At 40.5% G+C, this 431898-nt stretch overlaps 6 protein-coding genes and 1 pseudogene across 13 annotated transcripts in view; 5 read left to right on the top strand and 2 right to left on the bottom strand.

The window, feature by feature from the left end:
- TPST1 (tyrosylprotein sulfotransferase 1) overlaps positions 1-61698 on the top strand; it is a 115439-nt gene extending 53741 nt beyond the window's left edge. The window contains exons 3-6 of the mRNA XM_082671601.1: positions 4005-4203; positions 54903-54953; positions 58619-58665; positions 61138-61698. Of these exons, the coding sequence (XP_082527727.1) occupies positions 4005-4203; positions 54903-54953; positions 58619-58636 (268 nt within the window). The 3' untranslated portion in view covers positions 58637-58665; positions 61138-61698. The remainder of the gene's footprint in view (positions 1-4004; positions 4204-54902; positions 54954-58618; positions 58666-61137) is intronic.
- An 8585-nt stretch (positions 61699-70283) lies between these two features.
- Positions 70284-157615, top strand: RABGEF1 (RAB guanine nucleotide exchange factor 1). 5 transcript variants are annotated; one of them, XM_082671675.1, is made up of 12 exons: positions 70284-70532; positions 72962-73131; positions 76273-76451; positions 76891-77263; positions 122136-122321; positions 124627-124793; positions 137832-137998; positions 145137-145218; positions 146110-146242; positions 147514-147605; positions 152350-152606; positions 155148-157615. In XM_082671675.1, exons 1-12 carry the CDS (start codon positions 70389-70391, stop codon positions 155544-155546), a joined length of 2349 nt encoding a protein of 782 aa, XP_082527801.1. In that variant the 5' UTR covers positions 70284-70388; the 3' UTR covers positions 155547-157615. The 5 variants fall into 5 exon arrangements, with proteins under 5 accessions (XP_082527801.1, XP_082527800.1, XP_082527804.1 ...); XM_082671674.1 differs by having other exon boundaries at positions 137829-137998; XM_082671676.1 differs by lacking the exons at positions 70284-70532; positions 72962-73131; positions 76273-76451; positions 76891-77263 and adding an exon at positions 94564-94672 and having other exon boundaries at positions 137829-137998.
- On the top strand, positions 90485-90880 carry LOC309832527 (large ribosomal subunit protein eL31-like; the record flags this gene model as incomplete). Its single annotated transcript, XM_082670391.1, has 1 exon — positions 90485-90880. The coding sequence occupies exon 1, from the start codon at positions 90506-90508 to the stop codon at positions 90878-90880; it is 375 nt and encodes a 124-aa protein (XP_082526517.1). The 5' UTR covers positions 90485-90505.
- Positions 157616-166193: 8578 nt separating the features above from the next.
- TMEM248 (transmembrane protein 248) lies at positions 166194-198187 on the top strand. Its single transcript, XM_082671168.1, has 7 exons — positions 166194-166346; positions 185518-185694; positions 189586-189871; positions 191546-191696; positions 193224-193407; positions 194754-194897; positions 195469-198187. The coding sequence occupies exons 2-7, from the start codon at positions 185536-185538 to the stop codon at positions 195487-195489; spliced, it is 945 nt and encodes a 314-aa protein (XP_082527294.1). The 5' UTR covers positions 166194-166346; positions 185518-185535; the 3' UTR covers positions 195490-198187.
- Positions 198188-206293: 8106 nt separating this feature from the next.
- Positions 206294-243361, bottom strand: LOC309832249 (chromobox protein homolog 1-like; annotated as a pseudogene). The gene is made up of 2 exons: positions 243213-243361; positions 206294-206934 (listed from the first exon to the last, which is right to left on the bottom strand). The product of its transcript is annotated as a chromobox protein homolog 1-like (transcript).
- Positions 243362-261726: 18365 nt separating this feature from the next.
- SBDS (SBDS ribosome maturation factor) lies at positions 261727-271372 on the bottom strand. 2 transcript variants are annotated; one of them, XR_014297730.1, is made up of 6 exons: positions 271072-271372; positions 270298-270427; positions 269600-269800; positions 267821-267985; positions 266618-266894; positions 261727-261789 (listed from the first exon to the last, which is right to left on the bottom strand). XR_014297730.1 is itself a non-coding variant. In XM_082671349.1 (5 exons), exons 1-5 carry the CDS (start codon positions 271197-271199, stop codon positions 266766-266768), a joined length of 753 nt encoding a protein of 250 aa, XP_082527475.1. In that variant the 5' UTR covers positions 271200-271372; the 3' UTR covers positions 265063-266765. The 2 variants fall into 2 exon arrangements, 1 of the variants encoding a protein (XP_082527475.1); XM_082671349.1 differs by lacking the exon at positions 261727-261789 and having other exon boundaries at positions 265063-266894.
- Positions 271373-272174: 802 nt separating this feature from the next.
- Positions 272175-431096, top strand: LOC309833114 (S-adenosyl-L-methionine-dependent tRNA 4-demethylwyosine synthase TYW1). Of its 2 annotated transcripts, none has more exons than XM_082671264.1 (16): positions 272175-272321; positions 273118-273245; positions 274196-274333; positions 280203-280304; positions 281858-282052; positions 283835-284122; positions 291010-291129; positions 310411-310528; positions 315021-315073; positions 329962-330080; positions 331586-331695; positions 345223-345400; positions 357292-357427; positions 397558-397668; positions 406503-406670; positions 428064-431096. In XM_082671264.1, the coding sequence occupies exons 1-16, from the start codon at positions 272318-272320 to the stop codon at positions 428283-428285; spliced, it is 2190 nt and encodes a 729-aa protein (XP_082527390.1). In that variant the 5' UTR covers positions 272175-272317; the 3' UTR covers positions 428286-431096. The 2 variants fall into 2 exon arrangements, with proteins under 2 accessions (XP_082527390.1, XP_082527389.1); XM_082671263.1 differs by having other exon boundaries at positions 291007-291129.
- Positions 431097-431898: the final 802 nt, after the last annotated feature.

The raw sequence follows: 431898 nt of genomic DNA, 5'->3' as shown, positions 1-431898 counted from the left end.
TGTGTTTAAAATATTATTCTTTTGATTTTTTAAAAAAAACATTTAAAAATGTAAAGCCATTCTTAGCTTGAAGGCCAGACAAAAACAGGCAGTAGGACTGGATTTGGCCTGTGACCCATAGATTACTAATCTTTACCTTAGCTACTTGGTAAACTTACGCTGACTCATGTCAGACCCTAGGAGAGGAATGACCTAGTTCTGTCATCTGCATTGCCATAATATGGTTTCTAACCTCTGTCATCACATTTATCATGCTGCATATTAATCATGTGTATGCTTATCTCTCTTATTGGACTCTGAGCTTCTTGAGAGGAAGCCATGACCTAGTCATGTCATCTTTGCATACTTAGTATCTAACACTTGACCTGACCCATAGTGGGTGTTCAAAAAATATTTAATATGAATTTTATGCTCAATCAATATAAAATGCCATTACTGCTGCCTTAAAGAGAAACACCTGAGTGATACGCAGTATACCTTCCCAAGTTCTTCCCCCTAAGGAGTCCATGGCAACTGCATTTGCTACTAGGGAATCTTGTGACTCAGTGGTTACGTAAAAAAAAGACTTTTCATTTTAGAATTCTCTTTCAGAGAAGAGATGGTTGAACTTTATCTTTAAATCAATCATCATGATAAATAATGGCTTTCATTTTTCTTCTGAACCAGTGCTATATTCTGGATGCAAAAATAATACTAGCTATTGTTTACTGAGCACATACTACATTTCAGTCTCTTAGTCAACTCTAATTTTCCTTTAGACTTTTGGTAACTTCCTTACTACTATCAATTTACCTCTTTTCCTTTGTTCCCTACATCTGAAACAAAACTAAGCAACAATACTTATGCTTTTCCTCCATGCTATTGTAATGAATGAAAACACGGTCCATTCAGTCCTTCAAGTCAAATACGAATTCATCTAGACTCCTTTCTCTCCTCCCCATATCTAATTGACCACTAAGTCTGATCAATTAAAAACAAATCTATGGGGTCTTCCCTGGTGGCACAGTGGTTAAGAATCCACCTGCCAATGCAGGGGACACGGGTTCAAGCCCTGGTCCAGGAAGATCCCACATGCCGCGGAGCAACTAAGCCCGTGTGCCACAACTACTGAGCCTGCGTGCCTAGAGCCCGTGCTCCACAACAAGAGAAGCCACTGCAATGAGAATCCCGCGTACCACAATGAAGAGTAGCCCCTGCTCACCACAACTACTAGAGAAAGCCCACGAAAATCCAATGTAGCCAAAAATAAATTATTATTAAAAAAAAAACCAAATCAATGGAGGTTTTTTCTTTCCATCTCTATGTCATTTGCTGTAGTTGGAGCTTTAATCATTTCTCAATTCTTTCAATATATAGTTGAACGTCTTTACTGGTTTTCTGACCCCGGTTACCCCATCCTTCAATCTTCTCTTCCCATAGTTTTCAACATTGAATGCAGATAAGAACAATCTAGTCTTGTCAGTCCTGTGATTAAAACCCTTCTATCATTACCAACTTCCCAGTCACGACATATGAGACCCTATGTGTGACTTCAGTGCTTAACACAGATGTTTCAGAATTCAAAATTTTTGGATTCTAGAAAGGTCATATGATGTACATAACACATATTATATAACATCCTCTGTTTGTTCTGGGTCAACACGCTATAATCAAGGACATCAGTATTTCTGCATTAAAGAGTATGATTATTTATGCCAAGAAGAATAAAGACTTTAAATAGATTCCTATCAGTTCAGGTTATGTTTTGCTGCCACATGAGTTACAGGAAAATGTTTAGTTTTTGGATTTCAGAATTTGGGACAAGAGATCATGACCCTATAGATATCCAGTGGTCTGCTGGAGCTGGATTGTGCCAGCTACAGTGAACCCATTTTTGTGCATCTCTTCTCAACTCTGTGGTCAATGACATCATGTTGGTAGCTTGAAATCATCCATGGTGGGAGTATTTACACCATTGGTCATCAGTAAATGCTACAAATTATGACCTTTCCCTTCTCAGAGATCAGGTTGTAAAGTGTTACTGGCACAGCGCTGTATATACCTATTACATGTGTAGTATGTTATCACTGTGGCAAAACCACTTAGTCTATGCAATATAGAACAAGAGGCCAAAGTTTTCAGGGAAGCGTAGAATGTAAAAATCAAGATGTGATTTGACGTCAATAGGACGGCAGTAAGAGAAACTGGATAAAACAGATGCTTTGGAGTCAGACAGGTTCAGTAGGTTCAAATTCTAACTCCATTATTTCCAGACTGTGTGACTTTGGATAAATCACTTATGGGTCTCAGTTAACACAGTTGAAAAATAGGGACTGATAATATTTCTCTTAAGGTTGTTTCAAGGATTAAAGTAGATATCATATGCAAAGTACCTGACATAGAATGAACAGAAATTATTTTTTTACTATAAAACATTTTTTTCTTGAGATGTTTATCTCTACAGATGTGACTCCCATTCTCTAATGTTCCTAGTGCACCCACAGTAAATATGCAGTTCAGCGCTTGGATGTTCTCTAGTTATTTCATTTTTTTTTTATAAAGTATGTTTGGTTATATACTAGATATTTTTATTTTCTTTTTATTTATTTACTTGGCTATGTCAGGTCTTAGTTGTGGCACGTGGGATCTTTCGTTGCAGTGTGTGGGCTCCTCTCTAGTTGTGGCACATGGGCTCTAGAGCGCAGGCTCAGTTGTTGCGGTGCGTGGGCTTAGTTGCTCCGCGGCATGTGGGATCTTCCCAGACCAGGGATCGAGCCCGTGTTCCCTGCATTGGCAGGCGGATTCTTAACCACTGCGCCACCAGGGAAGTCCTCTCTTGTGTATTTTTTAAGGAGTGGAGCCCCTTTGAGGGATTCTTTATCAGATAATGGTTATCTGCAGCGAGAGATCGAAAACTTAAAGAAAAAGATCTTTTTAACCTTTTATTAGAATAGTGTGTTTGAATGACTTCTAATGTATTATGATATAAAACTCTCTTAGGTACTTTTGTTTGAATGTCATTTGGCCAAAATCTGCTAGTTCAGATCCAATTTCAATCTAGATGTCATTTTAGATTATATTTTACCCTAAGATTATGAGTTATTTAGTCAAATATAGTGTCACTATAAGCTTAAAGTAAATTTCTAGGTCAAGAGGTAGAACACATTTATTTTGTAATATCAAAAGTCATAAATAGCACTCCTTTTTCTTCCTTAGAAAATAGGGTTCTTTAGGAAATCAACAGAAAAATAGGACAAATGAATATTTTGCAGTCTTAGTGGATTATGGTTGACTATTTTCCCCCCAATATTTTATTATGAAAAATTTCAAACACATAAAGAACTGAAAGAATTATACCCACTAGCTACAATTAACATTTTGCTGTATTTGCTTTATCACATAATCTGTCCATCTTTATGTTCCTCTAGTCATCATTCATCAAGCCATCTTATTTACTTGTGGTTTTTATTTTTATGTATTTCAAGTAAGTTGACGAGCTGTTTTTCTAAGCAGTCTTATCTTTGTTATGTTTTTCTGAATGTTGTAATTAAAATGTCAGTACATTCTGTGCAGATGTTTTCACCTGACCGTTTTTCCTATTTCTAGGAATCTGAGGTTGCCAATAATTGCTGTCAGATTGAGAACATTAAAAAAAAAAGTCTAGTAAGCAATGTCAAGCCTGAAAAATACACTCTTTTTCAATAGCTTTTATAATCTGAAGACTTGTAATTTTTAGAGTCATCAAAAATAATTTCCAGGGGCTTCCCTGGTGGCGCAGTGGTTGAGAGTCCGCCTGCCGATGCAGGGGACATGGGTTCGTGCCCCGGTCCGGGAAGATCCCACACGCCGCGGAGCGGCTAGGCCCGTGAGCCATGGCCGCTGAGCCTGCGCGTCCGGAGCCTGTGCTCCGCAACGGGAGAGGCCACAACAGTGAGAGGCCTCCGTACCGCAAAAAAAAAAAATATGTTTCCAGTACTGTTTTCAGTATTCTAAATACATGTTTATTCACATTATATTGTTTTCAGAGTGGAGAGATCTACAGACCAGGTCATCAAGCCAGTCAATGTGGGAGCTCTATCAAAATGGGTTGGGAAGATACCTCCAGATGTTTTACAAGACATGGCGGTGATTGCACCCATGCTTGCCAAACTTGGATATGACCCGTATGCCAATCCACCTAACTATGGAAAACCTGATCCCAAAATCCTTGAAAACACTAGAAGGGTAAGTGAGATTTTTAAAGTGAATTGAGAAAACTGGGTATGGAATTTGGGTCCTAAAAAGTTTTTTCTTATTTTGTTCCTTGCTTTTTTATGATCAGAAAATTATTTTAAATTAGAAAAATCCTATTTGTAAAATGCTTTATCATCAGAAATCTTCCACTGCATTTTAAGGATAACTGTGGCTCTTTCCAGGGACTATAGGGACAATTCTTTAATCTCTTTTTCCCAATTTCTAAGAATGGTGCTTACTGTTGGGGAGATTTATTCTCATAGCTGATTATCATAAATTTGCATAAACACCAGAATTATTAGTGACCTCACTTACTTCTAGTTTCTTTTTACTTTGAATCTAATGGCTACTTTACTTTTAAACCTTTGTTTAGATGAGGCATGATTTCTTGATACTTGAAAACTAAACATTGGCTACATGAGAAGAATTATTACATAGGTACAATAAACAACCCTCTGATTGAGAGAAAGTTACTATTAAAGTGTAGTTACAACTACTTCTTTTATAAGTTATGCTCACATCTTTATAATCCTATTTGAGAAAAGCTGAAAACTCAAAAAATGTGAATATATACCTTACCTGTATAATCTATTTCAAATCATACCTTAATGTATTTTTTATTGTAAAATTTAAATAACAAAATTTACCATTTTAACAATTTATAAGTGTATAGTCCAGTATATTTGTATTGTTGTAGAACTGTCACCACCATCCATCTCCAGAACTTTTTTCATCTTTTCAAACTGAAACTACATAATCATTACCCATTCCCCCTTCCTCTAGCCCCTGGCAACCACAGTTCTACTTTCTGTCTATAGATGTGGTATTTTTTGAAACTACAGTTTAAATAAGACAACCGTGTTAACGTAAGTTCACTGTTAGGCTGTTGGATTTCAAGATTAAAATTCCTTGCCTTTCTCTGGTATGTTTTTTGTTTTGTTTTGTTTTGTTTTTTACGGTACGTGGGCCTCTCACTGTCGTGGCCTCTCCCGTTGCGGAGCACAGGCTCCAGACGCACAGGTTCAGCGGCCATGGCTCACTGGCCCAGCCGCTCCGTGGTGTGTGGGATCTTCCCAGACTGGGGCATGAACCCGCGTCCCCTGCATTGGCAGGCGGACTCTCAACCACTGTGCCACCAGGGAAGCCCTGGTATTTTTTTTTTATGTCAGTTTCCTCTCCTCCCCACAACCTTATAATATATCATCTCTTTATTCTGTTCTTCTGTTGATACCTTTAATCGAAAAACAAACTTATATTTCATGAGGCTGATTTCCATCTGGATTTTTTACACTTAGATATTACTTTTGTTTTCTTTTTTCAAGTCATTAGTGGCTATATACGAAGAGCTATTTTCTTATAAACCATCATATATGGAGGCAGATTTTTTTTTATTTTTAAAATAATCTTTATCCTTTTTATATTTTTCATACATACAAGCATTATTATAAAACTATAAACTTAGGGGCTTCCCTGGTGGCACAGTGGTTGAGAGTCCGCCTGCCGACGCAGGGGACATGGGTTCATGCCCCAGTCCGGGAAGATCCCACATGCCGCGGAGCGGCTGGGCCCGTGAGCTGTGGCCGCTGAACCTGCGCGTCCGGAGCCTGTGCTCCGCAACGGGAGAGACCACAACAGTGAGAGGCCCGCATACCGTAAAAAAAAAAAAATATATATATATATATATAAACTTAGTTTATAAAACTTATAAAATTAAAAAGATAAGAGAATAAAATTCACCTATAATGTTACCACCCCGACAAATACCATTTTTAGCATTTTGATGGATTTCTCTTTCTTCTTTGCATGTTGTTAAACAAAGGTAAGAATACTTGTCTTACATCTCACTTTTGCACACACACAATCTTGTATTCAGCCCTTTCCATTTAATATTCATGAGCATTTTCTCATTGTGTACATGATTTTTAAACATAATTTTTCATGGTTGTATAAATAAATCATTTTATGAGCCACCTTAAATCCTTTATGAAACACAGTAGTAAGTGAATGAATGAATGAACAAACAAATAAAATGTTTCCCTAGTATATGTTCTATAATTTATTTTACCATTTTTCTTTTGCTGTTTACAATTTTCTGTTTGACAGATAGTGCTACAGTGAACATCTTTGCACATACTACATTTTAGTGGGGTTTTTTTTAGGGCTAGACTAATGAAAGTGGAATTAAACCACGTCAAAATATCTGAAATTTTTTTAAGGTGCATGATATATGTTGATAATTTTTTTTTATTCTTTTGAACTACCAGCATAATATAGGTAATTTTATTTTAGATATTTGCTAATTTTAATAGGTTTCATTGATTAATATAATTGAACATTTTCCAGTTATTACCTATATGTATATATTCTTTTACAAAACATTTAAGTTTGAAAAAAGTTTTATATGTGTTAAAGTTTTGTGAATTACATTCTGCTAAAGGCGAAGTATACAGTGCATTATCATAGTCCTTTTAATCTCTTGGTAATTGGTAATTCATAGCTTTCTCCTTTGTACAATACTGAAATGGTTTTTATAAACCAAGGTACATGTGTAAGTGATATTTAGAGGTTCCCCAAGTAGTAGACATTATAGTTTTCCTACATGTGAGTTGACCAGCTAGATTATTCTTGGCTTGCTTGAGTGGTTAAGTAGGGAAGAATGCTGTGGTTTGAATCCTTGTGACTAGAGAATTTGTTTCATACACATTTGTGGCTTTTGAAAGAGTTTCAAAATGCACCCTGGAAAAAACCTTCCCACCATCTTTGTCTACCTCTAAAGTGACAAATAATTTTGAGGAAAAAAAGGTAAAGTGTGAACTATAATTGCATTTTTGAGCACTTTGTGATAATGCATACAAGCTGACATCCTTGTTTTGTGGGGTTGGATTATATATTTTCAGAGCTTTTTGCCTGTAAAAACTCAGATGCTAATATATCCAGCATTGATGATCATGAAGTTTCATAAAGTAATGCTTAAAAAGTGATCTTCGATTGTCAGCTGTGACATGAGATGGACTCCAGAGAAAGAAGGTGGCTGCGGAGATTGTGCCCTTTATTTATGGGATGGGAGTGGGGAAGAAATTCACGTTTTGACTGGGAATATAGAATCCAAAGCTCTAGGCCTAAAAATTCTAGTTTTCATACAATTTTGGGTAATCTAGAAGTACTGGTGTCTGAGTCAGTGTATTTTGGGGACGTGTTGCCCAATCTTGAATAGAAAATCATGTGCTTCATGGTTGCTGTGACTCAGATGGTAAATTGGAAATGAAATGCTAACATATTCCATACCTTTCCCACCATGGTCTCTAATCCCACAATTGTAGCACATTTTAGTAAGGAGTGCCCTCTAGGTTACATTCTAGCCATCTCCCTCCCGCATAGGTTTTTAATAATTTTAGAGTTAAAGACATTTGAGAATCTGATGAAATTTATGGATCCCTATCTGAGAAGTGCAGACACATACATACACAGAATTTTACCCACAATTTCAGTGGATTCATAGATGCCCCTAAAGCCTGTCAGATTAAGGACTTCTGTTCTATAGTCTCCTTACGCTCATCCACTCATGTGATTTTGATTACAACCTATTTGCTGATGATCATAAATCTTTATCTCCTACTGGGTCTCTTTCCTGAGCCCTAGGCTCATTTTTTTCCACCTGCTTTCTGTGTCTCTCCACTTGGATATTCACAAAGACCTCAAACTCAATGTCAAATGAACTTATTGTCCAAAGTTGTTCCTCGATAGGCAGAAGCTAGATGGATTGTTCACTAAACTGAGCAAGAATCTAGAATAGGGGTGGGATGAGGCTGTGTTTATCTATATTTGCGTTGTCTATGAGCCAGTGAGCAGGTATGAGGAGCAGAGTCCTCAGGACACGTGGGTCAAGCCAAAAAACAGTTCAAAGACCTGGTTACTAAACCTGGAGAGTGAGCTGAAAAGCAGATCCAAGTGTGAATGGAATATCCAGTTGAAAACCAGACTAGACAGTACTAAAGAAGAGCAAATAGTCAAATGGAAAAGCACGTATCAGTGTGCAGAACCCACAGAGCAAACAAGAAGGAACTTGAATATTAATTAAGTGAGCTGGGAGGGGGAGTTGGGTTATATCCCTGAGCCAAACAGTAAGAAGCTGCAGCAGTTAGAATTGATGTTCTTGCATTAAAGGGAGAGCCTGTAATGCACACCTGTGTTTTCTAGTTCCTGTACCCATCAGAAACTGCTTCTCCCTGTTTTTCCTGTCTCCATACGTAGCATTCCTATTTGTCTAGTCATCAAAGTTAGTTAGGATTAACTAGCTTTGCAGATCACGTGTAATTAATTGGTCACCAAGTCCCCTTGGTTCTGCATTTGAAAATATCTTGATTCAATCCTATGTCAGGTACCTTAATTCAGTTTCTCCTCATTTTTTACATGAATTATGGTTTATTCCCCTTTGTGTTATGTGAGTGTGTTCAGTCATTCTTCTGCTACATTTTTAAAGTATTCAATGAAAGTTATTTTTTAAAAGTTCAAATCTGAATGTATTATATCTGAATGTATCATTCCCTTGCGTAAACCTTGAATAGCTCCACTAGTACTATAGGATAGAGCCCAGACTTCTTAGAATGGCATGTACTTTTCAGGTCTTTGGAGATTTTCTGGTGATCTTTTTATTGTTTGTTTCTAGGTTAATTCCTTTACGATTAGAGAACTACTCAGTGTGGTTTCAGTCCTTTGAAATATATTGAAAATTGCCTTATGGCCAGCATATGTTCTCACATGTCACTCGATAGGATGTGTATTCTGCAGCTGTTGCAGAATTCTATAAATATCAATTAAGTCATGTTGTTTCACAGTGTTGCTCAAATCTTCTAATTCTTATTGGTAGGGGGTGTCTAATTTTATCAATTTTGGAAAAAGATTATTTTTTATTTCTGTTAATTTTGCTTCATGTGTTTTGAATCAGTATTATTAGGAGCAAACCCTTTTATATATTCTTGAGGAATTAACTCATCATTATGAAGTGTCTCTCATCATCTCTGATGTTTCTCTCTGGAAGTCTAGTTTGTCTGACGTAAACATAGCCACTTCGTTGTTTTTATGCATACAGTGTACATGGTATATTTTTTCCATCCTGTTATTCTTAATCTGTGTCTTTATATTTAAAGTATGTTGCTGATAAGTGGATATAGCTGGTCTTGTTTGTTAAACTCATAATCTCTGACTTTAAATGGACTAGTTAATCTACTTACATGTAACGTTATTACTCACCTGTTTGGGTTTAAATCTACCACCTTGCTGTTTGTTTTCTATTTAGATGTCTGTCTTTGTCCCTTTCTTTCTTTTTTCCTGCCTTCTTTTGCATCAGTCTAGTTTGTTTAAGTATTTCATTTTATCTCCACTGTTGGCTCTTAGCTCCCCTTGTTAGCTATACCTCTTTTTTTATTTGTTTGTTTATGGTAGTTGCTCTCTGACAAGAGCTGCAAACTTTTCTGTGGGCCACAAATGGTCTTTTTCATCTTTTCTGAAGACTCAGATTTTCATCTGGAATCATTTCTTTTTACCCTGATGAAATTCTTTTAGGATTTCTTATAGTAAGGGTATGCTGGCTACTAATTCTCTCAGCTTTTGTTTATCTGAAAATGTCATTATTTCTCCGTTATATGAGAATATTTTGCTGAGTATAGAGTTCTAGGTTGACAGGTTTTTGGGTTTCGTTTGTTTGTTTTACTTTCAGCACTCAGAATATGTTATTTTATTGGCTTTCATTGTTTTTATGGGAAGTCAGCTAAAATTCTTATGAATGTAATAGTTTTTTGGGTTTGTTTTGGGGGGAGCTGCTAATAAGACTTTCCTCTTATCTCCAGTTTTTGGCAGTTTGACTAAAATGTGCCAAATTCACTGATCGTCTCTTTTGCCATCTCTAGTCTGGGCCTCAGGTTTGATTTGTTTTTAATTAACCTATCTTTGAATTCATTGCTCCTTTCTTCTTCTGTGTCTGGTCTGCCATTAATCCCATCCAGTAACTTCATTTCAGATAGTTTATTTTTCAGTTTTAGAATTTCTGTTTCTCTGCTGGAATCCTCCATCTCTCCACCCATTCTGTTCATCTTTTGCTCTAAATTCTTATTTATTTATTCATTTATTTATTTTTGGCTGTGTTGGGTCTTCATTGCTGTGCGTGGGCTTTCTCTAGTTTTGACAAGCGGGGGCTACTCTTCGTTGCGGTGCAAGGACTTCTCGTTGCGGTGGCTTCTCTTGTTGTGGCTCATGGGCCCTAGAGCGCAGGCTCAGTAGTTGTGGCGCATGGGTTTACTTGCTCTGTGGCATGTGGGATCTTCCCGGACCAGGGATCGAACCTGTGTCCCCTGCATTAGCAGGTAGATTCTTAACCACTGTGCCACCAGGGAAGTCCCTAAATTCTTTTAACATATTTATAATAATTATTTTAAAGTACTTATACATGGGTCTCTCTTTTGGCCTTTTTTCTTAATTATGAGTTATACTTATTTGCTTCTTCACATGTCTTAGAAGTTTTGATTTCATACTGCACCTTTTGTATAAAAGAAGAGTAGAGAGTAACCTAGATAATATTTTTGATTTATTTTTCCCAGAGAGGGCATATTCTTTTTTCTGTCAGGCAGCTAGGGTAATTGGCTGATCATTCAAATTTCAGTGTGTCAGGCCGAGCTGTGGCTGAGCAACAGTTTTATTTAGTTTACTTCTGGATTTAAATGAGATTATGGAGATTTGACCTTTAGCCCAACCCACAGTTTCCTGTGTGCTGTAGAAAAAAGGTTGATTTCTTTGACTTTTTAAAAATAACAGCTGGCAGGGAGTTGGGTTGAAGCTTAAATTAATTTATTTCACCTCTGGATGGTAACTGCAGCAGGGCCCTGGAAGCTAAGGACCACACAAGACTGGGCGATCTCGGACTTCCCTGGTGGTGCAGTGGTTAAGAATCCGCCTGCCAATGCAGGGGACACGGGTTCAAGCCCTGGTCCGGGAAGATCCCACATGCCGCGGAGCAACTAAGCCCGTGCGCCACCACTACTGAAGCCCGCATGCCCTAGAGCCCATGCTCCACAACAAGAGAAGCCACTGCAATGAGAAGCCTGCGCACCGCAACGAAGAGTAGCCCCCACTCGCCACAACTAGAGAAAGCCCGTGCACAGCAATGAAGACCCAATGCAACCAAAAATAAATAAATAAATAAATAAATTTATTTTAAAAAAAGATTGGGCGATCTCTCCTTTCTAGCTCTGCTCCCACTGTTACTTAACAAAAGGCCCTTGGGGTACAATTGTTAGACCAAGAGATTTATTTTTACACCTGGGGCTCTTCTAGATTTGGATCCATCATACCAGTCCACACTGCCACTAAAAGTTCAGCTTCTTTTTGTCTCATCAGCAAAATCTTTCACCTCTGGTAGGCCTGCTTTTCTGCCTACCTATATGCAGACTAGGCAGTTGATTCAAGGTAGAAAGGGGCTCTTTGCTCACCTTTGAAGAACTCATCCTTCTCTGGAATTGGGTTCATTTAGACTTCTTTGCATCCACTGCTTTTTGATGGCTCTAAAGAATAGTATGAAGTTTAGTTTATCTGGTGTTTTCTGATTGTTTTGATGAGAGCGGTGGTCTTTTGAGACCTCCTGCTTCGTAACCATAATGGAACTCAGAATAGCATTAAGATTCTTTGTCTTCTGCTTTCAACCTTCCTTTTCAACCTTATCTCGTTTTATCCTTCTAATCACACCCCACTACCTGCCTTTCATTCTTTTGGCACATTTGTATACCTCTGTACCTTTGCACTTACTCTTCTTCCTGCCTTGATCATCTTGCTTCTCTTCTTCATTTTACAACTTTGTCCTTTAAGACTCAGCTCAAATGACACCTCTTCTGTGCCACAGATCCTTCTACTATACTTCGTGCCTGCCTTTACTCTTGCAGTTATCACACTATATTATGATTGTTTATATTATATGTTGCTTCTTTTATACTAAGGACTTTTCAAAGGCAAGGACCACATATGCATTTTGTATCCTGAGCACCAAACTTAATACTTGAGAATTAGTAGGTGTTTAATAAAATGATTTTTATTAGCAAAATAAATCTTAGACATAGGAACAAGAATATTTCTTCAACCAAAAATACTGTATCCTGATATGAAGCTCTTGTAGACAATATTTGAAGTTATGGCCCAGTTCATAGGTATTCTACCTTATGTGAGAAATGCTCCATCACCCAGAAGTGAGCTCCAGTGGCTACGGCAGTACTTTATTACTGTATCAGTCTGCATTCAGTTGGGGAAAGAGAACTACTGTAAGTATTATAGGAGTGAGGGGTTTAATATGTTAATTATGGCTTACACAAATGTGGGAGAACTGGAGAACTGAGGGTCTGGAAAATTTTTATCGTACACTGGACATTTTATATAAAAGAAGAATAGAGAATGAACTGATAAATCTGTCATAGAAAGATTAGGAAAATAGGCATTAATGATTTAAGCCTGAGGTGGGTGGAAAGCCAGAGTTTGCAGAGAAGCCCTCAAAACTGCATCTAGCTGTCAGAGTGGGACCTCAGTAAGGGAGCCTAAGGAAGGACCTGTGAGGCATGCCATGGGGATGAAGTGGGAGCTTTAGGAGAGGTCTGTGGAAGCACTGCGTGTCTTGAGAATAATGGCTTCTGCTTCATTTCCATTTTATAAATCCCTTCCATAAAAGAGAAAATCATATTTTCTCTTATTGGCAGCCTTTTACTCAGAACCACACAGGGAAGAGAATTATGGGAGACTTAATTTTCTGCCTTAGACAAAAGTAGTTGGTGGTACCAGTTGACCACGGACAGTCCAGCACAGTTCATCTCTTTGCCAGCCTGACATACATATGTTCCCATTTTAACCCTATTTAACTTCCAAATAAAGATAATGACATTAGGCTTCCCTGGTGGCGCAGTGGTTGAGAGTCCGCCTGCCGATGCAGGGGACACGGGTTCGTGCCCCGGTCCGGGAAGATCCCACATGCCGCGGAGTGGTTGGGCCTGTGAGCCATGGCCTCTGAGCCTGCGTGTCCGGAGCCTGTGTTCCGCAACGGGAGAGGCCACAACAGTGAGAGGCCTGCGTACCGAAAAAAAAAAAAAAAAAAAAGATAATGACATTGTACTTCCACCTTACATGATGCGATGATCCCTTACAAAACTAGAAGCATACTAACCATCTCCCCAAAAGAGAGGACTCTGTGTTACACATTGCACTTTATTCATTTCTGGGTGATATTTATTTACTCCCCTAGCTGAGTCACATTCCGTCTTTGATATCCTGAAACCTAAATACTGAGATATAGAGTCAGCCCTAAGTAACACACCTTATATTAGAGCGTATGGGAATGGTAAAGGGAGGGGAAAAAAAAGAAATAGTTAATCTATTCAGGTATATTCATAACAAAGCAGGAAGAATATAACACTATTGCAGTCCTCATTTCTGCACCTGCCACGTGATCATGGATGGTATTTGTAATTTCTTTCTTTCTCTAGCTATTTCATATTCCATTTGCCCTCATTAACCATGTTGGTTGTATGGTGACCCAAACCTTCATTCTAAAAGCATGTGTGCCAATAATGGTCATGCCTATATTGTTTCCTGTAATTTTCCATTAACTTTCCATTGTAAACAAGTGTAATAGCGGATCTCTTGGGTTCTAAGAAATGTCTTTCCTTCCTCCATTGTGTATTTCATTTATTTCTTTTAATTTATTTTATTTTTGGCTGCCTTGGATCTTCGCCACTGCACATGGGCCCTCTCTAGCTGCGGTGAGCAGGGGCCACTCCTTGCTGCAGTGCGCAGGCCTCTCACTGCGATGGCGTCTCTTGTTGCGGAGCACAGGCTCTAGGTGCATGGGCTTCAATAGTTGCGGCACGCAGGCTCAGTAGTTGTGGCACAGGGGCTTAGTTGCTCCACAGGATGTGGGATCTTCCCAGACCAGGGATCGAAACCGAGTCCCCTGCATTGGCAGGTAGATTCTCAACTACTGCGCCACCAGGGAATCCCCCCTTCATTGTGTATTTAAAATCCCATTTCCTAAGACTATACTTTCAGGGATCAACCAAAATTACTCTACCCAGCAAGGATCTCACTTAGATTTGACAGAGAAATTAAAACCTTACAGACAAGCAAAAGCTAAGAGAACTCAGCACCACCAAACCAGCTTTACAACAAATGCTAAAGGAACTTCTCTAGGCAGGAAACACAAGAGAAGGAAAAACTTACAATAAAAAACCCAAAACAATTAATAAAATGGTAATAGGAACATACATATCGATAATTACCTTATATGTAAATGGATTAAATGCTCCAACCAAAAGACATAGACTGGCTGAATGGATACAAAAACAAGACCCTTATATATGCTGTCTACAAGAGACCCACTTCAGACCTTGGGACACATACAGACTGAAAGTGAGGGGATGGAAAAAGATATTCCATGCAAATGGAAATCAAAAGAAAGCTGGAGTAGCAATTCTCATATCAGACAAAATAGACTTTAAAACAAAGACTATTACAAGAGACAAAGAAGGACACTACATAATGATCAAGGGATCAATCCAAGAAGAAGATATAACAATTGTAAATATTTGTGCACCCAACATAGGAGCACCTCAATACATAAGGCAAATACTAACAGCCATAAAAGGGGAAATCGACAGTAACACATTCATAGTAGGGGACTTTAACACCCCCCACTTTCACCAATGGACAGATCATCCAAAATGAAAATAAATAAGGAAACAAGCTTTAAATGATATATTAAACAAGATGGACTTAATTGATATTTATAGGACATTCCATCCAAAAACAACAGAATACACATTTTTCTCAAGTGCTCATGGAACATTCTCCAGGATCATATCTTGGGTCACAAATCAAGCCTTGGTAAATTTAAGAAAATTGACATCATATCAGGTATCTTTTCCGACCACAACGCTATGAGACTAGATATCAATTCCAGGAAAAAATCTGTAAAAATACAAACACATGGAGGCTAAACAATACACTGCTTAATAACGAGGAGATCACTGAAGAAATCAAAGAGGAAATTAAAAAATACCTAGAAGCAAATGACAATGAAAACACGATGACCCAAAGCCTATGGGATGCAGCAAAAGCAGTTCTAAGAGGGAAGTTTATAGCAATACAATCCTACCTTAAGAAACAAGAAACATCTCAAATAAACAATCTAACCTTACACCTAAAGCAATTAGAGAAAGAAGGACAAACCCCCCCAAAGTTAGCAGAAGGAGAGAAATCATAAAGATCAGATCAGAAATAAATGAAATGAAGGAAACAATAGGAAATAATCAGTAAAACTAAACAATAGGAAATAATCAGTAAAACTAAAAGCTGTTTATCTTTGAGAAGATAAACAAAATTAATAAACCATTAGCCAGACTCATCAAAAAACAAAAGGGAAAAGACTCAAATCAATAGAATTAGAAATGAAAAAGTAACAACTGACACTGCAGAAATACAAAGGATCATGAGAGATTACTACAGGCAACTATATGCCAATAAAATGGACAACCTGGAAGAAATGGACAAATTCTTAGAAATGCACAACCTTCCGAGACTGAACCAGGAAGAAATAGAAAATATGAACAGACCAATCACAAGCACTGAAATTGAAACTGTGATTAAAAATCTTACAACAAACAAAAGCCCAGGACCAGATGGCTTCACAGGCAAATTCTATCAAAACTTTAGAGAAGAGCTAACACCTATCCTTCTCAAACTCTTCCAAAATATAGCAGAGGGAGGAACACTCCCAAACTCATTCTACGAGGCCACCAACACCCTGATACCAAAACCAGACAAAAATGTCACAAAGAAAGAAAACTACAGGCCAGTATCACTGATGAACACAGATGCAAAAATCCTCAACAAAATACTAGCAAACAGAATCCAACAGCACATTAAAAGGATCATACACCCTGATCAAGTGGGGTTTATCCCAGGAATGCAAGGATTCTTCAATATATGCAGATCAAGCCATGTGATACACCATATTACCAAATTGAAGGAGAAAAACAATGTGATCATCTCAATAGATGCAGAGAAAGCTTTTAACAAAATTCAACACCAATTTATGATAAAAACCCTCCAGAAAGTAGACATAGAGGGAACTTTCCTCAACATAATAAAGGACATATATGACAAACCCACAGCCAGCATCATCCTCAATGGTGAAAAACTGAAAGCATTTCCACTAAGATCAGGAACAAGACAAGAAATTGTTAGTTATTCCCAGGTACTCAAGCTTAACACATTGCATCCAAAATCTCTGTATCCATATCAATAAATTTGGATTAATCCAACATTACATTTCTTCTGCTCTGGTCTTAGGATTTCTACTACACTTTACTTAGGTTTTGCAGATACAAAAAGACAAAATCTTGAAATTCTTGTGGTGTGTACAAAACCTCTTCTAGGGTCAGACTTAGTGTTCATCTCTTTGGGGCCTGCTGAGATTTAAGTCTAGTTCTAAGTTTAGAAGCAATAAGAGGTGGTGGGTTGGTCATTGTTCTCCTGCTAGGTGACTACCTCAAGAGAGATCATGAAAGGTTCTTTCGGCAAGAGGATGCCAACTTTTTCAGAGAGAAAAGACTGCCTCTATTGGCAAGGAAGGTAGGATGACCAACTATCTTGGTTTGCCCAGGACTGAGGGGTTTCCTGGGGTACAAGACTTGCAGTGCTAGAACCGGGATAGTCTTGGGCAAACTGGGAAAGTTGGTCGACTAGTAGATATGTTGTATTGTTCTGTTGTCAACTTGGTTAAGGCTGGGAACTGCCCCTCCCAGAATTCTCTTCTTTGTATGGTTCTAGGCGAGAGCTTGTCCATAGAAGAAATTGTGTGAGATTGAGAGGTGGAAGTAAAGCGATGGCCATTTCTTCCTGGAGGTTTTGCAGGCAGATGCAGTGATAGACACAGAGGAGGCTGGTGTTGTCGTGCTTGTCCTTGCTCTTTTCCATTCCACATCCAGCTCTTCCACCTGAGTGCTGGCCCTCCTGACCGACAGTGGCTCCAGGTCCACCACCATTCCGTTGGCAGCTGACCCACAGAGGTGGTGTGCTACCCAAAGGCAATAGCTCCCTGTGGACTTATCCACAAGGTCTCTTAATAATCATAGTGGTTTTACTGCCTTAACATTAATATGATACCTTACATGGCTGTGAATTCAATTAGCATTGTTATTCAAGCATATGCAGGCTCACACTTTGGGCTTGGTTTTCAGAAATATTGATTCAGTGGCTGTAAGTGATACGGACATTCAGGGCATCCATTATTTGAAGTCCTGTTCTAGTTGTCTATGAAAATCATCTCCAACTCTGCCCTTGCCACAGCTATGGGAGACATCCTAGGTCACTTCCAGGAAAAATTCCCTCTTTTGACTACATTACTGTAATTGAGCTTCTCCTGTATATATCGAGGCATAAGAAAATAGGTTACTTACAAAGGAACAAAAATTATGCTGGCTGCAGAATTCTCTTTTGCGGTACTAAATAGAAAATGACGGAGTGGTAGTTCTTAACCTGCGTGTACTTTCTGGTGTCTTTGAGTCCCTTGAAATAATATGCAAACTTATGTGTGCTGATACAAGTTGCTATTCCTGGAAATAGAATTCATATCTTTTTTTAAATTTTATTTATTTTTTTATACAGCAGGTTCTTATTAGTCATCAATTTTCTACACATCAGTGTATACATGTCAATACCAATCGCCCAATTCGTCACACCACCATCCCCACCCCCCCACGGCTTTCCCCCGTTGGTGTCCATACATTTGTTCTCTACATCTGTGTCTCAACTTCTGCCCTGCAAACCGGTTCATCTGTACCATTTTTCTAGTTTCTACATACATGCGTTAATATACGATATATGTTCTTCTCTTTCTGACTTACTTCACTCTGTATGACAGTCTCTAGATCCATCCACGTCTCAACAAATGACCCAATTTCGTTCCTTTTTATGGCTGAGTAATATTCCATTGTATATTTGTACCACAACTTCTTTATCCATTCATGTCGATGGGCACTTAGGTTGCTTCCATGACCTGGCTATTGTAAATAGTGCTGCAATGAACATTGGGGTGCATGTGTCTTTTTGAATTATGGTTTTCTCTGGGTATAGGCCCAGTAGTGGGATTGCTGGATCATATGGTAATTCTATTTTTAAGGAACCTCCATACTGTTCTCCATAGTGGCTGTATCAATTTACATTCCCACCAACAGTGCAAGAGGGTTCCCTTTGCTCCACACCCTCTCCAGCATTTGTTGTTTGTAGATTTTCTGATGATGCCCATTATAACTGGTGTGAGGTGATACCTCATTGTAGTTTTGATTTGCATTTCTCTAATACTTAGTGATGTTGAGCAGCTTTTCATGTGCTTTGGCCATCTGTATGTCTTCTTTGGAGAAATGTCTATTTAGGTTTTCTGCCCATTTTTGGATTGGGCTGTTTCTTTCTTTACTATTGAGCTGCATGAGCTGTTTATATATTTTGGAGGTTGGTTCTTTTGCAAATATTTTCTCCAACTCTGAGGGTTGTCTTTTCGTCTTGTTTATGGTTTCCTTTGCTGTGCAAAAGCTTTTACGTTTCATTAGGTCCCATTTGTTTATTTTTGTGTTTATTTCCATTACTCTAAGAGGTGGATCAGAAGAGATTTTGCTGTGACTTATGTCAAAGAGTGTTCTTCCTATGTTTTCCTCTAAGAGTTTTATAGTGTCCGGTCTTACATTTAGGCCTCTAATCCATTTTGAGTTTATTTTTGTGTATGGTGTTAGGGAGTGTTCTAATTTCATTCTTTTACATGTAGCTGTCCAGTTTTCCCAGCACCACTTACTGAAGAGACTGTCTTTTCTCCATTGTATATCCTTGCCTCCTTTGTCATAGATTAGTTGACCATAGGTGGGTTTATCTCTGGGCTTTCTATCCTGTTCCATTGATCTATGTTTCTGGTTTTGTGCCAGTACCAGATTGTCTTGATTACTGTCAGTTTATAGTATAGTATGAAGTCAGGGAGTCTGATTCCTCCAGCTCCGTTTTTTTCCCTCAAGACTGCTTTGGCTATTTGGGGTCTTTTGTGTCTCCATACAAATTTTATGAGTTTTTGTTCTAGTTCCATAAAAAATGCCATTGGTAATTTGATAGGATTGCATTGAATCTGTAGATTGCTTTGGGTAGTATAGTCATTTTCACAATATTGATTCTTCCAATCCAAGAACATGGTATATCTCTCCATCTGTTGGTATCATCTTTAATTTCTTTCATCAGTGTAGTTTTCTGCATACAGGTTTATTGTCTCCCTAGGTAGGTTTATTCCTAGGTATTTTATTCTTTTTGTTGCAGTGGTAAATGGGAGTGTTTCCTTAATTTCTCTTTCAGATTTTTCATCATTAGTGTATAGGAATGCAAGACATTTCTGTGTATTAATTCTGTATCCTGCAACTTTACCAAATTCATTGATTAGCTCTAGTAGTTTTCTGGTGGCATTTTTAGGATTCTCTTTGTATAGTATTGTGTCATCTGCACACAGTGACAGTTTTACTTCTTCTTTTCCAATTTGTATTCCTTTTATTTCTGTTTCCTCTCTGATTGCCTTGGCTAGGACTTCCAAAACTATGTTGAATAATAGTGGTGGGAGTGGACATCCTTGTCTTGTTCCTGATCTCAGAGGAAATGCTTTTAGTTTTTCACCATTGAGAATGATGTTTGCTGTGGGTTTGTTGTATATGGCCTTTACTATGTTGAGGTAGGTTCCCTCTATGCCCACTTTCTGGAGAGGTTTTATCATAAATGGGTGTTGAATTTTGTCAAAAGCTTTTTCTGCATCTTTTGAGTTGATCAAATGGTTTTTATTCTTCAGTTTGTTAATATGGTGTATCACATTGATTGATTGGCATATATTGAAGAATCCTTGCATCCCTGGTTTAAATCCCACTTGATCGTGGTGTATGATCCTTTTAATGTGTTGTTGGATTCTGTTGGCTAGTATTTTGTTGAGGATTTTTACATCTATATTCTTCAGTGATATTGGTCTATAATTTTCTTTTTTTGTAGTATCTTTTTCTGGTTTTGGTCTCAGGGTGATGGTGGCCTCATAGAATGAGTTTGCGAGTGTTCCTTCCTCTGCAATATTTTGGAAGAGTTTGAGAAGGATGGGTGTTAGCTCTTCTCTAAATGTTTGATAGAATTCACCTGTGAAGCCATCTGGTCCTGGACTTTTATTTGTTGGAAGATTTTAAATCACAGTTTCAATTTCATTACTTGTGTTTGGTCTGTTCATATTTTCTGTTTCTTTCTGGTTCAATCTTGGAAGGTTATACCTTTCCAAGAATTTGTCCGTTTCTTCCAGGTTATCCCTTTTGCTGACGTAGAGTTGCTTGTACTAGTCTATTAGGATGCTTTGTATTTCTGCGGTGTCTGTTGTAACTTCTCCAATTTCATTTCTAATTTTGTTGATTTGAGTCCTCTCCCTCTTTTTCTTGATGAGTCTGGCTAATGGTTTATCAGTTTTGTTTATCTTCTCAAAGAACAAGCTTTTAGTTTTATTGGTCTTTGCTATTGTTTTCTTTGTTTTTATTTCATTTATTTCTGCTCTGATCTTTATGATTTCTTTCCTTCTGCTCACTTTGCGTTTTGTTTGTTCTTCTTTCTCTAGTTCCTTTAGGTGTAAGGTTAGATTGTTTATTTGAGATTTTTCTTGTTTCTTGAGGTAGGCTTGTATAGCTATAACTTCCCTCTTAGAACTGCATTGGCTGCATCCCATAGGTTTTGGATCGTCGTGTTTTCATTGTCATTTTTCTGTAGGTATTTTTTCATTTCCTCTTTGGTTTCTTCAGTGATCTCTTGGTTATTTAGTAATGTAGTGTTTAGCCTCCATGTGTTTGTGTTTTTTATGTTTTTTTCCCTGTAATTCATTTCTAATCTCATAGCGTTGTCAGAAAAGATGTTTGATATGATTTCAATTTTCTTAAATTTACTGAGGCTTGATTTGTGACCCAAGATGTGATCTATCCTGGAGAATGTTCCATGCACACTTGACAAGAAAGTGTAATCTGCTGTTTTTGGATGGAATGTCCTATAAATATCAATTAAATCTATCTGGTCTATTGTGTCATTTAAAGCTTCTGTTTCCTTATTCATTTTCTGTCTGGATGATCTGTCCCTTGGTGTAAGTGAGGTGTTAAAGTCCCCCACTATTATTGTGTTACTCTCTATTTCCTCTTTTATAGCTGTTAGCAGTTGCCTTATGTATTGAGGTGCCTCTATGTTGGGTGCATATATATTTATAATTGTTATATCTTCTTTTTGGATTGATCCCTTGATCATTATGTAGTGTCCTTCCTTGTCTCTTGTAACATTCTTTATTTTAAAGTCTATTTTATCTGATATGAGTATTGCTACTCCAGCTTTCTTTTGATTTCCATTTGCATGGAATATCTTTTTCCATCCCCTCAGTTTCAGTCTGTATGTGTACCTAGGCCTGAAGTGGGTCTCTTGTAGACAGCATATGTATGGGTCTTGTTTTTGTATCCATTCAGATAGCTTGTGTCTTTTGGTTGGAGCATTTAATCCTTCACATTTAAGGTAATTATCGATATGTATGTTCCTATGACCATTTTCTTAATTGTTTTAGGTTAGTTTTTGTAGGTCCTTTTCTTCTCTTGTGTTTCCCAGTTAGAGAAGTTCCTTTAGCATTTGTTGTAGAGCTGGTTTGGTGGTGCTGAATTCTCTTAGCTTTTGCTTGTCTGTAAAGCTTTTGATATCATTATTCTGAATTCTTTTCCTGGAAAGTGCCTGTCTCCACTTTGTTTAGTTGTTTTACTGGGGTTTTATCTTGTTCCTTCATCTGGTACACAGCCTTCTGCCTTTTCATCTTGTCTGTCTTTCTGTGAATGTGGTTTTGTTTCACAGGCTGCAGGATTGTAGTTCTTCTTGCTTCTGCTGTCTGCCCTCTGGTGGATCAGGCTATCTAAGAGGCTTAAGCAAACTTCCTGATGGGAGGTACTGGTGGTGGGTAGAGCTGACTGTTGCTCTGGTGGGCAGAGCTCAGTAAAACTTTAATCCACTTGACTGCTGATGGGTGGGGCTGGGTTCCTTCCCTGTTGGTTGTTTGGCCTGAGGCAACCCAACACTGGAGCCTACCTGGGCTCTTTGGTGGGGCTAATGACAGACTCTGGGAGGGCTCACGCCAAGGCGTACTTCCCAGAACTTCTGCTGCCAGTGTCCGTGTCCCCACGGTGAGCCGCAGCCACCCCCTGCCTCTGCAGGAGACCCTCCAACACTAGCACGTAGGTGTGGTTCAGTCTCCCCCGGGGTCACTGCTCCTTCACCTGGGTCCCGATGCGTACACTACTTTGTGTGTGCCCTCCAAGAGTGGAGTCTCTGTTTCCCCCAGTCCTGTCAAAGTCCTGCAGTCAAATCCCACTAGACTTCAAAGTCTGATTCTCTAGGAATTCCTCCTCCCATTGCCGGACCCCTAGGTTGGGAAGCCTGACGTGGGGCTTGGAACCTTCACTCCAGCGGGTGGACTTCTGTGGTATAAGTGTTCTCCAGTCTGTGAGTCACCCACCCAGCGGTTATGGGATTTGATTTTACTGTGATTGTGCCCCTCCTTATGTCTCTTTGTGGCTTCTCCTTTGTCTTTGGATGTGGGGTATCTTTTTTGGTGAGTTCCAGTGTCTTCCTGTCAATGATTGTCCAGCAGCTAGTTGTGATTCTGGTGTTCTCACAAGAGGGAGTGAGAGCACATCCTTCTACTCCACCATCTTGGTTCCTCCTCCCAGAATTCATATCTTTCATCATATTTTTGAAAATAATTTCCATTACCATTCTTTGTTTCATTTGAAAATATGAATTCTTATAGTATTTCGAACGTTTTCACTATTATATTTGTTGTGATCTGTGATCAGTTATATTTGATGTCACTATTATGATTGTTTTGGGCACCTCAAACCATGCCCATGTAAGACAGTGAACGTAATTGATAAATGTTTTGCGTGTTCAACTGGCATTTCCCCCATCTCTCTCCCTCTTCTCGGTCCTCCCTGTTCCCTGAGACATAGCAATATTGAAATTAGGCTAATTTATAACCCTACAATGGCCTCTAAGCGTTCAAGTGAAAGGAAAAGTTGCGCATCTCTTACCTTACATCAGAAGCTAGAAATGATTAAGCTTGGTGAAGAGAGCAGGTAGAAAGCTGAGATGGGCCAAAAGCTAGGCTTCCTGCACCAGTGGTTAGCCACGTTGTGAATGCAAAGAAAAAGTTGTTGAAGGAAATTAAAAGTCCTACTCCAGTGAACACACAAATGATAAGAAAGCAAAGCAGCCTTATTGCTGATATGGAGAAAGTTTTACTGGTCTGGTTAGAAGATCAAACCACAACATCAAACCACAGCATTCCCTTAAGCTAAAACCTAATCCAGAGCAAGACCCTAACTCTTCAATTTTGTGAAGGCTGAGAGAGGTGAGGAAGCTGCAGAAGAAAAGTTTGAAGCTAGCAGAGGTTGGTTCATGAGGCCTAAGGAAAGAAGCCATCTCCATAATATAAAAGTGCAAGGTGAAGCAGCAAGTGCTGATGCAGAAACTACAGCAAGTTATCCAGAAGATCTAGCAAAGATAATTAATGAAGGTGGCTACACTAAGCAACAGATTTTCAATGTAGACAGAGCTGCCTTATACTGGAAAAAGATGCCATCTAGGACCCTCATAGCTAAAGAGGAAAAGTCAATGCCTGGCTTCAAAGCTTCAAAGGATAGGCTGATTCTCTTGTAAGGGGCTAATGCAGCTGGTGACCTGAAGTTGAAGCCAATGCTCATTTACCATTCTGAAAATCCTAAGGCCCTTGAGAATTATGCTAAATCTATTCTGCCTAGGCTTTATAAGTAGAGCAACAAAGCCTGGATGAAAGCACATTTATTTACAAATACTGAATATTTTAGCCCACTTTTGAGACCTACTGCTCAGAAAAAAAGATTCTTTTCCAAATATTACTGCTCATTGACAATGCACTTGGTCACCCAAGAGCTCTGATGGAAATGGACAATGAGATTAATGTCATTTTCATGCCTGCTAGCACAACATTCATTCTGCAGCCCATGGGTCAAGGAGTAATTTTGACTTTCAAGTATTATTATTTAAGTAATACATTTCTTTTTTTTTCTTAAATAGTCAGCACAGCACCTGACATTTTTTAAAATTAATTAATTAGTTTATTTATGGCTGTGTTGGGTCTTCGTTTCTGTGCGTGGGCTTTCTTTAGTTGCGGCGAGCCGGGGCCACTCTTCATCGCGGTGCACGGGCCTCTCACTATCGCGGCCTCTCTTGTTGCAGAGCACAGGCTCCAGACGCGCAGGCTCAGTAATTGTGGCTCACGGGCCCAGTTGCTCCGCAGCATGTGGGATCTTCCCAGACCAGGGCACGAACCCGCGTCCCCTGCATTGGCGGGCAGATTCCCAACCACTGTGCCACCAGGGAAGCCCCAAAGTAATACATTTCATAATGCTTTATCTTAGACAGAAAATGATTCCTCTGATGGATCTGGGCAAAGGAAATTGAAAACCTCCTGGAAAGGATTCACCATTCTAGACGCTATTAAGAGCATTCATTGATTCATGGGATGAGATCAAAATATCAGCATTAACAGGAGTTTGGAAGAAGTTGATTCCAACCCTCATGGATGACTTTGAGGGGTTCAAGACTTCAGTGGAAGAAGTAACTGTATATGTGGTGGAAATAGCAAGTGTACTAGAATTAGAGGTGGAACCTGAAGATGTGACTGAATTGCTGCAATCTCATGATAAAACTTTAATTTATGAGGAATTACTTCTTCTGGATGAGCAAAAAAAGTGGTTTCTTAAGATGGAATCTAATCCTGGTAAAGATGCCATGAAGATTGTTGAAATGACAGCAAAGGATTTAGAATATCACATAAACTTAGTTGATAAAGCAGCAGTAGGGTTTGATTGACTCCAGTTTTGAAAGAAGTGCTACTGTGGGTAAAATGCTATCAAACCGTATTGCGTGGCTACAGAGAAATCATTCATGAAAGGAAGAGTCAGTCAGTGCAGCAGACTTCATCGTTGTCCTATTCTTAAAAACTGCCACAGCCACCCCAGCCTTCAGTAGCCACCACCCTGACTGGTCAGCAGCCTTCAACATCAAGGCAAGACCCTCCGCCAGCAAAAAGATTACGACTCACTGAAGGCTCAGATGATGGTTAGCATTTTTTAGCAATAAGACATTTTAAAATTAAGGTATGTACATTATTTTTAGACATAATGCTATTGCACATTTAATGGACTACAATGTAGTGTAAACATTAGTTTTGTATGCACTGGGAAGCCAAAAAATGTGTGTGACATGCTTTATTGCAATACTTACTTTATTGCAGTTGTCTAGAACCAAACCCACAATATCTCCAAGGTATGCCTGTGTTATTTTCTGTTGTTGTTGAATCTGCATAGCTGACATTGATAGAAGTTCAACATTGCTTTTTTCAAGTGTTCATTTTTGGGACTTGAAATCTTGAATAAGCATCAATGGGCTTCATGTGAATTCTTCATATATTTTTCACTTAATGTATTTTGCATTTCAGCAAGTGACACATTCTCCTAGATAGTGATTTGACAGGCGAGAGAGCATACAAAGACCTCATCTTGTAGCAAAAACCTATTGATCATGTTTTATAATTGAAGGAAGATTGTGCAGACTATTGCCAGTTCCTTTCCGTTTTTCTACCATTTTTCAACCCAGAGATGCTTCTTTTTTCCTTCCAAGGAGATAGTAACAGTACCCCAGAAGCCTTCTGCCTGCCCCTCCAAATTATTTCCTCCTCCTCTTTCCTTCTTCCCACAGATAACTTCTGTCCTGAATTCTGCCATCATGGATTTAATTTTGCTTGTTTTTAAATTTCATATAAATGGAATCACTCAGTATATTTTCAGGAAAGATGAAAAGCAGTCTCTGACATCTAAGAACTGATCTGACACAACTTCTAGGCCATGGTTTATTAGGAACTGGCTTGGTCAAATAGTTGGACTTCCTTGTCCACCCCATCTCTGCCTTTAAAAGCCTTCCATTTTGCACAGCTCCTTGGAGCTCCTCTCTGCTTGCTAGATGGAGTGCTGCCTGATTTATAAATTGTTAAATGAAGCCAATTAGATCTTCAGTAAAAAAGCAAATAGTTAAAAAAAAAAGAAAGAAAAAGAAACTGGCTTGGTGCTCACCACTAGGACATGTTGGTCTCTTATTGGGTATAAATGATCTCACCAAATACAAACACAAGACAAGATTACTCTTTAACCATGATGAGCTGAGAAAAGACAAGGCCACTTTATAATTTTGTTTGAGCACAGAAAATATCAAGGTCACTGTGCAAACCACAAAATACCCAATACCCACCTCTTGTTTAATATGAGTTGATTGCTGCTTCTTACAAGTAGCTTTAGTCTCACTTCCAGTCTTCCTTCCTTTTAGATAAGATTTATTAAGATACCCAGTTATAGAATCATCCCTGCTTGCTGACAGCACCCAGTCCAGAGCAAACCCCTGTTTCCTTGGACTCTTCCCAAAATCACCTAACCAAAACCTGAATCATGAAAGTACTTTCTAATACTCTTTTACTGAGACATCCCCCATTTCCCACGTTGTGTGTCTTCCCTTGATTAAATGAGTAATGAATTCACCATGTTCAACTACAACTATATTCCTGGTAGTCTTCAGCTGGAGGGTATTGACAGTATTCTTTTGTGTCTGGTTTCTTTCCTTTAACATTCATGAGTTTCATGTTGTTGCATTTCACAGTAGTTCATTTTTGTTATTTAATGTGATACTATAGTTACACAACTATTTGGACATTTGAGTTGTTTATAGTTTTAGGGATGTTTTAATGTTGATATGCAGTATCCTTGTACATGTCTTTTGATGCAAATGAGTATGCATTTTTGTTGAGAATATGCCTAAGATTTACATTAGGAGTTCCCAAGACCACTCACAGTAATCCAAAATTCTTATGCTTACAGTTGCAGTTGATTATAGCAAAAGGATATAAAGTAAAATCTACAAAGTGAAAAGGCATATGGGGGAAACTCTGGAGGAAACCAGGTACTGTCTTTCAAATGTGCCTCACAGTGGAGTCACACAGGATTTGCTTCATTCACCCAGCAACATGTGTGACAACACATGTGAATTGTTGCCAACCAGGGAGCTCACCAGAGCTTTTGAATCCAGGGTTTTTATTAGGGGTTGGTCATGTAGACATGTAGACCCCCCCAGAGAAAAAACAGATGTTCACCGTAAATAAATTACTAACATAAACTATCTGCTGAAACTGGTACAGGCTGGCCCAAGGCCTCAGACATGCAAAAACATTCTTATAGACAGAACATTCCAAGCTCAGATCCCAGGAGCCAGCCAAGAACCAGTCCTGAAAATAGGCCTTTCTTGGAAATGTGCAACATTTGAGCAAGCTTAGGCCTGCTGAGTTATTCTTTTCCCTTACAGAATGAATGTATGGAGGGCATTTGTATGTACAAATTTAGCAGATAAGGCTAAAGAGTTTCCCAGAATGATTATACTCTATCACTAGCAGGTGTATGAGAATTTCAGTTACTCTACATTGTCAATATTTGTTGGTCAATCTTTTAAAATTTTAGTCTTTCTTGTAGGAGCGTAGTGATGTTTTATGATGGTTAAAATTTGTATTCCTTAATTACTAATGAGAGCTAACACTTTATGTTATTTGCCACTAAACTATGTTATGAAATGCCATTTCAAGTCTCTTACCCAATTTTCTACTGAATCATTTGCTTTTTCCTTAATGATTTTTAGAAATTCTCTACATACTTTGATGTGTGGAGTTTATATGTATTTCACATATCCTTCTCCCACTTATCTGCCTTGCCTTTCTCTCCATTAAGGCTGTCTTTTCAAGAATAGAAGTTCCTGGGACTTCCCTGGCAGTCCAGTGGTTAAGACTCCGTGCTCTCAATGCAGGGGGCATGGGTTCGATCCCCGGTCAGGGAACTAAGGTCCGCATGCTGCATGGCACCGCCGAAAACAAACAAACAAACAAAGAATAGAAGTTCCTATGCTCAAGCTAATGAATGGCTGCAGGTATGTCTGAGTATAGATCCCTTGTACTGAGATGTCTCTGGAAAGAATGAGATGAAGATTTATTACTTTTTTTGGTCTGCTCAGCATTTTTAAGCTTTGGAAATGGGCTGTCAGTCGTGTAGCCCTGCCTTTCCTGTCGTGGGGATGAGGGGAATGAGGGGAGCAGGGAGTGGCTGGACTTGGGCTGGCCAATCAGATTACTCAGTATCCCTGGGCTTAGTGAATTGTCTGGGAGATCATATGAACCAAGGGGGCCAGAGTATTTTCATAGATTGATATAGATGCTGGGGGCAAGGGGTTCTCTTTCTTCTTACTGGGATTGGAAGCCAAAAGATGATGTAAACCTAGAGCTAATGGAGGCATCTTTCTCACCATTTGGAGAGAGCCTGTCTAAGGATGAAATCATTGTGATGATAAATTTGAGGACACTTGATAACATGAGGGAAACATATCCTTTTTTGTTTCCTTGAGCTATTTTGATTTGGGTCTCTACTATTTACTGTGTATTTTGACTAATATAATACCAATTACCCAAATTTCTCCTGGTGTTAAAACTGATATTCCCTCTGAAAAGTGTTAAGCTGCTAATCAGAAACTAATGTGATTTTTTGAAAAATAAAAACACCTGTTTCTAATTTTTAAAAAGTTCCTAATTTTAATGCCTAGTAGTATCCTTTTCTTTATGTTTAATGGTTTTGTTATACCATTTAATAAATCTTTTTCATAATCCAAGGCCATGAAGATATTCTCCTATGTTATCTATAAAAGCTTTATTGCTTTACTTTTCTTATTTCGATCTGTAGCCTACCTGGAATTGATTTTTTTTTATTGTGGTAAAAAATGCATAGCATAAAATTTACAATCTTAAGTATTTTTAACTGTACAGTTCAGTAATATTAAGTATATTGATATTGTTGTGAAAGAAATATCCAGAACTTTTTAATCCTGCAACATAAACTTTCTACCCATTAAACAACTCCCCATTTCTCCCATCCCCTCAGCCCCTGACGGCCACTTTCTATCTCGAATTTGACTCTACTCTAGGTACCTAATAAAAGTGGAATCTTACAGTATTTGTCTTTCTATGACTGGTTTATTTCATTTAGCATAATGTCCTCAAGGTTCATCCATGTTGTAGCATATGACAGAATTTCCTTCCTTATTAAAACTGAATGATACTCATTTATATTTATATGCCATATTTTGTTAATTCATTCATCCATTGATGGATATCTGGGTTGCTTCTACCTTGTGAATAGTGTTGCTATGAACATGGGTGTGCAAGTATCTCTTTGAGACACTGCTTTCAATTATTTTGGATATATACCCAGAGATGGGATTGCTAGATTATATGGTAATCTTATTTTTAATTTTTTGAGGAACTGACATGCTGTTTTCCATAGCAGATGTACCATTTTACAATTGTACCAACAGTGTACAAGGGTTCTAATTTTTATACATCCTTGTCAACACTTGTTATTTTCTGTTGTTTTTTTTTTTAATAGTAATCCTAATGGGATTACTAATGGGTGTGAGTGGTATCTCATTGTGGTTTTTATATGTATTTCTCTGATGATTAGTGATGTTGAGCATCTTTCCATATGTTTGTTGGCCGTTTGTATATCATCTTTGGAGAAATGTCTGTTCAAGTCCTTTGCCTATATATATATATATGTATTTTTTTTTTTTTTTTAATTTAGGCTGCATTGGGTCTTAGGTTCGGCATGTGGACTTCTTTTTTTTTTTTTTTGCGTTACGCGGACCTCTCACTGTTGTGGCATTGGCCTCTCCCGTTGCGAAGCACAGGCTCCGGACGCGCAGGCTCAGCGGCCATGGCTCACGGGCCCAGCCGCTCCGCGGCATGTAGGATCTTCCCGGACCGGGGCACGAACCCGCATCCCCTGCATCGGCAGGCGGACTCTCAACCACTGCGCCACCAGGGAAGCCCTAATTTGCCATTCTTTATCTAACTTCTAGAGATGGATACTTAGATCATTGGTTTAAAACTTTATTCTTTTTTTTATTTTTTAAAATTTTGGGGAGGACTTCTCTGGTGGCGCAGTGGTTAAGAATCCACCTGCCAGTGCAGGGGACACAGGTTCGATCTCTGGTCTGGGAAGATCCCACATGCCTCAGAGCAACTAATCCTGAGCGCCACAACTACTAAGCCCTGCGCTCTAGAGCCAGGGAGCCACAACTACTGAAGCCCGCATGCTGCAACTACTGAAGCCCACACGCCTAGAACCCGTATTCCACAACAAGAGAAGCCCCCGCTCGCCACAACTAGAGAATGCCCGCATGCAGCAACGAAGACTCAATGCAGCCAAAAAATAAAATTAAAAATTAAAAAAAATTTTGGCCACACGACACGGCATGCAGGACCTTAATTCCCTGACCAGGGACCACCAAGGAAGTCTCTCAAGCTTTAGTCTGTCCTTAAATATTCATTTAAGGCTATAGATTTTCCTTACAGCAAGGCTGTATCAGCATTCTAGGTGTTTTTATGTGTAGTGTTTTTTTTCTATTTATTTCAAAATATTTGGCAATTTCCATTTTGATTTTTTTTGTTACTGTTTAGAAGTGTATTTCTCAATTTCCAAGCATCTAGGAATTTTCTAGTTGTCTTCTTATAACTAATTTCTACCTTAATACTCCTATGACCAGAGAATCTATTATGTTATTTTTATTAATACTTGCTTTTGCCCTAGCAAATTATAAATTTCAGTAAATCTTTTTCATTAACATGAAAGGAATATTTATTCTGCAGTTTTTGCTGACAGATACTATGTAATGACATTAGGTCAAGGTGGTTAATTGTAAAAATCTCTATAACCTTACCAATTTTCTTGTCACCTTGTTCTATCAGTTACTTAGACAAGTGTATTAAATCTCCTACTGTCACTGTGGTTTTATTTATTTATCCTTTTAGGTCTGTCAGTTTTTGCTTTAGATATTTTGAGACTGGGGTATTTAAAATATGCAAATTTAGAACTGTTATATATATCTAGTGAACTTAACCCATTACCATTTAGAAATGTCTTTATTTCTAAATATTCCTCTTACCTTAACGTCTGCTTTGTCTGATATAAGCATAGATATGCTAGCATTGTTTTGCATGGTATATCGTGTTAGGTCCTTTTCCTTTCAGTCTTCTTTTTTTTTATATTTAAGATGTGTCTCTTGTAAGCAGCATATCCAGTCTGACATTTTCTTTTATTTGAATTGGTTTGTTTTCATTTAATTTAAATTAACACTTATTTGATTTTAATCTGCCATTTTTCTATCTCCTCTGTATTTATGCTGCCTGTTATATGTTCCCTTTTCTCTCCTTTTTGGACACCTTTTGGGTTGACTAATTCTTTTTAATTTCATTTTTAATTCCATTAGCTTATAGATTATACATATCTTTTTTTACTGTTTTTCTCAGGGTTACCCTAGAGATTAAACATACCTTTTTGGCTGATTAAATCTTAATTTAACTAGTATTTTACTACTTTCCTATTTAAGGACCTTGGCACACTTTAGTATTTTAATATCCCCTCCAACCTTTTGTGCAAATTTTGGTTTATATTTTAATATCATATATAGGCGTACCTCATTTTATTGTGCTTTTGCAAATACTGTCTTTTTCATAAATTGAAGGTTCGTGCCAACCCTGCAGCTAGCAAGTCTATCAGCACCATTTTTCCAGCAGCGTTTGCTCAGTTCATGTCTCTGTGTCACATTTTGGTAATTCTTGCAATATTTCAAACCCTCCACCAGCAAAAAGATTGTGACTTGCTGAAGGCTCATATGATGGTTAGCATCTTTAAGCAATAAAATATTTTTTAATTAAAGTATGTACATTTTTTTTAGACATAATGTGGTTACACACTTAGGAGACTATAGTATAGTATACACATAACTTTTATATCACTAGGAAACCAAAAAATTTCTGTGATTTGTTTTATTGCAATATTTGCTTTATTTTGGTGGTCTGGAACTGAACCTGCAATATGTCTGAGATATGCCTCTGTGTGTGCGTGTGTGTGTTTCCGTAATATATTTTTATTTTTGTATTATCAAGTCCATATTCTTTTATTGTTCTTTTGTTTTGTATTTGTTTCTTCTTTTTTGGCATGCTGCGTGGCTTGTGGGATCTTAGTTCCCCGACCAGGGATCGAACCCGCACCCTCAGCAGTGAAAGTGCGGAGTCCTAACCACTGGACCGCCAGGGAATTCCCAATATTCTTTTAACTTCATCCACATATTTACCCTTTCTACTGCATCTTCCTGAAACTTTCTGCTTCCATCTGTGATCATTTTCCTTCTTCCCAAAGAACCCCCTTTACTTTTTTCTTTTCTGTGAGTCAGTAGATGACAAATTCTTCCTGTTTTTGTTTGTTTGAAAATATCTTTTCTTTATCTTTTTACTTGAAAAGCATACTTACACTAATTCTAGAATTACACACGTTTATTTTCTTTCAGTAATTGAAGTTATTTCATTGTATCTAACTTCATCTTGTCTCTTAACAGTTCTGGGTAATTCTCAGCTATCATATCTTTAGATATTGCTCCTGCCCTACTTACTCTTTTCTTCTAACATTGAAATAACACATATGTTAGAACTTTTCAACATATTTTATGTCTCTTATGTTCTTTTATTTTCCTTCTTTTTGACTTTCTGTGCTTCAGCTTAGATATTTTCTTCTAACCTATCTTCTAGTTCATTAATTTTCTACTCAATCATATGTAATATCTATGAAACCCCTCCTCTGAGTTCCTAGATTCTTTTTTTTTTTTTTTTTTTTGACTACACCTCACGGCATGTGGGATCTTAGTTCCCTGACCAGGGATCAAACCCATGCCACCTGCAGTGGAAACATGGAGTCTTAACCACTGGATTGCCAGGGAATTCCCCTAGCTTCAGTTTTTAAAATATTTTTATAGAATTTACATCTAGTTCCTTTTCATAGTTGTCTGCTGAAATTCTCAATCATACTTCTGAGTTTCTTAAACATCTTAATTATAGTTATTAAATTAAATATCTGTGTTTGAGTACCCCATTACTTGGGTCTTCTATGGGTCTGTTTCTTTTGCCTATTTTTCTTCTTGGTATCAAGTTACGTCACTCTTCTCCTATATGTGTATATTTTTTAAAAACTGGACATATTTATTTGAAAATCTATAGAGCCAATTTGAAATCTTGGATGGTGTCTTCCTTTAGAGAGGATTTATTTATGTTTCTGATAGGCAGTTAGGCTAAGGTTACTAATACTTTGAGATCAATTTAATCCAGTGTGGAAATATTTGAAGCTGTGCTGAAGTCTCTATAAAGGTTTGTCTGTTTCCAGTTTATCTTTAGTGTGTAGTCCCTTGGAGTCCCAACCAAAAGCCTGGGGTATTTGCTTCTGTTTTAGTGGGTCCTACATTTCAATTTTCATCCCTTCCCACTTCAAAGTCATAAGTATGTCAGAAGTTTTGCTCAGCTTCTCATCCTGTCAGCCACTAATTTCAGAATGAGTAGCCCCAAGAGCCAGGACTACCTTTCTAGGTTTTCCTTCTTTCCCAGTCTTTGCCTTGCAATTTCTTACTAAGCTTACTGAGTCTCTAGTACCTTAAGACAGCTTGTTGTTTGTTAGTTGGCTTCTATATTTTGTCCTGCTTTTCTGGTTGTTCTTAGTGTAAGGATAACTAAAAACATCTTGGTCTACCATTGTTGGAAAGGGAAGTACATTCTTGATAGTCTGGTAGTGTTTATTTTGGGGAATGTTAAAATGGTGGTTGATTTATTTTAATTTCACTTTTATTTTGAAACAACACCAAACTAAAAGAAAAGTTTCAAGGACAGCACAGAGAGCTTTTTGTTTGCCTGAACCATATAAGAGTAGTAGGTTGCTGACTCAATGCCCCCATCACTTCTGTATACTTTAGTTTGTATTTCCTATAAACAGGACATTCACTTATAAAGCCACAATACAACCATCATAACTGATAGATTAACACCTTGTGTTTACTCCTGTCAATCATCAGACACCATTCAAGTTTTGCCACTTGTCCTAACATCATTTATTTTAGGAAAGTATCCAGGTCACGGTCACCTTTATAGAAAATTATAGCCGTCAGAGTCATGTTGCATGTAGTTATTATATTATTAGTTATTATGTCTCTTCAGTCTCTTTCTCTTTGGAAGAGTTCCTTAGTCTTCTCTTGACTTTTGTAATATTGACACTTTTAGAGTATAGGCTGGTTATTTTGTAGAAATTCCCTCAGTTTGCATTTGTCTGATGTTTCTTAATTCTATTCAGGTTATTCATTTTTGGCAGGAATATCTCAGAAATGATGCTGTATTCTACCCATTGCATCTTATCAGGTGGCACACAGTTTCAGTTTGCCTAATACTGATGATAATCAATTTGATAATTTATTAATATTTATGGTAATTTGATCACCAGAATTATTCTCTGTGGTGACTCTTTTTCTTTACAATTAATTAGTATTTTTTGAGGAGGTTCTTTGAGACTATGTAAATATCCTTTTCTTCAACAAACTTTCAAAGTATTTATTTATATCACTGTAAACTCACAGTGTCCTATTTTACTCAAAGAGTTAACACCATTATTTTGATGCTCAAGTTGTCCAAAATCTGTTTGGTGGGAGCCCATCCAAGCTGGCCGCTGTGTCCTTTAGACATGGCCCCATCTGCCTTTGAACACTTTCTTACTTTCTGGCATCACCAGATGTTCTCGGCTTATTTGGTAGTTTGTCTTAGCCCTGGTTCTGTTGTCTGGAGAATGGTATTATGAACCAAAGATCAGGATGCCAAGTGTGCTCATTGCAGGTGGGGTATTACTAACCCTAGACTCTCTCATTGGGCAGAGCTAGAGAGTACACACACACACATATTTTACATCTGTATTTATTTCTGTGTCTGTCTATATATGTTGCAAACTTTAAATTTATACCCATACTTTAATTCCAATACAACATCAGAGTTCTTTCTAGCTTTCTTTTAATATTTGTGTCCTTAATAATAATGCCCTTGACTAGTAGTGAGAAACCTGGCTCCCACTATCTTTAATATATTTAGTTTTTTGCTCAGTCTCTACATATGTAATAAATTTCTCATCTCTGCTGCCCCTTTACCTGTGGAAATGCTCTACTCACTCCTCTCTGGCTCTGATATACTGTATTATGTTGGACTACCCCTCTGTGACCTGTCACTCCACCCAGGCTCTGACTCCTTGCCAGTATACTCCCTCACATGGATTCACACTCAGAATCCATCACTTTGTGCCAGATTGTTTCTGTGACCCCACTTGAAAGATCTCTTTACCCTGCTGGGATTACAACATCCCACACTCCTACGTGAATGGCTTCCTAATTCTGCCCTTACATTGCTGCTTTCCTCACTCCACTTGAGTCAGTATACTTTTAAAATAAAGACCTAAAAACTGTGTTTGATATGGCTACTCTGTTAGTTGCATTTCACTCTATTGGGAAGGTGTGTCTTATGGACCAGATTGTGGTCTATCTTGGTAAATTTTACATGTGAGCTTGAGAAGTGTATTCTGCTGTTGTTAGATGAAGTAGTCGTTAGATGTCAATTTATATCCAATTGATTAATGATGTTGAGTTCAACTATGTCCTTACTGATTTTCTGCCTACTAGATCTGTCCATTTCTGATAGAGTGCTGTGAAGTCTTCAACTATGATAGTGGATTCATCTATTTCTCCTTGCAGTTTTATCAGTTTTTGCCTCATGTAGTTTAATGCTCTGTTGATAGGCACATGCATATTAAGGATTGCTATGTCTTCTTGGAGAATTGACTCCTTTCTCATTATGTGTTGCCCTTTTTTATCCCTAATAACTTCCCTTGCTTTGAAGTTTACTCTGTCTGAAATTAATATAGCTACTCATGCTTTCTTTTGATTAGTGTTAGCATAGTATATTTTCTCCATCCATTTACTTTAATTTATATGTGCCTTTATTAAGTGGGTTTCTGCTGTAGAAGTAGCCAATATGCTTAACATCATTAGCCATTAGAGAGATACAAATGCAAACCACAATCAGGGGAATTTCCTGGCAGTCCAGTGGTTGGGACTCTGCGCTTTCACTGCTAAGGGCCTGGGTTCAATCCCTGGTCGGGGAACTAAGATCCCGCATGCTGTGCAGTGTGGCCAAAAAAACACCCCCCAAACCCCCCGCCCCCCCCACAATCAGACATTACTTCATGCACACTAGGATGTCTATAATAAAAATATACAGAAAACAGTATGGTAGTTCCTCAAAATACTAAAATATGATTCAGCAATTCCACTTGTGAGTATAAACACAAAAGAAATGAAAGCAGGGACTCAGATAATTTTACACCAACGTTCATAGCATTATTCACAATAGCCAAAAAGTGGAAACAGCAACACATGGTCCATCAATAGATGAATAGATAAACAAAATGTAGTATATACATACAGTGGAATGAAAGTCCTTAAAATGGAATGAAGTTCTGATACACGCTACCACATCGATGAACCTTGGAGGCATTATGCTAAGTGAAATAGCCAGATACAAAAAGACAAATGTTTGTGATACGACTCATTTTAGTTGCCTGGAATAGTCAAATATACAAAGACAGAAAGTAGAACAGTGGTTATGAGGAGCTGGTGGAAGGAGGGAATTAGAAGTTATTATTTAATGAATGCAGACTTTCAGTAAGGGATGAAAAACAAGTTCTAGAAATGGATAATGGTGGTGGTTGCACAACAGTGTGAATGCACTTAATGCCACTGAACTGTACACTTGAATATGGTTAAAATGTACTTAACATGTATTTTATGTTAAGTATATTTTACCACAATAAAAACAAAAGAAAAAATATAATAATATGTTTCCAAGGATGTGGAGAAATTAGAACCCTAATACAATGCTGGTGGGAACGTAAAATGGTGCAGTCACTTTGGAAAACAGTCTGGTAGTTCCTCAAAAAGTTAAACATCAAATGGACAAAGGCCTTGAATAGATATACAGATGGCCAATAAGCATATGAAAAGATGCTGGTCTTATATTCTTTTATTAGATGGTCAGTCAGGTGTGGCTACAAGAATCAGAGGAGAGACTCGGGAATACAAAGTTTCTGGTACTCACAGGTCCTAGAGAGAGGAGCCCATGCAGGGCTACATGAGAAAGCCGCCAGGGTGGTCAGGAGGCAGAAGACAGGAACAAGGGGAAGGTTTAAGTCAGAAACTTAATTGAGATTTCCAAGGAAATGGCAAGACAGGGCAGGGTGAACAGTTTAAGACTGGCTATTTTTAGTGATTTTGGTGGGATGTGGGCTATAGGGATGGTCCCTACTTACCTGGTACTTGGGATGATTAAGGCAAAGGAATATTGTCTACTGTGGTATAGGGGACAGATAGAGGAGGTTTGGCCCTGGATTATTGGTTAATTTGTATAACAAAAATATCCTTCAGGTGAGGCCCTTTTCTATCTCTAAGAATTGGCTAGTCCTGGAGGGGCAGTCTCTAACCAGAAAGGTTTTGTTTTGGTTTGCTTTTTAATGATGGCAAAACATCATAGTGTACAATACAGTGCTCAGTATCACTAGTCATTAGGGAAATGCAAAGCAAAATCACAGTGAGATATACCTCTTCATGCCCACTGGGATAGCTACTATTTTAAAAAGCAAGGAAAGGAAATTACAAGTGTTCGTGAGGATGTGGAGAAATTGGAACCCCCATGCATTGCTGCTGGGAATGTAAACCGACGTAGCCACTTTCTGACAGCTCCTCAAAAAGTTAAACATAGAATTACCACATGACCCAGCATTCTGCTTCTAGGTATGTACCCAAAAGGATTGAAAGCAAGGACTCAAACAGATTTTTGTACACCTGTGTTCATGGCAGCATTATTCACAATAGCCAAATGGTGGAAAAAACCCAAATGTCCATTGATGGATGAATGGATAAACAGGTGATATCCACACAATGAAATATTGTTCAGCCTTTAGAAGAATGAAATTCTGGTACATGCTTCAACTTGGATGAAAATTGAAAACATTACACTAAGTGAAATAAGCCAGACACAAAAGGATAAATAGTGTATAATACTCTACTTATATGAGATGCACAGAATAGGCAAATTCATAGAAAAAAATCAGATTATCAGGGGCTGGGCCATGATTTTATTTCTATAAAGTTCAAAGTTAACTCTTATTGGAGGAGATACAACTTTTTGACTAGAAGGAGGCACAAGAGAGGCTGCTGGGTCATGTTCTATTTCTCAATCTATGTTCATTCTGTAAAATTTCATTGAGCAGTTCAGCCACAATTTGCACATTTTCCTTTATATGTTATACTTTAATTAAGGTGTACTTAAAATCAGGAGGGGAAAAGATATCTGAATTTCAGTTTTTAAATGCCAGAGTAAAAGATAGCCGTTTTCTTCTTATCTTGAAAATCATCTAAACACAATAACCATAACAAGAAATAGAGACATAAATTCTATGTTTGACACTTGGAGAAATCCACAGCCCCAAAGCACAAGACACTGAGGAAGAGTAGACAAATACAGTGAAGAGAAAACAAAAATAAGAGGGATTGTTGAGAGAAGACATTAAGGAATGATCAACCAATGCAATGAAGGTCGAGGAAAGGTGAGGGGGACACCCAATGTGGATGCTTTTAGGCAAGAACACAGGTTTCTACAGAATTGGCAAGCACTGAGGGCAAAACCAACAGTCTTTTTTTTTTTTTTTTTTTTTTTCGCGCTACGCGGGCCTCTCACTGTTGTGGCCTCTCCCGTTGCGGAGCACAGGCTCCGGACGCGCAGGCTCAGCGGCCATGGCTCACGGACCCAGCCGCTCCGCGGCATGTGGGATCTTCCCGGACCGGGGCACGAACCCGTGTCCCCTGCATCGGCAGGCGGACTCTCAACCACTGCGCCACCAGGGAAGCCCCCAACAGTCTTTTTTTTTTTTTTTTTTTAACTGGCGCTGGAAACCAATTTATTTAACCTAAAAAGTCAGGGACAGAAGTGACAGTGTCTGTGGGTAAAAATCAACAGTCTGTAACAAGAACAGTACACAGCCAAGTTCCAATAGCTTCCCTAGACAGGGTTTGGCATGAAATATCACAAAACAGGGAAGATGGGGACTAGACACAGACCTTTTAAACCATATTTGTATAATGCTGTTGTAAAGTCGGTTGAAGGAGAGTTTTAGCAATGAAAGCAGCTTTGCAGTGTGGATCTTTGTTAGTTGTAGAAAAGTAAAGGTAAAAAACCCAATTCTCACACACAATCTGTATCATAAAGAGAATTCCTACTAACCTAGAATGTAGCCCTGGGCCTTCCCCAATGTGAACCTCTTATAAATATTTGACATATGAACAACTCTTCTCTTTCAAAAATGAATAATAAGGCAAAAAGGGATCAGCACCAGATGAAAATTTGACCAAGCATATAGCCCTGAATTTAAAAAAAATAATGAAAAAAATCACCTTTAACAATTATTATAATTATTATTAATTATATAGAAAGAGATATGAAGCAGGGCATGTATGTGTTGTTTGCAGTTTTGATACAGGAGACAAGATTTGTCTCCTACCGAGACTTATGAGGTAAGGCATTTCCTAAATGTAGGAAGGGGATTCAAATCCTGGGCAGCCACAGAGAGTAAAGCTACTGCTATGTGGAGATGTACAGCGGGAGAAATACATGCACACACAGGATTTGGTCTCCTTTTCACTGATTTCAACACTTACCAATCTCTGTTAAGTAAATCAGATTTTACTTTCTGCTTTAAGGAAACTTTGAACGCTTTCTTTCTGCCCCAGTACTGATTTTGAGTTCTTCAATCTAGTTTAATTAAATATCTTAACAGAGTGAAGGTGTGACATACTTCCTTGTTCTTAGCCTCCCCTTTTCTTTACAGGTCTGCTTCTCTACACAGAATATGATTGTTCTAGCCTTGCTTTCCTTTTCTCATTGTGTCCATTTTATTTATTTATTTATTTATTTATTTATGGCTGCGTTGAGTCTTCATTGCGGTACGCGGGCTTCTCATTGCGATGGCCTCTTGTTACGGAGCACAGGCTCTAGGTGCGCAGGCTTCAGTAGTTGTGGCATGCAGGCTCAGTAGTTGTGGCGCACGGGCTTAGTTGCTCTGCGGCATGGATATTCCCGGATGAGGGCTCGAACCCATGTCCCCTGCATTGGCAGGCAGATTCTTAACCACTACGCTACCAGGGAAGCCCCCGATTTTTAAAAAGGAAAATAAGGCAAAGCACTTGTATCTGCAGCATGCTTTTTTTTTTTTGGTTACTTGGCACCAATTGGTTCCTTCATGAACATTTCAAAGTGCAATTAAGCAAAAAGGAACACTTTTTCAAAAAGCTATGTAATTTCTAATCAAAAAATAATTTAAAATTCTTGAATTCTTTTATTTCCAACAGTAGAACTGAATAGAATGAATAACAGTATTCTATAAGGTAATGTATCTGTAGCCCTGAAGGGTCAGCAGGTTCAAATCAGGGAGGGCCAGATGGAGTTGCTTCTTCTGCTTCTCTGCTCAATGTATACTGTAAGGTGGCCTCAGAAACTGTTCTCAGTCCATCATCTGTAAAAATGGAGACCACTATGAAAGGATCTCTTCATTTATTTCTTTTTTTTATATTTCTTTTTTTATATTTCTTTTTTTATCTATTCATCCCTGGATCCAGGATATACAGATGATTAAGGGTTTATCCTTCTCCTTAAGAAGTATGCTGAAAATAGATCTGTAATTAACTATAATTCAACGTGATAACTGCCATAAAAGTAGGGTATTTGGGATGCCATGTGGACACAGAAATGGCACTACTGGATTCTCATGTTTAAAGGATAACTAAAAGTTCCCTAGTTTGAGAAAAGAAGGAAAAAGCACCCCAGTGAAGGAAATTGATGAAATTATTATTGACTGTACTTGTATGTATGAACTATCCTTCATTGTTTCTGCAAACTATGTTCATTACGTTTACCTTTGAATAGAAATGACTTAGCATTCTTGCCTGATAAGTGTCCCATAGTAAAATGATGTGATTTCTTAATCATTCTGCCTGCTCAACTTTTCTCCCCAGGAAATCAAAGTCCTAATGCTATAATTGCTATATTTATACTCCTTTCTGTAGAGGTTCCTATAGTTACATGTTCACAATTCAATTTACATTCCAATCCATCGTGTCCAACTTCACCCAAAAGTCAATACACTTTTTTTAAAAAACATTATTGGAGGAGCAGCTCATGCTTCTGAGCTGATTAATATTTTTTCTTCTTGATATAGGGAGTATAGTATTAATAACATTTCTCCGTTGTTTCTAGCACAAGATTATTGAATGCTTCAGGAGCCCAGTCTGAGACTTGCAAAGCTGCCAAAATATTTTAAGACAAATGAGAATATGTAAACATACATGTTATCAGCTGTTCCATATTTGTGTTTTAGAGATAATGAGTCTCTAGTGGGCCACAAGAGCCCAATGGGATTAAAGATGTAAATTTCAAAATCTAGATTCCTTCCTACATTATCATATCTGGCTGGAGTTGTGTTTTCTCTGCATGTGAAACTATCAAGTCATTGTTTCTCAAGGGGGAATGCTTTGTCTATTAATAAAAATAATGAATTGCATAACAAATAACAGCAGGCCAAGCATGGACCAATAATGAAAATTTGTCATGAACTGAGGATTATGAATAATCCAATTCTGTGCACTTGAGCACACTTGGAAAGAGGATGGCAAGAAGGAAGAGGGAAGGGAGGGAAGAGAAGGAGGGAGGGAGAGAGGAAGGATTAACTATATTATAGAGTTTACAGTGAGTTTACAGAAAGGAGAAATAAATTAGGTCTGAGCTTACAGTGAAATTTGAATTCACAACCAGGGGTTATGAGACTAATCTTTTAACCCTTGGAGAGTGAGAGCAAGAGCGAGCAGGCGAGCGAGCGAGTGAGCGAGCGAGTGAGAGAGAGAGAGAGATAGAGAGAGAAAGTGTGTGTGTGTGTGTACACATATGTGTATATGTACCTACACTTTGAGCAAAACAATTTATATGTACACACATACACTTCGAAGAAAACAACGAGCAAAAGCAACACCTTGAAGTCTGCAGTGCACATAGTGTGGTCATTAGTATGTATTTCTGGAGATTGTTTAAAATTCTCTTATTTTGAAAGAATGTTTTGAGTTAAATCAGCAATTGGTACTTCACATCCTACAGGCCAAATTTGGCCTGCCACTTGTTTTATAAATAAAATTTTTGTAGAACACACTACACTCATTTATTTACATATTGTCTATGTCTGCTTTCACGCTACACAAGCAGAGTTGAATAGTTGGGAAAGTGACTGTAGCCCACAAAGCATAAAATATTTACTCTCTGGCCTTTTACAGAGTAGGATGCCAACCCCTGAGTTTAATCCTCAATTTCAGCCCCTTCACAAATTATATATTTCTTATAATCTAATGAGCTTTCTAAGGCTAATATGTTTGTTCTGTTGAAAATTGTTTTGATCTCTCTGATTTTTTCCCAACTTTTTCATACTTATAGAAAAATTTGGAAAACATCTGTATACCTGTAACAGATTCATTAATTAAAATTTTGCCATATTTGCTTCATCTCTCTATGTACATGTATACACACATGATTTCTTTGTTTTGTTTTGGTTTTTTGCTGTTGAATTATTTGAAAGTTGCAGATATTATGCTCCTTCAGCACACATCTCTAAGAATAAGAGCATTTCCTACATAAGTCATTGTTTTAAAATTTAAAGATACATGTACGGGCTTTTTGTTTATGTGTAAGAACTATTTCATTTCTATAGCATTTTATTCAACCCTGTGTTCCTATTTATAAATGGGAATTCCAAGTATCGTAATTATTTAGCTATTGATTATAACCTGAATAATGGTCCCCTAAAGATTTCCATGTCCTAATCCCTGGAATCTGTAAACACGTTCATTACCTTATATGGCAAAAGGGACTTTGTAGATGTAAGTAAGGAATCTTAAATGAAGAGATTATCCTGTATTACCTGGGTGGGCCCAGTGTAATCACAAGGGTCCTTATAAGAGGGAGGCAGGAGAGTTAAAAGGCAGAGAAGGTGATATGACATTGGAAGCAAAATCAGTGAAAGAAATGTGACAGCGCTACGCTTCTAGCATTGAAGATGGCGAGGCTAAGAATTTTCAAACCCATTTCAAAACCAGCAACTCATGGCTCCTTTTTTTTTTTTTAAACAATGTTTCCCTCAATATCTCTCTTCTCTTGCATACTTTATTATAATTATCAAGAAGAAACCTAGTGATACCTTCAGTACTTTGCTTGGAAGTTTCCTTCGCTGCTTCAGTACTTTGCTTGGAAGTTTCCTTAGCTGGACCATCCAGTTTGTTTGGTTCATTTTTTACTTTCTGTATAACTACAGGTGACAGGGTTGGTAAACTTTCTGTTACTGTGTTATAAGACCCCCCTGCCTCTAGTGTCTAATCAGGTGTCCCTACATTCCTTAAAACCTGCACAGGTGGCCTCCTCAAAGTCTAAAATCTACTGTCAATTCATGTCCATTTAGACTTTTACTGCTGCTCCCCTTAAAGTCCCTCTAGCTACCTCCTCCTGCCCAGTTCCAAAACTTCTGCCACGTTTTAGGTGTTTGTTACGTTATCACCCTGCTTATGACACCAAAATCTGTATTAGTTATTTACTTAGCCATAGCAAATTACCCTATAATTTAGGGTAATTAGCTTAAAACAACAAATTATTATCTCACAGTTTCTGTAGATTAGGAATCCAGGTGCAGTTTATCTAGATACCTTGGGTCAAGGTCTTTCATGAGGGTGTGGTCAAACCGTGAGCCAGGACTGCAGTCATCTCAAGGTTCAATTGGGAGAGGATCCCTTTCCAAACTCCCTCCTGTGAGTGTGGGCAGGCCTCAGGTCCTTGCTGGCCATTGGCTGGGGATATCAGTTCTTTTGCCACTTGGGCCTCTATAAGGCAGTTCACAGCATGCAGCTGGCTTCCTTCCAATCAAATAAGCAAGAAAGAGTACCCAAGACAGAAGAAACACTTTTGTGACCTAATCTCAGAAATAACATCCCATCACTTTTGCCATATTCTAGTTGTTAGAAGCAAGTCACTAGATCCAGCTCACACTTAACGGAAGCGGATTACACATGTCATGAATACCAGAAGCAGGGATCATGGGGGCTCAGTCTCAGGGAGTGTGGCCACAAACACTTTTAGCATGAAAATAATTTAGAAAAAGTTTAATATTCTCCGTAATATCAAGCCAGATTCAGAATTAGGCCTCATAACATGTCTGACACTTTCTCCTGTAAATTGTAAAAGCTTGACTGTCTGAAACCCTTGGGGAACCCGTCATTCTAGAAAGTCAGGTTTCTGGACAGATTTGTCCCATTTAAGACCAAACCTTAATATTTTGGTGTAGAATTCCTCTGCATTTTGATGACATATTTCTTTACCTTCTTAAATAAATACTTGATCATAATTAAAATTTTCATTTCATCCAAAGGAAATTATGTGTTATAAAGAGAAAAATGCCCATCTTCTCTTTATATAGGATATAGAACTGTTGGTCCCTTTCTTAAAAAAGGCTTCCTGTCTGCCTTTTATAATTTCTGTGTCTTCCTTTGTTTCATTTGTCACTTCTCAGTTATCAGTACTTGCCCATTGCCTTCCTGTTTGCTGTATCTGATTGCTACAGGTTGAGACCAGATAACTTACGATGGTTAAAACCGTGTAAAGGAAAAGGGACCTAATGGAGGACTGTATCTGCAGTCTGCAAGTGTGTTAACTGGATCTGCAGTCTGCAAGTGGCCTGAGGACAAGTAACAAGAATGATGCAGGGCTTCCCTGGTGGCGCAGTGGTTGAGAGTCTGCCTGCCAATGCAGGGGACACGGGTCCGTGCCCCGGTCCAGCCTGCGCGTCCGGAGCCTGTGCTCTGCAACGGGAGAGGCCACAACAGTGAGAGGCCAGTGTACCGAAAAAAAAAAAAAAAAGAATGATGCATTGCTTGCTTCAGCCAGTATTCAGAACCCCTTCTTTCTTGGGTTTTTGAAACTTCACAGGCAGCTTAGATAAATTCTCCTCCCTTCTCTAGCTCTGTAGCCTAGGTAGTTCCACGATTGAAGGCTTCGCTTATAACAGAGTTAATTATACCTCACTCCAGAAATTTGAATCTGACTTTAGTCTATAAACCCAAAACAACAAATACAATTTACTTTTCTATTTAAGTTATTTCTTTTGAAATGGTATACGTCACCAGCCAAAGCCTCTCAACTGTAAGCGTGCTATCACCGTCACAAGTAAAAGCTATAAGGCAGGGTTAAATATGCGGAGCTCACTTTTTTTTTTTTCCGGTACACGGGCCTCTCACCGCTGTGGCCTCTCCTGTTGTAGAGCACAGGCTCCGGACACGCAGGCTCAGCGGCCATGGCTCACGGCCCCAGCCGCTCTGTGGCATGTGGGATCCTCCTGGACCAGGGCACGAACCCGTGTCCCCTGCATCGGCAGGCGGACTCTCAACCACTGCGCCACCAGGGAAGCCCTCACATTTTTATATGCATTTCTTTTAGACCTTGTTTAGTGTTTTGCTCTGTGAGAAGATCAAGAGCAGTGTGGTAATCTTTATAAATTGCTAGACACAGACCAGGAGGCCTGCTCGAGGGGGCAAGGGTGGAACTGAGAAAGGATTCCTTGTGGTATTCAGGCTTTGAGAAACTTCTTTCAGAATCGCAAAATGTTAGAGCTTGTAAGGGAGTGGTTAAAAAAAAAACCCTTAGTCCTTTTCCCTCAGCTCCAGTGTCTTGCACATAGTTAACAATACAGCTCAAGTTTATGGGAAGTACACATCTCTCCTTCTTATCTTTTTTCTCTGCATAACATAGAATTCCTTTTCCAGTAATAATGTGTTCCTTTACTTAGCAGTCTTATAAATAGTGGTTTCCAGCTTCTGCAAAGCTTTCAGCCACACGTTGCTCACATGGACCTCAGAGAACATACATACTATGAGTACACCCTCACCACATGTTTCTTTAAAACTAAGTACTATTGGGTCCTTTAATTTTAGCATCTCTTCTTCTCCTTTTCTATCTCCAGCTTTGCAGAGACCACCAAACTAGAGACCCCAAACCCGTTTGTCACCACTAAAACGTAATATATGAAGATGGAAAGCTGTTGTAGGAATAGTAAATGACTTAGCAGAGTGGAAGATAGCTGAATTTATATGCCTGAAAAGAGGGGGATGCAAGCAAGCAGAGGAACAAGAAACAAGCCAGTTCACCCTGAACCCTACAAAAGTTCAGGGATTTGGAAACATCAGGTATTAGGGGAGGGGGATGAGGTCTGATACTAAAAAGAGAGAGATCAAAAGTCTGTATAGAGCAGTTAGACTTCCAGATCACCACCCTTCCCCTCCCCTTGCAGAAGAAGTACATTCTCTTAGAGGGAAAATAGGGACATTAGGAATAGAGTTAGGGCTCCAAATTGAAAACCAGAGCGTTAAGTGAAAGTCTGCTTTCTGAAAAAATAAATTATCATTAGATGATGCCTCAATTCTCTACCTCTACCCAGCTGAAGAATGCTGGTACCAAGGTAAGAGATTGTGGTGCTTTCTCTACGTTCTTAACTACCCCCAAAAAAAGCCTACAAACATGATACATGGAGAGCCCTGACCAAATAAAAGCTGGCTGAGGAAGTATACCTGCAGTTAGACTCAACCCTCATAAACGGAACTCTGCTTCATAGCCAAGACTCACTGGATGTTTGTAGAACTTCTCTAACATGAAAGAGACTAAAAGAAAGATAAAAAAGAACCTCAGAAGAAACAACATGTAAAGAGCAAAAGAAACGTAAATGAACTATAATTAACGTTCTTTAAAAGTAGAACAGGGACTTCCCTGGTGGCGCAGTGGTTAAGAATCCGCCTGCCAATGCAGGGGACACGGGTTCAAGCCCTATTCCGGGAAGATCCCAGATGCCGCGGAGCAGCTAAGCCCATGCACTACAACTGAGCCTGTGCTCTAGAGCCCGCGAGCCACAACTACTGAGCCCGCCTGCTGCAACTCCTGAAGCCTGCGCACCTAGAGCCCGTGCTCCGCAACAAGAGAAGCCACTGCAATGAAAAGCCTGCGCACCGCAACAAAGAGTAGCCCCTGCTCGACACAACCAGAGAAAACCCACACACAGCAACGAAGACCCAATGCAGCCATAAATAAATAAATAAATTTATTTTAAAAAAAACAACGTAGAACAAAAAGACAAAGAGATGACTTGGAGAGGAAAAAAAAATTAGAGGCTTAATTCAAGTGGTCTAACATTTGACTAATCGGAGTCCAAGAAAAATAGAGAAAATGATGAGTGGGAAATTATCAAAGTAATAATTTAAGGATATTCCCAAGAACAGAAGGACATGCATCTCCAGTACCGATGAGTGAAGAAAATGAGCCTCATCAAGGCACCTTATCATAAAATTATAGAACCACCAGAGATAAAGAGAAAATTCTTAAATAGTGCAGAGTGAAAACAAAGGTCACATACAAAGGACCAGGAATTAGAATGATATCAGCCTTGTCAGCAGAAACATGGGAAAATAGAAGACAATGGAGCAATGCCATAATTTCAGAGAGAAAATTACTATATTCTAGAATTATATAACCAGATGAACTTTCAGACAGGTGTTAGGATAAAATAAAGACATTTTCAGACATGCAAAAAGACAAATACTGTATATTATCACTTATACGTGGAACCAAAAAAAATAAAGCAAGCTAGAGAATATAACGAAAAGAAACAGACTCACAGAAATGGAAGACAAACTAGTGCTTACCAGTGGGGAGAGGGAAGGGGGGCGGGTCAAGATAGAGGTAAGGGATTAAAAGGTACAAACTACTATTGTAAAATAAGTTACAAAGATACATTGTACACCACAGGGAATATAACCAACATTTTATAATAACTATAAATGGAGTATAATTTTTAAAAATTGTGAATCACTATGTTGTACACCTGAAACTTATGTAATATTGTAAATCAACTGTACCTCAATTTTTTTTTTTTTTGGATAGGAAAGTAGGATTTATTGATGGGCATGAGTAAGGAGGGGACAGCGCCAAGGCTGTCATGCGGGCAGGGCACACCATTCGTCCAGGGGCCACGATTAGGGATGTATTTGACTCCACAGCCTTCTGAGATGAGCTGCTTTTCTGGCACCATGTTTTCAAATTCATCTGCATTAAACTTAGTGAATCCCCACTTGGAGATGTGGATCTTCTGGCAGCCAGGGAACTTGAACTTGGCCCTGCAGAGGGCCTCAAGCACATGCTCCTTGTTCTGCATCTTGGTGCGGATGGACATTATGACTTAGCCTATGTGGACCCTGGCCACTGTGCCCTGGGGCTTTCCAAAGGCACCGCGCATACCCGTCTGGAGCCTAGAGTGGGGACAGCATGCCAGTTTTTAATGTCCACTGGAAAGGGCTGTCTCCAAGGTCCCTTAGGGCAACCCGTACAGGCAAAGGGCTGCATACACTACTGAGGAGGCTGCTGTTTGCAGCCATTGTGCACCGGGCCCCCATGGGGATATGCCTCAATTGAAGAAAAAGAAAGAAAGGGAAAATGGGGAAAATGGGCAAAAAATCTGAATAGACACACCTTGCTGAAGGAAAATATACCAATGGCAGCTAAGCATATGAAAAGGTGCTCAACATTGTATGTCATTAGGAAAATCCAAATTAAAGCAATGAGATACCGCTATGCACCTAGTAGAATGGCCAAAATTCAAAACACTGACACCACCATATCATTGTGAGGATGTGGAGTAACAGAAACCTCATACATTGCTGGTGGGAATGCAAAATGGTGCAGCCACTTGGAAGACAGCTTGGCAGTTCCTTATAAAATTAAACATACACTTACCTTGTAATCCAGCCATCACATTCCTTGGTATTTACCCAAATGAGTTGAAAACTTATGTTCACACAAAACCTGTACACAGATGTTTACAGCAGCTTTGTTCTTAATTGCTACAACTTGTAATTTGTAAGCCACCAAGATGTCCTTCAGTAGGTGAATGGGTAAATAAATATCCAGGCAATGGAACATTATTCAGTGATTAAAAGAAGTGAGTTATCAAGTTGTGAAAAGACATAGAGGAACCTTAAGTGCATATTACTAAGTGAAAGAAGCCAATCAAAAGGCTGCATACTGTATGATTCCAACTCTATGGAGATAGTAAAAAGATTGGGAGAAGGTAGGGAGGGCTAAATAGATGGAGCACAGGGCACTTTTATGCTAGTGGAACTATTCTGTGTGCTACTGTAATGATGGATACATGTGTCAAAACCCATAGAAAGTACAACACAGAGAGTGAACCCTAGTGCAAACTAAAACTTCAGTTAATAACAGTGTATCTGTGCTGGTTTGTTAATTGTAACAAATGTACCACAGTAACGCAGGATGTTAATAATTGGGGAAAACTGTAGGAGACGGAGAGGAAGTATATGGGGACTCTGCTTTCAACTCACTTTTTCTGTAAACCTAAATCTGCTCTACAAATAAAGTCTATTATTTAAAAAGTATATGAGGCAATTATTAACTCTAGCTAAAACAGCACAAATTGTGTAAGAAAATGTAACTGTGATATTTATATTGTCATAATAATGAAAACTTACAGAATGTGGCTTTAAACAAAAATTATTGTATAATTTTTGAGAGACTAGAGGAAGGGAAGTATTACAACCTAATATCCTCATCTGTCATAATAGAAAGTCTGTGTAACAGAAGTGAACGTCTGAACGTGTTCCTATCCAAAGGCGTTTCCTCCCCTGTGTACCCAAGCCCATCTCCCTGTTTCCTATATCATCACATTTTGCATTCCAGCAGAATCTTTCCCATCAACAAACAAATATGCCTTTAATTCTTCTATCTTAACACACACACACACACACACACACACACACACACACACACACACACACACACACACACACACACACACACACACACACACACACACACACTACACTTATGCCAGGTGCCCTGCCACTGCCATTCCATTTCTTTGCTTCCCTTTACTTAAAAGCTCGTTTTCTGTACTCCTGTCTCCAGTTCCACTCCCTCTATTTTTTCTTACATTCACTCCATTCAGAATTTCACAACTACCATTCTACTTAATTTGCTCTTGTCAAGTCACAGTGACCTTCACACTGCTTAGCCAATGGTCAGTTATCATCTTGTCTCCCAGCCTCTTTTGATACAGTTGATTACTCCCTCCTTGATACGTTTGCTTCACCTGGCTTCTAGACACCACTTTTTACATTTTTCCTTCTGTGTCATTGGTGACCTCTTCTCAGTCTTCTTTGCTGATTCTTCCTTTTCTCTCTGACCTCTTAATGTTAGAATGCCCCCATATCTCAGTCTTAAGTCCTCTGCTCTTCTCTTTCTACCCTGAGCACCTGGATAACCCAGGTATCAGGTATCAAGTTTTAAATACCATCTATAAGTTGATGATTCTCAAATTTATAGATCCCAGCCCAGACCTCTTCCATGAACCCTAGATTTGTATATCTAACTGGCTACTTGACATTTTCATTTATTGTCTAGTAGACATCTGAAGCTTACCATGTCTGAAATTGAATGCCTGAAAAGCTGCTATATCCAGGACCTTGCCCAGCTGAGGTGATGGCAGCTTCGTATTTCCAGTTGGTAGTTGCTTAGGCCAAAAGCCTTGGAGTCATCCTTGGCCCCCTTTGCTCTCTCACATTCCACATCCAGTCTGTTAGGAAATCTAGACATGATTAGGAAAAGAAAATCCACAAACGTACCACTTCTCACCACCTCCACCGCTGCCTCCTTGTCATCCTGTCTTGTCTGGATTACTGCTGTTGCCTCCGCACTTCTGTCCTTGGCCCTTTACAGTCTAAACAGAGCAATTAGGATGACCCTTTTAAAATCTAAGCCCCATCATGGTACTTAGTAGCCTCCCATTTCACTACACTGGAAAAATTAATTTCTCTGTGCCTCAGTTGCTTCATCTGTAAAAAGAGAATAATACCTCCCTCAGGAGACTGTGGGATTCGATAAGGTGATAAATGTGAAACGCATGCTCAACACTAACCTGATGCAGAGAAGATAACAAAGTTTAGCTTCTGTTCGTATTATTTTTATTGCCAATGCACCCTCTAAATCAGAAGCCTACTTTTGTTTCCTTGTTGTTCTTCAGTGCTTGAGGTGGGGGGGCTCTGTACGAGCATTTGGATTCTGACTGCCTAGCTCATTTCTGTCTAGCAAAATCCTCAGTTCATTAGTACCAGAGATTAGTATGTCCAGAAACACTGTTCCTTTAGCCAGAGGAAATTCCACTCCTAACTTTGCCGTGCTTGGTTTCCTGCACTAAATAGGAACTGCTTTGTCAGTAGAAAGTGTTCTTTTTGTCAGTACTGTAGTTCCTAACTTTTGAAGCATTTTTTCCCTAAAGGATAATGAGAGGAGACAGCTTCCCACTTATTTTTTGATTGAGCCTTTTGTCTGATGTCTTATCCTGAACTCCCCCCCCCCACCTTTTTTAAATTACATTTGTAACATCACATATTTAAGGTTTTGGTTTTTCCCCCCTTTCATATAAGCCTTACCTCTCTGGAACTGTTGATTTCTGGAAGACACTTATAATATTTAATGTTCCCACTCGTATATTCTGTCATGCCTTACAACAAACCAAAAAGAGAAGGGAAAATTTAACAGTTAGATTTGCTAATAGTAGTAAAATGCAAAGAGCGTGGTATAATGGGAGAGTGCTGAGCCAGGGCCTTCTGAGCCTCACTCTGCCACTAACTAGCTGTATGACCCCGTGGGCTTGCGTTGAACCTTCTGCTTGAATTCTAGCAGAAGAGGCTAGCTAAGAGAGAGGAGAGTTGGTTTCTGAGAGGATGTGAGGAATATAAGAAAAGTTTCTTAGGGACCAAACCCACTAACACTGGAAGAGGCACTGGGGCAAACAAACTTGTTCTGGTTCGGTAAAGGAGCCAAGGCACAGGACCCTAGGCCTGAGCAGCTTATGCTTAGAGACTTGGAGGATGGGGGTTGGGACTCAGTTCCCTGAATAGAGGGAGAAGGAAAGACACTTGAGAATCTGGTAAAAAGCAAAAACAAAAAACCTATTCTAATGGCTTGAGCCCCTGCTTTGGATATAGTGTCTGCTTGTCCCACAGATAGTAGAGACAGGCACAGTGGAAGTCAGTGTTAACATGATACACACATACTTCCTACATCAGAAAGCTGGAACAGTAATACAGTGTTATATGTCAATTATATCTCAGTAAAACTGGGGGGAAATGAAGAAAGCTGGAACACTCTCTGGACTGTGGTGCTGGGGTAAAGCAAACAGGATTCTGACATGCAGCTTCTTCAGGGAGCAGTTAGGCCAACCCTCCAGTGACCTGGGACTCTTTGAGGGTATGAAGGTTTCGAGGCACTCCTAGCAGCTGCATTGTTGTTATCCTGCACTCACCTCAGCTTCCAGTGTGATGCATATCTAAAGAAATATCTTATGCATAAGCCTCTTCTCTCTGCTTTAATTTAGCCTTCCTAGAACTGTAGCAGAGACCCTAAAGAATAGACCAGATTTTAGAAATTGCAGAGAAAGAGACAGGAAAACAGTACATTCATTCTCTCAATCTCAGAAGGAATACTGCTACTTTTAGAAGTGGATCAGTCATCTTATGACCAAGTAAAAATCCTTTAGGTCTGTAGGCTTCAGTAGTCACCATTTAGAGGATTTCTTTGTGCTCTGAGGGGCTACCCAGTGGCTCTCTTCCCAACGACAATCCATAGTTTCTTCCTGTAGTTTCTCGAGTCCAGCAGTTAACAAACTGTAGCTGATGGAGACTTTCTTCACTCTTGATTGACATGAATAGTTCCCAGTTTTTTTCTGTTGCTGACAGTGTTGAAACAAACATCTTTGCACTTAAAGTGTGTGTGTATGTGTGTGTGAAAGAGAGAGCAAGACAGAGCGAGAGTAGTAAATTCCTAAGCTACTGGCTTGTTTTGTTATTGAAGTGTAACATACATAGAGAAAAGTATCCAAGTCATAGCTCAATAAATGATCACAAAATGAACACATCTTTATAATCGCTACCCATATCAAGACAGAAAACTACCAGCACGCTGGAAGCCTCTCTCATCCCCCTGCCAATCACCACCACCCTGCTCCTCCCCAGAGTAAACAGTATCCCGATTTCTAACATCAGAGTTCCTTTGCCTGTTTTTGAGCTTTAAAAGTTTTAAATGGAGACATGTGTCAATAGCATATTATTTTTGGAGATCTGGCTTGTTTCTCCTCATCATTGTGTGTTGGGATTCATCTACATCGTTGGTTTAGTAGTAGTTCATTTTTAAAATTGCAGTATGGCGCATCATTATATAGATAAACACATTTATTTATTCGTTCTAACTGTACTGCTCTGCAGTGCCACCTTTGTCATAAACCAGTTATCTCTAAATGGGGGTCTGTTTCTGGACTCTTCATTTTGTTTCATTAATACATTTGTCTATCCTCATGCCAAAACCTTACCGTCTTGATTATAGCTATGTTTTTTGTATGTATAGGTGTATAATATTCTATTATGATAGAATAAGTCCTTCCACTTTGTTCTTTTTAAGATTACCTTGATTATTCTTGGCCCTATGCATTTCCATAAAACTTCTACAATCAGCTTGAAATTATTCCTACCCCTATCCCTACCCCTACCCCTACCTCTACCCCAAAAAAGCATGCTAGAATTTTTATTGGAAATCCTTTGAGGAGAATGGACAGCTTTACTATGTTGAATGTTACAATCCCTGAAAGTGGTATGTCTCTCTCTTTATTTGGTCTTTAATTTCTCTCAATAATATTTTATAGTTTTCTATGTAAGCGTCTTATACACCTTTTAAAAAACTATTGCCTAATTATTGCTGCTATTAGAAACATACTTTTATATGTTGAAAAGAGTAAGTTTTTAATTATAAGATTTTACAAGGTTAAAAGTATATATCATTTTAAGAACCACCTAATATTCAAATTATTATGGGAATATTGGGTACATTAAGAAAAGTAAAGCTGAATTAAATCCAGAGTTGTAGGGTTGGAGATGTCAGAAGGAAATCAGGAGGAGCCTATTCCTAAATTATGTGAATTCTGTGTTGGTTGCTGGAGAGAGAAGGCTTGGGCTTGCTTTCTCTCTCAGCTAAAATGATTGGAACTTGGAATGTTAGGATGCTTTTCTTTCTTCTTCAGAGACTCTACGCCCTCTCCCAGCCAGCCCACAAGTTGGGAGCACCCAGGCAAAAGTAGAGCAAGTGGGGTCAGAGTGAATAGGGATTTCACTCAGTCCTCAACTCAGGCTGCTTCTGCACTGACGGGCTTCCTTCCGTTCTAAAACTTGCCAAAAATGAAGCAGTGAACCCATCCACTATCAGTCCTTGCAAGCATCCCAAAGTGATGATGACAGTACCTGTTTCCTTAAACTCATACTTGGCTTTGTTTTTCCAGGTCTATAAAGGAGAATTTCAGCTACCTGAATTTCTTAAAGGAAAACCTCAGGTACTGTGTCTGCTTCCTCCTCTTGATATACAATAAGATGGGCTCTTGCATTGAAGTAATCTTTTCAAAGAGATAAATCTATGTGCTGGTGGTAGAAAGACTGGCTTCTGCTGGGATATCAGCTCGGTGCTTTGTGACCACCTAGAGGGGTGGGATAGGGAGGGTGGGAGGGAGACGCCAGAGGGAGGAGATGTGGGGATATATGTATATGTATAGCTGATTCACTTTGTTATAAAACAGAAGCTAACACACCATTGTAAAGCAATTATACTCCAATAAAGACGTTAAAAAACAGAAAAAAGAAAGAAAGACTGGCTTCTGGTAATTGTTGGTTTTAACAATCTGTGTTAAACAGACTTGTTAAATTTAACAATTTAACACAGTTTGAATTTCAGAGGGCTCCGTGTCTTCCAAGAGTAGGGAAATACTTTATTGATAACTAAAATCTGATTGCTTGAGGTTGCCCACAAGCCACACAGTATTCCACATATAAGGAGCCTGCCTTGGTGAATCTGCTCCAGCCTTCTGATACCTAACTTGAAATAAAAATGTATAGCCACCCTTTGTTCTTATTACATATACATCCATGGCCTTTTCATTTTTCTCATTTGGAGCCTAGAAGACTTGTGAATACATTATACACACAGCCATTGACCCTCAACTGCTAAGTCCCCCAAGTTGGGAATGGATGGTATGAGTTTGAAGTTTATAACTTTTACTTTTTAAAAAATTAATTAAAACAGATCCAGAGTTCTCCTTGTAATGTCACACTGTCACTTACTTGGATTCCAATACTGTTTCTTGAGTTGAAGAGAAATAGGTGACGTTATGGCCGACAGGCCTAGAGTAGCCCAGAGTGTCCTGCATGAGCGCATCACCTGCCATTCCTATGTAGTAGTGGGAAGAAATCAATGACTACAGCCTGAGTCCAGCAGAAGACTTCCCTGTCCAGCATGGTGATAATACATGTTGCCTCCAGGCTGCTGCTATCAGTGATTAGCTTGTTAATAGGAAATGAAGACCCAGCACTGAACTCAGTTTCTAAAAGTGTTCCAGATCTGGGTTGTTGAGGGGAACCTCACAGATTGTGTGAAGTCGTGTTGCCTAAAGCAAGCCTAGAGTACATGGGCTTCTCTGTAAGAGCAGCTGTGTCTCACACCAGGATTGAAGGCTCTGTCTTCTCAGATCCTTGTCTCATAACAACCATCAATAACTGATACATATTACTTGACTATTTTAAACTACTTTCATGGTATATGCTTATTAACATATATTTAATTTTAATCCATCCATTCATTCATTTAAAAAATGTCTACTGAATTACTTTTATGTGTGAGAAATTGAAATAAGGCCTCAAGAGTCAGAGGAAAAAAAAAGATCTTCTCAGAGGAACTCCTTATCTATCCAAAAGACTCTGATCAACTTTTGCAGACAAAGGGGCACAGGGGCCCTGAGCCTTGGCTGGGCAAGATGTGCCAGAAACCTGGATGGATTCGTGAACAAGTTGTCACTCACTCACAGGCTATGGTAACTGGAGCCAGAGAATAATCCAAGAGGGAGAGTCTTGAAGAAATGTCAAATCCAAAGGCTGTTTTGCATAGTAAGTCTGAAGGAGTCAAGAAAGGGAATTTGAGACTAAAACTAAAGGGACACCCCTGCTTCGCAGCATACATAAAAATCATTTCCAGGTAGGTTATAGGCCTAACTGTGAAAGGCAAAATAATAAAGTTTCTAGGAGGCAATAAAGGAGAATATCTTCATGACCTTAAAAGAGAGGGATTTCTTAAGTGAGTTATAAAAAATACTGATCATTAATTTAATTTAATTAATTTATTTATTTAAACATCTTTATTGGAGTATAATTGCTTTACAATGGTGTGTTAGTTTCTGCTTTATAACAAAGTGAATCAGCTATACATATACATATATCCCCATTTCTCCTCCCTCTTGCGTCTCCACCCTCCCTATCCCACCCCTCTAAGTGGTCACAAAGCACCGAGCTGATCTCCCTGTGTTATGTGGCTGCTTCCCACTAGCTATCTGTTTTACATTTGGTAGTGTATATATTAGTCCATGCCACTCTCTTACTTCGTCCCAGCTTACCCTTCCCCCTCCCCATGTCCTCAAGTCCATTCTCTACATCTGCATCATTATTCCTGTCCTGCCCCTAGGTTCTTCATAACCTTTTTTTTTTTTAGATTCCATATATATGTGTTAGCATACGGTATTTGTTTTTCTCTTTCTGACTTACTTCACTCTGTATGACAGACTCTAGGTCCAACCACCTCACTACAAATAACTCAATTTTGTTTCTTTTTATGGATCATTAATTTTAAAATGGATAATTTGGACTACATTAAAATTGAGAACATTTACTTATTAGAAAGCATCATAAAGACAGTAAAAAAGGACACCTTAAGGGGGAGAAATTTTTTTTTTTTTAACATCTTTATTGGGGTATAATTGCTTTACAATGGTGTGTTAGTGTCTGCTTTATAACAAAGTGAATCAGTCATACATAAACATATGTTCCCATATGTCTTCCCTCTTGCGTCTCCCTCCCTCCCACCCTCCCTATCCCACCCCTCCAGGCTGTCACAAAGCACCGAGCCAATATCCCTGTGCCATGCGGCTGCTTGGGGGGGAAATTTTTGAAACAAAAGATTCATCAGTATAGAGAATTCCTACAAATAAATAAGGAAAAGGTAATAAAAAATTGGGCAAAAGACTTAACATAGGCACTTCAAGCCCCGTTCTGGTTAGTTTCATTTAATGTATCACACACATGCTAGAAAAAAGCCTATAAAAGGCTTTTATTTAACGTCTAATACATGAGAAAACTGAAGCCCACAGAACTCTCAGGATTACATTTAGCTAGAATTCTGACAAAACTCAGAAAAGTGCTATACTTAAGATTATAGTCTTGGGAATTCCCTGGCGTCCAGTGGTTAGGACTCTGCACTTCCACTGCCGGGGGCCCGGATTCGATCACTGGTGGGGGAACTAAGATCCCGCAAGCCACACGGTGTGGCCAAAAAATATATATATAGTTTTGTTATAAAGGAAACAATTCAAGACCAACCAAATGAAGAGACACATAGGACAAGGTCTGGGAGAGTCTCAGACTCAGAGTTTCTGTGCCCATTCCCTGTGGAATCAGTGTACTTCTCCCTCAGAGCACATCAGCATGATCACCAACCAGGGCGCTCCACTGAACTTCTGCATCCAGAGTTTTTACTGAAGTCTAAGTACATAGGCATGATTGATTGACTCATTCGCATGGAATTGAACTCAATCCCCAGTCATAGTCCCCTTCCCAGAAGCTGGGCTGGCTCAGAGCCCCAACCCTCAAATCACAGGTTGGTCTTCCTGGTGACCAGCCCTCATCCTGAGTCATCTCATCTCTTAGCAGAAACTCAGGTATGATCTAAGGGGCTCATGAATAACAAAGACACTCCTGTTACCTGGAAAATTCCAAGGATTTAGAGTCTCCCTACCAGGAACGAGAGCCAAAGGCCAGTCATCTTCTTTATTATACAACAGTAGCAGACGGAATTCATTAGAAAGTCTCTGATCACAGCCTGCAAGCTACACCTGATATTTTGACAAGAGCAGTCACTTCTCATGCTAACCAACGTTAAAACATCTTTTGCTTCCTTCCACAGACTGAGCAAGTGGAATAACAGAGCCAGGAACCTCTTGCATACTTGAGGTGAGGTTGGGGACATTGCTGGGTCTTTGGGTTTCACTGCTTAGGCTCTCGGGAGGCAGCGCAGCAGGTGGAGGGCACAGCCCTGGGGTCAGTTCACCTGCTTTGGAATCTCGGCTCTGTGTGGCATTGAGCAAGTTACTTAACTTCTCTGTGTCTTAGTTTCTGCATCTGTAAAATGAGGACCATGTTAATAAGAGAGTGGTAGAATTAACCATGATAATGTCTGCCAGAAGCCTGGCACATAGTAAGCACTCAAACAGTGTTAGTTATTATTTTCAGTATGAGGAGGGGTTTAAAATGATAAAATATTTTAGCTGAAAGAAACCTGAAGGCCATCAACCTCAACCCCCTGTTTACTGATAAGGAAACTGATCCTAGAAAGAGGATTTGTCAAGTTCACATCATAGGTCGGAAAAACCCAAGGCTAAAGAGCACCGTCTCCTGACATCCAGCCGGGGATTCTTTCACCACCCTGTACTGCTTCCTCTGTATGCTGGATGTGCAGATGTTTTTGCGCTAATATTTTCGGGAGTTGCCTGGTTGGTTTTTCAACCTTGCTGATGTTAATGCATTATGCTGTCTTAATGTTTGTAACCTATGTTGTCTCATTGTAGTTAAAGGCTACAGTGTGGAGCAGGACTTATCAGCCCTTTCTATCTGAGTAATCATCAGGTCCAGGGATACCAGCCAATTAGTGGCAAAGCTGGTTTCTGAACCTAGACCTCCTGACATGGCTGCTCAGACCTCACACCCCTATCCCACACTTTCTTAAGATTCTGTTTTGCTCTGAATATTTTGGTTATGCCTTAGATCATTTGGAACTTGAAAAGCTTTCTTTAAAATATGATTTTTCCTGGGAATTCCCTAGCAGCCAAGGGGTTAGGGCTCCGTGCTTCCACTACAGGGGGCAGGGTTTGATCCCTGGTCGAGGAAGTAAGGTTCCACAGCCGTGCAGTGTGGGGAAAAAAATTAAATAAAGTAAAATAAAATAAAATACTAAAATAAATAAAAATAAAACATGTTATAAAAAAGTAAAAAATAAAATCTGTTTTTTTCTTATAGTTTTGTTTGCTGTTTTATTTTTATTTTTTATAATAACCATGTATTGAGTGTGTACTCCATACCAGGTGTAAAATACCAAGCATCATATATATATATATAGTATATATGATATAGGATATACTATATTATATCTAAAATAAATATATATATTATTCATATACATACATATATGAATGATTTCATTCAAGTTTCAAACCACTCTGGCAAGTAGGTGATATTATTCCTCTTCTACTGTTGAGAAAATTGAGATTGAATAATTTGATTTGAATAAGAGGTTTTTATGACTTGCTGTGTGCTAATAGATTATGTGCTAATAGATTATAGATAGAAAAAACACATGAATGCTGCTATGCCATGTCAAAATCACGGATGGCAGTGAGTTAATATTCATAGGTTTTAGGAATTATGATTGCCTTTTTTGCTAAGAAGCAAATGCTAAATGTAGACTTCAACTCGATGGGCATACAGGTATAACAGCCGTTATCAGGCCTTGGATAATTTTGTTTATTCAAAAATACTTTCAAAAGTATAGATAGGGCTTCCCTGGTGGAGCAGTGGTTGAGAGTCCGCCTGCCGATGCAGGGGACATGGGTTCATGCCCCGGTCCGGGAGGATCCCGCATGCCGCAGAGCGACTGGGCACGTGGGCCATGGCTGCTGGGCCTGCGCATCTGGAGCCTGTGCTCCGCGACGCGAGAGGCCACAGCAGTGAGAGGCCCATGTACCGAAAAAAAAAAAAAGTATAGATAAATTCCCTCCTGGAAACATGCATACAGGGATTCATTACTGACCAGCTGTTTTACAAGACAGAATGCAGTGTCAGTGGACTCCAGCTTTGAGTGGCCTCCACAGCAGCATTTCATCCTTGTTTGCTTATCGAGGCTTGTAGGTGCCCACGTGCAATGAGAGAAGGACTCGGGAGAAGCTAGGAAGACATCAAAGCATCTCAAGACAAATCATAGTCTTTCTCTTGTCTTTTGGATCCCTTTGGCATATGAACGACAGTCACTGTGTTTCCTAAAGCTTCCTATAAAGAATCTCAGTATCCACTTTTTCATACTGAGTCAGCATGTTCGACCCCTGGACATTTGACGTCCCTGTCAGTGCCCCTGCAGTAGCTTCAATTGCAGATGACAGTTGCAGTCATTTAGAAATGGGCAGGAACAGCCCTTGCTTTGGCTGCCATCCTTTTGTGTTGCACATCGAAGCTACTGGCAGGCATCTAAAAGCATCCCAAACTGAGGGAGAGTGTGCCTCTCTCATAGTCCTGAGGTAGCTGTTCTCATAATGGTCCATCCCCCTACCTGTCTACCTGGCTTGTGCCAGGCCCACAGCTGGAAAGGAGGCGGTGTCATGCAGGGGAGAACAAACTGACTGCATACCTGTAACACATTCTGTTTGTTTGCCCTAGGGAAGACTGCTGCCTTTTCAGCAGCAGAGAAGTTTCTAGGACTGGCTGTTTCTAGAACTGGCTGTCCCCTGCTGAGATCAGTGGAGCATAGGTACCATGGCCCGCATCTCTTTCTCATTTGCCAGTTCTTCCCACTGAGAGGGTGGGATGTCAGCACACATTCGGACCCTCCTGAGTGACCTGCTTCTTCCCGAGTACAGTGCTCTTGATTACGTGCACGGGCCTGTGGAGAAGGAGCCCAGAGAGGATGTGTGCTTTCTCTTAAAACTGCTCTGGTCCTCACCTTTTCTTACCAGATTCCAAACTTTGTTTTCAAGGGGAGGGTTTAAAGATGGGATTCTGTAAGCAAAATTGGGTAGTTTCATCTTGGAATAGGTTGTCTGTACATGTTCTAATGTTTTGTAGAACACTTGTACCTGTTTAAATGTATTGATGTGGATAATATTAAATATCTTAATTATTTAAATAATTCATTGTATTGTTTCTGAGAAGTTGAGGAATTACCACATACATTTACAACTTGATGACTTTTGTATTTTATTTTTCAAAATAAAAGCTTTAAATGTGAAGCACTGGTAGTTTACATGTTTTCACTACTGTGACTTCTGAGAAGCAATAAGACCTATCAGGTAACGATCTGATAGACCAGTTCCTTCAGTTGCTGTATTTTAGATATTCCCCTCTATATATCATAATTTCTTAGTGAAGTTTTTGCTATAATTTATTTCAGAGAGACCTGCTACCATCCTTTTGTCTCAGAATCCTGTTCTTCTCTTTCCTTCTCAATTCTCTGGTCTCCATAAATTCTAATTCCTCAGAAAGACTTTCCCTGATCCCCTTCCTGCCTGCCTTATTCTCAGTATCACCTTATCACACTTTGCAGTTTTTAATGTTTCTTAACTTCTTAAATTGTCTATCTCTTATACTAGATGGTAAGTTCCTGGAAGACAGAGACTATGTCTTTTCGTGTCCATTTTTGTACCCCTGACACCTAGCAGAATGTCTGGCACATTGTAAGAACCTAGTAAAATATTTGGTAAATGATTAATCCTCCCAGACAGAAACTTCTAACATATCATTTTCAGATGAAGAAACAGAGGCTCAGCCAGGTCAAGCCACGTACACAAGGCCCCTCAGCTACTGCCACAGTGGTGACCTGGTATCTAAGCCTGACTCTAGTATCCTTCTTTCCGCTCCACGCCCCTAGCAGTGTTCCCTTCAACTGAAAATTAATACTGCTGCCACATCAATCCTTTGTTCAGCACTGTGTCTTAAGTCACTCTTTTGTTCAAAAACCTTCTTTGATTCTCCGATGCCTCGCACGTTACATGTAAACTGTTCTGTCTCTGCAGTGTAGCCTCACCACCCACTTGTGAACAGTACACCTCTTCCCTGTCTCCTTACACTCTGCTTTCTGCTTCTTCCAGATGCCCAGAAACCTAATCCCCTCTCCCCTCTCCCTGGGAAATCCCAGCCCTGTTAAGGGCTCAGCTGTTGTAAGTCCCATTTATTGTTACTGCTCTAGTTACTGCTCCAGCCTCCAGATAGCAATAAAATCAGCTTCAGCGTAACATAATTTGTTTTTGGTTTTGGTTTTTTGCTTATTTCTTGTGTTAGTCTTATGTTACCAGCATTGTAGGGAGGAGGTCACATATCCCTCTAGAGCCTATCAGAATGGGAGGCGAGGACATTTCTAAACTATAACCCATCCTGACTCCAATACGCACCCCTAGGTGAACATAAGGATTTTTATTCCCTACGTCTGCCCACCCCTGGAGACTCCACTGTCATGAGTGGGAATGTATTGGAATAGGAAAAGGGCAGAGAACCACCGCACAAAAACAGCTGACTCAGGAAAGAAGAAACCGCTGCACAACTGGCCCGGAGAAGCAGATGCTGTGATATCTCCCTCCCTGTTGACATTCCCTCCTTCACAAAGCCTTCTTTCTGGTCTGAGCACATTTCTCTTGAGCCTTGCGAAGCAAAGCATTTCTGTTCCATGTGACATCTTAGAAGACCTGTAGGAAGATGACTATATTTGTGAGATGTTGTGATTTGATGGAATCAAATGGAATTCCTGCCAAACAAATGAAAGATGCCTGGAGTAAAATTAAAAAATTGGTAACTGGGGGACTTCCCTGGTGGTCCAGTGGTTAAGAATCCTCCTTCCAATGCAGGGGACGCAGGTTCGATCCCTGGTTGGGGAACTAAGATCCCACGTGCCGCGGGGCAACTAAGCCCGCGCGCCACAACTACTGAGCCTGCACAGTCTGGAGCCCACGTGCCGCAAGGAAGGGCCCACGCACTGCAGATCCCAAGTGCCGCAGCTAAGACCCAACGCAGCCAAAAATAAAATAAATAAATATTTTTTTAAATTAAATAAAAATTGATAACGGGGTAAGGGACCAGGGTAGATGTGTTGCCTGTGAAGATCAGAGAGCTGCCCAGGGCCAGCACAGCCATGGCTATAGCCAGCGGGTGAGCCTGTGGAGCCAGGGAGAGGCTGGCGTCCTCAGTGGCTGCAGGAGGAGGCTGGAGAGAGCATCATCCATGAAGAATCAGAGAATTTTTAAATGAGAGAAAAAAATCTTAGTAGTCACTTAGCCACGTAATCATTCTAGAAACATTTATCAACAGCTTCTCATTGTCTAGATCCTGTGCCTGAGTTTACATGTTTAAACTCATTTAATTCTCAAAATCACCGTCTGAGGTAGGTACTGTGACTACCTGCATTTTATAGACATTGGCTTGGGAGGCAGTACCAGCTTTCTAGACCAGCTAGTAAGTGACGGGATCAGAATACAAATACAGGCAACCTGGCTCCAGAGCCTACACCCTTAACCACCACTCTACCTTCAGTAATCATCTTTATACTAGAATAAAAACTTGTCATTAGCATTGAGTGACAACTATTTAAATACCTCCCTTGTACTTAGTAATTTGCTAAGAAGTATAGGTAGATTGCTGCCCTTGGGAATTTATGGTCTTGGTGAAAATCAAGAAAAATGTACAGAAAACAATTATTTCAAGCTTATCTAACAAAACCTATAGTATTACCTACGACAACCTGGCTTAGTAGGTGATGAGTAAGTAATAGTCTAGGCAGGACTCCATTCAGTGTTGCCCCAAAATTTGTTTTTCTAGGGAGCTACTGATCCTGGGGGCTGTCTGAGCTTTTCTCTGGCAAGGTCAGTAATTTCAGCATTGAGTTCCCTTTCCTGATTGTTTGTCACTACCCAACAGTCTTCTGCAGGGAATTTAGGCCTTTGCTTAAAGCAGAGCAGTCACTTTGTTATTCTGAGCAAAAGATCATTTTTATTCATTTTGGGTTTAAGTCCTAACAAAGCTCGTCATTTGAGGGTTTTTTTTGGGGGGGGGTGATTCTGGCTAGACAGAAAAATAAATGACTTTGATTCTCCCTTTGGAGTTTGCTGATTATTACTGAACATCCAAAATTGAATCATTCTTCACAATAAAACCACTATTTTTGTTGTTGTATACTGTAGAAATGGCTGTGGCCTTGCCCTGAGAAGGAAAGCCTTAAATGCCCTCTGTTGGTCAAACATGGAATAACTGCTGAACGTATGAAAAAGTGTTAAAAGTTACAAGAATTAGGGAAATTAGGGAAATATATCACAAAGGTGTGCAAAGCTTTCTCTACAAAGATGTCCGTTGCAATGAAGTTTATAGAAACAAAAAACTGGAAAAAAAAACTTAACAAAAGGGGGGGCTTAGTTAAATGAATTATGGTACATCCACGTAACAGAACACTCTTCAGCTAATACAGTATTGTAGAAAAATATTTCATAACAGGAAAAATGTTCATGTTACATTAAGTGAAAATTTGAAATCACAAAGCTGTTTAGTGTGCTCCCACTTTTATGATTGAAAGGGTAGACAGAAAACTAGAGTCACTAAATTGATAGAAAACAGAAAGGACATGTGCCAGTGTCCCTTGTTATCTCTTTATGTTGGAGTTTTGGGGAATTCTTATTTTCTTTGTGCTTAACTCTGTTTTCTAGATTCGGCATGAATTACTTTAAGTAAAAAAGTGAAAAACAATGAGAATTTTTTAGAAAAGAGAAATCGAAATTGAACCGGCCTAATCTTAGAGATAAAATCGGGGGTCTAGAGTAGTGCTGTAACTTACCCAAGCCTACCCATCCAGTGAGACTTAACGTGGACTTTCAGTTCATTTATTTTCTGGTAAGTCTCATTTAGCTACTTCTTTTGATGAAAAATTAGTAGTGTTAATAATCTGAAGACTTGGCTATTGGTTGTTCTTCACAAATGAGTAAATGAGACTTGAATTAGAAATGAAACTGCGCTGAGATCTATTGAAAGTCAACCCTCGACACAAAGGTTTGTTTAAAAAAAAACAAAAAAGAAGAAGAAAAATTTTAAAAAAAACAAGAAATGAAGCTGAGTATTAGCTATTAGGACATTTAGATGGAGCACATTTGAAAAGATCACAATGCACTTAGAATTGATCTATTTCTCTTGTGTAGGGGTTGGTAAACTACAGCCATTGGGTCAAATCTGACCACACCATTTATGTCTTACAACATAATTTATGACATAACCTCTATGACATCACTTATGTCTTGTGTATGGCAGCTTTTCTTCAACAGCAGCAGAGTTGAGTAGAGACAAAGACTGTGGCCTGCTAAGCTAAAAATATTTACTCTCTGGCCCTTTACAGGGACTTCCCTGGCAGTTCGGTGGTTAAGACTCCACGCTTCCACTTGAGGGGTCATGGGTTCAATCCCCGGTTGGGGAACTAAGATCCCACATGCCACGCAGCATGGCCTTAAAAAAAAGAAGAAGAAAAAAAAAAAACGTTTTCAGACCCCTACTCTTATAGATTATTTTCATTCTATATTGCCTCAGGATATTTTAATGTTTCACCAAAGGACTCTTAGCTGGCAGTTCCAAACAAATGTCAGAACAAATATTAGCAGCTAGGAAGCCCCCAAATGGCAAGTGGTTTTTCTCTGATACTTTTTTACTGCCTCAGAGAAGCAGGCCACTCCCAGCCTCAAATACAAGGCAGTTTCTAAGTGGGTGTGGGTACCTGGGGGAAGAAAGGCTGTGGAATGGTGGAGAGGCCCCAAGAGATGAGGACACTAAAAGATAGGGTACTTCTTGTCAGGGTACAGGGAATTATATTTCCAGCTAAATTATTTTTCCACTTGATGGAATCATATTGAATAATAGATATTTAAACTGTGAAGTGCTTAAACCTGAACTGACAGACCAGTGGAAATGCCACACAAATGGGCCATGGGGATGGGAGGGAAAATTGGGGATGTGTCTCCAAGATACTCACCCAGCCGCCAGTGGGGTTTGACCATAATGCTTCCAGAGGTGACTGGAACAAGAGCTCCCTTAGAGACACAAGGGATGAGAGAGTAATAGGCAGCAGCTGGTAGGACAACTGTGGACGCTGAAACCACATAAATAAAACACTATTTTCATTGAATTCTGGATGTGAGTTATTTTTTTAAATTAGTTTTTATTAGAGTATAGTTGATTTACAGTGTTGTGTTAGTTTGTGCTGTTGGATGTGAGTTATTTTTGCATCTATATTTTATGTTATTTGTTTTATTATAATTAAGTAATAAATGAAAAACAACATTCATCAAAAGCTTACCTATAAAGAGCTTGGGGTGAGAGCACTTTTGGGGCCCATATCATCTTGCACAGTGAAAACATCCATGGTTACCAGTGTGTACTCCAAACCAAAGAGCCCCCCCCCCAAATGTTCTGCTCTGAATAACACCCCTAGGACCTCTCACAACTTGAGGGGAGCCCCTTCCCACCAGCCCAGCATGATGGCATCCTGGAATTCCCTACCTCTATGATACCAGCAACAATCCATGCCCTTATATACTAATAATACCAATAAAATACATGAGAAAAAAATCTACATGGAGAGGTAACTCTTTGAATGTGATCACAGCACAAATTTCTTTCATGTATTCATCTCCTGAGTTGCTACTATATGCCAGGCATTGTGCTGGACTTTGGAGGTTGATTACAGAGAGTAATGAGACAGTAAAATGGATGCCCCACCCTGCTTTCTGACACCCAGGAAGGCAAAGACCAACATGGGACCTCTGCTACAGCCACAGCAAAAAGGAAACGTTTTTAACACTCCCATATCCAAACTTGTCCACCGAAAGAGCAAGAAGCCTGGCCTCCAACTCAGTGTTCACTTTCCCCCTCCAAATCTCAAGTGCAGGGATCTGCTTGGTGAAGTTAGGTCACCTGGGGAACCCAGGATACAAGGTACCATGAGACAAGCAGCTTTTAGATTTCAAGGTTCTAGCATTCAGTGAGGCATACTGGGGTGGTGGTGGGGACAGGGGTTCAGAAACGAGATGTGAGAGGCAATCTGAACATCGGCCACATTTACCCTGTGCACCGTGCGAAGAGAAGTCCAGGAGACAGAACAGCAGTGGTTAACGAATGGGGGTGTGTCAGAGGCTGGGGGAGAGCTGAGCTGGGCTGAGAGCAAGTGGGCCCTTAGCCAAGCTTCTGTGCCTTGGGAAGCTGCTGGCAAACAACCTCCTCCTCAAGGCTGGGAGAGAAAGGAAAGGCGAGTCCTCCAACTGGAAGGAAAAGAAGATGGATGCTTTTGTTACCGTTTTCATTTCCGTTATTGTTGAATAAATTAGAATCGGGGAAAAAATTCAGTAGCTGAATCAGCACTTTGTTAATCTGTTGCCATTCAAAAGGTTTTTTCTTTGGTGAGGCATGGAGAACAGAATCCAATTGACTAATCTCAGGACTCCATGCCTGTAGGACTCTTTTTTTGGTTGACTCCTGGAGGAAAAGTAATCCCAGGGCTATAAGTGCTCGTGTTCTGAAAGCAGCCCACACCTCTGCGCGGCCATGTGCTACCCATCCCCCCCCACCCCCACCCCCCCGCCGAGGCTCACTGACCCTTCCCTACAGCCCTCAAGCGAACTGGCCTGGAAGTCATTTCACTGCAGGGTGGGGATGGCCACTGCCAGCAAACTGCCCTGCTTTCCCAGAACGCCTGCTCCAACCCCTGCCTACTCAGTCAGCAAGTCCTCATTCCAGGCGGCTGCCCTTGGACTTCTCCCCACCGTGTAAACAGAACCAACTGGGAAACTATATTCCTGAAGGAAATCCTCAGCTGAAGAGGAAGATGAAAACTCCAACACATTCAGTGACGTAACCGTGATTGCACATGGATTTTCCTACCTCCTGAGCCTCTGGGGTTCCTGTCCCATTCTCTTTATACAGCCTTGCTTTAAGGTGTAGGAATAACTGTCACTCTGATAGACCTTAGCTCTCTGGTTTCCTCATATGGATTCCTAGAGGAGGAGGGGTCATCTGGCAGAGTGGGTAACTGGAAGGAAGCTGGTCCAGGTAACTCCTTGTTGCGTTACTTAATGAACCAACCCAGAATCTACTCAGACTTCTTGTTATGTAAGATAATAAAATTCTCCTATTATTAAAGCCACTTTGGATTGCAGTTTCTATTACAGCTGAAACATCCAAAGGATGGAAAGAGGAAATTTTGTTATAGATATTGTTGAGAAAGGCTGGAGCAGGTAGTAATAGCTAAGAGATGGCCTCAGGGGGCCTTCTTTAGGGCAGTGCCATTCAAAATGTGATTCAAGGACTTGCAGCATCAGAATTACCTAGAGTGGGACTTCCCTGGTGGTGCACTGGATAAGACTCCGTGCTCCCAATGCAGGGAGCCCAGGTTGGATACCCAGTCAGGGAACTAGATTCCACACGCATGCCGCAACTAAGAGTTTGCATGCTACAACTAAGGCGCCCGCCTGCCACAACTAAGGGGCCCACGTGCTGCAACTAAGACCTGGTGCAACCAAATAAATAAATATTAAAAAAAAAATTACCTGGGAGTTTGTTAGGAATGCAAATTCAAGGGCTTCATCCCAGATGGACTAAATCAGATTCTCTGGAGGTAGGGCTGGGAATCTGTATTTTAACAAGTTCTCCCTCCAGTGCTTTTGATGCAAGTATATTTGGAGAAAACACTGACCTAGGAGACTCCTAACAGCTGCGAGTGTGATTGGTCCAAAGAGGAAGTGCTGTGCCTCTTGCTCATGGCTGACCTCCCTGAAGCTGTTCTAATCTTCTAGGACTCAGTTTCCTTTTCTGTCACAACAATGTGAGATTCAAATGAGGAACTGGGTGTAAAAATGGTTTGAAGAGCTAAAACCTTGGCCCCCTAGGAGAGTCTCTGAGCTGACCCTGTCATGCCAGGGGACACAGCATCCGAGGCTGCCGACAGATGTGTTGGACCAGGCTGGACTCTGCCTCAGCAGCCTGTGAGCTTCTTTGGACAGGGCCTGTTTCCATCTGTGTCTCCAGGTGCCCAGCAGAAGAACTGACACATAGAGGGTGGAGAGTCACTGTCATTCTTAATTGAACTCAACTGCCCCTATTTTGAGTTTCCTTTTCGGACTGCTGCTTGAGTCAATCAGGAAAGACTGGAGACCCAGGTTTTACCCTTGTGGTTAGAGGAGAGCCAGCCCCTGTCGCAGTGCTGCCCTTCCTCTCCTACAACCTCAGTGACCTCAGCCGTCCTCCCTCACAATCCTCCAGGAAAGGATGCTCAGGCTCTCCATTGAGGTGACCTGGTCCTCCCAGATTTCCCTGGCCTTCGACGCCCAGGGATGCACAGGACCCGTTGCCCTGGAAACGTACGAACGATTAAGTCACTAGCCCTCCCTCGTCTCAGGTTTCTAGGTGTGGACTTGGACGCGGGAGCCACTCCCCAAGCCTATAAAAAGGCCTGGCTTAGAGGTGGGGGCCTCGCGCGCACCCAGCGCGCCGAGCCAGTGTTAGCTGGCTGGAGAGGGCGCGCCTGCTGGCCAGAGGGCCAATCAGAGCAGGGCAGGCCAGCCGGTCCGGCTCCCGGTGGCCACTTAGACGCTGGCTGAAAGCGCTGCCTGCTCTGCGATTGGGCGAGCTTCCTGCCAATCAGGGGAGGAAGCCAGCAGGGGTTCGGCCAATAACGGCAGGCGACCGGGTCGGGCCGGTCGCCCTGCGGTCTTCAGGGTGGTCGGCGAGCCCGTCGGCGCTGAGGGAGCGACGGCCCTCCGGCCCGCGCGCGCTGCGCTCTCCGCCCCTCCGGCCCCGCCCGTCGGCCGCGCCGCGTCATGCCAGGCGCTGCTGGGTGCTAGTACCCGGGCCGCCGCCCTCCCGCCCGCCTGAAGCCGCGCCCACTGCCCAGAGCCAGAGGGATGGTGGTAGTCACGGGGCGGGAGCCAGACAGCCGTCGCCCGGACGGTGCCATGTCCAGCTCCGACGCTGAAGACGACTTTCTGGAGCCGGCCACCCCGACAGCCACGCAGGCGGGGCACGCACTGCCTCTCCTGCCGCAGGAGGTACCTGGACCGAGGGCGTGCGGGGGTGCGGGAAGGGGCGCGGGGGGAGGAGCCGGTGCCAGGCAGAGCTGACCTTGGGATGTGAGCAGCGCTGCCGCGCTGAGGCAGGGGTGGGGGTCGGGCTGAGGGCGGCGCCAGAGGAGCCGTGCTCCCCTGCCCACCCCGCTCCCACCCACCACCCGACCCCACCCCACCCCCGAAATGCACCAGGTGTGTCTTCCCTGCCCCAGGCGGCACCTGGCCCTCCCATCCCCCTCCTTCCAGGATTCACTGCCAGCAGGGTTGGTACTCCTATCCCTATGTCCCACCTTACCTACTGGAGGAGGGAGGGTAGGCCGTGGGAAGGGGCCCTTGGAGCCCCAAGAGATGATAGTGTCTCCTAGAGAATCCAAGAGGAGGCCTCAGTGGTTGCCCAAACCCAGTCTCCAGCTGCCCAGAGAGTGGGGTTACGGGCTGTGTGCAGATAAGAAGCAGGCCAGTTAATAGATGTGGCCTCACTCACCTGACACCTCCATGGCTTTCCCTCCTAGCTGTTGTGCTGTGATGCACAGTGGCTTCCACTGGTCTTACTTAACGCATGTGACACTATCACACGAACACCTGAAATGACCCTCAAGAGAAGGGAAAGGAGGGAAGGTGGGGCTCTGCTGGGCAGTGAAGACAGAGGCTAGGAGGTAGGGGCTAAGGTAGTGGCAGACATGACCTGTGGAGTCCTAGGTGAAGAGACTGAGACCCAGAGGGGCACGATGGGGCTGGGTGAGGCTCTCTGGGAACTGTAGTGTCCTCTTTGGTTACGAACCAGTACTCTAAACATCGTGGGGCAGTTGTGAAAATGGGCAAATCTCCAGAAGGACTCTTTGTAATTGGAAAAAAAAAAAAAAAGAAGGGAACCGTGGGAGACCCAGGGTGCCGTTTTTTGTGCACTGTCACTGGTGAGACGGTGTGGCTTGAGGAAAAAAGCACAGGACCCGGAGACCATAGGCCAGCACTCCAGTGCCAGCTCTTTCACAAATTACATGGCTCCATGTGAGTAATGTGAAGTATTATTATCTCCAAATAATATTGGGGTCCTTGGTATGCACATAAAATAGTTTTAGAGGAGCTAGCTATAGAATAAGCAGAAGGCGTTTCCTGTCCTCTGGGTGCAGAAGGGTAACAGTACCTGCATTCACAGAACTGTAAGTGCCCGTCCGTTTCATTCATCCATTCATTCAGTGCATATCTGGGGCTTTACTATGAGCCAGGCACTGCACAAGACACTGGGCAACTTTGATGTAACGTATTTGTATCCTACTTTATTTCACAAAGGATTTGAAAGTTGGGAAAAAGGACTGTCTAGATAAATACACATAGACTTTCACAGAGCCAGAGAGATGTCGTAATATTGAAAAGTATGCACTGGGGTAAAATTTTAGTTAATCTGGAGGAGGTTTGTGGGAAAATTAGGGAGAACTGGCCTCATTTCTTTCAAAACCACAAACAGTGAAAGAGATTTAAAAAAATAAATAAAGGTCCTGAGCATTTTAGGGAGACCCTAGAGCTTCTCAGGGCAAATGTAGGTACCATCATTCCCTGCCCTTGCCTCCAGAACCGTAGCTGGACTGGGCACTAATCTCCCTGCACAGATTAAGGAAAGAAGTGGAGAGGTACAGAGGATGAGGAGTGGATGCCTGGCATTATTCAACAAACATCTGTGGGCCCTGCTCTGGGTGGCCTCAGGATAGGTGAACAAGATGCTGTTCCTGCCCTCGGGAAACTTGGGCAATAATAACGACCGATAGCACAAAGCTCCCGTTGTGCAGAGCTCTGTTATACAGGAGAACGTGGGCTACAGTGAAGGCACAATGGCGGGAGTGTTCAGTGAACCCTGTCTTGGGGCAGGCAAAGGACAACAGAGCAGAAATGCTCACGGAGTAGGGGACCTTGAATAGAAGCTCTCAGAATGAGTGGATGCTGCTAACCGATATGGCGCCTTGGTGTGAATTAGCAAAAGGGTGTACAGCTGGGCTGGCAGACCCCACTCACGCAGGTGTCCCTGTGCAGTGAACAGCGCACACTGCCAGATGGGGCCATTGCATTTGCTGGATGGACAGAGGGAGGGTGGCAGGAGCGCTGGGGACGGAGAAGACAGCATGAGCAAGGGCACAAAGGTGGGGAGTTCAGGAAGTGGAAGGAGGACAGTAAAGGCTTTGAACTCTAGAGCAGAGATTGTAGGACTGCGGTGCAGAGACCTGATTTAAGAGCTGTGGGAGGATGGGGAGGACTTGGTAATTGATGAATGCAGGGAAAGGGAGGGGAGAGAAGAGGTCAGAAAGATGCCTGGGTTTGGGCCTCGGGTGGCGCTCATTAGACCCAGGAAGGCGGCAGACGGGGCAGCCCCGGCTTGCCTCCCCACCGTGGGACTAAAAGTGCCGGTGATTCCTCCCCAGTTCCCTGAGGTTGTCCCCCTTAACATCGGAGGGGCTCACTTCACCACACGCCTGTCCACCTTGCGGCGCTACGAGGACACCATGCTGGCGGCCATGTTCAGCGGGCGGCACTACATCCCCACGGATGCCGAGGGCCGCTACTTCATTGATCGGGACGGTGCGCACTTCGGGTACGTTCCTCCCTCTGCCATCAACTGCAGGGTCCTAGCAAGTGAGCAGCCCGGGCTTGGGCATGGGACTTTGATGTCTTCCATAACACCTAGAAGAGGAGATAACCTGCTGGTGGAATTTAATAAATGTGCATATTGCATTGCATCAGAATTCTTAGTTTCTTTCCCAGAGGAGGCAAGGACAGCCGGAGAAATCCCAGGTGACACACATTGGCTGGATGTGATGAAACTGATTCTCTGCTATGCAAATTAAGACTGGGAAGTTGTCATCCCTGTGGAATAGGTGTGACCGCACCGAGAGGCAGGGGAGTTCCAACACAGCTTCTGGGAGAAGACCCTCAGATCCAGATTCTGGGGCTCAGCATCGCTGTTAGGGAGAAACATGGGGCGTGGCAGTGGTTCCCAAACTTCTTTCAATAGTTTGAAACAAACAAATAGGACAAAAAAAGGTGAGGGAAGGGCCAACATAGGGTTGCCATCCTGTAATTTTGCCAAGTCTTTAAAAAAAAAACACCTTCAGGGACTTCCCTGGCGGTTCAGTGGTTAACACTCCATGCTTCCACTGCAGAGGGCACAGGTTCAGTTCCTGGTGGGGGAACTAAGATCCTGCGTACCGCACCGTGCAGCCAAAAAAAAAAAACCCCCCAAAAACGAAACAACAACAGCAAAAACACACACAAAAAAACCCCACTTTCAATTGTTACTGTCATTTTAACAGTAAAACATGTAACAACACAATCTCAAAAAAAGATAGCCCTTCCCAAGAGAGGACTTCTGACAACCTTACAGATAAACAATTTAAAGACTTTATGTTTTGGTTTCCTCGTTTGTGAAATGAGAAGTAATTATAGCTGCCTTGCAGGCCTGTCATGTGGATTAAATAAAGAGGCTTGGTGTGACCCCTGGCCAGGTCCTTTCAGAGTATGTGGCTGAAACTCTTTGCCCCATCCGTCTAACTTTGGAGATGACTGGAGAACTAACATGGTCTTTGACCTTGAACAAAAGGAGACCCTCCAACCACTACGTCTCTGTGCCGGCCTCCAAGTAGGATTGCCCACACTGGGAGAAGGGTCATTTTCACCCTCAGAAAGGAGCCTCGTCAAATAATTTGCTCTGAAGCATCTGGGTTTCCCCATTGGGCGGTCAGCTGCCTCCAGTGCTGAGAAAACAAAGTGTCACATCGCTCTGCAGAGCTATAAAAAGATTTTTGTTTGCAGGCTGTTTGGGAGAGGGAAGTGCTCGGCCCGGCTGGCAGCTCCCACAGCACTCTTCACTGGGCCTTGCCCGCGGTTATGTTTTTCAGGACTCACCAAGATTTGCTTACGATCCTAGAGGACTGATTTTCGAAGGAGTGACGGGGAAGGGGAACCCGGTTTGGCCCTAGGCTGATGCGCCCATACCCAGGTGGCCACAGCTGGAGAGTGGCAGGGCCAGGCAAGGGCATGGCAGCAAGCAGGACATTGTGGTGTTTATCCTCAGGCTACTGGACTCCAGTGGCCTAAGATTCATCAGCAGCCTGTGGAGCTGTTGAAAGATTCAGATAAAATAAAATAGGGATTTAGGGCATTTCTCTGCGGGTGAGCTCACGTAGCCCCAGCAGCCACCATGGAGGCTGCCTGGGCCTCCACCTGGGGCACTTTCCCGTTGTGATCAGTGCACAGCGGCTTGGACTGGAGTCTGGACCGCTGTGGGTGTGGATTTGGAGTCACCCGTGTCTGCATCTGGCTGGCTGTGGCTCCTTTAGCAAGGGTGTTCCTTAAGCTCTCTGAGCCCCACTTTTTCCTCATTTATAAAACGGACGTAAGAAAGCACTTACCCCATGTCGTTGGAAGGATTAAATGGGATAACTCCTGAATAGTGACTGACACAGATTAGTACTTGGTGAGTGTTGGCTGGTGTTGCTTCATGGTCATAGACTCGCTACTGAGGTAACAGCTTGGTCTTGGGGTTTACTGATACATCCTCACAGAAGAGCCCTTCCCACACCTACCAGTGATGGGTCTGATTACTTTCAGCCCTAAAGAATCTGAAGAGAGAATTAAAAGAACTGAATTGTTATTTTAAGAAGGTGCAGTATGTGATTTTTTGTTCACTCCTGAAGCCAGTTTATTCAGGTGTCAGGGTTAGGCATTCCTCTTCTCCGTATAGCTACAGAATGATACTGATGGCAAGGATCTGTGGGGAGTGCAGAACTCTTCCACGTGGCTGGTGGGAATAAAATGCTACAACCACTTTGTCAAACAGGCACTTATGACCGAACAGTTCTCCTCCTGATGTTTACCCAAGAGGAACCGGTGCCTGAGTCCACAAGAAGTTTACAGGGAATGTTTATCACAGCTTTACTCTTATGAGACCCCAACTGGAAACAATTCAAATGTCCATCAACGGGAGAATGGGTAAAAGTTTATAGTGTATCCATACAACGGTATGCTACTTAGCGATAAAAGGAAGGAAACTTCTGCTACGCATGATGACGTAGGGAATCAATCTCAAAGACACTAGGTTGAGGGGAAGAAGCCAGGCACAAAAGAGAACATACTGTGTGATTCCACTTACATGCATTTCAAGAAGAGGCAAAACTAATCTTTGTTGATAGAATTAGAAGTTAGAGTGGTTGTCTCTGTAGTGATTGGCTGGGAAGAGGCACAGGGAAACTTTAATTAGGTGGACATGTTCTATATCTTGATGTATGTGGTGGTTGTGTGGGTATATTCATACGTGAAAAAGTAATTGGCCTGTACAATTAAGATGTGTACCTTTATTGGCTATTATCTGTACCTCAATTCAAAATGTAATTAAGGGGCTAGATATCATATCTTCCCATTTTTCCTGTATATACTTAATAATTATAATAATAATGATACAATAACAACTACTAACACTTAGTGAGGGCTTGCTCTGTGCCAGGTATTTTCTAAGCACTTTTTATGTATTAACTTATTTAATCCCCTCATAACATTATGGGGTAGTTTTCTTATTTTCCCCCATTTTACAGAGGAGAAAGGGCACAGAGAGGTTAAGTTCACTTACCCAAGGTTACACAGCTGGCCATCTGGGTCCAGATCCTGTGCTCTAACCACTGGGTGGCACTGTCCGGATCCATTTACTCCTTCTCACCAACCCTCTTTCCTTCCTGCTCAGAGATGTGCTGAATTTCCTGCGCTCGGGGGACCTGCCGCCCCGGGAGCGTGTGCGGGCCGTGTACAAAGAGGCCCAGTACTATGCCATCGGGCCTCTCCTGGAGCAGCTGGAGAACATGCAGCCACTGAAGGGGGAGAAAGTGCGCCAAGCGTTTCTGGGACTCATGCCCTATTACAAAGGTGAGGGGCTCACTGTGCGGGGCAGTCGGGGTGTGAGGAGGGAGGGTAGCGAGGCATCTGTCAGTGCTGAGGTCTCCACCAGAACAAGTGGGTCATGGCTCGCCAAGACACCTGTCCTACTCAAGATGGGAGAGGATCCTGCTTCCCTTCCTGCCGCCCTCCCAGTCCCACAGGAAGATTCAGATGAAATAGGGACCACCTTGCCTGCAACGTCATCAAATCGCATTTCAGAAGGGTGGTACTCATCCCATCCCCTTTGTTTCCTTTTGCCCTGCAGAACCACGATTCCTGTTTAAGTTTGTGCCCTTCATGGGCCCAGAGTCCCTTCCCCAGGGATCTGTCTCTTCCCTCTTGGGTCCACTGTCACTGGGGCTCTCTCTGTGCCCCGCCCCCCTCCCCACCCCCGTCCCACTGATGGGTGACGTGTTCACCCCCGCAGACCATTTGGAGCGGATTGTGGAGATTGCCCGGCTGCGCGCCGTCCAGCGGAAGGCCCGCTTTGCCAAGCTCAAGGTCTGTGTCTTCAAGGAGGAGATGCCCATCACCCCCTACGAGTGTCCGCTTCTCAGCTCCCTGCGCTTTGAACGGAGCGAGAGTGACGGACAGCTCTTCGAGCACCACTGCGAAGTGGATGTGTCTTTCGGGCCCTGGGAGGCCGTGGCTGACGTTTATGACCTGTTGCACTGCCTGGTCACGGACCTCTCGGCCCAGGGCCTCACCGTGGACCACCAGTGCATCGGGGTGTGTGACAAGCACCTCATCAACCACTACTACTGCAAGCGCCCCATCTATGAGTTCAAGATCACATGGTGGTGAGTAGCCCTGGCAGGGAGCAGAGTCCTGTCAGGGAGGGTGTCCGTTCCCCTTGGCAGCTCTGGGAGCAAGGTCCCTGGAAGGGCTGCTGGCTGCCCCAGAACCTGCTGAGGTGAGGACGGGTCCTGAGGCACAACTCCAGGTGGACGGAGGTGCAGCCCCAGTCTCCTTGGCTGTACCTTGGGGCCAGGTTCAGGGCTGGTGGCCCACGAGGACTTGGTGCCTGCGCTCACCTGGCCTTTCCTCGAGGCACGGCAGTCTCTGCCTGAGGCTTATGGGGTCTGGCTAGCGAGGGCTTGACCAGGAAGTCCAGAGAGGTTTTGTCACTTTCTTGATCTTGCAAGAGAGTTTCTGCCCTTTTTAGAGCCACGTTACCAAACTCACGTAGGCATAACCACTCCTCCATCCTGTTCAAGAGTCCCTTCCTTGTGCTCAGTGTATCAGTATGAATGTGGAACATGATGGGGGATTTACCCAAGGAGCCACCTAGAGCCCCTGGCTGAAGAAGGAACATTTTCTCTCCCTCTTCCCTCAACAGTAGCCCCACGCTTTGTTTTAGGATGTGGACTCTTTTCCTCCCAAAACATATTCTTCACCACCTTTTGGAGATGTAACCATAGTTGCCAAAGCCATGCACCAGGTTGGCCTTAGAAAAGCACAATGTTTACAGCCCTGCCTCAGGGCCTTGGCTTCTCCTACCTTCCACTAACCTTCCTTGCTTGAAGGGTTATCTTCTCATGGGGCTGGAATGCACATTTCAGGGACTCCTTTTGAAGATTCCCTAAGTCAAGCAGGCAAGATGCCTAGTTGTTGTGTTATCTTTGAGATGTAACATCCTTTCTAGAGGCTCAGAATACATCCTTGACCGCTATTCCATGTTAGGATCCAATTTGTGGTGAACCTCCTTGGATGGGAAGCCCTGTTGCTTTTTCCTGCCAACGTTCTCCTTCTCGGAGATTGTCTATCTTGGGGAAGGAAAGAGAGGGCCGGAGGAGAGGCGCAGCTATCCCAGGAGCTGTGGGAAGAGAGCAGCAGACCTCCGTTATGTTTGCCTCTGCACAATTCGGAGAGAAAAAGATCCACCAGCTTCTGTTCACTGCGTTTCCTTCTCGCGCTGTCTGCAGCCTGGGGCAGCCAGTCGGGGTGTGGGCCTGCGCCCCCTAGAGGAAATGCTCTGCAGCGCCAGTCACTGGAACGGGGACGTGCCCGTGCTGCGTGCAGGGCTTCTCCCTGTAATCGCGATTGAACTTGACTGCTCCTGGCTGTTGTTGTAGGGAGATTTTTTTTCTGTCAGCCTCATCGGTCTCAGTCTTACAAGACCAGATTGGCGAGGAGGGTAGTGGGGGAGCTGAGGAAGAGAAGGCCAAGCCCTGGGGCCTTGGCTGAGCTCCTTCACGGGGCAGGGACCCCTTGGCCCCTGTATGGGAAGATTCCAGGGCATGGTCCCCCGCTCCTACACTGTATTCTTATGTGCGTGGAGCAGGTGTCCAGGCTGACATCTAAGGGGGCGGTCCAGTCAGTGGTTCAGGTTCTGAGATAACATGTTCTCTCCTTGTTCTCATCCGCAAACGGCTTGTCGCTTTTCCGGAGCTGATGTCCCTGCTTGGATCTTACCCCGACAGCACGGCTCTTGCCTTGTCCTCAGAGAAGGGTCTTTCATTTAAGTTGCTCAGATCGGCAAATAGATTGAACGCTAATACAGGTTCGTTTTTTGACAGACACTGAGGCAGGCTCTTCAGGAGGGAGCCAGTGTGAGGAGAGAGCAGATAGGTAAGCCCAGTGCCCGCAGTGATCCGACCTCGGCCCCTTCTCTTGCCTTCCCTGGGCCAGAGCATCACAGCACTCGGTTATTGAGAGTCCATACACATGAGACAGGGAGGGACTGGTTCACGCAAGCTCAAGTCAGCTCAAAATCAGGCCCTGAAGACTTGCTTGGGGCTTCAGGGACGCTGGATAGGAACGCTGTCCCTGCGCCTCTTGCTGGAGCCCCTCCATTCCTCTGCCCCCGTGTTGTCCTCGCGGAGGTGCTCTGTGCCGTCGTGGGGGGACAGGGCTGTGGCCAGTAGCCCAGGCAGAGCAGGGACACTGGCGGCCAGCTTAGAGCTCCTTCTACATGGAGTAAAAGAATTCGGTGGCGCTGTTTGGCCATCGTCTGTTGAGAAGCCAAGGCCAGGCTGCGAAGCACTCTTGGATGTGGAGGGTTTGTGGTGATCGCCTCCAAATAAAAGTCATATCTGAGGAAGTGACTTCTCCTAGTTGGGTCCCTTTTCAGCTGTCAGCGGCCAAGCCCAGAACATAAGAAGCGTTGGGTAAGGAAGGAGGGCTCCAAAGGACGGCTGCTTCTCCCAGATTGAAAGGAAGTCTGTCTTCATGGAATTCTTGTGTGTAACGTCCTTGGGTCAAACCAAGGGGCCTGCCTTTGGAGCTTCCCTTATGTTTGACTTTGGGTACCTTTTCTCCCAGGTGCTCCATTCACTGGTTGGGAAGGTGAAAGTTATAGGAAATAGGACCGCATGGTGCAATGCTAGTTGCAATTCAGTAAGAATGAAAAACTTAACTGCAGCTAAGTTTGAAAAGATTGAAACAAAACCACAGTGAAACCCAGCACACCATCCCAGGTGGGGGAATTCTTTGGGTAACGCTCTAAATAGAAGACATAGAGGAATCGTCACCATCCTTATTCTACCTCTGGTGAATTCAGCAGGCTGTCCAGCGCTTATCACGTGGAAAGCAGTCGACTGTGCTCTGAAAATTTCTGTTCTTTCTCTCTGGGGCTTGGGATGTTCTGGGAGCTGTCTGAGCCTTGTGCCTCAGGCTGCTCAGGTGATATAATCTTCCTGTTCTGGGTTGCTCCTTGGAGGACTAGGAAATTGACATCTGCAAGCCACAGAGTGGAGTGAGCCTCACTGTGTGATCTTGGTCTAAGTTGGATCCTGAAATGGTTAAGACAAGTAACAACAACAAAACAAAAACCACTCACACTAATCATTTTGATCCCAGTTAGAATTTCAGATATCATCCTTCTGCATACCTTCTGTCTGTATTTGATTGTGCTACAAGTGATTAAGCTTTCTCGGGTACCATTTTGCTGGGGCTCTTTCATGAAGGTGGCGCGCCTGCCTCGTGATCCTTAAAAGAGGGAGGCTTTATTCATCAGAAGCCAGAGTGTTGGGAACTGGGGTGGGAGAGGCACTTTTTGGAATTCTGGAAGAAACATACATGTATACATATGTTAATTGGAGGAAGGGCGGGCTGGCAGAGGGTCAGAGGAGGTGGGAACAGAGACGGGGAGGAGGGATAGGCAGTTGCCTCTGGGAGTGGGAGGTCACGGGGTGGTCGGTCGTCTTCCTTCTGTACAGTGTGGGCTTTGTGTACACAAGATAACGCTGCCTGTGTTTGTTCATTTCCTGTCTGTGAGCGCTTTGGTGCATGGAGCCTCAGTACCCTCACCTGGCATTAAAGTCAAGAATTAGAACCTGGGTGCTGTGCCTTTCTTGTTTAGAGACTTACTCTCCTCCCTCCTCCGCCCTCCACGCTGCCAGCAAATATGTGTTGATTTCTGCTTAAAACGTGGTATGTTTGGGGATGCCATACTAAATCAAACAGGCCCTTCCCTGAGACATGCGGCTGAGCTTCCGCCCTGACCTGAAGTTAAAGGGAGACAGGCCCCTGGAGGTTCCTCACCTGCTCTCCGTCCCGGCAGGCGTACTCACCTGTGCCCCCATATTTCTGGGGTTTATAGGCAGTGCTGGCCATTCGTTCATGACCCTCAGCTTCCTCACTTGACCATTCTGTCTTTTAGGAAGTGGGTTCACCTGATCCCTTACTGAAGACCCAGTGTTCCAGTAGCTGAAAGCCCTGTACATCTTTTCTCCTCTCCTGGCCCTATACCTCCAAGGCACACTCCAGTACCTCAGTAGGGGTCCCAGGGAGGCACCAGCATGGGCAGCCTCTGCTCCGTGTTCCTACATCTCCATGATGCTGGGATTGGCTGAGGCCAGCAATCCTTATAGGTATGAGAGTTGGAATACATTGGGTTGGCCAAAAAATTCGTTCGGGATTTTCCATAAGATGGTACACAAACCCGAACGAGCTTTTTGGCCAACCCAGTAATAAACAGATTCAAGGTCCAGAGGCACCATGTGAGTGTCTGTCCGTGCAGCCGCCTGGAGCGGTCAAGGTGAAACTGGCAACTTGGTCCACACAATGAGGGCAGGGCAGGTTTTTCAAACACTTTGGCTTCAGAAGATGCTGCATTACATGTGCAAGATCCCAAGAGGCCAGCAGAGGAACGGCAGCTCTGGTCGTAGCTGACAGAGAAGCCGCTTCAAGCTGCAGGTAGGTGCCCATGTGCAGCAGAGGCCAGCCAAAACCCAGAGCTTCCCAGAGCAGACACAGAAAGGGACAGTGTTCTCTTACAGCGGCTGACTGGCGTGCCAGAAGAGGAAACTGAACTCCTGCTCACCCTTTTGCCAACCATGTGTCTTTACATCCCACCCGTTCAAAGTGGAAAGTAACACAGAGACTCCTTGGGACCTTACGTCTGTCTCCGTGCCTGACTTGCACTTGGAGTCATTTGTATTAGTCAGGAGGGAAAAAACCACACGGTAATTTGAATAATATATATCTTTAATATAAATAGCTATTAATTATAGGAAGATTGGAGTAATGAGGGATTGGCTAATAAAGAGTAGAGATAACTATAAAGAATATAGGAGTAGCAGATGTAAGAAGCAGCCCCTAGGGCAGAGATGGAGCGTCCAAGGACGAGTACCCCGTCCCCCCAGAGCTGATACCCAGACCTTTTTTGGAGAAGGCGTGACCATGGCTCACCGAACAGTAGAGAAGTCATGGGGGAACTTGCTGGAAACCCACCCTCTGGGATGCTGGAAAAATCCGTTCCTTGGGAGGTGTCTTGCCGGAGGCCCTCCATGGCAAAACCACCCCAGGGGAGTGCCGGGGAAAGCTGTGGGCCTCTTTGTGCTGCTGACTACCCTGCATGGCAGGAGCTGGGTGCTGGAGAAGCTGTGTGAGCTGTGAGCAAGCCTACCTGAACCAGAAAGGAAACATCTCCCTCCTTGCAGTGTCTCACCAATGCCCTCTACTAACGAAGAATCATATCATGTTAGTCGGCAAAGGCAAAAAATACTCCTAAGTCCCAACCCAATTTTTGCGGAGGCAACGAAGGATGAATATGGGACTAAAAGGCAGTCAGTACCTGGCACATCATCTACATGTGCTGATGACTCTGCAGATGTATACTCCTGTCCAGGCTTCCTGCCTCAGCCTCGAATTATACACCCAATAACCTGCCAGATATGGCCACTTCAATATCTGTTAGCCATCTCAAACTTAATACATCCAGATGGAATTCCTGATCTCCCCTCCCACCCCAAACATCCTCATTCCACCTCCTCCCTCTCAGGAAGTGGCACCACCATGCACCCAGTCAACAATAACCTGCATCACCTTTCACTCCCCTCCTTCACCTTCCCCTTCTCCTTGCGATCCATCACCAAGTACTTGAATACATCTTCAAGCTGTATCGAGTTTTCACAGATTCGCTTGTTTGACTCACCATCATCTTTCATCCTGAGTTACTACAAAGGCCTCCTGGCTTAATGTGGCTCTCAATTACCCCGACTAACCTATTCTCCAGAATAGTCTTTTGAAACGGTTGATTAGATCCTGCACTATGCTGACTTAAAACACTTTGCTTTTTTCTTTTTTTAATTAATTTTTATTGGAGTAGAGTTGATTTACAATGTTGTGTTAGTTTTGGGTGTACAGCAAAGTGAATCAGTCATACATATACATATATCCACTCTTTTAAAAATTCTTCTCCCATATAGGCCATTACAGAGTATTGAGTAGAGTTCCCTGTGCTATACATTAGGTCCTTATTATCTATTTTATATATAGTAGTGTGTATATGTCAGTCCCAATCTCCCAATTTATCCCTTCCCCCATGGTAACCATAAGTTTGTTTTCTACATCTGTGACTCTGTTTCTGTTTTGTAAATAAGTTCAAACCCTTGGCTTTTAAAATGAAATTGGAAAGGCTAACCATGTTTGATCTGGTTCCTGCCAACCCTTCCAGCCCCAACACACCACCCTGCTCCTTGTTTCCCATCCTCCACCCTGGCCTTCTTTCAGTTCCTGCCTCAGCTTTTTGTGATTGACATTTCCTCTGCCTGGGATGCCCTTCCCCCCACCCTTCTCATTTATGGCTGGCTCCTTTTCATATTTTATGTTCCAGTTCAAATGTTACATACTCAGTGAGACCTTCTCTGACCATGCCATCTAAAGCATACTCCCTCCCATTACCATCTATCACGTCACCCTATTTCTTTATAGCCTTTATTACCAATAGTAGTTGTTTGTTATGTCTCTATTTTCTTTCAAATAAGCCCCTCGAGGGCATAGATTTTGCCGCTGTTGTTCACATCTATATCCCAATGCTTGGAACAGTCAGTGCCTGGAAAAGAGGTGCTCATAGTCAAGATCTGTTAAACAATCTGTCCAGTATATGGACAGGAGACCACTTGGAGCATCTTAGTATTACCATGGCCTGTGATTAAAGTCAGTGGGAAACTGCAACAGGCCAATCCAGGCAGGATTACTAATGGCCCAGACCTTTCGTGAGTGAAAGTTTGGGTCACCCCACCAGGTAAAGAGATTGAGTATGGAGATCAAGTTTGATACAAGGAGATGCATATGGGTGCCAAGTTGACAGGGGGTGGAGTTATGAGAGCTAATTGTATGTGTCATCTTGATTGGGCCACAGTGCCCAAATATTTGGTCAAACATTATTCTGGATGTTTCTGTAAGGGTGTTTTTGGATGAGATTTACATTCAAATCAGTGGACTTGGAGTAAAGCAGATTACCCTCCATAATGTGGGTGGACCTCATCCAATCAGTTGAAGGCTTGAATAGAACAAAAGGCTCCCTCAGGCAGAGGGAATTCTGACAGCCGTCTGTCTTCAGACTTCACTGAAACACCAGCTCTTCCTGGTTCATCAGCAGACTGCCTTTGAACTTGAACTGTAATTCTTTCCTGAGCCTCCAGCCTGCCAGCCTCTCCCATCAGATTTTGGACCCACCAAGCCTCCACAGTCACATGGCCCAATCCCTTAAAATAATTATCTTCCTATATACACTGTATCTATCTGTCTATCTATCCCAGGATATGTTATCTCTCTATATATCGTTATTCTAGAAAGAGATTTAGATACATCCTAGGAGAATATATATAATGAAGTGCAAAGGTAGCCTACCACATGTTTTGCCACCTTACTATTTTCATTCAACGTTATCTTTTGGAGATCTGTTCCTTTCAGTTCATGTAGAGCTGCCCCTCCCCCCCTTTAAAAATTTGATAGTATTCCATTAAAAATATGTTCCACAAAACTATTTAAAAATAGTTTCTGCTGCCTTTTGAGATACACATGCCTCTAACTATTTATCAACAGATTAATAAGCCTTTCCCACATTTAAGCAAATACAGCCCTCAGCTCTCTTGTTCTTGATATGATAAAGACTACTTAGAAACGTTAAAAAAAAAAAAGGAAAAGTAAGATGGAGGTCTTGGGTTTTTTAGCTGATTGATTCTATAATGCTTATAGATTTGAGTCATGGTTGACCACAATATGGTTCAGCAAGAGAGAATGTACTCCTTTGCTTATGTGAATGATCTGTTTTCCTTGATTTTGGATCCTATGGAAAATGGCTTAAGTTACGTGGTTCCTGGATTGCTTCTCACTTGGGAGCTTGGCAATTTGATGAGCCCTTCTGCTGTCACTAATCTGATTATCTCCCAGAGTCTATCCCTGCGGCTTTCCCCTGGGTTGCTGCATTCTTAGGCAGCCTTTATCTACTGCTGCAGAGATCGCCTTTGCCAGAAAACCAGAGAAGAGAGAGCGTCGCTTTCCTGAAAGCTAGAGAAGTCCTAGAAAGGAATTATGGGCAATCCTCACGCATTTGTTGAGGCCAGGGGAATGGCAGAGCTCACATGCCTATTCTTGGAGCCAAGGGATAGGGTCATCAATGGCTGAACTCTGTGGACTAATAATGTAGGGAGGTGCGGTTCCCCCAAAAGAAGCTAGGTAGACAAAAACCACACATCCTCTACTAGTTTTACAAAAGTGTATACTCTTTCTCTCTTCTGATAGGGACCTCTGTTTTCACTGGCAGACATTAGTCATAGCCACGTCTATGAGTTTAGCACAGATCTCTAGCTGTTAATGGTTTCTTAAAGTCTTGCATTCTGCAAAAACCAACAACAAAAAAAATTTCCTCTGTGGGGTGAAGTAGGAGAAAAGGGGGAGAGGGTCAAGTTTTAACTCCTTTTCTCTTTAATGTATATATTAAATGGTTTGATATTAGTTTTTGATGAACTGATACGTGTCCTATCATATAGCAAGTAGAAAATTTAATTCTCCTTCTCTATGATAGTGATGTGATTTTACTATTACAAACCAGGCAAGTCTCATTAAGAAAGATTTGTTTCTTTTATATAACTGCTGCAAGAAAATGTTGCAACTGACAAGGGCTTAATCTCCAAAATATACAAACAGCTCATACAACTCAACAACAAAAAATCAAACAACCCAATCAAAAATGGGCAGAAGACTTTAGTAGACATTTCTCCAAAGAAGACATACAGGTGGCCAGTAGGTACATGAAAAGATGCTCAACATCACTAATTATTAAAGAAATGCAAATCAAAACTACAATGAGATACCACCTCACACCGGTCAAAGTGGCCATCATTAAAAAGTCTACAAATAACAAATGCTGGAGAGGGTGTGAAGAAAAGGAAACTCTCCTACACTGTTGGTGGGAATGTAACTTGGTGTGGCCACTATGGAGAATAGTATGTAGGTTCCTCAGAAAACTAAAAATAGAATTACCATATGTTCCAGCAGTTCCACTCTTGGGCATATACCTGGACAAAACTATAATTCAGAAAGAAACATGCACCCCTATGTTCAAGCAGCACTATTCACAATAGGCAAAACATGGAAACAACCTAAATGTCCATTGACAGATGAATGGATAAAGAAGATGTGGTACATATATACAATGGAATACTACTCAGCCATAAAAAAGAACAAAAAATGCCATTTACAGCAATATGGATACAACTAGAGAGTATCATACTAAGTGAAGTAAGTAAGATAGAGAAAGACAAATACTATATGATATCACTTATATGTGGAATCTAAAATATGGTACAAATGAACTTACCTACAAAACAGAAACAGAGTCACAGACATAAAGATCAGACTTGTGGTTGCCAAGGGGCAGGGGGAGGGAAAGGGAAGGACTGAGAATTTGGGGTTTGTAGATGCAAACATTTAGAATGGATAAACAGTCCTACTGTATAGCACAGGGAACTATATAATTGCTGCAAGAAATAATGGCTCAATGTTATATAAAGTCAAAATTCCTGTCTTAGTCACACATTATTAAAATTTGAAATGATAGGACAATTTGAACATGAAAATAAATAATTATAGCAATGGGTTATAACCCATTGAATAAATAAGAATCCATGAATTCATGTTGACACAAATGAATAAATAATTACATAAAAGAGGTAGAAAGGAAAGTTCTTAGAGTAAAATGTCACCTAATAAATATAGAGAAAGAATGATGGGGTTAGAAAACCTCCATTTAGCAACCATCATAATTATGACTGAATCATCATTAATCATCAAAGTATTTTCCTATAAATTACTAATTAATTATAAAGGTAAAAATAGTAACTTCACAGTGGAGACACCTGAAAGACTCCACCTTAATCATTAACCAAAGTTGTTAGCCAAAATGGGACAAACAGACATCATGCACATCACCTATCAATGCCTTGAGGAGAATACAACATTATGCCAGTGATTTTTCTGCCAAAAAATGAATAACCTGAATCTAATCATGAGAAAAAGTCGGAGAAACCCAAAGTGAAGAACATCTTTTAGAATGACCATCTTATACTTTACAAAAACGTCAAGATTATGAAAGACAAATTGAAATGGAAGAACTATTCCAGATTAAAGAAGGCTAAAGAGACATGGCAATTAAGTGATCCTGGGTTAGATTTGGGATCAGGAAAAACAATAGCTATAAGGGGCATTTTGGGGACAATTGAGAATTGAATAAAGGCTATAGATAATAGAATTTTATCAATGTTAATTTTCCTGATTTTGATAATTTTGCTTTGGTTTTTCTCAGAGAATATCTTTATTCTTAGGAAATACACACTGAAATATGTCAGCATCAAGAACCATGATATTTGCAAGTTAAATTCTTTAGGAAGAAAGTGAGATAGAGAGGGTGCAAATGATACAAATCTACAAGTTCAAGAAGCTCAAAAAACTCCACGTAAGATAAAGTCATAGGGCTTCCCTGGTGGCGCAGTGGTTGAGAGTCCGCCTGCCGATGCAGGGGACACGGGTTCGTGCCCCGGTCTGGGAAGATCCCACATGCCGCAGAGCGGCTGGGCCCATGAGCCATGGCCGCTGAGCCTGCGCATCTGGAGCCTGTGCTCCGCAACGGGAGAGCCCACAACAGTGAGAGGCCCGTGTACTGAAAAAAAAAAAAAAAAGTCATAGAGACCCACAGCAAAACACATTGTAATCAAACTGTAGAAAGCCAAAGAAAAATACTATGGAAGCCAGAAGGGAGTCAGATGTCATATTTAAAGTGTTGAAATAAAAACCTGTCAACCAAGAATTCTGTATCTGGCAAAACTATTCAAGAATGAAGGAGAAATTAAGACATCGTTACTAGTAGACCTGCTCTGTGAGAAATGCTAAAAGGACTTATTTGGGCTGAAGAAAAAAGGACACCAGAAGAAGCCACATGGAGAAATAAGAACACCAGTAAAGATAAATACCTAGGTAAATGTAAAAGCATTATTGTACTAAAGGTTTATAACTCCTCTCTTTTCCCCTATGTGATTTAAAACACATATATGCATAAAACATTAATTATAAACCTGTGCTGATAGGCACACAATTTATAGAGATGAAATCTGTGACAATAACAGGATAAAATGAGAGGGACATAGTTGTATTGGAAGCAGAGTATATACTATTTTAAATAAGTTGGTATTATTCAAACTAAGTTGTTATGAGTTCAAAATGTCAATTGTAATCCCAAAGGTAACCACTAAGAAAATAACGAAAAAAATGTACAGAAAATGAAAATGGTAGGCTACAGAAAAACAATTAAATACCAAAATATGAGGTAATGGAAGAATTGAGAAAAAAATATAAGCTATATAGAAAACAAGAAGCAAAATGGCAGAAGTAAGTCATTATTTAGCAGCAATTACTTTATTTGGTTTGTTTGTTTGCTTTTTAATATAGTCAATCGTAGCAATTACTTTAAATGTAAATAGATTACACTCTCCAATTTAAAGTCAAAGTTTGGCAGAACGTATTTCCCAAAAAGTTCCATCTATCTGCTCTCTATAAGAAATTCACCTTAGATACAAAAACACAAAGACGCTGGAAGTAAAAGGATGGAAAAATATATTCCATGAAAACAGTAACCAAAGGAGAGTTGAGGTGGCTATATTGTTAGACAGAATAGATTTTACATTAAAAAAAAAGTTGGACTTCCCAGGTGGCTCAGTGGTTAAGAATCCGCCTGCCAATGCAGGGGACATGGGTTCGAGCCCTGGTCCGGGAAGATCCCCCATGCCACGGAGCAACTAAGCCCGCGCGCCTACAGCCCGTGCTCCGCAACAAGAGAAGCCACCACAGTGAGAAGCCTGCACACTGCAACGAAGAGTAGCCCCTGCTCACCGCAAGTAGAGAAAGCCCACGAGCAGCAATGAAGACCCAGTGCAGCCAAAAATTTAAAAATTAATAAGTAAATAATTTTTTAAAAAAAGGTTATAAGAGACAAGAAAGACATTATAGACTGAAAAAGATTTAATCCAACAAGATGATGTAACAATTATATGCATATATACACCTAATAACCAAGCACCAAATATGTATGAAACAAAAAAAAAAGGCAGATTTAAAGGAGACATCAACAGTTTTACAATCGGAGTTGGAGACTTCACTATCCCGCTTTCAATAACGGATAGAACAACCAGAGACGAGATCAGTAAGGAAAGAGAGTACTTGAATGACACTATAATCCAATGAGACCTAACAGACATATATAGAATACTTCACCCAACAATAGTGGATACACACAGAACATTGTCCAGAATAGAACATATGTTGGGCCACAAAGAAAAGCCTTAGTAAATTTTGAAAGGTTGAAATCATACAAAGTATCTTTTCTAATCACAATGGAATGAAACTAGAATCAGTAACAGAGGGAAACTCACAAAAATGTAGAAATTAAAAAACATGCTCTTAACCAATGGTCAAAGAAGAAATCACAAGGGAAATTAAAAAATACTTTGAGACAAATGAAAATGAAAACACAACGTACAAAACCTTTGGAATGACGTGAAAGCAGTGCTCAGAAGGAAATTTGTAGCCATAAACATCTACATTAAAAAACAAGGATCTCAAATCAATAACGTAACTGTACACCTTAAAGGAACTAGAAAAATGAAGAGCAAATTGAACCAAAGCTAGCAGAAGGTGGAAAGTAAAGATTAGAGTAGAGATAAATGGAATAGAGAATAGGAAAACAAGAGAATATAGAAAATCAATAAAACCAAAACTTGGTTTTTTTTAAAGATCATCAAAATTGACAAGTCTTTAGCTAGATTGACTAAGAAAAAGAGAAACAAATTGCTAAAATCAGAAATAAAAGAGGGGACATTACTACTGACTTTACATAAGTGAAAAGGATTATGAGAATTCTATGAATATATGTGCACCAACAAATAGAATAACTAAATGTAATGAACTAATTCCTAGACACATAAATCCTACCAAGTCTGAATCACAAAGAAATAGAAAATCGGAATATACTTATAACTAGTAAGGAGATTGAATCAGTAGTCAGAAGTTTCCCAACAAGTAAAAGCCCTGGACTTTATGGCTTTGCTGGTGAATTCTACCAAATGCTTAAACAACTAATATCAATCCTCAAATTCTTCAGAAAGAAATTGAAAGTGGAGAGAGTGCTTTCTAACTTATTCAGTGAGGCCAGCATTGCCCTAATACTGAGCCAGATAAAGACACTACAAGGAAACTACAGACCAATACTCCTTAAGAACATTAATATAAAAATCCTCCCTTTCCAACCCGGGACGGGCAGGATGGCTCCGGCAAAGAAGGGCGGTGAGAAGAAGGGCCAGTCCGCCATCAACAAGGTGGTGACCAGAGAATACACCAACAACATTCACAAGCGCATCCATGGAGTGGGTTTCAAGAAGCGTGCCCCTCAGGCACTCAAAGAAATCCGGAAGTTTGCCATGAAGAAGATGGGAACTCCATATGTATGCATTGACACCAGGATCAACAAAGCTGTCTGGGCCAAAGGAATAAGGAATGTCCTATACCATATCCATGTGCGGTTGTCTAGAAAACGTAATGAAGATGAAGATTCACCAAACAAGCTCTATATGTTTGTTACCTATGTATCTGTCACCACTTTCAAAAATCTACAGACAGTTAATGTGGATGAGAACTAACTGTGCTTGTTCAATAAAGTTACAGAACCACCAAAAAAAAAAAATTCCTCAACAAAATACTAACGAAGAATCCAGCAGCATATTAAAAAGGTTACATGCTGTGACCAAGTGGGATATATTCCCGGAATATACAATGATGGTTCAACATATGAAAATTGATCAAATGTTAATTCACTATATTGAAAAAACTACCCAATCTTCTCAATTGATACAGAAAAAGCTTGTGACACAATTTAATACCCTTTCATGATAAAAACACTCCAAAAAACTAGGAATATAGATATAAGAAAGCTACATATAAAAAACCCATAGCTAACATTGTACTCAGCAGTGAAAGATTAAAAGCTTATCTGCTAAAATAAGAAAGAAGACAAGGATGACTGTTTTTGCCAATTCTATTCAATGTAGTATTGGAAGTTCTAGTTAGAGCAACTAGGCGAGAAAAGGAAAAGCCATCCAAACTGAAAAGGAAGGAGTAAAATTATGTTTGAAGCTGATATGATCTTATATGTAGAAAACCCTAAGGATTCCCCCCACCACACACACACACACACACAACCTGTTAGAAGCAATAGACGAATTGAGCAATGTAGTAGTACAGAATCAACACAGAAATCAGTTGCATTTCTAATAATGAACAATCCAAAGAGGAAATTAGGAAAAGAGTTCCACCTACAATATCATCAAAAAGAATAAAATACTTAGGAATTAATTAAGGAGGTGAAAGACTTGTACACTGAAAACAGCAAAACCATTGCTGAAAGAAATGAAAGAAGATGTAAATAAATGGAAAGACATCTCATGTAAATTGGTTTGTTGTTGAATTTTAGGAGTTCGCTATATATTCTGGATAACAATCCCTTATCACAGATAGGTGATCTGCAAATATTTTTTTCCTATTCTGTGAGTTGCCTTTATACTCTGTTGATTGTTGCCTTGGATGCACAAAAGGTTTTAATTTTGGTAAGTCCAATATGTCTATTTTTTTCTTTTATTACCTGTGCCTTTGGTGTCATATCTAAGAAATTATTGCCAAATCCAATGTTTTGAAGCTTTTCTCCCCCATGCTTCCTTCTAAATTTTATCTCTTACATTTAGGTCTTTCATCCATTTTGAGTTAATTTTTTTACACGGTGTTGGGTAAGGGTCCAACTTCACTCCTTTGCATGTAAATTTTATATTATGTATATTTTACAATTAAAAATAAAGTTAAAAAATTAATACCCTTTGATTAGAAAAACACCCAGTAAACCAGGAATAGCAGGGAACTTCCTCAACATGATAAAGACCATGTATGAAAAACCCACTGGTAACATCGTATCATGGTGAAAGACTGAAAGTTTTTTTCGCTAAGATCGGGAACAAGACAAGGATGTGTAGTTTAAGCACTTCTATTAGTATGTTTTCATTTCTCTCTGGTAGATTCATCTTACCTAACTTTTCTGCAGAATTTGACTCATCTGATCAATCCCTTGGCTTTCTCTCTCTCCTTAGCCTCCACATTACTCCTCTTTTATAGTTTTCCTCTTTTTTTTTTTCTCTTTGATGGCTCTTTTTCTTTTGATACACTCCAAGATTTACTCTTAGCCCTCTTTTGTCTTTACTTTTTCCAATGGGACTGATTTTTATAAGTTAATATGCAAAACAACACATAAATTGAAATAAAGAATAATACATTGAGTAGCCATATACCTATCACCCAGCTCAAGAACTAAAACATTGCCTGCTCGGTTGACTGTACCTTTGGTGCCCCTTTCCAATAGCCTTCACTGCCACCCCTTCTCCCAACAAATGGTAATTTGTTGCATTAATGGCCCCAATGAGTCAGACTTTGTCCTCACTTTTGCTAGTCCTCTCCCACTTTGACTTTGGAGTTTGCCCCTTACCTTTTGATCTCTTCTCCTTTCTCTCCTCAATTCACTGCTACAGCTACACAAGTTGGCATCAGGAGGGCCTTTGCACTTGCTGTTCCCTGTGCCTAGAACACTCTTGCCCAAATACTTGCATAGTATTGTAGTATAGCTAGCTCCCTAACCCTTTGCTCTGGTCATCTTCTCAGCCAGGGCTTTCCTGTCCACCCTAAAACATCAAACTTCTTGGTTGCACTGGCTATCCCTCTCCCTTGCATTATTCTTTTCCATAGCAATGGTCACTATCCTATGTAATTTTGTAAATAATTTATTGTTTGGTGGCTCCTCCACCTCTTCCCTAGAATGTAAGCTTCTCAGCTTAGGTACTTTTTTTTTTTTTTTTAATAGTCTGGTATCCTCAGCCTAGCATACATTAGGTACTGTAGGGGAGGGAAAGTAATTTTCCCTCTGCTCTTCTGAGTTCTTGGCTGAAACCCTTATAATAAAAGAGTAACAAAGAGGAAAACAAATAGAGATTTGTTAACATGTATACCTCACATATACATAGGAGATACCCAGGGAAAAGGCTTAGAATGCCAACTTAAATACCATTTTCCGGTGAAGACAAACAAGGAAAGGTGTCTGTTGGGGGGGGTGGGGGGAGGGGGGAGACCAGTTATGGAGGTGACCAGGGAAAGAAAAATAAACAAGCTAAGAAGTTTGTTATACAGATTTAAGTCAGTGTCTTCTCCACTGATGAGTCTCTAGTGATTTATTAGAGTTGTCCTTTTCTTCCAGGTACAGAGGGGGAGACACTTTTACAAATAGCGATTTCCTTCATAAATGTATGTTTCCCTTACAAAAGGTTAACTTCTAGTTTATTTTCAGGGCTTCTCTGTGTTTACTTTCTCAGAATAAGCCCTATGTCAAAGAGGCATATTTTGGGGTGGCATATTCTGCTACCTTCCAGCGTTTAGGAATAATTTGAGGAACAAATCAATCTCCATTTTGCAAATAACGAGCAAAGACTGAGATATTAGGCAAACTGTCCAAGATCACAGAGGCAGCATTTAGCAAACCTGGGATTCCAACCCAGGGCTCCCTCCCAGACACTGTACTATAGTATTTTCTTTTCTGTCTCTTATTTATTTATTTATTTTCCAGTCGTGGCTGCGCTTTGTGCCATAGATGGTATCCAGAATACAGAGGCAGCTGCTGTCTCCAACATTCCTGAGATGGGAATCACGGAGAACTGGATTCCATTTATAACTCGACCATTAATACTGTGTGACACTGGCTAACGTATTTAACTTCTGGAACTCAGTTACGCTCGGCTGTAAAACCGGCTAATAGATCAGCCAATCTCTTTAAGTCCTCTAACTCAAGAACTTTTAAAATCCTAAAATCCGTGTGAAGCGATGGGATTCATTAGTTTCTCAGGCAGCCTCATTCCCTACGGGATGGAACCTCCACTGGCCCAAACACCGCTCTGCCGCAGCCTTTGCCACCACCTCCCATTCCAAGCTAAGAATGGGCAGTGTCACCCTCAGGCTACTCCTAGTGGGATCCCGGTAGCAGGGGTTGAGGAAAAGACAAGGAAAACACCCGCTTCTCCGCTGGCTCCCGAACGCTCCAGGTCAGCGCCCCGGGGCCAGCGTCGAAGCCGCCTCCTTCCCTTCGCCCTACGGCTTTGTCGGTGCCGTCATCCACGCCAGCCTCGCACCCCCTCTCCACCCAAGGCAAACTCGGACTGGCACCCTCATCGTCCCGGCGGCGCGCAGAGGCCCCGGAAGTGACGTCCGTGCGTGCGTGGCGTGCGCGCGCGGCGCCGGGGGCGGGGCTGCGAGAGGGAGGGCCGGCGTGAGGGCGGGTTGTGACTAGCACCCGGACCTACTCCAGCGACGCGGAGAGAGCGGCGGTCTGGACGTCGGTGGAGCAGCAGGTGAGGTACGGGGCGGATGGACGGGGGCCCAGGGCGGCGTCGGGGCAGTGGGGCGGCGGCGCCGTACCGGTGACGGTTACTGGGTCATTGGTCCGGGCTGTACACCCGGTTGGGGCCGTCTCGCACCGGTGCCTCCTGCCGCCCTCCGGCTCAGCCCGGGGCCCGGCGGCGCGGCCCTGGCCGGTCCCAGGCCGTCGCCGGCCCCCCTCATCCTCTGCGTGCTCGGCCTGCCCGTTTCGGGCGCTCGTCGCCAACTTCTCCGAGGCCCGGCCCAGCTCCGACGGGCAGACACGTATCGTTTCCTGGCCGCCGCCTGCCACCCGTCCACCCATCGCGGGATGGCTGTGCTCCAGCCGGCTCCCTCCTCACTGTCCAGTCGGCGGAGTGCCGAGGGACACCTGTAGTGGTGGCCGGGCGGGTCGTGCCCCGAGCCCCTCGGGGACCTGTCGCAGCCCGGCCTGGGCAGGGGCGCCGGGACCTCAGGGACCCGCGTCGGTCTCGGGGAGGGAAAGGTCCTGGAGGTGGGAGGATGCTCTCTTTCGCAGCGCGGGGACTGGAAGACTGGTCCTAACTTTCGCCCCGTGGTTGAGGGCGAAGTTGTGGGCCTGGGGTTAGGAGCAGAAGTCCCTGCTTCCGAATCGTCTCGGAGGAGAGCAGAGGTGATGCCCATCACGGAAGTTTAGTCGACAGGGTGGAAGGACTCAGGCGCTTCAGAGAATAGGTCAGAGCCTGCTGGTGGTGTCTCAGCGCTGGTGACCAAGCCCTGTGGTTGGGAAATGTGTCATTGGGCGCCGGGACTCGCCTAGCAGAGAGATTAGATGTGAAAATTTGTCAGGATGAGTTCACAGCATCACTGGGGAATAGTTTTTTTTTGGGGGGGGGGATCTGAAGAGTTTTGTTTGTTTGAGTTTAAAAAATAGTTGTACCTGTTTTCTCAGTAAATCTAAAACTGCAAAACAAACCCCCCAAAATCTATCAAGGTTACTAATTAAAATAGTTGTACCAAGAAAGCTTGCTGGAGTTGCAAGGAGATTTGATTTTACTTAATCCCTTTAATGATAAATAATGTTAATTTTAAGAGTTACTGGTTCTTAGGTGGAAGATTAAGGTGTTCAAGTATTTGAATTTTTATTGACCTTCCAAGCAATCATTTTCTTCTCTCTAGAAGTTAGCCACTTCAGGAGAGAGGGACAGCGAGGATACTCGCCATGCAGTGTGGTGAGCAGCAGAGCCCAGAGGGGGGACACCCCAGGTGTCTTGAGGGACTGCAGGGCGTGGAGGGTGGAGGAAGGTACCAGGGAATATTTCTGGAAGTGTCTTGAAGAATGAGTAACATTCAGCCTAACAAGGTGGGGTGAGAATTTTAGAGGTAGTGGGAATGTGGACGTGGGGCAACTAAAGGAGAAGAGGCCAGCAACTCCCAGGAGGTGGTTTTTGAAAAGTGAAAAAATGCAGGCAGAGGTGGGTGGCAGATAGGGGCAGAGATGCAGGAGATTCTTGGGCGTTTCTCTGATGGTGACAGAACCAGGGAAGGGTTTTAAGGAGGGTTATTTGCCTGCTTAACACACGGGCTGCTATGTGGCTGATGAGGATTGTGCCCTGTATAGTGCTTGATTATGTGCTAGCTTGTATTTTAATCGTTTCTGCTTGTTAAATGTTTGAATTGATTTTTTTTTTTTTTTTTTTTTGCGGTACCCGGGCCTCTCACTGTTGTGGCCTCTCCCGTTGTGGAGCACAGGCTCCGGACGCGACGTGCAGGCTCAGTGGCCATGGCTCATGGGCCTAGCCGCTCCGCGGCATGTGGGATCTTCCTGGACCGGGGCACGAACCCGTGTCCCCTGCATTGACAGGCGGACTCTCAACCACTGCACCACCCGGGAAGCCCTGAATTGAATTTTATATTCATTTACTAATTGTTTGTATGAGAATGTGTGACCCTGCTTATTTGTAAACTTCTATAAACAGGAATTCTGCTTTTATCTCTTTGCATCTCAATCCAAGTCAGGCATTCATGAGTGTTCCATCAGGACGATGAGCAATCATTGATTTCTGATGTTGATTTTCAGTGAAAAAAAGACTTGACCGGTACTTATTTTAATATCTATGTATAGAAGAACTAAGGTCTTGTTTCATTTACTCTTCTCAATCTTTGGCTAGAGACATAGAATTTCTGTGTTGACAATGTGAGTTTAATTTTTGGCACATGTGTTTATATTGGTTGCAAAGTAAACATCTCTAGCAGAGATGACCCATCCCTAAAATATAGGAGATACCTATGTGACATAACATACCTGTCTATTCTGTGAGGTAGAATAGAAATGCTCTTAAGTAGCTTCTTAACCCAGCAGTAAAGTTGTCACCCTAAAAAAAAGTTTCACAGTAGAGGCCAAACATTTTGAAAGTCATATAAATGTTCATTTCTGTCATAAAGCATTGTAGGAACATAATGTATGTTGTTTCACATGACTGAAAGGCCTTGAAATAATCTAGACTATTTGTTGAATAAACACTTAGGAGAAACAACGATTGACTCATCTTTATCCCACATAATATTATGTGGCTCTTACTTTATCTGTTTGTTATTTAGATAAAGCTCCTAAAATGCTTTAAGAAAAGGCTATACTTTATGGTGCTGCTTTCAAGTTACCCTGGGAGATTCCTGTTGTTGATGAAGTTACTGTTGTTGGGGTAGGCAGTGTAATTTTTATTGTGTAGTAAAACAGTTTTTCACGTCTCTGGTAGCATAGCTCACTTGTTTGTGGTCACTAGGAGGGTGAAGGACTATAATTATAATCAATTAATTAGATAAATTTGTAGTTAGAAGTTATGATCAGAATGCTAAGTATGAGTTCATGATAGGGTAAAATTTTACCCACTAAGAGAATATTAAGCTTTTTGTTTTGCTCAGATGACAGCAATAAGATTACTGAAATCCCTGAAGCAGGAATGTAGCAAGAGCATTTGGGGCTTTAAATTCTGTGCTGTCTCCCAGTAAGGAATGGTTGGCAGCATCCCCTGTGCTAGGCACAGGGCAACTCAGAAGGAGCTGTACAAAAATTTTATAAATCATTTTTGAAGCTAGCCTATTCAGTTCTCATTCAGAATAAATACTCAAATGCAACTGCATTTGTGGTGATTTCGTCTGTATTTTAAAAATAAAAATGACTTTTGGGGGATTTTTACATGGGATATATTTACAAGTTTCTGTGTGCTCCACAGTTAAAAATACATAATGAAAGTGTTTTATTTTGGTAGTTCCTCTGTTGTTAGAATTTCCTAATTTTAAATACAATGTTTGCTACAACACTTTCTTTTTTTTCTTTTGGAGCACAAGAAAGATAATGCCTCTAGAAATTGAACTCGTAACATGTTTGTTAATGGAAGAAAATATCTTCCTATTGTGCTATACTGTTTTTTAAGTGGAGCATACCATTTACTTATATCACCTCTTGTTCCAGAAAGGATTCATAGTGACTTACAAAGATACAAACAACATGCTTTTGGTAACAGACAGAAATAAAGGGGTGATGGATTTAGGACTGTGGGAGAAAAATTAAGATGGAAACAGAAATGAGATCTGTACACAAAGTAGCACTGAAGTCTTAAGTATTTGTTAGAGGGCCACAAATTTGACTCTGCTTTTTAGTAGCCAGTTCAGAAAGAAATGTAATCAGTTACATGGTTCAGTGACCATAAGATAAAAGACCAGTTTCTCCTTTGGATTCCCAAAGATGCCTTGTATTGAGAAACTCCTCAACTACATCCTTAAGTATAAATACAGCAAAATTCCTCATTGCCTCACTGTGTAGGGTGACGACGTAAGATCAAAACATAATTCAATAAAAACAGTTCTGGTGTTGGCAAAATAATGTGGACTAAGCACTTACCTCTGTAGACTGATTTAATTTAAGGATCTGTTTTACATTATCTAGATAAGTAGATGGGGATTACACATTTTTCAAGTTACCTTTCATAAATGTTTTGTTTCTCAGTGGAGCTTTTGTTATTAATTTATCAGCAGTGGTGCTTCCCAACAAGGTCCTTAAGTACATACATTTTTTGTGTTGTTGGTTAATCACAGAGCCATATTTTTAGCAGGCATGCTTTATCGTGGGGGATATGAAAATGGAGGAGACTGACAAATATTTAAGTAAAAGTCACTTCACCTCCACACTCAGATGGGCTGAAGAAATATCAGTGAATACCAAGATTCATTTCTGGAAATAGGTTTGCGGTGTTAGCTCCAGCACAGAGAGCATTGGCTTGAAAAGTCCAGGCATGTAATTAATTAATTAATATTAATTATTTTATTTATTTATTTTTGGCTGTGTTGGGTCTTTGTTGCTGTGCATGGGCTTTCTCTAGTTGCGGTGAGCAGGGGCTGCTCTTCATTGCGGTGGCTTCTCTTATTGCGGAGCATGGGCTCTAGGCGCGCAGGCTTCAGTTGTTGTGGCACATGGGCTCAGTAGTTGTGGCTCGCGGGCTCTAGAGCTCAGGCTCAGTAGTTGTGGCGCACGGGCTTAGTTGCTCTACAGCATGTGAGATTTTCCCTGGCCAGGGCTCGAACCTGTGTCCCTTGCATTGGCAGGCGGATTCTTAACCACTGCGCCACCAGGGAAGCCCTGTAATTTATTTTTAAGAAGGGAACAGATCCACTTATCTTAGATGTAGTGTCCAGTAAATTAATGTATCTGTATTTTGCTCAAGCTAAATAAAAAGTTGACCTTTTAAGTAATTAGTTAGAACTTATCAAGTGCTAGCATGGGCCAGGCATGCTAATAATAAGCTCTTTACATGCATTATCTCAATGTTGTCATCTTCCTTTATTCCCTTTCTTAAAAGAAAAATATAAAGAAATGTGGTTCGCAGCAGCTTGTTCCAGGTCATACAAGAGGTGATGGAGATTTGAACTCAGGTAGTCTGACAGACTCAGTGGTCTGCACATATGACTTTATACTGCTTGAGGTGGACTAGACTGGGCCCACAGATAGGGCTAGACCATACAGTTAATAGAGGTAAACCCACTGGCCAGTATTAGAACCCACCACTGCAGAAGGGCCTTGAACAGTTCTGAATCTTCCATCCAGAAGATGAGCTGAGAGCTACAAGTTCAGGGCATTTGGCCATAGTTTATAAAGCTGGGAAACATACATCTTCTAGGCATCTATCAGGGTTAGAAAAGTGGGAATATTATTTTATGTGTTTGTTTGCATCTGAAATGCATGTATTTTTTCTTTCTATTTGTTACAAATTTGTCTCATCAGATCAGGAAAACCACAATGATATAGTTTTAAAGATAGTGTGCCATTCTGGAAAGAGAGGTCTATATTTATATTTTAGAGTAAAACTTTAGCTGGTGATCTCACTGCTATGATTTGGGATGAATTTAGGTTATGCCTCTGTAGGGACATTGCTAGGTGTATATGTTCTTAAATATTATTCCATGTTTTATTAGGAATTGTATTGCATTAGAGTTGTACAGATAAGTAAACCATTATTTATTGTGAGTTTTCATATGAGACTATTCCAGGTTATGCCAGATTATTTTATTTTGAAGTATTGTAATATAGTTCCTACAGTATATTGTAAATTGTGACCTAGCCTACAAAACTAAAGAGTAGAGAACATCCTTATTCATCCTTAATTAGTAAACAGTGGGTGGAACTGTCCTTGCCTAAATATAGTTATGTAATGTAGTGTTTCCTTAATTGCATTTCCACAGAGCTTTTGTCATTGTTAAATAGGTTCCTGAAAAATTAGGTAGGCTAGTGACTTGAGTTTTGAATAGGATATTATAAGAAGAATACAAATTAAAAATGTGAAAACAAACAAACAAAAAATAGGCCAATGAAACAGAATGTCTAAAATCCATTATAATTAGTGTCTCAGGAAGTAATATACTTGGCTTTTACTTAGCAAATTGGATTATGTATTTGTGTAAATTAATTAGCCTTTGCAGTTGGGGTTGTAGTGTGATAAGTGTGTAGATTTCATTTGTGGTCTCAAATGTTGTATAGTTATGAATGGACACATCTTAAATATCATTTATAAGGAATAATCAGATGGCAAAGTATTTTTATACGACATGCTAGCTGCTGATACCTTTACAAAGCATCATGTTATGTTACCTGCGCCAGGAAATAGAGTGGCTGATGAGAGACAAAATTGAAATTAAGTCCTTTGAATATCAACTGTATGAAGTAGACACCACTTTCTCCCAAGAGCCTACTTTCATTTTATTTTATTTTATTTTTTATTGGCGTATTGTTGATTTACAATGTTGTGTTAGTTTCAGGTGTACAGCAAAGTGAATCAGTTATACATATACATATATCCACTGTTTTTCAGATTCTTTTCCCATACAGCCCATGACAGAGTATTAAGTAGAGTCCCCTGTGCTATACAGTAAGTAGGTCCTTATTAGTTATCTATTTTATATATAGTAGTGTGTATATGTCAATCCCAATCCCCCAATTTATCCCTCCCCCCGGTAACCATAAGTTTGTTTTCTACATCTGTGACTCTGTTTCTGTTTTGTAAATAAGTTCTTTTCAAGAGCCTACTTTTATTCTTGCACATATTTGAGAACAAATTGCAGCAGATTTTCTTGTTGTTGTTACCCATAAGAGGTTGTAACCTATTTCCCTAAAGAAGAATTTTTGCCTTTTCAGTATGTTGGTCTAATAACTGACCCCCCCATATAAATAAATAAATAAATATATATATATATATATATAATCTCAACTTATTTCTTACAAAATAATGCTTGAGAAATAAGTTGAGGTTCTTTTGAAGTTTAAAGTTCTTAGATTCTGACAGAAAAACTGACTAGGAGGTTGGATTTTAGTCCAATCACTTCCAGCTCCAAACACCACCAATAATGGTTATAATGGTGAGTCTGCCGTTTAAGTAAATGTAATACAAAGATTTCAATTTCAGTCTTCAGTGAACGCTTCATCTGTGTTTGGAGGAGAACAATCTGAGTACTGAAAAATACTTAAAATTTTTTTTTCTTTTTCTGAGTGTTTCATTTCAGGAAGTCTAGTTTTTATAGTCATGAATTTTAGTGGCTTTACCAAACTACCTAGTCTAGTAAACACTACATCACCCCAGAATATCTTCTGATCTTTATTAATGTGTATGTTTTTGTTGTCTAAATCTGTCTACCTGTTATTTCTTGATTTTAAAGTTTTAATATTTTGTGTAAGCATTTCAGAACTCACCATAAGGTACATATGTGAGTTTTATTGTATTGCAAAGAAGTCCGGTATTTAAGCTCTATGTTACTGTGTAGTTCTACCCTTCTTTGAGCTGCTATAGATTTCTTAAACAGAATTGGTTTCAGCCAGTGTATTCTTCTTAGCTCCCAGCGATGACTAATTTCTAACCAGTTGGCTCACATTAGAATTTTCTTGGTGGATTAACACTGTTATCCTTAATTCATTAGTAGTGCTTTTTGCCTTAAAGTCTACTTTGTGTGATACCAGTATAGCTCTACTTGCTTTCTCTTGATAAATGTTGCATGCTATATATATCTTTTTCCATCCTTATACTTTCCAACTTTCTTTGTCACTGAAAGCACCGTGAAGTTAGATTTAGTTTTTTTTTCTTTAGTCTGACAATTTTAGTCTTTAAATTAGAATCATTAGTCCATTTAATGTAATTGTCACTATATTTGGTATTATATTTACCATCTTCTTTTTGACTCACCTGCTTTGTTCCTTTTTCCTTTTTTTAACCTCTTTTTGGATTATTTATTATTCAATTATTATTTAATTTTTCCTCTCTAGTAACTTCTTAGTTATACATTCTTTTATTCTTTTGTGGTTACAATAGAGATTATAGCATACACCCTTGACTTCTTATAGTCTAATACAAATTATAACTTTTTTTTTTTTTTTTTTTGGCTGCACTGGGTCTTTGTTGCTGTGTGGGGGCTTTATCTAGTTGCAGTGAGCAAGGGCTGCTCTTCCCTGCGGTGCATGGGCTTCTCATTTCGGTGTCTTCTCTTTGTTGCGGAGCACAGGCTCTAGGCACGTGGGCTTCAGTAGTTGCAGCACGCGGGCTCAGTAGTTGTGGCTCACAGGCTCTAGAGTGCAGGTTCAGTAGCTGTGGTGCATTGGCTTAGTTGCTCTGCGGCATGTGGGATCTTCCCAGGCCAGGGCTTGAACCCGTGTCCCCTGTGTTGGCAGGCAGATTCTTAACCACTGCACCACCAGGGAGGCCCCAAATTATAACTTTTATCACTTCTTCAATAATGCTAGAACTTTATTTATTTTTTTAATTTTATTTTTTGGCCATGCCAGGAGGCATGTGGGATCTTAGTTCCCCCACCAGCGATCGAACCCAGGCCCCCTGCATTGGAAGTGCAGAGTCTTAACCACTGCCTTAGAACTTTAGATACTAACTCCATTTGTCTTTTTCCTGTATTTTTGTGTTACTCTGTTTTATCCATTTTAATTCGACATATATTTGAAGACCCATAAGAAATTGTTGTTTTTGAATAATCAATATTCATGTATATTTCCTTACATATTTACTCTTTGCATTGCTCTTTATCCCTTCCTGTATTTTTGTTTCTGTTTGGGATAGGATAATTTCCTTTCCATCTAAAGAGTTCCCTCTGGTATTTCTTCTAATACAAGCCTGCCTATAATGAACTCTTTCATTTGTTGTTTGTCTGAAAAATATCTTTATTTTGCCTTCATTTTTAAAGGAAATAATCACTGAGCACCGCATTCTAGGTGGAAATTTATTTTCTATCAGCACTTTTCTTTTTTTTTTTTTGCGGTACGCGGGCCTCTCACTGTTGTGGCCTCTCGCGTTGCAGAGCACAGGCTCCGGACGCTCAGGCTCAGCGGCCATGGCTCACGGGCCCAGCTGCTCCGCGGCATGTGGGATCTTCCCAGACCGGGGCACGAACCCGTGTCCCCTGCATCGGCAGGCGGACTCTCAACCACTGCGCCACCAGGGAAGCCCTCTTTCAGCACTTTTAAGGTGTAATTCCATTGTCTTTTTTTTTTAATTAATTAATTTATTTATCTTGGTTGCGTTGGATCTTCGTTGCTGTGCACAGGCTTTCTCTAGTTGTGGCGAGCGGGGGTTACTCTTCATTGCAGTGCACAGGTTTCTCACTCCTGTGGCTTCTCTTGTTGCGAAGCACAGGCTCTAGGCGCACGGACTTCAGTAGTTGTGGCACATGGGCTCAGTAGTTGTGGCTTGCAGGCTCTAGAGCGCAGGCTCAGTAGTTGTGGTGCACAGGCTTAGTTGCTCCGCGGCATGTGGGATCCCGGACCAGGGCTAGAACCCGTGTCTCCTGCATTGGCAGGTGGATTCTTAACCACTGTGCCATCAGGGAAGTCTCTCCATTGTCTTTTGTCTTTTATTATTTCTTTTGAGAATTTAGCTGTTAGTTTTATTGTTGCTCTTAAGAAAGTAATGTGTCTTTTTTCCACTGGTTACTTTTTTTTTTTTTTTTTTGCAGTACATGGGCCTCTCACTGTTGTGGCCTCTCCCCTTGAGGAGCACAGGCTCCGGACACGTAGGCTTAGTGGCCATAGCTCACGGGCCTAGCCGCTTCGCGGCATGTGGGATCTTCCCAGACTGGGGCACGAACCTGTGTCCCCTGCATCGGCAGGCGGACTTTCAACCACTGTGCCACCAGGGAAGCCCATCCACTGGTTACTTTTAAGAGTTTTTTATTGTTTCTTTTGAGAATTTAGCTGTTAGTTTTATTGTTGCTCTTAAGAAAGTAATGTATCTTTTTTCCACTGGTTACATTTAAGAGTTTCTTTGTTTTTGATGATCAGCCGTTTAATTATGCTGTGTCTTTGTATGGTTTTCTTTGTCTTTATTCTGCTTGGGGTTCACAGAGTTTCTTAAATTTATGGGTTGTCTTCATCAATTTGGAAACCTTCATTCTTTCCTCTTAATATTACTTCTGACCTAATTACTCTCTCCTCTCCTTTTGGGACTCCAGTTACACACCTGGTAGACTTTTTCACAGTGTTCCTCATTCCCTTTTACATTCCCACCTGCCCTTGTATTTTCTGTTAGTTTTTATCTCTGCTTCAGTATGGTTATATTTTATTGACTTGGGTTCTAGTTACTAATCTTCTCTTCTACTGTGTCTGACCTGCTCTTAAGTCTACCCTTTGAATTCTTTTAGTTAATATACTTTTCAGATCTAGAATTTCAGTTTGATTCTTATAGATTCCAATTCTCAGTTGCAGTTCTTCATTTTATATGTTGTTTCCTCTTACTTCCCCTGTTTTTTGAAATAGGAAATTTAAATAGCCATCATTATTTAAAAGTCTTTCTGTTAACTTCAATGTCTGGATTATCTGAGCATCTGTTTCTATCTATTTTTTCCTTTTGGTTTTCAGTTATATGAATGCTGAGCGTTATGAATAAAATGAAGCTCCAGATGATGCTGTTCTTTTTCAGAGGAAATCCTCCCTCCCTTTTGCTAGCCAGGTAGAGTAGGGGCTCATCACCTAATCCTATTAGGGACTGAGTTGTTGGTTGAGGTTGTGTTGCCGGTTTGGTAAGGCAGTGTTTCCCTCTAGTTTGGCTTTAATGCTAGCAAGTAGCCAGGCATCCAGGGCTTCCAACTGATAGTTTTGTGAATTCACAGGGGTCCCTCCTCCTTGTATCTTCTGTACTGTAATTTTTGTCTCCTGAGAACAATGAGATTGTTGAAAATTCTACTCTTGATTTTCAGAGGCTTTTAGTTTTGTTTTGAAGCCTACTTTGTGCAACTGCAGAATTTAGTAAATGTCTTCAGCGGAAAGCCAGCCTTTTGTTAGGCCCAGTTCTTCAACTCTCCTCTTTCACTGGGATCTTGACTCCTTGAGTCTTGCTTTTCACCTCTTCCAAAAGCTCTCATGGTTCCTCTGCTGAAGGGAAGTCTGGATTCTCGGCTTTTTGCCCCAGAATCGGCAAATGCACTTGGGGGAAAAGTGGCTGCAGAATGTCATTTTGTTTCTCTACAGTTCCTCTCTTTTTCCAGAACCTAGACCCTTCTAGTCTTGGTTGCTTCAGCTGCTTTCTCATGCCTTTAAACATTGATTTTTAAAATGTATCTGGCAGGCTTCCCTGGTGGCGCAGTGGTTGAGCGTCCACCTGCCGATGCAGGGGACACGGGTTCGTGCCCCGGTCCGGGAAGATCCCACATGCCGCGGAGCGGCTAGGCCCGTGAGCCATGGCCGCTGAGCCTGCGCGTCCAGAGCCTGTGCTCCACAATGGGAGAGGCCACGGCAGTGAGAGGCCCACGTACCGCAAAAAAAAAAAAAAAAAAATGTATCTGGCTTTCCTAATTCTCAGCAGGAGTGTTGGTGTGCCTCAAGCTACTCAGTCATATTCAGAAAAGAGAGTTTCCTGCTAGGAATGAAGTTATAAGAAGAAATTAATCTTTTAGTAATTGTGGTGCTTACTTTATAGCAGTGGTTCTCAAAGAGTAGCTCCTAGCTGCATCACCTGGAAACCTGTTAGAAATGCAAATTCTCAGGCCTTACCTACCCCAGACCTCCTGTATCAGCAAGTCTGGGTTGGGGCCCTGTACTGTGTATTTTAACAAGTCTTCCAGGTGACACTTATGCATGCTAAAATTTGAGAACCATGGCTTTATAAGCAAGTCATTTAGCTGTTTAAGTTTCTTTTCCTACCTCCTACGCCCCAGAGAGTATATAAGGGTGTTAAAACCAAAACTTAGCTGAGTAAATTTGAAGAGCTAATTGGCTTTATCAAGTGATTCATGAATCAGGCAGCATCTCATCTGGCAAACAGAGATACTCTGAGGGGTTACACAACATGGAAGACTTTTATAGGGAGGAGGGGGGACAGGAAAGGAAGTCATCAGCAAGGAAAAAATGAAAGTTCATTGGAAGCAAGTAAAAGTTCAGGTGACGCCAGCTTCTCATTGGCTGAACTATGGCATTTTCTGTTGGCTAGGCTGGTTGCTGGGAAAGAAGGAAGTCTTTCTCTTGCTGACGTAGTAAAGTAGTGTACTTCCTGTTTGGGAGTGCAAGGTACATCTTTTCCTGTTGGAGTCAGTAACTGACCTCTTTCTCTTTGGGTAATTGACGGCTTCCTGTTTGGGGTAACTGACGTAGAGGATGATGAGTGTAGTGGTAGGGCGTGAGAGCTCCCTTTACAGGCCTTCCCGTCACCAGTTCTAGTCGAGATTTTCTTTTTTTAATTTTCACAAGGGACAAAAGTGAAAGAAAACTGTCTCTGCAGGTACTTTGTCAGTCTCCTGAATAAATCATTTAATACATTTAGAAGATACCTATTGAGTATGCATTCTGTTCCTGGCACTGTGTTGTCTACGAACATGGAGTGGACAAGTAAGCAAGTAATTGTAATAAAACATGAGTATTATAATAGATGTATTTATAAAATGCTATAGAAGCCAGAGAGATGGAATTATTCTGAGGGTGGGGAGGGGGCATTTGACGTTATTTGAATAGGTGGGATTTGAAGGCAGACAAACAGAAGTGTATTCTAGGCTTGTTCATACATAAGATGACCATGTACTTTATTATCGAAAACAGGTCACTTTTGAGAACCAAAGGGATGCTTTTATACCAGGACAACAGGCATAAGCCAGGACTGTTCTCATTAACTGAGATGTATGATCCTCCTGTTTGTAAAGAGCATGTAATGCTGTGAATCCACAGTTCTGTCAACTGGTGGAAAACTCATTTCTTTAAATTATTTCTAGAATTTATCACAATTCTTGTTGGATGGTTTATTGTTTCCTAGGGCTGCTGTAACAAATTACCACAAACTAGGTTCTTAAAACAACAGAAATTAATATTTTTGGAGTTCTGGAGGCTAGAAGTCTGAAATCAAGGTGTCAGCAGGGCCATGCTCTCTGAAGGCTGTAGGGAAGATAATTGCTGGCAGTCCTTGGAGTTCTTGGCTTGTAGCTTCATCCTTCCAGTCTCTGCTTCTGTGGCCACACGGCCTCTATGTGTCTCTGGGTCTTTTAGGGCCTTCTTATGAGGACACTAGTCATTCAATTTAGGGCCCACCCTAATCCAGTATGACTTCATTTTAACTAATTACATCTGCAAAGACCTTATTTCCACATCAGGTCACATTTACAATATTGGGGTCCAACCTATCTTTTGGGGGGACACAATTCAACCTAAAACAGATGGGATGGTTTTAGTAGCTTTTGAAAGTTTCTGCAGATGGGATGGTTTTAGTAGCTTTTGAAAGTTTTTGCCGTTTAATTTTTTGTTATGCACAAGGCACTTCTCAAAAACTTAGAATATACTACTAATATTTATTTGATTGAACCCTCTAACAAGTCTGAATAAATACATTTCTGTCCAGGCAATTGCTTTTTATATTTCTCTTATCTCATAGATATGTGTATGTCTAGCCCAGCCACAGCAACTGGCTAAGGTTGAAATGGCTGCAGCAAAGCTAAAACTAAGCTGTAAGTTTGCAGAAACAAAACCAAAAACCTTTGATCACTGAAACCACCTTATATATTGCAGTTTGCTGTTACTTTAAGTTAAGAGACATAATTTTTGGTCAGTTACTTATTGAATAAATAGACCAGTTGAGGAATTGGCTGTTTCTACGGAAGAGAGAGGGTAGAGCATGGTAGAAATAGACTCGAGCAGCCAGGTTGTTTTGCATGTAATTTTGAGTTATTTGCCTGGGGAATGGCATGCTCCGATTGGAGTCATAATTTCACTTTGATGAAGAGGGTGTGACATAATACAATAGAAGATTGTTGTCTAGAATTCATTCCTTAAGAATGTTGCTCTGCTGGCTCTGCTCATTCCAGCAGCATAAACTCTACATTATATTCCATGGGTTTGATTATCATTTGGAATTATTTGGGCAGGCTAGTGTTTGGATACTTTGTATTGTTATATTTAACATTGGAACTCTGCCACTGATTATCTGTGTGACATTCACATTCATTTTGGAGGCAATGTATTTAACGCTATGAAAGTCAGTGAAACCTGGATACAGTCTTTGATTAAAACTATAGTATCGGGGCTTCCCTGGTGGCGCAGTGGTTGAGAGTCCGCCTGCCGATGCAGGGGACATGGGTTCGTGCCCCAGTCTGGGAAGATCCCACATGCCGCGGAGCGGCTGGACCCGTGAGCCATGGCTGCTGAGCCTGAGCGTCCGGAGCCTGTGCTTCACAACGGGAGAGGCCACAACAGTGAGAGGCCTGCGTACCGCAAAAAAAAAACCAAAAAACCCCCAAAAACTATAGTATCTTAACATACACAGCCAAAGGCTAAAAGATAACATAAAAAGAGCACCTATAAAAAGAAAAAAGATGTCATAGAAAAGTGAGCAAAGAACAGGAACAGTTTAATTCTCCAAAGAAAATATGCTAATGGCCAATAAATATCTATAAAGATGGTCAATTTAAGGACATGGGTATTAAAACAAGAAATGCTTCTTTTTTTGCCTTTCAGATTGGCAAAAATTAAAGACTAATAATGCAGTTTTTATGAGTTTGTGGGAAAGTGGATCACTGTAGGTGGGAATGTAAATAGGTATAACCTTTTTGTGAGGCCAATTTGGTGATATAAATCAGAGTTCACAAGGCACAAACCCTCTGACATTCTATGTCTGTTCCCAGGAAGCTACTTCCGTTTTGTGAATGGTCGGCTCATATCCTTATACTGCATACCAGAGTTTTACAAATCTTATTAGTGTAATTTCTAAATATGGTAAAACACTCTCGTCCTGTTTACTTAAAATATTCTGCCTAGTCTCTTATTTGCCTTTCTATTTTGGTTCTAAGTGGGGCCTTTTAAAAACTAGGTAGAAGTTTCAATGTACTTATTCAAATCGGTTTCCTTTCTGATTTCTCCTGCAGCCTGTGAGCTTAGATAGCCCTCACCTCTTTAGAAGTTTCATGAATACTTAATTTTAGTCCTTTCTATTTTTTCATTAGTCTTTTAAAAACTTTAACTCTTTAAGATTCCTGTTTAAGATTCCTGTAATTAATTTGGGGGGTACCAGATTGCTGACCAGTTATCCCTGCATTGTTTATTGAGAGTTCTTCCCTTCTCCTCCTTCCTCTAATAATAAATTATTTTATGTATTAGCAATTCATTTGGGGGTTAATCCATTCTGAAGTGATTTGCCAGTTCTTTTGCTAAGTTCACACTATTTTAACTAGTTTGCAGAAAATTAAAGTTCAGTAAATTAAGAGGTTTTTGTTTTTTTGTTTTTTTGTTTTTTTTTGCGGTACGCGGGCCTCTCACCGTTGTGGCCTCTCCCATTGTGGAGCACAGGCTCTGGACGCACAGGCCCAGCGGCCATGGCTCACGGGCCCAGCCGCTCCGCGACACGCAGGATCCTCCCGGACTGGGGCACGAACCTGTGCCCCCTGCATTGGCAGGAGGACTCTCAACCACTGCGCCACGAGGGAAGCCCAATTTAGAGTATTTTTTAAAATTCTTGCCTGTTTATTATTGCTGATAAAATATGGAATAATTTTGTCAAGTTCCAAAAAAGTCTTCTGGAATTTTTTTTGTCATTTATAGTAAACTTAAAAATTTTGAAACATTTGCCATTTATAAAATATTTAACTTTCTCATACTGTGCCCTGGTATGTGTTGCCAACTATTTAAGCCGTCTTTATATCTCAGTATTTTTATGTAGATGACATAATTTTCTTATTAAAATAGTACCTAGATGTTTTTACATTTCGATACTATTGGGAATGAGATCAATCTCTATATATCCTAACTTCTTATTGTCAGGCTATTGTAAGAATTTCATAGATTTCATGTACACATATTTAGCTTGTTTCATATAAATATAAATTCTTTTATGAAATTCAGTAATTTTAAAATTAATTAATTCCTCAGTGTTCATAGTGCTTTAATTTCTTCTTTCAGGCCTTCTAGGTATATAGTCACATCTTCCATACTTGACAGTAAGCTCTATGAGGACTGAAACTTTATTATTACTTAAATTTGTATCCTAAGTGTCTGTCATGTAATGTAAATCAGTATATAAATATTTGTTGAATAAATGAATGAGATCATGATGAGTAGAGAAAGCACTATGAAAATATAGTGACTGCCTCTGGGTGATGTTTTATTTTCTACTTATGTCTCAGGTTTTTTAGAGTAACCATCTTTTACTTCTATAACTGGAAAAAAGACAAATTTAAGGGAAAAAGCTTAACTTTAAATTCTATTTCTTAACTGAGGTTCAAGGATAGTTTATCATTTTAGTAGAGTTGATTGGATGTTTTCTGTAAATCCCAGGTGTGTTGCCCAGAGGAATGATCTATGAGGACATTACATCAAACCTAAGAATAGGAAGCAGGACTCTTACAAGGAAGATAGTGGGAAGCTACTCAAATCTACAAAGTATTTTTTGTTTTTTGTTTTATGAAATGAACGTGGTTTGCATGCAGAGCCTTAAGGAATAACATACACAGCTCTGTGGGCTTTGTGCTCCTCTGGCCCTTTTTAGGGTACCTAGCCCTGAGGCAGAATTCACAGGAATCTCAGCTATCTCAGCAACAGAGATCATTTTTACTCTGTCCTCCCTAATGTGAGTGGGCCAATTGAATTATGCAATCTTTGTACCCAGGTTGCTCAGTAAAAGACTACTTACTGGAGTGCAGAGCTCAAATAGGAGCTGGGTGTGGCCCCTCTGACGTCCCCCACTGGGTGCAGTAGTGATGGTAGTTGCCTCTGGATTGTGGCTAGTGATAGGTCTTTCTGCCTGGGAAAGACGGAATTGAGTCTCAGAATTGATTCCCCCATGTTTCTCCCTAACTGAGGAGGGTATGGTGTCTATATACTCTGATGTCTAATCTGGATGTGCTGACTGTACCTGCTTTGCCTCACCAAAACAGCTTCATCATCACTGCATAGCCTTTCAAATCAGGGCGTGTACTTTTTTTTTGGTTGCTCACTTTGTTTTCCATACTTAGGAACAGAAATGATCTGAGTGATATGTACAACTGTCTGATACATGTTAATTCAATCATAGGTGTTTTTATTTAATAAATTTTAAGTGGAATTTTTAAAAAACACTTTTAGTTTGAAATTACAGATTAACAGGAAGTTGCAAAGATAATACAGAAAGGTCCTGTGTACTCTTCACCTAGTTTGCCCGATGGCTATGTCTTATGTTAACTATAGTATAATGTCAAAACCAATAAGTTGACATCTCTACAATGTGTATTATAGTTCTGTGCCACTTTATCACATATGTAGATTCCTGTAGCCACCAACATAGTCAAGATACAGAACTATTGCCACTAAGATCTCCCTTATACCACCCCTTTATAATCACGTCCTGTCGGCAGACCCCAAGACTGCCCCCAGGTCTGGTAATTCGCTAGAAGGGCTCGCAGAACTCATGTACTCCTGGCTGTGTTTTATTACAGTGAAAGGATATTAAACAGGATCAGTGAAGGAAAACAGTGCATTGAGCAGAATTTGGAGGATACCAAGCATGAGTTTCCAAGAGTCTTCTCCCAGTGGAGTTGACAGGGTGCATTTAATCCCTCAGCAACAAACTCTAGCAACATGTGTGAAGTGTTTTCTGTTGGGGAAGTTCACTTAAGCCTAAGATTCCAGGGTTTTTATTGGAGGCTGGTCACATAGGCACAAGCACCCTCATGATTGACCCCCCCTGCCCAAGAAGGAAAGCAGTATTCACCATACATCACACAGTCTGCACAAACTGTCTAGACAAGTTGGTACAGTGTGGATCAAGACTCCAAGCATACAAAACACCCTTATCAATTAGTACATAAAGATACTCTTAAGACCTCAGTTCCCAGGAGCTGGCCAGGAGTCAGCCACAGAAGCAGGCCCTTCTGAAAACGAGAATGTGCACAATTTGAGCAACTCAGGCCTGCTTGGTTAACTCTTCCTGGATATGGAGAAACAATTCTGGGCCCACAGTGGAGGTGAGGGTTGGGCAGGTTGGGGTAGGTACTGCTTTAGATAGAGTGGCCAGGGAAGGCCTTTCTGAATGTATGACATGAAAGCTGAGACCTAAATGAGGAGAGGGAAATCAGCATATAAATAGCAAGGGTCCCAGCATTTAGGCATTAGAACACTTGTGCAAAGGCCCGTAAAAGAGAGAAATTGAAAAGAGGCCTATATTAGTTTTCTGTTGTTGCCATAGCAAGTTACCACAAACTTATCAGCTTAAAACAACACCCAGAGTATTGTAAGTATTGTTAAGTCAGCACTCCTGGCCAGCTCAGCCAGGTACTCTGTTAAGGCTCTCAAGAGGTCCAAATTAAGATGTCATCCAATCTGGGCTCTTATTTGGAGGCTATGGGGAGAATCTGCTTCCAGACATACTTAAATGTTGGCAGAATTGAGTTTAATGAAGTTATGCAAGTGAGGTCTTCATTTCTTCGCTGGCTGTCAGCCAGGGGTCATTCTCAGCTTCTAGAAGCCACCCACATTTCTTACATTTCTCCACCTTCAAAGCCAGCAATGGTTCTTTGAATCTCTTTGACTTCCCATTCTGCCCTCCTCTTCTGCTTTATATTTTAAAAACAATTTTATTGAGGTATAATTCACATACCATAGAATTCACCCATTTAAAGGGCACAATTCAGGACTTCCCTGGTGGCGCAGTGGTTAAGAATCCACCTGCCAATACAGGGGACACAGGTTTGAGCCCTGGTCCGGGAAGATCCCACATGCCACAGAGCAGCTAAGCCCGTGCACCAGAACTACTGAGCCTGCGCTCTAGAGCCTGCGTGCCGCAACTACTGAGCCCACATGCCACAACTACTGAAGCCCCCGTGCCTAGAGCCTGTGCTCCACCACAAGAGAAGCCACCGCAATGAGAAGCCTGCGCACCGCAGGGAAGAGTAGCCCCCGCTTGCTGCAACTAGAGAAAGCCCATGCATAGCAACAAAGACCCAACGCAGCCAAAAATATTAAAAAAAAAAATCATTTGAGGAACCATCAGATGGTTTCCAAAAGCATCTGCACCATTTTACATTCCCATCAGCAATGTATGAGTGCTTCAGTTTCTCCACATCTTTGTCAACACTTGTTATTATCTGACTTTTTTTTGGGCGGGCTGTGTTGGGTCTTCGTTGCTGCATGTGGGCTTTCTCTAGTGGTGAGCGGGGGCTACACTTTGTGGCAGTTGCACGGGCTTCTCACTGTAGTGGCTTGTCTTGTTGCGGAGCACGGGCTCTAGGCACGTGGGCTTCAGTAGTTGTGGCGCATGGGCTCAAGTAGTTGTGGCTCGCGGGTTCTAGAGTGCAAGCTCAGTAGTTGTGGCACACAGGCTTAGTTGCTCCGTGGCATGTGGGATCTTCCCGGACCAGGGCTCGAACCTGTGTCCCCTGCATTGGCAGGCGGATTATTAACCACTGCACCATCAGGGAAGTCCTATCTGACTTTTTAATACTAGCCATCCAACTGAATGTGAAGTGGTATCTCATTGTTGTTGTTGTTGTTTTTCTCTCATTGTGGTTTTGATTTTTATTTCCCTAATGACTAATGATGTCAAAAGTCATTTAACGTGCTTATTGACCATTGGCATATCTTCCTTGGAGAAGTGTCTATTCAGATCTTTTACCCATTTTGGAAATTGGGTTGTTTATCTTTAAAAATATTGAGGTATAACAGTTCATTACACATTCTGTATATAAGTTCTTTATTAGATACATGATTTGCAAATATTTTCTCCCATTCTGTGGGTTGTCTTTTCACTTTCTTGATGGGGTCCTTGGAAGCACAAAAGTTTTTAATTCTGATGAAGTACAATTTATCTCTTTTCTTTTGTTGTTTATGCTTTTGGTGTCATATCTAAGAATCCTTTACCAAATCCAAGATCATGAAATTTTACCTGCTTTTTGGCCAAGAGTTTTTATAGTTTTAGCTTTTACATTTAGGTCTTTAATCCATTTTTAGTTAACTTTTATACGTGGTGTGAGACAAGGATTCGTTTGCATATGGTGATCCCATTGTCCCAGCACGATTTGTTGAGAAGACTCTTCCATTTGATAGTTGTGACTATAGATATGTGGGTTTATTTCTGGACTCACAGTTCTATTCCATTGCTCCACATGTCTGTCCTTGTGCCAGTTCCACACTGTTTTGATTATCATAGGTTCGTAGTAAGTTTTGAAATTGGTAACTGTAAGTGCTCCTACATTCTTTTTCCAAGATTGTTTTGACTATTCTGGGCTCCTGTCCTCTTTTGCATTTAGGGTTCATGTGCTTATATTGGCCCCACCTGGAAAATCAGGATAATCTCTCTATTTTAAGGTCAACTGATTAGTAATCTTGTCTGGAAAGTCTTTTTTTGGCCATGTGAGATAACATAATCACAGGTGTAAAACAGAGTGAAGGTCATGGGGGCACAAAGCCTATGACGCTTAGATTTGTGAAAAGGTGGGAGCAGAAGTTGGATAGAAGGGTATGAATGGAAGTTTCAGAAATATTAATTTGTCCAAAGTCACATTTCAGAGCTGGGATTTGAATGCAGATTTGACCGATCTCCATGTTCTCATGTGCACATCAAATTGGTCTTCATAGACACATAGCTATTATTTTTAAGTTTTCATCTTAACCTGTTGAGTTCTTAGTATATGCTAAGTAGTCCTCACAGCAATTCTATTATGTTTTTCTGGCTCTCATATAGTACCTGGGCAAGTCTCTGAGTGCAGGTAATAGGCTCTACTGGAGCTGGCATAAGAAAAAAACAGTCAGGGATCAAGGGGTGTGTTTCAAAATCTGAGGGTAGGCAAGCAGCTAAACCTTAGAAAAGGATTGGAACTGAGAAATGGAAACCCCTCAGGACCTAGAGAGTATTTTTCTTCTGCCACTTTTCTCTGCTTCTTGTTGTATATCTTGTTGTATACCAGTCTGTTGTATCTGCAGACTGGTTACTCAGACCACTTGTTGGAAGGTGGTCATGCCACAACTTCTCCGTCATTCAAGAAAACAGCCCAGACTTAGTCCCATTTCCAAAACTTCATTTTGGGTCAAGTGTCCACCTCTGGATCAATCAGCTGTGGCCCTGCAGTGGTGGGGAAGGGGGGACTGCACCATATACAAACATGGCAGCTGACCTTTGTAGATTTGGGGAACAGTTCCCTGAGGAAAGGGAAGTTGCTGACACATGTGTTAGGTAGACTCCCTAAAATGTGTTCATTTTAGTAACAGACCTGTGCTATAGTCTTTGTAGTATAAAAAATTTTAAACTTACTGAATTGGTATAAGGAAAAAACATATTTCTTTTTGCCTACTCCTCTTGGAATTGAAGAAAGGGACCACAGGATGTTTATGGTGAGATTAGCTCAGACGCTCAAAATAGTTTGATGGCACTCAGGACTTAGTACAAGTGTAGGCTCTTGTGATGTCCCTGCCACTTACTACCTTTTTGATTGAACAAATCATAATTTCTCAGTCTCAGTGTCTTTATCTATATTATAATAGGAGAAAGTAGATGGCCTTTAAAGTTTCTTAACTTATCATTTTAGACTCTGGCTATATTTTGTTATTCTTCCTTTCTACCTCAGCCTCATTTACTAAATGATAAGTGCGATAGATCTAAATCCTGTCCTTGGAGGGCTTTAATCTCATAGAGGCAGTGAAGAGTATTTGTAAACGTGCAGGTCTCCCTGCCATGTCTCATTAGTTAACTCTTACAGACCCTACTGCCAGAGTGTGTTGCCATCCCTCCCCTTTCCATTCCCACTGTATTACCTCTATTATTATAACCTCTTACTGTATTTGTCTCTTGATCACTATCCCTGTCTCCTGTTCTGCACTTTTCACCAATCCAAACTAGAAATTGCCTCTCAAATTAAAAAAAAAAAAAAATCATACAGTAAAGTTGAATTTTGGGGGAGTATACAGTTCTGTGAATTTAAAAACATGTATAGATTTCTGTAAACACCTCCATAATCAGAATACAGAACAGTTCTATCACCTCTAAAAAAGTTCCTTGTGCTATTCCTTTATAGACACCCTCCCTCCAACCCTAATTCCTAACAAACCCTGATTATACAGTATGTAAACTTTTTTCAAAAATATTTATTTTATTTACTTTATTTATTTATTTATTTTGGCTGTGCCGGGTCTTATTTGCAGTATGTGGGATTGTCGTTGCAGCGTGCGGGATCTTTAGTTGCGGCACGCGGGCTTCTTAGTTGCAGCATGCATGCGGGATCTAGTTCCCCAACCAGGGATTGAACCCGAGCCCCCTGCATTGGGATTGTGGAGTATTACCCACTGGACCACCAGGGAAGTCCCTACAGTATGTAAACTGTTAAAACTGGCTTCATTCACTCATCATAACGCCTTTGAGATTTCATCCAAGTTGTTGGGTATGTTTTTGTTGTTGTTGTTGTTGTTTTTGCTGAGTAGCATTCCACTGCATGGATGTACCACACAGTTTGTTTATTCATTCATCTATTGAAGGATATTTTGGTTGTTTCCATTTTTTAATGATCATAAATAATGTTACTAGAAACAGTTTTGTATAGATTTTTGAGTGAACATCAGTTTTATTTCTCTGGAGGAAATAACTGGGAATAGGATTGCTGGGTTGTATGGTAAGTGTATTTAACTTTTTATGAAACTACCAAATTGTTTTCCATGGTGGTTGTACTATTTGCATCCCACTAGGAGGGTTCTAGTTGCTCTGCATCCTTGCTACCACTTGGTATTGTTCTTAATTTTAGCCATTCTAATAGGTGTGTAGTGAAATCTCATGGTGGCTTTTTTTTTTTTTTTTTGCGGTACGCGGGCCGCTCACTGCTGTGGCCTCTCCCGTTGCGGAGCACAGGCTCCGGACGCGCAGGCTCAGCGGCCATGGCTCACGGGCCCAGCCGCTCTGCGGCATGTGGGATCTTCCCGGACCGGGGCAGGAACCCATGTCCCCTGCATCGGGAGGCGGACTCTCAACCACTGCACCACCAGGGAAGCCCTCATGGTGGTTTTAATTTACATTTCTCTAACGGATGATGATGTTGAACAACTTTTCATGTGCTTATTTGCCATGTTGTCAAGAACTGTGACTGACATGGGTTTTTACCCTCTTAAACGTAACAAGTTAGCCTGCCAGTTTCATGGATGCTGGCAGAAGTCATGAGACTCTGGAGTCGGAGACAAAGGACTTTATTATTCATAGGACATCAATAAAACAAGCTTCATCTCACATGGGCTACCTTTGCCCCCAAGTCCCATGGGGCTGGTGTCACAGCTGAGGAACCTAAGCTTAAGGGACCCAAATCCTTTATAATGGGCAGCTAACAAACCCACCTGACTTTTGACCTGGAGGGAAACATTATATCTATTTTACTTGACAGTAAACAAACTTGCCCTTTCTCTGGAGGGAGACAGTGATCTGTTCCTCCTGAGAATGTTAGATATGCAAATATCCTTGAAGAGATAGTCTGTCACGAAGGCCTCTTGTACAGAAATGTGAGACACCCGTGGAGAATTGTCTCCCAATGTGTATATCTTCTTCGCATAAGTCTGTTCAAGTCTTTTGCCCATTTTTTTAATTGGGTGGTTTTTCTTTCTGTTGAGTTTTGAGAATTCTTTATATATTCTGGATGCAAGTCCTTTGTTAGATATATGATTTGCGAGTATTTTCTCCCAGTCTGTAGTTTGTGTTTTCATTTTCCACGTAGTGTCATTGGAGAAGCAAAAGTTTTTAGTTTTGCTGCCAAGTTTGGGCCGCAGGTTCCAACCCTACTTCTGTGAGCTGTGGTTCCCACGTTGGTTCATTTTTCAGAGGCTTCGCAGTGCTATTTTGATCTGTTTCCTGCGTGTGTCAGTCTGAAACCTGTGCAGTGGTCTCTATTAGTGTGAATTTTAGTCTCTGATCCTGAATAGCATCAGACCCATGCACACATTTTCAGCTTGCTTTCTTGAGTTCTCCTCATTGATTCCTCCTGTATTTTTAAAGTTCTCTTGGGGCTCATCTTCTCTCCTCTGGGTGGAAAGCTGTGGAATTAGTTACCCCACTCTGTCTTGTACTCCCATCGCTGTCTAGGAGACTAGAGAGTGGGAAAAATGGATAGTTCCCCTTCCTCCGAGTTTAGCTCCTGCAGTCTCTCATTCCAGCCGCTTCTGTGAACACCATGTGATTGCTCATGGCTCAAGAGAAGGAGGAAAAAAAAAGACAAGAAAATGGAGGGATTTTCATATTTCCTCTCAGTGTTAGGAGTTCTTTTTCTCATTCTTTGAGCCAGAGCTAGAGGAGCTCTCTCTGTGCCCTGGTGTCCATTTCTGGGTTGGCTTGGTGATACTGGAGGGGAAAAAAGGGTAAACTCACTGAGGATTCAGTGATATTCTGAATTCTGGTCTTCTTCCTTAATTCTTCTCCTCCCTTTTGCCTTTGAAAATCCTCAAAAATAGTGCTTAGCGCATGCCATCTAGGTTTTATAGCTGGACTACACCTGTGAGGTCTCTCTTCCCCACACCCTGTGGCTGCTTATTGTCTGTCCTCATTTTTTTTCTTATATTTATTTTTATCCTTGATTTCCTTCTCGGGGTCACCCATCTGCCTGCATCCCTTAATGTTTAGCCGAAGATTGTTGTTTGTTCAAAGACTGAATTTGTGCACAAACATCTCTAGCCAGTAAGGCTTCCAATGTCTGGCCAACAGAGACTGTGCATACACACAGGAGATGCGAGAGAGCCAGTTGGTGGCTTGAAGTTTGAATGCATTCCTTGGTTCACACTTTGATCCATCAGCAGAGAGGACGTTTTGTCTATCTTTATAGTTGATTTTGGTGGAGAGGATTTATTGTCCTCCTCACTTCATCATACTGGAAGACAGAACTCCACCTCTCAAGTTTTATGTCTTAAAATAGACACCCCTATCCTGATTTCCGCTTTTCACTGAAACAACAATGCTGTAACCCAGACTCTTGCCTGCAGTTTTAAAAAGGCATTATAATTGAACTTCATACGTAACTGCTTCTGTTTACCTCCTACTTATACCACATCATTCATGTTCTGCATTTGCTGTCCTGTCTCTGAGTGTTTTGCAAAAGATGTTCTTCCTGTCCGGAATGTCTTCCCTCTTTTGTGTCATCGCTCCAAGACCCTCTAAGCCTCAACTCAAGGCTCTTGAAGGTCTACATCCCCCACCCTTCACTCCTTGGCCCAGGTGGTCTCTCCATGCTCCCTAAGTCAGAATGACCTCACCTTCTCCCACCACCTCTCGATTTCATAGCACTTTTCTCTTTTTCTTCATTGTTCATGCTGCCTGTGTTTTTGTTTATGAATTTTCACATCTAATAAAATGGAGATAATATCTACCTTGGTTTTTGTGAGAAATAATTATTCTGAGTACCTGTCACAATATTAGGCATGTAGGGAGTGGTGGCAAACAGTAGGGCCTTGAATGCCGTCTCAAGGAGTTTAGATTCTATTCTGATGCTTTAATTACACTTGTTTTCTTGGTGAATGTTAAATTATCTCATTTGGGACAAAGTATTCACTTTTATATCGTTGAAATGAAGTTGTCTTTTTGAGCCAAATGACATAATGTAGTAAGAACACAGAGTATTTCAAGAAGATTGTACTTTGTCCCTCAGGTTTAAAATGGTAGCAAATAAGAAGGATCTATTAGTCCCCCTTTTTTTAATATTAAAATCTTTTTTTATTGTGGTAAAAAACACATAACATACAATTTACCATCTTAACAATTTTTAAAGTGTACAGGGGCTTCCCTGGTGGTGCAGTGGTTGAGAATCTGCCTGCCAATGCAGGGGACTCGGGTTCGAGCCTTGGTCCGGGAAGATCCCACATGACACGGAGCAACTAAGCCCGTGTGCCACAACTACTGAGCCTGCACTCCAGAGCTTGCGAGCCACAGCTACTGAGCCCATGTGCCACAACTACTGAAGCCTGTGCGCCCTAGACCCCGTGCTCCACAACAAGAGAAGCCACTGCAGTAAGAAGCCCGCGTACCGCAACGAAGAGTAGCCCCCGCTCGCCACAACTAGAGAAAGCCTGTGTGCAGCAATGAAGACCCAATGCAGCCATAAATAAATAAATTAATTAATTAATTAATTAATTAAAAAAATAAAGTGTACAGTAGTGTTAACTATGTGCACCTTGTACAACAGATCTCTAGAACTTTTTTGTCTGGCAAAACTGAAACCCTATACCCATTGAACAGCAACTCCTCTTTGCCTCCCTTCCCCCAGCCCCTGGCAACCATCATTCTACTTTCTGGTTCTGAGAGTGACTAATTTAGATACCTCATGTAGGTGGAATAATGTCTTTGATTTGCCTTTTTGTGATTGGCTACTTGACATAATGTTCTCAAGGTTCATCCATGTTGTTGCATGTGATAGGATTTCCTTCTTTTTTAAGGCTATATAATATTCCATTGTATATACCATGTTTTCTTCATCCATTCATCCTGTGTTTATAGATTCATCCTTTGATAGATATTTAGATTGCTTGGCTGTTGTGAATAATGCTGTGAATGTTGTGAATAATGCTTGAATGTTGTGAATAACAACTCTTGGCTGTTGTGAATAATGCTCAGTGAACATGAGTGTGCAGGTATCTCTTCAAGATCCTGTTTTCAGTTCTTTTGGGTGTATACTCAGAAGTGAGATTGCTGGATCATATGATAATTCTATTTCTAATTTTTTGAGGAACCATCATACTGTTTTCCCCAGTGGCTGTACCATTTTACATTCCCACCAACTGTACACAAGGGTTCCAATTTCTCCACATCCTTGCCAACACTTGTTATTTTTGTTCTTTTTGATGATAGTCATTCTATCAGGTGTGTGGTGATATCTCCTTGTGGTTTTGATTTGCATTTACCTGATGATTAGTGACATTGAGCATCTTTTCACATGTTGGCTCTTTGTACATCTTCTTTGGAGAATTGTCTGTTCATGGCCTTTGCTAATTTTTAATTGGATTTTTGTTGTTGTTGAGTTTTAGGAGTTCTTTACATATTCTGAATATTAACCTCTTATCAGATATATGGTTTGCAGATATTTTATCCCATTCTATAGGTTGCCTTTTCACTCTGTTGATTCCTTTCCTGTGTAGAAGTTTTTAAGTTTGATGTAGTCCCATTTGTGTATTTTTGCTCTTGATGCTTGTACTTTTGGTGTCCTATCCAAGAAATTGTCTCCAAATCTAACGTTGTGAAGTTTTTCCCCTATGTTTTTTTCTAGGAGTTTTATAGTTTCATGTCTTCTGTTTAGGTCTTTAATCCAGTATTAGTCCTTCTTAAAGTGTTCTTTATATTATTGGGCAGGAATAAGAAGTTTGTTCTTTAGTATGACAGTAATTTGTAATATTTAAACTTTCTTTTTCCCTCCTTTCCTCCCTCTCTCCTTTCTTCCATTATAGCTTGAAGATGATAGACTCATTCATTTTTTTTTCTTAATTGCTTTGCTGTGAGTAGAATGATAGTGAATTCATTTTCAACAAAACTTTCTTGTTTGCTCTTTGATTAACAGGAAGAAGATGAGTCTTAAGTCTGAGCGCCGAGGAATTCATGTGGATCAATCAGAGCTCCTGTGCAAGAAAGGATGTGGTTATTACGGCAACCCTGCTTGGCAGGGTTTCTGCTCCAAGTGCTGGAGGGAGGAGTACCACAAAGCCAGGCAGAAGCAGATTCAGGAGGATTGGGAACTAGCAGAGCGGTAAAAGGACTTAACTAGGGGTGGTTTAACAGTGATATAACTGGATACATAGCTCTGTCATTGTCAGAATACATTTTTTTCTTCTGTTTTGATCTGTCAGCAAGTCAGTTTAATATTAAGAGAAATGAATTTTTTCCCCTCATTCAGCGTTTAATGAGTAGCTTTCAGTGATTTCTTTATTTTGTCTTTGTCTTCACTTTTAATTGTTCTGTGTTTGGGATGCGTTAGTCTTAGTTCTCTAATAAAGACAGTAAGCTCCTTGGAGTGGAAGAATGGAGATAAACATATTTTGTGGTGAAGATTAAATGAGGTTATTGCACATGACTTTCATCAAGCATTATTTTCCTTGTTCTTTTAATATATCCAGCATGGCATCTGGCACAGTGATAAGCACATAATAATAGAAACCTGTTGATTTGTATATATAATCCTTACATTATGGAAATTTAACTTTTCTTTAAAAAAATGGCATTTGTTAGTATTATGCAGAAATATGATTATGATAAAAATTAAAACATAGAATGTCTAGTGAGCATAGGAACTAATAAAATACCATGAATAATGTTAATCCTTTACCAAAACATCCTAGAAACTGTGAAGCTTCTCAATAAAAGAAAGACTGATCTCTGACAGCTTTTGCTAGTTTTTTTTGTATTTAATCAGGTATATTCGTTGAGTGATTACTTTGCTACCATCTGTGATGAACTCAATATTATAAAGTACACTCGCTGCTTTCAGTGACTCCATAGTCAGTCAAAGACAGCAAATATAGACATATAACATTAACTCTTTCCTCGGGTTTCCCATTGCATTCCTGATAGTCTCTGTAGCTGATCCTATTTTAGAAAGAAAGTAGAGGCCACTAGGCATGAATTCCCTTAGCTTTCTCCCTGGTTATCAAACTGTGTCTTTATAGTAACTTCTGTTTTGTCTCAGAGAAAGATGTGTGCGTATTCCATTCTCACACCAACACCTCTACCTGTGATTTTGTTGCTGTTTCTTACTGCTTCCAATTGCGACCTTGCTTGAGATTTCCTACAGCACTTTCTGATATTTGAACAGGCATGAGAATCACCTGGAAAGCTTGTAAAAACCGTGGTCACTGAACCTCACCCTCAGAATCTCGGATTCTTGTAGGTTGGGAGTGAGGCCTGAGAGTTTGCATTTTTAACAAGTTCCAAGGTGATGTTGATGCTGCTGTCTGGGGAATCCACTTTGAGAACCATAGTTCTATAGATAGCCTTTGAGATTTACTATAAATACCTCAAATTCAGCTGGTCCAAGGCCAGATTTCTTGCTTTTATTTACTCTAATCCCCACCCCCAGCAGTTCCTCCTAACCCTCCTCCGGTATCAATTAACGGCATCACTATTTATTCAGTTGGCTAAAAAACATTAATTTCTCCTTCACCTCCCACACTGTTTACAACTAATTAAGCAAGTTCTGCTTATTCTAGCTAAGAGAAGTGTTTTGAATTTCATCCTTTCCTTTTTTCCAGGTTCTTATTTCTCTCACTTAAATCTTTGTAATATATTCTTAATTATTGTCTCTGTCCCTAGTCTCTCTGCCCCTCAAGTTGTCACACAGCTACCTGCATTACCTTTAAAACACAGATCAGATAATGGTAATTTACTGGATTATAGTCTTTCTTGGTTCCCCACCACATGAGGAAATCCAGGATTATAGCAGGCTTGGCAGTCAAGGTTTCTTACCACCTGGTGCCTAGCTGTACATCCAGCATCATAGTCCATCACACCGTCAGTGATCTGACTACGTTGAATGAGCTTGGTTCACAACAAACGCCACATCCTTCACATGTGTGGTACCTTCTTCCTGGAATGCCCTTTTACTTGGCGGAATCCTCTTGATCCTTCTAAGACTGGCCTAAATGTCACCATTATAAAACCTTCTTGGACTCCTTCAGCAGATTTAGTTTATTTTTTCCTATGTTCTCATAGCACTTGGGTTTTGCTCTCTACTATAGGCACTGTTACATTGTGTGGTAATTATTTACTTGTCTTTTTCTCTCTTCCAGCCTTGAGGTTGTCAGGGAAAAGGACTAGACTTTACTTGCTTTATGTAACACTAGTACAATTGCTGAATGAACATGATCCACGGAGAAGTCCCTCTTGAAGTTTGTAGTAGCACATAGGAGAGCTTCCTGTCAGAGACCTCAGACCTATTTGGTGTATTTAACCTCTAGCTCTACAAATTTTAAATCCCCAATTCATTGAGTTATTACCTTTAGATACAAGGAGAACTTGGAGAATATCAGGGTTAAACTTAACCTCTTCTTGACTTACAGACTACAGCGGGAGGAAGAAGAGGCCTTTGCCAGCAGTCAGAGCAGCCAAGGGGCCCAATCCCTCACATTTTCCAAGTTTGAAGAAAAGAAAACCAATGAGAAGACCCGCAAGGTTACCACAGTGAAGAAATTCTTCAGTGCTTCATCCAGGGTTGGATCAAAGAAGGGTAATTTTCTGATTCTCTTTTTTCTTTTGTGCCCAAAGAGGTATAGAGTAGATCCACAGTGTATGTGGGCTCAGCTTTCTAATTTCTGTAAGCGTTCAGAGAATATCAGCGCAGACTTGAGATGTTGGGTTTGAGGTGCAGATGACGTATGAAATCTCTTTGGTTGGAGGACATTGTGTTTTAGAGAACTTATTTACTCTATAAGAGGAATAAAGGTAATTGAAATATGTAGTTTTGGTTGTAAAATTCATTCCCATCCCATCTGTTTGGATGTTTTATTTTTTGTGCCTTTAATTTTTGGATATTGGTTTATTCTCCTTTGTTTAATATCCTCACTATCCATACCTTATCAGAAATGACTGTTTCTAGCCTTAAAGTTGTCTAAAAAAGAAGTTTTCTGAGAGCTTGTTAGAGAGACAGCCTGTGTGTTGAGGAAATACTATGTAGAGAACATGTAGGAAAAGGCTTACTTTTGTATGTACTTGACCTTATTCATCCTACTTCTTAAAATTCCATATTAAACAAGCAGGAAGATTCTCGCTAGTGAGCAGATAGGCTAGTTGAAGTGGCCTAGTAGGAAGCAAGAAAGAATGTCTGTTGTTAGGGCTTAGTCTCTGAACCTTTATGTTGGTAATCAGAGCTATGCAGTAAATTTGAAATGGTGAGGGATACTGGGAACCAACACTGATGCTTTCGGTAGAGCTGTTCTCTTAGACACTCCCTTGCACCCCCTCACCCCCTGCCCCCCAACCTGGGGTAATTGTCATGAGATTTTTGGTCTGCTTAAAGGAAGGGGCATAATAATATCACACCTTTAAAAAAATTAATAATAATAATAATAAATATTACATCTTAAGATCTTTTCTGGTCTTTCAGATTTAATGACTTGGTTTTTGTTTTATTAAAAGGAACAATTGCTTATCTAAAAACACAGCACGTCTCTTTAATAGAGGCAAACCTTTAAATAATCTTTTTGTTCACGTGAGTTGTTCTTGGTTGGCTGTCACTCAGCAGTTTTCTCTACAGTAGTAAGAAGGGAAATAATCAGTACCTGCTAGAGATTAAATGTATTTGATAAGAATGTATTTGGCTCATGATTTATTTATTAGAAGATAATGTAGTAGGGTGATTAAAACTGTAAGCTTTGGAGTCACCCTGGTTTGAGTCTCAGCTTTGCAGTTTGCTAGCTGTGTGACCTTAAGCAAGCTAATCTCTTTAAGCCCTGTCTATTCTGAGGGACAGTAATACCTATCATAGGCCTGTCTTGAGGATTAAATGAGCCGATGTGTGTACAGAGTTCAGCACAGTACCTGACACACATAGTTAATCTCCAGTAAGTGTTAGCTATTTTAAAATGCCTGTTGTTTTTCTGACAAAATAATCTCTGCTGGTAAGGAGCTCAAAGGTATTGATCAAAGCCATGCATTCCTATTTAGCTTAAATTCTGTTTCCTGCTTTGAGAAAGTCTCATTAACCTTATGAATTTATAGATGTATGGTGAAATGGTATATGACAACAGATGAAATAGTAAAGAAATTGTAAAACACATCAGCTGTAACTGCCACATTTTACATAACAATATGAAAGCCCATAAAGGTTAACTAATTTACCCAGGGTCATATAATGAGTTGATGTATTAGACCTCAGGTCTCCTAACTCCTGGTTAAGCTTTTTTCCATTATATCCCTTGACCTTGAAATGTGTGTTTTTATCTATAACTGTATCTGTGTCTGTATCTAGATAGATAGATAATGAAGTTTCTATTACTGAAGTGCTTAATAGTCACATACATTCATTGACTATACTTGGCAATTTAAAAAAATCATGTCCTAAGACCTTCTGTACAGTATACATTATATTATGGAGAGAAGATTTGTACTTTAAAAGAAAAATTTCAAGTGATTTTTTATCTTAAAAACTCTTATGTGGAATAGTTCTTACTTTTTTCTTCTCTTTAGAATGATAGATTTTTACTTTATTTTTTTTTTGATCTTTAGCTGTTTTTTTGTCTATAGAAAGCATATGGTGAGAAAGACCTCAGAGTGTTGAGGAAAAAATTGATGTGTGTACATTAGAAAAGAGGATGCTGTTGGATCTTTGTTTCACAGATTGCTTATGTAACTCTGCCAGGCGAACTTTGCATTTCAGGCTGATTATTTGTTTGGCCTTTGCCTGTGGATAAAGTTAGCCTATACTAAATGCAGTTTTAATTTATTGACTGTAGACTACAATAAACCTTTTGTGTTCTGTATTCTTTATTTCACTTTGTTAATCCAAGATGTCCTTGCTCTTAATATTTTACTTGCTTCTATTGGTAGCATGAAAGAAAGCTCTTAAGCCAGGGCAGGTTGGTAGTATATAGAAGTCAAATAACCTAAGGGATTTGAAAAGTATTTTAACTTCCTGTTAGAATTGGCTGTCCCTCCAGAGGAGGTAAATGGAACAGCTTGACTGTAAAGACTCAGAGAATTTACTTTTAGTTCTTTACTCTCCAAAGTAAGGTTGAATGAGCTATAGTTTAGAGTAAATCATAGGGGGTCAGCCAAGTCGAAATACATGCTCATATGTTCCAAAATGCCCTTTTCTTTTGGAGCTCAAGTAGATGTTGTCACCCAGAGTAGACTCTTGTGTACATCTTTTACAAACTAATCTGAAAGCAGTGCTCTAAGGAGGAATATCTTTTCTTTTTTTAGAATTAAAATACCAATCTTTCTACTCAGACCTTAGAGTCTAAATACTGTTCTTCACTGAAGTGAATTAAGGTTCCTTGGAGAAATGACTGATTCTGGAACTTGAGCTGGGAAAGAAGGGCCCCTCAGAAATGTTGGGGACAGGTCAAAGGCCCAGAAGTCAGCTTGAATGGGTTCCCACTGGCCAAAGACAATAAATGGAGTGTAAATGAATAAAACAATAATTCATTAGTCCGTCCAACTAATAAAATAGATAAATAATTAAATAAAGAAGAGGAGAACCTTACCATAGGATCTTGACTAATAAATATAGGAGTGATGGAGATAGAAAATCACCATTTTGTAGTCATCCTAATAAGAATTGATTCAGACAAGTTTCATCAGTGTGGATGCTAAGTCTGGGATGAGAGGAGGGGGTTTCCCGAGGAACAAGTTATGAACATGATCTCAAATTAACTCCCACAACTTATTTATTAATTCCAAGTAGGGAAATGGCAGCTACATAATGATGGGGGGAAATGGACATCCTGTGCCTCTAGATATGTTACTTTGAGAAGAACACAACATGAATTATGTAATAACTAAGCTGAAAATTTATAACCTGAAATCCAGTCATGAGGAAACAGTAGAGGAACCCAAATTGAAGTGCATTGAATAAAATAAACTGGACTGTATTCTTCAAAATTGTCAGTGTCATAAAAAAACAAAGGAAGTCTGGAGAACGTTTCTAGATGAGAGGAGACTAAGTATACATGACCACTAAATGAATGTGTGACCCTCAAGTTGATCCTGTGTAAAAAACAAATACTTTTTTTCAATAACTACAGTTAGCAACAGAATATCCTTGTTGCTGAGAAATAGTCATACTATAAGGGGTAAAGCGCATGAAACATACAATCTACTCTGAAAAAATTTAGAAAAATAATACACACAGACATGGAACAAAATGTTAAAATTTTGTAAATCTGGATAAAGGGTATAAAGGAATTCTTTGTAACAATCTTGCAGATTTTCTGTAAATTTGAAGTTATTTCAAAATAAGATTTAAAAAACAAAACTATAATCCTCTTACACTCAGTGCTATCCCAAGACCCGAATTTCAGATGTTAATTAAGTTGAAGCATGGTGTTAATTACATCATTTGAAGAATTACTAATGAATTGCTACTTTAATCATGTGGGCCTCTTTGGTACTTAGATGAAACTGAAGTAACGATTCCCCAGGTTGAATTTGGAACCAGTTTTATAATTGTGCCTGTTTTTACAGTCATTTCTCAGGTACACTCAGCTTGATTGCCTTTTCTTGTCTACTCCAAAAATTTTTTTATCTTGTAAAATCATCTTTTATAATGTTTTGAATATAATGTATTTGGAACATGATCAGTTTCTGACTTTCATTGATAAGGACAATGAGAAATTTTTTCCCTGAACCAAATATGTGGTTTCTTTTATTTTACAATACCAACTGGATATCCAGCAAGTCTGTCCTGTTCCGACCCCAACTACGCAGAGTCAGCACAGACTCCATAGGTTAAGGGCTGGACCCCACAAGACTGCCCCCACCTCAGATGCCAGTTGCAATCCCCAGGAGTGGGGACACCCGTACTTCTGACCAACCAGGTGTAAATAGGGGGTTCCCACAACCTTCTCCTTAGGTTTGATAATTTGTTAGAACTGTCTCAGGAAGACAGTTTGTTTATGCTTATGGGTTTATTAAAGAATACAACTCAGGAACAGCCAAATGGAAGAGAGATGCCTAGGGCAAGGTAGGGGAGGGGGGCACCAAGCTTCCATGCCATCTGGGCATTTGCTCCCAGCACCTCGATGCGTTCATCAATGTGGAAGCTCCCCAAACCTTGTCATATAAGGGTTTTTATGGAGGTTTCATTTTGTAGGCATGGCTGATCAAATCATTGGCCATTGGTGATCAAAAATATCTATCCCTGGGCCAAAAACCAAATATATATATTTTTTATTATACTACAGACTATCTGCCTTTTAGTCCATATTATATATCTATGGTCAAAACAGCTGAAAAAGTCAGAAGAACTATAATATTCTACTGAGTTGTCCTTATTCTATTTGGATAATCTGAGAAACGTGGGATTTTCAGTAAATTTTTTTAACATTGAGATACAAAATATGTTTTTAGTACTAAAATGGTGTTAACCATCTTTACTACATGATCACGCTCTATTTTGATATTGACATTTTTAGGTTGTGTTTACTCTTTCACAGCTATCCTTCAAATAGCCTTTTTGTTGAAGATTTTGCTTTTATAAATTTATTTATTTATTTTTGGCTGCATTGGGTCTTTGTTGCTGCACGCGGGCTTTCTCTAGTTGCGGCGAGAGGGGGCTACTCTTTGCACAACTGCAAGCGGTGTGCGGGCTTCTCATTGCGGTGGCTTCTCTAGGCGCGTGGGCTTCAGTAGTTGTGGCATGCCGACTCAGTAGTTGTGGCTCACGGGCTCTAGAGCACAGGCTCAGTAGTTGTGGTGCACGGGCGTAGTTGCTCCGCGGCATGTGGGATCTTCCTGGACCAGGGCTCGAATCCCTGTCCCCCCTGCATTGGCAGGTGGATTCTTAACCACTGCGCCACCAGGGAAGCCCCTTGAAGATTTTGCTTTTATAGGTTTACTTTATTGAAGATTTAATTCGATTTAATATGTCATCTGGCTTGCAGACAGCCTTACGTAGTAGGTGCTCAGTTGATACTCGTTGCTTAATTTTAAATAGGAATAGATATGCTGTAATGATAGGAGGGAATTATGGTGTGACTGTGAAGAACTTGGGCTTGGGAGTCAAACAGATCTGGATTTAAATCCCAGATTATCTTCTTTTTCTTTGTTTTTTTTTTTTGTTTGTTTGTTTTTTTGCGGTACTCGGGTCTCTCACTGTTGTGGCCCCTCCCGCTGCGGAGCACAGGCTCCGGACGCGCAGGCTCAGCGGCCATGGCTCACGGGCCCAGCCGCTTTGCGGCATGTTGGATTTTCCCAGACCGGTGCACGAACCCGTGTCCCCTGCATCGGCAGGCGGACTCTAAACCACTGCGCCACCAGGGAAGCCCCCAGCTTTTCTTCTTAACCTGTGTAACATGTCTCACGTAAATGACTTAACCTCTAACCTCATTGTATTCATGTGTAAAATGATAATTCCACCTACCTAACAAAAAAATTTTATTGGTGTGTACATTTATTATTTCATATGGTTTCAGGAATATAACAAAATTGTTAAGGGTTGATGAGAATGTGGAGTAAAGCACAGTGTCTGCCATGTAGAAAATTGTCATTGAATGATAGCTTAAACATTATAATTCAAGAGCACATTTTGTTCTGCTGCCAAGACTTTTTAAAACTGAGTGTTTGGATTGGGAAATGGAAAGCTTGATAATCATAACAGACTGGCTATACTTGAAATACAAGTTTTGCTTCTGTATTAAAAACACAGGGCTATTTAGACTACTTATATTTAATGAAATTTTTGATAAGATGGAGCTTAAACCTACCATTTTGCTCTGTTTTCTATTTATCCCATCTGGATATAATTCTTTCTCTCCTCTTTTCTTGCCTTCTTTTTGTGTTTTGTTTTTTTTAAATTATAAATTTATTTATTTATTTTTGGCTGCGTTGGGTCTTCGCTGCTGCATGCAGGCTTTCTGTAGTTGCAGAGAGCGGGGGCTACTCTTTGTTGCGGTGCGCGGGCTTCTCATTGCGGTGGCTTCTTTTGTTGTGGAGCACGGGCTCTAGGCACGCGGGCTCAGTAGTTGTGGCCCACAGGCTCTAGGGCACAGGCTCAGTAGTTGTGGTTCACAGTCTTAGTTGCTCCGCGGCATGTGGAATCTTCCCGGACCAGGGCTTGAACCCGTGTCCCCTGCATTGGCAGACGGATTCTTAACCACTGCATCACCAGGGAAGCCCTTAAGTAAATTTTTGAATGAGAAAATGTCTTTTATAGCTGCCCACATATTTGTCATTGCTGATACTCTTTGTTCCTGCCTAGTAGGAAAAATGAATCATTTCCTGTCATGTGTGCTCAGGAGATTGTTCTGCCCACTCCTTTACCCAGTTTTTTCTCACGTGCATGTGCAGTACTCAGTCAGAGACTCAAGGGAACCCCTCTGCAGTTATCTGGAGATTTTTCTTTGCAGCCCATCCTCTATGTGTTTTGCCACGCAAATTCTGGAAACTCTGGCCTTCTTGAGCTCTAAATATTGTTTCCCCAATTCAGCAAGTCTGCTAGGCTCTGTTTGAGTTGCCTCTCCCTGTGCCAAGGCCTAAAAACTCTACCTGCAGTGAGCTGGGGCACTTGTAAGATTTACCATGTTTGTCCCCTTCTCTCAGGGGTTACTCTCCCCACTGCCTGTTGGCCAGTGTTGAAAACCATTTTTTCATATGTTTTGTCTGATTTTTCTAGTTGTTAAGGCAGTAGGGTAAACCTAATCCCTGTTGTTCCATCACGACTAGGGGTGGAATTTATCAGATTGAGTGAAAGGTTAAATTCCAAGTATTAAAGAATATTTTCTAATTGTACAGGGTGTCAAATATAATTTTAGGTTTTCCGTATTGGTAAAAAAAAGTTTCAGAAACGATGTGCCAGTTTTTGTTTTGAGTTAAATTATGCCTTATTTGCTTAAAAAAAAAAGGTACATCCAAATGGCTCAAAAATAAAAGGTATATATGGTCCCTCACCCATCTAGTTCCCAGTCCTTCCCCCATATTCAGACAACTTTTGTTACTAATTTGTGTATCATTCTTTTGTTTTCATTTATAAACACATTTGTTCTTATCCCAGTCCTCCTATTTTACATAAAAGCACACTACGCATACCCTGCTTTTTTAGCTTAGCAATATATTTAAGAACTCTTTCCTTATCGGTACATAAAAAGGATACTTTTAAAATTTTAAGCTACGTAATATTCCACTTTATGGATTAAGCCAAAGTTTATTTAGTCCCTTAGTAGTGGCCATTTATGCCATCTTCAGACCTCTCCTTTTACAAGTACTAAAATGAGTAGCCTTGTACATATTTCATTTTGTACATGTGCAATTATGTCAGTGGAAAATTTCTCAGAAATGGAATTGTTGGGTCATAGGATAAATGTATTTTTAATTTTGATGATTATTGCCAAATTGCATTCCATTGCAGGTGTGTCATTTTACATTCCTACCTCCATAGTATAAGTGCCTTTTCCCCTATATCCTCATCAACATCAAACTTCAGATTTTTGCCGACTTGTTAATTTTTAAAATGACCTCTAATAATAGTTTTTTTTCTTTGTCTTTTTTTTAAATCTTATTGGAGTATAATTACTTTACAATGTTGTGTTAGTTTCTGCTGTACAACAATACTAGTAGGTTTAATTTGCACATTTGTTATCGTGTGTGAGATTGAGTATATTTCCTGTGCTTAAGATCCATCTATGTTTCCCTTCTGTGCAGTGTTAGTATTCTTCACGCATTTTTCTATTGAACCGTTGGATTTTTCTTCCTCTATATTTATAGGAGTCCTTGTATATTAGGGAGAACAGCCCTTTGTGATGTAGCTTACAAACATTTTTTCCAGTTGGTTGTCTGACTTTTGACAGTATTTTTAGCCATACATATAGTGTGTTTTTATGTGCCCTTCTTGTCTTCTTTATGTTTTCTTTTAATATGATTGAATTCTTTTAGGGTGTCTACATTTTTTTTCATAACTTAAAAAAATTTTTTTCTTTAATTTAATTAAATTTATTTATTTATTTATTCATTCATTCAGCTGCGCCAGGTCTTAGTTGCAGCACTCGGGATCTTTTAGTTGTGGCATGCAGAATCTTCATTTGTGGCATGTGGGCTTTTAGTTGCAGCATGTGGGATCTAGTTCCCTGATCAGGGATCGAACCTGAGCCCCCTGCTTTGGGAGCGTGGAGTTTAAACCACTAGACCACCAGGGAAGTCCCAGGGCTTCTCCATTTTGAATCATAGTTAGGAAGCACCTGATACTTTAGAAGATAGGGAGATACGTGATTTGGAAAGATAACCATAAAGTGCAATTTTGATCTGCTAACTACTTAATATCAACATGCAGTTTAGAGGGGAAAAGGGGGTTTTTTGTTTGTTTATTTTTTCATATTCTTGTCATTATGGTTTATTACAGGATATTGAATTTTGTTCCCTGTGCTATACATTATATCCTTGTTGTTTATTTTTATATGTGGTAGTTTGTATCTGCTAATCCCAAACTCCCACTTCATCCCTCCCTCACCCTCTACCCCCTGTGGTAACCATAAGTTTGTTTTCCATGTCTGTGAGTCTGTTTCTGTTTGGTAAATAAGCTTATTTGTGTCATATTTTAGGTTCCACATATAAGTGATGTCATATGGTATTTGTCGTACTCTTTCTGACTTACTTCACTTAGTATAATAATCTCTAGGTCCATACATGTTGCTGCAAATGGCATTCTTTCTTTTTTATGGCTGAATAGTATTCCATTGTGTATATATACCACTTCTTTATCCATTCATCTGTTGACATTTAGGTGCTTCCATGTCTTGGCTATTGTACATTGTGCTCCTGTGAACATTGTGATGCATGTATCTTTTTGAATTACAGTTTTGTCTGGATATATGCCCAGGAGTGGGATTGCTGGATTATATGGCAACTCTATTTTTAGTTTTTTGAGAAACCTCCATACTGTTTTACATAGTGGCTGCACGAATTTACATTTCCACCAACAGTGTAAGAGGGTTCCCTTTTCTCCACACCCTCTCCAGCATTTGTTATTTGTAGACTTTTTAATTGAATTTTTTTTGGCCACACAGTGCTGCATGCAGGATCTTAGTTCCCTGACCAGGGACTGAACCTGTGCCCCCTGCAGTGAAAGCATGGAATCCTAACCACAGGACTGCCAGGGAATTCCTGTGGACTTTTTTTTTTTTTTTTTTTTGCGGTACGCGGGCCTCTCACCGTTGTGGCCTCTCCCGTTGCGGAGCACAGGCTCCAGATGCGCAGGCTCAGCGGCCGTGGCTCACGGGCCCAGCTGTTTTGCGGCATGTGGGATCTTCCCGGACTGGGGCACGAACCCATGTCCCCTGCATCTGCAGGCAGACTCTCAACCACTGCGCCACCAGGGAAGCCCTGTAGACTTTTTAATGATGGCCATTCTGACCGATGTGAGGTGGTACCTCATTGTAGTTTTGATTTGCATTTCTCTAATAATTAGCAATGGTGAGCAACTTTTCATGTGCCTTTTGGCCATCTGTTTTTCTTCTTTGGAGAAATGTCTGTTTAGGTCTTTTCCCCATTTTTTGACTGGGTTGTTTGTTTTTTTGTTACTGAGTTGTATGAGCTGTTTGTATATTTTGGAAATTAAGCTCTTGTCAGTTGCTTTGTTTGCAAATATTTTCTCCCAGTCTGTAGGTTGTCATTTTGTGCCTTTTGGTTTCCTTTGCTGTGCAAAATATTATGCGTTTGATTAGGTTCCATTTGTTTATTTTTGCTTTTATTTCTATTGCCTTGGGAGACTGACCCAGGAAAACATTGGTGGGATTTATGTCAGAGAATGTTTTCCCTATGTTCTCTTCTAGGAGTTTTATGGTGTCATGTCTTACACTTAAGTCTTAAAGCCATTTTGAGTTTATTTTTGTGTATGGTGTGAGAATGTGTTCTAACTTCGTTGATTTGCGTGTGGCTGTCCAGCTTTCCCAACACCACTTGCTGAAGAGACTATCTTTTCTCCATTGTATATTCTTGCCTCCTTTGTCTTTGTTTTGGGGTGTGTGTGTGTGTGTGTGTGTTTTGTTTTGTGGCTGCATTGCTTGGCATATGGGATCTTAGTTCCCTAACCAGGGATTGAACCCATGCCCCTTGCAGTGGAAGCATGAAGTCTTAACCACTGAACCACCAGGGAAGTCCCTCTTGCCTCCTTTGTCGAAGATTAATTGACTGTAGCTGTGTGGGTTTATTTCTGGGCTCTCTGTTCTGTGCCATTGATCCATATGTCTATTTTTGTGCCAGTACCACACTGTTTTGATTACTGTAGCTTTGTAGTATTGTCTGAAGTTTCAAAGGGTTATACCCTCAGCTTTGTTCTTTTTACTTAGTTTTGCTTTGGGAATTCTGCGTCTTTTATGGCTCCATATAAATTTTAGGATTTTTGTTTTAGTTCTGATAGGAATCACATTAACTCTGTAGATTGCTTTGGTTAGTATGGCCATTTTAACAATATTAATTCTTCCAATCCAAGAGCATGGCATATCTTTCCATTTATTTGAATTATCTTCAGTTTTCTTTATCAGTGTTTTATAGTCCTCAGCATGTAAGTCTTTTACTTCCTTGGTCAGGTTTATGCCTAAGTTTTTTGTGTGTTTTTTATTTGATGTGATTTTAAAGGGTTTTTGTTTGTTTGTTTTTACTTTTCTGATATTTCATTGTTAGTGTAAAGAAATGCAACAGATTCCTTTATGTTAATCCTGTATCCTGCTACCATGCTGAATTTGTTTATCAGTTCTAGTAGTTTTTGTGTGGAGCCTTCAGGGTTTTCTGTGTATAGTATCATGTCGTCTCCATATAATGACAATTTTACCTCTTCCAATTTGGGTACCTTTTATTTCTTTTTCTTGTCTGATTTCTGTGGCTAGGACCTCCAATAGTATGTTGAATAGAAGTGGTAAGAATGAGCATCTTTGTCTTGTTTCAGATTTTAGCAGGAAGGCTTTCAACATTTCACCGTTGAGTATTATGTTGGTTGTGGGTTTGTCATAAATAGCTTTATTATGTTGAGATATGTTGCCTCTATAGCCATTTTGGTAAGAGTTTTTATTGTGAATAGATGTTGAATTTTATCAAATGCTTTTTCTGCATCTGTTGAGATGATCATGTGGTTTTGTCTTTTCTTTTGTTGGTGTGGTGTATCACATTGATTTGTGTACGTTGGAAAAGGGTTTTTTTGAAGTGAGAGGTGGAATCTTTAGTTTGACCTATGTAGTTAAGATATATTTTTACATGATCTGTGTGTGTTTGTCTCACTTGAATAAACCAGTCACTCTAATAGGGGTAATGCTTTTATTATCTTAAAACTTTATTGCTGCTACATCATTAAAATGTATTTCAGATACTAAAGCTCAAAAAATAAGGTTGTAAGAAGTTACTCTGAAACAGATTCACAGACATAGAAACAGACTTATGGTTACCAAAGGAGAAAGGGGGTAGGGGAGGAATAAATTAGGAGTTTGGGATTAGCAGATACAAACTGTTGTATATAAAATAAACAACAAGGTCCTACTGTATAGCACAGGGAACTATATTCAATATCCTGTAATAAACCATAATGAAAGAGAATATGAAAAAGAATATATTTATATGTATATATAACTGAATCACTTTGCTGTACACAAGAAACTAACACAGCATTGTAAATCATCTATACTTCAGTTAAAAAAAAGAAATTGCTCTGAGAAAGCATGTAATAGGTTGATTTTAATACCTACAAAAGGTACTTTTTCTTCCTAATTATCTCTTTTTGTGTGTGTATAGAAAAGGATCATGGGTATATGAGATACTTTAATTCCTTTCAGGTATTGCATTAGAGAGCACAATTCAAAATCAGGAGGCTTAGAAGGCGATCAGAAACCAAGTGATAGTTCATGTTTTCTGAGAGCACTTACCCTATTACAACACCCTTATCTCTGTTATGTAAAGGTCTTATTTTCCTTTCAGTGTATTTATTTGAAGAGGGCAAAGAGTTGTGTGGCCAACTGATTGGACAGTGGGTTTTTTTTTGCTTCTCTTGCCTCTGCTCTGTCATGGTCACTGTGCTACTTTGGATGCATACTTTCACTTTGAGCAGTATGACTTGAAGTTTGAATGGTGGGTAAATAATTGTTCATCTCCACATAAAAATTGTTCATCTCTTTGCCTTTTTGGCAAATCAAGTGGATTTGGGAAACTTGTCTAGCATAAGTCATCTATAATTTTTGTGCTTCTACTGATTGTTATTTTACATGTTGACTGGTTTTGTAAATTCATGCAATCTTTGAGAGAGTTGTTCAAGATAGCAATGCCATTTCAGTGTTAACGATTAAATATATAGGTCAAAGCATGATATATTTTGGCTAAGAAGATACTGATAGAGCACCTTTATTTGAATAGGAGTATCTTTTAGATATGTAGTTTTATCTAATTGTACTTCCTACTCATAAAATAGATTTAGCTTACTTTAAGGAAAATCCAGATATTTAAACATAAAATAATTTAAATTCAAGTTTAACTTTGATTTAGCATAATTTAAATAATCTTAAATTAGATACTGAAAGTAACTCCATGCATGGCTCTTCTGTGTAATGAAACTTACTATGTTTAATTTTCCCAGCAGAAATTCAGGAACCAAAAGCTCCCAGTCCTTCTATAAACCGGCAAACCAGCATTGAAACGGATAGAGTGTCTAAAGAGTTCATAGAATTTCTCAAGACCTTCCACAAGACAGGCCAAGAAATCTATAAGCAGACCAAGCTGTTTTTGGAAACAATGCATTACAAAAGGGTAGGTTGGGAACCACTTAGCAACATAGAGTTTTGGTTTTAGGAAAGGTCTTAGAGATAATGTAGTGCAACTTTGTCATTTTACAACTGAGAAAATAAAGACCCAGAAATGTTAAGTGACTTACCTGAGAAATGTCACTGAACCAAGTTAAACACGCCTCCTAGGCTAATACTTTTCCTCTGCAACTCAATGGTGTTTGGATCATCTTCGCATGGAACGTCTGGCATCAGAGCTACTTATGTTGTGTACTTTAGTAATAAGCCTTCCTAACTTGTCACCTTGTAAATAGTGTAAACTGCCAAGAGAGCCATAGTAGACCTTGAACTCTAAGTAACAGTCATTAGACCAATAGTAATCATTTTAGGTTTATTTAGTTTTGTTTTGTATTCTTTTTTTTTTTTTTTTTTTTTGCAATATGTGGGCCTCTCACTGTTGTGGCCTCTCCCGTTGTGGAGCCCAGGCTCCGGATGCGCAGGCTCAGCGGCCATGGCTCACGGGCCCAGCCGCTCCACGGCATGTGGGATCTCCCCGGGCCGGGGCACGAACCCGTGTCCCCTGCATCGGCAGGCAGACTCTCAACCACTGCGCCACCAGGGAAGCCCTGTATTGATTTTTAATTTTCCTCTCCTTTCTCAGGTAGAGAAGGGAAAGCTAAAATTTAAACATTGAAAGGGACCTTAGCAACTATATAGTTACCATCCCTTTATTTTACAGGTGGGGAAGTTGAGAGAGAGGATAAGTGACTTGTCCAAGGTCACTTGGATAACACCTTGTGTCTTCCACACATGTGTCTTTGACCTGTACTTTCTAACTCATAATTTCAACAATGAACCACTCTTGCCCACATCTTTTTCCTCTTCATTCCTATTTTCTCCAGTCCTAGTGTATGCCCAGTGATGAGCAACCTTTTTACCACATATGGGTCAAGTCTAGAAAATTAAGTATTTTCAGAATTGCATTAAATTTTTTTCAGCCATTTTATCTTTATCAGGAAACATTTAATATCTCTACCGAGATTTTTTTTTTTTAATTTCCTCATTCCCAGAAGGTATCTCTTTTGGCTGAAATTTCATTCAGCACCTACATAATCCACACACATTGCAGTATTGCAATGTAACGCTTGACTTTTCAACTAATGTTGTTTGCTAAGACTCTTCAGAAGCTGAAGGGTTTATTTATTTATTTATTTTGCGGTACGCAGGCCTCTCACTGTTGTGGCCTCTCCTGTTGCGGAGCACAGGCTCCGGACGCGCAGGCTCAGCGGCCATGGCTCACGGGCCTAGCCGCTCCGCGGCATGTGGGATTTTCCCGGACCAGGGCACGAACCCGTGTCCCCTGCATCGGCAGGCGGACTCTCAACCATTGCGCCACCAGGGAAGCCCAAGGGTTTATTTTTTTACCCTTTTTTCTTTTTGATTAATCTCATTAGCTGCTTAATAGTCCCTTGTAGTCCCTTTTCACATTCTTTAAGAGATATTTCTATTACACACAAGACAGGCAGTGACATCATTAGCACAGAATTCATTTATGTTGAACATACAGTTGTCATCAGCTACTTTTTTCTTCTTTGAAGTTACCACAGCAAGAATTTAAATTTTATTGAGAAAATGAGAAGGTGGGGGAGGGAGTGGGGTGCTAAGAAGAAGCTAAAGAAGAATTTACAAGGTTTAGTTTTTTAAACTTATTATTGTTACATATTTAGTTTACATAACTAGAATTTAAGAATCTCACTGTGAGAACCAAGCTTCAAATAGGTTTAAGAGTGGCCATGGACTCAGGGATGTATATGGTCACCAGTGAAATGAAGAATGTCTAGATTTCTTTGTCATTTGGACGAAAAACTGTATGTGCCCAGGGTAATTTTAAAACATTATGTAGACCCAGTTAGATGTTCACCTTTCCCATCATAACTTGAAAACCATATTTTCTAACTTAATAAGCTCCCTGACTTGGTAAAAAATTTTTTTCCACAAATTTATTCATATGAAAATATTTTCAAAACACACAGATCACAGTTAAATCAAAGTAAATAAGACTCCTAGAGAAACTCTTTTGCTGCCCAAACTGTTTAAATCCTGTCCTTGCTAATTGTTGATAAATTCCTCACATACATTTTCCCCTGTTCTGAAAGTGTAGCTTGCCCCATTTTTAAAAGTATAACCTTTGTAACCCTCTGCTGCCTCAAAATTTAGACCCTTTAATTGATTGGATATTGCATTAAAGCTTTTTAATAAATGAACTTTCTGGGTTTTTCAATGCTGTTTTTAAAACACGATTTCTTTATTAGTAGTAGTTCAAATATGCTTTTTTTCCTTGCGAAGGAAGCAGTCAAGCACAATGTTAAGACCTTTTGCTGATTTCAGTGTTCTTTTCCCAGCCATTCATTCTGTAAAAGTCTGGTATTGATTATATTATATACTTAAAGTTTTTCTGATATTAATTCTCCTGAAAAACTGTTTTCTAAACCTGAATGAGGAGAAAGAAAATATAATAATTTAAAATATGGCTATATCTTCTCTTCCCCAAAATAAGTAAAAAGTTAGGTGTTCTCCTATATTTTAAAATAGATTTACAATTCTAAACCATATGTGTGTGTAAAGAGTAGTTTCCCCTGCTATGTAATTACTGTTAGGAGAGCAGACGCGTGTATTCTACATGACCTCAAGGTATATTCCCTGATAAGGTGGATTATCTTAAAATCTGAGGACTGCATGCTTGTCGTACTTTAAATGTTAATGTTTAATTTTAAGTTTTATTTAGGAGGAGTAAAGCCCTAATGTGTTTAGTTTCGTAAAAAAAGTTATTGAAGGCAGCAGAAAATAGCAGAAAGTAGCAATACAAAAAAAAAATGAACATTAAAGTTAAAACCTAAATAGATCAAACAGTTAACTGTAGTACAAAAGAAAATTAATCCAGAAAACAGATCATGGAGATCCAGTTTCTAAAGATGAAATACACAGAAAACATAATTAAGGAAGTAGTCAAAGATTTTCAAAATGGGGGTGGAAGAAAAGATATCAGCCATACAGTTAAGAAAGAATACAGAGAGCCTTTCGGAATATTCAAAGGAATATACCCACTTGTCAAACTTTTACACTACAAAGAAAAAGTTTTTTAGGAAAAAAAATAAAATGGCTTTACACAGACTTTATAGAAAAGATGATCCCAGGCATTGGCTAGAGAATACTTAAAGAAAGTATTAGAGAATACTTAAAGAAAAGGGTTCATTTAGACTGTGTTTTTTCTTAGAAAACTATGAAAAAACCTTTAAAAGAATTTACCAGCACAAACCTACAATCATATCACTTAGCTCCTTTGGCAAGAACTTTGAAGGATCTGAGATGTACTCTCCTTGCAAGTTAAAAGTTAGCCTGCCATAGTTTCATGGATACTGGCAGAAGACGCAAGCCTCCTGGGTCAGAAAAAAAAGAGGCCAGTTTATTACAGCACTAGCAGTAACCAGAGTATATCAGCGTTTGTACCAATTCCCTACGTATCAATTCCCACAGGGCAGTGCAAAGAAGACCAGGTAATGCCTGCACATGCAGTAAGTTATAATAGAGAAGAGGGTCTTTTATAGGGCCATGAGCTTGCCTGACCTTTGCCCCAGAGAGAAACATTATTATACTAGACAGTAAACAATCTACCCTTTTCACTTAAGGGAGGCTCTACCTCTGTCTTCCAGTCCTGTCTGCTATACAGCTATCCTTGAAAAGGGTGCAGAACAAAGGCAGTCAGTGTCTCTCCTCACAAGATGTGTAGAAATAGGAGAGGTCTATGTAGATTTGTCTCCCCACATCTTTACAATATTATAAAGGGTGGAACAGTAGTAAATGGCCACTTTCATTCTTTCTTTCATTCAACTAGTGTTGAGCACTATGCCTGGCTCTGTTGTAGGCACCAAGGGTGCAGTAGTGAACAGTGCCCTCATGGAGCTGACATTTTAGTGGAGGAGATAGACAATAAACTAATTTATAATATATAACAGTGGTAAGTCCTCCAAATAATCTAAAGCAGGAAAAGAGGACAGAGTGGCAAGGGAGCTCACATTACGAATTAAACACTGGACTGAAGTGTAAATCTGTGCAAGAGAAACAGAGATAGAAAAAGGAGTTTTCTGAATTGTAACAAAATCAGTGATTGTGTGGAACTGGTGTAGGAATAGGTGATCCATTACCACCTGTGAAACAAGCCATTTAGGCCTTGAAAAGGAGGTCACGGTTTCTGGTTAGAAGTAAGTACTAGTAATAATCACAAGAATGAAGTGTGTTCTTAGTGTTACGATTTGGTGCAAATGAAAGGTAGCCATGTGTAAGCTACCTAAGTAGATAATCCATTGCAGAAAGTACTGAATTATGTGCATTCAGTCTTCCTGTTTAACCTGAATGCCCTCTGAGAATTTTAATATTTTTTATATTATTGTCTTGTACAGTGGCTGGCAAGTCTATTAACCATGTAGTAAATGTTTTTAGAATGGATAGAAATATCATTTTCCAGAAATTGGGGAAAAATAATCTTACCGGAAAATCCGAGGGAAAACAGAATACTAATAGAGGTATAAGTTTAGCAACATGGTGAGATAAATCCACAAAATTTAGTTATAGTACAAGATGCCAGAGATAAAAAGCTAAAGAGCCTAGCACATTTTTTTAAAAATAGCAATTTTTAAAGACAATAGCAATAAAAAGATTAAATATTAAATAATAAATCTAATATAGAAAGTTAGAGGCTCATTCAAAGAATTGAAAGACTGTTTCTCGATTTTATCTTGGATTTAGCTGAGGAAGTATAATATCCTGGATCTAGCTGAGGAAAACAAAAAGATAAACTTACAAATACTTTGCAGGTCAATATGAACACTTAAAATATTAAATTACAATGTTACATTGTTTATTCTAGAAAAAGAAGGAAGCAAGGGTTTGTGAGGGAAGGTTTCTAAATGTAACAGACTTCAAAATATACTAAGATGAAAGTTACCACAACTACATATGATTTTCATATATATATATATTCAATATGTAGAGAGAAAGAGAGCAGTGAAATAAACTAGGGATTCCAGAAATAAATTCAGTTTCTCAGGAGCAAATTATATGAGAATTGGAAAACAAAGGGGAACAGGATTGCTTTTTACTAATTGCCGCTGAAAAAGGGAAGTTTGTATGCAGATTATTTAAGGTCTGTTTTTCATACTTTGAACCTTACATGCCAGCCAAATAAAAGAGCTAAGCAGGAAAAAACTTAGAAGAAAGCTGATTAAGATTTGTTTCACCTACAGAGAGGAGCTAAATTCAGCTGTTGAAGAATTGTTCTTAATGACCAGAGAAAGGTTTAACGGTATTAGAAAACATTCAGGCAGTAACAAGTGTGCAGTCAAGGTGGTCACAGAGCGCTCTGAGTACTGTGAGGCCTGCCAAGTTATTTTGACCGAGGGAATGGAGGGCACCTTCTTAGAGGAGGCAAGATGTGGACTGAGCCTTAAAGGAGGTACTGTGGAACTTCCTTGGGCAGCTGTTGGAGGATTGGAGAGGAGTAAAAGTCACCTGGACTGGGCTTCCCTGGTGGCGCAGTGGTTGAGAGTCCGCCTGCTGATGCAGGGGACACAGGTTCGTGCCCTGGTCCAGGAAGATCCCACGTGCTGCGGAGCGGCTAGGCCCGTGAGCCATGGCTGCTGAGCCTGCGCGTCTGGAGCCTGTGCTCCGCAACGGGAGAGGACACAACAGTCAGAGGCCCGCGTACCGGAAAAAAAAAAAAAGTCATCTGGACAGAGAATAATTTCACAGTGTTAGAGAGGCGGGAAAACTAAATGCAGATTCTCAACAGTAGGTAACCTGGCAGGGTAAGTGGGGACCAGATCATAAGATAAGATGGTCAGTTGAGAAGAGAAAGATCAAATGTGGGGAGAGCAGCTGAACTCCAGGTGAGAGATAATGAGGACCCAAACCAGGGAAGGTTCGACGGGAGAGACATTGTAAAGGCAGATAGGCAAGGTTTGGTGACTGTCCCTCACCCCAAGTCATCTTTTCTAAGGTAGCCAAAGCATCAGGGTCTGCGTGCTTCATCGGGGCTTTATTGGCCCGTGTCATTGGCCTGTGCAGAGGTGGTCTGTGAGAAGCAGTCCTGTGGAATTTGTCTTGGGCCGTATTCATGCCCATCTGTGATGAAATCTATGAGAACCCTTGCAGAAATTCCTGATTTTGGTGTCAGAATTTCACCTGAAGAATTAGTTTGCTTTTACATTTTGGACACTCAGTTATGTGACTCTTTTCATCTTAGTGATGATTGCTAGAAAGTTTAGTTAGAGACAAATTTATGGGCTGACTTTTTGCTAACTTCTGTATCTTCAAGGAATACATTTTTGTGTTATCTTTCCTGGCTCTACTTTCTGTTTCTGTTTCTGTCCGTGTTTTGTTTTGTTTATCATTTTCTAGGTTATTGTGCTGAACTGTGTTTATCTTTTATATAGACTTCAGATATTTTTTGGAAGAAAGTATATGTGAATATATATATTTGTGTTACACCTATAAAATCAGTAAAACCAAATAAAAATGATAAAGCCCAGTGTTAGAGGGGGCTGTGGAGAAACAAGCACACCTACATGGTTAGTGACTGTACTTGGAGTTTCTGAAGGTTATATATCTAGCAATGGATGTTTAGAGCTGTAAAGTTGTCCAGACTTACTAAGCTGTTAATGCCGCTTTTGAAAATGAATCACAAAGAAGTAACCTAAAAGAAACAGTCTTCGCATAGTTGTTAATAGCTGCAATATATAATTAGCAAAAAAAGGGAAAGAACCCAAGTACACAGTGGTAGAAGTGGTTAAATAAATCGGTTAATATAGTGGAATATTATAAAGCCATCAGATGGTTAAGTAGATTAGATAAATCAAAATGTACATAAACATGCAAATTATCAAAGTATGCATTGTACCCATATAAAAATGTGTATATACAGCAAAAAGAAGTGAGAGGTCATGGAATGTTGTAAATAATGTTAATGGACAGGCTTTTCTCCCCTGCAGCATTAATTTAATTTGTAAGTACTTTTGAGATTAGTTCAAGGAGTGGGTTTCGTAAAATTTAGAGCTTTCCTCGTGATCTTTCTTCAGCTACTAAGCAGACTCTTCGTCCCTTTGTTTCAGGATTTAAGCATTGAGGAACAGTCAGAGTGTACTCAGGATTTTTACCAGAATGTGGCTGAGAGAATGCAGACTCGTGGAAAAGGTAATACCTTGTTAGCCTGCCTTTGAGGGATTGCTGGTATTTGCTAGGGCCTACTGCTGAGTCTCTTAGCAGTTTCCCTCTTTCTCAAAAGGCTTGGTTGGTTTGCCTGCTCTATTCTGTAAATTACTCCACTGACATTCAGGTAGCTGGTGTTATACTTAACAGTGTCTTTGAATACCACCATGTATATCATTCCAAGATAATTAAGCAATTGGATAATTTCTTGAGCAATGTTTAATAATTTCATTAGGGATAGGGACAGACTAAAACCCCTTGGGAGGCTTCTAAATGAAACCCCCATCTTGGAATTGCCATCTTGGTGAGTCGTTGTTCATGACCCTGTGTTCCTCATGTGAGTTGGGGCAGGAAAGAAATTGAGAACCACTGGCCGTGCTGTAGGTTTTTAGGGATTCTTCTTGAATTTGACTTGCATTGATGTAGATTTTAGGGTGTACTTAGCGTACATGTATATCTGAGAAATCTGCCGTATATGTATACCTCAGAGCAGCCCCTAAGGTTTCATAGGAAACCTCAGAAAAATGAAAGGGTGAGTCTTGCCAGCATTCATCAGTCTTGGGAATTTCATGTGCTTTTCTAATGTAGCAGTAGGGAATGACCCATGCTGAGGTCTTCCCACTTGGCAGGGTGTACAACTGTTAGGTCCTGCCATACAGCTTAAGTTAGAAGTAGGGGTTCTATAAAAGGCAGCCCCAAAAGTTGAGGTAATTTTTTAAAGGGTATTTTTTAATGTGACATCTTATACTTTTGTTTCTGAGTATATTTAATGTATTTCTGGTAAATTAGTTTTCTGCTACATTGAAAGTACTGTGAAAACATACTTTTAATTTTAAATGTTCATCCTTCATTCAAATATCCATTTGGATATTTCAGTGCCTCCAGAAAGAGTTGAGAAGATAATGGATCAGATTGAAAAGTACATCATGACTCGTCTCTATAAATATGTGTTCTGTCCAGAAACTACTGATGATGAGAAGAAAGATCTCGCTATTCAAAAAAGGATCAGGTAGCTGATTGTTCTGCTTTTTCTTGTTGTTATTTATTTACTACCTCCTGTTGGAAGAACACATTGCAGGAAAACAGGACACTTGAGTTTCAAACCTTCAGAGCAAGTAACAGCTTAGGTACCTGCCATCCTTAGCGTATAAACTCCTTTGTGGTGTCAGAAAGAAAAGGAATGTGGTAAATTGACAGGATGAAAAGGCTTAAGTCACCATCTTGCTTATTCATTTGAATCCAGGCAGCTTTAGATAAGAACCGTGTTTGATATGTGAGACTGTTTAAATCCCCCAAATCTCCAAGGAACAGGAGGAAATTTCATTGTTTTCTCATTTCACTGCACTAACTATCTTGTCAGGCAGGAAGCTGTGAGTATCCATATCAGGGCAGTGTGTGTCGTTTTTCCTCATTCCTACCACGGGTGCTTGTGATATGATTCAGCCATTCCTCCAGTCGCATCTTTCCGCTACCACTGGGTTGCTAACACTTCGCAAAGCACCCACTCTTCCATGGCCAGAAGAGTGAGCCCCAGTGCTCTGCATTCCAATGGCAGCAAAACACTGAGGAAAGAGGCCGTCTACATGTGGGAACAGGGCCAAGCATGAGCATGATGAGGTGCTTCTGGAGGAGAGGGACCTAGGAATCGCAAATGGGGTTCCCAGACAGCGGGGCTGGTAATTGGTAGCTTTGTACTTGATGATGTCTCACCAGAAGTGAGGAGTTGATCTTGGGAAGATGGAAGACAGAGCCAGAAGTAACTAGGTGGGCTTTGGACTGAGGTGCAGGGTGAGAGTGTTAGTCAAGCAAGTGGTGAGGGTCAGCAGCAGAATCTCTGGAGCAGAGGTAGCATGTGACCAGGAATGTCAGTGATTCAGGCAGAGGTGACACATGCTTGTTGACCTCTTACTCAGGCTCTGGTGTGCCTCAGAAGTCGAGGGCAGAGCCAAAAAGGCAACAGTAAGGCCAGGGAGCAGCAGAGGCTTCTCAGATCCTCATTCAAGTATCAAGTGCTTTTCAATCATAGTATAATCTCATTTCAGCTAGTAAAATTGTCTTCTGCTTTCTTGTGATAAGTGCAGAAGAGAAGCCTTGTTTTAGGATTCCAGTTACTTCAGCACATCAGCTGAGCTCCTAGTATGTGCGTGTGCCTAGGATTGCCTGATTAGTCAGTGGTGCCCCATCCCCATTCCCTTAACTGAGGAAATGGCAAGGTAATTGCTTACAGTCCATCCTTGGGACTTTTTTTCACTGTCTCTCTCTCTTTCTCTCTCTCGGTAGAGCCCTGCACTGGGTTACACCTCAGATGCTTTGTGTCCCTGTTAATGAAGAAATTCCAGAAGTGTCTGATATGGTGGTGAAAGCAATTACAGGTCAGTGAGACTGAGAGCTTTTATATTTGGATGCTTTTCCCTTGAAGTTAGCATTTGGCTTTATAAATCTATACTTATTTCAGTGAGTAAAAAGACAGTCTTCCTAAAGTACTTTTAAAATGCAAACTGCCAAAGCTGTGTTGGAATGTGGTAAAAGTGATTTAAGAGTGTTAGTTTTATGAATTTGAAGCATGCAGATTGGCAGGTAAACCACTTTCCCCCTTCATTTTCCATGACTTATTTCTTGAGCATTGAACTAAAGCCAAATACAGCTAGGGTAAATTTCTTAAAAGTCAGTTGCATTTATATATTCAAAATAATTTTGAGAGGTGGAATTGGTGAGGTAGGGTCATGCCCAAGCTAGAATTATATATTAAAATGATACCTCTAGGGACTTCGCTGGTGGCTCAGTGGTTAAGTCTCTGCCCTCCCAGGTTCGATCCCTGGTCGGGGATCTAGATGCCACATGCATGCTGCAGCTAAGAGTTCGCATGCCACAACTAAGGAGCCCGCAAGCCACCACTAAGGAGCCCATGTGCCGCAACTAAGGAGCCAGTGAGCCGCAACTAAGACCCAGCACAACTAAATTAAAAATATATATATATATATGTGTGTGTGTGTGTGTGTGTGTGTATTTTTTAAGAAATCTAAGAAATCTTTGTCTATGACAAGATCATAAAGCTTAAAAAAAAATGATGCCTCTAATTAGTTGTTCATCAGAGATGTGCTTTGAATTACTTTTCTGGTTTGTTCAAGAAGTAAATGAAGTGCCCTAAATCGATGTGGCTCTGACATTCTGGACAGGTCCAGGCATCTAATAAGGTTTCTGTTTCTTATTCATAGGAATAATCCAGCAGAAGTGCAACACAAAAGTTTAAAAAAAACCCAGAAAAACAAAAATAAACGCTCCTAATGGAGAAGACATCCAACTTGCCCAACTTCTTAATTAAGGAGAAGAGTTGGAAAGACTTGATGCTTTAGAGATTGTTAATGAAATTCTGCTGGGAAGGAGAGTGGGCCAGCTGATGTTAGCCATGCTGGAGGCGCGCCATTAAGTAGGCTCCGCTGGTTTTCAGAACCAGAGACTCAAGTTACAGGAAGAAATGGGGGGGGGGTTTGCTTAAGATACTCTCAGGGTTGGAAGGGAGGTGAGGCTGTCACAGAAACTTAGCTTCAAGGCCCCTCTAGGGACTGAATTATCTCCCGGTTAACATGATTCTTCCACTTTCTCAGGTTCTGCTTCTCTTTGTACGGCTTTGCATTTCAGCTCTCATTAAGAAATGAATTATTTTCTGTATTTCCCTTTGTAGAGTTTAATTGGTCTCACTAAATACTGTCCACTTTGTTGTGCAGAGCTTTTCTTCTAGGCTACTCATGGGTCCCATGAATGACTACTTTGGGTCAAGACCCACCTCCAACCCCATCTTTTGCTCAGGGAACATCTGTAAGAGATCAAAGATGAAGCCTGAAACTTGTACTTAAGTTTTCCCAAAAAAATGGTTCTGAAGAACCTAGGGGCAGTACAGGAATAAAGACGCAGACGTAGAGAATGGACTTGAGGACATGGGGAGGGGGAAGGGTAAGCTGAGACGAAGTGAGAGAGTGGCATGGACATATATACACTACCAAACGGAAAATAGATAGCTAGTGGGAAGCAGCCGCATAGCACAGGGAGATGAGCTCCGTGCTTTGTGACCCCTCTAGGTGGTCACAAAGCTTAGAGGGTGGGAGGGAGATAGGGAGGGGGGAGGGAGACGCAAGAGGAAGGAGATATGGGGATATATGTACACGTATAGCTGATTCACTTTGTTATACAGCTGAAACTAACACACCATTGTAAAACAACTATACTCCAATAAAGATGTTAAAAAAGAATTTGAGAGGTGGAACTTTTCTCTTGAGGCATCTAAGATGGTGTTTCAAGAGATCTTTTGATAGTAAAAATACAGCCACAAAATTTTAAAAGCCTTCTTACTCTCTCATCTTAGCCCCCTCTTCTTGCCAATCCAAGTGCAGACACATTCTGTCTCTGAGGACCAAAGTTTATATGATCACTTTCTTCCTACTCTAAACTTGTCAGCCTTAGAAAGGACAGTCTGTAACAACGGTCTTAAATATGGAGATAATCAGTGAAATTTCTCCAAATTGTCCTGTGTGCTACTAATGAGGACTGTCAGTTTTGTTTATAAATACACTGAGCTGAGGCCTTTGCCATTTCTGTTGACCTCTGTCTTCTAGTGAGTGGAACCCCCAGATGCTACTAAATATCCTGCAATGCACAGGACAGTCCACTACAACAGAATTATCCAGTCCAGATGTCAGTAGTGCCCAGGTTGACTGACCTAGAAGTATAGCCTACTTTGTTTTCAAAACCCCATTAAAGATAAGCCTGGACATCTGCTAAGATAGAGTACCCACACTCAACCCTATCTTTCATACTAATTAAAAGCCCTGAACAGAAGGTGCAAAGCAGTATCTGAGGACTCTGAAAAGTAAATAATAGCAGGTAGATTGGGAAGGGAAGGTCATTACTAGAGGAACAACTAATACAGTGGTGAGTTTCCTGTTTTGTTTACTTTTCTTTCCATGTCTCCTAGTTTAGACTTTAGCACAGTGCAAATCATGGAACTGCTCATTGGGGTGGGCGATCCAGAAACTAAAAGAAACTTCTCTCAGACTAAAGGATACTTAGGAAGGGTGGTGTTCACAACAAGATGAAGAGTGTGGGAGAAATCCCTTGGGTTTTCCCCTTTATTCTCCTTCCTTTTCCTTCTGTTCTCTTCCTTTTTACACTACTGGCCCTGCTCCTTGGCAGTGGCAGCTACACATGCATCCAGATAAAAAGTACAGATAGGCCTCGGAGATATTGCGGGTTCGGTTCCCGACCACTGCAATAAAGCAAATATCGCAATAAAGTGAGTCACACGAATTTTTTGGTTTCCCAGTTATGTTTACACTAGACTGTAGTCTATTCAGTGTGCAATAGCATTATGTCTTAAAAAACAATATACATACCTTAATTAAAAAATACTTTATTGCTAAAAATGCCAAAGCAGTTACTATGATAACATCAAAGATCACAGATCATGATAGCAAATCTAATAGTAATGAAAAGGTTTGAAATATGCAAGAATTACCAAAATGTGACACAGAGACATGAAATGAGCAAATGCTGTTGGAAAAATGGTGCTAAGAGACTTGCTTGACGCAGGTTGCCACAAACCTTCAATCTTTAAAAAGCACAATATCTGTGAAGTGTAATAACATGATGTATGCGTGTAATTCACATTTCATTCATTTTAAAACTTAAAGAATAAAGATTAATGAGAAAACGGTTAAATGTTTGAAATAGAGAATGAAAACCAACAGTAAAAGGCAGAAGGCTAAATAGGATGAAAATGGTATAAAATATATACATTTCCCCAGATCATTTTGGTAATAAGTTCTATTTAAATAGAAAAAGAAATAGACTGAGACATAGTAACAATAATTACAACCCAGAATTAAAAGATTAAAGGAACTAAACAATAAAACAAAAATTATATCATTCATACAATAGACAGGTAAGTGGGGGAATGGAAATATTAATAAGTTACAATCAGGCCTCTGCACTGTCCAGCGTTCCTGTTCCACACACATTAGTCTTCCATGGCTGGTGGTCCTGTGAGGGTTTCCCCAGGTAGCTGACCTCAGGGATGAGAGCTAAGAGCAGAAAGAACTTTTTGGCATGTACCACCATCCCATGTAAATCTGGAACTTATATTCCTGCTAATGGCAAGAAATTGGTGTCAAATTAAGCTGCCTCAGCTCTTTTCTTTCATGATGTTCTAGACTGCAACCGATGTGTCCATCTTCAAAGGCACACACCTGCCCTCCTCTTGTGTTGTTCTGACAGTGCTGAGTTTGCACTTGATTATTCCTCATTGCCCCCTAGTCTTTGTGACAAAGAATGAACTTATAAGAGCCCACCAGATGGACTTAGTGGTAGTTAAGGGCAGTGAAATATTTCTGTGAGAAATAAAATATTGTTTATGAGGTTAAATGTATACCCATGCTCATCCTCTCTGCTAACCAGCAGGTTATAAGTATCATAAAGGTGTTGTAGATATTCGCTGCTAGTGGAGATTTACATGCCACGAGGACTGGCCACCATGGACCTCCATGTGATGGATTTCAGCCGCTTGCACTTTGATATCCAGTACAGAGATGCCTTGTATCAATATAGTAGCCACATTTCTAAAAAGCATTATGCAAATGAGGCCTTCTAAACTGAGTTATACAATGTATTAAGAGGAAAAAAAACAGTAAAGAGACTCTGCTTATTTCTCTGTGGAGCTCATAAACACTTGTACCATCATGATTAAAAGAATGGGCTTTAGAGTCAGATAGATTTGACTTCAGATCCCCCCTATGTCCCTTTTTATTGTATGATCTGGGGCAAATCACTGAACGTTTCTGAACCTCAGTTCCCTTAATGATAATAGTGCACGTGCATAATCTGGGGATGGAGAGAAATATGCTTGTAGAGCACAGTGAGTAGGGCCTGGCTCATCGTCATGTGTTCCCTAAGTGTGAGCTAGTATCTACTGTTGTTACAGTCTAAGTTTTTCATACACTAAGTTAACTGGTGGAGAAGGGGTTAGCGAGGGTACCTCTGTAACTTAGTAGATAAAATATGATTATCCCAATGCCTCTTTGATGTAATGACTTTCTCACTGGAAGCAGCATCTTTTCTCCTTTACAGATATCATTGAAATGGATTCTAAGCGTGTGCCCCGGGATAAGTTGGCCTGCATCACCAAGTGCAGCAAGCACATCTTCAATGCCATCAAGGTCACCAAGAACGAGCCAGCTTCAGCTGATGACTTCTTACCCACTCTCATCTACATTGTTCTGAAGGGCAACCCCCCACGCCTTCAGTCCAATATCCAGTATATCACCCGCTTCTGCAACCCAAGCCGATTGATGACTGGAGAGGATGGCTACTATTTCACCAACCTGGTGAGTATTTGATTTCTTGGTGTTATGGAGAAGAAGCAAGAAAGTATTTATTTTAAGGATGTGACAGGTCACTCACAGGCCTGTGACACATTAGTGCTTCTGAGTTGAGGGGTCAGCATAGCTGAGGATGCTTGCTTGGTGTCACAGAGCACATGTGACCAGGCCATGCACACATGCCACCTCCTGGGACTTAGCCATTGTGGTTCCCCTACAGGACACATGACGGCCACATTGAGGGGTCTCTGCTGCTGCTGGGCATTTGCCTCTGGGCTCCTGGGTATAAGAGCCTTTCACTTAGTTGGTTGTTTCAACCATGAGTAAGTCAGATCTTGGACTGTTTCCTTTATTAAAAGACTTAATATTTATTTTTTGTTTTATTTTTACAAGTTATATCTTAAAACTGAATACTGAGGTATTTTAAGAAAGCATCAGGTTAGAGGATGTGAAATGATTTTCAGCTGTTGTTTTTCTACAGTGCTAATTAACTCTAGGCAGAACAGTAGTGAAGTATGCACATCTCAGTTATAAGGCAGAATACTTCCTTTTACTGACCGCTGGACTACTGCTTGTTTGCTTTAGACTAGATTTATTGTCAAGCCAGTGAGTTTGAGCCTCGAGACACCCTGTGTTCTCTGTTTCCTGTGCTGGAAGTTGTACAGGGTGATAGGTAGGCAGGGGAGGCCAGGTTACATAAGGAAGCATTTCTGGTGAATTGTCTAAAAAAGATGGGTACTTGAATCACCTGCACCCTGCAGCCTCCCAGCCCCCTGACCTACAGCCTTAACGGTGTTTGCATCTTCTTTCTTCATCCTCTCATTGCCTGACTCAGAGTCTGGCTTCTACTCCCACTGCCCCAATGAAACTGCTGTGGCAAAAGTAAAAAACCTGCCAGTTGCCAAATCTCATGGGAACTGTCAGTTTCACTTCACTTCTTTAACATCCTCATGACTCCTTCCTTCTGGAACTTCTCATGCGCCTTGGCTTCCATAATTCCACTCCATCCTCCTGGGTTCTTCTTAGGCCTCGTGTCCTCCACTTCCCCTAGAATGAGTTATTCCCTGGGGTTCTGTCCTCTGTGCATCTCTCTCCCTAGACTGTCTCCTCTGGTCGTAATTCTGCCGGTCACCTGTACAGTGAGGACCCGCAGGTCACCTGTTTTGACCTCACACTGAGCTCCACTCCCAGCTGTTTATCGCGCCTCAGATTTAATTTGTTCAAAACTGAAACTGCTTTCCCATCAAATGTTTCTTTCTTTTCCAATATACACTATCTCCATTAGTGGCAGTACCACACATCTACTCCCCTAAGCCAGGAATGTTAGAATCGTCTTAGGTGCCTCCTCTTTCCAGATGATGGGCTGTAGCGATTCCACACACATAGTGTGAGCCCATGGGGAAGGGTCAGATGGGCACGTTATCATCAGATGAGTCTGTTGAAATAGATTTGCTAAATATTCTTTAAGGAGGTGATTCGCTTTTTTATGAATAATAAGGTAAGATCCCATGAATAAGTTTCTCAGAAGAAATTCTGAGAGCTGCCTATTTTCTCCTGTTTATAGTGCATGTTTTTCTTATGAAAATAGCTTTTTTTAAAAAAGTGTGAAAATGGTATGTGCTCCTTGTAGAAAAATTTAATTAATATAAGAAAGTATAACTACCATGTCTATGTCACTCAACATTTGCATTTGTTGTACTAATAATTGCTACCATTTATTCATTGCTTACTACAGACCTGTGAGCTAAGCATGTTACATGTGTTATATTGTTTAATTCTCACAATACATCTGGGTGGTATTTCCCGCATTTTACAGATGCAGAAACCACAGAGAGCTAAGGTAACTTTTCTAGGGTCACACAACTCTGGGCTGTCAAAGTGACAGAGGTGGCAATTCACTCAGGCTGTCTGATTTCTAAGCTTATTCTTTTAACCGTTTGATGTTAAAATCTCTCTTTGAGGACCAAAGATCTGTGTGCCACACCAGTACCTGAGGACATGCTCAGTGGCTGGCCGTGCGCTGGGTGGGCCTTGTGGAGCTGGCACGGCCTCAGAAGCAAAGGGCCTTACGGGGCATGGCCCCCAGATCCTTGGCCGTGGAGCTCCTGGCCACAACAGGGATTCCTCTGCCCTGCAGCATGGCAGGGAAGCAGAGAGCCTCTGACCTCAAGGAACCACACAGGAAACTCTGTGATAACCATTGCAGAACAAATACTGAAGGTGCCTCTTCAAATATTTCACTCTGTACAAGACCCTAGGACCTGCGAACAACCCAAGGAGAGGACGGAATTTCTAACAGACTCGATGGAGATGACAATTAGATTTAATTTTATTTTTTTTAAGGAAGAAATGTATTATTGCAGATGGGAGTATAAAGGAAACAACATGAGTGGCTGTGAAAGTCCATGGAGGCTCATGAGATTATTTTGTCGACTTGATTCTGTTTTAAATTCTCCATAATAGAAGGATTTTTAACATTCTATTTGAATATTTGTAGCTTTCCTCATAGAACTATAATAAATAACATTCTCTTCTTTATATTTATAGTGTTGTGCCGTGGCTTTCATTGAGAAATTAGACGCTCAATCTTTGAATTTAAGTCAGGAAGATTTTGATCGATACATGTCTGGCCAGACTTCTCCCAGGAAGCAGGAATCTGAGAATTGGTCTCCTGATGCTTGCTTAGGTGTTAAGCAGATGTATAAGAATTTGGATCTCCTGTCTCAATTGAATGAACGGCAGGAAAGGATTATGAATGAAGCCAAGAAGCTTGAGAAAGACCTAATAGATTGGACGGATGGAATCGCAAAAGAGGTTCAAGACATTGTTGAGAAATACCCGCTTGAAATTAGGCCCCCAAATCAGTCTTTAGCTTCTATTGACTCTGAAAATGTTGAAAATGATAAACTTCCTCCACCATTGCAACCTCAAGTTTATGCAGGATGATGAAAATTTACATGGATAGTATTTATTTGAGCCTAAATTATAGCCAGCCCTTACTACAGTCCACTGATTGGGGTCTAGAGTATAACTTAATTGCTTATAAATATCAGAGCATTTTTAAAGGTACAGTTTGTGGGGATTGTTTTGTTCATTTTGTTTTGTTTTTCCTGTCTGGAGAGACTTAGTAAAAAAAGTACTATTTATTTGAGTCACTGAATAGATTCATTTAAGACTTGTTTGAAAGTTTTGTCTGCAAATCTGTTTTTTCTCCATGATTTTCCTACGTGCTTTCTCTGTGGCATTCAGTGTGTTTTGGATTTGGTTAAATAATTGCCTTTTAAAGGATAAAACAAATGAATGCTACAAAAATGTATGTTTAAGAAAATACAACGGTACCACTGTTCTACAGTTTAAAATAATTTTATAATTGTAAAGATAGAAGATATATTGCTAAGTAAATATGTAAAATTGTAAATATGTAAAAAAAAGGAATGGTGTCTGCTGTGCATGGCATTTCATGTGTTAATTTTTTTTTTTAAGTTTAAAATGAAGTATATTGAATGTTTGCCTTTAACACCATTTTATTTGGTTTGCCCCACTAAAATGAATCTAGAAGTATTTAGACATACTCCCCTAAAATGTTAACTCCATCGTTACAATGTGTTAGCCCTAACTTCGAGGTCCTGTACAGTCAGAGAATGTGACACTATTGAGGTTGAGGATACTTTTTAGGTCATGGAAAGTTACTGAAGTAACTTGTCAATTGAAGGCTGAACCATGCTTTCGGCACCTCTTTCCTCCTTTCATTCAGCAAATATTTACTGAGCTCTTGGTAAGGGAGGTGGCCCTGGGTCTGGGTCAGAAGACAGGACTGAATAGGTCTCTGCAGATGAGAGCTGACGGGGAATCCCTCTGAGCTTTAAAGTGCAGGGGGGCCTTTCTGCCTCCATGGTGTAATTCTGACTTTATGGACAACCCAGACACACATCATATAAGCCTCTTTCAGGATTTCTCAACCTCAGTACTGTTTGGAGCCTGAGGACGTTTTTGTTTGAGTGCCGCCCCATGCGTTGTAGAGTGTTTAGCGGGGTCCCTGGCCTCTACACCCACTAGATGCTAGTAGCAACCCCCCCCCCAGTTGTGAAAAATCATCTCCAGACATTGCCAAATGTCTCCTGGGGGACAGAATTGCCCCCGGTTAGGAACTACTGATCTGCTTTGTAAGCAAAGGCGTTTTCCTCCTGGTGGGTAATACGATGTAACCAAAGAATATTGCACTAAATGCACAGTGTGGCGTGAGCTGATCGCTTACGCAGTGAGGCTTCGCAGCCCCTGGCAGCGTGGGACCTTTTCTAACCCTAATGGAACCTTTCATAGCCTAAATACGCCATTATGATCCTCCTTGCATTCAGTGGTTTCTACAGATTCTCAGTGTACCTGTGAAACTGTAATTCCCAGGGCACCATTTTTGAACAAGATCGCATCACACAAGCAGTTAAGAAAGCTTCCTTTGCTTTTCCAGTATCTTCCTAATGGTGTGCCACAGATCTGTAGTGCAGTAGTTTTGGAATAAAACTGGGGTGGGTATAAAACTTTTTACCCTTTACTTTAACATATAAAATCCATCACGTTGACACATCTGTTGTCCTAAAGCACTGAAGACATGAAGCAGTTAACTGAGTCAGCTGATAGCCAAGCTGACTTGGAATGTAATGAGTTACCATCAAATACAGGGAGAATCTGCTCATAGAAACCTGGGCCCAGATGGTCTTCGTAGAAAGCTTTCCTCTTTTTTCTTTTCTATGTACTTTCTAGGTGCTAATCCAGGTATACACACTCTTAATTCTCCTGGGAATATACCGTTCTTTTAGTCGTTGTACATTATGTTTGTTAAATAAAATGCATATCAGCCTCCCCAAAAAGCTGTCTTCTCTTGACTTCTTACCTATGTTTAAAGTAAATCGTTGAACTGTTTTTTTGTATATATCTCATATTGGTTGAGTTCTTCATATTTGGACTCTTATATTTCTCTTAAGTCAGCATCAGTACTATGGCCAGAGTTTGTTTTCTCAACAAGAAAGTATTGATATTTTATGTACTATAAATGTGATTAGAATAAACTTTTGGAACAGAAGTCCTTATCAATAAAGTTTCCTGATCCATTCCTCTTGCAAATAGGTTAATTCTTGGTTCTTCATCTTAGGAAAATAGACATTATTAGTATTCTCATGTTATAAAGGTTTCCCTTTTAAGCCACAGCCATCATTATCATACTTAAAAATGAAACAGGCATTAAATTAATTAAAATTAAGAACAAGAGAAGGATATTTGCTGTCACTACAATTAGCCTTTTTCTGACGCAGTCAGAAAAAGGCACTCAGTCTTCAGACAGAAATCAAGGGGGTTAATCTAATCAATATACAGTTATTATAGCATGGTGTTTGAGGACATGGACTCCAGCTAAAAGGCTTGGATTTGGTTTTGAATTTAGACTCTGCCACTTACTTATTATCTCTTTGGCCGTGGGCAAGCCTCTCATGTTTCACATTCCTCATCTGTGAAATGGGGGTAATAATGGTACCTGCTTCAAAGGGTTGTGAGGATTAAATGACTTAGAACAGTACCTAGCAATGCTAAGTGCTCAAGTGATCGCTGTTACTTGTACATGACTTTTTTTTTTTTTACATCTTTATTGGAGTATAATTGCTTTACAATGGTGTGTTAGTTTCTGCTTTATAACAAAGTGAATCAGTTATACATATACATATGTTCCCATATCTCTTCCCTCTTGCGTCTCCCTCCCTCCCACCCTCCCTATCCCACCCCTCTAGGTGGTCACAAAGCACCGAGCTGATCTCCCTGTGCTATGCGGCTGCTTCCCACTAGCTATCTACCTTACGTTTGGTAGTGTGTATATGTCCATGCCACTCTCTCACTTCGTCCCAGCTTACCCTTCCCCCTCCCTGTATCCTCAAGTCCATTCTCTAGTAGGTCTGTGTCTTTATTCCTGTCTTACCCCTAGGTTCTTCATGACATTTGTTTTTCTTAAATTCCATATATATGTGTTAGCATACGGTATTTGTCTTTCTCTTTCTGACTTACTTCACATGACTTATATGTAGAAAACCTAAGAACTGATACTGAAACTTTACTAAATTTTACTAAAGTGGTGAGATAAGAAATACTAAAATAGCCATCAAAAGTAACTAAAAAATGACTTTTCTATATTCTCATTACTAGCCAGTTAGCAAATTATAATGGGAAAATTTTATTCACAATAGAAACAAATATAAATCACCTATAAGTAACAAGAGCTTTTAGCATTTATATGAAACAAAATTACAAAATTGAGTGAGAAACAAAAGAATAAACATACACGGGGATTGTGCCCAGAAGTTCCCTGCACTTGGACTTTAATGCTCTATCTTTGCCATTTTGGAATTCTTAATTTTATCTTTGAATTTGTGCTTTCAAGTGAAGCCTGATGGGACAGTGGAGCCTAATGGGCGCTTGGAGTCCAGCTCATGCACAGTCCTGTCTCCCCCTCCTCAAACCCCAGGCTAGGTTCTTGGTCTCCCTGCTCCCACCCTGTGGACACTCTAGCCAAGGCCTGGGCACTCAGGAATGGTTGGGGCTGGGTGTACATGCCTGTGGTGTCTTGGGCGAGGGCATGAAGGTGCATCTGGCTGTTAGCCAGCTGGCCATTTGGGAGGGGGTTGGGGGTGAGGACAAACCTCTCGGCCACCCCTGATTCAGCATGCTCGTTGGAGAAAAGCCTGAATCCAGGACTGGGGAAGGAAAGAAACAAATGAGAAAGTCCCAGCAAAACAAAGATACAAGGAAGAAATAAGGGGACTTCCCTGGTGGCGCAGTGGATAAGGCTCCGTGCTTCCAATACAGGGGGCCCGAGTTAAATCCCTGGTCGGGGAACTAGATCCCACATGCATGCCGCAACTAGGAGTTCACATGCCACAACTAAGGAGCCCACGTGCCACAACTAAAGAGCCAGCAAGCCACAACTAAGAGCCCTGGAGCCACAACTAAGGGGCCTGCCTGCCTCAACTAAGACCCGGCACAAATAAATAAATAAATAAATAAAATCTTTAAAAAAAAGAACAAATGGAAATGTTAGAACTGAAAACTACAACAACTGAAATTTTAAAAAAACCCAAAACCTCATGGATGGGCTACATATCAGAAGGGAGATGACAGTGAAATGAATTTGTGAACTGAAGATAGATCAATAGAAATTACCCAATCTGCTAAACACAAAATAGACTGAAATTAAAAAGTGATAGCCTCGGGGGCCTCTGGGACAATAATGAGAGATCTAGCATTCTTGTCATCGGAGTCCCAGAAGGAGAGAAGAAAAAGTCTATGGCTAAAAAAATATTAAAATAAAGTGTCTGAAAGTTTACCAAATTTGGCCAAAGGCATAAACCTATAGATTCAAGAAGCTGAGTGAACCGCAAACAAGATAACCCAAAGAAATCCATGCAAAGACACATCACAAACTTCTCCAAATTAAAGGCAAACAAATCTTAAAAGTAGTTAGCAAGGACACATTACCTATAACGGAGCAATGACTTGCATGACATTGGATTTCTCATCAGAAACCATGGTGCCTAGAAGGAGATGCTGACAGTGATGTGGAGAAAGTGAATCACTCATACAGTCCTGATGGAAATCTAATATGGTAAAACTACTCTGGAAAATAATTAACTGCTTATAAACCAAACATGTAATTATCATACAACCCACCAGCTGCATTGTTGGACTTTTATCCCAGAGAAGTGAAAACTTACATTCACACAAAAGCATATACACAAATGCTCATCGCGCCTTTATTCATGTTAACTCCAAACTGGAAACAATCCAAATATCCTTCAACAGATGAATGATTAAACAAAGTGTGGTACATTCATACAATGGAACACTATTCAGTAATAAAAAGAATGAACTACCGATAAAACTCCTTGGATGGATCTTAAAGGATATATACTGAGTGGAGAAAAAACAATCTCAGAGGGTTACATATTGTATGAGTCAATTTATACATATAATTTTTAAAATATATAATTTAAAATGACAGTTATAGAGATGGGGAACAGATTAGTGGTTTACAGGGATTCAGAATAGGGTGAGAAGGGAGCTGAATGTTAGAGCAGCACAATGGATTCTTTGGTGTGGAATCTATCTGTGTCTTGTCTGCAGGGGTGATTACACAAATGTACACATGTGATAAAATTGCCTAGAGCTAAACCACAATATTAGGCAAAACTGGTGAAATCTGTAAAAAACCAGTGTATTGTTGCAGTGTAAATTTCCTGGTTGTGGTATTGTACCATAGTTATGCAAGACGTTACCATTGGAGGGATCTATTATTTCTTACTCCTACATGTGAATCAGTGATGATCTCAAAATAAAAAGTTTAATTTTTAAAATCTAAAATCATGTAGAAAAATGCTAAATGCCCATCAGGTGATGAATGGATAAACAAAAATGGTATATCCATTCCATGGAATACTATTTGGCCATAAAAAAAGAATGAAATACTAATACATTCTACAGCATTGATAAACTTTGGAAACATTATGGTGAGGGAAAGAAGCCAGACATAAAATACCACATATTTCACAATATTCATATTGTATCAAATCATTTCACAATATTCATATTGTATCAAATCATCATGTTGTACACCTTAAACTTACACAATGTGATATGTCAATTATATCACCATGAAGCTGGGGGAGAAAAAGAAAGACAAATTACCAATACAAATATGAAAAAAAAATTAAGTACTTTTTCAAACAAGAAAATGTAAGAAAATTCAAACATTTAAAAATACAATAAAGGACATGAACAATTCACCATTTAGACTTAAAAATGGACAACAGATGAAAAATATTCAACCTCATTAATAATCAAAGAAATAGACAATAATTCAATAACAGAATGAATGTTTTTCTTGTCAAATCGGCAAAGGTGAACATCTTATGGCAAATATAGCATTTTATGACTATGAATGTCCAGAGAAATGTACCGCATTGATGAAAGCACAAATTATAACATTTGCCGAGAGCAGATCAGGGCTGCGTGTCAAGAGCCTTAAAAATCTTTTTACTTTTCTGGCACAATAATCCTATTTCTATAAAGCTATGCTAAGAAAATAATTAAAAAACAAAAATTTATATAAAAATATTAAGTACAGAAGTTAAAATATTCAGTGTTTAAAGTGTGTAGAGGGGAATGTTTTAATTAAAGAATAAGTATGAAGATAGCTATCCTTGCATAATATTAAGCATAGTTCCAAATTTGTTTTAAAATCCCAAGCAATGCTAGAGAAAAAAAAGAAATACAGTGAAATCTCATCAGTAGTTACCATTGGGTTAGGGGATTACAGATGGTTTTAATTTTCCTTTTTAAAGTTTTCTAAGTTTTCCTAACTTTATACAATACCATGGTTGTTTAGTCATCAGAAAACAGGAAAAAATTATTCTCATAGTATAAAAACAAAAGCTCCAAACCACTGCATGACACAGAATTGTAATAATACACATTAGCTCTTAAAGGGAGAAGTTTGTTTTAAAAGTGACACAGCTGTCTCTGAACAGGGTTTCCCAGGCAACCTCTTGGTGGTTGCCAATACAGAATGCCACCTCTAGGGGTGGAATCACCCTCTTGGAAGATTCTGAGGCCTGCCCCTCTTTAAAAGAATAATGAGTTGTGTGCAGGGATAGGTATCTGGTTTAAATTTCCTCTACAGAAGTACGCACCTGCTGCATGGTTTCCCTGCCAGAAGAAAACTGCTTGTTCCCTTAATAAAAAGTCAATGAAGCTGAAAGAAATCTAGTTTCTTGGATTTGGAGTGGCAGCCAGAAGACTGGTAAGCATTCTTAAATATAGAGGAATCTCCTCTAAGCACTAAGAAGAGTCTGTCGTCAGAAATAACCTGAAATTCTGGTGGCATCTGCTCTGGGTGGTGGACAGGCGGGATGCAGGAGGAGTCTGGTCATTTTCTCCTGATTTGGAAAGTGAGGGGGTGATGCACACGGTCACTATTTCAAGTGGAAACTTTCACTTAGTACTTTGTAAATAAGAGTGACTCATTCTGAAATGAGCCCTTTCTGTGTGTTTAAGTGAACCAGTCAGCAGGGGGCTGGACGAGGTAGTCTGTGGAAGGGTCTTCCTTTAAACCGTATTAATTCTCTGCCCTAAATATAGGTGGAGTCCAGGCTACATATATAGAACAGTGCTGGTGGGACTGTAAAAAGGCACATGGCCTGGACTTCGCCTTCAGCCTATTTACAACCCAGTAGAAATAGGAAGCTGTAAAAATATGAAAAGTCAAATAGCTCAAGACTTAAATGAGTGTAAGATACGCCGAAAGTGACAAAGCACTTTTAAATGTGGATTTAACTGCCCAGTGGAGTAATTATAGCACCTCACATGTATTCAGCTGTTACCTACAAGGTACCCTTAAGCAAGCCTGTAAAATGTATTACTTCTTGAATGTGTCTAATAAACCTAGTCTAGCGGGAATAATAATAGGTAGCCTTAATTAGTGCTTAATACGGTGCTAGGCACTGTGCTAAGTGCTTCACCTAGAACAATACATTTAATCTTCTCAGGTACCCTGCGGGGAAGTATTACTATTACCCTGAGACACGAAAAGGAAGCTGATGCACAGAGATGTGTCTTGCCCGAGATCACAGAGCTGAAGTGGGAAGCCAGGATTCAAATCCAGGCCTCTAGCTCCAAAGCCCCACTCTTTTTAGTTTAGTTTTTTTTTTTTTTTTTTTTACTTTTTATTGTGGTAACAACACTTAACGTGAGATCTATCCTTTCAACGTGAGATTTATCCTCCGAACAATTTTTTGTTAAATTTTGTACGTGATTGTTGACTCTAGGTAGTGTTGCACAGCAGATCTCTGGAGCTTATTCTTCATCTTGCTTAACTGAAACTTTACGCCTATTGATGAATAACTCCCTATCTCCCATTTCCCCAGCCCCTGGTAACCTCCGTTTCCCATCTTCGATTTTATGAATTTGGCTCTTTTAGGTACCACCTGGAGGTAGAATCAGGCAGTACATGTCTTTTTGTGTCTGGCTTATTTCATTTAGCATAATGTCCTTAAGGTCCATCCATGTCCCATATTGCAGAACTTCCCTTTTTTAAAAAAAATATTTTTTAATTTTTAATTTATTTTATTGAAGTATAGTTGATTTACAGTGTTGTGTTAATTTCTACTATACAGCAAAGCGATTCAGTAATACATACATATATATATATATATACATTCTTTTTCATATTCTTTTCCATTATGGTTTATCACAGGATATTGAATATAGTTCCTCGGGCTATATAGTAGGACCTTGTAGTTTATCTGTTTTATATATAATAGCTTGCACAGAATTTCCTTATTTTTTTAAGGCTGAGTAGCATTCCATCGTTTGTATACACATTTTCTTTATTCATTCATTTGTCGGTGGACATTTAGGTTGTTTCCACATCTCAGCGATTGTGAATAGTACTGCAGTGAACACGGCAGTGCAGATATCTCTTCAGTATCCTGATTCTATTTTTTTAATATGTATACCCAGAAGTGCTGGATTACATGGTGGGTCTCTTTTTAATTCTTTGGAACCACCATACTGTTTTTCATAGCAGCCACCCCGTTTTACACCCGCAGAGTTCCCACTTCAAAGCACCGTTTTATACCAACTCTCCCCAGAGAACTGAGAAGGGAGAGGATGGTAGGCATTGGTGCTTTAGACCTTGGGCTTCAGGAAGATAATGAGATTTGAAGAGTTTTTATTAGAGAAAAGTTGAAGAGGAGAGAATTTTTTAAGTGGGACATGGCTGAAGGTTCTTAGTTATTAGGCAATTAGGATTACAGCATTTCAAGCTGTAATATTTGATTCATGTTTTAAGAGAATTTGTCACTTTCAACCATAAATTTCCAGTCGACCATGGGATGCAGCCTTGAGTTTCTCACAGCCTAAAGCAGGGGTCAGAAAATATGGCCGGCAGCCAAATCTGGCCCACCACGTGCTTTTGTAAATAAAGTTTTATTAGAACACAGCCACTCCCATTCATTCTGTTGCTTTCATGCTGCATGGCAGAGATGAACAGTTACAAGAGAGACCCCACGGCCCGTAAAGGCTAGTGTATATATATATATATATATATATATATAGAGAGAGAGAGAGAGAGAGAGAGAGAGAGAGAGAGAGAGAGAGAGAGAGACTGTGGCCTCTCCCATTGTGGAGCACAGGCTCCAGATGCGCAGGCTCAGCGGCCATGGCTCATGGGCCTAGCCACTCTGCGGCATGTGGGATCTTCCCGGACCGGGGCACGAACCCGTGTCACCTGCATCGGCAGGTGGACTCTCAACGACTGCGCCACCAGGGAAGCCCCTGTTTTATATATAGTAGTGTGTATATGTCGATCCCGATCTCCCAATTTATCCCTCCTCCCCGTTTTTTGTTTTTCTTAGCTATCTAGTAGATACAAAATTAAAATTTTAACTTACACATAAAATATAAACAGTAACTTAAATTCATTAAATAGCTGTGTACCCATGAGACTTTTTAAGATAGGGAACATTTCCCTTACCTTTGAAGTGCCCTGTGTGCCCCTCCCCAATTCCATCATTTTAACACTTAACATGAAGTTTGTGCATCTTTTCTCATGGTGCTTGTCAGAGTTCTACCAATTATGTATGCATCTCTAAACAATATGTCCATGAGATTAGCATGTTTTGGAATTTTATATAATGGAATTATGCTGCAATGAATCCTTTTTTGATTTGCTCCCTGAGGTTTCGCCCCCTTGTGTGTCAGCTGTTTTCAGTTATTTTCACAGCTCTTTTGTATTTGATTATTTATGAATATACCTAAGTCTAGGTTTACATTTGACTGTATGGGCGTTTTTTTTCCCCCTCAGTTCTTCGTGTGTACAAATAGTGACGCTATCAACATTATTTGGTTTACTTGTGCATATACGCAAGTGTTTCTCCAGGGTCACACATATTCTCCAGAGATGATGTGTATCTTCAAGTTTACTGGACAATGCCAAATTTATTTTACAAAATTATTTTAAATCATTTTACAAAATTATTTCATAATTTTGATTGTACCAAGCGATACTTTCATCAGCAGTGATTAATACAGGAGCAGAGAAACACACAGACACACACGCACACATCTTGCACTCACACCAGACACTAAACTCGCGCACAGATTCAGAGATCCACGTATGTGCACCAGCCACGGCTTTGTACATGATACACACTGACACACACATCCACAAACGTGCACCACGCACGCACACTCTCACAACATCCCACTCACAAAGACACACAAAACGACGTCCCGCTCTCAACGCCCGCACGCACGCAGCCCACGTACTCACGCGCAAGCCCCCTCACGTGACCCAGCCAGGAGGCGTGGTCTCCGCCACCCGCGACTGAGGAGTCTTGTCCCGGCCGCGCCGCCGTCGGACGCCAGGTGTCGGGGGTTAAGGTGGCGTTGGCGGTGGTGTTTTTTTCTACCCGGAAACTACGACTGCCGGACCCGGACACCAACCCGTGTCGCGGCGGCGCGAGCCCGACTGGCTTCTGGTCTTCGCGTCGGCCCCGCGGAGCCGGACGCTGCCCCCGGCGCGGCGGGGAGGATGGTACCGAGCGGCCCCGGGCCCGCCGCGCGCCGCTGCGAGTGAGCTCCGAGCGGCCGCGGGCGTCCGGCGAGCAGCTGGCCCGGCCGGGCCCGGGGCGCGCCGCTGCCCACCGGGGCGGGGTGAGCCGGGGCGGGCGGCCCGGGGTTGGGGCTCGGCCGCGGCTGACCCGTGGCCGGGAGGGGACGAGCTGGCCGGGTTTCTTCCTCACGTCTCGGGCTCCAGCCCCTGCCCCAGCCGCCGGTGGGAGTTGGCCCGGGTCTGGCCTGCTCTGTGGCCTCGGCCTGGTCGCCCGCCACTGGTGTTTGTCCACTCGCGTCCCCGGAGCCGGAGTTCCCTGGCCGCCCTCAAGATGGTGGGGCTTCTCACGTCTGGAGCAGAGGCCTGGATAATTTGGGTTTGGCACTGGGAACGTGTTGGTAGTTTGCCGTTTTTGAGTTTGGGTTGTGTTTGCGTTACTCCTCCGTTTGCAAAGGATACATATCTCAGAAAGAAGATGGGAGGGAGAGACTTGCGTATGTGCCGACACTTGAAATGAAATAGTGGTATTTTTTGTGTCAAGCTTGCTAAGTTTCCAGAGGTGGGGTGGATTATCATCTTCACTCATATTTTAATAAACTAAATTGTGTGGCGTCAAGATAATGTAGCGGCACGTAGTTGTACTTCCCTTGATAGGCACCACCCGGAATATATCTACGCCTGTTGTGCTGTTTTGAATTGTGCAAACACCATAACCGGTGGACAGCTGGTGAGGGGGCCTTTGTTGAAAAATCCGACGTCTGTAGTTTAATTCTCAACTAGCAGATGACAGCCTTGGCAGAGTGTTGAATGATGAGCTTCTTTGCGGTCTGCTTGAAAGCAGGAAAGCTCCTGAATTGCTACTTTCCTGTGTCAGGTGAGCCCGCTCTGGGAGGTGGCGGGAGGCAGAACTCCAGGGTTGGTGATGACTGTTGGTTTGTCCCTATAGCCCTCGTTTTGGTCAGCTTGGAATCTGAGCGTTTGTATCCCATGTGTAGCTGAATGCTCCATCAGTGCTTGCTGGTGTGCGCACCTTCCTGCTCCCTCATTTCATTTCAGGATTCTCAAAGGATATGGACCTGTTGTGCAGTCATACTTCATGACTCCAAGCCTATTTACTCTCTGGGAGTAAGGAGGCAGTGGGTTGACTTACTAGTAAAGGTCCGGGAAGAATTTCTGTGACCTAATTGAGATGGACTGGAATCATGGCTGCCACTGGCCTCTGGGTACTAAGGTCACAGATGCTGATTGAGCGCACCTGCTTTTTGGGGCCATAGCTGTAGCTACTGCAGGGAAGTGAGACACACGTAAGTGCAAATACAGTTTCTGCCCGCAGGGAACTTAATTAGAGAAGGCAGTAGGCTGTAAGACGTGGCAGGACTTAAGTGTCATATGGAGGTACCAGCTATTAAGGATTTTCTTCTGATTAGGATCAGAAAAGGCTTCATAAAGGAAGTAACTTTTGAGGTGGACCTCGAAGGATTGGGAGGATTTGGGTCATTCAGAATTAGCTGGGAAGTGAAAAAGCTCGGGCCAGTTGGTGGAAGGGCACTTAGGAACTGGGCAGTAGATGCCTGGAAGTATTGACAGAGGCAGCTGGTTAAGGGTTAAGTGCTTTTCTAAGACAGAAAACACGTGCTACCTAATCTGGCTTCTGGTGGATTTCTGGGTTCTAGAGAATTGTTTTCATTTGGTGAGTTTGTCTTGTTCTGTTAAACAGCCAATGACACAAAGCAGTGCTTAACTTACTTTAAAGACAATGAAAAAGAGGCTGATTGTAATTCCTGTCTGGTGTTAACAATCAGGAAATTAAATTTGCTGTGTGCAATTTGTTTCAGTGCCTGTGTTTAGTGTGCAGGAGCGCAGCTCTAGTACCATCTCTGCTACTCTGGCTGCAGCCAAGTGTCAAATGGCAGGCTCTTAGCCGTCTCCTGAGGGTTTTTAATGACATCTAGTTCGCTTCACAGAGATGCTGTTTGTTTCTATTACTCAGTTGTTGAAGAACCTTTGAAGCTGTTAAAACGGGATGCCATGTAATCACCCTGGAACATTATGATTAGTCCTAGGACCACACTGGCCTCAACTCTAGCTTTTCTCTAAACGTGCTCAGGACCGTGTTAACTTTTCCATGCTTCTTTTTGACTCTTCTTCCCTCTCTACCCACTGCTCTGTCTCCTCCTTGTTATAGACAAATGTCTGAGAAAGGGTGGTCCTAATAGGCATGGCAGATCTATGGGATGTTTTTGTCAAATAATATTGCCATGTAAGAGGGCTTTAGAATTAAAATTTTTTTTTCACCACGACATTCCAATTAAAATGAAAAAAGAAATGGAGGAAAGATGGGGTTTTTAGCAAATGGAATTTCCGTGGAGTTCTTCTGATAAACATAGAAATCCTTAAATTATCTTTTCCATACAGAAAATAAATTTGACCAGAGGTCTACAGCTCGTTCTGTGTATAATTATATACCTAAGTGTAGTCCTGGGGACTATAGAACAATGTTTGGTGATGATAGTTTGCAAAGCGCTGTCATTTGTCATTTGGACTTTTGTGCTGTTTGTTTAAAAATGCTGTTTTCAGAACATCTCCCAGTCTTTACACTGAGTTTGGATGTTATAGTTTCATATTGAGCTTTTAGTGTTCGTTTAATCTTGTCATCACTCATGATTTGTTTTCTTAAGTATCTGTTAATTAAACCCCAGATCATTACATCTTAATATGGGGATACTTTTAATTTGGTTTTTAAGTAGGTCAGCAATTTAAAAAAAATTAACAAAAAAGAGATAAATTTCTTTCAATTTCGGGACTAAGATGAACTTATTTGTTAAAAGGAGAGAGGGAGCATGTTGGAAGTTCCCGCGATTTTATATCATGATTTTGAAAATGGAGCGATGTATTAATTAGTTGTAAGTGAGTAGAAATACAGCCAAAGTCTGAATTTTGGAAATAAGTCCAAATTTCATGGAAATGAGTCCGTGAAATTATTATCTGCCCATGTTGTTCCTTTTCCTCTCGTCTTTGAGTACCGATGTTGCCTAAAATGCACGTTTAGCAACTAAAACTTTATGCTTTCTGTCATAATTTCTCTTCTGATCATTTAAACTTGTTGAGTGAAACAAGTTTTTGAAAGTCTCTCTGCACTGTGAGTTGTATTTGATTAACAAACAAGAAACCATTGGCAGGAGATTCCACTTGTCTTTGCTTTATACCCTGATGAGGGTGCTGAGGTGGGAGTTGCCTTACTGAAGAGATGGGAAATAAGGTAACCTCAGAAAAATCCATTTTAGTTGTGCTTCTATTGAAGTCGGTGACTAAAATACACTGTCCATGGCATGTGAATCTTTTTTTCCTGTCTGGCATTGGACTTGAAACCTACTTATCAGTCCTGGTATTGTGATTGATGGCCCAGCTTGGGGTCAGATGAATTAAGTCAGAGTCTTAATTACTTACTGCCACTTTTTTGTAGTATAACCTTGTATAAATTACTTAACCTCTTTTGACTCAGTTTCCTCTTCGGTAAAATGAGGATAGTAATATCTACTTAGTGTTGTGAGGATTAGAACATATGACGTATGTAAAGCACTTGGCATGGGGCCTGGCCCACAGCACATTTTAAATGGTGGCTATTAAAAATGATACTCTTTTCTTAGCCCCTAATGAGAGAGGTTTCTGCTTACATCACTATTGATATTTTAATTACAAAATTGTATGGATGCTTTTCAGTGTTTATCTCATTTGATGGGGTCGACTCTTTATTTAGACTAATAACGTTTACTGGGAGGCAGTAGAGCACTTAGTGGTTAACGCACGGGCTCTGGAGGCCAACTGCATTTGAATCCAGGTTCGCTTAGGACCTTGGGCAGCTTAGGTAACTTCCTTATGCCTGAATTTGCTCATCTCTAAAATGCAGATGTTGTGAGGACCATATGAAACATGTGCAGAACTCTTAGAACAGCGTGCCTCGTTCACAAAAGTGGGCGGTAATGTAAGACATTACTGGTAAGCACCTTCCCGGTGCCAGGCCCTGCCCGAGGTAGGAGGGTGCAGAAACGGTGTCACGGAGATGAGAGGGCATGGGAGCAGGACACATCTGGGGTTCAGTTTGGCTGAAGGAGGCCGTGGGCTGGAGCAAAAGCTGCTGTTGAGAGACACTGCAGCGATGGGCGTGACAGGGCTGGTGATGGGTAACTGTTCAGTTGTAGGAGAGAGAGTCCAGAATGGGTGCCAGGGGTCCCTGGGTAGAAAGCTCTGTTTTTCTTTATAAGGAGGAGCTGATTTGGGGATATTGGATGAGTTTTGGCCTTGATGGTTCAGGAGCCTGTGGGTCATCTGCGTGGAGTGTTGGGTAGGTAGATGTTTCCATCTGGAGTGAGGGGGTGGGTGAAATTGACAGGAAGCTGAGAATGAGTGTGTCCACCTTGAGCAGAGGCCCAGCCGGAGCCCACGGGGAGCCCCAACTTTTGAAGAATAGTGAGAAGGAAATGTGGCCAGACAAGTGAGAGGGTGGCCAGGAGAGTGAGGTCCCGGAAGCCAGAAGGTGGTGTGGCCCTCGGTGTGACCCATACTTTGGCTTTAGCATTGCGACCTTAGTGGAGACTTGAAGTTCTCTTTCGACTTTGTTGCTCCGCGTTTGCCTCTTTGAGGGTCTTTTCCATCTACATTCGCTGTGTGGTGGGGGAGGGAGGGTGGTTTCTCCTCAGTGCTGGATAGTTGGGTGTTGAGATCGCCCAGGGTCTCTCTGATACCAGCCCGTGTCCTCATCTCTGCTGAGTCTTGGATAATCCGGCATCGCATCCATTAACGTTCTTTATTAGGCTCAGAGTTTACAGTCCCAGCCTTAAAGCCCTTTGAATATCTCAAACATCACAGGACATTTGAGAAATGCTACTTTAATTCTTACATTCAAAATGGGCCTCTCCCACATCAAGGTGAGTTCCTGCTATTCTCTCTTAGCACAAGACCAGTGTATTTCCTGCAGTGGGTATTAGAGGAAGCTTGCCTCTCTCATCCTCCCCTCTCAGTCCCCCTGTGGTGTTCTTCTACCACTTCTCTGACTCCTAGTCTCTTCAGAACTTTGAAAAGGGCATGACTTCATAGGAGAGCTTTAAGGAATTTCTCATTTAGCCTAAGGTGGAAAATCCAGTTTAATAAGATGAATGGTGGTTTTGTTGTTCATGTGAAGTGAACTTTTTCATCTGGGTCACAAGTAGTGGTTTAGTGTATCTTAAAATAAGTTAGGAACTATTTAGGAAATATCATCTGGGAATGTGGAATCCCCATCCTGTCCAGAGATTCTAGTTTTAAACTTAGACAGGTCACCATGTGGTACACTTTAAAGTTTGTGGGCTCTGGAGAGAGGGAGAGAGACACACGAAGGACTCATGTATCTGGCATAATGAATGTTAATTTACTTCCTTTCTAATAAAATATTATAATCAAGTTGCAAAATTATACATTTCTGCCTTCACTGGTCCCTTGGGAGGCCTTCCTCTTTTACTGGCTTCTTTTCTGCTTACAGATATGTTTGTTTCCTCACTTCTCGTGACCCCACTGTCCCTCCTGCCTCCCATTTGAACCAGTGATGTTCCGCTGTTGCCTCTGTTTCCCCTTCCCTGTTATCATCTCCTTACTGTCTGACTTCCGCCCCCTGCCAGAGTGAGGTTTCGGAGGCCACCGGTGATCTTGCCAGGTGGAGAACTGTGATTAGGCAAGCACAGGTTCACCCGAGTACTTTTTATAGCACAGAGGGGCCTAGAGACCCTTTCTTTGTACTCCTCACACTTGGTCACTTCCCAGCAATATTTGGCTGATACCTCTTCCTTCTTGAAACTCTTCTCCGCTGCCTTGCAGGACCCCTCCCCGTCCTGGGCACCCTTTTGGCTCGTGGTTACCTCCACACCCTCGCAACCTCTGCCCTAATGGGGGCACCTGCGCTTGTCTGGAGAAGCTGTGTGCACCTCCTGACCCGGGAGCGTGCAGCGCTGGGTTATCTGGAGAAGTCTAGTCAGTGTTCTTTCTCATTTTATTTTTGGTTTCTCACAGATCCAAGTACAAATCACTGCAAGTTAAGTTTTGCCTTTCTTTAGCACCAGGACGTATTAAAGGACTGTCCTGTTTTGTTTTGTTTTTTTCCTAGGTGGGTTTAAGAAATCACTCTTTTTTTTTTTCCCTGTATATTGTCTTTATTAATGAAGAAAATGAATGGAATTAAGATTTAATGAAGTTTTATTTGGGCCACAAGGCCAGCAGGATCAATGGCAGATTATTTATAAATTTTATTGTTAGAAATTACTGCAGAGGAAATACATATTCATGATGGAAACATTAAAAAAAGAAAAGACATATGTAATCTCACCAGCTAGAGATAACCATCCCTGTTTACATTTGAAGGTATGTTATGTATTTTTTTGCCATGTGAGTGCTTGTGTAGCTCTCATACATTAAAAACCTGAAATAGCCTCATTTTGTATATTTTAGGTCCTGTGTTTTTTAACAGCTACATAGTTTTCCTACTGATGATATATTATACTTGAACCATTTCCCTACTATTGTTGGATATCTAGTTTTCCAGTTTTTACTATTTTATACACTCCTGAGATAACTATCTTAGTAGTTAAGTCTTTGTTTTCAGCAGTGGGTGTCTTCTCAGGTGAACTTTTTAGAGGCAGAATCACAGAAGTAAGAGTGCGCTAAGTGTTAGTGCTCTTGGTATGTATGGCCAGGTTGGTCTCTAGAAAGTTTGTAATAGCCTCCCCTCCCCTTTTTAGGATCTCCTAACTTGTGGGTTGCTTGAATTAACTCTAGGATAATCTTAGTACTGCCTTTTGCTTACTTGAATTGCAACCTGATGTTTAATGTTGTCATTGAACTAGTCTCGGAGCTCTAGGTACTGAGTCGATGGACTTCAGTCGTGTGCTCTCACACACGTGTGAAATTGGCTTTTGGCCGTGTTCTGTGTACCTTAAATCCCTAGACTTTCCAGAGAGGCAGCTTCACAGCCCTGGTCGTTTCTTATCTTTATCCTGGTGAAAGTCTCCAATTGGAGTTGGGATGAATGAATATAGGGGATGGAGGTCGGATAGTGTGATTTCTCTCCATCCACTTTTCTTCTCCCCATGGAGCTTGACTTATTTTTTAATTAAAAGTGACATTCACTGTTGAGAAGATTACAGAAATTTTCTTGTAATTCTTTGCAGGGGAAATAACATTTGTTTAGCCCTTGTTAATTTCATATTTGAAAACACTTGTAAATGGTGGAAAGGAATTTTAAGTTTATGAAATATTTGGACTTTTAATAGTTTTACTAAAAAAACAAAAATGCTTTTACTTTTTGAGTAAATACAATTGGCCACCTCTAGAACTTTCTCTAATTAAATTGGCTTATGTTGACATTGCTAATTTGTGGGTATTTATGTTGAGATATATATATGTATATATATGTTTAAATTCTAGTGTGACATGGTTTTAACGACCATTAGTTTTATCTAGAAGGGAATTTAATTCAGATTTTTTTGCTTTTCTAAATGTTTCATAATTGTAGTTCCATTTGGTGAATAGTTCCTATTTATTTTATATATGATTCAGATTTTGTTGTCTTTCTTAATAAATGGAACTGTAATTTACTGTTGATGTTTTTGTTTCTGAAGCCTATTAATCTTTTTTATTTTATTTTTTAATTGAAGTATAGTCGATATACAATATTAGTTTCAGGTGTACAACATAGTGATTCAGTACTTTATAGATTATACTCCATTTAAAGTTCTTATAAAATATTGGCTGTATCCCCTGTGCTGTACGTTACATCTTTGTAGCTTGTTTATACATAGTGGTTTGTACCTCTTAACCCCCTACTGCTATCTTGCCCCGCCCCCCTTCCCTCTCCCCACTGGTAACCACTAGTTTGTTCACTATATCTGTGAGTCTGTTTCTGTTTTGTTATATTTGTTTGCTTCATTTTTCAGGTTCCACATATAAGTGATAACATACAGTATTTGTCTTTCTCTGTCTATTTCACTAAGCATAATACCTTCCAGGTCCATCCATGTTGTTGCAAGTGGCAAGATTCATTCTTTTTTTATGGCTGAGTAATATTCCATTGTATATATGGAATATCTTCTTTATTCGTTCATCTGTTGATAGAAATTTAGGACACATGTTGCTTCCATGTCCTGGCTATTGTAAATAGTGCTAATATGAACATTGGGTTGCATGTATTTTTTTGAATTATTGTTTTCATTTTCTTCAGATATATACCAGAAGTGGAATTGCTAGATCATATTGGTAGTTCTATTTTGTTTTTTGAGGAACTTCCATACTGTTTTCCATAGTGACTACACCAATTTACACATTCCCACCAACAGTGTACTAGGGTTCAGTTTTTTCCACATCCTTGTCAGCATTTTTTTTTATTCTTATTTATTTATTTGGCTACATCGGGTCTTAGTTGTGGCACGTGGGATCTTTCACTGTGGCGTGTTGGCTCTTTGCTGTGGTGCATGGGCTTCTCTCTAGTTGTGGCACACAGGCTCCAGAGCGCGTGAGCTCAGTAGTTGTGGCACGCAGGCTCTCTGGTCGTGGCGTGCCGGCTCTAGAGCGTGCGGGCTTGGTTGCCCCGCGACATGTGGGATCTTCCCCGTCTAGGGATCAGACCCGCATCCCCTACATTGGAAGGCGGATTCTTAACCACTGGACTACCAGGGAAGTTCCCATCCTTGCCAGCATTTGTTATTTGAATCCTATTTAATGAATAGAGAGTTCCTGTTGCTCAACATCCTTGCCAGTGTTTGGTATTGTCAGTGTGCTGGGTTTTGGCCTTTCTAATAAGTGTGTCATGGTATCTTGTTTTAATTTGCATTTCCCGATGACATATGATTTGGGAGCATCTTTTCATATGCTTATTTGCCATCTGAAAATCTTCTTTGTTTAAGTGTCTGTTAAAGCTCTTTGGCTAATTTTTAAAATGTGTTATTTATTTTCTTATTGTTGAGTTTTAATAGTTCTTTGTATGTTTTGGAGAACAGTCCTTTATCAGATGTCTTTTGCAAATATTTGCTCCCAGTCTGTGCTTATTTTCTCATTCTCTTAACTGTCTTTTGTAGAGCAGAAATTCTTAATTTTAATGAAGTCCAGCTTACCACTTCCTTCTTTCATGGGTGGTGCCTTTGGTGACCTCATCTAAAAAGTCATCACCGAACTCAAGGTTTTCTCCAATATTACCTTCTAGGAGTTTTATAGTTTTGCATTTTACAGTCAGGTCTGTGATCCATTTTGAGTTCTTTTTTGAGAGTGTAAGGTCTGTGTCTAGATTTATTTTTTTGCATGTGGATGTCCAGTTGTTCCAGCACCATTTGTTGAAAGACTTGTCTTTTGCTTCTTTGTCAAAGATCACCTGACTATATTTATGTTGGTCTATTTCTGGGCTCTCTATTCTGTTTCTTTGATGTATATGTCTGTTCTTTTGCCAGTCAAAACCACACTGTCTTGATTATTGTAGCTTTATAGTAAGTCTTGATGTCAAATACAGTCATTCCTCCCACTTCGTTCTTCTCCTTCAGTATTGACTATTCTGGTTCTTTTATCTCTCCGTATAAACTTAAGAAGAAGTTTGTTGATATCCACAAAATAACGTGCTGGGATTTTGATTGGGATTGTGTTGAACTTGTAGGGCAAGTTGGGAGGAACTAACATCTTGACATGTTGGGTTGTTGTATCCATGAACATGAAGTATTTCTCCATTTATTTAGTTCTTTGATTTTGTTCATGAGAGTTTTGTAGTTTTCCTCATATAGATCTTGTACACATTTGTTAGATTTATACTTAAGTATTTTATGGGGGAAGTGCTAATATAAATGATATTGTGTTTTTAGTTTCAAATTCAACTTGTTCCTTGCTAGTATATAGGAAAGCAGTTGGCTTTTGTATATTAGCCTTGTATCCTGCAATCCTTGCTGAAATTGCTTTCTAGATTATTTTTTAGTTTAAGTCTGGATTCATTGATTCATTCATTTAATGAACTTGCATTTTTAAATCACCTATTTTGTGTCTAGATATTGATAATATAGAGACGATAAGATATACCTGCCCTTGAGAGGCTTACAGCTTGGTTGGGAAGATAGATGTATACACAGGCAGCTGCAGTAAGGTGTTTCATTCTGTGTGAGAAATGTTTGGAGTATAGTGGGGGCATAAAAGTGAAAGTGGTCACTTCTCCCTGAGGGGCTGGTGGGGGAGGGAAAAGTTTCATAGAGTAGGTAACCCTTCAGCTGAGCCTTGAAAGAGGGGAGTTGAAGTAGTAAGATGTGGTTCGTGATGGTCAGGAGGACCAGTGGACTCAAAGGCCTGAAGCTGTAATATTGTCTAATATGTTCTGGGAATTGCAAGCAGTTAGTCAAACCATTGAGAAGTAGACAAGACCTAGTTTGTGGTGGACTGCCATTGCAAGGAGCTTGGACTTTATCCCTAGGTCATTTGGAGCTCTGAGCTAGTTAAGCAGTAACGTGATTAGATTTGCATTTGGAAAAATCACTCTTGACAGCATGTGAAGATGGATTATTTGACTGATAGCAGGAAGATCCAATTGAGACTCTTAGCGATAGTTGCACAAGAAGATGATGAGGGCCTGAACTAAGGAGAGTAGCAGAGGAGTGTGGAATGGAAGAGTCAGAAGTAAGCGATGTTAAAGAAATAGAATCTTGGACTACCCTGGTGGCGCAGTGGCTAAGAATCCGCCTGCCAGTGCAGGGGACACGGGTTCGAGCCCTGGTCTGGGAAGATCCCATATGCCATAGAGCAACTAAACCCGTGTGCCACAACTACTGAGCCTGTGCTGTAGAGCCTGCGAGCCACATCTACTGAAGTCCATGCACCTAGATCCCGTGCTCCACAACAAGAGAAGCCACGGCAATGAGAAGCCCACGCACCACAACAAAGAGTAGCCCCTGCTCGCTGCTACTAGAGAAAGCCCACGCACAGCAACGAAGACCCAACACAGACAAAAATAAAAAATATAAATAAATAAATTTATTTAAAAAAATAGAATCTTTAGCACTTAGTAGTTACTTGGATATGGGGCAGAAGTAGTCTAGGATGTTTTCCAAAGTTCTAGATTGAGATGGGGAATACAGGAGGAAGAGTCAGATTAGGCAGGAATGCAGATTAGTTCAGTTTTGGACATGTTATAGAATATATAAGGATGTTCAGTGGGCACTTGGATATAGAGGTCATAGGGCTGTAGAGACATGTAGAGGACTGATACAGTGATCAGTCTCTGTCATCTTTACAAGAAGATAGGGCAAAGTGGGTAGATGCGAGATGCATTTTGGAAAGAAAATCAAGATTTGCTGATGGATTAGATTGATACTAATGGTGAGGGAAAGTAATGCAGCTAAAGAAGGAGTATGTTGAGGGAAGTTTGTATTTTGAAATGCTTCTATTAAAAAAGAACAAAAAAATCCGAGATAAGATTCCAACTGAAGAGGTTAGAAAAACCAAACTGAGTTAACCCAAAGAAGGCAGATGGAGAAAAATAATTTTTTTAAATGTAGAAATTACTGAACAAGAAAAAAAAAGAAGTTATCTGGATATACTCTATAAAACCAAATACTGGCTTTTTGAAAACACAAATACAATACAGCTCTGGTAAAACTGATTACAAGGAGAGAGGAGAAAACACAAAAACATCTGTAATGAAAAAGAACATGACTACAAGTAAAAATTGAACAAATAACAAGATAATACTGTGCCAGAAATCTTAAAAAAATATATAAATTGGGCAATTTCCTAGAATAATACATCTTATCAAAATTGACTTACTAGAAATAGAAAACATAGACTTACTTTTAAAACATGAATAAATAGTTAAGACAGCCCACCAAAATACAAAACTAGAGAAAAACTTGGAGTCCAGATGGTTTTTTGGTCAAGGTCTATCAAGCTTCCCAGAAATAGAAGCAAATATCTTACACACATTGTTCTAGAAAAAAGATGAGTGGACACATTCAGTTAATCTTATGGTACTAGAATGACTTAGTCATACTAGTCAAGGAGTATATACAGTCAAAGAGAGAATGATAATGGCTTATAATTTTTTTATCTCACTTGTGAATAGGTGTGGAAATTCAGAATAAAATTTAGCAAACATAAGTCAGCAATGTAGTTTTAAAAGATCATGATTAAGTTTATCCAAAGAATGCAAATGTGAGTCATCGTGAAAAAAATGAATTAACATAGTTCCTTTTAACAAATTAAACGAGAAAAATTGATTGTTCAGAGGTTGCAGATAAAGCATTCATTAAAGTGTAACATTTATAATGAAATTATCTTTGCAAACTTGAAGTAGAGGGTACTTTAACCTGGTGAGGAATTTCAGAAACCTTTAACCTATGCCATATTTAATAGTGAAGCATTAGAAGCATTTGCTTTAAAGGCAGGAATGAGGCAAGGATTCCTATTGTTGCCACTTCTAGTCATCAGTTCACTGAAGGTTCTAGTCAAAGTAGTAAGAAAAAGAAAAAACAATGAAATGTGTTGGAAAGAAACACTGTTATTGCTTGCAATACTTTATTTTTTCAATTTTTATTAGAGTACAGTTGATTTACAATGTTGCATTAGTTTCTGCTATACTACAGTGGTTTTTTTTTTAAATCTTTATTGGAGTATAATTGCTTCATAATACTGTGTTAGTTTCTGTTGTACACCACGGTGAATCAGCCATATGCATACACACGTCCCCACATCCCCTCCCTCTTGAGCCTCCCTCCCATCCTCCCTATCCCACCCCTCTAGGTCATCGCAAAGCACCGAGCTGATCTCGCTGTGCTATGCCGCTGCTTCCCATTAGCTAACTGTTTTACATTTGATAGTGTATATATGTCGATGCTACTCTCACTTCACCCCAGCTTCCCCCTCCCACCCCATGTCCTCAAGTCCATTCTCTAAGTCTACGTCTTTATTCCTGCCCTGCAACTGGGTTCATCAGTGCCTTTTTTTTTTTTTAGATTCCATATATATGCGTTAGCATATGGTATTTGTTTTTCTGACTCACTTCATTCTGTATGACAGACTCCGGGTCGATCCACCTCACTACAAATAACTCATTTCTCCTTATGGCTGAATAGTATTCCATTGTATATATGTGCCACATCTTCTTTATTCATTCATCTGTTGATAGACATTTAGGTTGGTTCCACGTCCTGGCTATTGTAAATAGTGCTGCAGTGGAACATTGTGGTACATGACTCTTTTTGAATTATGGTTTTCTCAGGGTATATGCCCAGTAGTGGGATTGCTGGGTCATATGGTAGTTCTGTTTTTAGTTTTTTAAGGAACCTCCATACTGTTCTCCATAGTGGCTGTATCAATTTACATTCCCACCAACAGTGCAGGAGGGTTCCCTTTTCACCACACCCTTTCCAGCATTTATTGTTTCTAGATTTTTTGATAATAACCATCTGACTGGTGTGAGGTGATACGTCATTGTAGTTTTGATTTGCATTTCTCTAATAATTAGTGATGTTGAGTATCTTTTCATGTGCCTCTTGGCTATCTGTATGTCTTCCTTGGTGAAATTTAGACATTAAGGTCTTCGGCCCATTTTTTAACTGGATTGTTTGTTTTTTTGATATTGAGCTTCATGAGCTGTTTGTATATTTTGGAGATTAATCCTTTGTTGTTTCATTTGCAAATATTTTATCCCATTCTGAGGGTTGTCATTTTGTCTTGTTTATGGTTTCCTTTGCTGTGCAAAAGCTTTTAAGTCCCATTTGTTTATTTTTGTTTTTATTTCCGTTACTCTAGGAGGTGGGTCAGAAAAGATCTTGCTGTGGTTTAGGTCAAAGAGTGTTTTTCCTATGTTTTCCTGTAAGAGTTATTGAAGAGGCTGTCTTTTCTCCATTGTATGTTCTTGCCTCCTTTGTCATAAATTAGGTGACCGTATGTGTGTGGGTTTATCTCTGGGCATTCTATCCTGTACCATTGATCTATATTTCTGTTTTTGTGCCAGTACCATACTGTCTTGATTACTGTAGGTTTGTGGTATAGTTTGAAGTTGGGGAGGCTGATTCCTCCAACTCCGTTTTTCTTTCTCAAGATTGCTTTGGCTATTTGGGCTCTTTAGTGTTTCCATACTAATTGTAAAATTTTTTGTTCTAATTCTGTGAAGAATGCCCTTGGTAGTGTTTTTTTTTGTTTTTTTTGTTTTTTGTGGTACGTGGGCCTCTCATTGTTGTGGCCTCTCCCGTTGCAGAGCACAGGCTCCGGACACACAGGCTCAGCAGCCATGGCTCGCGGGCCCAGCCGCTCCGCAGCACATGGGATCTTCCCAGATCGGGGCACGAACCTGTGTCCCCTGCATCGGCAGGCGGACTCTCAACCACTGCGCCACCAGGGAAGCCCCCCTTGGTAGTTTGATAGGGATTGCCTTGAATCTGTAGATTGCTTTGGGTAGTATAGTCACTTTCACAATATTGATTCTTCCAGTCCAAGAACATGGTATATCTCTCCATCTGTTTATGTCGTCTTTGATTTCTCTCATCAGTGTTTATAGTTTTCTGAATAAAGTCTTTTGCTTCCTTAGGCAGGTTTATTCCTAGGTATTTTATTGTTTTTGTTGTAATGGTAAATGGGATTGTTTCCTTAATTTCTCTTTCTGATTTTTTGTTGTTGATGTATAGGAATGCCAGAGATTTCTGTGCATTAATTTTGTATCCTGCAACCTTACCGAATTCATTGATTAGTTCTAGTAGTTTTCTGGTGACATCTTTAGGATCTTCTATGTATAGTATCATGTCATCCACAAACAGTGACAGTTTTACTTCTTCTTTTCCAATTTGGATTCCTCTTATTTCTTTTTCTTCTCTGATTGCCATGGCCAGGACTTCCAAAACTATGTTGAATAATAGTGGCGAGAGTGGACATCCTTGTCTTATTCCTGATCTTAGTGGAAATGCTTTCAGTTTTCATTGAGTATGATGCTTTCTGTGGGTTTGTCATATATGGCCTTTATTATGTTGAGGTAGGTTCCCTCTATGCCAATTTTCTGGAGAGTTTTTATAATTAATGGGTGTTCAATTTTGTCAGAAGTTTTTTCTGCATCTATTGAGATGATCATATGGTTTTTTATTCCTTAATTTGTTAATGTGGTGTATCACATTGATTGATTTGAGTATATTGAAGAATCCTTGAATACCTGGGATAAATCCCACTTGATCATGGTGTATGATCCTTTTAATGTGTTATTGGATTCTGTTTGCTAGTATTTTGTTCAGGATTTTTGCATCTTTGTTCATCAGTGATACTGGTCTATAATTTTCTTTTTTTTAATTAATTTATTTTTGGCTTCATTGGGTCTTCATTGCTGCACATGGGCTTTCTCTAGTTGTGGCGAGTGGGGGCTACTCTCATTGCAGTGCGCAGGCTTCTCATTGTGGTGGCTTCTCTTGTTGCAGAGCACAGGCTCTAGGAGCATAGGCTTCAGTAGTTGCAGCACGGGGGCTCAGTAGTTGTGGTGCACGGGCTTAGTTGCTCCACGGCATGTGAGATCTTCCCAGACCAGGGCTCGAACCCGTATCCCCTGTATTGGCAGGCAGATTCTAAACCACTGCGCCACCAGGGAAGTCCCTATAATTTTCTTTTTTTGTAATATCTTTTTCTGGTTTTGGTATCTGGGAGATGGTGACTTTGTAGAATGAATTTGGGAGTGTTTCTCCCTCTGCAGTTTTTTGGAAGAGCTTGAGAAGGATCGGTGTTAGCTCTTTTCTAAATGTTTGATAGAATTCGCCTGTGAAGCCATCTCTTCCTGGACTTTTTTGTTTGTTGGAAGATTTTTAATTATTGTTTCAGTTTCATTACTTGTGATAGGTCTGCTTATAGTTTCTAATTCTTCCTGGTTCAGTCTTGGAAAATTGAACCTTTCCAAGAATTTGTCCATTTTTTTGTGGTTGTCCATTTTATTGACATAGTTGTTTGTAGTAGTCTCTTATAATCCTTTGTATTTCTGCAGTGTCAGTTGTGATTCCTCCTTTTTCATTTGTAATTTTATTGATTTGCATCGTCTCCCTTTTTTTCTTAGTCTGGCTAATGGTTTATCAATTTTGTTTATCTTAAAGAACCAGCTTTTAGTTTTATTGATCTTTGCTATTGTTTTCTTCATTTCTATTTCAGTTATTTCTGCTCTGATTTTTATGATTTCTTTCCTTCTACTGACTTTGGGTTTTCTTTGTTCTTCTTTCTCTAGTTGTTTTAAGTGTAGGGTTATATTGTTTATTTGAGAATTTTCTTGTTTCTTGAGGTGAGATTGAATTGCTACAAGCTTCCCTCTTAGAACTGCTTTTGCTGTATCCCATAGGTTTTGGGTCGTAGTGTTTTCATTGTCATTTGTTTCTATGTATTTTTTTATTTCTTCTTTGATTTCTTCAGTGATCTCTTGGTTATTTAGTAGTGCACTGTTTAGCCTCCATTTATTTGTGTTTTTTGCACTTTTTTTCCTGTAATTGATTTCCAATCTCATAGCATTGTGGTCAGAAAAGATGCTTGATACGATTTCAATTTTCTTAAATTTTCTGAGGCTTGATTTGTGACCCAAGAGGTGATCTGTCCTGGAGAATGTTCCATGTGCACTTGAGAAGAAAGTGTATTCTGCCACTTTTGGGTGGAATGTTCTATAAATATCAATTAAATCTATCTGGTCTATCGTGTCATTTAAAGCTTGTGTTTCCTTATTTATTTTCTGTTTGGATGATCTGTCCATTGGTGTAAGTGGGGTGTTAAAGTCCCCTACTATTATTGTGTTACTGTCGATTTCTCCTTTCTTGGTTGTTAGCATTTGCCTTATGCATTGAGGTGCTCCTCTGTTGGGTACATATGTATTTATAATTGTTATATCTTCTCCTTGGATTGATCCTTTGATCATTATGTAGTGTCCCTCCTTATCTCTTGTAACAGCCTTTATTTTAAAGTCTATTTTATCAGATATGAGTATTGCTACTCCAGCTTTCTTTCGTTGTGCATTTGCATGGAATATCTTTTCCCATCCCTTCACACCTTCACTCTGTATGTGTCCCTAGGTCTGAAGTAGGTCTTGTAGACAGCATATATATGGGTCTTATTTTTGTAGCCATTCAGCCAATCTGTGTCTTTTGGTTGGGGCACTTAATCCATTTACATTCAAGGTTATTATTGATATGTATGTTCCTATTACCATTTTCTTAATTGTTTTGAGTTTGTTTTTGTAGGTCCTTTTCTTCTCTTGTGTTTCCCACTTAGAGAAGTTCCTTTAGCATATGTTGTAAAGCTGGTTTGTTGTGATGATTCACCTTTGTTGTAAAGCTTGGAGTAGTTATATATGTCATTTTAAAAAAATTGGAAAAGGCTCAGTGTCTAAAATGTCAAAAAATTATTTTAAACATTAAGAAGACATAGACAAACATCCTACTGGTAAATGGCCAAAGATTCAGGCAGTTCACCTAGGAAGAATCTAAATGGCCGATAAAGAAGTAAAAGGATATTCTGTTTCAGGGAGCTGTAATTTAAAATAATGGTGAGATACAATTTCACATGATCTCGTTGGTCCAGATCCAAAAGATTGCCTTAGAATATCAAGCGTTGGCATGAATGTTGGGAAATGGAGCGAACCTTTTCTTTGCTGGGGGAAGTGTAAACTGGTATGACTTCCTCGGAGAGTCTGACAATATAAAGTCAAGTTGCAGACGGGCCTACTGGTGACCTCGTTGTGTTAGAACCACTCTTGTGCCTGCTCTGGTGCCCTTTGTGAGTGAAACAGTGGGAAGAACCCAGCTGGGCTTCTATGCCTGTGATAACTCAACTGTGATACACTTGCATCCTATACAGCAGGTAAACCCAGTAGACTGAATCAACAGAGATAAATCTCAGAAACAGAATGTTGAGTCAAAGACTCTTGTGAAAACAAACAGGTACACAGCCTGGCTTGTTGCACGCGGTCGCTATTGGTTCTTAGGGGCTGTTGATGCATCTTTTTCTCTCTAAAATTTAAAAGCTGGCACAGATTTTTTAAATAGTTTTAGTGTTGTAGTCTGATCATGTATATAAGAGCTCATTACATGCCAGCTACTGTTCTGGGGACCAGGAGCCAGGGCCATAGCAGTGAGCAAGACTGGCAAAATGTCCGCTCTCTTGGAGCTCACAAATGAGGGGTGATAGACTATGAACAAGTAGAAACGTAACTAGACAGTGTGAAGGAAGTCAAGCAGGGTCCTGGGAGGCCGGGGGCTGAGGGTGGTCAGGGAAGGGCTCTCTGAGGAACTGACTACTGAGCATAGACCTGCATTCTAAGAAGAGCAAGCATGTGGAAATTTGGGGCTAAAGCATTCCAGGCAGAGGTAAAAAGCCTGCAGATAGGACATGTTCAAAATTCCAAGAATAAAATACTTAGGAATAAGTTTAACAAAAGAAGTGCACACATATGCTTTGATAAATACAAAATATTAAAATAAATGAAAGAGAACGGAAATAAGTGGAAAGGCATCCCAGGTTCGTGGACTGGAAGATAATATTGTTAAAGTGGTGGTACTCCCCAGACTGATTTGTGGATTCAGTGTAATCCCTATCAAAGTCACAGCTGACTTCTTTGCAGAAATTGACAAGCTGATCCTGAAAAATAGCAAGGCCAGTGTGGCCAGCGGCCGGTGAATGAGGAGGGAATGTTGGTGGAGAGGTAATCATAGAGGTTGGCGGGGCTTCTGGATCATGACACCCTGTGGGCCTTCACAGGAATCTCATGCCAGGTCCAGTGGGAAGCCTTAGGAGGGCTTTAAGCAGGGGAGTGATAAAATTCAATACTTGTTGAGTGCCTACTCTCTGCCAGGTGCTGGGATGGGCATGAGTATGGTGGTGAACAGGACAGAATGTTGAATAAATAGGATTCAGCTCTTCAGTGGTAGGAAATAAGAGTATCCTCAGTTTATTTTTGTACATGTTGGCATGTATTTGTGTCGTATTACTGACTTAAACATTTTCTTAAGTAATATGGAAGTAGCAAATGTTCATTAAAGAATAATTAGAAAATTCAAACTGAAAGAATGCCTATCTTTCAAGATCCTACCACTTGGAAATAATGACAGTTAGCATTTAGTGCTCTTCTATTTCCTTCTAGTCTTTTGAATGGATTTATGATCAGATAGTTCTCAAGTTCAATAACGAGTGACCTCCTCATCCCCCCAAACCGTCAAAGAAACAGAAGTGAGAGTCATAGGTTTTCTTTTGGCGAGTCAGTGGGTGAATCTTCTGATTCATTCCTTTCAGGTGGAGCTGATCAGAATAATGTTCAACATCAACCCCCTGGAGAACCTGAAGGTGTACATCAGCAGCCGGCCCCCCTTGGTGGTCTTTATGATCAGTGTAAGCGCCATGGCAATAGCTTTCCTGACCTTGGGCTATTTCTTCAAAATCAAGGAGATCAAGTCACCAGAAATGGCAGAGGTATAGTAAATTCTAAGTTCTCCTCTCAGACTGGCTGGACCTTTATAGAGTGGGAAAACACCTTTTGGCTCTCCATATACCTTTCTTTGGTTGTGACTTTTATCCCAGTGAGAAAGAGTAATATTTATTCAGAATTTTTGGTCTTGCATCTTGCTGTGGCTCACTTTGTTAGGAAATAACCTAGTCAGATAGTTATTGATTTAAATAATGCTACCAGCTTTAGTTAGACTGTTTCAGCAATGAAACATGTATTTTGGAAAATATATTTGCAAAATGTTTGTGTCAAGAAGATCAAGAACTAACTTCTTTGCTATTCATATTAAATTAGCTAACTACAATTTTTAAAAACTGTAAACATTTTTTTTTTTTTTTTTTTTTTGCGGTACGCGGGCCTCTCACTGTTGTGGCCTCTCCCGTTGCAGAGCACAGGCTCCGGACGCGCAGGCCCAGCGGCCATGGCTCACAGGCCAAGCCGCTCCGCGGCATGTGGGCTCTTCCCGGACCGGGGCATGAACCCGTGTCCCCTGCATCAGGAGGCGGACTCTCAACCACTGCGCCACCAGGGAAGCCAACATTTGTTATTTTAAAGCCATATATTGTCATGGAGTTTTATCAGCTGTACTGATAGCTTTTTCATTGGAGAAGAAGAAATTCTAAAGAAATTAGAAAGCAGGATCTTATTTCCAAAGATATTTGCCTTTTTCTTATCAAGGAAAGCTTCAGTAATCTACAAACTTGCCTTCTAGATTTTATTTTTTGGTCAATTTAAGTGAATTATTTGGGCGTTGCTCTTTAATCGCTAGTCTAGGCATATAATAATTTTTGAACAGTCATAATACAGATTTTAAAAGATGTGTGTGGGACTTCCCTAGTGGCACAGTGGTTAAGACTCTGCCAGTGCAGGGGACACAGGTTCGAGCCCTGGTCTGGGAAGATCCCACATGCCACGGAGCAACTAAGCCCGTGTGCCACAACTACTGAGCCTGCGCTCTAGAGTTCACGAGCCACAACTATGGAGCCTGCATGCCACAACTACTGAAGCCCGCATGCTTAGAGCCTGTGCTCCGCAACAAGAGAAGCCACCGCAGTGAGAAGTCCACACACCACAACAAAGAGTAGCCCCGGCTCACCACAACTAGAGAAAGCCTGCATGCAGCAACGAAGACCCAATGCAGCCAAAAATCAAAAATATCATAAAATAAATTTAAAAAGTGTTTCTGCATATCAGAAAACAATACAGTTGATAATCTTGTTTAATAGAGGTGAATAACAATATCCCTATTAATAAATTTATTTTATGCGTTAGAAATTATGCTGAATCAATGATATGGTGAATTTACTGGTGGATAAGTGTCTTTTAGGACAAATTAGTTCCCGTCTTAGATTCTGTGAGTGTCTTCTCTTACACTTTTTCTTCTTGGGTGTGTTCGTTGGTGAGAGTGGCCATGGGGGCGGGGATAGGGATTGCATTATTGTTGCATCGTGTGTGCCTTGTGATGAAGAGGAGAGTTTTGCTCAGTGTTACGGGGATTATGCTTCCTCTTGTGCTCTGTGGCATTCTAGATCATAGGTGATGTTAGCAAGAAGGGACCACCTTCCCACATTAAGTCTCTAATACAAAGTAACAAGTTTTAGCTATTTCTCCTGTGAAACCCTTCCAAAGAGTTTCTTACCAAGATACCTGCTGGCTGGCTTCATTCTCCCCCTTTTCTGACCCTGCCTGAATCTTTAAAGGTTATCGAAACAGGCTGTACCTACATTAGGGCTGAAAATGAACATTCTAGTCGCAACCAAAGTTCTTCAGCATCCTGGCATTGCTCTCCCTCAAAGCTCAAGTCCATGTTGAACACGCAGCCAAGATCAATGGTTAAGATGTAGCCCGGATAATTAGCCCTTAATCAAAATGGGGCCTGACATTGGCCTTGGCCAGCTGTTCAAAATGGACTCGAACTCTGCAGGAAAGCAGAGCTGCAAGATGCTGCAGAACTTTGATTATGATTAATTTAGTGATTTTATTTTCAAATGAGGATCCTAGGTGTATGGGGAAAGTTTGGTGCTGTGAATCAGAAAACAATTCTAAGTCTGCCTTCAACTCAGCTGGCATTGGAGAGTCCCTGATTTGCTCTGGGCCTCAGTTTCCTCATGTCTGGAATAGGAAGGGGTGAGACTAGGATGTTCATTTTCAGCCCTAATGTTCTTTAATGGTCTGCTGAGTTTGTAGGTGTCAGGGAAAATGTAATTTGAAATATCTGGTTGCCTTCTTACTAAATGCCAGATACTGATAAACTGAGGCTATAAAGGTAGACCTGACTGGTTAGGGATTACTCCGAATGGCATTTTTAATCAATGTTAGAATTATTCAAAATGTAACTTGGGGCTTCCCTGGTGGCACAGTGGTTAAGAATCTGCTTGCCAATGCAAGGGACATGGGTTCGAGCCCTGGTCCGGGAAGATCCCACATGCCGTGGAGCAACTAAGCCCATGTGCCACAACTACTGAGCCTGTGCTCAAGAGCCTGCAAGCCACAACTACTGAGCCCATGTGCCACAACTACTGAAGCCTGCATGCCTAGAGCCCGTGCTCCGCAACAAGAGAAGCCACGACAGTGAGAAGCCCGCGTACCACAACAAAGAGTAGCCCCCTCTCGCCGCAACTAGAGAAAGCCTGTGTGCAGCAACGAAGACCCAATGCAGCCAAAAATAAAAACAAATTTTTTTAAAAAATGTAACTTGGGGCTTCCCTGGTGGCGCACTTGTTAAGAATCTGCCTGCCAATGCAGGGGACACGGGTTTGAGCCCTGGTCCGGGAAGATCCCACATGCCGTGGAGCAACTAAGCCCGTGCGCCACAACTACTGAGCCTGTACTCTGGAGCCCACGAGCCACAACTAGTGAAGCCCACATGCCTAGAACCCATGCTCCGCAACAAGAGAAGCCACTGCAATGAGAAGCCTGCGCACTTCAATGAAGAGTAGCCCCCGCTCGCCGCAACTAGAGAAAGCCTGCATGCAGCAATGATGACCCAGCGCAGCCAAAAATAAAATGAATAAATAAATTTATTTTAAAAAAATGTAACTTGGTTTGTCTTCACCTTTGGCACCTTTTTGTAGATAATGTTGCTTGGGAGAAAGAAGTTGTATGTAACAGCCTCAGTTGATTTGTTATTGCTGTTTTAGCCTGAGTTCATCTTTGGGTGTCTGCTAAAACTAAAAACACACACCCTGGTGGGTACTTTGTTGGTGTCAGTTTTAAAACTGCTTATAATTTAAACCATCAGTACAGATATTAAGAGAAGCCTGAAAACATCTTTTCTCCTCCCTTTTGAAATTGTTCCTGTTCTAAAGTGGCATCCAAAGTCCATGACGAGGGGGGACAGTACCACACGAGTGTTGGTAGTTACTGCAGTTTTGCGTTCCCAAGACAGAAAGCAAGGTGTAGAAAATTGACCTTAGGAGAAAATATTTTAAGGCGGCCTTAATTTTTAAAAAATAACTAATTGTAACTGCTAAATGAGTTTGGATTAATACTTTTAATATTTTACTACTTTTGTTCAATCTTTCTTTTCAAGCTTGATTCTGAGGCTAGATCATTTCCTGTAAGTTTAAGACCCTTTTTTTCTTTACATATTTTCCTAAGTTGGCTTAATCTCACAGTGTAATAGCTCATGCCAATGAAGAGTTTATATTTTAGATTTTGAATGTGAGAGTGGTTGAAAAACCACACTATTACGCCAGCACAAGAGGCTGAATGCTGTGTTGTTGTATTTTGAAGGACTGACTCTGAGGCATGGTCCCCCTGTTGTGTGATGCCACACCGTGGGTTGTGACTGTCACTGCACTGGCAGCACTTTCAGTCGGCTCAGGCTTGTTTTCCTCTCTCTCGTTTTACTGAAGGATTGGAATACCTTTCTGCTGCGGTTTAATGATTTGGACTTGTGCGTATCAGAGAATGAAACACTAAAGCATCTCACAAACGACACCACAGCTCTGGAAAGCACAGTGACCAGCGGCCAGGCCAGGATGTCCACCCAGTCCCCACAGTCCCTGGAGGATTCAGGCCCAGTGAACATCTCAGTTGCAATCACACTAACCCTGGACCCACTCAAACCCTTTGGCGGGTACTCTCGCAACGTCACCCATCTGTACTCGACCGTTCTCGGGCATCAGATTGGACTCTCAGGTATGTGAGTGTCAGCCACTTCTCTCCAGGCTTTCTCAGGTAACAGCTGTTACAACACAGAGCATTAGAGTGTACGGTTTTACTCATCAGACTGTTTTTTATTTTTTGTATATGTCTTCCCTTTTGTTGAGTTTGAACTAAACGAAGCCAAGAAGGGACCATTTCTACTACATCTTCACCTATTAAAGTGTTTGGTATGCAGTAGGCTCTCAATAAAAGCCCATAAGAGTAGGAGACTGGGAAAAAATTATAAGGCCTATTTCTGGTCTTAATATTTAAAAACACACATTTTAAAATTTTTGAGTTTTTATTTTTCTTTAATTTTATTGAAGTATAGTTGATTTACAATGTTGTTAATTTCTGTACAGCACAGTGACTCAGTTATACATATTCTTCATATTCTTTTCCATTATGGTTTGTTACAGGATATTGAATATGGTTCCCTGTGCAGGACCTTGTTTATCCATCCTGTATATAATAGTTTGCCTCTGCTAATCCCAATTCCCAATCCATCCCTCCCCCACCAGCCCACCCCCTGGCAACCACAAGTCTGCTCTCTATATCTGTGAGTCTGTTAAAAACACCAATTTTTTTATTCTGGCTCATCATTTTGGAGTTTTCAGTACATACTACAGATATTGCTACTAGTCTTAAAATTTTGTGAATGCACTGGGCTAAGAACTAGAAAAAGCCTGGTCTCTTCCCTTTAGAATTTTGGGATAAGGAAGAGACAAGCGTAATGTGAGTTAATATTCATCAAGCACTTAAAATAGTTCCTGGCACAAAGGAAATGCTATATAAATGCTTGTTAAATAATATTAAAAATAAACACTTATGGAACATTGAGCACTGCCCTTGGACTAGTGCTAAACCCATGACAGACTGTAGGTGATTCAGGTGACTGTAGGTGATTTAGGAGAAGGTTGGAAAGTAGAAGCTGGAATAATCAGGAAAGGCTTTGTGCCAGAGGCTTGGGCCTTGGAAGAATCATCTTTGGTTTGGTTACCAAGAACCTTTTAAAGTCCTTGAAGGAACTTGGGAGTGCCTGCCAGCCTCCTGTTGGCTGTACCAGGTGAGAGCTGTTCCCATGTAAGGAGGTAAGGGCGACATCTGGGTTTTCCACGTAGCAAGTGGACCTTTTTCTTCCGCTGTGATGTTCGAATACCTTATTCATTTACGCTTCATCACTCACCCGTCTCATGACCTTTCTTAAGTCTGTTCAGCCGTCTGATCCTCAGTCTACTCGTTTGTAAAGGGGAACAGTAACACTTCTTTGGTCATGTTCTTAGGATAGTGGTACATCTTAAGTGAAGTAGTAAAAAAGCAGTTTGAAAATGGTAAGAGTGCTGTATGAAAGCTGTAACAATGGTGATGACTTACCCAGCCCCAGCCTTCCCACTGAGGCATGGCCTGGGCCCTTGCGTGGCAACTCCAGGCCTTGGCTGAAGGTGACCCCTCTCCGTTTGCCATTTTGTGGCTCTGCCAGGTGAGCAGGCCTCAGTCTGGCTCGGAACTGCTGTTATTCCTGAAACCCCACAAAAGCAGGGGTCCCAGTTCAGTGGGCCGATAGGTGATTCCTGGGTGGGTTTGATGTCAGGATTCATTCAGATTCCAGAGAATAATAAATGTATGAATTCTCGCTTTACTTACCAAAAAACCAATTTCTCTTTCCAGGCAGAGAAGCCCACGAGGAGATAAACATTACCTTTACCCTGCCCACAGCCTGGAGCTCGGATGACTGTGCCCTTCACGGCCACTGTGAGCAGGTGGTGTTCACAGCCTGCATGACCCTCACAGCCCACCCTGGCGTGTTCCCTGTCACTGTGTAAGTACTTTCCTGACCCCATAAGAAGCTCCATTTACTGTAAACGTGACTGGGATGCCTGAGCAAATTCTCAGGACAGCTTGCCTCATGTTACTTTGTAGAATTGTCATTACTGGGACCTGTCTATAAGATTGTTTCAGTTTAATTTTGGTTTTCTAAAGGTAAAACTTCTGCATAGAAGTATCAGAGGGTTAGTGTTTCAACAAGGTTGTGAAAGCATCTGGTTGCTGTGTGTAAGTTTTAGGTGGCCTTTCCTGTTGGTAGAAGAAGCCACAGGAAAGATGAATAAGAGCTGATCCTGTGACCATAATGACACTTAAGGCTCCTGAAAGATAAAGGTTTTGTTCGTCTCCATTATCCAGGAAGAGTTATTTTTTAAATTGATAGTATAAATTGAACATTATTTTCCGTGATATAGTTACTGTTTCTGAAACTTTTGCTTCATATATATATATATATATATATATATATATATTTTTTTTTTTTTTTTTTTTTTTTTTTTTTGTGGTATGCGGGCCTCTCACTGTTGTGGCCTTTCCCGTTGCGGAGCATAGGCTCCTGACGCGCAGGCTCAGTGGCATGGCTCACGGGCCTAGCCGCTCCGCGGCATGTGCAAACTTCCCGGACTGGGGCACGAACCCGTGTCCCCTGCATCGGCAGGCGGACTCTCAACCACTGCGCCACCAGGGAAGCCCTGCTTCATATTTTTTTTGAGCAGCTGTCAGTGTAAGCGCTTTGCCTTTAAGGCTTTTCTTGCCTCTCCTTTCTCTGGAAAGGAGATAATGATCTATAATTACATGAAATACACAAGATGTAGCCTATTTAAAAGAATCTTAGGGTGAATCCTTTAAAAATAATAATCCTGGGATTTATCTGTTTTAGACATTTGGAGGTTTGTAGGACAAGTTAAGCATTATTTGCTGTTGGTTGTAATATCTGATAGAGAACTTTGTATGTAAGACTTCCAGTTGTGACTAAGAGTTTAGATAATTTGAGAAAATGGGCTTAAAAGGAGCGAGTCCTTTTCTGGCCACATCATATGCGAGAGGACATGGGTTGAATTCTGAAGGCAGAAGTCTAACACCCAGACTCCTAAGTGCCGGATGCCTATTTCTTATTCTTTACGTGTTTATTAATTTTTTTAAAGAAATTGGGCTTCCCTGGTGGCACAGTGGTTGAGAGTCCACCTGCTGATGCAGGGGACACGGGTTCGTGCCCTGGTCCAGGAGGATCCCACATGCCACGGAGCGGCTGGTCCTGTGAGCCATGGCCGCTGAGCCTGCGCGTCCGGAGCCTGTGCTCCGCAACGGGAGAGGCCACAACAGTGAGAGGCCCGCGTACCGCACAAAAAAAAAAAAAAAAAAATCACTGAACTAAAAATATAATGGTATTTATCTCAAGAGAATATGTTTCTTATTCATTCTGCACGTGTGGCTCTTCTTGGTGCTATGCCAGCGCTGGTGGCTGAGACACAAGTAAATGTCTCAAGGCCGCTGAGCATGTGTCTTGCCCCGTCTTCTCCTGCAGACAGCCGCCGCACTGTGCTCCTGACACCTACAGCAACGCCACGCTCTGGTACAAGATCTTCACAACTGCCAGAGATGCCAACACAAAATATGCTCAAGACTACAACGCTTTCTGGTGTTACAAGGGGGCCATTGGAAAGGTCTACCATGCTTTAAACCCCAAGCTGACAGTTATTGTTCCGGATGTAAGTGAGGACAGTTGGTGTGTGTGTGTGTGTGTCCAGGAACTGTTCGAGCAGGCCCTGTTTACCTCCTTGGGTTAGCTTAGCCCCTGCCATTCTCGCTGTCCAGCTGGGTTGGGAGACCAGGTGGAGTGCTGGAGACTTGGAAAAACATGCCGCCCATTGGGTTAAGAAAATTGCTTCTGTTCTGTTTCCCGCTTTGTTCAACAGCAGTTATTTATTGAGCACTGCTGTGTGCCTAACCTGGGGCTACAGCAGAGGCTGGTTCAGTCTTACTCATCCACGCAGCCACTCACTGAAGCGTATTGGGTTAGTGTCAGTCTGAGCAATAAATAGTTCAGAATCCAGAAAGGCAGAAGTCAATAGGAGGAGATGACTCTGGCTAGTTATTGATGCCTGTGTAGGATTTTACTTTGTAAGGAGGAAATGGGCAGAAGGCACTGTACTATGGACTAGTGGATGATTTGCTAGTTTAGTTTGCTGCTCTGACTTGAGCCCACCTTTAACAGACTGCACTGAATTTTTGTAAATCCTCTTTTCTTCTGTCCGTATATGCCAGGTGGATTTTTCTTTGTGCCCGGTCCGTCCTTCTCTTTCCTTATGCCGCGTTTTTATCAAGTTGTGGACAGTGGTATACCAGGGGCCTGCAGCAATGGGGATCAGGCTGTATGGTGGGCAGGGGCCAGGCTCCAGAAGGCCCTTTGTGCCTCGCTGAGGTGTTTAGACTTTCTCCTCGGACGAGGCCATCACTGCCTGAGTTTGGGCTCTAGGGAATTTGTAGAGCAGTGTGTCAGGAAGACTTGTCTGCCCAACTGATGTGTGTAAATGGGATGGCGCCTGAGGCCTGGAGCTGTGAGAAGGAACAGGAGTGGGGGCCTGGCTGGGATCTCAACAACTGGCCGAGCCCGGTGGCTGCTTGCCTGTGGGACATCAAGGAGGAGTGAGTCAAGGCCGGCTTCAGCGTTTCCAGCCAGGGGCTTGTCCAAGTGGGGAAAGGCCCAGGAAGGAGTTAGGAGTTAGGAACACAGGCTTGGGCTGTCAGCCATGCAAGCTGAGGGCTGTCAGAGCAAGAGGACGTAAAGAGAAGAGCAGGGGTTAAAGACTATGGGGCCTTGTCAGGGGCGGGGGGATTCGGGCATAGGACCCCCTTAGGAAGGGAAGGTATGGGTGGTGTCGGGAACACTCTGTCTTCACTTAACAAGCTCCAGCGTTAATAGTTTAGCTGTCGATTCCCGTGTGAATTGATAGTTGCGGCAAGTCTGGAAATTGTGCACCCTGATTCCAGGAACCCAGCATTAAAATCCTCAGTAACTCAGTGCACATGTTTCTGGTTTGTTCTCTTTGTTTAGGATGACCGCTCATTAATAAACTTGCACCTCATGCACACCAGTTACTTCCTCTTCGTGATGGTAATAACGATGTTTTGCTATGCGGTTATCAAAGGCAGACCCAGCAAACTGCGTCAGAGCAATCCTGAATTTTGTCCTGAGAAGGTGAGCGGTGGGTGGGGTCTGACCCAGCATTGCACCAGAAGGTCCCAATTAGTCCTTATTCCATTTATTGTGGGTGATTCCTTTCCTCCAGCGAAATTACTTCCTGTCTTTTTATCAGCAGTCATCTCCCCTCAGCCTCAATTATGGTGTTGCATCTTCAACCATATACCCAGGCCTCAGCTGGGAAAAAAGTGTTCTCTAATCCCCACTGGCAAGCGGCTGACCCTGAGGGCTGCCTCCCCTCCGATTCCACGGGCTTGAGAAGTCACCTCCCAGAATGCTCTTCCGGGTTTCCAGACACATAACGCTGTATCGCAGCACAGTGGCTCTGCAGGGTCAGCTGCGTCTTGCAGGAGGCTCAGATTTCTATTCATTCCCTCCTAGATGAGGTCTATTTTCTTAGGGGTTTAATAGTTCCCCTGACTGATAATAGTTCCCCTGACTGATTGATAGATGTGTGCGGTGTGGCTCCCTGGGTTTGGGATAGGACCAGAACCTGGTAAGAGTGCTGGTGGGGCCGGGTCATCCAGGTTTTGCTGCGTGACTGGGCTGCCGTCTTGCTCTCTTCTAGGTGGCTTTGGCTGATGCCTAATCCCACGGCTGCCGTTTTCTGAGAGAGACTGAGAGAACCATAATCATTGCCTGCTGAACCCAGCCTGGGCCTGGACACTCTGTGAATACATTATCTTGCAATGTTGGGTTATTCCAGCCAAAGACATTTCAAGTGCCTGTAACTGATTTGTATATATTTATAAAAAATCTGTTCAGAAATTGGTCCAATGATGCACGTGCTTCGCACTGGGCACCGCCAGAACCCTTCAGCCTCACCTGCGGACTTGGCGGGATGATCCTGAGTAGCGCCGGAGAGGATTCGTGACCTCGCCGTCAGAGCAGGCCATGCTGTCTTTCCCAGGGTCCCAGAGGCGCTTCACTGCTGGTGGGGTTGAGGTTTGCTTTGGTTCTTGTTTCAGCCCGATCTGTACAGAATGTTCAAAACAGTCTGCACCTTTGATATGATACTGCATTTCCAAAGCCACCCCAATCCATTTTGTGGATTTTATGTGTCTGTGGCTTAATAATTATAGTAACAACAATAATACCTTTTTCTCCATTTTGCTTGCAAGAAAACATACCTAAGTTTTTTTTTTCCTTTGAAGAAAAAATAGTCACATTTTAATACTATAATTAAGACAGATTTGTGCTTTTATGTTGAGTAAAAAGTTAAATATTTAAAAGTCACCTACATGGTACAGATCCAAGTTTCATTTTCCACGTGGACAGCGAGGAATTCGGTCTTGAGTTGAGTTGGCACAGAATGTTCCACTGTCTTTTTCTTCTCTGTTGTCCCTTCCCTCCATTATAAAAGTTAAAACAGCTTCCTCACTCAAAAGGGCTTAAAAATGAAGTACACACGGCTCTAGAGTGAAAACGAGCTGTTCTCTTCTGGAATGCAGATGACAGTATGGAGAGAGAGGGTGATGAGTCGGTCTAATAGTTATGACAGGGTTTCTTGTTTTCTTTGAAGAGGGGATGGGTTTTCTTTCCTGGGTGTTCTTTGGTTTTTTGGCATTTATTTTTATGCAATTAACATTCTCAGAAGGAAATGGCAACTAGTAGTAGATCAGTAACATTAAGTAAACGATGCCTGTGAAATTTGAAGGAAAGCAATTCTGATTTGCCATTTATCGGGAAAACCAAAAGCGTTTTTCTTTCCTATAACATTTTGATGATCTAATTCCTTTATCCCTGTTTTCCTTCCAAACCATCTTCATTTTAAAAAACAGTTGTGCATCTTTTCCAGCCCTTTCTTGTTACTTGTATTCTTACCATTTTTCTTTTCCTTAATAGCTTTTTGCCTTAACCCATAGTCATTAATGATTTCTGTGTTCTCCCAAGCCATGTTATAGCAGAAGGGCAGTTAAAACCTTGGGCGCGACTGTCAGTCAGCACTTTTTTCTCTTAACTCCAGGTCTGTATTCTGTTCTAAATTAGAACCAGCCCTGCAGTCTGAAATATATTGGCCTAGAACATTTTATCCCAGGCTTTTTTTTTTCTTTTAATATCCAGGCATTCTTAAATGGAAAACATTTGTGGGCTTTTACTTAAGGTTGTTATTAAAATAATCATCATAGTAACTTGATATGTTAATATTCCTTTTTTTCCTTTTAGTATGTTTCAAGCGCAGTAATCATACTTGTCTATCCAGTTTTTTTATGATATGAGTTGCTTACATGATGCATGGCTAACCGGTTAATTTAGTTTTCTCTTTAGAGACTTTGAGACAAGATTGAGAAAGAGCCATTTGGCTTGGCCTTTAGAAACATCAGTATCACTAAGACCAACAGATTTAGAGGAAGCTGCTACTGAATTAATAAAATCCCCATGAAGTAGAGTTACAGGAATAGATTTAGAACTGGCAGAGTAATATAAAAGGAAGACAGGTGAAAAAAGTCACTTTCACTGGTTTGTTCGATCCAGCTTGTTGCTAACATTAATGGCCCTTGTTTTAATCACAGGGACTGGCTGGCATCTGTAGCCAGGGGAGCAGGGACACTGTTAGGCATGAGGAAAGGAAGTGCCAAAAATGCCTGGATGGTATGACTTGTCATGAGGTCGGGTCACTCACTTTAAAATCCAGCATTCTCCCTCGCAGGTGATTCTCAGAGATCTTCCGGAAACCCAGCGTCAGCCAGGTGTACAAAGGGAGGAGGGGAGCCCATGGGGCCTGGGCCCACTGACCCTCAGCAAGCCCAGAGGACCTGTTACTACCTGGGCACTAGCAGACAAGGCCTTGTCCTCTGCTGTCTCCTGCTGGAGGGCCTCAGGATGAGAAGAGTGTCACAGACAGGGTCTGTCTGCCATTCAGGGGTGACCCCGTGCAGGAACACTGGCTCATCCTCAGGCATCTTGGACCAGAGTCCAATAAAAGGTCAGCAACTTACTATTAAAATGGTTGTTTCAGATCATATTGATCTCTTTCCTTTTTCCTTTTGTCCTTTCACTGTATGACTTGAATCAGTTTTGATTCTATCTATCTATCTGTAAGTTTTTCTCGTCATTAGGAACCTGCCACTTCGGTTGCGTTTTCTTTGGCAGTACGTAGGGATTCAGCATCCTAGTTTTTCAACCCTCCTGCAGGCACTGTGGGGTTTCGAGGGCCAGCGAATCCATTTCACTTACCTTGCTGCATGATGGTCAGTAGCTGATCTGTTACGGCATTCACTCCCAAATTAATTTTCTGTGTTTGAAATATGTGCATATGTGCTTTCCAGAATAAAAAATCTGAATTTGCTGTGTCTCCATTTCCTTCTGTCTGATGGGTGTTTTCTAAGGGAAGAACACGTGCGGTAAGTAATTGGGGGTGTTCTGTAAGCTGTTCTTTCCAAGTGTCACCCGTCGTCAGGATGAGGGGCGGGCAGTGGTATCCTTCTGGGTCTCACCAAGCACACGGGTCTTCTCGCTGAGAGTACAAACCTCTTTTAGTGTATTGGACCAACAAGTGCTCGCAGAGCTGACTCAACTCCTGCCCAGAAGGAGGACGTAATACAGAGCGTGAGGAGCATCTGCACGGGGATGAGAGTTTAAAGACACCCTTCTTCTTATACACGCGCCCTCCGTGTGCACTCAGCCCGGGGCTCCAGAAGCCGGCTCTGACTTCCCGGCACAGAGCTCCCGCGTCGGCCGGGCCTGTTTTGCCAGGAAATGCATCCTCCGCATTTGTAAAGGGCAGTCATGTTCACTAACGTGAATTTTTCCCTTTCCCAGTGGGCAGGGGCTCTGTGGCTCTTCCCTCCCTCGCTCTCCAGCAGGGGCTGGGTGGTAGGGGCCAGCCTCTGGGTGCTCTGTGGGACAGGACAGTGCTGAGGACGGGACACCTCAACGGGCTTTTGCTTCTACCTCCTTCGCTTCGTCCTGCCGTCTCTAGTGCGTGGAACGCTGCTCCCTCCTCGGACTCGGAGGTTTGTGTGTGGTGTTTCCATCGCGATGCAGAAGCCGTTGGAGAATAAGAGCTCACATCTTCCTTCCCTACCGTCTGTAAAATCTGACATGGACCCAGCCCACAAGTCCAGTTGGAGATGGTGCTTTGTAAGCACCTCTTTGTCCTGGTGGGTGCACTGTGCCTGAAGGTCCTCGGACGTGCCCACTGTCCTTGCGGATTCCAAGAGAAGCGGAGTGAATGCACAGACCCGAGGTGTGCTGTGGAGTCCAGTCCAGCTCATTGTGAACTTACTTGCTGTCTTGAACAAACTCTCTCTCTGCCCGTCTGTGTGAGCCCATCTTTTTTTTTGTCGCTGAAGACCCCAAACTCCTTACACCATGCTAGTTGATGATGGATGAACTAGAGTGGTTTGATCATTGCAGGAGCAGATAGCAGGTTGAAGGGGGTTAAGTTTTGCTTTTGAGGTTATTCACCCTCTTTACTCCAAACTCTTGGTCAGTCAATAACAGATTTTTCTGGGGTTCTTCGTATGTGCCATCACCCATCCAGGAGCTAGAGGCACAGCAGCACGTAGACAAAATGCCTGCCCTCTGGTGGGGAGACGGTCCAGACACACAGAAATATATTTATAATCTCATGGCAGCCAGTGATGCGATCAGGAGGGTTACCTGGATGAGGGTGATGGCTGTGACACCTCAGCTGCGGTGGTCGCAGCAGCCATCTTGAGAGAGGTGTGCTTTGAAGGCACACAAAGGGGGGAATTCTGGCCTGGAGCATTCCATGCGGAGGGCAGAGACTGTACTCCTAGGGCCCTGGCTTACTATGGGGTGGAGGATGGGAGTCCTACAGGGATTTGTCTTCTTACCTGAGGACAAGATTCCTCCAGGCTGCTGACGGGGTGGCCACATAGGCATGGCAGGCCACAGGCTCTGCAGGGAGATGCTGCAGCGCCGTCTGGTCCAGGAAGGGTGTTCTCAGGACTGGAATCGGCATGGCAGGTCCAAACCCTGGCTCCAACTCCGACGGGCCACGTAACTTTGACTGAGTGGCTTAACCTCTCTGTGCCTGTTTCCTCATCTGTAAAATAAGGATAACCGTACCCACTTGAATGCAGTGAGGATTCAGGTTTGTTTTTTGGGGGTCATTTTTGGCCACACCGTGCGGCTTGTGGCATCTTAGTTCCCTGACCGGAGATTGAACCTGGGACCTCAACAGTGAAAGCACGGAGTCCTAACCACTGGACCACCAGGGAATTCCCAGGAGCAGGTTAACAAAGCGCTTCGAACAGTGCCTGGCACTCTGGAAACATTTAACAGTGTGCTGTGGAGGGTGTCCAAGAGCAAGGCTAGTGGGTCACCTCTGGTTACCTTTGGTAGATGAGAACTAACAAAGCAAAGAGATCTCCTCTAAGCTCTAGTCTTCCATCAACAGTGGTGTTGCCTTTGCAATGGGTTCCTGTCATTTGCTGAAGTATTTGAGAACTGATGTCTGAAAAGGATGCGTTTATAACAAACAAATTTCATGAAATAAAAACCACCCTCACCACACATAACACGCACTGATGTTCAGAATTTTTAGTTTCTTCTATTTAATTGAAAAACTGGGCTTAACCACGAAATTGATTGCATGGCCAACTTAAAGGCAGGCAGCCTGCAATTTCAAAAGCACTGTCCTAGTGCCAGCAGTAATAGTGACCAGGTCATCGACAGATGGTAGCATATGGGGAGGCAAGAGAACACGGTGTTTAGCAGCTTGGGTTTAGGATTAGGAACCGGATTGTCTGGGTTCAAATTCTGTCACTGCCAACTTTTCTCTTGGGGATCCTTGGGCAAGTTTCATTTATACTCTCTGCCACCATGTTTTTTTCATCTGTAAAAATAAGGATTGATAATAGCGTTTACTTTCTAGGGTTCTTGTGAGGATTCAGTGAATCAAAATGTGTGGAGCCTATAGAGGATAAATGCTGGTTGTAGTTGTGGAGGCCCAGAGTCAGCCTGCTTACCTAGATCCCCTCCATGCAGGGGATCTGGTGGGGGTGTAGGGGCCAGCACTTGGGGGTCAGTTGGTGGAAACAGGACCAGAGCTGAGCCCACGAGCCCTGTCTACTGTCCTATTCACACCCTCCCTACTTTCGTCCCTGGAAAAGTTAAAGGTTAATGGTGCAATTCCACCAGTGATCTGATCCATTGTACAGATTGAACTATGTGAAAGATGACACTTCTCATGACCTCTCTGATGGAAGATGTAGAGACTAGGACGTAGCCCATCTGCAGTCACGAGCACCCATTGATAAAGTGGGTACCTTGGGATGAGGCAGGGGAGTGATGTCGGAGACGCAGGGATCAGTCCGCTGGTTATGTACTGAGTTCTGGCCCTGCAAGCTCAGCCCCAAAGCTGCATGACACTGAGCCTTCCCTCCCCAGCAGCGCGAGGTCTGCTTTGAATGGAGAGCTTCATTTACAGAAGGCTGATTCACCCACTGGGGCTGTAGCTGGTAGGGTAGAGTCTGGATCCCAGCTGGATCCCAAGCTGTGTCCAAGGCTGAAAAGTTCAGTAATGCCTGGATATTTCTGGCAAAGTGTTGGGCAACTATAAAACAGGACAAATTTGTCTAAACCAGCCATTTCAGGGCGCTGGAAGTTGACCAAAGGCAAGTAAATTAAAAAAATTGAGAAGCATCTATTTATGGAAAAACTTGCTGAACTTCAGGAAAGAACACTGAGTATCTTGCCTGGAGCTGCTTCCATTTCCCTCCTCATCCCCAGTTTGTAGTGCTAGCAGGGTGAAGGTGTCTCTAAAAACTAGCAGCTTCATTGTTGGGCTTGATCTGGAGGGAAAGGTGAAAGACCCGTGTGCAATGGCATTGTCTGTAAAAATAGCAAAGTCAATAGGAAATGAACGGGGAAAGCCCACAACTTTGTTAGCCTGAGGCTGCAGTCCCACTTGGGGCAGGTGGCAGACCAGTGGACTCTATAGAAATTTACCAAGGAACTCCTGGAAAAGCGAGAACCAGAGAGGTTCCACACATCCCTGGTTGAACGGGAGGCTGTGTGCACACACACGGGAGACTCAAGAAAGCTCAAGCTCTGTGGTGGAAAGTAAAAGCGGGGATAGGCTTGAAAACAGATTGAATTTTGAATAGGATTCCCCACTCGGCCCCACACCTATGAGCAAAGGGTGAAAGCCTTACTGGCTCGAGTGTTTGATCAGAACCTCAAACCAGTCATTGCTGGTCTCCTGTGCTATACAGATCCAGGGGCAATCTCTCGGGAGTTTTTATTTTACAAAAAAATAAAAATATAAATTAAACTGAGCAGAGACATCATGGGCTACATACCATGGAGAAGATAGTTTCCACAGATTGAGTATAGGCAATTTACTAAAAGCAAAACAATAACATCAGCCTTGGAGGAAAATCAGAATCCACAGTTGCTACAATGTATTATCTAAGATGTCCACTTTTTGGGACTTCCCTGGTGGCGCAGTGGTGAAGACTCACGCTCCCAAAGCAGGGGGTCTGGGTTCGATCCCTGGTCAGGGAACTAGATCCCACATGCACGCCGCAACTAAGAGTTTGCATGCTACAACTAAGGAGCCTGCCTGCTGCAACTAAGACCCAGTGAGCTAAAACTAAGGAGCCCACGTGCCGCAACTAAGACCAGGCGCAACCAAATAAACAAATATTTAAAAAATAAAACGTCCACTTTTCATCAACAAAAAAAGGAAAGTAAAATTAAAGATACAGTACCATTTACAACAACTTAAAAATGTTTAGGTATATCAAACTACCACTGGCATTTTTCACAGAACTAGAACAAAAAATTTCACAATTTGTATGGAAACACAAAAGACCCCGAATAGCCAAAGCAATCTTGAGAACGAAAAACGGAGCTGGAGGAATCAGGCTCCCTGACTTCAGACTATACTACAAAGCTACAGTAATCAAGACAGTATGGTACTGGCACAAAAACAGAAAGATAGATCAATGGAACAGGATAGAAAGCCCAGAGATAAACCCACGCACATATGGTCACCTTATCTTTGATAAAGGAGGCAGGAATGTACAGTGGAGAAAGGACAGCCTCTTTAATAAGTGGTGCTGGGAAAACTGGACAGGTACATGTAAAAGTATGAGATTAGATCACTCCCTAACACCATACACAAAAATAAGCTCAAAATGGATTAAAGACCTAAACGTAAGGCCAGAAACTATCAAACTCTTAGAGGAAAACATAGGCAGAACACTCTATGACATAAATCACAGCAAGATCCTTTTTGGGGAGGGAGACGCAAGAGGGAAGACATATGGGAACATATGTTTATGTATGACTGATTCACTTTGTTATAAAGCAGAAACTAACACACCATTGTAAAGCAATTATACCCCAATAAAGATGTTAAAAAGAAAAAAAAGATCCTTTTTGACCCACCTCCTAGAGAAATGGAAATCAAAACAAAAATAAACAAATGGGACCTAATGAAACTTCAAAGCTTTTGCACAGCAAAGGAAACCATAAACAAGACCAAAAGACAACCCTCAGAATGGGAGAAAATATTTGCAAATGAAGCAACTGACAAAGGATTAATTTCCAAAATTTACAAGCAGCTCATGCAGCTCAATAAAAAAAAACAAACAACCCAATCCAAAAATGGGCAGAACACCTAAATAGACATTTCTCCAAAGAAGATATACAGACTGCCAACAAACACATGAAAGAATGCTCAACATCATTAATCATTAGAGAATACAAATCAAAACTACACTGAGATATCATCTCACACCAGTCAGAATGGCCATCATCAAAAAATCTAGAAACAATAAATAATAAATGCTGGAGAGGGTGTGGAGAAAAGGGAACACTCCTGCACTGCTGGTGGGAATGTGAATTGGTATAGCCACTATGGAGAACAGTATGGAGGTTCCTTAAAAAACTACAAATAGAACTACCATATGACCCAGCAATCCCACTACTGGGCATATACCCTCAGAAAACCATAATTCAAAAAGAGTTGTACCAAAATGTTCATTGCAGCTCTATTTACAATAGCCCAGAGATGGAAACAACCTAAGTGGCCATCATCGGATGAATGGATAAAGAAGATGTGGCACATATATGCAATGGAATATTACTCAGCCATAAAAAGAAATGAAATTGAGCTATTTGTAATGAGGCAGATAGACCCAGAGTCTGTCATACAGAGTGAAGTAAGTCAGAAAGAGAAAGACAAATACCGTATGCTAACACATATATATGGAATTTAAGAAAAAAAAATTTCATGAAGAACCTAGGGGTAAGACAGGAATAAAGACACAGACCTACTGGAGAACGGACTTGAGGATATGGGGAGGGGGAAGGGTGAGCTGTGACAAAGTGAGAGAGAGAGGCATGGATATATATACACTACAAAATGTAAGGTAGATAGCTAGTGGGAAGCAGCCGCATAGCACGGGGATATCAGCTCGGTGCTTTGTGACCGCTTGGAGGGGTGGGATAGGGAGGGAGGGAGGGAGGAAGATGCAAGAGGGAAGAGATATGGGAACATATGTGTATGTATAACTGATTCACTTTGTTATAAAGCAGAAACTAACACACCATTGTAAAGCAATTATACACCAACGAAGATGTTAAAAAAAATGCTTAGGTATGAATCTAGCAAAAGCATATATAGAACATATATGCTGAAAACTATAATATACTGATAAAAGAAATCAAAGAAGACCTAAATAAATGGAGGGACATATCATGTTCATGATTGGAAGACTCAACATAGTAAAGATGTCACTGCTTGCCAAATTAAAGATATAATACAATTCCTATCAAAATCCTAGCAATGGTTTTTTTAGACATAGAAAAGATTATTTAATTTATAATTAATTTTTATAATTTTATAATTATATAAATTTATAATTTTTAATTTATAAATTAAAATTCATAAGGAAAGCCATAGGCCCTAGATATCTAAGGTAATCTTGGAAAAGAATAAAATCACCCAAATAAGCCTTACTATATAGCTACAGTAATGAAGACAATAGAGTATTGGTAGAAGGACAGATGCATAGATCAATGAAATAGAGGAGCCCAAAAATAGACCCACACAAGTATGCTGCTGGATTTTTAAAATATAAATCTATAATTTTATTAAGACGAACTGACAGTGTTGGTACGAAGTTTACATTTAAAAGTTTTCACAGAAACCTAACACATGCCTTTTACAATGGAGTTCTAGATGCAGGTCTAGATGATGTCAAGAACTGATGGATCTCATGAGTCATGACAGCATTTGGGGTTTTAGTTAATGCTTAGGATTAAAAAAAAAGTTTTGTTTTAAAGTGAACCACTGCCCCAGTGTGAAAATTTAATCTTCTCCTGAGACCAGGGCTTTTGAAATCATTCAACTCTTGAAGTGCTTCAGTGAACTTGTGCTGTCAGAGACTGAACTCTGCCACCAACGGTTTCAAAGTTCAAAAAACAGAGGCTCCAAGAGTTTTCCACCCTAAGAGCACCGGCCTTTGTCTTTCCCTACTCTCCCACCTCCTGTACCACCCTCTGCCCTTCCCCAGATACTTCAGCCAGTGGCTTGGATGGAGAAGCTGATATTTATAACCTCATGACTGGAGAAGAAAGGGTCTTCTTGTCAATTTCAGGAACCAGCACCTCTAGGACAGAATGACCTGCCTGTGTATACACTCCAATAAGACTTTTCCTCCTCAGCCGGCTTCAATCCCCCAAAATGGCAGCTTCGGTAACTTCGTAACTGGCTTAGTCCTTTGCTGGGAACAGCATTATGCTGAGGCAGGGAACACCTTGGCTTCTAAGTTTCAGGCATTCGCAGCTTACAAACGATCTCTCACAGTCCTCATTTAGGTTGCCAATGACATTTTTTGAAAGGATAAAATATTCTGGACACAGAATCAAATCATCGTTAGTTGTTCTTTCCTTTGTTTCACCATTTACCCAATCAGGCCCCAGATTTTAACAAAAATGACCCTAACCCATCTCCCTTCTTTCCCACCCCATCCCTCCCGCCCCAAATAATACACCAGTAACGGCCAAAAACTACATCCATGCTATGCTGTAAAAATGCAGAGCTAACACTATTGGGAAGAAGGCTGTGGGTTGTGGAGATGCTCTTTGAAGATCTACAGTATCTTCTGCTCTCCCACATCCCAGCCTGCAAGTTTTGTCCTATGTAGAAGGCCCTTTGCCTTTCTCAGTGAAGTTCAGAATGGGTGGCCTTGAAACACTGACCGTCCTTCCCCTCCACTGGGATGGGTGTGCAAACTATACAGCATAGAGCAGCTTTAAAGCACTTGGGCTGCTGTAGGGCACAGAAACTATACTGGCTCTTCAAAGGACATCTTCTCAAGCCACCTCCATGGTGTCAAGACAAGTAGAACTCCTTTCCCCACTCGAACCCCACGGTCAGACGTGACAAGGGCTGGTACTCAGGAGAGTTAATTCTTGTCATCTTTTTTGTCATCATCCTCTGAGGGGTAGGAATGCCACGTCAGCCTTTCCTCATAGGAGGATATGACAACCTGTGGGCACTTGACATTGGCTTCCTTGGCAGGGCCCAGGTCAGCCTCATCAGTTTTTCCATTTCATCAGGAAAATGAGTTCTCCACTGGAGTCTATAGCTCCAATAATCCACTCCAGTTCCAAACCCTGAGTAAAGCCTCGTGGCTTTTCTGACTCTTCTTTCTTCTTTGGTTTGCTCTCCTCCCCCTTATCTTCCGAATCAGAATCAGCTTTGCGTTTGCCCCCCTCTGATTTGTCTGTCTCGTGTGCTGTTTCCTGTGACTGCAGGAACTCGGCAATGAGGTCGGGGCAATCCAGGTTTTCTTCTGGCTCCCATGTGTCGTCCTCATCTAAGAACCCCTTCCGTTTTAGGAGGTACTCCACTTGGCCCTTTACCACTCGATGGTCGAGAACTTTTTCTACCACACATTCTTTTTCCTCTTCTTCTAGCACCTCCTTCACTTGCTGCTTGTTTTGTTTTTCCCCCACAGTGCCCGCCAGCTTTCTGCTATAAAGGGTGACGCTGCTCAGAGCAGCGCCCACGAGCCTCAGAAGAATCAGGGCCACGCTACTGGCGCTTTTTTTTGAGGAAAATAATTATTTAACAAGTAAACATGAAAACAATGGTTAAAAAGTCATGGCACAGACACATGGTAAGTCATTTATAGACATTTAGTTAAGGTTATTAGGAGTTTTAATAAGCTAGGAAAATGCTTACATTTTTTTTGAATTTCTGAATTTTATTTTATTTTTATACAGCTGGTTGTTTTTCTTTTTTTTTCAGTAAAATTTTGCAATTTATATCATTCCTGTCCATTTCTTTATTTTTTGAATTTTATTTATTTTTTACACAGCAGGTTCTTCGTAGTTATCCATTTTATACATATTAGTGTATATATGTCAATCCCAATCTCCCAATTCATCACAGCACCACCACCTCCCTCCACCGCTTTCCCACCTTGGTGTCCATACATTTGTCCTCTACATCTGTGTCTCTATTTCTGCCCTGCAAATCGGTTCATCTGTACCATTTTTCTAGGTTCCACATATACGCATTAATATACGGTATTTGTTCTTCTCTTTCTAATGTACTTCACTCTGTATGACAGTCTCTAGGTCCACCCATGTCTCTACAAATGACCCAGTTTTGTTCCTTTTTATGGCTAAGTAATATTCCATTGTATATATGTACCACATCTTCTTTATCCATTCGTCTGTTGATGGGCATTTAGGTTGCTTCCATGACCTGGCTATTGCAAATAGTGCTTCAATGAACATTGGGGTGCATGTGTCTTTTTGAATGATGGTTTTCTCTGGGTATAGGCCCAGCAGTGGGATTGCTGGGTCATATGGTAATTCTACGTTTACTTTTTCAAGGAACCTCCATACTGTTCTCCATAGTGGCTGTATCAATTTACATTCCCACCAACAGTGCAGGAGGGTTCCCTTTTCTCCACACCTCCTCCAGGATTTATTGTTTCTAGATTTTTGGATGTTGGCCATTCTGACTGGTGTGAGGTGATACCTCATTGTGGTTTTGATTTGCATTTCTCTAATGATCAGTGATGTTGACCAGCTTTTCATGTGTGTGTTGGCCATCTGTATATCTTCTTTGGAGAAATGTCTATTGAGGTCTTCTGCCCATTTTTCGATTGGGTTGTTTTTTTAATATTGAGCTGCATGAGCTGTTTATATATTTTGGAGATTAATCCTTTGTCCATTGATTTGTTTGCAAATATTTTCTCCCATTCTGAGGGTTGTCTTCTCATCTTGTTTGTAGTTTCCTTTGCTTTTAAGTTTCATTAGGTCCCATTTGTTTATTTTTGTTTTTATTTCCATTACTCTAGGAGTTGGATCAAAAAAGATCTTGCTGTGATTTATGTCAAAGAGTGTTCTTCCTATGTTTTCCTCTAAGAGTTTTATAGTGTCCAGTCTTACATTTAGGTCTCTAATACATTTTGAGTTTATTTTTGTGTATGGTGTTAGGGACTGTTCTAATTTCATTCTTTTACGTGTAGCTGTACAGTTTTCCCAGAACCACTTACTGAAGAGACTGTCTTTTCTCCATTATATATCCTTGCCTCCTTTGTCATAGATTAGTTGACCATAGGTGCATGGGTTTATCTCTGGGCTTTCTATCCTGTTCCATTGATCTATATTTCTGTTTTTGTGCCAGTACCATATTGCCTTGATTACTGTAGCTTTGTAGTATAGTCTGAAGTCAGGGAGTCTGATTCCTCCAGCTCATTTTTTTCCCTCAAGACTGCTTTGGCTATTTGGGGTCTTTTGTGTCTCCATAAAAATTTTAAGATTTTCTGTTCTAGTTCTGTAATAAATGCCACTGGTAATTTGATAGGGATTGCATTGAATCTGTACATTGCTTTGGGTAGTAGAGTCATTTTCACAGTATTGATTCTTCCAACCCAAGAACATGGTATATCTCTCCATCTGTTTGTGTCATCTTTGATTTCTTTCATCAGTGTCTTATAGTTTTCAGCATATAGGTCTTTTGTCTCCCTAGGTAGGTTGATTCCTAGGGTATTTTATTCTTTTTGTTGCAATGGTGAATGAGATTGTTTCCTTAATTTCTCTCTCTGATCATTGTTGTTAGTGTATAGGAATGCAAGATATTTCTGTGCATTAATTTTGTATCATGCAACTTTACCAAATTCATTGATTAGCTCTAGTTTTCTCGTGGCATCCTTAGGATTCTCTATGTATAGTATCATATCATCAGCAAACAGTGACAGTTTTACTTCTTCTTTTCTAATTTGTATTCCTTTTATTTCTTTTTCTTGTCTGATTGCCATGGCTAGTTCTTCCAAAACTATGTTGAATAATAGTGGTGAGAGTGGACATCCTTGTCTTGTTCCTGATCTTAGAGGAAATGCTTTCAGTTTTTTACCATTGAGAATGATGTTTGCTATGGATTTGTCATATATGGCCTTTATTATGTTGAGGTAGGTTCCCTCTATGCCAATTTTCTGGAGAGTTTTTATCATAAATGGGTGTTGAATTTTGTAAAAGTTTTTTTCTGCATCTATTGAGATGATCATATGGATTTTATTCTTCAATTTGTTAATATGGTGTATCATATTGAATGATTTGCATATATTGAAGAATCCTTGCATCCCTGGGATGAATCCCACTTGATCATGGTGCATGATCGTTTTAATATGTTGTTGAATTCTGCTTGCTAGTATTTTGTTGAGGATTTTTGCATCTATATTCATCAGTGATATTGGTCTGTAATTTTTTTTTGTAGTATCTTTGTTTTGTTTTCTTATCAGGGTGATGGTGGCCTCATAGAATGAGTTTGGGAGTGTTCCTTCCTCTGCAATTTTTTGGAAGAGTTTGAGAAGGATGGGTGTTAGCTCTTCTCTAAATGTTTGATAGAATTCACCTGTGAAGCCATCTGGTCCTGGACTTTTGTTTGCTGGAAGATTTTTAATCACAGTTTCAATTTCATTACCTGTGATTGGTCTGTTCATATTTTCTATTTCTTCCTGGTTCTGTCTTGGACGGTAATACCTTTCTAAGAATTTGTCCATTTCTTCCAGGTTGTCCATTTTAGTGGCATAGAGTTGCTTGTAGTAGTCTCTTAGGATGCTTTGTATTTCTGTGGTGTCTGTTGTAACTTCTCCTTTTTCATTTGTAACTTTATTGATTTGAGTCCTCTCCCTTTTTCTTGATGAGTCTGGCTAATGGTTTATCAATTTTGTTTATCTTCTCAAAGAACCAGCTTTTAGTTTAATTGACCTTTGCTATTGTTTCTTGTTTCTATTTCATTTATTTCTGCTCTGATCTTTATGATTTCTTTCCTTCTGCTAACTTTGGGTTTTGTTTGTTCTTCTTTCTCTAGTTCCTTTAGGTGTAAGGTAGATTGTTTATTTGAGATTTTTCTTATTTCTTGAGGCAGGCCTGTATTGCTATAAACTTCCCTCTTAGAACTGCTTTTGCTGCGTCCCATAGGTTTTGGATCATCGTGTTTTCATTGTCATTTGTCTCTAGGTATTTTTGATCTCCTCAGTGATCTCTTGGTTATTTAGTAACGTATTGTTTAGCCTCCATGTGTTTGTGTTTTTTACTTTTTTTTCCCCTGTAATTGATTTCTAACCTCATAGTTTTGTGGTCGGGAAAGATGCTTGATATGATTTCAATTTTCTTAAATTTACTTAGGCTTGATTTGTGACCCAAGATGTGATCTAACCTGGAGAATGTTCTGTGCGCACTTGAGAAGAAAGTGTAACCTGCTGTTTTTGGATGGAATGTCCTATAAATATCAATTAAATCTATCTGGTCTATTGTGTCATTTAAAGCTTCTGCTTCCTTATTAATTTTCTGTTTGGATGATCTGTCCATTGGTGTAAGTGAGGTGTTAAAGTCCCCCACTATTATTGTGTTACTGTTGATTTCCTCTTTTATAGCTGTTAGCATTTGCCTTGTGTATTGTGGTGCTCCTACGTTGGGTACATATATATTTATAATTGTTATATCTTCTTCTTGGATTGATCCCTTGATCATTATGTAGTGTCCTTCCTTGTCTCTTGTAACATTCTTTATTGTAAAGCCTATTTTATCTGATATGAGTATTGCTACTCCAGCTTTCTTTTGATTTCCATGTGCATGGAATATTTTTTTCCATCCCTTCACTTTTAGTCTGTATGTGTCTCTAGGTCTGAAGTGGGTCTCTTGTAGACAGCATATATATGGGTCTTGTTTTTGAATCCATTCAGCAAGCCTGTGTCTTTTGGTTGGAGCATTTAATCCATTCATGTTTAAGGTAATTATTGGTATGTATGTTCCTATTACCATTTTCTTAATTGTTTTGGGTTTGTTTTTGTAGGTCATTCTCTTCTCTTGTGCTTCTGACTTAGAGAAGTTCCTTTAGCATTTGTTGTAGAGCTGGTTTGGTGGTGCTGAATTCTCTTAGGTTTTGCTTGTCTGTAAAGCTTTTGATTTCTCCATCGAATCTGAATGAGATCTTTGTTGGGTAGAGTAATCTTGGTTGCAGGTTCTTCCCTTTCATCACTTTAAGTATGTCATGCCACTCCCTTCTGGCTTATAGTTTCTGCTGAGAAATCAACTGTTAGCCTTATGGGAGTTCCCTTGTATGTTATTAGTCATTTTTCCCTTGTTGCTTTCAAATTTTTTCTTTGTCTTTAATTTTTTGCCAACTTGATTACTATGTGTCTCGGCATGTTTCTCTTTAGGTTTATCCTGTATGGGACTCTCTGCACTTCCTGGACTTGGGTGGCTATTTCCTTTCTCATGTTAGGGAAGTTTTCAACTATAATCTCTTTAAGTATTTTCCCATGTCCTTTCTCTCTCTTCTCCTTCTGGGACCCCTATAATGTGAATGTTGTTGCATTTAATGTTGTCCCAGAGGTCTCTTAGACCCTCTTCATTTCTTTTCTTTCTTTTTTATTTATTCTGTTCTGCAGCAGTGAATTCCACTGTCCTGTCTTCCAGGTCACTTATCCGTTCTTCTGCCTCAGTTATTCTGCTATTGATTCCCTCTAGTGTAGTTTTCATTTCAGTTATTGTATTGTTCATCTCTGTTTATTTGTTAATTCTTCTCGGTCTTTGTTAAATATTTCTTGTATCTTCTTGATCTTTGCCTCCATTCTTTTTCCGAGGTCCTGGATCATCTTCACTATCATTACTCTGAATTCTTTTTCTGGAAGGTTGCCTATCTTCACTTCATTTAGTTGTTTTTCTGGGGTTTTATCTTGTTCCTTCACCTGGTACAAAGTCCTCTGCCTTTTCATTTTGTCTGTGTTTCTGTGAATGTAGTTTTCCTTCCACAGCCTGCAGAATTGTAGTTCTTCTTTCTTCTGCTTCTGCCCTCTGGTGGATGAGGCTATCTTAGAAGCTTGTGCAAGCTTCCTGATGGGAGGGACTGGTGGTGGGTAGAGCTGGCTGTTGCTCTGGTGGGCAGAGCTCAGTAAAGCTTTAATCAGCTTGTCTGCTGATGGGTGGGGCTGGGTTCCCTCCCTGTTGGTTGTTTGGCCTGAGGCAACCCAGCACTGGAGACTACCCAGCTCTTTGATGGGGCTAAGGGCAGACTCTGGGACGGCTCACACCAAGGACTACTTCCCAGAACTTCTGCTGCCCGTGTCCTTGTCCACACGGTGAGCCACAGCCACCCCCCGCCTCTGCAGGAGACCCTCCAACACTAGCAGGTAGGTCTGGTTCAGTATCCTATGGGGTCACTGCTCCTTCCCCTGGGTCGCAATGCACACACTACTTTGTGTGTGCCTTCCAAGAGTGGAGTCTCTCTCTGTTTCCCCCAGTCCTGTCAAAGCCCTGCAATTAAATCCCACTAGGCTTCAACCTCTGAATCTCTAGGAATTCCTCCTCCCGTTGCCGGATCTCCAGGGTTGGGAACCCTGACTTGGGGCTCAGAACCTTCACTCCAGCGGGTGGACTTCAGTGGTATAAGTGTTCTCCAGTTTTTGAGTCACCCACCCAGCCATTATGGGATTTGATTTTATTGTGATTGCACCCCTCCTAAGCATCTCATTGCTTCTCCTTTGTCTTTGGATGTGGGGTATCTTTTTTGGTGAGCTCCAGTTTCTTCCTGTACATGATTGTTCAGTAGTTAGTTGTGATTCTGGTGCTCTCGCAAGAGGGAGTGAGAGCACATCCTTCTACTCCACCATCTTGAACCAATCCCTACTGGCACTTCTTGTTGGGCTGGCTGGGGGAGTCTTTCCCATTGGAATTTTGACACAGGTGTAAAAGCAATTCAGTGAAGGATGACTAGTCCTTTCAATAAATTGTGCTGAAGCAACTGGACATTCATAGAAAAAAAATTGTACTTTGACCTAAGTCCCATATGTTATGCAAAAATTAACTCAAAATGGATCATGTCAACATAAAACTATAAAACATTAGAAGAAAACATAGGAGAAGGCTTCCCTGGTGGCACAGTGGTTAAGAATCCTCCTGCCAAAAGACCTGTACTCAGAAAACTGTAAGAGACTGATGAAAGAAATCAAAGATGACACAAACAGATGGAGAGATAGAACTCTTGGATTGGAAGAATCAATATTGTGAAAATGACTATACCACCCAAAGCAATCTACAGATCCAATGCAATCCCTATCAAATTACCAATGGCATTTTTTATGGAACTAGAACAAAAAATCTTAAAATTTGTATGGAGACACAAAAGACCCCGAATAGCCAAAGCAGTCTTGAGGGAAAAAAAACGGAGCTGGAGGAATCAGACTCCCTGACTTCAGACTATACTACACAGCTACAGTAATCAAGACAAAAAGGTACTGGCACAAAAACAGAAATATAGATCAATGGAACAGGATAGAAAGCCCAGAGATAAACCCACACACCTATGGTCAACTAATCTATGACAAAGGAGGCAAGGATATACAATGGAGAAAAGACAGTCTCTTCAGTAAGTGGTTCTGAGAAAACTGCACAGCTACATGTAAAAGAATGAAATTCTCCCTAACACCATACACAAAAATAAATTCAAAATGTATTAGAGACCTAAATGTAAGACTGGACACTATAAAACTTTTAGAGGAAAACATAGGAAGAACACTCTTTGACATAAATCACAGCAAGATCTTTTTTGATCCAACTCCTAGAGTAATGGAAATAAAAACAAAAATAAACAAATGGGACCTAATGAAACTTCAAAACTTTTGCACAGCAAAGGAAACTACAAACAAGATGAGAAGACAACCCTCAGAATGGGAGAAAATATTTGCAAACAAATCAATGGACAGAGGATTAATCTCCAAAATATATAAACAGCTCATGCAGCTCAATATTAAAAAAACAAACAACCCAACCCAAAAATGGGCAGAAGACCTCAATAGACATTTCTCCAAAGAAGACATACAGATGGCCAACAAACACATGAAAAGCTGGTCAACATCACTGATCATTAGAGAAATGCAAATCAAAACCACAATGAGGTATCACCTCACACCAGTCAGAATGGCCATCATCCAAAAATCTAGAAACAATAAATCCTGGAGAAGGTGTGGAGAAAAGGGAACCCTCCTGCACTGTTGGTGGGAATGTAAATTGATACAGCCACTATGGAGAACAGTATGGAGGTTCCTTGAAAAAGTAAACGTAGAATTACCATATGACCCAGAAACCCCACTACTGGGCCTATACCCAGAGAAAACCATCATTCAAAAAGACACATGCACCCCAATGTTCATTGAAGCACTATTTGCAATAGCCAGGTCATGGAAGCAACCTAAATGCCCATCAACAGACGAATGGATAAAGAAGATGTGGTACATATATACAATGGAATATTACTCAGCCATAAAAAGGGACAAAACTGGGTCATTTGTAGAGATGTGGATGGACCTAGACTGTCATACAGAGTGAAGTAAGTCAGAAAGAGAAAAACAAATATCGTATATTAATGCATGGAAAAATGGTACAGATGAACTGATTTGCAGAGCAGAAATAGAGACACAGATGTAGAGAACAAATGTATGGACACCAAGGGGGGAAAGCCGGGGGTGGTGGTGCTGCTGTGATGAATTGTGAGATTGGGATTGACATATATACACTAATATGTATAAAATAGATAACTCATAAGAACCTGCTGTATAAAAAAATAAAATGTAAAAATGTAAAAATAATTTTAAAAAATAAAATTAAAAACAAAACAAATAAATAAACAAAAAGAATCTGCCTGGGAAAAGTCTGGACCTGCCAAAGAGGCAAGAGACTTTTTCTTCCCTCTTTGTTTCCTGGTGCGCGAGGAGAGGGGATTAAGAGCGCTGCTTAAAGGAGCTCCAGAGAAGGGCGCGAGCCGCAGCTAACAGTGCGGACCCCAGAGATGGGCATGAGACGCTAAGGCTGCTGCTGCCGCCGCCACCAAGAAGCCTGTGTGCAAGCACAGGTCACTCTCCACACCTCCCTTCTGGGGAGCCTGTGCAGCCCGCCACTGCCAGGGTCACGGGATCCAGGGACAACTTCCCCAGGAGAACGCACAGCACGCCTCAGGCTGCTGCAACATCATGCTGGCCTCTGCCACCGCAGGCTTGCCCTGCACTCCGTACCCCTCCCTCCCCTCGGCCTGAGTGAGCCAGAGCCCCCGAATCAGCGGCTCCTTTAACCTCGTCCTGTCTGAGCGAAGAACAGACGCTCTCCGGCGACCCACACGCAGAGGTGGGGCCAAATCCAAAGCTGAGTCCCAGGAGCTGTGCGAACAAAGAAGAGAAAGGGAAATCTCTCCCAGCAGCCTCAGAAGCAGCAGATTAAAGCTTCACAATCAACTTGATGTACCCTGCATCTGTGGAATACATGAATAGACAACGAATCATCCCAAATTGAGGAGGTGGACTTTGAGAGCAAGATTTATGATTTTTTTCCCCCTTTCCTCTTTTTGTGAGTGTGTATGTGCATGCTTCTGTGTGAGATTTTGTCTGTGTAGCTTTGCTTTCACCATTTGTCCTAGGGTTCTATCTGTCCTATTTTGTTTACTTAAAAAATTTTTTTTTCTTAATATTTTTTATTTTAATAACTTTACTTTATCTTACTTTATTTTTTCCTTTATCCTCTTTCTTTCTCTCTTTCTACTTTTTCTCCCTTTTATTCTGAGCTGTGTGGATGAAAGGCTCTTGGTGCTGCAGCCAGGAGTCAGTGCTGTGCCTCTGAGGAGGAGTCAGTGCTGTGCCTCTGAGGAGGAAGACAGGAACACAACCCCACCCATTAGCAGAGAGGCTGCCTAAAATCATAGTAAGTCCACAGACACCCCAAAACACACCACAAGACGTGGACCTGCCCACTAGAAAGACAAGATCCAGCCTCATCCACCAGAACACAGGCACTAGTCCCCTCCACCAGGAAGCCTACACAACCCACTGAACCAACTTTAGCCACTGGGGACAGACACCAAAAACAATGGGAACTATGAACCTGCAGTCTGCAAAAAGGAGACCCCAAACACAGTAAGATAAGCAAAATGAGAAGACAGAAAAACACACAGCAGATGAAGGAGCAAGATAAAAACCCACCAGACCTAACAAATGAAGAGGAAATAGGCAGTCTACCTGAAAAAGGATTCAGAATAATGATAGTAAAGATGACCCCAAATCTTGGAAATAGAATAGAGAAAATACAAGAAACATTTAACAAGGACCTAGAAGAACTACAGATGAAACAAGCAATGATGAACAACACAATAAATGAAATGAAAAATACTCTAGAAGGGATCAGTAGCAGAATAACTGAGGCAGAAGAACGGATAAGTTACCTGGAAGATAAAATAGTGGAAATAACTACTGCAGAGCAGAATAAAGAAAAAAGAATGAAAAGAACTGAGGACAGTCTCAGAGACCTCTGGGACAACATTAAACACACCAATATTCAAATTATAGGGGTTCCAGAAGAAGAAGAGAAAAAGAAAGGGACTGAGAAAATATTTGAAGAGATTATAGTTGAAAACTTCCCTAATGTGGGAAAGGCAATAGTTAATCAAGTCCAGGAAGCACAGAGAGTCCCATACAGGATAAATCCAAGGAGAAACACGCCAAGACACATATTAATCAAACTGTCAAAAATTAAATACAAAGAAAACATATTAAAAGCAGCAAGGGAAAAACAACAAATAACACACAAGGGAATCCCCATAAGGTTAACAGCTGATCTTTCAGCAGAAACTCTGCAAGCCAGAAGGGACTGGCAGGACATATTTAAAGTGATGAAGGAGAAAAACCTACAACCAAGATTACTCTACCCAGCAAGGATCTCATTCAGATTTGACGGAGAAATTAAAACCTTTACAGACAAAAGCTGAGAGAGTCCAGCACCATCAAACCAGCTTTACAACAAATGCTAAAGGATCTTCTCTAGACAGGAAACAAAAGAGAAGAAAAGACCTACAATAACAAACCCAAAACAATTAAGAAAATGGGAATAGGAACATACATATTGATAATTACCTTAAATGTAAATGGATTAAATGCTCCCACCAAAAGACACAGACTGCCTGAATGGATACAAAAACAAGACCCATATATATGCTGTCTACAAGAGACCCACTTCAGACCTAGAGACACATACAGACTGAAAGTGAGGGGATGGAAAAAGATATTCCATGCACATGGAAACCAAAAGAAAGCTGGAGTAGCAATTCTCATATCAGACAAAATAGACTTTAAAACAAAGACTATTAGAAGAGACAAAGAAGGACACTACATAATGATCAAGGGATCGATCCAAGAAGAAGATATAACAATTGTAAATATTTATGCACCCAACATAGGAGCACCTCAATACATAAGGCAAATACTAACAGCCATAAAAGGGGAAATGGACAGTAACACATTCATAGTAGGGGGCTTTAACACCCCACTTTCACAAATGGACAAATCATCCAAAATGAAAATAAATAAGGAAACACAAGCTTTAAATGACACATTAAACAAGATGGACTTAATTGATATTTATAGGACATTCCATCCAAAAACAACAGAATACACATTGTTCTCAAGTGCTCATGGAACATTCTCCAGGATAGATCATATCTTGGGTCACAAATCAAGCCTTGGTAAATTTAAGAAAATTGAAATTGTATCAAGTATCTTTTCCAACCACAACGTTATGAGACTAGATATCAATTACAGGAAAAGATCTGTAAAAAATACAAACACATGGAGGCTAAACAATACACTACTTCATAACGAAGTGATCACTGAATAAATCAAAGAGGAAATAAAAAAATACCTAGAAACAAATGACAATGGAGACCCGACCACCCAAAACCTATGGGATGCAGCGAAAGCAGTTCTAAGAGGGAAGTTTATAGCAATACAATCCTACCTTAAGAAACAGGAATCATCTCGAATAAGCAACCTAACCTTGCACCTAAAGCAATTAGAGAAAGAAGGACAAAAAAACCCCCAAAGTTAGCAGAAGGAAAGAAATCATAAAGATCAGATAAGAAATAAATGAAAAAGAAATGAAGGAAACGATAGCAAAGATCAATAAAACTAAAACGTGGTTCTTTGAGAAGATAAACAAAATTGATAAACCATTAGCCAGACTCATCAAGAAAAAAAGGGAGAAGATTCAAATCAATAGAATTAGAAATGAAAAAGGAGAAGTAACAACTGACACCGCAGAAATATAAAAGATCATGAAAGATTACTACAAGCAACTCTATGCCAATAAAATGGACAACCTGGAAGAAATGGACAAATTCTTAGAAATGCACAACCTGCCAAGATTGAACCAGGAAGAAATAGAAAATATAAACAGGCCAATCACAAGTAATGAAACTGAAGCTGTGATTAAAAATCTTCCAATAAACAAAAGCTCAGGACCAGATGGCTTAACAGGCGAATTCTATCAAACATTTAGAGAAGAGCTAACACCTGTCCTTCTCAAACTCTTCCAAAATATAGCAGAGGGAGGAACACTCCCCAACTCATTCTACGAGGCCACCATCACCCTGATACCAAAACCAGACAAGGATGTCACAAAGAAAGAAAACTACAGGCCAATGTCACTGATGAACATAGATGCAAAGATCCTCAACAAAATACTAGCAAACAGAATCCAACAGCACATTAAACGGATCATACACCATGATCAAGTGGGGTTTATTCCAGGAATGCAAGGATTCTTCAATATACGCAAATCAATCAACGTGATACACCATATTAACAAACTGAAGGAGAAAAACCATATGGTCATCTCAATAGATGCAGAGAAAGCTTTTGACAAAATTCAACACCAATTTATGATAAAACCTCTCCAGAAAGTAGACATAGAGGGAACTTTCCTCAACACAATAAAGGCCATATATGACAAACCCACAGCCAACATCGTCCTCAATGGTGAAAAACTGAAAGCATTTCCACTAAGATCAGGAACCAGACAAGGTTGCCCACTCTCACCACTCTTATTCAACATAGTTTTGGAAGTTGTAGCCACAGCAATCAGAGAAGTAAAGGAAATAAAAGGAATCCAAATCGGAAAAGAAGAAGTAAAGCTGTCACTGTTTGCAGATGACATGATACTATACATAGAGAATCCTAAAGATGCTACCAGAAAACTACTAGAGCTAATTAATGAATTTGGTAAAGTAGCAGGATACAAAATTAATGCACAGAAATCTCTGGCATTCCTATACACTAATGATGAAAAATCTGAAAGTGAAATCAAGAAAACACTCCCATTTACCATTGCAACAAAAAGAATAAAATATCTAGGAATAAAACTACCTAGGGAGGTAAAAGACCTGTATGCAGAAAACTGTTAAGACACTGATGAAAAAAATTAAAGATTATACTGACATATGGAGAGATATACCATGTTGTTCGACGGGAAGAATCAATATTGTGAAAATGACTCTACCACCCAAAGCAATCTACAGATCCAATGCAATCCCTATCAAATTACCAATGGCATTTTTTACGGAACTAGAACAAAAAATCTTAGAATTTGTATGGAGACACAAAAGACCTGAAATAGCCATAGCAGTCTTGAAGGAAAAAAAACGGAGCTGGAGGAATCAGACTCCCTGACTTCAGACTATACTACAAAGCTACAGTAATCAAGACAATCTGGTACTGGCCCAAAAACAGAAATATAGATCAATGGAACAGGATAGAAAGCCCAGAGATAAACCCACACACCTATGGTCAACTAATCTATGACAAAGGTGGCAAGGATATACAATGGAGAAGAGACAGTCTCCTCAATAAGTGGTGCTGGGAAAACTGGACAGCTACATGTAAAAGAATGAAATTAGAACACTCTCTAACACCATACACAAAAATAAATTCAAAATGTATTAGAGACCTAAATGTAAGACTGGACACTATAAAACTCTTAGAGGAAAACATAGGAAGAACACTCTTTGACATAAATCACAGCAAGATCTTTTTTGATCCAACTCCTAGAGTAATGGAAATCAAAACAAAAATAAACAAATGGGACCTAATGAAACTTAAAAGCTTTTGCACAGCAAAGGAAACCATAAACAAGATGAAAAGACAACCCTCAGAATGGGAGAAAGTATTTGCAAACGAATCAATGGACAAAGGATTAATCTCCAAAATATATAAACAGCTCATGCAGCTCAATAATATTAAGAAAAAAAAACAACCAAATCTAAAAATTGGCAGAAGACCTCAATAGACAATTCTCCAAAGAAGACATACAGATGGTGAAGAAGTACATGAAAAGCTGCTCAACATCACTAATTATTAGAGAAATGCAAATCAAAACTACAATGAGGTATCACCTCACACCATTTAGAATGGGCATCATCAGGAAATCTAGAAACAACAAATGCTGGAGAGGGTGTGGAGAAAAAGGAACCCTCCTGCACTGTTGGTGGGAATGTAAACTGATACAGCCACTATGGAAAACAGTATGAAGGTTCCTTAAAAAACTAAAAATAGAATTACCATATGATCCAGCAATCCCACTACTGGGCCTATACCCAGAGAAAACCATAATTCAAAAAGACACATGCACCCCAATGTTCATTGCAGCACTATTTACAATAGCCAGGTCATGGAAGCAACCTAAATGCCCTCCAACAGACAAATGGATAAAGAAGATGTGGTACATATATACAATGGAATATTACTCATCCATAAAAAGGAACAAAATTGGGTCATTTGTTGAGACATGGATGGATCTAGACACTGTCATACAACGTGAAGTAAGACAGAAAGAGGAAAACAAATATTGTATATTATTGTATATACATGGAACCTAGAAAAATTTTACAGATGAACCAGTTTGCAGGGCAGAAATTGAGACACAGATGTAGAGGACAAACGTATGGACACCAAGGGAGAAAGCGGCGGGGGGTGGTGTGGTGGTGGTGTGTTGAATTGGGCGATTGGGATTGACATGTATACACTGATGTGTATAAAATTGATGACTAATAACCTGCTGTATAAAAAAATAAATTCAAAAATAAGATTAATATATAGAAATCTGTTGCTTTTCTATACACTAATAATCAACTATCAGAAAGAGAAAACAAGAAAACAATTCCATTTAAAATCACATCAAACAGAATATAGACCTAGGAATAAACTTAACTAACAAGGTGAAAGACCTATACTCTGAAAACTATAAAATATTGATGAAGGAAACTGAAAGATGACATGAAATGGAAAGATGTCCTGTGATCATAGATTGGAAGAATTAATATTGTTAAAGTGTCCTTACTACCCAAAGCAATCTACAGATTTAATGCAATTCCTATCAAAATACCCATGACATTTTTCACAGGCCTAGAACAAATAATCCTAAAATTTATATGGAACCATAAAAGACCCCAAATAGTCAAAGCAATCTTGAGGGAAAACAAACAAACAAAGCTGGAGGTATCATGCTCTCTGACTGCAGACTGTACTGCAAACCTACAGTAATCAGAACAGTATAGTACTGGCACAAAAACAGACACATAGATCAATGGAACATGATAGAGAGCCCAGAAATAAACCCATGCACTTATGGCCAATTTATCTATAACAAAGGATACAAGAAAACACAATGGGGAAAAGACATTCTCTTCAATATGTGGTCCTGGGAAAACTGAACAGCTACATGGAGAAAAAGACAGTTTGTTCAAAAATTATACTTGGAAATTTCCATACCACACTCTCAAAAATTATTAGGATAACTGGACATAAAATCAATAAGAAATGGAAGAGTTGAAAAACACTATCAAAAATTGAACCTGGGGCTTCCCTGGTGGTGCAGTGGTTGAGTCCGCCTGCCGATGCAGGGGACATGGGTTCGTGCCCCAGTCCGGGAAAATCCCACATGCCGCGGAGCGGCTAGGCCCGTGAGCCATGGCCTCTGAGCCTGTGCGTCCGGAGCCTGTGCTCCGCAACAGAAGAGGCCACAACAGTGAGAGGCCCGCGTACCACAGAAAAAAAAAGAATTGAACCTGATGTTTATTCAGTTAACTCCACACAGTAGCAGCAGATTACACATTCTTTTCAAGCACACTTGGAGCATTGTCAGGATGTTACACTATAAGACTGAAATTGAAGACGACACACACAGATGGAAAAGTATAATGTGTTCATGGACTAGAATAACCAATATTGCTAAAATGATCATACCACCCAAGGCAATCTACAGATTCAATGCAATCTCTATCAAAATACCAATGGCATATTTCACAGAACTAGAATAAATAATTCTAAAATTTGTATGGAAACACAAAAGACCTCAAATAGCCAAAGCAATCTTGAGAAAGAACAGAGCTGTTGGTATAACACTCCCTCACTTCAAACTATACTACAAAGCTACAGTAATCAAAACAGTAAAGTACTGGCACAAAAACAGACACACAGATCAATGGAATAGAATAGACAGCCCAGATACAAACTCACACACGTATAGCTAATTGATCTATGAGAAAGGAAGCAAAAATATACAATGGGGAAAAGACAGTCTATGCAATAAGTTGTGCTGGGAAAACCGGACAGGTACATATAAATCAATGAAATTCGAACATTTTCTCACATCATATACAAAAATAAACTCAAAATGGATTAAAGACCTAAACTTAAGACTGGAAACCATAAAACTCCTAGAAGAAAATGTAGGCAGAATACTCTTTGTCATAAATCATAGCAATATTCTTTTAGATCTGTCTCCTAAGGCAAAAGAAACAAAAGAAAAAATAAACAAATGGGACCTAATTACACTTAAAAGCTTTTGCACAGCAAAGGAAACTCTTGACAATACAAAAAGACAGCCTACTGAATGGGAGAAAATATTTGCAAATGATATGACTGATAAGGAGTTAACATCCAAAATATATAAACAGTTTATTTAATTCAGTATCAAACAAAAAAATAACCTGATTTTAAAAATGGGCAGAAGGGAGGCATCTCCTGAGAACTTAGAAGTAAGTAGAATTGACTTCCGGGAAGATGGCGGAAGAGTAAGACGCGGAGATCACCTTCCTCCCCACAGATACACCAGAAATACATCTACACGTGGAACAACTCCTACGGAGCACCTACTGAACGCTGGCAGAAGACCTCAGACCTCCCAAAAGGCAAGGAACCCCCCCACGTACCTGGTTAGGGCAAAAGAAAAAACTAAACAGAGACAAAAGGATAGGGACGGGTCCTGCACCAGCGGGAGAGAGCTGTGAAGGAGGAAAAGTGTCCACACACTAGGAAGCCCCTTCGCGGGTGGAGACGTCGGGAGGCGGAGAGGGGGAGCTTGGGAGCCGCGGAGGAGAGCACAGCAACAGGGGTGCGGAGGGCAAAGCGGAGAGATTCCAGCGCAGAGGATCGGGCCGACCGGCACTCACTAGCCGAGAGGCGTGTCTGCTCGCCCGCCGGGGCGGGCGGGACTGGGAGCTGAGGCTCCGGCTTTTGTCGGAGCGCCAGGAGAGGACTGAGGTTGGCGGCGTGAACACAGCCTGCAGGGCGTTAGTGCACCGCGGCTAGCCGGGAGAGAGGCCGGGGAAAAGTCTGGACCTGCCGAAGAGGCAAGAGACTTTTACGTCCCTCTTTGTTTCCTGGTGCACGAGGAGAGGGGATTAAGAACGCTGCTTGAGAGAGCTCCAGGGACGGGCGCGAGCCGCGGCTAAAAGTGCGGAGCCCAGAGACAGACATGAGACGCTAAGGCCGCTGCTGCCGCCACCAGGAGGCCTGTGTGCGAACACAGGTCACTAGCCACACGCCCTTCCGGGGAGCCTGTGCAGCCCACCACTGCCAGGGTCCCGGGATCCAGGGACAACTCCCCCGGGAGAACGCACGGCGCGCCACAGGCTGCAACGTCACGCCGGCCTCTGCCACCGCAGGCCCGCCCCACACTCCGTGACCCTCCCTACCCCCCGGCCTGAGTGAGCCAGAGCCTCTGAATCAGCGGCTCCTTTAACCCCGTCCTGTCTGAGCAAAGAACAGACGCCCTCCGGGGACCTACACGCACAGGCGGGGCCAAATCCAAAGCTGAGCCCCTGGGAACTGTGAGAACAAAGAAGAGAAAGGGAAATCTCTCCCAGCAGCCTCAGAAGCAGCGGATTAAAGCTCCACAATCAACTTGATATACCCTGCATCTGTGGAATACATGAATAGACAATGAATCATCCCAAATTAAGGAGCCCTGTGGATGAAAGGCTCTTGGTGCTGCAGCCAGGAGTCAGTGCTGTGCCTCTGAGGTGGGAGAGCCAACTTCAGGACACTGGTCCACAAGAGGTCTCCCAGCTGCACATAATATCAAACAGCAAAAATCTCCGAGAGATCTCCATCGCAAAGCCAGCACCCAGCTTCACTCAACGACCAGCAAGCTAGAGTGCTGGACATCCTATGCCAAACAACTAGCAAGACAGGAACACAACCCCACCCATTAGCAGAGAGGCTGCCCAAAATCATAATAAGTCTACAGACACCCCAAAACACACCACCAGACGTGGACCTGCCCACCAGAAAGACAAGATCCAGCCTCATCCACCAGAACACAGGCACTAGTACCCTCCACCAGGAAGCCTACACAAGCCACTGAACTAACCTTAGCCACTGGGGACAGACACAAAAAACAACAGGAACTACGAACCTTCAGCCTGCAAAAAAGGAGACCCCAAACACAGTAAGATAAGCAAAATGAAAAGACAGAAAAACACACAGCAGATGAAGGAGCAAGATAAAAACCCACCAGACCTAACAAATGAAGAGGAAATAGGCAGTCTACCTGAAAAAGAATTCAGAATAATGATAGTAAGGTTGATCCGAAATCTTGGAGATAGAATGGACAATAGAATGGACAAAATGCAAGAATCAGTTAACAAGGACCTAGAAGAACTAAAGATGAAACAAGCAATGATGAACAACACAATAAATGAAATTAAAAGTACTCTAGATGGGATCAATAGCAGAATAACTGAGGCAGAAGAACGGATAAGTTACCTGGAAGATAAAATAGTGGAAATAACTACTGCAGAGCAGAATAAAGAAAAAAGAATGAAAAGAACTGAGGACAGTCTCAGAGACCTCTGGGACAACATTAAACACACCAACATTCAAATTATAGGGGTTCCAGAAGAAGAAGAGAAAAAGAAAGGGACTGAGAAAATATTTGAAGAGATTATAGTTGAAAACTTCCCTAATGTGGGAAAGGCAATAGTTAATCAAGTCCAGGAAGCACAGAGAGTCCCATACAGGATAAATCCAAGGAGAAACACGCCAAGACACATATTAATCAAACTGTCAAAAATTAAATACAAAGAAAACATATTAAAAGCAGCAAGGGAAAAACAACAAATAACACACAAGGGAATCCCCATAAGGTTAACAGCTGATCTTTCAGCAGAAACTCTGCAAGCCAGAAGAGAGTGGCAGGACATATTGAAAGTGTTGAAGGAGAAAAACCTGCAACCAAGATTACTCTACCCAGCAAGGATCTCATTCAGATTTGATGGAGAAATTAAAACCTTTACAGACAAGCAAAAGCTGAGAGAGTTCAGCACCACCAAACCAGCTCTACAACAACTGCTAAAGGAACTTCTCTAGGCAAGAAACACAAAAGAAGGAAAAGACCTACAATAACGAACCCAAAACAATTAAGAAAATGGGAATGGGAACACACATATCGATAATTACCTTAAATGTAAATGGACTAAATGCTCCCACCAAAAGACACAGATTGGCTGAATGGATACAAAAACAAGACCCATATATTTGCTGTCTACAAGAGACCCACTTCAGACCTAGAGACACATACAGACTGAAAGTAAGGGGATGGAAAAAGGTATTTCATGCAAATGGAAACCAAAAGAAAGCTGGAGTAGCAATTCTCATATCAGACAAAATAGACTTTAAAACAAAGACTATTAGAAGAGACAAAGAAGGACACTACATAATGATCAAGGGATCGATCCAAGAGGAAGATATAACAATTGTAAATATTTATGCACCCAACATAGGTGCACCTCAATACATAAGGCAAATACTGACAACCATAAAAGGGGAAATCGACAGTAACACATTCATAGTAGGGGACTTTAACACCCCACTTTCACCAATGGACAGATCATCCAAAATGAAAATAAATAAGGAAACACAAGCTTTAAATGACACATTAAACGAGATGGAGTTAATTGATATTTATAGGACATTCCATCCAAAAACAACAGAATACACATTTTTCTCAAGTGCTCATGGAACATTCTCCAGGATAGATCATATCTTGGGTCACAAATCAAGCCTTGGTAAATTTAAGAAAATTGAAATTGTATCAAGTATCTTTTCCAACCACAACGCTATGAGACTCGATATCAATTACAGGAGAAGATCTGTAAAAAATACAAACACATGGAGGCTAAACAATACACTACTTAATAACGAAGTGATCACTGAATAAATCAAAGAGGAAATCAAAAAATACCTAGAAACAAATAGCAATGGAGACATGACGACTCAAAATCTATGGGATGCAGCGAAAGCAGTTCTAAGAGGGAAGTTTATAGCAATACAATCTTACCTTAAGAAACAGGAAACATCTCGAATAAACAACCTAACCTTGCACCTAAAGCAATTAGAGAAAGAAGAACAAAAAACCCCCAAAATTAGCAGGAGGAAAGAAATCATAAAAATCAGATCAGAAATAAATGAAAAAGAAATGAAGGAAACGATAGCAAAGATCAATAAAACTAAAAGCTGGTTCTTTGAAAGGATAAACAAAATTGATAAACCATTAGCCAAACTCATCAAGAAAAAAAGGGAGAAGACTCAAATCAATAGAATTAGAAATGAAAAAGGAGAAGTAACAACTGACACTGCAGAAATACAAAAGATCATGAGAGATTACTACAAGCAACTCTATGCCAATAAAATGGACAACCTGGAAGAAATGGACAAATTCTTAGAAAGGCACAACCTGCCAAGACTGAATCAGGAAGAAATAGAAAATATGAACAGACCAATCACAAGCACTGAAATTGAAACTGTGATTAAAAATCTTCCAACAAGCAAAAGCCCAGGACCAGATGGCTTCACAGGCGAATTCTATCAAACATTTAGAGAAGAGCTATCACCTATCCTTCTCAGACTCTTCCAAAATATAGCAGAGGGAGGAACACTCCCCAACTCATTCTACGAGGCCACCATCACCCTGATACCAAAACCAGACAAGGATGTCACAAAGAAAGAAAACTACAGGCCAATGTCACTGATGAACATAGATGCAAAGATCCTCAACAAAATACTAGCAAACAGAATCCAACAGCACATTAAACGGATCATACACCATGATCAAGTGGGGTTTATTCCAGGAATGCAAGGATTCTTCAATATACGCAAATCAATCAACGTGATACACCATATTAACAAATTGAAGGAGAAAAACCATATGGTCATCTCAATAGATGCAGAGAAAGCTTTTGACAAAATACAACACCAATTTATGATAAAAACCCTGCAGAAAGTAGGCATAGAGGGAACTTTCCTCAACATAATAAAGGCCATATATGACAAACCCACAGCCAACATCGTCCTCAATGGTGAAAAACTGAAAGCATTTCCACTAAGATCAGGAACCAGACAAGGTTGCCCACTCTCACCACTCTTATTCAACATAGTTTTGGAAGTTGTAGCCACAGCAATCAGAGAAGAAAAGGAAATAAAAGGAATCCAAATTGGAAAAGAAAAAAAAATAAAAAATAAAAAAATAAAAATGGGCAGAAGACCTGAATAGACATTTTTCCAAAGAAGACATACAGATGGCCAACAGACACATGAAAAGATGCTCAATATTGCTAATCACCAGAGAAATGCAAATCAAACCCACAATGAGATATCACCTCACACCCATCAGAATGGCTATCATCAAAAAGACCATAAATAAGAAATGTTGGTGAGGATGTGGGAAAAGGGAACCCTTGTACACTATTGGTAGGAATGTAAATTGGTGCAACCACTGTTGAAAGCAGTATGGAGGTTCCTCAAAAAACTAAAAATAGAACTACCATATGATCCAGCAATCCCACTGCTGGGCATATATCTGAAGAAAAGGAAAACAGTAATTCAAGAAGATACGTGCACCCCAATGTTCATAGCACCGTTATTTACAATAGCCAAGAAATGGAAGCAACCTAAGTGTCTACCAACAAATGAATGAAGAAGATGTGATATATATATATATATATATATATATATATATATATATATATATATATATACACACACACACACACACACACACAATAGGATATTAGACAGCAATAAAAAAATGAAAATTTGCCATTACAACAGCATAGATGGACCTGGAGGGTATTATACTTAGTGAAATAAGTCAGACAGAGAAAGACAAATTCTGTATGTTACCACTTATATTTGGAATCTAAAAAAACAAAACTGATGAATGAATATGAACAAATCAGAAACAGACTCACAGATACAGAGAACAAACTAGTGGTTACCAGTGGGGAGAGGGAAGGGGTTTAGAGGATTAAGAGGCACAAACTACTGCATAGAAGAAAAATAAGCTACAAAGATGTAATGTACAGCACAGGGAATACAGCCAACATTTTATAAGAACTTTAAGTGGAGTATAAACTATAAATTTTTTGAATCACTATGTTGTACATCTGAAACTAATATTGTAAATCAATTATATTTCAAATTTTAAAACATGACTGAATGACGAATAATGGGGGAGAAGGGACAAATCTTCCACACAGAAGAATTCCAAATAATATGTGTAAATTATCCCTGCCCCCTTCTGGGAGATGGAGCTTAATTCCTTTCCCCTGGTGTGTGATCTGGACTGAGTGACCCACTTCCAAGGAATAGAGCTCAGAAAGGAAAAAAATAATAACTTTACAGTGGAGAAACCCGGCAGATGCAATCTTAACCTACTGATTAAAGTTATATCGCCATTAATGTCATGCTGTTAACGCCCTAATATGATGCATTGAGAAGGGTACTTCACTCTGAATATTCTTTCCAGAAACCTACAACCCCATTCTAATCATGAGAAAATATCAGAAAAATGGAAGGACATTCTATAAAATACTTAGCCAGTATTCTTCAAAAGCGTTAAGGTCCTAAAAATACAAATAGATTGAGAAATTGTCACAGATTGGAAAAGACGAAGGGGACACGATGATTAGGTGTTATGGTACCCTGGGTTGGGTTCCGGAACAGAAAAATACTGTCAGTGGACAAATTGGTGAAACTGGAATAAATTATGTCATTTCATTAATAGTATTGTACTAATGATAACTTCTTAGTTTTGATAAATGTGCCACAGTTGTTAGATGTTAATATCAGGGGAAGCTGGATGAAGGGTGTATAGTAACTGTATATTGTCTTTGCAATTTTTCTGTAAAACTAAACTTATTCCAACGCAAAAAAGAAAAAGTGTTAAAGAATGAGAAACATGTCTATGGAATGATCTGGAGAAAACTCTGAGACATAAGTGAAAAAAAATCAAGTCGTAGAATGATAGGTATTGTTTGCTATTGTTTGATTGTAAATGCTGAGACCGCTTCTAGAAAGACGCCCCCGCAAAACTGGTAAGAGAGTTGCCTCAGCGGGAGGGTAACTGGGTGGGGTGGGGAGAGGAGTGGAAGGGAGACTTTTTGCTCTGGAAATTTTGTACCTTTCAAATTTTATACCCTGTGCAAAAAAGTAAATTAAAAAGTGGGTAGGAATATTGCCTTTGGTCAAAAGTGCCCGTAAAGATCCCTTAAATTACCCAGGATTAAACAAAAATCAATTATAAAAATTTGGTTGAGTTCCCCCAGAGAAGCAGCTGGCCTGAATTTAGGAGCCACAATGTGTGGTTCTCTGCGCTCAGGCCGGTGGGAAGGGGCCACCCTGGGAAGCTGTGAGCTCGAGGCAAGCAGCGCTCGGCAGCTTTACACCCTCCTGGACGCCACAAGTCACGGTTCTCAGTTCTTGCTCTGCCCCTCGTCCTGGCTCGCTTTTTTTCTTCCTTAACAGCTTTGGCTGAAGTCACTTCATTTGCCACTTTCCTCGTCAGCACTTCCCCTCCCCTGCTTTTCTTTTTAACACTGCTGTTGCATAACACTAACGTTATATATTTGCTTGTTCTGAATATATACTGCTACATAACAAACCATCCCAAACTTGGTGAGGCAATAGCCATTTTGCGGTGCTCACGAATTCTGTGGGTCAGAATTTGGACAGGGCACAGCAAGGATGAATTGTCTCTGTGCCACGATGTCGGGGGTGACCTTGATGGCTGGGGGCTAGAATCACGTGTCTGGATTCCTGCACTGTGCTCATTGGAAGAGGATGCTCACCTGGGACTGTGAGTACAGTGCCACCATGTGGCTTTTCCACCTGGTATGCGCTTCTGAGCGCATTTACAGGTGCGCCCGCAAGAGGAGTCAGAAGAGCAAGTGTTCCGAGAGACATGGCCTTTTATGAGCTAGTCTGGGAGGTCACTTGTGCCGTTCTCTATTGGCTGAAGCAACCCCAGGCCCGCCCAGACTCAGGGCGGAGAGGTATCAACTCCACCTCTGCCTGAGAGGAGCGCCAGAGAACTGGGGCCACGTTCTAAGACCACCACCACACTCGTTTATTTTGTGTCTTCTTTCTACGACGGCAGGGACTCTCTTGGTTTTGTTTTCTACCATATCCCTTGTAGGCACACAAAGATATTTTGCTGATGAGCGCTGTATAATGCTCATGTGGAGTAAGTGTCATTTCCCAAAGCGGAACGCCTCTCTGCCACTGTGTGTCGTCTTGCTGGGATGGCAAATCCAAGTCACCTGCTATTCTGCTATAGAAACCCATGTGGTCCCCTCACTGGTCACTTTCTCTCCCCTCTCCCAGCCAAGAGCTTGACGTGTGATCTACATGTAGCTGGTCAGTATATCTGTCACGGGACCGCACATCTCAAAGGCAGTGACACAGGGCAGAAAAACGGCTAAAGCCACTCTGGCAGTAGCTCCAAGGCAGGACTGTTGAGCAGTTCCTACTATTGACTGTCCCCCCCCAAAGGTGCCAGATTCCTGTCTGTTCCAAGACTATGTCTCCATCCTCCCTTGAATTCTGTCGATTCTCCCACACAGGAAACGATGTTCAACATCATTAATTATTAGGCAGGTGCAAATCAAAACCCCAATTAGCGATCACCTCATGCTTGTTAGAATGGGTATTATCAAATAGGCAAGAAATAACAAGCGTTGGTGAGGATATGGAAAAAAGGGAGCCCCTCCTACAGTGTTGGTGGGAATGTGATTTGCTGTTACTACTATGGAAACAGCATGGAGATTCATCAAAAAATTAAGAAAAGAACTACCATGTGATCCAGCTATCACGCTTGTGGGTATTTATCCAAAGAATTCTAAAGCACTAATTTGAAAAGATATATGCACCCCTATGTTCACTGCAGCACTGTTTACAATAGTTTCAGTCATGCAAGATGAAAAAAATTATTGGGATCTGTTGTATAACAATGTGCATATAGTTAACAATACTATACGATACACTTAAAAATTAAGAGGGGCTGGGGCTTCCCTGGTGGCGCAGTGGTTGAGAGTCCGCCTCCCGATGCAGGGGACACGGGTTCGTGCCCCGGTCCGGGAAGATCCCACATGCCGCGGAGCGGCTGGGCCCGTGAGCCATGGCCACTGAGCCTGCGTGTCCGGAGCCTGTGCTCCGCAACGGGAGAGGCCACAGCAGTGAGAGGCCCGCGTACCGCAAAAAAAATACATAAATAAAAAGAGGAGGAGGAGTCCTTGTCTCTGCCTATACACAGACATACGCTTAAAATTTATAAACACGGTTTCCTGTCTCCTGGATGTCTCTGAACCTTTATATGCTGCTGTGCATTGGGACTCTGGGACCGGGAAATCTGTGGAAGCGACCCAAGTGTGACATATAATACGATGAAATATCCATCATCTAAAAAGAAGGACATTCTGACATACACTACAAAGTGGAGGAACCTTGAGGACATTTCGCTAAGGAAAATATGCCAGTTCCCAAAAGACAAATATTACATGATTCCACCTGTGTGCAGAGCTTAGAATAGTCAGAACCATAGAGGCAAAATGTAAAATGGGGGCAGAGTGACATCAGCACCATGCCCGACTGAAACACCCAGTAGAACATCTACAGCTCAACAAAGATACCTCTGCCCAACAAGGTTCCAGAGAATTCCACACATCTGTGCGTCTAAAGGTGGGTGGACTGGAACACATGTGGATGTGGAGCCAGGGAACCTGGAGGTGGTGTCTGCAGCCCTGGCCTTCTGGCTAGGACGGCTAAGCCCACAGCACCAGAGAATCTGGTAGCATCAGGGGAGGCGGTGCACGTGACTCCAGGCTTCAGGCAGCAAAAAGGCATCTGTGGCCACAGGTAACTAGGAAGCAGTGGCAGTGGAGCCTGGGACCCATTCTTCCAGCTGCTGAGGCGCCCACAACTCTGGCCCCGACTCCCATGCCCCACAGTGGTGGAACCTACAAACCTTACAACACTGGAGGCAGCAGAGGTGCCCCCACTATCCTGGCTACCTCCTCACCCTCACACACCCCCAGCTGCAGCAGAGCCTGTGAATCAGGGGATCTCAGTCATGGCAAAAAGAGTTCACTATCCAAGTGCCCTAGGCAGTGATGCCAGAGTCACTGAGAGCAGCTAGGTACCTAAGACCCCAGAGGCACAAGAAGCAACAGCAAGGGCACAGGGCAACACCTCTGACAGAGGCTGTGGACAGTGGAAAGTGCAAACTCTCAAATATGAACAGAAGCAGCTCAGGTAAGAGAAACCAAAAACTTGTGCTATAGCGCCACCTACTGAGAAACAAAAGAATGGCCTCCAAATTTTTACCGGATGATTCTTTAGAGTCAAATAAAAATGCTTTTGTTATTTCAAACGCACCAGCAGAGGGACAACTCATCAAGCACCATGAAGAACCAACGTGCCACAAAATGAAACTTACAATTCTCCAAAAACCAATCTTAAACTGATGGAATATTGTGATCTAAAATTCAAAATAACTGCCAGGAATAAACTCAATAAGATACAAGAAACTCAGAAAGGCAGTGCAATGAGCTCAGGAATAACACTAATGAACAGAAGGAATACTTTACCCAGGAGAGTGAAATTTGAAAAAGAACCAAACAGAAATTCAGGAGCTGAAGAACTCAGTAAATGAGATGAAGAATGCATCAGAAAGCATTGGAAATAGAGCAGACCATATGGAAGAGAGAATTAGTGAGCTCAAAGATACAAACCTAGAAATGATATAAGTAGAAGAGGAAAGAGAAATAAGATATTAAAAAATGAGGAAATTCTATGAGAGATATTCAATTCTTTTAGGAAGGGCAACGTTAGGGTAATGGGTGTCCCAGAAGGAGAAGAGAGGGAGAAGGGACCAGAGAGTTTATTTAAAGAAATAATAGCTGAGAACTTCCCAAACCTGGGGAAGGAACTGGATATATAAGTTCATGAAGCTAAGAGAACACCTAATAACCTCAATGCGAAAAGGCCTTTTACAAGACACATTACATTAAAATTGTCAAAATTCAATGACAAAGAATTTTCAAGGCAACCAAGGAAAAAAGGATGGTAACCTACAAAGGAACTCCTGTTAGGCTATGAGCAGATTTGTCAGCAGAAACTCTGCAGGCCCGGAGGGAATGGAATGACATTCTCAGAATACTGAAAGATGAAAACTGCCACACAAGAATACCCTATCCAGCAAAGTTATCATTCAGATGTGGAGGAGAAAGAAAGACTTTTCCAGACAAACAAAAGCTGAGAGAATTCATCAACATTAGACCTATCTTACAAGAAATGTTAGAAGAAATTCTACCAGAAACAAAAAGGCAAAACTACACAAAACATTGATTAAGGTGATAAATAGACAATCAGAAAATTGCAACTCTGTATCAGAATTGGTTTTTAAACACTATATTATAGCATAAAGGTTAAAAGGGGAGAGTAGAAAAATAACTATAGCTACTTCAATTTGGTAACATACTCATAGAATAAAAAGGGATAATTTGAGACAAGAAAAACACAAAAGGGAAGAAGGAAAGGACAGAACCTATATAGGTAAATGAACATAAGATGTTATCAGCAGAAGAAGAACTATTTTATAGAACATTTTATAAAAATCCCATGATAGCCACAAAATATAAATAACAGACACAAAGCATTAAAAAAGAAGAAACTAAGAAAACATCATAAAAAACCCACCAAACCAAAATGGCAGAGAGAAACACAATGAAAAGGCAACAGCAAAGGTGCACAGCAACCAGAGAAGATAAAATGGTGGTACTAAGTCCTTATCTATCAATAATCGCCCAAAATGTAAATGGATTGAATTCACCAGTCAAAAGACACAGAGTGGCTGGATGGATTAAAAAACAAGATGCAACTATATGCTGCCTCCAGGAGACTAACCTCAGCTCTAAAGAGAAACAGGCTCGGGCTTCCCCGGTGGCACAGTGATTGAGAATCCGCCTGCCAATGCAGGGGACACAGGTTCAATCCCTGGCCTGGGAAGATCCCACATGCCACGGAGCAACTAAGCTCGTGTGCCACAACTACTGAGCCTGTGCTCTAGAGCCCGTGAGCCACAACTACTGAGCCCACGTGCCACAACTACTGAAGCCCACGTGTCTAGAGCCTGTGCTCCACAATGAGGGAAGCCACTGTAATGAGAAGCCCACGCACTGCAACAAAGAGTAGCACCCACTCGCCGCAACTAGAGAAAGCCTGCGTGCAGCAATGAAGACCCAACACAGCCAAAAATAAATAAATAAATAAATAAAATTTAAAAAAGAGAAACACAGGCTAAAAGCAAAGGGATGGAAGATGATACTTCAAGGAAATGGAAGCCCAAAGAAAGTGGGTGTAGCCATACTTACATCAGACAAAATACACTTAAAGCCAAAAAAGGTAACAAGAGACAAACATAGACAATGTATAATGATAAAGGGGACAATTCATCAAGAAGACATAACAGTAATTAATATATATGTATCTAACACAGAGATACCAAAACATATAAAAAAGTGCTTAATAGACCTAAAGGGAGAAATTGACAGCAACACAAAAATAGTAGAGGACTTTAATACCCCATTTACCTCAATGGATAGATTGTCCAGACAGAAAGTCAACAAGGAACTTTCTCAAGGATAGACTATATGTTGGGACACAAAACAGGTCTCAGTAAGTTTAAGAAGACTGAAATCATACTAAGCATCTTTTCCAATCACAGTGGTATGAAACTAGAAATCAACTACAAGAAGAAAAGTGGAAAAATTTTAAATATGTGGAGGCTGAACAACATGCTATAAAACAACTATTGGGTCAATGAATAAATCAAAGGGGAAATAAAAAATTACCCAAATGCAAATGAAAGTACAACACACCAAAATCTATAGGATGCAGCAAAAGCAGTACTCAGAGGGAAATTTATAGCAGTACAGGTCTACCTCAAGAAAGAAGAAAAATCTCAGATAAACAATCTAACCTTGGGCCTTCCCTGGTGGGGCAGTGGATAAGACTCCACACTCCCAATGCAGGGGGCTAGGTTCAATCCCTGGTCAGGGAACTAGATCCCACATGCATGCTGCAAATAAGAATTTGTATGCCACAACTATGGAGTCTGCGTTCCTCAACTAAGACCTGGCGCAACCAAATAAATAAATAAATATTAAAAAGAAACAATCTAAACTTATACCTAAAGGACTAGAGAAATAAGAACAAGTGAAATCCAAAGTCAGTAGACAGAAGGAAATAATAAAGAAAAGAAATAAATGAAATATACCCTGAGAAAACCATCATTCAAAAAGAGACATGTACCACAATGTTCATTGCAGCACTATTTACAATAGCAAGGACATGGAACCAACCTAAATGTCCATCAACAGATGAATGGATAAAGAAGATGTGGCACATATATACAATGGAATATTACTCAGCCATAAAAAGAAATGAAACTGAGTTATTTGTAGTGAGGTGGATCGACCTAGAGACTGTCATGCAGAGTGAAGTAAGTCAGAAAGAGAAAAACAAATACCGTATGCTAACACATATATAGGGAATCTAAAAAAAAAAATGATGATGAACTGATGAACCTAGTTTCAGGGCAGGCATAAGGATGTAGACATAGAGAATGGACTTGAGGACACAGGGTGGGAAGGGGAAGCTGGGGTGAAGTGAGAGTAGCATCGACATATATACACTATCAAATGTAAAATAGTTTACTAGTGGGAAGCAGTAGCATAGCACAGGGAGATCAGCTCAGTGCTTTGTGATGACCTAGGGGGGTGGGATAGGGAGGATGGGAGGGAGGCTCAAGAGGGAGGGGATATGGGGACATATGTATGCATATGGCTGATTCACTCTGGTGTACAACAGAAACTAACACAGTATTGTGAAGCAATTATACTCCAATAAAGATCTATTAAAAAAAGAGGAATAAATGAAATAGAAGGTAAAAAGACAATAGAAAAGATCAATGAAACTAAGAGCTATTTTTTTAAAAAGATAAACAAAATTAACAAACTCTTAGCTAGCCTCACTAAGCAAAAGAGAGAATTCTGTAATAAATAAAATCAGAAACAAAAGAGGAGAAATAACAATGAATAGCACAGAAATATAAAGGATTATAAGAGAATATTATGAACAGTTATAAGCCAAAGAAATTGTACAACCTAGAAGAAATGGACAAATTCTTAGAATAATACAATTTCCCAAGACTGACTCATGAAGAAATAGAAAATCTGAATAGACTAATCACTAGTACAAAGATTGAAACAGTAAACAAAAAGCCACCCCCAAAACAAAAGTCCAGGACAAGACAGCTTCACAGGTGAATTCCAAGAAGATTTAATACCTACCCTTCTCAAACTCTTCCAAAAAACTGAAGAGGAGGGAACACTTCCTAACTTATTTTATGAGGCCAAAACCAGACAAGGACAACACACAATAAAGAAAATTACAGGCCAGTATCTCTGATAGACACAGATACAAAAATCCTCAACAAAATATTAGCAAACCAAATACAACAATACATTAAAAGGATCACACACCATAATCAAGTGGTATTTACCCCAGAGATGCAAGGATAGTTCAACACCTGCAAATCAATCAACATGATACAGCACATTAACAGAATGAAGGATAAAAACCACATGATCATCTCATATGCATCTCAGATGCAGAAAAAGCATCTGACAAGATTCAATGCCAATTTATGATTAAAAACTCTCAATAAAGTGGGTATAGAAGGAATGTATGTCAGTGTAATAAAGGCCATGTGTCATAAACCCACAGCTAACTCAATGGTGAAAAACTGAAAGCTATCCCTCTAAAATCAGGAAGAAGAATAATATGCTCACTCTTGCCACTCTTACTCAACTTAGTATTGGAAGTACTACCCAGAGCAATTAGTAAAAAAAAAGACATCCAAATTGGAAAGGAAGAAGTAAAACCATCACTGTTTGAGGATGACATGATTTTATATATAGAAAACGCTAACGACTCCACCAAAAATCTATTAGAAATAATAAATACAGTAAAATCAACATACAAAAATCTACTGCACTTCTATACATTAACAATGAGCTAGAAGAAAGAGAAATTAAGAAAACAATCCCATTTACAATTGCAAAAAAGGAGATGAAAGACCTGTACACTGAAAACTATAAGACATTATTAAAAGAAATTAAAGAAGACACAAATAAATGGAAAGATATCTGTGCTCTTGGATTAGAAGAATTAACATTGTCTTAGGTGATAAGGACATATATATAATCTACACATTCAATGCATTCCCTATCAATATCCCAAGGACATTTTTTAGAACAAAAAATTCTAAAATGTATGTGGAACCACAAAAGACCCTGAATAGCCAAAGCAATCCTGAAAAAAAAAAAAAAGAACAAAGCTGGAGGAATCACACTCCCTGATTTCCAAATGTATTACAAAAACACAGGAATCAAAACAGCATGGTATTGGCAGAAAAACAGATACATAGATCAATGGAATACAGTTGAGAACCCAGAAATAAACCCATGCATATATAGACACTAATATTTGACAAAGGAGCAAAGAACATACAATGGAGAAAGGATAGTACCTTCAATAAATGGTGTGGGGAAATCTGAACAGTCATGTGCAAAAAATAAGACTAAACCACTATCTCACACCATACACAAAAATCAACTCAAAATGGATTAAAGACCTGAAACCATAAAACGCCTAGAAGAAAACATAGGCAATACGCTCTGACACAGGTCTTAGCAATATCTTTTTTAGATATGTCTCCTCAGGCAAGGGAATCAAGAGCAAAAATAAACAATCAGGACTACATGAAATTAAAAAGCTCTGCACAGCAAAGGAAACCATCAACAAAATGGGAGACAACCTATGGAATGAGAGAAGATATTTGCAAATGATATATCCAATGAGGGGTTAATATCCAAAATATATAAAGAACTCATACAACTCAACAATAACAAAAAACAAACAACTTGATTAAAAAATGGGCAGAGGAGCTGGATAGACATTTTCCCAGTGAAGACATACATATGGCCAACAGGCATATGAAACGATGTTCAACATCACTATTAGAGAAATGCAAATCAAAACCCCACTGAGATACCACCTCATGCCTGTTAGAATGGCTATTATTAAAAAGTCAAGAAATAAGTATTGGTGAAGATGTGGAGAAAAGGGCATCCTTGTGCAGTGTTGGTAGGGATGTAAATTGGTGCAGCCAGTATGGAAAACAATATGGAGATTCCTCAAAAAATTCAGAATAGAACCACCATATGATCCAGCTGTCCCACTTCTGGGTATTAGCCAAAGAATATGTGAACACTAACTTGAAAAGATACATGTACTTCTATGTTCATGGAGGCCTTATTTACTATAGCCAAGATATGGTAACAATCTAAGTGCCCATCAACAGGTAAATAGATAAAGAAGATGTGGTATACATATGTGTATATATGTACACACACACACCACAGACACAATGGAATACTACTCAGCCATAAAAAGATGAAATCTTTCCATTTGCAACAACATGGTGGAACTTGTTATTATACTAAGTGAAATAAGTCAGACAGAAAAACAAATGCTATAGGATTTCACTCATATGTGCAATATAAAAAATTAAACATAAGATAAATGAACGAACCAAACCAAACAAACATATAGATACAGAGAACAAAATAGTGGTTGTCAGAGGGGAAGGAGCACAGGGGAGAGTGAACTAGGGAAAGGGGATCACTGTATGGTGATGGATGGAAACTAAATATTTGGTAGTGAGAATGTGGTAGGGTATACAGCAGTAGAAATGTAACGCTGTACACATGAAAGTTACATAATGTGATAAACCAATGTTACTTCAATTTAAAAATGAATAAAAACATTCATCAGGATAGGAAAGATCCAAGTGTATCACATGCATTCAGTTCATGAAACTCCTATTTCCATTTCACTTACATGCATGTATAAGTAGGTGTTAGGTCATTTTGTAAAATGTATTTATTGTGGTTGTGGTTTAAAAGGTTTGAAGGCACTTGCTCTGGGAGCTGCTCAAGGAGACGGCTCTGAGATAACTTAGGAAACAGAGGACAGTCATAGGAGACCAGCCTGGCCTGCGTCTGTCTGGTTCCGTCCAGTACTCTGATTTCTAGCCCTCCGAGCAAGCCTACCTCCTGGATGAAGGATGCACCCTCAGGCCCGGTGCCTATCAGCAGAAGTCCGCCACAGGCACTAGTACTGCATGCAGCTTTTCTTCCTTTACTGAATGGCAACTAGCCTTCATGAGCCTGGCTTTCTCACACAGGTGGAGCTGCTGCCTCAGAGTAAATATCTTCAGGACCACCATGTGCTGGGTGGGTCTCCTGTGCTTTGTGAAACGTAGGGACAGAGGCCCAGGGGGTCATTCCTGATGGCCAGGAAGGGGTCCAGTGCTGCAGCTAAATATCCTCCTCACCTTCCCCTCGGCCTTAATTCTACCTGTTCTTGTTTCTTAACTACCATCTCCTCCTAAAAGCCTTCACTTTCTCTCCTTATTTTCTGCACCATATTTTTTGCTTCGATTCTGTCCAGTTTCATACTTTTAAATATATCACAGGATGCCCTCTCTTTGCTAGGCATTGTTTTTTTGTATAAATCTTGTCTTTTCTCAGGCATCAGACTCTTGTGAGAAAGGCCTGCATGCCTTTTAAAAATTCTTCATCATGCTAGGCACTTAGTAGATGCCTAGTAAATACTCATTGAACTGAATCAAAATATAGGCTCAGATTTGTCAAATAAACAAGGATCACACCTATTTAGATTATGAGCATGAGTGCTGGTGCAGCCACTATGGAAAACAGTATGGAGGTTCCTCAAAAAACTAAAAATAGAGTTGCCGTATGATCCAGCAATCCCACTCCTGGGCATATATCCGGAGAAAACTATAATTCAAAAAGATACTTGCACCACTATGTTCATAGCAGCACTATTCACAATAGCCGAGACATGGAAACAACCTAAATGTCCATCAATAAATGAATAAAGAATATGTGGTATATATACAATGGAATACTACTGAGCCATAAAAAAGAATGAAATAATACCATTCGCAGCAACATGGATGGACCAGAGATTATCATACCAAGTTAGAAAGACAAATATTATATATCACTTATATGTGCAATCTAAAATATGACACAAATGAACTTATCTACAAACAAACACACAAACAGAACAGACTTGTGGTTGCCAAGGTTGGGGGGGAGGGGGAGTGGGGGAGGGTTGGATTGGGAATTTGGGATTAGCAGGTGCGAACTGTTATACGCAGAACGGATGAACAACAAGGTCCTACTGTAGAGCACAGGGAACTATATTCAATGTCCTGGGATAAACCATAATGGAAAAGAATGTATATATATGAATAACTGAGTCACTTTGCTGTACAGCAGAAATTAACAAAACATTGTAAATTGACTGTACTTTAGTAAATCTTTTAAAACAGAGGATGAGTGCTTATTTCTCAAATTTGGGCTGAATAAAATCATGATAATAAGAATCATAATAATCACCATCCACTGATTGCTTACTATGTGCCAGGACTGTGCACGTGCTTTATATGTATTATTTAATTTTGATCCTCGCAACAGCCCTAGTGTGTTACAAATTATGACCATCGTTGCCATTTTGTCAGTGAGGAAACCGAAGCTTACAGAGGCTGAGACACTTGTCCAGTGTCACATCACTGGTAGGCGGGGTGAGCAAAGACTCCAATCCAGGCTGCGAGTCCCAAAGCTGGGGGCTCCATCATCATTTAGTGACAAATAAAGCAAGGCAAAGGACTCAGCTCTTACAGTCATCACAATCACGATCCAATAATTCATGGACCACAAATCAGACATCGCCATTTGATCCTGCACAGTTGCTTCCTGAAGGAATTACTTTCCCTCAAGCTGACTTGAATTCGTCATTTAACAGAGTGGGGATGACGCTATAAACTACCTCCAAAGGGTTGCCATGGTTAAATGAGATGGTGTGCGAAGTCCTCAGCCCTGTGCCCGGCCCGCAGTGAGTGCTGAGAAAATAGTACCTGGTACCTGCTGTCTGGTTATTATGGGATGGTCCATCCAGCCCTGGGCCTGATTCCATGATTTGCAAGTGGCCTTGATGATGACAATCACATCAAGGTAAAAATGACTACAAAAGAGGCCTTCAGTAGACACTTTTGTCCGAAGATAAGAACTCCATCTTTTTTTAAATGATAAAACCATGACTTACTGAAGTTAAGGAACCTTCTGGAGGCTTCATGCTAATAAGTGATAGAACCAGGTCTGTTTCATCTGTACTTTTGTTTTTGTGATATTAAACATGAAGTTAATGTTGCTACTTGGAAACTCCTTGGGACACATCAGATTCATAATTCTTTAAAAAGTTATGCTTATCTAGTACACAGTGCAGAGATAACAAACCCTCCTGAAACTGTTGGTGGCATTCTTATTTTAGTATTTAATGATCATTAAGCACTATAAAACAGAGACAGAATTATAGGGCATGAGTGCAGCTGTGGCAACATTGCTGCTCTCGACTCCTTTTCCACGGGAGACCCAATTTTGTGAAATATGAAAATGTCCTCACAAACTTCGTGGGCAAAGAAATACTAGACCTACTAAACTAATAAAAAATCCAAAGTGGGCACCACCAAAGCGGAGATTATTTCAGGAATATTATTAAGGGCAAAATAATAGCTTTAAAGCAAAATGATGGAGATTAGATGCCAGACATTTTGGAACAGCAAGTATAATCACTGACCTGTTCTAAAAGGATGAAGTCGAGATGATTTATCTGAACATTGCACAAGATTTGGAAGTGTCTGGTGTCCTTTACTTCCCCCTCACCGTGAGCATGCTTCATGGCGATTCAGCCTCATTTCTGGCTTGAGGTGTCATGCATTTTTCCATGCGTGACTGAGTTTCTCTTTTCAGGGTGGTTTGAGGAGCTCCTCATGAGATATATTTATGGATCATTTCATGGGAAAAGGCTAGGGCTGTTTGCATCGAGTTCTAGTAGGAGTAACCTGAGTTCTGAGACTATTAGGGTGAGCAAAGGTCAAGGGGCAGGGATTTTCTTTGCAAAAAATCGACGTCCTTTTCTCTCTATAGTGCCCACCTGGGAGGGACATTCTGCTGACCTCAGGTGTCCAGGCTCACAGGTGTGTTCCCTGCCCTGGGAAGACACAGTTCCCTCAGGACATCATGTTTCTTCTTTAGGGTCCCTTTTTTGGGTCTTTTTCTCATATAAGCCTGTGATATCTGTGACCTGATGTGATACTCAGTTTCCTGTCTCTGGTCATCACAGGACTTCCTGAAGGCTGGGGATTAGAATGAAGACTGACCATGAAAAAGTGTGTTCGGCCTTAAAGGTGGCTTTGCAGGTGGCCTGAGGACCAAGGGGGCTTCTCCAGGGACACTTAGTGTTAACCAGTGCAGTGGATTCCTCAGGGACTGGGGAAGGTCGGTCCAGCTCGGTGCTGTGCTGTGTCATCACCCCATGTTTTTGTTATTCCCTGTGAGCTGTGTGGAGACAAGTTGGGGCAGAGGTTAACGGGCTCATAAATTATTACCAACATGTACCAAGTTCAAAATGGCTTTCACGTAACATTGTTTCTCATGAAAGGTAGTCTGGAGATTCTAATCCCCATCCACCAGGGGGTCAACTGGGAATCCCCCATGGGAAGCAAGAGGTTGCTGAAGCGGGTGGTTGGCAGTGCTGGAACCTGCCTTCTGACCCCAGAACCCCCTCCACCCCACAGGCCCTCCTCCCTCCTGGTGAAGCAGCGGGAAGGAGGGGGCAGACGTTCTGGGCCCCCAACACCAGTTGCTACTCTCCTTGTAGGGGAGTTGGCTCTTGTGAAGATGGGCGTTCACCGCTAGCCCAGCTGGGCTCAGTGTTTGATGGACAGCGACAGTGTGAGTTAGGGTTTCTCAAGAAAACCCCAAAGTTTTGTCACTCGTAAATGCACATTCCAGTCAACTTGAAATTTTACAGCAGTTCCCCTTAGGCACTTTATTTTTCCTGGAAGCTGTTCAGGATTGGGGTGTTCGGACTCAGGAGCACTCTGGTAACCAAGGCTCTGGCAGGAGAACGTTCCAAGAAGCTGCAGCAGCCCCTCCCTCTACAGGGTGTGCCAGGGCAGCCCTCGGTCACCCATGGCCTCAGACCCTGCTTTGCTCTGGTTACACATCTCCTGAGAGTTACTGGGGAGGATCAGGGCAGGGATGATTCTAGAAACCCCAGTATCTGCTCCAAGAACACTTCCAACACTCTATCGAGGCAATATATAAATAAGACAAAGAAAATCCATCTCTATTATTTGCCTGGAACTAAAATCAAAAAGCTCTCTAATATTTTTCTTCTCTGCCTCCATATTTTAGTAGAAATTCTATTTTTAACATCTGCCATGATTTAAAAAATATTTTTTTAATACCGTGCATTTAAAAAAATTATTTTATTTATTTTTGGCTGCATTGGGTCTTCGTTGTGGTGTGCGGGCTTCTCACTGTGGTGGCTTCTCTCGGTTGCACAGCACGTGTTTCAGTAGTTGTGGCTCGCGGGCTCTAGAGCGCAGGCTCAGTAGTTGTGGTGAACGGGCTTAGTTGCTCCGCAGCATGTGTGATCTTCCCGGACCAGGGCTCCAGTCTGTGTCCCCTGCATTGGCAGGCGAATTCTTAACCACTGCACCACCAGGGAAGTCCCACCATGATTTGTTATTTTGCAGCAAAATAAAAACTACGTAGCTCTTTTAGTTGATGTGGACACCCAGAGGAATTCACTTTTATAGCATCAATAATTGTTTTCCTCCAAATCAATCATTTGAACGGAACAGTCCACAAAATATTTCCTACAGAGAGAAAGCAGTAGGCACATCTGATTTCTTAGCATGTTCTGGGAGTGAGTAGAATTGACTGGAGCATTATAAAGTAAAATCTGCATTTATTCCACGACAATGGGATGTGAGGCAATGATGTATTTTTAGATATACAGTAGTTACCCCTTACCTGAGGGGGATACATTCCAAGACCCCCACTGGATGCCTAAAGCCTTGGATAGTACCAAGCCCTATATATACTATAATGAAGTTTAATTTAGAAATTAGGTACAGTAAGAGATTAACAACTAATAACAAAATAGAACAATTATAAAAATATACTGTAATAAAAGTTATATGAATGCGGTCTTTCATAATAATTGGGTTAGCCGAAAAGTTCATCCCAGTTTTTCTATAACATCTTATGGAAAAACTGGGATGAACTTTTTGGCCCACCCAATATCTTATTGTACAGATTTAATGTCTTTTCTATCTTAACTAAGCACTTATGTGCTGTGGCCATATCTTTTACAGTTTGAGGTGGGACAGCAAATCTAGCATGAATTTCTTTTTCCTTCTTCACAGTGTCATGGACAGATTTGTTCTTAACAGTAGATCTTGGCAACTTCAGCATATGATTTTTTCCCTTCCCTTATTAAGTAGAGAACTTTTACATTCTCACGTAACAGAAGCACTTTACGGCTTCTCTTTGGCACATCCAAATTGCCAACATCCCTCCTCTGGCACCCTGGGGCCATTATTAGGTAAAATAAGGGTCAGTTGAACACATTCAATCTGATAACAGAGCTGGCTACTAAGTAACTAATGGGCAGATATGCTGGACAAAGAAATGATTCGTGTTTCGTGTTTGGTAATTGCAATCATTGTTGCTTTTTTTTTTATCTTTTGCGGTACGCGGGCCTCTCACTGTTGTGGCCTCTCCCGTTGCGGAGCACAGGCTCCGGACGCGCAGGCTCAGCAGCCATGGCTCACGGGCCCAGCCGCTCCGCGGCATGTGGGATCTTCCCGGACCGGGGCACGAACCCGTGTCCCCTGCATCGGCAGGCGAACTTTCAACCACTGCGCCACCAGGGAAACCCCCATTGTTGCTTTTGTTGTGGTCATCCATTTACAATGCTTGGTGTCAGTTTATCTATCTCTTGTAAAAATAAAACACAGTGTGTGTGTGTGTGTGTGTGTGTGAAAAAAAAAATGATTCGTGTCCTGGGTGGGACAGAGCTGACGATGTGAGATTTCCTCACACAACTCAGAACGGCAAGCAGTTTACAACTTACGACTCGTTGATTTCCAGAATTTTTCATTTAATATTTTTGGACTGAGGTTGACTGCAGGTATCTGAAATCGCAGAACGTGAAACCACGGATAAAAGGAGACTACTGTATCTCCTTTATTGCCTGTGGGCTCCTTGAGGGCAAAGGGTATGACTTGCTCGCCACTGTGTCCTCAGCATCTGGCACTGTTTATTGATTTGCTTTAAGTTGAGGAAGAAAAAGCTCTGTCTTTGTATTTTGAAAGGTTTATTCTAAAAGGCCCAGGAAGGCTATTCTTAAAAGGAAAGCAGCTTTTTGAAAACACATCTCCAGATACTGAAATCACAGAAAGGCACCTTAGCATTTCCTTGCCAGTCAGAACGAGTTCTCTGTGGATACCCAGGCTTCCAGGCAGAGACCGCGTAATAGTCATGGGAGCCACCCCAGTCCTTCTGCCCCAGAGCAGGGGGCAGTACAGAGTTCCCTCTTACGACTTGAGGGAGCAACTTTACTGAGCCCATTGTGTGCCAGACATTGTTCTAAGTATTTTGCATATATTGTTCCACTTAGATCATCACCAACGGATGAGGTAGATATTCTATGCCTCCTTTTATAAATACAGACATTGAGGCTTAGTGAGATTAGCAATTATGTGAGCAATTTTGCTCACAGGTCTTAGCAGGCTCTGGTTGCAAGTCACAGAGACCCACTGGGGCTTAATCTTGCAAAGGAAGAAAGGTAGGGAGGGGCAAGGAGGGTTATTTTAAGGATCCTGGGATGTTTTGCTGAACCCAAGGGCAGACTTGCCACTAGACTCAGGAAAGTGTTTTGAGTCCGAATCTGGAAAGTGCTGGGAACCCAGGAAACACACCCACGATTCATCTCTCTCCTCCTGCAGAATGGTTTCTTTTTCTTGGCAACCTCATCCTTGTACAGAATAATAGCTGCCCCGCAACTCAAGTCATAAATTATAGGTCCAGGCACTTGTAAAACCTGATTGTTCCTCTGTCTCGATTCTAAACTCCTTAGAGAGACACTTGTGTCTTCTTAGAAGGGCCTGGAGCCAGGCACACACATATGGTTGCAAGAATCTCTCCACGTGTAGAAAGATTGAGAGACAGATTCTAGACAAACAATGGAAAGATCATGGGATGGGCAAACACTAAAAAACCTACCAGCTGTATACCAAGCTCACACAACTAGTAAGATTTAAATTACTGTCTATCCAACTCTGTTTCAAACAGACTTTGGGCTTTTTCTACTCCTATGATGCCTTTTTTTTTTTTTTTTTTTTGCAGTACACGGGCCTCTCACTGCTGTGGCCTCTCCCATTGCGGAGCACAGGCTCCGGACGCACAGGCTCAGCGGCCATGGCTCACGGGCCTAGCCGCTCCGCGGCATGTGGGATCTTCCCGGACCGGGGCACGAACCCGTGTCCCTTGCATCGGCAGGTGGACTTTCAACCACTGCGCCACCAGGGAAGCCCCCTATGATGCTTTTAAAAATCCTGTTTGATACTTTCTTTTTTGTGCCTTTTAGCCTCCCAAGAAGGCTATCAGTTTAAAAACCATATGATCTCAATACTCACAGAAAAAGCATGTGAGAAAATTCAACATCCATTCATGATAAAAACTCTCAAAGTTGATATAGAGGGAACATATTTCAACATAATAAAGGCCATTTATGACAAACCCACAGCTAATATCGTACTCAATGGTGAAAAGCTGAAAAATTTTTCTCTAACGTCAGGAACAAGACAAAGATGCCCCCTTTTGCCAATTCTATTTGACATAGTATTGGAAGTCCTAGCCACAGTTATCAGACACCAAAAACAAATAAAACGCATCCAGATTGGAAGGGAAGAAGTAAAACTATCACTGTTTGCAGATGACATGATATTATATATAGAAAGCCCTAAAATTTTTACCAAAAAACTTCTAGAGCTCCTCAATGCATTCAGTAAAGTTGCAGGATAGAAAATTATTGAAGTCTATTGCATTTCTATACACTAATAATAAAGTATCAGAAAGAGAAAGCAAAAGAAAATCCCATTTTCCATTGCATCAAAAAGAATAAAATACCTAGGAATAAATCTAACTAAGGAGGTAAAAGACCTGTACTCAAAAAGTATGACATTGATGAAAGAAATTGAAGATGACACACATGGAAAGATATACTGTGTTTTCAGACTGGAAGGATTAATAATGTTAAAATGACCATACTACCCAAGGCAATCTACAGATTCAATGCAATCCTTATCAAAACACCAATGGCATTTTTCATAGAACTAGAACAAATAATTCTAAAATTTGTATGGAAACATAAAGACCCCAAATAGCCAGAGCAATCTTGATAAAGAAGAAAAGAGCTGGAGGTATCATGCTCCCTGACTTTTGATGACAAAGCTACAGTCATCAACACAGTATGGTACTGAGAAAGACACATATCATATGATATCACTTATATGTGGAATCTAAAAAAGAGTACAAATGTACTATCTACGAAACAGAAATAGAGTTACAGATGTAGAAAACAAACTCATGGTTACAAGGGGGGTAGGGGGAGGAATAAATTGGGAGATTGGGATGGACATATACTATGTATTACATATACTATGTGTTAATACACTGTATATATTAATAAAATAGATAACTAATAAGGACCTGCTTTAGAGCACAGGGAACTCTACTCAAATCTATGTAATGGCATATATGGGGAAAGAATATTAAAAAGTGGATATATGTATAACTATTCACTTTGCTGTACACTTGAAACTAACACAACACTGTAAATCAACTATACTCCAATAAAAATTAAAAAAAACCCAGCATGGTACTAGCACAACAACAGACACATTGATCAATGGAACAAAATATGGAGTCCAGAAATAAAGCCATACACTTATGATCAATTAATCTATGAAAAAGGAGGCAAGAATATACAATGGGGGAAAGAGTCTCCTCCATAAGTGGTGCTGGGATATTTAGACAGCTACATGTAAAAGAATGAATAGAACATTTCCCACACCATATACAAAAAGAAACTCCAAATGGATTAAAGACCTAAAATGTAAGACCTGAAAACATAAAACTCCTAGAAGGGAACATAGGCAGAACACTCTTTGACATAAATTGTGGCAATAATTTTTTTGGGGTCTCCTAAGGCAAAGGAAACAGCAAAAATAAATAAATGGGACCTAATTAAACTTAAAAGCTTTTGCACAGCAAAGGAAACCATCAACAAAACAAAAAGACAACCTATTGAGTGGGAGAAAATATTTGCGAATGTTATGACTGATAAGAGGTTAAGATCCAAAATATATCAACAGCTTATACAACTCAGTATCAAACAACGCAGTTTAAAAAATGGGCAGAAGACCTGACTAGACATTTTTCCAAAGACATACAGATGGCCAACAGGCACATGAAAAGATGCTCAACGTTGTTAATCTTCAGAGAAATGCAAATCAAAACGACAATGAGGTATTACCTCACACCAGTCAGAAGGGCCATCATGAAAAAGTCTACAACTAATAAATGCTGGAGAGGGTGTGGAGAAAAGGGAACCCTCCTACACTGTTGGTGGGAGAGTAAGTTGATGCAGCCACTGTGGTAAACAGCAGACCCTCCAAGCTTCACATAGCTTAGACAATATGTCACAAGACTCTTAACCACTCCCTATAGATAACACCTCTGATGTATGGGTCACTATAACAGTTGCCTAAGTTGTTTTTTAGGAACTAGTTCTTGCCCAACTCAAACTGGCCAAGACCACTGACCATTCATCTGGGCCTGTGTGATGTCCACCTTTTGACATCAGAGGGCAGAAAACTTCACCCTCAGATAGTGCTAATGCTGCCATTTTCTGAACACGCATACTATGAAGCGTGATGCTCAGTTGCACCTGCGCAGAACAACAATCACCTTCCCTGCACCTCTGACAACCCTACACTCTTTCCCCATAAATATCCCAAGCCCCTGGCCTTGAAGGAGGCAGATTTGAGACGTATTCTTCCATCTCCTCTCTTGGCTGTCTCGTGAATAAACCCTTTCTTTGCTACAAACATTGGCATCTGTTTGGCTTCCTGCCTGTTGGGCAAATGAACCTGGTTAGGTAGTACTTTCCTCTATAAAAGCAACCTTCTCTCCTCTGTTCTCTGGACTTGCCTATGGTTTGCCATATTTTGCATGTCCTGATTGCGATTCTCTGCTATTCACGAATAAACACGTTTTGTTGGTACTATAACTGGCTCTTTTGTTTTTTTTAAGGTCAGTATTACATGATGATCAGAAGTGGAATCCCAAGGAGACAAACCCCTGAGAAATTAATGAACCCTGGAGCCACGGGAGGTGCTCACTCAGGCCCATTCTGCCCTCTGCTTCTGTGAGTTGTCTTTTTCCTTTCAGTTAAGTCTTCTCTCAGATGGGAGCTCCCTCCTTTCAGTTGAGCTCCGGCTTTATTTGGGATCTGTTTAAAGGTTTTGTCCTTTCTGGGGAGTGCTTGTTTTTTTTTTTAAAACTTAAAAAAAGATTTTTGTTTATTTTTGGCCGCGTGGGGTCTTCGTTGCTGTGCGCCGGTGGCGAGCGGGGGCTACGCTTTGCTGTGGTGTGCAGGCTTCTCATTGCAGTGGCTTATTTTGTTGCGGAGCACGGGCTGTAGGAGCGCGGGCTTCAGTAGTTGCGGCACGCGGGCTCTAGAGTGCAGGTTCAGTAGTTGTGGCGCACAGGCTTAGTTGCTCTGCAGCATGTGTGATCTTCCTGGAACCAGGGTTCAAACCCGTGTCCCCTGCATTGGCGGCGGATTCTTAACCACTGCGCCACCAGGGAAGTCCCTCGTTTGTTTTTTGAACCTCTGGTTTTGAGTAATGGAATCCCAATCTGCTAAATTTTCTCAGGAGGGTCCTCCTTCTGGGACTCCAGCAGGTTTTATGTTTAAAAAATAATACACCTTGGGACTTCCCTGGTGGCACAGTGGTTAAGAATCCGCCTGCCAATGCAGGGGACACGGGTTCGATCCCTGGTCCAGGAAGATCCCACATGCCACGGAGCAACTAAGCCCGTGTGCCACAACTACTGAGCCACTGCTCTAAAGCCCGCGTGCCTAGAGCCCGTGCTCCACAACAAGAAGTCACCGCAACGAGAAGCCTGGGCACCGCAACGAAGAGTAGCCCCCGCTCGCCGCAACTAGAGAAAGCCCACGCACAGCAAGGAAGACCCAACGCAGCCAAAAATCAAATAAATTAAAATAAAATAAAAAAGATCTCTAGAGTATATTTAAAAAATTATACACCTTTAAAAAATATCACTTATATGTGGAATCTAAAATAATGATACAAATGAACTTATTGACAAAACAGAACAGATTCACAGACATGGAAAACTTATGGTTACTGAAGGGAAAAGGGGCTGGGGGAGGGATAAATTAGGAGTTTGGGATTAACAGATACACACAATTATATATAATATAAACAACAAGGACATACTGTATAGCACAGGGAACTACAGTCAATATCTTGTAATAACCTATAATGGAAAAGCGTTGGAAAAAGTATACATACACACACATATTATACATATGTATATATACTGAATTACTTTACTGTACACCTGAAACATTGTAAATCAACTATACTTCAATAAAAACCCAAACCAAACCAAAAAACAAAAGGAAAAAAAACCGAAAAACTTATACACATTTTAAACTAATTTGACCAGCCTAACCAAAAACAATTTAGAACTCCAATTGCCATCATGGGGAACTTACGATCTCCCCAGACTTGCTTCTCTTAGAACCAAATTAGAAGACCGAGGCTCTAAAGTACAACAAACTGAATGGGGCGCCTGTTTCAAACGCCAGTTTCAACTGGTACCTTGAGGCTTCTAAGCATATTCGGGACACTAAAACTGCCTCTTTACAAAATACCATTTCTAAATAATTAATCAATGTGAACAAACAACTGAAGACAAAAAAACCTTTGAAGTTTCCTTTTCCCCTTCCCCGTCCTCTTTGTCTCCAACCCCACCTCCTTCATACCCTCCTCTTCCTCATTCGAATTCTCTCACTGAACTTTGCTTTTTCTCCAAACCTCTCCCTACTTCTTCCTCATCTGAACCCATCAGAACCTGTCGCATTAAAATCAGACCCTCTGAAGATTCTAATGCTAAGCCCCTAATTTTCAATGCCCCCGCCCCCTGGACTAAGGCTGAACTACAAGCCACAAAGATTTTCCTAGAGTAGAGCTAAGGATCCCCCATATATTTCCCGAGGAATTTAATGTAGCTGTTCAGACTTACCGACCAGGTTTCTCAGACTTATACCGTGGAGCTCACATGTTTGCTGGTGAAAGCCAGGCCCAAGACTGGATGAAAACAGCGCTTTGGGAAAGTCCTGAGAAATCTCTAGTACTGCAAATGAAAGCTCAACCCCCTGCCTTGATATAGGATCAGGCTCGGGCAAACTTAAATGACTTCACCTGGCTTTCTCCAAGCCTACTGATTGAAATAAGATTCAGCCTTGCACCCAGACACACAGTGAGCCTGTGCATGATTGTTATAGCCAGTTCCCAATGATTTTTAAGGAAAATTCTGGCCTTTCTATGGATGTTGATTGCACTTGGGTAGCCTTCAACTCAGTTTATTAATGGGCTGAACCGGGATCTTTCCCTTCTAGTTAAAAGGACCAGGATGGAATGGGAAACCATGTTCCCTCCTAATTCCCAGTGACGGGACTCTGGGCTTTCCCCAATCCTTCCTCTTAACCAGCTTGGAGTGGGATGAATCTCTGTCTTTAACGATACCAGAGTTACCCTCTCAGGGCTCAATCCCACTATTATTCACATCCCTTGCCTGGGAGTACTGAAACGGTTCAAATAGTGGTGGTCTCTAATAAACTTAACATGTTCCTACCTCTAAACCTGTTCCCTTTTGTTTAGTTCCTCTAAGAGATACACTTTTCCCCTTTGTTCCTCCACCCCTACCCATTTATTAGGTGGAGATTTCTTAAAGAAATATTGTCTGGAATTTCTTCCTCCCCAAAAGGGGAGCTAATTCTAGAATTTGACAGTAGTGTTACCAAGCAAGGGCTTGCTGCCAGACACGCATAGAAGTCAATTCTATGGTACCGGCTTTTGAAAAAAAAAGAGCTTTATTGTGAGGTTGACCAGCAAGCAGATAGAAGGCAGGGCTCAACTCTGTCTCCTTGATCCCGGGTTAGGGGGTTAGGGGAATTTCAAACTTGGCAGAAGTTGATTGGATAGCCTCAAATCAGTACATATAAGATAATCAAGGTACTTAGGCTGCTGGAAGCCAGATTTTCCTTATTTTAGGACCTCTCCCTTCTTAAAGCCCTCTGGTGGCAACACCTCTATTCTTTGAGTTCCACAGACTGAAGATATTTGGTTCTGGGCTCATCCTGGAGACATGGGTTCCCATCTTGCACATGCACAGTGCTGTCTCTATAAAACAACTTCAGGTCTGATTAATCACCAACCTGTTTTAAGAAAGCAAAACCAGTTTAAGCCAGTTGACGTTTTATGTGCTATTTCAGAAGCAACCAAAATAGCCTACAAGGTGAATCCAATGACCCTTTGGATGATATAACGTTACCTGGATCCTCTAGTTTATTTCAATAGGTAAACAACTTGCTTCTCTGCTTCCTTTCTCAGGCCTCTTTGCAGGACAGCATCTACCTGTTAAAATTTTTAGCCTTTAAGGGACACAAAGTCTCCAAGGGAAAACTGCAGTTTGTTCAAACTCAGATTTCATAGTTGGGGCACCTGATCTCAAAACAAGGGTTACATTTAGATCCAAACAGGTTTCATGGCATCCTGAACGTCCCCAAACTCAAAGCTAAGCTTGGGCTAGTTGGCTACTCTTGAAATTGGAAAAGCTTGATAAATTCCCCTGCCCTTGCTTGGCCTGTGAAATCTTTTGCTAACAGCTCTTTCTCGCTGTAATAATCTTAACACTGCCACTCTTCTCCCCTCCTCTATGGACAATATTCCTCATGACTGACTCTGACAGATTACCTCCTGACGCCCGTGATGACTTATAGGGAACTCCTTTTGGATAACACTGACTTTTTGTGGGTTTACTAATGGTTCTTATTTAAAAGGTGAACACGGTAAGTATTATGCTGGGTATGCTCTTGTAACTCTTTTGAAGCCATCAAGGCAGCACCTTTGTCCTTGGCTACGTCAGCCCAATAGGCTGAACTGTACGCTCTTGCTTGGGCCTGCGTTTTGGCCGAGGGTAAAGCTGTAAATATCTCTACAGACAGTAGATATGCTTTGGAGTAGCTTATGACTTTGGAATGCTATGGGAAGAGTGAGGCTTCCTCACTTCCAGTGGGGACCAAATTTAAAATGGCCCTTATGTTCAGGAATTATTAGATGCCATACTCTTGCCAGGGAATGTAAATTGGTGCAGCCACTATGGAGAACAGCTGGGGCACGTCCCTCACAGCCCCCCACGTTAATGACCATCATGAGGGCAGGTGTTTCCCTTTAATAAACCAGCAGGTGGAGCCGTTCTGGCCTAAGGATTAGCAATCACTAGCTGGGGCTGGGAGCAAGTAGGGTGTAGGGGAAGCAGGGGCTGGTCAAGCAGAGGATGTACAAAGAGCAAGAAAACAGCCTGACCAAACACACGGCAGAGGTTTAGTTGTTGGTTCCTTTGATAGTAGCGTTCTTTTCAGAAATATCAGGGAGGTGGTTTCCTTCAACCTCCAGGGAATCAAGCTTGGAATGCCCAGGGACCTTGATAACTGGCCAAAGTGGCTGGCATAATCTTGCTGGTAAAATGAGCGGCTCTTTTGCTCTTTTAAGATCAACACTATTAAACCACGTCACAAAAAAGCTGAAGTTAAAATTTTTATCTTCACAATTGAGGGTGAATGAACTGGTTGGTTAGCCCATGTCTGCTACTTCACTTACTGAATGAGTGTCCTAAAAATAAAATATTAATATCCTGATACTTATACTAAATCCTGGACCCTGAAATGGAATCCTGCCCCCAGACCCTTATTTAACTTCACATTCTCCATCTGTAAAGGATGTATAAAAACAGGAGAACTTTGTAGACAGTCAGGGAAATGAAATGATATCTGAAAAACACTCAAGACACACAATTACTATTTGCTTTGTACTAATGGAAAGTACTGAATTGCCAACACATGCAGGGAAAATTTAGCTGTATTTGTTATTTTGTTTGGGCACAACTTGGTAAAGAAATTGCTCAGAATAGTTTCTCTGAAGAGCTTTGGGTACACTTACTATCATTTGCAAACCTTGGAAAAGGACTTAATTTTTATTGAAGGGAGCTGGAATCATAAAATGGAACTTCTGCAATGAATCTGTAAAATAATAAAGAAGTCAGAGAAAAGTCTGTCATTTGATATTGTTTGGTCCTTTAAAAAGGGAAATATTTCCTATAAAGACATTTAATGCCAAGGCGGAGGGGGTGGGAGAGGGGTGGATTGGGAGTTTGGGATTAGCAGATGCAAACTTGTATATACAGAATGGATAAACAACAATGTCCTACTGGAATTCCCTGGCGATCCAGTGCTTAGGACTCCACACTCTCACTGCTGAGGGCCCAGGTTCAATCCCTGGTTGGGGAACTAAGATACCACAAGCTGCACGGCATGGCCAAGAAAAAAAAAAAAAAGTCCTATATAGCACAGGGAATTATCTATATTCAATATCCTGTTTTAAACCATAATGGAAAAGAATATGAAAAAGAATGTATCTATAACTGAATCACTTTGCTGTACAGCAGTAATTAACACAACATTGTAAATCAACTATACGTCCATAAAAAATTTAAAAAAAAAGAATGTAAGAGACCCATGAGCTCTTTGGGGGTGTTATGGTATGAAGTAAAGAGAAATGGCAAATTACCTGTCACCCCTGCCTGCCTCTCTGCCTCACACCATGGCTTTTGAGAGAGGTGCAGGAAGTAAACATGGGGTGTTAGATGTCATGAGGCAGACGGCTGGGTAATAGGTGAGTAGCTGCATACTCTGCATTTCACAGATTTTACAAGTGTGTATTGGAAATCATGATCAATTTATGAGAAGGAGGAAAGTGGACTCTATTGAGATGCAGCAAATGAAAACAGGCTAAGGAAATAAAGGCTCAGAATAAAGTGAATTAATTCTCTTAAAAAAAAATCTGTGTTTTGCACTCCACTTTGTTTCTGCACCATTTGCTGGCTATTCCTGAAGGAGAAGGACTAATTTTAAAAACTGAAATGTGTTCTGAAATGTTAAATATCTCCCTGCTCAGAAATCTAATTTAACACAGTAACTTATCTCAAAGAGGCTTCCCTTTTTCGAACGCTCCTACACTGTTGGTGGAAATGTAAGTTGGTGCAGACACTGTGGAAAACAGTTTGGAAGTTCCTCAGAAAACTAAAAACAGAATTACCATATGATCCAGCAATCCCACGCCTGGGCATATATATCCAGACAAAACTTTAATTCAAAAAGATACATGCACCCCTGTGTTCATAGCAGCACTATTCACAATAGCCAAAACATGGAAACAACCTAAATGTCCATCGACAGATGAATGGATAAAGAAGATGTGGTACATATATACAATGGAATACTACTCAGCCATAAAAAATGAAATAATGCCATTTGCAGCAACATGGATGGACCTAGAGATGATTGTACTAAGTGAAGTAAGTCAGAAAGAGAAAGAAAATACCACATGATATCACTTATATGTGGAATCTAAAATATGACACAAATGAACCTATATATGAAACAGACAGACTCACAGACATAGAGAACAGACTTGTGGTTGCCAAGGGGAGGTGGGGTGGGGAGGGATGGGCTGGGAGTTTGGGGTTAGTAGATGCAAACTATTATATATAGAATGGATAAACAACAAGTTCCTACTGTATAACACAGGGAACTATATTCAATGTCCTGAGATAAACCATAATGGAAAAGGATATAAAAAAGAATTTATATATATGTATAATTGAGTCACTTTGCTGTACAGCAAGAACTAACACAACATTGTAAATCAACTATACTTCAATTAAAAAAAAAAAGATAGGGCTTCCCTGGTGGCGCAGTGGTTGAGAGTCCACCTGCCGATGCAGGTGACACGGTTCGTGCCCCGGTCCAGGAGGATCCCACATGCTGCGGAGCGGCTGGGCCCGTGGGCAATGGCCGCTGAGCCTGCGCGTCCGGAGCCTGTGCTCCGCAACGGGAAAGGCCCGCTTATCACACACACACACACACAAAAGATACTTCCCTTCTTCTAATTGCCTGGTAATAATTTTTGCCCAAAAGTAACATAGTGTGACCATGCAGAAACAGAATGATACAGGACCTCTGTTTTAAAAAGGAAAATTATGAGATCAGAAATACGGGTCTCCCTTTAAGAAGTGAATCATCTTTAAAATAAAAGGAAACTCTGAATAAGATCACTTTGACCCAAAAGTGCTTGTTAATTCAGATGCTGTGCTGTAAAATGGCTTAGTTTTCTGTTGATAAGAAAATAAAATTTACAAGCTCCACAGGACACACCTCAAAGCTCTTCAAGTCTTTCTAGCTTTTATCCTCTAGTTAGCATCACCTATGTGGATAGGGTCCTGTGTGGATGTCTAGGCTTCTGGGCATTTCTCTGTGGAATAGAGAGTTCTTGTCACCTATTGCTCTCAAGAGCAATTTTGGAGACACCGAGTCAGATTTTGACATCCTGTTAGGTAATGATGTCACTTAAACCTCACCCTGTGAGATAGACTGGGTATTTTCTCCATTTTAAAGGTGAAGATATTTAATTTAATTTTTTATTGAAGTATAGTTGATTTACAATGTTGTGTTAATTTCTAGTGTAGAGCAAAGTGATTCAGATATATATATATATATACACACTTTTTTTTTTTTTTTTGGCCGAGTCACACAGCTTGTGGGATCTTAGTTCCCCGACTAGGGATTGAACCCGGGCAGTGAAAGCGCAGACCTCCAGGGAATTCCCTACATACATATATTCTTTTCCATTATGGTTTGTTACAGGATATTGACTATACTTCCCTGTGCTATACAGTAGGACCTTGTTTAGCTATTTCTTATACAGCAGTATCTTCTAATGCTAAATTCCTAATATATCCCCCCACTTCCCCTTTGGTAACCATAAGTTTGTTTTCTTTCTTTTTTAAAAATATATTTATTTAGGCTGCGCCAGGTCTTAGTTGTGGCACATGGGATCTTTGTTGTGGCATGTGAGATCTTTTAGTTGCGGCATGTGAACTCTTAGTTGCAGCATGCATGCGGGATCTAGTTCCCCGACCAGGGATCAAATCCAGGCCCCCTGCCTTGGGAGTGCAGAGTCTTACCCATTGGACCACCAGGGACGTCCCATAAGTTTGTTTTCTATATCTGTCTGTTTCTGTTTTATAAATAAGTTCATTTGTATAATTTGTTTAAATTCCACATACGATATTTGTCTTTCTCTGACTTACTTCACTTAGTATGATCATCTCTAGGTCCACCCATATTGCTGCAAATGGCATGATTTCATTCTTTTTTATGGCTGAGTAATATTCCATTGTATATATGTACCACATAATTTTTATCCATTCATCTGTTGATGGACATTTAGGTTGCTTCATGTCTTGGCTACTGTATATAGTGCTGCTATGAACACTGGGGTGCATGTATCTTTTCCAATTATAGTCTTCTCCAGATATAAGCAGGATCATATAGTAACTCTATTTTTAGTTTTTTCAGGAACCTCCATACTGTTCTCCATGGTGGCTGCACCAATTTACATTCCCACAAACGTAGGAGGGTTCCCTTTTCAAGGTGAGAATATTTTAAAGGTGAGGGTATTTTCTCCATTTTAAAGGTGAGAAAGCCCGTGTTAGACCCTGGGCCCTGGTGCTATGTCCTGCCCATGAGGAAAGCAATGTCTTCTTTTTTTTTTTTTTTGCAGTATGCGGGCCTCTCACTGTTGTGGCCTCTCCCGTTGAGGAGCACAGGCTCCGGACGCACAGGCTCAACGGCCATGGCTCACGGGCCTAGCCGCTCCACAGCATGTGGGATCTTCCAGGACCGGGGCACGAACCCGTGTCCCCTGCATCGGCAGGCGGACTCTCAACCACTGCGCCACCAGGGAAGCCCCAGCAATGTCTTCTTGCTCAGCCACCAGCTTGTTCTGCGGCCCTGAAGGTATATCAGCAAACTTCTCTGAAATAATGTTAAAAACAATATATTGTGCATGTGCTCCGGGATGGGTTTAGGCTTTGCATCCATTATCAGCTCCATTTTACTGATGAGGAAATAAAGGCTCAGAGAGGTGAAGTGATTTGTCAGAGGTCACACAGCTGTTAACTGGAAGAGCTGGGATTACAGTCAGGGTTTTCTGACTCTATACTCCACATCCTTCCTTCTATTGTTTATAAATTTATAGAGCTCCCCAAAAAATGTTCAGAGGGGAAGAAAGAAGAATGAATATAGGCAAAGTTCCACTGTTTTCAGAACAAGAATTCTTTTTTTTTTTTGCTGTCGTTCTTTATCTTTTTCAGTCCTTGTACAAAAACTCAACAGGTTTCAACCCCAAATGATGATGAAGACTTTTCATTTGAAAAGGGATCTATGAAGGTGGATTTGGGAAATACAGACCTGAAGAGCCTCTCTTTGGAGACTGAAAGACAGAGGCAGAGCTTTGCAAGTCATTGGTCATCAGTGGACCTGTTAGGAGTTGTCCTCTGATGTCTTGGGACTCAAGGCAGGAAGGGTCATGAACACTAACCACGTGGTTTGATTGTTGAGTAGGTCTGGTGTAAAAGGGCCTGGATTTGAGTCCTGGAGCACAGCTGGAGTGAGGGTCCAGGTGTGTAGCCGAGGACTCCAGGTCTCCCTCTGTGTCAATCAGATGGCGGGAGGGAAGGATCCTTAGCTTCTGAAGCAAAAGAACAATGGAAAAACCATAATCCTTCCCAAACGACTTTGTGATCTGGGATAATGACATACAGAACAATGTTTTTCATACTGCAGGTCATGGCGGGCATGAAGAATGATAAAAAAAGAAAAAAGAAAAGTAGTAGAATAGAAAATAATGGAGCATATTAGACACTGCATGTAGTAAGGGTACTTTTTCTTGGAAAAACTTGTATCTCAATGATATACATACACCTAAGCTGAGCCATGATGGAAAATGGAAAATGATATAAAATGGGTTGCTCCAAAAACGAGTAGGCTGCCCTGCTCGTTTGCCCTTCTGTGGTTTACAGTAGGCTAGACTATTTGGAGAAAAGCAAAATGTTCAAAGACCGATTAAAAGAGTTTAAATCTGAGATCCATGCCATGAGACTGAAGGACAAAAAAAATGGGGAAGTTGTTTCATTGGCACTGAATCCCTGGGCTGGACTCAGCCTTGGAGGAGAAGTACGTGAAGAAATGTCAGGGCCAACACACATTGTTTGCCCTGGGGGGAGGTGAACTGCAGTGAGAAGTAGCTGCTCTGTTCCAGTCTCCTATCTTCTGTCTTCACTGGTAGCCTTCCACCATTCCCTGGCTCTGCTTGATTTTTGTTTGAAATTCTCCCCTGGCTTCCCTGCCAGCTGACCTAAGTAACGTTACATCATCCACGCCTCCTAGCACCTGAAGTAGGTGCAGGACCTTATCGTGGAGCAACCCATCTGCACTCTTTCCTGGGCTTTTTGCTCTTGCAACTTGCTTTGTAGGGCCAGGGTCACCTGCTAAGGTCCTGGTCACACAAGGGACAGAGTTTAAGACCTCAGGTTCCCAGAACCATGGAAGTTTCCCACCGTGTCCAAAGGTCGGGGCAGAAGAGATCCTTGAAAATGAACACTGATGAGACTAAAGATTTAATGTCACTTTAAATGTAACCGAAAAGCTTATTTAAAAAAAAATTCTTCTGTGGCGAATCATTTTATTCCATGAAGCGCTATCCCTTGCCAATTTATTTCTATTTTAAATTGAATGTTTTGATTATTTAATTTCCTTAAAATTTGGGTCCACTAGTATTCAATACACAACAGCTTAAAATTAGTATTTTCTTATTCTTTGAAAACTTGCACCCCAAAATATGCCATTTGGGCATATTGATTATTTTGGATTATAGTTAAGAAACAGTCAGTGCAAGGACACTCTGACTTCTTTTGTTCCCCTGAAAGTAGGAAATAAATCTCTCATGTGAAAGGTGTCCTTTCTGTACCAGGAGGGTGGAAGGCCTCCTTATCACCAGAGACAGGGAATTCAGGGCCCCGAAGGCTGTATAAACAAACCTTGTTACTTCACTAATTTGCTACCCCAAGCCCAAACACCTTTGTCTCGTCAATTCTTCACAAATTTATTGTTTCCTTGTCTAAAAGGTATAAAGCTGCCTGCTTCGGTCACTTACTTTGAGTCTCATATTTTTGTATGAGTTCCCACGTATATGAAATGAAATCTGTTTTTCTCCTGTTAATCTGCCTTGTGTCAGTTTAATGATCCAACCAGCTAAAGAACCCAGAAGAAAAAGTCTTCCTCCCCTACACCTCCAAAAGAGGTAAAAGAATGGGATTAAACTGTAACACATTGTTCTGTAATGTGTTTCCCTTCCTCCAACCCTTCCCCCCGCCTCCACTTTTATTGTCTTGGACGTTATGTAATATTATAGGTCTCTATAGGACACACAGGTAGGTACGTCTCATTTGTAAAAACTACCCAATTCTTCACAATAAGGAAGTATTGCAATTTATTAATACTTACGTGTTACGGATGGTTATTTTCAGGTCTTCCAAAGCAGAAAACATCTCTGTATGTATATCCTTAGAATTTAGATACATTTATTTCTGGAGGATAGATACCTAAATGTAAGGTATACATATTTAAAATTTTAAAGATACCACCAGGTTATTTTCCTAAATGTCTGTAGCAATTTATACTTCCATCAGTAAATGTGTGAAAGTGGTGGTCCCTCCGCCCCCATCCTTGCCAGTATCAGAATTTTTTAACTTTTCCTCAATATGATGGATAGAAAATTATTTTTCATTATTTTGCATTTCTCTGAGAGAAGGTGACCATCTTATTTTGCATTTATTTCTAGTGCTTGGGGCTGAGCATAAGACTATTTTGTTGGTTTGTCCTGACTTGCTGGCATTCCACCTGACTTAAATGTTCCATGTATTTTCTTTCAATCATATTTTCTCTGAACTTTCTTGAAGTATCTTTTGTCATTCGGAAATTTCACTTTTTTGGGTTGTTAAATCCTTCAGTATTTTCCTTTATAATTTCCAGGTTTCTATTTTCCTTAAGAAAGCCTCTTTTACTCTTAGGGTAAAATATTTTCCTATATTTTTGAATACTTTATTGTCTATATTTTCTCATGCCTTTATTTTTACACTTAGCTCTATAATTCATGTAAAATTAATTTTCTTTATGTTATGATGTAGGAGTTTGGCTCTATTAGACAGATAGCCAATTATACAGATGTCTTTGAGCGAATCACCCATTTTTTGCTCATCATATTGAAACATCCATAATCTACAGTTTCTACTTCTTTTGTAACACATTAGCACAAACTTAGCAGTTTAAAATACACAAACTTGTTACCTTATGGTTCTGTATGTCGGAAGCCGGGTTCAGATCTAACTGGACTAAAATCACGGGGTCGGCTGTGTCCGTCCTGGGAGCTCTTAGGCGAGAATCCATTTCCTCACTATCTCAGGCTGTTGGTAGAATTTAGTTCCTTTCAGGCCCCCATTTCCTTGATGGCTGTCAGCTGAGGGTCCTTCCCAGCTTCTGGAAGCTGCCTGCATTGTTTGGGTCGTGGTTCCGTTCCTCCATCTTCGACGCCAGCAATACTGGGCGGAGTATCCCGCTTCAAATCTCTCCTGCCCCTTCTCCCATCCTTACTTCTCTCTGAGCCACTCGTTCTGCTTTCCTTGTCCATTTTTATTTTATTATTATTTTAAAATCTAAGTTTCCTTTATTTTATTTATTTGTTTTTATTATTTTTGGCTGCATTGGGTCTTTGTTGCTGCGCGCGGGCTTTCTCTAGTTGCGGCGAGCAGGGGCTACTCTTTGTTGCGGTGCACAGGCTTCTCATTGCAGTGGCTTCTCTTGTTGCAGAGCACGGGCCCTAGGCACGGGGGCTTCAGTAGTTGTGGCTCGTGGGCTCTAGAGTGCAGGGTCAGTAGTTGTGGCACACGGGCTCAGTAGTTGTGGCTCGCGGGCTCTAGAGCGCAGGCTCAGTAGTTGTGGCGCACGGGCTTAGTTGCTCTGCGGCATGTGGGATCTTCCTGGACTAGGGCTCGAACCCGTGTTCCCTGCGTTGGCAGGCGGATTCTTAACCACTGCATCACCAGGGAAGCCCCTTTTAACTGTTTTTTACTCAAAAGAAAAATCCCAAATGCAGTGATGACGAGCCCTTTAAAAAATAATATTCTATACTATTATGAAATCTTAATTATGGCAGCATGTTCAACACAATTATTGAACACCTGAACTATCACCATATCTCTGAGAAAATCAGGCGGTTATCATTCAAGTTTTACACAATTATCTCTTTATACAAATTTCACTAAGAAATGCTTTCTTTATTCCCTTTTGTCATGCCAATACATGTCCAAAATCTTTCTATAATCTGCAAAGTTTTAACTGTAAAACCACAAACTATTTTACCTTGATTACATGCAAGATTCCTAGTCTTGATCCTACCTCTGCACGACAGTAATAAATAAGCTTGTGGCCCTTTTTCCTTGAAAAGTATGCCAACTATGCTCGTCTGTCACAGGAAGAGTGCCACTCAAGAAACTTTTGGCATTCAAGTGTATCACCAGATGGAAAAATCTCCTAAGATATGAATAGCACTGAGTGTAGAAGACAGCTCTGTTCCTCTCTGCAGTAAAAATGACTCTGTTCTTTTCAATTCCACAACCCATTTATCTCCATTCTCTACCAACCAAAAATATGTAGGAATTTGGTGAAACTGGTGACTCTTCCTCTGGGGTGTTTGGAAGGGGGCCCTGGGCCATTCAAGTACACGTGCTCAGAGTGTTGTAAAACTGTTAGGTCAGGACTATACTTTTAGCTCAGAAGAACTGTTGCTGCTATAAAATTACATTTAGACTCGTTAATTTTGTAGGTACCATTAATATACATGTGGAGATGAAAATCAATGGCCTTCATCATCCCAGACATTAAATGCTGTTAGTGGCAAACTATTTATCCACGATCCCTCTAATATGCTGCAGCAGAAATGTATTTTCAAATAATCAATACCTTGAAATTTCAGTAATTTAAGAGCAAGTACACAAAAAATTCTAAATAAGGAAATGCACTACTACCAAAATCATAGGGACCTCATGATGTGGGCTTAAGGGTAGCATGCAGGTTAAAATCATGTGTGTGGCTACTGTTTACAATAATGAGTGCTGCTACCCAATTTCCCCTATCACAGCCCCACAGAATATGTGCGTATGACACCCTGGGGTAAATGTGAGTGGCTGCTTGCAGGCAGATATAAAAGCTCTCAGGACTGAGGGGATCTGTGCAGACACAAACCATCAGCGGCACAGCAGCATGCATGGGTATGAACGGTGGGAGGCTCTGGCTTAGCTGACAAAAACTCAGTCAAGCTTTAAAGATGGATTTGAAAAAGTCATTACCTGTCCTCACTTCTGATGGCATGGACCCCCACCGAGAGAGGATGCTTATAACTCCACAGACACTTATTCCACAACTACCAGGTCCAAACCATGGAGGGATACACATAGCTGGCTAACCTCCTGCCCTTGAGCTGCTCACAATCTAGCATGCCAGGAAGGTGTTTAAGCAGCTCTCTATAACACAAGGTAGGGCAAAAATCAAGGTCAACCAGGGAATTTCAAAGTGGTATGAGGTTACATAAGCTGGAACAAATAGTTGTGTATGGGTACAAGGGAAACTTCAAAGAAAAGAGCTCTGCTAATGGAGAGGTTTAATTCTGAAACGTCATTCTGGCCAAATGTACACAATAAAGCTTGCGTTGAAAAAGCAAAATAAACCGATAATCCTTAAGGTAATCCATTATAGCAGTGCTCCTGGGAAGATAATCATGAACCAAACTTTTTAACCACTTCTGAATAACGAGATTAATATAAGGTAGAAAATTTTTTATTTTTTATAGGTTCAGAAACATGACTCTGGTTTACATTTGACAATTCTTGAAGTTCCAGCTTTTTAGAAGAAATGAGTATGAGAATGGGAAAAAACTTAAGGCAATGTTATGGTAACATTTATCTTTTTTCTATTCAAGATGCAGCTCTTGAACATTTTTAGTAATTATGACTTTCGACCTGAAACGTTGCTTTAACTGTTTAAGCTAGAAATAAAGTGTAAACTTCATTGGTTAAAATAATTTCCTGGGACTTCAAGTTTAGATAATTTTTGTAAAACAACAAACTATGTAAGTAAAATGGAATCAGTGAGGGGGTCATCTTGAAGACTGTATCTGAACAGTAGTTTAATTTCACCGTTAAAGAAAGTGTGTCTTAAGAATATTTCTTCCAACACTATGAGAAAAATGTTTGACTTCAATCAACCAATCAGGAACTGTTCAAGTCAAGAACTCTTTTTCACTTAAAAACTTCTGTGCATAAAATACATCTGTATGGGGCCTTCCCTGGTGGCGCGGTGGTTGAGAGTCCACCTGCCGATGCAGGGGACACGGGTTCGTGCCCCGGTCCGGGAGGATCCCACGTGCCGCGGAGCGGCTGGGCCCGTGAGCCATGGCCACTGAGCCTGCGCGTCCGGAGCCTGTGCTCTGCAACGGGAGAGGCCGCAGCAGTGGGAGGCCCGCGTATCACACACAAAAAAAATAATAATAAAAAATAAAAATACATCTGTATGTTTATTTTGAGGGAAACCCTACTTTGTATTCTAGACTATCTCTTTTGAGGATAAGTAGATTTAAAAAAACTTGCACATTGTCTATTTAAGTGTTCAAATACTAAAACACTCAAGTTCAATTACATCCAAATAATATCTCTAAGGTTTATCAGGTATTTAACAGAACAGGCCCTGTTCTGAGCACTCCTCCTCCTGACTTGTTTAATACTGCTAAGAACTCTGCCATCCTACCAGACAACAGGCAGAGAAAAGAAAAAGGTAGGAAGCTGTCTAGAAATACAAGCCATAGTTTAACAAAAATAAACAGTGGTTTTATTGATTACGTATATTTTCAACTCTAGTAATATATATTATAAACTTTAAGAATTAGAATAAATGGCTGTATTTTTTACCAAGAATAATCTAGGCTATGGCAGCATGTTTGATGAACATTATTGAAGTCCTGCACAGTCATCATCTATCTATTTTTCAGAAAATCAAGAAGTCATCATCCAAGCTTTGTATTAGGTCACGAGACAGTTACCCCTATACACACATTTCATTAAGTAGAAATAAGACATTACACATTTTATTTTTTGGCAAATCCTCCCTTTCTGTCATACAGATATATCCTCCCAAAGTTATTTTCTTATAATGTACAAAACTTATTTTTTATCCACAAGAGTTGTGTCAAATAACTTTCACCCTGGAAAGCTCAAAGGCATGAGGCAGTAACAAAATGCTACTCTGGACTCTGTATTTCACTTTTGCCTAAAACTCTATTTGATAATTAAAACTAAATGAATCCCACATTATAATACTTACGTAGGAAAGTCTTTTTGTGTACATGTTTGCCACAAAGATGCAAAGTGTCAACTCATCTGAGCAAGTATTTGGCAGATCACAGAAAGAAAACAGGGCTGTGGGAAACGCAAACGCTTTAGTGTTTGACAGCTGAAGAGACTGGTGACTGTCACTCCAATTTCTCATCTCCTTCTTCCACGTCTTTCAAACTGAGTACTTCCAAAGAGCCTTTGCCTTTTGTCTCCTTTTTTACGAGCTCATCGATTTCTCGGAAGCAGCCGGGGTCGATGAGACACACCTGAAACATTGAACACAGCTGTTGACCACATGAGGAAGAGCAGTGCCATAGAATGGACACAGCTTTCACTTCATATGAGACAAACACACCATACTTTCCAGGTCTCTCTACAACCACAGATAAGACAACGCACAGGACGGTGGGCTGGGTTCTGGTCCAGCCTCTGCCCTTAAGTATGCACGCAGGCCCCTGTGACAAGGCATTATTCTCCCTACTGAGGACTTCCAGATTCCTCAGCTGTAAAACGAAGTGGTTGGATTAGAAGGCTATGGTCCTTTTCATACTAAAATTTAGCGTTAAAATTTACAGTTCAATGAAATCATCTCTTTGTAGCCACATTTGAAGAAAAAAAAAAAAAGAGGTGGAAGGCCTATTTAGAAACCATGTGCGAAGTTTTGCAAAGATTTTAGAACTTCAGAGTGTCAGATGTGTTGTTTTACATCTACAGTGGAAAGGGCAACAGTCCTCTAGAGCTCATTTATTTGTCAAGAAGCTATAAAGCTCTAAGACATGGGTTTCCAGACAGCTGAATTTACACGATGTCTGAAGCTGCAGGGTGAGGACCCAAAGACATGATGTTTTTGCTGCTTCTTTAAAATGTTCTGTGGTAAATGAGACTGACAAACTTTTAGTCCTAGTTCCAATTTCCTCATTAACAGAAGACTCACTGTAAAATATATTCTCATCGAAAATGAGCATTGACCAAAATCATTTTATCATGAATAATTTAACTAAAAAAGCAAACAAAGTGTAAGTGTTCTTAATGACAATTTGGTTCTACGGAGACCTTGACTGTCTTACCTAATTCTAGTTAAGACATTACTGGAAATGTCTTACTGTTCACACCTTCTAAATGTGACAGATTTATGACTAGAGAAGTATTTTGGTAACGTGGAAGCAAAGAAACAAGAGTATGTTAATCTTACAATATCTAACTGTTGACCATAGTCTTCACTTTCTATAACCTTGATGAGTGGCTTGAGTTTCTCTTTCAGCTTCTTCCCTTCATTCACTGGAAGAATGAACCGAAGTCTCATGTGAGCACGTTCTATCTTAATTTTCTCCTTTAACTGCTTTATCACTTCCAAAGCCTATCAAGACAAAATTAAAAACGCCTGTAATTTCTTCGCTTCTTCTGCTGCATAACTGCAGAAGGTATTCAAAACAAAGCAGTTTCCACCTAGCTGGACTGGGCAATGGTTTCTTAGATGACATGAAGAACATTAGCAACCACAGGAAAAAAATAGATAAATTGGGCTTCAAGACTAAAACCTTTTGTTCTTCAAAAAACTATCAAGAAAGTGAAAAGACAACCCACAGAATATGACAAAATACTGGCAAATTGTGCATTTGATACGGTACTAGTATCCAAAATATATAAAGAACTCTTACAACTCAATAATGAAGAGACAACTAATCAACTAAAAAATGGTCAAAGGATCTGAAGAGTGATTTCTCCAAAGAAGACAGACAAAGGGTCAATACGCCCATGAAAATATGCGGGAATTATCAGTCATTAGGGAAATGCAAATCAAAACCAGAACAATACCCCCAGGATGGCTATAATCAAGAAGTTGGACAATAACAAACATCACTGAGGATGTGGAGAAACTGGAACCCTTGTACACTGATTGTGGAAATGTAAAATGGCTCAGCTGTTTCGGAAACTGGCTGAGCAATTCCTCAAAAGGTTAATACAGTCACCATATGAGCTAGCAATTCTATTCCTGGGTATAGAGAAATGGAAACATACGTCCACACAAAAATTTGTAATCAATTTCATAGCAGCATTATTCATGATAGCTAAAAAGTGGGAACAACCCAAATGTCCACCAACTGATGAATGAACAAAAGGTGGTATTTCCATACAATGAACTATTATTCAGTCCTAAGAAGGAAAAAAGTACTGATAGATGCTACAACATGGATTAACCTTGAAAGGGCCACATACTGTATGACTCCATTTATATGAAATGTGCAGAATAGACAAGTCAATAAAAACAGAAATAAAATTTGCAGTTGCCTTATTCCCTCCTTACGAGACAAGGGAATGAGAAGTGACTGCCAACAGGTACAGGGTTTCATTTTGGGGTGATGAAATGTTCTCAAATTAGGTAGCAGGGAAGGGTGCAAAAACTTTGTGAGTATACGACTGAACTGTAGGCTTTAAATGGGTGACTTTTATAGTGTATGTATTATACAAACATTAAAGAAAAATCTAACAACTGGGGTTAAAATGATGCTTTAAAAATCCAAGTTTTATCTTTGTAAAAACATTTTTTACTTTATATTGGAGTATAATTGATTAACAATGATGTGTTAGTTACAGGTGTACAGCAAAGGGATTCAGTTATACCCATACAAGTATCCATTCTTTTTCAAATTCTTTTCCCATTTAGGTTATTACAGAATATTGAGCCAAGCTCCCTGTGCTATACAGTAGGTCCTTGTTGGAAGAATCCAAGTTTTATCTTTAAAGTCTGACTTGGATGGGAAGATGAGAGTCCTAGTATATTTGTGTTTAGTTAAAACAAATTCCATCACTTCTCTCTAAAACCTCCATCGTTCCCCTCCCCTGTACCCAAAACCTCCTCCCACTTGCTTCCAAGTAGTGCCATTTTCTTATTACAGACCAACTATTTTAATGTTTTCCTCAGAGAACACTGATTTTCATGGACACTTTTTGACATGAAAAAACAACTCACCTGCTGTTTTGTACTCTTGTTGGGTTTGACCGAATAGTGGATGTCCTTCATGGCTCTCTCGATAAGGATAACGGTGTACGGTCTCTTTGTTTCAGGGTTCACACATTTGTCGGCCACAATAGTTGCAATGTCCCTAAACATCTGCTCCAGCTGTGTGTGCCGTTCTTTATCTGACACTTGAACCTCTCCTTTAGTTAAAATCTTAAAAAATCCAACAAGTTTAAGAAAAGTAATATCTTTATTCCACACTACTTGTTAACTAACCACAGGAATTAATAACTGGGGAGAAAATTAAATTTCATCCTCTTCAGCTACTGATATTTGGTAATAACTTGAGCTTTGCCTAAAGGGATTATCTTGTTCCAAAATCTTATTTAGATGGGGAATGGGGTAAAGGTAATCTTAGCAGAGGGTGTAAATGATGAAATACCTGAAAAGGAATTCTATTTTCAGGTATATTACACTAAAAATATATAAATGAACAAAATAATGCAGCTTAGTAGGAAATCTGATTTCTGGAGGCTTTGGCAAAAAAATCCAAGTCCTGAATTATTAAAAGTGATGCTGCACAGATCGAATTATTGCACAGTAACTGTTCACTCCAAAAAAACAGTACTTTAAAGTTCAACATACCTGTAATCTAATATCTAATACTACTGGATATTAGGGTCAATTATGCTGCAACTGTTAGAACCCACCTGCTTACAGATTTCAGTCTGGTCATCTGTTCCAAACGCACTGATGAGATCTTCCTTCTTTGCAACCTGACCTTTAGAGACATTTACAAACACTGAGTGGGTCTGCAGAACTTCATCAAGGTCTTTTTCCCTTGGGAGGACAGGAGAGAAAGTCCTAAGTGAGTATGCTTGAAACTTCGAAGTTCATTCACATTTAAATACAAGAAGGCGTCGATATGAATAGTAAGAAACAACAAATACTCCTAAATGACCCTCGGTTCCAGGGACCATTTTGTAACCCAGAACTCCATTTGTATTCGCAGTTACTCAGAGGTGAAAAACGTCGCGGGAGTATGTGTGCCATCACTGAAGGGTGGGGTCCGGCTGCTGCCAAGGAATTCCAGCCCCTAGATGGCAGCAGTGAAGAACTTATACGCACTTCGGTGCAACTACTGGGCTGAGATCTGTGACAAACGCACGAATTATAGAAGCACCCGGAAAACTAGGCCCTTTGCCTTTATCATTATTCTGACGAAAGGACCACAGTTATGGGGGTTTCTTGGCTGTGGCTTTTATGACACCCGGGAAGCAAAGTAGAACCAAGCCCCAAACCAAACCGACCAAACAAAAAAAAAGGGAACGTCTGGTTTAGACCCTAAGCCCGGGCAGCAGGAGTAGGTTTCCCATTTCCTTCCCTGGCGAGACACCAGCTAAGCCCATTCGTTAGACGACCAAAGGAGGCCGCCTTTGAGGCTACCAGCTCCGGCCAGGGCCCAGAGGGAGAGTGTCACTCACACGCCGCTCCGCCAGCCCACGACTTTGTTTTTGTAGCAGGCGATTTCGAAGCGCTTCCCGGCTCGCTTCATTCGTACTACGGCCACATTGGTCAGGCGGATCTGGTTGGTGGGGGTGAAGATCGACATCGTGGCCGCTCACAGACCTTGGGTCCGGCGAACCAAGGCAAACCTGCGCTGCCGGCCTGAGAGCTAACTGAGCCTCGATATAACCACCCGGCGGCGCGTGGCACAGTAACGCCCGCAGACTGCGCAGCGCCGTTACTAACTCGGCCGAAACGATCCACCCACGCAACTTACTGCGCAGGCGTCAGGTGTTAAGAAAACCGGGCGAGGAGGAGGGAGCTAGAACGCCTGCGCATTGTGGCTTTTACGACACTGCTCCACGCCCGGAAAGAGTGGGTCTCTTCCTTGACGTAATTTTCTTTCCGGAATGAACGAAAGAGCTCTGATTGGTTGGTGGAGCTAATGTTTGGTGACCGGGTGGAAACTCAGTGCCGGGCACCTCACAGTTCCGCGGAGTTCCGGGCCACGCCCACATTACCCTTTCGTTATAGAAAAGTTTTAACACAAAAAACGTAGAGAAAAAAGTGTAATGAACTGCCATGTACCCATCACCCTGCTTCAACAATTATCAACATTTTGCCGTTCTTGTTTCATTTTCCCTCTTTTTTTTTGTTGGAGTATTTTAAAGCAAATCATCATAAAGTTTTAGCTTTAAATACTTCAGTCTAAACTCCTAACAAATACACCCAACGAGATTAACCATAATTCCTTAATAGCGTCTCATTGCTAGTCCATAATCAAATTTCCCCTAAATAATGCCTTTTTACAGTCGGTGTGTTTCAAATGAGATTCAAACAGGCTCACATATTGCATTCGGTTGGCGATGCCCTTAGTTTCTTAACGCCGACTTTCCCTCCCCCACCCCCTCCTTTTTTTGCCTGCTTCTCTCCAGATTCGCCCCTAACTCTCAAGCGCGGATTCCTGAGCCGCAGGCAGCACTCCCGCTTCCTCGCCGGGAGCTCTGGGCGGTGCTTTTCTTTGGGCCCGCCCCCTTCCGCCTCTGAGCCAATCCGGACAGGTCTGCGAGTGGCATGGCTGCCCCCAGGTCCTCCGACTGTGGGCGCCCAGCTAATGCTGTGAGGTATTTTTGGTGGTCTCCCAGTATCCACGCCGGACAATAAGTTTTTTAGGTCCGCAGTCCTGGTGTCTTGTCGGGCCGCAGGGCTCGGGCTCTGAGGAGAATGGGTAAGGTCCACAGGCGGGTAAGGTTCGTGGGGTGGGAAGGGAGGAAACCGTCTTTCTGAGACCCTCGGGCCCCTTCCTCCAGAGTATGTTGCCCTTGTCAGCCCGGGACCGGTGCCGCTGGGGGCAAGGGAGGACTGATCCCTGCTCGTGACGTGGCTTTTGCCTTTTCAGGCTAGGAGATGAGTTTAGAACTATGCTTCTAACCTCAAGCAAAAGACAGAGAAAACTTTCTCCCCCTTACCCACGTGTGTTGAGGACTTTTGGTCCTTTCCAGGAGTAGCACCTGTAAACCTCAAATCTTAGACCTCGCCTTTTGAAATTACCCCCAGGTTCAGCATTTGAGTCCAGGTCCATCCATATCTCCCTTAAAAAAAACTGGGACTTGAGGTCAATTATTTGAGAACCCTTTGCAAGTAGATGTGGGTCTCTAAAAATAAAATTAAAAAAAAGAGGAATACGTTTAGTATTATTTTTCTTATGGAGCAGCGTAACAAAGCAAAATTAACTCATAATTCCACATAAAGTGTTTTGACTTTATGTTCCCTTCTTTTCCAAACGCTATATTCAAATGAAGATAAAATTTTATATTCTTGTTTTGAATTAGCATTATCATGACAATTATATTACATATCACAGTGTCTTGTTTTTATTAGAGTTGCTTTTTATAGATTTCTTAGCGGGGTTGTTGAATATGAAGGTTGGTTTTTCTTTTTCTTTTTTTTTCTAAAATAAGAATGGATATCATTGTATATGTAACTTCAAATAAAATTACTTATATGTGTCATTTTAAATTTAGATCCTTCTTTGGATATGTGGGACTTCTCATCTTTAATATTGTTATGGATAAACAGGTTTTACATATATTTGGGCTTTGCCTTTGGCTTTAGCCTTTGGATTTGTTTCCAGATTGTCATCAGAAAGCAGGTAAGTGGAGTTACTTTTTTTTTTTTTTAATATTTATTTATTTATTTATTTTTGGCTGTGTTGAGTCTTCGTTGCGTGTGGGCTTTCTCTAGTTGCGGCGAGTGGGGGCTACTCTTTGTTGTGGTGCGCGGGCTTCTCATTGTAGCTTCTCATGTTACGGAGCATGGGCTCTAGGCACGCAGGCTTCAGTAGTTGCGGCATGCAGGCTCAGTAGTTGTGGCACACGGGCTTAGTTGCTCCGTAGCCTGTGGGATCCTCCCGGGCCAGGGCTTGAACCCGTGTCTCTTGCATTAGCAGGTGGATTCTTTACCACTGTGCCACCAGGGAAACCCAAGTGGAGTTACTTTTTCTAGGAGAGTATTTGGCATCAAATTTTATAGACAATGCAGAGTGCAGATTTTCTAAGGCTTCCAGAAAAATATAGAAATTCTAAAAGGAACTTTCGATCACTTTTATGTTTGGTCTTTAGAAATAGTTTTTCAATGCCAAAAAATTTTTCTTGTCAGTTTTTATAGACTAAGTTATTTACATTTTCTTTGATGGGCTGTGGAAGTCTCATTGTTAAGATACAGGAAGGTTTTGTAATGAAAAATTAAACTTTTGCAAAAACCCCAAATCTGCTTAGCACCCTTAAGGGGTAGTAGTGTTCTCTTTTCCTTCCAGTAATTAAGAATCAGAAAATAAGTTTCTGCTATTATTCCACTACAACACATTATGGGTGAAAGTGGGTGTAATTTTATCCTGGAAGGAATGGGAATCATTATAGTCTTAAGAAATGTGGGCCCTGCTTTTAAAAGGACCTAATTATACCAAGGGGTTAATATTTGAGGAGTACAATTGAAAAATTAAGAGAATAATAAAATGGGTCAGTATCTGAGCGGTTGATAATTTTCATTCCTAATGAAGTTGGGAAAATATTCAAACTTGATGGATTTTGTGTTTATTTCAAGAACAAAAACTCACAGGAGAAAACCGTTCCGAAAGCATCTCGGGATTTGATGACAAATGGCTATATCTCTCTTCAAAAGAAGGAAGTCTTTGTGTCTGGAGTGAAGATTTTCTATGGTTCTCAGACTGGCACAGCAAAGGTAAGAACTTATAATGACACTTTTCATTGGGTCTCCTGATCTTTTAAGAAAATTTCTGAAAAGTGTTCTTTAGCAGTGAACTGAATTGGTCTTCTAATCTTTTTTCATCTTTGTTTTTCCTTTTTACAGCATACATTTTTCCTTTCTGGGGTGGTGGGTGAGTTTCATCTCCATTTCAGCTGATTGGGGGTGTCTGGTGGTCACTGTCATGCGGGGTCTTTGTTCTGAAGCTTGCTTCTTGCTCAGCAGAATGGAGACTTGGATTTCCAAGTCCATTACTGGGTATAGAAGTAGGGAAGATAGTGAAAAGTGGCAGCAGTATGTCCAGTATGGGCCCTGACGTTCACAACTTCACACATCTATTTAATGAAATGTATTTTGATTTCTCATAGTGTTAAAAGTGTTAATGATATACATTGAATACTGTGTAGATACCGGCTGCAGATATATAGCTGAAAGATGCTTTAATTGTATCTAGATGCTGCTTGCTTCTTTATTATAAAAGTCACAGCTATTTATTGCTTTCTAGGAAAAGATTCTAAGACTAACATGAAAATGAATTAAAAACAGAATTCCTTGTCATTATTTTGGTAGAGTATTAAAGAGGGTTCTACTGCCCTCTCGTGGATGTTTTGTAGAATACTACTTTTTAAAAGGTTTTTTCAGTATTTTGTTGTGTGTGTCATAATTGAAGGTCACTTATAATTAAGTTCAACCTTAAGCAGCAGAGGCAGGAAACTGGAAGAAACGTTAGAAAGGCATCTGAGCTGCGGAAACAAAGTCCTTTTATGTTACTCATAGAAGATCTCATTCTAGCCTCTCTTTTATGCCCGCTTTTATGTTTTTTTAAGATCAAATTAATACTTGCAGATGGTAACAAATCCAGGTGTACAGAGGGTTCATAATGAAAAGTACTCTTCAGAGAATCTATTTTAGCTATTGATATTTCTGTTTTTAATTCCTCTGAGGGTTATTTCTTGAACCTCCTTCTGCCATGTTTCTAGATTTATCAAGTTAGATAAAAGTTATTGACTCGTATTAGTCAGTTCCTCACATCTCAGCGGCTTAATATTGTTGCCCACATCATTGTTGATATGAGTTAAATGGCCCCCCCTTCTTTTTTTTTTTTTTTTTTTGCGGTATGCGGGCCTCTCACTGTTGTGGCCTCTCCCGTTGCGGAGCACAGGCTCTGGACGGGCAGGCTCAGCGGCCATGGCTCACAGGCCCAGCTGCTCCACGGCATGTGGGATCTTCCCGGACCGGGGCACGAACCCGTGTCCCCTGCATCAGCAGGCGGACTCTCAACCACTGCGCCACCAGGGAAGCCCTGGCCCCCCCTTCTTAAAGCTGTACCGTCTGAATTTCTCTATTTGGCTTTCACATTTGATTGATTCGTATTTGGCTTCGTATAGAAGACTCGGGCAGAATTTTTTTCTTACAACTTTGAGGGCATCACATCCTTGTCTTTTTTTAATAAATTTATTTATTTTTTATTTTATTTACTTTGGTTGCATTGGGTCTTCGTTACTGCATGCGGGCTTTCTCTAGTTGTGGCGAGAGGGGGCTACTCTTTGTTGTGGTGCGTGGGCTTCTCATTGCGGTGGCTTCTCGTTGCAGAGCATGGGCTCTAGGTGTGCGGGCTTCAGTAGTTGTGGTGCACGGGTTCAGTAGTTGTGACTCGTGGGCTCTAGAGCGCAGGCTCAGTAGTTGTGGCTCACGGGCTTAGTTGTTCCGCAGCATGTGGGATCTTCGTGGATCAGGGCTCGAACCCGTGTCCCTGGCATTGGCAGATGGATTCTTAACCACTGCGCCACCAGGGAAGCCCCCTGGAAGCTTTTAGAATCATCCCTTTGTCCTAGATGTTTGGAGCTTTTGTGAGATGGTGTCTAGGTTGGGTCTTTTTCAGCCATTGTATTGTATACTTGGGCTGTTTTGTTTTGAAAATTCGTGTGCATTAATTCTGCTAATATTCCTTGGGTAAACTTCTTTCCCTTCTGTTTTCTCTGTTCTACTCGGTTAGTTGGATGTTGGACCTTTTGGATGGTCTCCTGTGTCTCAAATCCTCTCTCATACAAAAGTAACTTTCTTTCTGTTCTGGGTTCTTGGATTTCAATTCCAAACCTTTTTTTTGAATGTTTTAGTTCAGCTATAATGTTTTTAATTGCAAAAATGCCATTCTGTTCCATTTCTATTGCATCTTTTTCATAATCTAAGAATATATTTCAGTGAGTTCCTTTTTCGGTTCCCTGATTTATCTGCTTCCTGCATGTTTCTGCTGCTGCTATTTCTCTTTCCTGTCACTTGTTCTCATCATGGTCTTGGTGATCTGTGGTTTTCTGTTCATATTTAGGATGGAATGATGGGGTAGCTGGCGTGGATTTTCTCTGTTAACTGTGTAAATAGACTTGTTTTCTCTAGTTGTAAGTTCTCACTGTATGCTGTGTGCAAGGTGGGTCAGTGTATGCCAGGTGACCTATCTACCTCACATCTCCCTCTAACTACCACCTCAATTTTATTTTATTTTTTATAGTATTACTCCTTGAAAGTGTTGTCTGTGCTTGCTGTCTCTAATTTCTCTACTCCTGTCTTTCTTGACCCACTCCAGTTAGGCTTGTGTGCCCCAGCCTGCTCCCAGTGACTTTTATGTCGCTAATTAATTCTCAGTCTTCATCTTACTTGACCTCTTAGCTGCACGACAGCTCCTTCCTTGTTGACATACTTTCTCCATTGAACTTTTGGGACACTCTTCTCTAGGTTCTCCTCCTCTGCTGAGGCTAGTCTGCCTCACTATCATTTGCAGATTTCTCCTCATCTTCTTGCCCTCCAAAGATAGGAGCATCCCAGGGCACAGTTCTTGAGACTATGTCTTTATCTGCACTCACTTCATTCTCTAAGGGATCTTGTTATCTAGAGCTTTCAGTTCTATTTACTGGAATTTGACAGAGTTTTTCTGTAAAGGGCTAGATAGTTTATTTTACATATGTTTTTTAGGTTTGCAGGTTTCGCAAGGCGTATGGCCTTTGTTGCAGCTGTTCAGCTCTGCTGATGTCGTGTGAAAGCAGCCACGGACAATGTGTAAATAAATGAGCATGACTGTATTCCAGTAACCTTTACCTATAAAGACAGAGGGCCGGATTTGGCCTGCAGCCCTCAGTGTGCTGATCCCTGTAGTAGACGGTGGCCTCTAAATTTATGTTTCTAATCTGACTTCTCCTCTCAACCCCAGACCCTCATCCCCAGCTGCCTATCTTAGATCTTCCTGTGGATGGATGTGTAGTAGGCGACTCAGAATTAGTGTGCTCACAACTAAACTCCCAATTTTGTGCCCAAACCTGTTCCCCCTCTAATTTTTCCCATTCCGATAAATGGCAACTTCATCCTTCCAGTTGCCCAGTTCAAAAAAACCTTTGACTTCTCTCTTTTTCTTACTACCCACATCCAGTCTGTCAGCACATACTGTGTGTTCTACTTTCAGAATAGATCCAGGTTCCAGTCCCTTCTTACCGCCTTCACTGCTGCTGCCCTGGCCTAAGCCAGCCTCCCTCATATTTTGTCTGGGTTAATGTGGTCATCTCATCCTCAGCCTCCTTCATTCAGCCCATCCCAGCAACCACAGGGACTGTGAGAACTTAGGCAAAATGGTGTTAATCATCTTGGCTTAAGACCGCGCAGTGACTCCCTCATTCACTTAAAGCAAATGCCAAAGCCCCCATGGTGGCCGAGAGGCCCTCACTTCTGCGTCTCCAGCATCTCCTTTACCTCATGTCCTTGGTCTCCCCCGTCCAGTCTTATTAATCTCCTTGCCGAGTGTGCTCACGCATTTGGGCCTTCTCACTTACACGTCCCTCTGCTGGGGATAGCCTCTGGCTTGCTCTCTCATTTCCTTCAGGTTTTGCTCAAGTCTTTATTTTTGAGGCCTGTGGCAGTGTTTTCTGACACCAAATAGTTGTTTTCCCACACCTGTTTTCCGATTCTGGTACTGTCTACCCGAGTTATTGTCAGATTGTCCCCACATCAGACACCAGTCACAAGTCCCGGGGCATGTGTACTCCTGACTGGCCAGCTATAAATTCAGGGGTTCCCACAGTCTCTTTCTTAGGTTTGCTGATTCCCTAGAATGACTCACAGAATGCAGGGAATTGCTTTGATTAGTCTTCTGGTTTATAACAATGAATATAACTCAGAAAGAGACAAATGGGAGAGATGATGGGGCAGGTCTTGGGGGGAGGGGCGGCACAGAGCTTCTGTGTCCTATTTCAACGTGCCACCTCCTCGGCATATCAATGTGTCCCCCAATCCCTGTCATTTAGGGTTTTTTATGGAGATTTCATTACGTAAGCATGACTGATTAAATCATCGACCATATCTGATTGAACTTCATCTCCTGCCACCCCTCCCCTCCCCTCCCCACAGGGAGAGAAGATGTTGAAAGTTCTAAGCCTTTAATCCCAGGGTTGGTTTTCTGCTGACCAGCCCCCATCCTGAAGCCATCTAGTCCCCCACCGCAACCCCAAAGAGTCATCTCATTAACATACCAAAGACAGCAAGTTCCAAGGATTTTAGGAGCTCTAGGAGCTCCCTGGAGGCAAAGACCAAATATTTATTTTTTATTATATACACCTGTCCTGGCCCTCCTTATGTAAAATAACAACTCTCCCCATGCCTCCAATACCGTATTCTTACGCCTTATCCTCTTTTCCTCCACAGCACTGGTCACCATGCGATATACTGTGTATTTTCTCATTTGTGTGTTTGTTCTCTCTCCGTCCATTAGAATATCTCCTTGAGGATGTTCCCTGATGCTCCTTAAGGGCAGGGAACATGTGTGCCTTGTTTCCTGTTGGGTAATATCGCCCAGAGCTGAGACTGGCCTGGTGGATGCCCAGTAAATGGCGAGGGCAGGCTTAGCTTTAGTCCTGGCAGGTGGCGAGCCAAGTGTTAGGCTACCAAGCCAGAAAGAGGAAGAGAATTTCCTGGGGTACCAACATCTGGCTAGAAGTTGTAGCTTTCCCCAGCCATTTGGTTCATTTTGTTTGGAGAAGAGGCTGGCAGGGGTCTGCCTGGGGGTAAAAGGTGAGTGTTTCTAAGGCTCTGTGTGCGCTGGTACCACATAATACGGATTCTCTGTATTCCACAGGGTCTTCTCTGGCCCACTGCTCCCTCCCTTTTTTTTTTTTTTTTTTTTTTTTTTTTTGCGGTACGCGGGCCTCTCACTGCCGTGGCCTCTCCCGTTGCGGAGCACAGGCTCCGGACGCGCAGGCTCAGCAGCCATGGCTCCACGGGCCCAGCCGCCCCGCGGCATGTGGGATCTTCCCGGACCGGGGCACGAACCCGCGTCCCCTGCATCGGCAGGCGGACTCTCAACCACTGCGCTACCAGGGAAGCCCCTCCCTCCCATTTTTGCCCCAGTGACTGACTGATCCCAGAGCCCCTCTGGTTTTCTGTGTCCCCCGAGGCTTGCTTCTGTCTGTCAGCCTGCTGCTTTTTGCTTTCTGTCTTCCAGAAATGTGCTCACAGTTCTCATATTCCCCACTCTCTTCCCACTATGGTATTTCTTCTCCATCTATATGTTTATTCTAGTGGGGCAAACAGCTGAAATGTCTACCAGTACATATAATAAGTACATATAATCCCACATATGTACTTGTAGAGGGAGAACAACACAGCTGAGTGATGATCTCTGTAAAGATGCTTGAGAAAATGGTAGAAATGAGAATAGAATTTGTGTTTATGGTGATACATGTCAGTCACCGGAAAAGCTTTTCATGCTAAATGCCTCACTACCTTGCCAACAGGAATAAATGAAGACTGTATTTTTCATTTATTTAGCTTATTGAAGACTTTATTTGATTTTTTTCCCTCCTATCAGGGATTTGCGACAGTTCTTGCCGAAGCAGTTAGCTCCCTTGGTCTGCCTGTGGCACTTATTAATCTGAAGGAATATGACCCAGATGACCACCTAGTAGAAGAGGTTGGTAATTGTCTTATTTTCCCTTCAATCACAACTTTCAAATTTAATTGATCTCCTGTGTTCTGGGATAAAAAGACTCTTCAGAATAAATTTAATTTTCACGCTAAAGGATTCCAGTCGGTAGAGCGTTCAGTGTCAGTCAGGGGTGCTGAGTGTGTGGTGGCGTGCTGACTCGGGCGTAAGTGATGCGGGGCCGGCCCCTCTGGGGTGTTAGACTGAAAGCTTGGGTGGTTGGAAGTTCCCTCCTGCTTTGACTGTCGTAATCAAAGAGGGTTGTCACTGATGGCCATGTGCCGGGCATGTGAACCACGTGTAGGCCTGCTGAAAGGTCAGGAGCCACTTGGGTGCCAGAAGCAGTATGGGTTTTGGAGTTAGAGAAATCTCTTTAACTGGCTGTGTGACCTCCAGGTGTAACGTCATATCTGTGAGAGCTTCATTTCATCACCTGAGGAATGCCCCGCCCCCTCCTCTAGCCATGCCCAGGTAGGGAAGTTGGCCTGACAGCAGCGGTTCTCCAAGCGTGGTCCTTGAACCGACAGTATCAGCATTTCCTGGGAACTCGTTAGAAATGCAGATTCTCAGGTCCTAGCCCAGCCCCACGGAATCAAAGTCTGGATGTGGGGCTGTGTTTTAACAAGTGCCCCAGGTGATTCTGAAGCAGCTAAAGTTGGAGAAGCAGGTGGAACAGGCATTGACAAGCCTTTTCTATAAAGGGCCAGATGGTAAATATCTTCAGCTTTGTGGGCCACGCAGCTACTGAGTTCTGCCTTTGAGGCACAAAACAGCCAGAGATGGTATGTAAATGAGTGAGTGTGGCTGTGTTCCAATAAAATTTTATTTATAAAAACAGGCAGTGAGTGGGACTGGGCCTGCGGGCTGTAATTTGCCAGTCCCTTCTTAGTGGATAAACCTCTAGCTGTAAATGTGCATTTCTTTCTCCCCCAAGAAAACGTTGGAGTACAAGTGAGTGAGCTTGAATCTGCTCTAAATTATTTGTTAAAAATTATTAGCAAAAAAAAAAAAATTATTAGCAAACTTGGATACTTAATTATTCGTAAGGGATTACTTATAACTTACCTCCTGACTTGGAACTGTGAAGATGCACTCGAGCAGATGAAATACTGTGGCTCACAGGACTGAAGATGTGTTTTGTTTCCCGTGGAGATGATGGTGCCAAGTGTTAAGTCACTTTACATTTAACGTTTTATGGCTTTGATTTTTCAGGGCATTTTTTAGAGATCTTTCTGTATTTCTTCCTGACTGATTTGGCTTTTGTTTCCAATATGACAAGCAGGAGCTGATAGGAATTTATAGTCTGGGAAATGGGATGAAGTACATGGTGAAGGGCACCAGGAGGTGTGGTGGGCTTTCTCCCCTGTGCAGGGTCCTGGCCCTGTTTGCTTTCTCTTTTGAAAATAAGTAACATTTCTAAAAGCACTCTTTGTCTTTAGAGGTTAGTGTGATATGAATGTCAGCATTTCAAAAAGGATTTTCTTCATTGAGATAACTTTATATCTTGGCTACTCTTCTGAAATAATGACTTTGTTGGTTAGGTTACCAGTAAAAATGTCTCTGCCTTCCTGGTTGCTACCTACACTGACGGTCGGCCGACTGAGAGCGCAGAGTGGTTCTGCAGGTGGCTAGAGGAAGCAGCCAATGACTTTCGATTTGGCAAAACGTACCTGAAGGGTGTGAGATACGCAGTGTTTGGCCTGGGAAATTCTGCATACGTGAGCCACTTCAACAAGGTAGGTACAAGGTAGGTACGTGTTGAATTGTAGGGATACATTCTCTTAAGTGAAAAAAAAAAAATCACCTACACAGGTACATATATGTGGGTGTATGTGAGACAATCTGTACTCTCTGGTACTTACTAATAAACTTTTTGTGTTATTCTTTTTATCGCTGGGAATTGCTACTGTATAGGAGGCTCTCAGTAAATTTTTATTGAATAAAATGAATGAAAATGCCTCCTGTTGTCTAGCGTCTTAGCGGCTTGTATTCATGGCCAGAGTCTAGCCTCCTGCCCCCAGGCAGGACCTTGTAGACGGAAGGTCCCTGATTCTTTGGACTTTCTCAACTACCTGTTCTGTTGTGGAATGACCTTTACTGCCCAAACTAATTCTTCACAAAGTTAACTTGTCTTTTAATCATTACTTTTCTTTTCTTTTTCTTCTTAAATTTTATTTATTTATTAGTTGTTTGTGCCGGGTCTTAGTTGTGGCAGGTGGGCTCCTTAGTTGTGGCACACGGGCTCCTTAGTTGTGGCAGGCGGGCTCCTTAGTTGCGGCATGCATGTGGGATCTCATCCCTGGACCAGGGATCGAACCTGGACCCCCTACATTGGGAGCATGGAGCCTTAACCACTGCGCCACCAGGGAAGTCCCTAATCATTACTTTGTAAAGTGATGAAATAGAAGAAAAACATTCACTGCCCTTTATGTAATAAAATATTAATTGTTTCTTTTGTTCTCCTGGATCCTTTTTTCTGAGTGAAATTAACTTGGCTCCTTTTCCTTTGCATTCTCTATACTTTAAAAAAGAAAAATGTGTGGGCTTCCCTGGTGGCACAGTGGTTGAGAGTCCGCCTGCCGATGCAGGGGACATGGGTTCGTGCCCCGGTCCGGGAGGATCCCACATGCCGCGGAGAGGCTGGGCCCGTGAGCCATGGCCGCTGAGCCTGCGCGTCTGGAGCCTGTGCTCCGCGACGGGAAAGGCCGCCACCGAAAAAAAAAAAAAAAAAAAGAAAAATGTGGAGGCTCTCAGTTTCTTAGTGGTTCTGAAAAGTGATCAGAATTTTTTTACGTGTACCTCTCCCCAGATGTGAGCCCAGCTCGGCTCACCTATTTTTGGTAGAACGTGAGGAAAGATGAAGGTGGAGATCTTTCTGTAAAAGTTGTTTTCATCCAGCTGTTCTATCAAGATGTGTATTCTCTGTGCCTGCCCCCCCCCTCATATTTTCAAAGAAAGTAGACACAAGGTAACATTCAGATATGTAAATATTTTGTTTACTGCCTTGCCACTTAGGAAGCCTGTTAAGTTTTTGAACTCTTAATTGTACTTCTTGATAACTCCTGTGCCTCAGCTTAAGTGCTTCATACTGTAATAAAATGCATCTCTGGCTTATGAAATCATGAGTCTTGCCAAATGGGCTCCGTTTGTACTTTGTTGTTTAATGGTCTTTGACCCCAGAGGCTTTATTTTAGAAGGAACTGATTTTGCTACTGAGTGATTTCATTCTGACCATGATTTAGAAGACTAGTTTTCAAATTCTTCATCAGGTACTAACCCTTAGTTTAACAAAATAATTTGTCGGTCCCTATATTTAAAAAAAAAAAAAAAATCTTCCGCAGAATCTTACCTGAACGTATCAATGGCTGGAGGGCCTGAAGCCCTTTTGACTGGGCAGTTCCTTCTTCCTAGCAGCGGCCGGGAACAGGGCCCCAGTGGAACCCCAGGCTGTCGCAGAGCAGGCTGCCAGCCTCGGATCTGGAGGACTGTTGTAGCTCACCTGTCTCTTCCTCCTGCAGGTGGGGAAGGACGTGGACAAGTGGCTCTGGATGCTCGGCGCCCATCGCGTGATGTCCCGAGGGGAGGGTGACTGCAACGTGGTTAAAAGCAAACACGGCAGCATTGAGGCCGACTTCACAGCGTGGAAGGCTAGGTTCATCTCCCGGCTACAGGCGCTCTGTAAAGGAGAGAGAAAACCCTGTGGTGGCAACTGCAAGAAAGGCAAGTGCGAGTCTAATCAGCACGGCTCAGAGGCAATGGAGCCAGGGTCTCACGCTCAAGAGGGATTCCATCAGAGAGACGCTGAGGTACGGAGCCCACGTGTCCATGTCTCCCTGTTTTCCTCCTGCATTTGGAGGTGCTGAACCTTTCCTCTGTCCTGGGAAGCTCTTTCCTTGGCCTCTGGTTAGAAGGAAGAGCTGAAACTCATGTGGGGATGTTCTAGAGAGAGTGGGATCTTAGGATAAGCTATGTTGTGCTGGATGCTTTCCTAAATATGTTCTTTAATTGTTGCATTGCTGAAATCCAGTAGGTTTCTACCCCAGTTTGCAGGTTAGGAAACGGGTCTGGAGAAGTTGAATATGTCCCAGGCTGAGCTCATGTCTTTTTACCCCTAAACCACATATTCCTCCCAACCTCTTTTAACCTCCATTAATCACTCAAACTTGAAGGCTGCGAGTCATCCCAGATTCCTTTCTTTCATCCCTCACATTCTAAAAATTTCTCTTTCTTCAGATACCCCAGTTCCTTTGAAGCTCGTGTTACATCAGGCTATATCACTACTGTTGTTTTTGGGCCACCTGGTCGCTTGCATCATTTGGGAACAACTTGACATTCTGACTCCCTGTCTTTCTCGCCACCCTTGTTCCTGTCATTCCTCTTTGTGGCTGAGCCATCCACATAGATGATTTATCCTGTCCCTTTCCTGGCCTTCACACCCCCAGGAACTATTTTCTCCAGTGACCTCGGCCTCCCACTTCCGTGCTCACCTTTGACATTTCATGTCCCTATGACCTGAACTCTGAGCCCTCTCTGGTGCTCTTACTTTAAAGTTCTTTGGACCCCACGTTTTTTTCACAGGGTAGTGCTAACTGCTTACTTCACTTCTGTCTTTACCCAGTTTGAATTTTATACTCGTTCTCTTAAAAACATCTTCAATTCTCTTGCCATCCACTCCCTCTTCCAACCCAGTTGGCTAAGCCCCAAGCCAGGTTGGAACCTGTCTGCCTTCTCTTTGACCACAGATTGGTGACCACGGGCTCAGGTGTGCAGCCAGAACTGCCCCCAGTCTCCAGCATCCTCTCACTCTCCGAGACCACTGTTCAGTGCTCTTTTTCCCCCACCCCTTCCTCCAGCTCTCATAGGAAGCCGACAGAGAATTCTCTTAGAGCCTCCCCGCGCTGTCTACAAATCCTGCCATCTTTTCTGCCACAGAGACCAAGTATCTAGTTCCTGTCAAGCCCACTCTGTGCATGCTCTGGGATCAAGGACTTTGTTCCCTTTGTTCCTTCATATATTGTATGTCTCTCCCCTGCACTGTTAATCTCTCTCTCTCTCCTAGGTGGTCCCCAGAAATACATAAACGTGCTCTAAACACGTTTGTTTAAACACAGGAATCACCTGCGTTTAAACAAACACAGAAAGCAAATAAGAAACAAGCCTTTCCTTTGTTCTGTGCCTTTCAGCTGCTGTTTCATTTTTCTGCTCTTTTTCTAGCCAGTCTCTTTGCTTTCATTTGTTTATCTTCCCTCCAGTTGGCTCCTACCATTTTAAAAAACTTAAAAAAAATTTGAGGTAAAATTTGCAAAGCATAAAATTAACCATTTTAAAATACATTCAATCTAGTGGTATTTAGTACATTCCCAATTTTGTGTAACCACTGCCTGTATCAAGTTCCAATAGCTTTTCATCACCTCAAAAAAAACACTTACCCATTAAGCAGTCACTCTTCACTCGCTTTCCCTCAGCCCTGACAACCTCCACTTTGCTTTCTGTCTCTATGGATTTACTTATTCTGGATGTTTTATACAAGTGGAATCATTAATATGTGACCTTTCTTGTCTGACTTCTTTCACTTAGCATAAAAGAGTTTTATCCATGTTGTAGCATGTGTCAGTACTTCATTCCTTTTTATGGCTGAATAATATTCCATTGAATGGAATTGTTGATCCATTTATCTGTTGATGAGAATTCTGGTTTTTTCTACCTTTTGGCTATTGTGAATAGTGTTGCTATGATATTCATGTACAGGTGTTTGTTTGAGTAACTTTTCAGTTCTTTTGGGTATATACCTAGGAGTGGATTGCTGGATCTTGTGGTAATTCTATGTTTAACTTTTTGAGGAACCACCAAGCTGTTTTCCCCAGTGGCTGCACCTTTTTTTTTTTTTTTTTTGCCATACGCGGGCCTCTCACCGTTGTGGCCTCTCCCATTGCGGAGCACAGGCTCTGGACGCGCAGGCTCAGCGGCCACGGCTCACGGGCCCAGCCTCTCCGTGGCATGTGGGATCCTCCCGGACCGGGGCACGAACCCGTGTCCCCTGCATCGGCAGGCGGACTCTCAACCACTGTGCCACCAGGGAAGCCCCAAGGCTGCACCTTTTTGCATTCCTACCAGCAATGTACAAGGCTTCCAATTTCTCCCCATCCTTGTCAACACTTTTTTTTTTTCTTAATTGTAGCCGTTCTAGTGAGTGTGAAGTGATGTCTCCTTGAGGGTTTTTTAATTTTTGTTTATTTTTTTAATTTTTAAAATTTTTATTGAAGTGTAGTTTATTTACAATTCTGTGTTAGTTTCATGTGTACAGGAAAGTGATTCAGTTATATATGCACACACATATATTTATATATATAAACGCATATGTGTATATACTTTTTCAGATTCTTTTCCACTTATAGTTATTACAAGATATTGAATATAGTTCTCTGTGCCATGCAGTAGGTCCTTTTTGTTTATCTCTTACCAGATATATAACTTGCAAATATTTCCTCCCATATAGACTTCCTTTTCACTTTCTTGGTCATGTTTTTTGATGCACTAAAGTTATTAATTTCCATGAAGATCAGTTTGTCCATATTTTCTTTTGTTGCTCATGCTGTAGGGGTCATATATATGAATCCATTGCCAAATCCAAGGTTATGAAGAGTTATTTCTATGTTTTCTTCTAAGAATATTATAGTTTTAGTTCTTATATTTAGGTCTTTGCTTCATTTTGAGTTAATGTTTGTGTATGGTGTGAGATCAGGGTCCAGTTTTATTCTTTGGCATGTGTAGATCCATTTGTCCCAGCACCATTTGTTGAAAAGACGATTCTTTCTCGACTGAATGGATAGCACCCTTGTCAAAAGTCCATTGTCCACAGATGTGTGAGTTTATTTCTGGATTCTGTTCCACTGATCTGTATGTCTCTCCTTAGGTCAGTACCACACTGTAGATTTGTAGTTAAGTTTTGACATCAGGAGTCCTCCTACTTTGTTCTTTTTCAGTGTTGTTTTGGTTATTTTGGGTTCATTGCAATTCCATATGAATTTGAGAAGCAGTCTTTCCATTTCTGCAAAACACATTGTTGGGCTTTTGATAGGGACTGTATTGAGTTTGTAAATCACTTTGGATAGTATTGTCATCCTAACAGTATAAAGTCTTTCAGTCCGTAAACACGGGCTGTCTTTCCATTTATTTATGTGGTCTTTAGTTCCTTTCAGCAATATTTTGAGTTTTCAGTGTCCAAGTGTTTTACCTTGGTTAAATTTTTTCTTACGTATTTTATTCCATTAGAAGCTATTGAATTCCACAGTCATCAGAGAAGATACTTTGGTTGATTTTAATCTTGTTTTGTGGCCTAATGTATGGTCTGTCCTGGAGAATATTCCATGTGCACTTGAGAAAAATGTGTAGTCTCCTGTGCTTGGGTGGAATGTTCTCTATATATCTGTTAGGTCTAATGGATTATAGTGTTGTCCCAGTCCTCTATTTCCTTATTGATCTTCTATCCAGTTGTTCTATCCATTATTGAAAGTGGGGTATTGAAGTTTCCAACTGTTGTAGAATTATCTTTTCTCCCTTCAGTTTGTCAATTTTTACTTCATATGTTTTGGGCTCTGTTAGGTCCATATATGTTTATAATCATTAAGTCTTCTTGGTGGGTTAATACTTTTATCAATATATAATATCCTTTGTCTCTTGTAACAATTCTTGGCTTAAAGTCTATTTTGTCTGATGTTAGTATAGCTACCCTTGCTCTCTTTTGGTTATTATTTGCATGGCATATCTTTTTCTTTCTTTTTTTTTATGTTTTTTTTTTTTGGCCATGCCACGTGGCTTGCAGGATCTTAGTTCTCCAACCAGGGATCAAACCCAGGCCCCCTACAGTGGAAGCACGGAGTCCTAACCACTGGACCATCAGTGAATTCCCTGGAATATCTTTTTCTGTCCTTTGACTTTCAACCTGTTTTTATCTTTGTAGCTAATGTGAGTCTCTTGTAGACAAAGTGGAGTTGGTTCCCTTCCTTCTTCTTTGTTTTGATCCATTCTACTTGTCTCTGCCTTTTAATTGGAGAGTTTAACCCATTTTCACTTATAATAATTACTGATAAGCAAACGCTTCTGTCATTTAATTATACTTTCTATATATTTTACATCTTTTTGTTCCTTAATTTTTCCATTACTGCCGCCTTTTGTGTTTTATTGTTTTTTTTTGTGGTGTACCAATTTGATTCCTTTCTCATTTTCATTTCTGTACATTTTTAAGTTATGTTTTGGTAGTCACCCTGGGGATTGCAGTTAACCTCTTTGACTTACACCACTCTATTTGTATTAGCATCACCTTTATATACAAAAACTGTGCTCCTATTCAGCTCTGTCACGTCCCCTCTATGTTATTGTTGTCACAAATTATGAGTTTACATGTTGTGTGCCCATTAACATGGATTTATAGTTAGTTATTTTATGCGTTTGTCTTTTAAATCATATAGGGAAAAAGGAATTATAATCAAAAATTACAGTAATACTGACTTTTATATTTAACCTATATACCTGACTTTAATTTTCCTTTTTCTTGGTTCCGTGTTTACTTGGTTTTTGTAAGCCTTTGGCTAATTCTCAGAGTTCTGACAAAATGACATCTGTTGGTTTTTGCTTAATTTTTAGGTGTGTCTGTGGGGGAACAAGCCCTTGGAGTTACCTACTCTGGCGTTTTTGCTGATACCACTCATAGTTTTTAACATTAAAAAAATTTAAGTTAAAAAATATTTTTAAAATCAAAAGTAACACTTGTACATATAAAACTTCAAATAGTACTTAGAGGCTTATAATTAAACACTGTACTTCCTTGTCTATTTCTATCTAATTCTTATTTTCCCAAGGCAGCCACTTTTAATTCTTTTACCTTTTTCATTTATATTCTTAAATAATAGTCCCTTCTTGCTATTGATTTTTTTAAAATTTCAAAATCATACACACACACACACACACACACACAGCATCACTTCCCTTCCTCTTGTATGGTTGTATCACACTTTCTGGTTGAACCATTATTCATTGTCATTATTGTAACTGTGTACGTATTTGTGTATCTGCCCTATATACTAGATTATTATATTTTCATTCTTATACACTTATTCTCCTTAAGATTATTGCTGCATTTTTAAAAATAAATTTATTTATTTATATTGTATTTTTGGCTGCGTTGGGTCTTCGTTGCCACGCACAGGCTTTCTCTAGTTGTGGCGAGTGGGGGCTACTCTTCGTTGTGGTGCATGGGCTTCTCATTGCGGTGGCTTCTCTTGTTATGGAGCATGGGCTCTAGGTGCACAGGCTTCAGTAGTTGTGGCACGCAGCCTCAGTAGTTGTGGCTCACGGGCTTTAGAGTGCAGGCTCAGTAGTTGTGGTGCACGGGCTTAGTTGCTCTGTGGCATGTGGGATCTTCCTGGACCAGGGCTTGAACCCGTGTCCCCTGCATTGGCAGGCGGCTTCTTAATCACTGTGCCACCAGGGAAGTCCCCTGTTGCTACATATGTTTTGATTTCTCTATAACCATCACTAATTCCAGAACTAACAGAACTGAAAGTTGTTTTTCAGTATTCTGTAGTTGTTATTGATTCTTGGTGGCTTCTCGTGTGCCCTCTCCTTCTGCTCCACTGTGGCGTGGCTGCCCTCTAAGCGTTGCTGCAGCTGAAGTCCTGTGTCTTCCATCCACAGCCTTCCTCTCGCCAGCTTCTTGGGTTCCCTAATTCTTGTGTCTCATATCTTCTTATCTCTCTACTGACTTTTGTTTTTTGGAGCACATTCTCCAGTAGCTCTTTGAGAAAGGGTGTTTTAAAGGTGAATTTTCAGACTTTTCATATCTGTGAGTCTTTATCCCATCTTCACAGTTGATTGATACTTTGGCTGCGTATAGAATTCTAGATGGGAGTTATTTTCTTTCAGAAAATGGAATGCATGATCCATTGTCTTCTAGTTAGGAGTGGAACCCAAGTTTAATTTGGTTCTGAATTTGTATTATATAATCTTTCTTCACCCCTCCTAGAAACCTTAAAACCTCCAAATAAAATCCCTCTAACTATCTATTCTTTGCTCTGTTCTTTCCCCCAAATTCTGTGTGTGTTTTTCTTGCTTTCTCTGCTTGTACAGAACATTTTTTCTAGTTTATCTTTACACCAAGTATGCAGCCTTGTGGGTCCCCAGCTTTGACTCTTGTCTCCTGTGTGAGAATTTCCTCCTAGTATCATCCCTTCAACTTTACCTGCTCTTCCCTTGTCCTGTCCTGCTGTCAAAATAGGTTCTACAGATTCAGCAGATACTCTCAGCTCCATTTGTCACTTACCTCCTAGGATTCCCCTTTTTAGTTCATATTTGTCCTCTTTGGATTCCTTACGTTTTTGCCAACTCCATAATACGTTTAAAATTATGCTTTTAAAATGTAGGGACTTCCCTGGCAGTCCAGTGGTTAAGACTCCATGGTTCCACTGCAGCTTTGTAGCCATATTGTTTCTGTTGCAGCTATCAGCTCTGTCATATTATTAAGAAAGTAGCCATAGATAATGTATAAATGATGGGCTCCTTTAGATTTGGCCTGAGGCTGGCTGGCCTCTAGCCCAAAATATCTCAAGTCCATCCAGTGAACTTACAATCTGGGAATGAATATTAGATACTTTGCTACTTTGCACAGTGTATTTCTGAAGCATTGATGTTCCAGCAGGAAGAGCCCTTTGGGAGCACCAGTGAGGAAGAGTCTGGTACTGAGGACCATCAGAGTCTAAAATCTGTCATTGATGTTGAAGACCTCGGCAAGATTATGGATCGTATGAAGAAAGAAAAGGTACTGTAATTTTGGGAAATGGTGAGCTGGGATCCGACAGTTGGTTGACATCTAGCATCTGTATTGGTGCATAGTCCATCTGAGCTCATAATTGGACAGTTTTAGTTCTTTGCCTCCTGTTTTGAGAGTTTTATACGTTTTTTGGCCATTATAACATGAAAATCTTTCTCAGCCCTGTGGAAATGAGCCCGTAGTAGAATAGACATAACTGAGGAAAGGGTAGATGGTTAGAGGGACTTTCCTCAGTGTTGTGGCTGAAGATGACAGGCTGAGCAGCATGATAAGATTGGTGTTGATATTCCCAGTGGAACCCTCATGTAAAAGTGCTTCCCTGTCGTAGACCGAGTGGTGGTGGGCTTAGGGATGGCACGGTGGTCTGTGGGTGTTGAGGTCAGCTTAGGTGGAGGCCCTAGGAATCTAGGAAATGTTCATCTAGGTTGTCATTGTCTTAGTTACTCGAAGAGTAAGAGAATGTATGGTGTAGTAGGGTTTTATGCAGAGTCTAATGATCTAAAATTGAAATAACATTATATATACAATAATATAAAAATATAAAGTCTCAATTTATGTGTGAGTTTTGGGAAATGAGAATATCCTAAGGTAAAAATGTATCGATTGCATAAGTCTTAGAAACAAAAGAAGCAAACTGTGGAAGAATCCAGGAAAGCCTATGATAAAATTAACACAAACTCAAATGAAACAGTTCAGTAAGGCAGCAGGCCATAGTAAGGTAGAAAGTCAACGCCCTTTATATTCCCAGATAATAACCAGTTAGAAGCTGTGGTGGGAGAGGACCCCATTTACAGCAGCTACATAAAAAATAAGCACGCACATAGGGATACACTTCTGAAGAAATAATCTTAAATCTCTACGAGGAAGACTTTAAAACATTCCTGGAAGATCTAAAAGTGCCGTGAACAAATGAAAAGAGCTTCCTCGTTTTTAGATATGGTGACTCAGTATTGTAACGCTGTCAGTTCTTTTAAGTTAATACATGCATTTGATGCAATCCCATTAAAATTCCAGTAAGGTATTTTTTTTTGGAGCTAGACTGGTTGATTCATGTGGAAAAATAAACATGCAAGGGTAGTTAGGGAAACTTTGGCAAAAGTCATGATGAGAAAGGCTCGCCCTACCAGGTATTTAAACTTACTACAAGGCATCTGTAACTGACCCTGTTGTACTGGCTCCCGATGAGACAGACCAATGCAACAGAATAAAATTCCAGGAATAGATCCAAGAATATAGGGAATTTCATATATGATAAAGGTGGTGTCTCTTTTCCCCAGGGGGAAGATGTACTTTTAAGATAAATGATGTTGACAACTGGCTAGCTACTCGTGAAAAGATAAATTGGCTCTGAAGCTCATACATACATCAGGATAAACTCCAATCTGAGGTAGATCACCAATCAGAGATATAAATGTTGAAAAATACGTAAATAATAGAATTAGATGCATTATTTAAAACTTGAAAAAAGATTTTGTATATGATCTGAAATCTGGAAACAATAAAACATTGAATATCAGTGATTTTTTAAAAAATTCACATAACTATTGACAAAATCAAAAGACAAATGATAAAGTGAGGGAAAATATTTGCCCCCTATAATATAAAGAAGGAGTTAATTTTTCTACCATACATAGCACTCTTAAAAATTGAATGAAAAAAAAAAAGACTTTAGTAGAAAAAAATAGGAAAAACACATGAATAGGCGAGTCTCAGAAAAACCTCTACAAATAGACTTTAAACATATGAAAAAATCCTCAAATTCACTCGTAATGAAGGACATGCAAATTAAAACTACACTGACACACATTTCTCACCTAGAAAAACAGCAGAAATTCAAAAGTTGGACAATGCACAATTGGTGAGGCTCTGTGGAAACAGGCACCCATACCTTTCTGATGGGAGTCCAGAATGGTATACCCGTATGCAGGGGCTTTGGGCAGTCTTTACCAAATTCACACGCATTTACGCGTGATCCAGCAGGCCCAGATGTATAAATTTGCCTTGAAGATACATCTTCACAAATACAAAACAGCATCTGCACGAGGTTATACCTTGCAGCAAGTTTAACAAACAGCTGTTGGATACTGGCTGAAAAAAGCATGATGTACCCACACAGTATAATACTGTTGTACAGCTGTGAAAAATAATAAAGTGGATCCATGTGCATTAATGTGATTTCCAGGTGGTATGATGTGGAGGCTGATACGAACTTAAGATTTTTAAAAATGTACGTTTATTGTCATGTTATATTTGCAAATTTATAATTTAAGTGTGTGTGTGTATAAATAATATTTTGTGGCTGTGTTTGTTGAAAGGACCTTTCATGTTCTGACACTAACTAACACCCAGTTAATTCAAATGACCTGCAGTTCAATTCAGTTCTGGCACTACCTGGAGTTAGTGTCAGACCCCCCATAGTCCTGTGCAAGACTGTCTCCACTTCAGTGGTAGCTGTAAGTCTAAGGGTCCACTTGGACTTCCGACCAACTGGTCATAAGTATGGGGGTTCTCATGTCCAATCCTCTCACGTTCGATAATTTGCTAGGATGACTCAACTCACTGAAAGCACTGTATAAATCTCCCTTGATTTACAATGGTGTTATGTCCCAATCAACCCATTTTAAGTTGAAAATTTTGTAAGTCAAAAACATATTTAATACACCTAACCTATCAAACATCAAAGCTTAGCCTAACCTACCTTAAACATACTCAGAACACTTAAATTAGCCTACATTTGGGCAGAATCATCTAACATAAAGCCTGTTTTATAATGAAGTGTTGAATGTTTCATGTAATCTATTGAATAACGTACTGAAAGTGAAAGAGTGGTTATAGGGGTGCAGAATGGTTTTGCGTGTATTGGTTGTTTATGCTCCTTTGTGATTGTGTGGCTGACTGGGAGCCTTGGCTTGCTGGCATCACAAGAGTGTATTGTACTGCATATGGGTAGCCTGGGAAAAGACCAACATTCAAAATTCGAAGTAAGGTGTCTACTAAATTTGTATCGCTTTCGCAACATCAAACCATTGTAAGTCAGGGACTTATGGTTACAGTTTTGTAGCGGAAGATACAAATCAGAAACCACCAAATGGAAAGGAAGCATAGGGCAAGATCTGAGAGTGGAGGGTTGGGGAAGAGACCCAGAGTTTCTATGCCCCCTCATCGTGGAATCTGGGCACATCACCCTCCCACCCCATCCATGTGTTCACCACCTAGGAAGCTCTCCTGAGCTTTATTTTTTACTTTATAAATTTATTTGTTTATTTATTTATTTTTGGCTGTGTCGAGTCTTCATTGCGGTGTGCGGGCTTCTCATTGCAGTGGCTTCTCTTGTTGCAGAGCACCGGCTCTAGGCGCGCGGGCTTCAGTAGTTGTGGCACGTGGGCTCAGTAGTGGCTTGTGGGCTCCAGAGCGCAGGCTCAGAAGTTGTGGTGCACAGGCTTAGTTGCTCCATAGCATGTGGGATCTTCCCGGACCAGGGCTCGAACCCATGTCCCTGTGTTGGCAGGTGGATTCTTAACCACTGCGCCACCAGGGAAGCCCTCTACTGAGCTTTAGCATCCAGAATTTTTATTGGGGTTTCATTATGTAGGCATGATTAATTAGATCATTGGCTAGGTGTTTGAACTCAATCTCCAGCCAGCCTCCCCTCCCCCTCATGTCTCTGGAGATCCAGCTGGCCCAAAGTTGCATTATGTGATTGTCTTCTGGTGACCAGCTCTTTTCCTGAAGCTATCTAGGGGCCCACTGTGAGTCACCTCGTTAGCATAACAAAGACACTTCTGTCTCTTTAGGAAATGCCAGGGTTTTTTGAAGCTCTGTGCCAGGAGCTAGGGACAAAGACCAGATGTATTCTTTATTGTGCCACAGACCTAGAAACAAACAGAGTAAGCACTCAGATCTTGTTTTCTAAAATCATTACCCTACTAAAAGGAACTAGGGCTCCTTGAAGAAATGGCTGATTCCAGGGTTGGGGAAGGGAGTGTAACAGATGAGCCTGGGATGTCTTGTTGAGTAGGTAGGTCCTCAGTGTCTAAAGGATATAGGAACCAGCTTGAGGAGTTTCTCACAGGCCAAATATGGGGCAGTTTGAACATCAAAAATCAACATAATGATGAACATAATGGATTATATTACATCAAATTAAAAAAAAATCAATCCTTGTGCTACTCAAAAAAAAAAAGGGAGGCAAAGGAGAAAGTTTTTTTTTTTTGGACTTTTTCTTTTTAACATTTTTATTGGAATATAATTGCTTTACAATGGTGTGTTAGTTTCTGCTGTATAATAAAGTGAATCAGCTATACATATACATATGTCCCCATATCTCCTCCCTCTTGCATCTCCCTCCCACCCTCCCTATCACACCCCCTAGGTGGTCACAAAGCACCAAGCTGATCTCCCTGTGCTATGTGGCTGCTTCCCACTAGCTATCTGTTTTACATTTGGTAGTGTATAAAGTCCATGCCACTCTCTCACTTTGTCCCAGGTTACCCTTCCCCCTCCCCGTGTGCTCAAGTCCATTCTCTATGTCTGCATCTTTATTCCTGTCCTGCCCCTAGGATTTTCAGAACCTTTTTTTTCTTTTTAGATTCCATATATATGTGTTAGCATACAGTATTTGTTTTTCTCTTTCTGACTTACTTCACTCTGTATGACAGTCTCTAGATCCATCCACATCTCAACAAATGACCCAATTTCGTTCCTTTTTATGGCTGAGTAATATTCCATTGTATATATGTACCACATCTTCTTTATCCGTTCGTCTGTCGATGGGCATATAGGTTGCTTCCATGACCTGGCTATTGTAAGTACTGCTGCAATGAACATTGGGGTGCATGTGTCTTCTTGAATTATGGTTTTCTCTGGGTATATGCCCAGTAGTGGGATTGCTGGATCATATGGTAGTTCTATTTTTAGTTTTTTAAGGAACCTCCATACTGTTCTCCATAGTGGCTGTATCAATTTACATTCCCACCCACAGTGCAAGAGGGTTCCCTTTTCTTCATACCCTCTCCAGCATTTGTTATTTGTAGGTTTTCTGATGATGCCCATTCTTACTGGTGTGAGGTGATACCTCATGGTAGTTTTGGTTTACATTTCTCTAATAATTAGCGATGTTGAGCAGCTTTTCATGTGCTTGGCCATCTGCATGTCTTCTTTGGAGAAATGTCTATTGAGGTCTTCTGCCCATTTTTGGGTTGGGTTGTTTGTTTTTTTAATATTGAGCTGCATGAGCTGTTTATATATTTTGGAGATTAATCCTCTGTCCATTGATTTGTTTGCAAATATTTTCTCCCATTCTGAGGGTTGTCTTTTTGTCTTGTTTATGGTTTCCTTTGCTGTGCAAAAGTTTTGAAGTTTCATTAGGTCCCATTTGTTTATTTTCGTTTTTATTTCCATTACTCTAGGAGGTGGATCAAAAAAGATCTTGCTGTGAGTTATGTCAAAGAGTGTTCTTCCTATGTTTTCCTCTAAGAGGTTTATAGTGTCCGGTCTTACATTTAGGTCTCTAATCCATTTTGAGTTTCTTTTTGTGAATGGTGTTAGGGAGTGTTCTAATTTCATTCTTTTACATGTAGCTGTCCAGTTTTCCCAGCACCACTTATTGAAGAGACTGTTTTTTCTCCAATGTATATCCTTGCCTCCTTTGTCATAGATTAGTTGACCATAGGTGCGTGGGTTTATCTCTGGGCTTTCTATCTTGTTCCATTGATCTATGTTTCTGTTTTTGTGCCAGTACCAGATTGTCTTGATTACTGTAGCTTTATAATATAGTCTGAAGTCAGGGAGTCTCATTCCTCCAGCTCCGTTTTTTTCCCTCAAGACTGCTATGGCTATTCGGGGTCTTTTGTGTCTCCATACAGATTTTAAGGTTTTTTTGTTCTAGTTCCATAAAAAATGCCATTGGTAATTTGATAGGGATTGCATTGAATCTGTAGATTACTTTGGGTAGTAGAGTCATTTTCACAATGTTGATTCTTCCAATCCAAGAACATGGTATATCTCTGCATCTGTATGTATCATCTTTAATTTCTTTCATCAGTGTCTTATAGTTTTCTGCATACAGGTCCTTTGTCTACCTAGGTAGGTTTATTCCTAGGTATTTTATTCTTTTAGTTGCAATGGTAAATGGGAGTGTTTCCTTAATTTCTCTCTCTGATCATTGTTGTTAGTGTATAGGAATGCAAGATATTTCTGTGCATTAATTTTGTATCCTGCCACTTTACCAAATTCATTGATTAGCTCTAGTAGTTTTCTGGTGGCATCTTTAGGATTCTCTATGTATAGTATCATGTCATCTGCACACGGTGACAGTTTTACTTCTTCTTTTCCAATTTGTATTCCTTTTATTTCTTTTTCTTGTCTGATTGCCATGGCTAGGACTTCCAAAACGATGTTGAATAATAGTGGTGAGAATGGACATCCTTGTCTCGTTCCTGATCTTAGAGGAAATGCTTTCAGTTTTTCACCATTGAGAATGATGTTTGCTGTGGGTTTGTCATATATGGCCTTTATTATGTTGAGGTAGGCTCCCTCTGTGCCCACTCTCTGGAGAGTTTTTATCATAAATGGGTGTTGAATTTTGTCAAAAGCTTTTTCTGCATGTATGGAGATGATCATATGGTTTTTTTTTTTTTTTAAGATTTTTTTGATGTAGACCATTTTTTAAAAATAATTAATATTTAATTTTGGCTGTGTTGGGTCTTCGTTTCTGTGCAAGGGCTTTCTCCAGTTGTGGTGAGCGGGGGCCACTCTTCGTTGCGGTGCGCGGACCTCTCAATGTTGTGGGCTCTCCCGTTGTGGAGCACAGGCTCCAGATGCGCAGGCTCAGTAGTTGTGGCTCACGGGCCTAGTTGCTCCGCGGCATGTGGGATCTTCCCAGACCAGGGCTCGAGCCCGTGTCCCCTGCATTGGCAGGCAGATTCTTAACCACTGTGCCACCAGGGAAGCCCGATCATATTGTTTTTATCTTCAATTTGTTAATATGGTGTATCACATTGATTGATTTGCGTATATTGAAGAATCCTTGCATCCCTGGGATGAATCCCACTTGATCATGGTGCATGATCGTTTTAATATGTTGTTGGATTCTGCTTGATAGTATTTTATTAAGGATTTTTGCATCTGTATTCATCAGTGATATTGGTCTATAATTTTCTTTTTTTGTAGTATCTTTACCTGGTTTTGGTATCAGGGTGATGGTGGCCTCATAGAATGAGTTTGGAAGTGTTTCTTCCTCTGCAATTTTTTGGAAGAGTTTGAGAAGGATGGGTGTTAGCTCTTCTCTAAATGTTTGATAGAATTCACCTGTGAAGCCATCTGGTCCTGGACTTTTGTTTGTTGGAAGATTTTAAATCACAGTTTCAATTTCATTACTTGTGATTGGTCTGTTCATATTTTCTATTTCTTCCTGGTTCAGTCTTGGAAGGTTATACCTTTCTAAGAATTTGTCCATTTCTTCCAGGTTGTCCATTTTATTGGCGTAGAGTTGCTTGTAGTAGTCTCTTAGGATGCTTTGTATTTCTGTGGTGTCTGTTGTAACTTCTCCTTTTTCATTTCTAATTCTATTGATTTGAGTCCTCTCCCTCTTTTTCTTGATGAGTCTGGCTAATGTTTATCAATTTTGTTTATCTTCTCAAAGAACCAGCTTTTAGTTTTATTGATCTTTGCTATTGTTTTCTTTGTTTCTATTTCATTTATTTCTGCTCCGATCTTTATGATTTCTCTCCTTCTGCTAACTTTGGGTTGTGTTTGTTCTTCTTTCTCTAGTTCTTTTAGGTGTAAGGTTAGATTGTTTATTTGAGATTTTTCTTATTTCTTCAGGTAGGCTTGTATAGCTATAAACTTCCCTCTTAGAACTGCTTTTGCTGCATCCCATAGGTTTTGGATCGTCGTGTTTTCACGACGATCTGGGTATTTTTTGATTTCCTCTTTGATTTCTTCAGTGATCTCTTGGTTATTTAGTAACGTATTGTTTCACCTCCATGTGTTTGTGGTGTTTACATTTTTTTCCCTGTAATTCATTTCTAATCTCATAGCATTGTGGTCAGAAAAGATGCTTGATATGATTTCAATTTTCTTAATTTTACTGAGGCTTGATTTGGGACCCAAGATGTGAGCTATCCTGGAGAATGTTCCTTGCGCACTTGAGAAGAAAGTGTAATCTGCTGTTTTTGGATGGAATGTCCTATAAATATCAATTAAATCTATCTGGTCTGTTGTGTCATTCAAAGCTTCTGTTTCCTTATTTATTTTCATTTTTTATGATCTGTCCATTAGTGTAAGTAAGGTGTTAAAGTCCCCCACTATTATTGTGTTACTGTTGATTTCCTCTTTTATAGCTGTTAGCAGTTGCTTTATGTGTTGAGGTGCTCCTGTGTTGGGTGCATATATATTTATAATTGTTATATCTTCTTCTTGGATTGATCCCTTGATCATTATGTAGTGTCCTTCCGTGTCTCTTGTAAGGAGAAAGTCTTTACAGAAGGTTTACAGATTATAAATAAAGAGGGCGTGATAGAATTAGAAAATTACCTGTTTGCAGTCCCTAGTGTAATAATTGATTTAAGCAAGGATTAGGTGAAATGTCTTTGAGCAACAGATATTGACATAGTCTCAAAACATCATGCCAGGAACTAAACCACTTAGACGTGCCAAAAATAAATAAATCAGTGTGGAAAAATAAATTCCCCGTAGATTATTTACTAAGCATAAAGGGAAAAATGTACGTTTACAAACAATCAAATTTAGCATCATCATTTATGTTACAACTTGACCTTATGTACCTCCTGATATGATCTGTAGCAAGGTATATACGACATCATCTATGCAATTTTGTGTCAAAAAAGTTTAACCTGAATCTAATGGGGAAACAATCAGACAAATCCAGAATGTGGGACAGTCTAGGAGACAACAGGCCAGGCTCTTTAAAGAGTCTATGTTGTAGACAGTAACAGCAACAATAAAACTTGGGGTTGGTACTGTTCTAAGATTTTAAAAGACTAATGAAATATAAACAAATGCATTGTATAAACTTTGATCTTGAATCAAAGAGAACAGGCCATTGTCTTGACATTGGGGACATTTGAATTGAATTTTCTATTGGGTAATATTAGATTTATGTTAATTTTTCTTATTGTAATAATGGTGTTGTAGTTCTATAGGTTCATATCTTTTTCTTGGAGCTGAATTTTGCAGTAATTTAAAGGTGAGGTGCTGTGGTGTCTGCAACATACTTTCAAGTGGTTTAGCAAAATTTTGTTTTTATACATAACACACACATACATACATGTGCATAACGTGTGTGTGTGTGTGTTTATAGATAGATATTGATCAAGCAAAAGTAGTGAATCTAGGTGAAGGGAATGTGGGTCTTCATTGTACCTTTCAACTTTTCTGAAGTTTTCAAGATAAAGAGTGTCAGGGGAACTATTTTCCTATGCCCACAAAATAAAACAAAAAAAAAACTAGTATCAACTGGATTATGAATTATTTATGATATTGCCATATGAGAAGATCTACCTTTTTTTTTTTTTTTTTTTTTTTTTTTTTGCGGTACGCGGGCCTCTCACTGTTGTGGCCTCTCCCGTTGTGGAGCACAGGTTCTGGACGCGCAGGCTCAGCGGCCATGGCTCATGGGCCCAGCTGCTCCGCGGCATGTGGGATCTTCCCAGACCGGGGCACGAACCCGCGTCCCCTGCATCGGCAGGCAGACTCTCAACCACTGCGCCACCAGGGAAGCCCCTCTACCATTTTTTGATAGGACTAGTTGGTGAATAACTAGTTTTGAATTATATAAAAGTCTTGAGTACTTATTATATCTGTAAAACATGAAGACCTTCTAATTTTACTCTGGGTAGACTCATACCATAGCAAATGGTAATTTAAGGAAACAAATTTAACGATTATTTATTTAATTTTTACTAGTTAAAATTAAAAATTTTTTTCACTATAGGGACTTCCCTGGTGGTCCAGTGGTTAAGACTCTGTGCTTCCACTGCCGGGGGCGTGGGTTCGGTCCCTGGTCGGGGAACTAAGATCCCACAAGCTGAGTGGCTCAGCCAAAAAAAATTAAATTAAATTAAATTAAAAAATTGTTTTTTCACTATAAATTAACATACTTGTAATAATGAAAATTTGGAAAATAGAGAAAGGGCAAAAACCTACCAGTAATTCCATCTCCTCATTAAAAATCACTATTAATAATTAAATAAATATTGGAATATTTATTTAAATTTTATTTTATATGCACCTAAATTTCTATTTTTTAAAAAATTAATTAATTAATTTATGGCTGCATTGGGTCTTCGTTGCTGTGTGCAGGCTTTCTCTAGTTTCAGAGAGCACGGGCTACTCTTCGTTGTGGTGTGCAGTCTTCTCATTGCGGTGGCTTCTCTTGTTGTGGAGCAGGGGCTCTAGGTGTATGGACTTCAGTAGTTGTGGCACGCGGGCTCAGTAGTTGTGGCTCGCTGGCTCTAGAGTGCAGGCTGAGTCGTTGTGCACGGGCTTAGTTGCTTTGTGGCATGTGGGATCCTACTGGACCAGGGCTCAAACCCGTGTCCCCTGCATTGGCAGGCAGATTCCTAACCACTGCGCCACCAAGGAAGTCCCTAAATCTCTATTTTATTATAAAAATATCATATTCTTCAGACAGTCTTTATAACCTTATTTTAAAAATCTTACAGAAAAATCTTTCTAAAGTAATAAATACTGGTATAGTCTATGTTACAACAAGGATTACTTTTGGGAAATATTGTAAAAGCTGCTTTATTTTGAGTTTTACTGTCCTTTTTCAACCTGCATGGGAGGGAGACCCCTTCCCCTGTCTTGGGATGAAAACTCTGGTGGACTCCATGACTTTTCTGGTCATTTTTGGTCATAAAGTATGACAGGCACTTTAAGGTACAAAGTCTTAATTTGGCGGTAGAATGTCCAGTCCTATCTAATACTAAGTAATACTAAATAAACGCAGTCCAAGTTTCCAGTTTAATTCAGAGTGAAACTTCTCCCCTCCTTATTGTCTGCTCTCTGGCCTATTTGCTAGTAGCTATTTTATAATATCTCCTTAGGGTTTGGGGTGTGGATGGGGGAAGCAGGAGATAAAGAGAAGTGGGGAAGTTCTTACTTGGCACTGTCACAAGGGGACTTTGTGCTCTCTCGTTGTCAGGTGTTTAAACTTGGCTCTTCTTCCAGGCAGCGTGTTTAGCACTCCTTTGGAGACATTGTCCGTGGCTGTCTCCACACCTGGCGCCTTGCCCTGAGCACGTGTACTCTGAGAAGTGTGCTTCCGTTGGTCCTCACTCCTTCCTCGGGGCCCTGTGCCTCTGGTTTCCCCTCTTTTGAGGTCTTTCGTCTGTTCTCTCTGGTTGCCCAGTGGGTCAGGATCGAAGATCTCCCCCACCCCTACCCCGCTCCCAAGGGAATGCTCCTGGGTTCTTTATTCTGGGAGCACAGGCTGATTCCTCTCCAGCAACAGTGCTCACTTGCTAAAGCAACTAGTCAGGCCTTCTGCTCTCTGGATTTCCTGGGCAGGAGGCATTCACCAGTCTGAGTGCAGAGGATACATAGCGGCTTCTTTGAGGTTCCTGGGATTTGAGGTGAGAACACAGCCCTCCACCCCCAAACATCTCTTCATTTGAGGCAGATGAAGGAGCTCAAAATACCTTTCTAATATTCTCTGAAGAAATCCTCAAAACTCCTCTCTTGTTATCTCCGTACTCTCTACCCTTTCACATCCTTGATGTCAGGGAGGCACTTTTCAAGTTCTTAAACTTGTTCTCAGATATTTCCTTTGAAAATTTAATTTTTTTTTTTTCCAATTTATCTTTTGGCAGTGCTGCATGGCTTGTGGGATCTTAGTTCCCCGACCAGGGATCGAATCCATGTCCCCTGTATTGGAAGCGCAGAGTCTTAACCACTGGACCACCAGGGAAGTCCCATCCTTTGAAAATTTATAACTTGATCTGACCCTCTCTTTGGAGTTTCATTTAATTTAATACCCTGTTTACATATGTTTAAAAAACTCAAAGAATACAGTCCCCTGTCCCTATTCCAAAATGTACTTTTCACAGCTCAGTGCAGTTTACACTTTGACACTGTTCTTCCAGGTATTTTACTGCCTTTACAAACACACCTGCATTTTGGTATAACTTCGTTTTTTTGGCTACACAGAATAATTTTGTACTCCAAGTCTACAGACTACTTTTTTCCATTTAACATGGCAGGTTTCCAGTCCTGTGATAGAGATCTGCCTAATTAATTTTAATGTTTATGTACTAGTCCACAATTATGTCCCATAGTTATTTGACTCTTGTTGATTAACATTTAGGTGTTTCCTGATTTCTATAATAAGCACTCTCTTTTTTTTAAAAAAAACCTATTTTAATTCCTGAATTGTACTTTTTTTTTTTCTTTTTTCTTTTGGTTGTGCCACGTGGCTTGTGGGAGTTCCCTGACCAGGAATTGAACCTGGGCCCAGCAATTACAGCACTGAATCCTAACCACTGGGCCACCAGGGAACTCCCTATAATGAACACTCTTGCTCTTATATTTTTCATGACTGATAAATTTATCTTGAGTAAATTTGTAAAATTGAAATTTCTGGATCAAAGAGAATTTTATAATTTTGATGATATTTCTAAATTGCCCTGTAAAAAGCTGAAAACATTTTTATTTCTTCTTACTGCATAAGAGAGAGATGAGAATGTCTGTTTCTCTAAACCCTTGCCAACCCCCAGGTGTTCTCAATCTTTTAAATCTTACCAACCTGAAAGGTGAAAAATAATAACCTTAAAAAATAATAATTTGCATTTCTTTAATTTTGAGTGAGATTGAATGTATTTTTTTCCTGTGAAGCATCTCTTTCTGTCTGCCTGGAGTTAGACAGACTACAAAGTCTGAGGGCACAGTTCCTGAGACTGCTTTCACTTCTGACACCAACTGCAAGTTTGGGGGGGGTCCTAAAAACCTCCCTCAGATTCAGTCATTTGCTAGAAAGACTCACAGAACTCCCTGAAAGCTGTCACCCTCATGATTACGGTTCATTGCTAGGAAGGGGTACAGAAAAAGCAGCCAAAGGAGGAGATGCACAGAGCAGAGTCTGGGAAGCATTCATTCATTGTCCTCAGGATGTGCTACCCTCTCAGCACGGATGCGTGACATGACACGTGGAGCATCGCCAACCTGGGAAGCTCACCTGAGCTTCGGTGTCCAGAGTTTTTATGGGGGCTTCATTATGTAGGCATACCTGATTGATTGATTGCCCATGGGGTTGAATCCAGCCTACAGCATAGTACCCCCCAAATTTGGCATGAGTCACCCTAATAGCATAAACTGTCAAGTGCCTCTGAAGGGCCCACCATGAATAAAGATACTCCCAACACTCAGGAAGTTCCAGGGGGTTAGAGGTTTCTTTCCAGGAACTGGGGAGAGGCCAGACTTCTCTTTGGGCAGGGCCAAATTCTTTACTACACACTGTCCTATGCCCGTTCTTATATTGGGATATTTGGTTCCTTTTGTAGAGATCATAACCCAAAAATACTCTATGAGTGTAAAACTAAACTATAGAATCCAAAATTATTTTCCGAATTTAAAATTATGATTGTTCCTGTTGCAGCATTTTGTTACTTATTTCCTAATACTTTGTCTGTGTGTTAGTGTTGTCGCTGTCACTTTTAGTAGCTTTTGTATTTTAGAAGCCCTGGCAGAGGAGCTGTTAAGAATGACAAGTTTGTGGGATGTAGGTTCAGGGCCTGGGCCAGCCAGTTTGTAACTTGGCACTCTTAGGGCAAAGCTTAATCTTCTCTGGCCTTAATCCCCGTGTCTGAGAAACGTGGACCGTAACCTCTGCCTTCCTCACAGCGTTGTTGAGAGTCAGATAAGAACTGTGCGTGAAAATGCATTACAGTCTCTGAGAGCCTGAGAGATTAAAATGAGAAGTAAATATGCTTAGACATTTTAAATTTGCTTATGCATTCTGCTAGAGTTGGTCGTTTAGTCTGTTTTCAGGTTTTCTGCTGTTGTAATTAGCACTGGTCTGAGACCTTTTTTACTTAAAAGAGAGTGTTGATATTTTCTTGGTTTATATTTTCCCCAAGTTGAGATACTGGGTCAAAGCAAATATATAATTGTATGACTCTTAATAAAAATCTGAGTGATTTTAAAAGGTGAAACTGTCTTGAAATGGGATAGATTTCAGTGCATGAGATGCCTGATTTAGGTAGATTTCTGGATCTTCCAAGTTAAGAGAAGATATTTATAGCTTTATTTGTAGTGGGTGAAGAGTTTGGGACAATTTTTTTTTCCAACTTCATTGAGATATGATTGACAAATAAAATTTTATGTACTTGGGTTGTACAATGTGATTTCTTTTTAGGGTGTATAATGTGACGTTTGATATGTGTGTACAAGGCTTAACCACAGCCCACACATCCCCACTTCATATTGCTAACATTGTGTGTGTGTGTGCGTGTGTGTGTGCGTGTGTGTGTGCGTGCGCGCTGAGAACACACAAGATGTACTTTCAGCAGATTTCACATGTACTGTAAAAGTTTGGAATAGTTTGCGGGTCCATTTTTTTCCTTTGCTTTTTCCTCTTATGTCCATTAGAGGGCACTGGAGAAAAAGCACTAAGGAAAAATTTGGATGTCCATGTAAATTATTTTTTGAAATAAAATGATTTTGGACTTTATGAACTTTAAGCAGCTGGCTTATGATATTTCAGGTTTCTCATAGAAATCACTCATAAAATCATCAGATCTAGGGGAAAAAATATATATATATTTCCAACTTCAGTGCAGCATGAAAATAACGGCCCCGTTTTTTGCTTTTCATTATTTTTAGGTTACAGCAGGGTTTCCAGATGTGTCCTGTGTGTTCATTTGATATTGGAGACAGTATACTAAAATTCAGTGATGGATGTTATTACTGCTTGGCTCTTCTTTTTCGTATCTCCGGGGAGGATTTTCTTTGGGGTCCATCCAGGCAGATTCCTGAGCTGCTTTCTGCCTGTTCATCATTCTACATCACATTAATTGCCTTAGTTGTTACTGCAGAGGAAGCAGTACGCTCTAATACCTAAAAGCATCAGCTGTAGAGTTGGGCCAGAGCACTCCTACTGTAAGACCTCTTTTGAATGATATTCACTAACTTTCATGTGTCACAGTATCTCAGCTTGTGTGTCTGGGCAAGTTATTTCACTCTGTGTGCTAGAGTGGGAGACGATAACAGTAACTGCTTTATAAAGTTGTTTTGAAGATACAATAAGTTAATCCATCTAAAGCCTTTATTTTATTGCCTGCCACATAGTATGTCCTTGATAACTAATAAACGATTATTGTCTAAGGAGATATCTTCAAATGGGATATGTTTGGTCTGACTAGAACACCACCATAGTTTCTACCCCCCTCCCTCTGCAGCAAGGCAGTAATTCTAGGGCCAAAGAGAATTTGAAGGGTGGGAGTGAGAACTGAGAACAAGAGAGCTAGAGTTTGAAACGTTGCACATGCCATGTGCTGAGGGGATGGGGTGTTAGGGGAATATGGCAAGGTTGGGGAACTCTCTAAGCAGTTTAGTATGTTAAGAGTGGAGTGCGGTGGGGATGTGTGGAGAGGTGAAATAGAGAAGGAAGGCAGGGGCAGGATCCTGGAGGCCTTTTCATCCTCTGTCAGGAGAGTGTGAGCTTTGTCCTAAAGGCAGTGGGAAGCAATGTGAATTGATTGAATAGGATGAGTGGGCTGGAGGTGTGGGGAGAGAGAGCTCCAGGGTAGGTTCAGACGATTAGGAGCAGTCAAGTACACTAGATAATCTCATTCAGTCCTCACAAAGACCCTGGTATTGTACTGTCACCTCCACTTTATCATTTTACAGGGCAGGACACAAGCTTAGAGAAGCAAAGCAATTTGTCCAGAGTCGGATGGGGTGGGACCAAGCCCAGGCTCCATCTCTTTGTCTCACTCCCCTTTGCTGCTTCCCCAGAAGGGAAGCTGAGGAGTTTGGTGAGAGAACAAGGAGTCAGGAAGAGCCTGCCAAGGCTTAGGTTGTTTATTTTCTGTTTCTCTCGTGTTGTGCTTCTAAATGTAAAGCAGATTGCTACTTGTTTTCTTCCTGCAGTAAATAAATGTTGCTAAAATACTCCCCACAGCATGTTCTGGTTAAGCAGACGAACAGTGGTATCAGTATCATTAGTTTTGGAAATAAAGGCGGATGCTTGGTAATTACTCACCAGAGAAACATTTCAGTCTACAAAAGGAGCTTGGTGTGTCCAGTTCTGATTATAAGGCTGCATAGTACTGCAGTGTAACAGCATGAAGCTGGTTCTCCTTTCATAATTATTTTTAAGGCTTTAAGTGTTAAATTCACCCTCAAATGTAAGGTGACGTCTCTTCAACCCCAAGGTTGGCACTTAACCAACTAGGTGGAAGTTTTACCTTAAAGTCTTTAACAAATCCCCTCTTGTCTTGTTTTTATCCTAGGCAATATTGGGGTGGTACTGTGGTTTCTGGGATGAAGGTGTGAGAATGAATTCGGTGATATTGTATAATATCTTTTTCTTTTTTTTTTTTTAAGAGAATTGGTACCACTTTTTGGCTCCCATTATTACAGCAGATTCATATATTTCCGTCTATTTATAAAGAACTTCTCACTTATTTATAGTCATTTTCCTAAGTGCCTAGGAAGTGAGCTTATAATCAGTTTTCCGTTTTGCGTATCAGAAAATAGCAGCTTGGAGAGGGCATGCGTTTTCTTTCAAGACAAGTGTGATGGGTTTGGGTGTTGGGGAGGGGTGGAAGGTTGGAGACAGGGCTATTGCAGTTGTCCCTTAGGTGAAACCAAGGCTGGGGGCAAAAGCAGTGGCATTGTGGTTGGAGAGAACCCATACGTTGAGAATTAAAAGTTTAGAAATTGGTCACGCGTTGCCCAATGGGTGTGCAGGAGAGGAAGGAATCCAGATTGACCAGTTCTGGGATCTTCATTTATTTCTGCTTAGACTATGTAACGGCTATAAAAAAATAAATAAAAATATACGGGTCCTATGTCAGTTGTTATGTTGTTATATTCTGGGCAAACGGGAAAATGTCTGCAGATAGGAGATTAGAATTAGAATTTGAATGGGGCTTTGCACTTCCTTGGAGAGTGCTGTGAACCATTGTATTTCTTTTCAGAAATGGAGTTACTGCTGCATATGCAAGATAGGACTAAACTGTCATAGAGGGAAAGAATGATAAAATTTTGCCCTGAATACCCAAGACCTTTAATCATAGCCGCTGCTCTCTTTCCATGTGAATTATGTGTCCAGATGATTGAATCTGGAGTAGCTGCACTCACATTTTATAATAGATAATTTCTCTAGTGTTGGGACATTGACAGTGTTCCATGGCCATTCTTTTTTTTAAAAAATAAATTTATTTATTTATTTTTGGCTGTGTTGGGTCTTTGTTGTGGTGCGTGGGCTTCTTATTGCGGTACGCGGGCCTCTCACTGTTGTGGCCTCTCCCGTTGCGGAGCACAGGCTCTGGACGCGCAGGCTCAGCAGCCATGGCTCACGGGCCCAGCCGCTCCGCCGGCGTGTGGGATCTTCCCGAACCTGGGCACGAACCCGTGTCCCCTGTATCGGCAGGCGGACTCTCAACCACTGCGCCACCAGGAAACCCCTTGAGGGCAGATGTTGCCACCTACTATCAATTCTTGCATGATTAGTAGGGAATTACAGTAACTTGCTTCGGAATTACTTCAGACATTTAAATGCTCTCAAGGTCAAGGTTAGTTCACTTTGCTCCACCACAAGACTTCCTTGGAACTCAAGCTCACATCTTTGCTTTTAGGTCTGAAATAGACTTAAAAAAAAAAAAAAAAAAGAACAAGCCATAGGATTCTTTTTTTTTTTTCTTTCTTTTAAAAAAATATTTGGTTGCACTGGGTCTTAGTTGCGGCAGGTGGGCTCCTTAGTTGCAGCATGCGAACTCTTAGTTGCGGCATGCATGTGGGATATAGTTCCCTGACCAGGGATTGAACCCAGTTCCCCTGCATTGGGAGCATGGAGTCTAATCCACTGTGCCACCAGGGAAGTCCCTGGTGGGACAGCAAATCCCTATTCACCTCCTGCCCAGGTTCAAACATGGATCATCCTCCTTTTTCTGTTTTAGTTTGACACAGACCCAACACATCATGTCATCTGTGAGGTGTTGTCATTTTTAGGTAGAAAGGGCGTTGTTTTGAGTCTGCTCATTGATTCACTGGGGTCTAGACACTGAAAATGGACAGGCACTGAGGGTAGTTTAGGGCTCGGTGGTAGGGCTCCTGCTCAGGTGACTTATTTTGGTTCTGCAGCTCTTAGTAAGATCTGATGAATGTCTCTTCTGAAGTGTAACACAGACTTTGTGGGTTGTCTCAAAATGATTAATTAGCACTTTAACCGTCTTCCAAAAAGGTATTGAGGTAACTTTAAAATATATATACATGCAATGAGATTTAAAAAGAGAGGAAGAAATCAATGTAAATGGTGAATGGGGGTCATCTTGTAATATGACGTCACTGACAGAATATAAGACAAGGATGATGCAAGGCCTGATACAGTGATCAGAGTTGTGCTGTGAATTTTCTAGTGGCCAAAGTCAAAAGGAAACACAGTTTTATATTATCCTTCAGATTTATTTCTATCACTGAAGACAGATTTTCACCATGGGATCTTCTGTAAGAAGCCTTTGGGGCTACAGGTGGAGGTGGTGGAGTGACTTGGGTTCTGAGCAGGTGGCTGGGCAGCTCAGAGCAATTTTTTGACTTGTTTTTGGGGTTTGCAGATGTTATAACCAGCACTACTATAATTTAGTGAAGTCCTATTATGTATCAGGCATTGTGCCAGGTAATTTTGTTTCATTTAATCTTCAACACAGTTCTGCTCCATAGATATTCCTTTTCTCTCTTTTCAGGTGAGGAAATTGAAATTTAGAGAAATAACTTGCTGAAGTTGGGCAGCTGTCTGTGCTCAGATTGTGAAAACTATTTGACATCTAGATAAGTGGATTATTGATTTATGTTTTGTGGATGTATGTGTTTGAATATGTAGTTACTTTTTTTGGGGGAAAAAAAGCCCCTTGTGTGTCTTTAGCGCAGTGTGTGACTGGAAATGTGATCACTTGGAAGAGAACAGGTTTATGGGCTGTGTGGTTCGTGATGAACCCTTTTATCCATGCTACGTGTGTATGATTGTCGTGCTGTTATTTCACTTGCCCATTACCAATTCTGGGTTTCATTCTTTTCATTTTAATACAGAGAGAAAAGGAGCGGCAGGAAGGGGAAACTAGTTTGATCAGGAGCACAGTGAAGAATGAAGCCAGTGAAAGAAGAGCTATGATAACTCCTGCTCTCCGAGAAGCCCTTACTAAACAAGGTGAAAGTCCTCAAGAACTGTTATAATTCTACACTCTTAAGCATTCTAAAAGAGGGAACATAAAATAGGGATTGCCAGGAGGAACAAAGATAAGGAAGTCCCGCTATAGTTGGCTCAGCTGCTGTGTGGTCGTGGCAGCTGTAGCTGTTTAAGGAGTCACGGTCTTGTTTCTGTGGATCACTTGTGTGTTGGCTGCCTGGACCAGCAAGGGTTCTTCTTTGCTTGGTTTATTGGGGTGGTACTTTACCATCATTGAGGCTCAGGTATGCAGATGGAAGGTGCAATCATTGGCTTCTTTACACGTCACTGTTTATTAAGGGGAAATTATTAAACCTCATATGATATTAGGCTGGGTTAATTAGAAGTGTTTTATGTAGAAGTATATCTGGATTTCTGTGGTCCTACCTTATGAAGAAGGCTGCAGTTGAATGAACGAATGATATTGGTTTCCTGTAGAAGAAAGAGTAATAAACTGGGGGTGAGTAGACTGACTTCCTTCCCTCCCTCCCTCTTTCTATAATTATTGAGATCCTTTTATGTGACAGTTCCGGCAATGCAGAGGAACTTAAGATACTTGACGTATCTCCTTCAAGGAGCTCTCAGCTTATTAGAGGAGACAGACAAAAATATACAGATTTTTTTACATAGAAATATATATGCCTTTTTTTTTTTTTTTTTTTTTTTTTTTTTTTTTGCGGTACGCGGGCCTCTCACTATTGTGGCCTCTCCCGTTGTGGAGCACAGGCTCCGGACGCACAGGCTCAGTGGCCATGGCTCACGGGCCCAGCCACTCCACAGCATGTGGGATCTTCCCGGACCGGGGCACGAACCTGTGTCCCCTGCATCGGCAGGAGGGCCCTCAACCACTGCGCCACCAGGGAAGCCCTATATCCCTTTTCATTAGAGTAGAATAAAGTGATTTTTTTTTTACATCAAATCATATTTAATACTTCTGATTACTGTTCAGTTTGTCAGTATTGATGCAAAATTAAGTCTCATTCATATAGGAATAAAGTGATTTTTATAATAGGTTTAAATCTGTCATCTTGCTGTTTGTTTTCTACTTGTCTCATGTGTTCTTGGATTTCCTTTCTCTTGTTTTACTGCCTTCTTTTAGATAGTTTTTTAAATTATATGATTCTGTTTTACATCCTTTGTTAGCTTATTAGCTATAGCACTGTGGTTGCTTAGTGGTTAGTGGTTGCTTGAGGTTTTATACTATCCTGTATCACAGTATATCCTCACTTGGTGTTACACCACTTCACGTAAAGTGGAAGAACCTTCAGTACTTCTGTTTTTGCCCTCCTCAACCTCTGTGCAATTGTTTTCATACCTTTTGCTTCTACACATGTTTTAAGCCCTGTACTAAATTGCTGTTCTTTTGGTTTAAACAATTATCTATTACAGATTTAAATAATTAGGAAAAAATTTTATATATTGACTCATGTAGTTACTACTTTTGGTACTTTTCATTCCTCTGTATAAGTCCGTGTTGTCTGATGGCCTTTTCCTTCTGCCTGAAGGACTCCTTTTTGCATTTCTTGTAGTGTGGGTTTGTTGATGATGAATTTTTTCAGCTTTTGTATATCTGAAAAAGGCTTTCTTTTGCCTTCATTTTTGAAGGATTTTTTTGTTATTTAATTTTATTTTATTTTTGAAGGATTTTTAGTTTTTTGATGTGTCTAGAATTGGCAGTTTTTTTCTTTTTTGCACTTTAAGGGTGTTCTTCCACTGTCTGCTGGATCACGGTGCTTCTCATGAGGGCTCTGCAGTCGTCTTTTGTTCGTTCCTTTCAAATGTAATGTTTTTTACCCCCTGATTTTCTTCTAACAACTGATTTTGAATGATTTTAATTATAATATGTCTCAGTGTAGTTTTCTTCATGCTTCTTGGGATTTGTTGAGCTTCTTGGTTCTGTGGATGTATAGTTTTAATCAAATTTGGACAAATTTTGGACATTATTTCTTCAAATATTTTTCTGCCACCCCCTCTCTTTCTTCTTTTTGGGGACTCCAATTACGTGTATAATAGGTCACTTGAATTTGACCCATAGCTCACAGATGTGCTTTTCATATTTTAAAATTATTTTTTCTGTCCTGCTTTACCGACTGGATAGTTTCTATTGCTGTCTTCAAGTTTAACTCAGTAATCTTTTCGTCTCTAAGTTGAATCTTCTAGTAATTCTATCCAGCGTATTTTTCCAGCTTAGATGTAGCTTTCATCTCTAGAAGTTCAGTTTAGGTCTTTTTCTATCTTCCATGTCTCTACTTAACTTTCAGAGCTTATGGAATACAACTATAACTTTTAATGTCCTTATCTGCTAACATCTATGTCATTTCTGAGTCAGTTTTGGCTGCTGGTTTATTCTCTCCATTATTGATCATGTTTTCCTATCTTTTTTGCATGCGTGGTAATCTTTGATTGTATGCCAGCTCTAATTTTATGTTTTTGGGTACTGGATATTTTTGAATTCCTATAAACATTCTTGAACTTTGTTCTGGGATGAAGATAAATTACTTGGAAACAGCTTGAGCCTTTTCATCTTGCTTTTATGATTTGTTGGGTGAGACCAGAGCTGGCTCACTTTACAGCTAATTTTTTCCCCCACCATTGAGGCAAAACACTTCTGTGTACTCTGCCCGGTGCCTTGGAATCTTGAGGTTTTCTGTCTGACTGGTAGGAACAGGCACAGTTCCCAGCTGGCTGTGAGTACCAGGCATGCCTTTAATCTTTTCAGATGGTTCCTTCCCATTATTGGGTAGTTTTTCTCTCACGTATGCACTAAGCAGTACTCAAGCAAGTACTTACAGGAATCCTCTGCAGACCCTTGAGTTCAATCTCTGTGTAGCTTTTGTCTCTCCAGTACTCAGTCTTGCAAACTTTAGCCACAGGGGCTCCCCTCTCTACTTCCGTGTCCTCAACTTGGGGAGAATACTGAGCTCTGCTTGTGTCATCTCTCCCTGCTGCACAGCCTGGCAACTTTCAAGGCAGTAAGCTTGGGTAATGGTAGGACTCAGACTTGTTTGTTTCCCATCTCTCTTGGATCATCTTCCTTTGTTGCCTGATGTTTTGTATTCTGAAAACTGTGGTTTCATGTATTTTGTTCAGCTTTTGGTATTTCAGGTGGGAGAGTAAATCTTTACTCTGTTACTCCATCTTGGTTACAAGCAGAATCCTACCCTGCAATTTTAGTAACTGCGTGTGTGTACTGTGGTCAGCTACAGGGCTCTCCATCCTATACTGTGCAGTCTTTTCATACCTACCTAAATGCAGAATTTTGTAGAATCCTATGTATCTTGGGAGAGAAAGATATAAAGAACTAATATAATACAGTGTGATTTCTATGATAGTGGTATGAGCAACATATAATGTAGGAGTCCAAAAGAACTAGAATTTTCTCTGGGGATCTTTTAAATGCTTATTCTGTATCTGAGATTAGCTGATCAGTTGGACTCGGTTCCATCTTCAAGTAGATAAGCAGTGCTTTATTTATATGTGAGATGTTTACATAAATGTGGAAGAGGATAGAAGACAAAGCCCTGTAATGTTGCCACTAGAGACTTGTAATCCAAATTGACTTTGTTCCATTAATCATCACCCTATGAATATGGATGTTTAACCAGCCACTTATCCATTTATGCCATCATCCAGACTGTATTTCTCCATTTACCTCGTTTATCTGCAAGTCAAGAGTCTTTTTGCGCAAGAGACTCATGATAATTGTGGCTTATTACTTGAAGCCTCATGAGAAACTTTATTAAATGTCTTCTGAAATCAGAATTTTCTACTTGTTTGCTCTACTAGTTTGTTAAAATAAGGAAATGTGATTGCTTTGGCGTGGCTTTTCCATGCTTTTCGTGTCTTACGTGGGTCAAAATATTTAAATAGGTTGTGGAGCGGTGCTGAGAATTTATGTCAGGTTCCTAGAATTTGATTTTTCCCACTTTTGGGGGCAATATTTATTTTAATCTCCTGTTGCCCATCTGATTCTTTATTTATTTTTGAAGATTATTGATGACAGTTCCCCAGTCGTTCCTTGTATTGAAATATACTGTTAGTTGTTTTTGCTGTATGGTCCAGTGCATGGTTCATTTTCATAAGTGTTTCTTGGGTCTTTGAAAAACATGTGCATCCTGTAGTTGTTGAGTGCAGTGCTCTCTATGTCCTTGATTGAGTTTACTGTGTTGCTTCAGATCTTAGAGCTCTATTGAGTTTTGATCTGTGAGATCTGTTATATACTGAGAGATCTTAAAATATCTCCCTGTGATTTTGGATTAGCTTATTGTTTCTTTATGTATTTTGAGTCCATGTTATTAGATGCATACATCTTTTAAATTGTATTATCATCCTGGTGAGTTAAACCTTAGTGGCATTGGATTGTTGTCTATCATTATTTAAACAAAGAAAAATGACTTTGCTACAGTTTTATAATCACTTTTTGATATGAGGTTTTGAATCAGTCCAACTTTGTGTTCCCTGTTTTTTCATTCAGGTTATCAGTTGATTGGGAGCCACTCTGGGGTGAAGCTTTGCAGGTGGACAAAGGTATTTGTTTTTATTCAAATATTATTTCTGTGTTATGCAACTTTTATATGGCTACTATATGCAACAAATTTACCATTTTAAAGGTATAATTTACATTTAATAAAATGTAATGATTTTGAATGAATTAGTTAAGAGTTTAGCTTTTTCTTAACCTTTTGGTCACGACGCATGGCATGTGGGATCTTAGTTCCCCGACCAGGGATCAAACCCGTGGCCCTTGCATTGGAAGCGTGGAGTCTTAACCACTGGACCGCCAGGGAAGTCCAAGTTCAGCATATTTTGATGGATGTAAAAACCCTTATCCACCACCTGAATTAAGCTATAGACTACTTTCCTCACGCCGATAAATTCACTTATGCCCATTTCTGGTCAATACCCCCTCCTCCACAGCCAGGCAACAGTTGTTCTCGTTGCTATCACTGTAGTTTAGTTTTGCCTGTTGTAGAATTTCACATGAATAGGATCATATAATGTGTAGCTTTTTGCAAGTCGCTTCTTAAACTCAACATAAGGTTTCAGAGATTTATCCATATGTAATGTGTATCAGTAGTTCATTCCTTTTTATTGGTGAGTACTATTCAGTAGTATGAGCATACCATAGTTTTCAGTCTGTTGATAGTTATTTGAGTTGTTCTCAGTTTTTGGCTCTTATGAATAAAACGGCTATGAATGTGTTTGTACAGAGGTTTTTTTGGTGAACGTATGTTTCGATTTCATTTGGGTACATACCTAGGAGTGGAATTGTTAAGTCGTAGGGCAGGTATACATTTAACTTTATAAGAAACTCCCCGTCTGTTTTCAGTGTGGTTGTACTATTTTATACTTGCATCAGCAATTTATGAAAGTTGCTACATATTCTCATCATCATGTGGGATTACACATCTTTTTCCTGATGAGTGTGAAGTGGTACCATTTTGGTTTTAATTTACATTTTGCTGATGACTATCGACGATGAGGAGCACCTTTTCATGTGCATATTGGCCTTTCATAGTTGTGAAGTGTCTGTTCAGATATTTTACCCAAGTTGAGTTGTCTGACTTTATATTATTGACTCGTAGGAGTTCTCTATATATTGTGGATATGAGTGTTTTGCCTGATGTTCAGTATGATTATTTTCTCCTAGTCTGTGGCTTCCTTTTTCATTTTCCTAGTGGTATCTTTTAAATTTTTTTTTTTAATTAATTAACTAACTTATTTATTTTTGGCTGTGTTGGGTCTTCATTGCTGCGTGCGGGCTTTCTCTAGTGGCAGCAAGCAGGGGCTACTCTTCATTGCGGTGCACAGGCTTCTCATTGCGGTGGTCTCTCTTGTTGCGGAGCATGGGCTCTAGGCACGTGGGCTTTAGTAGTTGTGGCACGTGGGCTCATTAGTTGTGGCTCATAGGCTCTGGAGTGCAGGCTCAGTAGTTGTGGCACATGGGCCTAGTTGCTCCGCGGCATGTGGGATCTTCCTGGACCAGGACTTAAACCCATGTCCCCTGCATTGGCAGGTGGATTCTTAACCACTGTGCCACTAGGGAAGTCCCTCTTTTGAAGTTTTTAATTTGAATAAAGTCCAATTTATCGTTTTTTTTGTATGGTTAATATTTTTTGTATTTTAAGAAATCTTTGTCAGCTTTAAGGTCACAAGGATAGTCTGTGTTTTCTTTTGGAAGCTTCATATATAGTTTTAACTTTTATGTTTGGGTCTGTGAATTAATTTTTATGAATGGTATAAGGTAAAGGTCAAGATTGTTCCTTCCTACCACCAGCCCCCTATATGGATATTCGGGTGTTTTAGTATCATTTGTTGAAAAAGATTTTCCTTCCACCATTGAATTACTTTTAGGACTTTGTAGAAAATTCAGTCAACTATATGGGTAGGCCTGTGTCTGGACTGCTCTTATGCTGTTGCATTGATGTGTTTGTCTATCCTGAAGCCAGTACCACATTGTCTTGATTACTCTGGCTTTGTAATAAGTCTGAAATCATGCAGTGTAAGTTCTCTGTGTTGTTTTTTAATTTTCAAGATTGTTTCCCCTCTTCTGGGCCTTTTGCATTTCCATATACATTTTAGGATCAGCCTGTGAATTTCTGTTGTTTGTATTTGTTCTGTTTTCTTAGATTCTATATTTGTCTGTTTGTCATCTCTTCACCACAGGGTCAATTACATGAACTGTAATTTCTTATTTTCTGCATTCTTGATGCTCTGCAGTATAGAGACTGCCCCTCCCCGGGGCCAATTCCTAAAGATTAACAGCAGCTTGCCTCGAGCATGCCTTTCATATGTAATTCTGAATCTGTAGCTTTCAGCTACCTCCTTATCTAACTCTCTCACATACCAAGCCAATATTTTCCCTGTCCTAAATCATCCCAGGCCCAGCTACCAGAAAACTGGAGATAGCCTTGTAGCTCAAAGCCCACTGGAATAATTCATACTAGCCAGTCCTGCACTGTTTACTTTGCTCTGCCTTTCCTTTCCTGAGGAAACCCCAGTAAAAGCTCTGGCCCAGGCTTCCCCCTCGCTCCTCTGTCTCCTGAACAAACCCTGTGTGGTGTGGTGTGCACCCTTCTCTTGGGATATGTAAGTAATATATTCCTTCAATAGCATTGGCCTATGTTGGCACTCAGTCACCTCCATAAATTAAAATCCTATGGGCACAAATAAGATAGCATTAAAAATTATTTTATTTTTAAATGAAAATACAGTGACAGTATTGTTAGTTTCAGATATATGACATAAGTTGACATTTGCATACGTTATGAAAGGATCACCACGATAAGTCTAGTAACCATCTGTCCCCCTACAAAGTTATTACAATATTGTTGACCATATTCCTTCTGTTGTATATTATATTCCTGTGATGTATTTATTATGTAGCTGGCGGTTTGAACTTCTTAATTCCCTTCACCTGGTTTGTCCATCCTCTCTCCTCTCCCTTCTGGCAATGACCCATTCTCTGTATGTGAGTCTGTTTTCATTTTGTTTTGTTTGTTTGTTTTGTTTTATAGATTCCACATATGAGTGAGATCATGTGGTATTTGTCTTTCTCTCTCTGACTTATTTTACTTACCATAGTACCCTCAAGGTCCATCCATGTTGTTGCAAATGTCAAGATTTCATTCTTTTTTATGATTGAGTAATATTCCATTGTGCGTGCGCGCGCACCCCCCCCCCCCCCACAGTTTCTTTATCCATTCCTCTATCAATGGACACTAAGGTTGCTTCCATATCTTGGCTTTGTAAATAATGCTCCATTGAACATCAGAGTGCATATATCTTTTCCAACTACTGTTTTTGTTTTCTTTGGGTAAATATCCAGCAGTGAAATTGCTGTATCATATAGCAGTTCTATTTTTATTTTTTTGAGGAACTTCCATACTGTTCTCCATAGTGACTGCACCAGTTTACAGTCACACCAGCAGTGCATGAGGGTTCCTTTTTCTCTGCATCCTCTCCATCACTTATTATTTGTTGTCTTTTTGATGATAGTGATTCTGAAAGATGTGAGGTAGTATCTCATTGTGGTTTTGATTTGCATGTCCCTGATGATTAGTGTTGTTAATCATCTTTTCATGTGTCTGATGGCCATCTGCACTTCCTCTTTGGAAAAATGTCTACTCAGGTCCCCTGCCCATTCTTTATTTTTTAATTTTTATTATTTTTTTTTGGCTGCGTTGGATCTTCGTTGCTGCTTGCAGGCTTTCTCTAGATGTGGCAAGCGGGGGCTACTCTCCATTGTGGTGCGCAGGCTTCTCCTTGCGGTGGCTTCTCTTGTTGCAGAGCCCAGGCTCTAGGCACAAAGGCTTCAGTAGTGTGGTTTGCGGGCTCTGGGGTGCAGGCTCAGTAGTTGTGGTGCATGGGCTCAGTTGCTCCGTGGCATGTGGGATCTTCCCAATCCAGGGATCAAACCCATGTCCCCTGCATTGGCAGGCGGGCTCTTAACCACTGCTCCACCAGGGAAGCCCCCCTGCCCATTCTTTAATCAGGTTGGTTGGTTGGTGGTGGTTGTTATTAAGTTGTATGTGTTTTTATGTATTTTGGATATTAACCCCTTATTGGATATATTGTTTGCAAATATCTTCTCCCATTTAGTAGGCTGCTTTTTTTGTTGTTGATAGCTTCCTTCACTGTGCAAAAGATTTTTAGTTTGATACAGTCCCATTTGTTTATTTTTGCTTTTGTTTCCCTTGCCTTAGGAGACAGATCCAAAAAATATTGCTAAGATTGATGTTAAAGGGCATGCCACCTATGTTTTTCTTCTAGGAGTTTTATGGTTTCAGACCTTACATTTAAGTCTTTGATCCATTTTGAGTTTATTTTTGTATATGGTGAGAGAAAATAGTTGATTTTGATTCTTTTGCATGTAGCTGTCCAGTAATCCCAACATCATTTACTGAAGAGGTCGTCTTTTTCCCATTGTGTATTCTTGCCTCCTTAGTAGATTAGTTGACCGTGTAAGTGTACGTTTATTTCTGGGTTCTCTATTCTGTTCCTTTGATCTGTGTGGGTAGATTGGAAACAGAACTGGTAGTAAGAGTGGTTGAGGGAAGTGAGGTGGACCTCTGGTGACACTTTCAGAGTAAGATTTAAAGATGACAGGCTCCCCCAAAATAAACAAGTTCAATTTCAAATAATTATTGCAAGATAGATTTCTCATCATTGTGCTATAAAAATTAATACATAAAATGACCACACTAACTTTTTAAACAACTTTGATTAGTGAGAATCCTGCATTTCATATGTCTGTTAACTTAATATTTGGTTCCAAGTCTACCAAAAGCATCTCAAATCTCTTCTGTAATGTATTTATAGGTGACACCTACAAATGTAACATGGGATACAGGTATTGTGTTGGTGACTTAAATACTAGAAACAGCATTGTTCTCTGTGACATGGTTTTTCAAAATGCTGAAATTTCTTATAAAAGCTTTGCATCAGAGAAAGTGTTTTCTTTCCTCATTTTACATAATAGCTGCATTCCTGGAAAATTCAGTGTATGGTAACATGTGCAGAAGATACTTCATTGGTAAAATGAAGTTGGAATCTAAGCTTGGATGATTATAATAGGTTTTTCACAAGTATGGAGGTCTGGTGAGTCATTTGAAAGGAAGTGGATTAAAGGACACTTTTTGTGTGTGTGTTTGTGTGTGTGTGTGACTATCTTAAGCATTGCAGGAGATGTGAAACACTTGACCCCTCCCTTACTTTTTGCCAGTAGGGCCTCCCAACCATTTTGATAACAAAAGTATTTCCACAAATTTCCAAAATACCCCCCGGGGTAGTGTTGGCCCCATTGAGAACCTCTGCCCCAATCCATTTTCATTGCCAGCCTCGAAGTTCAGGTTGTCCTCTTGAACGTTGCAGGTAGCTTTTTTCCCTCTACTTCTGGCTTCCAGTGAATGCCCTCCCCCTCCCCCGCTCAATTTATCTGACGTTAACCAGGTTAATCTCAAGTTCAGTTCTCATTTAGCCATTCCGTTTTCAGAGCCTATGATGGCTCTTCATTACTTCTTACTCAGTATTCAGTTCGGATGTGTAATAGGCATCTTGAACTTAATGTGTCAGAAACGGAATTCCTGAATCCTCTCCTAAATCTGTTCCCCTCAGTCTTCACTCCAGCAGTTTATGGCAGTGCTATCCTTTCAGTTGCTCAGGCCAAAAACCTGGGAGTCATTTATACTCTTCTGTTGTTTTTTTTTTTGTTTGTTTTTTTACCCTCCCACATCTATTCTGTGAGCAAATCTTTCAAAATATATCCAGAATGCAACTACTTACTTTTCACCTCTTGTACTCTTATACCTTGGTCCAAGTCACTGTCATGTATCCCTTTTATTATTTAAGTCATCTCCTGCCTGCTTTTCCTGGTTCCATTCTTGTCATCTCCACTGTCTGTTCCCTACACAGCAGCCAGATGTCTCACTCTTTCTCTCAGAACCTCCAGGGGTTCCCATCTCACTCAGTCTGGTCTGCCATGCTCTGGTCCAGCCTTACTAGCCTTCGTGCTGTTCCCTGAATACACTGAACTCAGACTCCTCTGTGGCTTTTTGGTCTCTGTCTGCTCACTTAGATCTCTGCTCAGTGAGCCTCTATCAGAGAGGCTCTCCCTTGACCGCCTGATATAAAATAACAACCTTCCCCTCCTATCCCCTTACACTGCTTGGAATTTCTCCATAGCAATTATTACCACTTAATAGATTATATCTTGTTTATTGTCTGTCTCCTCCCTTCCCTTTTCAGGTCCTCCCCAACCTAAGAGTCTTTGTTTTTCTTTCCAATACCAAAAACAGAGCCTGGCATGTAGTAAACATTTGTCAGATGAATTATATAAAGCCCTGAACCCGAGGAAGACCCTACTTAGTGTAGTTCTGATCTACTTGTTCAGTTTTATTTTGTGTTTTAACCTTCATACATCATGTGCTGCTTCTCTTCCCTGCTCTGATCTCCACCTGACTGAATCCTACCCATGTGTACCAGTCAGGAAAACAGAAACCATCCTGGGTATTTTAGCAAGAACAGATTTAATAAAGTAAATTAACTGACTGCTTACAAAGCCACTGAAAGGCTTGGGGTAGTGAAGGTCAGAGAGAACTGCTTGCTTTGAGAAAGTCGAAAAGTGCTGGACTCACAGGACACTGCTGGAAGTGACCTGAGATGCTGGCAACATTAAAGCAAATGTTTCCCAGGAGCTTGCTTGGAAGCTGCTGCAGACTCAGTGTTTGTTGTATGCCCTTGTGTCTGCCAGCTGCTGCCAGGGAGGAATAATGGTTTCTCCTTTCTTGCCATCTAAATCTTGCATAAATGCCTCTTCTTGGTGGAGTCTAAATCAGAACCCCTTGGGCAAGGGAATCTGAGAAATAGGGTGTTAGGGCTCCTTACCCCCTGCTTAGAAGCGCAGGCACAGGACTCAGGATTAACAGCATGGTCTACCTCTTTGGATACTCAGTATCTGTACACACCCTTCTACCTGTATTTATGTTTTCAATCCATAATATAAATAAAACATTTGTGTGTGCCTAACCTGTTGCAACTGTTATTCATGCAAGGAAGGATGTACTCACCCTCTCCTTTCACTCTCTTTTGAGATCCTCTAACCTAAGGATGACATTATAAGGTTAACCACCACTGACCCATCTTATATAAAACAGTTGGAGGGGAGGAGAAACAATTATATATATCCAAACAAGGAAGATAATGTGTATATTTATAACTCTGCTCATATTCACACTTGGTCAACTGGTCATGGTTGGTATTTATACCTTCCTTCTTCCACGGGGCAGGCCATGTTCCTCTGTGCTCTATCAGTAATGCTTCCTTATCAGGTGTGTGATTCTGTCAATGAAGAGTTTGAGCCGGTACTGGCCCCTTCTGCAAGCTTTTCTGAAGTTCTCCTACTGTAAATGAGAATACTAAAGAGATGTTCCAGAGATCCCCTTGGTTCTTGACAAAATTTGTTTCTGTGGCATGAGATGCTCAAAGGAGCCAGGGGCTAGTGTTAACTGTGGAGAGTCTGCTCTCTCAGGCTACAAGCCAACAAGTCACCTGGCAGAGTTTCATAGATGTTGGTGGAGGACCCAGGACTCCTGGGTCAAAGACAAAGCACAGCAGGCAGATTGAGATTCATGTCCAGTTGCGGAGACAGATTTCTGCTGCTTCCTGCTCCTTTGTCTTTCCTCAATCCTCCTCCTGTTTGTACTTTTTTAACAGTTTGTTTAACCAGTTTAGAATTTATTTTGCTCTGTTGTATGAAATAAATAACTAAATCAAGGGTTAGCAAACCTTTTCTTAAAGGGCCAGATGGTGACTTTATAAGGTTTGTGGGTCATACGATCTCGTTGCAACTTTTCACCTCTGCCATTGTAGCCCCAAAGCAGCTATAGATGTAAGTAAACAGATATGGGTGACAGTATTCCAGCAGAACTTTACTTATAGTAAACAGGCAATAGCCTGGCTTTGGCCCATGGGCTGCAGTTTATTGACCTCTGCATTGAACTCTCCATCCCCTGTCAAAAATGGAAGAGTCTGAAACTTTACCCTACTTGCAGGCTAGCAAGTTAGCCTGCCACAGGTTCATGGATGCTGGCAGAAGGCAAGTACAGTTTATTACTCATAGTAATAGCAGTAGCCAGAATATTATCATTTGCTCTGTTTCCTGAGCCCCGGTTCCCATAAAGCAGCACTAGGAAGGCCAGGTGTAACATCTGCACATACACTGTAGGAGAGGAGCCCCAGGCTTAGGGAACATCAGTCTTTTATAATTGGCAGTAATCCTGCCTGACCTTTGCCCTAGAAGGACACATCTTCATTATACTGAGCAGTAAACATACCCATCATTTGCCCCAGAGGGAGACACTGTATCTTCCAAGGCTATTCACTATGTAAAACTTTTTGAAAAGGTAGTCTAGAAAAAGGGCAGTCAGGGCCTCTGCTTGCAGGACATTCAGAGAAAGACCCATGGAGCATTGCCTCCCAACACCCCACCTCCATCCCCACCAGGTTGATGTACGCAGAGCCTATCTAGCAGTGGTATCTTGCATTCATTCAGTGTGGATCTGCTGGGCTACAGTTGTATTTTCGAGGTTGTATTGCTCTTATTTGCCTCGAGGATAAGAATTCATGAATTAATGAATCTGAGGTTATTTATAATCTTTTTCTCCTAGGTTCATAACATGAAAACTTGGTTCTAAGCATGTATTGCTCTCATGTGTTTTCTTTTTGCACCCAGCTTATCTACTAATTTTTAGATATGGGAGCATTTCCTTTCAAAATATAATGTCTAAAGACTTCCAGTCTGCACAAGATGGCATAAACCTTTTTCTCCTTGCTCCTTCCTGCTATGCACAACTCTAAACCCTGGAAAGCACAAGAGGCAACCAAACAAGAACTCTGGAATGGGGTAAGAGGAAGGCTGACTGGTTTGGGACCCCAGCACTGCAGGAACAACAGAGCAGCAGGATGTCTTACATCCCTCCACCTAAAGAAGAAGGCAGCCCAGACCCTGTGTTTACTGAGCCTTAATCTAGCAATAGAAGGCCACTCAGTTAGGCTTGTTTCTCCCTAGTATGGACTGGGAGTCCCTCTGACATATTCAAGTGAGCCCAGAACCACTGGCAAAGGGGATCAGTTGGGAGCCCCACCAATAAGCAGCTGGGACAAGTGCTTTCCTTCCCTGCTGGACCGTAAATTCCCCTCTCCTGCTAAGAGATACCAGGCGGTCAAGTACAAGTGGAAAGAGAGAGACTCCTCCTTACCACCTTACTCCTGCAACAGTCGACCTGGCCTGTGAAATATTCTCCATGCCTGCTGGGCCCAAGACTCCCTTCCCCCTCTGAGAGATACCATGGTGGCTGCGTGGCACTGGCAAGAGGGACACCACCACAAGAAGTGGCCCATCTGGGGAAGCCAAGCCTCTTTGTTTGTGTGTCCGGAGACCTCCCTCTCCCACTCAGAGTTACTGGGGCTGCCCAGGGCCATTGGCCAGAGGGACTCTGCCACACGAGCAGCCTGCTCTGGGAAGCCTGCTGGCCTGAGACTCGCCTCCTCCATTGAGAGACCTCTAGTGGGTCACCCTGGAGAAACCTCTTTCACCCACTCTGATGCTACCAGCGGAGATCAATGGGAGCCCAAGCAAAATTTCAGTGCAAAGCCTCTGAAAATTAAACTGCCGTTGGAGCCACAGCATACAAAAATAGTCCAGGACCTGCAGGCTCAACCTAAACAAAGTGCCTGGTGCTAAAATGAAAGAATGAAATAGGATCTAGAGCCTCCTAACATAGTAGACAAAATGTCTAGGATGCAGTAAAAAAAAATCGCCTGTCATTCCAAGAACCGTGAAAATCACAACTTGAGCAAAAAAAGATAATGAACTGAAACCAACACCAGATGAATCAGATGGTGGAATCATCTGACAAGGATTTTAAAGCAGCTGTCATAAAAATGCTTCAGCAATCAGTTACAAAGTCTCTTGAAACAAATGAAAGAATAAAAAATCTCAGCAAAGAAATGGAAGTTATAAAAGGAACCAAGAAGGAATTATAAAATTGAAAAAATACAATAACAGAAATAAAAACTCACTGAATGGGCACAGTAATAGAGTGGAGATGACAGAGGATAGAGTCAGGGACCTTACCAAATAACAGAATGATCTGTGACCAGGACAATTCAATAGAATTTAGCCAATCTGAACAGCAGAGAGAGCCAACTCCAAACAGGATAGAACCAAGGACATCCACATGGAGATACCCTAAAATTAATGATCTGAAAACTAAAGAAGAAAAATGTCTTGAAAGATGCTAGAGATAAACAATGAACTAACATCAATTTGATGTCAGATTTCTCATCTGAAATCATGGAGGCCAGAGGGAAGCAGCACATGGTTTTCAAGTGTTGAAAGAAAATAACTGTCAGTCATGATTTCTGTGACTGGCAAAACTATCCTTCAAGAATGAAGATTAAATAAAGACATTATCAGGTGAAAGAAAACTGAAAGAATCTGTTTCTAGCAAATCTTCTCTTAAGGACCAGCTAAAGGAAGCTCTTCAACCTAATGAAGTGATAAAAGATTCTTAGAGCACCAGAAAGGAAGGCAGAATGATGGAAAGAGCAGAAATATGGGTACAAACAGTAAATGATCATTTTCCTTATAACTTTTATAAATCATATTTGATGATTGAAACAAAAATTATAACACCATGTGATACTCAAGACAATAATATTTAATTTAAAAGAGGGAAAATTAAAGAGATCTGAGTGGAAGGGATGTTTCCACGCTTCACTTGAAGGTGGTAAAATGTTTTTACTGGTAGACTGTCATAGGTCTACTAGTATGTATATTTTTATACCCAGAACAACCACTACAAAAACTATACAAAGAGATACACTCAAAAACAAAAAAAAATTAAGATGGAATCCTAAAAATGTTTAAGTAACCTGTAGGAAATCAAGAAAAGACTAATAGGAAGGAGAATCAGAGGGAACAAGAAACAAATAATAAAATAGTAGACTATTTTAGGGCTAATTCATAAATAATTACTTCAGATGTAAATATTCTACATATATCCATCAAATGATACAGGTTGGAAGAGTGGATTTAAAAAATGACCCAAATATAAGTTGTTTACAAGAAACTCACTTCAAATTCAGTGACACAGGTAGGTTGAGTAAAATGATAGAAAAATATATACCATGCCAACAGTAATCCAAAAAGCAGGATTGCCTGTATTAATACCAGATTAAGTAGACTTCAGAGCAAAGAAAATTACTAGAGACAGAGAGTGACATTTTGTAATGATAAGAAGATCAATCTACATTATATGAATATGTACCAAACATCAGAGGCTCAAAATAAATCAAGCAAAAGCTGACATAGTTGAATGGAGAAATTAGAAAAAAAACAAAAGAAACCAAACCCACAGTTATAGTTGGTCACTTTGAAATTGCCTCTCAGCAACTGCTAGAAGTACTAGACTGAAAATCACAAGGCTCTAGAAAATCTCAACAGTAGAGTTAACCAGTAGGATCTAGTTGACATATAGAGAACATACCACCCAGCAACAGGAGGATGTGCCTTTCTTCCAAGTGCCGATGGAACATTCACCAAGATAGACCATGTCTTAGGCCATAGAACAAACCTCAGCAGATTTATAAGTATTAAAATCATACAGAGTGCGTTCTCTGACCATAATGGAATCAAACTAGAAATCAATAATAGAAACAAAAGGGAAATCTCTAAATATGTGGAAATTAAACATACATTTCTGAATAAGCCTTGGGTCAAAGAGGAAGTCTCAAAGGAAATGAAAAAATACATAGAACTGAATGATAGTAAAAGAAAAATAATTATATCGATGTATAGGATGCAGCTCAAGCAGTGCTCAGAGAGAAATTTCCAGCAATGCATACTTATATTAGAAATGAGGAAAGATCTCAAATCAGAAACCAATGAAAATCTAAATAAATGTAAATAAAAATCTAAATGTAAATCGAAATAAATGTTCATGGATTGAAAGACTCAATATTGTAAAACATCAATTTTGCCTGAATTGATCTGTGGGTTTAATGCAATTCCTATTAAAATCCCAGGAAGGTTTTTGTAGAAATAGACAACTTATTATAAAATTTAAAAGTAAAGGCACAGGAATGTAAAATAGCTTAAACAATATTGAGGAAGAATAAAAGGAGAGGAACCATATATCCAGATATTACAGCTTACTGTATTGCTACAGTAATCAGGACGGTATGGTGTTGGTGGAGGGACGGACACATAGATCAATGGGACAGAATGGAGATCTCAGAAACAAACCCACAAATATGCTTAATTGATTTTTTTACAAAGGTTCAAAAGCAATTCCTTGGAGGAAGGATAACCTTTCCAACTAATGGTGCTGGGGAAATTAGACATCCATAGGCAAAAAACCAAAAAAACCCCACTACCACCAAACCACATACACCAAAACTACACACACTGACACATACACACGCACAAACATACATAAAATACATACATCAGAATTAACTCAAAATGGATCAGGACCTTAAATCTAAAGTGTAAAACTTACAGAAAACTTTTTTTTTTTTTTTTTTTTTTTGCGATACGCGGGGCTCTCACCGTTGTGGCCTCTCCTGTTGAGGAGCACAGGCTTTGGACGCGCAGGCTCAGCGGCCGTGGCTCATGGGCCCAGCCGCTCTGCGGCGTGTGGGATCCTCCTGGACCGGGGCACAAACCCATGTCCCCTGCATCGGCAGGCGGACTCTCAACCACTGTGCCACCAGGGAAGCCCAGAAAAGTTTTTAAAAGAAAAACATGCCATGCTTTTCACATGTGTCTGTCCCTTTATCCTTTTAGCCTTTCAGTATTCAGTTTGGGCATCTCACCTCTGAGGAGTTCTCACTGGTCCTGGAAGGCTGAGCCTGGTTGGTCATCTGTCCCATGGGCTCCAGTAATACCATGCTGGACATTTGCCTTTTCTCTGCTTGCCCAGCATCTGAGTGTTTTCATGTTTGGGGAATTTCCCATTAAATGGGCTTTGTTTGATGTGAGGGCCCACTGCCTGCTGCAGAAGCTAAGGAAGACATACTGTTTCCTGGTACCACGTTGTGGCAACTTGGGTATAAAAGTGTCATCTAGGATAGTCATTCTTTTCAGCCGGAGACTTTGAGTGTGGAGTGAGTGATGGAAAGGGACTGGGACATGGAGAACTCATTCTTGTGCTGGTGGCAGCAGCATCTGCCATTCAGGGGTGGTGCTGGTGATGGTATCCAGAGAGGGGTGGTGTCTGTAGTATATGGCTTCTGGGGGATTGAGTGGTGGTCCCGCTGCCAGCCTTCCTTCGTTCTTGCCTTTATAATGGGTCTATGAGCTGTGAAATCCTTTCAATAAATTCTTTTTCTCTTTAGCCAGACTCCGTTTCTGTTGCTTGCAAAAGAATCGTAATTGATTCAATCAGACTGTCATAATAGTATTGCATATTTTTCTTGCTTACTTGCCATTTCCTCCAAACAGATCATGGGTAGGGGCTCTGTCTTATTAGTCATTGTACATTCAGTACACAGCATGCTTGAAGTACATTAACTAATTGCTAAATAATGAGTGAAACATGCAAGTCTTCAACTTGGTTTCTCCATTGGCGTGATGTTGATATTTAGTGGTAATTACTCTGTGACTTTTGCATGTGATGGACTTTGTAGTTTTCAGTGTTACTTGCAAGATATAAATATTTTGTTTGCCTTCTTGAATATTTTATTGGGAACTTGGAAGAGAGTTTGTAGAAACAGTTATCCTGAACAATATTTTTCCTTCACTCTATTTTTCTTAGTGTAAGTACTAAGTGAGATGGACAGGGGAACCCCTTTTATCAGGACCAAAAAATAAGACTTTGTGATCAACTGACACAGTAGCAAGCTGGTAGATTTTATGTGGACAGCATTGTAATATCAGTACACTGATGTATATTATACACTGATATATATGTGTAAAGGCTCTCCACCTATGTCTCCTCGTCTGTTGTTCCCATTGTTAGTTCCATAGTATGTCAGTCACTTAGGCTCAAAACCTCAGTTATCTTGGATGACTTCCTCTGTTTTGCCCCTCTAATTGGGGATGGCACTGATTGTACCTCTGTAGTACCCTTCCTGTTTCCTCCACTAATGTTTTGAGACAAATCACCATGACCTTTCTTGCATAACCTCCTCACAGGTTTCACTTTTACTGAATCAAGCCCATCTTGCACAGAGCTCCTAGACGGATCTTTCTGATGATACCTCAGGAAGCTTGATAGTATCTTGTGATTCCAACCCTGAGTTGATCTGCAGTGTTTCTTCAAATTACCTTTCTTACTGCACTTCCCGTGGTTTTACCAATCACATATTAAATAGTGTTCTTTTCTGGAATAATCTGTTTCTTGTGTACATGCTGTTTGCCCCCTCAACAGTCTCAGTATATTCAAATTCTACCATTTGGTTGACATAGAATATGCTCCAGGTTGCATTCCTTAACCCACCCTCCTTTGTTAAATGCAGAGATACTCTTTCAGATGAGCGCTACACCGCCCCCCCTGTTCTGAGAGCCTGTCTTATCTCTCCTTTGGCATTATATATTATTGTACTAATATTTGAGGCAGTTGGGTGGATTTGAAAATGAAAGCATCCATGGTCCTCCCTATAGAACTTTCAGAGTTAATGAATCATAGATTTATCTCATTAGGTTGTAGAAAACCCAGAGCAGTATCAAAACCCAAACACCATCAAAACACTATAAGGCTTTAATGTTAATTTTCTGCCTCATGCAGCTACCAGTAGGGGTACTTATGCTTACGAAACGCATCGTTTCTTCTTTAAAATGATGCCTTGGTGTTTTGTTTCCTTGCTGTGAGGACTTTATTCAAATTATCGTTTGTTTTGTACTTTCACAGTCCATGCTCCGAGGGAGAGGAGGTTGCTATAAACATACGTTCTATGGCATTGAAAGCCATCGTTGCATGGAAACTACCCCGAGCTTGGCGTGTGCAAATAAATGTGTCTTCTGTTGGCGGTAAGTAAAAATGAATGGCCATGGTGACCAAATATGTGATGATCTGTAATAATCAATTTCTGCCCAACACTGTACTCAGATTTACCTAAAGCTCTGTTGTTTCTGTAATTAATCCCCTTTTTCATTCCTAATATTATATTTATGCATTTGCTGTTTTTTTTCTTGATCAGTTTTATCAGAGGCTTGCCAATTTTTTTTTTTTTTTAAAAGATGCTGCATTAGGTCTTCGTTGCTGCATGCAGGCTTTCTCTAGCTGCAGTGAGTTGGGGCTACGCTTTGTTGCGGTGTGTGGGCTTCTCATTGTGGTGGCTTCTCTTGTTGTGGAGCATGGACTCTAGGTGCGTGGGCTTCAGTAGTTGTGGCACGCGGGCTCAGTAGTTGTGGCTTGCAGGCTCTAGAGCGCTGGTTCAGTAGTTGTGGCGCATGGGCTCTAGAGCGCAGGCTCAGTAGTTGTGGTACGTGGGCTTAGTTGCTCCACGGCATGTGGGATCTTCCCGGACCAGGGCTTGACCTGTGTCCCCTGCATTGGCAGGCGGCTTCTTAACCACTGAGCCACCAGGGAAGTCCTGCAAAAGTCTTTATTACTCCATTTTTGGAAAGATATTTGCACTGGGTATAGAATTCTGAGTTGACAAGTTTGTTTCCTTTATGCATTCTTTCAGGTGTCATTATAGTTTCATCTGGCTTATTTGTTTTCTGATGAGTTTTCAGAAATAATTTTTAACCTTTGTTCTTAAGTAGTGTGTCCTTTTTCTCTAAGTTGAAGGTTTTCTTATTTTCTTTTGTTTTCATTAGTTTAGATACTGTATTTTTAGGCTGTTTTTTTTTTTTTTTGCGGTACGCGGGCCTCTCGCTGTTGTGGCCTCTCCCGTCCGGAGCACAGGCTCCGGACACGCAGGCTCAGTGGCCATGGCTCACGGGCCCAGCTGCTCCGCGGCATGTGGGGTCTTCCCGGACCGGGGCACGAACCCGTGTCTCCTGCATCGGCAGGCAGACTCTCAACCACTGCGCCACCAGGGAAGCCCTAGGCTGTTTTCAAAATACCCTGGTTGTTGTTTTGCGAGTTCCTTCGATCTGTGGTTAATTGTTTCTCATTAACTTTGGAAAATTGTTGGCCATAATTTTTCTACATTTTTTTCTGCTTTGTTCCTTTCTGGGATTTCAATTAGGTCTTCCCATTGCTCTGCCTCTCAGAGAGGGTCTTACAACAATATTCTACTGGTGGTCGTTACTGGATGCTTGTTGGCCTGGTGTTGTATGGCTGCGAGAGGGCTGCACGTTTTATATTGTCCCGAGTAAGTCTCAGTCTTGGCCAGGCACTTGCCATCTACCCCTCTCTGCTAGGTGTCATGACTCAAAATAAGTTGTAAACTACAGCTATAAATAGCTGAGCTTTTTGTAGGAAACCAACCCTGATTTTATAATTATATGGACTCCTTCATAGGAGGTAACTAGCTGAGGTTTAATGCAGGGAGTCCTTTAGAACTTCTGCCTCTATTTTCTAGGCACCACACCAATCCAGTGGGTACTGAATGGCGGTGGAAGATGGACCAGCCTGAAATGATCTTAAAGGAAGCCATTGAAAACCATCAGAACGTGATGAAGCAGTTTAGAGGTATTTATTATCCCTCTACAAAGGGATGCTAATAGCCTGAACTAAATTGGCAGAGGAATTGCCTCCTTTGGCAGGATTTTGTCCTTGCTGGCAGTTCTCATATAGGAAAGTGAAAACTTTGTAGAAATATTATATATGTCTTGGCCTTTTTAGTTTTTACTAATAACTTTATATCTTATATGATGGGAGAATTAAAAAACTTAATTCAAAGCTTAGCTATTTATAATGTGGTACACTCAGCCTGTGAGTTTTGCCTGGGAGTATATCCTCATTCTTCCTAAAAACTTTTGCTATTGTTCTGTCTTGTTGGGTACAAAGCAGCCTTGTGGATGGACTGAGAATTTTAGAGCACTGGAAAATTCTTAAGTAATATCAGTTGGTATTGGGAAAGCATTTTTGAATAAATGCCTTACAAAAAAGGAGGGTTAATATTAATCAGATTTCCTCCACATGATCCACAGTGATGTGTAGAATTCTGCCACTCAGTTTCTAGAATTTCCTGATCCAGTTGTGTCTCATAGTTCAAAGTATTTGACTCTACTGGAGATGGCTGGTTCTCAAGCTTTAGTGTGCGTCAGAGTCGTGCATTAAAGTAGAGATTCCTGGTCTCCTTCCCCAGAGAATGATTCAGTAAGTCTGAGGTAGCAACCGAGAATGTGCATTTTGAGATTTCCTGGTGGTATCGATGTTATTGAACTGGGGACCATACTTTGAGACCCACTACCGTAGATAGATGTGGAGGACTTGTAAAGTGATATAACGACAGCTGCAGATGATCAACTGAAATAAATCTATTAGGTTCCCTGTTAAATGTGCATGCCTCTGTGTCCACCTGCCACTTGTTAGTCCTCTCCTCTTTATCCTTTCCTTTCATATACAACAACAAAAAAGATGAATTGCAACCATGGTTGTTTTGACATAGGCCCTCTTGTGGTGCTAGCATCATCAATGGGAGTCTTTATAAACCCCAGTAATTAGCATTTTGAAGATCAGGTGATTCTTTGATGCGAAGAAATTTGTTCGGTCAGGTCACTGCTTCTTGAGGTCTCAGTGCTTCTGATGTTGTTTTCCTAACATCACCCAGCAGTTCTCCAGGTCTCAGCGACACTGCCTGGGTGTCCGACAAATTTAATTCAATCCTGACACTGTCTGGAGATAGCATCAGGCCCCGCAGGTTAAGGATTCAGTCCTATAAGACTGCCCCCCACTTCAGCTGCCAATCACAAGTCTGGGATGTTACCTGTGCTTCTGACCAACTGGCTATAAATTGGAAGTTCCCACACCCTCCTCCTTGGATTCCTGGTTTGTTAGAGTGGCTCACAGAACAGAGAAACATTTACTTATTTTTGCCATGTTATTATAAAGGATATATAGAGGTCACAGAAGAACAGCCAGGTGGAGAAATACATCTGGAATGGTCCCAAGGCCAGGAGCTTCTGTCGCCATGGAGTTGGCCACCCTCCTGGCATGTTCACCAACCCAGAAGCTCATCAGATCTTGTTCAAGAGACTATAGAGCTTAATTTGTAGCCCCCTCTTCCCTTTCTCACAGGTCTGTGTGGTTGAAAGTTCCAGTCCCTTAAACACTTGGTCTTTCTGGTGACCAGCCCCAGCCTGAGGCTATTTAGGGATCCTGCCCTATGTCACCCCATTTGCATAAATTTAGGTATGCTCAAAGGGGTCTCCTTATGAAGGACAAAAGACACTCCTACCACTCAGGAAATCCCAGGGGTTCTAGGAGCTCTGTGTGGGGAACCAGGAACAAAGACCAAATCTATTTGTTATTTTTTACCGCGGTACTTCTTATTACTCTCCTGATTTCCTAGGAGAAGTTGGGAAAGCAATGCAAATAATGATTCAAGATCAATAATAATTTATAAAGGATAGTCAGTTATACCTTTATTTTATTCTTTATGAATTTTCTAGGGAAAGTTGCCCTGTACATATTTGTGTGTGTCTGTGTATGTGCTAACCTATTGTACATCTTCAGAGATGCTAATAAATATTTTAATATTTCATCTTGGCTTTTAGTCTCAAGCATTTTTTTTTTGAACAAGTCATTTTCTCTTATTTGGATAAAGCAGTGTCTCTTACCAGTCTTTTGGAAAATTAAATGAAACTGTGTGGTGAAGAACTAGGAAGTCTCCACATCAGGAATTTATTAGCTTTTCTTAGACTGTTTGTTGATTTAGTTAATATTATTGATTGTTGATCTTCAAATAAACCATATGCCTTTTAAATAAATTTCAAGGCAAAGTCTTGTTTTCTTTTGGATAGTTACTAGTCAGAATTCTCCAGAGAAACAGAGTCAACACACCCACTGTGTGGGTGTGTGTATATATATATATATATAGATAGATAGATATAGATTGATAGAGTGAGATTGGCTTAAGGAATTGGATCATGTAATCGTGCAGGTTTGGCCAATCAAAAAGATAGATTAAAAATAATCCATTGGGATAGACCAGCAGGCTGGAAATTTAAGAAGAATTGCAGTTCAGATGCAGAGGCAGTCTGCTGGCAGAATTCCTTCTTGCTTGGGGGAGGTCAGCCTTTGTTCTTTTAAGGCTTTCAGTTGATTGGGTGAGGTCCACCCACATTAGAGAGGGCAGTCTTCTTTACTCAAAGCCCACTGCCTTAAACGTTAATCTCATCCAAAAGACACCTTCATGGCAATATCCAGAATAATGTTTGACCAAATATCTGGGCACCATGGCCCAGCCAAGTTGACAGGTAAAATGAATCATCCCTGGTAATAATATCAGAAGCAGGGAAATGCCAGTAATTTGTCTTTAGAGTCTAATCAGTTTCTTTTGGTTTAGTGCCTAAAGAGTCAGTTGAACCCTTAAATAATGGGGTGATGGCTGAAGATGTGTGTTTCCTGGACATCTGGGAATCTCCCTGAATAAACTGTGTCCCAGGGGATTTGTATGGGAAGAAGCAGTCCTGAGGAGTAGACATTCATTTTTCCATTCCGAGATGTCCTTGATACAGAACGACAATCTGAGTTTTGACGGTAATTTTTCTGACAGGAGTATTTTTGCAAGTGCACTTTAAATGGAAATAAGAGATGAATAAATCATGAGGCTGCCTTTCTTCACGTTAATAACATGTGTTAGGTGAGGTCGGTGAACACTAGTCTTTGTTGTCTGCCTAGCTTGTTGGAGGGTGCAGAAAGGTATACCTGGTTAGTAACCTTGTGCTTGCCTTTTTTTTTTAATATTTATTTTTATTTATTATTTATTTATTTATGCTGCGCTGGGTCTCAGTTGTGGCACACAGAATCTTTAGTTGCAGCATGCAGACTTCTTAGTTGAGGCATGTGGACTCCTAGTTGCAGCATGCATGCGGGATCTAGTTCGCCGACCAGGGATCGAACCCGGGCTCCCCCCGCCCCCCACATTGGAAGGGCGGAGTCTTACTCACTGGACCACCAGGGAAATCCCACCTTGTGCTTGCTTTAATCAGTAGGTATCTCAGATGGTTTGTCTTTAGGTATCCATGGTGTAAGAGACAAAAGGGTTTTAAAACATATATATATATATATATATATATATATTGTCTTGTAGGGGGAGGACAGATACAGGATTGCAGGGAGAAAGGAAGAGCATGTCTGTGAACAAGTGAATCCTGAGTAGGGGTGAGAATGCCTAAGGGGGTGAGGGTGACCGCCAAACATTCAACAACTGCCATTCATTTCATCCTTAGAAATAGCTTTGATAGAGTATCTACTTTGCCCTTGTAATTCTCACAAAGGATTCTTTTTGCATACCTTAATTAATTGACTTGACAAAATGTTACCATGTCAGCAAGTCATGTCTTTATAGAATCGACAATAAATTTTCTAGAAAGGTTTCCAAATTGGAACTGGTTGATATTTGTACACTGACACTCTTCAGGGTACCAAAGCAGTTTTTCTTTAAAGTAGTAGTAGAAAATAGGTGTATATTTGAAGGTGTGATGGGCAGTAGACAGGTTGGCACATGGGCATAAAGGAGCTCTCATTATATTTTCACTAAGATGAGAACTTCCTTAGTTTCCAATTTTTGGATGGTGGTGACTATTTGTTAATGCTTTTTACTTTATTCTGTGCTTAATCAAGACATTACTTTTTTGAAAATCTGTCTCATTGCTATCATAACCAAAGCAAATCCTGCTGTGAAACTATAGTATTAGAAAAGGAAAAAAAAAAAAACTAATTACCAAAGGATGAAATACATAATTTGTAAGAATCCGAAGTTCTTATGGAAGACTGGGGTGGTCTACGATACAAAAATGTTAATTTTTTTCTTTTTATTATAACTTTGGCAAAATGATAGAATTTTAATATTTCAGAGTATTATGTTTTCTATGTTCTTGGCTCTTGGCAGTAAGTAATCTGGTGTTCAAATTGATGGTTGTTTACTGTGGGCATTCAACTTGGCAGTGAGATTTTATAACTTCACTCAGTCTTTATCAATGGTTATAATCTAAAGTTTTCTTTTTTAATGAACCTGAATTCCTCCTGCAATCAGTGAAATCTCTATATTCTATCTTTTATTCATCCTTAAGGGTATAAATAAAACAGGTCACCCTCCTTTCTGGATAGTCAGCTTCAGGGTGAGGATGGTGAGACTAATGCAAGTGACTCTACCTCTTCTGAACCGAGTGCCATCACCTGGGTGCAGCTCTGACACACATCCTACTTTTGGATGGTAAAGATGCAGGAACGTAACTAACTCTAGATTTCATATCAGCCCCTGGTGGAGAGTCTATTATTTTTTCCTAGTTCCACATTTATTCCCTTTTTAAAATTTACAGTGCTTTATTTTTACCCTTTAATATACCATGGTTATTTTTCCTTACTAATAACATGAATTGATCTGATTTCTTTTTTTTAAATTATTATTTATTTATTTTATTTATTTATTTTTGGCTGCGTTGGGTCGTCTTTGCTGCATGCGGGCTTTCTCTAGTTGCGGTGAGCGGGGGCTACTCTTCGTTGCTGTGCGCAGGCTTCTCACTGCGGTGGCTTCTCTTGTTGCGGAGCACGGGCTCTAGGCGCATGGGCTTCAGTAGTTGTGGCACGAGGGCTCTAGAGCGCAGGCTCAGTAGTTGTGGCGCGTGGGCTTAGTTGCTCCACAGCATGTGGAATCTTACCGGACCAGGGCTCGAACCCATGTCCCCTGCATTGGCAGGTGGATTCTTAACCACTGCATCACCAGGGAAGCCCTGATTTCTTTTTTAATCTAAACTTCTTAAAAAATCGTATTATGAAAATGTCCAAGTATACACAAAATAGAATGGCACAATAAACCCCCATATCCTTTTCTCCCCTATTTAAAAATTGTCAAAATTTTGGCATACTTACTTCTCTATCTCCCCTTTTTTCTTTGCTGAAGTAATTAAGACAAATCCCAAGTATCACATTTGCCTTCAAACTTCAATATGAATCTCTTTTAAACATTAGATTTTTTTCATCAACACAATATCATTATCACAGCTAATAAAATTATTATTATTTTTAACATGACTGTTTTCTTCCAGGTTTACTGAGGTACAGTTGACATATAGCATTGTGTAAGCATTGTGTTTTCTTCCAGGTTTACTGAGGTACAATTGATACATAGCATTGTGTCATGTACAACATGACAATTTGATATATAGACAGGCTGTGAAATAATTACCACAATATGATTAGTTCCATTTCCTTCTTAGTTTGTCATTTTCTGGGTATCTCCACTTTAGCCTTTCCTTAGAGGTCACTCATTAATAATTTCCCTTACTCTAGCTTGGAGTCCTGTTTTACAGGGTGCTTTCCTAGCCCATGATGATCACCCGCTCTCTCCTATGGGTCTGGTTCAGTCATTTGATGATCGTTATTTTTGCGTAGGATGAGACTTGTTGTGCGTACTGTTGTTTTTGCCTCTGAGTGTCCAGCTTTAGCTGAGTGGCCAGCCTTGAGCACACTTTGAAGATATACTCATCTTTTGAACATTCCCTTTTCATGCATCTATTCTCAATTCCAAGGGCAATCACTGTCTTTTCAGTTATTTCATCGATCATCAAAGCAGCTTTCTTCCCATGACTTTTATTAGCTTTCCCCTTTATATGCATGCAAAATTAACTTTACATTGATTACAAGTAGGTCAGAATTACAGTGCAACTCGGCCTTTTTTCAAAATGCTCACTGCCGCCCTCTAAATACCACCATGGCAGGGAGAAATAGTTTTCAGAGAATGGAGTTCAGGTTTCTTTAGCTCAGCTTCCCATCAGTTCAGCTGACATCAAGTGAGTGAACCCTCTCTGTGAGGAAAGTCCTCGGTGCTGAAGGTGCAAATGTGAAGGTGACATCATTTGTTGCTAGATGTTTTAATCTATAGTTTAAGCTAGAAGTGAAGTAATGCGAAAAATAAAGGGTCTCCAACAGATGGTCCTCAGGAACGAGGTGTGCTGAAGTATACATCCAAAAGGAATGTCAGGGAGGCGGGGAAGAGAACACCGCCTGCTAATTGTTTTCCGAAGTTTATTTATGAAATAAACATCATAGTAGAAGTGGCTGTATCAAAGATATATTATATATGACTTTCAGCCAGGAGGGGTTCTTAGGAACATCTTTGGCCAGGAGCTATATTGTTATTTGAGAAGAAAGAAGAAAATGTTTTATTTCTGATTGGTCCAATCTTTAGAAAGAGGAATACTCACACATATCAATTATACCTCAATTTAAAAAAAGGCATAAGAAAGTATTCAGAATGGGGGGGGGGTTAATCAACCCCCAAAGGAATAGGAATACTCTACATTGAACCTTATATCATTTTTTTAAAAAATTATTTATTTTTGGCTGTGTTGCGTCTTCATTGCTGCGTGTGGTCTTTCTCTAGCTGTGGTTAGTGGGGGCTACTCTTCGTTGTGGTGCGCAGGCTTCTCATCGTGGTGGCTTCTCTTGTTGCGGAGCACCGGCTCTAGGCACGTGGGGTTCAGTAGTTGTGGCACGTGGGGTCAGTAGTTGTGGCTCACGGGGTTGAGAGCGCAGGCTCAGTAGTTGTGGTGCACGGGCCTAGTTGCTCCGCAGCATGTGGGATCTTCCCGGACCAGGGTTTGAACCCATGTCGCCTGTGTTGGCAGGCAGATTCCTAACCACTGCACCATCAGGGAAGCCCGAACCTTATATCATTTTTATTTCTGGGTTATTCAGCTTATTGCTATGACCTTAGGATAAAAATTCTGGAATCTTAAGTTTTTGCTTTGGCATCTTTCAGTGAGGTAAGGAGTGCTTCCTAGTTAATATGATGACTGTAGTGAGTATTCAGGATCAGGACGCTGTTCAGGCTGAGAAATGTCACAAAACTTGCTTAAGAAAAAACAAAAACAAAGAAAACTAACAACGACAACAACAATAAAAACCTCCAAACCGAAAAACAAAAACAACAACAACAAAACAAAACCAAAGCAGAGTTTAGAGGTGAAAGGGATAAGGTTTAGGGAAACATGAAGTGAACAGGCTCTGTGTGTGTGAGTGAGAGAGAGAGAGAGAGAGACAGAGAGACAGACAGACACACAGTGGGAAATATCCCTATAGATTTGCTACTGAAATGTAGTGTCTGCTGTTGCCTGGGCTGTCCTCCGGCCCCAGGACTGCTTTCCATTAGAAATTTGGAGGATGTCTTATTTTCTGACATATTTCTTTGAGGACGGTGAAAGACAGCATGAGGGTGAGTCCCTGAGGGCCTTGTTTTTGGAGGAGCACTGTAATCGCCTCTGACAGTGAGCATGAAATAGAAATGTGCTTCTAGAAGGAGAGAACCAAGCTTTTACATATTCTCAGTGCCTTACTTTTGAGAAAATTAGGATATTTTAAAATCCCAGAATTATTCTTTTAAAGCCTTACCCACAGGCTTTTTCTTGGTCTTGGTTTTTGTTTGTTTTCGTAGGTGTCTGATATTTATTAGCTGTAGCTCTCCGAGAAGATAGCAGTTGATCTCTTTGCCTGTAAGTTTTCCTCATTCTTCCCTGGTAACGTCCTTTGTTGGTCCCTCTTCTTTCCTCAGATATGTGATTGCGTAGACTTAAGTCCTTGGTCGTCTTCTCTAACTGCCTTTTTTGCCTTGGTAATCTGCTTCGGGCCCTTGGATAGAAATACCATCCATTTCGCAAAAATGTTTATTTCCACATAGGCCTTTCTCCCAGAATCCAAACTTGAATGTTGGACACACATTCAGCTATCTAACAGACATATTAAACTTCACGTGTCCAAAGTTGAACACATGGTATCTACCTCCACCCCCCCCAATACTTGTTACCCCCATGTTACCCCTAAGGCTTTCTTACCGCCAACTTGTCTCAATTGATGGTGACTCTTGCTTAGTCCAAAAACTTTATAGAAATCATTGACACCTGTTTCTCATAACCTACATCCAATCCATTAGAAAATCCTTCAAACGTACCTTCAAAATAGAGCCTTTGACTATACCTTTGAAATAGGCCCAGCTGATAAGCCCTTCTTGCCACCTCCACTGCCACCACCTTGGTCCAAGCCACCATCATTTCTTGCTTAGATTATGTAATATCCTTGTGGCAGGTTAGCCTCTCTGCTTGCCCCTCTGTTCTCAACATAGCACCCAATGTGATCCACCCTTCTTAGGCCACCCTTCTCAAAACCCTGCCGTGGCCATCCATGTTACTCAGATTCCATGGACATGTCAGCATCTCCCTGCTGTCTCAGGGGTGGGGGAGGGAAGGCAGGAGAGGCAGGCAGGCACAGTCAGTGTGACTTTATGTAAATACATAGCAATTTCTGTCTGACCTTTTTGCTTTTTCATTTCTCTAAAAGCGTTTCTATATGGTACTAGTCCTTCTTCCACCACTTGCTTTAGTCTTGGTGCCCGTATCATAGGAGGAGGGTCCATGTCGTAAAAGAAGTCAAAAGCAGTCTTGAATAATCGAACGCTTCTGAGATTGCCTCGTGTCCATTGGCTTGTGGCACTGCTTCTTCTCTGTCTTCTTCCTCGTCGTCTGGCACTGGTTAGGAAGCGCTCATCTCCATGCAGTCATCTTCTGTTCGCTCCTCTGGTGTGGTGTCTGCTAGCTCTTGAATTTCTCCAAGACCCATATCTTGAAGCCCCACCTTTTTTGTTGTTGTTGTTGTTAACTGTATCCACAATCCCTTTCGTGATTTCCTTGATTGGCTCTGTTGTAAATCCCGTGAAGTCATGCCCAACAAATAGACACAGTTTTCTGTAGCAGGAATTTATTGTTTTTGGCTTGATGGCTTTCACACATTTTTCTAGAACAAGGATGGCATCTTCAGTGGTGTAACCCTTTCAGACTTTCCTAATGTTCTGTCTGTCAGGGATCTGACAGTCCTTTCCGTAGACTACCATGTGTAATGAGCCTTAAAGGTCCTTCTGACCCCCTGATCTAGAGGCTGAATTAGAGATGTTGTGTGTGGGGGCAAGGAGACCACTTTGACGCCTTTGGTGTTGAACTCATGGGGTCTGGATGGCCAGGGGCATTGTCCAATATCAAACGATCTTTAAAAGACAGTTCCTTACCAGCAAGGTACTTCCTGACTTCAGGGACAAAGCATCCATGGAATCAGTCCAGAAAAAGTGTTCTCATTGTCCAGGCCTTCTTTCTGTACAACCAAAAGCCTGGCAGCTGGTTTTTATCTTTTCCCTCCAAGGCTCAGGGGTTAGCAGCTTTATAGAGAAGGGCAGTCATGATTGTAAACCCTACTGCATTTGCACAGGACGGTAGAGTTAGCCTACCCCTTCCTGCCTTAAATCCTGGTGCTGGCTTCTCTTCCTTACTAATAAATGTCCTTTGAGGCTTTTTTTTGCACCCCAGAATAGAGCAGTTTTGACTACATTAAAAACCCTTTCCGGCAGATATCCTTTCTTAATGATTTTCTTTGCTGGGAATTCCTTTGCTGCCTCTTGGTTGGCAGAAGCTGCTTCTCCTGTTACCTTGACATGTTAAAAACCAAACCTCTTTCTAAAATCATCAAACCATCCTTTGCTGGCATTACATTCTCGAGCTTTAGATCCTTCACCTTCCTTTGGCTTTAAGTTGTCATATAATGATTTTGCCTTTTGACTCATATTCATCTATAGGTATGCCTTTTTTATAACAATCCTGCACCCACATAAAAGCTGCATTTTCAATATGAGATACAAAGGCATTTTGCAAAAAGTGCAAGGTTTTCACGCCTGCTCGTGTAGCTGCAGCGACAGCTTCATGAATTTCCTTTTCTTTTTTTTTAACAATGGTCCTTACACTGGACTCATTTATCTTGAAGTGGCAGCCAACGGCAGCTGCAGATCTGAATCTGCGGTACATATCAAGCCATTCACCCTCTTCTTGTCATGTGATGATTTTTCTCTGCTTCTTGGGAGCACTTACAGCATCACTAATGGCACATCGTGTGGGTCCCGTGGTGTTATTGCAAGGTTCATAGTATTGCACAAACATGATGAAAACTACCAGAGAACTGCCAGAGATTGCCTTTTACTGCAATTTGCAATTGACTGGAGAGATGAACTGCTCACGTGGAGATGATGAGCCTCACGTGGCGTGGCGTTTCAAGCAGATACTTTGCAACACTTGCGCCCAGTGTGGTAGCAACAGGAGATCCTAGGAAATTATTACTGAGATACAGTCGGTACTACGGTTAATTTTGTGCAGTTATGATTTAATACTGCAACTTTACGTTTGTTTACATTTCTCTGCACTGGGAATGGTGCTATGTGTGGTCCTTAAGTGTTTGTGTGAGTACGTTTTGATACATTTTAACTTTTTAAAAATTTATGTGTATTTGGGACTTCCCTGGCGGTCCAGTGGTTAAGACTCCGAGCTCCCAAGGTTCATCCCTGGTCGGGGAAGATCCTGCATGCCGTGTGGCTGGCCAAAAAAAAAAAAAAATTTATGTGTATTTTATGGTAGTAAGTGATAAAATAGACAAGTATCTACATATATTTTATGCATTCGTGATATACCTAAGTTTTTCTTAAATTTTCTGGATATTTCTGTGCTGTGGGGGGCATCTGCTAGTTTTTTCAAATTGTCACAAATCTCCAAAAAATTTTCCTGTGTGTGTGTGTATATACATATACACACACACATATATATAAAAATCCACATATATGTGGGCCTGCACAGTTCTAGCCCTTGTTGTTCAAGGGTCAACTGTATGTTGAATTGAATGGAATTACCATTTTATTTAAAATAATGGAAATAATTGAATTTCTATTTCAATTCATGAAATAATTACTATAATAAAAATAAGATTTTTTTGAATGCTTATGTGCTGGGCCTGGTACCAGACCTGTTATTTCATGTGGCTTATTTCGTTGAATTCTTATAACTGTGTGCATGTGAAATTCCTATCTTATAGATGAGGGAATGGGTGTAGAGGGGGTGAGTGGCTTGACCCAGGAGACAGACCAGCCTAGTGGTAGAGCAAGAATTTGGACCTGGTGTGTCTGACTTCCAGTGGTTAGGGCCCGGCCACTGCTCAGTCATTCTGCTTTCTGAGTTTTAGGTTAATTTTGCAGTTCTGATTAAATCTGCCCTTCTACTCATCTCCCAGCGAGATTAAAGTTACTGATTTTTTTTTTTTAACAAAAAGGAAATTTTATACTTAATGCTGAGTTGTCTTGGTAACACAGACTGCGTTACGGATCAAGTTTCATTTAAAACCTTGATTCACTTAAGATATTAGATTTCAATAACTTAAAAAATTATTCATCCCCCAAATACTGACATGAAATACATTCTTCGAATTGCAGTTAGGTAGTCATAAAAGAAGATAAAAGCTGCCACTTTTAGATTGTTCTGAGTTTAGCAGGCATTATGTTGGTTTGATGTCTTGGGTATTTACTTGCCCTTGCTTGTTTCCAAGTAGATTGTGTGTGTGTGCCTGTGTGTGTGTGTAAAATAAAGTCACTTCCTGGAAACTAAAGCACAAGCAAGCAGTGAGAGCTAACTTTATTTTCTCCAGATTTGTTGTTGTTGTTCTTTAAGGTGATAGTGACTGGGATTTAATCATTTTAAGAAACCAGGGTAAAGGTGATGAGAAGAAAAACTCCTTAATGAATGTTTTTTTGTGTGTGCTAGGCCCTCTTCTAAAGCTTTTCCATGCATTATCTCATTTAATTCTAAGAAACATTCTTTGGGCTAAGTACTGCTTACAGTCAAGAAAACTACTTTTCAGAGACGGCTCATAAATGACTGAGAGGGAATATGAACGTGTTTCCTCCTACCTCCAATCTCGGTGAGGAATCTGTATCCTTTAGAGAGAATGTGTTCTTCAAAAAGAAACTAGCGTAATGGATAGAAATATCTGAAGTAAAGGAGATACATTTTTATTTGCCTTTTTAAGCAATTTCCAAGTCTTTCAAACTGTGTGTTAGATTGAGGGACTTTCAAGCATGCTTTCTATTTTTTTTTTTTTTTAATGCATGCTTTCCTACAGTACATCGAGTCTAGAGCAGTGCTGCTTAACCCATCCTGTCCACTCTAATCACATGGGGAGCATTTAAAAAACACGGATGTCTCAGGCTCTCGTCCCTAGAGGTTGCGATTTAATTGGCTTGGGATACTGCCTGGACACTGCGATTTTTTAAAGTTCTTTGGGTTACTTCTCAATGTCTAACTAGGGTCGAGAACCAGTGGTGTGTGGCAGTGTGGCAGTGGATCCCCAAACATATTGGGATCACCTGGGGAGCTTCAAAAAGCTCCTGATGCCCCTGCCCCTCCCCCAAAGATGGTGATTTCATTGGTCTGTGCTGTGGCCTGGAATTTGGAACGTTGACAGTTCCAAGGTGATTCTAGTTGGCATATAAGTTTGGGGGCTTCTGGTTTATGCAGTGGTTTTTCACTTTGGCTGCACATTAGAATCACCTGAGGAACTTTTAAAGCTCCCGTTACTCTGGCTTGCATTCACTCCAGTTAAACAGAATCTTTGGCAGTGGACCTAGGCTGCTGTAGTTTACGATACTCTCCAGGTGATTCCAATATGAAGCCAAAGGTGAGAACTGCAGGCTTCTTTTTCTCTCCTCTCTTCTTTTGGACCGACTGCGTTTCGTTTCTCAATTCAAAATACCTGAGGACTGAAGGCGGCAATGATTGGTATAGGAGAGGCTTTCCTTATGCAGCTATATACTGAGTTCATTGTCTTAGACCAACATGAAAGAATGCAGAGCTAAGCAGGTTATGGAAAGTAATACATTCTGTGTTCCAAATAATTAGCTAATAACAAAGTTAGTTTTGCCTGCTTGTATTGATGTAGTTTAATTAATACTAAAAGGAAGGATGAGATTGCTGATATAATAATTCTAGGTTTTTTTTTTCTGGTTTAATAATGTTAGGGTTGCCCCCCGCCCCCAGGCTCTTGTTTTGTAGTATTTGGTTGGTATCAAAAGTAATTTTGCCCTCTAAAATCAAAGAACCATTAAGAAAAATTTTTAAATTTTTAATTAAGAAAAATAAAAGTGATGTCCTCTATCTGTGCCTTATTGAGCTTGTTCCTTTCCACCATGTTCTCCAGGAGTGCCAGGTGTCAGAGAGGAACGCTTTGAGGAAGGAATGACAGTAAAGCACTGTGCATTATCCCTTGTGGGAGAACCCATCATGTACCCAGAAATCAACAGGTTTTTGAAGCTACTCCACGAGCGAAAAATCTCCAGTTTCCTGGTCACAAATGCACAGTTCCCTGCGGAAATCAGGTGAGTGGTCCAGCTTGTTAAGATACTGCTGCTTGACTCTGAGTTTGACTGAAAAGTAAAACTAACAGGCATTAATATATTCAGAAAGGACTTACTGATTACTAAGTACATACAAATGTTGGCTTTGAGGGGCCAGAGCTCCTGCTTTTAAAAATCCATTCTATCGGGGAAGATAACATTAGTTTAAGAAATAGAGGCACAAATAAATTGCTGGGGGAATTCAAAAGAGAAAGCAATTTTTTTTTTAGATGAGAGAAGCAGGGTAAAACTTCTCAGAAAAGGCTTCATTAAATTTGGATCTTAAAGTATGGCTGGGATGGGTACTTGGGGAGATAGGAAACTGTGGATTTTTAATAAGAACTGTCTGAGAAAGTTACAGAGTTGGGGTATTTGGGATACCATTATGTAAATATAGTTGATTAGGACCACAGAGTGTGCGAAAGAGACTGGCAGCTGGAACCCAGGTTGGAAAGGTTGGGACAAGGTTGCAGATGACTTCAAATGCTGTTCTTTAGAAAGAGCTTGCTTTCTGCAGAGTAGTCTGCCAGCACGGTATAAAGTGGGTGAGCCAAGAAGCAGGAAACTGGATAGCAGATTATACGTTTGTCTAGGTAAGAGTTAAAAGGATGAAAGTAAGACAGAATGAGGAGTCTTAAAAAAGGTATCACTGAGGCATGATAAGCTTGGCATACTGTTTGTATGGCTCTGTGAGCCCTGCACAGAAGAGGACTTAACTGGTGACTCGGAAAGTTCCAGCCATGTTGATTGCTAGGACTGTGGGGCCCTGTAACAGTCGGGGGATCGTGTGAGGAAGAAGCGGGTTTAGGAGGTAAGATGATGCGGTTGGTTTGGATGACTTGGAGGGCTCTCCAGGTAGAGATGACCATCTCCTGGGACCTGGAAATGACCTGATTTTGCATTATACTTGAACCATACACATATTACAGTACCAAAAACATTAACTTTTACTTGGTTGTTATTTACTTGTGCCTTCTTCATTAGACTGTGAGTCCCTGGGCCAGTGACCCCTGCTTATTTATCTTTATGCCACTAATATAATTCCTGGCACACTGTAGGTGCTTGGTTTAGAATTTAGCATCATAGGAAATCAAAGAGTTGATTAAAATTATTAGTTACCAGGCAGTAAAGTGAAAATCAGTAACATTGTCACAAAGATAGCTAAAATATTACTTTTTGAAGTTGTATAAAAAGTTAAAAGGGAAAGGTTTTAAAAAAGTCAGTGTGTACATTTTGCATAGAGTTACTATTCCTTTTTTTAAATTTTTATGTTAAGATCTTTGACTTTTCAAATGGCTCATGAGGGCGGGGTTCAGATAGAGTGGTGTTGGGATACACACACACACACACACACACACACACACACACACACACGTACGTACGTACGTATAGAAAAAAGGAGTCTATCCCAAATTTAAGACATGCAGTCGTCCCTGGTATCTGAGGAGGACTGGTTCCAGGACTCCCTGCAAATACCAAACCCCACTGATGCTCAAGTTCCTTTTATAAAATGGTATAGTGTTTACATATAACCCACGCATATCCTCTCATACACTTTAAATCATCTCTAAATTATTTATAATACCCGATACATTGTAAATGCTCTGTAAATAGCTGCTGGCACATGGCAGATTCAAGGTTTGCCTTGGGGAACTTTTTGGAATTTTTTTTCCCTAGAATATTTTTGATTTGTAGTTGGTTGAATCCGTGGTTGTGGAACCCTCAGATACAGAGGGCCTCCTGTAATGCCTAAAAAGAATTGAATGTTCCAGGAGTGGCATGTAAGCTAATAACCAGAGAGGGTGATTCATTGTTTGATAATACGTGGTATTCTTTGTGAATGCCATCATGGATTGAGGAAAATGATAGAGAATTAAATAAGATATGTACTTGAAAGTGGTCCAAGAGAAAATGGAAAGAGAAATTTCCTAGGTGCAGATAATATTGTTTTATTTCTGTGAATTAGGAGGACTCTAAATACCAATTGTCTCTGGTGTCCTACGAAAAACAAGGCTATGGATTTACTAATATAGCACGGAGATCGTGAATTTTGGAAGTTAACCTCTAATGTTGATGCACTTTGCTCATTCAAATCAGCTGTTAGATGAACCTCTTGCAACCATTTTATCTTTGAGCATACACTAGGAAGTAATAATGTTCTCTGGGTGGTTGGCTGTGTACTAATTATTTTTTTTAATAACAAATTTCTAAATTACTAACCCATAGTAACCCATACTCTTGGTATCTTTTGAAGAAGATCCTGACTTTGTCAACTAGCCTTCCCTTGACCGACATGCAAGCATTACATTCAGGCTAGTGGCCTTTTCAGGATGCTTAACTTTGCTTTAAAAGGATCTCAGTCTCCCCTCCAGCTCTAAAGCATATGGCTCTTTGCTGACAGTTCACTGAAGGGAGTTTTCACAGTGAGTGGTCCTCGAGGATTTGTTGAAGATAGAAGCAGACACCTTAGGCAAATGAGAAAGCTTTTGCATTCTAGGTAGCTTTATGTTTTTGTTTGTTGACGTAGAGGCTAATTAATAAAAGTGACAAGAATGTGTAAGACACTTAATGTTAATGATAGATCTGGTGGTGATTGCACACAAAAAAACCCCTTTCTCTTGAGAAAAAGCCTTCTTAGTTCCACAAAAGCAAGTGCCTTTATAATGGTATTTTTTTAAATTTAATTAATTAATTTTATTTTTATTTTTGGCTGTGTTGGGTCTTCGTTGCTGCGTGCAGGCTTTCTCTAGTTGTGGCGAGTGGGAGCTACTCTTTGTTGTGGTGCGCGGGCTTCTTGTTGCGGTGGCTTCTCTTGCTGTGGAGTATGGGCTCTAGAGTGCGTGGGCTTCAGCAGTTGTGGCACACAGGCTCGCGGGCTCTAGAGCTCAGGCTCGGTAGCTGTGGCGCACGGGCTTAGTTGCTCCGCGGCATGTGGGATCTTCCCAGACCAGGGCTCAAACCCGTGTCCCCAGCATTGGCAGGCTGATTCTTAACCACTGCGCCACCAGGGAAGCCCCTGTAATGGTATTTTTGATCGGCGTAAAACTGATATATGATACACTGTAGCATGTATCAGTTATCTTTTGCTGTAACCACTTACCTTAAAACTGAGTCAGTCAAACTAGCAACGATTCATTTAGCTTGTAATTCTGTGAATCGGCTGGGAGGTCTTTTCATCTTGGCTGGCTTGCTGGTCTCAGTGTTGTTCATGTGTCTAGTCAGTTGGCAGATATGCTGGGATGGCTGGTTTATGATGGCCTTGCCTGGGACAACTGGGACCTCTATTCGTGTAGCCTCTTATCCTCCAGCAAGTCTGAAGTTGACCACGTGGTGGCAGGGTTTCAGTGAACAGCAAGAAAGGATAAACTCCAACACACAGGCATCGTTCAAGCCTCTGCTTGTGTCACGTTTGCTCACTTCTCCTTGGCTAAAGCAAGTCACGTGGCCAAGCTTGGAGTCAGTGAGGGGCACTCAAAGCTACATTGCAAAGGGTCATGGGTACAAGGAGAGGGAGAGTTTATGGCCATGTTTGTACTCTACCGAATAGCACAGCAGGCTGTGCTTTGTACAAGGAGGATAACCTTGAACGTACCAGGACTCGGTCTTTTTCAGGAACTTAATTAATCATGTGGGAAAGCTTGGAGAGTTCTTGAGACCAGAAGTCTCAAACTGGCAGTTGATAAGGAGTAGGTTTTATTTGTCCTGTAGCATGTTTAGAAACTTTTTTTTTCTTTTTTTAGCCAACATTTAAAATCCAGAAATTTTTCATAAAAGAGATTTCTGACTTTGGAGAAAAAGACAATCTGGCAAAAATTGTCAAGAGCCAAGTATGAAGTGCTGTTTTTACAACACCAGAACACTTCACTCTTATCTGTTTTTTTACTCACAACACTTCTAACACCGGATGTGTGTTTTTTTCCCCACACCAAGCAGTCCTCTAATTCTCTGCAGGCACCAGCTAGGTGTCCTGCAGTTCAGTTCCATTCTGACACTGTCTCCCTGGAGTTAGCACAGACCTCACAGGGTCAGGACTCAGTCCCAGGCTGCCCCCTGCTTCAGACACCAGTCACAGTCCCTGGCTGCCACCTGTACTTCTGATGAACCGACGGTACATTGGGGTGTCGCACAACCCCTCCTTGGGTTTGATAATTTGCTAGAGCAGTTCACAGAGCTTGGGGAAAACAATTCAGTTACTGTTACTAGTTTATTATAAAGACTACAACTCTCAAACATCTGGATAGAAGGGTTGCATGTGACAAGATGTGGGGAAAAGGGCCCTGGGCTTCCCCACCCTCTCCAGACGCATCACCCTCCCAGCACCCAGTGTGTTCACCATCCTGGAAGCTCTCTGAAGCCGTCATTTGGGAGGGTTTTATGGAGGTTTCATTAGATAGGCAGGATTGATGAAATCATTGTGATTGGTCATTGGTGATTAGCTCAACCTCTAGCCCATCTCCCTTTCCTAGAGGTTGCAGGGGGAACTGAAAGTGCCAACCCTCTAATCACGTGGTCGGTTCTTCGGGCACCAGCCCCTCTCTGGAATGTGTCCATGGGCGCATCAGGAGTTACCCCATTAATATAAATTCTTGTATGGTTGAAAGGGGCTTATTATAGATAACAAAAGGCACTTCTCACCTCTGTCACTCGGGAAATACCAAGAGTTTTAGGAGCTCTGTGCCAGGAACTAGGGACAAAGACTGCATGTGTGTTCCTTATTGTCTGACAATATCACAGCAAGGAACGGCTGTCTTTTCTGTAAAGCCTCTGCTTTTCAGTTTGCCACGCTCTCCACCATTTTACTGTCTCCTCAGCCCTGAGGCTGAGTCTCATCTGCCACCTGTCAGAGGGATCGCACTGTAGATGCTCTTACAGCAGAGAAATTTCTGTCGCCATTTCTAACAGACATGAAACAACGAAAGGGAGACAGAGTACCACATACAAGAAAAATGGGAAGCATCTTGCTTTGAGTAAGGAAAGAATATTCTTGAATGTTTCACATGTAGTCTGTGTTTTGGTGTCCAAAGAACTTCTTTTTCCTTTAAAAGTGGCTTGCTTGGGCTTTCCTGGTGGCGCACTGGTTAAGAATCCGCCTGCCTATGCAGGAGACACGAGTTCGAGCCCTGGTCCAGGAAGATCCCACATGCCGCGGAGCAACTAAGCCCATGTGCCACAACTACTGAGCCTGTACTCTAGAGCCTGCGAGCCACAACTGCTGAGCCCGTGCGCCATAACTACTGAAGCCCACGTGCCTAGAACCCGTGCTCCACAACAAGAGAAGCCACTGCAATGAGAAGCCCGCGCCGCAACGAAGAGTAGCCCCTGCTCACCACAACTAGAAAAGCCCACACGTAGCAACAAAGACCCAATGCAGCCAAAATTAAATAAATAAAATAAACAAATTTTTAAAAATAAATAAATAAATGTATTAAATAAATAGCTAAATAAATAAAAAAGTGTCTTGGTTGACTCACATTATATCATACTTGGTTCCTGCAGACATGTGAGTTTAGGACTCTTATTCTTGAGACTGTATGATCTATGCTTGCATTCAGCCCTGCAGTCAGAAAGGCCCATCACACCTAGGTATCACTGTCCCACTGGAGCACTCCCTGTCATTACTTTCTGTAAATTGTTCTGTGCTAAGATGTCAAAGACCTACGTGAGACATCTTGCTAAAAGTAGACCATGTTGTAAGGTAAGGAAGTTGTTGAGAAACACTGAACCTAGTTTGTACTTACTTTGTGGACATTTGAATCCTATAACTGTGTCTCTTTATGAGCATGAGAAGATTTAGAGTCAAATGTTCAGCCCTTTGTCGACTGGCTCACTCTTAGCTTCATCTTTAGTTCACTTCTACACGATTTTCTTTTTTTTAAATTTTTTCGCAGAATCTTTTTATTATTTTTAAAAGATATAAAAACAACTACTCCCATCAGTAGCAATACAAGGTTTAACATTTTAACCAGATTTTCTCAGGCTTTTTTCTGATACCTTTAGTAGCTAATTATTTTGTCTACCCCTTCTTCTACACGGTTTTCTTAACTATTTCATATTATTTTTAAGTTTACATTTAAAATCTTAAATTTTTTCTTTTGTGATAAGTATAGTTAATTCAAAGCTTTCTCCCTGCTAGCAGGCTTATCATAAGAAGACAGAGTGTTCCATTTTTAACTATGACACGATTAACATTTAACTTCCTACACCTACCTCCTCCACCACCACAGAATTTGTCCCCGTGTACGTTTACTTTTGAGCACCTTCATTGAAACTATGTGTGAACTTTGTTTGTTCTCTTACTTCTTCCACTTGTATTTCTGTTATTTTGTTTGCTCTATGTTTTGTTTTCTCTAGTATTTGCTAAGATATTCACTATATGTGTTAGAGAACCTCTATAAATTGGACATCTCTTCACATATTAGTTAGTAAAATGTATCAAGAAATACATTAATTTTAATAAAAATAAAGTTTTCTTGTATGTATCAGCTCTACGTGGCTATAGGTAACAGTTACAATGAAATGAAGATTGATTATAAATACTACCTGATCCTTTCAATAGAAGTTTTTTTTTTTTCTCCCAACCTGTTTTGTTTGTATTAAGTTTAAAATATAGTCTTCTTTTGTGTCTGTGAATTGATGGGACACTTTTCAAAACTATGCTTTTCTGGATGGGCTAAAAAAAAAAGAGAGACAGGCAGCACAGTGAAGTGATGAAGAGCTTGTGCTCTGTCTAGAAGAGACCTGGGTTTGAATCTTGACTGTATCTCTTGCTGTCTTTCTGACACTGGGAAGGTAACCTCTCAGTGCCCAGTTTCCTCATCTGTAAAATGATTGCAATAATAATGACTACCTTATAGTGGCATTGTTAGTGTATGAGATAATATATGAAAAGCACCTTGGAAAGGTAGGCTAAGTAATATTGGTCAAGTATACTTTAAGGCAAGAACCATTACTTGAGATAAGATGGAACATTTCTTAATTATAAAATATTAAACCTACCAGGAACGTAAAACAGTAATTCAAAATTTTTCAACAATCAGTAACATAATCTCAAAATTGGAGATTTTCAAAATAAGGAGAAATAGTAAGTTTTTAACACATTTCTCTCACACTGATAAAACAGGCAAATCAAAATCAGGAATAGTAGTGAAGATCTGAACAACTAAATTAACAAATTTAGCGTGTATTACAGAAATAGAGTATTGAATTGAGAAACTTTGGAATATAAATTCCTTTTAAGAGCACAGAAGTTGCTCTCAGAAAAATTACCAAATGGCCATATGCTGGGCATTATAGCAAGTTACAAGAAAGTATTGCAATCATGTAGATCATGCTATGTGAACACAATGCAATTAAACTATAAATCAGTACAAAAAGATAACTAGAATATTCCAATATGCTTATAATTTAAGCAATGCACTTTTCATTTGCTTATGGGTCAAAGAAGGAATATTGTGATGAATTGTGATGGAAATAAAAACAAAACTTGTTTGTTGGTTATTAGGAATAGCAGAGTACAGACCTTCAAAACCTACTCTTCTATAAAAACAGTGAGAATACCAGCAAAAATTGTCAGAATCAAATTCTTAATCAGAGGTATGCAACAATCTGAGGAACGTTTTTTTGCCCCCAGTAAATAGTATTTTTATTCTCATGTCAAAAAAGTATTTCTAGGGAATTTCCTGGTGGTCTAATGGTGAGGACTCCATGCTTCCAGTGCTGGGGGCCTGGGTTCAGTCCCTGGTTCGGGGAAGCTAAAATCCTGCAAGCTGCGTGGCGTGGCTAAAAAGAAAAAAGAGTGTTTCTATGATATGCATTAACAATACAAAAATATTTTGAATACTGCAGTGGTCTTTTTTTCTCCCAAGACTTCTTGCAACAGTACACTAGAATATTTGATTTTTGGATTCTGAGAAGCCAGTGGCTAAAGTAGAAACTGAAGGCTTTTGTTGAGGGGTATGTGTGGGTATGGGGATGGCCCTTTTTCTTTGGATCCAGGCTCTGTACAGTAAAGAGGAAGCAAAAAACAACTAAGTTAAATTAAAAAAAGATTTGTCTTTTAAGGCTCAGGATTGAAACTTAGCTTAGAAATGGGTTAAAGTAGGCTGTGGTGGAAACCCACTGTTCCTCAGAAAATTAGCTGAATTGCAATATGAACAGTAAGATTTGTGATGTGTTAACATGTCCTTATTCCATTCCAACTTCTCCAGCTCTGCAAACTAGTAGCCTACAGTCGTGGTAAAAACCAGTAGCCTGGCAGCCAGGGGAAGGGACAAAACAGAGTTGGAACTCTTTCAAAGTCCCATTCCTGGAGAACTGTCATTATATGGTATGTGTGGCAGTTCCCTGGCAACTCTCACTTACAGGGGTTGTGTTTGTTACAAGTGACTCAGAGTTTGTCCAGCACTGAAAGCCTTTCTCTCCGGTGTTTCTCATAAGCAATTATCAGTAATTGTTTAACTTCACAGCTGCCTGAGGCAGCAGTAACCGTTGGGGCAAACAGGAAGCTAACCAAATACTTAAAAGGAAAAGCCAGGGAATGAGATGTTTGTAGGGGACTTTGAGAAGCTCCAGCATGTTCCTGGAAATCTAGAAGACCATGTACACGGGCAGGGCTGTGGGTATGCCAGGGAAGACTTGAAAAGGCCCTATTTGCCCACCTCCACTTGATACATTGATGTCTTGAGCAGGTAGACAGTGAAAGCTAAGGCACAGTTGTCAAATGCCTGCCTGGACATCGAAGGCGTGCCCTAATATACACACATAGAGCCCCTCAGCAAAGGCTAGGAAACTTATTTTTTTTATTTTTTATTTTTTTGCTGTGTGCGGGCCTCTCACTGTTGTGGCCTCTCCCGTTGCGGAGCGCAGGCTCAGCTGCCATGGCTCACGGGCCCAGCCGCTCCGCAGCATGTGGGATCTTCCCGGACTGGGGCATGAACCCGTGTCCCCTGCATCGGCAGGCGGACTCTCAACCACTGCGCCACCAGGGAAGCCCTAGGAGACTTATTGATTGAAGTCATTTAAGGATATCTCTGTCTAATCCTTACCTGACCACTAAGCTAATCAAACAGGGATTTTAGCGGTTAAACACAACCAAGAATACAGAATTTACCAAATTAGTTCAGTAACAACAAAAACAGCAAGCAGACAGAAAAGAAAAGAAAAAAAAAAACCCTGGGTTGGGAGATACCTGATTTAGAATTGCCAAATAATATTATTTAAAATGTCCAGCTTTCGTAAAAAAAAAAACAAAACATGAACTAGACACAGAAACAAGAGACTGTGGCCCATAACACAGGGAAGGAAACAGCTAATAGAAACTGTCCCTTTTTTGGATAGATTTCACATATAAGTATTGGATATTTGGGTCACTTCGGTTATTTTTTTGTCCAATAGGCGCATCAAAGTTACTATTGAAACCTCTAGATTTCTTGAAAACATAAATCTCTCTCCCTTTTTTCCTTTCTGTAGAGATGAGGAGGTTTCATTGTAGGTAGGATCTTGATATGATTATTGATTATTCTGGGTAGAATGAGGCCTAATCTCTTCAGGAAGGGAAGAAGGGAGAGGGATTTTTATGTTCAATTGCAATGTTTTTCTATATATGATCATTTATAACTCAGAGATTTAAAATTAGCCGGATGAAGGGTCATCACAAAAATCATATCAAGATTCATAGGGTATTTTCACTGGGGATTGGGCTCAGAGTTATATATCCCTTTTATTGTATAGTCCTTTTTAATTGTTCTCAACAGCAATGTGAGATTCTGAGACACAGGAATTATGATGATGGTTTTAAGGATATAACTAAAATGATCCTGTCTCTGAATAGAATGGAGACAGACAAATGACTGTGCTTGGACCCTCATCGTCACGGGGAACAGAGACCAATAGCAGGCAAACATAAGATCCCTGAGGCTCAGAAAATCTCTCCAGTGTCCTTTTACTCCTTTTGAGCCCCTTAGGAATGAGCTCTACAGTTCCTTGGGGTTTTCCTCTTCTCCATTCTTCCTCTGATCCCTGGCCAAAGAGCTATAAAATTCCTGATTATAGCATCTCAGACATTTAGTAATGTCAAAAATTCCTTATTGCTAGTGTCAATGTCCAGGACTACTTTTTTTTTTTTTTTTGCAAAATGGTGGTGGTTTGTAAGACATCTATGGCCTTTGGAATTTACTGTTCATACTCTTGAAGTAGTTATGGAGGTGTAGTGAAAAGGTCAGGCCGGTTCCCATTTTGCATCAGGCAGCTTTATGACAAAGTCCTGTGAGTATCAGACGATGATAGCCAGCCGTATTCATTAAGACAATCCTTTTTATGTTTGTAAAACATGAAATCCAGTTAAAGTAGCTTGTCTGTTATTAAAGAGGCCCCCAGCAAAAGGGGTGGTGAGACAAAATGCTGCCATTACAGTATGCTGTTGTTTTGCATTTCCAGTAATTGGTGTCCTTTGCTCAGTAGTGACACATTATTGAACTTTTAAGGATTCCGTTCTATCAGTATTGGAGAGGGATTAAAGCAATGAGAGTCTGCCAGTGTTTTAATCATTCTTTCCTAACTTTGGTCAGAGCTTCTCCACTTTTAACAGCTTTGGGTTTAGGCCCTTCTGGTTTTTCCATATGTCACTAAGCCAGATGATTACAAGCATTTGTTTGGCCTACATTTCCTTAAAAGTTCTGTCAGCTGAAGTCAACAGTATCCACTAAAAAGTAGCTTGAAGTGTCTACCTGTATGGCTGGATGAAAAGAAAAATAGAGCTCCTGTCCTTCAAGGTCTTCCACTCAAAGATGGGTAAGGCCAATACTGATAGATATAAAAAGCTCATCAACCGCTTTGATGGTGAATGTTATGGCATGTGAATTATGTGGCAGTTTTTAAATGCCTAGACTTTGAAACAAAAAATGTATAAATAACATTCTAGGGGTAAATACAAGTTATGGAATAGTTATAGCAAATTAAGAATGGGAGAGTTTGGTCAGAGGATTATTAAGGGGGAATTTCTTTCTACTTCGAAATTCATTGAGGAGAGTGAATTATGAGACCTATTTGAAGGGAGAACAGAGAGGCTCTGGGAAAACGTACAATCTGGGCTTAAAACATAACTGGCAAGAAATCTGGTAGATGATGACATTGTGAAATGAGTCAGTGAATTTGAGCGAAGTGTAGAATGAGTGGTACTCATGGATGCGGATTAAGAAGGCAAAGAAAGATAAGAACCTACAACATACATTTTTCTTCTGGGTTGTGCTCTTTTGTAAGTGCTTGGCTGCTCTTTTTCTAACTCTGCATTGCTTACGGCTCCCTGATATGGGTCATTGTTCGCCCACACAGGGCTTGACGTTAAACCCACTCCTGCTCTCAGAGGCATAGGTGAGGCGTTGGTGTGGCTCTGTGCCCTTAAAGAAGCCTTGTTCTTGTGCCTTAGAAAACATCCATCAGCAAATTGATGATGGGAGGTGGCCCGTCAGCACAGACCCCTGTAGAAGTCTTAAGTGGCAGAGTTTATGAAGAAACTTTGGTCTGAGAACCCCTTGTAATTGTGCTGAGCTGATGGTGCCAGACCTAAAGCCTGATCTTGTTTTATTTTCCACTAAAATGTAGTGTTTGAAGAGAGACTAATTTTAAGTAATCCAATGTTTTCAGTTTATTAGGGATGGTGTCCAGTCATTTTAAAAAATAACCAACTGACATCTCATTCTGTCACATTAAAATCATGGCTTCAATCTTCTGGGAGAAGCAGAACCCTCTAGACCCCAGTGAAATGTTTAATCATCACATCTATTACAGATTGTAAATTTAACATCATGAAAAGCCCGACTTAGGCATAATTTTCTTCTTCTATTGTTGTATTTTTTTTTAAATTTTAAATTATCAAGGAACCTCAAACCAGTTACCCAGCTATACGTCAGTGTGGACGCCAGCACCAAAGAGAGCCTGAAGAAAATTGACCGCCCGCTCTTCAAGGATTTCTGGCAAAGATTCCTCGACAGTTTAAAAGCCTTGGCTGCAAAGGTAAGAATCATGACATCTTAAAAAAAAGATTTTTTTTTCCTTTAAAAAAAAAAAAAGACTAAAATCTTCAACTTTTTTCTAGACTTCCACTTTTATTATTCAGTAAATATTTATCGAGTTCCTCTTAAGTTTCTAGCACCCTGCCTTATATATATTATATGTCTTTCATGTATTTCAGGAGAGAGATGCACACTCCCAAAGCTAATTAATAAAACACGGGTAAGCGCAGTACATAGCAATCCTAGAAGAGGTGTCAGCAAATAGTATATGTTTAAATATGAAGTTAATTTTCCTGAATTTCTAGAACAAAATTTCCTACCCAATAAGGAACTCAACCCCAGAATGTCCGACCCCAATGTCTTTTCCTGCAAACAGTTGCCCCTTCTTAAATCTTCCTATTCTTTTAGACCTAAGGTACCTTCTGGTTCTTCTTTTCCATGGGCCCCTATGTCAATAGTTGGTATTTTCTGTTAGTTCTACCTCTTCTTCTCTTGTAGCCATTTCCCCTTTTCTGTTCTCTTTGCTTCTACCCTGCAGTTCCTCTTGGTTTACGCAAATCTAACTGATACTGACAGTCACTACAGGAGCTTAAAAAATTACAGTTTCCTATTCCTAGGGGGATTTGAGAATCCGCATTTTAAACATCTCGGGTGATTTTTGATGTGCAGCTAAATATATGGAAGTCACTGTCCCAGAAAACCTGCCTTTCTCTCCTTTGCCCGGCACTTACTGTGGCATTCCCACCCCGTCGCCGTCCGGCTGCAGTGAACGTTGCCAGACTCATCCTTCACCATGTTCCCCAGGAATGCTACACAGCCCTGCTTGTCTTGCTATTTCTGCAGGTGTGCCCAGCACTTGTCCCGAGTCCTTGGTTACCTCCTCAGAACCTAGACTGTCCTTTCTTTCCATTTTTTTGACTTGTAGAAATTCTATGCAACCTTCAAGTCTCAGCTTCATTATTACCTTTACTGCGAAGCCGTTTTCAGTTGCAAATAGCTGTCCCTGTCTGCCTTCCCAAGTTTTATATCTGTAAATACACTTCATTTCCTCTGTTTTATCCTAGCTTCTCTCTCCCCAACTGGATTCCTTACTCATGTCTGAATTCTAACACAACATAGTTAATGGTATTTGATAAATGTTTGTTAAAAGAATGAATGAGTGGAGACTCACCCAGAGCTCTGTAGTAGTGAGATGTACGCTACCCATTTTCTTGACTTTTCAGCTGATCAGAGCCGCCTTGCACCTCCCCCCCCCGCCCCCTGCTTTTAAGCTTGAGAATTTAAATCTGTGCCTTTTTTGGTGATTAACACTGACATTATTTAAGACATTCAAAATAGGCATTGGTTTCTGATCTGTCTTGGATTATTTATAAAGCTAGCAAGTCAGATGCTTTTTGGTTCCTAAATTTTCTTCGTCTCTGGACTTCACCTTCAGCTGTATCCTCATTGCTTATTGCTGAGACAGGAGATACATAGCATTAAAATCAGAACGGATTTAGATGGAAGTAAACAGCAGGGGCTGGCAGTCTCAAACACATATGAGATTGTTATCTAGACCATATCCTGAGTCGGAATGTGGAAGATGAGAAATAGGCATTAGCAGAATGGCTCAATAGGCTCCTTTTTGCCAAAATTTTCCACAAAATGAATTCGTATCTTGAAGTTACAAGTAAGCCTTTGGATGTCCAGTTCAGTTGTAAGTACTCTGGATTGACTCATTGATAGTAACGCACTAACTTAAAGTTCTACAATATTTTCTAACCCATGAGCTTCTTACATATAATATCATAATTGTGTCCACGTAACAATAGTTGAAAAAGTTTCCTTGGGCTGTTTAAACTAGCTGCTCCCAGATTAGGGCAATTGCTCTCTAAGCATTTTGTAGCAATGAGTTTATGTTTCTCATTCTTGTATTGTTTACACTGTCATTTAAGAAAGATCTGCAGCAGGAAGCTGCTGTCAAAATAAAAAGTTTTCTTTAAATTAACTCAAGCTATGTTATTTCCTTTTGAATGTCTGATATTATTGGTATATTAGATACTATTAAGAAAGGTCGACTTTACTGCTGTTTAATACTGAAAAATAAGACATTTATGTTGTGACTATACTTACTAGCTAGGGTAAATATATGATCACTGTCATCTGATAATCATTTGAGTTTTTCAATGAAAACTTTGAAATAAAAGTGATATTTGAGATGTTTCAATTAGAACATCCATACTGTTATCTTCTGTTACTTGTTTGAGCTTTAAGTATACCTGAGCAAGAAAAGACATTTGAAGAGAAAGAATTTCTTAAACTTTATAAACAAAGAAATCCGATTTTTCCCAAGCTTTTCAGCCTACGTATGATCTAGTACCACCCAAAGTAGAAGAAGGTAGCATATTTTGTTTTATTACTCTTGGCAAGTATAAAGATTACATTTCAAGATTTTTATCCTTTGTCTAAATGTTCCTTTTCAAATATGAGGGGAGAAATAGATTGGTATTTGAGTATGTGGGGCTAAAAAGCAATTCCATCAAGATAACACAGCATAAAATGTGTTAGCTTCAATTTCTGGACATGGCAGCTGCTTGTCGAACAGTCCTTTTTTAAAAAAAAAAAAAAAGAAATCCGTCTTGTGCAAGACAGCACTGCCTACCTTTGGCAGTAGACTTTTTTTTAAAATAAATTTCTTTATTCATTTACTTAATTTTTGGCTGCGTTGGGTCTTTGCTGCTGTACGCGGGTTTTGTCTAGTTGCTGCAAGCAGGGGCTACTCTTTGTTGGCGGTGCATGGGCTTCTCATTGCGGTGGCTTCTCTTGTTGTGGAGCACGGGCTCTAGGCACGTGGGCTTCAGTAGTTGTGGCACGTGGGCTCAGTAGTTGTGGCTTGCAGGCTCCAGAGCACAGGCTCAGTAGTTGTGGCGCACAGGCTTAGTTACTCCGCTGATGTGGGATCTTCCTGGACCAGGGCTCGAACCTGTGTCCCCTGCAGTGGCAGGTGGATTCTTCACCACTGCACCACCAGGGAAGCCCTGACAGTAGACTTTTATCAGAAGTGTGACCAGATGTGTTTCTCTTGGCACATTATTATGCCAAGTTGAAGATCCAGCAGGAAATGGAAGTAATTAATCCTTTTCCACGTTTGAGCAATAATACTGATATTCTTGAAACCTCATGTTGGAAAGACAAAAATAATTTCCCGCATTACATATTTTGGGGTATCCAAAATGAACTTAGTTCTGTGGATGTGAGCATGCATTGACCTGATGTTATCGGAGGAATGTTGTTTCACTGTTAAGAAGGGCTTATTATACATGAATGAGATGGCTCTATATCTAATATTTAAATAAACCAAAGTATCCATGTGACCCACAACTGGCAGGTTTTTAAAAAACTAATATTTGACCTTATCTCTGATTATAAAAATTACACATTGAATATAGAAATTTGGGGGGAAGTAAAGAGAAATATAAAGGAACAAATGAAGAAGCTACCTATAATTCCAGGACCTTGAGGCAGCTACTACTGACATTTGGAAGTAGTACTTCTAGTTAATCCTTTGAGGGGGAGAGAGTGATTTGTTTTGCATATATGATTCAATTTTATATGTTGCTATTTGTTAACATCAGGTCATGAGCAGTTTTGCATGCTATTAAAGTTTCTCTATGACCTTCAGGTTAAAGACAGCATAGTTTTTCATCAGTAACAGTGTGAGATAATACATATATTGGTCTCTGTCCCCAGTTCCTGGCACAGAGTTCCTAAAGCCCTTGTAACTTTCTAAGTGATAAGAGCATTAGGAGCGTCTTTTATTCTAATAAGGCACCTTGGAATTTTCAGCATCCCCCTGCCACACACACACACACACACACACACACACACACACACACACACACACCCTCTCTCTAGAGAGGGGAGATGGGCTGGAAATGAAGTTAATAATTGATTGTGCCTGCGAGAGGAAGCCTCCATAAAAATCCCACTAAGGGGTTTGGGGAGCTTCCAGGTTGGTGAACACATCCACATATCAGGAGGTTGGTGTGTCCCCAGCTCCATGGGGACAGAAGTGCCTGTGCTCAGGACCCTCCCAAGACCTCGCGTTATGTGTCTCTTCATCTGGTCGTTCATCTGTACCCTTTAATAAACTGGTTAACCTAAGTCAGTGTTTCCCTGAGTTCTGTGAGCTGCTGTAGCAAATTAATCAAACCAGAGGAGGGGGTTATGGGAACCTCTGATTTAGAGCCCATCAGCCAGAAGCACAGGTGATAACCTAGACTTGGGACTGGCCTCTCCAGTAGGGTGTAGTCTCAGAATTGAGTTAATTTGTAGGACACCAGCTGGTGTTGCAGAGAATTGCTTGGTGAGGGAAAATCCCCCGCACATTTGGTGACCAGAGGTGTCAGAAGTGAAGTGTTGTGTGTGAGTGGTAAAGCAGACACATGGGAGAGAAGACTGGGTTTTTCCCTCCTCACTCAGTTTCCTGCTTGTTGGCCAGTATCAGGGTCTCGCAAGACTGTGTTCCAGCCTACTTCTCCATATCATGGGGGCCTGAGTGTAAATCAGGTTCCTGTCCTGAGCACACCTGAGAGGGGGCCTTGTGCCTCTGCGCTCTCCAGTTGCAGCATGCACAGTTTGTTACTTTCTGACATTTCTAAATCAGATAGCCAGAGATGGCATGTCATATTTAATTGCTAGCATTGTTACTTTCATAAAGGAGAGACATAAAATGATGGTACATAAAATAATTGTGTGTCTTACAATCTAGAATATCTTAGAGTCAATGAAATAGCCTGTCTTCTTCCCTCCTTTTTAGGACAAGCTAATCACCCCTCCATCATTCTGACTGGTTCCCCTGCTTATTGATCTATTTGGTTTATTTCCACCTCCCCTTATCGATGCCAAAGGCTTCTCTTGAGCCTTAGTCCATCTGGCTGTGGTCTGGATATTTGTTTCTAATTATTATCTTTTCTTAGGCTTTATCTTGCCCTTTACCTTTATCTAACCTGCGTGTACCCTCTCTGTAGGCATGGATCTTCCAGGTTGTTGATTCCACCCATCTTGGGTTTAATGCCATTTCACCCTCCTCTGGTTGGCTAAAAGGATATTCTGGTTTTAGCCACTTTTGAAATCAGACCAAGACTGCTGACCTTGATCTCTCCCATGGTGTTTTCCAAAGCCAGTGCCTACGAAGTGTTTGGCTACCCCCAGCCCCAGGAAGTTCCCTAGTAAATAGGTTTTCTCCAGACCTGACTTCTGCCTAAGCTTTTTAAGGAAAGATGAACGTGTTGCATCTTAGGTTCATGTTGAGACATTAAGTGATGTCTAGTAGATCATTGCTTACATGACTTAGGGGCTCAGAGGAATGTTGGAGTGTGAATATATAGATTTAGAAGTCATCTCTGTAGCAGTAGATTGCAGGTGAAGGCAAGAAAGTGGATGGAATTATCCAAGAAGTGTCTAAAGAGGGCCAAAGAAGGAAGCTTAGGGAAGACAACTTTTCAAGCTTTCAAGATGAAGAGTGTATATAGAGAGTGACTCTGGGAAGAATTTGATAATGATGTTGGTACAATCCCATGCAAGTATTGTGTATTACATACAATTCAAAGAAACAATGAGTTTTCATGAAGATATTGAGGGAAGGTTAAGGGGTGATGAAAAAGAAACTTGGTTTACCAGTTAGCCTCTAATGACTGTGTCAAAAAGAAGCAGAATATAGTGTTTTGCATAGAAACCGTTGTGTAGTGGGTCGAATGGAAGGATGGAAGTGGGGAGAGTGAACAAAAGATATCAATGTAATGAATATTAACCTTTTGAACCCAGAGCAATAATATTGTTTAAAGAAGAAATTAAAGACATTTCCTTTTATGAGGTTAAACATTAGATAACCATATCTGCTAAAAACAAATTAGAAAATAAATATTCCCATAATGAAGAAAATAAGATGACTTATACGCTACCAGAATTCAAAGGTAAAAATACTATTACTATAGTGCTGTTTTTCTTCCAGAGTTTAATTTATGTGTATGTAAGTGTGTGTGTATTTTACTTATAAAATGAGATCATTACATATTTTTACAACTGTACTTTTTATTTAAAATATCATGAACAGCTCTATCAACTTCTGTCACCATACATTATTTTGCCCATTCTTGAACTTTTACATTTATTTATTTTATTTAGTTTTTATTTTTTTGTGGTACGCGGGTCTCTCACTGTTGTGGCCTCTCCCGTTGTGGAGCACAGGCTCCAGGCGCGCAGGCTCAGCGGCATGGCTCACGGGCCTAGCCGCTCCACGGCATGTGGGATCTTCCCGGACCGGGGCACGAACCCGTGTCCCCTGCATCGGCAGGCGGAATCTCAACCACTGCGCCACCAGGGAAGCCCCTTACATTTATTTTTGATTTGACTGTTTTTGAACTTTATACAAATAGAACCATTTATTATGTATTCCTTTGTGTCTGATTTTTTTTTTTTGCTCAGTACCCTGTTTGAGATTTCTCCATGACGTTATATGCAACAATTCATTCATTTTTACTGCTATATAGTATATGACTATACAACAAACTATTCAGTGTTTCTACCATTGGTGGACATTTGAATTGTTTTATGTTTTTCACTATTATGAATAATTTTTATGGACATTCTTGTAGATATATAAATATACCTGCATTTCTCTTGGGTAAATATGTAGAGCGGAATTGTTAGATTACAGGGTAAGTGTACATCCCACTTTAGTAGACACTACCAGTTTTCCAAAGTAATTGTACCGATTTATATTTCTCCCAGCGGTGTGTGAGAAGGCCAGTTGTTCTACATTCTCTGACCTCCCTCCCACTTTAAAATTTAGCCATCTTCATTGTTGTTTAGTGATATTTCACTGTAGTTTTAGGTTGCATTTCCCCAGTGAATACCTTTCAATTTGAATACTTTTACAGATGCTGATTGGCCATTTGGCTATCCTTTTTATGTGAATTATGTGTTCAATTCTTTTGTTCCTTATTTATTTGGATTACTGTTGATTTTTTATTGACTTGTAGATGTTCTAAAATATATTCTGGATACAAGAGCTTTGTCAGGTACATGTTTTCAAGATACCTTCTAGTCTGTCTTTGCCTTTTTACTCTTAATGATATATTTTGATAAACAGAAGTTCTTAATTTTAACAAAGCCCAATTTATTAATTTGTTGAAGTTTTATGGTTAGTGCTTTTCATGTCCTGTTTATGAAATCTTTGTCTACCCCAAGGTCATGAAGATATTTTCTTATTTTTTTTTTGTGAAAGCTTTATTTTTCTTTCACATTTGGGACTATGAATCATCTCAAATTAATTTTTTTAAGGTAATTTGAGGAGGGTTTATTTAGTAAGGCCTTAATTATAAAAGTGTGTGGAAGGAATAGAGGAACCATTGGAATTGTGCCAAGGATCCTGGGGCCAGCAGCACCAGAGTATTACCATCCGCACAGGTGTCCAACAACAGGGGGATTGATTGCTAATATGAGTGGCTGACACTTACCAAATATTGGGTGGAGAGAGCTTTAAGCTTCCCCTTGTCCGTTTTTGCATTCTGATAGAAGTTTAGGGCATATTTCTGGACAAAGCTCTTAGGGGGATACAGTTTTGGTAAGAGGGAGCAAAGAGTTAATTCAAAACTCTTGTTCATGCTTTTGCCCATAGGTAGATGAGGATTAGGTAGGCTGGGAGCTGGTCCTTCTTGAGGGGATTCTCTGACCTGGGGAGGCCTAGCTAGACCAAAGTACAGCCCAAAGGAAGGAGTAAGTGGTTTGGGGCAATTCTGCTGAGGGTCTGAAGGATAAAGTCTTGTCTTGGGGATACCTTTTTCTTTTTTTTAAGGAAAAAAAATTTTTTTCAATTTTATTGAGAAATAATTGACATATATCACTGTATCAGTTTAAGGCCTGTAGCCTGATAGTTTGAGTTACATATATTGTGAAATGTTTGCCACATCCATCTTTTTATGTTTTTATGATGTTAATTATCATTCTTTTGCTTCCACTCAGAGAACTGGCCTTTTAGCATTTCTTGTAAGGCGGGTCTGGTGGTGATAAACTCCCCCAGGTTTTGTTTGTTTGGGAAAATCTTTCTCTCTCTTTCTGTGTCTGAAGGACGGCCTTACGGGGTATAGAATTCTTGGTTGACAGTTATTTTCTTTCAGTATTTTGAATATGACAGCTCATTCTCTCCTGGCCTGAAAAGTTTCTGTTGCAAAATTCACTGATTGTTTCATGGGAGTTCCCTTGTGAGTTCTCTTTTTTCTCTCACCACTCTTAAAATTCTTTCTTTGACTTTTGGCAGTTTAATTATAATGTGTCTGGGTGTGATCCTGTTCAATTCAACCTGTTTGGGTCCTTTGGGCCTCATGGATCTGGATGTCCATTTCTCTCCCGAGGTTAGGAAGTTTTCAGCCATTATTGCTTTAAATATACTTTCTGTTCCTCTATCTTTCTCTTGTCTTTATGGAATTCCCATAATGCGAATATTGTTTATTTTCATGGTATCCCATAATTCCTGTAGGCTTCCTTCAATTTTTCATTTTTTTCCCCGTTTTGTTCCTTTGACAGTGTCCAATGTTCTGTCCTCCAAGTTGCTTATTATTTTGTTTTGTTTTCTTTTTTAAATGTGCGGTGAGTCTAATTTTGAAACTCTTTATTGAATTCTTTCGTTCAGTTACTCTATTTTTCAGTTCTAGGATTTCTGTTTGGGTTTCTTTGATGGTTACTGTTTCCTTGTTGAACTTCTCATTTTGTCCATGCATTGTTTTCTTCATTTTGTTTAGTTGTCTTTCTATGTTTTCTTGTAGTTCTTGTAGTTAAGAGGATTATTCTGAATTCTTTGTGTGATAGTTCATCAGTCTCCATTTCTTTAGAGTCAGTTGTTGGAGCTATTAGTTTCTTTTGGTGGTTTCATATTTACCTGACTTTTGACGATCCTTGGTTCCTTACATATTTTTCTATGCATTTGAGTAATTGGGCTCTTCTTCCAGACTTCACAGGTTTGCTTTGGCAGAGACAGTTCTTCACCAGGCAGCTCAGTTTGGGTTTCTGGGTGTATCTTCTAGTAATGTCCTTGGGCAGCTGGGGCCTGCTATTCTGGTCTGTTTTGGGTGAGGCACTTGTTTGAGCTCTGAGAATGGGGATGGGGCAGAGTGCCACTGCCTGAGAAGTTTGTATAGGGCTGCTGGCTTGGTTCCCCACACAAGTGAGGCTGGAGGAGGGGCTCCATGCTTGCCTGGATCCTCTGATCAGGCTTACTCAATGGTCCTGACTGTGTACTATATTCTGTAGTAGATGGGGGCTGTGAATTAGCTTCCCTGCCCTGGCAGGCCAGCCAGATGGGATCCAGGTCCCGTATAGCTGGTTGTTTGGGGGCCTGAATCAGGCCAGAGTGTGCACTGAATTTCCTGGTCAGGAAAGGCCATCGGTTTTGTTCTGCAGGTCAGGGAGGCATGGGCTGTGCTCTCTGTTCAGTGCCGCTGTACATAGGGCCATTGAATGGGCTGTGCAGCTTCCCCTGTGCTCTGGTCAGACTCCCTGGTTGGACAGGCTGAAGGCTGTATTCAGCAATAAGTGGGCCTGTGAATTAGACTCCCAGCCTGGGTGCAGCGGGAGAAGAAGCTCTAAAACTGGTAAAGCTTTTTGTTTTCACACCCCAGGTTTCCTGACTGAGCAGGGCCATTGGCTTTGGTCTGCAGGCTCTCGGCTCTGCCTGCCCACCTCTCTGCTGGAGTCCTTCTGGACTGCACAGCTTCCAGGTGTTGTCACCAGCCCTTCTGGTCAGATGAGGCTGGAGGACACTGTCCACAGTGGATGGGATTGTGATTCAGCTCCTCGCTTGGGCACAGGCAAACTGGGCTCTAGGGCGGCAAAACTCCTTGTTTGAGGATCCGAATCAGGCAGATCTGCCCTCCCCCAAGTTCCTTGGTCAGAGCGCACCCTGGGTGCTCTGCAGGTGAGCAGAGCCGCTGGTTGGGGTCACTGCCTGGACACTGCAGGTATGAAGTCAGTCTCCCAAGATCCACATGCTGGTTGTTGCAGGCCCCTCCCCGCTTCTCTGTGACAGTCAGATTCTGAGTGTTTGCGCCCGAAGATTCCCTGCAGTCCCCTTGGTGCAGTGTCAGAATAAGGGCTCCCACAAAGCGACCCATTTTGCTGGGGGCAGGGAGGATGCTGCCTGTCCCCGCTGGGTTCTCTTCCTATTGGAGGAACTGGAGACTTAGGAGACCCCTCTGTGTGCTGCTGCACTACCCTGGGGTAGGGGCAGTGTGGTCAACGTGCAGCCCCTTCTCTTACCTTCTATCGCAGTCTGTCTTGGTCTCTGTGGTGCAGGGGGTGCTTCAGCCTCACCCCCGTGTTCTAGAATTCTCTCAGTGGTGTCTTGTTTTTGAGTAGTTGTTAGTAGTTCTTTTTTTTTTTTTATTTTATTTTATTTTTTTTGATTTTATATAAAAACATTTGTTTTTGTTATTGTATCTATGGTGATGTGGCTTTTATCTGAAACAGGGTCTGCTGATAGATGCATTATTGTGGCAAGTAGTTCTAGGACTGGAATAAATGATAACATAGGATATCTCATCCTGTGTTTGGTACACTATTCTTTTGTCGTAAAAGAATAAGAAGGTTTTGGTACTAAATGGGAGCTCATTCAAATCTTAACTCCTTGTTTCTACTATGGTTTTCTCAATGTATAAGGAAGGAACTCCCACCACTCCCCTTACCCCCCCCAAAAAAAGCTTTATTCTACCATAGATAAGAAAGATAAGAATTATGTAATCAGCAGAAGAGAATCATTTTCAATATGCAGACTAAATCCTACAAAGATTATTATGTACACATCAAATATTTTAGCTCATCATTGATCAGAAAGGTTAACATACCATGGTATCTGAATTGGAGTCTGTTCGTCTTCAATAGGCTCTTCGTCTGATGAGTCAAACTCACTTGTTTGCACTGAACTAGGCTTCAAAAGAAATCAGTTATGTTAAATAACTTTAAAGAATATTTACATATAGTTTTAGTATAGCTGATCCTTGCTTAAAGACAAACTGATGCATATTTGCAATTCACTCAAACCTGGAATATCAGAGAGATCAGCGATATCAATAATAAGCTATTGCTGTTTACTGTCCTATTAATAATTACAGCCCCATGTAGTGGAAAGAGTGTTGGATTGGGAACCAAGAAACCTGTCTTCTGGTCCTGGCTCTGCCACTTACTGTATAAACTTGGACAAGCGATGTCAGTTTCTACTGGATCTCAGTTTTCCAAAACTATAAAGTGAGATTTATTCATTCATTCATTCACAAACATTTCTTGGACACCTTCATTTGCCAAGCTCTGGAGATGCAAAGATCCATAAAATAAACAGCCTGCCTTCAGTATAATTGGAGAGACAATGTGTAAATAGATTCAAAAAAGTTAGAAGTGCTAAAATGGCACTATGCCCTTCAGAGCAGACAAGGGAGTGACTGACTGCTTAGGCAGCTGGAGAAAGCTTCACAGAGGAGAGATCCATTAGTTGGGTTTTGATGGATGAGCAGGAGGTTTTTAAGCAGATAGAGAAGTTAAGGCAATTAAGGCAAAAAGAGAAAGGGCTTTGTACAGTATATTCCCTTGGTGTCCGCAGGGGGTGGGGGGGATTGGTTGGTTCCAGGACCTCTCCCCCAACCGCGGGTTCCAAAATTCCCAGATGCTCAACTCCCTTACATAAAACGGACCAACATGGGACAGTTGGTCCTCTGCATCCACGGACACCGAGAGCTGACTGTATCCAGGAACTGTGACATCAGAGCAGAGAAGAGGAAGCTAAAGAAGTAGTTTTCTCTACCCCATTTCTCAATAAATAACCCCCAAACAGCCTAGCAATTTGGTTGGTGGGTGGGTGGGAGTACAGGTGGAATAACATGTCCCTAACTTTGTGAATCACTGGACTAGAGAGACTGAGATGAACTTTGTGTGCTGATCTAAGGAGTTGAAAATCACGTGGGAAGCATTTCTACATGGAAGATGTGTTATAGGACCAATAAAAAACACACCTTTCTTCTACTTCCTAGTTGGAACCAACTGAGGGATGAGACACTGGAGAGGCAAATGGAGATCAATATATCAGTTTTATTACTGACTGTCAGGTGGAGGATGGAGGATGTGGCTTTAAAGCTGAGGTCAAGTGGGCTTGTCAATTCTTCACTCCAGAATTGGACTTATCCACCCAGGCACAGGCAGTGATGGACAACCCGTAGCTCCCCTGTGGCAGAGAGCACCCCAGATAGTACTCTCTGCAAAGAGAAGGGAAGGAACACAGCTACTTGTGTTCAGTTCCTCCCAAACTCAGGGATCAGATCACTCACTCTTCCCCTTCTGGGGACAAGTGTAGAAAAGAGGCCAGGAGTGAAGGAGAGCTGATGTCCCTCCACATGGAAATATGGGGATTAGCAAGTGTAACTGCCTAATGTCTTTTCTAGCTCTGAAGCTATATTCTATTCTATAATGGTCTTATTTGTAACTACCAGATCACTTTACAGAGCCAATTTAGGCCATGGATTTGAGTTGCTTTGGATCTATCCGTATTATTATTATCAACTCAACTCAAATGGAGCCCCTTCAACAGGTTGTTAGCTCTGTCGGTAGGTGATGTGAGTCAGGTGGGGCTTCAGATCCTTAAGCCTGTTTTTTCTTTCTTTAAGGCAGTTTTGATGATTCAAGAGTTTGTTTGCGTGGCCCATTCACTCAGGCTCTCCCAGCCAGCTTTACAAATCCTAACAGAGTTGGATGTTTCCGCTTCCCCAAGCCCAGAGATTCTTAACTCCAGGGAAAGGGACGCAGTGCCAGGTGGCCCCGTGGAATGGTGGCCGTGGTGACACACCCACAAGCTGGAGGGGTGTTAATCATCTTCCAGGAAGTTTTCCCCGTCCGCGGAGAGGACTGCTCCCCAGGGGGCCCAGGGCATCCCAGGATATGCTTTGGGGCTGGGGTATCAGGCTGAATGATGCACGGAGACACTTAAGCTCTCTATGCCTCAGTTCCTTCGTAAAAGGGGGCTCAGCCCTCTCTGGCAGGGCTGTCGTGAGGCTTAGGAGACCCTGCATGCGACAGCTCACAGCCCACAACAGGCGCACAGCGAATGTCTGTCTTCCCCTCGCCCGCCTCAGACACTATTCCTTCGCTGCCATCCTTCTTGCAGGTTCCGGGAAGCGCCACCTCCCCTTCCCTGGACGGTTACTGCGCGAGTCGTGTTGCGACCAGGCTGGGGCTGTCCCCGGGCTCAATAAGTCGCATCGGGGCCGCTCCCATCCCTGCGGCTCGGTTCCTCCAATCCCCGTCCCCACTCACCGGCTTCATAGCTGGCCGCCAGACAACCAGACCGGCCTCCTCCTACCTCGGGCAGCACCAGTGTCTCCGTTAGTAGTTCTTCTGAGAGGGAGTGAAGTCAGGAACAACCTCTGTTGCCCTCTTGGTGGTGTCACCCTCAGATACATTTTTATATATGGTATAACGTAGCAAGTCAAGGTTAATTTAAACTTTTGAAATCAGGTACTCTAAGTCTTCCAGCTTTTTCCTTCAAGATCTAGTCGTCTTTCTCTTTGTGAATTCTGCCTTTGGTGATGTGTTTGAGAAGTCCTCACCCACCTCTCCTGGGTTATAAAAATATTTATGCATATTTTCCTGTTCTTTCATGGCCTAATTTTAAAAAACTTGACTCTTTAATCCAACTGGGATACAATTTTGTATTCACTTTTATTTAGTTATCCAGGATCATTTATTGAATAATTCATCCTTTATGCATTGATGTGATAAGCTTATTGTATACTGAAACTTATATCAGTGCCAGTTCATTCCAAGGAGATGCTATATGTGTTGATTTTGACCTTTTTTTCCATTAACAGTGTGTCACAGACATTTTTCCACAGTAGTACATGTAACACTTCAGCACTGGTCTTATTGTCTGGGTACTATCTTATTCTGTGGGTCTAACAATTTAATTTGCAGGTCTTGTCTTTGGTGGCTTTCCCTTTCTCTCTCCTCCTCCTCCTCCCCCGTAGTCTGTTTCCAGCACTTATGTGCCAGCGGTGCCTTGTGCTATCTTGTAACACGCCATCATAGTGCTTACCACGGTGGGTTGTGATTGCTTAGTTAATTGTCTTTCTTCTTGCAAACTGAAAGGTCCCAGAGAGAAGGCACAGTGTATGTCATGTCATTTTTGCTCTCCCAGCTCTTATCACAGTGTGACACACAATAGCCACATGATAAAAGTTTGGTGAATGAGCAAATTAGATTTATCTCCTTTCCTTTTGATGTATATTTCATCGTTAACCAACAGTCTGTCTTGTGTAGCAGTTAAGAGCTTGGGATTCTTAAATAAGACTGCTCATGTTGGAGTCCTGTCTCTACCACTTCCTGACTAATATTGGTCAAGAGACTCAGTTTTCTCATCTGTAAGATGGGGTTAATAGCAGTGCTGACCTCATAAGGTCTAGATAGAAACATCTAAAAACATCATGGGCTGCTTGTGTTTATGTTTTAAAGTATAATGCCCTCTATCCCCAATTTTGTAGGTATGATTAAATATTTTGGAGATGTAAAAAATAGAGTAAATAAGATGGTAAATACCAATATAACTACCATCTAGCTTAAGGAATAAAACATTATAAATTCAGTTGCAGTCCCTATGAATCTCTTTTCTTTCATATTTCCTTTCCTTCCCTCTATTTCAGAGATAATCTGTGTCCTGTATTTGGTGTTTATCATTCTATGCTATTTTTATACTTCACTCTATATTTACAACTTTGTAAACAACAGAGCTGTTTTTCATATTTTAAAACCGTATATAATAGTATCATCATAGCATTCTGCAAGTTCTTCTTGTTTTGAGCATTAGAAAAAATCATATTTACCATTTTAACTATTTTTACATGTATAGTTCAGTGGTATTAAGAACGTTCACATTGTTGTTGAACCATCACCACAGTCCGTTTCCAGAGTTTTTTATCTTCCTAAACTGAAACTACACATCCATTAAGCAATAACTCCCCATTCCCTGCCCCCCCCACCGCCTTTTTTATTGTTTATTTGTTTAATATTATATTTGTGGATTTACTCATGCTGATACATTTAGCTTTTGAGACACTGTAACTGCTCTATAAGCATTCCATCTTATAAATATTCTACAATGTATTATTCATTCTCCTGTGGATGGGCATTTGAGTTTTTCTGAAGTTTTCAACTCTGCAGTGAACATTACTGAAAGTTTTCTTTGTATACACATGCAGTAGTTTCTTTAGGGTCCATACCTAGGAGTGAAAATTGCTGGATTGTAGGATATACACATCTTCCATTTAACTAGATTTTTTCAAAGTACTCAGGAGAGTGGCTTTGGAGACTAGTGTATTCGAGTTTCCATTTTCTGTCCTCACAAATACGTGGTATTGTCAGCTTTTAAGATATATACATCTTCCATTTAACTAGATTTTTTTGAAAGTACTCAGCTTTTTAACATTTTTAAGTTTGAATGTATTGTCATGCTTTTTTAAGTTTTGCCAGTCTGATGAATATGACTTGGTATCCATCAGGAGTTGTGGTTTTTATTTTACGTTCCTCTATTTAGTGGGGTGAATATCTGTGGGATGTCCTCCACCACCTGCAGGCTTGGCTGTAACCCTGGTCACCTTGCACCTGGCAGAGCGCTCTCCGGTGGGCCATTGCTGCAGCACGTGTTCAAGGTGATAAAGTGTGGAAGATGTTATTAGTTGGATAGTCCGATGCTCTTGCTATAGTAAACTCCTTCACTGGCAAGAGTCCATCCTGATTCTCAGCATCGATAGTACTACCTAGACAATACACACGTGGCCTACTGCGTGCTGGGGCCACAATGCCTGTGTTTGAATTCTGGGTCCACCCCTCAGAGCTTTGTGATCTTAGGCGCAGCATCCCTGTGCTTCAGTTCCTTTATCTGTAAGATGGGGGTAAAGGAGCACTTGCCTCATAGGCTTGTTTTGAGGATTAAATGAATTATTGTGGAAAGTGCTTACTGGAATGGCCTATAAAACAGAGTAAGACTTAGTAAATGAAAACTTACTTATAAGCCTCCAAGATGGTTTACTGAGAATTTATAATCTGTCATGTTGAGGACTTTATGTCCTCAGTTTTTAAAATATATATTCTTTTAAATAAAAATTATTCAGCTGACTTAAATTTATATCTGTTTTGAGTATGTACATTTTAAAGTATTCTGAGTTTACTTGGTCTCTGCTTTGAATGTTTATTCTCAAGACCAGAAATTGTTTGTTTGTTTATTTTAACTCTGTAACTCTCTCTAAGCAGGAGAACTTCCCTGCAGAAGGGAGGTTCTGAAAATGATTTTGATACAAATATCTGTAGTACATCATCTTCCCTGTTGCCTTACTTCATATGTATTTATCTGTGGATCATTTTTTATCTTGAATTTTAAAATGGAACAAATATTGGTAATACTTGAAGTAAGTATATATAGACACATGCATACACATATGTGTATACATGTGTGTGCATATATATTTTGGTGGCATCTCCATATTTATTTACATATATGTATAAAGTATGTATATATAAAATATATATTTTTTGCAGTAGCTTCAAATAAAAAAATGTAAGTTCCCAAACACTGGAAACTGTAATGATCACCATATGAAAAAAATTCTGTTTCCCTCTTAGACTTATCTTCATGAATCATCATTTTGCTTCATGATCTGTTAATGTTAGAGTGATAAGATCCCTTGATTTTGCCTGTAGACCTCATAAAAATACTAGTCAAGCGTCTTGTTTCTTTCCTTAAATATTTCTCAGTTGTATAATGGTGTATTTTGGGACAAGGATAGTTCTGAAAAAAAGATTTTTAAATGAAGTCTTAAAATAAAGGTAATAAAGTGAATAAAGTTAGGAAAGTTTAAAAAGTACTGAATTTAATGAAAATGCTACTACCAATCATTAAGAAAAAGACCAATAAAACAATAGAAAAATAAGCCAAAGATAAAAACCCTTAATGGAACATGAAATGCAAATGGCTTTTAAATACAAATAAAAATAACAGTAAGGAAAAAAGTACTCTCATATATTTCTGGTGAGAGTACAAATTGGTACAATCTCACCTTTGAAGGACACTTTTTTTAAAAAAAATATTTTCACTTAAAAAGAAATTAATTATTTATTTGGCTGTGTTGGGCCTTCGTTGCTGCGCACGGGCTTTCTCTAGTTGTGGCGAGTGGGGGCTACTCTTTGTTGCGGTGCACGGGCTTCTCATTGCAGTGGCTTCTCTTGTTGCGGAGCATGGGCTCTAGGTGCATGGGCTTCAGTAGTTGTGACATGCGGGCTCAGTAGTTGTGGCTTGTGGGCTCTAGAGCGCAGGCTTAGTAGTTGTGGCGCATGGCCTTTGTTGCTCCGCGGCATATGGGATCTTCCTGGAGCAGGGCTCGAACCCGTGTCCCCTACATTGGCAGGCAGATTCTTAACCACTGCGCCACCAGGGAAGTCCCTTAAGGACACTTGTATGCTGTCTATTAAAATAAAAAGGGCATGTGCCTTTTGAATGAGCAGTTCACATCAAGTAATTTACCCTGAGACATACTTCCATCCACATGAAGTAAAATGTATAGAAGATTATTCATTGTGACATTACTTATAATAACAAAAGATTGGAAGCAAACTAAATATCCATCAGTAGAGAACCAATTAAATAAATTACGATATGCACCTATACATTTGAATTCTTTTTGACTTGAGCGTCTGGAGGTAGAGGGAGCTCTTTGGCTGTTTTCCTCTTTGCACCTTTTCAGAGTGTTACTTATTTTCAAAAAGGATAACCATCAAGGAGCTGCCCCAAGAAGATAATTTTTTCTAGGGAAGAGAATTTTAAAAACTTTTATGTTCTTCTTCTTTCTAGTAGTAACAGACGTTATTGAAACTTGAGTAAAGCAGAGATGGTGGGATAGAAGCTAAAAAGCCCCTAGCAGAGAGCAGAAATTTGATGGATGTCAGATCATAGTGGGTTATAGAGAGTGGGTATTTTAATTGTCTCATGTACAAACATTTTCATTTTGAGCTCTTATTTCATTAACATTACACATACTTGTTTTTCCTAACTATTCTAACCAACACGTAATATAATTTCCCAAGAGTTAACACTAGTAATTAGTCATCTTAAACATGTTATTTGATCACCATTTGATACAATGTTTACTAAAAAACATTGAGTTCTTGGGACTTCCCTGGTGGTACAGTGGTTAGGACTCGGCGCTTCCATTGCACGGGGCACGGGTTCGATCCCTGGTTGGGGAACTAAGATCCCACGTGCCAACGTGGCCCTCCCCCCAAAAAAAATTTTATACTCCATCTCCTGTTGTTTTTGTTTGTTTTCCACCCATTAGAAGCTTTCAGGCAGTGATTTTTTTCTGTAGTTAGTGTTTAGTCAAAGTATTTGATTGGAACCTCATGGGGGTCTTTATAGTCCTTGGAAAGTGAGCATAGTGGAGGTATGTGACTCCATCATGGCACCATACCAGCTTCGTGACCTCGGCAAAACTACTGATCTCTGTAACCTTTGTTTTCTCACCAGTTAAGCGGGATTAGAGTATTGATAGTTCATGACTCACCAGATTGTGTTGAGGGGTTAAATGACATAATACAAGTAAAACTCTTAGTACATTGCTTGGGACATGGGTTCAATAGTGTTAGTGCTATAAATTGTTTAAAAAATTAGTTCTGATCTAAGTAGTGATCATTTGCCTCTTAAAATAATTTTTGGTTACAAATGATTCTCAACACTTTGGAGACTGTTTTTACTGCATTCACTTCAGCCACCTCTTACTTCGAGCTTACTATATTTCAAGTCCTGTGCTAGGCCCTGGATATAATTATATCTAGGATGTGGTCTGAGCCGTAGAAGAGTTGCAGTGTCCTGGGGCAAATACAGGCATACCTCACTTCACTGCACTTCGCTTTATTGTGCTTCGCAGATATTGTGTTTTTCACAGATTGAAGGTTTGTGGCAACCGTGTGTCGAGCAAGTCTTAATTGGCACTATTTTTCCAACAGCATTTGCTCACTTTGTGTTTCTTTGTCACGTTTTGGTAATTCTGGCACTATTTCATACTTTTTCATTACAATTATATTTGTTATGGTGTCTGTGATCAGTAATCTTTGTTACTACTACAACTAGCTGAAAGCTCAGATGACAGCATTTTTTAACAATAAAGTATTTCTTAAGTTAAGGTATGCACATTTTTTGAGACATAATGCTACCACATTTAATAGACTAAAGTAGAGTGTAAGCATAACTTTTATATGCACTGAGAAACCAAAATTGCAGTGGTCTGGAACTAATAAGCCTGCGGTATCTCTGAGGTCTGCCTATAGGCAGATAAACAGACAGTTTCAGCACATGGAGACAAGTGCTGGGGAAGGAGCACGCACACGGTCAGGAGAGACACTGGGATCAGAGTTGGGAAGGATCTGTATTACTCAAAAAATAAGAAGTAGTCCTAAAGAGCCAGCTCTCCACAGGTTAATAATGCCTAGCACACCAACAGAGTTTTAAAAAATCTGTTAAATAATTCTGTGGTTCTAAAAACATTCAATTAGTCATTTAACTGAAGCTGGAAAAGTATATACTAATTACTTTTTTTGACTTATATTGCACAAAAACATTAATAATAGTTGTATAACTGTGAAGTCATGGGTGACATTTAACATGTTTTCCAGGTTTTTTAAAAAATAAACAAAATCTATAATATCAGAGAGGAACAATTTATATTTTATCTTTAAAATTTTCTGTAATTTTATATAGGTCATTAATGTAGCAGTGGCTAATTTATCCAGTAGATGTTTCTAGATCCTGATGGCCTAAGCCAAGTACACAGAGTAGTATTCATTTCGGGTGGATGACTTTCAGGGTCAAAACTTTCTTTCTATTTGCGAAAGTGTCTTTTACGTGAAGCTGGCTGTGTATTGAGGTCAGCCCTGAGGAGATTGTGGCTTGAATAGTAGTGAATGATACTGACACACTGCAGCTCAAAAAATGAGAAATGGTTTTAAAGATCTGGTTATCCACAAGCTAATAGGGTTTTATCTACCCTTTGACCTTCGATTCATGTTATCAGATCGGCTGAAGGATATAGCAAGAGACATCTCTTCCAAATACAGGCACACCCTACCGACCATCTCCCTGTCAGTTGTTGGTTTACACCTTTTTGTTTTTAATACCCAAACACATACAGCATAGAAGCCTTTCAGTACAGTGTTTTAAATTGATGTTTACAAGGGCAAAATTTCTACTTATTTTCCAAAACTGAATACAGCATTTAAAGCAAAACGATATGCAAGAAAAATCTTGAATGGCATTCCAAATACAATTGGTAGATCATCAGAGTCAGGTGTAGACGATTTGAAAAGCTCACCATGTCAACCGAGGGAGCTTTGCTTCTCCGTGGTGCCGGCATGGAGAGGCCACTTGCCTTTACTGAGCAGCTGCCATTAACCTTGTTTGTTTTCGGAGGTTAAGTCAGGAAGTAGTGTCTTATACATTTGGTAGCTAACATAATAGTTGTTACCTTTGTGAGCATCTTACCCTATTTTAGTTTCATTTTAAGCAAGTCTTTGGAGGCTTTGAGTTGATGTGTAACACATTTTAATTTTTCCCATTTAAAATAATGGGAAATATGCTTCACTTAGTATTTTTATGCATGCTGTTAGATTTCAGGAACAGATTACTACTCTTAGCTGGGAGATGCCTGTGTTACTGTAGTTTCATTATTTTTAATTATTTAGTGATTATGATGGCTCTTGAAATGTATTGGGTGTGTGTTTCCTATAGTCATTTTTCTCTGGATATCTTTCTGCTGCCCACTGTATTTTAAATTGCATTTTTCAGATTTATTCAGGGATGCGTGACTTATATTCTCTTTTGTTATCTTTATAGTTCTTGTTTAGGCATAAGTTTTGAGTTTTGGGTAACATAGCTGTAATCATACTATATGTATAACTTTGTCTCCTTTGCAACGTAAGTGTTTTTCCATGCTGTGATACAATCTTGCTCTACTATTCACTGATAATGATGGATTGCCTCCCTCTAATACTTAGCAGTCTTCCTTTGTATTTTTATTTTTATTATGATTCCCTCTTATGTGTGCATAAAATTTAATATACTCAATCATAAACAAATGTTTAAAAGATCTAAACTACACAAACTGCGTTCATTCATTCAGCAAGTATAGATATTGCTAAATATTTGGTAAGGACTCTTCTAGCACTGCGAATCAGTAAATAAGGCACATAAGGCTCCTGTTCTCTGGTAGGAGAGACAGAAAACAAATAGATAAATAAAAATGTACCATTTATAGGCCACCGAACATAATGTGGTAAGACCAACAAAAGTTTAAGTAAACAGAGCCCAATCACTTGATAATTCAGAAGAGTAACTTGTAATTTTCATTAGGTAAAAGGAAATCAAAACTACAATTACAGATATTTGTAAAATAGTGGAAGTCAGAATACTGCATAACAATATCCAGAATTGAACCAAAGGGGAATTGTATCACGTAGGATTCAGATTAACTACACATAGAGACTCCCAAATAGTGAGTGGGATAATCAAGTTAGAAATGTTTTTCCTTCTGATGTCACAGAAGCCCAAATAAAGGTGAACCAATGACTGATATGGCGGCTGTGAGATAGTAGAAAATACATGTATTGGTTTCTGTCCCCAGTTCCTGGCACAGATCTCCTAAAACTTTTGTAATTTCCTAAGTTAAGAGTGTCTTTTGTTCTAATACTGTTTTTGACTCTGGTTCCTGACACGGAGTTCCTAAATCCCTTGGAATTTCCTGGGTGTCTTTTGTTCTAATGAGGTGACTCTTGGTGGCCTTGTGGATGGGAACTGGTCACTAGAAACACCAAGCCAAGCTTAGAAGCTTGGAACTTTCACCCTATAGCCATATCCTGCAGGAAGGGGAGAGGGGCTGGAAATTGAGTTAATGATCAATCATGCCTGCATGATGAAGCCTCCATAAAAATCCCAGAGGCACAGCGTTCAGGGAGCTTCTGGGTTACTGAAAACACGGAGGTGCTGGGAGAGTGGTGCCTGGAGAGAGCGTAGAAGCTCCTTACCCCTTCCCACATACCTTGCCTGCTCTGCTATTTCATCTCTATGGTCATCCGTATTCTTTATCATATCCTTTTATAATAAACTGGTATATAGTAAGTAAACTGTTTTCCTTAGTTCTGTGAACCGTTCTAGATAATTAATTGCACCTGAGGAGGTCATGGGACTCGCCCATCAGAAGCACAGGTAACCACCTGAACTTGAAATTAGCATCTGAAGTGGGGGTGGGGCAGTCTGGAGGCACTGAGCCCTTCACTTTAGGGATCTGATGTTATCTCCAGGTAGGTAGTGTCAGAACTGAGTTGAATTGGAGGATACTCAGCCGGTGTCACATTCTTGCTTGGTGTGGGGAAAAAAACCCATACCTCTGGTGTCAGAAGTGTTGTGAATATGGTAGTAGTGGGAAAGTAAAGGAGAAACACAGGAGAGAGTGTGAGTTTTTTCTTTTCAGTATTTTCACAGTGTCATCAGAGACCCAGGTTCCTATCTGACATTCAACATAATGACTTTTATTCTGAAGTTTACTTCATGGTCCAGAATACTTGCTAGAGCTCCAGCCATCATGTTGGTATTCCAGCCTTCATTTTGAGCAGGCAGTACAAGGATAGGTATTAGAAGAGCACATTTTTTTCCTTCTAAGATAATTTGTATAACTCTTCCTTTTACATCTTTTTGGCCAGAACTTAGTCCCTTAGCCACATCTTGTGGAGGGAGGCTGAGAAATGTAATCTTCTAGCTGAGTATATTGTTGTCCCCAAATAGTTCAGACATTGTGCTTATAAGGAAGAAGGGGTGAATGGGTATTGGTAGGCGACTAGCAATCTATATCAATGAACTAAGCATTAAGTTCAAATGTTAAACAAGTAACAATAAAATAAGCCTATTAGGAAGAAGGAAGTAATCAAGATAAAAGAAGAAATCAATTAATTTGGATTAAAAACCCCCTAAATATAGGATGTATGGAAGGTTATTGATGCCCATCATCAAAGTAATCTCAGTGGTTTGGTGGAGATGGAAGGTGGATTGCACAGCATTTGTAAGGACAGAAAACAAACAACATCTTGGAAGGGAGACAGAAGGAGGATTTGGGGTTTGTTTGGGGTTGTTATTTATTCCTTGGTTTGAAGTGGAGGAGGCCGGAATACGAACATGTAGGTAGAAAGGAAGATGCAAGAGATAGTTATTCTTTATATACCTCTCAGAGAGAGGTATGTTTTATTTCGATTTTCTAGAATAATGGTTTTGTCAGTGTCTCAGGATTCTTGAGTTGTTGTGGTATATGTGTTATACTTACTCAGCACAGTGTTTTTAATAAGATTAAAAAAAAATTAGTCCCGGACAACGAGTTGGAACTGAGGTGCTTACCAAGGCTTATTTGCGAGGTAGGTATATCTGTGCTAGTGTCCACAGATCATGGATTTTCTTCTGGTAAAGGGCTGGGGGTGGGGAACACACCCAGGTGGTATGAACAGACATTTTCAAAAATGACCATCACTTTCAATTTGTTTTTAGTGATATTTGCTTTGACATTTCAAATAGCATTGAAGGAAAATTTTCATGTTTATTGAAAGTGGTTTGGGGTTACATGTGATTGAGATCTGCGGCCACAAATCAAGGAAGTCATCAGCCCCCCGTCACTGACAGACCAGTGGGCGTTTTCTCCTGCCACCTCATAGATGTCCTCCTCCTCCTCTTTAATATCTTCCAGATGGACTTATTCAAGGCCATTCATCTCAAAGCTTATTTTAAAATTTTAGCTTCGGTATTGCTATTTTGGACATTAGAATTGAACCTTTTTATGAGAATCATTGTGTTTGATTTATGAAAAGAGTGTGGAGAAAAAGGGTGTTAAAAAGAATGGTCGGAAGCTAATTTCTTTTGCTTATTGAACGCGGAAAGAAGGAAGCACTTTCTCAAATTGACATTTGAAGACCCTTTTTAGTGTATTTGGGAAATGAAGATAGTGGAAACCATGAGTTCTGTTTGACTTATGGCAGTGTGAAGATAGCTTGCTCCTTTGACGTGGCCCAGAAGAAGGTAGTATGCGTGGCAGAAACTCATTGCCCACTTCACAGGAATCAAGAAATTATGCCATTAGTTCCTTCATAGTCTGAGATACTGGATTGAAATCATATGTAGCCATTTGCACCTCCCCTTCATCCAGCCACACAGTGGGGGGAAAATGTGTTTTGCCTGTGACAAGTTAGAAATGTTCAAAATCATGTAAATAGAATTTGAGCAACCCTTGGAGTTTAATAACTTTATCTCTTCTAGTTTTTGAGTCTTTCTGATGACATGTCTTCTAGCTTTGGAGTTTGTGAAACAAACAAAAAACCCTGAAATCAAAAAACCCCTCTCTGCCTGTATTAAAAAACTCGAAGGGGATACGTCAGTCATCTTCCTCCTAACTCATGAACCGCATGCATCTCAAGATGTGGGAGACCCTGTCCTGGTCCAGTGACTGAAGGAAGCTTCCATTTTATATTACCGTAAAGAACGTTTCTAGTTTTTTCCTGTTTCTGGTTCATGCTAGAAAATTATCTTCTTTTGACTATATGTACTTTGAAAATATCTGGTAGACACTGAAGACGCTGGAGAATCCTTCAGTTGTAGGTCTATTTGTATATTTATAACCAATTACAATTCAAGTGCATCTTCCCCAGGGGAAGGGCAGTGATTAGTTTTTACACTCCTGATGGCCAGTTTCTGGGAGTGGTAGGATGTAGAGACTGAGGACGAGGATAGGAGAAAGGATGGAGACCATCTTAATTTCCAGAAGTTACTCCTCATAACCCCTAAGAGGGAAACAGGGTACACAAACCGCCTCCTGTGTTTTTAGATGGTTCCATTTAGTGGAGCTGTGTTTTGAACACAGTGGTTTCTTTACCGAAAGTAAAGATTATATCCTAAAAAAAAAAACCACGCAGTAGGAAAAGGCATGTTTGAAGAGTTTAGCACTTAAAGGAAAATTTAGATTGAAGTTGGGAATTACAGTGAAATCCCTTCTAAATACTATGTTCATTAAATAGGAGGACAAAGGAAATTGTACTGAATACAGAGAACATTTTACAAATCTTTAATTAGTATTGGGTACTATTCCGTTAGTTTCTACATCTCTGTACCTTGCCTGCAGTAACATTTCAGCCTCCCCTACAGCAACCACATGACAATTGCAAATTTGTTTGTTTGTGCATAGTAAATGAAGCATTTTTTTTTCTTTCCTGTCTGACCCATGACTAAATTATTGACTTTTAGTTTTCACTGTAGTTCAAGAAATCAGAGAATTTGATGCTTAAAATTAAAAGCCTGTGGGGAGGGCTTCCCTGGTGGCGCAGTGGTTGGGGGTCCGCCTGCCGATGCAGGGGACGTGGGTTCGTGCCCCGGTCTCGGAAGATCCCACATGTCGCTGGGCGGCTGGGCCTGTGAGCCATGGCCGCTGGGCCTGCGCGTCCGGAGCCTGTGCTCCGCAACGGGAGAGGCTGCAGCAGCGAGAGGCCCACGTACCGCAAAAAAAAAAAAAAAAAAAAAAGCCTGGGGATAAATTTTATATAATCTATTTAGTTTATTATAGTTTAAAATGTTCTCCTTAACACAGAGTTAGCTACCTGTAGTGCCACCCAAGGTAACTAGACCGGACCTCACCAGAATATGGCACAATTAGAATTTCCTGCTTCCTGGTAGGTTCTAAGGTGCATTTTTATGGCCTGTGTTTTTTTTTTTTTTTTTTTTTGCGGTACGCGGGCCTCTCACTGCTGTGGCCTCTCCCGTTGCGGAGCACAGGCTCCCGGACGCGCAGGCTCAGCGGCCATGGCTCACGGGCCCAGCCGCTCCGCAGCATGTGGGATCTTCCTGGACCGGGGCACGAACCCGTGTCCCCTGCATTGGCAGGCGGACTCTCAACCATTGCGCCACCAGGGGAGCCCTGTTTTGTCTTCTTAATGATTACTCATGACTATACTCCAAAAACCTCCACTGCTCTACCTTTTATTTTCTATCCTTTTTTGTCTCTCACTAATACCGAGATCTCTTTTCTCTAACATTTCCAAGAGTAGTGATTCAAAATCCCTGTCCATTCTCATTTAAATGTTCACAGCAAAGGAAAATATATACAGGAATAAATCTCCAAGTGGTAGGATTTTACAAACAAGGAACCAGTGATCGACTTACATACATCATGAAATGATCACCACAGTAAGTTTAGTGAACATCCGTTGTCTTATATAGATACAAAATTAAAGAAATAGAAGAAAAAATATTTTCTCCTTGTGATGAGACTCTTAGGATTTACTTACTTAACAACTTTCATATGTAACGTACAGCAGTGTTCATTATGTTCATAACATTTTACAAATCTTTAATTAGTATTGGGTACTATTCTGTTGGGAACAACTAAGTATTGGGTACAAGTAAGGTTGTACCTTGCATCCCTAGTACTTATAACCGGAAGTTTGTGCTGTTTTGGTTCAACTGTTTTTTTCTTTTGAGATGTTTGTGATTTTCATTGACTTCCAAATGCTTTTTATTAAGGACTTAGGATCTCTTTCTGTATATATACAAATACACACATAAACATATATATGTATGTATCTATATTTTTCTAAGTATGGTACGAGACAGGGATTCTTTTTCCCCTTTATGGATTATTGATTGAGCCAGCATCGTTGTTGAATAATTTATCCTTTACCCCATGATTTGTAATGACTGCCTGTTGTAATCAAGTTTTCCTGTATTCATGGATGTTTCTGAACTTTCTACTCTGTTATATTGATTAATTTTTCTGTCTTGCCCCATTACCATACTGAGTTACTATAGCTTTGTGATAAGATTGATATTTAGTACAAAAGACCCCTCCTTCTTCAAAATTGTCTTGCTTATTCTTAGCCCCTTAATACATTTTCATATTTATTTTGGGATCATTTTGTCAGTTTTCTCTCCCACACAGACACACACACACAGACATAACTTTGGGATATTGATTGGAATTGCATTGAATTTACAGTTTAATTTGGGGAAATTGCCATCTTTATGAAGCCATGTCTTTGGTTGAAAGTTGCTTGTTCTGTCACTTTAATTTTTTTTGACTGAAATTTATCTTCTAATTGTAGATTCTGTTGGCTGTCTTTGTGAAATGTTACATTTCCACACATCTCTTGGAATTGTTTGCAGGCTCTTCTTGAGTAGGTGGTTGTTTTTGCTCACATGTGCACTCTAACAGGCGGCTAGGTCCAATTCCTGGTCCCGAGGCTGTTTCATTGTATATTTTTAGCCAGGTTTATTTGATTTTCATTTTTCATTTCATCTATGTATCACTGCAGTGGGGATGGCTCAAGAGATGAGCTTAAGGTACCCCTTTGACTGTACATTCATTAATGTATGGTTTGGTAAATTATGCAAATCAGATAAGGATTTGGAATTAAAGGCTTAATTTTTGGCATTTTTGTGTCTGTATAGCAAGTACCGAACATCCTCCTTCTTCTTCCAGGCTCTTCTTCCTGTCATTCCAGATTCACTTTCTTATGAGTCAGACATGAGGTAAAGTGCTGTACACTCAGGCACGTCTTGTCACTAACAGGCTTTCCAGGGAGGAAACTTTATAGGCTTACTTCAAGAACTGAGTCACCTTCTAATGAGTCTGGTTTTGCTTTTTGTGTGTGTGGGGTTTTTTTTTTTTTTTTTTTTTTGCAGAGCCAAGCTTAGGCACAAGGAGGTTGTTAACAGTGGCTTACTGACAGCCTGAACGTCCCTTGACTACAAGGCATATGCATTTGGACAGTTGATCACCCAGGAAGGGAGCCTTTACTCTTTAATATTTGGGACTTGAACTTGTGAATTGTTACAAGTAATATTTCTGGAGAAATAGATCTATCAGATTTATTGATGTTAGAGTTGTGTGGTTTCTGGCTGCCCCGTTATCCCTTTCAAATTTACTTTGTCTCAGTGGTTTTGTAAGATGTGTTCTGGGTATATCAAGATGCCCTTCTCATAACATCTTCTGCACATTTTGTGTCCCAGTGTTTCTGTCTGTTTTTGTCTGCTGCAGGATGATGGAGAGATTGTTTCCTGAGGGAACTTTGCCAGAGATTTTGCTTTTTTGTCAATATCCTTGGACTTCCAGGTCGATGTGCTGCTTAGGTGACTGCCATCCGTGTTTGCACCCTGGGGCAGGCTGTAACATAATCTTCTGCTTATTGATTTGTATGACATCATTCCTCTGACTTCTACTTACTCTTATGTAGATAGGCTACCTCTCTCATTTATCTTGTGTTGGTGGCCTTAGACTTCTCAGTTTAGATCTCCTACATGAAAAGTAGAGAAACCGGTCCTATGATTTTGTAGTCAAGCCTTTCTTCCTCTAGAAATCTTACCATTTATTTATGATCTTTTATTTATTTTGGTTTTGTCTTTAGCTCTTTACATTGTCTCCCTTATTAATCGTCTTTTCTTTTTTTTCTTTGTTCTCATTTCTTTCCTTTTCCTTGCATTTCCATATTTAAAATTTCTGTGTTCATGGCTCTCAGGGTAATGGTCATTTTTACACTGTGAAAGCTGTCCTGTTCAGAATGCCAGTAGAACCTTACCTCTTCTATTCTCTCCCAACCTCCAAAGGATGGAGAAACACCGCTCCATATTACTCCTTTGCTTTTCTGACGTGTAAATACTGCTGGCTTTTTTTTTTTTTTTATCCTGTAGTGGGGATTTTTTTTTTCCTGCTATTGAGTGTTTACTTACAGCTTGTCTTTATACAGCTGCCAGTGCTCTTAGCCTCTATTGTGTTCGCATTTTGCACTTCTCGGCTTCCTCTTCTTGTGGTTTTTCAATAGATGAACTTATAGTAGCCCTCTGACCGTACGTCGATCATACAGTAGGCCCTCCATATCCACCAGTTCCGCATCCACAGATTCAAGCAACCACGGATCGAAAATATTCGGAAAAAAAAATTCCAGAGAGTTTCAAAAAGGAAAACGTAGGGCTTCCCTGGTGGCGCAGTGGTTGAGAGTCTGCCTGCTGATGCAGGGGACACGGGTTCGTGGCCCGGTCTGGGAAGATCCCACATGCCGCGGAGCGGCTAGGCCCGTGAGCCGTGGCCTCTGAGCCTGCGCGTCTGGAGCCTGTGCTCAACGGGAGAGGCCACAACAGTGAGAGGCCCGCGTACTGCACACACAAAAAAGAAAACTTAAATTTGCCTTGGAAGGCAACTGTTTGCGTAGCATTTATAGTTGTATTTACAAATATGTGTGATCTCACCCTCCTCCTACTCCTTCACACAAGCAACATCTTCTTGGGTATTAACCATGTTACCAGGAGGATGTCAAGCCCTTCTTTTCTTTTTGCTATTGTGGGTAACATAGAGGTGCATGACTCTGCAAACTCTGGCCACACTCTGTCTCATATTCAAGTTGATTTGCATGGTCTTCTGAGGTTCTGCTGAACCTAAGACAAATCTTTTTCTACTTCCTTTACCAGATTTCTGGTCTTTGAGCAGGAGAATTTTGTTTAAGGCATCTGTTTAATCATAGTTGAGATCAGGCATATCAAGAAACTGTTAAACTGATCCATTCTCATCTCAAGAGTCAGTACTATTAAAAAATGTGTGTGTGTGTGTGTGTGTGTGTGTGTGTGTGTGTGTGTGCGCGCGCGCGCACATGAGTACAGGTTTTCTGACCCCACAGCTTTTCTTGTATTTCATTCCCAGCCTTTTGTGTTTCCTTTGTGTATATGTATTTATGTCATTAATACTACGGTATGTGTACAGTTTTGTTTTTAGCTTTTTAAAAATTCAATGCTATTACATAAAAATTACCCCTCATTATTAAACATTCTTCTAAAACAATTATTCTCAGTGGGAGCAAGGGTATAGAAAAAAACAGGTCTCCCACCCCCTTCCTTCCCCTTTCTGAGAATCACATCTGCATTGAGCTCTCTTATTGGTAAGAATGTGTTTCTCCGCCATGTTGGAATTCATAACCGCTGTTCTGAAATAATCATCTTTAGTGTTAGTTAAATAGCTGTATCATAAATCATCTAGCTATTTCTTGGGATTGAACATATAGCTATTTCTTGGGATTGACATATTTATAATATCTCATTATTATAAATAAAGCTGGAATGAACATTCTTATTCATCAGTATTTGTCCACAAATTTTATCATTTCCAAAGGCTTAAAATCTTTAGAAATGCAATTATTGGATCAACATATTTGGATACTTTTCAGATTCTTTAATCATGTTGCCATGTAATTCCCAGAATGTTTGTACTGAATTATGCTTTTATCATCAGTGAATGAGTGTCTTGCTGTTCTCTAGGCAGTATTGAATATTGCTATTTAAAAATATCTTTGCCAATCTGATAAGCCAAAATGGTACCTCATTACTGCTTCAATTTGCATTTCTTTGATTACTAGTAACTCAGAACCATATTTTAGGAGACCATTTTTTCTTGTTTTGACACAGCCTTAACTCGAGTTCGTCTTGAATTGCAACTGTCAAGATAAATTGTTGAAATTAAGAGCTGTAGTCCTCGGATGTAATAACCTCATCCAGAATATGTAACACTGAAAGCTGCCTAATTAGAAGTGGCAGAATTCTAACTCATAACTGCATATTTTTAAACTTTTTTATTATGGATTTTTAAAACATTCAAGAGAAGAGAGAATAATGGAGGGAATTCCTGTGTAAGCAGTTATCAGCTTGACAGTTATCAGCATTCTACATTTCATGTTTCATCTGTCTTCCCAATTTTTGGGGGGTGGGGAAGCATTGGAATATTTCAAATCAGATAAATAGTATCATTTTATCCGCAAATACTTGTGTATTTAACGCATAAGGACATATTAAAAATGGAATGCCTCCTCCCAGCACTTTGCGTATATTTTTAAATTTTCTAATAGGATTTTTATATTGAAGTGTAGTTGATTTATTTTATATATATATACATATATATATATATGTATATATATATATAATTTTTTTGCGGTATGCAGGCCTCTCACTGTAGTGGCCTCTCCCGTTGCGGAGCACAGGCTCCGGACGTGCAGGCTCAGCGGCCATGGCTCATGGGCCTAGCTGCTCCGCGGCATGTGGGATCTTCCCGGACCGGGGCACGAACCCATGTCCCCTGCATCGGCAGGCAGACTCTCAACCACTGCGCCACCAGGGAAGCCCCTACAATATTTTTTGGTTTTACAGTAGAGTCATTCAGTATGTTTGTAGATTATACTCCGTTATAAGTTATTACAAGATAATGGCTATAATTGTTTGTGCTATACAATGTATCCTTGTTGCTTATCTATTTTATATGTAGTAGTTTATATCTTTTAATCCCATACCCCTAATTTATCCCTCCCCCTCCCCTTTCCCCTTTAGTAACCATAAGTTTGTTTTCTATGTCTGTGAGTCTGCTTCTGTTTTGTAAATAAATTGATTTGTATTACATTTTCTGATTCCACATGTAATTGATATCATATATTTGTCTTTCTTTGTCTGACTTACTTCACTTAGTATGATAATCTCTAGGTCCATCCATGTTGCTGCAAATGGCAGTATTTCATTCTTTTTTATGGCTGAGTAATATTCCATTTTATGGATTCCATCCATTCAATAAGATGGATACCACATCTTCTTTATCCATTCGTCTATCGATGGACATTTAGGTTGCTACCATGTCTTGGCTATTGTGAATACTGCTACTATGAACATTGGTGTGCATGTATCTTTTCGAATTAGAGTTTTCATCTTTCCCAGATATATGCCCAGGAGTGGGATGCTGGATCGTATGGTAACTCTATTTTTAGTTTTTAAAGGAAACTGCATACTGTTCTCTACAGTGGCTGCACCACGTTACATTCCCATCAACAGTGTGGAAGGGTTCCCTTTTCTCCACACCCTCTTTAGCATTTAATATTTGTAGACTTTCTGATGATCGCCATTCTGACCAGCATGAGGTGATACCTCATTGTAGTTTTGATTTTCATTTTGGTTTGTTTCTGGTTTCTTTTGCTGTGCAAATCGTATAAGTTATTTTTTTTTAAGCCCCTCATTTTCTGTCTTCCTCCTTACGTTGTTAATTTCACAGATTACGTTTTATACATTGCATGCCCATTAACATAGATTTATAATTATTGTTTTAGGTATATGTGTTTTAAATCACATAGGAATAAAAAAAGGAATTAGAAACCAAAAATAGAAAATACTGGCTTTCACATTTACATATTTAGTTATCTTTATCACAGTTTTTTACTCATGGTTTCAGGTTGCTGTCTGGTGTCCTTTCATGTCATCCTGAAGCATTCCCTTTAGCATTTCTTCTGTGGCAGTTCTGCTAATGATGAACTCCCTGAGCTTTTGTTTATCTGGAAATGACTTTATTTATTTATTGCTGCGTTGGGTCTTCGTTGCTGCACGCGGGCTTTCTCTAGTTGCGGCGAGCAGGGGCTACTTTTCGTTGCGGTGCGCAGGCTTCGCATTGCGGTGGCTTCTCTTGTTGTGGAGCGCGGGCTTCAGTAGTTGTAGCATGTGGGCTCAGTAGTTGTGGCTTGCGGGCTCTAGAGCACAGGCTCAGTAGTTGTGGCGCACTGGCTTAGCTGCTCCGCAGCATGTGGGATCTTCCCCAACCAGGGCTTGAACCCATGTCCCCTGCATTGGCAGGTGGATTCTTAACCACTGTGCCACCAGGGAAGTCCCTCTCCTTTATTTTTGAAGTATAGTTTTACCAGATGTAGAATTCTTCGTTGATAGTTTTTTTCTTTCAGCAGTTTAAATATGTCATCCCACTGTCTCCTGACTGTTACGGTTGATGGTGAGAAATAGGCTCTGATCTTATCAAGGATCCCTGTACATGACAAGTCACTTCTCTTTTGCTGCTTTCAAGATTCTGTCTGTCTTTTGACAGTTTGATTATAATATATCTCAGTGTGCATCTCTTTGAGTTTATCCCACTTGAAGTTCGTTGTGCTTCTTCAATGTGTAGACTCATGTTTTTCATCAAATTTTGGAAGTTTGGGCCATTTTGTTTTCAAATATTATTTTTTGCCATTTTCTCTCTCCTGAGATTTTCCTAATGAACATGTTGAACGTTTCATGGTGTTCTACAGGTCTTTAAAGAGAAATGTAAATAACAAACCTACAACCCTTCTCTTACTTCTCATCCTCAGAAGTAAGCACTATTAATGGCTTGATGTGTTTCCTTCTATGATTTCTTTTCCTGTTGGGTTGGATTTTCTTCACTGAGTCTTATAACATTGTCTTTGCCCTCTTTCTTTGATCTACATTTTCAGTTATTCATTACAGTTTAATTTGGTTGGTTACTTAGTTATTTTATTTTGGAAGTAATTCTATAATAATTTTCCTGCTTGTCTTCTTTGATTATAAAGAATACTTCATTTGGCTGCATCATGAATTATATCTTTGAATTTATTTTCTAATTCTTTGCTTATTTGACATATCAGATTGACACATTTTGTTTTGTCTCCCACGAACAGTAAAAAATTTAGTTAATTAAAGCCATTTTAAGAATAAGTATGTTTTCTAAGGACTTTGAAAGATTCATTGCCCAATTTCTAGTAGAGGCAATACATATTCCTTTGCTTTTAGAAACAGTGGTCGCCAGTGAGGGATTGTTTCAATTTTAAGGTTTTTTTGTTTGTTTTAAAGAGTTTAGAATTAATTCTTTGACAAGCATGATATGACTCGGTCAGCATTCAATTTGTTTTTTTGTTTTTTAATTGGGATATAGTTGCTTTACAGTGTTGTGTTAGTTTCTGCTGTACAGCAGAGTGAATCAGCCATCCCCTCCTTTTTGGATTTCCTTCCCTTTGAGGAGCCAGGCAGGAGTGGTGGAGTCTTACCTTGCTGGTTTACTGGTTCCTTTCCTCTTTTGGTATTAACCATTTTTGCTAATTTCTTTTCTGACTTTGGTTTTGTTCGTTTACTAGAATAAAATGTAGATTATACAACAGTCGGTACGTTGGTTGCTTGTTCACTGCTGTATCTCTAGCATCTAGTATTATACCTGGTGTACAGTGGGACCTGGTGACTGTTGGTTGAACTGATATCTGTGTGAACAAATGAATGAATCTGTGTAACTGCTGCTGGTGGTGGTGATGATGGTAGCTGAAATTTATTCATAGTTTTCTATCTTCCCGGCTGTGTTCTAAGTTCTTTATTTGTTTTAGTTCTTTTAATTTTACAGCAATACTATGAGATACAGATACTGTTACTCTTCCTATTTTACAGAGGCACAGAGAGCATGCCTGAGCTCACACAGCTGACTCCAGAGCCCAGTAGCTTAATTGCTACTATGTACTCTTTTCCTCGTCTTATACTTTTTTCCTCTTTTCTCTCCTCCTTCCTAACTACTCAGACTTTTTCTACTTTGTACTTAATCCTTTTTTCCCTCACTTCCCTTTGATAAGCATTTAACATTTACCTTTGGAATTTTGACCTCAATTTTCACTCCATGTATTGGATTGGCCAAAAAGTTCATTCAGGTTCTTCCGTACCACCCCGAAAGAACTTTTTGGCCAACCCAATATTTTCAGTCCGTGTATTGCTTCCCTCTAAGAAACAAACATAAGTTAAAACCCAAATTTAAACTCTGTCACAGAGATCTGGTCTGAATTCTAGAGGTTAACGTCTAGGTTTCTTGCTGCACAGCCTAGCTGCACATTGATTGTGATGTTACTTTCAGATCCACCCCTCCCTCCCATTTTATTGTGTTTGTTACTACCACTGGGGGAAAAAAGTCCTAGACTCTCAAATTAAACAGAAAATACATGAAATTATAACATGCCAGCTACTTGACACTTTTTTACAAATCTCATTGTGACATTTTACAAATCACATTGTAGCCTGAACAGAAAGTAGCTAAACTTTTTGCCTGAATTGGATACTTTCATCTTCATTTTTGTATTCTGTAGTATTACACAAACCCTGTCCCTACTAGATAATATGCCACATTCAGAAAATCCTGCAGTAATAACTGACCAGAACCTATGCAAATTAAAATTACTAACTAAATCCCCAAACTGGGGAAGAAAATAGGTTTTATTCAAATTAAATTACTACAATACAATCCAGTTTGTACTCCAATTTTTTCTTTCTTTTTTTTTAATCTAAAAGAAAGATAAAATAAAGTGTTAAGTATGTCCTTTGCAAAGGAAATTCCAGCTCTCACCTCTCAAGCAACATCTGTATTCAGTTTTTGTTTTAATTTGATCTAACTGGAGTATAACACAACTTTCTTCTATAGACTTTAGGAACTTCTTTAACTAATTTTAAACAGACTTTAAAGTCTCCAAAACCATCCTATCGAGCAGGCTCCCTACAGACACAGTGAAACCCAGAATGTGAATTTGATAATTTGAAATAAAATCTAATGACATTTCTTTTTTAGTAACCCCATAGTGCTTTTCTTTGTCCTTAACAATCTGAACATTAGTAGGCAATAGATAAAAGGTAAATGTACTAAAATTAGTTATATCTGTTGATCAAAAGATATGAAGAAATCAGAAAGGAAAGCCATCAAGTGGATGAAAATATTTCTAATACAATTATAACAGCATTCTTAAAGCCAGAATACATAAAGAATTTGAAAAACCCAGTAGTAAAAAGACAGCTATCCCAAGAAAGAAATATTCAAAACATTTGAACAAGTACTTCACAAAAGAAGGATCAGAATGGCCAAAAACATACTCAACTTCATCAGTAAACGGGCAAATACAAAATAGGACAGTGCAGGAATGGCTAAAGTTTAAAAGACTAACAACAAGTGTTGGTGAAGAAGAGAAGCAGCTGGAACTCTGATCCACTGCAGGTGGAAGTATGGTGAAATGACTTTGGAAACCAATTTAGCAATATCTGCACATCCTGTGATCCAGCATTTCCACTCTTAGGAACATTCAAGAAACATCCATCGGGAGTCAGGTACAGTAACAGTCATAGCAATGCTATTTTGTAAGAGACCCAAACTGGGGAAAAAAACCAACGAACCAACAACTTTCACTAATGTAAGTATTTTCATATACTGGAGTACTAAACAGCAGCAAAAATATATCTGAAGCTAAAGTCACCATCAAACTCAGTGAAAGAATTTCAGTGAAAGAAGCCGGACATAGAAGAATATGTCATAATAGCATTTCATAAAATTCCCTAAAGCAGGAAGAACTAAACTCTAGTGTTATGAGAGAGAACAGCATTTTATAATAACTAAAAACTGGAAATAATCTAGATGTCTATCAATGGGGGAACGGTTGAATAAATTATTGTATATTTATATAATGGAATATTAGATAACGAAGAAAATGAACAAATCTCAACATGCAGCAACATGGATGAACGTTATAAACACAGTGTTGTATGACAGAAGCAAGATGCAAAAAAGTCTATGGTTCCATGTATATAAATTTCAAACACAGGCAAAAACCTAAACTTTAATGTTGAAGTCAGGATATTAGATAGCTTTGGGGTAAAGGCAATGGATGGTGACTGGGTGATGAATATTTTCTTTGTGTTAATCCCTTGGGTTGTCCATTCGTGTTTTATGTATGTTTCTCTTTGTATGATTTCTTTCACAATTTGAAAAGGTTAAGCAACGAGAGAGAGAGTCTGCCTTGGATTCATTCTGCTTGGGTTCATATCCCAGCTTTGCTGCTTTCCAACTGTGTAACTTTGGGAAATTCACTTAGCAGCACTAGGCCTCTGTTTCATATCTGTAATGTGAAGCTAATAAACCTATTTTGTAAGATTTGTTGCAAAGATGAGACAAATATTGGAATCTTTGCTAAGATGTTAAACACAACAACAGCTGGCACATAGTAAGGGCTGACTCATTGCTAACTCTTGCTATTGTTATTGTTGGTATCATTGCCAGTTTATTTGTTGAAAGGAATTTTAAACTCCCGTTGGAATTACATTATATTTAGAAATCTATCATGGCTGTCCATGTAGGCTAGTTTTTTATGGTCTCAGAAATATTTACTTTTTTCACTCTCTATGTTATTTCATAAATAATCATCAAGTATTTTATAGATGTATTTTAGAGTTGAAGTAGAATTTTCTTTGCCTTGCATTTTGTAGTTGTACATATAGTATATATGTACCATACATATGGCATATAATAGCTAATACTTAGTAAGACTTACTGCTGCCAGCATGGTTCTAAGCGTTATGTAGATGGACACTTTTAATCCTGTGTAAACTCCCATTTTGCACAGATAGAAACTGAGACAGAGTTAAAGATGGCTAGTATGTGGTCTGGGATTCAGTCTGGGCTTAGAGTCCACATTTACCCCACTGCTCTATGCTAGGAAAGCTGCTCATTTTTCTATTTTTATTTGGTAACTGACCAATTGTACTTAATCTGATTTTCTTAGGTTGATTTTCTTAGGTTTCCAAGAAGCCAGCTGTATCATTTGCAAGTAATTGTTTTTTGTATACTATCCACTTATTCTTTTTTTTTGCGTTATGCGGGCCTCTCACTGTCGTGGCCTTTCCCATTGCGGAGCCCAGGCTCCGGACGCGCAGGCTCAGCGGCCATGGCTCATGGGCCCAGCCACTCCGCGGCACGTGGGATCCTCCCGGACCGGGGCACGAACCCATGTCCCCTGCATTGGCAGGCGGACTCCCAACCACTGTGCCACCAGGGAAGCCCTATCCACTTATTCTTGTTCTTGCCTTATTGCTTTGATTTTAACTTTCAGGGAAGTGTTTATAAAAATAATAGAGTGGACATTCTGCTGTTATTCTGATTAAATAGAAATGCCTCTATTTTTTACATCTCTAAGAATGACATGGACTATTGACCGGAGAGTGTTTTCTTTATGTTAAGGATGTGTTTTTTAATTTTTGAGTTTACCAAATGGTTTTTCAGTTGTTCATTCTGTTTTAAAATCAGGGATGGGCTTTAAATGATATGAAATGTCTTTGTGTGTCTATAAGATGATTATATAACTTCTCTGTGTTGAGCTATTGACGTGATGAATTGTATTAATATATAGTCTAATATTGAATCATCTTTGCATTTCTAGAATTTTTAACATAATGCTGAATTTAATTTGCTAAAATTTCTGTAAGATTTTTGCATATATAAGTACAAGTGAGATTGGCCTGCACTTCTCTACCATTTTTGTTAGGTTTTGGCATTGGGTGAATTCTAGCTATGTGAAGGGAATCTGGAAGATTTCTTTTTGTGCATTATACACTGCATTTTAAAAATAAGTTTTGAGTACATTTTCTGATATGGCTGCCTAATACTGTTCATCCCTAGGTTATCTTCAGACATGAGCAAAAGTAGAGAGATTGGCATTCTTTTTTTTTTTCTTTTTTTGCGGTTCGCGGGCCTCTCACTGTTGTGGCCTCTCCCGTTGCGGAGCACAGGCTCCAGATGCGCAGGCTCAGCGGCCATGGCTCACGGGCCTAGCTGCTCCGCGGCATGTGGGATCTTCCCGGACCGGGGCACGAACCCTTGTCCCATGCATCGGCAGGCGGACTCTCAACCACTGCGCCACTAGGGAAGCCCGACATTTTTTTAAATTGAAGTATAGTTGATGTACAATATTATATGTTTCAGGTGTACAGTATAGTGATTCACAAATTTTAAAGGTTATACTCCATTTATAGTTATTATAAAATATTGGCTATATTCCCTGTGTTGTACAATATATCCTTGTAGCTTATTTTACATATAATAGTTTATACTTCTTAATCCCCTACCCCTATCTTGCATCTCCCCCCTCCCCTCTCCCCATTGGTAACTACTAATTTGTTCTTTATATCTGAGTCTCTTTTTTGTTACATTCACTAGTTTGTTGTAATTTTTATATTCCACATATAAGTGATATCATAAAGTATTTGTCTTTCTCTGTCTGACTTATTTCACTTAGCATAATGCCCTCCAAGTCCAACCATGTTGTTGCAAATGGCAAAATTTCATTTTTTTTTATGGCTGAGTAGTATTCCATTGTGTGTATGTGTATGTGTATGTGTGTGTGTATATATATATATATATATATATATATATATATATATACACACACCACATTTTTATCCGTTCATCTGTTGGTGGACTTTAGGTTGCTTTCATATCTTGGCGATTGTAAATAATGCTGCTGTGAACACTGGGGTGCATGTAGAGAGAGATTGGTATCATTTTGTTCACGTCTTACTTCACTTTGTTTTTCTCTTGAGTATTTTGAGCCTTGCTACTTAAAGCATGGTTTGCGGTTTAGCAGCATGGATGCTACCCAGGAACTTGCTACAGATGGATGTAATCATGTGTACATAACTACACGTGTCACATCATCTTTGCCATATTCTATTGGTTAAAGGCAAGTCACAGGTTCTGCCCCCACTCTTTTTGTAGATTTTAAACTATCATTAATCATGTTGTTTTGAGATGTTTGAATAAGTCTTTGAACTTTTAGTAATTTGTCTAGGGTCCTGGAAGGGAGCTACAAAGTCAAAGGTATAAAGCTTTTAAAGGCTTGCATGACTGTTGTCTAATGGCTTTTCAGAAGATCAATACCTCTTTTGTTACATGGTAAACAAATGGCAACATTGACAGTTCATCAATGTGCCTTTTCTGCCAAGTAGAGATCATTAAATAATGAGGAAGCAGGAAAGAGGACAAGAGTGATTAGAAATTCTTACTGTAAATAACTTTGAGCAATTGATACCTGAAAGCCTGATGATTATGTGAATTAATTTTCACCAATCTAAACTGTTCGGTCAATTTACTATTTCTAACTAAATGGAATTCAGGGTATTTGTTAAGAACCTTTTGGGTGTCTTATCTAGTGTTCGATACTGTAAGTGAGAGAAGAAAAATATACCAATATCTGTGCCTTTATAAGGCTTCTGGGAGTCTTATGACATTGTTCACGTTTTTTTCATCTTTCTACAAAATGCAACTTCAATAAATAGAAGTTCATGCCAGGTTTCACCTATGGGTTTAAGAAATTTGAAAATCTTCCTAGGTGATAAAAACAAAGTTGTGTTTTCCTCTGTTTTAGCAACAACGTACTGTCTATAGGCTGACTCTGGTGAAAGCATGGAACGTGGATGAACTCCAGGCCTATGCCAAGCTGGTGTCCCTGGGGAACCCTGACTTCATCGAGGTGAAGGTAAGCCCCTGCCGGCTAGTGTTGGGCACCTTCTCATTATGCTTTGTTGGCCACAGTGCAATTACAATCTTCTAAAATTCTGCAGGAGGTCCCGGATGTTTTATTTATTCAGTCAGAAATATTAATCAAGATTCCTGACACTGTTCTAAGTTTGGGGATAAGAGCAGTAAAGACTAAGCATTTGCTCTCACATATGAAAAGCTTATATTTTAGTGAGAGGTAGACCGTCAACAGAAAATGAATGTAGTGCTCACTGCATAGTAACTTTAATATGCTGAGAAATAAAATACTGTTATAGTGAGTAATTGGTTGGCTTTTAACTACACTTTTACTATGGAAAACTTCAAATATATACAGAAGTAGAGAGACTGATGTAATGAACCCCATCCATCCATTACCAGCTTCAAAAATTACTAGCTCGTGTTTCAGCTGTACTCCTACCCATTTTCCTGCCCTTACCTGTGAAGCAAATCCCCATGTTATACCATTCATCCATAACTGTTTTAGTATGTATTTCTAAAAGATATGCAGTCACTTTAAACACTTATTCAGAATACTGTTCTTACTAAACAGTTCTAACAATAATCTCATATATTGGAATATATAAGGTTTCAACTTGACCAGTTATTTTAACAGTATTTTTTAAAATTGAAGTAGAGTTAATATACAATATTGTGTTAGTTTCAGGTATACAGTGAAGTAATTCAGTTTTTTTAATATATATTTATTTATTTACACACACACACACACACACACACACACACATATAGTTTTTCAGGTTATTTTCCATTATAGGTTATTATAAGATGTTGAATACAGTTCCCTGTGCTATATAGTAAATCGTTGTTGTTTATTTTATGTACAGTAGTGTTTATCTGTTAATCCAGTACTCCTGATTTATTCTTCCCTTCCTCTCTTTCCCCTTTGGTAACTGTAAGTTTGTTTTCTATGTCTGTGAGTCTGTTTCTATTTTGTATGTAGATTCATTTGTACTCATTTTTAGATTCGTCACATAAATGATATCATATAATATTTCCCTTTCTCTTTCTGACTTAATTCACTTAGTATGATAATCTCTAGGTCCATCCATGTTACTGCAAATGGTAATATTTCATTATTTTTTATGGCTGAGTAATATTCCATTGTGTATATATACCACATCTTCTTAAACCAATTGTCTAAAGTATTTTTTAATCTGGATCCAAATAAGGGTCAGAATTGGATTATTTCTCTCTTAAATTTCTTTTAATCTATTAGTTCCTCTTCCATGTGTTTTTTTTCCCCCTTGTAATTTATTTTGTTGGAAAAAATGGATCATTTATCCTGGTTAGTTCCCCATATTTATATTTTAGATTTTGGTGATTGCATGTTGCTCTGCCCCTTAGATTTCCCGTGGATTGTTAGTTAGATCAAAATAAGATTGATCAGATTTGTGTGTGTGTGTGTGTGTGTGTGTGTGTGTATGTTTGCATTTCAAGATTATTTCATTGGTCGTAGTGTATGCTTCCAGCAGGAGCCATTTAATGTCTGGTTGTCACTGTCATGTTTTTGCCAGTGTTTCTTTGGGTTAGATACCTGTACGTGGATTGATGTGTCAGAGGGTAAACGCATATGCTGTTTTACTAGATATTGTGGTTGGCTGCTTTAGATTTCAGAAGCAGGAAGGCTTTTCTGAGGAGATGACTCCTTTAAAAACTGATAACTGAATAGTAAGAAGCAGCACAACATGCAAAGGCTTGGGGTCAGAGCATTCTGGGCAGATGGCACAGCTGGTCCACAGAGGTCCTACATGATCTCCGTGGGGTAGTTGGAGTTGGCTGTGGTACAAGATGAATCAGAGTGGTGGGCTGGGGCCAGATTTTGTTAGGCCTTTCATGCACGGATGAGAGAATCAGATTTTATACTAAGTTTAACGATAGGCTTTTTTTTAAAACTAGGTGTGCTAGGAAGGGGTTTTAAACTGGAGAGTGATACGATCTGATTTATGATTTTGAAAGATCACCCTGCCATTGCCATGAGTGGATTATAGAGGGCAGTAGTAGAAGTAGGTAGACCGGTAAAAAAACTTTTGCCAAGCAAGAGATGTGATGGCGTGGGGAAGGTCATTGGAGAGGACTGGGTGCACTTGTGATTTATTTTGGGAGTAGATCCAACAGAACTTGTTGTTAGAGGACATGTAGGGTATGAAAGAACAAAAAGAATCAAGAATAGCACCTGGGTTTTTGACTTAAGCAATCGTGTGGATGTGGAACAATTTGCTGAGATGGAAAAGACCAGTGGAGAAGGGAGGCAAATTTAGGGAGTAATTGCATGAGTTCTATGTTGACCTTAATACTTTGAGATAGCTTTTAAATAATCCAAGTGTAGGTTCAAAGTGTAGGTTCAAAGAAGCCACAGGTTCTATAAGCCTAGCGTTCTGGGGATAAGACAGGCCTGACAGTAATGATTTGGAAGTCATCAGCTATAGAGTTTTCAGAGGCAGACAGCTTTCTTGGACAACTAAGAATATACAGAATGAGAGAAAGTGACCAGAAAATTAACCCAGTCTCTCAAAGCTCCACTCTTCAGTTTACGTTTATGAAGCTGGATGCACTGTCACATCAGAGCATGTTTCAGCTTTACAGCCTTTTTTTAGTAAGTTCAGCGTTCTGCATTACGTTCCTCTGGAGGGATGGGGAGGTGAGAGGAGCAGATGAAATATTGCTGAGTGTGTAGCAGCCTCTAGTGAGGTCAAGACACTTTTCTTTTAAAATTGCTCTTAATTTCAAAAGGCTACTCTTGGCAAGAACTCTAATGATGCAGAGAGACAAGCTACACTTTAAATATACGCATCGGCTTAAGGAAACCTTGCCAACATCAGCGATTAGTGGTGTTTTAATTTATGGTTTAGCTATTAAAGAATGCTGCTTCAAATTATGCTGCAGTAAAACCTCTATTATTAACTTGGCTGGATCGCACTGTCACCTTTTTTTCTCCTTCTTTCTTTGCAGTCATGTTTCCTATAATGAAGAAGATATTTTGTAATCTGAAAAGAATCAACCAAATTTTAAAGAAAGATGGCTACTTTGTAAACAGTGTAATTCTCTGATGGGCATTTTGTAATCGGACAAACTATTAACTAGGAAACAGATGAAGCCTTCTACTTACAGCTGAGATGTTATAATGACATAGTTTCTTTCAAACAAGATTTCCATTTTACTATTTTATCCCTGCATTTAACAAATATTTCTGAGCTGTCTTCATGTGCCAGGCCTCGTCAAAGCATCATAGGTACAAATCTTTTTTCTAAATTTGGATCTGCTGTTTGGGAAATGGATGTCTTATTGAACAAGGCAAAATCTACAGAAGTAAAATGAACTACTTTGAGAGATTTTTTTAATTGAAAAATCTTGGAGAAGTGTGTAACCTAATCACAATTTTAAATGTCTTATTTAAATTATAAAATATAAGGTAATAGACAACAGTTTGTGTGTATCAGGGGAAAGCATGGGACGATCAACTGTCTCTGGTAGGAGACCTGTAATATCAAGTACCTGGGCCTTTGAGGATCACATTGTTTATTAAATTCATCTCTCATTTGTCCAGCAAGTTAATGAAGTATCTTCCTCTTAAACTGAAGTAGGAAAAGGGATGTTTACAGAAAATAGTATACTATTAAGAAACAAAATGAGTTATAGAATAATTATTACTTGATCAAATTTTAACAGTATATGTTTAGATACATTTATATAAGAAAAGTATGGAAGGATACATATCAAATCATTAACAGTGTACGATTTGGGAGAAGGGGAAGGAAAGGCTTGTTTTACTTTTCATATTTCTGTGTTGTGTGAATTGTTGCAGTGAGCATGCATTACTTTTATAATTCAAATGATTGAAATGAAATCCGTAAATGGAGAAGGCATGCTTTCCTGTTCAGTAGAGTTAAACTATTTAACATCTGAAAAGGCAGCTTTTTGTTGTTGTTGTCTTATTAATCAAAGTAAAATTTTCTAAAATGGAAGCGTTTAAAAAATAATAGTAATAAAGCCTCTGCAAAAAACATTTGGTAAGAGCTAGCGATATGGCAGCCTAAGATAACCTCAGATTCCTCCAGAAGCAAACACTTAGAAGTAAATGTTACGGTAAACATACTTCTGAGAGAATAGTCAGTCTGTCAGGTCTGTAAGGGCATTCCTTAGGGGCTGTAAAAAGGGAGATTGCCTGGTGGTACTCTGCAGCTCCAGTAGAGACAGGATGTGGCAGAAGACTAGGCCCTTTCACCTTTAGTGAAAGGACAAATTAGGAAAAAATTCACCCACTGACACAGAGTGGTACTTGGAGGCTTATCCCTTACCTATGCTTTTAGTAAAAAGAAAAAGTCTCTCGGGGCCTAACCCTGAAATGGGGTTGGTGTTAAAATTTAATAGTACCTCAAGGTCACATAAATGCCCTGAAGATGTGAAATTGATAATACAAAGTGACCCTGGGCTAGTGAAATACCTGAGGCTCTCGGATCCATTTATATCCTTTTCCTGGATTTCCTGGATGTGTGTGTGTGTGTGTGGAGGGTTCAGGGCGGGTCTCTCATAGTCTCAGGTGGGGAAGTTGTGCAAGCTTTGATACATTCCTAAAATGTATTCATTTAGCCTGGGACAGGTTACTTATCCTCCTTGAGCCTAAATTTCCTCAGTATTAAAATTAGAATACTAATACCAATTTAATGGACTTGTTTTGAGAATTCAAGGGGATAACATATGCCTGGGTCCAGTAAATGTTTAGATCCCTTTCCATCAAGCACATTATTTAAAAATGAATCAATAGAAGCTGTTTCTCTATTATATTGATTTTCTCTTTTCTTTCACTGCTAGTCTTGTAAAATATTTCTCTGTTCCATTCTCTGTAAATTAACATGTATTTTAGCTTCATTAGGCTTAAGTAGACCTATATTTGCTAGCCTGGGAAGCTTAACCATCATTATTTGCTTACTTGTTTGTGAAAATGTGTTTCGTGTTGTAAACATCTGCCTTATTGAAAAGCTTTCACAACACAATCCATCTGTAAATGAAATACCGTCTTTGTATTCTCTGCCTAGCACTGCACCTTGAGAAGAGTAAGTGCTCAGTAATTATTTGTTGTCAAATGATTTAAAACTCTCTTCGCATTAGCACCGTGACTGTCTACAGAACTCAATCCTTGCAGAATGCATCTTGCAAAACAAATGTCAGCATAGTCTCAATCTCTTTCTGCACACAAATGTAGGGAGTATTACCGGTTGTTCATGTATGTAGCAATACCTAACCAGTGATTATCAGTTGGTTATAATCATTGAAGTGTAGAAAAATCTTGAAAAATATGAATTAAATTTTGTATTAGATCAGAAAAGAGTTCTGGAGTTTAATGTCAGAGGAACATGTGACTTGCTCTTTAGAACAGATTAGTTGGGGGTACAGAGAAGAATAGGGTGTGGCCCCCACCCTCTAAGAGCTCAGGATTTAGACACATCAAAGTTATGCCAGTTGTCTGAGAAGAGAGATGCACAGGGTATGATGAGATTGGGATTAGATGGGATTGGAGTTCCTGGCCGAAGATCAAAGAGATGGTGGAGAATTTAGCCAGGGAAAGACTGGATGTGGAGTGGGGCAGTCCAGTCAGAAGGCCTCAGGTGCTAGGCTGAGAAACGTGGGCTGGTCTTTTGGTGGGGGGGACAGCTATTGAAGCATTTTTAAGATAAAGGAGTGACATGTATTGCTGCAAAAAGTTGTGAAGACATTTCTCCTCAAACTATCAGGGACAAAAACAATCATACCGGGAGTCTTTTGACAACCAGTCAGTTTAATTAGAATATCAAGAGCTCTTCCCACAGACTTTGAATCCCCAGGTAGACTGTAAGCAGCCCGTGAAAATGACCCGATGGCCCCCATGTCCTGGAGCCCAGTGGTCCATCCAGAAGTCACCAGTGTGATGGTGTGTGTTGTGCTTTTCACTGCAAACAGGAAGATGCATAAGTGGTCCTGCTCTTCAGGAACTTTCTTTGGGTCTGCTTGTCACCTCTCAGCCTCTGGAATTCTGGAATGAGCACTTTCAGTTGCCACATTATACCCATCTGTTTTCTTGAGGACACTGTTTTTCTAAAGTTGTGAGGCAAGAACTTGGTGCTGGTGATAAACAGGGTGGGAGTGGAAGGTGGTGCTGGGATGAGAAGGTGGCGGGCAGCTGCCACGTGAGGGAAAGCGCAACGTCTTTAGACTCTTCAGGGGCAAGTGCGATCAGGAACCCAGTCTGGGCGGGTCGTCGGTAGACCGCAGTGTGCGATGAAATGAAGCAGCCCATGTAGAGGGGGGAGGACCGGAGGGAGGTGTTGAGGAGCCCAGCTGAGGGAGGGCTCAGGGAGGCCGTTCAGGAAGGCCGGTTTCTACCCATGGCAGTTCTGTCACGCGCAGGCTCGGCCTCCGCAGTCGGCTCAGGAAGTTACCCATACTCCCCACCTCCGAGGATTTTGTCCGGCTAAAATGAGAAGTTTTACGTGAAAATGCTTTGTTAACGGTAAAGCATCATGTGAACGTATAGAGAAGTATAATGTGAAGGCATAATGATGACCTATGGCAATCATTCTCTCATTGCCTTTCCAAGCCAAATCTCTCCTTAGCATTTCATGCTTTATTATTGCTGAATAATCGATATTATTTTCCAAAGCCATTATCATGAATATAAGATCTTACTTAGGGACTTCCCTGGTGATCCAGTGGGTAAGACTCCATGCTCCCAATGCAGGGGACCTGGGTTCCATCTCTGGTCGGGGAACTAGATCCCACATACCGCAGCCAAGAAGCCCACATGCCGCAACTAAGACCCAGCACAGCCAAAATAAATTTAAAAAAAGATCTTACGTAAAACCTCTGCTTCAATGAACTAACATTTTAAATATTAAAAATAAATTCCTGGGACTGCCCTGATGGCACAGTGGTTAAGAATCTGCCTGCCAATGCAGGGGACACGGGTTTGAACCCTATTCCGGGAAGATGCCACAGAGCAACTAAGCCCGTGCGCCACAACTACTGAGCCTGTGCTCTAGAGCCCACGAGCCACAGCTGCTGAGCCCACGTGCCACAACCACTGAAGCCCACGTGCCTAGAGCCCGTGCTCTGCAACAAGAGAAGCCACTGCGATGAGAAGCCCGCGCAACGCAACAAAGAGTAGCGCCCGCTCGCTGCAACTAGAGAAAGCCCGTGCGCAGCAACGAAGACCCAACACAGCCATAAATAAATAAATAAATAAGAAAAGTATTATTAAAAAAATAAATTCCTTTGAATTAAGCAGTATCTACATGGTTGTTCATATATTGCGTCCCTCATAAACAGTATTTAAAGTGAAGTAAAGTTCATTTCTATGCCTAATTTGACTTATGAATAAATCATTTTCATGTATTTGGGCAAGTTTAGTACAAGTTTTCAACCACGCTTTCTTAAAGATTTTTTAAACTGTTGTATTATTTGCTTTTTTTTATTCAGCTAAAACCCAAATTCAGTTTAATGAATTCTGTAAATCAGTGGGCTAATAGAGAAGCTTCTCTTGATTATTGTAATTAAGCTGGGTCTCCTCTAGTTTATGTTCAGCAAAGGTCGTCTCAGTGTAGTACACCAGTAAGTAGTCTTTGAACAGCCATCTGGAGTAGAGGGTTTTGCAGAACTCATCTGAGTTTTTGGCCCCCTCCCAGCACTGCCATCTGTAGGGTCAGGGTCACTCTGCAGTGCTCATTGTAGGCTTTTCATTTAATGTCATTCTGTCCCCTCCAGTCTGTGTGTGTGAGAGAGGGAGAGAGAGAGAGCGCGAGTGAGAGAGAACCTCATTCTATTTTAGTTATTCCCTACTTAGTAGCACATCTAGACTATTCGAGTCTTTTTTCAAGAAAGTTTGATTTCTTGGGTATTTACAGAGCCTACAGAGTTACAATAGTCAGTATTGAAAATTAGTCATTAATCACTTATCACTATGTAACTTAACAAATGGAAAACTTAGTGATAAAACTTGTTTCTTACATGCCTGGGCTGTCAGGTAGAATTAAAAAGAGTTAAAAACCAATTTATCTTACTGCATTTGTACTGAATGGGAATTTCTCTAGGGGGTAGATACACGTATGTACATGTAGATGTGTGTAAAGGTATATATATATACACATATCTGTGTGTATATATATATATGTATATGTATTTCTATACATGTATTTTCATTTTGGCATGATTCTGTGTTTATACATATCCACATAAAAAATGCATTACAAAGTGATCTCCTTAGAATGATTCCAAAAGAATAATTTGAAAGGGATCCCTATCTGGCCCTTTACAGAATGTTTATCAACCTCAAATCTAAATTATACTAGAAAATAGGAGGTTATCTTATTTTCCAAGTCAGTAAATTATTCACTGAATTTTTATGGGTGTCAACTATACCTCCATTATTGTACTAGGGGATTATAATCCCATGAGAATTGATCTGTTATGGTGCACAAATGAATCTGAATGGAAAGATATGTTATTAGTTCAGATACATTATTGTGAGTAGACAGTGTAGATGGTGATGTAGCACAAAGCACAAGTACCCAAGAAGCATCAGGATTGTCAGAGTGTAAAGAGCACTGGCTGGGAGCTCCAGTGCTGTCTTTGTCACTCGCTGCTTGTATGAGCTTCCAAGCAAATTTTATCATCTTTGTACTGCTTTCTTCACTTGAAGATGTGGATTGGCTTGGCTTGGCTTGGATTGGTTGACCTGTAGAAGCCTTTCTGGCTCTGAAGCTCTTCCTCTGTGACATTTAAATAGGTCTGTAACTGTCTCTGACTGTTGTAATGTTTCCACAGGGTGTTACCTACTGTGGAGAGAGTTCGGCAAGCAGTCTTACCATGGCCAACGTGCCCTGGCACGAAGAAGTGGTGCGCTTTGTCTGTGAGTTGGTGGATCTGATCCCCGACTATGAAATTGCTTGTGAACACGAACATTCCAACTGCCTCCTGATAGCTCACAAGAAGGTAAGAACCAGTCAAGTATGCATTCTTCCATCACCCTTGTCCTTCCTGCTCTCTTTTCTCTTTATTTTCCCCTCACCTTATTATAATGAATATCTACTTGTTTGCTACCTTTCCTAAAACAAACATTAAGAAAGCCCCGAATTCAGTCTGTTGGACCCATAAACTGTCTTTTCTGTGTGAGATTGCTTTGTTTTCAGCCCTCACCAAGGCACCTGAAGTGCTTTCTGGCTTGTAATTGGCGTGTGCTGAGAAACAAAACAAAACACCCTTGTAATAACCTCTAGTCCTTTCCCAGAATGACAAGGGAAAGTGAAAATAGTAAACAACCCCCATATGAGTGTTTCTGACTGTCAGAAGAAATATTGAGGTGTTTATCAAATTTTAGATCACTTTGAATCTTGGCCTCTGCAGAAATATTTCTGGGATTTTGGTTTTCCTTTTTCCCTTTTAGTGTTTTTATTAGACAGAACGAGTGCCTGAATCTAATGTATTTTTTAAGTAAATAATGCCTAGCAAAGGAGAAATTCAGTTTTTAGTAGAGGTAGGCCATTAAAAAGAAAAAAACCCAATCAGAAGGCCAGTGTTCGAGTAGCGATCATAATGATATGTCCTTACTGAAATATTTATACAGAAATAATATAGTGTCTGGGATTTGATTCAAAATGATACGAAGTAAGAAGTATGTGGGTGTGTAGATGGGTTGAGGGTTGTTGAGGCTAGATGATGGGTACACAGAGGTTTGTTTTACTCCTCTGCCTAGTTTCCTGTTCAAACTTTCCATTTAAAAGTGCTTTTTAAAAAAGGGGACATGGTTGAACCTTGAAATCATTATTCTAGAAGAAAAATCAACACAAAAGACTACATAATGTATGATTCCATTTATATGAAATGTCCAGAATAGGTAAATCCTTAGAGATAGAATGTGGTTTAGTGGTTGTTGGAAATTGGGGGAAGAGCAGACTGGGAAGTGACTGCTAATAGGTATGGGATTTCTTTTTGGAGTGATGAAAATGTTCTGGAATTATTTAGTGGTGTTGGTTGCACAACTTTGTGACTGTACTAAAAACCACTGAACTGTATACTTTAAAAGGTTGAATTTTATGGTTTGTGAATTATATCACAGTAAAGATAAATTAATACCAAAAAGGTAATAAAGAACGGGCTACCTTTTCTTATAAAAATGCTCTGTATGCAACTAAAGTCAGGCTTAATTGAACACGAATCTCACTTTTTCCTCCCTCCACAACCTAAGTGGCTTCCTGAACAGCTTTGCAGGTTAATGATATCTAATAATATTAGAATCACTCAATTAAAATTTCACGTGGTCTAGTCTCAAACAAACAGGAGGTTAAAAGGCCCTCATGCCTTGGTGCCAATTAGATGGTATATATCTGACCTAATGATCTGTCAGACTTAAATATTTAGACAGAAGAATATGTACTGGGAGCATTAAGGAACAAAGAAATAAAGGCTACCTAGTATTTGAAACGTTAATAAAGTAGCTGCAAAGACAATTAACTTACAAAGTAAATCTTAAAAACTAAAGCCAAAACTGAATTTTATTTTCTAGCTTTTTATTCATTGTTACTTTTTTAGGTAAGGTAGCACCTTCAAAACAAATTGTTTGATTGGAGGGGCAGTGCTCTGGAAACAGTCCTGACAGTGGTAGTAAAGTTCTCTCTTCTTCCATAAGGTCTTCACACCATAGCCAAAGATGTCTTTATAGAATGTAGATCTCTGCTGCTTAGGTGCCTTTGATTGACCTCCCACTGCTTTTAGCATGAAAATCAAAATCCTTAATGTGGCCCCTAGGGTCCTATGTGATCAGTCTCTGTCTGCCTCTCCAGCTTCTTCTGGAACCCCTCTTCCTTCTCTTTCTGCACTTCTTTCATTTTCTCAGCCACAGTAGGTCTTATTTTTCCTCCAGTTAGGCTGGGAATTATATACTTTTTCTACTCTTTTAGTGGGTGCACTAGAAATTACTACATGCAAACTTGACTAATCAGTCTAGTGTTAAAATACTTTTACTCTGTAACTGTGCAAAGCAAGAACTTTAGAACACAACCTCCATTTTTCCCTTCCCAACTCATGCTGTCATTGTTGTGTATGTTAATTATAAATGTAAGGACAGTATTGTTAATTGCTTTATGTAGTCGGTATTTATTTAGATTTACCTGCATTTTAAACATGATTTTGTTCTCTGTTCCTTTTTGCATTTTTGAGCCTCCATCTGGGACTGTTTTCTTTTTGCCCAAAAAGCACCTTTTAAAATTTCCTTTAGTGGAGGTCTGCTGATGGCATACTCTCAGTTTTTGTCCAAAAATGTATATTTTAGCTGGGTATCAAATTCTAGGTTGGCATTTGTTTCCTTTCACCACCATAAAGATATTCCCCTGTCTTTTAAGTTCCACTGATGAAAAGTCAGCTGTTAGTTTGTTGCTTCTTTTAAGGTGATTTGTTGTTTTCTTCCCTCTGGTTTCTTTTTCTCTCCCTTTGGTTTTATGCTCTAATGTGTCTAGACGTGAACTTCTTTTTATTTTCCTTTTTGGGACTTCTTGGGCTTCATAAATTTGTGGGTTGATACTTTCCATCATTGGTTGAAGACTTCTTAGCTTTTATTTCATTAAATATTTCTTCTTCCCCCGTATTTTTCTTCTGGAACTCCAGTTAAACATGTGTTATTGTATTTTTTATTTCACTTGGACAGTTTCTTTTGATTTGTATTCCAAGTCACTAATTTTTGCTTCAGCTGTGTCTCATATGCTATTAAATGCCACACCAATTTTAAAATTTTAGATAGTGTGTTTCTCAGTTAAATAATTTGTTTGTTTTGTTTGTTTCAAATATGATATATCACACTGTATCCTTTCCAGTTCCCTGCTGAAATTTTCAAGCTTGGCTTTTATCTTCTTGAATACTGGAAATTTCAGCTATTTCATTGTTTGTATCTGATAACTCCAATATCTAAAATCTCTGTGGATTTGTTTCTGTTATCTGTTGTTTCTGTTGGTTCTCAGTTATGTTGCCTTGTCTCCTTATGTACCTTATCTTATTGTGTTATGTAGAAAATTATAGAAATAATATGAGGTTTAGGATTAGAATATCACTTCTGAGATTTGGAGACACGTTTTACCTCACTTTTTTCCTGTGGAAACTGATCAGATGGTGAAGAGACTTCCTTAAAGTCTCATAAAGTGGCTGAGCCAAATCTAGACCCACAACCTTCTGCCCTCTAGTCCATTGGTCTTTCTTATACTACAGGGCATCTTTTGATACCACTGACGCCATTCAAAGAAGAGTTTAAAACTGGGAAATTTTATGTTAGACCAATACTTGACTTCAGTCTCTAAGATTTCTTCTCTCTTCCCAGTGTAAACATGGACATAGGGAAAATAAATAGCACCGTATCTCATTCAGGCCAGTTGAGTTCTGTAAGTGTTTATTAGACATCTGCTGAGTTCTGACACCAGGCTGTGCAGTGAGGGCCGCAGCACCTCAGCCATGAAGAATGTCAAGCACAGCCATGGATGAAAAATCCAGTTTCTCTGCATCCTAACCAGCATTTGGTATTGTTTTTTTTTTTTTTTTTTTTTTTTTGCGGTACACGGGCCTCTCACTGTTGTGGCCTCTCCCGTTGCGGAGCACAGGCTCCGGACGCGCAGGCTCAGCGGCCATGGCTCACGGGCCCAGCCACTTCGCGGCATGTGGGATCTTCCTGGACTGGGGCACGAACCCGTGTCCCCTGCATCGGCAGGCAGACTCTCAACCACTGCGCCATCAGGGAAGCCCTGGTGTTGTCATTTTTTAGGTTAGCTGTTCTAACAGGTTTGTCATGATCTCAGTGGGTCTTAATTTGCATATCATGAACATGATCTATTTAGATCTTTGATTTCGTTAATGAGCATTTTATAGTTTTTAGTATACAGGTCCTATACTTTGTTAGGTTTATACCTAAGTATTTTTCTGTTTTAGCAATTATAAATGGCATTGCATTTTTAATTTCATTTGTCACAAGTTCACTGAATTCTGTAGAAATAGAATTAATTTTTGTATGTTGATCTTATATCCTGCAACCTTGCTGAGTCACTTATTATTTCCAGCAGGATTTTTTTAGTAGATTTCTTGGGGTGTTCAACATAGACCATTATATCTTCTACAAAAAGGGACAGTTTTGTTTCTTCTTTTTCAATTGGCATCCCTTTAATTTCCTTTAATTAATTACATTTTACTAAGACTTTGAGTACTTTATTGAATAAGAACAGTGATTTCGGACATTCTTGTCTTTTTCCGGAGAGTGTTTAGCCTTTCACTGTTTAATTTTATGTTAGCTGTAGGTTTTTTATACTTGCTCTTTTCCAAATTGGGGAAGTTTCCCTCTATTTCTAGTGTTTTGAGGGGTTTTATTGTGAATGGGTGTTTATTCACAATAAAATTATTAAGTCATATCCTTTTTCTCTGTTGCTATGAACATGTGATTTTTCTTCTTTTACCCATTAATATGATGGATTACATGGATTTTTGAATATTGGACCATGCTTGCATCCCTGAAATAAAATAAACCCTTCTTAGTCATAGTGTGTATTTCTTTTTTATATATTGCTGAATTCTTTTTGCTAATATTTTTAAAAAGATTTTTGCTTCTATGTTCATGAGGAATATAGGTCTGTAGTTTTCTTTTTTTATACTGTCTATGATTTTAGTATTAGGGTAATACTGGCCTCTTAAAGCAGGTTGGGAAAGGTTTCCTCCTGTTTTCTAGGAGGAATTGTGTGGAATTGGTGTTAATTCTTCTTTATATGTTTAGTAGAATTCTCCAGTGAAACTGTCTGGGCTTAGAAACATATTTTGGGGGGAGTTTTTAAATTATGAATTACATTTCTGTAATAGTTACAAGGCTATTTAGATTATCTTTCATCTTGGGTGAGATGTGGTAGTTTGTACTTTTCAAGGAATTGGTCCATTTCATCTAAGTTGTCAAGTTTATGTGAATAAATTGATCATAGTATTACTTTATTTTCCTTTCAGTGTCCTTACAACATCTTGTTTCATTTCTGATTTGGTTGATTTGTGTCTTCTCTGTTTTGTTTCTGTTGGTTTATTCAGTTTGTTGATTTTATTGGTCTTTTCAAAGAACCATGTTTTGGGGACTTCCCTGGCTGTCCAGTGGTTAAGACTTCACCTTCCATTGCAGGGGGTGCAGGTTCAATCCCTGGTCGGGGAGCTAAGATCCCCCATGCCTCGTGGCCAAAAAACCAAAACATAAAACAGAAGCAATATTGTAACAAGTTCAATAAAGACTTTAAAAATGGTCCACATCAAAAAAGAAAAATCTTTTAAAATAAAAAACAAAGAGCTATCTTTTTGTTTCACAGGTTTTTCTCTATTTTTCAGATTTCAATTTCATCTATTTCTGCGCTTCTCTTTATTATGCCCTTCTTTCTGTTTACTTTGGGTTTCTTTGCTTCTTGTTTCTTAAGATAAGGGCTTCGATTATTGACTTTTCCTCTTTCCTAATGTAAACATTTAATGCTCTAAATGTTCTTCTTTGGCCCATGGATTACTTAGCAGTTTGTGGTTTAGTTTCCTAGTGTTTGGGTTTTTTTTTTCCTGTTGTGTTTCTGTTATTGATTTCAAGTTTGATTCTCTTATAATCAGAGAACATATTCTCTATGATCTTGGTTCTTTTAAATTTGTTGAGGTTTGTTTTGTGGACTAGGATGTTGTCTATCTTGGTAAACATTTTGTGTGCGCTTGCCAAGAATATACATTGTGTTGTTGTTGGGTGAGTGTTCTGTGAATGTCTGTTTCATCCTGTTGGTTGGTGGTGGTGTTGAGTTCTTCTGTATCTTTGCTGATTATATAGTTCTATCAGTTATTGAGTGAGAAGTGTTGAGGTCTTCAGCTGTAAGTGTGGGTTTTTCTATGTCTCTTTTCAGTTGTGTCAGTTTTCGCTTTATATATTTGGCAACTGTGTTGTTTGGTGCATACTCATTTAGGATTTCTGTATCGTCTTGGTGGAGTTGACCTATTTTTCATTTATGTAATGTCCCTCTTTGTTCCTATAAATTTTCTTTGCCTTGGAGTGTACAATATCTGACAGTAATATAGCCACTTCTGCTTTCTTTTGATTGATGTTTACATTGTATATCTTTTCTATCTTTTAAATTTCAATCTACCTATATCATACATTTGAAGTGAGTCTCTTAGAGACAATATACAGTTGGCTGGTGCTTTTTTAATGTACCCTGCCAATCTCTACAGGGTTTCCACTGAAACAATAGAGGGGGGTTGGGATGGCAGGATTCCCCACTGCACCTTCTCTGACACCTCCCCAGCAGTGGGAGGGAGAGGGTACAGCTCAGTACAGCTGGGCGAATGTGGAAATCTAGGATCCCCACTAGGTGTTTGCTGACTGGGGTGAGAATGAGGCCAGTTTTTCTCTTGGCCTAGGATGGTTATTATGTAAAAATTTTCTGTCTTGCTTGGCTGCCCTTTTCCTAGTCCTTTGGCTAGGGAGGCTTAATCTGAGGCTTAATTTTTTTGTTTTTTTAATTGTGAGTGCTCATTGGTGTTTCTAGATTGTGGGCTTTAACCAGGCTTCTGAATTCTCGCACCCAGTCCAGGATATATGAGCCAAAATTAAAACCCAGGGAACGTATCACTACGTTCCTTAGGTCCTGCAGTCCTTAGCCAACCTGCCTTCTTATCTCCACCTTTGAAAGCCTTCTTATGTTTGTTTTATATATAATATCTAGGGGTTTTAGCTGTAGAAATACATTTGTCCAGAACAGAAGACTTATGACTAGACAGTTTTGACATTTATTGTTTTTTGTTTACTATCTCCCCAGTGAACAGTAGTAACCAGTCCACTTGGCACTGTTTGTTATTATTAGATTATTTGCACGTAAACTCATTTTGTTTGCTTATGTTAAAAGTGTCACCCAGTATGGTTGCATGGCTACCTCTGTAGTGTTACTGGAAAGGTTTTTCAGAAACTTATATGAAAAGATCTTTTCCTAATCCTAATCAGACCCCATCAAATCCCATTTAATAATTAGGCTAGCAATTTGCAGATGAATGCCTTTTTAAGGGTAGTAAAAGCAGAGTTATAACCAAAGGAAAAAGACAAAAACAAAATCCACAAAACAGATCATTTAGTCTACAAATAATTGAGGGTGGGCATTGACTATTCAACATCCTCATTGTTTTTGCTGCCAATTCCAAGTTTATTGTTTCTCTGCTGTATTTTTGAAACACATGCCATCTTACAGAGAATGCAAGAGAAAAACCTAAACATTTTATTTGGTTTTAATGGCCTTCACAATCAAGTCCTTTCAGTTTCATTTCACGCCCACTTCCCAGGCCTTTACTAGGCATTGCCATGTTGTTTCTTTCCTCTGTGTATTTGCCGAAGGTATCTCTTCTGCTAGACCTGCCCTCCTTACCCCACTTCATCTGGTGAATTTCTGCTTTTTAAAACTGTAAAACAAACCTCCTTGGGGACCGCTTCTTTCAGAGCTATATGCACATCTGTAAGGCTGTTTTCGCTAAGAAGTTAGGGTTCCTGGAACACAAGGGCTGTCATTCCCAGCACCTCCTAGAGTACCTGGTACATATTAGATTCTCAGTGTTTGTTTAGTGAATTAACAAGCTCTTCACCTTCATTTTCTTTCCTTATTCATTGTCTTGCCTTCTGAAATCAGAGACATTGTTCCATCTTCCTTGCTAATTTTGGTAGCTATTTACCTTCTTCCTTATTTATTTACTCATTCATTTATTCAATGAATATTTACTGTTGAGTTTGCTATTTTATAGGTCATCAGTAACCTGCTAGTTGTCAAATCCAGTTGTTTTCCCACTCACCATTCCTCTATTTTTTCTGCAGCAGGAAACTGATGCCCATTCATGCTTTTGAAAGTCTCTCCTGCCTACTGTACTGTACTTTTTTGATTCTAGTAAAGTTGGCTAGTAAAAATAAGAACATTGCCAGAAAGTGCAGCATTTAAAATCCCCAAACTGTGGCCTTTCTTTCTTTACCCATTTCAAAAATTTGAAATTCTCTCTGAACCAGGATAGCTCAAAATGTAAGGTGAATTGTAAATGAATGAATAAATGAATGAATGAATGAATAAATAAATAAATAAATAAATTCTAGAGAGACCCCAAGCATGGATTGACTATACTTAGTTGACCTTTAAAGATCCTGCATTAAATTTGCAAGGTTTTCACAACATGAATTAGCCTCTGGAGAGTTTATTATAATTTGTATTACTCTGTCCATTCCCAGAATACTCTGTGGTCATTTGCAGTGCAGTGTGATCTTTTCATTGCCATATGCTACACCACATGCAAAGCATTTCTGAATTCTAATAGTGGAATATTTTTTTAATGGATGATTACTTTTTAATATCTCTGTAGAACAGTTTTGTTATTTAGAAGTGATGTTCAGACTAAACAGAAACATAAAGGAGTTTCTGCTGTTGATAAGAAGTAGATTTTTTAAGTGGGTGTAAGAGTAGATGGGAGTAGAAAGTTCAGTGAGCATCTCTGACTTTGAACAAAGGAAATATAAAAAAGACTCACATTGAGATGAATAAGTCAGCATATTCCAGTTCCAGGGTTGAGCTAGAGGGACAGAGAGATGACTACAGATAGTTGGTGAGTGGAGGGTCAGCCTGTCTGTGTGATTTGGAGGGGCTGGCTGGGAGAAGGAGGTACAGTCAGCCCTCTGCTTCTGGGTTTCCAGCCTAGCAGCTTAAATGTAACTGTGGTCCTATCAGTCTGCAAACTAGTAAGACCATGATGAATCTGATATACTTTGATCATTTTAGTTCAGAGATGTGAAGTCCTTTCTACATATTGGTAATGTCCAATTATAGTGGTTCACTGTCTGTGGAAACCAAGTGGTAGGTTATATGCATGGCTTGCAGAATCCACATAGCATTGTTTTTAAACTTAATTCCTTATTATTTTAAAATAAACTTTATGTTTTAGTACAGTTTGAGAGTTACAGAAAAATTGAGAAGATAGTACAGAGGGTTACTGTGTGCCCTGGTTTGGCCTATTATTAACATCTTACATTGGTATATAGCACATGTGTTACAATCAATAAACTAATATTGATACATTATTATTCACTGAAGTCCATAATTTAGATTTCCTTAGGTTTCACTTAATGGCCTTTTTCTGTTCTAGGATCCCATAACTTTGAGGAGTAGTCAGGAGGTACTTTGTAGGATGCACCACTACTGGAATTTGTCCAATGTTTTTCTCATAAGACTTGCGTTATGGGTTTTTAGGAGGAAGATCACAGAGGCAGAGTGCCATTTTCATCACATCATGTCAAGCTCCCTTGATTTTGACCTTGATCAGCAAGCTGTGGTAGTGTTTGTCAGTGTTTGTTTTCCCCTCTCCCTTTCTGTAGGAAAATTCTTCCTTCCCCTCTGCTTCGGAAGAAGTGTATATTCAGCACCTATCTAAGGAGTGAGAGTTATACTCCACATCCTTGAGGGTGGAATATCTGCATAAATTATTTGGAATTCTTCTGCACAGATTTGTCTCTTCTTCCCATTTATTAATTTATTCAATCATTTTTATATCAGTATAGGCTCATGGATATTTATTTTATAACTTTGGGTTATAATCCCATTCATCTTTATTACTTTTGCCCAAACTATTCTAGCTTTGTCCATTAAGAGCTCTTTTAGTTGGCTCCTGTGTTTCTTTTACATACCCCCATCAATGTGTGTATTTGGGGAGGGCGGGGTTTGTTCATTTTGAGCTCTTTTGTTTCTCGCACCACAAGAAGCTCCAGGCTTGTCTTGTATATTTCCTGCCCCAGTCCTAGAATCAGCCATTTCTCTCAGGATCTGTGGTTTCTTTTATTGGAGAATGGTGTTAGAAACCAAGATCTGGGTGAGGGTGTGCTCGTTGCTACTAGGGTGTTGTTTGTTTTAGGCCCTCTTAGATGACAGAGCAAAGAAATAGATGTGTATGTATCAATACTAACCTTCGTATATACACGTGTAGGTAAATATTTCTATATGTACCATTTGTATCTATATTAAGCTAAACATACTGATGTCTCAGACTCTAATCTGTTACCACATGACTCATCCTAGTCTCCTCTCCTTGCTTATTTATAAATTCACACTCCAACAGTGAGACTCTAATCCTAGCTCCTATTACCAGTCATCTGTTTACTTAATTGTTCGATACCAGTGTATATAAAATATATAGCAGTATCAGAATTTTTAACCCTAGAATACAGTGTTTATGCTTAGTTTCTTTTGCCTTTAGTCTTACAGGCTCCACTTACTTTTAAAATTACTTAGGTCAGTGCCCTTTCCACCCCCTCCCCTTCACTGAAGTTATTTCACACATTTGTAATTTAGTAGACTCTCTTGTCACAGTCTGCTCCTCTTCCTGGGTTCCCCTGACCTCCTAAATGACTTTTTAAACTTGCATACTTTAAGGTTCAGTATTTGTGTTATAAAGTTCTGTAGGTTTTGAAAAGCGTATAATGGCATGGAAACATGAATGAACATATTTTTCTTATGCTTGTTTGCCATCTGTACATCTTTGGTAAGGAGGTCAGATCTTTTGCCCATTTATTTAATTGGATTGGTTGTTTTGTTATTGTTGAGTTTTAAGAGCTTTTAAAAGATATTTTGAATACAAGTCATTTATCAGATATGTTTTGCAAATATTTTCTCCCAGTCTATGTGACTCGATTCTTCATTCTCTTACCTGTGCCTTTCTCAGAGCAAATGTTTCTCATTTTAATAAAGTTATCAATTTTTCTTTCATGGTTCATGTCATCAGCAAGTAGAGGCAATTTTACATCTTCCTTTCCAATTCTGATACCTTTAATTTTATTTTTTTCTTGCGTGATTGCTCTACCTAAGACTTCTGGTACTGTGCTGAGTAGGAGTGGTGAGAACGAGCATCCTTGTTTTGTTCCTGATCTTAGAGGAAAAGCTGTCTGCCTTTTACCATTGAGTATGGGCTTGTCTTACACAGCCTTTATTATGTTGAGATATGTTTCTTCCCTGCCTAATTTATTAAGAGTTTCTATCATGAACGGATGTTGAATTTTATCAAATGCTTTTTCTGTGTCTTTTGAGATGATCTTACAACTTTCAAAATGTACCTTAGACTTAAACATAAACTATAACTCTATAAAATTTCTAGAAGATAACAAAGGACATTATTCCCTTCCTCCCTTCCTCTCTCATGGCTTCTTTTGCTTCTTCATTTTCAAACCACTTGTTATGGCTGCTGTAGCCCCAATTTAGCTCAAGCATCCACCACCACTTGGTTCAGTCTCAAGTGCCAAATTCTCAAGAGAAGACTTGCCTATGTGTAAAACCATATTGTCTTTGAACAGAGATAATTTTACTTCTTCATTTCTTATTTGGATGCTTTTTTTCCTCTTTCTTGTCTAATTGCTCTGGCTAGGACTTTTATATATGTATTCTGTTGATCTAGTTGATTTATTGTGTTGTTCAAGTCCTTTGTTTCTGTAGTTATCTTCTGTTTGGTTGTTCTATCCATTATTGAGTATGAGATATTAAAGTCTCCAACTATTGTTATAGAACTGTCTGTTCCTCCCTTCAATTCTGTCAATATCTGCTTCATATATTTTGATGATCTGTGATCAGGTACATAAATGTTTATAATTGTTGTATTGTCTTGCTGTACTGAACCTTTTACTGATATATAATGTCCTTCTTTGTCTCTTGTAACCTTTTTGATTTGACGTCTATTTTGTGTGATATTACTATAGCCACTTCTCCTTTTGGTTACTATTTGCATGGAATATCTTTTTTCATCCTTTCACTTTCAACCTATTTTGTCAGTGGACATAAAGTACAGCAGTTGTAAACAGCATATAGTTGGATTATGGGTGTTTTTGTTTGTTTTTTGCCGTACGCGGGCCTCTCACTGTTGTGGCCTCTCCCGTTGTGGAACACAGGCTCCAGACGCACAGGCTTAGCGGCCATGGCTCACGGGCCCAGCCACTCTGCGGCATGTGGGATCTTCCTGGACCGGGGCACGAACCTGCGTTCCGTGCATCGGCAGGCGGACTCTCAACCACTGCGCCACCAGGGAAGCCCTGGATTATGGGTTTTTTAATCCGTTTTTCCAATCTCTGTTTTTTGATTGCAGAATTTAATCTATTTACACCTCTGAGATCAGAAGCAGCAGTTGATGGTCAGAAGACAGATCCCCAGTGTTTGGAGGACAGGGTCCTCAGTGCCCACCCTGTCTCCCACAGGCTGCATGCAGGCTGCTCCAGGAACATGTTTACAGCCGCCTGCTGTGGGCATGGGGAGTGAGGGGTGGGTAGCTACTGCCTGTCTAAACTGAAATTAACTACAATTTACAGTTCAAACCCTCCCCTCAAAGTTGCAAACCTTCAGTAGACTTCAGAGTTCCAAAATAGTTGTGTCAGGCAAGATTCTGCCAGTATAATTTTTGTCTGGGTTGAGAGAAGTCTTCCTAATGCTTTCTACTGCACCACCTTCCCAGAATCCTGTACTCTTATATTTTAAAAGTTTTTACTCAGGGCTTCCCTGGTGGCGCAGTGGTTGAGAATCTGCCTGCCTATGCAGGGGACACAGGTTCGTGCCCCGGTCCGGGAGGATCCCACATGCCGCGGAGCGGCTGGGCCCGTGAGCCATGGCCACTGAGCCTGCGCGTCCGGAGCCTGTGCTCTGCATCGGGAGAGGCCACAACAGTGAGAGGCCCGCGTACCGCAAAAAAAAAAAAAAAGAAGTTTTTACTTAGTTTAATTCTGAAGTGAATTGATATTGCTGTCCTCCTTCAGCACAATTACAGGGACTTTCCAGTACTCTTTCCTGCAATTAATGCATGTTTTGATGGATCCACGTAAATCTCACTTGCATCCCAGTTGTTCCTGCTGGGTTCCATTTCCTTCTTGATGACGTAAGTGGTAAACTTAGTCTTTTTTTCCTCTGAAACATCTTTATTTCACTTTTGCTCTTGAATGTTAAATTATCAGAGTAGAAAACTCTAAGCTGAGGTATTTCCTTCCAGTACTTTGAAGGTATCATTTTGTTGTTTTCCAGCATAATCTTTTCATTATCTTCTAGTATCTTTCATCATCAGTGAGATGTCTGGTGTCATTCCTTAGTTTTAGTGTCTGCTGTTAAACTCAACAACCAGTAACATTTATTAAGGTCACTTTGATAACACTATGCTTGCATTAATTCATTTAATCCTTAAAAAATCTTATGAGTCATAAATATTATTTTTCCTCATGTTCCAAAGGAAGAATCTCAGGCCCAGAGAGTACAGATCTTCTCCAGGGACAAATAGGGCATAGTTAGAATTCAATTCCATATCTTTCAAAATTCAAAGACTACTTTGGATCACTACATTATACCATCTCTCAAATGCTACAGAGCAGTCAGACACGGTGGGGAAAGGGAAATGTCCCTTGGAAACAAGGTGCAGTTTCCCATCCCACGTTCACCAAGCAGCATCTCCTTAATCTTGACCACGATCATCAACACTGAGAAAGTTTTTGCCGAATTTGAGGCCCTGTAGGTAATTAAGCACTGATCACAGAGGCCTCCCTCTTGGATATATAAACTCACAATCTGTAAAGGGAGGGAATGAAGAGATGTCACCTCCCACACCTTCCCCTGTTGGAATAAGAAGGGAACTGTATGTCTCCATTAGGGTTTCATGCAGTGTTTTCCTAACAAAATCTACTGACTGAATATTTTCCCCGCTGTGTTACATGTGGAACTCATTCTTATCGGAGACCTGATTGTTCCCAGTAATTACTTTCAGAAAAATGTCAGAGAAAATTGGCAATTTGGTGACACTACTGAGAGGACTTAGCTCTACTCCAACAGGATGGGGGATTAAGATTGAAACTCCAGAAACTGAGTTTCCAGATAAAAAATTTTTAATTGCACTTGGATATATCTAGAATTCAATTGCATTGTTGTAGTTTTGCCTCTCAAAATGGTTCCCCAGGCAGCTGTGCCATGGGAATGCTACTTATCACCAGTAAACTCAGAAAAAGGTGGCAACTCCTCTCAACGTCTCACTGTCACAGGCAGTCAGGTGCACTTTGAAGTCTGTCTTTGGGATCTTTGCCTCCTCTTACCCAAAGAACAAACAATGCAGTTGTAGCTACAACAGGTGAGAACAAAATTCATAAACCTTGGAAATTCACTGTAGCACTCTTTTTTTTGTATTCCAAAGTCACTCTCCCTGTAACTACCTTAGGACTCCCTCTACTCCTTCCCAGTTAACATGTACTTCTGAGTTCTGAGAAGGTCTGGCAGCGCTCCTGTTCCATCCTTTAACCAGTGTTTTTCTAGTTGTGTGGTTGCTAAGTATTACTGTATGTTTGGAGGAGCCAACTACTAAATAATTGATACTAAGATCACATAAATTCTTCTTAAGAGTATGAAAACGAAAATGGTATGTATGATTCTTATTTTTGTATTATTCTACTTTGTTCTCTATATGTGGACTTTGAGGTCTGGTTATCCAATAAAGGATTAATTTTACCCAAAGAAAGGGCTGACATTTGTCCTCAGCTTCCAGGAGGTGATTTCTAAGCTCTTGGAATGTCCTGCCTGACAAGAGTGTCTTTGCTCATCTGGAGGCACATTGGGTCACACTAGATCGTCTATGCTGAGAATGTGGTTTGGGGTGGGGGCTTTGGTCTCCACAAGACCTGCTCGACCTCCAGAGAGGCTGGAAACTAAGGTCAGCCACTCAGCAAGCAGCTAAGTCTAGGTGCACAAACCCCATTAAAATCCCTGGACACCAAGGCTCAGGTGAGCTCCCCAGGTTGGTGGTACTCCACGCCTGTTGTCAGACATCGTTCTGGGTGAAGGTAGCATGTTCCAGGACTCTACTGGGGGGAACGTCGGGAAGCTCCTTGCTTGGAACTCTCCTAGGCTCTGCCCATGTGCCTCTTCCCATGACTGATTTTAATCCCTATCCTTATGCTGTAATAAGCCATACTATGAGTATAACAGCTTTCGGTGAATTCTGTGGGTCCTTGTAGTGAATTGTCAAACGTGAAGGTGAGTTTGGGAACCCCTAAATTTGCAATTGGTGGCAGAAGTGGGAGTGGTCTTGGGGAAACTCCTGAACTTTGTACTGGTATATCTGTTTTCAGATCCCAGCCTCACTGTTTTTCATTTTTCTTATCTGCAAAATAGGGGTAACTCTGTTTACAACGTTACTGTGGTAGCTAAATAAAGTGACATATATAAAGCATCTTCATATAATATAGGATTATATTATAGGATTATATATATATATATAACATATAATAAAGGATCTTCCCTAAAGGTGCTGATCATTTGATTTTTTAATAAAGAATACTACAGTATCATGTGGAAGAATATTTGTACAGAATACCTACGGTGATGATTTTTTGCTTGTTTTTCTCTGTTTGCTCTTTATGTCTTTACTTTGTATTATGGAAGATGAGGGTTAAATTTTCTTCTACCTTTTCTCATCACACACTTCCTATTCTCCCACCTTCCCAGCATACATATGCCATAATTTTATGCATTATTATGACCATATGAATAGTATTCACTGTTGAGCAGTGCAATCTTTTATGATTGCCATTTGTTTCTGGCACAACTTTTTGGTTTTCCTGGAGTTAATATTTGTCTTTTTTTGTGTGTGTGTGTGTTCTATGTTCTTGAGCTAAATCAACTCTTGAACTCTCTGCCATCATCTATTTCTCCTTTCAGACTTTCAGATGTGTTGAATTTTCTATCAGGTTCATCTTTTTAAAGGAGTCTCTCCAGGGGCACTTTCTGACCCATCTGCATTGGACACACAGCTGTCCTACTGGGGTTTCTTTTAGCTTTCTCCTGTGTGGGGTATCTTGTTCCTGTTTTTTCAGGTCTCTTTTTAATTTACTCCCTCATTCAAGTGAAGCATCCTCCAGAAGATTCCTGAGAAAGGGTATGTGGGAGGTGCAATTTATTGAGACTTTGAATTTCTAAAAATATTTTTATTCTCCCTACACATGTGATTGATAGTTTTGCTGGATATAGAATTCTAGATTGGAAATTATTTTCCCTGTGCAATTGGAGCCCTGTCTTTAAGTTTTCAGTGTAGTTGTTGAGAACTCTGAAGGCCTTCTGATTCTTGATCCTTTGTACAGGACCATTTTTCCTTGTTAGATTTCCCTTTGTCTCCATTGATTTCCCTTTGTCTCCATTGTTTTCCCTCCGTGAAATTTCACTGAGATGGGCCTCAGACAGTATGTCTATTTTCATCCATTATGGACCCCTTCAGTCTGGAAACTCGTGGCCTTCACTTCTCAAATTTTTTCCAGAATTATTTCATTGAGGTACCTCTATCCTGTTTCTTCTCCTTCCTTTCAGGAACTCCTATTATTTAAAAATTAGGTCTCTTGGGCCAGTCCTTAAATTTTCTTTTATATTTCTCTCCTATTTTTTATCTTTCTTTTTTACCCTACATTCTAGGAAATGTTTAACATTTTACTTCTTAACTTTCTCAAGAATCTTTCATTTCCATAATTTTAAAATCTAAAGTCTTTTTCATTCTTTGAGTGTTTCTTTTTATAGTGTAACTTTTTAAAATGAATACAGTAATCTCTCATTTCTCTGAGGATAATTGTTTTAGTTTAGTTGTTTGGATTTTTATTTTGTCATTTCCTCCCTACCCTAGGCTCTGTTTACTCTGTTACTCTTTTCTTTTTGTTTATTTTATCTCTCTTCCATGTTAGAAGTTTTCCTCAGATGATCGTCAGTTGTCTGCTCATATTTAAGTGTGAGACTAAAAAGAGTACTGAGAATCCTAAGTGTGTGCACTGGGCTTGACTTTATCTTAGAGAAATCTACCTGGGCCGTTTCCTGAGGGAAGCCAAGAAGTCTTCATGGCCACCAAGCGTCAGGAAGCAGGGAGTAGGGCTGTTCTGATCTCCCATTTTCAGTGTGACAGCCCTGTTCTCCGCTGTACCTGCTGTCCCATAGTCCATAGGTTTTCTATTTTATTGTCTTCCTAGAATAAACCTCTTGTCTTCTTTTGGGGGGTGGGGTGGGTGGATTGGGTAGGTGCTCAGCTGTGTGTATGTCCAGGGGGTCAGAAAGTTGAGATTCTAACAATTTCTTAGTCAGAATGTAAACCAATCTTTGGGCTCTTTTTTTTTGGTGGTGGAGGTGAGTTGGGGCCTCTTCTGCCCCACTTCCAGGGGTGACTGGCGCTACCAGTTTGGGGCCTTTGGGGAATTCTGAAGCATAAATTGGGTTGAATCTTGGATTTTTCTGTTTGCTGGTTTAGGATTCAGCTCTCTTGGGTCTGCTAAGCCAGTTATTGCTTATCTGTCATCTTTTAAGCTTCTAAAAGTTTGCTACTGTTTTCTCCTCTCCTGACCTCTTTGTTTTTATAAGTTACATATCTTTTAGAAATACCTTTACAGTCATTTTAGTGAGATTTTAAGAAGAAATGAAGCAAATGCCTGTGTTTAATCTGACATCTTTAATAGAACCTTATTAAACATTTAAAATAATAAAGGCCCTATTTGTCATCATTCTGTTTAATGAAATTTTCCAAGTGTGAAAGGTATGGAAGTAATGAGAACACGGCCCTTTGTACCACAGTTTGATTGTTCTCGGTGGTGGGAGCCTGTAGAACTGGCCGGTCTGACCAGCAAGACCACACACACATTCTCAGCAGCGTGGCATCGTCTAGTCAGGCCATACCATATTGCGCTTGTGGTGTATTTTTGAGATCATCTGTGACCTTTTGAGTTTATTTGTAATTCTGCATAGATTTCCTCTTCCCTTACTGTTGGATTTGAGGAATTCTTGAAGCAGGGTGACCTCATGTCTCAGCATACTTAACCTCAAATTTTGTGATTTGGGGTTTCATTCCTCTGTTTATGCAGCTCCAACTTTCAGCTTTATTTTTGTGCCAATCATACTAAAGTTTGCCCTTTTAGCTTCTGCCTTTTGCGTGGAATATTTTGACTTTTTCTGAGCTATTATTCAACACGATTATTCTCACATTGTCTTGAGAGGGGGGTATGTGTGGATGCAGTTTTGTCTTAGGGGTTTTATAGCTCAGCGTTAATTTGAGAGTAACCTACAGTTACAGACTTAAGGTTTATGTCCCTTCAAAATTCCTATGTTGAAGTCTTAACCACCCCACCCCACCCCCCCAACCAGTATGGCCATATTTGGGATGGGGTCTCTAAGGCAGCAGTGAAGGTTAAATGAGGTCATAAGGTGAGGCCCTGATCTGATGGGGTTGGTGCCCTTATAAGTAGACACCAGAGCGCCCCCACCGGCATCCTCTGCTTGTGCACATACTGAGAAGATGCCACGTGAAGCCAAAGTGAGAAGGGGGCTGTCTGCTGGAACCTTCACCTTAGGCTTATAGCATCGAGAACCATGAGAAAATTAACTTTTGTGGTTTAAGACACCCAGTCTATGGTATTTTGTTATGCAGCCAGGCAAACTGATACACCAGCCTTCTGTCACATTTACTTGGTCTTCTAGTTTGTTTTTTTAGACATTGGCAGTCCGAGTTGTCAGTTGACAGATATTAGCTTATAGTTGTCATATCCATGCAACTAATTGCTTCTGTTTTAAGCCAGGGTAGAGCTCTGTAGTTAGGAGCCCAGATCTTCAGGCTGCATCAGGTTTAAGCCAGGGTAGAGCTCTGTAGTTGGGAGCCCAGATCTTCAGCCTGCGTTAGGTTTAAGCCAGGGTAGAGCTCTGTAGTTGGGAGCCCAGATCTTCAGGCTGCGTCAGGAGTTAGGAAATCAGTGCAGTGGGTTGCAGCTGGCAGTTTTTAAATGAAATACGTTGCCTATAGTTTTGTGAAAGTTGTGTTTCCAGAGTATGTGTATGTGAATGTGTATACTAGATCAAGATGTATATGTTTCTTACTGTAGGTTGTGGCAAAGAAAAAAGATTTTAAATCTATTGCTGTAGTCCAAGCTAATCTTTTAGTTCCTCTTGGAATATCCATGGCAAGTGATTCTCGTCAGAGTTTGAGGGAAAAGGAAGACCAGAATTGTGGACACTGAGGGTTCAGAGTTCAGACCTAGAGCTCTGAACCCCAAAATGGAAAGACACAGGGAAGAGGAGAACATGGTATCTGTGTAACTCGGCAAGCGAAGCAGGGAACCCCCAGGAGGACTCTTCTTAGTGGGACCAAGCTCCTGGGGGCTGGCTGTGATTTACCACCTTTCTCTGCATTCCCAGAGCGCGCTCACTGCACACACCATGTTATACTATAACTAGTTTTTAATTGTCTGTGACTGGGCCACGTCCATAGTTGGCACTCCATAAATGTTAGTAGGAGGGAGGAATAAAAAGTAGGCATTGTTATCGGCCTTGTTTTACTGTCATCCGAGTTAATGACATGTTTAATCCTGCACTGGTTGGGAAGTAAGCCCACTTCCAGTCACGTGTGAACGTTGTGCCCTCTATCATGAGTGCACTGTGAACAGAGTCCACACTATTCTATGGAGCCAAGAGCAACAAAATTCCATCCTGTCTCTCAAGATGTCAGGAGAACAGGTGGAAATGTTTTCATTGTATGGACTTCTAGCTTTATTAAGAGAGGTAAGGAGGAAGAGGTTATAATACGTCAGGAATAGTCATGAAACCAGCAGCCTTGGCAGGATGCAGGGGGAACGGGGGAAGTGGCTACGGAAGCAAGTATAATGTGCTCTTTTTGGGCGAGTTCAGGGTGCAGTGAAGGCCTGTGGCAGGGGACTGTCATGGTCGTCTAAAGGGATTCAGGAGGACTTCCCAGAGCAAAGGACATTTATGAAGAGATTTGAGGCTTAAGTAGTAGGTGTTAATCAAACAGAGGTAACAACATAGGAGTCACCAGAGGGGGCGGGTAGCTCATGAGCAGCCTCCAGTTGGAGAGGTGACGTTTAGACGGCATGTCCTAGGTGGTGGCGCTCTATTCTGCTGTAGGCATAGCCATCTACTGCAGCCTGCAGAAGCTGGAAGCAGCCCAAACTGGAATCAGACAGTCAGTCAGCCGGCAGACTGTTGCCGACTTCTAGAAGTGAGGCCCTGCCTTAGGGCAGTGGCAGGATGTGGCCTTGGAAGTACAGCTAAGGAAGAATTGATAAGGCCTGACCATGTTTGGGGTGTAAGCGGCCAGGGAAAGGAGGGACACCTTTGACTCTAGTTTTGAGGTTCAGCACCCGGGGATGACAGTGATTACTTTCCTAGTGGTAGAGAACATTTGAGAGCAGTCAGCCTTGAGAGGGAAAATGGTGGGGAATGTGGATTTTACATGTTGAGTTGTAGAATTCATAGAGCTCTTAGGGCAACTTTTCAAGGAATGGTCTTATTAGAAGAAAATTTTTCATGATTCATAGGTAGACTAAACTTTCCCATTTATGTGGCATCTTTTCCCTTAGAAAGCTCCTAGCTGTTGGGTAAAAAATTAGATGTTATTTAAATACAGCATATTTTAATATTCTAAATCCAGGAACCTAAATATTTTCAATATTTTTCTCAGCTAGGACATGAAATTGTTACTTACCTCGGTTCATAATCAGGTTTTTTTAAAAAACGGTGGCATAACAAAGATTTGTCCATTTATAAATCAAATATCAACGTATTATACATTGACACGATTGAATGCCAAGTGGTTGCTTTGAATTAAAAGCCTTCACAGTTCAATTTGTAGTTCCTTCAGAGCCTCCTCAACTTACATTGTCTTTTCTTCATTCGGGATCATTATTCTACAGTGACTTTTGAGAAGCAATTTTCTTAAAAGAGTACAAATTGGATTATTCCCCTTTATTGAATTGAAATTCTTAACAGGGCTTTCCGTTAATGAGATATTGTATTCATGTTAGGCTAAAAGGGCTAGTTTGAGTCATTAAGTTAGCGTTTCAGAATTAGAAAGGCATCAATTAAAGCTTCACTAATAACTCAAGCAAAATTTAGTAATAAAGGGATTCCACTAGGTGCTGCTAACACAAGCATGAAAATTCATACCAGGGAAAACTGGCAACAAGAGGAATCTGAATTAGCTTGACACATGATAATGCCGAAAACGTCATTAATCTCCTTCCAGTGATACTGCTCAAGATAAACACATCCTTGACTTTCAGTTCTAGAATGTATTCTTTATTCAGCGACTGGGTCTTCCAGGTCCAGCACGGAAGTGGTCCTAAGGGAAAAGAAACTCTCCTTTGACTGTGTATAGAACATTCTGCTTTGATACGGAACCATGCCTGGAGCGCAAAAGAATTTTCTTTAACGTGATAGGGAAAAAGTATCAGGCTCATTTTTGATTTTTTGATGCTTACTTGACATTTTTTATGGGTGTTTTGAGTTCTGACCTGACTACTTTTTTTCTTGCCAGTTTAAGATTGGCAGAGAATGGTGGACGTGGATTGATTACAGCCGCTTCCAGGAGCTCATCCAGGAATATGAAGACAGTGGTGGATCCAGAACTTTCAGTGCCAAGGATTACATGGCCAGAACTCCTCACTGGGCGTTATTTGGTGCCAGCGAAAGAGGCTTTGATCCCAAGGACACAAGATATCAGAGAAAGAACAAATCAAAGGATATATCTGGATGTTGAGATTATCTGAATTTAGGATACCGAAGGACACAAACTGATTGCCCCAGAAGGTTCTCAGACTCCACTGTGATTTTTCCAAGGACAAATTATATTTCACATAGAGAAGGGTGTAAGGGGACGCAAGTCACATCCTTAGGCTCGGGAGACAGCAGCCACGCTTTGAGTGCCTGGGACTCAGCCTCACTGTCTCTTTCCAGAACTCAGTCCCTTTTCTGAGTTTACTTCTGAAAGAAAATCATTTTGAGGGGGAAGTACACAACCTTTATTAGTTTTGAATTATAATTAGGAAGACTGCCTAGAATGCCAACCATGGGAGTGTCGTGCAGAGTGAATTTCTGTTCCTTTTCCCCTGTCGTGGGCTGTTGGCCTTTGTCAGTTGTACTACCCTGAGGTCAGTGTATCTGCTTCCTCTAAGATCTTCATCCCTTTCTTACATCTTAAGATAACACTTCCTGAAAGTAATTTGTCATAATTCTCAATTATTTTATTTTTTATTTTTTCTCAATTATTTTAAATACTACATAGATTTCTTTAAATATTCATTTAGTACCAACTCTTTAGAAACTGATTTGGATCTAAAACTGTACTAGATCTCATTCCATTCCCATACAGATTGCCATAGAAAGTAGTATGTGAGCTGGATTAGAGTAAAATCTCTCTTCTGTAAGAGGAATTGTCATATGATGTCACTGAATAATTAGTCTCACAAATTAGTGAAACAATGAGTACAATTTGTTTTTGGTTTGAAAAGTAAGTGTTTAAGCCTCTCATCACTACACATGTAGCAGGTTTCCATCTTCTTTCACTCTTGTAGCCCTAGCTACTTTCTGCAATCTGTTCTTTAAGTTTCAAGTTTTTTCCTAGTTGAAAACATCACTAAATACTCAGTAGTTTTTAAGAAGTATTATAGTTATTTAAAAAATGCCTTTATCCTAAAATTTTAGTAAAATATCTTTTGTGAAGACTTGGACCACACATTTTCTTTTGAGCGCTTATTTTAAAGATGCTTCTAGTCCCATGGTTCTAAGCCCTGTCAGACCCATCTCCTCCTTATATTCCTCCTCTATTCTCTGCTGAAGTAAAGTTCATAATAATATAATCTACTTACTCATGTAGTTGAAAACTGGGCACTGTATTTATTTCTAAGTGATAGAGTCTCTCTGTGCCATAGGATGAAATCAGATGTTCTTGAAGTCACCACATCTTCAAGCATGCGTTCAGTCTCCTGTTGACCCCTGAGACAGACAAGAGATAGGAGTGGTCCAGGCCAGTGAGGCAGGAGCTCACTGAAGCTCAGATGTGTTAATGGTCGTTGAGTAGAGATGGAAAATCTCTATTCAAACCTTAAATTAGAGGAGAGTATTAAAAAGCAAGAGCTCATGCTAAGGAGCGTACAGATGGGGTCCTGTTTGTGACAGCTAACTGGGCACACAGCTGTAGGAAGACCCCTCTGGGGCTGCCGTAAGGAGCAGGGCAGGCGGCAGTGCATGCTGGGCTTTGGACCGTCCCTCAACCTCTTTTTCAACCGGGCAACGCTGCCTTTATTTTTTATGCATTGAGGTTCTGCTCAAGATTTAATGTGAACGAAGATATTCTGTTGCTTCAAAGAAAAAAAAACAAAAGCAAACCTCTCACCACCAGAATGAGCCCTCCTGACTCCATTAACTTTAGGCACATAAATGAGCAGTTTTTCCTCCCTCTGCCACCCAGGAAGTATTTGCTTTATATTTAAAAAAAAATAACATGGTATATTAATCCCAGTTCACAGTCACAGCAGAAAATTTTAAATGCCTAGGGGAAAAAAATACAGTGGAATCTGGATGAAAAAAATTAAATGTTTGCTGAGCAGTATTAAAGTAGAAGAGATGGGGAAGCTTGAATATTCTTAGAAGGTGAGCTATTTGAAAAATAGCATTCTAGATGTCCAGTGGAAGTTATTGTTGGAGTTTGAGCAAGCGATTCTAAAATTCTGCCGAAAAGCTAGCCAGGTAAGAATAGTTACAAGATTCTAGAAAAATAATTATTCAAGGAAAATTGCTTTACAAGATATTAAAGAATGTTGTCTAAAATAATTCAAACAACATGAAACGAGATCAGCTTCCAAAATGACAGAGTGAGAACCTCAGTGAACTCACTCTCCCTCTAAAACAGTGAAAATATGGGCAAAACAACTAAAATCAAAGAATTTTAGAACTCCAACAGTTTAACCAAAGCTTTGCCGTGAGCTGAAAATCATCTGTTAAGAGAAACTACTGAACCTTAATAAAATTAACAGTTTACTTCTCATCAGAAAGCATGGAGGCCAAAAGGCAGTGGAATGGTATCTTAAAAGAGCTGGAAGAAGAGACTTTCAACCAAAATTTCTATGCCTATTTTAATCTTCCTTCAAAATTAAAGAAGAAATTAAGACATTTTCAGATAAGCAAGAAGTAAAGAATTCATCACCAGCAGACCTGCCTACGAGGAGGAGTCCTCAGGCCTTAATGAAAGTACGTTAGGCTTGAAACCACGTGAAGAAATAAGCAGCACTGGTGGAAGTAACTACGTAAGTTTTATAGAAGACAATATAAATGTACTTTTGTTTGTAACTCTCCTATCTGTTTTATAAGATAGCTGCGTAAAGCAATATTTATAAAACTGTATTGATGGACTTAGAATGTATAAAGATATAATTTGTATGACAGTAATAACATGAAAGAAGTGTGAGGGGAACAGAGGTATATTGGAGCAAGTCTTGACTACCCACTGTTGAAATTAAGTGGGTATGTTTCCAAAGCAGATTTTTTAAAGATGCTAATTGTAATCCCAAGAGCAGCCACTAAGAATAAATTTTAAAAGTTATAGTAAAAAAAATACGATTCTGCTCACAGTTTCAATGTGTGGATTTTCCACCCCCCCACCAAACAGTTCTCCAACACCAGCTGGGTGTCCTGCAGTTTAGCTTAATTCTGACACTGTCTACCTGGAGATAGCATCAGATCCCACAGGTTAAGTGCTCTGCCCCCCAACTTCAGATGTCAGTCACAAGTCCAGGTTGTCACCTGTGCTTCTGACCAACCAGCTATAGATTGGAGGTTCCCGTGGGTTTGATAAATGTGCTAGAGTGGCTGACAGAACTCAGAGAAACATTTTACTTACTAGATTATTGGTTTATTATAGAAGGGTATATATAACTCAGGAACAGCCAGATGGAAGAGATACACAGGGCAACGTACGTGGGAAGGAAGATAGGGCCTCCATGCCTTTTGCAAGCACGCCACTCTCCCAGATCATGTGTTCACCAATCTGGAAGCTCTCCAAACCCAGTCCTTTTGTTTTTTTTTGTTTTTTACATCTTTATTGGAGTATAATTGCTTTACATTGGTGTGTCAGTTTCTGCTTTCTTTTGGGTTTTTATAGAGACTTCATTACATAGGCACGATTGATTAAATCATTGGCCATTGGTGATTGACCTTAATCTCCAGCCCCTCTCCCCTCTCCAGAGGTCCAGGGGTGGTTCTGAAAGTTCGCAACCCTCTAATCACTTGGTTGGTGGTCCTGGCAACGAGTCCCCTTCCTTAGGTTACCTAAGGGCTTTCCAAAAGTCGCCTCATTAACATAACAAGACACACAT

The sequence above is a fragment of the Grampus griseus genome, assembly GCF_964374135.1.
Source record: "Grampus griseus genome assembly, chromosome: 14".
In the NCBI taxonomy this organism is placed as follows: Eukaryota; Metazoa; Chordata; class Mammalia; order Artiodactyla; family Delphinidae; genus Grampus; species Grampus griseus.
Note: the sequence above shows the minus strand (reverse complement) of the source record. Positions and strands in the feature narration are given on the sequence as shown.

What these genes read in the sequence shown, in the direction of transcription:
- RABGEF1 (XM_082671674.1), top strand. Translation starts at nt 70,389, where the DNA reads ATGGTGGTAGTCACGGGGCGGGAGCCAGACAGCCGTCGCCCGGACGGT. An exon ending in ACTCATGCCCTATTACAAAG is followed by an intron (nt 76,452 to 76,890) that starts GTGAGGGGCTCA and finishes TCACCCCCGCAG; the next exon opens with ACCATTTGGAGCGGATTGTG. An exon ending in GGTGGTGAAAGCAATTACAG is followed by an intron (nt 147,606 to 152,349) that starts GTCAGTGAGACT and finishes TCTCCTTTACAG; the next exon opens with ATATCATTGAAATGGATTCT.
- TMEM248 (XM_082671168.1), top strand. Translation starts at nt 185,536, where the DNA reads ATGTTCAACATCAACCCCCTGGAGAACCTGAAGGTGTACATCAGCAGC. An exon ending in AGTCACCAGAAATGGCAGAG is followed by an intron (nt 185,695 to 189,585) that starts GTATAGTAAATT and finishes GTTTTACTGAAG; the next exon opens with GATTGGAATACCTTTCTGCT. An exon ending in GCATCAGATTGGACTCTCAG is followed by an intron (nt 189,872 to 191,545) that starts GTATGTGAGTGT and finishes TTCTCTTTCCAG; the next exon opens with GCAGAGAAGCCCACGAGGAG.
- SBDS (XM_082671349.1), bottom strand. Translation starts at nt 271,199, where the DNA reads ATGTCGATCTTCACCCCCACCAACCAGATCCGCCTGACCAATGTGGCC. An exon ending in ACAAGAGTACAAAACAGCAG is followed by an intron (nt 267,986 to 269,599) that starts GTGAGTTGTTTT and finishes TTGTCTTGATAG; the next exon opens with GCTTTGGAAGTGATAAAGCA. An exon ending in ATGGTCAACAGTTAGATATT is followed by an intron (nt 266,895 to 267,820) that starts GTAAGATTAACA and finishes TCAATGTTTCAG; the next exon opens with GTGTGTCTCATCGACCCCGG.
- LOC309833114 (XM_082671263.1), top strand. An exon ending in CTCAGACTGGCACAGCAAAG is followed by an intron (nt 274,334 to 280,202) that starts GTAAGAACTTAT and finishes CCCTCCTATCAG; the next exon opens with GGATTTGCGACAGTTCTTGC. An exon ending in AGAAGCCCTTACTAAACAAG is followed by an intron (nt 310,529 to 315,020) that starts GTGAAAGTCCTC and finishes TTTTTCATTCAG; the next exon opens with GTTATCAGTTGATTGGGAGC.